The 548177-nt window shown below is 41.8% G+C and overlaps 21 protein-coding genes across 38 annotated transcripts; 12 read left to right on the top strand and 9 right to left on the bottom strand.

Moving 5' to 3' along the window:
- Window positions 1-33898: 33898 nt before the first annotated feature.
- LOC136789879 (nuclear pore complex protein Nup153-like) lies at window positions 33899-45611 on the bottom strand. The gene is made up of 8 exons (XM_066991163.1): window positions 44455-45611; window positions 42089-42337; window positions 40876-41015; window positions 40671-40793; window positions 38379-38489; window positions 38050-38103; window positions 35636-35794; window positions 33899-34360 (listed from the first exon to the last, which is right to left on the bottom strand). The coding sequence occupies exons 1-8, from the start codon at window positions 44648-44650 to the stop codon at window positions 34286-34288; spliced, it is 1107 nt and encodes a 368-aa protein (XP_066847264.1). The 5' UTR covers window positions 44651-45611; the 3' UTR covers window positions 33899-34285.
- A 7225-nt stretch (window positions 45612-52836) lies between these two features.
- Window positions 52837-65594, bottom strand: LOC136789878 (nuclear pore complex protein Nup153-like). Its single transcript, XM_066991162.1, has 8 exons — window positions 63403-65594; window positions 61033-61281; window positions 59820-59959; window positions 59615-59737; window positions 57323-57433; window positions 56994-57047; window positions 54580-54738; window positions 52837-53304 (listed from the first exon to the last, which is right to left on the bottom strand). The coding sequence occupies exons 1-8, from the start codon at window positions 63596-63598 to the stop codon at window positions 53230-53232; spliced, it is 1107 nt and encodes a 368-aa protein (XP_066847263.1). The 5' UTR covers window positions 63599-65594; the 3' UTR covers window positions 52837-53229.
- A 6749-nt stretch (window positions 65595-72343) lies between these two features.
- Window positions 72344-85100, bottom strand: LOC136789876 (nuclear pore complex protein Nup153-like). The gene is made up of 7 exons (XM_066991160.1): window positions 82910-85100; window positions 80540-80788; window positions 79327-79466; window positions 79122-79244; window positions 76830-76940; window positions 76501-76554; window positions 72344-74245 (listed from the first exon to the last, which is right to left on the bottom strand). The coding sequence occupies exons 1-7, from the start codon at window positions 83103-83105 to the stop codon at window positions 73952-73954; spliced, it is 1167 nt and encodes a 388-aa protein (XP_066847261.1). The 5' UTR covers window positions 83106-85100; the 3' UTR covers window positions 72344-73951.
- Window positions 85101-92086: 6986 nt separating this feature from the next.
- LOC136789884 (uncharacterized) lies at window positions 92087-98935 on the bottom strand. Of its 2 annotated transcripts, XM_066991178.1 has the most exons (5): window positions 97807-98076; window positions 97139-97292; window positions 95279-95401; window positions 92898-93093; window positions 92087-92371 (listed from the first exon to the last, which is right to left on the bottom strand). In XM_066991178.1, the coding sequence occupies exons 1-5, from the start codon at window positions 98027-98029 to the stop codon at window positions 92297-92299; spliced, it is 771 nt and encodes a 256-aa protein (XP_066847279.1). In that variant the 5' UTR covers window positions 98030-98076; the 3' UTR covers window positions 92087-92296. The 2 variants fall into 2 exon arrangements, with proteins under 2 accessions (XP_066847279.1, XP_066847281.1); XM_066991180.1 differs by lacking the exon at window positions 95279-95401 and having other exon boundaries at window positions 92098-92371; window positions 97807-98935.
- LOC136789919 (nuclear pore complex protein Nup153-like) lies at window positions 98213-139262 on the bottom strand. The gene is given in 24 exon segments (XM_066991251.1): window positions 98213-100016; window positions 101555-101678; window positions 102020-102110; window positions 102346-102438; window positions 104016-104153; window positions 105779-105905; window positions 108586-108638; window positions 109742-109900; window positions 112180-112233; window positions 112510-112620; window positions 114810-114935; window positions 115018-115157; window positions 116361-116609; window positions 118737-118947; window positions 121381-121833; window positions 123722-123804; window positions 128118-128163; window positions 129439-129597; window positions 131855-131908; window positions 132184-132294; window positions 134472-134594; window positions 134677-134816; window positions 135891-136139; window positions 138253-139262. Coding segments are annotated over 24 exon segments (3936 nt in total). The 5' UTR covers window positions 138449-139262; the 3' UTR covers window positions 98213-99370.
- An 8143-nt stretch (window positions 139263-147405) lies between these two features.
- LOC136789882 (uncharacterized) lies at window positions 147406-153629 on the bottom strand. 2 transcript variants are annotated; one of them, XM_066991166.1, is made up of 5 exons: window positions 153117-153629; window positions 152449-152602; window positions 150589-150711; window positions 148208-148403; window positions 147406-147681 (listed from the first exon to the last, which is right to left on the bottom strand). In XM_066991166.1, the coding sequence occupies exons 1-5, from the start codon at window positions 153337-153339 to the stop codon at window positions 147607-147609; spliced, it is 771 nt and encodes a 256-aa protein (XP_066847267.1). In that variant the 5' UTR covers window positions 153340-153629; the 3' UTR covers window positions 147406-147606. The 2 variants fall into 2 exon arrangements, with proteins under 2 accessions (XP_066847267.1, XP_066847268.1); XM_066991167.1 differs by lacking the exon at window positions 150589-150711 and having other exon boundaries at window positions 147592-147681; window positions 153117-153611.
- Window positions 153630-154712: 1083 nt separating this feature from the next.
- On the bottom strand, window positions 154713-533098 carry LOC136786324 (nuclear pore complex protein Nup153-like). 5 transcript variants are annotated; one of them, XM_066991154.1, is made up of 14 exons: window positions 532044-532630; window positions 529469-529682; window positions 527102-527350; window positions 525760-525899; window positions 525555-525677; window positions 523263-523373; window positions 167642-167680; window positions 167488-167541; window positions 165050-165208; window positions 163893-163945; window positions 161086-161212; window positions 158987-159460; window positions 157653-157745; window positions 154713-155324 (listed from the first exon to the last, which is right to left on the bottom strand). In XM_066991154.1, the coding sequence occupies exons 1-14, from the start codon at window positions 532266-532268 to the stop codon at window positions 155310-155312; spliced, it is 2076 nt and encodes a 691-aa protein (XP_066847255.1). In that variant the 5' UTR covers window positions 532269-532630; the 3' UTR covers window positions 154713-155309. The 5 variants fall into 5 exon arrangements, with proteins under 5 accessions (XP_066847255.1, XP_066847253.1, XP_066847254.1 ...); XM_066991152.1 differs by lacking the exon at window positions 154713-155324 and adding an exon at window positions 156474-156985 and having other exon boundaries at window positions 532044-532632; XM_066991153.1 differs by lacking the exon at window positions 154713-155324 and adding an exon at window positions 156474-156985 and having other exon boundaries at window positions 529469-529679; window positions 532044-532632.
- On the bottom strand, window positions 188090-221715 carry LOC136789855 (nuclear pore complex protein Nup153-like). Its single transcript, XM_066990999.1, is given in 23 exon segments — window positions 188090-188265; window positions 192585-192630; window positions 193157-193352; window positions 193534-193594; window positions 197397-197524; window positions 197526-197550; window positions 198065-198259; window positions 199661-200271; window positions 201809-201932; window positions 202274-202361; window positions 202600-202692; window positions 203944-204417; window positions 206044-206170; window positions 208874-208926; window positions 210037-210195; window positions 212453-212506; window positions 212783-212893; window positions 215075-215197; window positions 215280-215419; window positions 216489-216737; window positions 218849-219083; window positions 219635-219745; window positions 221500-221715. Coding segments are annotated over 23 exon segments (3795 nt in total).
- Window positions 223005-244042, top strand: LOC136789854 (nuclear pore complex protein Nup153-like). The gene is made up of 12 exons (XM_066990998.1): window positions 223005-223248; window positions 228273-228412; window positions 228495-228617; window positions 230799-230909; window positions 231186-231239; window positions 233520-233678; window positions 234789-234841; window positions 237534-237660; window positions 239287-239760; window positions 241012-241104; window positions 241772-241894; window positions 243431-244042. The coding sequence occupies exons 1-11, from the start codon at window positions 223005-223007 to the stop codon at window positions 241856-241858; spliced, it is 1665 nt and encodes a 554-aa protein (XP_066847099.1). The 3' UTR covers window positions 241859-241894; window positions 243431-244042.
- Window positions 245482-251668, top strand: LOC136789885 (uncharacterized). Of its 2 annotated transcripts, XM_066991181.1 has the most exons (5): window positions 245482-245638; window positions 246153-246306; window positions 248042-248164; window positions 250349-250544; window positions 251071-251668. In XM_066991181.1, the coding sequence occupies exons 1-5, from the start codon at window positions 245527-245529 to the stop codon at window positions 251143-251145; spliced, it is 660 nt and encodes a 219-aa protein (XP_066847282.1). In that variant the 5' UTR covers window positions 245482-245526; the 3' UTR covers window positions 251146-251668. The 2 variants fall into 2 exon arrangements, with proteins under 2 accessions (XP_066847282.1, XP_066847283.1); XM_066991182.1 differs by lacking the exon at window positions 248042-248164 and having other exon boundaries at window positions 245490-245638; window positions 251071-251638.
- On the top strand, window positions 257311-314309 carry LOC136789853 (mucin-17-like). Its single transcript, XM_066990997.1, is given in 35 exon segments — window positions 257311-257857; window positions 260236-260446; window positions 262558-262806; window positions 264009-264148; window positions 264231-264353; window positions 266535-266645; window positions 266922-266975; window positions 269232-269390; window positions 270500-270552; window positions 273256-273382; window positions 275008-275481; window positions 276719-276811; window positions 277047-277137; window positions 277479-277622; window positions 279139-279234; window positions 279574-279750; window positions 281158-281302; window positions 284553-284748; window positions 285275-285320; window positions 288924-289006; window positions 291103-291351; window positions 293732-293942; window positions 296055-296303; window positions 297373-297512; window positions 297595-297717; window positions 299899-300009; window positions 300286-300339; window positions 302597-302755; window positions 303866-303918; window positions 306622-306748; window positions 308374-308847; window positions 310085-310177; window positions 310413-310503; window positions 310845-310967; window positions 312505-314309. Coding segments are annotated over 35 exon segments (5904 nt in total). The 5' UTR covers window positions 257311-257629; the 3' UTR covers window positions 313152-314309.
- LOC136789877 (nuclear pore complex protein Nup153-like) lies at window positions 327866-338624 on the top strand. Its single transcript, XM_066991161.1, has 8 exons — window positions 327866-328074; window positions 330188-330436; window positions 331510-331649; window positions 331732-331854; window positions 334032-334142; window positions 334418-334471; window positions 336727-336885; window positions 338157-338624. Exons 1-8 carry the CDS (start codon window positions 327879-327881, stop codon window positions 338229-338231), a joined length of 1107 nt encoding a protein of 368 aa, XP_066847262.1. The 5' UTR covers window positions 327866-327878; the 3' UTR covers window positions 338232-338624.
- LOC136789852 (nuclear pore complex protein Nup153-like) lies at window positions 347338-387122 on the top strand. The gene is given in 23 exon segments (XM_066990996.1): window positions 347338-347626; window positions 349740-349988; window positions 351062-351201; window positions 351284-351406; window positions 353588-353698; window positions 353974-354027; window positions 356283-356441; window positions 357717-357762; window positions 366368-366601; window positions 368725-368973; window positions 370177-370316; window positions 370399-370524; window positions 372714-372824; window positions 372962-373000; window positions 373101-373154; window positions 375434-375592; window positions 376697-376749; window positions 379430-379556; window positions 381182-381319; window positions 382897-382989; window positions 383225-383315; window positions 383657-383780; window positions 385319-387122. Coding segments are annotated over 23 exon segments (3462 nt in total). The 5' UTR covers window positions 347338-347430; the 3' UTR covers window positions 385965-387122.
- LOC136789886 (tRNA selenocysteine 1-associated protein 1-like) lies at window positions 386585-393051 on the top strand. 2 transcript variants are annotated; one of them, XM_066991183.1, is made up of 6 exons: window positions 386585-386724; window positions 387332-387526; window positions 388041-388194; window positions 389932-390054; window positions 392240-392435; window positions 392962-393051. In XM_066991183.1, exons 2-6 carry the CDS (start codon window positions 387472-387474, stop codon window positions 393034-393036), a joined length of 603 nt encoding a protein of 200 aa, XP_066847284.1. In that variant the 5' UTR covers window positions 386585-386724; window positions 387332-387471; the 3' UTR covers window positions 393037-393051. The 2 variants fall into 2 exon arrangements, with proteins under 2 accessions (XP_066847284.1, XP_066847285.1); XM_066991184.1 differs by lacking the exons at window positions 386585-386724; window positions 389932-390054 and having other exon boundaries at window positions 387383-387526.
- Window positions 399524-457338, top strand: LOC136789851 (nuclear pore complex protein Nup153-like). The gene is made up of 15 exons (XM_066990995.1): window positions 399524-399763; window positions 401516-401626; window positions 402196-402406; window positions 440260-440508; window positions 441578-441717; window positions 441800-441922; window positions 444104-444214; window positions 444490-444543; window positions 446801-446959; window positions 448070-448122; window positions 450830-450956; window positions 452582-453055; window positions 454306-454398; window positions 455066-455188; window positions 456727-457338. The coding sequence occupies exons 1-14, from the start codon at window positions 399524-399526 to the stop codon at window positions 455150-455152; spliced, it is 2232 nt and encodes a 743-aa protein (XP_066847096.1). The 3' UTR covers window positions 455153-455188; window positions 456727-457338.
- On the top strand, window positions 411156-421743 carry LOC136789880 (nuclear pore complex protein Nup153-like). 2 transcript variants are annotated; one of them, XM_066991164.1, is made up of 6 exons: window positions 411156-411406; window positions 412511-412563; window positions 415244-415370; window positions 416996-417469; window positions 418711-418803; window positions 419471-421108. In XM_066991164.1, exons 1-6 carry the CDS (start codon window positions 411320-411322, stop codon window positions 419555-419557), a joined length of 921 nt encoding a protein of 306 aa, XP_066847265.1. In that variant the 5' UTR covers window positions 411156-411319; the 3' UTR covers window positions 419558-421108. The 2 variants fall into 2 exon arrangements, with proteins under 2 accessions (XP_066847265.1, XP_066847266.1); XM_066991165.1 differs by lacking the exon at window positions 419471-421108 and adding an exon at window positions 421132-421743 and having other exon boundaries at window positions 411159-411406.
- Window positions 421890-428861, top strand: LOC136789883 (uncharacterized). 3 transcript variants are annotated; one of them, XM_066991170.1, is made up of 5 exons: window positions 421890-423339; window positions 423854-424007; window positions 425746-425865; window positions 428050-428245; window positions 428772-428861. In XM_066991170.1, the coding sequence occupies exons 1-5, from the start codon at window positions 423117-423119 to the stop codon at window positions 428844-428846; spliced, it is 768 nt and encodes a 255-aa protein (XP_066847271.1). In that variant the 5' UTR covers window positions 421890-423116; the 3' UTR covers window positions 428847-428861. The 3 variants fall into 3 exon arrangements, with proteins under 3 accessions (XP_066847271.1, XP_066847269.1, XP_066847272.1); XM_066991168.1 differs by having other exon boundaries at window positions 425743-425865; XM_066991171.1 differs by lacking the exon at window positions 425746-425865 and having other exon boundaries at window positions 422804-423339.
- LOC125184246 (tRNA selenocysteine 1-associated protein 1-like) lies at window positions 458668-500248 on the top strand. 6 transcript variants are annotated; one of them, XM_066991177.1, is made up of 6 exons: window positions 494022-494118; window positions 494633-494787; window positions 495958-496080; window positions 498265-498460; window positions 498987-499032; window positions 499855-500248. In XM_066991177.1, the coding sequence occupies exons 3-6, from the start codon at window positions 496001-496003 to the stop codon at window positions 499989-499991; spliced, it is 459 nt and encodes a 152-aa protein (XP_066847278.1). In that variant the 5' UTR covers window positions 494022-494118; window positions 494633-494787; window positions 495958-496000; the 3' UTR covers window positions 499992-500248. The 6 variants fall into 6 exon arrangements, with proteins under 6 accessions (XP_066847275.1, XP_066847274.1, XP_066847273.1 ...); XM_066991176.1 differs by having other exon boundaries at window positions 494633-494981; XM_066991174.1 differs by lacking the exons at window positions 494022-494118; window positions 494633-494787; window positions 495958-496080 and adding exons at window positions 458668-458935; window positions 459450-459603.
- LOC125184245 (nuclear pore complex protein Nup153-like) lies at window positions 470619-492524 on the top strand. 2 transcript variants are annotated; one of them, XM_066991158.1, is made up of 13 exons: window positions 470619-471185; window positions 473564-473774; window positions 475892-476140; window positions 477210-477349; window positions 477432-477554; window positions 479736-479846; window positions 480123-480176; window positions 482434-482592; window positions 483703-483755; window positions 486448-486574; window positions 488200-488673; window positions 489924-490016; window positions 490684-491889. In XM_066991158.1, exons 1-13 carry the CDS (start codon window positions 470952-470954, stop codon window positions 490768-490770), a joined length of 2115 nt encoding a protein of 704 aa, XP_066847259.1. In that variant the 5' UTR covers window positions 470619-470951; the 3' UTR covers window positions 490771-491889. The 2 variants fall into 2 exon arrangements, with proteins under 2 accessions (XP_066847259.1, XP_066847260.1); XM_066991159.1 differs by lacking the exon at window positions 490684-491889 and adding an exon at window positions 491913-492524 and having other exon boundaries at window positions 470694-471185.
- LOC136790062 (uncharacterized) lies at window positions 504595-505679 on the bottom strand. The gene is made up of 2 exons (XM_066992052.1): window positions 505573-505679; window positions 504595-505354 (listed from the first exon to the last, which is right to left on the bottom strand). Exon 2 carries the CDS (start codon window positions 505177-505179, stop codon window positions 504673-504675), a length of 507 nt encoding a protein of 168 aa, XP_066848153.1. The 5' UTR covers window positions 505180-505354; window positions 505573-505679; the 3' UTR covers window positions 504595-504672.
- LOC136790063 (uncharacterized) lies at window positions 506112-507209 on the top strand. The gene is made up of 2 exons (XM_066992053.1): window positions 506112-506216; window positions 506435-507209. Exon 2 carries the CDS (start codon window positions 506610-506612, stop codon window positions 507114-507116), a length of 507 nt encoding a protein of 168 aa, XP_066848154.1. The 5' UTR covers window positions 506112-506216; window positions 506435-506609; the 3' UTR covers window positions 507117-507209.
- Window positions 533099-548177: the final 15079 nt, after the last annotated feature.

Raw genomic sequence — 548177 nt, 5'->3', positions numbered from 1 at the left:
CGGTTGATGTAATCTTTCTGGATTACAGCAAATTTTTCAATACTGTTTCTTACAGTATTCTTCTGGACAAAAGTTCCAGCATATGGCTAGACAAACACATGGAATGATGGGTGAACAACCAACTGATGGGTCAGGCTCAAAGGGTTGTATTAGGCTGGCAGCCAGCCACTAGTGGGGTTCCCCAGGGCTCCATTTTAGAGCCAGTTCTCTTTAATGTTTTCATAAATGACCTGGACCCAGGACTCAAATGCAGACTAAGTTTGCAGATGATACTAAATTAGGAGGAGCGAGCTGCTACTCCTTCGAGGGTAGAGAGGCCTTGCAGAGAGATCTTGACAAACCAGAGGGCTGAGCAATCACCTACTGCATGAAATTTAACAAGAGCAAGGGCCAGATTCTGCACCTGGAATGGGGCAACCCTTGATATACGTACAGACCAGGGGACAAGAGAGTGGAGAGCAGCCCCGTGGAAAGGGATCTGTGCTTGATGGCAAGGTGAATATGAGTCAGCAGTATGCTCTGGCAGCCAAAAAGGCCAACTGTGTCCTGGGGTGCACTGAGCACAGCATTGCTAGCCGGTTGAGGGAAGCGATTTTCCTGATTTACTGTTTCCTGGTGCAACCTCATCTTGAGTACTGTGTATGGTTTTGGGAGCTACAATATGAAAAGGAAATAAAACTATTAGAGAGTGTCCAAAGGATGGCTACAAAGATGGTGAAGGGTCTCGTCATGGTTTTGGCTATGATAATTTTCTTCATAGAGGCTTGTACAATGCTGCGCTTTGGATTTTTGATGAAAACAATGTTGATCACACAACAATATTTTTAGTTGTTGTAGAGCAGTGCTTGCACAGAGCCAAGGACACTTCAAATTCTCGTGCTGCACTGCCAGCAGGGAGGCTGGTGTGTGCGAGTTCGGAGGGGACACAGTCAGGACAGCTGACCCCAAATGACCAAAGGGATGTTCCATACCATATGATATCATGCTCAGCAATAAAAGCTGAGGTAAAGAAGGAGAAAGGGGGAGATGTTCAGGGTGATGGCAATTGTCTTACCAAGGAACAATTATGCATGATGAGTCCTGCTTTCCTGGAATTGGTTGAACACCATCTCTGGAGGTGTTCAAGACTAGGTTGGATGTGGCCCTGTGCAACCTGATCTAGTGGCTGACATTCCTGCCCATGGCAAGGGTGTTGGAACTAGGTGATCTTTAAGGTCCCTTCCAACCCAAGCCATTCTGTGATTCTGTGAGTCTGTGATCAGCCTGCTGATAGGAAGTACCAATTGAACTCCTCATTTTGCTTTGTTTTCACACATAGCTTTTGCTTTGCCTAATTAATTGTCTTTATTTCAACCCATGAGTTCCCCCTCTTTTACCTTTCCAATTTTCTCTCCCATCCCACCTGGGGAGAATGAGCAAGCAGCTCTGTGGAAGACAGAGCTCCTGTGGAAGGAGAGGTGCTCCAGCCCCTTGATCATCTTCGTGGCCCTCCTCTGGACTATCTCTAATAGGTCCATGTCCTTCTTGTGCTGAGAGCCCCAGAGCTGAACACAGTACTCCAGGGGTCTCACAAGAGCAGAGTAGAGGGGGAGAATCACCTCTCTCAACCTGCTGGCCACACTTCTTTTGATGCAGCCCAGGATATGGTTGGCTTTCTGGGCTGCAAGCACAAATTGCCAGCTTATGTTGAGCTTCTTGTTAACCAACACCTCCAGGTCCTTCTCCTCAGGGCTGTTCTCAATCCATTCCCTGCCCAGCCAGTATTTGTGCATAGGATTGACCTGGCCCAGATGCAGGACCTTGTGCTTCTGGATGCCTGACAGAGAGTTAATTGTCCTGGGTGATGACAGCTTCACAGAGCTTTTTCTCAGACCAAATAAATGCACTGACTTTGGAAAGGCAGCTGGAAAAAAATCATCAACAACAACAAAATCAACATTTACCTAGAAGACTACATTTTGAAATTTTAATTATCTTCAGATACAATTACACGACATTGAGCCTATTATTTCATTGGAGTTAAGCCCAAGTTCATCAGTGATATGAAAGGCAAGAATCGGTTTAGCAAGAAAATATAATCTTAGCCTAAGCCATCTGCAGTGAATTTGCTCTCTTAGTTTGTTCCTCCACTTCATAGCATTTCTGGTGTTTGCAGACTCTGAGTAAGCACCAGGTACTGCTGCTGTGTTTCTTGAATGGGAGGTGTTTGCTCTGATGCCTTTGTATTTGCATGGGACTACCTGCATCCTGTCCAGTGGAGAAGGAATTCTGTGTGGAAGATTCAAGGTAGCTGAACCAGCTACTCTGACACAGAGAAAGTAAAAAGAGTAATAGTCACTGCTCTCATCCTCTTCCCCCTGCTTTCACTAACGTCATGGGACATATCTCCTGACAGGACAAGAAGAGGGCTTGTTTTCCTATGCCTGTGCTGCACTAAGGAGCCTTTTGCATACTTGCACAGATCATTCAAAAAGTGCTAGCACTGAGTATACAACTGAATATTTTTTCCTGCAGAAGAAATAAAAATGAGTGTGCAGCTGTATCTAGTGCTTTTACAGTCAGCACACCTAGGATCCCACAACTATGCAAGGCATTAGTAAAATCAGGATCTCACAATCATGCAAAGCACGGACAATCCTCTTCCGCTACTGGGTCAGCAAATCAACCTTCCGTACAGCCAGGAAGGCTGTAGGGCACGAGAAACGGGGCTGCCTCACAAAGGAAAACTAGCCATACTTCCTCTCTCTGCACATGCTTCCCCTTCAGAGTCAAGTAGTCTTGGTCAACATCAGAAAAAGTATAGTTGTCTTCTCGCTGACCCTTTTGTGTTGTTATGAGAATAATTGTTAAGAATCCACATTATCCCTTTTACTTCAAATAAGAAGATTTCAGCATCCATTTGTCCTGGACAGCCAACACATGGAAATCACAGAACTGAGGCATCAAAATCGGCATAACAATAGAGCAAAGAAAATTTAAATATATATATATAAACAGACAATTCTTTTAGGCTCCATTGCATATATTCACAAACAATCCAGTATTACAGTTCAGAGATTTAATTCCTTGCTTTACAGAGCAAGTAGACGAGTTAAGGGCTCCTTGTACCAAGATTTGAGTGGCTTCAAGAAATGTCATACAGCTTGTTAAAAAAATGTTTAAGTGGGAATAAAAAGGAAAGTAAAAAGAGAAGGTAAAAGCAGCCGCATGCTGAAGAGATGACACTTTTATGTTTTTGAACAGTTTTGTTCATCATTCTGTAGGACCTGCAGAATAGCATTTTCCTGAGTCAAGCACTGACAGTTCATTAAAGACTAAGCAGAACGCAGCAATATACAAGCATCACTAAGGGGTGGAACAGGGAATTTGTGACCTTGACAGGCTGGTGCAAATCAGCATGAAACCTTAACTATAAAAGTTTGAAATTCACAGCTCTTTATGCTATATTTCACTTGAAAAAATGAAGCTGCTTGCTTGAAACATTATCGATGGAAAAATTTAAACCATTTCTTTTCAATGGAACATGAACTTTTGTGTTGAGTAGAAAAATGCCTCCTTCCAAATGGAAATAGGCCAATTATTCTGGAGTGCTATTAATATCTAGAGGGCGAGATGTACGAGGAGTGGCTGAAGTCACTGTGGTGGTTTTACCTTGCTAGGCAGCTGAACTCCACCACAGCCGCTCTCTCACTCCCGCTCCTAAGAAGAGGAAAAAGGAAAGGAAAGAAACAATTCATGGGTTGGGATAAGGATAAATTAATTAAAGGAAAAAAATAATTAATAAGGAAGAATTATTATTAATTAAATAATAGGGTGAATTATTGAAGTAGCTCAGAAAAAGCAGCCAGAAGGTCTGATTTCCTAAACAACCACACCATGCACCGTGCAGCTAATTCCTGCTTTATGCAATTTTCTACAGTGTTTTGAAACTCTGCAGTATATTATCTGCTACAATATCTATGGTATTGTCTATACAACTTTTCTGATGCATTGAAATGTTTAATGAATTAGAGCGCAACTCTTCTACAAAGCTAGTTTCAGACAGCTCTTGAACAACATATCAAAATCCTGGACTGAAAAGCTTCCTAACATAGTCCTAACTAACTTAAACATCCAGATTTGCTTATGTTCAGGACAAACCTAAAGATATGAAAGATTTAGCTCTATACTTTCTATCAGTGCTTTTATCAGTGTTATGAGAATGTTTTCTGCTTGGTTCAGGATGTTTTGGGGGCTAGCTTTCACACAAAGCTAACGAATTCCAGGTATAATTTTAATGCTTAGGTTCATAACGCTCATAGCTAAGAAGTCATTCCCCAACTACGGTTAACAGAATATAACTATTGCTTAAACTTCAAATGAAATTCAGTTCAGTCTTAAATAAAGTACAATGATTATAATTCATACTGACTAACCCCCTCCTAAATATAATCTCTAATCATTATAAATTTTTCAAATTCCTCCATGCAGTTGTTTAATCAGCTGGCTACTAGCATTCTTAATCAGCTAACAAACTGAAAATGCAAACTTTGTGGTGAGTCAATGAAATCAGTTTTAAAAAAGAAACTAGGTAATTTGACAGAAGAAAAAGAAATGCCTAATTTTATTAAAAAGTCCTTTTCTCGTTCTGCAGCTGATCAGGCTTCCTTCACAGATTTTGTAATGTCACGGCATAAGAATGGTCAAACATTTAAAATTACAATATAACGTTTTAAAAGGCAAACTTTAGGTCTCTGAAAATTATTTTTTCATTATTTTCCTAAGCAGATGGTAAGATTGTGTATTAAAATTGTTATCTCACTTTAAGAGAATAGTGTGTGCTTCAGAAATGGAAACCATTTCTATCTTTTCTAATTATTCCATACATTTTGTGCATTAAAGAAAGTTATTTTCAATTGCATTTTGCTAATAATATGAAGAAATAACTTAAATTTTCCTGTCTGGATTAAAAAACAAGTCTCTGTTTGATCAGATTTAAATGTAGCATTTTATAAAATCAAATAAAGAGATGTCCATTGACAAGAACAGTTCCAAAAAATCTCAACAGAACAAAAATATCTCAAGATTTTACTTCAGATACTCTGGATTTTTAGAACTTCAGGAAGAAAATGAACATATATAAAAAAAGAAAATCCTCTCTTTCATGTGATAAAAGGTACTTTTGATTATCCAGTCGCATTATGCCCCAAAAAAGTAATCTGTAATTTCAGACAACAATAATATTATGTTCCTGTCCAGTGTTGTTCAGTGTTGTTCCATTATGTTCAGTAGTTGTTTTTTAAATTACATTTTTCTTTGTCTTTTTAAGAATAAATATTTTAGCTACTAGGGCCATATAATGTGTTATAGCACACTGCAAGCATTTTTTGATTTTTTTACACAATAAGAAGTGATTTATTTTCTGCAAGTTTTTTCTTTTTATGGGGTTACATGTGTCTCAAAAGCATAAATATTCTTTTATTCTTTCATTCTGAAAGAACAGAAAAGCTTAGATCATAGGGAACTGTGTTCTAATGAAAATACAGGATTTTGTTTTTTCATATATATGAACTGCAAAAATACAAGCATTTAGCATCTATTTTTTAAATGCAATCTGGTGTAGATCATTAAGGATTAAGTTTCCTGAAAACAGTACAATTATTTCAGCTGTGGACTCTGCACAGACACTTAGATTAAGTTCAGATATTTTGGCATATAAATATCCACATAAAAATATGTTTGAACTATGTAATGGCTCCATTACACAGCAGACATTTGCAAATATTTGTAATTCTTTCTAACAAGTAGCTATTGTACAGTGCATGTAAATCCATTGGTAAAGTAATATTGGTGTTAAATGTAGAAAATATTCTGTTCTTATTCAATTTCCGTTGGTTTGGGTTTCTATTTGAGAATAGTGTAGTTAGGATCAGGATGTTCCCATATTTACCAGAAGGTATTCAAGTGCTTTATTTTGGGAATGGGAGCTATGCCAGTCTCATATACACTTTATGTTTGATAGCTTTGGCAAGCATCTTCTTTTATAACATATGTATTAACTTGGCTAACTCAAAGAATTCTGCTGAGAATGCCTTCAATATTCACATGCTGTACCAAGCAAGATTTACACCTCCAAACTACTGAATGCAGAAGGATCACGCCCCTGTAATCTTTACTTATAACTGCTATATTTTGTAACAACTTGCATCTCTGTCAACTAATGGTGTGAAAGAAAAATGTTAGATGCACCTGAGTAATTGTGGAAACCCAAACTATGTTTATGGGTAATTGGATAATCTAACCTACCTACATGAGATAGGAGGTCCTTGGTATTTAATACGTGGAAATATTATCTTGAAATTAATCATTTGGAATGAGTGATGTCTTATCACAGTAAAACATGAAGCAAAAAGCTATGTACAAAACATATGATTAAAAAAAATGTCTGTTCTCTGTAACCTTCTCCCATCTAGTCACACTTGGATCAAGAAACCAAACTCAGTTGTGGGTACATCAACCAACGGTAGAGCTTTTGTCCATTCCCTGCACAGCGGCTTTTACTGATGGTTTACTGCACCAGAGGTGTGCTCAGTTCCTCTAACTTTCTGCGTAGATTAGCATGTTTTTTAGCATAAAGATTTTTTTTTTTAATACTGTTTATTGATAGCCAGAGATTCACTTTGAGTACTATGGTGAGCTAAATTATCTTTACTGTTTTGTAGTATCAGTATTTGGTCATCACCAAAGCAGCAGGTACAGAGCTCACCTGAGCAGCAGGTACAGAAAGAGAAGCCTTCATCTGTGATTAAAACAAGTGACATTTATAACTAGAACTTCAAGGCTACCTATTCAAATAATAACAACGAACAATCAAACAACAACAACAACAAAACAATCTCTCTCTTCCTTTATTATTATTATTATTGTAATTGCCATAACATTACTGTAAAATTCCTTAGTAAAGAATTCAGAGAGTTACTGAATTCTGTCTGGCCTTTTTCTGGCTTTGAAATATATTCTCTCATGTCATAAAAAAAATACATATATATATAAAATATATATATATATATGAAGGACCAAGAGTAGTCAAACCGTGTGAAGTACGTTCATAATAGTAATGATAAAATAATAATAATAAAAAAAAGAGGTACCCTTTGCTATTTTGAGGAAACAGCCCCGAAGGAAGTCTGAAAGAAGAAATCCTCTGATATCTCAGGTCTTGACTGTCCTCTGCAGTTGCTTTAGAAAACTGCAATTGGCTTCGGCTCTATTAGGGAACTGCGGTGGGAAACAAAACAGTGACGTCCTAAAAAAGACCAGATAAAAGTACCAAAAGTACTAAGTGAAAACAAAACCTCATCGTTTGGGGAGAAACTGGCACAGAGGAGAGGAGATCTAAGACTTGATGTGAGAGGCCTGATCCTTTGTTTGTTCTCAAATTTTCATGTTGCCTTTTTTGTATGGGTCTGGAGTCCTTACTGCTGGGCCTTGTGGGAGGACAAGGCAGTGATAAAGCAGAGGGGACTAAGGTTAGTGCAGTGAGATAATGAAACTTGAAACTGAAGGTTTATAGACATAAAACTGCCTAATGGTGGCCAGAGCTACTGCATCCAAATGAAAAGTATAAGGGCAGGAGGAGGTATACTCATCCTTACTTACCACCCCAGGGTCACTGGGAAGGAGGTCAGAGATGGCATCTGACTTTTTTTTTTTAATAATTAATTTATTTATTTTAAATCAGAGAAAATAGGAGAATACAATTAACAAATATTCACCAAGAGAACCCTAGGAAGTATTTGCAAGTAAAAGAGGAGTTGGAAAATTAACAATAATACATGATGTCACAAACTTGGTGAAGGAAATGTCACCAGTGCAAATTTAGGGTACAAATATTGCTGTTTTAAGTCAAAGAATCAAAAGATAATTAAAGACAGGGACTTTTACAACAAGAAGTCAAATACTGAGATTTCTGAACTCAAATTAATTGCTAAAAAATAAATTAATGAAATGTAAGACATTTCAGAAAGCAGCAGTGAAGGTCTCTAGGAAGTTGAAAGAAATGTCTGAAAATTGAAAGATAAAAGATGTCAAAATGATGAGTCACAGGAGGCAAGTAACATTAATTTTTCTCAGGGTGAAGGTGAGCTTTTTGTTAGGATAGAAAATAAAGAAAATAAAACTAGGAATTTACAATGACATTTGAACACTGGGAAAATAGCAATACAAACTACTGATAATGGGATTGACTGGTTAGAGAAACAAAATACATCAGTAGTGAAAGTAACAGAGGAAATAATGTTAAGATGGTGATCTAATAGAATTATCACATAACAAAAGATTGAAACCTGAGCTGCAAAGCTATTTAGGAGACATATACTGAGACTGATGTAAGGGCATGATGCATAAACTAGTATTACAAAAGCATGACTGTAAACAACTGTTCTGCAGTAATGGTTTGTATACAACCTAGTGACTTGTGGAAAATATGAGGCTCTTCACCTGTCCTTTCTTGGAGCCTTTAACTGATATATGATCAACTGCACCAAAGGTTATGTTGTGAAACATCTAGCACTACTATTTCTTTAAAGGTAGTATGAGAGATTTGCTAATTTAGTACTCCATGGCATTAAACAGAACTTAAACTATGCAAAAATACTAGAAAAGGTATTATCTTCTAGTAAGACTGAAAAGTAAAAACCTAAAACAAATGCTAGTTTTAATTTTAGTTTCAAAAAACCTAAAAGGATTCTAAAAGGACTTTTTTTTTTGAATACACTGGAAAAAAAAAAAACGGCTATGAATTTACAGTCTTTTTTTGCCTTCTGTAGCTTTTGTATCATTACAAATGTATGAAAACACATTTTTAAAGTTCGCAATCACTCACCACCATAAAACTTCATGATTTTGCCAGACTTTAAACAATTGAGGTGCTCTTTTCTGAGCTCTTTGCCAAATTCAGTGGCAAAGTGTGTAGCAGCCTCCTTCTCTCTGTGAGTACATTCTGTGTACTTTCATTGGATTTTTTGCTCTCTTTTCAGGGGTATCTTTGAACTGCAGCAGACCGTTTCTTATCACATACCTTATTTGAGAACATCCACCTTATTTGTGTCCACTGTAGTCATTGCAGAGCAGGACACTGGCTAATTCAAGACAGAGAAACGTGAGGCCATAAAAATCGCTAGGAAACCTGGGCTGAATGAGTGCTGGGCAGAAGTACTGGCCATTCCTGTGTGAAGTATCTTTGTAAGGGGCTTCGTGCCTAGTCTGAATCCATCTGTTTGTAATGAGATTGTAGAAATGCTGGCATTGTGCAACACTTAAAAAATAAAAGTAGCTGAATTAGCGCCAGCTGCTACAGGACAATCACACTTTGGCATAGTAAACAGGTAAAGCCAACCAATTGGTTAGAAAAGTGTATATGATTAAAATAACTGTGGTTTGCTGTGTTTGTGTGGTCACAATTCTGAGTAATCAAGCAAAATACTCTGAAACGCAGGTGAAACTATCTGTAATGTCAAGCTCCAAGGAATTTTAACACAGATGCTAATAGGTTGGAAGAATTGTTTGGGACACTGTTTCCTATTCCTTCATTGACAGTTGTTCATTATACCACCACTCTGTTTTATCATTAAAGAAGAAAATATTGGGTGTCATCTTTGACAAAGATCCTCCCTTCCTCCCACAATTATCTATCAACAGATAATTAAAACAAATAATTTGCACAGTACATAGAAAGCATTAACTTGTCCAAATGATTAGAGCCCTATGTACAGCCTAATAATTTATTTGAAAATCAGGATAAAAGCACTAGTTATTAACTATATGAACATGGAAAATGAGTTACTATATTTTAAATGGCCTTTCTGTTTATTTATTTATTTATTTTGTGATTTACACAGACATTACTTTAGGACCTCAAAATAAATACAGAGATTCAGACATAATATGTGAGGAAAATAACAACGACTAAATCAGTAGCCTGTATCCATTGGTCATCAGCTTTGGGAAAATAAAGCAGGAGTGGGAAGCAATTTCTTGCTGTAACATCTCAGCTTACAGTAATAAACCCATTTTTAGAAATGTCTTGAAAACTGAATGTAAACTATGGTAGAAAAGAGATGGTTTAATTTCAAAGCTAGTAAAAAGAAAATAAATTTTATTCTGATATCTGAATGCATTTAAGCAGTTAAAGTAGAGAATAGGTTCTCCCCCTTCCCTTCCCCCCTTTTTTTTCACAGCAATCTTCTCCATTAGTCATAGATTCTTCATTGGCCTGAACATCCTTTGTCATTCACACTATAACAGAATTGCTGAGGACAAGAAACAAGAGAAATGCTAAAGCAAAAGTAGCAAATATCCAATATCTAATGAACATAAGTGAAAGGAGTAGAGAATAATTACATTATACATGGAATTGCATAATACTATTTGGATTTTTAATTAGTAGGTTGTAAGTAGCACAGCTGAGAAATGAAATGGAAAGCTTCTGTTTGTGTGAAACCACTGAATGTATAACCAGTATACATAGACACATAATCCACATAAGGACATTTACATTTGCATTAAGAGCATGAAGATAATAAAATATATGCTTCTGAAAATATGGCCCAAGATGACATCAGTCTGAATTATTCATTCAACAGCTTTGCATTTTTTGCTATTTTTAAATAGACAAAGAGTACCAAAAGGAAAAAAAAGATGCTCTAAAATCCTTTTTTTTTCTATTTGTATAGGCAAAGTTTAAAATTTGCATGTCCCATTAGTTGAAACTTTTAATATTAGATCCTCACATGTCCAGAGCCTGAAGAAGAAATAGAATATGTTGTTTTATTTGACATATGCTATACAATATAGTAAATATGATTTTAAAAAACAAATTGAAAAATTAAATTTCTGTATTGTAATTTTTTTACTCCCTAGTCATAACCTATTAAAACTTCATTCTGACGTATTAAAAAATTGTTAAAGAATATGCTTTACTCATGCAGCGAATATGTGAGAGTAATGATCCCCCTCAAAGTGCTGAAGGAAACGGTGCAGTGTTCAGAACAGCTGTCAATTTCTATAGTATGAAGTTTCAGTGAAAGAAAATCAAGTCTATATATTTATTTATTTTTACAGTGCACTATAAAGAGCTCTACCTTGTATGACTGTATGATTAAGAACTGTATCACACTCCTATGAATATAGCCGAAAGATGGAGATATCGATACTTTTCTCATAGATGTTTCAGCTAGCCTTAACATATGTTAGCCTGAACTACAGTTCTCCCAGAAGTGGCAAATCTAAGCAAATTTTGTTCTTTGTCTTCAATTGGATTAAAGTCCAACCCCAAATAAATAAGTAAATAAACAGTAATAAACGAATTGACTGTGATTTTGTGGCTGAAGGCAAGGCTGTGCAGAATGGTAGGAGAGCTGTACATTCACAGGGTGTTTGTGATCTCTGTGCTGTGCCATCGCAAGACACAGGGCAATAACAACCCACCACTGGAGCTACCAGTTCATCTCCCTGGGAAGTCACTCCAAGTTGCTCGCATGGAATTGTGCTTCCTCAGCTTCTTCTGTGGCTTCTTGTTGGCAGGCAAGTCCCCAGCACCCCTCAGTCACCTCTCAGCATCAGGCAGTCTGGTAAGGTTTGTGCTGTTGAGATGCAGACGCTCCTTGCTGAGCAGAGACACGTGAAGGATGGCCTAATGGCACCTGCTGCTGTTTCTAGACACACTGGCTCCACAGAATGTCCTTGTTGAAAAGACATCTGTGGTAATTTCCCAGTGATGAATTCTTGTTCCTGGAAAGCAGACAGTATTTTTTTTTCAAAAGCAGTTGAAAAAATTATATGAAATTAAATGTGCTTGTCATTTCCATTGCCAAAATTATTCTTTACCCCTTGTTACTGGATACAGTGCACATGACATGAAACTGTATAACCAGTAGCACTAATTTATAAAATATTTTGGAATATTTCAGTGTGAAAAGCTCTACAAATGCAAGAAAATAATCCTGACTATTCCAGGCTGTTACTATTTAAAGACAAATTCTCACTAGATACAAAACTAAAATTCAAGCCAAATCCAACGTAATTCAACTAACTGATCTTTAATTTAAATAATGCTGCATCTGTTGTCATGGGCAAAACCGTTTTGAATTGGGGAATAAACCAATTTATTACCAATTGACATAAATATTTAACTACTCATTTGGGTACTGAGAACAAAAAAGACACGCTAAAACACTTGAGGAAAACACCTTCACAGGCCCAACCAGCTGTCTTCAGCCATGCTCTGTGGTGGGGCTTGGTTTGGCCGTGGCCAGCACCGGGCAGCCCTGGCCTCGACTCACAGAGGAGCCCCGCAGCCCCTGACAGCACCTGGGCACCGAAAACAGATGCATCTCTTTTGTCTGCTCTCCTGATTTTCATATGCAGAGTTCATTTTGTTAGGTCAGCACTAGTGTTTTTTCTAGCATTTGTGATTTCCCAGCTTAACCACCAGCCTGATGGATTGCATGCCTCACACCCCTGAAGATTCCCCCTGAAGAGCTTGTTTCCATGGGTAGCATTCAACATCACACCAAAATGGAGTGGCATATTAAATAGGATGAAAGTTTTACCTAAAATGAAATTCTTATTATTTTTTATAGTCTATCTAAATCTAAATCTTTTTATAGTCTATCTAAATTATCTAAATATTATTATTATTAATAATAATAATAATAATAATTTGTAAGAGGTTTGCAAACTTGAAGTATTGTAACCTCTTTGCACTCTGGTGGTTTTGCAGCTCTGGCAGTTCAGCTGTAAAATCCATTCAAAAAAAATCCTAGGCTGCTGCTCTCTCACTACTGAATGTGATCCTGCTCTCAGTCTCCCACTAACTTTTTCCCCCAGCGTTTATGGCCTCTTTCCATCTATGACACTTTTAAGGGACTACACCATGTTGAAAAATGCTGGTTAACATTTCCTTTTACACAAGGTGCCTCATCAAATTTTCCTGACTAAACCAAACCCCAGAACTTTAACTAGAAGGGGAAGCAAACAAACACACACGCCTCCCTGGCCACCATATCTCCCCAAAACATATCTGTTCAGTAACAGATCAACTGTAAGAACACTGCGATTAAAATCGGTATAGCTCTATACACTGCTTTTGTTCGGGATTACTAGCTAATGTCCTTCCCCTTACCACTTCTGGAATTAATACTGAATTCTGTACTCTAAAACGTGGTTCTTAAGTCATACAAATGACATTTAACAACCAGAATTTTTCCACACAGTGATCCTCAATAAAAACTTCAATCCTCTACTGCAGTCTTTCAACAAATTAAAGGAATACAAAACTGGGTAATAACTGTTAAGTGATTTTTTGGACCTCTGTAGCACTAGAGTAACAGCACTACACTCTGCAGCATAGTTGCAAGTACGTGGGAATAAGATACTCTCTCTCATCTCTTTTTTTCTCTGAAAAGTGTGAGGCCTCCATTTCACCCTACTAAAGATTTTACCACCAACTGTACTGCTAGCATTGAGACACTGCAACTTCTGTGCTTGTATGAGATGCAGGACAGGTTCCTTAAGGTGTCGCAATTTTTTGTCTAAACCTATTGTTGAGATCAAAAAAGGGATTGCTACTAATTGCGTACGTATCAATAACCAGGACAGAAGACATGCTGCATATAGGAATTAAACTTTTTCTAAAGCTCTAGTACATGAACATATCAACCTGGAAGACACCAGGTCAAACTCCCACAATACTGAGGAGGAGAACTGGTCTAAACTTGTCAAATACTTGACAACAGCCTGCTTAGCACTGTGACTGCATAGAGGAAGACAGATCCCTAAGGCATATGCTCAGACTTTTCTCTAATCCAAACTGTCAATCCATTAGAATTCTGAAAAAAGTCTTACATCAAAACAGATCTTCATTCAGACAACTATCGCTTGCCCATAACAGCCCATATTCCTCTTTCTGTTAACACCTGTGAGCTTCAAGGGGGCAAAGACAGTTGTCAGCCTTCAAGCAAGTCTAATCTACAATTGGACTCAGGTTTAAAATACATATATATATATACACACACACACACACATAGATATATAGCATTGGTGGGCCAGAGATTTACTGAGTATTCCAACTCAACTGTCCAAAGGGACTCTTGCCAGCAGATCAGTGTGGTGCTCCTGCTCCAGAACATGGCACCCAACAGAGACCAGCATCACAAAAAACACTACCACCACTACCTACTCTACAAACAAAAGGTAGGGCACTGCAATAAACTTTGTGAACGAAACCAAAAGCAGTATGAGTTTTCTGTATCTCCTTCCTAAATGGAGAAGTAGAAAGGAGTTCTAACAGAGACAATTTAGAACAGTTTGAAAAAAGCATAATTAAAACCCAGCACCTGATTGCACCTGTACCAGAACCTTAAAGCCAGTCGCTTCCACCCCTAAAAAGGTGGTTGTTGTCAAGTCCAACTTTTAGATGCCAAAACAAAGTGTTGAGTTCTTTCTGCAAGCCAAAGAATGCCCATGGTCACACAAGAATTGCTTGGCAGATGAGCATAGAGTCAACAAAATTCCCTGCTACTGTTCTTTGAAAAGAGCGACCCCCTAAAACCGAGTGCAAAGTCTCTTAACTCAAGCATTATTACCCAAAACACCATTTGCCCAGAAGGAAAAGCCATCAATATTATCTGGAGGATAACTCATTTGACCTAAACCAAGAAAGCAGTATAACACAAAGCAGTCTCCTCAAGAAGAAATTCAATTAATTCTGCTGGATTTTTTTTATTTTAGAGATGAGTTAGCATTTGGCTTCAAAGGATTCTAAAGAACACATGGTCTTCATGTGAACTCAAAGCAGACAATTAACTTCATCATGAAAGGAGTATTAAAAAAAGAATAATAAACCATAAATCTTCCTCCATGTTTTTGCTTAAAAAATAAAGAAAAAAACACATCAATAAACATCCTCCTGAACCGTAACTCACTTCCCCTACTTCACCTTCTAAAGAATACTTCAGAAAGAATCATCCCATTAGGACAGAGCTTTCAAACTGCAAGCAGTTAAAAAGCTAAAACTAATAGCTTTTCCCCTAGGGAACATTAAGAGGGACAAATTATTTTGCTATAAGTAAACTGAGTTATAAACCATGAAATATCTGTCAAAGCAAAATTTGTAACACTACAGATTTAGTTAAACTACAAAATGAACCATATTTCCTGTAGAAGGAAAAAATAAGGCCTCCAATAGCAAAGATCCTTTCTGTGGATACAGCATTATAACGTGCCTCGTTTCCCATCTTCATATCCTACTCAAAAGATAAACTTGGGATAAAAAGTGGTGTATCAGTAGTTTTATTCTTGCTCATCTTCCTTCCTTTCATAAAAACAACAATTTTCTCAAAGTTATATTGATCTTCAAACACAATCCAGACTTTGCAGCTCCCTCAAAATACAAAATTTTCATTGGATTTCCCATTCCTTTTACTGAGAACTGTCGCCACCTTTCAGGTGCAGACCGTACTGAAAAAGGAGATTTCTTTCTTCCTTCAAGTAAGTTTTAAATTAATAGATGTCATACCTTTCAGATGGTTCTGCTCGCTGTTCTGCAGGCAAAGTCTTCTCTCTCATCCCCTGCAAGTTAAGTTTAGTTCAAGACTTAGCTGACTATGTACAGAATACACAAAGTACCAACAACCACTTAATGTGTTTTTTTCTGGTTTTTATTTTATTTATTTATTTTTAATTTTATAGCACTGAATACACCTCACCTATTTAACGTTGTTCCCTAATTCAGCATTGTGGGTACAGTTCAGTTAAATTTTGGGGCTAAAGTAAGCATCACTGCTTCACTCAGCATTGAGGACAAACTGATAGAACACTAAATCAAATTTGTCAAATCCTCTAACAAAGAAAGTAATTAATTTAAACAAAATGACAAAAATTGTGCGTGTGGGGGGGAGAGTTTTCATCAAAACTTGTGTTTACCAGCCCCGTAAAAGGGACATACTTTTCTGTTTTCTATCATTTATCAACAAACAAGCAAAAAAAACCGAAAAAACTCTACCCCCCCAAAAAACTAAGCAGTTGCTGCTACATTCATTTTAGAACTTTACCAAATGGAGATTGTGCTGGCTAAACAATACAGAGATTGAAAGAGTTAAAAGCAATAAGCAACCAGTATTACTGTCCACTTTGATTTCCAGCCTAAGAAGCCCATACACTTAACACGTGGTCATTTGTACACTCAGACTGATACTGGAAACACAGATGTTTTTGCAGAAAGAGATGCCCATTTAATTTTATGGAAAATTTATCAGACTCCATCTACTCCAAAGCAATCAAAAACGATAACTCAGCACATTGTCAGAACTCTCACTTGGAGCACATAGCTCACCTGGAATAGTTTACACAGAACACGAGCATGTTTCATCAGTGACAGCTTTGTGTACATGAGAATATAGAAGGAAAACATTTCTGTCTTTTAATATTCTTTCACTGAGAACAGGATGACTCAATAGCACATCATGACATCGTGAAAACAACCACAAGACACTGAGTGTTCCAAAAACAGAATTAAATCCATAAAAGCTCAATCTATTTCACAATGGTTCCCACTGCCTTAAAGCTCGCCTCAAACATACTATCAGTACTTTTTGCAAAGATAGGATAACAATTGGTTTGAGAAACATTCCAAGACTGGAAAAAAAAAAAAAAACAGGCACATAAGGACTCAAAAATGTACTCACTTGGTACTTTGTGTCTACTCTCTGGCAAATTTTGCTGGACTCAGTAGTTGAAGTTGGTGATGGTTCAGAATACCGGGTATAACGCATCGGTTGACGGTTTACCGTTGGTGTCACAAGTCTCTTGACAGATGGAGGCTGGAATGCATTCTGGGATTCCAGCTTTGAAAGGGAAACAGCAATCAATTTATCCTTACGTCCACCCAAATTAATTCCAATATTTATTGATGAAAACAAATTACAGAACTATAAACCTCCCCCCATCGGTCTTGGCACTCAGTGAATACAATTTGAAAATTCTGAAGACCGTTCAACTTGTAGAGGGAAATCACCAGAAAACCAGTAACGAAATCCATAAAGCTATATATAAGTAGCCAAAGTCTGACTGAACTCCATTTCAAAATTTGGCAGTTAGCTTCATAGACAAAATAATTCATGCTACCATAATTAAAATAACCCATGTTCCTAGAATATGCTCCTACCTTTTCCTCTGCCCACACTGTGATTTATTTTTCTTAGTAGCTTAATTCATTAATTTAACATTCGAAGTGTTAAGCAACTAATTATACAGGCTTCTGGGCTTCACATCCCCTACATTTTCCCCCTTCAAAGTTACACAAACAATAGAACACACTCAAAAAAAAAAAAACTCGTCAATCTTACAATAATCTCATTCATTAAAATATGATCCAATGCTTTACATGTGCATTAGATGCACTTCAAGTAGTGGGTTTGACTTCCCTTTTCAAAGCATTTTCACAGACCAGAGTTAATTTTTAACACAGACCACTGCGTGTTCTGCAAAACTGACTTAACTGAACTGTCAGACAGAAAACAAAGCCTAAAGGCTACAAGATTTACCGATGGCTCCGCCTGCGGTCTTAAGGATCAGAAAATACAGTCTTAGGAAGCATGCTATTGTTCAAATCAATACCAACAGGAAATCGTTTACGCTGCAGCTTTAATTTCACAGTATCTCTCAACTCTTAGAAATAGAATTCACACTCTCTATAAAGTATATAAAAATACATCTTTCTAAAAAGTATTACATTCAGTTTGAAACCTTGAATAAAACATGTTTTATGTAAGTTCACAAATCTACTTCGAGTGAACAATGGTTCATTGCTGGTTTTAAAGGTAAAAAAGAAAAATATTAATTCCCCCAGTTAGGCATTTAATACACCAAGAGATATTCTGCCTGGTACAGTTCCTTGAAATAAGAAAAATACCACATCACTGCTACCCACTGCAGAAGTTTAGCCTGAGTGCACAAGTGTTCCGTCAACCGCATGTTCACTTTAGCAGGAAAACACACGATCATCTCCTCAGCAAATAATTGCTTCTCATCACGGGCTACCCTTCTCCCGCCACCATTATGAATTCTAGTATTATGAATAGACAATCTATCTCCTTTCACCCACTGACAGCTGCGTGCAACATTCATTTAGTGGCTGACAATTTCAGGCTCTCTGTTGCAAATCTGGCAGATCTTTCTTAATGCCTTATCACAGGTGTATTTCTATAATATAACTGAGAATTCACTCCAGATTTGGTTTTAGTTATTTGGATAATATTTATGATATACTTCACTTCTCCATGCCCGTGTAATTTGGCAGATGGTGAAAAGATGGTCCAGGAAATCTGAGATGTTTGTAAACTCTGAAGTGATTGTAAACTTAATTATACATCCATCCAATCAAGGAATTAGCACAGAAACTTCTTGAGACACTGTCCCTTTGCTCATTAGAACAGAAGATGAAAAGTTTGCACATCTTGTTATTTCCTTCAGTCACCTGATCCTCAAGTGGTCATTTAAGGGTTTTGCAATTTAATAAGCCCAAGGATACCCCTAACTAAAGTCATCAAAAAAGATGACTAGTTTTCATTTTTTAAAGAAAATGAAAGGAAATCATGCTTTACCACAGCATTATCACCAGTTCTGTGCTACCTCCAAATAGGAATTTAGGAGCGTAAGATTTATAGCGTCGGAAATTAACAATTTTCCTCGTCTTTACTTTGAATGGTGATAAAAAGCAGAAAAACTAGTTTTCTGTGCCCGAATGAACACGGAAGTCTGTACAAAGTCTATATGACCACTCAATCAGTATTTTTCTATTTGTGATCATTTCTTCAAGAGAAAACTTGCCTCAACAGGAATTTTAATATGCAGCTTCACCCCAAGTTGGGGGACAAGATAAAACGACTTGGTGTGTTCTAGAGTTGCTGCTCTCAACTTACAAAGATAACATAATTCTTAACCTGAGTAATCTTCACAACCCATCATCTATTGTGGATACATGCCAATATTAACTTGATTTGATGTCTATGTTGTCACTGAGGTTTGAGAAAATTTTTCTAATAGTGATAAAGCATTGAAAAAGTTATCTACCTCAGCTTAAGACATTATTGGTTCTTACCTTTCTTCGTTTGGACTGGAAGTCAGTAATATCTGGTTTATCTATGTCCGGAGGCTAAGGGAAAAAACAAAGCATAAATATTAGAGGGCAATTTTTTTTTCCTGAGACAGAGGGTTCCCTGCAACAAAAATGTGGGGGTTCATGGTCAACTTATACAACACAGCGGCAAAAGAGATGCCATTCTTTTAGCATCCTGTTGAAAAAATAGCGCACTAAATTAAACCGGCCACAACGTAAGGAAGAATAGTTTTATCTTTATCCTTTGATGGCACATTTACTAAGTTTTATAAACACATGAAGCAAAAACAGATTAAAAGAAGTGCTATTTACCAACAAAGGGCTTGACAGCTTCTCCACTGCCTCCAAGATGCACCGTGCAGCGGTACTTAAGGTAGCGCGGGGCCGCACAGTTTCTTGTCTAGCTTTCGCTCTCTTTTGTGCCTGAAAAATTAGCATTTTAAGTGTTACAATGGTCAATTCTCAGCTAAGGAGGCATGTATTTTATGTCCCAAGGCTACACTGATGATACAATCAATATATTCCGATGACAGAGAAAAATGCAGTCACTGGGAGTTCAAGCCATAAAGAAGAGAATACATTCGGAGTTTAATGAAGTTTACCTTGGGCCTCAGTGCATCTTGCATGTGCTTGTTGCACGAGCAATAAAAGAACTCCGTACTTGTAAAAGGTCAAGACGGATGATGCTAGGACTGCTAAGGCCTCCGAAGCAGTAATCAGGGAAACAGAACTCAAGAAAAGGCTTGTGGTGGTACAGAAAGCATTTTCAGTAACAACACAGACCTCAGAGTTTCACGATGGTCTAGCTGTACCATCTTAAAATCAGTGTATACAATCATAACCAGGAACTAGTTTTACTTCTCTCTTGCTTCCTCCCTTCCCCCAAGATTAAAGTTGGCTGCAAATCTTTGTCTTAAAAGATAAAGATCTGATTTAAACTGTAACAGATCTAAACATTACACTGAAAAAGTAAACTGTGTATTTGCACCACCCAACTTCAAATATCAGTCAAAAACTTCCTTTGGTGTGACTTTTTTTCTTCCCAGGTTAAACCCCTCATATAACCACACTGTGCTTATCACACGATGTGAAGACAGGAAGCAGACCACGCAGCATGTAAAAACACAAGTGAGACTCACAGAACCACAGAATGGTTAAGGTTGGAAGTGACCTCTAGAGATCGCCTGGTCTACCCCCCCGCTCAAGCAGGGCCACCCCGAGCAGGTTGCCCAGGACCATGTCAAGTCAGCTCTTGAAGACCTCCGAAGAGGGAGACTCCACAGCCTCTCCGGGCAACCCGTGCCAGGGCTCCATCACCCGCACAGTGCAAAAGCATTTCCTGATGTTCAGACAGAGCCTCACGTTTCAGTTTGTGCCTGTTGCCTCTTGACCTGGCACTGGGCACCGCTGAAAACACAATGGCTCTCTATGCTCTTTGCACCATCCATTCAGGTATTTATATACACCAATAAGATCCCCCCTGAACCTCCTCTCCTCCATGCTAAACAGGCCCAGCAGTCTCTGCCTCTCCTCAGAGGAGAGGTGCTCCCAGTCCCTTGATCATCTTGGTGGCCCTTCGCTGGACTGTCTAGTACCTTGCTGTCATTCACAGCAAGCAGCAAGAAGCAAGCTACTCTCTCCTTTAAAAGCCTAGTATTTTGGTTCCTCTTTTTACCATAATGCAGTAATATTGTAAAAAACAAAAACAGCTGACCAAAGAGGGTTCCCAGCTTTGCACCACAAGGTTTCAAGGTTTCCCGTAAGTGAGGTACTTGTACTGCCCTTTTTCCGTTGCAGAAATCGACTGTCAGAACAGAGCCAGCAAACCCATGTTTTCGTTTTCTTAAAATTCTTTTTGATTTATTGATAAAAGTCACTTTCATTTAAATACATTCCTACCAAACCTGATTTGACTTTCCGTTTCGATTCAGCTCTAGCTAATCAGAGTTGTCAGCAGTTTTTATTTGCTATTTCCAAGAACTCTTGGGGGCAAATAACTCTCTTCAAGAACTATATGAATCCTTCAAAACAGAAAGCATGTTACTGCTTATCTTGGGACTGCATTTAGTCCTGCATGCCTCTGTGTACCAGAAGAACAAAGGATCAGCAAAGTTGATTTTAGATATTTTCAAAGACTGCAGGCTTATACAACATATCCATAGCATGAATGTAGGCATGCTTGGAAAAGAAGATCCACAGATAAATATTAGCCAGGTTTGACTACTGTAGCTTTTGCTACCATAAACACAAGTTTTCAAAGTTATGCTGTCATTGGTTTTTTTGCATCAAGTTATTTTAACGTAATGTAGTCAGAGGCAGACAATGGCACTTAAATGGAATTTTTTGAAAGACCTAACAACAGAGGAAACCCCAACTACCAACAACTAGCCCAAACTGTCATTCTTGTTCTTTCTGACAAGTATTACCTGTGGTAAAAACCGTTATAAAAGAATTTAAACAGAAATCAATCTCGTCTATTTTTGTAGACCAAGAGGGCAGAAGAGCAACTGTTACCACATATTCAGCTCCCTGCTCCAAGCTCCTTTGGCAGTGCTGCTTTTTTTATTTCCATCACTATTTCCCACTACACTACTTTTCTCATACCCGATAAGGTTCCGTCTTTCGCTGCCTAGATCTTGCAGCTGCACCACCATAGGCCGTCTTTCCGGGGTAAAATGGAGAAAACCCAAGCTGCTTTTCCTTAAAAACAGACGTGCTTCCACATGCCTACGGAAACACAGTACGATAAGTGGATAGAAAAACAGGTACACATTCAAACTGATTAAAAGAAATACTGTGCAGTACTTACAGGACACAGTCCTCCAAAAGCAGATAAAACGAATGCAGGTTTCTTAGAGCTAGCTGCAGAATGCTGCGAGAGGGAATGAGTTCTTTCATCTTCTGAGGGCCAGAGCAGTGACGATGAAGTATTTTTTAAAACTGCAACATCTGCCAAAATGACGTATGCTAGATGTAAATGCCTCTAGTACGTACAGAACTTTAACAATAAAGATCACACTAATTCAAGTTCTTCAATACAGAAAAATAAGCATGACTTCAGCTTCTTTAAATAGATCAACTTCACGTACAGACTGAAAACCAAGTATCACCTACAAACTTGAAAACTGTTCACAGAGCTGCAAGTAGTTTTCAGCAATCTTACCAAGTTAATACTGTGCTTCCAATGCAGATTTTTTTTCCTTCATGCTAAGATAAAAGAGGACCGCATAAACATCAGTGCATTTGTACAGACAAAGCTTTTTTCTATGTTGGTAGAAGGCTGGAGGCCAGCACAGATCATAATTGCACAGGTTTTAAACCTGGAAGATTCCCCAAAGGCTGCTCTAAGAGTTAACGATCTTCTGCCCATGTATGTTTTACGAAGACACACCAGAAAGTTCTAGTGCACTCAGGTTATATTGCTAAAGCCCAGCAACTCTACTCTCAACTGTACAAAAGTTCTCTGGAAAACCTGCTGAGCACACGTCAGTCCCTGTCTCTATGGGGGACTAGAAAAAGCTGCAAACCTGCTGTTCGCCCTTTCAGCGAGAAGACCTAGGTACCAACCTACATCGACACGATGCTTATTTTTTATTTTAAAATGGTGTGCTTTCCTCAATGAATTTGGCAAAAGACATGAAAGTATTGACAGCTGAAGCCTTCTACCAAGAAAGGTCTGAGTCACTCTTCTAGACAATCAGCCTAGTTGTCAAGCTACGGCAAGTCAGCCTGATTTCCTACCGTCCCAGTTCAAAATTTACATATAACCTAGCTGAATGTGTATATTTCAGCACTGACTCTTTCTAACATCAGGGTATCATAAACGTATTCCAAAGCACGCTTCTATTAAAAAGGTGATAGGATTATATACTTCTAAAACACTAAAAATTCAATTTAATTCTCGCATCCAAAGTTGACATTCACCTATTTTATTTACTAAGGTGATGTGGAATATTAAAGAACGCAAGGTACTTCACATTAAAAAAAAAGTCAATTAAACAGAGAACACAAAAATCACCTTCAGCAGATGCTCTAGAGGAGGAATCACTGGTTGTTGAGATGTTATCATCGTCTTTTTCAGAGGTAGAATCTTCTATTTCTTTTATGAAGGACAGCCTAGGACTGCCAATGCCAAATATAGAAGATGTCGAGGGCTGACAAGGTGGGACAGGAGAATCCAGCACGGTATAATTCAGACGGCTCCGATGAAGAGAGGGCCTTGTTAACACAACTGGGAAGTTCAGTGCTGATCTACTTGTGGATGGTTCTAGACAAGAACAGGGAGATAATTAGCTTTGCTATAGACAAGCTCACAGAAGCCAAAACCCGTTTCCTATCGACAGCCATGCTATTGCCAAGTTCTAAGGCAAAAAGAGAGAAGCCAAATTTAACTTCTTCCTCACCCAGATAGGGTTGCATCTAACTGTCTGGCTACAACAACAACACTGCTTGCGATACACAGTATTAATATTGCATCCAGAAGTAGTTAACTATGAGGTTTTACAACACCACATTCTGACCCCGTGCTCAAATGCTCTAACGCTGACTTGGCCGTTCACTAAATCAAACATATATACTCCTTCTCCCATGTACAGCTTGCAATAAGCTTTACAAAATTTGAGATTACACGGTAAATTACAGATAACACTGCAGCTTCCATAATATTGGAACAAAGGTTATATTAATCTGAATACACAACATGAAAATGAACGTTTGCAGTACTTTTTTCCCAAGTTCTTCCCTATCAGCTCACGTTAGAGGCAAAACATCATCTCCTACCCATTAACTATTGGGATTTTGACCCAAGGGACAAGGATGTTGACCCAAGTAACCAGATGAGCATTTTTCCCTCTTGAAGCAAAGGGTCTGCAAACAATGCCAGTGGCCTGGAATAGGTGGCCTTGAAGTCTATCTTGCTAAATGAATGGAACTATGCATGGGTATTTTGCCTGATGAAAGCCTACTGTCTCTCCCAGGAATCTGGGCAATTCAAATGACTTTGAGCCACTATCCTCTTGATACTTGAACTGAAGCTTAAACTAGTTAGTTCAATCTTCATAACCACTGCAGTACCACTAATTAGCTCTCCAAACCATGAGCAGATTTTTAGGACAGCACCGTTTGAGATACAGAAAGTTATTGAGGCGGAAGGCCACCCAATATAGGCTCCAGCACACTGATACCTCAGAACTGAAGAAACACATTGGTTTCAAAATGTAGTAATAATTAAAAAAAATAATCTTATTCTTAAGCATAGTAAGTAACACCCACAGACAGCAACATAAGCTGCATAAGGTTCGAGGGTGTCCGCCTGCTCCTGAGCTCCTGGAGTTAGCAAGCTTGCAGTGCAGCTGTTCTTACTGAAAGCTCCTTTCACGCAGTTACATAGGAAAGCCAACATGTGTTCCTCAGTCACGAAGACCTTCTCTATTCTTTTCTCCAAACTCATTCCCAAGCTACAGCTACACACAAAGCCATCAATCTCCTTGTTTACAATTAGATGAGATTGGAGGCAAAGATATTTCCTCCTTATTTTTTGATTCTGCCAACAACAGAAGCAACTGACTTTCCACATTATCTATGGTTACCTACGCACGCTCAGACAAAACTTCTTCACTTATTAAAAGCTGACTTCCCCAAAACAGCTAATTTAAGAGAAACTCAAATAAGAATAGATGCAAATTTATACAACAGGACTACAGTAACCGTGAGAGGCACTGGATATAAGACAAATTAATCTTTCATGAGGTAAAGGAGTTGCAAACCTCGTTGCCAACGGTCCAAATACCTTTTCAAAGACACCCCCTCCCCCCGCGTAGACCTTAAAGTTATTGAATATTTTAAGGATAATAATCTCATAAACCACGTCCGTGCACAAGTTCCCCAGTTCACCATCAAGTTAACAAGGAACTTTACTAAATTGATCAAAGCCCAAAACAAAACAAAACAAAACAAACAAAGTCGGGACACGAGACGGAATTTTCCTCTGCCATTCTAGCATCTAGTCTTTTGTTTCGAAGACTGCAAAACAAATTAATTTTTTTAATTGCCTTAGGCAATTAGACAGATTTTCATTCCATATCTTTTAAAAGATGGAAAATGCAACCCAGCACACTTGCAAATGACTTATTTTCAGCATTTAGCACCTGGCTAATAGAGTACCTAAAGTTAACTGATGCCTTCCAAGAGCATAAGATGTATGCTTCGTAACTGTGTATACAGTTTAAAGCTAAGACGGTTTCACAAACAGTTGTTTTGACTTTTTTGTTTGTTTTTCATTCTGTCAAAACCCTCATTCCAATTTCCTTTTGAAATTCAGATTCAAAACTAGAAATCTGTGAATAAATACAGATGGCCAGAATTCCAAATGATTTTTCACATACCTTGTCTACTTATTCTTGCTGGTTCAGGCGTGAATCTCTCATCGATTATGGTATCTTCATCTGCATAATCGTGGTGATAGTTTACCGGAGTCTCCTCCTGGTTTGCAGATTCATTTCTGTCTACACACTCCTCCTCACGCTTATTGAAATACTTCTGCAGCCACGCCGGTACAATATTTCTCACAGTTTCTGTCATTCTGCTAATTATTCCCTGCTTGAAAGAAAAAACAGTTGTTTAATTACAGAAACACAGTCAACAGCATATGCTGGGATACCACCTTCCACGGACCTTGAAGACAGATATTATACAGCAAATATTCAGAAGACGACGACGAGGTTGATCCCTGGCATAGGATCGCTACACTTCTGGTAAACCTAAAATTCACCTAAGATTGATTTACAACTACCTATCACTTTCTGCACTTCCAAGTGACCTTGGCAAGGTTCAAAGTTTTGAAACCTCTGCCAAAATTCACCAGCAGGTCGTCAATCTGCAAGGCTATCAGGAAACTCTACGCCTGAACAGCTCCTGACCTACAGACTTGTTCCAGGACTCTTCCTCTTCGCACCCTCACGTGAAAACCAACTAAACCAGAAGTTCAGCAACTATCTACTGCGACAGTCAGGACCATACTACCCATTAAAATCAGTGAATCTAAATATTTTCAATTTTAGTAATGCTGAATTGCAGTGACTATACGCACAAAAAACAGTTCTGCTCTCAACAGTCAGGCTAACCCAGAAGATGTCCTGGAAGAAACACAGCTATAGCTATAGCACCAGCACCTCCTCTTGCAAGAGCCTTCTAAAGCTGTTGCTGTATTTTGTAGAAGACTGACTCTGCGGCATACATCGGGTACGATCGGAGAATTCCCACCTGGCCGAAATCCCCAGGAACTACGGTTAAATAAAAGATAAATTAATATAAATGAATATAATTAATAATAAAAATTAATAATAAAAATTAATATCCAGAAAGCTGACAATCATGAGCTAGGCATCCTGCTAATCATCCCTCCTGCAGGTAGGGGGAAAAAAAAAAAGTAAATTAGATCCAGGACTAGTTCCCAGGAACTTTGAAGCTGCTAACTATACTGTCGACAGTGCCCAGGCACCTTCAGAGCTTAATGGTAAGAGACAGAGGGTTTGGTGGGCTGTAATTATGATCACAAGCACACAAAACACATCTATTTAAGTATTTCTAAGAATCGACTTATCGACTAAAGTTGTAGGGGGAAGGATGAGAAAAACAGCGGGGTAGGGATCAGAACCAGAGGTATAACCTCACAAAATCGCATCGGTCGCTTTCGTGCCTCCCCAACTGCATCACTGAGAGACAATTAACATTAAGCCACAGAACCTTCTGCAGAGTGGACATGATATTGAAAATAAACTGGAATTAATTGACAAATGCTCTAAGCAAGCTATCTGCTCAAAGCTCGTCCTTTTACGTTATGAACATTTGCACGATTCGTCTGGTTACAAAGCTAACTGCTATAATAAATGCACACATGTAACACCGATCAGTTTGTCTATTTATCAAATCATTAAAATTCTTCCCCGATAAGTTACTGTTAATTTGATCTGCGCTGGATGTGCAGCAGCCATTCTCTGTGCAGAATCCCCCAGATATCCCCACGCACGTGTTTGCTCTGGCACACTCTTTAAATAAACCTACTGGAAAACACGCAGAGATAACAGACAATGGAAAAGTTAGAAAACCATCTCCACTGATTATTTTTAATCCACGTGTAAGGTTTATCAGTTAGCTACACGGTGTCGGCACACGCAAGCTATGGCACTTTCAACATTAATGCACTGTTCAAGCCAGAGGTTTCAACGGTTGCTCTGTAAGCGTGGGGAATGTTTGCATTGCCCTTCCAGGCCAGCTTTAGATGGACAAGATTGATTGTCAATATATGGTATAAGGGACTTGGCATTTCTGCAAGTGATAAAAACCTAATTGAGCAGCTATCCATGCGTAGCGCTCCCTTGGTTTTGCATATGATAATCAATCCCCTCAGCTACGTTGCTCATTTAATAGCGGAGAGGTTTTGGCTGAACAAACATGTGCAGAGGGCATCTCCAGAGCATCTCTCTGGGCGTCCTGACATTTCTTAGCAAAGAGCTGCTGGGAGGGATCTCGGCGCGTCCCTCCTCCAGCACGGGGATTTTCACACCCCGAATTGACGGACCGCTTTCACCATCAACCTGCTGTACCCTACAGCACAAACGAGAAGCAAAGCCTGGCAGGTAACGTTCAGAGAATTGATGATGGGCTGAGGAGGGGTGCAGGGAGCGGGGAAAGCCCTGGGGGTGGCACTGGGGGTCCTGAGGGCAGCGGGCTGGGGGTGAAGGGGAGGGGGAGGAGGGGGGTAATGGGCTGGGTAGAGGGGTAAGGGGGTAAGTAAGGGGCTGAGGGGATAACTGAGGGGGTTAGGAAGGGGCTGAGGGGGTAACTAAGGGGGTAACTAAGCGGTCGAGGGGGTAACTAAGGGGGTAAGGAGGTGGGTAGGGGGTAACTAAGGGGATAAAGGGGCGGGTAAGGTAAGGGGGTAAGTAAGGGGGTAACTGGTGGGCTGAGGGGGAAGGGCCCGCTGTGGGGGGGCCGCTCCTCACCCGCTTGCTCCTGGCACAGGGGGGCTTCGCGGCGCCCAAACGGTGGCGCCGCCTCTTCACCTTGCCGCCGGCCGCTCCTCCTCCTCCTCCTCCTCCTCCTCCTCCTCCTCCTCCTGCTCCTCCTCCTCCTGATCGGGCTCCTGGGCTGCCGCCCGGCGCCCCGCCGCCACCGGCCCTGCCACCGCCGGCCATGCCGCTGCCGGTCGCGCCGCTACCGGTCGCGCCGCCCGAGGCCATACCGCCCCCCCCCCGCGTTCGGTGCCGTCACGGGGCCCCCCCGCCCCCCGCCGCCACGCGCCGCGGGGCCTGCCCTGCCCCTCGTGGGAATAAAAATGTTGTTTTTGCAGAGTTACGTTGTTTAAAGGTAAGGAATGGGGTATTGAGGTGTGCTTGCAGCGATAAGAACGCTTAGCAGGCGACCTTGTAAAACGCAGACAACCAGACTCCGTAGAACAATTCGGGGAAAATCACGGTGTTGAGTCAAGTCAGGTAAGTGAAGAAACATCACCGCTTCAACCAGTAAAAAAGTCAAATCTGAAATTTAACAGGCCGGCAACGGAAGGCCATGCATTGTCTGGGAAGCATCAGACAGATTGTGAGCCTGGATCACCCCCTCAGTGGGGAAACAGGGGAGGGTCCCGTCATCAAAAAGTATATAAACTGGGTTTTGGAACCAGCAGGGGCGCTCCTGCTCGTGGGACGCCCGCCACTGCGATCGCGAATAAATTCCTGCTTCGCTGAGCTCCTCGCCTGAGCCCAAGTTCTTGGCTACGGAGTGTTTCTCACACCCTCCCCCTCCCTCCCTCGCGCGCCCCCTCCCCTCACGGGAACGCGCGCCCCCCCCTCCCGCTGCCGCTCCCGTTCCTCGCCCCGCCCCGGTCCCGTCCCGGTCCCGCCGCCCTCCCGCTCCCGCCCTCAGGACCCGGCCGCCATAATGAACCCCGGCCCGGCCACCGTAAGCACGGGGCTAGGAGTCACCTCCAGAGCCTCCCCGCGCCGTGGCGCCGACCGCCGGTGTGCCGCAGCACCGCGCCGGGCGTGGGACGGCGCCCCGAGCCCACAGTGCTCGTCAGAAAAGCCCCGCACCGACAACCGATACCCCCGCACCGACAACCAACAGCCCCCACGCCGACAACCAACGCACAAGCGGTGTTTTAGGCCGGATTCGTGGCCCCGTTGGTCCGGGAAGCGGTCGTCACGCTAAATTCTACCTTACGGCAGGGGAACGATGGGCATCGTGACAGATCGCCGCCCCAGAAAATAAACACAGAAATAAATAATAAAAACGATAACGGGACGTGAATCGTGCCCTTAATAACAGACATTGGGCAGTGAAATCACCGACTTCTGCAACAATCCGTGCTCAGGGAACTGACTAAAACCCCTCCTGCATTGGCCATGTAATAGCTAGGCAAACATCACATAATGCTTCCCTCCCTCACGTACACCAAACCTATTAAGGCAACCATAGTAGTGTGATAACGTGATTTTTCTCCTCCAGATCAGCGTCAAAGGCAGCTACGCTAGGTTTGCTCATAAGTTCAAACGCTGCTTTATTTATTTATTTGAATGCCATTTTTCTTATTTAGAAGGATTTCCATAGGGTGACAGGCCTTTAATGACACTCACGACTCAGAAACATTTGCCGATGCAGTCAAACGGTGTCTATTAACGCGAGGCACTGAAGTTAATTGGTATTAAAAATGAGCCAAAACGAAAGGCAAGTATCTGCGTGTCCAGCAGAATGACAGCGATCATCACCATTTGATCAACCTTCCCTGTGAGTTCTATCTGCAAGTTACTTTGAGGTAGCGCTAGAAAGAAGCGGTTGGTCCAGAGCATCCCTGCAAAAAGAAACATCCACGGCTTAAGTACCGTTTACTCTTTTGGTATCCTTTTAAGTACTTTTTACCCGTTTCGGACTCCTGCCTTTTCCCGGCTCACTGATGACAGCATTAGTAGCCCCTCAAGCTACTGTCCTACAGCCTTTCCCATCAGTGAAGAGATAGGAAAAACCCCACTACTTCTTGAAAAAAAAACCAGCAGGTTTTTGAATAAAAGCACTCTCTATTGCAGCTAGGTACAACGAAAAGAGTTTATGAAATCATTACGGGACATTCTTGTAGAAAACTTCCTCAAGCTTGGAAGAAAAAAAAACATTTCAGCTAAGTAAAACAGAAAATAACTGGAAGAAGTGAAGTATGGCGGTGTTGGAAAAGTTGCTTCAAAGACTTGTTTAATTAAAAAGAAGGAAGAAAGCAAGATCCTACTGCAATCCCATCTTTGTCAAACTGATGGCGGGCACCAGTACGATGTGTTCAGCTAACACAGGCTGGAAGTTGTAACTGCAGCTGTGAAGTTTACCCAGTAAAAAGACTCCGCAAAGCATTCTAGCAGTTCCGATGCAATCACTGCTTCCTGAATTTGTGACTCACGGTTAACACGGCAGTACAGGAAGAAGTCTGGCATTCACTGTGCTCTTACGGTAAAGAATCTGCCCTGCGCACACCATCCCAAGCCAGGTATGCGCTCCTAACAGGAAAGGACGATAGGCTGATAAGTCTCAGCAGAGGGAAAAAGACATCAGAGAACTACTTTATAACAGCAGCACGCGGGCTGCAACCAACGTTCTCTTCCTCTCATCATTTTCATTTCTGTGGACTCCAAGAGAATACACTCCCAACATTTTTCAGCTCTGGAGAACAAACAGCCCAACCAATCTCATTCACTGAACTATAAAACTGGTATTTTCGCTATCTAGTCCGGAAAAGGAGGCGCACGTCTCTAACGTACAGTGTAGAGACCTTGTTAATAGGCAAAGTCTGCATAAAATAGGTGGCCACAGCCTGATTTTCTGACGTTCAGGGCCTTGGGTCACACACCACCACAGTATCAGACTTAATGAAGTCACCAATCTATGTGGGCCCCTCATTACACAGGTCACCTGTTATGGACCAACCTCTCAAAGGCCAAAAAACAGCACTGATACTGCCGGGCCAACACATATCTGTAGCATCCCATTTCTGGGTGACAACACAATGAATGTTTCCACAAAGTACTCGATGCAACCTAACTACTGTGTTTGGTGATGCAAAGCAAGCCGTGTCAAAGCAGCGTAGCACCCAGGCACATTCCTGGAAGATGTTTTGCTGCTCACGTTGAAGAAAATAGATAAAAAAATCCTGTGCAGTTTGCGCTTCTGAGCTCAAGTACCACAGCTATGCACTACAATTGAAGTGGCATCAAACCTTGTAAGGTTTTGAAGCTTCAGCACTGCCATCCAAATTCAAGGAGGCTGCATCTATTATCTTGAATTTGCCCCAGCTCAGTCCCCTGAAACAATTCCATAGACACGTACAAGCAACCCTTTTCCCACCCAGATTCTTTGCTTCATCTATTCCACCTCTACCTTGTGTCATATTCTTATTAGTCTGCCCCTCAAAAGACTCCCTGGCTCACACAAAGAAGCAACCCAACAAATCCCTGTTCCCAGCCACGTTGCTTTCATGCTTTGGGAAGAGTTAACTGCAACAGCTCTAACTGTGATGCCACCTCACCCCCTCCACCTATGTGAGGTTCTTTGCCTTCTGTCCCCTCCTACGTGTACACCTGCACTAGAACCAGGAAGAATGCGCTTCCTACAATACTCCAAGAGCCTCTTCTGTTTCAGGATGTCATCATTTCAATTCAGGACTGAAAGTATTCCTAGCAAAAACCCAACAGCTAATAGCTAACAGAAGCAGTTGCTGGTGATCAGCTACAAGTAACCTGGAAGTACTGAGGAGTCACAAAAGAGGATTTGCATTACATTTAAGAACAGCATGCAGCTTAGGACCACTGCTTTCACTGACTACACTAAGCCATAAAAAAGAATTGGATTCTTACCTGCCATCACAGCAATTATGGTTTATGTTGCCCCCAAAACACACACGGCAGTACCAGAACTGTGTCAACTAGCTTTAACAGCTTCCCCAGCTATTAAGTACAGTAATTTCTGCTTCCTTTTTTTTCTTGGAGGAATATTCTTTTGTTTCCAGCCTCACTTACTTATTATACACACTGTTAATTAGCAACTATTTCTCCATACTCATAGGGTTATGGAGTCCCTATGACTGGAAAAGACTCTGTACCCTTCAAGATAAGAACAGCATAAAGGCAGCAACTCGCAAGACTGCTCTAGCTTAAAGCAAAGCTTTCCTCATTGCTCTCATCTCCTTTGACTTGAGTACTGTCGTCCTTCTACCAAAGCTTTAAAAACTTCATTACCACGAATGAAGGAAGACCAGAGCAATCAGAGAGGGTAGCAGAGGGTATAACTTAAGGAGCTGTTACTAGGATTTTTTTGTTGTTCCTGGTGGACTATTTTTCTCCTTGCCAGCAAGGAGGGAAAACCAGCAAGTTGTTTTCTCCAAGATTTTTTTTTTTAGGTTTAAGAACACGGATTATGTTGTAGCAATTTCTTCGCTGTAAAGCGTCAGCTGAGAAGTCTAACAGTAAGAAGGGCAAGAGAAAACTGAATGCTGATGCAGAGAGTGCCAGCAGACATCATCCTCGTTCCATGGGATGTGTGTAGCTATGGCAGTTGAAGTCTACACTTCCATATGCTTAACATACCCTATTTATAAGCCAATTTTAGCTGACCTAGCATATATCAGTAGTACAGTTAGAGCCAGCAGCCTGCAGGAAAAAGTGGGCACAGGTGTTTCCATAGCAAGGCCTGTGAGTGTCTCCCATACATACTTCCAGTCTAAGCAAGCACATGAAAGGCTTGGCTTGTCGCTTACCTAAGGAACCAGGAAAACAAGGGAAAGCTAGATTCTGCTTGTGTCCTAATGCCCATATAAAAATAAAGACAGATGAAATACCCTTACTACCTTGTTAAATTCCATAAGCCGGAAGAGAACGTGCTGCACACAGGTACAAGTAAAATCCCTTGCTGGCAGGTTTGCAGAAACAAATTTTTTATTTACACAGGCAAGTCTATCTTTAGACCCCATTTACCTCTTTACATTTCTCGAATATTTACATGACTTCATGATGCTCCAAGAAGAGAGTGATGAACAAAAAGATTACAGAAACTGTCAAAAGCATAGCAAAAAAACCCCAACCTATCATTGTGCTTTAAAACTTATGAGCTAGAATAATGTAGAAGAAATGTAGTTTTAGCACTTTGGTCCTAACGGTCATGCTCTAGAAGACACTTAAATAGCAGAGGGGATTTCAGAAGTGACCGTATCCAGAGGTTGCCAGTGACAATTCATGAGTGAATCGCAGAGTTCTTCGCTCGTCTCCGTGAATTGTCTGTTCATTTCATCAACATCCAAGTAGAGCTGTGGATCTGAAAATAAAAGCCTGGTAAGTCCAAGTATCAAATCTGAGGCATGCGCACAAAAAAACTTCACGTGAAATGGCTAATAAAATGTATTTTAAGCTAAGTGTAATAAGCTATTAGATCTACTAATTTTAGTGAGGTATTTAGTCCTCTAAAATTTTGAGCCTCACAGCTCCAACTTTTGGGAATTTGTATATTAGAAGGCTGGGACTAGAACTGTCTTTCAAGATAAAGACAAAGACAATGTTTAAGATAGTAAAGATAACGTTTAAGGATAACCAGCCATGAAACCTTCCCAAGAGTCACTTAATTCACTTCTACGGCAATACACGTTACATAGGATAGTTTCTAAACACTAACACAAAATGCCTCCACGTGAGGAATTTTGCAAACCTTCCAGGACACAAATATGTTTTGTACCGTATTTGTAAGTGCAAGCTGAATCCTCCTTTTGGAATCTGCAACATAAGCTTTTACCTCAGGGTGGAGAACAAAGCTTTTGCATATTACTGAGTTTCTAATATAAAATCTGTTTAGCGGAATCAATACAAAGAACAAAATTCTGTATTAGACCATTTTCAAATGGGAATGAAGGCACAAGTACAAGAAACCTGCTGCGAAGCATTGACAGTGTCCCGTTTTACTTGATGCGGTCAGTGTATGCTGTATCAGCTTTAAAACCCCAGCTGATTGCAGATCAGCCCCACAGAGGTTTGACCTCAGCTGAATTTTCAAGATGTTCTTCATCCAGTAGAGGTTGGCTTGTATTGTTAAAAGGCACAAGTATGGCTAAACTCAAGTGACAATGATAGAACCCTTATTACCGTCAGTAATTAGGTCATCACCGATTGCAGTCATAACTGAAGATTCCTGAAAGACAGAAAAGGCTAAGTTTAATCATAACTCATTTCAGAAAGCATCACAGATTCAAAGTGCTGCAGTCTCAATCCATTCCTTCTTCCTACAACTACAAGGATAGATGGCATTTTATCTACTTATTTTTAGAAGAAAGCCAATATTACAGTACAGGTTGGAAGGGACCTCCGGAGGTCACAACTAATACATTGACCACGATAAGACCACTTACAACAACTGTTTAATTTGCTTTAAGCAAAGCAAATCAGAAGAACAGGAACAGAAGAAGCGTACGCAATTATGCTGTCAAAACCATTCTTTGGTATGCGTGAACAAGTAATGGTGTATAAATCACTAATTCTATGGATTTACTAAGTAAGCATCACTGCTTCACTCAGCATTGAGGACAAACTGATAGAACACTAAATCAAATTTGTCAAATCCTCTAACAAAGAAAGTAATTAATTTAAACAAAATGACAAAAATTGTGCGTGTGGGGGGGAGAGTTTTCATCAAAACTTGTGTTTACCAACCCCGTAAAAGGGACATACTTTTCTGTTTTCTATCATTTATCAACAAACAAGCAAAAAAAACCGAAAAAACTCTACCCCCCCAAAAAACTAAGCAGTTGCTGCTACATTCATTTTAGAACTTTACCAAATGGAGATTGTGCTGGCTAAACAATACAGAGATTGAAAGAGTTAAAAGCAATAAGCAACCAGTATTACTGTCCACTTTGATTTCCAGCCTAAAAAGCCCATACACTTAACACGTGGTCATTTGTACACTCAGACCGATACTGGAAACACAGATGTTTTCGCAGAAAGAGATGCCCATTTAATTTTATGGAAAATTTATCAGACTCCATCTACTCCAAAGCAATCAAAAACGATAACTCAGCACATTGTCAGAACTCTCACTTGGAGCACATAGCTCACCTGGAATAGTTTACACAGAACACGAGCATGTTTCATCAGTGACACCTTTGTGTACATGAGAATATAGAAGGAAAACATTTCTGTCTTTTAATATTCTTTCACTGAGAACAGGATGACTCAATAGCACATCATGACATCGTGAAAACAACCACAAGACACTGAGTGTTCCAAAAACAGAATTAAATCCATAAAAGCTCAATCTATTTCACAATGGTTTTCACTGCCTTAAAGCTCGCCTCAAACATACTATCAGTACTTTTTGCAAAGATAGGATAACAATTGGTTTGAGAAACATTCCAAGACTGGAAAAAAAAAAAAAAACAGGCACATAAGGACTCAAAAATGTACTCACTTGGTACTTTGTGTCTACTCTCTGGCAAATTTTGCTGGACTGAGTAGTTGAAGTCGGTGATGGTTCAGAATACCGCGTATAACGCATCGGTTGATGGTTTACCGTTGGTGTCACAAGTCTCTTGACAGATGGAGGCTCGAATGCATTCTGGGATTCCAGCTTTGAAAGGGAAACAGCAATCAATTTATCCTTACGTCCACCCAAATTAATTCCAATATTTATTGATGAAAACAAATTACAGAACTATAAACCTCACCCCATCGGTCTTGGCACTCAGTGAATACAATTTGAAAATTCTAAAAACCGTTCAACTTGTAGAGGGAAATCACCAGAAAACCAGTAACGAAATCCATAAAGCTATATATAAGTAGCCAAAGTCTGACTCAATTCCATTTCAAAATTTGGCAGTTAGCTTCATAGACAAAATAATTCACGCTACCATAATTAAAATAACCCATGTTCCTAGAATATGCTCCTATCTTTTCCTCTGCCCACACTGTGATTTTTTTTTTCAGTAGCTTAATTCATTAATTTAACATTCGAAGTGTTAAGCAACTAATTATACAGGCTTCCGGGCTTCACATCCCCTACATTTTCCCCCTTCAAAGTTACACAAACAATAGAACACATTCAAAAAAAAAAACAACTTGTCAATCTTACAATAATCTCATTCATTAAAATATGATCCAATGCTTTACATGTGCATTAGATGCACTTCAAGTAGTGGGTTGACTTCTCTTTTCAAAGCATTTTCACAGACCAGAATTAATTTTTAACACAGACCACTGCGTGTTCTGCAAAACTGACTTAACTGAACTGTCAGACAGAAAAAAAACCCTAAAGGCTACAAGATTTACCGATGGCTCCGCCTGCGGTCTTAAGGATCAGAAAATACAGTCTTAGGAAGCATGCTATTGTTCAAATCAATACCAACAGGAAATCGTTTACGCTGCAGCTTTAATTTCACAGTATCTCCCAACTCTTAGTAATAGAATTCACACTCTCTCTAAAGTATATAAAAATACATCTTTCTAAAAAATACTACATTCAGTTTGAAACCTTGAATAAAACATGTTTTATGTAAGTTCACAAATCTACTTCGAGTGAACGATGGTTCATTGCTGGTTTTAAAGGTAAAAAAGAAAAATATTAATTCCCCCAGTTAGGCATTCAATACACCAAGAGCTATTCTGCCTGGTACAGTTCCTTGAAATAAGAAAAATACCACATCACTGCTACCCACTGCAGAAGTTTAGCCTGAGTGCACAAGTGTTCCGTCAACCGCATGTTCACTTTAGCAGGAAAACACACGATCATCTCCTCAGCAAATAATTGCTTCTCATCCCGGGCTACCCTTCTCCCGCCACTATTATGAATTCTAGTATTATGAATAGACAATCTATCTCCTTTCACCCACTGACAGCTGCGTGCAACATTCATTTAGTGGCTGACAATTTCAGGCTCTCTGTTGCAAATCTGGCAGATCTTTCTTAATGCCTTATCACAGGTGTATTGCTATAATATAACTGAGAATTCACACCAGATTTGGTTTTAGTTATTTGGATAATATTTATGATATACTTCACTTCTCCATGCCCTTGTAATTTGGCAGATGGTGAAAAGATGGTCCAGGAAATCTGAGATGTTTGTAAACTCTGAAGTGATTGTAAACTTAATTATACATCCATCCAATCAAGGAATTAGCACAGAAACTTCTTGAGACACTGTCCCTTTTCTCATTAGAACAGAAGATGAAAAGTTTGCACATCTTGTTATTTCCTTCAGTCACCTGATCTTCAAGTGGTCATTTAAGGGCTTTGCAATTTAATAAGCCCAAGGATACCCCTAACTAAAGTCATCAAAAAAAGATGACTAGTTTTCATTTTTTAAACAAAATGAAAGGAAGTCATGCTTTACCACAGCATTATCACCAGTTCTGTGCTACCTCCAAATAGGAATTTAGGAGCGTAAGATTTATAGCGTCGGAAATTAACGATTTTCCTCGTCTTTACTTTGAATGGTGATAAAAAGCACAAAAACTAGTTTTCTGTGCCCGAATGAACACGGAAGTCTGTACAAAGTCTATATGACCACTCAATCACCATTTTTCTATTTGTGATCATTTCTTCAAGAGAAAACTTTCCTCAACAGGAATTTTAATATGCAGCTTCACCCCAAGTTGGGGGACAAGATAAAACCACTTGGTGTGTTCTAGAGTTGTTGCTCTCAACTTACAAAGATAACATAATTCTTAACCTGAGTAATCTTCACAGCCCATCATCTACTGTGGATACATGCCAATATTAACTTGATTTGATGTCTATGTTGTCACTGAGGTTTGAGAAAATTTTTCTAATAGTGATAAAGCATTGAAAAAGTTATCTACCTCAGCTTAAGACATTATTGGTTCTTACCTTTCTTCGTTTGGACTGGAAGTCAGTAATATCCGGTTTATCTATGTCCGGAGGCTAAGGGAAAAAACAAAGCATAAATATTAGAGGGCAATTTTTTTTCCTGAGACAGAGGGTTCCCTGCAACAAAAATGTGGGGGTTCATGGTCAACTTATACAACACAGCGGCAAAAGAGATGCCATTCTTTTAGCATCCTGTTGAAAAAATAGCACAATAAATTAAACCGGCCACAACGTAAGGAAGAATAGTTTTATCTTTATCCTTTGACGGCACATTTACTAAGTTTTATAAACACATGAAGCAAAAACAGATTAAAAGAAGTGCTATTTACCAACAAAGGGCTTGACAGCTTCTCCACTGCCTCCAAGATGCACCGTGCAGCGGTACTTAAGGTAGCGCGGGGCCGCACAGTTTCTTGTCTAGCTTTCGCTCTCTTTTGTGCCTGAAAAATTAGCATTTTAAGTGTTACAATGGTCAATTCTCAGCTAAGGAGGCATGTATTTTATGTCCCAAGGCTACACTGATGATACAATCAATATATTCCGATGACAGAGAAAAATGCAGTCACTGGGAGTTCAAGCCATAAAGAAGAGAATACATTCGGAGTTTAATGAAGTTTACCTTGGGCCTCAGTGCATCTTGCACGTGCTTGTTGCACGAGCAGTAAAAGAACTCCGTACTTGTAAAAGGTCAAGACGGATGATGCTAGGACTGCTAAGGCCTCCGAAGCAGTAATCAGGGAAACAGAACTCAAGAAAAGGCTTGTGGTGGTACAGAAAGCATTTTCAGTAACAACACAGACCTCAGAGTTTCACGATGGTCTAAGTGTACCATCTCAAAATCGGTGTATACAATCATAACCAGGAACTAGTTTTACTTCTCTCTTGCTTCCTCCCTTCCCCCAAGATTAAAGTTGGCTGCAAATCTTTGTCTTAAAAGATAAAGATCTGATTTAAACTGTAACAGATCTAAACATTACACTGAAAAAGTAAACTGTGTATTTGCACCACCCAACTTCAAATATCAGTCAAAAACTTCCTTTGGTGTGACTTTTTTTCTTCCCAGGTTAAATCCCTCATATAACCACACTGTGCTTATCACACGATGTGAAGACAGGAAGCAGACCACGCAGCATGTAAAAACACAAGTGAGACTCACAGAACCACAGAATGGTTAAGGTTGGAAGTGACCTCTAGAGATCGCCTGGTCTACCCCCCCGCTCAAGCAGGGCCACCCCGAGCAGGTTGCCCAGGACCATGTCAAGTCAGCTCTTGAAGACCTCCAAAGAGGGAGACTCCACAGCCTCTCCGGGCAACCCGTGCCAGGGCTCCATCACCCGCACAGTGCAAAAGCGTTTCCTGATGCTCAGAGCCTCACGTTTCAGTTTGTGCCTGTTGCCTCTTGACCTGGCACTGGGCACTGCTGAAAACACAATGGCTCTCTATGCTCTTTGCACCATCCATTCAGGTATTTTTTTACACCAATAAGATCCCCCCTGAACCTCCTCTCCTCCATGCTAAACGGGCCCAGCAGTCCCTGCCTCTCCTCAGAGGAGAGGTGCTCCCAGTCCCTTGATCATCTTGGTGGCCCTTCGCTGGACTCTCTAGTACCTTGCTGTCATTCACAGCAAGCAGCAAGAAGCTTGCAAGCTACTCTCTCCTTTAAAAGCCTAGTATTTTGGTTCCTCTTTTTACCATAATGCAGTAATATTGTAAAAAACAAAAATAGCCGACCAAAGAGGGTTCCCAGCTTTGCACCACAAGGTTTCAAGGTTTCCCGTAAGTGAGGTACTTGTACTGCCCTTTTTCCGTTGCACAAATGGACTGTCAGAACAGAGCCAGCAAACCCGCGTTTTCATTTTCTTAAAATTCCTTTTGATTTATCGATAAAAGTCACTTTCATTTAAATACATTCCTACCAAACCTGATTTGACTTTCCGTTTCGATTCAGCTCTAGCTAATCAGAGTTGTCAGCAGTTTTTATTTGGTATTTCCAAGAACTCTTGGGGGCAAATAACTCTCTTCAAGAACTATATGAATCCTTCAAAACAGAAAGCATGTCACTGCTTATCTTGAGACTGCATTTAGTCCTGCATGCCTCTGTGTACCAGAAGAACAAAGGATCAGCCAAGTTGATTTTACATATTTTCAAAGACTGCAGGCTTATACAACATATCCATAGCATGAATGTAGGCATGCTTGGAAAAGAAGATCCACAGATAAATATTAGCCAGGTTTGACTACTGTAGCTTTTGCTACCATAAACACAAGTTTTCAAAGTTAGGCTGTCATTGGTTTTTTTGCATCATGTTATTTTAACGTAATGTAGTCAGAGGCAGACAATGGCACTTAAATGGAATTTTTTGAAAGACCTAACAATAGAGGAAACCCCAACTACCAACAACTTGCCCAAACTGTCATTCTTGTTCTTTCTGACAAGTATTACCTGTGGTAAAAACTGTTATAAAAGAATTTAAACAGAAATCAATCTCGTCTATTTGTGTAGACCAAGAGGGCAGAAGAGCAACTGTTACCACATATTCAGCTCCCTGCTCAAAGCTCCTTTGGCAGTGCTGCTTTTTTTATTTCCATCACTATTTCCCACTACACTACTTTTCTCATACCCGATAAGGTTCCGTCTTTGGCTGCCTAGATCTTGCAGCTGCACCACCATAGGCCGTCTTTCCGGGGTAAAATGGAGAAAACCCAAGCTGCTTTTCCTTAAAAACAGACATGCTTCCACATGCCTACGGAAACACAGTACGATAAGTGGATAGAAAAACAGGTACACATTCAAACTGATTAAAAGAAATACTGTGCAGTACTTACAGGACACAGTCCTCCAAAAGCAGATAAACTGAATGCAGGTTTCTTAGAGCTAGCTGCAGAATGCTGCGAGAGGGAATGAGTTCTTTCAGCTTCTGTGGGCCAGAGCAGTGACGATGAAGTATTTTTTAAAACTGCAACATCTGCCAAAATGACGTATGCTAGATGTAAATGCCTCTCGTACGTACAGAACTTTAACAATAAAGATCACACTAATTCAAGTTCTTCAATACAGAAAAATAAGCATGACTTCAGCTTCTTTAAATAGATCAACTTCACGTACAGACTGAAAACCAAGTATCACCTACAAACTTGAAAACTGTTCACAGAGCTGCAAGTAGTTTTCAGCAATCTTACCAAGTTAATATTGTGCTTCCAATGCAGATTTTTTTTCCTTCATGCTAAGATAAAAGAGGACCGCATAAACATCAGTGCATTTGTACAAACAAAGTTTTTTTCTATGTTGGTAGAAGGCTGGAGGCCAGCACAGATCATAATCGCACAGGTTTTAAACCTGGAAGATTCCCCAAAGGCTGCTCTAAGAGTTAACGATCTTCTGCCCATGTATGTTTTACGAAGACACACCAGAAAGTTCTAGTGCACTCAGGTTATATTGCTAAAGCCCAGCAACTCTACTCTCAGCTGTACAAAAGTTCTCTGGAAAACCTGCTGAGCACACGTCAGTCCCTGTCTCTATGGGGGACTAGAAAAAGCTGCAAACCTGCTGTTCGCCCTTTCAGCGAGAAGACCTAGGTACCAACCTACATCGACACGATGCTTATTTTTTATTTTAAAATGGTGTGCTTTCCTCAATGAATTTGGCAAAAGACATGAAAGTATTGACAGCTGAAGCCTTCTACCAAGAAAGGTCTGAGTCACTCTTCCTTCTAGACAATCAGCCTAGTTGTCAAGCTACGGCAAGTCAGCCTGATTTCCTACCGTCCCAGTTCAAAATTTACATATAACCTAGCTGAATGTGTATATTTCAGCACTGACTCTTTCTAACATCAGGGTATCATAAACGTATTCCAAAGCACGCTTCTATTAAAAAGGTGATAGGATTATATACTTCTAAAACACTAAAAATTCAATTTAATTCTCGCATCCAAAGTTGACATTCACCTATTTTATTTACTAAGGTGATGTGGAATATTAAAGAACGCAAGGTACTTCACATTAAAAAAAAAGTCAATTAAACAGAGAACACAAAAATCACCTTCAGCAGATGCTCTAGAGGAGGAATCACTGGTTGTTGAGATGTTATCATCGTCTTTTTCAGAGGTAGAATCTTCTATTTCTTTTATGAAGGAGAGCCTAGGACTGCCAATGCCAAATATAGAAGATGTCGAGGGCTGACAAGGTGGGACAGGAGAATCCAGCATGGTATAATTCAGGTGGCTCAAACGAAGAGAGGGCCTTGTTAACGCAACTGGGAAGTTCAGTGCTGATCTACTTGTGGATGGTTCTAGACAAGAACAGGGAGATAATTAGCTTTGCTATAGACAAGCTCACAGAAGCCAAAACCTGTTTCCTATCGACAGCCATGCTATTGCCAAGTTCTAAGCGCAAAAAGAGAGAAGCCAAATTTAACTTCTTCCTCACCCAGATACGGTTGCATCTAACTGTCTGGCTACAACAACAACACTGCTTGCGATACACAGTATTAATGTTGCATCCAGAAGTAGTTAACTATGAGGTTTTACAACACCACATTCTGACCCCGTGCTCAAATGCTCTAACGCTGACTTGGCCGTTCACTAAATCAAACATATATACTCCTTCTCCCATGTACAGCTTGCAATAAGCTTTACAAAATTTGAGATTACACGGTAAGTTACAGATAACACTGCAGCTTCCATAATATTGGAACAAAGGTTATATTAATCTGAATACACAACATGAAAATGAACGTTTGCAGTACTTTTTTCCCAAGTTCTTCCATATCAGCTCACGTTAGAGGCAAAACATCATCTCCTACCCATTAACTATTGGGATTTTGACCCAAGGGACAAGGATGTTGACCCAAGTAACCAGATGAGCATTTTTCCCTCTTGAAGCAAAGGGTCTGCAAACAATGCCAGTGGCCTGGAATAGGTGGCCTTGAAGTCTATCTTGCTAAATGAATGGAACTATGCATGGGTATTTTGCCTGATGAAAGCCTACTGTCTCTCCCAGGAATCTGGGCAATTCAAATGACTTTGAGCCACTATCCTCTTGATACTTGAACTGAAGCTTAAACTAGTTACTTCAATCTTCATAACCACTGCAGTACCACTAATTAGCTCTCCAAACCATGAGCAGATTTTTAGGACAGCACCGTTTGAGATACAGAAAGTTATTGAGGCGGAAGGCCACCCAATATAGGCTCCAGCACAATGATACCTCAGAAATGAAGAGACACATTGGTTTCAAAATGTAGTAATAATTAAAAAAAAATATCTTATTCTTAAGCATAGTAAGTAACACCCACGGACAGCAACATAAGCTGCATAAGGTTCGAGGGTGTCCGCCTGCTCCTGAGCTCCTGGAGTTAGCAAGCTTGCAGTGCAGCTGTTCTTACTGAAAGCTCCTTTCACGCAGTTACATAGGAAAGCCAACATGTGTTCCTCAGTCATGAAGACCTTCTCTGTTCTTTTCTCCAAACTCATTCCCAAGCTACAGCTACACACAAAGCCATCAATCTCCTTGTTCACAATTAGATGAGATTGGAGGCAAAGATATTTCCTCCTTATTTTTTGATTCTGCCAACAACAGAAGCAACTGACTTTCCACATTATCTATGGTTACCTACGCACGCTCAGACAAAACTTCTTTACTTATTTAAAGCTGACTTCCCCAAAACAGCTAATTTAAGAGAAACTCAAATAAGAATAGATGCAAATTTATACAACAGGACTACAGGAACAGTGAGAGGCACTGGATATAAGACAAATTAATCTTTCATGAGGTAAAGGAGTTGCAAACCTCGTTGCCAACGGTCCAAATACCTTCTCAAAGACACCCCCTCCCCCCGTGTAGACCTTAAAGTTATTGAATATTTTAAGGATAATAATCTCATAAACCACATCCGTGCACAAGTTCCCCAGTTCACCATCAAGTTAACAAGGAACTTTACTAAATTGATCAAAGCCCAAAACAAAACAAAACAAAACAAACAAAGTCGGGACACGAGACGGAATTTTCCTCTGCCATTCTAGCATCTAGTCTTTTGTTTCGAAGACTGCAAAACAAATTAATTTTTTTAATTGCCTTAGGCAATTAGACAGATTTTCATTCCATATCTTTTAAAAGATGGAAAATGCAACCCAGCACACTTGCAAATGACTTATTTTCAGCATTTAGCACCTGGCTAATAGAGTACCTAAAGTTAACTGATGCCTTCCAAGAGCATAAGATGTATGCTTCGTAACTGTGTATACAGTTTAAAGCTAAGACGGTTTCACAAACAGTTGTTTTGACTTTTTTGTTTGTTTTTCATTCTGTCAAAACCCTCATTCCAATTTCCTTTTGAAATTCAGATTCAAAACTAGAAATCTGTGAATAAATACAGATGGCCAGAATTCCAAATGATTTTTCACATACCTTGTCTACTTATTCTTGCTGGTTCAGGCGTGAATCTCTCATCGATTATGGTATCTTCATCTGCATAATCGTGGTGATAGTTTACCGGAGTCTCCTCCTGGTTTGCAGATTCATTTCTGTCTACACACTCCTCCTCACGCTTATTGAAATACTTCTGCAGCCAGGCCGGTACAATATTTCTCACAGTTTCTGTCATTCTGCTAATTATTCCCTGCTTGAAAGAAAAAACAGTTGTTTAATTACAGAAACACAGTCAACAGCATATGCTGGGATACCACCTTCCACGGACCTTGAAGACAGATATTATACAGCAAATATTCAGAAGACGACGACGAGGTTGATCCCTGGCATAGGATCGCTACACTTCTGGTAAACCTAAAATTCACCTAAGATTGATTTACAACTACCTATCACTTTCTGCACTTCCAAGTGACCTTGGCAAGGTTCAAAGTTTTGAAACCTCTGCCAAAATTCACCAGCAGGTCGTCAATCTGCAAGGCTATCAGGAAACTCTACGCCTGAACAGCTCCTGACCTACAGACTTGTTCCAGGACTCTTCCTCTTCGCACCCTCACGTGAAAACCAACTAAACCAGAAGTTCAGCAACTATCTACTGCGACAGTCAGGACCATACTACCCATTAAAATCAGTGAATCTAAATATTTTCAATTTTAGTAATGCTGAATTGCAGTGACTATACGCACAAAAAACAGTTCTGCTCTCAACAGTCAGGCTAACCCAGAAGATGTCCTGGAAGAAACACAGCTATAGCTATAGCACCAGCACCTCCTCTTGCAAGAGCCTTCTAAAGCTGTTGCTGTATTTTGTAGAAGACTGACTCTGCGGCATACATCGGGTACGATCGGAGAATTCCCACCTGGCCGAAATCCCCAGGAACTACAGTTAAATAAAAGATAAATTAATATAAATGAATATAATTAATAATAAAAATTAATAATAAAAATTAATATCCAGAAAGCTGACAATCATGAGCTAGGCATCCTGCTAATCATCCCTCCTGCAGGTAGGGGGAAAAAAAAAAAGTAAATTAGATCCAGGACTAGTTCCCAGGAACTTTGAAGCTGCTAACTATACTGTCGACAGTGCCCAGGCACCTTCAGAGCTTAATGGTAAGAGACAGAGGGTTTGGTGGGCTGTAATTATGATCACAACCACACAAAACACATCTATTTAAGTATTTCTAAGAATCGACTTATCGACTAAAGTTGTAGGGGGAAGGATGAGAAAAACAGCGGGGTAGGGATCAGAACCAGAGGTATAACCTCACAAAATCGCATCGGTCGCTTTCGTGCCTCCCCAACTGCATCACTGAGAGACAATTAACATTAAGCCACAGAACCTTCTGCAGAGTGGACATGATATTGAAAATAAACTGGAATTAATTGACAAATGCTCTAAGCAAGCTATCTGCTCAAAGCTCGTCCTTTTACGTTATGAACATTTGCACGATTCGTCTGGTTACAAAGCTAACTGCTATAATAAATGCACACATGTAACACCGATCAGTTTGTCTATTTATCAAATCATTAAAATTCTTCCCCGATAAGTTACTGTTAATTTGATCTGCGCTGGATGTGCAGCAGCCATTCTCTGTGCAGAATCCCCCAGATATCCCCACGCACGTGTTTGCTCTGGCACACTCTTTAAATAAACCTACTGGAAAACACGCAGAGATAACAGACAATGGAAAAGTTAGAAAACCATCTCCACTGATTATTTTTAATCCACGTGTAAGGTTTATCAGTTAGCTACACGGTGTCGGCACACGCAAGCTATGGCACTTTCAACATTAATGCACTGTTCAAGCCAGAGGTTTCAACGGTTGCTCTGTAAGCGTGGGGAATGTTTGCATTGCCCTTCCAGGCCAGCTTTAGATGGACAAGATTGATTGTCAATATATGGTATAAGGGACTTGGCATTTCTGCAAGTGATAAAAACCTAATTGAGCAGCTATCCATGCGTAGCGCTCCCTTGGTTTTGCATATGATAATCAATCCCCTCAGCTACGTTGCTCATTTAATAGCGGAGAGGTTTTGGCTGAACAAACATGTGCAGAGGGCATCTCCAGAGCATCTCTCTGGGCGTCCTGACATTTCTTAGCAAAGAGCTGCTGGGAGGGATCTCGGCGCGTCCCCCCTCCAGCACGGGGATTTTCACAGCCCGAATTGACGGACCGCTTTCACCATCAACCTGCTGTACCCTACAGCACAAACGAGAAGCAAAGCCTGGCAGGTAACGTTCAGAGAATTGATGATGGGCTGAGGAGGGGTGCAGGGAGCGGGGAAAGCCCTGGGGGTGGCACTGGGGGTCCTGAGGGCAGCGGGCTGGGGGTGAAGGGGAGGGGGAGGAGGGGGGTAATGGGCTGGGTAGAGGGGTAAGGGGGTAAGTAAGGGGCTGAGGGGATAACTGAGGGGGTTAGGAAGGGGCTGAGGGGGTAACTAAGGGGGTAACTAAGCCGTTGAGGGGGTAACTAAGGGGGTAACTAAGCGGTCGAGAGGGTAACTAAGGGGGTAAGGAGGTGGGTAGGGGGTAACTAAGGGGATAAAGGGGCGGGTAAGGTAAGGGGGTAAGTAAGGGGGTAACTGGTGGGCTGAGGGGGAAGGGCCCGCTGTGGGGGGGCCGCTCCTCACCCGCTTGCTCCTGGCACAGGGGGGCTTCGCGGCGCCCAAACGGTGGCGCCGCCTCTTCACCTTGCCGCCGGCCGCTCCTCCTCCTCCTCCTCCTCCTCCTCCTCCTCCTCCTGCTCCTCCTCCTCCTGATCGGGCTCCTGGGCTGCCGCCCGGCGCCCCGCCGCCACCGGCCCTGCCACCGCCGGCCATGCCGCTGCCGGTCGCGCCGCTACCGGTCGCGCCGCCCGAGGCCATACCGCCCCCCCCCCGCGTTCGGTGCCGTCACGGGGCCCCCCCGCCCCCCGCCGCCACGCGCCGCGGGGCCTGCCCTGCCCCTCGTGGGAATAAAAATGTTGTTTTTGCAGAGTTACGTTGTTTAAAGGTAAGGAATGGGGTATTGAGGTGTGCTTGCAGCGATAAGAACGCTTAGCAGGCGACCTTGTAAAACGCAGACAACCAGACTCCGTAGAACAATTCGGGGAAAATCACGGTGTTGAGTCAAGTCAGGTAAGTGAAGAAACATCACCGCTTCAACCAGTAAAAAAGTCAAATCTGAAATTTAACAGGCCGGCAACGGAAGGCCATGCATTGTCTGGGAAGCATCAGACAGATTGTGAGCCTGGATCACCCCCTCAGTGGGGAAACAGGGGAGGGTCCCGTCATCAAAAAGTATATAAACTGGGTTTTGGAACCAGCAGGGGCGCTCCTGCTCGTGGGACGCCCGCCACTGCGATCGCGAATAAATTCCTGCTTCGCTGAGCTCCTCGCCTGAGCCCAAGTTCTTGGCTACGGAGTGTTTCTCACACCCTCCCCCTCCCTCCCTCGCGCGCCCCCTCCCCTCACGGGAACGCGCGCCCCCCCCTCCCGCTGCCGCTCCCGTTCCTCGCCCCGCCCCGGTCCCGTCCCGGTCCCGCCGCCCTCCCGCTCCCGCCCTCAGGACCCGGCCGCCATAATGAACCCCGGCCCGGCCACCGTAAGCACGGGGCTAGGAGTCACCTCCAGAGCCTCCCCGCGCCGTGGCGCCGACCGCCGGTGTGCCGCAGCACCGCGCCGGGCGTGGGACGGCGCCCCGAGCCCACAGTGCTCGTCAGAAAAGCCCCGCACCGACAACCGATACCCCCGCACCGACAACCAACAGCCCCCACGCCGACAACCAACGCACAAGCGGTGTTTTAGGCCGGATTCGTGGCCCCGTTGGTCCGGGAAGCGGTCGTCACGCTAAATTCTACCTTACGGCAGGGGAACGATGGGCATCGTGACAGATCGCCGCCCCAGAAAATAAACACAGAAATAAATAATAAAAACGATAACGGGACGTGAATCGTGCCCTTAATAACAGACATTGGGCAGTGAAATCACCGACTTCTGCAACAATCCGTGCTCAGGGAACTGACTAAAACCCCTCCTGCATTGGCCATGTAATAGCTAGGCAAACATCACATAATGCTTCCCTCCCTCACGTACACCAAACCTATTAAGGCAACCATAGTAGTGTGATAACGTGATTTTTCTCCTCCAGATCAGCGTCAAAGGCAGCTACGCTAGGTTTGCTCATAAGTTCAAACGCTGCTTTATTTATTTATTTGAATGCCATTTTTCTTATTTAGAAGGATTTCCATAGGGTGACAGGCCTTTAATGACACTCACGACTCAGAAACATTTGCCGATGCAGTCAAACGGTGTCTATTAACGCGAGGCACTGAAGTTAATTGGTATTAAAAATGAGCCAAAACGAAAGGCAAGTATCTGCGTGTCCAGCAGAATGACAGCGATCATCACCATTTGATCAACCTTCCCTGTGAGTTCTATCTGCAAGTTACTTTGAGGTAGCGCTAGAAAGAAGCGGTTGGTCCAGAGCATCCCTGCAAAAAGAAACATCCACGGCTTAAGTACCGTTTACTCTTTTGGTATCCTTTTAAGTACTTTTTACCCGTTTCGGACTCCTGCCTTTTCCCGGCTCACTGATGACAGCATTAGTAGCCCCTCAAGCTACTGTCCTACAGCCTTTCCCATCAGTGAAGAGATAGGAAAAACCCCACTACTTCTTGAAAAAAAAACCAGCAGGTTTTTGAATAAAAGCACTCTCTATTGCAGCTAGGTACAACGAAAAGAGTTTATGAAATCATTACGGGACATTCTTGTAGAAAACTTCCTCAAGCTTGGAAGAAAAAAAAACATTTCAGCTAAGTAAAACAGAAAATAACTGGAAGAAGTGAAGTATGGCGGTGTTGGAAAAGTTGCTTCAAAGACTTGTTTAATTAAAAAGAAGGAAGAAAGCAAGATCCTACTGCAATCCCATCTTTGTCAAACTGATGGCGGGCACCAGTACGATGTGTTCAGCTAACACAGGCTGGAAGTTGTAACTGCAGCTGTGAAGTTTACCCAGTAAAAAGACTCCGCAAAGCATTCTAGCAGTTCCGATGCAATCACTGCTTCCTGAATTTGTGACTCACGGTTAACACGGCAGTACAGGAAGAAGTCTGGCATTCACTGTGCTCTTACGGTAAAGAATCTGCCCTGCGCACACCATCCCAAGCCAGGTATGCGCTCCTAACAGGAAAGGACGATAGGCTGATAAGTCTCAGCAGAGGGAAAAAGACATCAGAGAACTACTTTATAACAGCAGCACGCGGGCTGCAACCAACGTTCTCTTCCTCTCATCATTTTCATTTCTGTGGACTCCAAGAGAATACACTCCCAACATTTTTCAGCTCTGGAGAACAAACAGCCCAACCAATCTCATTCACTGAACTACAAAACTGGTATTTTCGCTATCTAGTCCGGAAAAGGAGGCGCACGTCTCTAACGTACAGTGTAGAGACCTTGTTAATAGGCAAAGTCTGCATAAAATAGGTGGCCACAGCCTGATTTTCTGACGTTCAGGGCCTTGGGTCACACACCACCACAGTATCAGACTTAATGAAGTCACCAATCTATGTGGGCCCCTCATTACACAGGTCACCTGTTATGGACCAACCTCTCAAAGGCCAAAAAACAGCACTGATACTGCCGGGCCAACACATATCTGTAGCATCCCATTTCTGGGTGACAACACAATGAATGTTTCCACAAAGTACTCGATGCAACCTAACTACTGTGTTTGGTGATGCAAAGCAAGCCGTGTCAAAGCAGCGTAGCACCCAGGCACATTCCTGGAAGATGTTTTGCTGCTCACGTTGAAGAAAATAGATAAAAAAATCCTGTGCAGTTTGCGCTTCTGAGCTCAAGTACCACAGCTATGCACTACAATTGAAGTGGCATCAAACCTTGTAAGGTTTTGAAGCTTCAGCACTGCCATCCAAATTCAAGGAGGCTGCATCTATTATCTTGAATTTGCCCCAGCTCAGTCCCCTGAAACAATTCCATAGACACGTACAAGCAACCCTTTTCCCACCCAGATTCTTTGCTTCATCTATTCCACCTCTACCTTGTGTCATATTCTTATTAGTCTGCCCCTCAAAAGACTCCCTGGCTCACACAAAGAAGCAACCCAACAAATCCCTGTTCCCAGCCACGTTGCTTTCATGCTTTGGGAAGAGTTAACTGCAACAGCTCTAACTGTGATGCCACCTCACCCCCTCCACCTATGTGAGGTTCTTTGCCTTCTGTCCCCTCCTACGTGTACACCTGCACTAGAACCAGGAAGAATGCGCTTCCTACAATACTCCAAGAGCCTCTTCTGTTTCAGGATGTCATCATTTCAATTCAGGACTGAAAGTATTCCTAGCAAAAACCCAACAGCTAATAGCTAACAGAAGCAGTTGCTGGTGATCAGCTACAAGTAACCTGGAAGTACTGAGGAGTCACAAAAGAGGATTTGCATTACATTTAAGAACAGCATGCAGCTTAGGACCACTGCTTTCACTGACTACACGAAGCCATAAAAAAGAATTGGATTCTTACCTGCCATCACAGCAATTATGGTTTATGTTGCCCCCAAAACACACACGGCAGTACCAGAACTGTGTCAACTAGCTTTAACAGCTTCCCCAGCTATTAAGTACAGTAATTTCTGCTTCCTTTTTTTTCTTGGAGGAATATTCTTTTGTTTCCAGCCTCACTTACTTATTATACACACTGTTAATTAGCAACTATTTCTCCATACTCATAGGGTTATGGAGTCCCTATGACTGGAAAAGACTCTGTACCCTTCAAGATAAGAACAGCATAAAGGCAGCAACTCGCAAGACTGCTCTAGCTTAAAGCAAAGCTTTCCTCATTGCTCTCATCTCCTTTGACTTGAGTACTGTCGTCCTTCTACCAAAGCTTTAAAAACTTCATTACCACGAATGAAGGAAGACCAGAGCAATCAGAGAGGGTAGCAGAGGGTATAACTTAAGGAGCTGTTACTAGGATTTTTTTGTTGTTCCTGGTGGACTATTTTTCTCCTTGCCAGCAAGGAGGGAAAACCAGCAAGTTGTTTTCTCCAAGATTTTTTTTTTTAGGTTTAAGAACACGGATTATGTTGTAGCAATTTCTTCGCTGTAAAGCGTCAGCTGAGAAGTCTAACAGTAAGAAGGGCAAGAGAAAACTGAATGCTGATGCAGAGAGTGCCAGCAGACATCATCCTCGTTCCATGGGATGTGTGTAGCTATGGCAGTTGAAGTCTACACTTCCATATGCTTAACATACCCTATTTATAAGCCAATTTTAGCTGACCTAGCATATATCAGTAGTACAGTTAGAGCCAGCAGCCTGCAGGAAAAAGTGGGCACAGGTGTTTCCATAGCAAGGCCTGTGAGTGTCTCCCATACATACTTCCAGTCTAAGCAAGCACATGAAAGGCTTGGCTTGTCGCTTACCTAAGGAACCAGGAAAACAAGGGAAAGCTAGATTCTGCTTGTGTCCTAATGCCCATATAAAAATAAAGACAGATGAAATACCCTTACTACCTTGTTAAATTCCATAAGCCGGAAGAGAACGTGCTGCACACAGGTACAAGTAAAATCCCTTGCTGGCAGGTTTGCAGAAACAAATTTTTTATTTACACAGGCAAGTCTATCTTTAGACCCCATTTACCTCTTTACATTTCTCGAATATTTACATGACTTCATGATGCTCCAAGAAGAGAGTGATGAACAAAAAGATTACAGAAACTGTCAAAAGCATAGCAAAAAAACCCCAACCTATCATTGTGCTTTAAAACTTATGAGCTAGAATAATGTAGAAGAAATGTAGTTTTAGCACTTTGGTCCTAACGGTCATGCTCTAGAAGACACTTAAATAGCAGAGGGGATTTCAGAAGTGACCGTATCCAGAGGTTGCCAGTGACAATTCATGAGTGAATCGCAGAGTTCTTCGCTCGTCTCCGTGAATTGTCTGTTCATTTCATCAACATCCAAGTAGAGCTGTGGATCTGAAAATAAAAGCCTGGTAAGTCCAAGTATCAAATCTGAGGCATGCGCACAAAAAAACTTCACGTGAAATGGCTAATAAAATGTATTTTAAGCTAAGTGTAATAAGCTATTAGATCTACTAATTTTAGTGAGGTATTTAGTCCTCTAAAATTTTGAGCCTCACAGCTCCAACTTTTGGGAATTTGTATATTAGAAGGCTGGGACTAGAACTGTCTTTCAAGATAAAGACAAAGACAATGTTTAAGATAGTAAAGATAACGTTTAAGGATAACCAGCCATGAAACCTTCCCAAGAGTCACTTAATTCACTTCTACGGCAATACACGTTACATAGGATAGTTTCTAAACACTAACACAAAATGCCTCCACGTGAGGAATTTTGCAAACCTTCCAGGACACAAATATGTTTTGTACCGTATTTGTAAGTGCAAGCTGAATCCTCCTTTTGGAATCTGCAACATAAGCTTTTACCTCAGGGTGGAGAACAAAGCTTTTGCATATTACTGAGTTTCTAATATAAAATCTGTTTAGCGGAATCAATACAAAGAACAAAATTCTGTATTAGACCATTTTCAAATGGGAATGAAGGCACAAGTACAAGAAACCTGCTGCGAAGCATTGACAGTGTCCCGTTTTACTTGATGCGGTCAGTGTATGCTGTATCAGCTTTAAAACCCCAACTGATTGCAGATCAGCCCCACAGAGGTTTGACCTCAGCTGAATTTTCAAGATGTTCTTCATCCAGTAGAGGTTGGCTTGTATTGTTAAAAGGCACAAGTATGGCTAAACTCAAGTGACAATGATAGAACCCTTATTACCGTCAGTAATTAGGTCATCACCGATTGCAGTCATAACTGAAGATTCCTGAAAGACAGAAAAGGCTAAGTTTAATCATAACTCATTTCAGAAAGCATCACAGATTCAAAGTGCTGCAGTCTCAATCCATTCCTTCTTCCTACAACTACAAGGATAGATGGCATTTTATCTACTTATTTTTAGAAGAAAGCCAATATTACAGTACAGGTTGGAAGGGACCTCCGGAGGTCACAACTAATACATTGACCACGATAAGACCACTTACAACAACTGTTTAATTTGCTTTAAGCAAAGCAAATCAGAAGAACAGGAACAGAAGAAGCGTACGCAATTATGCTGTCAAAACCATTCTTTGGTATGCGTGAACAAGTAATGGTGTATAAATCACTAATTCTATGGATTTACTAAGTAAGCATCACTGCTTCACTCAGCATTGAGGACAAACTGATAGAACACTAAATCAAATTTGTCAAATCCTCTAACAAAGAAAGTAATTAATTTAAACAAAATGACAAAAATTGTGCGTGTGGGGGGGAGAGTTTTCATCAAAACTTGTGTTTACCAACCCCGTAAAAGGGACATACTTTTCTGTTTTCTATCATTTATCAACAAACAAGCAAAAAAAACCGAAAAAACTCTACCCCCCCAAAAAACTAAGCAGTTGCTGCTACATTCATTTTAGAACTTTACCAAATGGAGATTGTGCTGGCTAAACAATACAGAGATTGAAAGAGTTAAAAGCAATAAGCAACCAGTATTACTGTCCACTTTGATTTCCAGCCTAAAAAGCCCATACACTTAACACGTGGTCATTTGTACACTCAGACCGATACTGGAAACACAGATGTTTTCGCAGAAAGAGATGCCCATTTAATTTTATGGAAAATTTATCAGACTCCATCTACTCCAAAGCAATCAAAAACGATAACTCAGCACATTGTCAGAACTCTCACTTGGAGCACATAGCTCACCTGGAATAGTTTACACAGAACACGAGCATGTTTCATCAGTGACACCTTTGTGTACATGAGAATATAGAAGGAAAACATTTCTGTCTTTTAATATTCTTTCACTGAGAACAGGATGACTCAATAGCACATCATGACATCGTGAAAACAACCACAAGACACTGAGTGTTCCAAAAACAGAATTAAATCCATAAAAGCTCAATCTATTTCACAATGGTTTTCACTGCCTTAAAGCTCGCCTCAAACATACTATCAGTACTTTTTGCAAAGATAGGATAACAATTGGTTTGAGAAACATTCCAAGACTGGAAAAAAAAAAAAAAACAGGCACATAAGGACTCAAAAATGTACTCACTTGGTACTTTGTGTCTACTCTCTGGCAAATTTTGCTGGACTGAGTAGTTGAAGTCGGTGATGGTTCAGAATACCGCGTATAACGCATCGGTTGATGGTTTACCGTTGGTGTCACAAGTCTCTTGACAGATGGAGGCTCGAATGCATTCTGGGATTCCAGCTTTGAAAGGGAAACAGCAATCAATTTATCCTTACGTCCACCCAAATTAATTCCAATATTTATTGATGAAAACAAATTACAGAACTATAAACCTCACCCCATCGGTCTTGGCACTCAGTGAATACAATTTGAAAATTCTAAAAACCGTTCAACTTGTAGAGGGAAATCACCAGAAAACCAGTAACGAAATCCATAAAGCTATATATAAGTAGCCAAAGTCTGACTCAATTCCATTTCAAAATTTGGCAGTTAGCTTCATAGACAAAATAATTCACGCTACCATAATTAAAATAACCCATGTTCCTAGAATATGCTCCTATCTTTTCCTCTGCCCACACTGTGATTTTTTTTTTCAGTAGCTTAATTCATTAATTTAACATTCGAAGTGTTAAGCAACTAATTATACAGGCTTCCGGGCTTCACATCCCCTACATTTTCCCCCTTCAAAGTTACACAAACAATAGAACACATTCAAAAAAAAAAACAACTTGTCAATCTTACAATAATCTCATTCATTAAAATATGATCCAATGCTTTACATGTGCATTAGATGCACTTCAAGTAGTGGGTTGACTTCTCTTTTCAAAGCATTTTCACAGACCAGAATTAATTTTTAACACAGACCACTGCGTGTTCTGCAAAACTGACTTAACTGAACTGTCAGACAGAAAAAAAACCCTAAAGGCTACAAGATTTACCGATGGCTCCGCCTGCGGTCTTAAGGATCAGAAAATACAGTCTTAGGAAGCATGCTATTGTTCAAATCAATACCAACAGGAAATCGTTTACGCTGCAGCTTTAATTTCACAGTATCTCCCAACTCTTAGTAATAGAATTCACACTCTCTCTAAAGTATATAAAAATACATCTTTCTAAAAAATACTACATTCAGTTTGAAACCTTGAATAAAACATGTTTTATGTAAGTTCACAAATCTACTTCGAGTGAACGATGGTTCATTGCTGGTTTTAAAGGTAAAAAAGAAAAATATTAATTCCCCCAGTTAGGCATTCAATACACCAAGAGCTATTCTGCCTGGTACAGTTCCTTGAAATAAGAAAAATACCACATCACTGCTACCCACTGCAGAAGTTTAGCCTGAGTGCACAAGTGTTCCGTCAACCGCATGTTCACTTTAGCGAGAAAACACACGATCATCTCCTCAGCAAATAATTGCTTCTCATCCCGGGCTACCCTTCTCCCGCCACTATTATGAATTCTAGTATTATGAATAGACAATCTATCTCCTTTCACCCACTGACAGCTGCGTGCAACATTCATTTAGTGGCTGACAATTTCAGGCTCTCTGTTGCAAATCTGGCAGATCTTTCTTAATGCCTTATCACAGGTGTATTGCTATAATATAACTGAGAATTCACACCAGATTTGGTTTTAGTTATTTGGATAATATTTATGATATACTTCACTTCTCCATGCCCTTGTAATTTGGCAGATGGTGAAAAGATGGTCCAGGAAATCTGAGATGTTTGTAAACTCTGAAGTGATTGTAAACTTAATTATACATCCATCCAATCAAGGAATTAGCACAGAAACTTCTTGAGACACTGTCCCTTTTCTCATTAGAACAGAAGATGAAAAGTTTGCACATCTTGTTATTTCCTTCAGTCACCTGATCTTCAAGTGGTCATTTAAGGGCTTTGCAATTTAATAAGCCCAAGGATACCCCTAACTAAAGTCATCAAAAAAAGATGACTAGTTTTCATTTTTTAAACAAAATGAAAGGAAGTCATGCTTTACCACAGCATTATCACCAGTTCTGTGCTACCTCCAAATAGGAATTTAGGAGCGTAAGATTTATAGCGTCGGAAATTAACGATTTTCCTCGTCTTTACTTTGAATGGTGATAAAAAGCACAAAAACTAGTTTTCTGTGCCCGAATGAACACGGAAGTCTGTACAAAGTCTATATGACCACTCAATCACCATTTTTCTATTTGTGATCATTTCTTCAAGAGAAAACTTTCCTCAACAGGAATTTTAATATGCAGCTTCACCCCAAGTTGGGGGACAAGATAAAACCACTTGGTGTGTTCTAGAGTTGTTGCTCTCAACTTACAAAGATAACATAATTCTTAACCTGAGTAATCTTCACAGCCCATCATCTACTGTGGATACATGCCAATATTAACTTGATTTGATGTCTATGTTGTCACTGAGGTTTGAGAAAATTTTTCTAATAGTGATAAAGCATTGAAAAAGTTATCTACCTCAGCTTAAGACATTATTGGTTCTTACCTTTCTTCGTTTGGACTGGAAGTCAGTAATATCCGGTTTATCTATGTCCGGAGGCTAAGGGAAAAAACAAAGCATAAATATTAGAGGGCAATTTTTTTTCCTGAGACAGAGGGTTCCCTGCAACAAAAATGTGGGGGTTCATGGTCAACTTATACAACACAGCGGCAAAAGAGATGCCATTCTTTTAGCATCCTGTTGAAAAAATAGCACAATAAATTAAACCGGCCACAACGTAAGGAAGAATAGTTTTATCTTTATCCTTTGACGGCACATTTACTAAGTTTTATAAACACATGAAGCAAAAACAGATTAAAAGAAGTGCTATTTACCAACAAAGGGCTTGACAGCTTCTCCACTGCCTCCAAGATGCACCGTGCAGCGGTACTTAAGGTAGCGCGGGGCCGCACAGTTTCTTGTCTAGCTTTCGCTCTCTTTTGTGCCTGAAAAATTAGCATTTTAAGTGTTACAATGGTCAATTCTCAGCTAAGGAGGCATGTATTTTATGTCCCAAGGCTACACTGATGATACAATCAATATATTCCGATGACAGAGAAAAATGCAGTCACTGGGAGTTCAAGCCATAAAGAAGAGAATACATTCGGAGTTTAATGAAGTTTACCTTGGGCCTCAGTGCATCTTGCACGTGCTTGTTGCACGAGCAGTAAAAGAACTCCGTACTTGTAAAAGGTCAAGACGGATGATGCTAGGACTGCTAAGGCCTCCGAAGCAGTAATCAGGGAAACAGAACTCAAGAAAAGGCTTGTGGTGGTACAGAAAGCATTTTCAGTAACAACACAGACCTCAGAGTTTCACGATGGTCTAAGTGTACCATCTCAAAATCGGTGTATACAATCATAACCAGGAACTAGTTTTACTTCTCTCTTGCTTCCTCCCTTCCCCCAAGATTAAAGTTGGCTGCAAATCTTTGTCTTAAAAGATAAAGATCTGATTTAAACTGTAACAGATCTAAACATTACACTGAAAAAGTAAACTGTGTATTTGCACCACCCAACTTCAAATATCAGTCAAAAACTTCCTTTGGTGTGACTTTTTTTCTTCCCAGGTTAAATCCCTCATATAACCACACTGTGCTTATCACACGATGTGAAGACAGGAAGCAGACCACGCAGCATGTAAAAACACAAGTGAGACTCACAGAACCACAGAATGGTTAAGGTTGGAAGTGACCTCTAGAGATCGCCTGGTCTACCCCCCCGCTCAAGCAGGGCCACCCCGAGCAGGTTGCCCAGGACCATGTCAAGTCAGCTCTTGAAGACCTCCAAAGAGGGAGACTCCACAGCCTCTCCGGGCAACCCGTGCCAGGGCTCCATCACCCGCACAGTGCAAAAGCGTTTCCTGATGCTCAGAGCCTCACGTTTCAGTTTGTGCCTGTTGCCTCTTGACCTGGCACTGGGCACTGCTGAAAACACAATGGCTCTCTATGCTCTTTGCACCATCCATTCAGGTATTTTTTTACACCAATAAGATCCCCCCTGAACCTCCTCTCCTCCATGCTAAACGGGCCCAGCAGTCCCTGCCTCTCCTCAGAGGAGAGGTGCTCCCAGTCCCTTGATCATCTTGGTGGCCCTTCGCTGGACTCTCTAGTACCTTGCTGTCATTCACAGCAAGCAGCAAGAAGCTTGCAAGCTACTCTCTCCTTTAAAAGCCTAGTATTTTGGTTCCTCTTTTTACCATAATGCAGTAATATTGTAAAAAACAAAAATAGCCGACCAAAGAGGGTTCCCAGCTTTGCACCACAAGGTTTCAAGGTTTCCCGTAAGTGAGGTACTTGTACTGCCCTTTTTCCGTTGCACAAATGGACTGTCAGAACAGAGCCAGCAAACCCGCGTTTTCATTTTCTTAAAATTCCTTTTGATTTATCGATAAAAGTCACTTTCATTTAAATACATTCCTACCAAACCTGATTTGACTTTCCGTTTCGATTCAGCTCTAGCTAATCAGAGTTGTCAGCAGTTTTTATTTGGTATTTCCAAGAACTCTTGGGGGCAAATAACTCTCTTCAAGAACTATATGAATCCTTCAAAACAGAAAGCATGTCACTGCTTATCTTGAGACTGCATTTAGTCCTGCATGCCTCTGTGTACCAGAAGAACAAAGGATCAGCCAAGTTGATTTTACATATTTTCAAAGACTGCAGGCTTATACAACATATCCATAGCATGAATGTAGGCATGCTTGGAAAAGAAGATCCACAGATAAATATTAGCCAGGTTTGACTACTGTAGCTTTTGCTACCATAAACACAAGTTTTCAAAGTTAGGCTGTCATTGGTTTTTTTGCATCATGTTATTTTAACGTAATGTAGTCAGAGGCAGACAATGGCACTTAAATGGAATTTTTTGAAAGACCTAACAATAGAGGAAACCCCAACTACCAACAACTTGCCCAAACTGTCATTCTTGTTCTTTCTGACAAGTATTACCTGTGGTAAAAACTGTTATAAAAGAATTTAAACAGAAATCAATCTCGTCTATTTGTGTAGACCAAGAGGGCAGAAGAGCAACTGTTACCACATATTCAGCTCCCTGCTCAAAGCTCCTTTGGCAGTGCTGCTTTTTTTATTTCCATCACTATTTCCCACTACACTACTTTTCTCATACCCGATAAGGTTCCGTCTTTGGCTGCCTAGATCTTGCAGCTGCACCACCATAGGCCGTCTTTCCGGGGTAAAATGGAGAAAACCCAAGCTGCTTTTCCTTAAAAACAGACATGCTTCCACATGCCTACGGAAACACAGTACGATAAGTGGATAGAAAAACAGGTACACATTCAAACTGATTAAAAGAAATACTGTGCAGTACTTACAGGACACAGTCCTCCAAAAGCAGATAAACTGAATGCAGGTTTCTTAGAGCTAGCTGCAGAATGCTGCGAGAGGGAATGAGTTCTTTCAGCTTCTGTGGGCCAGAGCAGTGACGATGAAGTATTTTTTAAAACTGCAACATCTGCCAAAATGACGTATGCTAGATGTAAATGCCTCTCGTACGTACAGAACTTTAACAATAAAGATCACACTAATTCAAGTTCTTCAATACAGAAAAATAAGCATGACTTCAGCTTCTTTAAATAGATCAACTTCACGTACAGACTGAAAACCAAGTATCACCTACAAACTTGAAAACTGTTCACAGAGCTGCAAGTAGTTTTCAGCAATCTTACCAAGTTAATATTGTGCTTCCAATGCAGATTTTTTTTCCTTCATGCTAAGATAAAAGAGGACCGCATAAACATCAGTGCATTTGTACAAACAAAGTTTTTTTCTATGTTGGTAGAAGGCTGGAGGCCAGCACAGATCATAATCGCACAGGTTTTAAACCTGGAAGATTCCCCAAAGGCTGCTCTAAGAGTTAACGATCTTCTGCCCATGTATGTTTTACGAAGACACACCAGAAAGTTCTAGTGCACTCAGGTTATATTGCTAAAGCCCAGCAACTCTACTCTCAGCTGTACAAAAGTTCTCTGGAAAACCTGCTGAGCACACGTCAGTCCCTGTCTCTATGGGGGACTAGAAAAAGCTGCAAACCTGCTGTTCGCCCTTTCAGCGAGAAGACCTAGGTACCAACCTACATCGACACGATGCTTATTTTTTATTTTAAAATGGTGTGCTTTCCTCAATGAATTTGGCAAAAGACATGAAAGTATTGACAGCTGAAGCCTTCTACCAAGAAAGGTCTGAGTCACTCTTCCTTCTAGACAATCAGCCTAGTTGTCAAGCTACGGCAAGTCAGCCTGATTTCCTACCGTCCCAGTTCAAAATTTACATATAACCTAGCTGAATGTGTATATTTCAGCACTGACTCTTTCTAACATCAGGGTATCATAAACGTATTCCAAAGCACGCTTCTATTAAAAAGGTGATAGGATTATATACTTCTAAAACACTAAAAATTCAATTTAATTCTCGCATCCAAAGTTGACATTCACCTATTTTATTTACTAAGGTGATGTGGAATATTAAAGAACGCAAGGTACTTCACATTAAAAAAAAAGTCAATTAAACAGAGAACACAAAAATCACCTTCAGCAGATGCTCTAGAGGAGGAATCACTGGTTGTTGAGATGTTATCATCGTCTTTTTCAGAGGTAGAATCTTCTATTTCTTTTATGAAGGAGAGCCTAGGACTGCCAATGCCAAATATAGAAGATGTCGAGGGCTGACAAGGTGGGACAGGAGAATCCAGCATGGTATAATTCAGGTGGCTCAAACGAAGAGAGGGCCTTGTTAACGCAACTGGGAAGTTCAGTGCTGATCTACTTGTGGATGGTTCTAGACAAGAACAGGGAGATAATTAGCTTTGCTATAGACAAGCTCACAGAAGCCAAAACCTGTTTCCTATCGACAGCCATGCTATTGCCAAGTTCTAAGCGCAAAAAGAGAGAAGCCAAATTTAACTTCTTCCTCACCCAGATACGGTTGCATCTAACTGTCTGGCTACAACAACAACACTGCTTGCGATACACAGTATTAATGTTGCATCCAGAAGTAGTTAACTATGAGGTTTTACAACACCACATTCTGACCCCGTGCTCAAATGCTCTAACGCTGACTTGGCCGTTCACTAAATCAAACATATATACTCCTTCTCCCATGTACAGCTTGCAATAAGCTTTACAAAATTTGAGATTACACGGTAAGTTACAGATAACACTGCAGCTTCCATAATATTGGAACAAAGGTTATATTAATCTGAATACACAACATGAAAATGAACGTTTGCAGTACTTTTTTCCCAAGTTCTTCCATATCAGCTCACGTTAGAGGCAAAACATCATCTCCTACCCATTAACTATTGGGATTTTGACCCAAGGGACAAGGATGTTGACCCAAGTAACCAGATGAGCATTTTTCCCTCTTGAAGCAAAGGGTCTGCAAACAATGCCAGTGGCCTGGAATAGGTGGCCTTGAAGTCTATCTTGCTAAATGAATGGAACTATGCATGGGTATTTTGCCTGATGAAAGCCTACTGTCTCTCCCAGGAATCTGGGCAATTCAAATGACTTTGAGCCACTATCCTCTTGATACTTGAACTGAAGCTTAAACTAGTTACTTCAATCTTCATAACCACTGCAGTACCACTAATTAGCTCTCCAAACCATGAGCAGATTTTTAGGACAGCACCGTTTGAGATACAGAAAGTTATTGAGGCGGAAGGCCACCCAATATAGGCTCCAGCACAATGATACCTCAGAAATGAAGAGACACATTGGTTTCAAAATGTAGTAATAATTAAAAAAAAATATCTTATTCTTAAGCATAGTAAGTAACACCCACGGACAGCAACATAAGCTGCATAAGGTTCGAGGGTGTCCGCCTGCTCCTGAGCTCCTGGAGTTAGCAAGCTTGCAGTGCAGCTGTTCTTACTGAAAGCTCCTTTCACGCAGTTACATAGGAAAGCCAACATGTGTTCCTCAGTCATGAAGACCTTCTCTGTTCTTTTCTCCAAACTCATTCCCAAGCTACAGCTACACACAAAGCCATCAATCTCCTTGTTCACAATTAGATGAGATTGGAGGCAAAGATATTTCCTCCTTATTTTTTGATTCTGCCAACAACAGAAGCAACTGACTTTCCACATTATCTATGGTTACCTACGCACGCTCAGACAAAACTTCTTTACTTATTTAAAGCTGACTTCCCCAAAACAGCTAATTTAAGAGAAACTCAAATAAGAATAGATGCAAATTTATACAACAGGACTACAGGAACAGTGAGAGGCACTGGATATAAGACAAATTAATCTTTCATGAGGTAAAGGAGTTGCAAACCTCGTTGCCAACGGTCCAAATACCTTCTCAAAGACACCCCCTCCCCCCGTGTAGACCTTAAAGTTATTGAATATTTTAAGGATAATAATCTCATAAACCACATCCGTGCACAAGTTCCCCAGTTCACCATCAAGTTAACAAGGAACTTTACTAAATTGATCAAAGCCCAAAACAAAACAAAACAAAACAAACAAAGTCGGGACACGAGACGGAATTTTCCTCTGCCATTCTAGCATCTAGTCTTTTGTTTCGAAGACTGCAAAACAAATTAATTTTTTTAATTGCCTTAGGCAATTAGACAGATTTTCATTCCATATCTTTTAAAAGATGGAAAATGCAACCCAGCACACTTGCAAATGACTTATTTTCAGCATTTAGCACCTGGCTAATAGAGTACCTAAAGTTAACTGATGCCTTCCAAGAGCATAAGATGTATGCTTCGTAACTGTGTATACAGTTTAAAGCTAAGACGGTTTCACAAACAGTTGTTTTGACTTTTTTGTTTGTTTTTTTTTCATTCTGTCAAAACCCTCATTCCAATTTCCTTTTGAAATTCAGATTCAAAACTAGAAATCTGTGAATAAATACAGATGGCCAGAATTCCAAATGATTTTTCACATACCTCGTCTACTAATTCTTGCTGGCTCAGGCGTGAATCTCTCATCGATTATGGTATCTTCATCTGCATAATCGTGGTGATAGTTTACCGGAGTCTCCTCCTGGTTTGCAGATTCATTTCTGTCTACACACTCCTCCTCACGCTTATTGAAATACTTCTGCAGCCACGCCGGTACAATATTTTTCACCGTTTCTGTCATTCTGCTAATTATTCCCTGCTTGAAAGAAAAAACAGTTGTTTAATTACAGAAACACAGTCAACAGCATATGCTGGGATACCACCTTCCACGGACCTTGAAGACAGATATTATACAGCAAATATTCAGAAGACGACAACGAGGTTGATCCCTGGCATAGGATCGCTACACTTCTGGTAAACCTAAAATTCACCTAAGATTGATTTACAACTACCTATCACTTTCTGCACTTCCAAGTGACCTTGGCAAGGTTCAAAGTTTTGAAACCTCTGCCAAAATTCACCAGCAGGTCGTCAATCTGCAAGGCTATCAGGAAACTCTACGCCTGAACAGCTCCTGACCTACAGACTTGTTCCAGGACTCTTCGCACCCTCACGTGAAAACCAACTAAACCAGAAGTTCAGCAATTATCTACTGCGACAGTCAGGACCATACTACCCATTAAAATCAGTGAACCTAAATATTTTCAATTTTAGTAATGCTGAATTGCAGTGACTATACGCACAAAAAACAGTTCTGCTCTCAACAGTCAGGCTAACCCAGAAGATGTCCTGGAAGAAACACAGCTATAGCTATAGCACCAGCACCTCCTCTTGCAAGAGCCTTCTAAAGCTGTTGCTGTATTTTGTAGAAGACTGACTCTGCGGCATACATCGGGTACGATCGGAGAATTCCCACCTGAACGAAAGCCCCAGGAACTACGGTTAAATAAAAGATACATTAATATAAATGAATATAATTAATAATAAAAATTAATAATAAAAATTAATATCCAGAAAGCTGACAATCATGAGCTAGGCATCCTGCTAATCATCCCTCCTGCAGGCAGGGGGAAAAAAAAAAAGTAAATTAGATCCAGGACTAGTTCCCAGGAACTTTGAAGCTGCTAACTATACTGTTGACAGTGCCCAGGCACCTTCAGAGCTTAATGGTAAGAGACAGAGGGTTTGGTGGGCTGTAATTATGATCACAAGCACACAAAACACATCTATTTAAGTATTTCTAAGAATCGACTTATCGACTAAAGTTGTAGGGGGAAGGATGAGAAAAACAGCGGGGTAGGGATCAGAACCAGAGGTATAACCTCACAAAATCGCATCGGTCGCTTTCGTGCCTCCCCAACTGCATCACTGAGAGACAATTAACATTAAGCCACAGAACCTTCTGCAGAGTGGACATGATATTGAAAATAAACTGGAATTAATTGACAAATGCTCTAAGCAAGCTATCTGCTCAAAGCTCGTCCTTTTACGTTATGAACATTTGCACGATTCGTCTGGTTACAAAGCTAACTGCTATAATAAATGCACACATGTAACACCGATCAGTTTGTCTATTTATCAAATCATTAAAATTCTTCCCCGATAAGTTACTGTTAATTTGATCTGCGCTGGATGTGCAGCAGCCATTCTCTGTGCAGAATCCCCCAGATATCCCCACGCACGTGTTTGCTCTGGCACACTCTTTAAATAAACCTACTGGAAAACACGCAGAGATAACAGACAATGGAAAAGTTAGAAAACCATCTCCACTGATTATTTTTAATCCACGTGTAAGGTTTATCAGTTAGCTACACGGTGTCGGCACACGCAAGCTATGGCACTTTCAACATTAATGCACTGTTCAAGCCAGAGGTTTCAACGGTTGCTCTGTAAGCGTGGGGAATGTTTGCATTGCCCTTCCAGGCCAGCTTTAGATGGACAAGATTGATTGTCAATATATGGTATAAGGGACTTGGCATTTCTGCAAGTGATAAAAACCTAATTGAGCAGCTATCCATGCGTAGCGCTCCCTTGGTTTTGCATATGATAATCAATCCCCTCAGCTACGTTGCTCATTTAATAGCGGAGAGGTTTTGGCTGAACAAACATGTGCAGAGGGCATCTCCAGAGCATCTCTCTGGGCGTCCTGACATTTCTTAGCAAAGAGCTGCTGGGAGGGATCTCGGCGCGTCCCCCCTCCAGCACGGGGATTTTCACACCCCGAATTGACGGACCGCTTTCACCATCAACCTGCTGTACCCTACAGCACAAACGAGAAGCAAAGCCTGGCAGGTAACGTTCAGAGAATTGATGATGGGCTGAGGAGGGGTGCAGGGAGCGGGGAAAGCCCTGGGGGTGGCACTGGGGGTCCTGAGGGCAGCGGGCTGGGGGTGAAGGGGAGGGGGAGGAGGGGGGTAATGGGCTGGGTAGAGGGGTAAGGGGGTAAGTAAGGGGCTGAGGGGATAACTGAGGGGGTTAGGAAGGGGCTGAGGGGGTAACTAAGGGGGTAACTAAGCGGTCGAGGGGGTAACTAAGGGGGTAAGGAGGTGGGTAGGGGGTAACTAAGGGGATAAAGGGGCGGGTAAGGTAAGGGGGTAAGTAAGGGGGTAACTGGTGGGCTGAGGGGGAAGGGCCCGCTGTGGGGGGGCCGCTCCTCACCCGCTTGCTCCTGGCACAGGGGGGCTTCGCGGCGCCCAAACGGTGGCGCCGCCTCTTCACCTTGCCGCCGGCCGCTCCTCCTCCTCCTCCTCCTCCTCCTCCTCCTCCTCCTGCTCCTCCTCCTCCTGATCGGGCTCCTGGGCTGCCGCCCGGCGCCCCGCCGCCACCGGCCCTGCCACCGCCGGCCATGCCGCTGCCGGTCGCGCCGCTACCGGTCGCGCCGCCCGAGGCCATACCGCCCCCCCCCCCGCGTTCGGTGCCGTCACGGGGCCCCCCCGCCCCCCGCCGCCACGCGCCGCGGGGCCTGCCCTGCCCCTCGTGGGAATAAAAATGTTGTTTTTGCAGAGTTACGTTGTTTAAAGGTAAGGAATGGGGTATTGAGGTGTGCTTGCAGCGATAAGAACGCTTAGCAGGCGACCTTGTAAAACGCAGACAACCAGACTCCGTAGAACAATTCGGGGAAAATCACGGTGTTGAGTCAAGTCAGGTAAGTGAAGAAACATCACCGCTTCAACCAGTAAAAAAGTCAAAAGAAATTCGAAATTTAACAGGCCGGCAACGGAAGGCCATGCATTGTCTGGGAAGCATCAGACAGATTGTGAGCCTGGATCACCCCCTCAGTGGGGAAACAGGGGAGGGTCCCGTCATCAAAAAGTATATAAACTGGGTTTTGGAACCAGCAGGGGCGCTCCTGCTCGTGGGACGCCCGCCACTGCGATCGCGAATAAATTCCTGCTTCGCTGAGCTCCTCGCCTGAGCCCAAGTTCTTGGCTACGGAGTGTTTCTCACAATTTGGGGCTCGTCCGGGAGCCAGTCGCCTACTGGGGAGCCCCACCGCCGCAGCAGCAGGAAGGCATGCCCCGCTGATTTCAGCGGTCCTGTGCATCGACGGCGGCGGTTCTGCGGAGAGCTGACAGAGGGCCCGAGACTGATGAAAGAGGCAGGATCCGTGAAGGAGTGGGGAAGGGAAGAAGGCAGGCACTCCGGCTTTGAGAATTGATCCGGTAACTCTGTGCACAGACCAAGGTAAGAAATAGGAAGTATTGCCTTGGGGGTCGGGTGAGACTCTGTGTGCCGTGGGATTGAGACGTACTTTTGTACGGAGCGAGTGTGGAGTCCTGATCCGCGGTTCCGCAGCTCCGCGAGGGGCGCGGCCGGAGACGGACGAAGCGTGAGCTAAGGGAGAGAAAGGAAGAGTCTCGGGAAATGCGGTGTATGGTAAGCCCTTGCACGGGGAAGTGCTTGGCAATACACCAGGGAAATTTGGTGTGCGGTAGTCCTCGCACGGACGGGACGCCCGCCACTGCGATCGCGAATAAATTCCTGCTTCGCTGAGCTCCTCGCCTGAGCCCAAGTTCTTGGCTACGGAGTGTTTCTCACACCCTCCCCCTCCCTCCCTCGCGCGCCCCCTCCCCTCACGGGAACGCGCGCCCCCCCCTCCCGCTGCCGCTCCCGTTCCTCGCCCCGCCCCGGTCCCGTCCCGGTCCCGCCGCCCTCCCGCTCCCGCCCTCAGGACCCGGCCGCCATAATGAACCCCGGCCCGGCCACCGTAAGCACGGGGCTAGGAGTCACCTCCAGAGCCTCCCCGCGCCGTGGCGCCGACCGCCGGTGTGCCGCAGCACCGCGCCGGGCGTGGGACGGCGCCCCGAGCCCACAGTGCTCGTCAGAAAAGCCCCGCACCGACAACCGATACCCCCGCACCGACAACCGATACCCCCACGCCGACAACCAACGCACAAGCAGAGTTTTAGGCCGGATTCGTGGCCCCGTTGGTCCGGGAAGCGGTCGTCACGCTAAATTCTACCTTACGGCAGGGGAACGATGGGCATCGTGACAGATCGCCGCCCCAGAAAATAAACACAGAAATAAATAATAAAAACGATAACGGGACGTGAATCGTGCGCTTAATAACAGACATTGGGCAGTGAAATCACCGACTTCTGCAACAATCCGTGCTCAGGGAACTGACTAAAACCCCTCCTGCATTGGCCATGTAATAGCTAGGCAAACATCACATAATGCTTCCCTCCCTCACGTACACCAAAGCTATTAAGGCAACCATAGTAGTGTGATAACGTGATTTTTCTCCTCCAGATCAGCGTCAAAGGCAGCTACGCTAGGTTTGCTCATAAGTTCAAACGCTGCTTTATTTATTTATTTAAATGCCATTTTTCTTATTTAGAAGGATTTCCGTAGGGTGACAGGCCTTTAATGACACTCACGACTCAGAAACATTTGCCGATGCAGTCAAACGGTGTCTATTAACGCGAGGCACTGAAGTTAATTGGTATTAAAAATGAGCCAAAACGAAAGGCAAGTATCTGCGTGTCCAGCAGAATGACGGCGATCATCACCATTTGATCAACCTTCCCTGTGAGTTCTATCTGCAAGTTACTTTGAGGTAGCGCTAGAAAGAAGCGGTTGGTCCAGAGCATCCCTGCAAAAAGAAACATCCACGGCTTAAGTACCATCTACTCTTTTGGTATCCTTTTAAGTACTTTTTACCCGTTTCGGACTCCTGCCTTTTCCCGGCTCACTGATGACAGCATTAGTAGCCCCTCAAGCTACTGTCCTACAGCCTTTCCCATCAGTGAAGAGATAGGAAAAACCCCACTACTTCTTGGAAAAGAAAACCAGCAGGTTTTTGAATAAAAGCACTCTCTGTTGCAGCTAGGTACAACGAAAAGAGTTTATGAAATCATTACGGGACATTCTTGTAGAAAACTTCCTCAAGCTTGGAAGAAAAAAAAACATTTCAGCTAAGTAAAACAGAAAATAACTGGAAGAAGTGAAGTATGGCGGTGTTGGAAAAGTTGCTTCAAAGACTTGTTTAATTAAAAAGAAGGAAGAAAGCAAGATCCTACTGCAATCCCATCTTTGTCAAACTGATGGCGGGCACCAGTACGATGTGTTCAGCTAACACAGGCTGGAAGTTGTAACTGCAGCTGTGAAGTTTACCCAGTAAAAAGACTCCGCAAAGCATTCTAGCAGTTCCGATGCAATCACTGCTTCCTGAATTTGTGACTCATGGTTAACACGAAAGTACAGGAAGAAGTCTGGCATTCACTGCGCTCTTACGGTAAAGAATCTGCACTGCGCACACCATCCCAAGCCAGGTATGCGCTCCTAACAGGAAAGGACGATAGGCTGATAAGTCTCAGCAGAGGGAAAAAGACATCAGAGAACTACTTTATAACAGCAGCACGCGGGCTGCAACCAACGTTCTCTTCCTCTCATCATTTTCATTTCTGTGGACTCCAAGAGAATACACTCCCAACATTTTTCAGCTCTGGAGAACAAACAGCCCAACCAATCTCATTCACTGAACTATAAAACTGGTATTTTCGCTATCTAGTCCAGAAAAGGAGGCGCACGTCTCTAACGTACAGTGTAGAGACCTTGTTAATAGGCAAAGTCTGCATAAAATAGGTGGCCACAGCCTGATTTTCTGACGTTCAGGGCCTTGGGTCACACACCACCACAGTATCAGACTTAATGAAGTCACCAATCTATGTGGGCCCCTCATTACACAGGTCACCTGTTATGGACCAACCTCTCAAAGGCCAAAAAACAGCACTGATACTGCCGGGCCAACACATATCTGTAGCATCCCATTTCTGGGTGACAACACAATGAATGTTTCCACAAAGTACTCGATGCAACCTAACTACTGTGTTTGGTGATGCAAAGCAAGCCGTGTCAAAGCAGCGTAGCACCCAGGCACATTCCTGGAAGATGTTTTGCTGCTCACGTTGAAGAAAATAGATAAAAAAATCCTGTGCAGTTTGCGCTTCTGAGCTCAAGTACCACAGCTATGCACTACAATTGAAGTGGCATCAAACCTTGTAAGGTTTTGAAGCTTCAGCACTGCCATCCAAATTCAAGGAGGCTGCATCTATTATCTTGAATTTGCCCCAGCTCAGTCCCCTGAAACAATTCCATAGACACGTACAAGCAACCCTTTTCCCACCCAGATTCTTTGCTTCATCTATTCCACCTCTACCTTGTGTCATATTCTTATTAATCTGCCCCTCAAAAGACTCCCTGGCTCACACAAAGAAGCAACCCAACAAATCCCTGTTCCCAGCCACGTTGCTTTCATGCTTTGGGAAGAGTTAACTGCAACAGCTCTAACTGTGATGCCACCTCACCCCCTCCACCTATGTGAGGTTCTTTGCCTTCTGTCCCCTCCTACGTGTACACCTGCACTAGAACCAGGAAGAATGTGCTTCCTACAATACTCCAAGAGCCTCTTCTGTTTCAGGATGTCATCATTTCAATTCAGGACTGAAAGTATTCCTAGCAAAAACCCAACAGCTAATAGCTAACAGAAGCAGTTGCTGGTGATCAGCTACAAGTAACCTGGAAGTACTGAGGAGTCACAAAAGAGGATTTGCATTACATTTAAGAACAGCATGCAGCTTAGGACCACTGCTTTCACTGACTACACTAAGCCATAAAAAAGAATTGGATTCTTACCTGCCATCACAGCAATCATGGTTTATGTTGCCCCCAAAACACACAGGGCAGTACCAGAACTGTGTCAACTAGCTTTAACAGCTTCCCCAGCTATTAAGTACAGTAATTTCTGCTTCCTTTTTTTTCTTGGAGGAATATTCTTTTGTTTCCAGCCTCACTTACTTATTATATACACTGTTAATTAGCAACTATTTCTCCATACTCATAGGGTTATGGAGTCCCTATGACTGGAAAAGACTCTGTACCCTTCAAGATAAGAACAGCATAAAGGCAGCAACTCGCAAGACTGCTCTAGCTTAAAGCAAAGCTTTCCTCATTGCTCTCATCTCCTTTGACTTGAGTACTGTCGTCCTTCTACCAAAGCTTTAAAAACTTCATTACCACGAATGAAGGAAGACCAGAGCAATTAGAGAGGGTAGCAGAGGGTATAACTTAAGGAGCTGTTACTAGGATTTTTTTGTTGTTCCTGGTGGACTATTTTTCTCCTTGCCAGCAAGGAGGGAAAACCAGCAAGTTGTTTTCTCCAAGATTTTTTTTTTTAGGTTTAAGAACACGGATTATGTTGTAGCAATTTCTTCGCTGTAAAGCGTCAGCTGAGAAGTCTAACAGTAAGAAGGGCAAGAGAAAACTGAATGCTGATGCAGAGAGTGCCAGCAGACATCATCCTCGTTCCATGGGATGTGTGTAGCTATGGCAGTTGAAGTCTACACTTCCATATGCTTAACATACCCTATTTATAAGCCAATTTTAGCTGACCTAGCATATATCAGTAGTACAGTTAGAGCCAGCAGCCTGCAGGAAAAAGTGGGCACAGGTGTTTCCATAGCAAGGCCTGTGAGTGTCTCCCATACATACTTCCAGTCTAAGCAAGCACATGAAAGGCTTGGCTTGTCGCTTACCTAAGGAACCAGGAAAACAAGGGAAAGCTAGATTCTGCTTGTGTCCTAATGCCCATATAAAAATAAAGACAGATGAAATACCCTTACTACCTTGTTAAATTCCATAAGCCGGAAGAGAACGTGCTGCACACAGGTACAAGTAAAATCCCTTGCTGGCAGGTTTGCAGAAACAAATTTTTTATTTACACAGGCAAGTCTATCTTTAGACCCCATTTACCTCTTTACATTTCTCGAATATTTACATGACTTCATGATGCTCCAAGAAGAGAGTGATGAACAAAAAGATTACAGAAACTGTCAAAAGCATAGCAAAAAAAACCCAACCTATCATTGTGCTTTAAAACTTATGAGCTAGAATAATGTAGAAGAAATGTAGTTTTAGCACTTTGGTCCTAACGGTCATGCTCTAGAAGACACTTAAATAGCAGAGGGGATTTCAGAAGTGACCGTATCCAGAGGTTGCCAGTGACAATTCATGAGTGAATCGCAGAGTTCTTCGCTCGTCTCCGTGAATTGTCTGTTCATTTCATCAACATCCAAGTAGAGCTGTGGATCTGAAAATAAAAGCCTGGTAAGTCCAAGTATCAAATCTGAGGCATGCGCACAAAAAAACTTCACGTGAAATGGCTAATAAAATGTATTTTAAGCTAAGTGTAATAAGCTATTAGATCTACTAATTTTAGTGAGGTATTTAGTCCTCTAAAATTTTGAGCCTCACAGCTCCAACTTTTGGGAATTTGTATATTAGAAGGCTGGGACTAGAACTGTCTTTCAAGATAAAGACAAAGACAATGTTTAAGATAGTAAAGATAACGTTTAAGGATAACCAGCCATGAAACCTTCCCAAGAGTCACTTAATTCACTTCTACGGCAATACACGTTACATAGGATAGTTTCTAAACACTAACACAAAATGCCTCCACGTGAGGAATTTTGCAAACCTTCCAGGACACAAATATGTTTTGTACCGTATTTGTAAGTGCAAGCTGAATCCTCCTTTTGGAATCTGCAACATAAGCTTTTACCTCAGGGTGGAGAACAAAGCTTTTGCATATTACTGAGTTTCTAATATAAAATCTGTTTAGCGGAATCAATACAAAGAACAAAATTCTGTATTAGACCATTTTCAAATGGGAATGAAGGCACAAGTACAAGAAACCTGCTGCGAAGCATTGACAGTGTCCCGTTTTACTTGATGCGGTCAGTGTATGCTGTATCAGCTTTAAAACCCCAACTGATTGCAGATCAGCCCCACAGAGGTTTGACCTCAGCTGAATTTTCAAGATGTTCTTCATCCAGTAGAGGTTGGCTTGTATTGTTAAAAGGCACAAGGATGGCTAAACTCAAGTGACAATGATAGAACCCTTATTACCGTCAGTAATTAGGTCATCACCGATTGCAGTCATAACTGAAGATTCCTGAAAGACAGAAAAGGCTAAGTTTAATCATAACTCATTTCAGAAAGCATCACAGATTCAAAGTGCTGCAGTCTCAATCCATTCCTTCTTCCTACAACTACAAGGATAGATGGCATTTTATCTACTTATTTTTAGAAGAAAGCCAATATTACAGTACAGGTTGGAAGGGACCTCCGGAGGTCACAACTAATACATTGACCACGATAAGACCACTTACAACAACTGTTTAATTTGCTTTAAGCAAAGCAAATCAGAAGAACAGGAACAGAAGAAGCGTACGCAATTATGCTGTCAAAACCATTCTTTGGTATGCGTGAACAAGTAATGGTGTATAAATCACTAATTCTATGGATTTACTAAGTAAGCATCACTGCTTCACTCAGCATTGAGGACAAACTGATAGAACACTAAATCAAATTTGTCAAATCCTCTAACAAAGAAAGTAATTAATTTAAACAAAATGACAAAAATTGTGCGTGTGGGGGGGAGAGTTTTCATCAAAACTTGTGTTTACCAACCCCGTAAAAGGGACATACTTTTCTGTTTTCTATCATTTATCAACAAACAAGCAAAAAAAACCGAAAAAACTCTACCCCCCCAAAAAACTAAGCAGTTGCTGCTACATTCATTTTAGAACTTTACCAAATGGAGATTGTGCTGGCTAAACAATACAGAGATTGAAAGAGTTAAAAGCAATAAGCAACCAGTATTACTGTCCACTTTGATTTCCAGCCTAAAAAGCCCATACACTTAACACGTGGTCATTTGTACACTCAGACCGATACTGGAAACACAGATGTTTTCGCAGAAAGAGATGCCCATTTAATTTTATGGAAAATTTATCAGACTCCATCTACTCCAAAGCAATCAAAAACGATAACTCAGCACATTGTCAGAACTCTCACTTGGAGCACATAGCTCACCTGGAATAGTTTACACAGAACACGAGCATGTTTCATCAGTGACACCTTTGTGTACATGAGAATATAGAAGGAAAACATTTCTGTCTTTTAATATTCTTTCACTGAGAACAGGATGACTCAATAGCACATCATGACATCGTGAAAACAACCACAAGACACTGAGTGTTCCAAAAACAGAATTAAATCCATAAAAGCTCAATCTATTTCACAATGGTTTTCACTGCCTTAAAGCTCGCCTCAAACATACTATCAGTACTTTTTGCAAAGATAGGATAACAATTGGTTTGAGAAACATTCCAAGACTGGAAAAAAAAAAAAAAACAGGCACATAAGGACTCAAAAATGTACTCACTTGGTACTTTGTGTCTACTCTCTGGCAAATTTTGCTGGACTGAGTAGTTGAAGTCGGTGATGGTTCAGAATACCGCGTATAACGCATCGGTTGATGGTTTACCGTTGGTGTCACAAGTCTCTTGACAGATGGAGGCTCGAATGCATTCTGGGATTCCAGCTTTGAAAGGGAAACAGCAATCAATTTATCCTTACGTCCACCCAAATTAATTCCAATATTTATTGATGAAAACAAATTACAGAACTATAAACCTCACCCCATCGGTCTTGGCACTCAGTGAATACAATTTGAAAATTCTAAAAACCGTTCAACTTGTAGAGGGAAATCACCAGAAAACCAGTAACGAAATCCATAAAGCTATATATAAGTAGCCAAAGTCTGACTCAATTCCATTTCAAAATTTGGCAGTTAGCTTCATAGACAAAATAATTCACGCTACCATAATTAAAATAACCCATGTTCCTAGAATATGCTCCTATCTTTTCCTCTGCCCACACTGTGATTTTTTTTTTCAGTAGCTTAATTCATTAATTTAACATTCGAAGTGTTAAGCAACTAATTATACAGGCTTCCGGGCTTCACATCCCCTACATTTTCCCCCTTCAAAGTTACACAAACAATAGAACACATTCAAAAAAAAAAACAACTTGTCAATCTTACAATAATCTCATTCATTAAAATATGATCCAATGCTTTACATGTGCATTAGATGCACTTCAAGTAGTGGGTTGACTTCTCTTTTCAAAGCATTTTCACAGACCAGAATTAATTTTTAACACAGACCACTGCGTGTTCTGCAAAACTGACTTAACTGAACTGTCAGACAGAAAAAAAACCCTAAAGGCTACAAGATTTACCGATGGCTCCGCCTGCGGTCTTAAGGATCAGAAAATACAGTCTTAGGAAGCATGCTATTGTTCAAATCAATACCAACAGGAAATCGTTTACGCTGCAGCTTTAATTTCACAGTATCTCCCAACTCTTAGTAATAGAATTCACACTCTCTCTAAAGTATATAAAAATACATCTTTCTAAAAAATACTACATTCAGTTTGAAACCTTGAATAAAACATGTTTTATGTAAGTTCACAAATCTACTTCGAGTGAACGATGGTTCATTGCTGGTTTTAAAGGTAAAAAAGAAAAATATTAATTCCCCCAGTTAGGCATTCAATACACCAAGAGCTATTCTGCCTGGTACAGTTCCTTGAAATAAGAAAAATACCACATCACTGCTACCCACTGCAGAAGTTTAGCCTGAGTGCACAAGTGTTCCGTCAACCGCATGTTCACTTTAGCGAGAAAACACACGATCATCTCCTCAGCAAATAATTGCTTCTCATCCCGGGCTACCCTTCTCCCGCCACTATTATGAATTCTAGTATTATGAATAGACAATCTATCTCCTTTCACCCACTGACAGCTGCGTGCAACATTCATTTAGTGGCTGACAATTTCAGGCTCTCTGTTGCAAATCTGGCAGATCTTTCTTAATGCCTTATCACAGGTGTATTGCTATAATATAACTGAGAATTCACACCAGATTTGGTTTTAGTTATTTGGATAATATTTATGATATACTTCACTTCTCCATGCCCTTGTAATTTGGCAGATGGTGAAAAGATGGTCCAGGAAATCTGAGATGTTTGTAAACTCTGAAGTGATTGTAAACTTAATTATACATCCATCCAATCAAGGAATTAGCACAGAAACTTCTTGAGACACTGTCCCTTTTCTCATTAGAACAGAAGATGAAAAGTTTGCACATCTTGTTATTTCCTTCAGTCACCTGATCTTCAAGTGGTCATTTAAGGGCTTTGCAATTTAATAAGCCCAAGGATACCCCTAACTAAAGTCATCAAAAAAAGATGACTAGTTTTCATTTTTTAAACAAAATGAAAGGAAGTCATGCTTTACCACAGCATTATCACCAGTTCTGTGCTACCTCCAAATAGGAATTTAGGAGCGTAAGATTTATAGCGTCGGAAATTAACGATTTTCCTCGTCTTTACTTTGAATGGTGATAAAAAGCACAAAAACTAGTTTTCTGTGCCCGAATGAACACGGAAGTCTGTACAAAGTCTATATGACCACTCAATCACCATTTTTCTATTTGTGATCATTTCTTCAAGAGAAAACTTTCCTCAACAGGAATTTTAATATGCAGCTTCACCCCAAGTTGGGGGACAAGATAAAACCACTTGGTGTGTTCTAGAGTTGTTGCTCTCAACTTACAAAGATAACATAATTCTTAACCTGAGTAATCTTCACAGCCCATCATCTACTGTGGATACATGCCAATATTAACTTGATTTGATGTCTATGTTGTCACTGAGGTTTGAGAAAATTTTTCTAATAGTGATAAAGCATTGAAAAAGTTATCTACCTCAGCTTAAGACATTATTGGTTCTTACCTTTCTTCGTTTGGACTGGAAGTCAGTAATATCCGGTTTATCTATGTCCGGAGGCTAAGGGAAAAAACAAAGCATAAATATTAGAGGGCAATTTTTTTTCCTGAGACAGAGGGTTCCCTGCAACAAAAATGTGGGGGTTCATGGTCAACTTATACAACACAGCGGCAAAAGAGATGCCATTCTTTTAGCATCCTGTTGAAAAAATAGCACAATAAATTAAACCGGCCACAACGTAAGGAAGAATAGTTTTATCTTTATCCTTTGACGGCACATTTACTAAGTTTTATAAACACATGAAGCAAAAACAGATTAAAAGAAGTGCTATTTACCAACAAAGGGCTTGACAGCTTCTCCACTGCCTCCAAGATGCACCGTGCAGCGGTACTTAAGGTAGCGCGGGGCCGCACAGTTTCTTGTCTAGCTTTCGCTCTCTTTTGTGCCTGAAAAATTAGCATTTTAAGTGTTACAATGGTCAATTCTCAGCTAAGGAGGCATGTATTTTATGTCCCAAGGCTACACTGATGATACAATCAATATATTCCGATGACAGAGAAAAATGCAGTCACTGGGAGTTCAAGCCATAAAGAAGAGAATACATTCGGAGTTTAATGAAGTTTACCTTGGGCCTCAGTGCATCTTGCACGTGCTTGTTGCACGAGCAGTAAAAGAACTCCGTACTTGTAAAAGGTCAAGACGGATGATGCTAGGACTGCTAAGGCCTCCGAAGCAGTAATCAGGGAAACAGAACTCAAGAAAAGGCTTGTGGTGGTACAGAAAGCATTTTCAGTAACAACACAGACCTCAGAGTTTCACGATGGTCTAAGTGTACCATCTCAAAATCGGTGTATACAATCATAACCAGGAACTAGTTTTACTTCTCTCTTGCTTCCTCCCTTCCCCCAAGATTAAAGTTGGCTGCAAATCTTTGTCTTAAAAGATAAAGATCTGATTTAAACTGTAACAGATCTAAACATTACACTGAAAAAGTAAACTGTGTATTTGCACCACCCAACTTCAAATATCAGTCAAAAACTTCCTTTGGTGTGACTTTTTTTCTTCCCAGGTTAAATCCCTCATATAACCACACTGTGCTTATCACACGATGTGAAGACAGGAAGCAGACCACGCAGCATGTAAAAACACAAGTGAGACTCACAGAACCACAGAATGGTTAAGGTTGGAAGTGACCTCTAGAGATCGCCTGGTCTACCCCCCCGCTCAAGCAGGGCCACCCCGAGCAGGTTGCCCAGGACCATGTCAAGTCAGCTCTTGAAGACCTCCAAAGAGGGAGACTCCACAGCCTCTCCGGGCAACCCGTGCCAGGGCTCCATCACCCGCACAGTGCAAAAGCGTTTCCTGATGCTCAGAGCCTCACGTTTCAGTTTGTGCCTGTTGCCTCTTGACCTGGCACTGGGCACTGCTGAAAACACAATGGCTCTCTATGCTCTTTGCACCATCCATTCAGGTATTTTTTTACACCAATAAGATCCCCCCTGAACCTCCTCTCCTCCATGCTAAACGGGCCCAGCAGTCCCTGCCTCTCCTCAGAGGAGAGGTGCTCCCAGTCCCTTGATCATCTTGGTGGCCCTTCGCTGGACTCTCTAGTACCTTGCTGTCATTCACAGCAAGCAGCAAGAAGCTTGCAAGCTACTCTCTCCTTTAAAAGCCTAGTATTTTGGTTCCTCTTTTTACCATAATGCAGTAATATTGTAAAAAACAAAAATAGCCGACCAAAGAGGGTTCCCAGCTTTGCACCACAAGGTTTCAAGGTTTCCCGTAAGTGAGGTACTTGTACTGCCCTTTTTCCGTTGCACAAATGGACTGTCAGAACAGAGCCAGCAAACCCGCGTTTTCATTTTCTTAAAATTCCTTTTGATTTATCGATAAAAGTCACTTTCATTTAAATACATTCCTACCAAACCTGATTTGACTTTCCGTTTCGATTCAGCTCTAGCTAATCAGAGTTGTCAGCAGTTTTTATTTGGTATTTCCAAGAACTCTTGGGGGCAAATAACTCTCTTCAAGAACTATATGAATCCTTCAAAACAGAAAGCATGTCACTGCTTATCTTGAGACTGCATTTAGTCCTGCATGCCTCTGTGTACCAGAAGAACAAAGGATCAGCCAAGTTGATTTTACATATTTTCAAAGACTGCAGGCTTATACAACATATCCATAGCATGAATGTAGGCATGCTTGGAAAAGAAGATCCACAGATAAATATTAGCCAGGTTTGACTACTGTAGCTTTTGCTACCATAAACACAAGTTTTCAAAGTTAGGCTGTCATTGGTTTTTTTGCATCATGTTATTTTAACGTAATGTAGTCAGAGGCAGACAATGGCACTTAAATGGAATTTTTTGAAAGACCTAACAATAGAGGAAACCCCAACTACCAACAACTTGCCCAAACTGTCATTCTTGTTCTTTCTGACAAGTATTACCTGTGGTAAAAACTGTTATAAAAGAATTTAAACAGAAATCAATCTCGTCTATTTGTGTAGACCAAGAGGGCAGAAGAGCAACTGTTACCACATATTCAGCTCCCTGCTCAAAGCTCCTTTGGCAGTGCTGCTTTTTTTATTTCCATCACTATTTCCCACTACACTACTTTTCTCATACCCGATAAGGTTCCGTCTTTGGCTGCCTAGATCTTGCAGCTGCACCACCATAGGCCGTCTTTCCGGGGTAAAATGGAGAAAACCCAAGCTGCTTTTCCTTAAAAACAGACATGCTTCCACATGCCTACGGAAACACAGTACGATAAGTGGATAGAAAAACAGGTACACATTCAAACTGATTAAAAGAAATACTGTGCAGTACTTACAGGACACAGTCCTCCAAAAGCAGATAAACTGAATGCAGGTTTCTTAGAGCTAGCTGCAGAATGCTGCGAGAGGGAATGAGTTCTTTCAGCTTCTGTGGGCCAGAGCAGTGACGATGAAGTATTTTTTAAAACTGCAACATCTGCCAAAATGACGTATGCTAGATGTAAATGCCTCTCGTACGTACAGAACTTTAACAATAAAGATCACACTAATTCAAGTTCTTCAATACAGAAAAATAAGCATGACTTCAGCTTCTTTAAATAGATCAACTTCACGTACAGACTGAAAACCAAGTATCACCTACAAACTTGAAAACTGTTCACAGAGCTGCAAGTAGTTTTCAGCAATCTTACCAAGTTAATATTGTGCTTCCAATGCAGATTTTTTTTCCTTCATGCTAAGATAAAAGAGGACCGCATAAACATCAGTGCATTTGTACAAACAAAGTTTTTTTCTATGTTGGTAGAAGGCTGGAGGCCAGCACAGATCATAATCGCACAGGTTTTAAACCTGGAAGATTCCCCAAAGGCTGCTCTAAGAGTTAACGATCTTCTGCCCATGTATGTTTTACGAAGACACACCAGAAAGTTCTAGTGCACTCAGGTTATATTGCTAAAGCCCAGCAACTCTACTCTCAGCTGTACAAAAGTTCTCTGGAAAACCTGCTGAGCACACGTCAGTCCCTGTCTCTATGGGGGACTAGAAAAAGCTGCAAACCTGCTGTTCGCCCTTTCAGCGAGAAGACCTAGGTACCAACCTACATCGACACGATGCTTATTTTTTATTTTAAAATGGTGTGCTTTCCTCAATGAATTTGGCAAAAGACATGAAAGTATTGACAGCTGAAGCCTTCTACCAAGAAAGGTCTGAGTCACTCTTCCTTCTAGACAATCAGCCTAGTTGTCAAGCTACGGCAAGTCAGCCTGATTTCCTACCGTCCCAGTTCAAAATTTACATATAACCTAGCTGAATGTGTATATTTCAGCACTGACTCTTTCTAACATCAGGGTATCATAAACGTATTCCAAAGCACGCTTCTATTAAAAAGGTGATAGGATTATATACTTCTAAAACACTAAAAATTCAATTTAATTCTCGCATCCAAAGTTGACATTCACCTATTTTATTTACTAAGGTGATGTGGAATATTAAAGAACGCAAGGTACTTCACATTAAAAAAAAAGTCAATTAAACAGAGAACACAAAAATCACCTTCAGCAGATGCTCTAGAGGAGGAATCACTGGTTGTTGAGATGTTATCATCGTCTTTTTCAGAGGTAGAATCTTCTATTTCTTTTATGAAGGAGAGCCTAGGACTGCCAATGCCAAATATAGAAGATGTCGAGGGCTGACAAGGTGGGACAGGAGAATCCAGCATGGTATAATTCAGGTGGCTCAAACGAAGAGAGGGCCTTGTTAACGCAACTGGGAAGTTCAGTGCTGATCTACTTGTGGATGGTTCTAGACAAGAACAGGGAGATAATTAGCTTTGCTATAGACAAGCTCACAGAAGCCAAAACCTGTTTCCTATCGACAGCCATGCTATTGCCAAGTTCTAAGCGCAAAAAGAGAGAAGCCAAATTTAACTTCTTCCTCACCCAGATACGGTTGCATCTAACTGTCTGGCTACAACAACAACACTGCTTGCGATACACAGTATTAATGTTGCATCCAGAAGTAGTTAACTATGAGGTTTTACAACACCACATTCTGACCCCGTGCTCAAATGCTCTAACGCTGACTTGGCCGTTCACTAAATCAAACATATATACTCCTTCTCCCATGTACAGCTTGCAATAAGCTTTACAAAATTTGAGATTACACGGTAAGTTACAGATAACACTGCAGCTTCCATAATATTGGAACAAAGGTTATATTAATCTGAATACACAACATGAAAATGAACGTTTGCAGTACTTTTTTCCCAAGTTCTTCCATATCAGCTCACGTTAGAGGCAAAACATCATCTCCTACCCATTAACTATTGGGATTTTGACCCAAGGGACAAGGATGTTGACCCAAGTAACCAGATGAGCATTTTTCCCTCTTGAAGCAAAGGGTCTGCAAACAATGCCAGTGGCCTGGAATAGGTGGCCTTGAAGTCTATCTTGCTAAATGAATGGAACTATGCATGGGTATTTTGCCTGATGAAAGCCTACTGTCTCTCCCAGGAATCTGGGCAATTCAAATGACTTTGAGCCACTATCCTCTTGATACTTGAACTGAAGCTTAAACTAGTTACTTCAATCTTCATAACCACTGCAGTACCACTAATTAGCTCTCCAAACCATGAGCAGATTTTTAGGACAGCACCGTTTGAGATACAGAAAGTTATTGAGGCGGAAGGCCACCCAATATAGGCTCCAGCACAATGATACCTCAGAAATGAAGAGACACATTGGTTTCAAAATGTAGTAATAATTAAAAAAAAATATCTTATTCTTAAGCATAGTAAGTAACACCCACGGACAGCAACATAAGCTGCATAAGGTTCGAGGGTGTCCGCCTGCTCCTGAGCTCCTGGAGTTAGCAAGCTTGCAGTGCAGCTGTTCTTACTGAAAGCTCCTTTCACGCAGTTACATAGGAAAGCCAACATGTGTTCCTCAGTCATGAAGACCTTCTCTGTTCTTTTCTCCAAACTCATTCCCAAGCTACAGCTACACACAAAGCCATCAATCTCCTTGTTCACAATTAGATGAGATTGGAGGCAAAGATATTTCCTCCTTATTTTTTGATTCTGCCAACAACAGAAGCAACTGACTTTCCACATTATCTATGGTTACCTACGCACGCTCAGACAAAACTTCTTTACTTATTTAAAGCTGACTTCCCCAAAACAGCTAATTTAAGAGAAACTCAAATAAGAATAGATGCAAATTTATACAACAGGACTACAGGAACAGTGAGAGGCACTGGATATAAGACAAATTAATCTTTCATGAGGTAAAGGAGTTGCAAACCTCGTTGCCAACGGTCCAAATACCTTCTCAAAGACACCCCCTCCCCCCGTGTAGACCTTAAAGTTATTGAATATTTTAAGGATAATAATCTCATAAACCACATCCGTGCACAAGTTCCCCAGTTCACCATCAAGTTAACAAGGAACTTTACTAAATTGATCAAAGCCCAAAACAAAACAAAACAAAACAAACAAAGTCGGGACACGAGACGGAATTTTCCTCTGCCATTCTAGCATCTAGTCTTTTGTTTCGAAGACTGCAAAACAAATTAATTTTTTTAATTGCCTTAGGCAATTAGACAGATTTTCATTCCATATCTTTTAAAAGATGGAAAATGCAACCCAGCACACTTGCAAATGACTTATTTTCAGCATTTAGCACCTGGCTAATAGAGTACCTAAAGTTAACTGATGCCTTCCAAGAGCATAAGATGTATGCTTCGTAACTGTGTATACAGTTTAAAGCTAAGACGGTTTCACAAACAGTTGTTTTGACTTTTTTGTTTGTTTTTTTTTCATTCTGTCAAAACCCTCATTCCAATTTCCTTTTGAAATTCAGATTCAAAACTAGAAATCTGTGAATAAATACAGATGGCCAGAATTCCAAATGATTTTTCACATACCTCGTCTACTAATTCTTGCTGGCTCAGGCGTGAATCTCTCATCGATTATGGTATCTTCATCTGCATAATCGTGGTGATAGTTTACCGGAGTCTCCTCCTGGTTTGCAGATTCATTTCTGTCTACACACTCCTCCTCACGCTTATTGAAATACTTCTGCAGCCACGCCGGTACAATATTTTTCACCGTTTCTGTCATTCTGCTAATTATTCCCTGCTTGAAAGAAAAAACAGTTGTTTAATTACAGAAACACAGTCAACAGCATATGCTGGGATACCACCTTCCACGGACCTTGAAGACAGATATTATACAGCAAATATTCAGAAGACGACAACGAGGTTGATCCCTGGCATAGGATCGCTACACTTCTGGTAAACCTAAAATTCACCTAAGATTGATTTACAACTACCTATCACTTTCTGCACTTCCAAGTGACCTTGGCAAGGTTCAAAGTTTTGAAACCTCTGCCAAAATTCACCAGCAGGTCGTCAATCTGCAAGGCTATCAGGAAACTCTACGCCTGAACAGCTCCTGACCTACAGACTTGTTCCAGGACTCTTCGCACCCTCACGTGAAAACCAACTAAACCAGAAGTTCAGCAATTATCTACTGCGACAGTCAGGACCATACTACCCATTAAAATCAGTGAACCTAAATATTTTCAATTTTAGTAATGCTGAATTGCAGTGACTATACGCACAAAAAACAGTTCTGCTCTCAACAGTCAGGCTAACCCAGAAGATGTCCTGGAAGAAACACAGCTATAGCTATAGCACCAGCACCTCCTCTTGCAAGAGCCTTCTAAAGCTGTTGCTGTATTTTGTAGAAGACTGACTCTGCGGCATACATCGGGTACGATCGGAGAATTCCCACCTGAACGAAAGCCCCAGGAACTACGGTTAAATAAAAGATACATTAATATAAATGAATATAATTAATAATAAAAATTAATAATAAAAATTAATATCCAGAAAGCTGACAATCATGAGCTAGGCATCCTGCTAATCATCCCTCCTGCAGGCAGGGGGAAAAAAAAAAAGTAAATTAGATCCAGGACTAGTTCCCAGGAACTTTGAAGCTGCTAACTATACTGTTGACAGTGCCCAGGCACCTTCAGAGCTTAATGGTAAGAGACAGAGGGTTTGGTGGGCTGTAATTATGATCACAAGCACACAAAACACATCTATTTAAGTATTTCTAAGAATCGACTTATCGACTAAAGTTGTAGGGGGAAGGATGAGAAAAACAGCGGGGTAGGGATCAGAACCAGAGGTATAACCTCACAAAATCGCATCGGTCGCTTTCGTGCCTCCCCAACTGCATCACTGAGAGACAATTAACATTAAGCCACAGAACCTTCTGCAGAGTGGACATGATATTGAAAATAAACTGGAATTAATTGACAAATGCTCTAAGCAAGCTATCTGCTCAAAGCTCGTCCTTTTACGTTATGAACATTTGCACGATTCGTCTGGTTACAAAGCTAACTGCTATAATAAATGCACACATGTAACACCGATCAGTTTGTCTATTTATCAATCATTAAAATTCTTCCCCGATAAGTTACTGTTAATTTGATCTGCGCTGGATGTGCAGCAGCCATTCTCTGTGCAGAATCCCCCAGATATCCCCACGCACGTGTTTGCTCTGGCACACTCTTTAAATAAACCTACTGGAAAACACGCAGAGATAACAGACAATGGAAAAGTTAGAAAACCATCTCCACTGATTATTTTTAATCCACGTGTAAGGTTTATCAGTTAGCTACACGGTGTCGGCACACGCAAGCTATGGCACTTTCAACATTAATGCACTGTTCAAGCCAGAGGTTTCAACGGTTGCTCTGTAAGCGTGGGGAATGTTTGCATTGCCCTTCCAGGCCAGCTTTAGATGGACAAGATTGATTGTCAATATATGGTATAAGGGACTTGGCATTTCTGCAAGTGATAAAAACCTAATTGAGCAGCTATCCATGCGTAGCGCTCCCTTGGTTTTGCATATGATAATCAATCCCCTCAGCTACGTTGCTCATTTAATAGCGGAGAGGTTTTGGCTGAACAAACATGTGCAGAGGGCATCTCCAGAGCATCTCTCTGGGCGTCCTGACATTTCTTAGCAAAGAGCTGCTGGGAGGGATCTCGGCGCGTCCCCCCTCCAGCACGGGGATTTTCACACCCCGAATTGACGGACCGCTTTCACCATCAACCTGCTGTACCCTACAGCACAAACGAGAAGCAAAGCCTGGCAGGTAACGTTCAGAGAATTGATGATGGGCTGAGGAGGGGTGCAGGGAGCGGGGAAAGCCCTGGGGGTGGCACTGGGGGTCCTGAGGGCAGCGGGCTGGGGGTGAAGGGGAGGGGGAGGAGGGGGGTAATGGGCTGGGTAGAGGGGTAAGGGGGTAAGTAAGGGGCTGAGGGGATAACTGAGGGGGTTAGGAAGGGGCTGAGGGGGTAACTGAGGGGGTAACTAAGCCGTTGAGGGGGTAACTGAGGGGGTAACTAAGCGGTCGAGGGGGTAACTAAGGGGGTAAGGAGGTGGGTAGGGGGTAACTAAGGGGATAAAGGGGCGGGTAAGGTAAGGGGGTAAGTAAGGGGGTAACTGGTGGGCTGAGGGGGAAGGGCCCGCTGTGGGGGGGCCGCTCCTCACCCGCTTGCTCCTGGCACAGGGGGGCTTCGCGGCGCCCAAACGGTGGCGCCGCCTCTTCACCTTGCCGCCGGCCGCTCCTCCTCCTCCTCCTCCTCCTCCTCCTCCTCCTCCTGCTCCTCCTCCTCCTGATCGGGCTCCTGGGCTGCCGCCCGGCGCCCCGCCGCCACCGGCCCTGCCACCGCCGGCCATGCCGCTGCCGGTCGCGCCGCTACCGGTCGCGCCGCCCGAGGCCATACCGCCCCCCCCCCCGCGTTCGGTGCCGTCACGGGGCCCCCCCGCCCCCCGCCGCCACGCGCCGCGGGGCCTGCCCTGCCCCTCGTGGGAATAAAAATGTTGTTTTTGCAGAGTTACGTTGTTTAAAGGTAAGGAATGGGGTATTGAGGTGTGCTTGCAGCGATAAGAACGCTTAGCAGGCGACCTTGTAAAACGCAGACAACCAGACTCCGTAGAACAATTCGGGGAAAATCACGGTGTTGAGTCAAGTCAGGTAAGTGAAGAAACATCACCGCTTCAACCAGTAAAAAAGTCAAAAGAAATTCGAAATTTAACAGGCCGGCAACGGAAGGCCATGCATTGTCTGGGAAGCATCAGACAGATTGTGAGCCTGGATCACCCCCTCAGTGGGGAAACAGGGGAGGGTCCCGTCATCAAAAAGTATATAAACTGGGTTTTGGAACCAGCAGGGGCGCTCCTGCTCGTGGGACGCCCGCCACTGCGATCGCGAATAAATTCCTGCTTCGCTGAGCTCCTCGCCTGAGCCCAAGTTCTTGGCTACGGAGTGTTTCTCACAATTTGGGGCTCGTCCGGGAGCCAGTCGCCTACTGGGGAGCCCCACCGCCGCAGCAGCAGGAAGGCATGCCCCGCTGATTTCAGCGGTCCTGTGCATCGACGGCGGCGGTTCTGCGGAGAGCTGACAGAGGGCCCGAGACTGATGAAAGAGGCAGGATCCGTGAAGGAGTGGGGAAGGGAAGAAGGCAGGCACTCCGGCTTTGAGAATTGATCCGGTAACTCTGTGCACAGACCAAGGTAAGAAATAGGAAGTATTGCCTTGGGGGTCGGGTGAGACTCTGTGTGCCGTGTGATTGAGACGTACTTTTGTACGGAGCGAGTGTGGAGTCCTGATCCGCGGTTCCGCAGCTCCGCGAGGGGCGCGGCCGGAGACGGACGAAGCGTGAGATGAGGGAGAGAAAGGAAGAGTCTCGGGAAATGCGGTGTATGGTAAGCCCTTGCACGGGGAAGTGCTTGGCAATACACCAGGGAAATTTGGTGTGCGGTAGTCCTCGCACGGACGGGACGCCCGCCACTGCGATCGCGAATAAATTCCTGCTTCGCTGAGCTCCTCGCCTGAGCCCAAGTTCTTGGCTACGGAGTGTTTCTCACACCCTCCCCCTCCCTCCCTCGCGCGCCCCCTCCCCTCACGGGAACGCGCGCCCCCCCCTCCCGCTGCCGCTCCCGTTCCTCGCCCCGCCCCGGTCCCGTCCCGGTCCCGCCGCCCTCCCGCTCCCGCCCTCAGGACCCGGCCGCCATAATGAACCCCGGCCCGGCCACCGTAAGCACGGGGCTAGGAGTCACCTCCAGAGCCTCCCCGCGCCGTGGCGCCGACCGCCGGTGTGCCGCAGCACCGCGCCGGGCGTGGGACGGCGCCCCGAGCCCACAGTGCTCGTCAGAAAAGCCCCGCACCGACAACCGATACCCCCGCACCGACAACCGATACCCCCGCACCGACAACCAACAGCCCCCACGCCGACAACCAACGCACAAGCAGAGTTTTAGGCCGGATTCGTGGCCCCGTTGGTCCGGGAAGCGGTCGTCACGCTAAATTCTACCTTACGGCAGGGGAACGATGGGCATCGTGACAGATCGCCGCCCCAGAAAATAAACACAGAAATAAATAATAAAAACGATAACGGGACGTGAATCGTGCGCTTAATAACAGACATTGGGCAGTGAAATCACCGACTTCTGCAACAATCCGTGCTCAGGGAACTGACTAAAACCCCTCCTGCATTGGCCATGTAATAGCTAGGCAAACATCACATAATGCTTCCCTCCCTCACGTACACCAAAGCTATTAAGGCAACCATAGTAGTGTGATAACGTGATTTTTCTCCTCCAGATCAGCGTCAAAGGCAGCTACGCTAGGTTTGCTCATAAGTTCAAACGCTGCTTTATTTATTTATTTAAATGCCATTTTTCTTATTTAGAAGGATTTCCGTAGGGTGACAGGCCTTTAATGACACTCACGACTCAGAAACATTTGCCGATGCAGTCAAACGGTGTCTATTAACGCGAGGCACTGAAGTTAATTGGTATTAAAAATGAGCCAAAACGAAAGGCAAGTATCTGCGTGTCCAGCAGAATGACAGCGATCATCACCATTTGATCAACCTTCCCTGTGAGTTCTATCTGCAAGTTACTTTGAGGTAGCGCTAGAAAGAAGCGGTTGGTCCAGAGCATCCCTGCAAAAAGAAACATCCACGGCTTAAGTACCATCTACTCTTTTGGTATCCTTTTAAGTACTTTTTACCCGTTTCGGACTCCTGCCTTTTCCCGGCTCACTGATGACAGCATTAGTAGCCCCTCAAGCTACTGTCCTACAGCCTTTCCCATCAGTGAAGAGATAGGAAAAACCCCACTACTTCTTGGAAAAGAAAACCAGCAGGTTTTTGAATAAAAGCACTCTCTGTTGCAGCTAGGTACAACGAAAAGAGTTTATGAAATCATTACGGGACATTCTTGTAGAAAACTTCCTCAAGCTTGGAAGAAAAAAAAACATTTCAGCTAAGTAAAACAGAAAATAACTGGAAGAAGTGAAGTATGGCGGTGTTGGAAAAGTTGCTTCAAAGACTTGTTTAATTAAAAAGAAGGAAGAAAGCAAGATCCTACTGCAATCCCATCTTTGTCAAACTGATGGCGGGCACCAGTACGATGTGTTCAGCTAACACAGGCTGGAAGTTGTAACTGCAGCTGTGAAGTTTACCCAGTAAAAAGACTCCGCAAAGCATTCTAGCAGTTCCGATGCAATCACTGCTTCCTGAATTTGTGACTCACGGTTAACACGAAAGTACAGGAAGAAGTCTGGCATTCACTGTGCTCTTACGGTAAAGAATCTGCCCTGCGCACACCATCCCACGCCAGGTATGCGCTCCTAACAGGAAAGGACGATAGGCTGATAAGTCTCAGCAGAGGGAAAAAGACATCAGAGAACTACTTTATAACAGCAGCACGCGGGCTGCAACCAACGTTCTCTTCCTCTCATCATTTTCATTTCTGTGGACTCCAAGAGAATACACTCCCAACATTTTTCAGCTCTGGAGAACAAACAGCCCAACCAATCTCATTCACTGAACTACAAAACTGGTATTTTCGCTATCTAGTCCGGAAAAGGAGGCGCACGTCTCTAACGTACAGTGTAGAGACCTTGTTAATAGGCAAAGTCTGCATAAAATAGGTGGCCACAGCCTGATTTTCTGACGTTCAGGGCCTTGGGTCACACACCACCACAGTATCAGACTTAATGAAGTCACCAATCTATGTGGGCCCCTCATTACACAGGTCACCTGTTATGGACCAACCTCTCAAAGGCCAAAAAACAGCACTGATACTGCCGGGCCAACACATATCTGTAGCATCCCATTTCTGGGTGACAACACAATGAATGTTTCCACAAAGTACTCGATGCAACCTAACTACTGTGTTTGGTGATGCAAAGCAAGCCGTGTCAAAGCAGCGTAGCACCCAGGCACATTCCTGGAAGATGTTTTGCTGCTCACGTTGAAGAAAATAGATAAAAAAATCCTGTGCAGTTTGCGCTTCTGAGCTCAAGTACCACAGCTATGCACTACAATTGAAGTGGCATCAAACCTTGTAAGGTTTTGAAGCTTCAGCACTGCCATCCAAATTCAAGGAGGCTGCATCTATTATCTTGAATTTGCCCCAGCTCAGTCCCCTGAAACAATTCCATAGACACGTACAAGCAACCCTTTTCCCACCCAGATTCTTTGCTTCATCTATTCCACCTCTACCTTGTGTCATATTCTTATTAATCTGCCCCTCAAAAGACTCCCTGGCTCACACAAAGAAGCAACCCAACAAATCCCTGTTCCCAGCCACGTTGCTTTCATGCTTTGGGAAGAGTTAACTGCAACAGCTCTAACTGTGATGCCACCTCACCCCCTCCACCTATGTGAGGTTCTTTGCCTTCTGTCCCCTCCTACGTGTACACCTGCACTAGAACCAGGAAGAATGCGCTTCCTACAATACTCCAAGAGCCTCTTCTGTTTCAGGATGTCATCATTTCAATTCAGGACTGAAAGTATTCCTAGCAAAAACCCAACAGCTAATAGCTAACAGAAGCAGTTGCTGGTGATCAGCTACAAGTAACCTGGAAGTACTGAGGAGTCACAAAAGAGGATTTGCATTACATTTAAGAACAGCATGCAGCTTAGGACCACTGCTTTCACTGACTACACTAAGCCATAAAAAAGAATTGGATTCTTACCTGCCATCACAGCAATTATGGTTTATGTTGCCCCCAAAACACACACGGCAGTACCAGAACTGTGTCAACTAGCTTTAACAGCTTCCCCAGCTATTAAGTACAGTAATTTCTGCTTCCTTTTTTTTCTTGGAGGAATATTCTTTTGTTTCCAGCCTCACTTACTTATTATACACACTGTTAATTAGCAACTATTTCTCCATACTCATAGGGTTATGGAGTCCCTATGACTGGAAAAGACTCTGTACCCTTCAAGATAAGAACAGCATAAAGGCAGCAACTCGCAAGACTGCTCTAGCTTAAAGCAAAGCTTTCCTCATTGCTCTCATCTCCTTTGACTTGAGTACTGTCATCCTTCTACCAGAGCTTTAAAAACTTCATTACCACGAATGAAGGAAGACCAGAGCAATCAGAGAGGGTAGCAGAGGGTATAACTTAAGGAGCTGTTACTAGGATTTTTTTGTTGTTCCTGGTGGACTATTTTTCTCCTTGCCAGCAAGGAGGGAAAACCAGCAAGTTGTTTTCTCCAAGATTTTTTTTTTTTAGGTTTAAGAACACGGATTATGTTGTAGCAATTTCTTCGCTGTAAAGCGTCAGCTGAGAAGTCTAACAGTAAGAAGGGCAAGGGAAAACTGAATGCTGATGCAGAGAGTGCCAGCAGACATCATCCTCATTCCACGGGATGTTTGTAGCTATGGCAGTTGAAGTCTACACTTCCATATGCTTAACATACCCTATTTATAAGCCAATTTTAGCTGACCTAGCATATATCAGTAGTACAGTTAGAGCCAGCAGCCTGCAGGAAAAAGTGGGCACAGGTGTTTCCATAGCAAGGCCTGTGAGTGTCTCCCATACATACTTCCAGTCTAAGCAAGCACATGAAAGGCTTGGCTTGTCGCTTACCTAAGGAACCAGGAAAACAAGGGAAAGCTAGGTGTTGCTTGTGTCCTAATGCCCATATAAAAATAAAGACAGATGAAATACCCTTACTACCTTGTTAAATTCCGTAAGCCGGAAGAGAACGTGCTGCACACAGGTACAAGTAAAATCCCTTGCTGGCAGGTTTGCAGAAACAAATTTTTTATTTACACAGGCAAGTCTTATCTTTAGACCCCATTTACCTCTTTACATTTCTCGAATATTTACATGACTTCATGATGCTCCAAGAAGAGAGTGATGAACAAAAAGATTACAGAAACTGTCAAAAGCATAGCAAAAAAAACCCAACCTATCATTGTGCTTTAAAACTTATGAGCTAGAATAATGTAGAAGAAATGTAGTTTTAGCACTTTGGTCCTAACGGTCATGCTCTAGAAGACACTTAAATAGCAGAGGGGATTTCAGAAGTGACCGTATCCAGAGGTTGCCAGTGACAATTCATGAGTGAATCGTAGAGTTCTTCGCTTGTCTCCGTGAATTGTCTGTTCATTTCATCAACATCCAAGTAGAGCTGTGGATCTGAAAATAAAAGCCTGGTAAGTCCAAGTATCAAATCTGAGGCATGCGCACAAAAAAACTTCACGTGAAATGGCTAATAAAATGTATTTTAAGCTAAGTGTAATAAGCTATTAGATCTACTAATTTTAGTGAGGTATTTAGTCCTCTAAAATTTTGAGCCTCACAGCTCCAACTTTTGGGAATTTGTATATTAGAAGGCTGGGACTAGAACTGTCTTTCAAGATAAAGACAAAGACAATGTTTAAGATAGTAAAGATAACGTTTAAGGATAATCAGCCATGAAACCCTCCCAAGAGTCATTTAATTCACTTCTACGGCAATACACGTTACATAGGATAGTTTCTAAACACTAACACAAAATGCCTCCACGTGAGGAACTTTGCAAACCTTCCAGGACACAAATATGTTTTGTACCGTATTTGTAAGTGCAAGCTGAATCCTCCTTTTGGAATCTGCAACATAAGCTTTTACCTCAGGGTGGAGAACAAAGCTTTTGCATATTACTGAGTTTCTAATATAAAATCTGTTTAGCGGAACCAATACAAAGAACAAAATTCTGTCAGACCATTTTCAAATGGGAATGAAGGCACAGGTACAAGAAACCTGCTGCGAAGCATTGACAGTGTCCCGTTTTACTTGATGCGGTCAGTGTATGCTGTATCAGCTTTAAAACCCCAGCTGATTGCAGATCAACCCCACAGAGGTTTGACCTCAGCTGAATTTTCAAGATGTTCTTCATCCAGTAGAGGTTGGCTTGTATTGTTAAAAGGCACAAGTATGGCTAAACTCAAGTGACAATGACAGAACCCTTATTACCGTCAGTAATTAGGTCATCACCGGTTGCAGTCATAACTGAAGATTCCTGAAAGACAGAAAAGGCTAAGTTTAATCATAACTCATTTCAGAAAGCATCACAGATTCAAAGTGCTGCAGTCTCAATCCATTCCTTCTTCCTACAACTACAAGGATAGATGACATTTTATCTACTTATTTTTAGAAGAAAGCCAATATTACAGTACAGGTTGGAAGGGACCTCCGGAGGTCACAACTAATAAATTGACCACGATAAGACCACTTACAACAACTGTTTAATTTGCTTTAAGCAAAGCAAATCAGAAGAACAGGAACAGAAGAAGCGTACGCAATTATGCTGTCAAAACCATTCTTTGGTATGCGTGAACAAATAATGGTGTATAAATCACTAATTCTATGGATTTACTATTTAAGCACTTAAATACAAACACCTCTGAATGGAATCTGCTCTTTTAACTTCACACTAAGTAGAAAGCATGTTTTCAACTTCGGATTCTTTTTGCTGATTCACACAAATCTGTACAACATACTATCTGTGAAATATTTTCTTTATAGCAAGCGTGCACTATCTTTACCTCAAAAACAGCTGGAGCCATTAAAGAATCTCCTAAAGAGCAGTCTCCAACAGCTTGCATGCTGTCACAGGGAGCATAGGAGCTGTAGTTGTAGTCAGCGTAAGCATCGTAACTCCTCTGCGAGTAGTAGTTCTGGTAATCTTGGCAATAATCATTATAGTTGTATGACTGGTACCGCTGCAATTCTGCTTTCAGTCTGAAACATGAGAAGTTGCATACAGTCAGAGAACAAGAGACTGTAAACCCAGTTCTGAACTTAAACAATTTGTCAGCTTACATACTTCAAAGCTTAAAAGGAAGCTTTCCTAAACAGTCACCTAAGTGACAGCTTAAGTCACAGCTCAAAACCTCATTTCTATAGAAGCAAGCATCCTCACCTTTGCCAATACCAGAAGGAATTGTTCTCATGGATTAACTCCAGAGCCTTGACATGGTTACCTGTACACATCAAGTATTTTTAGCGTTGGCATAAGCAAGCTGCTGCTAAGTCTCTGTGCTTTGCTAAAGATTGATTTAAGACCAGAGACATTTATCAAGCACAGCTGCTTTAAAGATGCAGTCTTAACCCTTCTATCTTTTGTTTGGTTAATTACTAGATCTTATTTCCAGAAAGAAGTGAATGGAGTCAGATTATCCATTTCAAAGAAGCATCTGACACCGCCTGTCAGTTTGCCATGTCTACCTCCACCTGCTCAGTTTTTTTTGTTTGTTTAAAGTCCATTAAACATTCAACAGCTGCCAACTATACCGCTCAGGTGAAGTCAGTCTTGCTTAACAACACAATCGCGATTCTCCAGCACGACGCCTTATTATTAGTGGGAGAATTACAAAATACACTGGTTCTTAAGAAGAAAGGGCCAGCTGATTAGCTTTCACTACTTTCCCTTTCAAGATTTTCTCAGGGGCAGCTTCAGACTAATGACAAGAACCAAGACAAGTGCTATCTGTACTAAAACTGAGGTACACTGCATAAAGAACATTCAGATAACCCAGCTGCATATTCAAAAAAATCCGCTGTTTAGACTTGTCTTCACTGATTCTGTACAGGCAGACCTCCTGTGTCTGCAGTGCCCAGTTTCTCTGACTTGAATTGGGGATGCAGAGAAGTGAGTTCTATGCTTTTGGGGAAGAATACAAGCTGAAGGCATTCTGAAATAGCTTCCAAACTAAGCAAACATGAGGGACAAACTAATCCAATGGCTGGGTATTTCAATGCTAAGAGAGCACGGTACTCAGCCATTCAGAAACGTATTACTGATGTGTATTTTAATACCTACATTTGTTTCAATACTGCAAAGCTACACAAGTTCTAATAAAGAGGTAATCCATTGTCTTGTTACTGTAGTAAACAAACAGAAGATACATCATCTTACGTCTTCTGCTTCCAACTGCACTCTTCCTACATACAGTTGTGTAGGGAAGGAAAATCTGAAAATACTGTTGACGTTCTTCTGGATAGCCGAAGCAAGAAAACATGTTTGTGGCTTATTCTTGTTTTCAAAATAAAACAATATTAATTTAATAAAAAAATTTTGGCAAAGAAGTTTGGACAGTGCTCTCTTGGAGAAGAGCATTTCCATTCTAAAGCAGAAGGAGGCAACATTTGCAGAATTATGCTAGGTAAACAGAAACAGAAGTGTCATTTTTTACTATTTAACAGAACACACAAGCTAACCTCATGAACATACTGAAATTGTTTATATGAAGTCCTGTTTTGTCAGTATCCTGGATCAAAGTTCATCAAATTTGGTATCAGTTCTTTAACCGTTCAGAGACCTGAATTGCCTTAAATAAGTGATAGAACTGAGCCGGTAGAGTAAGAAACCCTCTCAGGAAGTGCTAAGCTTTAAACTCCCCATTGCCCTAAGCTCATGAAAAGCAAAGAATAGCATTCTAAACCTGTTCTAGTAATAACGCCTTTGGCTTTCTCCCTGCGTTCCCATTTTTTCCCCCCACTTCTTTCCTGTCAACCCACTGTAAAACTAGTTATGTGCTTCTCTCAAACTAGAGGGAAAGCTCTAAGAACAAGAACTCCCTAGCATATAAAACCACTTGTTGTCCCTTCTGCCTTATGCAGGCCCAAACCTGAAAATATTTTCCAATGCATTCAGCTTTGCTACTGTTGAGAAACAAGGCTGGTTACAATGGCAGCTAAGCCCAAGTTGCGCTGTCTGGCTAGACTTAACAGTTGGATTCCCCCAGCCATCCTGAAGCAGGTTGATGAATCCAGGGAGTCAAAACATAGGACTTCTGCATTTCGGGTTTTGTAGACTGCATCCTGTGTACAGCCACTACAGCAAGGGCCACAGACTTTCCAAAGGCAGAGCTACGAGAATCTGATTATTTAGAATAACTGTATCAATGCACAACTCCTTGGTTACCTTTTAGAAATTCCTATGCTCAGCCGGATTCCTTTTCCCCCCAGACCTGGTGCGTTCTGGCAGTCTTGCAGTGCCCTCATCTGATCACCTTGCTCACCAAATCTGACATAGGCATACCCTCTACTATTTTCAAAAGGGAGAAAACCAATTCTAGTATGCATAACAGTTACAAAGCTAATGAATTCAGTTTCTGTCTTCTACAAAAACCAGAAGATAGCAGCTACTATAGCTTCTATTACTTAAGCAACCTCTCTGGCATGTGCACGTGCACAGAAAAGGCTTTCACCAAATTAAAAAACTTGGGCCAGAAGCAAAAAGCTTATTCCTTGGTAGCATTAAGATGCAACTCACTGAGAGCCAGCAAAACAATACATTTTAAGTGCTCTCTGCGTAAGTAATCAGATTCCATATTTCTGCATATACAGCAGTTAATCAGTTAGCACTAACCCACTCCTTTTGGAGCCACAAACTTTATTGGTCACAAACACCAAGAGCTGGCTGTAATTATCTGAACCAGTATTAACCGGTACCTCTGAACTCTTCAAACAAAAATATCTTTCAGGTGCTCTTAGAAGAACAACATCAATTGCCTGCAACAATTTGATGGCTTTGCTAAACGGAGCACTGAAAAGCACAGTGGTACAGTTTCTTTTGTAGCCTGTTCAGAAATTATAGCCCCGTGCCTACAGCTTCAAATCAGGCCAAGCTTACCAGCCCAACTCTTACAGCTTAAGTTCACTGCACTCGAATGCCTTCAAGACGTGCTTTTAGGAGCCATGGAGAAGAACCCTCTGGTAAGACCACCATTATAAAGTACTGAGTGTTGTTTTACACTTAAAATAGAACTATCTGTTACGGTCATTCATCAGCTTTCCCTAGGCTGCTGCTCTCTCACTACTGAATGTGATCCTGCTCTCAGTTTCCCACTAACTTTTTCCCCCAGCGTTTATGGCCTCTTTTCATCTATGACACTTTTAAGGGACTACACCGTGTTGAAAAATGCTGGTTAACATTTCCTTTTACACAAGGTGCCTCATCAAATTTTCCTGACTAAACCAAACCCCAGAACCTTAACTAGAAGAGGAAGTACACAAACACACACGCCTCCCTGGCCACCATATCTCCCCAAAACATATCTGTTCAGTAACAGGTCAACTGTAAGAATACTGCGATTAAAATCAGTATAGCTCTATACACTGCTTTTGTTCGGGATTACTAGCTAATGTCCTTCCCCTTACCCCTTCTGGAATTAATACTGAATTCTGTACTCCAAAACGCGGTTCTTAAGTCATACAAATGACATTTAACAATCAGAATTTTTCCACACAGTGATCCTCAATAAAAACTTCAATCCTCTACTGCAGTCTTTCAACAAATTAAAGGAATAAAAAACTGGCTAATAACTGTTCAGTGATTTTTGGACCTTTGTAGCACTAGAGTAACAGCAGTACACTCTGCAGCATAGTTGCAAGTACGTGGGAGTAAGATACTCTCTCTCATCTCTTTTTTTCTCTGAAAAGTGTGAGGCCTCTATTTCACCCTACTAAAGATTTTACCACCAACTGTACTGCTAGCATTGAGACACTACAACTTCTGTGCTTGTATGAGATGCAGGACAGGTTCCTTAAGGTGTCGCAATTTTTTGTCTAAACCTAGTGTTGAGATCAAAAAAGGGATTGCTACTAATTGCGTACGTATCAATAACCAGGACAGAAGACATGCTGCATATAGGAATTAAAGTTTTTCTAAAGCTCTAGTACATGAACATATCAAATCCCGCAGATTTTTTCTAGTATGGTTTCAGAGGTCTTACTTGATGGACATAAGCGCACAAGTGAAGACAAAAGATACACTGTTTACCTGAAGTACTGGTTTGCAAGTACTGCTTCTCTTCTGTCCTTCCCAAAATAAACTGTGAGGCAGCTGCAGACTCTGCACCTGAACACTCTGAGTGAACACCGAATGTAAATGATGGCAAGGCAGCATTTTGTGGACGCAGCCGCAGCACCAAAACCTGCAGAAATAAGTGAATGTCAAGTCCGTAACCCACGGTGTATCTGCAGTACGTGAAGGTTTGAACTACATTCTAGTCCTGATCTTTCCAGTCAAAACTGTTTAAAAAACAACCCACCAAACAGTAAAAGAAACAAGAAAACCCCATGCTTCCTCTCTACATAAAACTTTTCACAATTGTGTTTTCTGCCCACCACCTGGCTTTAAAAAGTATACGAACTTCTTTGAAAGATCATGTTTTTAGTCTGAACTCCAAATGAACAACGTGTAGGGCATGTAAAGAAGAAGCACGTCATTAATGAAAGCTTTTCTCTAAAAAGGATAAACTTATTCTTGGGGAAAAGTGTGGAAACAGATGTTATCTAGGCAATATTCCTACAGGAAAAACGAATAATTTTGCCACACCTCAAAGGAAAAAATAATTGTGCTTAACAGGTAAGAAAATAAAAAAAATCAGAGCAAACCAAAAAATAAATCACAGAATATGCATCCTCGTTTTAATCATGATGTATTACCTTTGAGCTCTGCTTTGGTGCTTGGCTTTGCACTTTCACAGGCTACACACTTCGTGGCCTCTGCTTTGTTTTGAACCAAGCAGGTCTCCCAATCCCAGCTTCCTTCGGGCGTCTTGAATTTGTCTAAATCCAGAAATTCTCCAGAAGGAGCAGAAAATGCAGATGCACTGCTACTGGTCACAGGTGTTGGACCCTCTGTGAGACAAACAAGACAGTTAACCATCCTGTTTGAACATGAACTATAAAATGAACATTAACTTTTAAATTTGATTTGTCACATCCCACAGAAATGTTCAAAACTACTCCGCAACTCCCCCCCCCCCCCGCCCCTGAAAAAAATAAAAGCCACCAAAAACCCACAAAGAAACAAAGAAACAAACAAAAAAACCAGAGTGGAACTCAAAGCTTCCAAACAACACACAACTCTGTTCAGCACACAAGCTTCTGCTGCTGTTGACCACAGTGTAACCTCCATAAAGAGGCCTGACAGGTGCCTTTTAAAAAAAAGGTGCCTTTTAAGAGAGAAGCAGAAGATAACGCTTCAAATTCAAAACCGGAAAGACAAGAATGGCTCTTCCCTTCCACAGCACACGCAGAAAACTTTTATCCTAGTATTACTTGCATCGCTCTTCCTCTTGACAAGTGCAACGTAACCGTGCAATTCACTGCACCATGGTCACAGTAAACCCCTCATTTCCAAAATTCCTCCTTGCAATGGCAAGAGCCTCAGACAAAGATGCCGACTGACCGCTCAGAGGTTGGAAGTCCAAGAGAATCAACTCTGTCTGAAATCCATTATCTTACCTCAGGAAATTTCAGTCTTACCGCACAGGATGATTACAAAAGCCCGGTCTAGTCCATCTTAATTTGTTTCTTCCACGATATATTTGCACAGGTGTTTTTCGATGTAATGGCATGTTAAATGACATTTAGAGTCAAAGTTAAAATTAGAATCGTATTTTAAAAACAATACAACCACGCTCAAAATCAATTACGGTCACACACAATGGGAAACAACCCAGTACTGCCCTGAAGAAGTTACCCAGCGGGTCACTCGCTTTCTTGAAGCCTACCACTGACCTTCATAGGCATCTCTCTGCTTTAGCTTAAGACTGGTTAAGACTACACTGTCTTGAAATCTGGCTTCACATCTCCCCTCAATTACATACAAACGGTGAGTAGAGGCATTTTGGCCACATTCTGTAATTTTTTTTACTTATTTTTTGAAAGAGAAAAACGCAGTCATTTTTAACTCTTTCTATGGAGTTCTCATTTTCACCAGTGAAAAATCACTATGTTGTTTTTAAATTAAGTCACCCACTTCAGCCATCTTCCCTCACCAGCTGCAAAGCCGGGGGTATCTGCATTGATCCAGCTCCGTACTAATACATTTCACAATCAGTTCAATTTATGCGACAGGCTGGAACCTGGGCTGAGACCTCTGAAGTGCCTGTAAACCAATCCTGCAGACAGCCGCTAACCCATCAACCGTACCTGGGAATCGTGTTGCTTAAAATATTCCATATATGCAACGTACTTTTATTCTGTACAAGATCCACAGAGGCTAGGATGGAAACAACAGGAAAAAAAGGACCATACCTGGTTTCTCAGACTGACAGGCTACACATTTGTTATCTTCCGTCTTATTTGGTACAAGGCATATTCCACAGTCCCAAGAGCCTTTCGCCTTCTTAAAGTTGTCTCCAAAGCCCAGAGTGGCTGTTGTGTCAGTGCTGCTCGAGGAGGATGTCACTGTCACCGAGCTGTCTGTGACCACTGGTCATGTCAGAGCAGGCATTACTCCCGTTCCAGGTTTTGGTGTCTCACATGCTATACATTTTGTAGCTTCCGGTTTGTTTTGGACAAGACATGTATCACAATCCCACGTTCCAGGTACTGTTTTGAATTTGTCTCCAAAGCCCAGCATCCCTGCTGGGGGCGCTGCTGGCTTTGAGGTGTCGCATTGACTTGAACTTACTGTCTGTTTCATACTCTCAACTGTTGAGGCTTTAGTAGCTTGACAAGTTACACATTTGTCCTTTATGTCTTTGTTTTGCAGAAAAGGGTCACATGTATCAGATTGCCAGTACGATGCTTGTTTAGAAGTCTCTTTACCTGCAGAAAAAGTTGTTATTGCAGGCCTAGTATAAACCACTGTGCTTGTCGTAGGTTGTGCAGACGTAGAAGAGCGTGTTTTCAACAATCCAAAGTCTAGGAAGCAAGAAAAAAAAGTCTTCCTGTTAGCGCAGCACCTCACTACGTGTAACTAAGTGACTTTACTAGAGGGCAAAAATTTCAACTCAGGTGCCAATGGTTACAACTAGACATTCAGACCGAGCGCAACAGGAAGTCCCCAGAAATCTTATCGAAACGGATGAAATTTCATCTGCTGCACTGGGTCACAACAGAACATTTCGTTAAAGCTTCATTTAACTCTTTGTTTCCAAGGAAGCTTTAAATCAACATTTTCACTGGTCGATACAAGTACAAACAGACAGTAGCTGACTGAAATCTGACAGTCCAACGTGGAATGGAAATAATACAATTTGATTAAGACGCGATGCCCAATCGAATCAAATTTCTAAAGCTCCTCCTTCCGTAGCAGATGACTCAGATCTACTCCAGTAACTGTACAGAAGTTTGTCCTCGGAGCAGCAATCCATACGGTATTTTCCCACAGATGCTGAATATTAATTAAATAATAAAAACTCAAGACAATTGAACAACTGTCTAATTTTCTATAATCTTTTTCAAAATGCATCGGACACAGGACAACTCCTTATTTAAAAGGTGGCAATTTTAACAGAAAAGACAAGCTACTAATACAGAAAGACTAAAGGAAATGCATCTTAAACAGCAGCTCAAGTTGCTTGTAAATCTACCTTGAACATAGTTGTTTTGTGGTTTGTTTGTTGGGTTTTTTTTAGTCAAAACTGAAGTCTTTGAACAATGTGGGTTTAGATTCTGCTTCTTTTAAACCGATAAAGAAAGTGAATGTCACTTCACTCAGAGGTCTTCCCTTAAATAAAATGCACAATGTATTTTCTCTCACTTAGCTCTTTCCAGTAGAGAAATGTGCTGCCTTCTTAACAAGTATGTAAGTTAGAAGAAGACTTTTGGGAAAAGATCAAATTCAATAAAGCCCTTTTTCTTAAAAGATATCTTTTCCACAGACACACTTTATGAAACTGTTGAAAACAATTGCAATTGCTTAAAAACAAAATTCAGAAAAGGGTTTTTAACGTAAAACACTCCACTTCTGTTTGCAGTTTAAATTTTAATCCACAGGAGCCATTGTAAGCTAAGGCCCAAAGATTCGCAGCTTTCGCCATGTATTTGGAACTGAAGCTCTTTCCTGTTCTTTCTTCACCTGGGCTGAAGGTGGGACAGGAGTGTTGAGTTTTACAAACATTTCCTTTTCAATTCCACAAATTGTATTTACTTAAAATGAAACACCGATTATCTGGCTAATTCTCTTAGTACCTCATTTACAAGTACATCCTAACACATAAAGGAGATGCAACCCATCTGCTTTTCATCTTGCAGTTTTACTTCCAGCAACAAACACCACTTAGAATAGAAGGGGGCAGATGCACCCTAACAAACGCAGCGCTTAATGTAATGCTCTCCTACATTCATATTTATAGCAGATACTCTATTAACCATAAGTCCTGTGTTGTTTTTTTTTTTAATAAAAAATGCTAGCGTATTTTTTGCAGCATCTTTTTAAAAGGAGTTCATTATCTCTCCAGGATTTTTTAGAACGTCTAAGACGCTTCCTTCCTTTAAGACATGGGCAGTGGTGAAGGGACCACCAGCAAAATCTTTGACCTCCTCTTTCTGTGTGTTGATGTTGGTTGAGGTGGTGGTGTCTTTTGAAACAAAAGAAAACAAAAACAGCTTTCACAATGTGACCTAATTAGAGCAGATTATACTCCCTTTTGTTAGAAACAAGAATTTCCAGCTTTCATGCTTCTCACATAAGAATCTTCACAAATTCTACTTACTTTGCAATGCTTTATGATTACAAGCAAAACAAAAAGCAACAAAACAAAACAAAAATTATAAAAGCAGATCTGTCACTGGAAAAATACTGCAGAAGTCCAACACTGCCTGGAATTGCTAGCATGCGCAGACAGGACAGATTGAAGATTTAATAAAGAAAAAAAGGAAAATCAGCACTTCAGATCTGAAGTGCTAAAGTTTCAGTTACCTAGGGTAAGAAAGGGCGTCACTGGAGTACCACTGGGTCCAGAAATTTCTGCCGATTTTACAACGGGAACACTAAATGTAAACCCAATCTGCTATGAACAAGAGAGGTTTTTCAGATTCTCAAGCCACAGGAACTTCAATCGAATGCACACACAAAACCAAATCTGAAAGCTGCTCTTCACATTTGTAGCACGCATGCTGAATGACAAATTATAAGCCAGAAGCCTACATACTTTTCTCCATCAAGGCAGATTCTGCTTTAGTGTTCTGCAACAGCCTACTAAATGCCTAAGAAAAAAAGTTAAGCTCCTTTATTATTTTACTTACAGAAGACGTAGGTAGCACTTCTGCCTCAGTAGATTTCACAACTGGAGATGAAAACGCGAACTCAGGACTGCTAACAGTACTTGTTGGTTGTATCTGTATTTTCAAAAGAATTAAAGGTTTATATTTAAGAGCAACAACTACCTGAATTCACTACCCAACAGAAGTCCCGCAGTGACGTCGAAAAACCTGATGTTTGAGTTATTTTGCAGATAAAAGTAATAATAAAACACAGGGAAGTTTCCAAGTGGGTATAGGACAATATCTTCAAAACCAAATTCCAGAAACTGAGAGGAAAAGCTGGAGATGCTACTTAGGTCTAAATGCACGGAGAAGCAAGCCAGGAAGCTGAAGAACGGCAAACTCAGCCCAATGATACTCCAAGAACTTCAGCAAACACCTCAACATGTTAAAGCAGCTGTCTACTTCAAACCGTACAAAAAATATTTCAAGTACTCTGGAAGAGATTAATGTTTATTTTATTGCAATAATATGCCAATTATTGCACCCTAGGCTCATTCTATGTGAGGCTTATATGACCACGTTACCTCTAAGTTAATAACTTAAATAAAGTTGTGGTTTAACCATTGCAGGCAACTAAGCACCACACAGCCACTCGCTCACTCCCTCCAAGTGGAACAGGGAAAAGAACTGGAAGTAAAGAAGTAAAGTTGTTAAATTTGAGGTAGCATTAATGACTCATCGCATGTAATGGCTACCTGGAAAGACAAATGCCATAACCCTGTACATACTCCCCACTCCTTCCCCTTCTTTCCCCCAGCATTTATTGCTGAGCACGATGCTAAATGGTGTGGAATATCCCTTCGGTCCTCTGGGCTCCGCTGTCCTGGCTGAGTGCCCTCCCAGCCTCTTGTGCATCCTCGACCTCCTCGCTGGCAGGGCAGCGTGAGAAACAGAAAAGGACTTGTCACTGTGTAAGCACTGCTCAGCAACAGCTAAAACACCAGTGCCTTACCAACACTGTTTTGCTCACAAAACTGCAACATAGCATCATCTACTACGAAGAAAATTAACTCTACCCCTGCCAAAACTACTATAAATAACTTGGCATAAAGTCCACACCCCCCTTCCCCCCCAGACTTCCACATCATTTGAAGCAGTTATACAATCACGTTAAATGGGAGTTGGCAGGCTCTAAGACTGAGAGAAGCAGAATCAAAACATTTATGCCTTTTTCCCCAAACTGGCATACAACCCCAATTCATTCAGCTGCGTAGAAACTAATATTTGTTAGTTTCATGAGCACCACAGAAAAAGTCAACTCGCAATAAAGCAGTATACTCATTGTAAACATTATTTATAGCATAAAGATTTACCTTGCCCGCCGCCGTCGCTGCTGCATCTGCCATGCCTGCCGCCTCCGTTGAATTTGCCACGCTTGTCGTTGCCGCTGTTGACCTTGATATGTCCTTTGTCATCAGCAGATATGGCATGCCCGCCGCCATTATTGGATATGTCAAGCCTGAGGGCACTGTTGAACACGTTATGCCCGACGTCGCCGTTGTATATATCATGTCCTCCACCTCCTCCTCTGATAGATCTGTCAAGTCCTCCACCTCCGATGGATCTGTCATGCCCTCCACCTCTGATGGATCTGTCATGCCCTCCACCTCTGATGGATTTGCCATGCCCGTCGCAGCTGCTGGAGTTGCCGTGCTCATTGCTGCTGTTGAAACAGCGCTCGGTGATGCTGAGACAGCGCTACTACCGACGAAACTAGTATTGAACTGAGGCAGCGATGCAGCACTGATGGGTAGGGGTATTTTCGGTAGCACTGGTTCCTCCACTTCCTAAAGTTGCAAATTTTAATTTTTCTTATACAAGACATACTACTTTCTCACCCCATCGCACCCAATTTATTAACAAAATTAAATAGAACAAAAATCCATACAAATTAAGAGAAAGCAAGTTTCCAGAAGAAATCCCGATCTCCCCACCTCTGTCTACCACGTCATTTTAATTTATGGCAGGCCTGCTTCCACATTATACTCTATTCAACAACTGTACAGCAAGAACACTGAAAGTTAACTCAAAACCTGTGCAGAACAGAGAGGCACAGATCACATTTTTTTTCTTTCTTTTCTATACTTTAGTCATCAAAGCTCTGGAGAAGCATCATCCTTTCTAACTACCCTCGCATGGCTTCAATTAAGAGTACACTCTCAAGACAAGTGAGAAAGTGTTCCTCTTGCAAAATTAGGCAGGATAGCTGCCAAAGTTTCTAAAGTCACTACAGCAGGGAACGTGGAAAAAGGTAATGTTTAAAGAAGCAGGTAGGTTCAACAACCAAACTAAACACAAAAAGCACCAAAGAAAGTCAGACTAGCAGCACTGAAGATTGTGTTCTGGTAAATACAGTCTATACCATGTATCAGGATGCAAATATAAAAATCAGAAAACAGCCTCTTAACAACTTCAATTTTCATCCCTGCCACTTACTTTATTCGATTACTAAGATTGGATGAGTTATGTTTTAAATGGCATAGAAAATCTGACCAAAATTTGTACAGTACTATCATGATCTACTTAGAAATGACTAGGCAGGGATGTAAGTTGGTGCTACTGATATTCAGTGCATCCTGTAGCTTACATCTGTTTCACAGTTTTGATTTGAAAAGTTTATGGAACTTTTGATATTTGGACCATTATTTTATTTGTGTTATAGGAATATACAACAGTGTTTACGATTTCTTTATATTGCATCATCCGGAAGTCCCATTTAATGATTTGAAACTTAAATTAACTTAAATACTTAATATTAACTTAATATTAATTAAATACTTAATGTTAACGTAAATACTGAAATTAACTTACAGGCAGCTTATATAACATCCAATAAAAGAAAAAATAATCTGAATATTCATGGTCATAGTTTTATGGAATAGATTTTTCCTATTAAAATGAGAAAAAAACTCTCTCACAATGAGTTTGGTGAGTATGAAAAACTGAGTCATCGTTAGCAGACATGGAGAATGCTCTCTTCTACTACTCTTTTTCACACTCTTGGCCTGTATCTTTCTGTATGACTTAAATATGAAACCAAAAATTAAGCTTTTTTTTTCTTTTTATACTTGGCACTCGTTTCAAGTATCATTCCTGTAGAAAAACTATACAAACCTTCACCAAAACATTACTTCTCTTCTTAGGACTCATTCATTCAATTGCTAACGAGAAATGTTATAGTTTGAAGAATCTCCAAGGTAACAGAATTAAAAGTTTCACAATTATATAAGCAAAGTTCAGGTATTCAAACACAGGAAATCAATTGGAGCCTGCTCTGAAACCCACAAGAAAACAAAAACAATGCAAAAATAAAGCGGTATTGTTATAATTTACTATGATGCAATAAAACTGACACACTTAGCTAGTTACTTCAGTAAGCTCAGTGACAGCAATTAATTTAAGAGTCACTTACCTGTTCTTGTACAGCTCTTGATAAATAGTGTATTCCTCTTTCCCTTCTCATTTTGCCGCCTCCGCTACTCACTCCTGAAGACAGACCATTGGACGCAGCAGTACTGAATTTGTAGCTGGTCACATTGCTAGCACACGACAGTACAGAAGTTGGGGGAAACAAGAGAAAAAAAAATTACCAGCCAAATTGTTTTTTCAAGATATTAGAGCTGTTATTAGTCCTAGAATTGAAACCTGCTGATCAGAAAAAAACTAAAGCTGTCTCACAAGTTGCTAAACGCTGGTAAATACTTGATGTTCTAAATAGGAAAAACTTTATTAACAGCAGCAATGAAAAGGACATACATAAGTGCACCGTTCACATGGGAACAATGACTAAGCCAGAAGACCTGAAATAGAAGAGCTGATTTAGATTGTTATTTTCCAGTGCTTCCTTTAAATAGGACCGGTTCTCTGATTCTGCGATGCACATGTATCTTTTGCAGGGATATAAAAGAACAGCTCACAAAAATACAGAAAGAGTGCACATATGCACACATACACATGGGAAACACTGCCAACAGCTCTGATAGAATAGAGACGCCTTAGACTTGTGTGGCAAGGTAATATGGCCTAAGCTTCAGAAGCAGCTCTGGCTTTCATGTGGCCATCAGCAGGAACAGCAGAGGTGTTTGGGTATGCCAACATTCCAGAAGTCTTTTCAGACATGTATACAGATCCCTTTTGTAAGGCATACAAAAGCATTTTTCTGGTACTTAAAAAAGCCTAGCTCAAAACCAGAAAGATATCCTAATCCAAGAGCAAATGGGGAAAAAATAACCCAAACCAGAAGTGGAATAGGGAATAACTCTAACAAAAGTACTATGGCAAGAAAATGAAGTATGCCTGGAAAAACTGTGACATCAAAGCTTATCTTGCAGCCAATCAGTCAGTCAGTACAAAAGTGCATTAGATCGCACTGGAAGACACCAGGTCAAACTCCCACAATACTGAGGAGGAGAACTGGTCTAAACTTGTCAAATACTTGACAACAGCCTGCTTAGCACTGTAACTGCATAGAGGAAGACAGATCCCTAAGGCATATGCTCAGACTTTTCTCTAATCCGAACTGTCAATCCATTAGAATTCTGAAAAAAGTCTTACATCAAAATAGATCTTCATTCAGACAACTATCGCTTGCCCGTAACAGCCCATATTTCTCTTTCTGTTAACACCTGTGAGCTTCAAGGGGGCAAAGACAGTTGTCAGCCTTCAAGCAAGTCTAATCTACAATTGGACTCAGGATATAAAATATATATATACACACACACACATAGATATATAGCATTGGTGGGCCAGAGATTTACTGAGTATTCCAACTCAACTGTCCAAAGGGACTCTTGCCAGCAGATCAGTGTGGTGCTCCTGCTCCAGAACATGGCACCCAACAGAGACCAGCATCACAAAAAACACTACCACCACTACCTACTCTACAAACAAAAGGTAGGGCACTGCAATAAACTTTGTGAACGAAACCAAAAGCAGTATGAGTTTTCTGTATCTCCTTCCTAAATGGAGAAGTAGAAAGGAGTTCTAACAAAGACAATTTAGAACAGTTTGAAAAAAACATAATTACAGCCCAGCACCTGATTGCACCTGTACCAGAACCTTAAAGCCAGTCGCTTCCACCCCTAAAAAGGTGGTTGTTGTGAAGTCCAACTTTTAGATGCCAAAACAAAGTGTTGAGTTCTTTCTGCAAGCCAAAGAATGCCCATGGTCACCTAAGAATTGCTTGGCAGATGAGCATAGAGTCAACAAAATTCCCTGCTACTGTTCTTTGAAAAGAGCAACCCCCTAAAAACTGAGTGCAAAGTCTCTTAACTCAAGCATTATTACCCAAAACACCATTTGCCCAGAAGGAAAAGCCATCAATATTATCTGGAGGATAACTCATTTGACCTAAACCAAGAAAGCAGTGTAACACAAAGCAGTCTCCTCAAGAAGAAATTCAATTAATTCTGCTGGATTTTTTTTATTTTAGAGATGAGTTAGCATTTGGCCTCAAATGATTCTAAAGAACACATGGTCTTCATGTGAACTCAAAGCAGACAATTAACTTCATCATGAAAGGAGTATTAAAAAAAAGAATAATAAATCATAAATCTTCCTCCATGTTTTTGCTTAAAAAATAAAGAAAAAAACACATCAATAAACATCCTCCTGAACCGTAACTCACTTCCCCTACTTCACCTTCTAAAGAATACTTCAGAAAGAATCATCCCATTAGGACAGAGCTTTCAAACTGCAAGCAATTAAATAGCTAAAACTAATAGCTTTTCCCCTAGGGAACATTAGGAGGGACAAATTATTTTGTTATAAGTAAACTGAGTTATAAACCATGAAATATCTGTCAAAGCAAAATTTGTAACGCTACAGATTTAGTTAAACTACAAAATGAACCATATTTCCTGTAGAAGGAAAAAATAAGGCCTCCAATAGCAAAGATCCTTTCTGTGGATACAGCATTATAACGTGCCTCGTTTCCCATCTTCGTATCCTACTCAGAAGATAAACTTGGGATAAAAAGTGGTGTATCAGTAGTTTTATTCTTGCTCATCTTCCTTCCTTTCATAAAAACAACAATTTTCTCAAAGTTATATTGATCTTCAAACACAATCCAGACTTTGCAGCTCCCTCAAAATACAAAATTTTCATTGGATTTCCCATTCCTTTCACTGAGAACTGTCACCACCTTTCAGGTGCAGACCGTACTGAAAAAGGAGATTTCTTTCTTCCTTCAAGTAAGTTTTAAATTAATAGATGTCATACCTTTCAGATGGTTCTGCTCGCTGTTCTGCAGGCAAAGTCTTCTCTCTCATCCCCTGCAAGTTAAGTTTAGTTCAAGAGTTAGCTGAATATGTACAGAATACACAAAGTACCAACAACCACTTAATGTGGTTTTTTGTGGTTTTTATTTTATTTATTTATTTTTAATTTTATAGCACTGAATACACCTCACCTACTTAACGTTGTTCCCTAATTCAGCATTGTGGGTACAGTTCAGTTAAATTTTGGGGCTAAAGTAAGCATCACTGCTTCACTCAGCATTGAGGACAAACTGATAGAACACTAAATCAAATTTGTCAAATCTTCTAACAAAGAAAGTAATTATTTTAAACAAAATGACAAAAATTGTGTGTGTGTGGGGGAGAGTTTTCATCAAAACTTGTGTTTACCAGCCCCATAAAAGGGACATACTTTTCTGTTGTCTATCATTTATCAACAAACGAAAAAGAAAAAAACCTCTACCCCCCTAAAAACTAAGCAGTTGCTGCTACATTCATTTTAGAACTTTACCAAATGGAGATTGTGCTGGCTAAACAATACAGAGATTAAAAGAGTTAAAAGCAATAAGCAACCAGTATTACTGTCCTCTTTGATTTCCAGCCTAATAAGCCCTTACACTTAACACGTGGTCATTTGTACACTCAGACCGATACTGGAAACACAGATGTTTTCGCAGAAAGAGATGCCCATTTAATTTTATGGAAAATTTATCAGACTCCATCTACTCCAAAGCAATCAAAACCGATAACTCAGCACATTGTCAGAACTCTCACTTGGAGCACATAGCTCACCTGGAATAGTTTACACAGAACACGAGCATGTTTCATCAGTGACAGCTTTGTGTACATGAGAATATAAAAGGAAAACATTTCTGTCTTTTAATATTCTTTCACTGAGAACAGGATGACTCAATAGCACATCATGACATCGTGAAAACAACCACAAGACACTGAGTGTTCCAAAAACAGAATTAAATCCATAAAAGCTCAATCTATTTCACAATGGTTCCCACTGCCTTAAAGCTCGCCTCAAACATACTATCAGTACTTTTTGCAAAGATAGGATAACAATTGGTTTGAGAAACATTCCAAGACTGGAAAAAAAAAACAGGCACATAAGGACTCAAAAATGTACTCACTTGGAACTTTGTGTCTACTCTCTGGCAAATTTTGCTGGACTGAGTAGTTGAAGTCGGTGATGGTTCAGAATACCGCGTATAACGCATCGGTTGACGGTTTACCGTTGGTGTCACAAGTCTCTTAACAGGTGGAGGCTGGAATGCATTCTGGGATTCCAGCTTTGAAAGGGAAACAGCAATCAATTTATCCTTACGTCCACCCAAATTAATTCCAATATTTATTGATGAAAACAAATTACAGAACTATAAACCTCACCCCATCGGTCTTGGCACTCAGAGAACGCAATTTGAAAATTCTAAAGACCGTTCAACTTGTAGAGGGAAATCACCAGAAAACAGTAACGAAATCCATAAAGCTATATATAAGTAGCCAAAGTCTGACTGAATTCCATTTCAAAATTTGGCAGTTAGCTTCATAGACAAAATAATTCACGCTACCATAATTAAAATAACCCATGTTCCTAGAATATGCTCCTATCTTTTCCTCTGCCCACACTGTGATTTTTTTTTTTAGTAGCTTAATTCATTAATTTAACATTCGAAGTGTTAAGCAACTAATTATACAGGCTTCTGGGCTTCACATTCCCTACATTTTCCCCCTTCAAAGTTACACAAATAATAGAACACACTCAAAAAAAAAACAACTTGTCAGTCTTACAATAATCTCATTCATTAAAATATGATCCAATGCTTTACATGTGCATTAGATGCACTTCAAGTAGCGGGTTTGACTTCCCTTTTCAAAGCATTTTCACAGACCAGAGTTAATTTTTAACACAGACCACTGCGTGTTCTGCAAAACTGACTTAACTGAACTGTCAGACAGAAAACAAAGCCTAAAGGCTACAAGATTTACCGATGGCTCCGCCTGCGGTCTTAAGGATCAGAAAATACAGTCTTAGGAAGCATGCTATTGTTCAAATCAATACCAACAGGAAATTTTTGTTTACGCTGCAGCTTTAATTTCACAGTATCTCCCAGCTCTTAGTAATAGGATTCACACTATCTCTAAAGTATATAAAAATGCGTCTTTCTAAAAAATATTACATTCAGTTTGAAACCTTGAATAAGACATGTTTTATGTAAGTTCACAAATCTACTTCGAGTGAACGACGGTTCATTGCTGGTTTTAAAGGTAAAAAAGAAAAATATTAATTCCCCCAGTTAGGCATTTAATACACCAAGAGCTATTCTGCCTGGTACAGTTCCTTGAAATAAGAAAAATACCACATCACTGCTACCCACTGCAGAAGTTTAGCCTGAGTGCACAAGTGTTCCGTCAACCGCATGTTCACTTTAGCAGGAAAACACGCAAGCAAATAATTGCTTCTCAGCAAATAATTGCCTCAGCAAATAATTGCTTCTCATCACGGGCTACCCTTCTCCCGCCACCATTATGAATTCTAATATTATGAATAGACAATCTATCTCCTTTCACCCACTGACAGCTGCGTGCAACATTCATTTAGTGGCTGACAATTTCAGGCTCTCTGTTGCAAATCTGGCAGATCTTTCTTAATGCCTTATCACAGGTGTATTGCTATAATATAACTGAGAATTCACACCAGATTTGGTTTTAGTTATTTGGATAATATTTATGATATACTTCACTTCTCCATGCCCTTGTAATTTGGCAGATGGTGAAAAGATGGTCCAGGAAATCTGAGATGTTTGTAAACTCTGAAGTGATTGTAAACTTAATTATACATCCATCCAATCAAGGAATTAGCACAGAAACTTCTTGAGACACTGTCCCTTTGCTCATTAGAACAGAAGATGAAAAGTTTGCACATCTTGTTATTTCCTTCAGTCACCTGATCCTCAAGTGGTCATTTAAGGGTTTTGCAATTTAATAAGCCCAAGGATACCCCAGCTAAAGTCATCAAAAAAAGATGACTAGTTTTCGTTTTTTAAACAAAATGAAAGGAAATCATGCTTTACCACAGCATTATCACCAGTTCTGTGCTACCTCCAAATAGGAATTTAGGAGCGTAAGATTTATAGCGTTGGAAATTAACAATTTTCCTCCTCTTTACTTTGAATGGTGATAAAAAGCAGAAAAATTAGTTTTCTGTGCCCGAATGAACACGGAAGTCTGTACAAAGTCTATATGACCACTCAATCAGTATTTTTCTATTTGTGATCATTTCTTCAAGAGAAAACTTGCCTCAACAGGAATTTTAATATGCAGCTTCACCCCAAGTTGGGGGACAAGATAAAACAACTTGGTGTGTTCTAGAGTTGTTGCTCTCAACTTACAAAGATAACATAATTCTTAACCTGAGTAATCTTCACAGCCCATCATCTACTGTGGATACATGCCAATATTAACTTGATTTGATGTCTATGTTGTCACTGAGGTTTGAGAAAATTTTTCTAATAGTGATAAAGCATTGAAAAAGTTATCTACCTCAGCTTAAGACATTATTGGTTCTTACCTTTCTTCGTTTGGACTGGAAGTCAGTAATATCCGGTTTATCTATGTCCGGAGGCTGAGGGAAAAAACAAAGCATAAATATTAGAGGGCAATTTTTTTCTCCTGAGAGAGAGGGTTCCCTGCAACAAAAATGTAGGGGTTCATGGTCAACTTATACAACACAGCGGCAAAAGAGATGTCATTCTTTTAGCATCCTGTTGAAAAAATAGCGCAATAAATTAAACCGGCCACAACGTAAGGAAGAATAGTTTTATCTTTATCCTTTGATGGCACATTTACTAAGTTTTATAAACACATGAAGCAAAAACAGATTAAAAGAAGTGCTATTTACCAACAAAGCGGTTGACAGCTTCTCCACTGCCTCCAAGATGCACCATGCTGAGGTACTCAAGGTAGCGTGGGACCGCACAGTTTCTTGTCTAGCTTTCGCTCTCTTTTGTGCCTGAAAAATTAGCGTTTTAAGTGTTACAATGGTCAATTCTCAGCTAAGGAGGCATGTATTTTATGTCCCAAGGCTACACTGATGATACAATCAATATATTCTGATGACAGAGAAACATGCAATCACTGGGAGTTCAAGCCATAAAGAAGAGAATACATTCGGAGTTTAATGAAGTTTACCTTGGGCCTCAGTGCATCTTGCACGTGCTTGTTGCACGAGCAATAAAAGAACTCCGTACTTGTAAAAGGTCAAGACGGATGATGCTAGGACTGCTAAGGCCTCCGAAGCAGTAATCAGGGAAACAGAACTCAAGAAAAGGCTTGTGGTGGTACAGAAAGCATTTTCAGTAACAACACAGACCTCAGAGTTTCACGATGGTCTAAGTGTACCATCTCAAAATCGGTGTATACAATCATAACCAGGAACTAGTTTTACTTCTCTCTTGCTTCCTCCCTTCCCCCAAGATTAAAGTTGGCTGCAAATCTTTGTCTTAAAAGATAAAGATCTGATTTAAACTGTAACAGATCTAAACATTACACTGAAAAAGTAAACTGTGTATTTGCACCACCCAACTTCAAATATCAGTCAAAAACTTCCTTTGGTGTGACTTTTTTCCTTCCCAGGTTAAACCCCTCATATAACCACCCTGTGCTTATCACACGATGTGAAGACAGGAAGCAGGCCACGCAGCATGTAAAAACACAAGTGAGACTCACAGAACCACAGAATGGCTAAGGTTGGAAGTGACCTCTAGAGATCGCCTGGTCTACCCCCCCGCTCAAGCAGGGCCACCCCGAGCAGGTTGCCCAGGACCATGTCAAGTCAGCTCTTGAAGACCTCCAAAGAGGGAGACTCCACAGCCTCTCCGGGCAACCCGTGCCAGGGCTCCATCACCCGCACAGTGCAAAAGCATTTCCTGATGCTCAGACAGAGCCTCACGTTTCAGTTTGTGCCTGTTGCCTCTTGACCTGGCACTGGGCACCGCTGAAAACACAATGGCTCTCTATGCTCTTTGCACCATCCATTCAGGTATTTATATACACCAATAAGATCCCCCCTGAACCTCCTCTCCTCCATGCTAAACGGGCCCAGCAGTCCCTGCCTCTCCTCAGAGGAGAGGTGCTCCCAGTCCCTTGATCATCTTGGTGGCCCTTCGCTGGACTCTCTAGTACCTTGCTGTCATTCACAGCAAGCAGCAAGAAGCTTGCAAGCTACTCTCTCCTTTAAAAGCCTAGTATTTTGGTTCCTCTTTTTACCATAATGCAGTAATATTGTAAAAAACAAAAATAGCCGACCAAAGAGGGTTCCCAGCTTTGCACCACAAGGTTTCAAGGTTTCCCGTAAGTGAGGTACTTGTACTGCCCTTTTTCCGTTGCAGAAATGGACTGTCAGAACAGAGCCAGCAAACCCGCGTTTTCATTTTCTTAAAATTCCTTTTGATTTATCGATAAAAGTCACTTTCATTTAAATACATTCCTACCAAACCTGATTTGACTTTCCTTTTCGATTCAACTCTAGCTAATCAGAGTTGTCAGCACTTTTTATTTGCTATTTCCAAGAACTCTTGGGGGCAAATAACTCTCTTCAAGAACTATATGAATCGTTCAAAACAGAAAGCATGTTACTGCTTATCTTGAGACTGCATTTAGTCCTGCATGCCTCTGTGTACCAGAAGAACAAAGGATCAGCAAAGTTGATTTTAGATATTTTCAAAGACTGCAGGTTTATACAACATATCCATAGCATGAATGTAGGCATGCTTGGAAAAGAAGATCCACAGATAAATATTAGCCGGGTTTGACTACTGTAGCTTTTGCTACCATAAACACAAGTTTTCAAAGTTAGGCTGTCATTGGTTTTTTTGCATCAAGTTATTTTAACGTAATGTAGTCAGAGGCAGACAATGGCACTTAAATGGAATTTTTTGAAAGACCTAACAACAGAGGAAACCCCAACTACCAACAAATAGCCCAAACTGCCATTCTTGTTCTTTCTGACAAGTATTACCTGTGGTAAAAACTGTTATAAAAGAATTTAAACAGAAATCAATCTCAGACGTCTATTTTTGTAGACCAAGAGGGCAGAAGAGCAACTGTTACCACATATTCAGCTCCCTGCTCCAAGCTCCTTTGGCAGTGCTGCTTTTTTTATTTCCATCACTATTTCCCACTACACTACTTTTCTCATACCTGATAAGGTTCCGTCTTTGGCTGCCTTGATCTTACAGCTGCACCACCGGCATAGGCCGTCTTTCCGGGGTAAAATGGAGAAAACCCAAGCTGGTTTTGCTTAAAAGCAGACGTGCTTCCACGTACCTACGGAAACACAGTATGAAAAGTGGATAGAAAAACAGGTACACATTCAAACTGATTAAAAGAAATACTGTGCAGTACTTACAGGACACAGTCCTCCAAAAACAAATAAACTGAATGCAGGTTTCTTAGAGCTAGCTGCAGAATGCTGCGAGAGGGAATGAGTTCTTTCAGCTTCTGTGGGCCAGAGCAGTGACGATGAAGTATTTTTTAAAACTGCAACATCTGCCAAAATGATGTATGCTAGATGTAAATGCCTCTCGTACGTACAGAACTTTAACAATAAAGATCACACTAATTCAAGTTCTTCAATACAGAAAAATAAGCATGACTTCAGCTTCTTTAAATAGATCAACTTCACGTACAGACTGAAAACCAAGTATCACCTACAAACTTGAAAACTGTTCACAGAGCTGCAAGTAGTTTTCAGCAAACTTACCAAGTTAATACTGTGCTTCCAATGCAGATTTTTGTTTCCTTCAGGCTAAGATAAAAGAGGACCGCATAAACATCAGTGCATTTGTACGGACAAAGCTTTTTTCTGTGTTGGTAAAAGGCTGGAGGCCAGCACAGATCATAATCGCACAGGTTTTAAACCTGGAAGATTCCCCAAAGGCTGCTCTAAGAGTTAACGATCTTCTGCCCATGTATGTTTTACGAAGACACACCAGAAAGTTCTAGTGCACTCAGGTTATATTGCTAAAGCCCAGCAACTCTACTCTCAGCTGTACAAAAGATCTCTGGAAAACCTGCTGAGCACACGTCAGTCCCTGTCTATATGGGGGACTAGAAAAAGCTGCAAACCTGCTGTTCGCCCTTTCAGCGAGAAGACCTAGGTACCAACCTACATCGACACGATGCTTATTTTTTATTTTAAAATGGTGTGCTTTCCTCAATGAATTTGGCAAAAGACATGAAAGTATTGACAGCTGAAGCCTTCTACCAAGAAAGGTCAAAAAACAGCCTATAGCTTATGTCAGAGTAGTTTCTTTATCTTCTCTTGCTGAAACACAGGAAAACATCTCGTGTTCCTATTTGTCACCTGCACTTATTCACATTTAACCAGCTGTCTGTTAGATATTCTGAGTCACTCTTCCTTCTAGACAATCAGCCTAGTTGTCAAGCTACGGCAAGTCAGCCTGATTTCCTACCGTCCCAGTTCAAAATTTACATATAACCTAGCTGAATGTGTATATTTCAGCACTGACTCTTTCTAACATCAGGGTATCATAAACGTATTCCAAAGCACGCTTCTATTAAAAAGGTGATAGGATTATATACTTCTAAAACACTAAAAATTCAATTTAATTCTCGCATCCAAAGTTGACATTCACCTATTTTATTTACTAAGGTGATGTGGAATATTAAAGAACGCAAGGTACTTCACATTAAAAAAAAAGTCAATTAAACAGAGAACACAAAAATCACCTTCAGCAGATGCTCTAGAGGAGGAATCACTGGTTGTTGGGATGTTATCATCGTCTTGTTGAGAGGTAGAATCTTCTATTTCTTTTATGAAGGACAGCCTAGGACTGCCAATGCCAAATATAGAAGATGTTGAGGGCTGACAAGGTGGGACAGGAGAATCCAGCACGGTGTAATTCAGATGGCTCCGATGAAGAGAGGGCCTTGTTAACACAACTGGGAAGTTCAGTGCTGATCTACTTGTGGATGGTTCTAGACAAGAACAGGGAGATAATTAGCTTTGCTATAGACAAGCTCACAGAAGCCAAAACCTGTTTCCTATCGACAGCCATGCTATTGCCAAGTTCTAAGGCAAAAAGAGAGAAGCCAAATTTAACTTCTTCCTCACCCAGATAGGGTTGCATCTAACTGTCTGGCTACAACAACAACACTGCTTGCGATACACAGTATTAATGTTGCATCCAGAAGTAGTTAACTATGAGGTTTTACAACACCACATTCTGACCCCGTGCTCAAATGCTCTAACGCTGACTTGGCCGTTCACTAAATCAAACATATATACTCCTTCTCCCATGTACAGCTTGCAATAAGCTTTACAAAATTTGAGATTACACGGTAAATTACAGATAACACTGCAGCTTCCATAATATTGGAACAAAGGTTATATTAATCTGAATACACAACATGAAAATGAACGTTTGCAGTACTTTTTTCCCAAGTTCTTCCCTATCTGCTCACGTTAGAGGCAAAACATCATCTCCTACCCATTAACTATTGGGATTTTGACCCAAGGGACAAGGATGTTGACCCAAGTAACCAGATGAGCATTTTTCCCTCTTGAAGCAAAGGGTCTGCAAACAATGCCAGTGGCCTGGAATAGGTGGCCTTGAAGTCTATCTTGCTAAATGAATGGAACTATTCATGGGTATTTTGCCTGATGAAAGCCTACTGTCTCTCCCAGGAATCTGGGCAATTCAAATGACTTTGAGCCACTATCCTCTTGATACTTGAACTGAAGCTTAAACTAGTTAGTTCAATCTTCATAACCACTGCAGTACCACTAATTAGCTCTCCAAACCATGAGCAGATTTTTAGGACAGCACCGTTTGAGATACAGAAAGTTATTGAGGCGGAAGGCCACCCAATATAGGCTCCAGCACACTGATACCTCAGAACTGAAGAAACACATTGGTTTCAAAATGTAGTAATAATTAAAAAAAAAATATCTTATTCTTAAGCATAGTAAGTAACACCCACGGACAGCAACATAAGCTGCAAAAGGTTCCAGGGTGTCCACCTGCTCCTGATCTCCTGGAGTCAGCAAGCTTGCAGTGCAGCTGTTCTTACTGAAAGCTCCTTTCACGCAGTTACATAGGAAAGCCAACATGTGTTCCTCAGTCAGGAAGACCTTCTCTGTTCTTTTCTCCAAACTCATTCCCAAGCTACAGCTACACAGAAAGCCATCAATCTCCTTGTTTACAATTAGATGAGATTGGAGGCAAAGATATTTCCTCATTGTTTTTTGATTCTGCCAACAACAGAAGCAACTGACTTTCCACATTATCTATGGTTACCTACGCACGCTCAGACAAAACTTCTTTACTTATTAAAAGCTGACTTCCCCAAAACAGCTAATTTAAGAGAAACTCAAATAAGAATAGATGCAAATTTATACAACAGGACTACAGGAACAGTGAGAGGCACTGGATATAAGACAAATTAATCTTTCATGAGGTAAAGGAGTTGCAAACCTCGTTGCCAACGGTCCAAATACCTTTTCAAAGACGCCCCCTTCCCCCCGCGTAGACCTTAAAGTTATTGAATATTTTAAGGATAATAATCTCATAAACCACGTCCGTGCACAAGTTCCCCAGTTCACCATCAAGTTAACAAGGAACTTTACTAAATTGATCAAAGCCCAAAACAAAAAAAAACAAAACAAAACAAACAAAGTCGGGACACGAGACGGAATTTTCCTCTGCCATTCTAGCATCTAGTCTTTTGTTTCGAAGACTGCAAAACAAATTAATTTTTTTAATTGCCTTAGGCAATTAGACAGATTTTCATTCCATATCTTTTAAAAGATGGAAAATGCAACCCAGCACACTTGCAAATGACTTATTTTCAGCATTTAGCACCTGGCTAATAGAGTACCTAAAGTTAACTGATGCCTTCCAAGAGCATAAGATGTATGCTTCGTAACTGTGTATACAGTTTAAAGCTAAGACGGTTTCACAAACAGTTGTTTTGACTTTTTTGTTTGTTTTTTTTTCATTCTGTCAAAACCCTCATTCCAATTTCCTTTTGAAATTCAGATTCAAAACTAGAAATCTGTGAATAAATACAGATGGCCAGAATTCCAAATGATTTTTCACATACCTTGTCTACTTATTCTTGCTGGTTCAGGCGTGAATCTCTCATCGATTATGGTATCTTCATCTGCATAATCGTGGTGATAGTTTACCGGAGTCTCCTCCTGGTTTGCAGATTCATTTCTGTCTACACACTCCTCCTCATGCTTATTGAAATACTTCTGCAGCCAGGCCGGTACAATATTTCTCACAGTTTCTGTCATTCTGCTAATTATTCCCTGCTTGAAAGAAAAAACAGTTGTTTAATTACAGAAACACAGTCAACAGCATATGCTGGGATACCACCTTCCACGGACCTTGAAGACAGATATTATACAGCAAATATTCAGAAGACGACGACGAGGTTGATCCCTGGCATAGGATCGCTACACTTCTGGTAAACCTAAAATTCACCTAAGATTGATTTACAACTACCTATCACTTTCTGCACTTCCAAGTGACCTTGGCAAGGTTCAAAGTTTTGAAACCTCTGCCAAAATTCACCAGCAGGTCGTCAATCTGCAAGACTATCAGGAAACTCTACGCCTGAACAGCTCCTGACCTACAGACTTGTTCCAGGACTCTTCGCACCCTCACGTGAAAACCAACTAAACCAGAAGTTCAGCAACTATCTACTGCGACAGTCAGGACCATACTACCCATTAAAATCAGTGAATCTAAATATTTTCAATTTTAGTAATGCTGAATTGCAGTGACTATACGCACAAAAAACAGTTCTGCTCTCAACAGTCAGGCTAACCCAGAAGATGTCCTGGAAGAAACACAGCTATAGCTATAGCACCAGCACCTCCTCTTGCAAGAGCCTTCTAAAGCTGTTGCTGTATTTTGTAGGAGACTGACTCTGCGGCATACATCGGGTACGATCGGAGAATTCCCACCTGGCCGAAATCCCCAGGAACTACGGTTAAATAAAAGATAAATTAATATAAATGAATATAATTAATAATAAAAATTAATAATAAAAATTAATATCCAGAAAGCTGACAATCATGAGCTAGGCATCCTGCTAATCATCCCTCCTGCAGGTAGGGGGAAAAAAAAAAAGTAAATTAGATCCAGGACTAGTTCCCAGGAACTTTGAAGCTGCTAACTATACTGTCGACAGTGCCCAGGCACCTTCAGAGCTTAATGGTAAGAGACAGAGGGTTTGGTGGGCTGTAATTATGATCACAAGCACACAAAACACATCTATTTAAGTATTTCTAAGAATCGACTTATCGACTAAAGTTGTAGGGGGAAGGATGAGAAAAACAGCGGGGTAGGGATCAGAACCAGAGGTATAACCTCACAAAATCGCATCGGTCGCTTTCGTGCCTCCCCAACTGCATCACTGAGAGACAATTAACATTAAGCCACAGAACCTTCTGCAGAGTGGACATGATATTGAAAATAAACTGGAATTAATTGACAAATGCTCTAAGCAAGCTATCTGCTCAAAGCTCGTCCTTTTACGTTATGAACATTTGCACGATTCGTCTGGTTACAAAGCTAACTGCTATAATAAATGCACACATGTAACACCGATCAGTTTGTCTATTTATCAATCATTAAAATTCTTCCCCGATAAGTTACTGTTAATTTGATCTGCGCTGGATGTGCAGCAGCCATTCTCTGTGCAGAATCCCCCAGATATCCCCACGCACGTGTTTGCTCTGGCACACTCTTTAAATAAACCTACTGGAAAACACGCAGAGATAACAGACAATGGAAAAGCTAGAAAACCATCTCCACTGATTATTTTTAATCCACGTGTAAGGTTTATCAGTTAGCTACACGGTGTCGGCACACGCAAGCTATGGCACTTTCAACATTAATGCACTGTTCAAGCCAGAGGTTTCAACGGTTGCTCTGTAAGCGTGGGGAATGTTTGCATTGCCCTTCCAGGCCAGCTTTAGATGGACAAGATTGATTGTCAATATATGGTATAAGGGACTTGGCATTTCTGCAAGTGATAAAAACCTAATTGAGCAGCTATCCATGCGTAGCGCTCCCTTGGTTTTGCATATGATAATCAATCCCCTCAGCTACGTTGCTCATTTAATAGCGGAGAGGTTTTGGCTGAACAAACGTGTGCAGAGGGCATCTCCAGAGCATCTCTCTGGGCGTCCTGACATTTCTTAGCAAAGAGCTGCTGGGAGGGATCTCGGCGCGTCCCCCCTCCAGCACGGGGATTTTCACACCCCGAATTGACGGACCGCTTTCACCATCAACCTGCTGTACCCTACAGCACAAACGAGAAGCAAAGCCTGGCAGGTAACGTTCAGAGAATTGATGATGGGCTGAGGAGGGGTGCAGGGAGCGGGGAAAGCCCTGGGGGTGGCACTGGGGGTCCTGAGGGCAGCGGGCTGGGGGTGAAGGGGAGGGGGAGGAGGGGGGTAATGGGCTGGGTAGAGGGGTAAGGGGGTAAGTAAGGGGCTGAGGGGATAACTGAGGGGGTTAGTAAGGGGCTGAGGGGGTAACTAAGGGGGTAACTAAGCCGTTGAGGGGGTAACTAAGGGGGTAACTAAGCGGTCGAGAGGGTAACTAAGGGGGTAAGGAGGTGGGTAGGGGGTAACTAAGGGGATAAAGGGGCGGGTAAGGTAAGGGGGTAAGTAAGGGGGTAACTGGTGGGCTGAGGGGGAAGGGCCCGCTGTGGGGGGGCCGCTCCTCACCCGCTTGCTCCTGGCACAGGGGGGCTTCGCGGCGCCCAAACGGTGGCGCCGCCTCTTCACCTTGCCGCCGGCCGCTCCTCCTCCTCCTCCTCCTCCTCCTCCTGCTCCTCCTCCTCCTGATCGGGCTCCTGGGCTGCCGCCCGGCGCCCCGCCGCCACCGGCCCTGCCACCGCCGGCCATGCCGCTGCCGGTCGCGCCGCTACCGGTCGCGCCGCCCGAGGCCATACCGCCCCCCCCCCCGCGTTCGGTGCCGTCACGGGGCCCCCCCGCCCCCCGCCGCCACGCGCCGCGGGGCCTGCCCTGCCCCTCGTGGGAATAAAAATGTTGTTTTTGCAGAGTTACGTTGTTTAAAGGTAAGGAATGGGGTATTGAGGTGTGCTTGCAGCGATAAGAACGCTTAGCAGGCGACCTTGTAAAACGCAGACAACCAGACTCCGTAGAACAATTCGGGGAAAATCACGGTGTTGAGTCAAGTCAGGTAAGTGAAGAAACATCACCGCTTCAACCAGTAAAAAAGTCAAATTTGAAATTTAACAGGCCGGCAACTGAAGGCCATGCATTGTCTGGGAAGCATCAGACAGATTGTGAGCCTGGATCACCCCCTGAGTGGGGAAACAGGGGAGGGTCCCGTCATCAAAAAGTATATAAACTGGGTTTTGGAACCAGCAGGGGCGCTCCTGCTCGTGGGACGCCCGCCACTGCGATCGCGAATAAATTCCTGCTTCGCTGAGCTCCTCGCCTGAGCCCAAGTTCTTGGCTACGGAGTGTTTCTCACAATTTGGGGCTCGTCCGGGAGCCAGTCGCCTACTGGGGAGCCCCACCGCCGCAGCAGCAGGAAGGCATGCCCCGCTGATTTCAGCGGTCCTGTGCATCGACGGCGGCGGTTCTGCGGAGAGCTGACAGAGGGCCCGAGACTGATGAAAGAGGCAGGATCCGTGAAGGAGTGGGGAAGGGAAGAAGGCAGGCACTCCGGCTTTGAGAATCGATCCGGTAACTCTGTGCACAGACCAAGGTAAGAAATAGGAAGTATTGCCTTGGGGGTCGGGTGAGACTCTGTGTGCCGTGGGATTGAGACGTACTTTTGTACGGAGCGAGTGTGGAGTCCTGATCCGCGGTTCCGCAGCTCCGCGAGGGGCGCGGCCGGAGACGGACGAAGCGTGAGATGAGGGAGAGAAAGGAAGAGTCTCGGGAAATGCGGTGTATGGTAAGCCCTTGCACGGGGAAGTGCTTGGCAATACACCAGGGAAATTTGGTGTGCGGTAGTCCTCGCACGGACGGGACGCCCGCCACTGCGATCGCGAATAAATTCCTGCTTCGCTGAGCTCCTCGCCTGAGCCCAAGTTCTTGGCTACGGAGTGTTTCTCACACCCTCCCCCTCCCTCCCTCGCGCGCCCCCTCCCCTCACGGGAACGCGCGCCCCCCCCTCCCGCTGCCGCTCCCGTTCCTCGCCCCGCCCCGGTCCCGTCCCGGTCCCGCCGCCCTCCCGCTCCCGCCCTCAGGACCCGGCCGCCATAATGAACCCCGGCCCGGCCACCGTAAGCACGGGGCTAGGAGTCACCTCCAGAGCCTCCCCGCGCCGTGGCGCCGACCGCCGGTGTGCCGCAGCACCGCGCCGGGCGTGGGACGGCGCCCCGAGCCCACAGTGCTCGTCAGAAAAGCCCCGCACCGACAACCGATACCCCCGCACCGACAACCAACAGCCCCCACGCCGACAACCAACGCACAAGCAGAGTTTTAGGCCGGATTCGTGGCCCCGTTGGTCCGGGAAGCGGTCGTCACGCTAAATTCTACCTTACGGCAGGGGAACGATGGGCATCGTGACAGATCGCCGCCCCAGAAAATAAACACAGAAATAAATAATAAAAACGATAACGGGACGTGAATCGTGCGCTTAATAACAGACATTGGGCAGTGAAATCACCGACTTCTGCAACAATCCGTGCTCAGGGAACTGACTAAAACCCCTCCTGCATTGGCCATGTAATAGCTAGGCAAACATCACATAATGCTTCCCTCCCTCACGTACACCAAAGCTATTAAGGCAACCATAGTAGTGTGATAACGTGATTTTTCTCCTCCAGATCAGCGTCAAAGGCAGCTACGCTAGGTTTGCTCATAAGTTCAAACGCTGCTTTATTTATTTATTTGAATGCCATTTTTCTTATTTAGAAGGATTTCCATAGGGTGACAGGCCTTTAATGACACTCACGACTCAGAAACATTTGCCGATGCAGTCAAACGGTGTCTATTAACGCGAGGCACTGAAGTTAATTGGTATTAAAAATGAGCCAAAACGAAAGGCAAGTATCTGCGTGTCCAGCAGAATGACAGCGATCATCACCATTTGATCAACCTTCCCTGTGAGTTCTATCTGCAAGTTACTTTGAGGTAGCGCTAGAAAGAAGCGGTTGGTCCAGAGCATCCCTGCAAAAAGAAACATCCACGGCTTAAGTACCGTTTACTCTTTTGGTATCCTTTTAAGTACTTTTTACCCGTTTCGGACTCCTGCCTTTTCCCGGCTCACTGATGACAGCATTAGTAGCCCCTCAAGCTACTGTCCTACAGCCTTTCCCATCAGTGAAGAGATAGGAAAAACCCCACTACTTCTTGGAAGAGAAAACCAGCAGGTTTTTGAATAAAAGCACTCTCTATTGCAGCTAGGTACAACGAAAAGAGTTTATGAAATCATTACGGGACATTCTTGTAGAAAACTTCCTCAAGCTTGGAAGAAAAAAAAACATTTCAGCTAAGTAAAACAGAAAATAACTGGAAGAAGTGAAGTATGGCGGTGTTGGAAAAGTTGCTTCAAAGACTTGTTTAATTAAAAAGAAGGAAGAAAGCAAGATCCTACTGCAATCCCATCTTTGTCAAACTGATGGCGGGCACCAGTACGATGTGTTCAGCTAACACAGGCTGGAAGTTGTAACTGCAGCTGTGAAGTTTACCCAGTAAAAAGACTCCGCAAAGCATTCTAGCAGTTCCGATGCAATCACTGCTTCCTGAATTTGTGACTCATGGTTAACACGAAAGTACAGGAAGAAGTCTGGCATTCACTGCGCTCTTACGGTAAAGAATCTGCCCTGCGCACACCATCCCAAGCCAGGTATGCGCTCCTAACAGGAAAGGACGATAGGCTGATAAGTCTCAGCAGAGGGAAAAAGACATCAGAGAACTACTTTATAACAGCAGCACGCGGGCTGCAACCAACGTTCTCTTCCTCTCATCATTTTCATTTCTGTGGACTCCAAGAGAATACACTCCCAACATTTTTCAGCTCTGGAGAACAAACAGCCCAACCAATCTCATTCACTGAACTATAAAACTGGTATTTTCGCTATCTAGTCCAGAAAAGGAGGCGCACGTCTCTAACGTACAGTGTAGAGACCTTGTTAATAGGCAAAGTCTGCATAAAATAGGTGGCCACAGCCTGATTTTCTGACGTTCAGGGCCTTGGGTCACACACCACCACAGTATCAGACTTAATGAAGTCACCAATCTATGTGGGCCCCTCATTACACAGGTCACCTGTTATGGACCAACCTCTCAAAGGCCAAAAAACAGCACTGATACTGCCGGGCCAACACATATCTGTAGCATCCCATTTCTGGGTGACAACACAATGAATGTTTCCACAAAGTACTCGATGCAACCTAACTACTGTGTTTGGTGATGCAAAGCAAGCCGTGTCAAAGCAGCGTAGCACCCAGGCACATTCCTGGAAGATGTTTTGCTGCTCACGTTGAAGAAAATAGATAAAAAAATCCTGTGCAGTTTGCGCTTCTGAGCTCAAGTACCACAGCTATGCACTACAATTGAAGTGGCATCAAACCTTGTAAGGTTTTGAAGCTTCAGCACTGCCATCCAAATTCAAGGAGGCTGCATCTATTATCTTGAATTTGCCCCAGCTCAGTCCCCTGAAACAATTCCATAGACACGTACAAGCAACCCTTTTCCCACCCAGATTCTTTGCTTCATCTATTCCACCTCTACCTTGTGTCATATTCTTATTAATCTGCCCCTCAAAAGACTCCCTGGCTCACACAAAGAAGCAACCCAACAAATCCCTGTTCCCAGCCACGTTGCTTTCATGCTTTGGGAAGAGTTAACTGCAACAGCTCTAACTGTGATGCCACCTCACCCCCTCCACCTATGTGAGGTTCTTTGCCTTCTGTCCCCTCCTACGTGTACACCTGCACTAGAACCAGGAAGAATGTGCTTCCTACAATACTCCAAGAGCCTCTTCTGTTTCAGGATGTCATCATTTCAATTCAGGACTGAAAGTATTCCTAGCAAAAACCCAACAGCTAATAGCTAACAGAAGCAGTTGCTGGTGATCAGCTACAAGTAACCTGGAAGTACTGAGGAGTCACAAAAGAGGATTTGCATTACATTTAAGAACAGCATGCAGCTTAGGACCACTGCTTTCACTGACTACACTAAGCCATAAAAAAGAATTGGATTCTTACCTGCCATCACAGCAATCATGGTTTATGTTGCCCCCAAAACACACAGGGCAGTACCAGAACTGTGTCAACTAGCTTTAACAGCTTCCCCAGCTATTAAGTACAGTAATTTCTGCTTCCTTTTTTTTCTTGGAGGAATATTCTTTTGTTTCCAGCCTCACTTACTTATTATATACACTGTTAATTAGCAACTATTTCTCCATACTCATAGGGTTATGGAGTCCCTATGACTGGAAAAGACTCTGTACCCTTCAAGATAAGAACAGCATAAAGGCAGCAACTCGCAAGACTGCTCTAGCTTAAAGCAAAGCTTTCCTCATTGCTCTCATCTCCTTTGACTTGAGTACTGTCGTCCTTCTACCAAAGCTTTAAAAACTTCATTACCACGAATGAAGGAAGACCAGAGCAATTAGAGAGGGTAGCAGAGGGTATAACTTAAGGAGCTGTTACTAGGATTTTTTTGTTGTTCCTGGTGGACTATTTTTCTCCTTGCCAGCAAGGAGGGAAAACCAGCAAGTTGTTTTCTCCAAGATTTTTTTTTTTAGGTTTAAGAACACGGATTATGTTGTAGCAATTTCTTCGCTGTAAAGCGTCAGCTGAGAAGTCTAACAGTAAGAAGGGCAAGAGAAAACTGAATGCTGATGCAGAGAGTGCCAGCAGACATCATCCTCGTTCCATGGGATGTGTGTAGCTATGGCAGTTGAAGTCTACACTTCCATATGCTTAACATACCCTATTTATAAGCCAATTTTAGCTGACCTAGCATATATCAGTAGTACAGTTAGAGCCAGCAGCCTGCAGGAAAAAGTGGGCACAGGTGTTTCCATAGCAAGGCCTGTGAGTGTCTCCCATACATACTTCCAGTCTAAGCAAGCACATGAAAGGCTTGGCTTGTCGCTTACCTAAGGAACCAGGAAAACAAGGGAAAGCTAGATTCTGCTTGTGTCCTAATGCCCATATAAAAATAAAGACAGATGAAATACCCTTACTACCTTGTTAAATTCCATAAGCCGGAAGAGAACGTGCTGCACACAGGTACAAGTAAAATCCCTTGCTGGCAGGTTTGCAGAAACAAATTTTTTATTTACACAGGCAAGTCTATCTTTAGACCCCATTTACCTCTTTACATTTCTCGAATATTTACATGACTTCATGATGCTCCAAGAAGAGAGTGATGAACAAAAAGATTACAGAAACTGTCAAAAGCATAGCAAAAAAAACCCAACCTATCATTGTGCTTTAAAACTTATGAGCTAGAATAATGTAGAAGAAATGTAGTTTTAGCACTTTGGTCCTAACGGTCATGCTCTAGAAGACACTTAAATAGCAGAGGGGATTTCAGAAGTGACCGTATCCAGAGGTTGCCAGTGACAATTCATGAGTGAATCGCAGAGTTCTTCGCTCGTCTCCGTGAATTGTCTGTTCATTTCATCAACATCCAAGTAGAGCTGTGGATCTGAAAATAAAAGCCTGGTAAGTCCAAGTATCAAATCTGAGGCATGCGCACAAAAAAACTTCACGTGAAATGGCTAATAAAATGTATTTTAAGCTAAGTGTAATAAGCTATTAGATCTACTAATTTTAGTGAGGTATTTAGTCCTCTAAAATTTTGAGCCTCACAACTCCAACTTTTGGGAATTTGTATATTAGAAGGCTGGGACTAGAATTGTCTTTCAAGATAATAACAAAGACAATGTTTAAGATAGTAAAGATAACGTTTAAGGATAACCAGCCATGAAACCTTCCCAAGAGTCACTTAATTCACTTCTACGGCAATACACGTTACATAGGATAGTTTCTAAACACTAACACAAAATGCCTCCACGTGAGGAATTTTGCAAACCTTCCAGGACACAAATATGTTTTGTACCGTATTTGTAAGTGCAAGCTGAATCCTCCTTTTGGAATCTGCAACATAAGCTTTTACCTCAGGGTGGAGAACAAAGCTTTTGCATATTACTGAGTTTCTAATATAAAATCTGTTTAGCGGAATCAATACAAAGAACAAAATTCTGTATTAGACCATTTTCAAATGGGAATGAAGGCACAAGTACAAGAAACCTGCTGCGAAGCATTGACAGTGTCCCGTTTTACTTGATGCGGTCAGTGTATGCTGTATCAGCTTTAAAACCCCAACTGATTGCAGATCAGCCCCACAGAGGTTTGACCTCAGCTGAATTTTCAAGATGTTCTTCATCCAGTAGAGGTTGGCTTGTATTGTTAAAAGGCACAAGGATGGCTAAACTCAAGTGACAATGATAGAACCCTTATTACCGTCAGTAATTAGGTCATCACCGATTGCAGTCATAACTGAAGATTCCTGAAAGACAGAAAAGGCTAAGTTTAATCATAACTCATTTCAGAAAGCATCACAGATTCAAAGTGCTGCAGTCTCAATCCATTCCTTCTTCCTACAACTACAAGGATAGATGGCATTTTATCTACTTATTTTTAGAAGAAAGCCAATATTACAGTACAGGTTGGAAGGGACCTCCGGAGGTCACAACTAATACATTGACCACGATAAGACCACTTACAACAACTGTTTAATTTGCTTTAAGCAAAGCAAATCAGAAGAACAGGAACAGAAGAAGCGTACGCAATTATGCTGTCAAAACCATTCTTTGGTATGCGTGAACAAGTAATGGTGTATAAATCACTAATTCTATGGATTTACTAAGTAAGCATCACTGCTTCACTCAGCATTGAGGACAAACTGATAGAACACTAAATCAAATTTGTCAAATCCTCTAACAAAGAAAGTAATTAATTTAAACAAAATGACAAAAATTGTGCGTGTGGGGGGGAGAGTTTTCATCAAAACTTGTGTTTACCAACCCCGTAAAAGGGACATACTTTTCTGTTTTCTATCATTTATCAACAAACAAGCAAAAAAAACCGAAAAAACTCTACCCCCCCAAAAAACTAAGCAGTTGCTGCTACATTCATTTTAGAACTTTACCAAATGGAGATTGTGCTGGCTAAACAATACAGAGATTGAAAGAGTTAAAAGCAATAAGCAACCAGTATTACTGTCCACTTTGATTTCCAGCCTAAAAAGCCCATACACTTAACACGTGGTCATTTGTACACTCAGACCGATACTGGAAACACAGATGTTTTCGCAGAAAGAGATGCCCATTTAATTTTATGGAAAATTTATCAGACTCCATCTACTCCAAAGCAATCAAAAACGATAACTCAGCACATTGTCAGAACTCTCACTTGGAGCACATAGCTCACCTGGAATAGTTTACACAGAACACGAGCATGTTTCATCAGTGACACCTTTGTGTACATGAGAATATAGAAGGAAAACATTTCTGTCTTTTAATATTCTTTCACTGAGAACAGGATGACTCAATAGCACATCATGACATCGTGAAAACAACCACAAGACACTGAGTGTTCCAAAAACAGAATTAAATCCATAAAAGCTCAATCTATTTCACAATGGTTTTCACTGCCTTAAAGCTCGCCTCAAACATACTATCAGTACTTTTTGCAAAGATAGGATAACAATTGGTTTGAGAAACATTCCAAGACTGGAAAAAAAAAAAAAAACAGGCACATAAGGACTCAAAAATGTACTCACTTGGTACTTTGTGTCTACTCTCTGGCAAATTTTGCTGGACTGAGTAGTTGAAGTCGGTGATGGTTCAGAATACCGCGTATAACGCATCGGTTGATGGTTTACCGTTGGTGTCACAAGTCTCTTGACAGATGGAGGCTCGAATGCATTCTGGGATTCCAGCTTTGAAAGGGAAACAGCAATCAATTTATCCTTACGTCCACCCAAATTAATTCCAATATTTATTGATGAAAACAAATTACAGAACTATAAACCTCCCCCCATCGGTCTTGGCACTCAGTGAATACAATTTGAAAATTCTAAAAACCGTTCAACTTGTAGAGGGAAATCACCAGAAAACCAGTAACGAAATCCATAAAGCTATATATAAGTAGCCAAAGTCTGACTCAATTCCATTTCAAAATTTGGCAGTTAGCTTCATAGACAAAATAATTCACGCTACCATAATTAAAATAACCCATGTTCCTAGAATATGCTCCTATCTTTTCCTCTGCCCACACTGTGATTTTTTTTTTTCAGTAGCTTAATTCATTAATTTAACATTCGAAGTGTTAAGCAACTAATTATACAGGCTTCCGGGCTTCACATCCCCTACATTTTCCCCCTTCAAAGTTACACAAACAATAGAACACATTCAAAAAAAAAAACAACTTGTCAATCTTACAATAATCTCATTCATTAAAATATGATCCAATGCTTTACATGTGCATTAGATGCACTTCAAGTAGTGGGTTTGACTTCTCTTTTCAAAGCATTTTCACAGACCAGAATTAATTTTTAACACAGACCACTGCGTGTTCTGCAAAACTGACTTAACTGAACTGTCAGACAGAAAAAAAACCCTAAAGGCTACAAGATTTACCGATGGCTCCGCCTGCGGTCTTAAGGATCAGAAAATACAGTCTTAGGAAGCATGCTATTGTTCAAATCAATACCAACAGGAAATGGTTTACGCTGCAGCTTTAATTTCACAGTATCTCCCAACTCTTAGTAATAGAATTCACACTCTCTCTAAAGTATATAAAAATACATCTTTCTAAAAAATACTACATTCAGTTTGAAACCTTGAATAAAACATGTTTTATGTAAGTTCACAAATCTACTTCGAGTGAACGATGGTTCATTGCTGGTTTTAAAGGTAAAAAAGAAAAATATTAATTCCCCCAGTTAGGCATTCAATACACCAAGAGCTATTCTGCCTGGTACAGTTCCTTGAAATAAGAAAAATACCACATCACTGCTACCCACTGCAGAAGTTTAGCCTGAGTGCACAAGTGTTCCGTCAACCGCATGTTCACTTTAGCGAGAAAACACACGATCATCTCCTCAGCAAATAATTGCTTCTCATCCCGGGCTACCCTTCTCCCGCCACTATTATGAATTCTAGTATTATGAATAGACAATCTATCTCCTTTCACCCACTGACAGCTGCGTGCAACATTCATTTAGTGGCTGACAATTTCAGGCTCTCTGTTGCAAATCTGGCAGATCTTTCTTAATGCCTTATCACAGGTGTATTGCTATAATATAACTGAGAATTCACACCAGATTTGGTTTTAGTTATTTGGATAATATTTATGATATACTTCACTTCTCCATGCCCTTGTAATTTGGCAGATGGTGAAAAGATGGTCCAGGAAATCTGAGATGTTTGTAAACTCTGAAGTGATTGTAAACTTAATTATACATCCATCCAATCAAGGAATTAGCACAGAAACTTCTTGAGACACTGTCCCTTTTCTCATTAGAACAGAAGATGAAAAGTTTGCACATCTTGTTATTTCCTTCAGTCACCTGATCTTCAAGTGGTCATTTAAGGGTTTTGCAATTTAATAAGCCCAAGGATACCCCTAACTAAAGTCATCAAAAAAAGATGACTAGTTTTCATTTTTTAAACAAAATGAAAGGAAGTCATGCTTTACCACAGCATTATCACCAGTTCTGTGCTACCTCCAAATAGGAATTTAGGAGCGTAAGATTTATAGCGTCGGAAATTAACGATTTTCCTCGTCTTTACTTTGAATGGTGATAAAAAGCACAAAAACTAGTTTTCTGTGCCCGAATGAACACGGAAGTCTGTACAAAGTCTATATGACCACTCAATCACCATTTTTCTATTTGTGATCATTTCTTCAAGAGAAAACTTTCCTCAACAGGAATTTTAATATGCAGCTTCACCCCAAGTTGGGGGACAAGATAAAGCCACTTGGTGTGTTCTAGAGTTGTTGCTCTCAACTTACAAAGATAACATAATTCTTAACCTGAGTAATCTTCACAGCCCATCATCTACTGTGGATACATGCCAATATTAACTTGATTTGATGTCTATGTTGTCACTGAGGTTTGAGAAAATTTTTCTAATAGTGATAAAGCATTGAAAAAGTTATCTACCTCAGCTTAAGACATTATTGGTTCTTACCTTTCTTCGTTTGGACTGGAAGTCAGTAATATCCGGTTTATCTATGTCCGGAGGCTAAGGGAAAAAACAAAGCATAAATATTAGAGGGCAATTTTTTTTCCTGAGACAGAGGGTTCCCTGCAACAAAAATGTGGGGGTTCATGGTCAACTTATACAACACAGCGGCAAAAGAGATGCCATTCTTTTAGCATCCTGTTGAAAAAATAGCACAATAAATTAAACCGGCCACAACGTAAGGAAGAATAGTTTTATCTTTATCCTTTGACGGCACATTTACTAAGTTTTATAAACACATGAAGCAAAAACAGATTAAAAGAAGTGCTATTTACCAACAAAGGGCTTGACAGCTTCTCCACTGCCTCCAAGATGCACCGTGCAGCGGTACTTAAGGTAGCGCGGGGCCGCACAGTTTCTTGTCTAGCTTTCGCTCTCTTTTGTGCCTGAAAAATTAGCATTTTAAGTGTTACAATGGTCAATTCTCAGCTAAGGAGGCATGTATTTTATGTCCCAAGGCTACACTGATGATACAATCAATATATTCCGATGACAGAGAAAAATGCAGTCACTGGGAGTTCAAGCCATAAAGAAGAGAATACATTTGGAGTTTAATGAAGTTTACCTTGGGCCTCAGTGCATCTTGCACGTGCTTGTTGCACGAGCAGTAAAAGAACTCCGTACTTGTAAAAGGTCAAGACGGATGATGCTAGGACTGCTAAGGCCTCCGAAGCAGTAATCAGGGAAACAGAACTCAAGAAAAGGCTTGTGGTGGTACAGAAAGCATTTTCAGTAACAACACAGACCTCAGAGTTTCACGATGGTCTAAGTGTACCATCTTAAAATCAGTGTATACAATCATAACCAGGAACTAGTTTTACTTCTCTCTTGCTTCCTCCCTTCCCCCAAGATTAAAGTTGGCTGCAAATCTTTGTCTTAAAAGATAAAGATCTGATTTAAACTGTAACAGATCTAAACATTACACTGAAAAAGTAAACTGTGTATTTGCACCACCCAACTTCAAATATCAGTCAAAAACTTCCTTTGGTGTGACTTTTTTTCTTCCCAGGTTAAATCCCTCATATAACCACACTGTGCTTATCACACGATGTGAAGACAGGAAGCAGACCACGCAGCATGTAAAAACACAAGTGAGACTCACAGAACCACAGAATGGTTAAGGTTGGAAGTGACCTCTAGAGATCGCCTGGTCTACCCCCCCGCTCAAGCAGGGCCACCCCGAGCAGGTTGCCCAGGACCATGTCAAGTCAGCTCTTGAAGACCTCCAAAGAGGGAGACTCCACAGCCCCTCCGGGCAACCCGTGCCAGGGCTCCATCACCCGCACAGTGCAAAAGCGTTTCCTGATGCTCAGAGCCTCACGTTTCAGTTTGTGCCTGTTGCCTCTTGACCTGGCACTGGGCACTGCTGAAAACACAATGGCTCTCTATGCTCTTTGCACCATCCATTCAGGTATTTTTTTACACCAATAAGATCCCCCCTGAACCTCCTCTCCTCCATGCTAAACGGGCCCAGCAGTCCCTGCCTCTCCTCAGAGGAGAGGTGCTCCCAGTCCCTTGATCTTCTTGGTGGCCCTTCGCTGGACTCTCTAGTACCTTGCTGTCATTCACAGCAAGCAGCAAGAAGCAAGCTACTCTCTCCTTTAAAAGCCTACTATTTTGGTTCCTCTTTTTACCATAATGCAGTAATATTGTAAAAAACAAAAATAGCCGACCAAAGAGGGTTCCCAGCTTTGCACCACAAGGTTTCAAGGTTTCCCGTAAGTGAGGTACTTGTACTGCCCTTTTTCCGTTGCACAAATGGACTGTCAGAACAGAGCCAGCAAACCCGCGTTTTCATTTTCTTAAAATTCCTTTTGATTTATCGATAAAAGTCACTTTCATTTAAATACATTCCTACCAAACCTGATTTGACTTTCCGTTTCGATTCAGCTCTAGCTAATCAGAGTTGTCAGCAGTTTTTATTTGGTATTTCCAAGAACTCTTGGGGGCAAATAACTCTCTTCAAGAACTATATGAATCCTTCAAAACAGAAAGCATGTCACTGCTTATCTTGAGACTGCATTTAGTCCTGCATGCCTCTGTGTAACAGAAGAACAAAGGATCAGCCAAGTTGATTTTACATATTTTCAAAGACTGCAGGCTTATACAACATATCCATAGCATGAATGTAGGCATGCTTGGAAAAGAAGATCCACAGATAAATATTAGCCAGGTTTGACTACTGTAGCTTTTGCTACCATAAACACAAGTTTTCAAAGTTAGGCTGTCATTGGTTTTTTTGCATCAAGTTATTTTAACGTAATGTAGTCAGAGGCAGACAATGGCACTTAAATGGAATTTTTTGAAAGACCTAACAATAGAGGAAACCCCAACTACCAACAACTTGCCCAAACTGTCATTCTTGTTCTTTCTGACAAGTATTACCTGTGGTAAAAACTGTTATAAAAGAATTTAAACAGAAATCAATCTCGTCTATTTGTGTAGACCAAGAGGGCAGAAGAGCAACTGTTACCACATATTCAGCTCCCTGCTCAAAGCTCCTTTGGCAGTGCTGCTTTTTTTATTTCCATCACTATTTCCCACTACACTACTTTTCTCATACCCGATAAGGTTCCGTCTTTGGCTGCCTAGATCTTGCAGCTGCACCACCATAGGCCGTCTTTCCGGGGTAAAATGGAGAAAACCCAAGCTGCTTTTCCTTAAAAACAGACGTGCTTCCACATGCCTACGGAAACACAGTACGATAAGTGGATAGAAAAACAGGTACACATTCAAACTGATTAAAAGAAATACTGTGCAGTACTTACAGGACACAGTCCTCCAAAAGCAGATAAACTGAATGCAGGTTTCTTAGAGCTAGCTGCAGAATGCTGCGAGAGGGAATGAGTTCTTTCAGCTTCTGTGGGCCAGAGCAGTGACGATGAAGTATTTTTTAAAACTGCAACATCTGCCAAAATGACGTATGCTAGATGTAAATGCCTCTCGTACGTACAGAACTTTAACAATAAAGATCACACTAATTCAAGTTCTTCAATACAGAAAAATAAGCATGACTTCAGCTTCTTTAAATAGATCAACTTCACGTACAGACTGAAAACCAAGTATCACCTACAAACTTGAAAACTGTTCACAGAGCTGCAAGTAGTTTTCAGCAAACTTACCAAGTTAATACTGTGCTTCCAATGCAGATTTTTGTTTCCTTCATGCTAAGATAAAAGAGGACCGCATAAACATCAGTGCATTTGTACGGACAAAGCTTTTTTCTGTGTTGGTAAAAGGCTGGAGGCCAGCACAGATCATAATCGCACAGGTTTTAAACCTGGAAGATTCCCCAAAGGCTGCTCTAAGAGTTAACGATCTTCTGCCCATGTATGTTTTACGAAGACACACCAGAAAGTTCTAGTGCACTCAGGTTATATTGCTAAAGCCCAGCAACTCTACTCTCAGCTGTACAAAAGTTCTCTGGAAAACCTGCTGAGCACACGTCAGTCCCTGTCTCTATGGGGGACTAGAAAAAGCTGCAAACCTGCTGTTCGCCCTTTCAGCGAGAAGACCTAGGTACCAACCTACATCGACACGATGCTTATTTTTTATTTTAAAATGGTGTGCTTTCCTCAATGAATTTGGCAAAAGACATGAAAGTATTGACAGCTGAAGCCTTCTACCAAGAAAGGTCTGAGTCACTCTTCCTTCTAGACAATCAGCCTAGTTGTCAAGCTACGGCAAGTCAGCCTGATTTCCTACCGTCCCAGTTCAAAATTTACATATAACCTAGCTGAATGTGTATATTTCAGCACTGACTCTTTCTAACATCAGGGTATCATAAACGTATTCCAAAGCACGCTTCTATTAAAAAGGTGATAGGATTATATACTTCTAAAACACTAAAAATTCAATTTAATTCTCGCATCCAAAGTTGACATTCACCTATTTTATTTACTAAGGTGATGTGGAATATTAAAGAACGCAAGGTACTTCACATTAAAAAAAAAGTCAATTAAACAGAGAACACAAAAATCACCTTCAGCAGATGCTCTAGAGGAGGAATCACTGGTTGTTGAGATGTTATCATCGTCTTTTTCAGAGGTAGAATCTTCTATTTCTTTTATGAAGGAGAGCCTAGGACTGCCAATGCCAAATATAGAAGATGTCGAGGGCTGACAAGGTGGGACAGGAGAATCCAGCATGGTATAATTCAGGTGGCTCAAACGAAGAGAGGGCCTTGTTAACGCAACTGGGAAGTTCAGTGCTGATCTACTTGTGGATGGTTCTAGACAAGAACAGGGAGATAATTAGCTTTGCTATAGACAAGCTCACAGAAGCCAAAACCTGTTTCCTATCGACAGCCATGCTATTGCCAAGTTCTAAGCGCAAAAAGAGAGAAGCCAAATTTAACTTCTTCCTCACCCAGATACGGTTGCATCTGTCTGGCTACAACAACAACACTGCTTGCGATACACAGTATTAATGTTGCATCCAGAAGTAGTTAACTATGAGGTTTTACAACACCACATTCTGACCCCGTGCTCAAATGCTCTAACGCTGACTTGGCCGTTCACTAAATCAAACATATATACTCCTTCTCCCATGTACAGCTTGCAATAAGCTTTACAAAATTTGAGATTACACGGTAAGTTACAGATAACACTGCAGCTTCCATAATATTGGAACAAAGGTTATATTAATCTGAATACACAACATGAAAATGAACGTTTGCAGTACTTTTTTCCCAAGTTCTTCCATATCAGCTCACGTTAGAGGCAAAACATCATCTCCTACCCATTAACTATTGGGATTTTGACCCAAGGGACAAGGATGTTGACCCAAGTAACCAGATGAGCATTTTTCCCTCTTGAAGCAAAGGGTCTGCAAACAATGCCAGTGGCCTGGAATAGGTGGCCTTGAAGTCTATCTTGCTAAATGAATGGAACTATGCATGGGTATTTTGCCTGATGAAAGCCTACTGTCTCTCCCAGGAATCTGGGCAATTCAAATGACTTTGAGCCACTATCCTCTTGATACTTGAACTGAAGCTTAAACTAGTTACTTCAATCTTCATAACCACTGCAGTACCACTAATTAGCTCTCCAAACCATGAGCAGATTTTTAGGACAGCACCGTTTGAGATACAGAAAGTTATTGAGGCGGAAGGCCACCCAATATAGGCTCCAGCACAATGATACCTCAGAAATGAAGAGACACATTGGTTTCAAAATGTAGTAATAATTAAAAAAAAAAATCTTATTCTTAAGCATAGTAAGTAACACCCACGGACAGCAACATAAGCTGCATAAGGTTCGAGGGTGTCCGCCTGCTCCTGATCTCCTGGAGTTAGCAAGCTTGCAGTGCAGCTGTTCTTACTGAAAGCTCCTTTCACGCAGTTACATAGGAAAGCCAACATGTGTTCCTCAGTCATGAAGACCTTCTCTATTCTTTTCTCCAAACTCATTCCCAAGCTACAGCTACACACAAAGCCACCAATCTCCTTGTTCACAATTAGATGAGATTGGAGGCAAAGATATTTCCTCCTTATTTTTTGATTCTGCCAACAACAGAAGCAACTGACTTTCCACATTATCTATGGTTACCTACGCACGCTCAGACAAAACTTCTTTACTTATTTAAAGCTGACTTCCCCAAAACAGCTAATTTAAGAGAAACTCAAATAAGAATAGATGCAAATTTATACAACAGGACTACAGGAACAGTGAGAGGCACTGGATATAAGACAAATTAATCTTTCATGAGGTAAAGGAGTTGCAAACCTCGTTGCCAACGGTCCAAATACCTTCTCAAAGACACCCCCTCCCCCCGCGTAGACCTTAAAGTTATTGAATATTTTAAGGATAATAATCTCATAAACCACATCCGTGCACAAGTTCCCCAGTTCACCATCAAGTTAACAAGGAACTTTACTAAATTGATCAAAGCCCAAAACAAAACAAAACAAAACAAACAAAGTCGGGACACGAGACGGAATTTTCCTCTGCCATTCTAGCATCTAGTATTTTGTTTCGAAGACTGCAAAACAAATTAATTTTTTTAATTGCCTTAGGCAATTAGACAGATTTTCATTCCATATCTTTTAAAAGATGGAAAATGCAACCCAGCACACTTGCAAATGACTTATTTTCAGCATTTAGCACCTGGCTAATAGAGTACCTAAAGTTAACTGATGCCTTCCAAGAGCATAAGATGTATGCTTCGTAACTGTGTATACAGTTTAAAGCTAAGACGGTTTCACAAACAGTTGTTTTGACTTTTTTGTTTGTTTTTCATTCTGTCAAAACCCTCATTCCAATTTCCTTTTGAAATTCAGATTCAAAACTAGAAATCTGTGAATAAATACAGATGGCCAGAATTCCAAATGATTTTTCACATACCTTGTCTACTTATTCTTGCTGGTTCAGGCGTGAATCTCTCATCGATTATGGTATCTTCATCTGCATAATCGTGGTGATAGTTTACCGGAGTCTCCTCCTGGTTTGCAGATTCATTTCTGTCTACACACTCCTCCTCACGCTTATTGAAATACTTCTGCAGCCACGCCGGTACAATATTTCTCACAGTTTCTGTCATTCTGCTAATTATTCCCTGCTTGAAAGAAAAAACAGTTGTTTAATTACAGAAACACAGTCAACAGCATATGCTGGGATACCACCTTCCACGGACCTTGAAGACAGATATTATACAGCAAATATTCAGAAGACGACGACGAGGTTGATCCCTGGCATAGGATCGCTACACTTCTGGTAAACCTAAAATTCACCTAAGATTGATTTACAACTACCTATCACTTTCTGCACTTCCAAGTGACCTTGGCAAGGTTCAAAGTTTTGAAACCTCTGCCAAAATTCACCAGCAGGTCGTCAATCTGCAAGGCTATCAGGAAACTCTACGCCTGAACAGCTCCTGACCTACAGACTTGTTCCAGGACTCTTCGCACCCTCACGTGAAAACCAACTAAACCAGAAGTTCAGCAATTATCTACTGCGACAGTCAGGACCATACTACCCATTAAAATCAGTGAACCTAAATATTTTCAATTTTAGTAATGCTGAATTGCAGTGACTATACGCACAAAAAACAGTTCTGCTCTCAACAGTCAGGCTAACCCAGAAGATGTCCTGGAAGAAACACAGCTATAGCTATAGCACCAGCACCTCCTCTTGCAAGAGCCTTCTAAAGCTGTTGCTGTATTTTGTAGAAGACTGACTCTGCGGCATACATCGGGTACGATCGGAGAATTCCCACCTGAACGAAAGCCCCAGGAACTACGGTTAAATAAAAGATACATTAATATAAATGAATATAATTAATAATAAAAATTAATAATAAAAATTAATATCCAGAAAGCTGACAATCATGAGCTAGGCATCCTGCTAATCATCCCTCCTGCAGGCAGGGGGAAAAAAAAAAGTAAATTAGATCCAGGACTAGTTCCCAGGAACTTTGAAGCTGCTAACTATACTGTTGACAGTGCCCAGGCACCTTCAGAGCTTAATGGTAAGAGACAGAGGGTTTGGTGGGCTGTAATTATGATCACAAGCACACAAAACACATCTATTTAAGTATTTCTAAGAATCGACTTATCGACTAAAGTTGTAGGGGGAAGGATGAGAAAAACAGCGGGGTAGGGATCAGAACCAGAGGTATAACCTCACAAAATCGCATCGGTCGCTTTCGTGCCTCCCCAACTGCATCACTGAGAGACAATTAACATTAAGCCACAGAACCTTCTGCAGAGTGGACATGATATTGAAAATAAACTGAAATTAATTGACAAATGCTCTAAGCAAGCTATCTGCTCAAAGCTCGTCCTTTTACGTTATGAACATTTGCACGATTCGTCTGGTTACAAAGCTAACTGCTATAATAAATGCACACATGTAACATCTATCAGTTTGTCTATTTATCAAATCATTAAAATTCTTCCCTGATAAGTTACTGTTAATTTGATCTGCGCTGGATGTGCAGCAGCCATTCTCTGTGCAGAATCCCCCAGATATCCCCACGCACGTGTTTGCTCTGGCACACTCTTTAAATAAACCTACTGGAAAACACGCAGAGATAACAGACAATGGAAAAGTTAGAAAACCATCTCCACTGATTATTTTTAATCCACGTGTAAGGTTTATCAGTTAGCTACACGGTGTCGGCACACGCAAGCTATGGCACTTTCAACATTAATGCACTGTTCAAGCCAGAGGTTTCAACGGTTGCTCTGTAAGCGTGGGGAATGTTTGCATTGCCCTTCCAGGCCAGCTTTAGATGGACAAGATTGATTGTCAATATATGGTATAAGGGACTTGGCATTTCTGCAAGTGATAAAAACCTAATTGAGCAGCTATCCATGCGTAGCGCTCCCTTGGTTTTGCATATGATAATCAATCCCCTCAGCTACGTTGCTCATTTAATAGCGGAGAGGTTTTGGCTGAACAAACATGTGCAGAGGGCATCTCCAGAGCATCTCTCTGGGCGTCCTGACATTTCTTAGCAAAGAGCTGCTGGGAGGGATCTCGGCGCGTCCCCCCTCCAGCACGGGGATTTTCACACCCCGAATTGACGGACCGCTTTCACCATCAACCTGCTGTACCCTACAGCACAAACGAGAAGCAAAGCCTGGCAGGTAACGTTCAGAGAATTGATGATGGGCTGAGGAGGGGTGCAGGGAGCGGGGAAAGCCCTGGGGGTGGCACTGGGGGTCCTGAGGGCAGCGGGCTGGGGGTGAAGGGGAGGGGGAGGAGGGGGGTAATGGGCTGGGTAGAGGGGTAAGGGGGTAAGTAAGGGGCTGAGGGGGTAACTGAGGGGGTTAGGAAGGGGCTGAGGGGGTAACTGAGGGGGTTAGTAAGGGGCTGAGGGGGTAACTAAGGGGGTAACTAAGCGGTCGAGGGGGTAACTAAGGGGGTAAGGAGGTGGGTAGGGGGTAACTAAGGGGATAAAGGGGCGGGTAAGGTAAGGGGGTAAGTAAGGGGGTAACTGGTGGGCTGAGGGGGAAGGGCCCGCTGTGGGGGGGCCGCTCCTCACCCGCTTGCTCCTGGCACAGGGGGGCTTCGCGGCGCCCAAACGGTGGCGCCGCCTCTTCACCTTGCCGCCGGCCGCTCCTCCTCCTCCTCCTCCTCCTCCTCCTCCTGCTCCTCCTCCTCCTGATCGGGCTCCTGGGCTGCCGCCCGGCGCCCCGCCGCCACCGGCCCTGCCACCGCCGGCCATGCCGCTGCCGGTCGCGCCGCTACCGGTCGCGCCGCCCGAGGCCATACCGCCCCCCCCCCGCGTTCGGTGCCGTCACGGGGCCCCCCCGCCCCCCGCCGCCACGCGCCGCGGGGCCTGCCCTGCCCCTCGTGGGAATAAAAATGTTTTTGCAGAGTTACGTTGTTTAAAGGTAAGGAATGGGGTATTGAGGTGTGCTTGCAGCGATAAGAACGCTTAGCAGGCGACCTTGTAAAACGCAGACAACCAGACTCCGTAGAACAATTCGGGGAAAATCACGGTGTTGAGTCAAGTCAGGTAAGTGAAGAAACATCACCGCTTCAACCAGTAAAAAAGTCAAAAGAAATTCGAAATTTAACAGGCCGGCAACGGAAGGCCATGCATTGTCTGGGAAGCATCAGACAGATTGTGAGCCTGGATCACCCCGAGTGGGGAAACAGGGGAGGGTCCCGTCATCAAAAAGTATATAAACTGGGTTTTGGAACCAGCAGGGGCGCTCCTGCTCGTGGGACGCCCGCCACTGCGATCGCGAATAAATTCCTGCTTCGCTGAGCTCCTCGCCTGAGCCCAAGTTCTTGGCTACGGAGTGTTTCTCACAATTTGGGGCTCGTCCGGGAGCCAGTCGCCTACTGGGGAGCCCCACCGCCGCAGCAGCAGGAAGGCATGCCCCGCTGATTTCAGCGGTCCTGTGCATCGACGGCGGCGGTTCTGCGGAGAGCTGACAGAGGGCCCGAGACTGATGAAAGAGGCAGGATCCGTGAAGGAGTGGGGAAGGGAAGAAGGCAGGCACTCCGGCTTTGAGAATCGATCCGGTAACTCTGTGCACAGACCAAGGTAAGAAATAGGAAGTATTGCCTTGGGGGTCGGGTGAGACTCTGTGTGCCGTGTGATTGAGACGTACTTTTGTACGGAGCGAGTGTGGAGTCCTGATCCGCGGTTCCGCAGCTCCGCGAGGGGCGCGGCCGGAGACGGACGAAGCGTGAGATGAGGGAGAGAAAGGAAGAGTCTCGGGAAATGCGGTGTATGGTAAGCCCTTGCACGGGGAAGTGCTTGGCAATACACCAGGGAAATTTGGTGTGCGGTAGTCCTCGCACGGACGGGACGCCCGCCACTGCGATCGCGAATAAATTCCTGCTTCGCTGAGCTCCTCGCCTGAGCCCAAGTTCTTGGCTACGGAGTGTTTCTCACACCCTCCCCCTCCCTCCCTCGCGCGCCCCCTCCCCTCACGGGAACGCGCGCCCCCCCCTCCCGCTGCCGCTCCCGTTCCTCGCCCCGCCCCGGTCCCGTCCCGGTCCCGCCGCCCTCCCGCTCCCGCCCTCAGGACCCGGCCGCCATAATGAACCCCGGCCCGGCCACCGTAAGCACGGGGCTAGGAGTCACCTCCAGAGCCTCCCCGCGCCGTGGCGCCGACCGCCGGTGTGCCGCAGCACCGCGCCGGGCGTGGGACGGCGCCCCGAGCCCACAGTGCTCGTCAGAAAAGCCCCGCACCGACAACCGATACCCCCGCACCGACAACCAACAGCCCCCACGCCGACAACCAACGCACAAGCGGTGTTTTAGGCCGGATTCGTGGCCCCGTTGGTCCGGGAAGCAGTCGTCACGCTAAATTCTACCTTACGGCAGGGGAACGATGGGCATCGTGACAGATCGCCGCCCCAGAAAATAAACACAGAAATAAATAATAAAAACGATAACGGGACGTGAATCGTGCCCTTAATAACAGACATTGGGCAGTGAAATCACCGACTTCTGCAACAATCCGTGCTCAGGGAACTGACTAAAACCCCTCCTGCATTGGCCATGTAATAGCTAGGCAAACATCACATAATGCTTCCCTCCCTCACGTACACCAAACCTATTAAGGCAACCATAGTAGTGTGATAACGTGATTTTTCTCCTCCAGATCAGCGTCAAAGGCAGCTACGCTAGGTTTGCTCATAAGTTCAAACGCTGCTTTATTTATTTATTTAAATGCCATTTTTCTTATTTAGAAGGATTTCCGTAGGGTGACAGGCCTTTAATGACACTCACGACTCAGAAACATTTGCCGATGCAGTCAAACGGTGTCTATTAACGCGAGGCACTGAAGTTAATTGGTATTAAAAATGAGCCAAAACGAAAGGCAAGTATCTGCGTGTCCAGCAGAATGACGGCGATCATCACCATTTGATCAACCTTCCCTGTGAGTTCTATCTGCAAGTTACTTTGAGGTAGCACTAGAAAGAAGCGGTTGGTCCAGAGCATCCCTGCAAAAAGAAACGTCCACGGCTTAAGTACCATCTACTCTTTTGGTATCCTTTTAAGTACTTTTTACCCGTTTCGGACTCCTGCCTTTTCCCGGCTCACTGATGACAGCATTAGTAGCCCCTCAAGCTACTGTCCTACAGCCTTTCCCATCAGTGAAGAGATAGGAAAAACCCCACTACTTCTTGGAAAAGAAAACCAGCAGGTTTTTGAATAAAAGCACTCTCTGTTGCAGCTAGGTACAACGAAAAGAGTTTATGAAATCATTACGGGACATTCTTGTAGAAAACTTCCTCAAGCTTGGAAGAAAAAAAAACATTTCAGCTAAGTAAAACAGAAAATAACTGGAAGAAGTGAAGTATGGCGGTGTTGGAAAAGTTGCTTCAAAGACTTGTTTAATTAAAAAGAAGGAAGAAAGCAAGTCCCTACTGCAATCCCATCTTTGTCAAACTGATGGCGGGCACCAGTACGATGTGTTCAGCTAACACAGGCTGGAAGTTGTAACTGCAGCTGTGAAGTTTACCCAGTAAAAAGACTCCGCAAAGCATTCTAGCAGTTCCGATGCAATCACTGCTTCCTGAATTTGTGACTCATGGTTAACACGGCAGTACAGGAAGAAGTCTGGCATTCACTGTGCTCTTACGGTAAAGAATCTGCCCTGCGCACACCATCCCAAGCCAGGTATGCGCTCCTAACAGGAAAGGACGATAGGCTGATAAGTCTCAGCAGAGGGAAAAAGACATCAGAGAACTACTTTATAACAGCAGCACGCGGGCTGCAACCAACGTTCTCTTCCTCTCATCATTTTCATTTCTGTGGACTCCAAGAGAATACACTCCCAACATTTTTCAGCTCTGGAGAACAAACAGCCCAACCAATCTCATTCACTGAACTACAAAACTGGTATTTTCGCTATCTAGTCCGGAAAAGGAGGCGCACGTCTCTAACGTACAGTGTAGAGACCTTGTTAATAGGCAAAGTCTGCATAAAATAGGTGGCCACAGCCTGATTTTCTGACGTTCAGGGCCTTGGGTCACACACCACCACAGTATCAGACTTAATGAAGTCACCAATCTATGTGGGCCCCTCATTACACAGGTCACATGTTATGGACCAACCTCTCAAAGGCCAAAAACCAGCACTGATACTGCCGGGCCAACACATATCTGTAGCATCCCATTTCTGGGTGACAACACAATGAATGTTTCCACAAAGTACTCGATGCAACCTAACTACTGTGTTTGGTGATGCAAAGCAAGCCGTGTCAAAGCAGCGTAGCACCCAGGCACATTCCTGGAAGATGTTTTGCTGCTCACGTTGAAGAAAATAGATAAAAAAATCCTGTGCAGTTTGCACTTCTGAGCTCAAGTACCACAGCTATGCACTACAATTGAAGTGGCATCAAACCTTGTAAGGTTTTGAAGCTTCAGCACTGCCATCCAAATTCAAGGAGGCTGCATCTATTATCTTGAATTTGCCCCAGCTCAGTCCCCTGAAACAATTCCATAGACACGTACAAGCAACCCTTTTCCCACCCAGATTCTTTGCTTCATCTATTCCACCTCTACCTTGTGTCATATTCTTATTAATCTGCCCCTCAAAAGACTCCCTGGCTCACACAAAGAAGCAACCCAACAAATCCCTGTTCCCAGCCACGTTGCTTTCATGCTTTGGGAAGAGTTAACTGCAACAGCTCTAACTGTGATGCCACCTCACCCCCTCCACCTATGTGAGGTTCTTTGCCTTCTGTCCCCTCCTACGTGTACACCTGCACTAGAACCAGGAAGAATGTGCTTCCTACAATACTCCAAGAGCCTCTTCTGTTTCAGGATGTCATCATTTCAATTCAGGACTGAAAGTATTCCTAGCAAAAACCCAACAGCTAATAGCTAACAGAAGCAGTTGCTGGTGATCAGCTACAAGTAACCTGGAAGTACTGAGGAGTCACAAAAGAGGATTTGCATTACATTTAAGAACAGCATGCAGCTTAGGACCACTGCTTTCACTGACTACACTAAGCCATAAAAAAGAATTGGATTCTTACCTGCCATCACAGCAATTATGGTTTATGTTGCCCCCAAAACACACACGGCAGTACCAGAACTGTGTCAACTAGCTTTAACAGCTTCCCCAGCTATTAAGTACAGTAATTTCTGCTTCCTTTTTTTTCTTGGAGGAATATTCTTTTGTTTCCAGCCTCACTTACTTATTATACACACTGTTAATTAGCAACTATTTCTCCATACTCATAGGGTTATGGAGTCCCTATGACTGGAAAAGACTCTGTACCCTTCAAGATAAGAACAGCATAAAGGCAGCAACTCGCAAGACTGCTCTAGCTTAAAGCAAAGCTTTCCTCATTGCTCTCATCTCCTTTGACTTGAGTACTGTCATCCTTCTACCAGAGCTTTAAAAACTTCATTACCACGAATGAAGGAAGACCAGAGCAATCAGAGAGGGTAGCAGAGGGTATAACTTAAGGAGCTGTTACTAGGATTTTTTTGTTGTTCCTGGTGGACTATTTTTCTCCTTGCCAGCAAGGAGGGAAAACCAGCAAGTTGTTTTCTCCAAGATTTTTTTTTTTTAGGTTTAAGAACACGGATTATGTTGTAGCAATTTCTTCGCTGTAAAGCGTCAGCTGAGAAGTCTAACAGTAAGAAGGGCAAGGGAAAACTGAATGCTGATGCAGAGAGTGCCAGCAGACATCATCCTCATTCCACGGGATGTTTGTAGCTATGGCAGTTGAAGTCTACACTTCCATATGCTTAACATACCCTATTTATAAGCCAATTTTAGCTGACCTAGCATATATCAGTAGTACAGTTAGAGCCAGCAGCCTGCAGGAAAAAGTGGGCACAGGTGTTTCCATAGCAAGGCCTGTGAGTGTCTCCCATACATACTTCCAGTCTAAGCAAGCACATGAAAGGCTTGGCTTGTCGCTTACCTAAGGAACCAGGAAAACAAGGGAAAGCTAGATTTTGCTTGTGTCCTAATGCCCATATAAAAATAAAGACAGATGAAATACCCTTACTACCTTGTTAAATTCCGTAAGCCGGAAGAGAACGTGCTGCACACAGGTACAAGTAAAATCCCTTGCTGGCAGGTTTGCAGAAACAAATTTTTTATTTACACAGGCAAGTCTTATCTTTAGACCCCATTTACCTCTTTACATTTCTCGAATATTTACATGACTTCATGATGCTCCAAGAAGAGAGTGATGAACAAAAAGATTACAGAAACTGTCAAAAGCATAGCAAAAAAAACCCAACCTATCATTGTGCTTTAAAACTTATGAGCTAGAATAATGTAGAAGAAATGTAGTTTTAGCACTTTGGTCCTAACGGTCATGCTCTAGAAGACACTTAAATAGCAGAGGGGATTTCAGAAGTGACCGTATCCAGAGGTTGCCAGTGACAATTCATGAGTGAATCGTAGAGTTCTTCGCTTGTCTCCGTGAATTGTCTGTTCATTTCATCAACATCCAAGTAGAGCTGTGGATCTGAAAATAAAAGCCTGGTAAGTCCAAGTATCAAATCTGAGGCATGCGCACAAAAAAACTTCACGTGAAATGGCTAATAAAATGTATTTTAAGCTAAGTGTAATAAGCTATTAGATCTACTAATTTTAGTGAGGTATTTAGTCCTCTAAAATTTTGAGCCTCACAGCTCCAACTTTTGGGAATTTGTATATTAGAAGGCTGGGACTAGAACTGTCTTTCAAGATAAAGACAAAGACAATGTTTAAGATAGTAAAGATAACGTTTAAGGATAATCAGCCATGAAACCCTCCCAAGAGTCATTTAATTCACTTCTACGGCAATACACGTTACATAGGATAGTTTCTAAACACTAACACAAAATGCCTCCACGTGAGGAACTTTGCAAACCTTCCAGGACACAAATATGTTTTGTACCGTATTTGTAAGTGCAAGCTGAATCCTCCTTTTGGAATCTGCAACATAAGCTTTTACCTCAGGGTGGAGAACAAAGCTTTTGCATATTACTGAGTTTCTAATATAAAATCTGTTTAGCGGAACCAATACAAAGAACAAAATTCTGTCAGACCATTTTCAAATGGGAATGAAGGCACAGGTACAAGAAACCTGCTGCGAAGCATTGACAGTGTCCCGTTTTACTTGATGCGGTCAGTGTATGCTGTATCAGCTTTAAAACCCCAGCTGATTGCAGATCAACCCCACAGAGGTTTGACCTCAGCTGAATTTTCAAGATGTTCTTCATCCAGTAGAGGTTGGCTTGTATTGTTAAAAGGCACAAGTATGGCTAAACTCAAGTGACAATGACAGAACCCTTATTACCGTCAGTAATTAGGTCATCACCGGTTGCAGTCATAACTGAAGATTCCTGAAAGACAGAAAAGGCTAAGTTTAATCATAACTCATTTCAGAAAGCATCACAGATTCAAAGTGCTGCAGTCTCAATCCATTCCTTCTTCCTACAACTACAAGGATAGATGACATTTTATCTACTTATTTTTAGAAGAAAGCCAATATTACAGTACAGGTTGGAAGGGACCTCCGGAGGTCACAACTAATAAATTGACCACGATAAGACCACTTACAACAACTGTTTAATTTGCTTTAAGCAAAGCAAATCAGAAGAACAGGAACAGAAGAAGCGTACGCAATTATGCTGTCAAAACCATTCTTTGGTATGCGTGAACAAATAATGGTGTATAAATCACTAATTCTATGGATTTACTATTTAAGCACTTAAATACAAACACCTCTGAATGGAATCTGCTCTTTTAACTTCACACTAAGCAGAAAGCATGTTTTCAACTTCGGATTCTTTTTGCTGATTCACACAAATCTGTACAACATACTATCTGTGAAATATTTTCTTTATAGCAAGCGTGCACTATCTTTACCTCAAAAACAGCTGGAGCCATTAAAGAATCTCCTAAAGAGCAGTCTCCAACAGCTTGCATGCTGTCACAGGGAGCATAGGAGCTGTAGTTGTAGTCAGCGTAAGCATCGTAACTCCTCTGCGAGTAGTAGTTCTGGTAATCTTGGCAATAATCATTATAGTTGTATGACTGGTACCGCTGCAATTCTGCTTTCAGTCTGAAACATGAGAAGTTGCATACAGTCAGAGAACAAGAGACTGTAAACCCAGTTCTGAACTTAAACAATTTGTCAGCTTACATACTTCAAAGCTTAAAAGGAAGCTTTCCTAAACAGTCACCTAAGTGACAGCTTAAGTCACAGCTCAAAACCTCATTTCTATAGAAGCAAGCATCCTCACCTTTGCCAATACCAGAAGGAATTGTTCTCATGGATTAACTCCAGAGCCTTGACATGGTTACCTGTACACATCAAGTATTTTTAGCGTTGGCATAAGCAAGCTGCTGCTAAGTCTCTGTGCTTTGCTAAAGATTGATTTAAGACCAGAGACATTTATCAAGCACAGCTGCTTTAAAGATGCAGTCTTAACCCTTCTATCTTTTGTTTGGTTAATTACTAGATCTTATTTCCAGAAAGAAGTGAATGGAGTCAGATTATCCATTTCAAAGAAGCATCTGACACCGCCTGTCAGTTTGCCATGTCTACCTCCACCTGCTCAGGTTTTTTTGTTTGTTTAAAGTCCATTAAACATTCAACAGCTGCCAACTATACCGCTCAGGTGAAGTCAGTCTTGCTTAACAACACAATCGCGATTCTCCAGCATGACGCCTTATTATTAGTGGGAGAATTACAAAATACACTGGTTCTTAAGAAGAAAGGGCCAGCTGATTAGCTTTCACTACTTTCCCTTTCAAGATTTTCTCAGGGGCAGCTTCAGACTAATGACAAGAACCAAGACAAGTGCTATCTGTACTAAAACTGAGGTACACTGCATAAAGAACATTCAGATAACCCAGCTGCATATTCAAAAAAATCCGCTGTTTAGACTTGTCTTCACTGATTCTGTACAGGCAGACCTCCTGTGTCTGCAGTGCCCAGTTTCTCTCACTTGAATTGGGGATGCAGAGAAGTGAGTTCTATGCTTTTGGGGAAGAATACAAGCTGAAGGCATTCTGAAATAGCTTCCAAACTAAGCAAACATGAGGGACAAACTAATCCAATGGCTGGGTATTGCAATGCTAAGAGAGCACGGTACTCAGCCATTCAGAAACGTATTACTGATGTGTATTTTAATACCTACATTTGTTTCAATACTGCAAAGCTACACAAGTTCTAATAAAGAGGTAATCCATTGTCTTGTTACTGTAGTAAACAAACAGAAGATACATCATCTTAGGTCTTCTGCTTCCAACTGCACTCTTCCTACATACAGTTGTGTAGGGAAGGAAAATCTGAAAATACTGTTGACGTTCTTCTGGATAGCCGAAGCAAGAAAACATGTTTGTGGCTTATTCTTGTTTTCAAAATAAAACAATATTAATTTAGTCAAAAAATTTTGGCAAAGAAGTTTGGACAGTGCTCTCTTGGAGAAGAGCATTTCCATTCTAAAGCAGAAGGAGGCAACATTTGCAGAATTATGCTAGGTAAACAGAAACAGAAGTGTCATTTTTTACTACTTAACAGAACACACAAGCTAACCTCATGAACATACTGAAATTGTTTATATGAAGTCCTGTTTTGTCAGTATCCTGGATCAGAGTTCATCAAATTTGGTATCAGTTCTTTAACCGTTCAGAGACCTGAATTGCCTTAAATAAGTGATAGAACTGAGCCGGTAGAGTAAGAAACCCTCTCAGGAAGTGCTAAGCTTTAAACTCCCCATTGCCCTAAGCTCATGAAAAGCAAAGAATAGCATTCTAAACCTGTTCTAGTAATAACGCCTTTGGCTTTCTCCCTGCGTTCCCATTTTTTCCCCCCACTTTTTTCCTGTCAACCCACTGTAAAACTAGTTATGTGCTTCTCTCAAACTAGAGGGAAAGCTCTAAGAACAAGAACTCCCTAGCATATAAAACCACTTGTTGTCCCTTCTACCTTATGCAGGCCCAAACCTGAAAATATTTACCAATGCATTCAGCTTTGCTACTGTTGAGAAACAAGGCTGGTTACAATGGCAGCTAAGCCCAAGTTGCGCCGTCTGGCTAGACTTAACAGTTGGATTCCCCCAGCCATCCTGAAGCAGGTTGATGAATCCAGGGAGTCAAAACATAGGACTTCTGCATTTCTGGTTTTGTAGACTGCATCCTGTGTACAGCCACTACAGCAAGGGCCACAGACTTTCCAAAGGCAGAGCTACGAGAATCTGATTATTTAGAATAACTGTATCAATGCACAACTCCTTGGTTACCTTTTAGAAATTCCTATGCTCAGCCGGATTCCTTTTCCCCCCAGACCTGGTGCGTTCTGGCAGTCTTGCAGTGCCCTCATCTGATCACCTTGCTCACCAAATCTGACATAGGCATACCCTCTACTATTTTCAAAAGGGAGAAAACCAATTCTAGTATGCATAACAGTTACAAAGCTAATGAATTCAGTTTCTGTCTTCTACAAAAACCAGAAGATAGCAGCTACTATAGCTTCTATTACTTAAGCAACCTCTCTGGCATGTGCACGTGCACAGAAAAGGCTTTCACCAAATTAAAACACTTGGGCCAGAAGCAAAAAGCTTATTCCTTGGTAGCATTAAGATGCAACTCACTGAGAGCCAGCAAAACAATACATTTTAAGTGCTCTCTGCGTAAGTAATCAGATTCCATATTTCTGCATATACAGCAGTTAATCAGTTAGCACTAACCCACTCCTTTTGGAGCCACAAACTTTATTGGTCACAAACACCAAGAGCTGGCTGTAATTATCTGAACCAGTATTAACCGGTACCTCTGAACTCTTCAAACAAAAATATCTTTCAGGTGCTCTTAGAAGAACAACATCAATTGCCTGCAACAATTTGATGGCTTTGCTAAACGGAGCACTGAAAAGCACAGTGGTACAGTTTCTTTTGTAGCCTGTTCAGAAATTATAGCCCCGTGCCTACAGCTTCAAATCAGGCCAAGCTTACCAGCCCAACTCTTACAGCTTAAGTTCACTGCACTCGAATGCCTTCAAGACGTGCTTTTAGGAGCCATGGAGAAGAACCCTCTGGTAAGACCACCATTATAAAGTACTGAGTGTTGTTTTACACTTAAAATAGAACTATCTGTTACGGTCATTCATCAGCTTTCCCTAGGCTGCTGCTCTCTCACTACTGAATGTGATCCTGCTCTCAGTTTCCCACTAACTTTTTCCCCCAGCGTTTATGGCCTCTTTTCATCTATGACACTTTTAAGGGACTACACCGTGTTGAAAAATGCTGGTTAACATTTCCTTTTACACAAGGTGCCTCATCAAATTTTCCTGACTAAACCAAACCCCAGAACCTTAACTAGAAGAGGAAGTACACAAACACACACGCCTCCCTGGCCACCATATCTCCCCAAAACATATCTGTTCAGTAACAGGTCAACTGTAAGAATACTGCGATTAAAATCAGTATAGCTCTATACACTGCTTTTGTTCGGCATTACTAGCTAATGTCCTTCCCCTTACCCCTTCTGGAATTAATACTGAATTCTGTACTCCAAAACGCGGTTCTTAAGTCATACAAATGACATTTAACAATCAGAATTTTTCCACACAGTGATCCTCAATAAAAACTTCAATCCTCTACTGCAGTCTTTCAACAAATTAAAGGAATAAAAAACTGGCTAATAACTGTTCAGTGATTTTTGGACCTTTGTAGCACTAGAGTAACAGCAGTACACTCTGCAGCATAGTTGCAAGTACGTGGGAGTAAGATACTCTCTCTCATCTCTTTTTTTCTCTGAAAAGTGTGAGGCCTCTATTTCACCCTACTAAAGATTTTACCACCAACTGTACTGCTAGCATTGAGACACTACAACTTCTGTGCTTGTATGAGATGCAGGACAGGTTCCTTAAGGTGTCGCAATTTTTTGTCTAAACCTAGTGTTGAGATCAAAAAAGGGATTGCTACTAATTGCGTACGTATCAATAACCAGGACAGAAGACATGCTGCATATAGGAATTAAAGTTTTTCTAAAGCTCTAGTACATGAACATATCAAATCCCGCAGATTTTTTCTAGTATGGTTTCAGAGGTCTTACTTGATGGACATAAGCGCACAAGTGAAGACAAAAGATACACTGTTTACCTGAAGTACTGGTTTGCAAGTACTGCTTCTCTTCTGTCCTTCCCAAAATAAACTGTGAGGCAGCTGCAGACTCTGCACCTGAACACTCTGAGTGAACACCGAATGTAAATGATGGCAAGGCAGCATTTTGTGGACGCAGCCGCAGCACCAAAACCTGCAGAAATAAGTGAATGTCAAGTCCGTAACCCACGGTGTATCTGCAGTACGTGAAGGTTTGAACTACATTCTAGTCCTGATCTTTCCAGTCAAAACTGTTTAAAAAACAACCCACCAAACAGTAAAAGAAACAAGAAAACCCCATGCTTCCTCTCTACATAAAACTTTTCACAATTGTGTTTTCTGCCCACCACCTGGCTTTAAAAAGTATACGAACTTCTTTGAAAGATCATGTTTTTAGTCTGAACTCCAAATGAACAACGTGTAGGGCATGTAAAGAAGAAGCACGTCATTAATGAAAGCTTTTCTCTAAAAAGGATAAACTTATTCTTGGGGAAAAGTGTGGAAACAGATGTTATCTAGGCAATATTCCTACAGGAAAAACGAATAATTTTGCCACACCTCAAAGGAAAAAATAATTGTGCTTAACAGGTAAGAAAATAAAAAAAATCAGAGCAAACCAAAAAATAAATCACAGAATATGCATCCTCGTTTTAATCATTAAGTATTACCTTTGAGCTCTGCTTTGGTGCTTGGCTTTGCACTTTCACAGGCTACACACTTCGTGGCCTCTGCTTTGTTTTGAACCAAGCAGGTCTCCCAATCCCAGCTTCCTTCGGGCTTCTTGAATTTGTCTAAATCCAGAAATTCTCCAGAAGGAGCAGAAAATGCAGATGCACTGCTACTGGTCACAGGTGTTGGACCCTCTGTGAGACAAACAAGACAGTTAACCATCCTGTTTGAACATGAACTATAAAATGAACATTAACTTTTAAATTTGATTTGTCAAATCCCACAGAAATGTTCAAAACTACTCCGCAACTCCCCCCCCCCGCCCCTGAAAAAAATAAAAGCCACCAAAAACCCACAAAGAAACAAAGAAACAAACAAAAAAACCAGAGTGGAACTCAAAGCTTCCAAACAACACACAACTCTGTTCAGCACACAAGCTTCTGCTGCTGTTGACCACAGTGTAACCTCCATAAAGAGGCCTGACAGGTGCCTTTTAAAAAAAAGGTGCCTTTTAAGAGAGAAGCAGAAGATAACACTTCAAATTCAAAACCGGAAAGACAAGAATGGCTCTTCCCTTCCACAGCACACGCAGAAAACTTTTATCCTAGTATTACTTGCATCGCTCTTCCTCTTGACAAGTGCAACGTAACCGTGCAATTCACTGCACCATGGTCACAGTAAACCCCTCATTTCCAAAATTCCTCCTTGCAATGGCAAGAGCCTCAGACAAAGATGCCGACTGACCGCTCAGAGGTTGGAAGTCCAAGAGAATCAACTCTGTCTGAAATCCATTATCTTACCTCAGGAAATTTCAGTCTTACCGCACAGGATGATTACAAAAGCCCGGTCTAGTCCATCTTAATTTGTTTCTTCCACGATATATTTGCACAGGTGTTTTTCGATGTAATGGCATGTTAAATGACATTTAGAGTCAAAGTTAGAATTAGAATCGTATTTTAAAAACAATACAACCACGCTCAAAATCAATTACGGTCACACACAATGGGAAACAACCCAGTACTGCCCTGAAGAAGTTACCCAGCGGGTCACTCGCTTTCTTGAAGCCTACCACTGACCTTCATAGGCATCTCTCTGCTTTAGCTTAAGACTAGTTAAGACTACACTGTCTTGAAATCTGGCTTCACATCTCCCCTCAATTACATACAAACGGTGAGTAGAGGCATTTTGGCCACATTCTGTAATTTTTTTTACTTATTTTTTGAAAGAGAAAAACGCAGTCATTTTTAACTCTTTCTATGGAGTTCTCATTTTCGCCAGTGAAAAATCACTATGTTGTCTTTAAATTAAGTCACCCACTTCAGCCATCTTCCCTCACCAGCTGCAAAGCCGGGGGTATCTGCATTGATCCAGCTCCGTACTAATACATTTCACAATCAGTTCAATTTATGCGACAGGCTGGAACCTGGGCTGAGACCTCTGAAGTGCCTGTAAACCAATCCTGCAGACAGCCGCTAATCCATCAACCGTACCTGGGAATCGTGTTGCTTAAAATATTCCATATATGCAACGTACTTTTATTCTGTACAAGATTCACAGAGGCTAGGATGGAAACAACAGGAAAAAAAGGACCATACCTGGTTTCTCAGACTGACAGGCTACACATTTGTTATCTTCCGTCTTATTTGGTACAAGGCATATTCCACAGTCCCAAGAGCCTTTCGCCTTCTTAAATTTGTCTCCAAAGCCCAGAGTGGCTGTTGTGTCAGTGCTGCTCGAGGAGGATGTCACTGTCACCGAGCTGTCTGTGACCACTGGTCATGTCAGAGCAGGCATTACTCCCGTTCCAGGTTTTGGTGTCTCACATGCTATACATTTTGTAGCTTCCGGTTTGTTTTGGACAAGACATGTATCACAATCCCACGTTCCAGGTACTGTTTTGAATTTGTCTCCAAAGCCCAGCATCCCTGCTGGGGGCGCTGCTGGCTTTGAGGTGTCGCATTGACTTGAACTTACTGTCTGTTTCATACTCTCAACTGTTGAGGCTTTAGTAGCTTGACAAGTTACACATTTGTCCTTTATGTCTTTGTTTTGCAGAAAAGGGTCACATGTATCAGATTGCCAGTACGATGCTTGTTTAGAAGTCTCTTTACCTGCAGAAAAAGTTGTTATTGCAGGCCTAGTATAAACCACTGTGCTTGTCGTAGGTTGTGCAGACGTAGAAGAGCGTGTTTTCAACAATCCAAAGTCTAGGAAGCAAGAAAAAAAAGTCTTCCTGTTAGCGCAGCACCTCACTACGTGTAACTAAGTGACTTTACTAGAGGGCAAAAATTTCAACTCAGGTGCCAATGGTTACAACTAGACATTCAGACCGAGCGCAACAGGAAGTCCCCAGAAATCTTATCGAAACGGATGAAATTTCATCTGCTGCACTGGGTCACAACAGAACATTTCGTTAAAGCTTCATTTAACTCTTTGTTTCCAAGGAAGCTTTAAATCAACATTTTCACTGGTCGATACAAGTACAAACAGACAGTAGCTGACTGAAATCTGACAGTCCAACGTGGAATGGAAATAATACAATTTGATTAAGACGCGATGCCCAATCGAATCAAATTTCTAAAGCTCCTCCTTCCGTAGCAGATGACTCAGATCTACTCCAGTAACTGTACAGAAGTTTGTCCTCGGAGCAGCAATCCATACGGTATTTTCCCACAGATGCTGAATATTAATTAAATAATAAAAACTCAAGACAATTGAACAACTGTCTAATTTTCTATAATCTTTTTCAAAATGCATCGGACACAGGACAACTCCTTATTTAAAAGGTGGCAATTTTAACAGAAAAGACAAGCTACTAATACAGAAAGACTAAAGGAAATGCATCTTAAACAGCAGCTCAAGTTGCTTGTAAATCTACCTTGAACATAGTTGTTTTGTGGTTTGTTTGTTGGGTTTTTTTTAGTCAAAACTGAAGTCTTTGAACAATGTGGGTTTAGATTCTGCTTCTTTTAAACCGATAAAGAAAGTGAATGTCACTTCACTCAGAGGTCTTCCCTTAAATAAAATGCACAATGTATTTTCTCTCACTTAGCTCTTTCCAGTAGAGAAATGTGCTGCCTTCTTAACAAGTATGTAAGTTAGAAGAAGACTTTTGGGAAAAGATCAAATTCAATAAAGCCCTTTTTCTTAAAAGATATCTTTTCCACAGACACACTTTATGAAACTGTTGAAAACAATTGCAATTGCTTAAAAACAAAATTCAGAAAAGGGTTTTTAACGTAAAACACTCCACTTCTGTTTGCAGTTTAAATTTTAATCCACAGGAGCCATTGTAAGCTAAGGCCCAAAGATTTGCAGCTTTCGCCATGTATTTGGAACTGAAGCTCTTTCCTGTTCTTTCTTCACCTGGGCTGAAGGTGGGACAGGAGTGTTGAGTTTTACAAACATTTCCTTTTCAATTCCACAAATTGTATTTACTTAAAATGAAACACCGATTATCTGGCTAATTCTCTTAGTACCTCATTTACAAGTACATCCTAACACGTAAAGGAGATGCAACCCATCTGCTTTTCATCTTGCAGTTTTACTTCCAGCAACAAACACCACTTAGAATAGAAGGGGGCAGATGCACCCTAACAAACGCAGCGCTTAATGTAATGCTCTCCTACATTCATATTTATAGCAGATACTCTATTAACCATAAGTCCTGTGTTGTTTTTTTTTTTAATAAAAAATGCTAGCGTATTTTTTGCAGCATCTTTTTAAAAGGAGTTCATTATCTCTCCAGGATTTTTTAGAACGTCTAAGACGCTTCCTTCCTTTAAGACATGGGCAGTGGTGAAGGGACCACCAGCAAAATCTTTGACCTCCTCTTTCTGTGTGTTGATGTTGGTTGAGGTGGTGGTGTCTTTTGAAACAAAAGAAAACAAAAACAGCTTTCACAATGTGACCTAGTTAGAGCAGATTATACTCCCTTTTGTTAGAAACAAGAATTTCCAGCTTTCATGCTTCTCACATAAGAATCTTCACAAATTCTACTTACTTTGCAATGCTTTATGATTACAAGCAAAACAAAAAGCAACAAAACAAAACAAAAATTATAAAAGCAGATCTGTCACTGGAAAAATACTGCAGAAGTCCAACACTGCCTGGAATTGCTAGCATGCGCAGACAGGACAGATTGAAGATTTAATAAAGAAAAAAAGAAAAATCAGCACTTCAGATCTGAAGTGCTAAAGTTTCAGTTACCTAGGGTAAGAAAGGGCGTCACTGGAGTACCACTGGGTCCAGAAAGTTCTGCCGATTTTACAATGGGAACACTAAATGTAAACCCAATCTGCTATGAACAAGAGAGGTTTTTCAGATTCTCAAGCCACAGGAACTTCAATCGAATGCACACACAAAACCAAATCTGAAAGCTGCTCTTCACATTTGTAGCACGCATGCTGAATGACAAATTATAAGCCAGAAGCCTACATACTTTTCTCCATCAAGGCAGATTCTGCTTTAGTGTTCTGCAACAGCCTACTAAATGCCTAAGAAAAAAAGTTAAGCTCCTTTATTATTTTACTTACAGAAGACGTAGGTAGCACTTCTGCCTCAGTAGATTTCACAACTGGAGATGAAAACGCGAACTCAGGACTGCTAACAGTACTTGTTGGTTGTATCTGTATTTTCAAAAGAATTAAAGGTTTATATTTAAGAGCAACAACTACCTGAATTCACTACCCAACAGAAGTCCCGCAGTGACGTCGAAAAACCTGATGTTTGAGTTATTTTGCAGATAAAAGTAATAATAAAACACAGGGAAGTTTCCAAGTGGGTATAGGACAATATCTTCAAAACCAAATTCCAGAAACTGAGAGGAAAAGCTGGAGATGCTACTTAGGTCTAAATGCACGGAGAAGCAAGCCAGGAAGCTGAAGAACGGCAAACTCAGCCCAATGATACTCCAAGAACTTCAGCAAACACCTCAACATGTTAAAGCAGCTGTCTACTTCAAACCGTACAAAAAATATTTCAAGTACTCTGGAACAGATTAATGTTTATTTTATTGCAATAATATGCCAATTATTGCACCCTAGGCTCATTCTATGTGAGGCTTATATGACCACGTTACCTCTAAGTTAATAACTTAAATAAAGTTGTGGTTTAACCATTGCAGGCAACTAAGCACCACACAGCCACTCGCTCACTCCCTCCAAGTGGAACAGGGAAAAGAACTGGAAGTAAAGAAGTAAAGTTGTTAAATTTGAGGTAGCATTAATGACTCATCGCATGTAATGGCTACCTGGAAAGACAAATGCCATAACCCTGTACATACTCCCCACTCCTTCCCCTTCTTTCCCCCAGCATTTATTGCTGAGCACGATGCTAAATGGTGTGGAATATCCCTTCGGTCCTCTGGGCTCCGCTGTCCTGGCTGAGTGCCCTCCCAGCCTCTTGTGCATCCCCGACCTCCTCGCTGGCAGGGCAGCGTGAGAAACAGAAAAGAACTTGTCACTGTGTAAGCACTGCTCAGCAACAGCTAAAACACCAGTGCCTTACCAACACTGTTTTGCTCACAAAACTGCAACATAGCATCATCTACTACGAAGAAAATTAACTCTACCCCTGCCCAAACCACTATAAATAACTTGGCATAAAGTCCACACCCCCCTTCCCCCCCAGACTTCCACAGCATTTGAAGCAGTTATACAATCACGTTAAATGGGAGTTGGCAGGCTCTAAGACTGAGAGAAGCAGAATCAAAACATTTATGCCTTTTTCCCCAAACTGGCATACAACCCCAATTCATTCAGCTGCGTAGAAACTAATATTTGTTAGTTTCATGAGCACCACAGAAAAAGTCAACTCGCAATAAAGCAGTATACTCATTGTAAACATTATTTATAGCATAAAGATTTACCTTGCCCGCCGCCGTCGCTGCTGCATCTGCCATGCCTGCCGCCTCCGTTGAATTTGCCACGCTTGTCGTTGCCGCTGTTGACCTTGATATGTCCTTTGTCATCAGCAGATATGGCATGCCCGCCGCCATTATTGGATATGTCAAGCCTGAGGGCACTGTTGAACACGTTATGCCCGACGTCGCCGTTGTATATATCATGTCCTCCACCTCCTCCTCTGATAGATCTGTCAAGTCCTCCACCTCCGATGGATCTGTCATGCCCTCCACCTCTGATGGATCTGTCATGCCCTCCACCTCTGATGGATTTGCCATGCCCGTCGCAGCTGCTGGAGTTGCCGTGCTCATTGCTGCTGTTGAAACAGCGCTCGGTGACGCTGAGACAGCGCTACTACCGACGAAACTAGTATTGAACTGAGGCAGCGATGCAGCACTGATGGGTAGGGGTATTTTCGGTAGCACTGGTTCCTCCACTTCCTAAAGTTGCAAATTTTAATTTTTCTTATACAAGACATACTACTTTCTCACCCCATCGCACCCAATTTATTAACAAAATTAAATAGAACAAAAATCCATACAAATTAAGAGAAAGCAAGTTTCCAGAAGAAATCCCGATCTCCCCACCTCTGTCTACCACGTCATTTTAATTTATGGCAGGCCTGCTTCCACATTATACTCTATTCAACAACTGTACAGCAAGAACACTGAAAGTTAACTCAAAACCTGTGCAGAACAGAGAGGCACAGATCACATTTTTTTTCTTTCTTTTCTATACTTTAGTCATCAAAGCTCTGGAGAAGCATCATCCTTTCTAACTACTCTCGCATGGCTTCAATTAAGAGTACACTCTCAAGACAAGTGAGAAAGTGTTCCTCTTGCAAAATTAGGCAGGATAGCTGCCAAAGTTTCTAAAGTCACTACAGCAGGGAACGTGGAAAAAGGTAATGTTTAAAGAAGCAGGTAGGTTCAACAACCAAACTAAACACAAAAAGCACCAAAGAAAGTCAGACTAACAGCCCTGAAGATTGTGTTCTGGTAAATACAGTCTATACCATGTATCAGGATGCAAATATAAAAATCAGAAAACAGCCTCTTAACAACTTCAATTTTCATCCCTGCCACTTACTTTATTCGATTACTAAGATTGGATGAGTTATGTTTTAAATGGCATAGAAAATCTGACCAAAATTTGTACAGTACTATCATGATCTACTTAGAAATGACTAGGCAGGGATGTAAGTTGGTGCTACTGATATTCAGTGCATCCTGTAGCTTACATCTGTTTCACAGTTTTGATTTGAAAAGTTTATGGAACTTTTGATATTTGGACCATTATTTTATTTGTGTTATAGGAATATACAACAGTGTTTACGATTTCTTTATATTGCATCATCCGGAAGTCCCATTTAATGATTTGAAACTTAAATTAACTTAAATACTTAATATTAACTTAATATTAATTAAATACTTAATGTTAACGTAAATACTGAAATTAACTTACAGGCAGCTTATATAACATCCAATAAAAGAAAAAATAATCTGAATATTCATGGTCATAGTTTTATGGAATAGATTTTTCCTATTAAAATGAGAAAAAAACTCTCTCACAATGAGTTTGGTGAGTATGAAAAACTGAGTCATCGTTAGCAGACATGGAGAATGCTCTCTTCTACTACTCTTTTTCACACTCTTGGCCTGTATCTTTCTGTATGACTTAAATATGAAACCAAAAATTAAGCTTTTTTTTTCTTTTTATACTTGGCACTCGTTTCAAGTATCATTCCTGTAGAAAAACTATACAAACCTTCACCAAAACATTACTTCTCTTCTTAGGACTCATTCATTCAATTGCTAACGAGAAATGTTATAGTTTGAAGAATCTCCAAGGTAACAGAATTAAAAGTTTCACAATTATATAAGCAAAGTTCAGGTATTCAAACACAGGAAATCAATTGGAGCCTGCTCTGAAACCCACAAGAAAACAAAAACAATGCAAAAATAAAGCGGTATTGTTATAATTTACTATGATGCAATAAAACTGACACACTTAGCTAGTTACTTCAGTAAGCTCAGTGACAGCAATTAATTTAAGAGTCACTTACCTGTTCTTGTACAGCTCTTGATAAATAGTGTATTCCTCTTTCCCTTCTCATTTTGCCGCCTCCGCTACTCACTCCTGAAGACAGACCATTGGACGCAGCAGTACTGAATTTGTAGCTGGTCACATTGCTAGCACACGACAGTACAGAAGTTGGGGGAAACAAGAGAAAAAAAAATTACCAGCCAAATTTTTTTTTCAAGATATTAGAGCTGTTATTAGTCCTAGAATTGAAACCTGCTGATCAGAAAAAAACTAAAGCTGTCTCACAAGTTGCTAAACGCTGGTAAATACTTGATGTTCTAAATAGGAAAAACTTTATTAACAGCAGCAATGAAAAGGACATACATAAGTGCACCGTTCACATGGGAACAATGACTAAGCCAGAAGACCTGAAATAGAAGAGCTGATTTAGATTGTTATTTTCCAGTGCTTCCTTTAAATAGGACCGGTTCTCTGATTCTGCGATGCACGTGTATCTTTTGCAGGGATATAAAAGAACAGCTCACAAAAATACAGAAAGAGTGCACATATGCACACATACACATGGGAAACACTGCCAACAGCTCTGATAGAATAGAGACGCCTTAGACTTGTGTGGCAAGGTAATATGGCCTAAGCTTCAGAAGCAGCTCTGACTTTCATGTGGCCATCAGCAGGAACAGCAGAGGTGTTTGGGTATGCCAACATTCCAGAAGTCTTTTCAGACATGTATACAGATCCCTTCTGTAAGGCATACAAAAGCATTTTTCTGGTACTTAAAAAAGCCTAGCTCAAAACCAGAAAGATATCCTAATCCAAGAGCAAATGGGGAAAAAATAACCCAAACCAGAAGTGGAATAGGGAATAACTCTAACAAAAGTACTATGGCAAGAAAATGAAGTATGCCTGGAAAAACTGTGACATCAAAGCTTATCTTGCAGCCAATCAGTCAGTCAGTACAAAAGTGCGTTAGATCGCACTGGAAGACACCAGGTCAAACTCCCACAATACTGAGGAGGAGAACTGGTCTAAACTTGTCAAATACTTGACAACAGCCTGCTTAGCACTGTAACTGCATAGAGGAAGACAGATCCCTAAGGCATATGCTCAGACTTTTCTCTAATCCAAACTGTCAATCCATTAGAATTCTGAAAAAAGTCTTACATCAAAATAGATCTTCATTCAGACAACTATCGCTTGCCCATAACAGCCCATATTCCTCTTTCTGTTAACACCTGTGAGCTTCAAGGGGGCAAAGACAGTTGTCAGCCTTCAAGCAAGTCTAATCTACAATTGGACTCAGGATATAAAATATATATATACACACACACACATAGATATATAGCATTGGTGGGCCGGAGATTTACTGAGTATTCCAACTCAACTGTCCAAAGGGACTCTTGCCAGCAGATCAGTGTGGTGCTCCTGCTCCAGAACATGGCACCCAACAGAGACCAGCATCACAAAAAACACTACCACCACTACCTACTCTACAAACAAAAGGTAGGGCACTGCAATAAACTTTGTGAACGAAACCAAAAGCAGTATGAGTTTTCTGTATCTCCTTCCTAAATGGAGAAGTAGAAAGGAGTTCTAACAAAGACAATTTAGAACAGTTTGAAAAAAACATAATTACAGCCCAGCACCTGATTGCACCTGTACCAGAACCTTAAAGCCAGTCGCTTCCACCCCTAAAAAGGTGGTTGTTGTGAAGTCCAACTTTTAGATGCCAAAACAAAGTGTTGAGTTCTTTCTGCAAGCCAAAGAATGCCCATGGTCACCTAAGAATTGCTTGGCAGATGAGCATAGAGTCAACAAAATTCCCTGCTACTGTTCTTTGAAAAGAGCAACCCCCTAAAAACCGAGTGCAAAGTCTCTTAACTCAAGCATTATTACCCAAAACACCATTTGCCCAGAAGGAAAAGCCATCAATATTATCTGGAGGATAACTCATTTGACCTAAACCAAGAAAGCAGTGTAACACAAAGCAGTCTCCTCAAGAAGAAATTCAATTAATTCTGCTGGATTTTTTTTATTTTAGAGATGAGTTAGCATTTGGCCTCAAATGATTCTAAAGAACACATGGTCTTCATGTGAACTCAAAGCAGACAATTAACTTCATCATGAAAGGAGTATTAAAAAAAAGAATAATAAATCATAAATCTTCCTCCATGTTTTTGCTTAAAAAATAAAGAAAAAAACACATCAATAAACATCCTCCTGAACCGTAACTCACTTCCCCTACTTCACCTTCTAAAGAATACTTCAGAAAGAATCATCCCATTAGGACAGAGCTTTCAAACTGCAAGCAATTAAATAGCTAAAACTAATAGCTTTTCCCCTAGGGAACATTAGGAGGGACAAATTATTTTGTTATAAGTAAACTGAGTTATAAACCATGAAATATCTGTCAAAGCAAAATTTGTAACGCTACAGATTTAGTTAAACTACAAAATGAACCATATTTCCTGTAGAAGGAAAAAATAAGGCCTCCAATAGCAAAGATCCTTTCTGTGGATACAGCATTATAACGTGCCTCGTTTCCCATCTTCGTATCCTACTCAGAAGATAAACTTGGGATAAAAAGTGGTGTATCAGTAGTTTTATTCTTGCTCATCTTCCTTCCTTTCATAAAAACAACAATTTTCTCAAAGTTATATTGATCTTCAAACACAATCCAGACTTTGCAGCTGCCTCAAAATACAAAATTTTCATTGGATTTCCCATTCCTTTTACTGAGAACTGTCACCACCTTTCAGGTGCAGACCGTACTGAAAAAGGAGATTTCTTTCTTCCTTCAAGTAAGTTTTAAATTAATAGATGTCATACCTTTCAGATGGTTCTGCTCGCTGTTCTGCAGGCAAAGTCTTCTCTCTCATCCCCTGCAAGTTAAGTTTAGTTCAAGAGTTAGCTGAATATGTACAGAATACACAAAGTACCAACAACCACTTAATGTGGTTTTTTGTGGTTTTTATTTTATTTATTTATTTTTAATTTTATAGCACTGAATACACCTCACCTACTTAACGTTGTTCCCTAATTCAGCATTGTGGGTACAGTTCAGTTAAATTTTGGGGCTAAAGTAAGCATCACTGCTTCACTCAGCATTGAGGACAAACTGATAGAACACTAAATCAAATTTGTCAAATCTTCCAACAAAGAAAGTAATTATTTTAAACAAAATGACAAAAATTGTGTGTGTGGGGGGGAGAGTTTTCATCAAAACTTGTGTTTACCAGCCCCATAAAAGGGACATACTTTTCTGTTGTCTATCATTTATCAACAAACAAGAAAAAAAAAAAACCTCTACCCCCCTAAAAACTAAGCAGTTGCTGCTACATTCATTTTAGAACTTTACCAAATGGAGATTGTGCTGGCTAAACAATACAGAGATTAAAAGAGTTAAAAGCAATAAGCAACCAGTATTACTGTCCTCTTTGATTTCCAGCCTAATAAGCCCTTACACTTAACACGTGGTCATTTGTACACTCAGACCGATACTGGAAACACAGATGTTTTCGCAGAAAGAGATGCCCATTTAATTTTATGGAAAATTTATCAGACTCCATCTACTCCAAAGCAATCAAAACCGATAACTCAGCACATTGTCAGAACTCTCACTTGGAGCACATAGCTCACCTGGAATAGTTTACACAGAACACGAGCATGTTTCATCAGTGACAGCTTTGTGTACATGAGAATATAAAAGGAAAACATTTCTGTCTTTTAATATTCTTTCACTGAGAACAGGATGACTCAATAGCACATCATGACATCGTGAAAACAACCACAAGACACTGAGTGTTCCAAAAACAGAATTAAATCCATAAAAGCTCAATCTATTTCACAATGGTTCCCACTGCCTTAAAGCTCGCCTCAAACATACTATCAGTACTTTTTGCAAAGATAGGATAACAATTGGTTTGAGAAACATTCCAAGACTGGAAAAAAAAAACAGGCACATAAGGACTCAAAAATGTACTCACTTGGAACTTTGTGTCTACTCTCTGGCAAATTTTGCTGGACTCAGTAGTTGAAGTCGGTGATGGTTCAGAATACCGCGTATAACGCATCGGTTGACGGTTTACCGTTGGTGTCACAAGTCTCTTAACAGGTGGAGGCTGGAATGCATTCTGGGATTCCAGCTTTGAAAGGGAAACAGCAATCAATTTATCCTTACGTCCACCCAAATTAATTCCAATATTTATTGATGAAAACAAATTACAGAACTATAAACCTCACCCCATCGGTCTTGGCACTCAGAGAACGCAATTTGAAAATTCTAAAGACCGTTCAACTTGTAGAGGGAAATCACCAGAAAACAGTAACGAAATCCATAAAGCTATATATAAGTAGCCAAAGTCTGACTGAATTCCATTTCAAAATTTGGCAGTTAGCTTCATAGACAAAATAATTCACGCTACCATAATTAAAATAACCCATGTTCCTAGAATATGCTCCTATCTTTTCCTCTGCCCACACTGTGATTTTTTTTTTTAGTAGCTTAATTCATTAATTTAACATTCGAAGTGTTAAGCAACTAATTATACAGGCTTCTGGGCTTCACATTCCCTACATTTTCCCCCTTCAAAGTTACACAAATAATAGAACACACTCAAAAAAAAAACAACTTGTCAGTCTTACAATAATCTCATTCATTAAAATATGATCCAATGCTTTACATGTGCATTAGATGCACTTCAAGTAGTGGGTTTGACTTCCCTTTTCAAAGCATTTTCACAGACCAGAGTTAATTTTTAACACAGACCACTGCGTGTTCTGCAAAACTGACTTAACTGAACTGTCAGACAGAAAACAAACCCTAAAGGCTACAAGATTTACCGATGGCTCCGCCTGCGGTCTTAAGGATCAGAAAATACAGTCTTAGGAAGCATGCTATTGTTCAAATCAATACCAACAGGAAATTTTTGTTTACGCTGCAGCTTTAATTTCACAGTATCTCCCAGCTCTTAGTAATAGAATTCACACTATCTCTAAAGTATATAAAAATGCGTCTTTCTAAAAAATATTACATTCAGTTTGAAACCTTGAATAAGACATGTTTTATGTAAGTTCACAAATCTACTTCGAGTGAACGACGGTTCATTGCTGGTTTTAAAGGTAAAAAAGAAAAATATTAATTCCCCCAGTTAGGCATTTAATACACCAAGAGCTATTCTGCCTGGTACAGTTCCTTGAAATAAGAAAAATACCACATCACTGCTACCCACTGCAGAAGTTTAGCCTGAGTGCACAAGTGTTCCGTCAACCGCATGTTCACTTTAGCAGGAAAACACGCAAGCAAATAATTGCTTCTCAGCAAATAATTGCCTCAGCAAATAATTGCTTCTCATCACGGGCTACCCTTCTCCCGCCACCATTATGAATTCTAATATTATGAATAGACAATCTATCTCCTTTCACCCACTGACAGCTGCGTGCAACATTCATTTAGTGGCTGACAATTTCAGGCTCTCTCTTGCAAATCTGGCAGATCTTTCTTAATGCCTTATCACAGGTGTATTGCTATAATATAACTGAGAATTCACACCAGATTTGGTTTTAGTTATTTGGATAATATTTATGATATACTTCACTTCTCCATGCCCTTGTAATTTGGCAGATGGTGAAAAGATGGTCCAGGAAATCTGAGATGTTTGTAAACTCTGAAGTGATTGTAAACTTAATTATACATCCATCCAATCAAGGAATTAGCACAGAAACTTCTTGAGGCACTGTCCCTTTGCTCATTAGAACAGAAGATGAAAAGTTTGCACATCTTGTTATTTCCTTCAGTCACCTGATCCTCAAGTGGTCATTTAAGGGTTTTGCAATTTAATAAGCCCAAGGATACCCCAGCTAAAGTCATCAAAAAAAGATGACTAGTTTTCATTTTTTAAACAAAATGAAAGGAAATCATGCTTTACCACAGCATTATCACCAGTTCTGTGCTACCTCCAAATAGGAATTTAGGAGCGTAAGATTTATAGCGTTGGAAATTAACAATTTTCCTCCTCTTTACTTTGAATGGTGATAAAAAGCAGAAAAATTAGTTTTCTGTGCCCGAATGAACACGGAAGTCTGTACAAAGTCTATATGACCACTCAATCAGTATTTTTCTATTTGTGATCATTTCTTCAAGAGAAAACTTGCCTCAACAGGAATTTTAATATGCAGCTTCACCCCAAGTTGGGGGACAAGATAAAACAACTTGGTGTGTTCTAGAGTTGTTGCTCTCAACTTACAAAGATAACATAATTCTTAACCTGAGTAATCTTCACAGCCCATCATCTACTGTGGATACATGCCAATATTAACTTGATTTGATGTCTATGTTGTCACTGAGGTTTGAGAAAATTTTTCTAATAGTGATAAAGCATTGAAAAAGTTATCTACCTCAGCTTAAGACATTATTGGTTCTTACCTTTCTTCGTTTGGACTGGAAGTCAGTAATATCCGGTTTATCTATGTCCGGAGGCTGAGGGAAAAAACAAAGCATAAATATTAGAGGGCAATTTTTTTCTCCTGAGAGAGAGGGTTCCCTGCAACAAAAATGTAGGGGTTCATGGTCAACTTACACAACACAGCGGCAAAAGAGATGTCATTCTTTTAGCATCCTGTTGAAAAAATAGCGCAATAAATTAAACCGGCCACAACGTAAGGAAGAATAGTTTTATCTTTATCCTTTGATGGCACATTTACTAAGTTTTATAAACACATGAAGCAAAAACAGATTAAAAGAAGTGCTATTTACCAACAAAGCGGTTGACAGCTTCTCCACTGCCTCCAAGATGCACCATGCTGAGGTACTCAAGGTAGCGTGGGACCGCACAGTTTCTTGTCTAGCTTTCGCTCTCTTTTGTGCCTGAAAAATTAGCGTTTTAAGTGTTACAATGGTCAATTCTCAGCTAAGGAGGCATGTATTTTATGTCCCAAGGCTACACTGATGATACAATCAATATATTCCGATGACAGAGAAACATGCAGTCACTGGGAGTTCAAGCCATAAAGAAGAGAATACATTCGGAGTTTAATGAAGTTTACCTTGGGCCTCAGTGCATCTTGCACGTGCTTGTTGCACGAGCAATAAAAGAACTCCGTACTTGTAAAAGGTCAAGACGGATGATGCTAGGACTGCTAAGGCCTCCGAAGCAGTAATCAGGGAAACAGAACTCAAGAAAAGGCTTGTGGTGGTACAGAAAGCATTTTCAGTAACAACACAGACCTCAGAGTTTTACGATGGTCTAAGTGTACCATCTCAAAATCGGTGTATACAATCATAACCAGGAACTAGTTTTACTTCTCTCTTGCTTCCTCCCTTCCCCCAAGATTAAAGTTGGCTGCAAATCTTTGTCTTAAAAGATAAAGATCTGATTTAAACTGTAACAGATCTAAACATTACACTGAAAAAGTAAACTGTGTATTTGCACCACCCAACTTCAAATATCAGTCAAAAACTTCCTTTGGTGTGACTTTTTTTCTTCCCAGGTTAAACCCCTCATATAACCACACTGTGCTTATCACACGATGTGAAGACAGGAAGCAGACCACGCAGCATGTAAAAACACAAGTGAGACTCACAGAACCACAGAATGGCTAAGGTTGGAAGTGACCTCTAGAGATCGCCTGGTCTACCCCCCCGCTCAAGCAGGGCCACCCCGAGCAGGTTGCCCAGGACCATGTCAAGTCAGCTCTTGAAGACCTCCAAAGAGGGAGACTCCACAGCCTCTCCGGGCAACCCGTGCCAGGGCTCCATCACCCGCACAGTGCAAAAGCATTTCCTGATGCTCAGACAGAGCCTCACGTTTCAGTTTGTGCCTGTTGCCTCTTGACCTGGCACTGGGCACCGCTGAAAACACAATGGCTCTCTATGCTCTTTGCACCATCCATTCAGGTATTTATATACACCAATAAGATCCCCCCTGAACCTCCTCTCCTCCATGCTAAACGGGCCCAGCAGTCCCTGCCTCTCCTCAGAGGAGAGGTGCTCCCAGTCCCTTGATCATCTTGGTGGCCCTTCGCTGGACTCTCTAGTACCTTGCTGTCATTCACAGCAAGCAGCAAGAAGCTTGCAAGCTACTCTCTCCTTTAAAAGCCTAGTATTTTGGTTCCTCTTTTTACCATAATGCAGTAATATTGTAAAAAACAAAAATAGCCGACCAAAGAGGGTTCCCAGCTTTGCACCACAAGGTTTCAAGGTTTCCCGTAAGTGAGGTACTTGTACTGCCCTTTTTCCGTTGCAGAAATGGACTGTCAGAACAGAGCCAGCAAACCCGCGTTTTCATTTTCTTAAAATTCCTTTTGATTTATCGATAAAAGTCACTTTCATTTAAATACATTCCTACCAAACCTGATTTGACTTTCCTTTTCGATTCAACTCTAGCTAATCAGAGTTGTCAGCACTTTTTATTTGCTATTTCCAAGAACTCTTGGGGGCAAATAACTCTCTTCAAGAACTATATGAATCGTTCAAAACAGAAAGCATGTTACTGCTTATCTTGAGACTGCATTTAGTCCTGCATGCCTCTGTGTACCAGAAGAACAAAGGATCAGCAAAGTTGATTTTAGATATTTTCAAAGACTGCAGGTTTATACAACATATCCATAGCATGAATGTAGGCATGCTTGGAAAAGAAGATCCACAGATAAATATTAGCCGGGTTTGACTACTGTAGCTTTTGCTACCATAAACACAAGTTTTCAAAGTTAGGCTGTCATTGGTTTTTTTGCATCAAGTTATTTTAACGTAATGTAGTCAGAGGCAGACAATGGCACTTAAATGGAATTTTTTGAAAGACCTAACAACAGAGGAAACCCCAACTACCAACAACTAGCCCAAACTGCCATTCTTGTTCTTTCTGACAAGTATTACCTGTGGTAAAAACTGTTATAAAAGAATTTAAACAGAAATCAATCTCAGACGTCTATTTTTGTAGACCAAGAGGGCAGAAGAGCAACTGTTACCACATATTCAGCTCCCTGCTCCAAGCTCCTTTGGCAGTGCTGCTTTTTTTATTTCCATCACTATTTCCCACTACACTACTTTTCTCATACCTGATAAGGTTCCGTCTTTGGCTGCCTTGATCTTACAGCTGCACCACCGGCATAGGCCGTCTTTCCGGGGTAAAATGGAGAAAACCCAAGCTGGTTTTGCTTAAAAGCAGACGTGCTTCCACGTACCTACGGAAACACAGTATGAAAAGTGGATAGAAAAACAGGTACACATTCAAACTGATTAAAAGAAATACTGTGCAGTACTTACAGGACACAGTCCTCCAAAAACAAATAAACTGAATGCAGGTTTCTTAGAGCTAGCTGCAGAATGCTGCGAGAGGGAATGAGTTCTTTCAGCTTCTGTGGGCCAGAGCAGTGACGATGAAGTATTTTTTAAAACTGCAACATCTGCCAAAATGACGTATGCTAGATGTAAATGCCTCTCGTACGTACAGAACTTTAACAATAAAGATCACACTAATTCAAGTTCTTCAATACAGAAAAATAAGCATGACTTCAGCTTCTTTAAATAGATCAACTTCACGTACAGACTGAAAACCAAGTATCACCTACAAACTTGAAAACTGTTCACAGAGCTGCAAGTAGTTTTCAGCAAACTTACCAAGTTAATACTGTGCTTCCAATGCAGATTTTTGTTTCCTTCAGGCTAAGATAAAAGAGGACCGCATAAACATCAGTGCATTTGTACGGACAAAGCTTTTTTCTGTGTTGGTAAAAGGCTGGAGGCCAGCACAGATCATAATCGCACAGGTTTTAAACCTGGAAGATTCCCCAAAGGCTGCTCTAAGAGTTAACGATCTTCTGCCCATGTATGTTTTACGAAGACACACCAGAAAGTTCTAGTGCACTCAGGTTATATTGCTAAAGCCCAGCAACTCTACTCTCAGCTGTACAAAAGATCTCTGGAAAACCTGCTGAGCACACGTCAGTCCCTGTCTATATGGGGGACTAGAAAAAGCTGCAAACCTGCTGTTCGCCCTTTCAGCGAGAAGACCTAGGTACCAACCTACATCGACACGATGCTTATTTTTTATTTTAAAATGGTGTGCTTTCCTCAATGAATTTGGCAAAAGACATGAAAGTATTGACATCTGAAGCCTTCTACCAAGAAAGGTCAAAAAACAGCCTATAGCTTATGTCAGAGTAGTTTCTTTATCTTCTCTTGCTGAAACACAGGAAAACATCTCGTGTTCCTATTTGTCACCTGCACTTATTCACATTTAACCAGCTGTCTGTTAGATATTCTGAGTCACTCTTCCTTCTAGACAATCAGCCTAGTTGTCAAGCTATGGCAAGTCAGCCTGATTTCCTACCGTCCCAGTTCAAAATTTACATATAACCTAGCCGAATGTGTATATTTCAGCACTGACTCTTTCTAACATCAGGGTATCATAAACGTATTCCAAAGCATGCTTCTATTAAAAAGGTGATAGGATTATATACTTCTAAAACACTAAAAATTCAATTTAATTCTCGCATCCAAAGTTGACATTCACCTATTTTATTTACTAAGGTGATGTGGAATATTAAAGAACGCAAGGTACTTCACATTAAAAAAAAAGTCAATTAAACAGAGAACACAAAAATCACCTTCAGCAGATGCTCTAGAGGAGGAATCACTGGTTGTTGGGATGTTATCATCGTCTTGTTGAGAGGTAGAATCTTCTATTTCTTTTATGAAGGACAGCCTAGGACTGCCAATGCCAAATATAGAAGATGTCGAGGGCTGACAAGGTGGGACAGGAGAATCCAGCACGGTGTAATTCAGATGGCTCCGATGAAGAGAGGGCCTTGTTAACACAACTGGGAAGTTCAGTGCTGATCTACTTGTGGATGGTTCTAGACAAGAACAGGGAGATAATTAGCTTTGCTATAGACAAGCTCACAGAAGCCAAAACCTGTTTCCTATCGACAGCCATGCTATTGCCAAGTTCTAAGGCAAAAAGAGAGAAGCCAAATTTAACTTCTTCCTCACCCAGATACGGTTGCATCTAACTGTCTGGCTACAACAACAACACTGCTTGCGATACACAGTATTAATGTTGCATCCAGAAGTAGTTAACTATGAGGTTTTACAACACCACATTCTGACCCCGTGCTCAAATGCTCTAACGCTGACTTGGCCGTTCACTAAATCAAACATATATACTCCTTCTCCCATGTACAGCTTGCAATAAGCTTTACAAAATTTGAGATTACACGGTAAATTACAGATAACACTGCAGCTTCCATAATATTGGAACAAAGGTTATATTAATCTGAATACACAACATGAAAATGAACGTTTGCAGTACTTTTTTCCCAAGTTCTTCCCTATCTGCTCACGTTAGAGGCAAAACATCATCTCCTACCCATTAACTATTGGGATTTTGACCCAAGGGACAAGGATGTTGACCCAAGTAACCAGATGAGCATTTTTCCCTCTTGAAGCAAAGGGTCTGCAAACAATGCCAGTGGCCTGGAATAGGTGGCCTTGAAGTCTATCTTGCTAAATGAATGGAACTATTCATGGGTATTTTGCCTGATGAAAGCCTACTGTCTCTCCCAGGAATCTGGGCAATTCAAATGACTTTGAGCCACTATCCTCTTGATACTTGAACTGAAGCTTAAACTAGTTAGTTCAATCTTCATAACCACTGCAGTACCACTAATTAGCTCTCCAAACCATGAGCAGATTTTTAGGACAGCACCGTTTGAGATACAGAAAGTTATTGAGGCGGAAGGCCACCCAATATAGGCTCCAGCACACTGATACCTCAGAACTGAAGAAACACATTGGTTTCAAAATGTAGTAATAATTAAAAAAAAAATATCTTATTCTTAAGCATAGTAAGTAACACCCACGGACAGCAACATAAGCTGCAAAAGGTTCCAGGGTGTCCACCTGCTCCTGATCTCCTGGAGTCAGCAAGCTTGCAGTGCAGCTGTTCTTACTGAAAGCTCCTTTCACGCAGTTACATAGGAAAGCCAACATGTGTTCCTCAGTCATGAAGACCTTCTCTGTTCTTTTCTCCAAACTCATTCCCAAGCTACAGCTACACACAAAGCCATCAATCTCCTTGTTTACAATTAGATGAGATTGGAGGCAAAGATATTTCCTCATTGTTTTTTGATTCTGCCAACAACAGAAGCAACTGACTTTCCACATTATCTATGGTTACCTACGCACGCTCAGACAAAACTTCTTTACTTATTAAAAGCTGACTTCCCCAAAACAGCTAATTTAAGAGAAACTCAAATAAGAATAGATGCAAATTTATACAACAGGACTACAGGAACAGTGAGAGGCACTGGATATAAGACAAATTAATCTTTCATGAGGTAAAGGAGTTGCAAACCTCGTTGCCAACGGTCCAAATACCTTTTCAAAGACGCCCCCTTCCCCCCGCGTAGACCTTAAAGTTATTGAATATTTTAAGGATAATAATCTCATAAACCACGTCCGTGCACAAGTTCCCCAGTTCACCATCAAGTTAACAAGGAACTTTACTAAATTGATCAAAGCCCAAAACAAAAAAAAACAAAACAAAACAAACAAAGTCGGGACACGAGACGGAATTTTCCTCTGCCATTCTAGCATCTAGTATTTTGTTTCGAAGACTGCAAAACAAATTAATTTTTTTAATTGCCTTAGGCAATTAGACAGATTTTCATTCCATATCTTTTAAAAGATGGAAAATGCAACCCAGCACACTTGCAAATGACTTATTTTCAGCATTTAGCACCTGGCTAATAGAGTACCTAAAGTTAACTGATGCCTTCCAAGAGCATAAGATGTATGCTTCGTAACTGTGTATACAGTTTAAAGCTAAGACGGTTTCACAAACAGTTGTTTTGACTTTTTTGTTTGTTTTTCATTCTGTCAAAACCCTCATTCCAATTTCCTTTTGAAATTCAGATTCAAAACTAGAAATCTGTGAATAAATACAGATGGCCAGAATTCCAAATGATTTTTCACATACCTTGTCTACTTATTCTTGCTGGTTCAGGCGTGAATCTCTCATCGATTATGGTATCTTCATCTGCATAATCGTGGTGATAGTTTACCGGAGTCTCCTCCTGGTTTGCAGATTCATTTCTGTCTACACACTCCTCCTCACGCTTATTGAAATACTTCTGCAGCCACGCCGGTACAATATTTCTCACAGTTTCTGTCATTCTGCTAATTATTCCCTGCTTGAAAGAAAAAACAGTTGTTTAATTACAGAAACACAGTCAACAGCATATGCTGGGATACCACCTTCCACGGACCTTGAAGACAGATATTATACAGCAAATATTCAGAAGACGACGACGAGGTTGATCCCTGGCATAGGATCGCTACACTTCTGGTAAACCTAAAATTCACCTAAGATTGATTTACAACTACCTATCACTTTTTGCACTTCCAAGTGACCTTGGCAAGGTTCAAAGTTTTGAAACCTCTGCCAAAATTCACCAGCAGGTCGTCAATCTGCAAGGCTATCAGGAAACTCTACGCCTGAACAGCTCCTGACCTACAGACTTGTTCCAGGACTCTTCCTCTTCGCACCCTCACGTGAAAACCAACTAAACCAGAAGTTCAGCAACTATCTACTGCGACAGTCAGGACCATACTACCCATTAAAATCAGTGAATCTAAATATTTTCAATTTTAGTAATGCTGAATTGCAGTGACTATACGCACAAAAAACAGTTCTGCTCTCAACAGTCAGGCTAACCCAGAAGATGTCCTGGAAGAAACACAGCTATAGCTATAGCACCAGCACCTCCTCTTGCAAGAGCCTTCTAAAGCTGTTGCTGTATTTTGTAGAAGACTGACTCTGCGGCATACATCGGGTACGATCGGAGAATTCCCACCTGGCCGAAATCCCCAGGAACTACGGTTAAATAAAAGATAAATTAATATAAATGAATATAATTAATAATAAAAATTAATAATAAAAATTAATATCCAGAAAGCTGACAATCATGAGCTAGGCATCCTGCTAATCATCCCTCCTGCAGGTAGGGGGAAAAAAAAAAAGTAAATTAGATCCAGGACTAGTTCCCAGGAACTTTGAAGCTGCTAACTATACTGTCGACAGTGCCCAGGCACCTTCAGAGCTTAATGGTAAGAGACAGAGGGTTTGGTGGGCTGTAATTATGATCACAAGCACACAAAACACATCTATTTAAGTATTTCTAAGAATCGACTTATCGACTAAAGTTGTAGGGGGAAGGATGAGAAAAACAGCGGGGTAGGGATCAGAACCAGAGGTATAACCTCACAAAATCGCATCGGTCGCTTTCGTGCCTCCCCAACTGCATCACTGAGAGACAATTAACATTAAGCCACAGAACCTTCTGCAGAGTGGACATGATATTGAAAATAAACTGGAATTAATTGACAAATGCTCTAAGCAAGCTATCTGCTCAAAGCTCGTCCTTTTACGTTATGAACATTTGCACGATTCGTCTGGTTACAAAGCTAACTGCTATAATAAATGCACACATGTAACACCGATCAGTTTGTCTATTTATCAAATCATTAAAATTCTTCCCCGATAAGTTACTGTTAATTTGATCTGCGCTGGATGTGCAGCAGCCATTCTCTGTGCAGAATCCCCCAGATATCCCCACGCACGTGTTTGCTCTGGCACACTCTTTAAATAAACCTACTGGAAAACACGCAGAGATAACAGACAATGGAAAAGTTAGAAAACCATCTCCACTGATTATTTTTAATCCACGTGTAAGGTTTATCAGTTAGCTACACGGTGTCGGCACACGCAAGCTATGGCACTTTCAACATTAATGCACTGTTCAAGCCAGAGGTTTCAACGGTTGCTCTGTAAGCGTGGGGAATGTTTGCATTGCCCTTCCAGGCCAGCTTTAGATGGACAAGATTGATTGTCAATATATGGTATAAGGGACTTGGCATTTCTGCAAGTGATAAAAACCTAATTGAGCAGCTATCCATGCGTAGCGCTCCCTTGGTTTTGCATATGATAATCAATCCCCTCAGCTACGTTGCTCATTTAATAGCGGAGAGGTTTTGGCTGAACAAACATGTGCAGAGGGCATCTCCAGAGCATCTCTCTGGGCGTCCTGACATTTCTTAGCAAAGAGCTGCTGGGAGGGATCTCGGCGCGTCCCCCCTCCAGCACGGGGATTTTCACAGCCCGAATTGACGGACCGCTTTCACCATCAACCTGCTGTACCCTACAGCACAAACGAGAAGCAAAGCCTGGCAGGTAACGTTCAGAGAATTGATGATGGGCTGAGGAGGGGTGCAGGGAGCGGGGAAAGCCCTGGGGGTGGCACTGGGGGTCCTGAGGGCAGCGGGCTGGGGGTGAAGGGGAGGGGGAGGAGGGGGGTAATGGGCTGGGTAGAGGGGTAAGGGGGTAAGTAAGGGGCTGAGGGGATAACTGAGGGGGTTAGGAAGGGGCTGAGGGGGTAACTAAGGGGGTAACTAAACGGTTGAGGGGGTAACTAAGGGGGTAACTAAGCCGTTGAGGGGGTAACTAAGGGGGTAACTAAGCGGTCGAGAGGGTAACTAAGGGGGTAAGGAGGTGGGTAGGGGGTAACTAAGGGGATAAAGGGGCGGGTAAGGTAAGGGGGTAAGTAAGGGGGTAACTGGTGGGCTGAGGGGGAAGGGCCCGCTGTGGGGGGGCCGCTCCTCACCCGCTTGCTCCTGGCACAGGGGGGCTTCGCGGCGCCCAAACGGTGGCGCCGCCTCTTCACCTTGCCGCCGGCCGCTCCTCCTCCTCCTCCTCCTGCTCCTCCTCCTCCTGATCGGGCTCCTGGGCTGCCGCCCGGCGCCCCGCCGCCACCGGCCCTGCCACCGCCGGCCATGCCGCTGCCGGTCGCGCCGCTACCGGTCGCGCCGCCCGAGGCCATACCGCCCCCCCCCCCGCGTTCGGTGCCGTCACGGGGCCCCCCCGCCCCCCGCCGCCACGCGCCGCGGGGCCTGCCCTGCCCCTCGTGGGAATAAAAATGTTGTTTTTGCAGAGTTACGTTGTTTAAAGGTAAGGAATGGGGTATTGAGGTGTGCTTGCAGCGATAAGAACGCTTAGCAGGCGACCTTGTAAAACGCAGACAACCAGACTCCGTAGAACAATTCGGGGAAAATCACGGTGTTGAGTCAAGTCAGGTAAGTGAAGAAACATCACCGCTTCAACCAGTAAAAAAGTCAAAAGAAATTCGAAATTTAACAGGCCGGCAACGGAAGGCCATGCATTGTCTGGGAAGCATCAGACAGATTGTGAGCCTGGATCACCCCCTCAGTGGGGAAACAGGGGAGGGTCCCGTCATCAAAAAGTATATAAACTGGGTTTTGGAACCAGCAGGGGCGCTCCTGCTCGTGGGACGCCCGCCACTGCGATCGCGAATAAATTCCTGCTTCGCTGAGCTCCTCGCCTGAGCCCAAGTTCTTGGCTACGGAGTGTTTCTCACAATTTGGGGCTCGTCCGGGAGCCAGTCGCCTACTGGGGAGCCCCACCGCCGCAGCAGCAGGAAGGCATGCCCCGCTGATTTCAGCGGTCCTGTGCATCGACGGCGGCGGTTCTGCGGAGAGCTGACAGAGGGCCCGAGACTGATGAAAGAGGCAGGATCCGTGAAGGAGTGGGGAAGGGAAGAAGGCAGGCACTCCGGGTTTGAGAATCGATCCGGTAACTCTGTGCACAGACCAAGGTAAGAAATAGGAAGTATTGCCTTGGGGGTCGGGTGAGACTCTGTGTGCCGTGTGATTGAGACGTACTTTTGTACGGAGCGAGTGTGGAGTCCTGATCCGCGGTTCCGCAGCTCCGCGAGGGGCGCGGCCGGAGACGGACGAAGCGTGAGATAAGGGAGAGAAAGGAAGAGTCTCGGGAAATGCGGTGTATGGTAAGCCCTTGCACGGGGAAGTGCTTGGCAATACACCAGGGAAATTTGGTGTGCGGTAGTCCTCGCACGGACGGGACGCCCGCCACTGCGATCGCGAATAAATTCCTGCTTCGCTGAGCTCCTCGCCTGAGCCCTGATTCAAAGATCATAAATCCAATTTCTTTAAGTGATTTATTCTTTATTGACGGCGCCGGATGCACGGGGGATCTTTCCGCCTATCGTGCATCCCGAAGTGAAAAGCCGTCCCAAATTTATACATCACAGTGATTAATATTTTATTAACGCCTATACATATTCATTATCTAACCCCGCCTACTCTCGCTTCTCATGCTAATCAGTTTTTTGTGTCCTGCGCCTGCGCAGATCCTCTCAGTGGTCTTGGGCAGGGGTCGTCGAGCTGTGGTCGGTGGTCTCAGAGAGGAAGGCCATAAGTCTTCCTCACAGTGTACTTTTCACCCTTGGTCAGGATTCTGCTGAATTAGCTTTCTTCCTAACCGCAAGGACTGTTTTTTCTTCGAATCTTCTGCTCATTATTTCTTATCTTGGATTCCAATGTCTTGTTCGAGATATATTGCCCGTATGTCCTATTTTGAGATACATTGTCCGTACATCTGCTTCCTGCCCTACACCTAATGTTCTGTTCTCCTTTAATAGTTTCATTCTTAACCCTTTCTTATCTGGAATCGCCTCAGCTTCCCTAATCAATCCCCCCTTTTCTTTTCCCCATGCAAATTCTTTTGCATTGCATGCCCTTATCATTAGCAGTATCGCAGTGACATACATACAAATATTCCTACTACCAATAACATAACCAGATCAGTAAAAACTTGTTCTAACTATTGAAAGTTGGGTAACCATGAAGTTAACTTATTCCATATTTCCTCAAAGCCCCATGAAATGTTATCCTTACTAATCTTATACAGAACCTTTGTTTGTTTCTATATTTCCTCTATGTCGGTAGAGACCTTTCCGAATACAAAAATTCTTCTTCCCAGCCTCTACGATATGTATCTCTCAATACCTTGCCATGTACTTTCGTCAGGGAAGCTAATATTGCCATTCGTTGTAACAATTTCCAATTCCAAACAAGTATTACAAAAGACAATATTAAACTTATACCAACTAACATCAATAGAACAATAATTGGGTGACACAATGTGTTCAAAATCCCAGTTGCAGTTGGCGACCATCCAAAGAGTTTGTCCCACCAGCTATGATCTGTGTCTTGTTTTACTCTTTGCAAAACTCTGTTTATTTCTTTTGTATCATGGTGGACAGTGATTAAAGTCTTCTCTCCATCTTCCTGAATGCCTTTTAAAATTTTGATCAGGTCTTGGTGTTTAAGTAATTGCTTCACTAGCGTGAGGTTCATCCCAATAGGTGTGGGTAATAACTTGTGATACATTGTGTGGTTGGACTTGATCAACTGGTGGGATACCACTGGTGCTGAATATAAAAAATCACACCCGATGATTCTAACAAAGTTACAAATACAAAAGTTAGAGTGATTTTTGCTAGGTAGAGTTATGTTTTCCTCATCTACTTCTACAAAAGCACAAGCAGTTCTTAAACACACACAGCCTTGACCAATATATACAAGCACAGTCTTTTGACTAGTATTTGGATGAATTTCAAAGTGGCAAACACCTTGCTCAGTGTCAAGACAGACATCCTGAGCATCAATTGTGTTGCTCTCACAAATAAATCCTTGTTGTTCCCGGGTAACACATGATTCTAGATTCACAGACTGCCATTTCCCGTTCTTCATCCGGGCCCAGGTTCTATGCTCCGAAGGATAGAGCACTGTTTCCTCATGATTTAACCCTAGTGCAACAATGGGGTGGATAACATAAACTGTAGCATTACGTATAGTAAGCACAAAGGCAGTAGCCATGTTAATAATGGGATCATAGGTAAAATTTACCAGAGTCCACCAAGATTGGAACTTCTTTTCGAAATCATTGGCATTGTCCCAAACAATCTTTCGGACTTCAGCCGGAAAAATGCCTTCACTTCCTTCCCTAATGATCAAGGCAGCCGTTGCCTGCATCCATAACTGTACCTGTATACAACTAAGAGCTAAAGATACATTATCTTGTGCCATACTAAGTGCATCTATTATTAGTCTGTGGTCCTGGTCTTCAGCCTTTTCCCATATTGGTAACACCTTTGAAACTTGCCATTGGCTAGTTCCCAATGCCAGTAAGGATGATTGCAGGGGCTGTTTTAGTTTTGTCAAATCGCTTGTTGCTGTGGCTAGCTTATTCATTAGTATTTCTGAATCAATTCCATTTAAAACTCCTAATCCTGTTCCTAGCATTCCAGTTAAGTCTCTTTGTGTTCTGCCCCTGAGGTGTACTTGCTTTTGTGACCATATTGTCCAGCCTTCTAATGATGTCTTCAGGAAAGGAGAACAGGCTGGTTGAACTGCTGAGATGTTAATTTGTATTAGCAATTCAACACGCTTGAGAGACCATTCTGGATTAAATAACAATTGTTGTTGGCCTGTGTTCCTTACTACATATGGGCCTGTTTCATAAATTTTGGGTTCCAGCTTGACTGGGGCTTGGGCATAGGTTGTAGGGGAAGGAAGTGCAATAGGGGGTCTCACTGTCGTAGGAAGTATAGCATATATTGTAAAATTTATCATGAGGCTCTCGCCTTCCTTGATCTCGAGCTTTTGACCACTATTAGTCCAAAAACAGTTAACTGCTACAGTCTGTGTTAATATAAAATTATACCAACAATCTAATTTACCTGGGCGGATACAACCTTCTTGTTGGCCACTTTTGGAAGTCGGTTTTACTAAAATCCCCGTTGCTTTCTCGTGGGCTGTTCCATTAATCATTCGGCACCCTATTTCAATTTCGTCCCCTACAGTTCTTTGGTGTATCCACCCTTCCCCTAAATTTTGCCATTCTGATAATGCATGTAAATGATCACCATTTGTTCGCCAAATAACCACAACAGCTAACTTTCCATTAATGTTCTTATCCTCCGTGGTTACGGCTTCAGACCAAGGCCACCCACCATTCTCTATCATCATAGAAGCACCTTCCAATTCTTGAATCACAATTACAACTATAAGCCACAGAAATAAAACAATTCTGTTAACTAAATTTCTGCTAACTACATTACTAAATACTCCTGACCATAGTGTCTTCATTTTGCTTGACTGAACTTTAGTTTCAGTTCACCGTCACCCAGCGTTACTTTCCAGGGGGCTTTTGGAGCTTTCTTCACTCTCGAATAATGGATCCAGGCCGTTTGCTCCTTAATCTTGATGGCGGTATGTGTTGTCAGCAGCACCTGGTATGGTCCCGTCCACTTTTCTTCCAAAGGGCGACCTGCAAATGCTTTTACATACACATAATCCCCAGGTTTAAAGGGGTGGATTGGTTGGTCCAGCCCTCTAGCCCTGGTTCCTGAGACAACTTTAGATATTTGATCCAACTGTTTTTGGAGTCCTATTAAATAATTATACAAGTATCCCGACCCCAGTTGCGTCAGGTCCTCCCCGCTGAACAAAAACTGATAGGGTCTTCCGTATAATATTTCAAAAGGGCTTAGATTTTCCTTTGTCCGTGGTTTTACTCTAATTCTAAGTAAAGCCAAAGGGAGAGACTGAGGCCATGATAAATTAGTCTCTTGTCCTATTTTGGCTATTTGTTGTTTGATTAGATGATTCATCTTTTCCACTTGTCCGCTTGCCTGTGGTCTGTAAGGGGTATGGAGTTGCCAGTCTACCCCTAAGACCTTACTTACTTCTTGAACTATTTGCACACAAAAATGAGAGCCTCTATCCGAGGACATTGCTGCCGGAATTCCGAAACGCGGTATTATCTCATTCAGTAAAACCTTAACCACTTCTCTTGCCTTGTTGGTTCGACAGGGAAAAGCCTCCGGCCACCCGGAAAAAGTATCTGTCAAAACCAACAAGTATCGATACCCCCCTTTTCTTGGCAGTTCTGAAAAATCTATCTGCCATTGTTGTCCTGGATAGTTTCCTTTACTGATTATTCCGAACTTTACCCTATTTTCTGTATTAGGGTTATGATGCAAACAAATACTGCATTGCTGGGTTACTTGTTTTACCGTAGTATACAGATTTCTTCCCACCAAGACTCGACTCAGATTTTTATATAAGGTGTCTGCTCCCCAATGAGTCTTATTATGTTCTGCCATGACCATAGCCCATATTAAATTAGAGGGTAGTACAACCCTATTATCTTTCAGGTATACCCATCCATCACTCCTTGCTTTTCCTCCCAGGTCCCCAATTAACTTTTGATCTTCCTGTGTGTACCTAGGTTCCTGTCCTTCACCTAAAGTTTGTATTTTACCGTCTGGTATTAAAGTGAGCGCTTCTGCCTCAGCCAATCCGGCCACCCTTTTTGCTTCTTGGTCAGCCAATCGGTTCCCTACCTCGAAGTCAGCGGTTCCTTTTTGGTGTCCCCGGCAATGTATAACAGCCACCTTCTCTGGGTGCTTTACCGCTTCCAACAACTTCAAAATCTCCTCAGCATATTTTATTTGTTTTCCTTGGGCCGTTAATAATCCTCGTTCCTTCCAGATAGCCCCATGTGCATGCACCACACCAAATGCATACTTAGAGTCTGTCCAGATATTTACTTTCTTTCCTGCTGCTAGTTCCAATGCCCGCGTAAGGGCAATTATTTCTGCTTTCTGAGCAGACGTCCCAGGGGGTAATGGTTTCGACTCAATTACCTGTTGAGTGGTCGTCACCGCATACCCTGCTTTGCGTTGTCCTTGTTTCACAAAGCTGCTTCCATCAGTATACCATGATTCGTCCGCGTCTTCCAAGGGCTCCTCCTTGAGATCTGGTCGGCTAGAATACACAGTTTCCATAGTTTCGATACAATCGTGGACCACTGGCTCGTCAGGAGCGTTACTAAGGAAAGAAGCTGGGTTCACAATGTTAGTAACCACAATTTCTACGTCATCTTGCTCCACCAGTATTGCTTGGTATTTTAAAAATCTTTGAGGGGATAACCAGTGTGCCCCTTTCTGCTTCAAGACTGCCGAGACAGTGTGTGATACCAGCACGGTTATCTTCTGTCCCATAGTGAACTTCCGAGCCTCCTGTATATTCATGATGACAGCGGCCACCGCTCGAAGGCAACCCGGCCAACCTTTACTTACTTCATCCAGTTGTTTAGAGAAGTAGGCCACAGCTCTCCTGTAGGGGCCCAGCTTCTGTGCCAGCACCCCCAGAGCCATCCCTTGTCTCTCATAGGAGTACAACCAAAAGGGTTTAGACAAGTCCGGTAGACCCAAAGCTGGTGCTCGCATTAACTCCAATTTAAGCTTCTTAAAGGCAGCCCGTGCTTCCCCCGTCCAGACCAATCTTGATTGGTTATTCTTGATGAGGTCATATAGGGGTTTTACAATTAGTCCATAATTATTAATCCATAGACGGCACCAACCTGTCATCCCTAGAAAAGTTCGTAATTCCTTAATGGTCTGTGGTTCTGGGGTACGGCAGATAGTTTCTTTCCGTTCTGTTCCTAACTCCCTTTGTCCCCCTGAAATCTCAAACCCCAAGTAAGTTACACGTGACTGAATCAGCTGAGCCTTCTGTTGAGAGACTCGATACCCATTCAAACCCAGAAAATTAAGGAGACTTATCGTCCATTGCATGCAGCTGCTCCTATTCTCAGTGGCTATCAAAAGGTCATCAACGTATTGCAGCAGAACTCCTTCGGTGTTTGGGGCCTCCCAAACCTCAAGCTCTTTTGCTAGTTGATTCCCAAAAATCGTGGGGCTGTTTTTGAATCCCTGCGGCAATACGGTCCAGGTCAATTGAGCCTTTCGTCCTGAGTCTGGATTTTCCCATTCAAAAGCAAAAAGCTTCTGACTTTCTGGGGCTAAAGTCAGGCAGAAGAAGGCATCTTTTAAATCCAGTACGGTAAACCAAACTAAATTATCTTTTAATTTAGTCAGTAATGTGTACGGGTTGGCTACCACAGGGTGTATATCTTCAGTGATCTTATTTATAGCTCTTAAATCCTGCACTAATCTATAGTTCTTCCCATCTGGCTTCTTAATTGGTAGTATAGGAGTATTATATTCAGATTCACACTCAACCAGCAGTCCATGTTTTAAAAACTTATCCACTATCCCCTTAATTCCTTTCCTGTCTTCTAATCTTAGGGGATATTGCTTAATCTTAACTGGCCTTTCCCCTGGCTTTAATCTCACCACTATCGGGGCTGCATTTTTGGCTCGCCCAGGGATGTCAGTAGCCCAGACTCCTGGGTAAACTTGGTCTAAAATCTCCGAAGGTACTTTACCGATGGGGTCTGCTTGTATCAGCGTTAAGCTTAGCGCGGTTATCAGCTTTTCTTCTCTCACCTTTAACCCCACCTTCCCTTTTTCAAAGACAATTTCCGCTTCTAATTGTTCTAGTAAATCTCGCCCCAGCAAAGACTTCGGGGATCCTGGTAAATATAAAAACCTATGTATTCCCATCTGTTTCCCTAACTTATATTTTAAAGGCCTTAGGAAAAAGGCTTTCTCGTGCTGGCCTGTAGCTCCTATCACCGTCACAAAATCCTCATCCTCTGGTATCAATTTCTGGTTTAACACAGAATAAGTCGCTCCTGTGTCAATTAAAAACTCCACTTCCTGTCCTGATTTCCCTAGCTTAATTTTAACCAGCAGATCTGCTAGGGTAGAATCCCCCGGTCCACTTCATTGGTCGGGAGATACACTAGCTACCATCAACCTGTTCTTCTCCCATTGTTTCGGACATTCCCTTTTCCACTGACCCACTTCCCTACAATATGCACACTGATTCGGTCTCAGGGGAGGCTTTACTGACCTTCCCCTTATCCCATTCCCTCTTCCTTTTCCCCGAAAAGGTTCTTCTTGCCTCTGTAAGGCCGCAACAGTTGCCGCAGCAATAGCCCTACCCAGCCTTTGTTTCTCATTCCCTTCTCGATTCCTAAATACCCTCCATGCCTCTTCCACCAGCCTTTCTAAATCTCTCACATCCGGCTCTTTCATTTTCTGAAGCTTCCGCCTTATATCGTCCGCAGACTGACCCAAGAACAATGATACTAGCTGGACTTTACCTTCCTCAGAAGAGGGGTCTATCGTTGTAAATTTTTGCATTGCTGTCCTTAGTCGATCGAGAAATTCTGACGGGGTCTCAGTTTGCCCCTGTTTTATGGTATATAACCTAGACCAGTTTACAGACTTTGGTATCGCACTTTCCAAGGCGATCCTAATCCATTCCTGATATCTTTTTAATAACCTATAATCACCCTCATCATTATAGTCCCAGTTTGGGTCCACTCTGGGCACATATACCTCCACAGTTCCAGGTAAAACTCCTGACGTTACCTGGGTCTGTACTTGAGTTTGTGCATTCTTAATTACCAGTTGCTTTTCCGTTTCCGATAATGCTGCCAGCATTATCTCTATATCTTTCCAATCGGGATCTAAATTCTTTACAATCAGCTCAAACCTCCGGGCCACTGATTCTGGATCATCCCGGTATCCTTTCACAGCTTCCTTCCATGAATCTAACTCAGCAGTTGTGAAAGGTACTTTTATCCGAGCTGGTCCGTTAGCCCCCATAGCCTGTCGTAACGGGGCTTGAATAACGGGCCCGACCTTACTTCGGGTTCGAGCCGTGATCGGGGTAAAGTCTCCATTCCCCCAACTCTCATTTTTCTTATCTATTCTGCCGTTTCCTGGTCTCGCCCCCACGCCTTGTTCTATTATCTGGGGCGGGAGGACATAATCCTCCGTTCTCTCCTCTGACTCATTCAATTTCAAACATCTCTGCCCGATACTGCACGCCGAACAACATCTTTTCATTTTTCCTGCCCCTTCCTTCTTCATATCCTTTTCTATTGCCAGGATCAAAGGATCCTGTGGGGCTAAGTTAATTCCACACTCCTTCTGCCATTCTGGGTGGTTTCTCAAAGTGAAAAACATATCTGCGTATGACACCTCATCCCACTTTCCTTCTCTCCTTAGAAACAACATTAACTGTAGTAAAGTATTATAATTTAAGGTTCCATTCAGTGGCCATTTTTCCTCACAATCCAACTTATAAAGTGGCCACCATTGATTACAATATTTTATCAACGTTTTCTTATTTTCAGTTCCACCGGGGGATCCCCCTATATCTTTCCAATGACTCAAGATACATCCCAACGGGCTTTTCTTTGGAATCCCACTACTCTGCTGCCCCCCCATGTTACAGTTCAGAATGTTTCTTGTTACACAATACAAGCCGGCAGCTTTCCACAATAACACCAAGATCCTAGTAACGTTATAAAGAGTATAATCAAAATCCCAAAGACAATAGCCAAGGTCAAGTTCCACATTTAAACACAACGTAATACCAACCTCGCATGCAAAGGTTACTTGTTTCCCAACAGCAACTGAGTGCTTTCCAAAAAACCAAATGCCGTCCTGCAGAAAACTTTTACTTTCTGACTTACAGACGACCCCAATTGACCGGTCAACCAAATAAACCAAAATAAAGAATATAATCACTTACAGTGATGGGGTCCGTGTCTGCCTCCGCAGTGATCCGTTGAGTCGAGGAGTCCCTCCGGGAAATCCCGGGGGTACCCTAGGGAGTCCTGTTCCCAGCGGGTCCTGCGGTCCGACAGAGAAGAAGTCCCATCTGGGGTGCCAGATTGATTCAAAGATCATAAATCCAATTTCTTTAAGTGATTTATTCTTTATTGACGGCGCCGGATGCACGGGGGATCTTTCCGCCTATCGTGCATCCCGAAGTGAAAAGCCGTCCCAAATTTATACATCACAGTGATTAATATTTTATTAACGCCTATACATATTCATTATCTAACCCCGCCTACTCTCGCTTCTCATGCTAATCAGTTTTTTGTGTCCTGCGCCTGCGCAGATCCTCTCAGTGGTCTTGGGCAGGGGTCGTCGAGCTGTGGTCGGTGGTCTCAGAGAGGAAGGCCATAAGTCTTCCTCACAGTGTACTTTTCACCCTTGGTCAGGATTCTGCTGAATTAGCTTTCTTCCTAACCGCAAGGACTGTTTTTTCTTCGAATCTTCTGCTCATTATTTCTTATCTTGGATTCCAATGTCTTGTTCGAGATATATTGCCCGTATGTCCTATTTTGAGATACATTGTCCGTACATCTGCTTCCTGCCCTACACCTAATGTTCTGTTCTCCTTTAATAGTTTCATTCTTAACCCTTTCTTATCTGGAATCGCCTCAGCTTCCCTAATCAGCCCAAGTTCTTGGCTACGGAGTGTTTCTCACACCCTCCCCCTCCCTCCCTCGCGCGCCCCCTCCCCTCACGGGAACGCGCGCCCCCCCCTCCCGCTGCCGCTCCCGTTCCTCGCCCCGCCCCGGTCCCGTCCCGGTCCCGCCGCCCTCCCGCTCCCGCCCTCAGGACCCGGCCGCCATAATGAACCCCGGCCCGGCCACCGTAAGCACGGGGCTAGGAGTCACCTCCAGAGCCTCCCCGCGCCGTGGCGCCGACCGCCGGTGTGCCGCAGCACCGCGCCGGGCGTGGGACGGCGCCCCGAGCCCACAGTGCTCGTCAGAAAAGCCCCGCACCGACAACCGATACCCCCGCACCGACAACCAACAGCCCCCACGCCGACAACCAACGCACAAGCAGAGTTTTAGGCCGGATTCGTGGCCCCGTTGGTCCGGGAAGCGGTCGTCACGCTAAATTCTACCTTACGGCAGGGGAACGATGGGCATCGTGACAGATCGCCGCCCCAGAAAATAAACACAGAAATAAATAATAAAAACGATAACGGGACGTGAATCGTGCCCTTAATAACAGACATTGGGCAGTGAAATCACCGACTTCTGCAACAATCCGTGCTCAGGGAACTGACTAAAACCCCTCCTGCATTGGCCATGTAATAGCTAGGCAAACATCACATAATGCTTCCCTCCCTCACGTACACCAAACCTATTAAGGCAACCATAGTAGTGTGATAACGTGATTTTTCTCCTCCAGATCAGCGTCAAAGGCAGCTACGCTAGGTTTGCTCATAAGTTCAAACGCTGCTTTATTTATTTATTTAAATGCCATTTTTCCTATTTAGAAGGATTTCCGTAGGGTGACAGGCCTTTAATGACACTCACGACTCAGAAACATTTGCCGATGCAGTCAAACGGTGTCTATTAACGCGAGGCACTGAAGTTAATTGGTATTAAAAATGAGCCAAAACGAAAGGCAAGTATCTGCGTGTCCAGCAGAATGACAGCGATCATCACCATTTGATCAACCTTCCCTGTGAGTTCTATCTGCAAGTTACTTTGAGGTAGCGCTAGAAAGAAGCGGTTGGTCCAGAGCATCCCTGCAAAAAGAAACATCCACGGCTTAAGTACCGTTTACTCTTTTGGTATCCTTTTAAGTACTTTTTACCCGTTTCGGACTCCTGCCTTTTCCCGGCTCACTGATGACAGCATTAGTAGCCCCTCAAGCTACTGTCCTACAGCCTTTCCCATCAGTGAAGAGATAGGAAAAACCCCACTACTTCTTGGAAGAGAAAACCAGCAGGTTTTTGAATAAAAGCACTCTCTGTTGCAGCTAGGTACAACGAAAAGAGTTTATGAAATCATTACGGGACATTCTTGTAGAAAACTTCCTCAAGCTTGGAAGAAAAAAAAACATTTCAGCTAAGTAAAACAGAAAATAACTGGAAGAAGTGAAGTATGGCGGTGTTGGAAAAGTTGCTTCAAAGACTTGTTTAATTAAAAAGAAGGAAGAAAGCAAGTCCCTACTGCAATCCCATCTTTGTCAAACTGATGGCGGGCACCAGTACGATGTGTTCAGCTAACACAGGCTGGAAGTTGTAACTGCAGCTGTGAAGTTTACCCAGTAAAAAGACTCCGCAAAGCATTCTAGCAGTTCCGATGCAATCACTGCTTCCTGAATTTGTGACTCACGGTTAACACGGCAGTACAGGAAGAAGTCTGGCATTCACTGTGCTCTTACGGTAAAGAATCTGCACTGCGCACACCATCCCAAGCCAGGTATGCGCTCCTAACAGGAAAGGACGATAGGCTGATAAGTCTCAGCAGAGGGAAAAAGACATCAGAGAACTACTTTATAACAGCAGCACGCGGGCTGCAACCAACGTTCTCTTCCTCTCATCATTTTCATTTCTGTGGACTCCAAGAGAATACACTCCCAACATTTTTCAGCTCTGGAGAACAAACAGCCCAACCAATCTCATTCACTGAACTACAAAACTGGTATTTTCGCTATCTAGTCCGGAAAAGGAGGCGCACGTCTCTAACGTACAGTGTAGAGACCTTGTTAATAGGCAAAGTCTGCATAAAATAGGTGGCCACAGCCTGATTTTCTGACGTTCAGGGCCTTGGGTCACACACCACCACAGTATCAGACTTAATGAAGTCACCAATCTATGTGGGCCCCTCATTACACAGGTCACCTGTTATGGACCAACCTCTCAAAGGCCAAAAACCAGCACTGATACTGCCGGGCCAACACATATCTGTAGCATCCCATTTCTGGGTGACAACACAATGAATGTTTCCACAAAGTACTCGATGCAACCTAACTACTGTGTTTGGTGATGCAAAGCAAGCCGTGTCAAAGCAGCGTAGCACCCAGGCACATTCCTGGAAGATGTTTTGCTGCTCACGTTGAAGAAAATAGATAAAAAAATCCTGTGCAGTTTGCGCTTCTGAGCTCAAGTACCACAGCTATGCACTACAATTGAAGTGGCATCAAACCTTGTAAGGTTTTGAAGCTTCAGCACTGCCATCCAAATTCAAGGAGGCTGCATCTATTATCTTGAATTTGCCCCAGCTCAGTCCCCTGAAACAATTCCATAGACACGTACAAGCAACCCTTTTCCCACCCAGATTCTTTGCTTCATCTATTCCACCTCTACCTTGTGTCATATTCTTATTAATCTGCCCCTCAAAAGACTCCCTGGCTCACACAAAGAAGCAACCCAACAAATCCCTGTTCCCAGCCACGTTGCTTTCATGCTTTGGGAAGAGTTAACTGCAACAGCTCTAACTGTGATGCCACCTCACCCCCTCCACCTATGTGAGGTTCTTTGCCTTCTGTCTCCTCCTACGTGTACACCTGCACTAGAACCAGGAAGAATGTGCTTCCTACAATACTCCAAGAGCCTCTTCTGTTTCAGGATGTCATCATTTCAATTCAGGACTGAAAGTATTCCTAGCAAAAACCCAACAGCTAATAGCTAACAGAAGCAGTTGCTGGTGATCAGCTACAAGTAACCTGGAAGTACTGAGGAGTCACAAAAGAGAATTTGCATTACATTTAAGAACAGCATGCAGCTTAGGACCACTGCTTTCACTGACTACACTAAGCCATAAAAAAGAATTGGATTCTTACCTGCCATCACAGCAATTATGGTTTATGTTGCCCCCAAAACACACACGGCAGTACCAGAACTGTGTCAACTAGCTTTAACAGCTTCCCCAGCTATTAAGTACAGTAATTTCTGCTTCCTTTTTTTTCTTGGAGGAATATTCTTTTGTTTCCAGCCTCACTTACTTATTATACACACTGTTAATTAGCAACTATTTCTCCATACTCATAGGGTTATGGAGTCCCTATGACTGGAAAAGACTCTGTACCCTTCAAGATAAGAGCAGCATAAAGGCAGCAACTCGCAAGACTGCTCTAGCTTAAAGCAAAGCTTTCCTCATTGCTCTCATCTCCTTTGACTTGAGTACTGTCATCCTTCTACCAGAGCTTTAAAAACTTCATTACCACGAATGAAGGAAGACCAGAGCAATCAGAGAGCGTAGCAGAGGGTATAACTTAAGGAGCTGTTACTAGGATTTTTTTGTTGTTCCTGGTGGACTATTTTTCTCCTTGCCAGCAAGGAGGGAAAACCAGCAAGTTGTTTTCTCCAAGATTTTTTTTTTTTAGGTTTAAGAACACGGATTATGTTGTAGCAATTTCTTCGCTGTAAAGCGTCAGCTGAGAAGTCTAACAGTAAGAAGGGCAAGGGAAAACTGAATGCTGATGCAGAGAGTGCCAGCAGACATCATCCTCATTCCACGGGATGTTTGTAGCTATGGCAGTTGAAGTCTACACTTCCATATGCTTAACATACCCTATTTATAAGCCAATTTTAGCTGACCTAGCATATATCAGTAGTACAGTTAGAGCCAGCAGCCTGCAGGAAAAAGTGGGCACAGGTGTTTCCATAGCAAGGCCTGTGAGTGTCTCCCATACATACTTCCAGTCTAAGCAAGCACATGAAAGGCTTGGCTTGTCGCTTACCTAAGGAACCAGGAAAACAAGGGAAAGCTAGATTTTGCTTGTGTCCTAATGCCCATATAAAAATAAAGACAGATGAAATACCCTTACTACCTTGTTAAATTCCATAAGCCGGAAGAGAATGTGCTGCACACAGGTACAAGTAAAATCCCTTGCTGGCAGGTTTGCAGAAACAAATTTTTTATTTACACAGGCAAGTCTTATCTTTAGACCCCATTTACCTCTTTACATTTCTCGAATATTTACATGACTTCATGATGCTCCAAGAAGAGAGTGATGAACAAAAAGATTACAGAAACTGTCAAAAACATAGCAAAAAAAACCCAACCTATCATTGTGCTTTAAAACTTATGAGCTAGAATAATGTAGAAGAAATGTAGTTTTAGCACTTTGGTCCTAACGGTCATGCTCTAGAAGACACTTAAATAGCAGAGGGGATTTCAGAAGTGACCGTATCCAGAGGTTGCCAGTGACAATTCATGAGTGAATCGTAGAGTTCTTCGCTTGTCTCCGTGAATTGTCTGTTCATTTCATCAACATCCAAGTAGAGCTGTGGATCTGAAAATAAAAGCCTGGTAAGTCCAAGTATCAAATCTGAGGCATGCGCACAAAAAAACTTCACGTGAAATGGCTAATAAAATGTATTTTAAGCTAAGTGTAATAAGCTATTAGATCTACTAATTTTAGTGAGGTATTTAGTCCTCTAAAATTTTGAGCCTCACAACTCCAACTTTTGGGAATTTGTATATTAGAAGGCTGGGACTAGATTTGTCTTTCAAGATAAAGACAAAGACAATGTTTAAGATAGTAAAGATAACGTTTAAGGATAATCAGCCATGAAACCCTCCCAAGAGTCATTTAATTCACTTCTACGGCAATACACGTTACATAGGATAGTTTCTAAACACTAACACAAAATGCCTCCACGTGAGGAACTTTGCAAACCTTCCACACAGGACACAAATATGTTTTGTACCGTATTTGTAAGTGCAAGCTGAATCCTCCTTTTGGAATCTGCAACATAAGCTTTTACCTCAGGGTGGAGAACAAAGCTTTTGCATATTACTGAGTTTCTAATATAAAATCTGTTTAGCGGAACCAATACAAAGAACAAAATTCTGTCTTAGACCATTTTCAAATGGGAATGAAGGCACAGGTACAAGAAACCTGCTGCGAAGCATTGACAGTGTCCCGTTTTACTTGATGCGGTCAGTGTATGCTGTATCAGCTTTAAAACCCCAGCTGATTGCAGATCAACCCCACAGAGGTTTGACCTCAGCTGAATTTTCAAGGTGTTCTTCATCCAGTAGAGGTTGGCTTGTATTGTTAAAAGGCACAAGTATGGCTAAACTCAAGTGACAATGATAGAACCCTTATTACCGTCAGTAATTAGGTCATCACCGATTGCAGTCATAACTGAAGATTCCTGAAAGACAGAAAAGGCTAAGTTTAATCATAACTCATTTCAGAAAGCATCACAGATTCAAAGTGCTGCAGTCTCAACCCATTCCTTCTTCCTACAACTACAAGGATAGATGGCATTTTATCTACTTATTTTTAGAAGAAAGCCAATATTACAGTACAGGTTGGAAGGGACCTCCGGAGGTCACAACTAATACATTGACCACGATAAGACCACTTACAACAACTGTTTAATTTGCTTTAAGCAAAGCAAATCAGAAGAACAGGAACAGAAGAAGCGTACGCAATTATGCTGTCAAAACCATTCTTTGGTATGCGTGAACAAATAATGGTGTATAAATCACTAATTCTATGGATTTACTATTTAAGCACTTAAATACAAACACCTCTGAATGGAATCTGCTCTTTTAACTTCACACTAAGCAGAAAGCATGTTTTCAACTTCAGATTCTTTTTGCTGATTCACACAAATCTGTACAACATATTATCTGTGAAATATTTTCTTTACAGCAAGCGTGCACTATCTTTACCTCAAAAACAGCTGGAGCCATTAAAGAATCTCCTGAAGAGCAGTCTCCAACAGCTTGCATGCTGTCATAGGGAGCATAGGAGCTGTAGTTGTAGTCAGCGTAAGCATCGTAACTCCTCTGCGAGTGGTAGTTCTGGTAATCTTGGTAATAATCATTATAGTTGTATGACTGGTACCGCTGCAATTCTGCTTTCAGTCTGAAACATGAGAAGTTGCATACAGTCAGAGAACAAGAGACTGTAAACCCAGTTCTGAACTTAAACAATTTGTCAGCTTACATACTTCAAAACTTAAAAGGAAGCTTTCCTAAACAGTCACCTAAGTGACAGCTTAAGTCACAGCTCAAAACCTCATTTCTATAGAAGCAAGCATCCTCACCTTTGCCAATACCAGAAGGAATTGTTCTCATGGATTAACTCCAGAGCCTTGACATGGTTACCTGTACACATCAAGTATTTTTAGCGTTGGCATAAGCAAGCTGCTGCTAAGTCTCTGTGCTTTGCTAAAGATTGATTTAAGACCAGAGACATTTATCAAGCACAGCTGCTTTAAAGATGCAGTCTTAACCCTTCTATCTTTTGTTTGGTTAATTACTAGATCTTATTTCCAGAAAGAAGTGAATGGAGTCAGATTATCCATTTCAAAGAAGCATCTGACGCTGCCTGTCAGTTTGCCATGTCTACCTCCACCTGCTCAGTTTTTTTGTTTGTTTAAAGTCCATTAAACATTCAACAGCTGCCAACTATACCGCTCAGGTGAAGTCAGTCTTGCTTAACAACACAATCGCGATTCTCCAGCATGACGCCTTATTATTAGTGGGAGAATTACAAAATACACTGGTTCTTAAGAAGAAAGGGCCAGCTGATTAGCTTTCACTACTTTCCCTTTCAAGATTTTCTCAGGGGCAGCTTCAGACTAATGACAAGAACCAAGACAAGTGCTATCTGTACTAAAAATGATGTACACTGCATATAGAACATTCAGATAACCCAGCTGCATATTCAAAAAAATCCGCTGTTTAGACTTGTCTTCACTGATTCTGTACAGGCAGACCTCCTGTGTTTGCAGTGCCCAGTTTCTCTGACTTGAATTGGGGATGCAGAGAAGTGAGTTCTATGCTTTTGGGGAAGAATACAAGCTGAAGGCATTCTGAAATAGCTTCCAAACTAAGCAAACATGAGGGACAAACTAATCCAATGGCTGGGTATTTCAATGCTAAGAGAGCACGGTACTCAGCCATTCAGAAACGTATTACTGATGTGTATTTTAATACCTACATTTGTTTCAATACTGCAAAGCTACACAAGTTCTAATAAAGAGGTAATCCATTGTCTTGTTACTGTAGTAAACAAACAGAAGATACATCATCTTAGGTCTTCTGCTTCCAACTGCACTCTTCCTACATACAGTTGCGTAGGGAAGGAAAATCTGAAAATACTGTTGACGTTCTTCTGGATAGCCGAAGCAAGAAAACATGTTTGTGGCTTATTCTTGTTTTCAAAATAAAACAATATTAATTTAATCAAAAAATTTTGGCAAAGAAGTTTGGACAGTGCTCTCTTGGAGAAGAGCATTTCCATTCTAAAGCAGAAGGAGGCAACATTTGCAGAATTATGCTAGGTAAACAGAAACAGAAGTGTCATTTTTTACTATTTAACAGAACACACAAGCTAACCTCATGAACATACTGAAATTGTTTATATGAAGTCCTGTTTTGTCAGTATCCTGGATCAAAGTTCATCAAATTTGGTATCAATTCTTTAACCGTTCAGAGACCTGAATTGCCTTAAATAAGTGATAGAACTGAGCCGGTAGAGTAAGAAACCCTCTCAGGAAGTGCTAAGCTTTAAACTCCCCATTGCCCTAAGCTCATGAAAAGCAAAGAATAGCATTCTAAACCTGTTCTAGTAATAACGCCTTTGGCTTTCCCCCTGCGTTCCCATTTTTTCCCCCCACTTCTTTCCTGTCAACCCACTGTAAAACTAGTTATGTGCTTCTCTCAAACTAGAGGGAAAGCTCTAAGAACAAGAACTCCCTAGCATATAAAACCACTTGTTGTCCCTTCTACCTTCTACAGGCCCAAACCTGAAAATATTTACCAATGCATTCAGCTTTGCTACTGTTGAGAAACAAGGCTGGTTACAATGGCAGCTAAGCCCAAGTTGCGCTGTCTGGCTAGACTTAACAGTTGGATTCCCCCAGCCATCCTGAAGCAGGTTGATGAATCCAGGGAGTCAAAACATAGGACTTCTGCATTTCTGGTTTTGTAGACTGCATCCTGTGTACAGCCACTACAGCAAGGGCCACAGACTTTCCAAAGGCAGAGCTACGAGAATCTGATTATTTGGAATAACTGTATCAATGCACAACTCCTTGGTTACCTTTTAGAAATTCCTATGCTCAGCCGGATTCCTTTTCCCCCCAGACCTGGTGCGTTCTGGCAGTCTTGCAGTGCCTTCATCTGATCACCTTGCTCACCAAATCTGACATAGGCATACCCTCTACTATTTTCAAAAGGGAGAAAACCAATTCTGGTACGCATAACAGTTACAAAGCTAATGAATTCAATTTCTGTCTTCTACAAAAAACAGAAGATAGCAGCTACTATAGCTTCTATTACTTAAGCAACCTCTCTGGCATGTGCACGTGCACAGAAAAGGCTTTCACCAAATTAAAAAACTTGCGCCAGAAGCAAAAAGCTTATTCCTTGGTAGCATTAAGATGCAACTCACTGAGAGCCAGCAAAACAATACATTTTAAGTGCTCTCTGCGTAAGTAATCAGATTCCATATTTCTGCATATACAGCAGTTAATCAGTTAGCACTAACCCACTCCTTTTGGAGCCACAAACTTTATTGGTCACAAACACCAAGAGCTGGCTGTAATTATCTGAACCAGTATTAACCGGTACCTCTGAACTCTTCAAACAAAAATATCTTTCAGGTGCTCTTAGAAGAACAACATCAATTGCCTGCAACAATTTGATGGCTTTGCTAAACGGAGCACTGAAAAGCACAGTGGTACAGTTTCTTTTGTAGCCTGTTCAGAAATTATAGCCCCGTGCCTACAGCTTCAAATCAGGCCAAGCTTACCAGCCCAACTCTTACAGCTTAAGTTCACTGCACTCGAATGCCTTCAAGACGTGCTTTTAGGAGCCATGGAGAAGAACCCTCTGGTAAGACCACCATTATAAAGTACTGAGTGTTGTTTTACACTTAAAATAGAACTATCTGTTACAGTCATTCATCGGCTTTCCCTAGGCTGCTGCTCTCTCACTACTGAATGTGATCCTGCTCTCAGTTTCCCACTAACTTTTTCCCCCAGCGTTTATGGCCTCTTTTCATCTATGACACTTTTAAGGGACTACACCGTGTTGAAAAATGCTGGTTAACATTTCCTTTTACACAAGGTGCCTCATTGAATTTTCCTGACTAAACCAAACCCCAGAACCTTAACTAGAAGAGGAAGCACACAAACACACACGCCTCCCTGGCCACCATATCTCCCCAAAACATATCTGTTCAGTAACAGGTCAACTGTAAGAATACTGCGATTAAAATCAGTATAGCTCTATACACTGCTTTTGTTCGGGATTACTAGCTAATGTCCTTCCCCTTACCCCTTCTGGAATTAATACTGAATTCTGTACTCTAAAACGCGGTTCTTAAGTCATACAAATGACATTTAACAATCAGAATTTTTCCACACAGTGATCCTCAATAAAAACTTCAATCCTCTACTGCAGTCTTTCAACAAATTAAAGGAATACAAAACTGGCTAATAACTGTTCAGTGATTTTTGGACCTTTGTAGCACTAGAGTAACAGCAGTACACTCTGCAGCATAGTTGCAAGTACGTGGGAATAAGATACTCTCTCTCATCTCTTTTTTTCTCTGAAAAGTGTGAGGCCTCTGTTTCACCCTACTAAAGATTTTACCACCAACTGTACTGCTAGCATTGAGACACTACAACTTCTGTGCTTGTATGAGATGCAGGACAGGTTCCTTAAGGTGTCGCAATTTTTTGTCTAAACCTAGTGTTGAGATCAGAAAAGGGATTGCTACTAATTGCGTACGTATCAATAACCAGGACAGAAGACATGCTGCATATAGGAATTAAAGTTTTTCTAAAGCTCTAGTACATGAACATATCAAATCCCGCAGATTTTTTCTGGTATGGTTTCAGAGGTCTTACTTGATGGACATAAGCGCACAAGTGAAGACAAAAGATACACTGTTTACCTGAAGTACTGGTTTGCAAGTACTGCTTCTCTTCTGTCCTTCCCAAAATAAACTGTGAGGCAGCTGCAGACTCTGCACCTGAACACTCTGAGTGAACACCGAATGTAAATGATGGCAAGGCAGCATTTTGTGGACGCAGCCGCAGCACCAAAACCTGCAGAAATAAGTGAATGTCAAGTCCGTAACCCACGGTGTATCTGCAGTACGTGAAGGTTTGAACTACATTCTAGTCCTGATCTTTCCAGTCAAAACTGTTTAAAAAACAACCCACCAAACAGTAAAAGAAACAAGAAAACCCCATGCTTCCTCTCTACATAAAACTTTTCACAATTGTGTTTTCTGCCCACCACCTGGCTTTAAAAAGTATACGAACTTCTTTGAAAGATCATGTTTTTAGTCTGAACTCCAAATGAACAACGTGTAGGGCATGTAAAGAACAAGCACGTCATTAATGAAAGCTTTTCTCTAAAAAGGATAAACTTATTCTTGGGGAAAAGTGTGGAAACAGATGTTATCTAGGCAATATTCCTACAGGAAAAACGAATAATTTTGCCACACCTCAAAGGAAAAAATAATTGTGCTTAACAGGTAAGAAAATAAAAAAAATCAGAGCAAACCAAAAAATAAATCACAGAATATGCATCCTCGTTTTAATCATTAAGTATTACCTTTGAGCTCTGCTTTGGTGCTTGGCTTTGCACTTTCACAGGCTACACACTTCGTGGCCTCTGCTTTGTTTTGAACCAAGCAGGTCTCCCAATCCCAGCTTCCTTCAGGCATCTTGAATTTGTCTAAATCCAGAAATTCTCCAGAAGGAGCAGAAACTGCAGATGCACTGCTACTGGTCACAGGTGTTGGACCCTCTGTGAGACAAACAAGACAGTTAACCATCCTGTTTGAACATGAACTATGAAATGAGCATTAACTTATAAATTTGATTTGTCAAATCCCACAGAAATGTTCAAAACTACTCCGCAACTCCCCCCCCCCGCCCCTGAAAAAAATAAAAGCCACCAAAAACCCACAAAGAAACAAAGAAACAAACAAAAAAACCAGAGTGGAACTCAAAGCTTCCAAACAACACACAACTCTGTTCAGCACACAAGCTTCTGCTGCTGTTGACCACAGTGTAACCTCCATAAAGAGGCCTGACAGGTGCCTTTTAAAAAAAAGGTGCCTTTTAAGAGAGAAGCAGAAGATAACGCTTCAAATTCAAAACCGGAAAGACAAGAATGGCTCTTCCCTTCCACAGCACACGCAGAAAACTTTTATCCTAGGATTACTTGCATCGCTCTTCCTCTTGACAAGTGCAACGTAACCGTGCAATTCACTGCACCATGGTCACAGTAAAGCCCTCATTTCCAAAATTCCTCCTTGCAATGGCAAGAGCCTCAGACAAAGATGCCGACTGACCGCTCAGAGGTTGGAAGTCCAAGAGAATCAACTCTGTCTGAAATCCATTATCTTACCTCAGGAAATTTCAGTCTTACCGCACAGGATGATTACAAAAGCCCGGTCTAGTCCATCTTAATTTGTTTCTTCCACGATATATTTGCACAGGTGTTTTTCGATGTAATGGCATGTTAAATGACATTTAGAGTCAAAGTTAGAATTAGAATCGTATTTTAAAAACAATACAACCACGCTCAAAATCAATTACGGTCACACACAATGGGAAACAACCCAGTACTGCCCTGAAGAAGTTACCCAGCGGGTCACTCGCTTTCTTGAAGCCTACCACTGACCTTCATAGGCATCTCTCTGCTTTAGCTTAAGACTAGTTAAGACTACACTGTCTTGAAATCTGGCTTCACACCTCCCCTCAATTACATACAAACGGTGAGCAGAGGCATTTTGGCCACATTCTGTAATTTTTTTTACTTATTTTTTGAAAGAGAAAAACACAGTCATTTTTAACTCTTTCTATGGAGTTCTCATTTTCGCCAGTGAAAAATCACTATGTTGTTTTTAAATTAAGTCACCCACTTCAGCCATCTTCCCTCACCAGCTGCAAAGCCGGGGGTATCTGCATTGATCCAGCTCCGTACTAATACATTTCACAATCAGTTCAATTTATGCGACAGGCTGGAACCTGGGCTGAGACCTCTGAAGTGCCTGTAAACCAATCCTGCAGACAGCCGCTAACCCATCAACCGTACCTGGGAATCGTGTTGCTTAAAATATTCCATATATGCAACGTACTTTTATTCTGTACAAGATCCACAGAGGCTAGGATGGAAACAACAGGAAAAAAAGGACCATACCTGGTTTCTCAGACTGACAGGCTACACATTTGTTATCTTCCGTCTTATTTGGTACAAGGCATATTCCACAGTCCCAAGAGCCTTTCGGCTTCTTAAATTTGTCTCCAAAGCCCAGAGTGGCTGTTGTGTCAGTGCTGCTCGAGGAGGATGTCACTGTCACCGAGCTGTCTGTGACCACTGGTCATGTCAGAGCAGGCATTACTCCCGTTCCAGGTTTTGGTGTCTCACATGCTATACATTTTGTAGCTTCCGGTTTGTTTTGGACAAGACATGTATCACAATCCCACGTTCCAGGTACTGTTTTGAATTTGTCTCCAAAGCCCAGCATCCCTGCTGGGGGCGCTGCTGGCTTGGAGGTGTCGCATTGACTTGAACTTACTGTCTGTTTCATACTCTCAACTGTTGACGCTTTAGTAGCTTGACAAGTTACACATTTGTCCTTTATGTCTTTGTTTTGCAGAAAAGGGTCACATGTATCAGATTGCCAGTACGATGCTTGTTTAGAAGTCTCTTTACCTGCAGAAAAAGTTGTTATTGCAGGCCTAGTATAAACCACTGTGCTTGTCGTAGGTTGTGCAGACGTAGAAGAGCGTGTTTTCAACAATCCAAAGTCTAGGAAGCAAGAAAAAAAAGTCTTCCTGTTAGCGCAGCACCTCACTACGTGTAACTAAGTGACTTTACTAGAGGGCAAAAATTTCAACTCAGGTGCCAATGGTTACAACTAGACATTCAGACAGAGCGCAACAGGAAGTCCCCAGAAATCTTATCGAAACGGATGAAATTTCATCTGCTGCACTGGGTCACAACAGAACATTTCGTTAAAGCTTCATTTAACTCTTTGTTTCCAAGCAAGCTTTAAATCAACATTTTCACTGGTCAATACAAGTACAAACAGACAGTAGCTGACTGGAATCTGACAGTCCAACGTGGAATGGAAATAATACAATTTGATTAAGACGCGATGCCCAATCGAATCAAATTTCTAAAGCTCCTCCTTCCGTAGCAGATGACTCAGATCTACTCCAGTAACTGTACAGAAGTTTGTCCTCGGAGCAGCAATCCATACGGTATTTTCCCACAGATGCTGAATATTAATTAAATAATAAAAACTCAAGACAATTGAACAACTGTCTAATTTTCTATAATCTTTTTCAAAATGCATCGGACGCAGGACAACTCCTTATTTAAAAGGTGGCAATTTTAACAGAAAAGACAAGCTACTAATACAGAAAGACTAAAGGAAATGCATCTTAAACAGCAGCTCAAGTTGCTTGTAAATCTACCTTGAACATAGTTGTTTTGTGGTTTGTTTGTTGGGTTTTTTTTAGTCAAAACTGAAGTCTTTGAACAATGTGGGTTTAGATTCTGCTTCTTTTAAACCGATAAAGAAAGTGAATGTCACTTCACTCAGAGGTCTTCCCTTAAACAAAATGCACAATGTATTTTCTCTCACTTAGCTCTTTCCAACAGAGAAATGTGCTGCCTTCTTAACAAGTATGTAAGTTAGAAGAAGACTTTTGGGAAAAGATCAAATTCAATAAAGCCCTTTTTCTTAAAAGATATCTTTTCCACAGACACACTTTATGAAACTGTTGAAAACAATTGCAATTGCTTAAAAACAAAATTCAGAAAAGGGTTTTTAACGTAAAACACTCCACTGCTGTTTGCAGTTTAAATTTTAATCCACAGGAGCCATTGTAAGCTAAGGCCCAAAGATTCGCAGCTTTCGCCATGTATTTGGAACTGAAGCTCTTTCCTGTTCTTTCTTCACCTGGGCTGAAGGTGGGACAGGAGTGTTGAGTTTTACAAACATTTCCTTTTCAATTCCACAAATTGTATTTACTTAAAATGAAACACCGATTATCTGGCTAATTCTCTTAGTACCTCATTTACAATTACATCCTAACACGTAAAGGAGATGCAACCCATCTGCTTTTCATCTTGCAGTTTTACTTCCAGCAACAAACACCACTTAGAATAGAAGGGGGCAGATGCACCCTAACAAACGCAGCGCTTAATGTAATGCTCTCCTACATTCATATTTATAGCAGATACTCTATTAACCATAAGTCGTGTGTTGGTTTTTTTTTAATAAAAAATGCTAGCGTATTTTTTGCAGCATCTTTTTAAAAGGAGTTCATTATCTCTCCAGGATTTTTTAGAACGTCTAAGACGCTTCCTTCCTTTAATACGAGGGCAGTGGTGAAGGGACCACCAGCAAAATCTTTGACCTCCTCTTTCTGTGTGTTGATGTTGGTTGAGGTGGTGGTGTCTTTTGAAACAAAAGAAAACAAAAACAGCTTTCACAATGTGACCTAGTTAGAGCAGATTATACTCACTTTTGTTAGAAACAAGAATTTCCAGCTTTCATGCTTCTCACATGAGAATCTTCACAAATTCCACTTACTTTGCAATGCTTTATGATTACAAGCAAAACAAAAAGCAACAAAACAAAACAAAAATTATAAAAGCAGATCTGTCACTGGAAAAATACTGCAGAAGTCCAACACTGCCTGGAATTGCTAGCATGCGCAGACAGGACAGATTGAAGATTTAATAAAGAAAAAAAGGAAAATCAGCACTTCAGATCTGAAGTGCTAAAGTTTCAGTTACCTAGGGTAAGAAAGGGCGTCACTGGAGTACCACTGGGTCCAGAAAGTTCTGCCGATTTTACAACGGGAACACTAAATGTAAACCCAATCTGCTATGAACAAGAGAGGTTTTTCAGATTCTCAAGCCACAGGAACTTCAATCGAATGCACACACAAAACCAAATCTGAAAGCTGCTCTTCACATTTGTAGCACGCATGCTGAATGACAAATTATAAGCCAGAAGCCTACATACTTTTCTCCATCAAGGCAGATTCTGCTTTAGTGTTCTGCAACAGCCTACTAAATGCCTCAGAAAAAAAGTCAAGCTCCTTTATTATTTTACTTACAGAAGACGTAGGTAGCACTTCTGCCTCAGTAGATTTCACAACTGGAGATGAAAACGCGAACTCAGGACTGCTAACGGTACTTGTTGGTTGTATCTGTATTTTCAAAAGAATTAAAGGTTTATATTTAAGAGCAACAACTACCTGAATTCACTACCCAACAGAAGTCCCGCAGTGACGTCGAAAAACCTGATGTTTGAGTTATTTTGCAGATAAAAGTAATAATAAAACACAGGGAAGTTTCCAAGTGGGTATAGGACAATATCTTCAAAACCAAATTCCAGAAACTGAGAGGAAAAGCTGGAGATGCTACTTAGGTCTAAATGCACGGAAAAGCAAGCCAGGAAGCTGAAGAACGGCAAACTCAGCCCAATGATACTCCAAGAACTTCAGCAAACACCTCAACATGTTAAAGCAGCTGTCTACTTCAAACCGTACAAAAAATATTTCAAGTACTCTGGAACAGATTAATGTTTATTTTATTGCAATAATATGCCAATTATTGCACCCTAGGCTCATTCTATGTGAGGCTTATATGACCACGTTACCTCTAATTTAATAACTTAAATAAAGTTGTGGTTTAACCATTGCAGGCAACTAAGCACCACACAGCCACTCGCTCACTCCCTCCAAATGGAACAGGGAAAAGAACTGGAAGTAAAGAAGTAAAGTTGTTAAATTTGAGGTAGCATTAATGACTCATCGCATGTAATGGCTACCTGGAAAGACAAATGCCATAACCCTGTACATACTCCCCACTCCTTCTCCTTCTTTCCCCCAGCATTTATTGCTGAGCACGATGCTAAATGGTGTGGAATATCCCTTCGGTCCTCTGGGCTCCGCTGTCCTGGCTGAGTGCCCTCCCAGCCTCTTGTGCATCCCCGACCTCCTCGCTGGCAGGGCAGCGTGAGACACAGAAAAGGACTTGTCACTGTGTAAGCACTGCTCAGCAACAGCTAAAACACCAGTGCCTTACCAACACTGTTTTGCTCACAAATCTGCAACACAGCATCATCTAGCATCATCTACTACGAAGAAAATTAACTCTACCCCTGCCAAAACCACTATAAATAACGTGGCATAAAGTCCACACCCCCCTTCCCCCGCAGACTTCCACAGCATTTGAAGCAGTTATACAATCACGTTAAATGGGAGTTGGCAGGCTCTAAGACTGAGAGAAGCAGAATCAAAACATTTATGCCTTTTTCCCCAAACTGGCATACAACCCCAATTCATTCAGCTGCGTAGAAACTAATATTTGTTAGTTTCATGAGCACCACAGAAAAAGTCAACTCGCAATAAAGCAGTATACTCATTGTAAACATTATTTATAGCATAAAGATTTACCTTGCCCGCCGCCGTCGCTGCTGCATCTGCCATGCCTGCCGCCTCCGTTGAATTTGCCACGCTTGTCGTTGCCACTGTTGACTTTGCCTTGTCCTTTGTCTTCAGTAGATATGGCATGCCCGCCGCCATTATTGGATATGTCAAGCCTGAGGGCACTGTTGAACATGTTATGCCTGACGTCGCCGTTGTATATATCATGTCCTCCACCTCCTCCTCTGATAGATCTGTCAAGTCCTCCACCTCCGATGGATCTGTCATGCCCTCCACCTCTGATGGATCTGTCATGCCCTCCACCTCTGATGGATTTGCCATGCCCGTCGCAGCTGCTGGAGTTGCCGTGCTCATTGCTGCTGTTGAAGCAGCGCTCGGTGACGCTGAGACAGCGCTACTACCAACGAAACTAGAATTGAACTGAGGCAGCGATGCAGCACTGATGGGTAGGGGTATTTTCGGTAGCACTGGTTCCTCCACTTCCTAAAGTTGCAAATTTTAATTTTTCTTATACAAGACATACTACTTTCTCACCCCATCGCACCCAATTTATTAACAAAATTAAATAGAACAAAAATCCATACAAATTAAGAGAAAGCAAGTTTCCAGAAGAAATCCCGATCTCCCCACCTCTGTCTACCACGTCATTTTAATTTATGGCAGGCCTGCTTCCACATTATACTCTATTCAACAACTGTACAGCAAGAACACTGAAAGTTAACTCAAAACCTGTGCAGAACAGAGAGGCACAGATCACATTTTTTTTTCTTTCTTTTCTATACTTTAGTCATCAAAGCTCTGGAGAAGCATCATCCTTTCTAACTACCCTCGCATGGCTTCAATTAAGAGTACACTCTCAAGACAAGTGAGAAAGTGTTCCTCTTGCAAAATTAGGCAGGATAGCTGCCAAAGTTTCCAAAGTCACTACAGCAGTGAACGTGGAAAAAGGTAATGTTTAAAGAAGCAGGTAGGTTCAACAACCAAACTAAACACAAAAAGCACCAAAGAAAGTCAGACTAGCAGCACTGAAGATTGTGTTCTGGTAAACACAGTCTATACCATGTATCAGGATGCAAATATAAAAATCAGAAAACAGCCTCTTAACAACTTCAGTTTTCATCCCTGCCACTTACTTTATTTGATTACTAAGATTGGATGAGTTATGTTTTAAATGGCATAGGAAATCTGACCAAAATTTGTACAGTACTATCATGATCTACTTAGAAATGACTAGGCAGGGATGTAAGTTGGTACTACTGATATTCAGTGCATCCTGTAGCTTACATCGGTTTCACAGTTTTGATTTGAAAAGTTTATGGAACTTTTGATATTTGGACCATTATTTTATTTGCGTTACAGGAATAAACAACAGCGTTTATGATTTCTTTATATTGCATCATCCGGAAGTCCCATTTAATGATTTGAAACTTAAATTAACTTAAATACTTAATATTAACTTAATATTAATTAAATACTTAATGTTAACGTAAATACTGAAATTAACTTACAGGCAGCTTATATAACATCCAATAAAAGAAAAAATAATCTGAATATTCATGGTCATAGTTTTATGGAATAGATTTTTCCTATTAAAATGAGAAAAAAACTCTCTCACAATGAGTTTGGTGAGTATGAAAAACTGAGTCATCGTTAGCAGACATGCAGAATGCTGTCTTCTACTACTCTTTTTCACACTCTTGGCCTGTATCTTTCTGTATGACTTAAATATGAAACCAAAAATTAAGCTTTTTTTTTCTTTTTATACTTGGCACTCGTTTCAAGTATCATTCCTGTAGAAAAACTATACAAACCTTCACCAAAACATTACTTCTCTTCTTAGGACTCATTCATTCAATTGCTAACGAGAAATGTTATAGTTTGAAGAATCTCCAAGGTAAGAGAATTAAAAATTTCAAAATTACATAAGCAAAGTTCAGGTATTCAAACACAGGAAATCAATTGGAGCCTGCTCTGAAACCCACAAGAAAACAAAAACAATGCAAAAATAAAGCGGTATTGTTATAATTTACTATGATGCAATAAAACTGACACACTTAGCTAGTTACTTCAGTAAGCTCAGTGACAGCAATTAATTTAAGAGTCACTTACCTGTTCTTGTACAGCTCTTGATAAATAGTGTATTCCTCTTTCCCTTCTCATTTTGCCGCCTCCGCTACTCACTCCTGAAGACAGACCATTGGACGCAGCAGTACTGAATTTGTAGCTGGTCACATTGCTAGCACACGACAGTACAGAAGTTGGGGGAAACAAGAGAAAAAAAAATTACCAGCCAAATTGTTTTTTCAAGATATTAGAGCTGTTATTAGTCCTAGAATTGAAACCTGCTGATCAGAAAAAAACTAAAGCTGTCTCACAAGTTGCTAAACGCTGGTAAATACTTGATGTTCTAAATAGGAAAAACTTTATTAACAGCAGCAATGAAAAGGACATACATAAGTGCACCGTTCACATGGGAACAATGACTAAGCCAGAAGACCTGAAATAGAAGAGCTGATTTAGATTGTTATTTTCCAGTGCTTCCTTTAAATAGGACTGGTTCTCTGATTCTGCGATGCACGTGTATCTTTTGCAGGGATATAAAAGAACAGCTCACAAAAATACAGAAAGAGTGCACATATGCACACATACACATGGGAAACACTGCCAACAGCTCTGATAGAATAGGGACGCCTTAGACTTGTGTGGCAAGGTAATATGGCCTAAGCTTCAGAAGCAGCTCTGGCTTTCATGTGGCCATCAGCAGGAACAGCAGAGGTGTTTGGGTATGCCAACATTCCAGAAGTCTTTTCAGACATGAATACAGATCCCTTTTGTAAGGCATACAAAGGCATTTTTCTGGTACTTAAAAAAGCCTAGCTCAAAACCAGAAAGATATCCTAATCCAAGAGCAAATGGGGAAAAAATAACCCAAACCAGAAGTGGAATAGGGAATAACTCTAACAAAAGTACTATGGCAAGAAAATGAAGTATGCCTGGAAAAACTGTGACATCAAAGCTTATCTTGCAGCCAATCAGTCAGTCAGTACAAAAGTGCATTAGATCGCACTGGAAGACACCAGGTCAGACTCCCACAATACTGAGGAGGAGAACTGGTCTAAACTTGTCAAATACTTGACAACAGCCTGCTTAGCACTGTAACTGCATAGAGGAAGACAGATCCCTAAGGCATATGCTCAGACTTTTCTCTAATCCGAACTGTCAATCCATTAGAATTCTGAAAAAAGTCTTACATCAAAACAGATCTTCATTCAGACAACTATCGCTTGCCCATAACAGCCCATATTCCTCTTTCTGTTAACACCTGTGAGCTTCAAGGGGGCAAAGACAGTTGTCAGCCTTCAGGCAAGTCTAATCTACAATTGGACTCAGGATATAAAATATATATATATATATACACACACACACACACACATAGATATATAGCATTGGTGGGCCAGAGATTTACTGAGTATTCCAACTCAACTGTCCAAAGGGACTCTTGCCAGCAGATCAGTGTGGTGCTCCTGCTCCAGAACATGGCACCCAACAGAGACCAGCATCACAAAAAACACTACCACCACTACCTACTCTACAAACAAAAGGTAGGGCACTGCAATAAACTTTGTGAACGAAATCAAAAGCAGTGTGAGTTTTCTGTATCTCCTTCCTAAATGGAGAAGTAGAAAGGAGTTCTAGCAAAGACAATTTAGAACAGTTTGAAAAAAACATAATTACAACCCAGCACCTGATTGCACCTGTACCAGAACCTTAAAGCCAGTCGCTTCCACCCCTAAAAAGGTGGTTGTTGTGAAGTCCAACTTTTAGATGCCAAAACAAAGTGTTGAGTTCTTTCTGCAAGCCAAAGAATGCCCATGGTCACCTAAGAATTGCTTGGCAGATGAGCATAGAGTCAACAAAATTCCCTGCTACTGTTCTTTGAAAAGAGCAACCCCCTAAAAACCGAGTGCAAAGTCTCTTAACTCAAGCATTATTACCCAAAACACCATTTGCCCAGAAGGAAAAGCCATCAATATTATCTGGAGGATAACTCATTTGACCTAAACCAAGAAAGCAGTGTAACACAAAGCAGTCTCCTCAAGAAGAAATTCAATTAATTCTGCTGGATTTTTTTTATTTTAGAGATGAGTTAGCATTTGGCCTCAAATGATTCTAAAGAACACATGGTCTTCATGTGAACTCAAAGCAGACAATTAACTTCATCATGAGAGGAGTATTAAAAAAAAGAATAATAAATCATAAACCTTCCTCCATGTTTTTGCTTAAAAAATAAAGAAAAAAACACATCAATAAACATCCTCCTGAACTGTAACTCACTTCCCCTACTTCACCTTCTAAAGAATACTTCAGAAAGAATCATCCCATTAGGACAGAGCTTTCAAACTGCAAGCAATTAAATAGCTAAAACTAATAGCTTTTCCCCTAGGGAACATTAGGAGGGACAAATTATTTTGTTATAAGTAAACTGAGTTATAAACCATGAAATATCTGTCAAAGCAAAATTTGTAACGCTACAGATTTAGTTAAACTACAAAATGAGCCAGATTTCCTATAGAAGGAAAAAATTAGGCCTCCAATAGCAAAGATCCTTTCTGTGGATACAGCATTATAACGTGCCTCATTTCCCATCTTCGTATCCTACTCAGAAGATAAACTCGGGATAAAAAGTGGTGTATCAGTAGTTTTATTCTTGCTCATCTTCCTTCCTTTCATAAAAACAACAATTTTCTCAAAGTTATATTGATCTTCAAACACAATCCAGACTTTGCAGCTCCCTCAAAACACAAAATTTTCATTGGATTTCCCATTCCTTTTACTGAGAACTGTCACCACCTTTCCAAAAAGACAGGCATGCAGACCGTACTGAAAAAGGAGATTTCTTTCTTCCTTCAAGTAAGTTTTAAATTAATAGATGTCATACCTTTCAGATGGTTCTGCTCGCTGTTCTGCAGGCAAAGTCTTCTCTCTCATCCCCTGCAAGTTAAGTTTAGTTCAAGAGTTAGCTGACTATGTACAGAATACACAAAGTACCAACAACCACTTAATGTGTTTTTTTCTGGTTTTTATTTTATTTATTTATTTTTAATTTTATAGCACTGAATACACCTCACCTACTTAACGTTGTTCCCTAATTCAGCATTGTGGGTACAGTTCAGTTAAATTTTGGGGCTAAAGTAAGCATCACTGCTTCACTCAGCATTGAGGACAAACTGATAGAACACTAAATCAAATTTGTCAAATCCTCTAACAAAGAAAGTAATTAATTTAAACAAAATAACAAAAATTGTGCGTGTGGGGGGGAGAGTTTTCATCAAAACTTGTGTTTACCAACCCCGTAAAAGGGACATACTTTTCTGTTTTCTATCATTTATCAACAAACAAGCAAAAAAAACCGAAAAAACTCTACCCCCCCAAAAAACTAAGCAGTTGCTGCTACATTCATTTTAGAACTTTACCAAATGGAGATTGTGCTGGCTAAACAATACAGAGATTGAAAGAGTTAAAAGCAATAAGCAACCAGTATTACTGTCCACTTTGATTTCCAGCCTAAAAAGCCCATACACTTAACACGTGGTCATTTGTACACTCAGACCGATACTGGAAACACAGATGTTTTCGCAGAAAGAGATGCCCATTTAACTTTATGGAAAATTTATCAGACTCCATCTACTCCAAAGCAATCAAAAACGATAACTCAGCACATTGTCAGAACTCTCACTTGGAGCACATAGCTCACCTGGAATAGTTTACACAGAACACGAGCATGTTTCATCAGTGACACCTTTGTGTACATGAGAATATAGAAGGAAAACATTTCTGTCTTTTAATATTCTTTCACTGAGAACAGGATGACTCAATAGCACATCATGACATCGTGAAAACAACCACAAGACACTGAGTGTTCCAAAAACAGAATTAAATCCATAAAAGCTCAATCTATTTCACAATGGTTCCCACTGCCTTAAAGCTCGCCTCAAACACGCTATCAGTACTTTTTGCAAAGATAGGATAACAATTGGTTTGAGAAACATTCCAAGACTGGAAAAAAAAACCAGGCACATAAGGACTCAAAAATGTACTCACTTGGAACTTTGTGTCTACTCTCTGGCAAATTTTGCTGGACTGAGTAGTTGAAGTCGGTGATGGTTCAGAATACGGCGTATAACGCATCGGTTGACGGTTTACTGTTGGTGTCACAAGTCTCTTAACAGGTGGAGGCTGGAATGCATTCTGGGATTCCAGCTTTGAAAGGGAAACAGCAATCAATTTATCCTTACGTCCACCCAAATTAATTCCAATATTTATTGATGAAAACAAATTACAGAACTATAAACCTCCCCCCATCGGTCTTGGCACTCAGTGAATACAATTTGAAAATTCTGAAGACCGTTCAACTTGTAGAGGGAAATCACCAGAAAACCAGTAACGAAATCCATAAAGCTATATATAAGTAGCCAAAGTCTGACTGAATTCCATTTCAAAATTTGGCAGTTAGCTTCATAGACAAAATAATTCATGCTACCATAATTAAAATAACCCATGTTCCTAGAATATGCTCCTATCTTTTCCTCTGCCCACACTGTGATTTTTTTTTTTAGTAGCTTAATTCATTAATTTAACATTCGAAGTGTTAAGCAACTAATTATACAGGCTTCTGGGCTTCACATTCCCTACATTTTCCCTCTTCAAAGTTACACAAACAATAGAACACACACAAAAAAAAACACCTTGTCAATCTTACAATAATCTCATTCATTAAAATATGATCCAATGCTTTACATGTGCATTAGATGCACTTCAAGTAGTGGGTTTGACTTCCCTTTTCAAAGCATTTTCACAGACCAGAGTTAATTTTTAACACAGACCACTGCGTGTTCTGCAAAACTGACTTAACTGAACTGTCAGACAGAAAACAAAGCCTAAAGGCTACAAGATTTACCGATGGCTCCGCCTGCGGTCTTAAGGATCAGAAAATACAGTCTTAGGAAGCATGCTATTGTTCAAATCAATACCAACAGGAAATTTTTGTTTACGCTGCAGCTTTAATTTCACAGTATCTCCCAGCTCTTAGTAATAGGATTCACACTCTCTCTAAAGTATACAAAAATGCATCTTTCTAAAAAATATTACATTCAGTTTGAAACCTTGAATAAGACATGTTTTATGTAAGTTCACAAATCTACTTTGAGTGAACGATGGTTCATTGCTGGTTTTAAAGGTAAAAAAGAAAAATATTAAATCCCCCAGTTAGGCATTCAATACACCAAGAGCTATTCTGCCTGGTACAGTTCCTTGAAATAAGAAAAATACCACATCACTGCTACCCACTGCAGAAGTTTAGCCCGAGTGCACAAGTGTTCCGTCAACCGCATGTTCACTTTAGCAGGAAAACACACGATCGTCTCCTCAGCAAATAATTGCTTCTCATCACGGGCTACCCTTCTCCCGCCACTATTATGAATTCTAGTATTATGAATAGACAATCTATCTCCTTTCACCCACTGACAGCTGCGTGCAACATTCATTTAGTGGCTGACAATTTCAGGCTCTCTGTTGCAAATCTGGCAGATCTTTCTTAATGCCTTATCACAGGTGTATTGCTATAATATAACTGAGAATTCACACCAGATTTGGTTTTAGTTATTTGGATAATATTTATGATATACTTCACTTCTCCATGCCCGTGTAATTTGGCAGATGGTGAAAAGATGGTCCAGGAAATCTGAGATGTTTGTAAACTCTGAAGTGATTGTAAACTTAATTATACATCCATCCAATCAAGGAATTAGCACAGAAACTTCTTGAGACACTGTCCCTTTTCCCATTAGAACAGAAGATGAAAAGTTTGCACATCTTGTTATTTCCTTCAGTCACCTGATCTTCAAGTGGTCATTTAAGGGTTTTGCAATTTAATAAGCCCAAGGATACCCCTAACTAAAGTCATCAAAAAAAGATGACTAGTTTTCATTTTTTAAATAAAATGAAAGGAAATCATGCTTTACCACAGCATTATCACCAGTTCTGTGCTACCTCCAAATAGGAATTTAGGAGCATAAGATTTATAGCGTCGGAAATTAACAATTTTCCTCGTCTTTACTTTGAATGGTGATAAAAAGCAGAAAAATTAGTTTTCTGTGCCCGAATGAACACGGAAGTCTGTACAAAGTCTATATGACCATTCAATCAGTATTCTTCTATTTGTGATCATTTCTTCAAGAGAAAACTTGCCTCAAGAGGAATTTTAATATGCAGCTTCACCCCAAGTTGGGGGACAAGATAAAACGACTTGGTGTGTTCTAGAGCTGTTGCTCTCAACTTACAAAGATAACATAATTCTTAACCTGAGTAATCTTCACAGCCCATCATCTACTGTGGATACATGCCAATATTAACTTGATTTGATGTCTATGTTGTCACTGAGGTTTGAGAAAATTTTTCTAATAGTGATAAAGCATTGAAAAAGTTATCTACCTCAGCTTAAGACATTATTGGTTCTTACCTTTCTTCGTTTGGACTGGAAGTCAGTAATATCCGGTTTATCTATGTCCGGAGGCTAAGGGAAAAAACAAAGCATAAATATTAGAGGGCAATTTTTTTTTCCTGAGACAGAGGGTTCCCTGCAACAAAAATGTGGGGGTTCATGGTCAACTTATACAACACAGCGGCAAAAGAGATGCCATTCTTTTAGCATCCTGTTGAAAAAATAGCGCACTAAATTAAACCGGCCACAACGTAAGGAAGAATAGTTTTATCTTTATCCTTTGATGGCACATTTACTAAGTTTTATAAACACATGAAGCAAAAACAGATTAAAAGATGTGCTATTTACCAACAAAGAGCTTGACAGCTTCTCCACTGCCTCCAAGATGCACCGTGCAGCGGTACTTAAGGTAGCGCGGGGCCGCACAGTTTCTTGTCTAGCTTTCGCTCTCTTTTGTGCCTGAAAAATTAGCATTTTAAGTGTTACAATGGTCAATTCTCAGCTAAGGAGGCATGTATTTTATGTCCCAAGGCTACACTGATGATACAATCAATATATTCCGATGACAGAGAAAAATGCAGTCACTGGGAGTTCAAGCCATAAAGAAGAGAATACATTCGGAGTTTAATGAAGTTTACCTTGGGCCTCAGTGCATCTTGCATGTGCTTGTTGCACGAGCAATAAAAGAACTCCATACTTGTAAAAGGTCAAGACGGATGATGCTAGGACTGCTAAGGCCTCCGAAGCAGTAATCAGGGAAACAGAACTCAAGAAAAGGCTTGTGGTGGTACAGAAAGCATTTTCAGTAACAACACAGACCTCAGAGTTTCACGATGGTCTAAGTGTACCATCTTAAAATCAGTGTATACAATCATAACCAGGAACTAGTTTTACTTCTCTCTTGCTTCCTCCCTTCCCCCAAGATTAAAGTTGGCTGCAAATCTTTGTCTTAAAAGATAAAGATCTGATTTAAACTGTAACAGATCTAAACATTACACTGAAAAAGTAAACTGTGTATTTGCACCACCCAACTTCAAATATCAGTCAAAAACTTCCTTTGGTGTGACTTTTTTTCTTCCCAGGTTAAACCCCTCATATAACCACACTGTGCTTATCACACGATGTGAAGACAGGAAGCAGACCACGCAGCATAGAAAAACACAAGTGAGACTCACAGAACCACAGAATGGTTAAGGTTGGAAGTGACCTCTAGAGATCGCCTGGTCTACCCCCCCGCTCAAGCAGGGCCACCCCGAGCAGGTTGCCCAGGACCATGTCAAGTCAGCTCTTGAAGACCTCCGAAGAGGGAGACTCCACAGCCTCTCCGGGCAACCCGTGCCAGGGCTCCATCACCCGCACAGTGCAAAAGCATTTCCTGATGTTCAGACAGAGCCTCACGTTTCAGTTTGTGCCTGTTGCCTCTTGACCTGGCACTGGGCACCGCTGAAAACACAATGGCTCTCTATGCTCTTTGCACCATCCATTCAGGTATTTATATACACCAATAAGATCCCCCCTGAACCTCCTCTCCTCCATGCTAAACGGGCCCAGCAGTCCCTGCCTCTCCTCAGAGGAGAGGTGCTCCCAGTCCCTTGATCATCTTGGTGGCCCTTCGCTGGACTCTCTAGTACCTTGCTGTCATTCACAGCAAGCAGCAAGAAGCAAGCTACTCTCTCCTTTAAAAGCCTAGTATTTTGGTTCCTCTTTTTACCATAATGCAGTAATATTGTAAAAAACAAAAATAGCCGACCAAAGAGGGTTCCCAGCTTTGCACCACAAGGTTTCAAGGTTTCCCGTAAGTGAGGTACTTGTACTGCCCTTTTTCCGTTGCAGAAATGGACTGTCAGAACAGAGCCAGCAAACCCGCGTTTTCATTTTCTTAAAATTCCTTTTGATTTATCGATAAAAGTCACTTTCATTTAAATACATTCCTACCAAACCTGATTTGATTTTCTGTTTCGATTCAGCTCTAGCTAATCAGAGTTGTCAGCAGTTTTTATTTGCTATTTCCAAGAACTCTTGGGGGCAAATAACTCTCTTCAAGAACTATATGAATCGTTCAAAACAGAAAGCATGTTACTGCTTATCTTGAGACTGCATTTAGTCCTGCATGCCTCTGTGTAACAGAAGAACAAAGGATCAGCAAAGTTGATTTTAGATATTTTCAAAGACTGCAGGCTTATACAACATATCCATAGCATGAATGTAGGCATGCTTGGAAAAGAAGATCCACAGATAAATATTAGCCAGGTTTGACTACAGTAGCTTTTGCTACCATAAACACAAGTTTTCAAAGTTAGGCTGTCATTGGTTTTTTTGCATCATGTTATTTTAACGTAATGTAGTCAGAGGCAGACAATGGCACTTAAATGGAATTTTTTGAAAGACCTAACAACAGAGGAAACCCCAACTACCAACAACTAGCCCAAACTGTCATTCTTGTTCTTTCTGACAAGTATTACCTGTGGTAAAAACTGTTATAAAAGAATTTAAACAGAAATCAATCTCGTCTATTTTTGTAGACCAAGAGGGCAGAAGAGCAACTGTTACCACATATTCAGCTCCCTGCTCCAAGCTCCTTTGGCAGTGCTGCTTTTTTTATTTCCATCACTATTTCCCACTACACTACTTTTCTCATACCCGATAAGGTTCTGTCTCTCGCTGCCTAGATCTTGCAGCTGCACCACCATAGGCCGTCTTTCCGGGGTAAAATGGAGAAAACCCAAGCTGCTTTTCCTTAAAAACAGACGTGCTTCCACATGCCTACGGAAACACAGTACGATAAGTGGATAGAAAAACAGGTACACATTCAAACTGATTAAAAGAAATACTGTGCAGTACTTACAGGACACAGTCCTCCAAAAGCAGATAAACCGAATGCAGGTTTCTTAGAGCTAGCTGCAGAATGCTGCGAGAGGGAATGAGTTCTTTCATCTTCTGTGGGCCAGAGCAGTGACGATGAAGTATTTTTTAAAACTGCAACATCTGCCAAAATGACGTATGCTACATGTAAATGCCTCTAGTACGTACAGAACTTTAACAATAAAGATCACACTAATTCAAGTTCTTCAATACAGAAAAATAAGCATGACTTCAGCTTCTTTAAATAGATCAACTTCACGTACAGACTGAAAACCAAGTATCACCTACAAACTTGAAAACTGTTCACAGAGCTGCAAGTAGTTTTCAGCAAACTTACCAAGTTAATACTGTGCTTCCAATGCAGATTTTTTTTCCTTCATGCTAAGATAAAAGAGGACCGCATAAACATCAGTACATTTGTACGGACAAAGCTTTTTTCTATGTTGGTAAAAGGCTGGAGGCCAGCACAGATCATAATCGCACAGGTTTTAAACCTGGAAGATTCCCCAAAGGCTGCTCTAAGAGTTAACGATCTTCTGCCCATGTATGTTTTACGAAGACACACCAGAAAGTTCTAGTGCACTCAGGTTATATTGCTAAAGCCCAGCAACTCTACTCTCAGCTGTACAAAAGTTCTCTGGAAAACCTGCTGAGCACACGTCAGTCCCTGTCTCTATGGGGGACTAGAAAAAGCTGCAAACCTGCTGTTCGCCCTTTCAGCGAGAAGACCTAGGTACCAACCTACATCGACACGATGCTTATTTTTTATTTTAAAATGGTGTGCTTTGCTCAATGAATTTGGCAAAAGACATGAAAGTATTGACAGCTGAAGCCTTCTACCAAGAAAGGTCTGAGTCACTCTTCTAGACAATCAGCCTAGTTGTCAAGCTACGGCAAGTCAGCCTGATTTCCTACCGTCCCAGTTCAAAATTTACATATAACCTAGCTGAATGTGTATATTTCAGCATCGACTCTTTCTAACATCAGGGTATCATAAACGTATTCCAAAGCACGCTTCTATTAAAAAGGTGATAGGATTATATACTTCTAAAACACTAAAAATTCAATTTAATTCTCGCATCCAAAGTTGACATTCACCTATTTTATTTACTAAGGTGATGTGGAATATTAAAGAACGCAAGGTACTTCACATTAAAAAAAAAGTCAATTAAACAGAGAACACAAAAATCACCTTCAGCAGATGCTCTAGAGGAGGAATCACTGGTTGTTGGGATGTTATCATCGTCTTGTTGAGAGGTAGAATCTTCTATTTCTTTTATCAAGGACAGCCTAGGACTGCCAATGCCAAATATAGAAGATGTCGAGGGCTGACAAGGTGGGACAGGAGAATCCAGCATGGTATAATTCAGATGGCTCAAACGAAGAGAGGGCCTTGTTAACACAACTGGGAAGTTCAGTGCTGATCTACTTGTGGATGGTTCTAGACAAGAACAGGGAGATAATTAGCTTTGCTATAGACAAGCTCACAGAAGCCAAAACCTGTTTCCTATCGACAGCCATGCTATTGCCAAGTTCTAAGGCAAAAAGAGAGAAGCCAAATTTAACTTCTTCCTCACCCAGATACGGTTGCATCTGTCTGGCTACAACAACACTGCTTGCGATACACAGTATTAATGTTGCATCCAGAAGTAGTTAACTATGAGGTTTTACAACACCACATTCTGACCCCGTGCTCAAATGCTCTAACGCTGACTTGGCCGTTCACTAAATCAAACATATATACTCCTTCTCCCATGTACAGCTTGCAATAAGCTTTACAAAATTTGAGATTACACGGTAAATTACAGATAACACTGCAGCTTCCATAATATTGGAAGAAAGGTTATATTAATCTGAATACACAACATGAAAATGAACGTTTGCAGTACTTTTTTCCCAAGTTCTTCCATATCAGCTCACGTTAGAGGCAAAACATCATCTACCCATTAACTATTGGGATTTTGACCCAAGGGACAAGGATGTTGACCCAAGTAACCAGATAAGCATTTTTCCCTCTTGAAGCAAAAGGTCTGCAAACAATGCCAGTGGCCTGGAATAGGTGGCCTTGAAGTCTATCTTGCTAAATGAATGGAACTATTCATGGGTACTTTGCCTGATGAAAGCCTACTGTCTCTCCCAGGAATCTGGGCAATTCAAATGACTTTGAGCCACTATCCTCTTGATACTTGAACTGAAGCTTAAACTAGTTAGTTCAATCTTCATAACCACTGCAGTACCACTAATTAGCTCTCCAAACCATGAGCAGATTTTTAGGACAGCACCGTTTGAGATACAGAAAGTTATTGAGGCGGAAGGCCACCCAATATAGGCTCCAGCACAATGATACCTCAGAAATGAAGAGACACATTGGTTTCAAAATGTAGTAATAATTAAAAAAAATAATCTTATTCTTAAGCATAGTTACACCCACGGACAGCAACATAAGCTGCATAAGGTTCGAGGGTGTCCGCCTGCTCCTGATCTCCTGGAGTTAGCAAGCTTGCAGTGCAGCTGTTCTTACTGAAAGCTCCTTTCACGCAGTTACATAGGAAAGCCAACATGTGTTCCTCAGTCATGAAGACCTTCTCTATTCTTTTCTCCAAACTCATTCCCAAGCTACAGCTACACGCAAAGCCATCAATCTCCTTGTTTACAATTAGATGAGATTGGAGGCAAAGATATTTCCTCCTTATTTTTTGATTCTGCCAACAACAGAAGCAACTGACTTTCCACATTATCTATGGTTACCTACGCACGCTCAGACAAAACTTCTTTACTTATTAAAAGCTGACTTCCCCAAAACAGCTAATTTAAGAGAAACTCAAATAAGAATAGATGCAAATTTATACAACAGGACTACAGGAACAGTGAGAGGCGCTGGATATAAGACAAATCAATCTTTCATGAGGTAAAGGAGTTGCAAACCTCGTTGCCAACGGTCAAATACCTTTTCAAAGACACCCCCTCCCCCCGCGTAGACCTTAAAGTTATTGAATATTTTAAGGATAATAATCTCATAAACCACATCCGTGCACAAGTTCCCCAGTTCACCATCAAGTTAACGAGGAACTTTACTAAATTGATCAAAGCCCAAAACAAAAACAAAACAAAACAAAACAAACAAAGTCGGGACACGAGACGGAATTTTCCTCTGCCATTCTAGCATCTAGTCTTTTGTTTCGAAGACTGCAAAACAAATTAATTTTTTTAATTGCCTTAGGCAGTTAGACAGATTTTCATTCCATATCTTTTAAAAGATGGAAAATGCAACCCAGCACACTTGCAAATGACTTATTTTCAGCATTTAGCACCTGGCTAATAGAGTACCTAAAGTTAACTGATGCCTTCCAAGAGCATAAGATGTATGCTTCGTAACTGTGTATACAGTTTAAAGCTAAGATGGTTTCACAAACAGTTGTTTCGACTTTTTTGTTTGTTTTTTTTTCATTCTGTCAAAACCCTCATTCCAATTTCCTTTTGAAATTCAGATTCAAAACTAGAAATCTGTGAATAAATACAGATGGCCAGAATTCCAAATGATTTTTTACATACCTCGTCTACTTATTCTTGCTGGTTCAGGCGTGAATCTCTCATCGATTATGGTATCTTCATCTGCATAATCGTGGTGATAGTTTACCGGAGTCTCCTCCTGGTTTGCAGATTCATTTCTGTCTACACACTCCTCCTCACGCTTATTGAAATACTTCTGCAGCCACGCCGGTACAATATATTTCACCGTTTCTGTCATTCTGCTAATTATTCCCTGCTTGAAAGAAAAAACACTTGTTTAATTACAGAAACACAGTCAACAGCATATGCTGGGATACCACCTTCCACGGACCTTGAAGACAGATATTATACAGCAAATATTCACAAGACGACGACGAGGTTGATCCCTGGCATAGGATCGCTACACTTCTGGTAAACCTTAAATTCACCTAAGATTGATTTACAACTACCTATCACTTTCTGCACTTCCAAGTGACCTTGGCAAAGTTCAAAGTTTTGAAACCTCTGCCAAAATTCACCAGCAGGTCGTCAATCTGCAAGGCTATCAGGAAACTCTACGCCTGAACAGCTCCTGACCTACAGACTTGTTCCAGGACTCTTCCTCTTCGCACCCTCACGTGAAAACCAACTAAACCAGAAGTTCAGCAACTATCTACTGCGACAGTCAGGACCATACTACCCATTAAAATCAGTGAATCTAAATATTTTCAATTTTAGTAATGCTGAATTGCAGTGACTATACGCACAAAAAACAGTTCTGCTCTCAACAGTCAGGCTAACCCAGAAGATGTCCTGGAAGAAACACAGCTATAGCTATAGCACCAGCACCTCCTCTTGCAAGAGCCTTCTAAAGCTGTTGCTGTATTTTGTAGAAGACTGACTCTGCGGCATACATCGGGTACGATCGGAGAATTCCCACCTGGCCGAAATCCCCAGGAACTACGGTTAAATAAAAGATAAATTAATATAAATGAATATAATTAATAATAAAAATTAATAATAAAAATTAATATCCAGAAAGCTGACAATCATGAGCTAGGCATCCTGCTAATCATCCCTCCTGCAGGTAGGGGGAAAAAAAAAAAGTAAATTAGATCCAGGACTAGTTCCCAGGAACTTTGAAGCTGCTAACTATACTGTCTACAGTGCCCAGGCACCTTCAGAGCTTAATGGTAAGAGACAGAGGGTTTGGTGGGCTGTAATTATGATCACAAGCACACAAAACACATCTATTTAAGTATTTCTAAGAATCGACTTATCGACTAAAGTTGTAGGGGGAAGGATGAGAAAAACAGCGGGGTAGGGATCAGAACCAGAGGTATAACCTCACAAAATCACATCGGTCGCTTTCGTGCCTCCCCAACTGCATCACTGAGAGACAATTAACATTAAGCCACAGAACCTTCTGCAGAGTGGACATGATATTGAAAATAAACTGGAATTAATTGACAAATGCTCTAAGCAAGCTATCTGCTCAAAGCTCGTCCTTTTACGTTATGAACATTTGCACGATTCGTCTGGTTACAAAGCTAACTGCTATAATAAATGCACACATGTAACACCGATCAGTTTGTCTATTTATCAAATCATTAAAATTCTTCCCCGATAAGTTACTGTTAATTTGATCTGCGCTGGATGTGCAGCAGCCATTCTCTGTGCAGAATCCCCCAGATATCCCCACGCACGTGTTTGCTCTGGCACACTCTTTAAATAAACCTACTGGAAAACACGCAGAGATAACAGACAATGGAAAAGTTAGAAAACCATCTCCACTGATTATTTTTAATCCACGTGTAAGGTTTATCAGTTAGCTACACAGTGTCGGCACACGCAAGCTATGGCACTTTCAACATTAATGCACTGTTCAAGCCAGAGGTTTCAACGGTTGCTCTGTAAGCGTGGGGAATGTTTGCATTGCCCTTCCAGGCCAGCTTTAGATGGACAAGATTGATTGTCAATATATGGTATAAGGGACTTGGCATTTCTGCAAGTGATAAAAACCTAATTGAGCAGCTATCCATGCGTAGCGCTCCCTTGGTTTTGCATATGATAATCAATCCCCTCAGCTACGTTGCTCATTTAATAGCGGAGAGGTTTTGGCTGAACAAACATGTGCAGAGGGCATCTCCAGAGCATCTCTCTGGGCGTCCTGACATTTCTTAGCAAAGAGCTGCTGGGAGGGATCTCGGCGCGTCCCCCCTCCAGCACGGGGATTTTCACAGCCCGAATTGACGGACCGCTTTCACCATCAACCTGCTGTACCCTACAGCACAAACGAGAAGCAAAGCCTGGCAGGTAACGTTCAGAGAATTGATGATGGGCTGAGGAGGGGTGCAGGGAGCGGGGAAAGCCCTGGGGGTGGCACTGGGGGTCCTGAGGGCAGCGGGCTGGGGGTGAAGGGGAGGGGGAGGAGGGGGGTAATGGGCTGGGTAGAGGGGTAAGGGGGTAAGTAAGGGGCTGAGGGGATAACTGAGGGGGTTAGGAAGGGGCTGAGGGGGTAACTGAGGGGGTTAGGAAGGGGCTGAGGGGGTAACTAAGGGGGTAACTAAGCGGTCGAGGGGGTAACTAAGGGGGTAAGGAGGTGGGTAGGGGGTAACTAAGGGGATAAAGGGGCGGGTAAGGTAAGGGGGTAAGTAAGGGGGTAACTGGTGGGCTGAGGGGGAAGGGCCCGCTGTGGGGGGGCCGCTCCTCACCCGCTTGCTCCTGGCACAGGGGGGCTTCGCGGCGCCCAAACGGTGGCGCCGCCTCTTCACCTTGCCGCCGGCCGCTCCTCCTCCTCCTCCTCCTGCTCCTCCTCCTCCTGATCGGGCTCCTGGGCTGCCGCCCGGCGCCCCGCCGCCACCGGCCCTGCCACCGCCGGCCATGCCGCTGCCGGTCGCGCCGCTACCGGTCGCGCCGCCCGAGGCCATACCGCCCCCCCCCCCGCGTTCGGTGCCGTCACGGGGCCCCCCCGCCCCCCGCCGCCACGCGCCGCGGGGCCTGCCCTGCCCCTCGTGGGAATAAAAATGTTGTTTTTGCAGAGTTACGTTGTTTAAAGGTAAGGAATGGGGTATTGAGGTGTGCTTGCAGCGATAAGAACGCTTAGCAGGCGACCTTGTAAAACGCAGACAACCAGACTCCGTAGAACAATTCGGGGAAAATCACGGTGTTGAGTCAAGTCAGGTAAGTGAAGAAACATCACCGCTTCAACCAGTAAAAAAGTCAAATCTGAAATTTAACAGGCCGGCAACGGAAGGCCATGCATTGTCTGGGAAGCATCAGACAGATTGTGAGCCTGGATCACCCCCTGAGTGGGGAAACAGGGGAGGGTCCCGTCATCAAAAAGTATATAAACTGGGTTTTGGAACCAGCAGGGGCGCTCCTGCTCGTGGGACGCCCGCCACTGCGATCGCGAATAAATTCCTGCTTCGCTGAGCTCCTCGCCTGAGCCCAAGTTCTTGGCTACGGAGTGTTTCTCACAATTTGGGGCTCGTCCGGGAGCCAGTCGCCTACTGGGGAGCCCCACCGCCGCAGCAGCAGGAAGGCATGCCCCGCTGATTTCAGCGGTCCTGTGCATCGACGGCGGCGGTTCTGCGGAGAGCTGACAGAGGGCCCGAGACTGATGAAAGAGGCAGGATCCGTGAAGGAGTGGGGAAGGGAAGAAGGCAGGCACTCCGGCTTTGAGAATCGATCCGGTAACTCTGTGCACAGACCAAGGTAAGAAATAGGAAGTATTGCCTTGGGGGTCGGGTGAGACTCTGTGTGCCGTGTGATTGAGACGTACTTTTGTACGGAGCGAGTGTGGAGTCCTGATCCGCGGTTCCGCAGCTCCGCGAGGGGCGCGGCCGGAGACGGACGAAGCGTGAGATGAGGGAGAGAAAGGAAGAGTCTCGGGAAATGCGGTGTATGGTAAGCCCTTGCACGGGGAAGTGCTTGGCAATACACCAGGGAAATTTGGTGTGCGGTAGTCCTCGCACGGACGGGACGCCCGCCACTGCGATCGCGAATAAATTCCTGCTTCGCTGAGCTCCTCGCCTGAGCCCAAGTTCTTGGCTACGGAGTGTTTCTCACACCCTCCCCCTCCCTCCCTCGCGCGCCCCCTCCCCTCACGGGAACGCGCGCCCCCCCCTCCCGCTGCCGCTCCCGTTCCTCGCCCCGCCCCGGTCCCGTCCCGGTCCCGCCGCCCTCCCGCTCCCGCCCTCAGGACCCGGCCGCCATAATGAACCCCGGCCCGGCCACCGTAAGCACGGGGCTAGGAGTCACCTCCAGAGCCTCCCCGCGCCGTGGCGCCGACCGCCGGTGTGCCGCAGCACCGCGCCGGGCGTGGGACGGCGCCCCGAGCCCACAGTGCTCGTCAGAAAAGCCCCGCACCGACAACCGATACCCCCGCACCGACAACCGATACCCCCACGCCGACAACCAACGCACAAGCAGAGTTTTAGGCCGGATTCGTGGCCCCGTTGGTCCGGGAAGCGGTCGTCACGCTAAATTCTACCTTACGGCAGGGGAACGATGGGCATCGTGACAGATCGCCGCCCCAGAAAATAAACACAGAAATAAATAATAAAAACGATAACGGGACGTGAATCGTGCCCTTAATAACAGACATTGGGCAGTGAAATCACCGACTTCTGCAACAATCCGTGCTCAGGGAACTGACTAAAACCCCTCCTGCATTGGCCATGTAATAGCTAGGCAAACATCACATAATGCTTCCCTCCCTCACGTACACCAAAGCTATTAAGGCAACCATAGTAGTGTGATAACGTGATTTTTCTCCTCCAGATCAGCGTCAAAGGCAGCTACGCTAGGTTTGCTCATAAGTTCAAACGCTGCTTTATTTATTTATTTAAATGCCATTTTTCTTATTTAGAAGGATTTCCGTAGGGTGACAGGCCTTTAATGACACTCACGACTCAGAAACATTTGCCGATGCAGTCAAACGGTGTCTATTAACGCGAGGCACTGAAGTTAATTGGTATTAAAAATGAGCCAAAACGAAAGGCAAGTATCTGCGTGTCCAGCAGAATGACAGCGATCATCACCATTTGATCAACCTTCCCTGTGAGTTCTATCTGCAAGTTACTTTGAGGTAGCGCTAGAAAGAAGCGGTTGGTCCAGAGCATCCCTGCAAAAAGAAACATCCACGGCTTAAGTACCATCTACTCTTTTGGTATCCTTTTAAGTACTTTTTACCCGTTTCGGACTCCTGCCTTTTCCCGGCTCACTGATGACAGCATTAGTAGCCCCTCAAGCTACTGTCCTACAGCCTTTCCCATCAGTGAAGAGATAGGAAAAACCCCACTACTTCTTGGAAAAGAAAACCAGCAGGTTTTTGAATAAAAGCACTCTCTGTTGCAGCTAGGTACAACGAAAAGAGTTTATGAAATCATTACGGGACATTCTTGTAGAAAACTTCCTCAAGCTTGGAAGAAAAAAAAACATTTCAGCTAAGTAAAACAGAAAATAACTGGAAGAAGTGAAGTATGGCGGTGTTGGAAAAGTTGCTTCAAAGACTTGTTTAATTAAAAAGAAGGAAGAAAGCAAGTCCCTACTGCAATCCCATCTTTGTCAAACTGATGGCGGGCACCAGTACGATGTGTTCAGCTAACACAGGCTGGAAGTTGTAACTGCAGCTGTGAAGTTTACCCAGTAAAAAGACTCCGCAAAGCATTCTAGCAGTTCCGATGCAATCACTGCTTCCTGAATTTGTGACTCACGGTTAACACGGCAGTACAGGAAGAAGTCTGGCATTCACTGTGCTCTTACGGTAAAGAATCTGCACTGCGCACACCATCCCAAGCCAGGTATGCGCTCCTAACAGGAAAGGACGATAGGCTGATAAGTCTCAGCAGAGGGAAAAAGACATCAGAGAACTACTTTATAACAGCAGCACGCGGGCTGCAACCAACGTTCTCTTCCTCTCATCATTTTCATTTCTGTGGACTCCAAGAGAATACACTCCCAACATTTTTCAGCTCTGGAGAACAAACAGCCCAACCAATCTCATTCACTGAACTACAAAACTGGTATTTTCGCTATCTAGTCCGGAAAAGGAGGCGCACGTCTCTAACGTACAGTGTAGAGACCTTGTTAATAGGCAAAGTCTGCATAAAATAGGTGGCCACAGCCTGATTTTCTGACGTTCAGGGCCTTGGGTCACACACCACCACAGTATCAGACTTAATGAAGTCACCAATCTATGTGGGCCCCTCATTACACAGGTCACCTGTTATGGACCAACCTCTCAAAGGCCAAAAAACAGCACTGATACTGCCGGGCCAACACATATCTGTAGCATCCCATTTCTGGGTGACAACACAATGAATGTTTCCACAAAGTACTCGATGCAACCTAACTACTGTGTTTGGTGATGCAAAGCAAGCCGTGTCAAAGCAGCGTAGCACCCAGGCACATTCCTGGAAGATGTTTTGCTGCTCACGTTGAAGAAAATAGATAAAAAAATCCTGTGCAGTTTGCGCTTCTGAGCTCAAGTACCACAGCTATGCACTACAATTGAAGTGGCATCAAACCTTGTAAGGTTTTGAAGCTTCAGCACTGCCATCCAAATTCAAGGAGGCTGCATCTATTATCTTGAATTTGCCCCAGCTCAGTCCCCTGAAACAATTCCATAGACACGTACAAGCAACCCTTTTCCCACCCAGATTCTTTGCTTCATCTATTCCACCTCTACCTTGTGTCATATTCTTATTAATCTGCCCCTCAAAAGACTCCCTGGCTCACACAAAGAAGCAACCCAACAAATCCCTGTTCCCCGCCACGTTGCTTTCATGCTTTGGGAAGAGTTAACTGCAACAGCTCTAACTGTGATGCCACCTCACCCCCTCCACCTATGTGAGGTTCTTTGCCTTCTGTCTCCTCCTACGTGTACACCTGCACTAGAACCAGGAAGAATGTGCTTCCTACAATACTCCAAGAGCCTCTTCTGTTTCAGGATGTCATCATTTCAATTCAGGACTGAAAGTATTCCTAGCAAAAACCCAACAGCTAATAGCTAACAGAAGCAGTTGCTGGTGATCAGCTACAAGTAACCTGGAAGTACTGAGGAGTCACAAAAGAGAATTTGCATTACATTTAAGAACAGCATGCAGCTTAGGACCACTGCTTTCACTGACTACACTAAGCCATAAAAAAGAATTGGATTCTTACCTGCCATCACAGCAATTATGGTTTATGTTGCCCCCAACATATGTATATAATGTTGCCCCCAACATTATGTTGCCCCCCTGTTGCTGCAGGAAAAAGTGGGCACAGGTGTTTCCACAGCAAGGCCTGTGAGTGTCTCCCATACATACTTCCAGTCTAAGCAAGCACATGAAAGGCTTGGCTTGTCGCTTACCTAAGGAACCAGGAAAACAAGGGAAAGCTAGATTTTGCTTGTGTCCTAATGCCCATATAAAAATAAAGACAGATGAAATACCCTTACTACCTTGTTAAATTCCATAAGCCGGAAGAGAACGTGCTGCACACAGGCACAAGTAAAATCCCTTGCTGGCAGGTTTGCAGAAACAAATTTTTTATTTACACAGGCAAGTCTATCTTTAGACCCCATTTAACTCTTTACATTTCTCGAATATTTACATGACTTCATGATGCTCCAGGAAGAGAGTGATGAACAAAAAGATTACAGAAACTGTCAAAAGCATAGCAAAAAAAACCCAACCTGTCATTGTGCTTTAAAACTTATGAGCTAGAATAATGTAGAAGAAATGTAGTTTTAGCACTTTGGTCCTAACGGTCATGCTCTAGAAGACACTTAAATAGCAGAGGGGATTTCAGAAGTGACCATATCCAGAGGTTGCCAGTGACAATTCATGAGTGAATCGTAGAGTTCTTCGCTTGTCTCCGTGAATTGTCTGTTCACTTCATCAACATCCAAGTAGAGCTGTGGATCTGAAAATAAAAGCCCGGTAAGTCCAAGTATCAAATCTGAGGCATGCGCACAAAAAAACTTCACGTGAAATGGCTAATAAAATGTATTTTAAGCTAAGTGTAATAAGCTATTAGATCTACTAATTTTAGTGAGGTATTTAGTCCTCTAAAATTTTGAGCCTCACAGCTCCAACTTTTGGGAATTTGTATATTAGAAGGCTGGGACTAGAACCGTCTTTCAAGATAAAGACAAAGACAATGTTTAAGATAGTAAAGATAACGTTTAAGGATAACCAGCCATGAAACCTAGTAGATTTGTGAACTTACATAAAACATGTCTTATTCAAGGTTTCAAACTGAATGTAATATTTTTATGTGTTTTATGTTTTATGTGTTTTTATGTGTTTTATGTTATGTTTTTATGTGTTTTAATGTGAAGTACCTTGCGTTCTTTAATATTCCACATCACCTTAGTAAATAAAATAGGTGAATGTCAACTTTGGATGCGAGAATTAAATTGAATTTTTAGTGTTTTAGAAGTATATAATCCTATCACCTTTTTAATAGAAGCGTGCTTTGGAATACGTTTATGATACCCTGATGTTAGAAAGAGTCGATGCTGAAATATACACATTCAGCTAGGTTATATGTAAATTTTGAACTGGGACGGTAGGAAATCAGGCTGACTTGCCGTAGCTTGACAACTAGGCTGATTGTCTAGAAGGAAGAGTGACTCAGAATATCTAACAGACAGCTGGTTAAATGTGAATAAGTGCAGGTGACAAATAGGAACACGAGATGTTTTCCTGTGTTTCAGCAAGAGAAGATAAAGAAACTACTCTGACATAAGCTATAGGCTGTTTTTTGACCTTTCTTGGTAGAAGGCTTCAGCTGTCAATACTTTCATGTCTTTTGCCAAATTCATTGAGCAAAGCACACCATTTTAAAATAAAAAATAAGCATCGTGTCGATGTAGGTTGGTACCTAGGTCTTCTCGCTGAAAGGGCGAACAGCAGGTTTGCAGCTTTTTCTAGTCCCCCATAGAGACAGGGACTGACGTGTGCTCAGCAGGTTTTCCAGAGAACTTTTGTACAGCTGAGAGTAGAGTTGCTGGGCTTTAGCAATATAACCTGAGTGCACTAGAACTTTCTGGTGTGTCTTCGTAAAACATACATGGGCAGAAGATCGTTAACTCTTAGAGCAGCCTTTGGGGAATCTTCCAGGTTTAAAACCTGTGCGATTATGATCTGTGCTGGCCTCCAGCCTTTTACCAACATAGAAAAAAGCTTTGTCCGTACAAATGTACTGATGTTTATGCGGTCCTCTTTTATCTTAGCATGAAGGAAAAAAAATCTGCATTGGAAGCACAGTATTAACTTGGTAAGTTTGCTGAAAACTACTTGCAGCTCTGTGAACAGTTTTCAAGTTTGTAGGTGATACTTGGTTTTCAGTCTGTACGTGAAGTTGATCTATTTAAAGAAGCTGAAGTCATGCTTATTTTTCTGTATTGAAGAACTTGAATTAGTGTGATCTTTATTGTTAAAGTTCTGTACGTACTAGAGGCATTTACATGTAGCATACGTCATTTTGGCAGATGTTGCAGTTTTAAAAAATACTTCATCGTCACTGCTCTGGCCCACAGAAGATGAAAGAACTCATTCCCTCTCGCAGCATTCTGCAGCTAGCTCTAAGAAACCTGCATTCGGTTTATCTGCTTTTGGAGGACTGTGTCCTGTAAGTACTGCACAGTATTTCTTTTAATCAGTTTGAATGTGTACCTGTTTTTCTATCCACTTATCGTACTGTGTTTCCGTAGGCATGTGGAAGCACGTCTGTTTTTAAGGAAAAGCAGCTTGGGTTTTCTCCATTTTACCCCGGAAAGACGGCCTATGGTGGTGCAGCTGCAAGATCTAGGCAGCGAGAGACAGAACCTTATCGGGTATGAGAAAAGTAGTGTAGTGGGAAATAGTGATGGAAATAAAAAAAGCAGCACTGCCAAAGGAGCTTGGAGCAGGGAGCTGAATATGTGGTAACAGTTGCTCTTCTGCCCTCTTGGTCTACAAAAATAGACGAGATTGATTTCTGTTTAAATTCTTTTATAACAGTTTTTACCACAGGTAATACTTGTCAGAAAGAACAAGAATGGCAGTTTGGGCTAGTTGTTGGTAGTTGGGGTTTCCTCTGTTGTTAGGTCTTTCAAAAAATTCCATTTAAGTGCCATTGTCTGCCTCTGACTACATTACGTTAAAATAACATGATGCAAAAAAACCAATGACAGCCTAACTTTGAAAACTTGTGTTTATGGTAGCAAAAGCTACTGTAGTCAAACCTGGCTAATATTTATCTGTGGATCTTCTTTTCCAAGCATGCCTACATTCATGCTATGGATATGTTGTATAAGCCTGCAGTCTTTGAAAATATCTAAAATCAACTTTGCTGATCCTTTGTTCTTCTGTTACACAGAGGCATGCAGGACTAAATGCAGTCTCAAGATAAGCAGTAACATGCTTTCTGTTTTGAACGATTCATATAGTTCTTGAAGAGAGTTATTTGCCCCCAAGAGTTCTTGGAAATAGCAAATAAAAACTGCTGACAACTCTGATTAGCTAGAGCTGAATCGAAACAGAAAATCAAATCAGGTTTGGTAGGAATGTATTTAAATGAAAGTGACTTTTATCGATAAATCAAAAGGAATTTTAAGAAAATGAAAACGCGGGTTTGCTGGCTCTGTTCTGACAGTCCATTTCTGCAACGGAAAAAGGGCAGTACAAGTACCTCACTTACGGGAAACCTTGAAACCTTGTGGTGCAAAGCTGGGAACCCTCTTTGGTCGGCTATTTTTGTTTTTTACAATATTACTGCATTATGGTAAAAAGAGGAACCAAAATACTAGGCTTTTAAAGGAGAGAGTAGCTTGCTTCTTGCTGCTTGCTGTGAATGACAGCAAGGTACTAGAGAGTCCAGCGAAGGGCCACCAAGATGATCAAGGGACTGGGAGCACCTCTCCTCTGAGGAGAGGCAGGGACTGCTGGGCCCGTTTAGCATGGAGGAGAGGAGGTTCAGGGGGGATCTTATTGGTGTATATAAATACCTGAATGGATGGTGCAAAGAGCATAGAGAGCCATTGTGTTTTCAGCGGTGCCCAGTGCCAGGTCAAGAGGCAACAGGCACAAACTGAAACGTGAGGCTCTGTCTGAACATCAGGAAATGCTTTTGCACTGTGCGGGTGATGGAGCCCTGGCACGGGTTGCCCGGAGAGGCTGTGGAGTCTCCCTCTTCGGAGGTCTTCAAGAGCTGACTTGACATGGTCCTGGGCAACCTGCTCGGGGTGGCCCTGCTTGAGCGGGGGGGTAGACCAGGCGATCTCTAGAGGTCACTTCCAACCTTAACCATTCTGTGGTTCTGTGAGTCTCACTTGTGTTTTTCTATGCTGCGTGGTCTGCTTCCTGTCTTCACATCGTGTGATAAGCACAGTGTGGTTATATGAGGGGTTTAACCTGGGAAGAAAAAAAGTCACACCAAAGGAAGTTTTTGACTGATATTTGAAGTTGGGTGGTGCAAATACACAGTTTACTTTTTCAGTGTAATGTTTAGATCTGTTACAGTTTAAATCAGATCTTTATCTTTTAAGACAAAGATTTGCAGCCAACTTTAATCTTGGGGGAAAGGAGGAAGCAAGAGAGAAGTAAAACTAGTTCCTGGTTATGATTGTATACACTGATTTTAAGATGGTACACTTAGACCATCGTGAAACTCTGAGGTCTGTGTTGTTACTGAAAATGCTTTCTGTACCACCACAAGCCTTTTCTTGAGTTCTGTTTCCCTGATTACTGCTTCGGAGGCCTTAGCAGTCCTAGCATCATCCGTCTTGACCTTTTACAAGTACGGAGTTCTTTTATTGCTCGTGCAACAAGCACATGCAAGATGCACTGAGGCCCAAGGTAAACTTCATTAAACTCCGAATGTATTCTCTTCTTTATGGCTTGAACTCCCAGTGACTGCATTTTTCTCTGTCATCGGAATATATTGATTGTATCATCAGTGTAGCCTTGGGACATAAAATACATGCCTCCTTAGCTGAGAATTGACCATTGTAACACTTAAAATGCTAATTTTTCAGGCACAAAAGAGAGCGAAAGCTAGACAAGAAACTGTGCGGCCCCGCGCTACCTTAAGTACCGCTGCACGGTGCATCTTGGAGGCAGTGGAGAAGCTGTCAAGCTCTTTGTTGGTAAATAGCACATCTTTTAATCTGTTTTTGCTTCATGTGTTTATAAAACTTAGTAAATGTGCCATCAAAGGATAAAGATAAAACTATTCTTCCTTACGTTGTGGCCGGTTTAATTTAGTGCGCTATTTTTTCAACAGGATGCTAAAAGAATGGCATCTCTTTTGCCGCTGTGTTGTATAAGTTGACCATGAACCCCCACATTTTTGTTGCAGGGAACCCTCTCTCTCAGGAAAAAAAAATTGCCCTCTAATATTTATGCTTTGTTTTTTCCCTTAGCCTCCGGACATAGATAAACCGGATATTACTGACTTCCAGTCCAAACGAAGAAAGGTAAGAACCAATAATGTCTTAAGCTGAGGTAGATAACTTTTTCAATGCTTTATCACTATTAGAAAAATTTTCTCAAACCTTAGTGACAACATAGACATCAAATCAAGTTAATATTGGCATGTATCCACAATAGATGATGGGCTGTGAAGATTACTCAGGTTAAGAATTATGTTATCTTTGTAAGTTGAGAGCAGCAACTCTAGAACACACCAAGTCGTTTTATCTTGTCCCCCAACTTGGGGTGAAGCTGCATATTAAAATTCCTGTTGAGGCAAGTTTTCTCTTGAAGAAATGATCACAAATAGAAAAATGGTGATTGAGTGGTCATATAGACTTTGTACAGACTTCCGTGTTCATTCGGGCACAGAAAACTAGTTTTTCTGCTTTTTATCACCATTCAAAGTAAAGACGAGGAAAATCGTTAATTTCCGACGCTATAAATCTTACGCTCCTAAATTCCTATTTGGAGGTAGCACAGAACTGGTGATAATGCTGTGGTAAAGCATGACTTCCTTTCATTTTGTTTAAAAAATGAAAACTAGTCATCTTTTTTTGATGACTTTAGTTAGGGGTATCATTGGGCTTATTAAATTGCAAAGCCCTTAAATGACCACTTGAAGATAGGTGCCTAAAGGAAATAACAAGATGTGCAAACTTTTCATCTTCTGTTCTAATGAGCAAAGGGACAGTGTCTCAAGAAGTTTCTGTGCTAATTCCTTGATTGGATGGATGTATAATTAAGTTTACAATCACTTCAGAGTTTACAAACATCTCAGATTTCCTGGACCATCTTTTCACCATCTGCCAAATTACAAGGGCATGGAGAAGTGAAGTATATCATAAATATTATCCAAATAACTAAAACCAAATCTGGTGTGAATTCTCAGTTATATTATAGCAATACACCTGTGATAAGGCATTAAGAAAGATCTGCCAGATTTGCAACAGAGAGCCTGAAATTGTCAGCCACTAAATGAATGTTGCACGCAGCTGTCAGTGGGTGAAAGGAGATAGATTGTCTATTCATAATATTAGAATTCATAATGGTGGCGGGAGAAGGGTAGCCCGTGCTGAGAAGCAATTATTTGCTGAGGCAATTATTTGCTGAGAAGCAATTATTTGCTTGCGTGTTTTCCTGCTAAAGTGAACATGCGGTTGACGGAACACTTGTGCACTCGGGCTAAACTTCTGCAGTGGGTAGCAGTGATGTGGTATTTTTCTTATTTCAAGGAACTGTACCAGGCAGAATAGCTCTTGGTGTATTGAATGCCTAACTGGGGGATTTAATATTTTTCTTTTTTACCTTTAAAACCAGCAATGAACCATCGTTCACTCAAAGTAGATTTGTGAACTTACATAAAACATGTCTTATTCAAGGTTTCAAACTGAATGTAATATTTTTTAGAAAGATGCATTTTTGTATACTTTAGAGAGAGTGTGAATCCTATTACTAAGAGCTGGGAGATACTGTGAAATTAAAGCTGCAGCGTAAACAAAAATTTCCTGTTGGTATTGATTTGAACAATAGCATGCTTCCTAAGACTGTATTTTCTGATCCTTAAGACCGCAGGCGGAGCCATCGGTAAATCTTGTAGCCTTTAGGCTTTGTTTTCTGTCTGACAGTTCAGTTAAGTCAGTTTTGCAGAACACGCAGTGGTCTGTGTTAAAAATTAACTCTGGTCTGTGAAAATGCTTTGAAAAGGGAAGTCAAACCCACTACTTGAAGTGCATCTAATGCACATGTAAAGCATTGGATCATATTTTAATGAATGAGATTATTGTAAGATTGACAAGGTGTTTTTTTTTGAGTGTGTTCTATTGTTTGTGTAACTTTGAAGAGGGAAAATGTAGGGAATGTGAAGCCCAGAAGCCTGTATAATTAGTTGCTTAACACTTCGAATGTTAAATTAATGAATTAAGCTACTGAAAAAAAAAAATCACAGTGTGGGCAGAGGAAAAGATAGGAGCATATTCTAGGAACATGGGTTATTTTAATTATGGTAGCATGAATTATTTTGTCTATGAAGCTAACTGCCAAATTTTGAAATGGAATTCAGTCAGACTTTGGCTACTTATATATAGCTTTATGGATTTCGTTACTGGTTTTCTGGTGATTTCCCTCTACAAGTTGAACGGTCTTCAGAATTTTCAAATTGTATTCACTGAGTGCCAAGACCGATGGGGGGAGGTTTATAGTTCTGTAATTTGTTTTCATCAATAAATATTGGAATTAATTTGGGTGGACGTAAGGATAAATTGATTGCTGTTTCCCTTTCAAAGCTGGAATCCCAGAATGCATTCCAGCCTCCACCTGTTAAGAGACTTGTGACACCAACGGTAAACCGTCAACCGATGCGTTATACGCCGTATTCTGAACCATCACCGACTTCAACTACTCAGTCCAGCAAAATTTGCCAGAGAGTAGACACAAAGTTCCAAGTGAGTACATTTTTGAGTCCTTATGTGCCTGGTTTTTTTTTCCAGTCTTGGAATGTTTCTCAAACCAATTGTTATCCTATCTTTGCAAAAAGTACTGATAGTATGTTTGAGGTGAGCTTTAAGGCAGTGGGAACCATTGTGAAATAGATTGAGCTTTTATGGATTTAATTCTGTTTTTGGAACACTCAGTGTCTTGTGGTTGTTTTCACGATGTCATGATGTGCTATTGAGTCATCCTGTTCTCAGTGAAAGAATATTAAAAGACAGAAATGTTTTCCTTCTATATTCTCATGTACACAAAGGTGTCACTGATGAAACATGCTCGTGTTCTGTGTAAACTATTCCAGGTGAGCTATGTGCTCCAAGTGAGAGTTCTGACAATGTGCTGAGTTATCGGTTTTGATTGCTTTGGAGTAGATGGAGTCTGATAAATTTTCCATAAAATTAAATGGGCATCTCTTTCTGCGAAAACATCTGTGTTTCCAGTATCGGTCTGAGTGTACAAATGACCACGTGTTAAGTGTATGGGCTTTTTAGGCTGGAAATCAAAGTGGACAGTAATACTGGTTGCTTATTGCTTTTAACTCTTTCAATCTCTGTATTGTTTAGCCAGCACAATCTCCATTTGGTAAAGTTCTAAAATGAATGTAGCAGCAACTGCTTAGTTTTTTGGGGGGGTAGAGTTTTTTCGTTTTTTTTTGCTTGTTTGTTGATAAATGATAGAAAACAGAAAAGTATGTCCCTTTTACGGGGTTGGTAAACACAAGTTTTGATGAAAACTCTCCCCCCCACACGCACAATTTTTGTTATTTTGTTTAAATTAATTACTTTCTTTGTTAGAGGATTTGACAAATTTGATTTAGTGTTCTATCAGTTTGTCCTCAATGCTGAGTGAAGCAGTGATGCTTACTTTAGCCCCAAAATTTAACTGAACTGTACCCACAATGCTGAATTAGGGAACAACGTTAAGTAGGTGAGGTGTATTCAGTGCTATAAAATTAAAAATAAATAAATAAAATAAAAAACACAAAAAACCACATGAAGTGGTTGTTGGTACTTTGTGTATTCTGTACATAGTCAGCTAACTCTTGAACTAAACTTAACTTGCAGGGGATGAGAGAGAAGACTTTGCCTGCAGAACAGCGAGCAGAACCATCTGAAAGGTATGACATCTATTAATTTAAAACTTACTTGAAGGAAGAAAGAAATCTCCTTTTTCAGTACGGTCTGCATGCCTGTCTTTTTGGAAAGGTGGTGACAGTTCTCAGTAAAAGGAATGGGAAATCCAATGAAAATTTTGTGTTTTGAGGGAGCTGCAAAGTCTGGATTGTGTTTGAAGATCAATATAACTTTGAGAAAATTGTTGTTTTTATGAAAGGAAGGAAGATGAGCAAGAATAAAACTACTGATACACCACTTTTTATCCCGAGTTTATCTTCTGAGTAGGATACGAAGATGGGAAATGAGGCACGTTATAATGCTGTATCCACAGAAAGGATCTTTGCTATTGGAGGCCTAATTTTTTCCTTCTATAGGAAATCTGGCTCATTTTGTAGTTTAACTAAATCTGTAGCGTTACAAATTTTGCTTTGACAGATATTTCATGGTTTATAACTCAGTTTACTTATAACAAAATAATTTGTCCCTCCTAATGTTCCCTAGGGGAAAAGCTATTAGTTTTAGCTATTTAATTGCTTGCAGTTTGAAAGCTCTGTCCTAATGGGATGATTCTTTCTGAAGTATTCTTTAGAAGGTGAAGTAGGGGAAGTGAGTTACGGTTCAGGAGGATGTTTACTGATGTGTTTTTTTCTTTATTTTTTAAGCAAAAACATGGAGGAAGATTTATGATTTATTATTCTTTTTTTAATACTCCTTTCATGATGAAGTTAATTGTCTGCTTTGAGTTCACATGAAGACCATGTGTTCTTTAGAATCATTTGAGGCCAAATGCTAACTCATCTCTAAAATAAAAAAAAATCCAGCAGAATTAATTGAATTTCTTCTTGAGGAGACTGCTTTGTGTTATACTGCTTTCTTGGTTTAGGTCAAATGAGTTATCCTCCAGATAATATTGATGGCTTTTCCTTCTGGGCAAATGGTGTTTTGGGTAATAATGCTTGAGTTAAGAGACTTTGCACTGGGTTTTTAGGGGGTTGCTCTTTTCAAAGAACAGTAGCAGGGAATTTTGTTGACTCTATGCTCATCTGCCAAGCAATTCTTGTGTGACCATGGGCATTCTCTGGCTTGCAGAAAGAACTCAACACTTTGTTTTGGCATCTAAAAGTTGGACTTCACAACAACCACCTTTTTAGGGGTGGAAGCGACTGGCTTTAAGATTCTGGTACAGGTGCAATCAGGTGCTGGGTTTTAATTATGCTTTTTTCAAACTGTTCTAAATTGTCTCTGTTAGAACTCCTTTCTACTTCTCCATTTAGGAAGGAGATACAGAAAACATACTGCTTTTGATTTCGTTCACAAAGTTTATTGCAATACCCTGCCTTTTGTTTGTAGAGTAGGTAGTGGGGGTAGTGTTTTTTGTGACGCTGGTCTCTGTTGGGTGCCATGTTCTGGAGCAGGAGCACCACACTGATCTGCTGGCAAGAGTCCCTTTGGACAGTTGAGTTGGAATACTCAGTAAATCTCTGGCCCACCAATGCTATATATCTACGTGTGTGTGTGTGTGTGTATATATATTTTAAACCTGAGTCCAATTGTAGATTAGACTTGCTTGAAGGCTGACAACTGTCTTTGCCCCCTTGAAGCTCACAGGTGTTAACAGAAAGAGGAATATGGGCTGTTACGGGCAAGCGATAGTTGTCTGAATGAAGATCTATTTTGATGTAAGACTTTTTTCAGAATTCTAATGGATTGACAGTTTGGATTAGAGAAAAGTCTGAGCATATGCCTTAGGGATCTGTCTTCCTCTATGCAGTCACAGTGCTAAGCAGGCTGTTGTCAAGTATTTGACAAGTTTAGACCAGTTCTCCTCCTCAGTATTGTGGGAGTTTGACCTGGTGTCTTCCAGTGCGATCTAATGCACTTTTGTACTGACTGACTGATTGGCTGCAAGATAAGCTTTGATGTCACAGTTTTTCCAGGCATACTTCATTTTCTTGCCATAGTACTTTTGTTAGAGTTATTCCCTATTCCACTTCTGGTTTGGGTTATTTTTTCCCCATTTGCTCTTGGATTAGGATATCTTTCTGGTTTTGAGCTAGGCTTTTTTAAGTACCAGAAAAATGCCTTTGTATGCCTTACAAAAGGGATCTGTATTCATGTCTGAAAAGACTTCTGGAATGTTGGCATACCCAAACACCTCTGCTGTTCCTGCTGATGGCCACATGAAAGCCAGAGCTGCTTCTGAAGCTTAGGCCATATTACCTTGCCACACAAGTCTAAGGCGTCCCTATTCTATCAGAGCTGTTGGCAGTGTTTCCCATGTGTATGTGTGCATATGTGCACTCTTTCTGTATTTTTGTGAGCTGTTCTTTTATATCCCTGCAAAAGATACACGTGCATCGCAGAATCAGAGAACCAGTCCTATTTAAAGGAAGCACTGGAAAATAACAATCTAAATCAGCTCTTCTATTTCAGGTCTTCTGGCTTAGTCATTGTTCCCATGTGAACGGTGCACTTATGTATGTCCTTTTCATTGCTGCTGTTAATAAAGTTTTTCCTATTTAGAACATCAAGTATTTACCAGCGTTTAGCAACTTGTGAGACAGCTTTAGTTTTTTTCTGATCAGCAGGTTTCAATTCTAGGACTAATAACAGCTCTAATATCTTGAAAAAACAATTTGGCTGGTAATTTTTTTTTCTCTTGTTTCCCCCAACTTCTGTACTGTCGTGTGCTAGCAATGTGACCAGCTACAAATTCAGTACTGCTGCGTCCAATGGTCTGTCTTCAGGAGTGAGTAGCGGAGGCGGCAAAATGAGAAGGGAAAGAGGAATACACTATTTATCAAGAGCTGTACAAGAACAGGTAAGTGACTCTTAAATTAATTGCTGTCACTGAGCTTACTGAAGCAACTAGCTAAGTGTGTCAGTTTTATTGCATCATAGTAAATTATAACAATACCGCTTTATTTTTGCATTGTTTTTGTTTTCTTGTGGGTTTCAGAGCAGGCTCCAATTGATTTCCTGTGTTTGAATACCTGAACTTTGCTTATGTAATTTTGAAATTTTTAATTCTCTTACCTTGGAGATTCTTCAAACTATAACATTTCTCGTTAGCAATTGAATGAATGAGTCCTAAGAAGAGAAGTAATGTTTTGGTGAAGGTTTGTATAGTTTTTCTACAGGAATGATACTTGAAACGAGTGCCAAGTATAAAAAGAAAAAAAAAGCTTAATTTTTGGTTTCATATTTAAGTCATACAGAAAGATACAGGCCAAGAGTGTGAAAAAGAGTAGTAGAAGACAGCATTCTGCATGTCTGCTAACGATGACTCAGTTTTTCATACTCACCAAACTCATTGTGAGAGAGTTTTTTTCTCATTTTAATAGGAAAAATCTATTCCATAAAACTATGACCATGAATATTCAGATTATTTTTTCTTTTATTGGATGTTATATAAGCTGCCTGTAAGTTAATTTCAGTATTTACGTTAACATTAAGTATTTAATTAATATTAAGTTAATATTAAGTATTTAAGTTAATTTAAGTTTCAAATCATTAAATGGGACTTCCGGATGATGCAATATAAAGAAATCATAAACGCTGTTGTTTATTCCTGTAACGCAAATAAAATAATGGTCCAAATATCAAAAGTTCCATAAACTTTTCAAATCAAAACTGTGAAACCGATGTAAGCTACAGGATGCACTGAATATCAGTAGTACCAACTTACATCCCTGCCTAGTCATTTCTAAGTAGATCATGATAGTACTGTACAAATTTTGGTCAGATTTCCTATGCCATTTAAAACATAACTCATCCAATCTTAGTAATCAAATAAAGTAAGTGGCAGGGATGAAAACTGAAGTTGTTAAGAGGCTGTTTTCTGATTTTTATATTTGCATCCTGATACATGGTATAGACTGTGTTTACCAGAACACAATCTTCAGTGCTGCTAGTCTGACTTTCTTTGGTGCTTTTTGTGTTTAGTTTGGTTGTTGAACCTACCTGCTTCTTTAAACATTACCTTTTTCCACGTTCACTGCTGTAGTGACTTTGGAAACTTTGGCAGCTATCCTGCCTAATTTTGCAAGAGGAACACTTTCTCACTTGTCTTGAGAGTGTACTCTTAATTGAAGCCATGCGAGGGTAGTTAGAAAGGATGATGCTTCTCCAGAGCTTTGATGACTAAAGTATAGAAAAGAAAGAAAAAAAAATGTGATCTGTGCCTCTCTGTTCTGCACAGGTTTTGAGTTAACTTTCAGTGTTCTTGCTGTACAGTTGTTGAATAGAGTATAATGTGGAAGCAGGCCTGCCATAAATTAAAATGACGTGGTAGACAGAGGTGGGGAGATCGGGATTTCTTCTGGAAACTTGCTTTCTCTTAATTTGTATGGATTTTTGTTCTATTTAATTTTGTTAATAAATTGGGTGCGATGGGGTGAGAAAGTAGTATGTCTTGTATAAGAAAAATTAAAATTTGCAACTTTAGGAAGTGGAGGAACCAGTGCTACCGAAAATACCCCTACCCATCAGTGCTGCATCGCTGCCTCAGTTCAATTCTAGTTTCGTTGGTAGTAGCGCTGTCTCAGCGTCACCGAGCGCTGCTTCAACAGCAGCAATGAGCACGGCAACTCCAGCAGCTGCGACGGGCATGGCAAATCCATCAGAGGTGGAGGGCATGACAGATCCATCAGAGGTGGAGGGCATGACAGATCCATCGGAGGTGGAGGACTTGACAGATCTATCAGAGGAGGAGGTGGAGGACATGATATATACAACGGCGACGTCAGGCATAACATGTTCAACAGTGCCCTCAGGCTTGACATATCCAATAATGGCGGCGGGCATGCCATATCTACTGAAGACAAAGGACAAGGCAAAGTCAACAGTGGCAACGACAAGCGTGGCAAATTCAACGGAGGCGGCAGGCATGGCAGATGCAGCAGCGACGGCGGCGGGCAAGGTAAATCTTTATGCTATAAATAATGTTTACAATGAGTATACTGCTTTATTGCGAGTTGACTTTTTCTGTGGTGCTCATGAAACTAACAAATATTAGTTTCTACGCAGCTGAATGAATTGGGGTTGTATGCCAGTTTGGGGAAAAAGGCATAAATGTTTTGATTCTGCTTCTCTCAGTCTTAGAGCCTGCCAACTCCCATTTAACGTGATTGTATAACTGCTTCAAATGCTGTGGAAGTCTGCGGGGGAAGGGGGGTGTGGACTTTATGCCACGTTATTTATAGTGGTTTTGGCAGGGGTAGAGTTAATTTTCTTCGTAGTAGATGATGCTAGATGATGCTGTGTTGCAGATTTGTGAGCAAAACAGTGTTGGTAAGGCACTGGTGTTTTAGCTGTTGCTGAGCAGTGCTTACACAGTGACAAGTCCTTTTCTGTGTCTCACGCTGCCCTGCCAGCGAGGAGGTCGGGGATGCACAAGAGGCTGGGAGGGCACTCAGCCAGGACAGCGGAGCCCAGAGGACCGAAGGGATATTCCACACCATTTAGCATCGTGCTCAGCAATAAATGCTGGGGGAAAGAAGGGGAAGGAGTAGGGAGTATGTACAGGGTTATGGCATTTGTCTTTCCAGGTAGCCATTACATGCGATGAGTCATTAATGCTACCTCAAATTTAACAACTTTACTTCTTTACTTCCAGTTCTTTTCCCTGTTCCATTTGGAGGGAGTGAGCGAGTGGCTGTGTGGTGCTTAGTTGCCTGCAATGGTTAAACCACAACTTTATTTAAGTTATTAAATTAGAGGTAACGTGGTCATATAAGCCTCACATAGAATGAGCCTAGGGTGCAATAATTGGCATATTATTGCAATAAAATAAACATTAATCTGTTCCAGAGTACTTGAAATATTTTTTGTACGGTTTGAAGTAGACAGCTGCTTTAACATGTTGAGGTGTTTGCTGAAGTTCTTGGAGTATCATTGGGCTGAGTTTGCCGTTCTTCAGCTTCCTGGCTTGCTTTTCCGTGCATTTAGACCTAAGTAGCATCTCCAGCTTTTCCTCTCAGTTTCTGGAATTTGGTTTTGAAGATATTGTCCTATACCCACTTGGAAATTTCCCTGTGTTTTATTATTACTTTTATCTGCAAAATAACTCAAACATCAGGTTTTTCGACGTCACTGCGGGACTTCTGTTGGGTAGTGAATTCAGGTAGTTGTTGCTCTTAAATATAAACCTTTAATTCTTTTGAAAATACAGATACAACCAACAAGTACCGTTAGCAGTCCTGAGTTCGTGTTTTCATCTCCAGTTGTGAAATCTACTGAGGCAGAAGTGCTACCTACGTCTTCTGTAAGTAAAATAATAAAGGAGCTTGACTTTTTTTCTGAGGCATTTAGTAGGCTGTTGCAGAACACTAAAGCAGAATCTGCCTTGATGGAGAAAAGTATGTAGGCTTCTGGCTTATAATTTGTCATTCAGCATGCGTGCTACAAATGTGAAGAGCAGCTTTCAGATTTGGTTTTGTGTGTGCATTCGATTGAAGTTCCTGTGGCTTGAGAATCTGAAAAACCTCTCTTGTTCATAGCAGATTGGGTTTACATTTAGTGTTCCCGTTGTAAAATCGGCAGAACTTTCTGGACCCAGTGGTACTCCAGTGACGCCCTTTCTTACCCTAGGTAACTGAAACTTTAGCACTTCAGATCTGAAGTGCTGATTTTCCTTTTTTTCTTTATTAAATCTTCAATCTGTCCTGTCTGCGCATGCTAGCAATTCCAGGCAGTGTTGGACTTCTGCAGTATTTTTCCAGTGACAGATCTGCTTTTATAATTTTTGTTTTGTTTTGTTGCTTTTTGTTTTGCTTGTAATCATAAAGCATTGCAAAGTAAGTAGAATTTGTGAAGATTCTTATGTGAGAAGCATGAAAGCTGGAAATTCTTGTTTCTAACAAAAGTGAGTATAATCTGCTCTAACTAGGTCACATTGTGAAAGCTGTTTTTGTTTTCTTTTGTTTCAAAAGACACCACCACCTCAACCAACATCAACACACAGAAAGAGGAGGTCAAAGATTTTGCTGGTGGTCCCTTCACCACTGCCCACGTATTAAAGGAAGGAAGCGTCTTAGACGTTCTAAAAAATCCTGGTGAGATAATGAACTCCTTTTAAAAAGATGCTGCAAAAAATACGCTAGCATTTTTTATTAAAAAAAAAACAACACACGACTTATGGTTAATAGAGTATCTGCTATAAATATGAATGTAGGAGAGCATTACATTAAGCGCTGCGTTTGTTAGGGTGCATCTGCCCCCTTCTATTCTAAGTGGTGTTTGTTGCTGGAAGTAAAACTGCAAGATGAAAAGCAGATGGGTTGCATCTCCTTTACGTGTTAGGATGTAATTGTAAATGAGGTACTAAGAGAATTAGCCAGATAATCGGTGTTTCATTTTAAGTAAATACAATTTGTGGAATTGAAAAGGAAATGTTTGTAAAACTCAACACTCCTGTCCCACCTCCAGCCCAGGTGAAGAAAGAATAGGAAAGAGCTTCAGTTCCAAATACATGGCGAAAGCTGCGAATCTTTGGGCCTTAGCTTACAATGGCTCCTGTGGATTAAAATTTAAACTGCAAACAGCAGTGGAGTGTTTTACGTTAAAAACCCTTTTCTGAATTTTGTTTTTAAGCAATTGCAATTGTTTTCAACAGTTTCATAAAGTGTGTCTGTGGAAAAGATATCTTTTAAGAAAAAGGGCTTTATTGAATTTGATCTTTTCCCAAAAGTCTTCTTCTAACTTACATACTTGTTAAGAAGGCAGCACATTTCTCTACTGGAAAGAGCTAAGTGAGAGAAAATACACTGTGCATTTTGTTTAAGGAAAGACCTCTGAGTGAAGTGACATTCACTTTCTTTATCGGTTTAAAAGAAGCAGAATCTAAATCCACATTGTTCAAAGACTTCATTTTTGACTAAAAAAAACCCAACAAACAAACCACAAAACAACTATGTTCAAGGTAGATTTACAAGCAACTTGAGCTGCTGTTTAAGATGCATTTCCTTTAGTCTTTCTGTATTAGTAGCTTGTCTTTTCTGTTAAAATTGCCACCTTTTAAATAAGGAGTTGTCCTGTGTCCGATGCATTTTGAAAAAGATTATAGAAAGTTAGACAGTTGTTCAATTGTCTTGAGTTTTTATTATTTAATTAATATTCAGCATCTGTGGGAAAATACCGTATGGATTGCTGCTCCGAGTACAAACTTCTGTACAGTTACTGGAGTAGATTTGAGTCATCTGCTACGGAAGGAGGAGCTTTAGAAATTTGATTCGATTGGGCATCGCGTCTTAATCAAATTGTATTATTTCCATTCCACGTTGGACTGTCAGATTTCAGTCAGCTACTGTCTGTTTGTACTTGTATCGACCAGTGAAAATGTTGATTTAAAGCTTGCTTGGAAACAAAGAGTTAAATGAAGCTTTAACGAAATGTTCTGTTGTGACCCAGTGCAGCAGATGAAATTTCATCCGTTTCGATAAGATTTCTGAGGACTTCCTGTTGCGCTCGGTCTGAATGTCTAGTTGTAACCATTGGCACCTGAGTTGAAATTTTTGCCCTCTAGTAAAGTCACTTAGTTACATGTAGTGAGGTGCTGCGCTAACAGGAAGACTTTTTTTCTTGCTTCCTAGACTTTGGATTGTTGAAAACACGCTCTTCTACGTCTGCACAACCTACGACAAGCACAGTGGTTTATACTAGGCCTGCAATAACAACTTTTTCTGCAGGTAAAGAGACTTCTAAACAAGCATCGTACTGGCAATCTGATACATGTGACCCTTTTCTGCAAAACAAAGACATAAAGGACAAATGTGTAACTTGTCAAGCTACTAAAGCCTCAACAGTTGAGAGTATGAAACAGACAGTAAGTTCAAGTCAATGCGACACCTCAAAGCCAGCAGCGCCCCCAGCAGGGATGCTGGGCTTTGGAGACAAATTCAAAACAGTACCTGGAACGTGGGATTGTGATACATGTCTTGTCCAAAACAAACCGGAAGCTACAAAATGTATAGCATGTGAGACACCAAAACCTGGAACGGGAGTAATGCCTGCTCTGACATGACCAGTGGTCACAGACAGCTCGGTGACAGTGACATCCTCCTCGAGCAGCACTGACACAACAGCCACTCTGGGCTTTGGAGACAACTTTAAGAAGGCGAAAGGCTCTTGGGACTGTGGAATATGCCTTGTACCAAATAAGACGGAAGATAACAAATGTGTAGCCTGTCAGTCTGAGAAACCAGGTATGGTCCTTTTTTTCCTGTTGTTTCCATCCTAGCCTCTGTGGATCTTGTACAGAATAAAAGTACGTTGCATATATGGAATATTTTAAGCAACACGATTCCCAGGTACGGTTGATGGGTTAGCGGCTGTCTGCAGGATTGGTTTACAGGCACTTCAGAGGTCTCAGCCCAGGTTCCAGCCTGTCGCATAAATTGAACTGATTGTGAAATGTATTAGTACGGAGCTGGATCAATGCAGATACCCCCGGCTTTGCAGCTGGTGAGGGAAGATGGCTGAAGTGGGTGACTTAATTTAAAAACAACATAGTGATTTTTCACTGGCGAAAATGAGAACTCCATAGAAAGAGTTAAAAATGACTGTGTTTTTCTCTTTCAAAAAATAAGTAAAAAAAATTACAGAATGTGGCCAAAATGCCTCTGCTCACCGTTTGTATGTAATTGAGGGGAGGTGTGAAGCCAGATTTCAAGACAGTGTAGTCTTAACTAGTCTTAAGCTAAAGCAGAGAGATGCCTATGAAGGTCAGTGGTAGGCTTCAAGAAAGCGAGTGACCCGCTGGGTAACTTCTTCAGGGCAGTACTGGGTTGTTTCCCATTGTGTGTGACCGTAATTGATTTTGAGCGTGGTTGTATTGTTTTTAAAATACGATTCTAATTTTAACTTTGACTCTAAATGTCATTTAACATGCCATTACATCGAAAAACACCTGTGCAAATATATCGTGGAAGAAACAAATTAAGATGGACTAGACCGGGCTTTTGTAATCATCCTGTGCGGTAAGACTGAAATTTCCTGAGGTAAGATAATGGATTTCAGACAGAGTTGATTCTCTTGGACTTCCAACCTCTGAGCGGTCAGTCGGCATCTTTGTCTGAGGCTCTTGCCATTGCAAGGAGGAATTTTGGAAATGAGGGCTTTACTGTGACCATGGTGCAGTGAATTGCACGGTTACGTTGCACTTGTCAAGAGGAAGAGCGATGCAAGTAATCCTAGGATAAAAGTTTTCTGCGTGTGCTGTGGAAGGGAAGAGCCATTCTTGTCTTTCCGGTTTTGAATTTGAAGCGTTATCTTCTGCTTCTCTCTTAAAAGGCACCTTTTTTTTAAAAGGCACCTGTCAGGCCTCTTTATGGAGGTTACACTGTGGTCAACAGCAGCAGAAGCTTGTGTGCTGAACAGAGTTGTGTGTTGTTTGGAAGCTTTGAGTTCCACTCTGGTTTTTTTGTTTGTTTCTTTGTTTCTTTGTGGGTTTTTGGTGGCTTTTATTTTTTTCAGGGGCGGGGGGGGGGAGTTGCGGAGTAGTTTTGAACATTTCTGTGGGATTTGACAAATCAAATTTATAAGTTAATGCTCATTTCATAGTTCATGTTCAAACAGGATGGTTAACTGTCTTGTTTGTCTCACAGAGGGTCCAACACCTGTGACCAGTAGCAGTGCATCTGCAGTTTCTGCTCCTTCTGGAGAATTTCTGGATTTAGACAAATTCAAGATGCCTGAAGGAAGCTGGGATTGGGAGACCTGCTTGGTTCAAAACAAAGCAGAGGCCACGAAGTGTGTAGCCTGTGAAAGTGCAAAGCCAAGCACCAAAGCAGAGCTCAAAGGTAATACTTAATGATTAAAACGAGGATGCATATTCTGTGATTTATTTTTTGGTTTGCTCTGATTTTTTTTATTTTCTTACCTGTTAAGCACAATTATTTTTTCCTTTGAGGTGTGGCAAAATTATTCGTTTTTCCTGTAGGAATATTGCCTAGATAACATCTGTTTGCACACTTTTCCCCAAGAATAAGTTTATCCTTTTTAGAGAAAAGCTTTCATTAATGACGTGCTTGTTCTTTACATGCCCTACACGTTGTTCATTTGGAGTTCAGACTAAAAACATGATCTTTCAAAGAAGTTCGTATACTTTTTAAAGCCAGGTGGTGGGCAGAAAACACAATTGTGAAAAGTTTTATGTAGAGAGGAAGCATTGGGTTTTCTTGTTTGTTTTACTGTTTGGTGGGTTGTTTTTTAAACAGTTTTGACTGGAAAGATCAGGACTAGAACGTAGTTCAAACCTTCATGTACTGCAGATACACCGTGGGTTACGGACTTGACATTCACTTATTTCTGCAGGTTTTGGTGCTGCGGCTGCGTCCACAAAATGCTGCCTTGCCATCATTTACATTTGGTGTTCACTCAGAGTGTTCAGGTGCAGAGTCTGCAGCTGCCTCACAGTTTATTTTGGGAAGGACAGAAGAGAAGCAGTACTTGCAAACCAGTACTTCAGGTAAACAGTGTATCTTTTGTCTTCACTTGTGCGCTTATGTCCATCAAGTAAGACCTCTGAAACCATACTAGAAAAAATCTGCGGGATTTGATATGTTCATGTACTAGAGCTTTAGAAAAACTTTAATTCCTATATGCAGCATGTCTTCTGTCCTGGTTATTGATACGTACGCAATTAGTAGCAATCCCTTTTTTGATCTCAACACTAGGTTTAGACAAAAAATTGCGACACCTTAAGGAACCTGTCCTGCATCTCATACAAGCACAGAAGTTGCAGTGTCTCAATGCTAGCAGTACAGTTGGTGGTAAAATCTTTAGTAGGGTGAAATAGAGGCCTCACACTTTTCAGAGAAAAAAAGAGATGAGAGAGAGTATCTTATTCCCACGTACTTGCAACTATGCTGCAGAGTGTACTGCTGTTACTCTAGTGCTACAAAGGTCCAAAAATCACTGAACAGTTATTAGCCAGTTTTGTATTCCTTTAATTTGTTGAAAGACTGCAGTAGAGGATTGAAGTTTTTATTGAGGATCACTGTGTGGAAAAATTCTGATTGTTAAATGTCATTTGTATGACTTAAGAACCGCGTTTTGGAGTACAGAATTCAGTATTAATTCCAGAAGGGGTAAGGGGAAGGACATTAGCTAGTAATCCCGAACAAAAGCAGTGTATAGAGCTATACTGATTTTAATCGCAGTATTCTTACAGTTGACCTGTTACTGAACAGATATGTTTTGGGGAGATATGGTGGCCAGGGAGGCGTGTGTGTTTGTGTGCTTCCTCTTCTAGTTAAGGTTCTGGGGTTTGGTTTAGTCAGGAAAATTTGATGAGGCACCTTGTGTAAAAGGAAATGTTAACCAGCATTTTTCAACACGGTGTAGTCCCTTAAAAGTGTCATAGATGAAAAGAGGCCATAAACGCTGGGGGAAAAAGTTAGTGGGAAACTGAGAGCAGGATCACATTCAGTAGTGAGAGAGCAGCAGCCTAGGGAAAGCTGATGAATGACTGTAACAGATAGTTCTATTTTAAGTGTAAAACAACACTCAGTACTTTATAATGGTGGTCTTACCAGAGGGTTCTTCTCCATGGCTCCTAAAAGCACGTCTTGAAGGCATTCGAGTGCAGTGAACTTAAGCTGTAAGAGTTGGGCTGGTAAGCTTGGCCTGATTTGAAGCTGTAGGCACAGGGCTATAATTTCTGAACAGGCTACAAAAGAAACTACCACTGTGCTTTTCAGTGCTCCGTTTAGCAAAGCCATCAAATTGTTGCAGGCAATTGATGTTGTTCTTCTAAGAGCACCTGAAAGATATTTTTGTTTGAAGAGTTCAGAGGTACCGGTTAATACTGGTTCAGATAATTACAGCCAGCTCTTGGTGTTTGTGACCAATAAAGTTTGTGGCTCCAAAAGGAGTGGGTTAGTGCTAACTGATTAACTGCTGTATATGCAGAAATATGGAATCTGATTACTTACGCAGAGAGCACTTAAAATGTATTGTTTTGCTGGCTCTCAGTGAGTTGCATCTTAATGCTACCAAGGAATAAGCTTTTTGCTTCTGGCCCAAGTTTTTTAATTTGGTGAAAGCCTTTTCTGTGCACGTGCACATGCCAGAGAGGTTGCTTAAGTAATAGAAGCTATAGTAGCTGCTATCTTCTGTTTTTTGTAGAAGACAGAAATTGAATTCGTTAGCTTTGTAACTGTTATGCATACCAGAATTGGTTTTCTCCCTTTTGAAAATAGTAGAGGGTATGCCTATGTCAGATTTGGTGAGCAAGATGATCAGATGAGGGCACTGCAAGACTGCCAGAACGCACCAGGTCTGGGGGGAAAAGGAATCCGGCTGAGCATAGGAATTTCTAAAAGGTAACCAAGGAGTTGTGCATTGATACAGTTATTCTAAATAATCAGATTCTCGTAGCTCTGCCTTTGGAAAGTCTGTGGCCCTTGCTGTAGTGGCTGTACACAGGATGCAGTCTACAAAACCAGAAATGCAGAAGTCCTATGTTTTGACTCCCTGGATTCATCAACCTGCTTCAGGACGGCTGGGGGAATCCAACTGTTAAGTCTAGCCAGACGGCGCAACTTGGGCTTAGCTGCCATTGTAACCAGCCTTGTTTCTCAACAGTAGCAAAGCTGAATGCATTGGTAAATATTTTCAGGTTTGGGCCTGCATAAGGTAGAAGGGACAACAAGTGGTTTTATATGCTAGGGAGTTCTTGTTCTTAGAGCTTTCCCTCTAGTTTGAGAGAAGCACATAACTAGTTTTACAGTGGGTTGACAGGAAAGAAGTGGGGGGAAAAAATGGGAACGCAGGGAGAAAGCCAAAGGCGTTATTACTAGAACAGGTTTAGAATGCTATTCTTTGCTTTTCATGAGCTTAGGGCAATGGGGAGTTTAAAGCTTAGCACTTCCTGAGAGGGTTTCTTACTCTACCGGCTCAGTTCTATCACTTATTTAAGGCAATTCAGGTCTCTGAACGGTTAAAGAACTGATACCAAATTTGATGAACTTTGATCCAGGATACTGACAAAACAGGACTTCATATAAACAATTTCAGTATGTTCATGAGGTTAGCTTGTGTGTTCTGTTAAATAGTAAAAAATGACACTTCTGTTTCTGTTTACCTAGCATAATTCTGCAAATGTTGCCTCCTTCTGCTTTAGAATGGAAATGCTCTTCTCCAAGAGAGCACTGTCCAAACTTCTTTGCCAAAATTTTTTGATTAAATTAATATTGTTTTATTTTGAAAACAAGAATAAGCCACAAACATGTTTTCTTGCTTCGGCTATCCAGAAGAACGTCAACAGTATTTTCAGATTTTCCTTCCCTACGCAACTGTATGTAGGAAGAGTGCAGTTGGAAGCAGAAGACGTAAGATGATGTATCTTCTGTTTGTTTACTACAGTAACAAGACAATGGATTACCTCTTTATTAGAACTTGTGTAGCTTTGCAGTATTGAAACAAATGTAGGTATTAAAATACACATCAGTAATACGTTTCTGAATGGCTGAGTACCGTGCTCTCTTAGCATTGAAATACCCAGCCATTGGATTAGTTTGTCCCTCATGTTTGCTTAGTTTGGAAGCTATTTCAGAATGCCTTCAGCTTGTATTCTTCCCCAAAAGCATAGAACTCACTTCTCTGCATCCCCAATTCAAGTCAGAGAAACTGGGCACTGCAAACACAGGAGGTCTGCCTGTACAGAATCAGTGAAGACAAGTCTAAACAGCGGATTTTTTTGAATATGCAGCTGGGTTATCTGAATGTTCTTTATGCAGTGTACGTCAGTTTTAGTACAGATAGCACTTGTCTTGGTTCTTGTCATTAGTCTGAAGCTGCCCCTGAGAAAATCTTGAAAGGGAAAGTAGTGAAAGCTAATCAGCTGGCCCTTTCTTCTTAAGAACCAGTGTATTTTGTAATTCTCCCACTAATAATAAGGCGTCATGCTGGAGAATCGCGATTGTGTTGTTAAGCAAGACTGACTTCACCTGAGCGGTATAGTTGGCAGCTGTTGAATGTTTAATGGACTTTAAACAAACAGAAAAACTGAGCAGGTGGAGGTAGACATGGCAAACTGACAGGCAGCGTCAGATGCTTCTTTGAAATGGATAATCTGACTCCATTCACTTCTTTCTGGAAATAAGATCTAGTAATTAACCAAACAAAAGATAGAAGGGTTAAGACTGCATCTTTAAAGCAGCTGTGCTTGATAAATGTCTCTGGTCTTAAATCAATCTTTAGCAAAGCACAGAGACTTAGCAGCAGCTTGCTTATGCCAACGCTAAAAATACTTGATGTGTACAGGTAACCATGTCAAGGCTCTGGAGTTAATCCATGAGAACAATTCCTTCTGGTATTGGCAAAGGTGAGGATGCTTGCTTCTATAGAAATGAGGTTTTGAGCTGTGACTTAAGCTGTCACTTAGGTGACTGTTTAGGAAAGCTTCCTTTTAAGTTTTGAAGTATGTAAGCTGACAAATTGTTTAAGTTCAGAACTGGGTTTACAGTCTCTTGTTCTCTGACTGTATGCAACTTCTCATGTTTCAGACTGAAAGCAGAATTGCAGCGGTACCAGTCATACAACTATAATGATTATTGCCAAGATTACCAGAACTACCACTCGCAGAGGAGTTACGATGCTTACGCTGACTACAACTACAGCTCCTATGCTCCCTATGACAGCATGCAAGCTGTTGGAGACTGCTCTTTAGGAGATTCTTTAATGGCTCCAGCTGTTTTTGAGGTAAAGATAGTGCACGCTTGCTGTAAAGAAAATATTTCACAGATAGTATGTTGTACAGATTTGTGTGAATCAGCAAAAAGAATCCGAAGTTGAAAACATGCTTTCTGCTTAGTGTGAAGTTAAAAGAGCAGATTCCATTCAGAGGTGTTTGTATTTAAGTGCTTAAATAGTAAATCCATAGAATTAGTGATTTATACACCATTATTTGTTCACGCATACCAAAGAATGGTTTTGACAGCATAATTGCGTACGCTTCTTCTGTTCCTGTTCTTCTGATTTGCTTTGCTTAAAGCAAATTAAACAGTTGTTGTAAGTGGTCTTATCGTGGTCAATGTATTAGTTGTGACCTCCGGAGGTCCCTTCCAACCTGTACTGTAATATTGGCTTTCTTCTAAAAATAAGTAGATAAAATGCCATCTATCCTTGTAGTTGTAGGAAGAAGGAATGGGTTGAGACTGCAGCACTTTGAATCTGTGATGCTTTCTGAAATGAGTTATGATTAAACTTAGCCTTTTCTGTCTTTCAGGAATCTTCAGTTATGACTGCAATCGGTGATGACCTAATTACTGACGGTAATAAGGGTTCTATCATTGTCACTTGAGTTTAGCCATCCTTGTGCCTTTTAACAATACAAGCCAACCTCTACTGGATGAAGAACATCTTGAAAATTCAGCTGAGGTCAAACCTCTGTGGGGTTGATCTGCAATCAGCTGGGGTTTTAAAGCTGATACAGCATACACTGACCGCATCAAGTAAAACGGGACACTGTCAATGCTTCGCAGCAGGTTTCTTGTACCTGTGCCTTCATTCCCATTTGAAAATGGTCTAAGACAGAATTTTGTTCTTTGTATTGGTTCCGCTAAACAGATTTTATATTAGAAACTCAGTAATATGCAAAAGCTTTGTTCTCCACCCTGAGGTAAAAGCTTATGTTGCAGATTCCAAAAGGAGGATTCAGCTTGCACTTACAAATACGGTACAAAACATATTTGTGTCCTGGAAGGTTTGCAAAGTTCCTCACGTGGAGGCATTTTGTGTTAGTGTTTAGAAACTATCCTATGTAACGTGTATTGCCGTAGAAGTGAATTAAATGACTCTTGGGAGGGTTTCATGGCTGATTATCCTTAAACGTTATCTTTACTATCTTAAACATTGTCTTTGTCTTTATCTTGAAAGACGGTTCTAGTCCCAGCCTTCTAATATACAAATTCCCAAAAGCTGGAGCTGTGAGGCTCAAAATTTTAGAGGACTAAATACCTCACTAAAATTAGTAGATCTAATAGCTTATTACACTTAGCTTAAAATACATTTTATTAGCCATTTCACGTGAAGTTTTTTTGTGCGCATGCCTCAGATTTGATACTTGGACTTACCAGGCTTTTATTTTCAGATCCACAGCTCTACTTGGATGTTGATGAAATGAACAGACAATTCACGGAGACAAGCGAAGAACTCTACGATTCACTCATGAATTGTCACTGGCAACCTCTGGATACGGTCACTTCTGAAATCCCCTCTGCTATTTAAGTGTCTTCTAGAGCATGACCGTTAGGACCAAAGTGCTAAAACTACATTTCTTCTACATTATTCTAGCTCATAAGTTTTAAAGCACAATGATAGGTTGGGTTTTTTTTGCTATGTTTTTGACAGTTTCTGTAATCTTTTTGTTCATCACTCTCTTCCTGGAGCATCATGAAGTCATGTAAATATTCGAGAAATGTAAAGAGGTAAATGGGGTCTAAAGATAAGACTTGCCTGTGTAAATAAAAAATTTGTTTCTGCAAACCTGCCAGCAAGGGATTTTACTTGTACCTGTGTGCAGCACGTTCTCTTCCGGCTTATGGAATTTAACAAGGTAGTAAGGGTATTTCATCTGTCTTTATTTTTATATGGGCATTAGGACACAAGCAAAATCTAGCTTTCCCTTGTTTTCCTGGTTCCTTAGGTAAGCGACAAGCCAAGCCTTTCATGTGCTTGCTTAGACTGGAAGTATGTATGGGAGACACTCACAGGCCTTGCTACGGAAACACCTGTGCCCACTTTTTCCTGCAGGCTGCTGGCTCTAACTGTACTACTGATACATGCTAGGTCAGCTAAAATTGGCTTATAAATAGGGTATGTTAAGCATATGGAAGTGTAGACTTCAACTGCCATAGCTACAAACATCCCGTGGAATGAGGATGATGTCTGCTGGCACTCTCTGCATCAGCATTCAGTTTTCCCTTGCCCTTCTTACTGTTAGACTTCTCAGCTGACGCTTTACAGCGAAGAAATTGCTACAACATAATCCGTGTTCTTAAACCTAAAAAAAAAAAATCTTGGAGAAAACAACTTGCTGGTTTTCCCTCCTTGCTGGCAAGGAGAAAAATAGTCCACCAGGAACAACAAAAAAATCCTAGTAACAGCTCCTTAAGTTATACCCTCTGCCACCCTCTCTGATTGCTATGGTCTTCCTTCATTCGTGGTAATGAAGTTTTTAAAGCTCTGGTAGAAGGATGACAGTACTCAAGTCAAAGGAGATGAGAGCAATGAGGAAAGCTTTGCTTTAAGCTAGAGCAGTCTTGCGAGTTGCTGCCTTTATGCTGTTCTTATCTTGAAGGGTACAGAGTCTTTTCCAGTCATAGGGACTCCATAACCCTATGAGTATGGAGAAATAGTTGCTAATTAACAGTGTGTATAATAAGTAAGTGAGGCTGGAAACAAAAGAATATTCCTCCAAGAAAAAAAAGGAAGCAGAAATTACTGTACTTAATAGCTGGGGAAGCTGTTAAAGCTAGTTGACACAGTTCTGGTACTGCCGTGTGTGTTTTGGGGGCAACATAAACCATAATTGCTGTGATGGCAGGTAAGAATCCAATTCTTTTTTATGGCTTAGTGTAGTCAGTGAAAGCAGTGGTCCTAAGCTGCATGCTGTTCTTAAATGTAATGCAAATCCTCTTTTGTGACTCCTCAGTACTTCCAGGTTACTTGTAGCTGATCACCAGCAACTGCTTCTGTTAGCTATTAGCTGTTGGGTTTTTGCTAGGAATACTTTCAGTCCTGAATTGAAATGATGACATCCTGAAACAGAAGAGGCTCTTGGAGTATTGTAGGAAGCACATTCTTCCTGGTTCTAGTGCAGGTGTACACGTAGGAGGAGACAGAAGGCAAAGAACCTCACATAGGTGGAGGGGGTGAGGTGGCATCACAGTTAGAGCTGTTGCAGTTAACTCTTCCCAAAGCATGAAAGCAACGTGGCTGGGAACAGGGATTTGTTGGGTTGCTTCTTTGTGTGAGCCAGGGAGTCTTTTGAGGGGCAGATTAATAAGAATATGACACAAGGTAGAGGTGGAATAGATGAAGCAAAGAATCTGGGTGGGAAAAGGGTTGCTTGTACGTGTCTATGGAATTGTTTCAGGGGACTGAGCTGGGGCAAATTCAAGATAATAGATGCAGCCTCCTTGAATTTGGATGGCAGTGCTGAAGCTTCAAAACCTTACAAGGTTTGATGCCACTTCAATTGTAGTGCATAGCTGTGGTACTTGAGCTCAGAAGCGCAAACTGCACAGGATTTTTTTATCTATTTTCTTCAACGTGAGCAGCAAAACATCTTCCAGGAATGTGCCTGGGTGCTACGCTGCTTTGACACGGCTTGCTTTGCATCACCAAACACAGTAGTTAGGTTGCATCGAGTACTTTGTGGAAACATTCATTGTGTTGTCACCCAGAAATGGGATGCTACAGATATGTGTTGGCCCGGCAGTATCAGTGCTGGTTTTTGGCCTTTGAGAGGTTGGTCCATAACAGGTGACCTGTGTAATGAGGGGCCCACATAGATTGGTGACTTCATTAAGTCTGATACTGTGGTGGTGTGTGACCCAAGGCCCTGAACGTCAGAAAATCAGGCTGTGGCCACCTATTTTATGCAGACTTTGCCTATTAACAAGGTCTCTACACTGTACGTTAGAGACGTGCGCCTCCTTTTCCGGACTAGATAGCGAAAATACCAGTTTTGTAGTTCAGTGAATGAGATTGGTTGGGCTGTTTGTTCTCCAGAGCTGAAAAATGTTGGGAGTGTATTCTCTTGGAGTCCACAGAAATGAAAATGATGAGAGGAAGAGAACGTTGGTTGCAGCCCGCGTGCTGCTGTTATAAAGTAGTTCTCTGATGTCTTTTTCCCTCTGCTGAGACTTATCAGCCTATCGTCCTTTCCTGTTAGGAGCGCATACCTGGCTTGGGATGGTGTGCGCAGTGCAGATTCTTTACCGTAAGAGCACAGTGAATGCCAGACTTCTTCCTGTACTGCCGTGTTAACCGTGAGTCACAAATTCAGGAAGCAGTGATTGCATCGGAACTGCTAGAATGCTTTGCGGAGTCTTTTTACTGGGTAAACTTCACAGCTGCAGTTACAACTTCCAGCCTGTGTTAGCTGAACACATCGTACTGGTGCCCGCCATCAGTTTGACAAAGATGGGATTGCAGTAGGGACTTGCTTTCTTCCTTCTTTTTAATTAAACAAGTCTTTGAAGCAACTTTTCCAACACCGCCATACTTCACTTCTTCCAGTTATTTTCTGTTTTACTTAGCTGAAATGTTTTTTTTTCTTCCAAGCTTGAGGAAGTTTTCTACAAGAATGTCCCGTAATGATTTCATAAACTCTTTTCGTTGTACCTAGCTGCAACAGAGAGTGCTTTTATTCAAAAACCTGCTGGTTTTCTCTTCCAAGAAGTAGTGGGGTTTTTCCTATCTCTTCACTGATGGGAAAGGCTGTAGGACAGTAGCTTGAGGGGCTACTAATGCTGTCATCAGTGAGCCGGGAAAAGGCAGGAGTCCGAAACGGGTAAAAAGTACTTAAAAGGATACCAAAAGAGTAAACGGTACTTAAGCCGTGGATGTTTCTTTTTGCAGGGATGCTCTGGACCAACCGCTTCTTTCTAGCGCTACCTCAAAGTAACTTGCAGATAGAACTCACAGGGAAGGTTGATCAAATGGTGATGATCGCTGTCATTCTGCTGGACACGCAGATACTTGCCTTTCGTTTTGGCTCATTTTTAATACCAATTAACTTCAGTGCCTCGCGTTAATAGACACCGTTTGACTGCATCGGCAAATGTTTCTGAGTCGTGAGTGTCATTAAAGGCCTGTCACCCTACGGAAATCCTTCTAAATAGGAAAAATGGCATTTAAATAAATAAATAAAGCAGCGTTTGAACTTATGAGCAAACCTAGCGTAGCTGCCTTTGACGCTGATCTGGAGGAGAAAAATCACGTTATCACACTACTATGGTTGCCTTAATAGGTTTGGTGTACGTGAGGGAGGGAAGCATTATGTGATGTTTGCCTAGCTATTACATGGCCAATGCAGGAGGGGTTTTAGTCAGTTCCCTGAGCACGGATTGTTGCAGAAGTCGGTGATTTCACTGCCCAATGTCTGTTATTAAGGGCACGATTCACGTCCCGTTATCGTTTTTATTATTTATTTCTGTGTTTATTTTCTGGGGCGGCGATCTGTCACGATGCCCATCGTTCCCCTGCCGTAAGGTAGAATTTAGCGTGACGACCCCTTCCCGGACCAACGGGGCCACGAATCCGGCCTAAAACTCTGCTTGTGCGTTGGTTGTCGGCGTGGGGGTATCGGTTGTCGGTGCGGGGGTATCGGTTGTCGGTGCGGGGCTTTTCTGACGAGCACTGTGGGCTCGGGGCGCCGTCCCACGCCCGGCGCGGTGCTGCGGCACACCGGCGGTCGGCGCCACGGCGCGGGGAGGCTCTGGAGGTGACTCCTAGCCCCGTGCTTACGGTGGCCGGGCCGGGGTTCATTATGGCGGCCGGGTCCTGAGGGCGGGAGCGGGAGGGCGGCGGGACCGGGACGGGACCGGGGCGGGGCGAGGAACGGGAGCGGCAGCGGGAGGGGGGGGCGCGCGTTCCCGTGAGGGGAGGGGGCGCGCGAGGGAGGGAGGGGGAGGGTGTGAGAAACACTCCGTAGCCAAGAACTTGGGCTCAGGCGAGGAGCTCAGCGAAGCAGGAATTTATTCGCGATCGCAGTGGCGGGCGTCCCGTCCGTGCGAGGACTACCGCACACCAAATTTCCCTGGTGTATTGCCAAGCACTTCCCCGTGCAAGGGCTTACCATACACCGCATTTCCCGAGACTCTTCCTTTCTCTCCCTCATCTCACGCTTCGTCCGTCTCCGGCCGCGCCCCTCGCGGAGCTGCGGAACCGCGGATCAGGACTCCACACTCGCTCCGTACAAAAGTACGTCTCAATCACACGGCACACAGAGTCTCACCCGACCCCCAAGGCAATACTTCCTATTTCTTACCTTGGTCTGTGCACAGAGTTACCGGATCGATTCTCAAACCCGGAGTGCCTGCCTTCTTCCCTTCCCCACTCCTTCACGGATCCTGCCTCTTTCATCAGTCTCGGGCCCTCTGTCAGCTCTCCGCAGAACCGCCGCCGTCGATGCACAGGACCGCTGAAATCAGCGGGGCATGCCTTCCTGCTGCTGCGGCGGTGGGGCTCCCCAGTAGGCGACTGGCTCCCGGACGAGCCCCAAATTGTGAGAAACACTCCGTAGCCAAGAACTTGGGCTCAGGCGAGGAGCTCAGCGAAGCAGGAATTTATTCGCGATCGCAGTGGCGGGCGTCCCACGAGCAGGAGCGCCCCTGCTGGTTCCAAAACCCAGTTTATATACTTTTTGATGACGGGACCCTCCCCTGTTTCCCCACTCAGGGGGTGATCCAGGCTCACAATCTGTCTGATGCTTCCCAGACAATGCATGGCCTTCCGTTGCCGGCCTGTTAAATTTCAGATTTGACTTTTTTACTGGTTGAAGCGGTGATGTTTCTTCACTTACCTGACTTGACTCAACACCGTGATTTTCCCCGAATTGTTCTACGGAGTCTGGTTGTCTGCGTTTTACAAGGTCGCCTGCTAAGCGTTCTTATCGCTGCAAGCACACCTCAATACCCCATTCCTTACCTTTAAACAACGTAACTCTGCAAAAACAACATTTTTATTCCCACGAGGGGCAGGGCAGGCCCCGCGGCGCGTGGCGGCGGGGGGCGGGGGGGCCCCGTGACGGCACCGAACGCGGGGGGGGGGGCGGTATGGCCTCGGGCGGCGCGACCGGTAGCGGCGCGACCGGCAGCGGCATGGCCGGCGGTGGCAGGGCCGGTGGCGGCGGGGCGCCGGGCGGCAGCCCAGGAGCCCGATCAGGAGGAGGAGGAGCAGGAGGAGGAGGAGGAGGAGGAGGAGGAGGAGCGGCCGGCGGCAAGGTGAAGAGGCGGCGCCACCGTTTGGGCGCCGCGAAGCCCCCCTGTGCCAGGAGCAAGCGGGTGAGGAGCGGCCCCCCCACAGCGGGCCCTTCCCCCTCAGCCCACCAGTTACCCCCTTACTTACCCCCTTCCCTTACCCGCCCCTTTATCCCCTTAGTTACCCCCTACCCACCTCCTTACCCCCTTAGTTACCCCCTCGACCGCTTAGTTACCCCCTTAGTTACCCCCTCAGCCCCTTCCTAACCCCCTCAGTTACCCCCTCAGCCCCTTCCTAACCCCCTCAGTTATCCCCTCAGCCCCTTACTTACCCCCTTACCCCTCTACCCAGCCCATTACCCCCCTCCTCCCCCTCCCCTTCACCCCCAGCCCGCTGCCCTCAGGACCCCCAGTGCCACCCCCAGGGCTTTCCCCGCTCCCTGCACCCCTCCTCAGCCCATCATCAATTCTCTGAACGTTACCTGCCAGGCTTTGCTTCTCGTTTGTGCTGCAAGGTACAGTAGGCTGACGGTGAAAGCGGTCCGTCAATTCGGGCTGTGAAAATCCCCGTGCTGGAGGGGGGACGCGCCGAGATCCCTCCCAGCAGCTCTTTGCTAAGAAATGTCAGGACGCCCAGAGAGATGCTCTGGAGATGCCCTCTGCACGTTTGTTCAGCCAAAACCTCTCCGCTATTAAATGAGCAACGTAGCTGAGGGGATTGATTATCATATGCAAAACCAAGGGAGCGCTACGCGTGGATAGCTGCTCAATTAGGTTTTTATCACTTGCAGAAATGCCAAGTCCCTTATACCATATATTGACAATCAATCTTGTCCATCTAAAGCTGGCCTGGAAGGGCAATGCAAACATTCCCCACGCTTACAGAGCAACCGTTGAAACCTCTGGCTTGAACAGTGCATTAATGTTGAAAGTGCCATAGCTTGCGTGTGCCGACACTGTGTAGCTAACTGATAAACCTTACACGTGGATTAAAAATAATCAGTGGAGATGGTTTTCTAACTTTTCCATTGTCTGTTATCTCTGCGTGTTTTCCAGTAGGTTTATTTAAAGAGTGTGCCAGAGCAAACACGTGCGTGGGGATATCTGGGGGATTCTGCACAGAGAATGGCTGCTGCACATCCAGCGCAGATCAAATTAACAGTAACTTATCGGGGAAGAATTTTAATGATTGATAAATAGACAAACTGATAGATGTTACATGTGTGCATTTATTATAGCAGTTAGCTTTGTAACCAGACGAATCGTGCAAATGTTCATAACGTAAAAGGGCGAGCTTTGAGCAGATAGCTTGCTTAGAGCATTTGTCAATTAATTTCAGTTTATTTTCAATATCATGTCCACTCTGCAGAAGGTTCTGTGGCTTAATGTTAATTGTCTCTCAGTGATGCAGTTGGGGAGGCACGAAAGCGACCGATGCGATTTTGTGAGGTTATACCTCTGGTTCTGATCCCTACCCCGCTGTTTTTCTCATCCTTCCCCCTACAACTTTAGTCGATAAGTCGATTCTTAGAAATACTTAAATAGATGTGTTTTGTGTGCTTGTGATCATAATTACAGCCCACCAAACCCTCTGTCTCTTACCATTAAGCTCTGAAGGTGCCTGGGCACTGTAGACAGTATAGTTAGCAGCTTTGAAGTTCCTGGGAACTAGTCCTGGATCTATTTTACTTTTTTTTTCCCCCTACCTGCAGGAGGGATGATTAGCAGGATGCCTAGCTCATGATTGTCAGTTTTCTGGATATTATTTAACCGTAGTTCCTGGGGATTTCGGTCAGGTGGGAATTCTCCGATCGTACCCGATGTATGCTGCAGAGTCAGTCTTCTACAAAATACGGCAACAGCTTTAGAAGGCTCTTGCAAGAGGAGGTGCTGGTGCTATAGCTATAGCTGTGTTTCTTCCAGGACATCTTCTGGGTTAGCCTGACTGTTGAGAGCAGAACTGGTTTTTGTGCGTATAGTCACTGCAATTCAGCATTACTAAAATTGAAAATATTTAGATTCACTGATTTTAATGGGTAGTATGGTCCTGACTGTCGCAGTAGATAGTTGCTGAACTTCTGGTTTAGTTGGTTTTCACGTGAGGGTGCGAAGAGGAAGAGTCCTGGAACAAGTCTGTAGGTCAGGAGCTGTTCAGGCGTAGAGTTTCCTGATAGCCTTGCAGATTGACGACCTGCTGGTGAATTTTGGCAGAGGTTTCAAAACTTTGAACTTTGCCAAGGTCACTTGGAAGTGCAGAAAGTGATAGGTAGTTGTAAATCAATCTTAGGTGAATTTTAGGTTTACCAGAAGTGTAGCGATCCTATGCCAGGGATCAACCTCGTCGTCGTCTTGTGAATATTTGCTGTATAATATCTGTCTTCAAGGTCCGTGGAAGGTGGTATCCCAGCATATGCTGTTGACTGTGTTTCTGTAATTAAACAACTGTTTTTTCTTTCAAGCAGGGAATAATTAGCAGCATGACAGAAACGGTGAAATATATTGTACCGGCGTGGCTGCAGAAGTATTTCAATAAGCGTGAGGAGGAGTGTGTAGACAGAAATGAATCTGCAAACCAGGAGGAGACTCCGGTAAACTATCACCACGATTATGCAGATGAAGATACCATAATCGATGAGAGATTCACGCCTGAACCAGCAAGAATAAGTAGACGAGGTATGTAAAAAATCATTTGGAATTCTGGCCATCTGTATTTATTCACAGATTTCTAGTTTTGAATCTGAATTTCAAAAGGAAATTGGAATGAGGGTTTTGACAGAATGAAAAAAAAACAAACAAAAAAGTCGAAACAACTGTTTGTGAAACCATCTTAGCTTTAAACTGTATACACAGTTACGAAGCATACATCTTATGCTCTTGGAAGGCATCAGTTAACTTTAGGTACTCTATTAGCCAGGTGCTAAATGCTGAAAATAAGTCATTTGCAAGTGTGCTGGGTTGCATTTTCCATCTTTTAAAAGATATGGAATGAAAATCTGTCTAACTGCCTAAGGCAATTAAAAAAATTAATTTGTTTTGCAGTCTTCGAAACAAAAGACTAGATGCTAGAATGGCAGAGGAAAATTCCGTCTCGTGTCCCGACTTTGTTTGTTTTGTTTTGTTTTGTTTTTGTTTTGGGCTTTGATCAATTTAGTAAAGTTCCTCGTTAACTTGATGGTGAACTGGGGAACTTGTGCACGGATGTGGTTTATGAGATTATTATCCTTAAAATATTCAATAACTTTAAGGTCTACGCGGGGGGAGGGGGTGTCTTTGAAAAGGTATTTGACCGTTGGCAACGAGGTTTGCAACTCCTTTACCTCATGAAAGATTGATTTGTCTTATATCCAGCGCCTCTCACTGTTCCTGTAGTCCTGTTGTATAAATTTGCATCTATTCTTATTTGAGTTTCTCTTAAATTAGCTGTTTTGGGGAAGTCAGCTTTTAATAAGTAAAGAAGTTTTGTCTGAGCGTGCGTAGGTAACCATAGATAATGTGGAAAGTCAGTTGCTTCTGTTGTTGGCAGAATCAAAAAATAAGGAGGAAATATCTTTGCCTCCAATCTCATCTAATTGTAAACAAGGAGATTGATGGCTTTGCGTGTAGCTGTAGCTTGGGAATGAGTTTGGAGAAAAGAATAGAGAAGGTCTTCATGACTGAGGAACACATGTTGGCTTTCCTATGTAACTGCGTGAAAGGAGCTTTCAGTAAGAACAGCTGCACTGCAAGCTTGCTAACTCCAGGAGATCAGGAGCAGGCGGACACCCTCGAACCTTATGCAGCTTATGTTGCTGTCCGTGGGTGTAACTATGCTTAAGAATAAGATTATTTTTTTTAATTATTACTACATTTTGAAACCAATGTGTCTCTTCATTTCTGAGGTATCATTGTGCTGGAGCCTATATTGGGTGGCCTTCCGCCTCAATAACTTTCTGTATCTCAAACGGTGCTGTCCTAAAAATCTGCTCATGGTTTGGAGAGCTAATTAGTGGTACTGCAGTGGTTATGAAGATTGAACTAACTAGTTTAAGCTTCAGTTCAAGTATCAAGAGGATAGTGGCTCAAAGTCATTTGAATTGCCCAGATTCCTGGGAGAGACAGTAGGCTTTCATCAGGCAAAATACCCATGAATAGTTCCATTCATTTAGCAAGATAGACTTCAAGGCCACCTATTCCAGGCCACTGGCATTGTTTGCAGACCTTTTGCTTCAAGAGGGAAAAATGCTTATCTGGTTACTTGGGTCAACATCCTTGTCCCTTGGGTCAAAATCCCAATAGTTAATGGGTAGATGATGTTTTGCCTCTAACGTGAGCTGATATGGAAGAACTTGGGAAAAAAGTACTGCAAACGTTCATTTTCATGTTGTGTATTCAGATTAATATAACCTTTGTTCCAATATTATGGAAGCTGCAGTGTTATCTGTAATTTACCGTGTAATCTCAAATTTTGTAAAGCTTATTGCAAGCTGTACATGGGAGAAGGAGTATATATGTTTGATTTACTGAACGGCCAAGTCAGCGTTAGAGCATTTGAGCACGGGGTCAGAATGTGGTGTTGTAAAACCTCATAGTTAACTACTTCTGGATGCAACATTAATACTGTGTATCGCAAGCAGTGTTGTTGTAGCCAGACAGATGCAACCGTATCTGGGTGAGGAAGAAGTTAAATTTGGCTTCTCTCTTTTTGCCTTAGAACTTGGCAATAGCATGGCTGTCGATAGGAAACAGGTTTTGGCTTCTGTGAGCTTGTCTATAGCAAAGCTAATTATCTCCCTGTTCTTGTCTAGAACCATCCACAAGTAGATCAGCACTGAACTTCCCAGTTGTGTTAACAAGGCCCTCTCTTCGTTTGAGCCATCTGAATTATACCATGCTGGATTCTCCTGTCCCACCTTGTCAGCCCTCGACATCTTCTATATTTGGCATTGGCAGTCCTAGGCTGTCCTTGATAAAAGAAATAGAAGATTCTACCTCTCAACAAGACGATGATAACATCCCAACAACCAGTGATTCCTCCTCTAGAGCATCTGATGAAGGTGATTTTTGTGTTCTCTGTTTAATTGACTTTTTTTTTAATGTGAAGTACCTTGCGTTCTTTAATATTCCACATCACCTTAGTAAATAAAATAGGTGAATGTCAACTTTGGATGCGAGAATTAAATTGAATTTTTAGTGTTTTAGAAGTATATAATCCTATCACCTTTTTAATAGAAGCGTGCTTTGGAATACGTTTATGATACCCTGATGTTAGAAAGAGTCGATGCTGAAATATACACATTCAGCTAGGTTATATGTAAATTTTGAACTGGGACGGTAGGAAATCAGGCTGACTTGCCGTAGCTTGACAACTAGGCTGATTGTCTAGAAGGAAGAGTGACTCAGAATATCTAACAGACAGCTGGTTAAATGTGAATAAGTGCAGGTGACAAATAGGAACACGAGATGTTTTCCTGTGTTTCAGCAAGAGAAGATAAAGAAACTACTCTGACATAAGCTATAGGCTGTTTTTTGACCTTTCTTGGTAGAAGGCTTCAGCTGTCAATACTTTCATGTCTTTTGCCAAATTCATTGAGCAAAGCACACCATTTTAAAATAAAAAATAAGCATCGTGTCGATGTAGGTTGGTACCTAGGTCTTCTCGCTGAAAGGGCGAACAGCAGGTTTGCAGCTTTTTCTAGTCCCCCATAGAGACAGGGACTGACGTGTGCTCAGCAGGTTTTCCAGAGAACTTTTGTACAGCTGAGAGTAGAGTTGCTGGGCTTTAGCAATATAACCTGAGTGCACTAGAACTTTCTGGTGTGTCTTCGTAAAACATACATGGGCAGAAGATCGTTAACTCTTAGAGCAGCCTTTGGGGAATCTTCCAGGTTTAAAACCTGTGCGATTATGATCTGTGCTGGCCTCCAGCCTTTTACCAACATAGAAAAAAGCTTTGTCCGTACAAATGTACTGATGTTTATGCGGTCCTCTTTTATCTTAGCATGAAGGAAAAAAAATCTGCATTGGAAGCACAGTATTAACTTGGTAAGTTTGCTGAAAACTACTTGCAGCTCTGTGAACAGTTTTCAAGTTTGTAGGTGATACTTGGTTTTCAGTCTGTACGTGAAGTTGATCTATTTAAAGAAGCTGAAGTCATGCTTATTTTTCTGTATTGAAGAACTTGAATTAGTGTGATCTTTATTGTTAAAGTTCTGTACGTACTAGAGGCATTTACATGTAGCATACGTCATTTTGGCAGATGTTGCAGTTTTAAAAAATACTTCATCGTCACTGCTCTGGCCCACAGAAGATGAAAGAACTCATTCCCTCTCGCAGCATTCTGCAGCTAGCTCTAAGAAACCTGCATTCGGTTTATCTGCTTTTGGAGGACTGTGTCCTGTAAGTACTGCACAGTATTTCTTTTAATCAGTTTGAATGTGTACCTGTTTTTCTATCCACTTATCGTACTGTGTTTCCGTAGGCATGTGGAAGCACGTCTGTTTTTAAGGAAAAGCAGCTTGGGTTTTCTCCATTTTACCCCGGAAAGACGGCCTATGGTGGTGCAGCTGCAAGATCTAGGCAGCGAGAGACAGAACCTTATCGGGTATGAGAAAAGTAGTGTAGTGGGAAATAGTGATGGAAATAAAAAAAGCAGCACTGCCAAAGGAGCTTGGAGCAGGGAGCTGAATATGTGGTAACAGTTGCTCTTCTGCCCTCTTGGTCTACAAAAATAGACGAGATTGATTTCTGTTTAAATTCTTTTATAACAGTTTTTACCACAGGTAATACTTGTCAGAAAGAACAAGAATGACAGTTTGGGCTAGTTGTTGGTAGTTGGGGTTTCCTCTGTTGTTAGGTCTTTCAAAAAATTCCATTTAAGTGCCATTGTCTGCCTCTGACTACATTACGTTAAAATAACATGATGCAAAAAAACCAATGACAGCCTAACTTTGAAAACTTGTGTTTATGGTAGCAAAAGCTACTGTAGTCAAACCTGGCTAATATTTATCTGTGGATCTTCTTTTCCAAGCATGCCTACATTCATGCTATGGATATGTTGTATAAGCCTGCAGTCTTTGAAAATATCTAAAATCAACTTTGCTGATCCTTTGTTCTTCTGTTACACAGAGGCATGCAGGACTAAATGCAGTCTCAAGATAAGCAGTAACATGCTTTCTGTTTTGAACGATTCATATAGTTCTTGAAGAGAGTTATTTGCCCCCAAGAGTTCTTGGAAATAGCAAATAAAAAGTGCTGACAACTCTGATTAGCTAGAGCTGAATCGAAACGGAAAATCAAATCAGGTTTGGTAGGAATGTATTTAAATGAAAGTGACTTTTATCGATAAATCAAAAGGAATTTTAAGAAAATGAAAACGCGGGTTTGCTGGCTCTGTTCTGACAGTCCATTTCTGCAACGGAAAAAGGGCAGTACAAGTACCTCACTTACGGGAAACCTTGAAACCTTGTGGTGCAAAGCTGGGAACCCTCTTTGGTCGGCTATTTTTGTTTTTTACAATATTACTGCATTATGGTAAAAAGAGGAACCAAAATACTAGGCTTTTAAAGGAGAGAGTAGCTTGCTTCTTGCTGCTTGCTGTGAATGACAGCAAGGTACTAGAGAGTCCAGCGAAGGGCCACCAAGATGATCAAGGGACTGGGAGCACCTCTCCTCTGAGGAGAGGCAGGGACTGCTGGGCCTGTTTAGCATGGAGGAGAGGAGGTTCAGGGGGGATCTTATTGGTGTATATAAATACCTGAATGGATGGTGCAAAGAGCATAGAGAGCCATTGTGTTTTCAGCGGTGCCCAGTGCCAGGTCAAGAGGCAACAGGCACAAACTGAAACGTGAGGCTCTGTCTGAACATCAGGAAATGCTTTTGCACTGTGCGGGTGATGGAGCCCTGGCACGGGTTGCCCGGAGAGGCTGTGGAGTCTCCCTCTTCGGAGGTCTTCAAGAGCTGACTTGACATGGTCCTGGGCAACCTGCTCGGGGTGGCCCTGCTTGAGCGGGGGGGTAGACCAGGCGATCTCTAGAGGTCACTTCCAACCTTAACCATTCTGTGGTTCTGTGAGTCTCACTTGTGTTTTTCTATGCTGCGTGGTCTGCTTCCTGTCTTCACATCGTGTGATAAGCACAGTGTGGTTATATGAGGGGTTTAACCTGGGAAGAAAAAAAGTCACACCAAAGGAAGTTTTTGACTGATATTTGAAGTTGGGTGGTGCAAATACACAGTTTACTTTTTCAGTGTAATGTTTAGATCTGTTACAGTTTAAATCAGATCTTTATCTTTTAAGACAAAGATTTGCAGCCAACTTTAATCTTGGGGGAAGGGAGGAAGCAAGAGAGAAGTAAAACTAGTTCCTGGTTATGATTGTATACACTGATTTTAAGATGGTACACTTAGACCATCGTGAAACTCTGAGGTCTGTGTTGTTACTGAAAATGCTTTCTGTACCACCACAAGCCTTTTCTTGAGTTCTGTTTCCCTGATTACTGCTTCGGAGGCCTTAGCAGTCCTAGCATCATCCGTCTTGACCTTTTACAAGTACGGAGTTCTTTTATTGCTCGTGCAACAAGCACATGCAAGATGCACTGAGGCCCAAGGTAAACTTCATTAAACTCCGAATGTATTCTCTTCTTTATGGCTTGAACTCCCAGTGACTGCATTTTTCTCTGTCATCGGAATATATTGATTGTATCATCAGTGTAGCCTTGGGACATAAAATACATGCCTCCTTAGCTGAGAATTGACCATTGTAACACTTAAAATGCTAATTTTTCAGGCACAAAAGAGAGCGAAAGCTAGACAAGAAACTGTGCGGCCCCGCGCTACCTTAAGTACCGCTGCACGGTGCATCTTGGAGGCAGTGGAGAAGCTGTCAAGCTCTTTGTTGGTAAATAGCACATCTTTTAATCTGTTTTTGCTTCATGTGTTTATAAAACTTAGTAAATGTGCCATCAAAGGATAAAGATAAAACTATTCTTCCTTACGTTGTGGCCGGTTTAATTTAGTGCGCTATTTTTTCAACAGGATGCTAAAAGAATGGCATCTCTTTTGCCGCTGTGTTGTATAAGTTGACCATGAACCCCCACATTTTTGTTGCAGGGAACCCTCTCTCTCAGGAAAAAAAAATTGCCCTCTAATATTTATGCTTTGTTTTTTCCCTTAGCCTCCGGACATAGATAAACCGGATATTACTGACTTCCAGTCCAAACGAAGAAAGGTAAGAACCAATAATGTCTTAAGCTGAGGTAGATAACTTTTTCAATGCTTTATCACTATTAGAAAAATTTTCTCAAACCTCAGTGACAACATAGACATCAAATCAAGTTAATATTGGCATGTATCCACAATAGATGATGGGCTGTGAAGATTACTCAGGTTAAGAATTATGTTATCTTTGTAAGTTGAGAGCAGCAACTCTAGAACACACCAAGTCGTTTTATCTTGTCCCCCAACTTGGGGTGAAGCTGCATATTAAAATTCCTGTTGAGGCAAGTTTTCTCTTGAAGAAATGATCACAAATAGAAAAATGGTGATTGAGTGGTCATATAGACTTTGTACAGACTTCCGTGTTCATTCGGGCACAGAAAACTAGTTTTTGTGCTTTTTATCACCATTCAAAGTAAAGACGAGGAAAATCGTTAATTTCCGACGCTATAAATCTTACGCTCCTAAATTCCTATTTGGAGGTAGCACAGAACTGGTGATAATGCTGTGGTAAAGCATGACTTCCTTTCATTTTGTTTAAAAAATGAAAACTAGTCATCTTTTTTGATGACTTTAGTTAGGGGTATCATTGGGCTTATTAAATTGCAAAGCCCTTAAATGACCACTTGAAGATCAGGTGACTGAAGGAAATAACAAGATGTGCAAACTTTTCATCTTCTGTTCTAATGGGAAAAGGGACAGTGTCTCAAGAAGTTTCTGTGCTAATTCCTTGATTGGATGGATGTATAATTAAGTTTACAATCACTTCAGAGTTTACAAACATCTCAGATTTCCTGGACCATCTTTTCACCATCTGCCAAATTACACGGGCATGGAGAAGTGAAGTATATCATAAATATTATCCAAATAACTAAAACCAAATCTGGTGTGAATTCTCAGTTATATTATAGCAATACACCTGTGATAAGGCATTAAGAAAGATCTGCCAGATTTGCAAGAGAGAGCCTGAAATTGTCAGCCACTAAATGAATGTTGCACGCAGCTGTCAGTGGGTGAAAGGAGATAGATTGTCTATTCATAATACTAGAATTCATAATGGTGGCGGGAGAAGGGTAGCCCGTGATGAGAAGCAATTATTTGCTGAGGAGACGATCGTGTGTTTTCCTGCTAAAGTGAACATGCGGTTGACGGAACACTTGTGCACTCGGGCTAAACTTCTGCAGTGGGTAGCAGTGATGTGGTATTTTTCTTATTTCAAGGAACTGTACCAGGCAGAATAGCTCTTGGTGTATTGAATGCCTAACTGGGGGATTTAATATTTTTCTTTTTTACCTTTAAAACCAGCAATGAACCATCGTTCACTCAAAGTAGATTTGTGAACTTACATAAAACATGTCTTATTCAAGGTTTCAAACTGAATGTAATATTTTTTAGAAAGATGCATTTTTGTATACTTTAGAGATAGTGTGAATCCTATTACTAAGAGCTGGGAGATACTGTGAAATTAAAGCTGCAGTGTAAACAAAAATTTCCTGTTGGTATTGATTTGAACAATAGCATGCTTCCTAAGACTGTATTTTCTGATCCTTAAGACCGCAGGCGGAGCCATCGGTAAATCTTGTAGCCTTTAGGCTTTGTTTTCTGTCTGACAGTTCAGTTAAGTCAGTTTTGCAGAACACGCAGTGGTCTGTGTTAAAAATTAACTCTGGTCTGTGAAAATGCTTTGAAAAGGGAAGTCAAACCCACTACTTGAAGTGCATCTAATGCACATGTAAAGCATTGGATCATATTTTAATGAATGAGATTATTGTAAGATTGACAAGGTGTTTTTTTTTGAGTGTGTTCTATTGTTTGTGTAACTTTGAAGAGGGAAAATGTAGGGAATGTGAAGCCCAGAAGCCTGTATAATTAGTTGCTTAACACTTCGAATGTTAAATTAATGAATTAAGCTACTAAAAAAAAAAATCACAGTGTGGGCAGAGGAAAAGATAGGAGCATATTCTAGGAACATGGGTTATTTTAATTATGGTAGCATGAATTATTTTGTCTATGAAGCTAACTGCCAAATTTTGAAATGGAATTCAGTCAGACTTTGGCTACTTATATATAGCTTTATGGATTTCGTTACTGGTTTTCTGGTGATTTCCCTCTACAAGTTGAACAGTCTTCAGAATTTTCAAATTGTATTCACTGAGTGCCAAGACCGATGGGGGGAGGTTTATAGTTCTGTAATTTGTTTTCATCAATAAATATTGGAATTAATTTGGGTGGACGTAAGGATAAATTGATTGCTGTTTCCCTTTCAAAGCTGGAATCCCAGAATGCATTCCAGCCTCCACCTGTTAAGAGACTTGTGACACCAACGGTAAACCGTCAACCGATGCGTTATACGCCGTATTCTGAACCATCACCGACTTCAACTACTCAGTCCAGCAAAATTTGCCAGAGAGTAGACACAAAGTTCCAAGTGAGTACATTTTTGAGTCCTTATGTGCCTGTTTTTTTTTCCAGTCTTGGAATGTTTCTCAAACCAATTGTTATCCTATCTTTGCAAAAAGTACTGATAGTATGTTTGAGGCGAGCTTTAAGGCAGTGGGAACCATTGTGAAATAGATTGAGCTTTTATGGATTTAATTCTGTTTTTGGAACACTCAGTGTCTTGTGGTTGTTTTCACGATGTCATGATGTGCTATTGAGTCATCCTGTTCTCAGTGAAAGAATATTAAAAGACAGAAATGTTTTCCTTCTATATTCTCATGTACACAAAGCTGTCACTGATGAAACATGCTCGTGTTCTGTGTAAACTATTCCAGGTGAGCTATGTGCTCCAAGTGAGAGTTCTGACAATGTGCTGAGTTATCGTTTTTGATTGCTTTGGAGTAGATGGAGTCTGATAAATTTTCCATAAAATTAAATGGGCATCTCTTTCTGTGAAAACATCTGTGTTTCCAGTATCGGTCTGAGTGTACAAATGACCACGTGTTAAGTGTATGGGCTTTTTAGGCTGGAAATCAAAGTGGACAGTAATACTGGTTGCTTATTGCTTTTAACTCTTTCAATCTCTGTATTGTTTAGCCAGCACAATCTCCATTTGGTAAAGTTCTAAAATGAATGTAGCAGCAACTGCTTAGTTTTTTGGGGGGGTAGAGTTTTTTCGTTTTTTTTTGCTTGTTTGTTGATAAATGATAGAAAACAGAAAAGTATGTCCCTTTTACGGGGTTGGTAAACACAAGTTTTGATGAAAACTCTCCCCCCCACACACACAATTTTTGTTATTTTGTTTAAATTAATTACTTTCTTTGTTAGAGGATTTGACAAATTTGATTTAGTGTTCTATCAGTTTGTCCTCAATGCTGAGTGAAGCAGTGATGCTTACTTTAGCCCCAAAATTTAACTGAACTGTACCCACAATGCTGAATTAGGGAACAACGTTAAGTAGGTGAGGTGTATTCAGTGCTATAAAATTAAAAATAAATAAATAAAATAAAAACCAGAAAAAAACACATTAAGTGGTTGTTGGTACTTTGTGTATTCTGTACATAGTCAGCTAACTCTTGAACTAAACTTAACTTGCAGGGGATGAGAGAGAAGATTTTGCCTGCAGAACAGCGAGCAGAACCATCTGAAAGGTATGACATCTATTAATTTAAAACTTACTTGAAGGAAGAAAGAAATCTCCTTTTTCAGTACGGTCTGCATGCCTGTCTTTTTGGAAAGGTGGTGACAGTTCTCAGTAAAAGGAATGGGAAATCCAATGAAAATTTTGTATTTTGAGGGAGCTGCAAAGTCTGGATTGTGTTTGAAGATCAATATAACTTTGAGAAAATTGTTGTTTTTATGAAAGGAAGGAAGATGAGCAAGAATAAAACTACTGATACACCACTTTTTATCCCGAGTTTATCTTCTGAGTAGGATACGAAGATGGGAAACGAGGCACGTTATAATGCTGTATCCACAGAAAGGACCTTTGCTATTGGAGGCCTAATTTTTTCCTTCTACAGGAAATATGGCTCATTTTGTAGTTTAACTAAATCTGTAGCGTTACAAATTTTGCTTTGACAGATATTTCATGGTTTATAACTCAGTTTACTTATAACAAAATAATTTGTCCCTCCTAATGTTCCCTAGGGGAAAAGCTATTAGTTTTAGCTATTTAATTGCTTGCAGTTTGAAAGCTCTGTCCTAATGGGATGATTCTTTCTGAAGTATTCTTTAGAAGGTGAAGTAGGGGAAGTGAGTTACGGTTCAGGAGGATGTTTATTGATGTGTTTTTTTCTTTATTTTTTAAGCAAAAACATGGAGGAAGATTTATGATTTATTATTCTTTTTTTAATACTCCTTTCATGATGAAGTTAATTGTCTGCTTTGAGTTCACATGAAGACCATGTGTTCTTTAGAATCATTTGAGGCCAAATGCTAACTCATCTCTAAAATAAAAAAAAATCCAGAAGAATTAATTGAATTTCTTCTTGAGGAGACTGCTTTGTGTTACACTGCTTTCTTGGTTTAGGTCAAATGAGTTATCCTCCAGATAATATTGATGGCTTTTCCTTCTGGGCAAATGGTGTTTTGGGTAATAATGCTTGAGTTAAGAGACTTTGCACTCGGTTTTTAGGGGGTCGCTCTTTTCAAAGAACAGTAGCAGGGAATTTTGTTGACTCTATGCTCATCTGCCAAGCAATTCTTATGTGACCATGGGCATTCTTTGGCTTGCAGAAAGAACTCAACACTTTGTTTTGGCATCTAAAAGTTGGACTTCACAACAACCACCTTTTTAGGGGTGGAAGCGACTGGCTTTAAGGTTCTGGTACAGGTGCAATCAGGTGCTGGGTTTTAATTATGTTTTTTTCAAACTGTTCTAAATTGTCTTTGCTAGAACTCCTTTCTACTTCTCCATTTAGGAAGGAGATACAGCAAACTCATACTGCTTTTGATTTCGTTCACAAAGTTTATTGCAGTGCCCTACCTTTTGTTTGTAGAGTAGGTAGTGGTGGTAGTGTTTTTTGTGATGCTGGTCTCTGTTGGGTGCCATGTTCTGGAGCAGGAGCACCACACTGATCTGCTGGCAAGAGTCCCTTTGGACAGTTGAGTTGGAATACTCAGTAAATCTCTGGCCCACCAATGCTATATATCTATGTGTGTGTGTGTGTGTGTATATATATATATATATTTTATATCCTGAGTCCAATTGTAGATTAGACTTGCCTGAAGGCTGACAACTGTCTTTGCCCCCTTGAAGCTCACAGGTGTTAACAGAAAGAGGAATATGGGCTGTTATGGGCAAGCGATAGTTGTCTGAATGAAGATCTGTTTTGATGTAAGACTTTTTTCAGAATTCTAATGGATTGACAGTTCGGATTAGAGAAAAGTCTGAGCATATGCCTTAGGGATCTGTCTTCCTCTATGCAGTTACAGTGCTAAGCAGGCTGTTGTCAAGTATTTGACAAGTTTAGACCAGTTCTCCTCCTCAGTATTGTGGGAGTCTGACCTGGTGTCTTCCAGTGCGATCTAATGCACTTTTGTACTGACTGACTGATTGGCTGCAAGATAAGCTTTGATGTCACAGTTTTTCCAGGCATACTTCATTTTCTTGCCATAGTACTTTTGTTAGAGTTATTCCCTATTCCACTTCTGGTTTGGGTTATTTTTTCCCCATTTGCTCTTGGATTAGGATATCTTTCTGGTTTTGAGCTAGGCTTTTTTAAGTACCAGAAAAATGCCTTTGTATGCCTTACAAAAGGGATCTGTATTCATGTCTGAAAAGACTTCTGGAATGTTGGCATACCCAAACACCTCTGCTGTTCCTGCTGATGGCCACATGAAAGCCAGAGCTGCTTCTGAAGCTTAGGCCATATTACCTTGCCACACAAGTCTAAGGCGTCCCTATTCTATCAGAGCTGTTGGCAGTGTTTCCCATGTGTATGTGTGCATATGTGCACTCTTTCTGTATTTTTGTGAGCTGTTCTTTTATATCCCTGCAAAAGATACACGTGCATCGCAGAATCAGAGAACCAGTCCTATTTAAAGGAAGCACTGGAAAGTAACAATCTAAATCAGCTCTTCTATTTCAGGTCTTCTGGCTTAGTCATTGTTCCCATGTGAACGGTGCACTTATGTATGTCCTTTTCATTGCTGCTGTTAATAAAGTTTTTCCTATTTAGAACATCAAGTATTTACCAGCGTTTAGCAACTTGTGAGACAGCTTTAGTTTTTTTCTGATCAGCAGGTTTCAATTCTAGGACTAATAACAGCTCTAATATCTTGAAAAAACAATTTGGCTGGTAATTTTTTTTTCTCTTGTTTCCCCCAACTTCTGTACTGTCGTGTGCTAGCAATGTGACCAGCTACAAATTCAGTACTGCTGCGTCCAATGGTCTGTCTTCAGGAGTGAGTAGCGGAGGCGGCAAAATGAGAAGGGAAAGAGGAATACACTATTTATCAAGAGCTGTACAAGAACAGGTAAGTGACTCTTAAATTAATTGCTGTCACTGAGCTTACTGAAGTAACTAGCTAAGTGTGTCAGTTTTATTGCATCATAGTAAATTATAACAATACCGCTTTATTTTTGCATTGTTTTTGTTTTCTTGTGGGTTTCAGAGCAGGCTCCAATTGATTTCCTGTGTTTGAATACCTGAACTTTGCTTATGTAATTTTGAAATTTTTAATTCTCTTACCTTGGAGATTCTTCAAACTATAACATTTCTCGTTAGCAATTGAATGAATGAGTCCTAAGAAGAGAAGTAATGTTTTGGTGAAGGTTTGTATAGTTTTTCTACAGGAATGATACTTGAAACGAGTGCCAAGTATAAAAAGAAAAAAAAAGCTTAATTTTTGGTTTCATATTTAAGTCATACAGAAAGATACAGGCCAAGAGTGTGAAAAAGAGTAGTAGAAGACAGCATTCTGCATGTCTGCTAACGATGACTCAGTTTTTCATACTCACCAAACTCATTGTGAGAGAGTTTTTTTCTCATTTTAATAGGAAAAATCTATTCCATAAAACTATGACCATGAATATTCAGATTATTTTTTCTTTTATTGGATGTTATATAAGCTGCCTGTAAGTTAATTTAAGTATTTACGTTAACATTAAGTATTTAATTAATATTAAGTTAATATTAAGTATTTAAGTTAATTTAAGTTTCAAATCATTAAATGGGACTTCCGGATGATGCAATATAAAGAAATCATAAACACTGTTGTTTATTCCTGTAACGCAAATAAAATAATGGTCCAAATATCAAAAGTTCCATAAACTTTTCAAATCAAAACTGTGAAACAGATGTAAGCTACAGGATGCACTGAATATCAGTAGTACCAACTTACATCCCTGCCTAGTCATTTCTAAGTAGATCATGATAGTACTGTACAAATTTTGGTCAGATTTTCTATGCCATTTAAAACATAACTCATCCAATCTTAGTAATCAAATAAAGTAAGTGGCAGGGATGAAAATTGAAGTTGTTAGGAGGCTGTTTTCTGATTTTTATATTTGCATCCTGATACATGGTATAGACTGTGTTTACCAGAACACAATCTTCAGGGCTGCTAGTCTGACTTTCTTTGGTGCTTTTTGTGTTTAGTTTGGTTGTTGAACCTACCTGCTTCTTTAAACATTACCTTTTTCCACGTTCCCTGCTGTAGTGACTTTAGAAACTTTGGCAGCTATCCTGCCTAATTTTGCAAGAGGAACACTTTCTCACTTGTCTTGAGAGTGTACTCTTAATTGAAGCCATGCGAGGGTAGTTAGAAAGGATGATGCTTCTCCAGAGCTTTGATGACTAAAGTATAGAAAAGAAAGAAAAAAAATGTGATCTGTGCGTCTCTGTTCTGCACAGGTTTTGAGTTAACTTTCAGTGTTCTTGCTGTACAGTTGTTGAATAGAGTATAATGTGGAAGCAGGCCTGCCATAAATTAAAATGACATGGTAGACAGAGGTGGGGAGATCGGGATTTCTTCTGGAAACTTGCTTTCTCTTAATTTGTATGGATTTTTGTTCTATTTAATTTTGTTAATAAATTGGGTGCGATGGGGTGAGAAAGTAGTATGTCTTGTATAAGAAAAATTAAAATTTGCAACTTTAGGAAGTGGAGGAACCAGTGCTACCGAAAATACCCCTACCCATCAGTGCTGCATCGCTGCCTCAGTTCAATTCTAGTTTCGTTGGTAGTAGCGCTGTCTCAGCGTCACCGAGCGCTGTTTCAACAGCAGCAATGAGCACGGCAACTCCAGCAGCTGCGACGGGCATGGCAAATCCATCAGAGGTGGAGGGCATGACAGATCCATCAGAGGTGGAGGGCATGACAGATCCATCGGAGGTGGAGGACTTGACAGATCTATCAGAGGAGGAGGTGGAGGACATGATATATACAACGGCGACGTCAGGCATAACGTGTTCAACAGTGCCCTCAGGCTTGACATATCCAATAATGGCGGCGGGCATGCCATATCTACTGAAGACAAAGGACAAGGCAAAGTCAACAGTGGCAACGACAAGCGTGGCAAATTCAACGGAGGCGGCAGGCATGGCAGATGCAGCAGCGACGGCGGCGGGCAAGGTAAATCTTTATGCTATAAATAATGTTTACAATGAGTATACTGCTTTATTGCGAGTTGACTTTTTCTGTGGTGCTCATGAAACTAACAAATATTAGTTTCTACGCAGCTGAATGAATTGGGGTTGTATGCCAGTTTGGGGAAAAAGGCATAAATGTTTTGATTCTGCTTCTCTCAGTCTTAGAGCCTGCCAACTCCCATTTAACGTGATTGTATAACTGCTTCAAATGCTGTGGAAGTCTGCGGGGGAAGGGGGGTGTGGACTTTATGCCATGTTATTTATAGTGGTTTTGGCAGGGGTAGAGTTAATTTTCTTCGTAGTAGATGATGCTAGATGATGCTGTGTTGCAGATTTGTGAGCAAAACAGTGTTGGTAAGGCACTGGTGTTTTAGCTGTTGCTGAGCAGTGCTTACACAGTGACAAGTCCTTTTCTGTGTCTCACGCTGCCCTGCCAGCGAGGAGGTCGGGGATGCACAAGAGGCTGGGAGGGCACTCAGCCCAGAGGACCGAAGGGATATTCCACACCATTTAGCATCGTGCTCAGCAATAAATGCTGGGGGAAAGAAGGGGAAGGAGTAGGGAGTATGTACAGGGTTATGGCATTTGTCTTTCCAGGTAGCCATTACATGCGATGAGTCATTAATGCTACCTCAAATTTAACAACTTTACTTCTTTACTTCCAGTTCTTTTCCCTGTTCCATTTGGAGGGAGTGAGCGAGTGGCTGTGTGGTGCTTAGTTGCCTGCAATGGTTAAACCACAACTTTATTTAAGTTATTAAATTAGAGGTAACGTGGTCATATAAGCCTCACATAGAATGAGCCTAGGGTGCAATAATTGGCATATTATTGCAATAAAATAAACATTAATCTGTTCCAGAGTACTTGAAATATTTTTTGTACGGTTTGAAGTAGACAGCTGCTTTAACATGTTGAGGTGTTTGCTGAAGTTCTTGGAGTATCATTGGGCTGAGTTTGCCGTTCTTCAGCTTCCTGGCTTGCTTTTCCGTGCATTTAGACCTAAGTAGCATCTCCAGCTTTTCCTCTCAGTTTCTGGAATTTGGTTTTGAAGATATTGTCCTATACCCACTTGGAAACTTCCCTGTGTTTTATTATTACTTTTATCTGCAAAATAACTCAAACATCAGGTTTTTCGACGTCACTGCGGGACTTCTGTTGGGTAGTGAATTCAGGTAGTTGTTGCTCTTAAATATAAACCTTTAATTCTTTTGAAAATACAGATACAACCAACAAGTACCGTTAGCAGTCCTGAGTTCGCGTTTTCATCTCCAGTTGTGAAATCTACTGAGGCAGAAGTGCTACCTACGTCTTCTGTAAGTAAAATAATAAAGGAGCTTGACTTTTTTTCTGAGGCATTTAGTAGGCTGTTGCAGAACACTAAAGCAGAATCTGCCTTGATGGAGAAAAGTATGTAGGCTTCTGGCTTATAATTTGTCATTCAGCATGCGTGCTACAAATGTGAAGAGCAGCTTTCAGATTTGGTTTTGTGTGTGCATTCGATTGAAGTTCCTGTGGCTTGAGAATCTGAAAAACCTCTCTTGTTCATAGCAGATTGGGTTTACATTTAGTGTTCCCGTTGTAAAATCGGCAGAACTTTCTGGACCCAGTGGTACTCCAGTGACGCCCTTTCTTACCCTAGGTAACTGAAACTTTAGCACTTCAGATCTGAAGTGCTGATTTTCCTTTTTTTCTTTATTAAATCTTCAATCTGTCCTGTCTGCGCATGCTAGCAATTCCAGGCAGTGTTGGACTTCTGCAGTATTTTTCCAGTGACAGATCTGCTTTTATAATTTTTGTTTTGTTTTGTTGCTTTTTGTTTTGCTTGTAATCATAAAGCATTGCAAAGTAAGTAGAATTTGTGAAGATTCTTATGTGAGAAGCATGAAAGCTGGAAATTCTTGTTTCTAACAAAAGTGAGTATAATCTGCTCTAACTAGGTCACATTGTGAAAGCTGTTTTTGTTTTCTTTTGTTTCAAAAGACACCACCACCTCAACCAACATCAACACACAGAAAGAGGAGGTCAAAGATTTTGCTGGTGGTCCCTTCACCACTGCCCTCGTATTAAAGGAAGGAAGCGTCTTAGACGTTCTAAAAAATCCTGGAGAGATAATGAACTCCTTTTAAAAAGATGCTGCAAAAAATACGCTAGCATTTTTTATTAAAAAAAAAACAACACACGACTTATGGTTAATAGAGTATCTGCTATAAATATGAATGTAGGAGAGCATTACATTAAGCGCTGCGTTTGTTAGGGTGCATCTGCCCCCTTCTATTCTAAGTGGTGTTTGTTGCTGGAAGTAAAACTGCAAGATGAAAAGCAGATGGGTTGCATCTCCTTTACGTGTTAGGATGTAATTGTAAATGAGGTACTAAGAGAATTAGCCAGATAATCGGTGTTTCATTTTAAGTAAATACAATTTGTGGAATTGAAAAGGAAATGTTTGTAAAACTCAACACTCCTGTCCCACCTCCAGCCCAGGTGAAGAAAGAATAGGAAAGAGCTTCAGTTCCAAATACATGGCGAAAGCTGCGAATCTTTGGGCCTTAGCTTACAATGGCTCCTGTGGATTAAAATTTAAACTGCAAACAGCAGTGGAGTGTTTTACGTTAAAAACCCTTTTCTGAATTTTGTTTTTAAGCAATTGCAATTGTTTTCAACAGTTTCATAAAGTGTGTCTGTGGAAAAGATATCTTTTAAGAAAAAGGGCTTTATTGAATTTGATCTTTTCCCAAAAGTCTTCTTCTAACTTACATACTTGTTAAGAAGGCAGCACATTTCTCTACTGGAAAGAGCTAAGTGAGAGAAAATACATTGTGCATTTTGTTTAAGGAAAGACCTCTGAGTGAAGTGACATTCACTTTCTTTATCGGTTTAAAAGAAGCAGAATCTAAATCCACATTGTTCAAAGACTTCAGTTTTGACTAAAAAAAAACAACAAACAAACCACAAAACAACTATGTTCAAGGTAGATTTACAAGCAACTTGAGCTGCTGTTTAAGATGCATTTCCTTTAGTCTTTCTGTATTAGTAGCTTGTCTTTTCTGTTAAAATTGCCACCTTTTAAATAAGGAGTTGTCCTGTGTCCGATGCATTTTGAACAAAGATTATAGAAAATTAGACAGTTGTTCAATTGTCTTGAGTTTTTATTATTTAATTAATATTCAGCATCTGTGGGAAAATACCGTATGGATTGCTGCTCCGAGGACAAACTTCTGTACAGTTACTGGAGTAGATTTGAGTCATCTGCTACGGAAGGAGGAGCTTTAGAAATCTGATTCGATTGGGCATCGCGTCTTAATCAAATTGTATTATTTCCCTTCCACGTTGGACTGTCAGATTTCAGTCAGCTACTGTCTGTTTGTACTTGTATCGACCAGTGAAAATGTTGATTTAAAGCTTGCTTGGAAACAAAGAGTTAAATGAAGCTTTAACGAAATGTTCTGTTGTGACCCAGTGCAGCAGATGAAATTTCATCCGTTTCGATAAGATTTCTGAGGACTTCCTGTTGCGCTCGGTCTGAATGTCTAGTTGTAACCATTGGCACCTGAGTTGAAATTTTTGCCCTCTAGTAAAGTCACTTAGTTACATGTAGTGAGGTGCTGCGCTAACAGGAAGACTTTTTTTTCTTGCTTCCTAGACTTTGGATTGTTGAAAACACGCTCTTCTACGTCTGCACAACCTACGACAAGCACAGTGGTTTATACTAGGCCTGCAATAACAACTTTTTCTGCAGGTAAAGAGACTTCTAAACAAGCATCGTACTGGCAATCTGATACATGTGACCCTTTTCTGCAAAACAAAGACATAAAGGACAAATGTGTAACTTGTCAAGCTACTAAAGCCTCAACAGTTGAGAGTATGAAACAGACAGTAAGTTCAAGTCAATGCGACACCTCAAAGCCAGCAGCGCCCCCAGCAGGGATGCTGGGCTTTGGAGACAAATTCAAAACAGTACCTGGAACGTGGGATTGTGATACACGTCTTGTCCAAAACAAACCGGAAGCTACAAAATGTATAGCATGTGAGACACCAAAACCTGGAACGGGAGTAATGCCTGCTCTGACATGACCAGTGGTCACAGACAGCTCGGTGACAGTGACATCCTCCTCGAGCAGCACTGACACAACAGCCACTCTGGGCTTTGGAGACAAATTTAAGAAGGCGAAAGGCTCTTGGGACTGTGGAATATGCCTTGTACCAAATAAGACGGAAGATAACAAATGTGTAGCCTGTCAGTCTGAGAAACCAGGTATGGTCCTTTTTTTCCTGTTGTTTCCATCCTAGCCTCTGTGAATCTTGTACAGAATAAAAGTACGTTGCATATATGGAATATTTTAAGCAACACGATTCCCAGGTACGGTTGACGGGTTAGCGGCTGTCTGCAGGATTGGTTTACAGGCACTTCAGAGGTCTCAGCCCAGGTTCCAGCCTGTCGCATAAATTGAACTGACTGTGAAATGTATTAGTACGGAGCTGGATCAATGCAGATACCCCCGGCTTTGCAGCTGGTGAGGGAAGATGGCTGAAGTGGGTGACTTAATTTAAAAACAACATAGTGATTTTTCACTGGCGAAAATGAGAACTCCATAGAAAGAGTTAAAAATGACTGTGTTTTTCTCTTTCAAAAAATAAGTAAAAAAAATTACAGAATGTGGCCAAAATGCCTCTACTCACCGTTTGTATGTAATTGAGGGGAGATGTGAAGCCAGATTTCAAGACAGTGTAGTCTTAACTAGTCTTAAGCTAAAGCAGAGAGATGCCTATGAAGGTCAGTGGTAGGCTTCAAGAAAGCGAGTGACCCGCTGGGTAACTTCTTCAGGGCAGTACTGGGTTGTTTCCCATTGTGTGTGACCGTAATTGATTTTGAGCGTGGTTGTATTGTTTTTAAAATACGATTCTAATTTTAACTTTGACTCTAAATGTCATTTAACATGCCATTACATCGAAAAACACCTGTGCAAATATATCGTGGAAGAAACAAATTAAGATGGACTAGACCGGGCTTTTGTAATCATCCTGTGCGGTAAGACTGAAATTTCATGAGGTAAGATAATGGATTTCAGACAGAGTTGATTCTCTTGGACTTCCAACCTCTGAGCGGTCAGTCGGCATCTTTGTCTGAGGCTCTTGCCATTGCAAGGAGGAATTTTGGAAATGAGGGCTTTACTGTGACCATGGTGCAGTGAATTGCACGGTTACGTTGCACTTGTCAAGAGGAAGAGCGATGCAAGTAATCCTAGGATAAAAGTTTTCTGCGTGTGCTGTGGAAGGGAAGAGCCATTCTTGTCTTTCCGGTTTTGAATTTGAAGCGTTATCTTCTGCTTCTCTCTTAAAAGGCACCTTTTTTTTAAAAGGCACCTGTCAGGCCTCTTTATGGAGGTTACACTGTCGTCAACAGCAGCAGAAGCTTGTGTGCTGAACAGAGTTGTGTGTTGTTTGGAAGCTTTGAGTTCCACTCTGGTTTTTTTGTTTGTTTCTTTGTTTCTTTGTGGGTTTTTGGTGGCTTTTATTTTTTTCAGGGGCGGGGGGGGGGGGGGGGAGTTGCGGAGTAGTTTTGAACATTTCTGTGGGATTTGACAAATCAAATTTAAAAGTTAATGCTCATTTCATAGTTCATGTTCAAACAGGATGGTTAACTGTCTTGTTTGTCTCACAGAGGGTCCAACACCTGTGACCAGTAGCAGTGCATCTGCATTTTCTGCTCCTTCTGGAGAATTTCTGGATTTAGACAAATTCAAGAAGCCTGAAGGAAGCTGGGATTGGGAGACCTGCTTGGTTCAAAACAAAGCAGAGGCCATGAAGTGTGTAGCCTGTGAAAGTGCAAAGCCAAGCACCAAAGCAGAGCTCAAAGGTAATACTTCATGATTAAAACGAGGATGTATATTCTGTGATTTATTTTTTGGTTTGCTCTGATTTTTTTTATTTTCTTACCTGTTAAGCACAATTATTTTTTCCTTTGAGGTGTGGCAAAATTATTCGTTTTTCCTGTAGGAATATTGCCTAGATAACATCTGTTTCCACACTTTTCCCCAAGAATAAGTTTATCCTTTTTAGAGAAAAGCTTTCATTAATGACGTGCTTGTTCTTTACATGCCCTACACGTTGTTCATTTGGAGTTCAGACTAAAAACATGATCTTTCAAAGAAGTTCGTATACTTTTTAAAGCCAGGTGGTGGGCAGAAAACACAATTGTGAAAAGTTTTATGTAGAGAGGAAGCATGGGGTTTTCTTGTTTCTTTTACTGTTTGGTGGGTTGTTTTTTAAACAGTTTTGACTGGAAAGATCAGGACTAGAATGTAGTTCAAACCTTCAGGTACTGTTCAGAGGTACCGGTTAATACTGGTTCAGATAATTACAGATAATTACAGCCAGCTCTTGGTGTTTGTGACCAATAAAGTTTGTGGCTCCAAAAGGAGTGGGTTAGTGCTAACTGATTAACTGCTGTATATGCAGAAATATGGAATCTGATTACTTACGCAGAGAGCACTTAAAATGTATTGTTTTGCTGGCTCTCAGTGAGTTGCATCTTAATGCTACCAAGGAATAAGCTTTTTGCTTCTGGCCCAAGTTTTTTAATTTGGTGAAAGCCTTTTCTGTGCACGTGCACATGCCAGAGAGGTTGCTTAAGTAATAGAAGCTATAAGTAGCTGCTATCTTCTGTTTTTTGTAGAAGACAGAAATTGAATTCGTTAGCTTTGTAACTGTTATGCATACCAGAATTGGTTTTCTCCCTTTTGAAAATAGTAGAGGGTATGCCTATGTCAGATTTGGTGAGCAAGGTGATCAGATGAGGGCACTGCAAGACTGCCAGAACGCACCAGGCCTGGGGGGAAAAGGAATCCGGCTGAGCATAGGAATTTCTAAAAGGTAACCAAGGAGTTGTGCATTGATACAGTTATTCTAAATAATCAGATTCTCCTAGCTCTGCCTTTGGAAAGTCTGTGGCCCTTGCTGTAGTGGCTGTACACAGGATGCAGTCTACAAAACCAGAAATGCAGAAGTCCTATGTTTTGACTCCCTGGATTCATCAACCTGCTTCAGGACGGCTGGGGGAATCCAACTGTTAAGTCTAGCCAGACGGCGCAACTTGGGCTTAGCTGCCATTGTAACCAGCCTTGTTTCTCAACAGTAGCAAAGCTGAATGCATTGGTAAATATTTTCAGGTTTGGGCCTGCATAAGGTAGAAGGGACAACAAGTGGTTTTATATGCTAGGGAGTTCTTGTTCTTAGAGCTTTCCCTCTAGTTTGAGAGAAGCACATAACTAGTTTTACAGTGGGTTGACAGGAAAGAAGTGGGGGGGGAAAATGGGAACGCAGGGAGAAAGCCAAAGGCGTTATTACTAGAACAGGTTTAGAATGCTATTCTTTGCTTTTCATGAGCTTAGGGCAATGGGGAGTTTAAAGCTTAGCACTTCCTGAGAGGGTTTCTTACTCTACCGGCTCAGTTCTATCACTTATTTAAGGCAATTCAGGTCTCTGAACGGTTAAAGAATTGATACCAAATTTGATGAACTTTGATCCAGGATACTGACAAAACAGGACTTCATATAAACAATTTCAGTATGTTCATGAGGTCAGCTTGTGTGTTCTGTTAAATAGTAAAAAATGACACTTCTGTTTCTGTTTACCTAGCATAATTCTGCAAATGTTGCCTCCTTCTGCTTTAGAATGGAAATGCTCTTCTCCAAGAGAGCACTGTCCAAACTTCTTTGCCAAAATTTTTTGATTAAATTAATATTGTTTTATTTTGAAAACAAGAATAAGCCACAAACATGTTTTCTTGCTTCGGCTATCCAGAAGAACGTCAACAGTATTTTCAGATTTTCCTTCCCTACGCAACTGTATGTAGGAAGAGTGCAGTTGGAAGCAGAAGACCTAAGATGATGTATCTTCTGTTTGTTTACTACAGTAACAAGACAATGGATTACCTCTTTATTAGAACTTGTGTAGCTTTGCAGTATTGAAACAAATGTAAGTATTAAAATACACATCAGTAATACGTTTCTGAATGGCTGAGTACCGTGCTCTCTTAGCATTGAAATACCCAGCCATTGGATTAGTTTGTCCCTCATGTTTGCTTAGTTTGGAAGCTATTTCAGAATGCCTTCAGCTTGTATTCTTCCCCAAAAGCATAGAACTCACTTCTCTGCATCCCCAATTCAAGTCAGAGAAACTGGGCACTGCAAACACAGGAGGTCTGCCTGTACAGAATCAGTGAAGACGAGTCTAAACAGCGGATTTTTTTGAATATGCAGCTGGGTTATCTGAATGTTCTTTATGCAGTGTACGTCAGTTTTAGTACAGATAGCACTTGTCTTGGTTCTTGTCATTAGTCTGAAGCTGCCCCTGAGAAAATCTTGAAAGGGAAAGTAGTGAAAGCTAATCAGCTGGCCCTTTCTTCTTAAGAACCAGTGTATTTTGTAATTCTCCCACTAATAATAAGGCGTCATGCTGGAGAATCGCGATTGTGTTGTTAAGCAAGACTGACTTCACCTGAGCGGTATAGTTGGCAGCTGTTGAATGTTTAATGGACTTTAAACAAACAGAAAAACTGAGCAGGTGGAGGTAGACATGGCAAACTGACAGGCAGCGTCAGATGCTTCTTTGAAATGGATAATCTGACTCCATTCACTTCTTTCTGGAAATAAGATCTAGTAATTAACCAAACAAAAGATAGAAGGGTTAAGACTGCATCTTTAAAGCAGCTGTGCTTGATAAATGTCTCTGGTCTTAAATCAATCTTTAGCAAAGCACAGAGACTTAGCAGCAGCTTGCTTATGCCAACGCTAAAAATACTTGATGTGTACAGGTAACCATGTCAAGGCTCTGGAGTTAATCCATGAGAACAATTCCTTCTGGTATTGGTAAAGGTGAGGATGCTTGCTTCTATAGAAATGAGGTTTTGAGCTGTGACTTAAGCTGTCACTTAGGTGACTGTTTAGGAAAGCTTCCTTTTAAGCTTTGAAGTATGTAAGCTGACAAATTGTTTAAGTTCAGAACTGGGTTTACAGTCTCCTGTTCTCTGACTGTATGCAACTTCTCATGTTTCAGACTGAAAGCAGAATTGCAGCGGTACCAGTCATACAACTATAATGATTATTGCCAAGATTACCAGAACTACCACTCGCAGAGGAGTTACGATGCTTACGCTGACTACAACTACAGCTCCTATGCTCCCTATGACAGCATGCAAGCTGTTGGAGACTGCTCTTTAGGAGATTCTTTAATGGCTCCAGCTGTTTTTGAGGTAAAGATAGTGCACGCTTGCTGTAAAGAAAATATTTCACAGATAGTATGTTGTACAGATTTGTGTGAATCAGCAAAAAGAATCCGAAGTTGAAAACATGCTTTCTGCTTAGTGTGAAGTTAAAAGAGCAGATTCCATTCAGAGGTGTTTGTATTTAAGTGCTTAAATAGTAAATCCATAGAATTAGTGATTTATACACCATTATTTGTTCACGCATACCAAAGAATGGTTTTGACAGCATAATTGCGTACGCTTCTTCTGTTCCTGTTCTTCTGATTTGCTTTGCTTAAAGCAAATTAAACAGTTGTTGTAAGTGGTCTTATCGTGGTCAATGTATTAGTTGTGACCTCCGGAGGTCCCTTCCAACCTGTACTGTAATATTGGCTTTCTTCTAAAAATAAGTAGATAAAATGCCATCTATCCTTGTAGTTGTAGGAAGAAGGAATGGGTTGAGACTGCAGCACTTTGAATCTGTGATGCTTTCTGAAATGAGTTATGATTAAACTTAGCCTTTTCTGTCTTTCAGGAATCTTCAGTTATGACTGCAATCGGTGATGACCTAATTACTGACGGTAATAAGGGTTCTATCATTGTCACTTGAGTTTAGCCATCCTTGTGCCTTTTAACAATACAAGCCAACCTCTACTGGATGAAGAACATCTTGAAAATTCAGCTGAGGTCAAACCTCTGTGGGGTTGATCTGCAATCAGCTGGGGTTTTAAAGCTGATACAGCATACACTGACCGCATCAAGTAAAACGGGACACTGTCAATGCTTCGCAGCAGGTTTCTTGTACCTGTGCCTTCATTCCCATTTGAAAATGGTCTAAGACAGAATTTTGTTCTTTGTATTGGTTCCGCTAAACAGATTTTATATTAGAAACTCAGTAATATGCAAAAGCTTTGTTCTCCACCCTGAGGTAAAAGCTTATGTTGCAGATTCCAAAAGGAGGATTCAGCTTGCACTTACAAATACGGTACAAAACATATTTGTGTCCTGGAAGGTTTGCAAAGTTCCTCACGTGGAGGCATTTTGTGTTAGTGTTTAGAAACTATCCTATGTAACGTGTATTGCCGTAGAAGTGAATTAAATGACTCTTGGGAGGGTTTCATGGCTGATTATCCTTAAACGTTATCTTTACTATCTTAAACATTGTCTTTGTCTTTATCTTGAAAGACGGTTCTAGTCCCAGCCTTCTAATATACAAATTCCCAAAAGTTGGAGCTGTGAGGCTCAAAATTTTAGAGGACTAAATACCTCACTAAAATTAGTAGATCTAATAGCTTATTACACTTAGCTTAAAATACATTTTATTAGCCATTTCACGTGAAGTTTTTTTGTGCGCATGCCTCAGATTTGATACTTGGACTTACCAGGCTTTTATTTTCAGATCCACAGCTCTACTTGGATGTTGATGAAATGAACAGACAATTCACGGAGACAAGCGAAGAACTCTACGATTCACTCATGAATTGTCACTGGCAACCTCTGGATACGGTCACTTCTGAAATCCCCTCTGCTATTTAAGTGTCTTCTAGAGCATGACCGTTAGGACCAAAGTGCTAAAACTACATTTCTTCTACATTATTCTAGCTCATAAGTTTTAAAGCACAATGATAGGTTGGGTTTTTTTTGCTATGCTTTTGACAGTTTCTGTAATCTTTTTGTTCATCACTCTCTTCTTGGAGCATCATGAAGTCATGTAAATATTCGAGAAATGTAAAGAGGTAAATGGGGTCTAAAGATAAGACTTGCCTGTGTAAATAAAAAATTTGTTTCTGCAAACCTGCCAGCAAGGGATTTTACTTGTACCTGTGTGCAGCACGTTCTCTTCCGGCTTATGGAATTTAACAAGGTAGTAAGGGTATTTCATCTGTCTTTATTTTTATATGGGCATTAGGACACAAGCAAAATCTAGCTTTCCCTTGTTTTCCTGGTTCCTTAGGTAAGCGACAAGCCAAGCCTTTCATGTGCTTGCTTAGACTGGAAGTATGTATGGGAGACACTCACAGGCCTTGCTACGGAAACACCTGTGCCCACTTTTTCCTGCAGCAACAGGGGGGCAACATAATGTTGGGGGCAACATTATATACATATGTTGGGGGCAACATAAACCATAATTGCTGTGATGGCAGGTAAGAATCCAATTCTTTTTTATGGCTTAGTGTAGTTAGTGAAAGAGTGGTCCTAAGCTGCATGCTGTTCTTAAATGTAATGCAAATTCTCTTTTGTGACTCCTCAGTACTTCCAGGTTACTTGTAGCTGATCACCAGCAACTGCTTCTGTTAGCTATTAGCTGTTGGGTTTTTGCGAGGAATACTTTCAGTCCTGAATTGAAATGATGACATCCTGAAACAGAAAAGGCTCTTGGAGTATTGTAGGAAGCACATTCTTCCTGGTTCTAGTGCAGGTGTACACGTAGGAGGAGACAGAAGGCAAAGAACCTCACATAGGTTGAGGGGGTGAGGTGGCATCACAGTTAGAGCTGTTGCAGTTAACTCTTCCCAAAGCATGAAAGCAACGTGGCGGGGAACAGGGATTTGTTGGGTTGCTTCTTTGTGTGAGCCAGGGAGTCTTTTGAGGGGCAGATTAATAAGAATATGACACAAGGTAGAGGTGGAATAGATGAAGCAAAGAATCTGGGTGGGAAAAGGGTTGCTTGTACGTGTCTATGGAATTGTTTCAGGGGACTGAGCTGGGGCAAATTCAAGATAATAGATGCAGCCTCCTTGAATTTGGATGGCAGTGCTGAAGCTTCAAAACCTTACAAGGTTTGATGCCACTTCAATTGTAGTGCATAGCTGTGGTACTTGAGCTCAGAAGCGCAAACTGCACAGGATTTTTTTATCTATTTTCTTCAACGTGAGCAGCAAAACATCTTCCAGGAATGTGCCTGGGTGCTACGCTGCTTTGACACGGCTTGCTTTGCCTCACCAAACACAGTAGTTAGGTTGCATCGAGTACTTTGTGGAAACATTCATTGTGTTGTCACCCAGAAATGGGATGCTACAGATATGTGTTGGCCCGGCACTACCAGTGCTGTTTTTCGGCCTTTGAGAGGTTGGTCCATAACAGGTGACCTGTGTAATGAGGGGCCCACATAGATTGGTGACTTCATTAAGTCTGATACTGTGGTGGTGTGTGACCCAAGGCCCTGAACGTCAGAAAATCAGGCTGTGGCCACCTATTTTATGCAGACTTTGCCTATTAACAAGGTCTCTACACTGTACGTTAGAGACGTGCGCCTTCTTTTCCGGACTAGATAGCGAAAATACCAGCTTTGTAGTTCAGTGAATGAGATTGGTTGGGCTGTTTGTTCTCCAGAGCTGAAAGATGTTGGGAGTGCAGACTCTTGGAGTCCACATAAATGAAAATGATGAGAGGAAGAGAACGTTGGTTGCAGCCCGCGTGCTGCTGTTATAAAGTAGTTCTCTGATGTCTTTTTCCCTCTGCTGAGACTTATCAGCCTATCGTCCTTTCCTGTTAGGAGCGCATACCTGGCTTGGGATGGTGTGCGCAGTGCAGATTCTTTACCGTAAGAGCACAGTGAATGCCAGACTTCTTCCTGTACTGCCGTGTTAACCGTGAGTCACAAATTCAGGAAGCAGTGATTGCATCGGAACTGCTAGAATGCTTTGCGGAGTCTTTTTACTGGGTAAACTTCACAGCTGCAGTTACAACTTCCAGCCTGTGTTAGCTGAACACATCGTACTGGTGCCCGCCATCAGTTTGACAAAGATGGGATTGCAGTAGGATCTTGCTTTCTTCCTTCTTTTTAATTAAACAAGTCTTTGAAGCAACTTTTCCAACACCGCCATACTTCACTTCTTCCAGTTATTTTCTGTTTTACTTAGCTGAAATGTTTTTTTTTCTTCCAAGCTTGAGGAAGTTTTCTACAAGAATGTCCCGTAATGATTTCATAAACTCTTTTCGTTGTACCTAGCTGCAACAGAGAGTGCTTTTATTCAAAAACCTGCTGGTTTTTTTTTTCAAGAAGTAGTGGGGTTTTTCCTATCTCTTCACTGTGGGAAAGGCTGTAGGACAGTAGCTTGAGGGGCTACTAATGCTGTCATCAGTGAGCTGGGAAAAGGCAGGAGTCCGAAACGGGTAAAAAGTACTTAAAAGGATACCAAAAGAGTAAACGGTACTTAAGCCGTGGATGTTTCTTTTTGCAGGGATGCTCTGGACCAACCGCTTCTTTCTAGCGCTACCTCAAAGTAACTTGCAGATAGAACTCACAGGGAAGGTTGATCAAATGGTGATGATCGCTGTCATTCTGCTGGACACGCAGATACTTGCCTTTCGTTTTGGCTCATTTTTAATACCAATTAACTTCAGTGCCTCGCGTTAATAGACACCGTTTGACTGCATCGGCAAATGTTTCTGAGTCGTGAGTGTCATTAAAGGCCTGTCACCCTATGGAAATCCTTCTAAATAGGAAAAATGGCATTTAAATAAATAAATAAAGCAGCGTTTGAACTTATGAGCAAACCTAGCGTAGCTGCCTTTGACGCTGATCTGGAGGAGAAAAATCACGTTATCACACTACTATGGTTGCCTTAATAGGTTTGGTGTACGTGAGGGAGGGAAGCATTATGTGATGTTTGCCTAGCTATTACATGGCCAATGCAGGAGGGGTTTTAGTCAGTTCCCTGAGCACGGATTGTTGCAGAAGTCGGTGATTTCACTGCCCAATGTCTGTTATTAAGGGCACGATTCACGTCCCGTTATCGTTTTTATTATTTATTTCTGTGTTTATTTTCTGGGGCGGCGATCTGTCACGATGCCCATCGTTCCCCTGCCGTAAGGTAGAATTTAGCGTGACGACCGCTTCCCGGACCAACGGGGCCACGAATCCGGCCTAAAACTCTGCTTGTGCGTTGGTTGTCGGCGTGGGGGCTGTTGGTTGTCGGTGCGGGGGTATCGGTTGTCGGTGCGGGGCTTTTCTGACGAGCACTGTGGGCTCGGGGCGCCGTCCCACGCCCGGCGCGGTGCTGCGGCACACCGGCGGTCGGCGCCACGGCGCGGGGAGGCTCTGGAGGTGACTCCTAGCCCCGTGCTTACGGTGGCCGGGCCGGGGTTCATTATGGCGGCCGGGTCCTGAGGGCGGGAGCGGGAGGGCGGCGGGACCGGGACGGGACCGGGGCGGGGCGAGGAACGGGAGCGGCAGCGGGAGGGGGGGGCGCGCGTTCCCGTGAGGGGAGGGGGCGCGCGAGGGAGGGAGGGGGAGGGTGTGAGAAACACTCCGTAGCCAAGAACTTGGGCTCAGGCGAGGAGCTCAGCGAAGCAGGAATTTATTCGCGATCGCAGTGGCGGGCGTCCCGTCCGTGCGAGGACTACCGCACACCAAATTTCCCTGGTGTATTGCCAAGCACTTCCCCGTGCAAGGGCTTACCATACACCGCATTTCCCGAGACTCTTCCTTTCTCTCCCTCATCTCACGCTTCGTCCGTCTCCGGCCGCGCCCCTCGCGGAGCTGCGGAACCGCGGATCAGGACTCCACACTCGCTCCGTACAAAAGTACGTCTCAATCACACGGCACACAGAGTCTCACCCGACCCCCAAGGCAATACTTCCTATTTCTTACCTTGGTCTGTGCACAGAGTTACCGGATCAATTCTCAAAGCCGGAGTGCCTGCCTTCTTCCCTTCCCCACTCCTTCACGGATCCTGCCTCTTTCATCAGTCTCGGGCCCTCTGTCAGCTCTCCGCAGAACCGCCGCCGTCGATGCACAGGACCGCTGAAATCAGCGGGGCATGCCTTCCTGCTGCTGCGGCGGTGGGGCTCCCCAGTAGGCGACTGGCTCCCGGACGAGCCCCAAATTGTGAGAAACACTCCGTAGCCAAGAACTTGGGCTCAGGCGAGGAGCTCAGCGAAGCAGGAATTTATTCGCGATCGCAGTGGCGGGCGTCCCACGAGCAGGAGCGCCCCTGCTGGTTCCAAAACCCAGTTTATATACTTTTTGATGACGGGACCCTCCCCTGTTTCCCCACTGAGGGGGTGATCCAGGCTCACAATCTGTCTGATGCTTCCCAGACAATGCATGGCCTTCCGTTGCCGGCCTGTTAAATTTCGAATTTCTTTTGACTTTTTTACTGGTTGAAGCGGTGATGTTTCTTCACTTACCTGACTTGACTCAACACCGTGATTTTCCCCGAATTGTTCTACGGAGTCTGGTTGTCTGCGTTTTACAAGGTCGCCTGCTAAGCGTTCTTATCGCTGCAAGCACACCTCAATACCCCATTCCTTACCTTTAAACAACGTAACTCTGCAAAAACAACATTTTTATTCCCACGAGGGGCAGGGCAGGCCCCGCGGCGCGTGGCGGCGGGGGGCGGGGGGGCCCCGTGACGGCACCGAACGCGGGGGGGGGGCGGTATGGCCTCGGGCGGCGCGACCGGTAGCGGCGCGACCGGCAGCGGCATGGCCGGCGGTGGCAGGGCCGGTGGCGGCGGGGCGCCGGGCGGCAGCCCAGGAGCCCGATCAGGAGGAGGAGGAGCAGGAGGAGGAGGAGGAGGAGGAGGAGGAGCGGCCGGCGGCAAGGTGAAGAGGCGGCGCCACCGTTTGGGCGCCGCGAAGCCCCCCTGTGCCAGGAGCAAGCGGGTGAGGAGCGGCCCCCCCACAGCGGGCCCTTCCCCCTCAGCCCACCAGTTACCCCCTTACTTACCCCCTTCCCTTACCCGCCCCTTTATCCCCTTAGTTACCCCCTACCCACCTCCTTACCCCCTTAGTTACCCCCTCGACCGCTTAGTTACCCCCTTAGTTACCCCCTCAGCCCCTTCCTAACCCCCTCAGTTACCCCCTCAGCCCCTTCCTAACCCCCTCAGTTATCCCCTCAGCCCCTTACTTACCCCCTTACCCCTCTACCCAGCCCATTACCCCCCTCCTCCCCCTCCCCTTCACCCCCAGCCCGCTGCCCTCAGGACCCCCAGTGCCACCCCCAGGGCTTTCCCCGCTCCCTGCACCCCTCCTCAGCCCATCATCAATTCTCTGAACGTTACCTGCCAGGCTTTGCTTCTCGTTTGTGCTGCAAGGTACAGTAGGCTGACGGTGAAAGCGGTCCGTCAATTCGGGCTGTGAAAATCCCCGTGCTGGAGGGGGGACGCGCCGAGATCCCTCCCAGCAGCTCTTTGCTAAGAAATGTCAGGACGCCCAGAGAGATGCTCTGGAGATGCCCTCTGCACATGTTTGTTCAGCCAAAACCTCTCCGCTATTAAATGAGCAACGTAGCTGAGGGGATTGATTATCATATGCAAAACCAAGGGAGCGCTACGCATGGATAGCTGCTCAATTAGGTTTTTATCACTTGCAGAAATGCCAAGTCCCTTATACCATATATTGACAATCAATCTTGTCCATCTAAAGCTGGCCTGGAAGGGCAATGCAAACATTCCCCACGCTTACAGAGCAACCGTTGAAACCTCTGGCTTGAACAGTGCATTAATGTTGAAAGTGCCATAGCTTGCGTGTGCCGACACTGTGTAGCTAACTGATAAACCTTACACGTGGATTAAAAATAATCAGTGGAGATGGTTTTCTAACTTTTCCATTGTCTGTTATCTCTGCGTGTTTTCCAGTAGGTTTATTTAAAGAGTGTGCCAGAGCAAACACGTGCGTGGGGATATCTGGGGGATTCTGCACAGAGAATGGCTGCTGCACATCCAGCGCAGATCAAATTAACAGTAACTTATCGGGGAAGAATTTTAATGATTGATAAATAGACAAACTGATAGATGTTACATGTGTGCATTTATTATAGCAGTTAGCTTTGTAACCAGACGAATCGTGCAAATGTTCATAACGTAAAAGGGCGAGCTTTGAGCAGATAGCTTGCTTAGAGCATTTGTCAATTAATTTCAGTTTATTTTCAATATCATGTCCACTCTGCAGAAGGTTCTGTGGCTTAATGTTAATTGTCTCTCAGTGATGCAGTTGGGGAGGCACGAAAGCGACCGATGCGATTTTGTGAGGTTATACCTCTGGTTCTGATCCCTACCCCGCTGTTTTTCTCATCCTTCCCCCTACAACTTTAGTCGATAAGTCGATTCTTAGAAATACTTAAATAGATGTGTTTTGTGTGCTTGTGATCATAATTACAGCCCACCAAACCCTCTGTCTCTTACCATTAAGCTCTGAAGGTGCCTGGGCACTGTAGACAGTATAGTTAGCAGCTTTGAAGTTCCTGGGAACTAGTCCTGGATCTATTTTACTTTTTTTTTCCCCCTACCTGCAGGAGGGATGATTAGCAGGATGCCTAGCTCATGATTGTCAGTTTTCTGGATATTATTTAACCGTAGTTCCTGGGGATTTCGGTCAGGTGGGAATTCTCCGATCGTACCCGATGTATGCTGCAGAGTCAGTCTTCTACAAAATACGGCAACAGCTTTAGAAGGCTCTTGCAAGAGGAGGTGCTGGTGCTATAGCTATAGCTGTGTTTCTTCCAGGACATCTTCTGGGTTAGCCTGACTGTTGAGAGCAGAACTGGTTTTTGTGCGTATAGTCACTGCAATTCAGCATTACTAAAATTGAAAATATTTAGATTCACTGATTTTAATGGGTAGTATGGTCCTGACTGTCGCAGTAGATAGTTGCTGAACTTCTGGTTTAGTTGGTTTTCACGTGAGGGTGCGAAGAGGAAGAGTCCTGGAACAAGTCTGTAGGTCAGGAGCTGTTCAGGCGTAGAGTTTCCTGATAGCCTTGCAGATTGACGACCTGCTGGTGAATTTTGGCAGAGGTTTCAAAACTTTGAACTTTGCCAAGGTCACTTGGAAGTGCAGAAAGTGATAGGTAGTTGTAAATCAATCTTAGGTGAATTTAAGGTTTACCAGAAGTGTAGCGATCCTATGCCAGGGATCAACCTCGTCGTCGTCTTGTGAATATTTGCTGTATAATATCTGTCTTCAAGGTCCGTGGAAGGTGGTATCCCAGCATATGCTGTTGACTGTGTTTCTGTAATTAAACAAGTGTTTTTTCTTTCAAGCAGGGAATAATTAGCAGAATGACAGAAACGGTGAAATATATTGTACCGGCGTGGCTGCAGAAGTATTTCAATAAGCGTGAGGAGGAGTGTGTAGACAGAAATGAATCTGCAAACCAGGAGGAGACTCCGGTAAACTATCACCACGATTATGCAGATGAAGATACCATAATCGATGAGAGATTCACGCCTGAACCAGCAAGAATAAGTAGACGAGGTATGTAAAAAATCATTTGGAATTCTGGCCATCTGTATTTATTCACAGATTTCTAGTTTTGAATCTGAATTTCAAAAGGAAATTGGAATGAGGGTTTTGACAGAATGAAAAAAAAACAAACAAAAAAGTCGAAACAACTGTTTGTGAAACCATCTTAGCTTTAAACTGTATACACAGTTACGAAGCATACATCTTATGCTCTTGGAAGGCATCAGTTAACTTTAGGTACTCTATTAGCCAGGTGCTAAATGCTGAAAATAAGTCATTTGCAAGTGTGCTGGGTTGCATTTTCCATCTTTTAAAAGATATGGAATGAAAATCTGTCTAACTGCCTAAGGCAATTAAAAAAATTAATTTGTTTTGCAGTCTTCGAAACAAAAGACTAGATGCTAGAATGGCAGAGGAAAATTCCGTCTCGTGTCCCGACTTTGTTTGTTTTGTTTTGTTTTGTTTTTGTTTTGGGCTTTGATCAATTTAGTAAAGTTCCTCGTTAACTTGATGGTGAACTGGGGAACTTGTGCACGGATGTGGTTTATGAGATTATTATCCTTAAAATATTCAATAACTTTAAGGTCTACGCGGGGGGAGGGGGTGTCTTTGAAAAGGTATTTGACCGTTGGCAACGAGGTTTGCAACTCCTTTACCTCATGAAAGATTGATTTGTCTTATATCCAGCGCCTCTCACTGTTCCTGTAGTCCTGTTGTATAAATTTGCATCTATTCTTATTTGAGTTTCTCTTAAATTAGCTGTTTTGGGGAAGTCAGCTTTTAATAAGTAAAGAAGTTTTGTCTGAGCGTGCGTAGGTAACCATAGATAATGTGGAAAGTCAGTTGCTTCTGTTGTTGGCAGAATCAAAAAATAAGGAGGAAATATCTTTGCCTCCAATCTCATCTAATTGTAAACAAGGAGATTGATGGCTTTGCGTGTAGCTGTAGCTTGGGAATGAGTTTGGAGAAAAGAATAGAGAAGGTCTTCGTGACTGAGGAACACATGTTGGCTTTCCTATGTAACTGCGTGAAAGGAGCTTTCAGTAAGAACAGCTGCACTGCAAGCTTGCTAACTCCAGGAGATCAGGAGCAGGCGGACACCCTCGAACCTTATGCAGCTTATGTTGCTGTCCGTGGGTGTAACTATGCTTAAGAATAAGATTATTTTTTTTAATTATTACTACATTTTGAAACCAATGTGTCTCTTCATTTCTGAGGTATCATTGTGCTGGAGCCTATATTGGGTGGCCTTCCGCCTCAATAACTTTCTGTATCTCAAACGGTGCTGTCCTAAAAATCTGCTCATGGTTTGGAGAGCTAATTAGTGGTACTGCAGTGGTTATGAAGATTGAACTAACTAGTTTAAGCTTCAGTTCAAGTATCAAGAGGATAGTGGCTCAAAGTCATTTGAATTGCCCAGATTCCTGGGAGAGACAGTAGGCTTTCATCAGGCAAAATACCCATGAATAGTTCCATTCATTTAGCAAGATAGACTTCAAGGCCACCTATTCCAGGCCACTGGCATTGTTTGCAGACCTTTTGCTTCAAGAGGGAAAAATGCTTATCTGGTTACTTGGGTCAACATCCTTGTCCCTTGGGTCAAAATCCCAATAGTTAATGGGTAGATGATGTTTTGCCTCTAACGTGAGCTGATATGGAAGAACTTGGGAAAAAAGTACTGCAAACGTTCATTTTCATGTTGTGTATTCAGATTAATATAACCTTTGTTCCAATATTATGGAAGCTGCAGTGTTATCTGTAATTTACCGTGTAATCTCAAATTTTGTAAAGCTTATTGCAAGCTGTACATGGGAGAAGGAGTATATATGTTTGATTTAGTGAACGGCCAAGTCAGCGTTAGAGCATTTGAGCACGGGGTCAGAATGTGGTGTTGTAAAACCTCATAGTTAACTACTTCTGGATGCAACATTAATACTGTGTATCGCAAGCAGTGTTGTTGTAGCCAGACAGATGCAACCGTATCTGGGTGAGGAAGAAGTTAAATTTGGCTTCTCTCTTTTTGCAATAAGAACTTGGCAATAGCATGGCTGTCGATAGGAAACAGGTTTTGGCTTCTGTGAGCTTGTCTATAGCAAAGCTAATTATCTCCCTGTTCTTGTCTAGAACCATCCACAAGTAGATCAGCACTGAACTTCCCAGTTGTGTTAACAAGGCCCTCTCTTCGTTTGAGCCATCTGAATTATACCATGCTGGATTCTCCTGTCCCACCTTGTCAGCCCTCGACATCTTCTATATTTGGCATTGGCAGTCCTAGGCTGTCCTTGATAAAAGAAATAGAAGATTCTACCTCTCAACAAGACGATGATAACATCCCAACAACCAGTGATTCCTCCTCTAGAGCATCTGATGAAGGTGATTTTTGTGTTCTCTGTTTAATTGACTTTTTTTTTAATGTGAAGTACCTTGCGTTCTTTAATATTCCACATCACCTTAGTAAATAAAATAGGTGAATGTCAACTTTGGATGCGAGAATTAAATTGAATTTTTAGTGTTTTAGAAGTATATAATCCTATCACCTTTTTAATAGAAGCGTGCTTTGGAATACGTTTATGATACCCTGATGTTAGAAAGAGTCAGTGCTGAAATATACACATTCAGCTAGGTTATATGTAAATTTTGAACTGGGACGGTAGGAAATCAGGCTGACTTGCCGTAGCTTGACAACTAGGCTGATTGTCTAGAAGAGTGACTCAGACCTTTCTTGGTAGAAGGCTTCAGCTGTCAATACTTTCATGTCTTTTGCCAAATTCATTGAGCAAAGCACACCATTTTAAAATAAAAAATAAGCATCGTGTCGATGTAGGTTGGTACCTAGGTCTTCTCGCTGAAAGGGCGAACAGCAGGTTTGCAGCTTTTTCTAGTCCCCCATAGAGACAGGGACTGACGTGTGCTCAGCAGGTTTTCCAGAGAACTTTTGTACAGCTGAGAGTAGAGTTGCTGGGCTTTAGCAATATAACCTGAGTGCACTAGAACTTTCTGGTGTGTCTTCGTAAAACATACATGGGCAGAAGATCGTTAACTCTTAGAGCAGCCTTTGGGGAATCTTCCAGGTTTAAAACCTGTGCGATTATGATCTGTGCTGGCCTCCAGCCTTTTACCAACATAGAAAAAAGCTTTGTCTGTACAAATGTACTGATGTTTATGCGGTCCTCTTTTATCTTAGCATGAAGGAAAAAAAATCTGCATTGGAAGCACAGTATTAACTTGGTAAGTTTGCTGAAAACTACTTGCAGCTCTGTGAACAGTTTTCAAGTTTGTAGGTGATACTTGGTTTTCAGTCTGTACGTGAAGTTGATCTATTTAAAGAAGCTGAAGTCATGCTTATTTTTCTGTATTGAAGAACTTGAATTAGTGTGATCTTTATTGTTAAAGTTCTGTACGTACTAGAGGCATTTACATGTAGCATACGTCATTTTGGCAGATGTTGCAGTTTTAAAAAATACTTCATCGTCACTGCTCTGGCCCACAGAAGATGAAAGAACTCATTCCCTCTCGCAGCATTCTGCAGCTAGCTCTAAGAAACCTGCATTCGGTTTATCTGCTTTTGGAGGACTGTGTCCTGTAAGTACTGCACAGTATTTCTTTTAATCAGTTTGAATGTGTACCTGTTTTTCTATCCACTTATCGTACTGTGTTTCCGTAGGCATGTGGAAGCACGTCTGTTTTTAAGGAAAAGCAGCTTGGGTTTTCTCCATTTTACCCCGGAAAGACGGCCTATGGTGGTGCAGCTGCAAGATCTAGGCAGCGAGAGACAGAACCTTATCGGGTATGAGAAAAGTAGTGTAGTGGGAAATAGTGATGGAAATAAAAAAAGCAGCACTGCCAAAGGAGCTTGGAGCAGGGAGCTGAATATGTGGTAACAGTTGCTCTTCTGCCCTCTTGGTCTACAAAAATAGACGAGATTGATTTCTGTTTAAATTCTTTTATAACAGTTTTTACCACAGGTAATACTTGTCAGAAAGAACAAGAATGACAGTTTGGGCTAGTTGTTGGTAGTTGGGGTTTCCTCTGTTGTTAGGTCTTTCAAAAAATTCCATTTAAGTGCCATTGTCTGCCTCTGACTACATTACGTTAAAATAACATGATGCAAAAAAACCAATGACAGCCTAACTTTGAAAACTTGTGTTTATGGTAGCAAAAGCTACTGTAGTCAAACCTGGCTAATATTTATCTGTGGATCTTCTTTTCCAAGCATGCCTACATTCATGCTATGGATATGTTGTATAAGCCTGCAGTCTTTGAAAATATCTAAAATCAACTTTGCTGATCCTTTGTTCTTCTGTTACACAGAGGCATGCAGGACTAAATGCAGTCTCAAGATAAGCAGTAACATGCTTTCTGTTTTGAACGATTCATATAGTTCTTGAAGAGAGTTATTTGCCCCCAAGAGTTCTTGGAAATAGCAAATAAAAACTGCTGACAACTCTGATTAGCTAGAGCTGAATCGAAACGGAAAATCAAATCAGGTTTGGTAGGAATGTATTTAAATGAAAGTGACTTTTATCGATAAATCAAAAGGAATTTTAAGAAAATGAAAACGCGGGTTTGCTGGCTCTGTTCTGACAGTCCATTTCTGCAACGGAAAAAGGGCAGTACAAGTACCTCACTTACGGGAAACCTTGAAACCTTGTGGTGCAAAGCTGGGAACCCTCTTTGGTCGGCTATTTTTGTTTTTTACAATATTACTGCATTATGGTAAAAAGAGGAACCAAAATACTAGGCTTTTAAAGGAGAGAGTAGCTTGCTTCTTGCTGCTTGCTGTGAATGACAGCAAGGTACTAGAGAGTCCAGCGAAGGGCCACCAAGATGATCAAGGGACTGGGAGCACCTCTCCTCTGAGGAGAGGCAGGGACTGCTGGGCCCGTTTAGCATGGAGGAGAGGAGGTTCGGGGGGGATCTTATTGGTGTATATAAATACCTGAATGGATGGTGCAAAGAGCATAGAGAGCCATTGTGTTTTCAGCGGTGCCCAGTGCCAGGTCAAGAGGCAACAGGCACAAACTGAAACGTGAGGCTCTGTCTGAACATCAGGAAATGCTTTTGCACTGTGCGGGTGATGGAGCCCTGGCACGGGTTGCCCGGAGAGGCTGTGGAGTCTCCCTCTTCGGAGGTCTTCAAGAGCTGACTTGACATGGTCCTGGGCAACCTGCTCGGGGTGGCCCTGCTTGAGCGGGGGGGTAGACCAGGCGATCTCTAGAGGTCACTTCCAACCTTAACCATTCTGTGGTTCTGTGAGTCTCACTTGTGTTTTTCTATGCTGCGTGGTCTGCTTCCTGTCTTCACATCGTGTGATAAGCACAGTGTGGTTATATGAGGGATTTAACCTGGGAAGAAAAAAAGTCACACCAAAGGAAGTTTTTGACTGATATTTGAAGTTGGGTGGTGCAAATACACAGTTTACTTTTTCAGTGTAATGTTTAGATCTGTTACAGTTTAAATCAGATCTTTATCTTTTAAGACAAAGATTTGCAGCCAACTTTAATCTTGGGGGAAGGGAGGAAGCAAGAGAGAAGTAAAACTAGTTCCTGGTTATGATTGTATACACTGATTTTAAGATGGTACACTTAGACCATCGTGAAACTCTGAGGTCTGTGTTGTTACTGAAAATGCTTTCTGTACCACCACAAGCCTTTTCTTGAGTTCTGTTTCCCTGATTACTGCTTCGGAGGCCTTAGCAGTCCTAGCATCATCCGTCTTGACCTTTTACAAGTATGGAGTTCTTTTATTGCTCGTGCAACAAGCACATGCAAGATGCACTGAGGCCCAAGGTAAACTTCATTAAACTCCGAATGTATTCTCTTCTTTATGGCTTGAACTCCCAGTGACTGCATTTTTCTCTGTCATCGGAATATATTGATTGTATCATCAGTGTAGCCTTGGGACATAAAATACATGCCTCCTTAGCTGAGAATTGACCATTGTAACACTTAAAATGCTAATTTTTCAGGCACAAAAGAGAGCGAAAGCTAGACAAGAAACTGTGCGGCCCCGCGCTACCTTAAGTACCGCTGCACGGTGCATCTTGGAGGCAGTGGAGAAGCTGTCAAGCTCTTTGTTGGTAAATAGCACATCTTTTAATCTGTTTTTGCTTCATGTGTTTATAAAACTTAGTAAATGTGCCATCAAAGGATAAAGATAAAACTATTCTTCCTTACGTTGTGGCCGGTTTAATTTAGTGCGCTATTTTTTCAACAGGATGCTAAAAGAATGGCATCTCTTTTGCCGCTGTGTTGTATAAGTTGACCATGAACCCCCACATTTTTGTTGCAGGGAACCCTCTGTCTCAGGAAAAAAAAATTGCCCTCTAATATTTATGCTTTGTTTTTTCCCTTAGCCTCCGGACATAGATAAACCGGATATTACTGACTTCCAGTCCAAACGAAGAAAGGTAAGAACCAATAATGTCTTAAGCTGAGGTAGATAACTTTTTCAATGCTTTATCACTATTAGAAAAATTTTCTCAAACCTCAGTGACAACATAGACATCAAATCAAGTTAATATTGGCATGTATCCACAGTAGATGATGGGCTGTGAAGATTACTCAGGTTAAGAATTATGTTATCTTTGTAAGTTGAGAGCAACAGCTCTAGAACACACCAAGTCGTTTTATCTTGTCCCCCAACTTGGGGTGAAGCTGCATATTAAAATTCCTCTTGAGGCAAGTTTTCTCTTGAAGAAATGATCACAAATAGAAGAATACTGATTGAATGGTCATATAGACTTTGTACAGACTTCCGTGTTCATTCGGGCACAGAAAACTAATTTTTCTGCTTTTTATCACCATTCAAAGTAAAGACGAGGAAAATTGTTAATTTCCGACGCTATAAATCTTATGCTCCTAAATTCCTATTTGGAGGTAGCACAGAACTGGTGATAATGCTGTGGTAAAGCATGATTTCCTTTCATTTTATTTAAAAAATGAAAACTAGTCATCTTTTTTTGATGACTTTAGTTAGGGGTATCCTTGGGCTTATTAAATTGCAAAACCCTTAAATGACCACTTGAAGATCAGGTGACTGAAGGAAATAACAAGATGTGCAAACTTTTCATCTTCTGTTCTAATGGGAAAAGGGACAGTGTCTCAAGAAGTTTCTGTGCTAATTCCTTGATTGGATGGATGTATAATTAAGTTTACAATCACTTCAGAGTTTACAAACATCTCAGATTTCCTGGACCATCTTTTCACCATCTGCCAAATTACACGGGCATGGAGAAGTGAAGTATATCATAAATATTATCCAAATAACTAAAACCAAATCTGGTGTGAATTCTCAGTTATATTATAGCAATACACCTGTGATAAGGCATTAAGAAAGATCTGCCAGATTTGCAAGAGAGAGCCTGAAATTGTCAGCCACTAAATGAATGTTGCACGCAGCTGTCAGTGGGTGAAAGGAGATAGATTGTCTATTCATAATACTAGAATTCATAATGGTGGCGGGAGAAGGGTAGCCCGTGATGAGAAGCAATTATTTGCTGAGGAGACGATCGTGTGTTTTCCTGCTAAAGTGAACATGCGGTTGACGGAACACTTGTGCACTCGGGCTAAACTTCTGCAGTGGGTAGCAGTGATGTGGTATTTTTCTTATTTCAAGGAACTGTACCAGGCAGAATAGCTCTTGGTGTATTGAATGCCTAACTGGGGGATTTAATATTTTTCTTTTTTACCTTTAAAACCAGCAATGAACCATCGTTCACTCAAAGTAGATTTGTGAACTTACATAAAACATGTCTTATTCAAGGTTTCAAACTGAATGTAATATTTTTTAGAAAGATGCATTTTTGTATACTTTAGAGAGAGTGTGAATCCTATTACTAAGAGCTGGGAGATACTGTGAAATTAAAGCTGCAGCGTAAACAAAAATTTCCTGTTGGTATTGATTTGAACAATAGCATGCTTCCTAAGACTGTATTTTCTGATCCTTAAGACCGCAGGCGGAGCCATCGGTAAATCTTGTAGCCTTTAGGCTTTGTTTTCTGTCTGACAGTTCAGTTAAGTCAGTTTTGCAGAACACGCAGTGGTCTGTGTTAAAAATTAACTCTGGTCTGTGAAAATGCTTTGAAAAGGGAAGTCAAACCCACTACTTGAAGTGCATCTAATGCACATGTAAAGCATTGGATCATATTTTAATGAATGAGATTATTGTAAGATTGACAAGGTGTTTTTTTTTGAGTGTGTTCTATTGTTTGTGTAACTTTGAAGAGGGAAAATGTAGGGAATGTGAAGCCCAGAAGCCTGTATAATTAGTTGCTTAACACTTCGAATGTTAAATTAATGAATTAAGCTACTAAAAAAAAAAATCACAGTGTGGGCAGAGGAAAAGATAGGAGCATATTCTAGGAACATGGGTTATTTTAATTATGGTAGCATGAATTATTTTGTCTATGAAGCTAACTGCCAAATTTTGAAATGGAATTCAGTCAGACTTTGGCTACTTATATATAGCTTTATGGATTTCGTTACTGGTTTTCTGGTGATTTCCCTCTACAAGTTGAACGGTCTTCAGAATTTTCAAATTGTATTCACTGAGTGCCAAGACCGATGGGGGGAGGTTTATAGTTCTGTAATTTGTTTTCATCAATAAATATTGGAATTAATTTGGGTGGACGTAAGGATAAATTGATTGCTGTTTCCCTTTCAAAGCTGGAATCCCAGAATGCATTCCAGCCTCCACCTGTTAAGAGACTTGTGACACCAACAGTAAACCGTCAACCGATGCGTTATACGCGGTATTCTGAACCATCACCGACTTCAACTACTCAGTCCAGCAAAATTTGCCAGAGAGTAGACACAAAGTTCCAAGTGAGTACATTTTTGAGTCCTTATGTGCCTGGTTTTTTTTTCCAGTCTTGGAATGTTTCTCAAACCAATTGTTATCCTATCTTTGCAAAAAGTACTGATAGCGTGTTTGAGGCGAGCTTTAAGGCAGTGGGAACCATTGTGAAATAGATTGAGCTTTTATGGATTTAATTCTGTTTTTGGAACACTCAGTGTCTTGTGGTTGTTTTCACGATGTCATGATGTGCTATTGAGTCATCCTGTTCTCAGTGAAAGAATATTAAAAGACAGAAATGTTTTCCTTCTATATTCTCATGTACACAAAGCTGTCACTGATGAAACATGCTCGTGTTCTGTGTAAACTATTCCAGGTGAGCTATGTGCTCCAAGTGAGAGTTCTGACAATGTGCTGAGTTATCGTTTTTGATTGCTTTGGAGTAGATGGAGTCTGATAAATTTTCCATAAAATTAAATGGGCATCTCTTTCTGCGAAAACATCTGTGTTTCCAGTATCGGTCTGAGTGTACAAATGACCACGTGTTAAGTGTATGGGCTTTTTAGGCTGGAAATCAAAGTGGACAGTAATACTGGTTGCTTATTGCTTTTAACTCTTTCAATCTCTGTATTGTTTAGCCAGCACAATCTCCATTTGGTAAAGTTCTAAAATGAATGTAGCAGCAACTGCTTAGTTTTTTGGGGGGGTAGAGTTTTTTCGTTTTTTTTTGCTTGTTTGTTGATAAATGATAGAAAACAGAAAAGTATGTCCCTTTTACGGGGTTGGTAAACACAAGTTTTGATGAAAACTCTCCCCCCCACACGCACAATTTTTGTTATTTTGTTTAAATTAATTACTTTCTTTGTTAGAGGATTTGACAAATTTGATTTAGTGTTCTATCAGTTTGTCCTCAATGCTGAGTGAAGCAGTGATGCTTACTTTAGCCCCAAAATTTAACTGAACTGTACCCACAATGCTGAATTAGGGAACAACGTTAAGTAGGTGAGGTGTATTCAGTGCTATAAAATTAAAAATAAATAAATAAAATAAAAACCAGAAAAAAACACATTAAGTGGTTGTTGGTACTTTGTGTATTCTGTACATAGTCAGCTAACTCTTGAACTAAACTTAACGTGCAGGGGATGAGAGAGAAGACTTTGCCTGCAGAACAGCGAGCAGAACCATCTGAAAGGTATGACATCTATTAATTTAAAACTTACTTGAAGGAAGAAAGAAATCTCCTTTTTCAGTACGGTCTGCATGCCTGTCTTTTTGGAAAGGTGGTGACAGATCTCAGTAAAAGGAATGGGAAATCCAATGAAAATTTTGTATTTTGAGGGAGCTGCAAAGTCTGGATTGTGTTTGAAGATCAATATAACTTTGAGAAAATTGTTGTTTTTATGAAAGGAAGGAAGATGAGCAAGAATAAAACTACTGATACACCACTTTTTATCCCAAGTTTATCTTCTGAGTAGGATACGAAGATGGGAAACGAGGCACGTTATAATGCTGTATCCACAGAAAGGATCTTTGCTATTGGAGGCCTAATTTTTTCCTTCTACAGGAAATATGGCTCATTTTGTAGTTTAACTAAATCTGTAGCGTTACAAATTTTGCTTTGACAGATATTTCATGGTTTATAACTCAGTTTACTTATAACAAAATAATTTGTCCCTCCTAATGTTCCCTAGGGGAAAAGCTATTAGTTTTAGCTATTTAATTGCTTGCAGTTTGAAAGCTCTGTCCTAATGGGATGATTCTTTCTGAAGTATTCTTCAGAAGGTGAAGTAGGGGAAGTGAGTTACAGTTCAGGAGGATGTTTATTGATGTGTTTTTTTCTTTATTTTTTAAGCAAAAACATGGAGGAAGGTTTATGATTTATTATTCTTTTTTTTAATACTCCTCTCATGATGAAGTTAATTGTCTGCTTTGAGTTCACATGAAGACCATGTGTTCTTTAGAATCATTTGAGGCCAAATGCTAACTCATCTCTAAAATAAAAAAAATCCAGCAGAATTAATTGAATTTCTTCTTGAGGAGACTGCTTTGTGTTACACTGCTTTCTTGGTTTAGGTCAAATGAGTTATCCTCCAGATAATATTGATGGCTTTTCCTTCTGGGCAAATGGTGTTTTGGGTAATAATGCTTGAGTTAAGAGACTTTGCACTCGGTTTTTAGGGGGTTGCTCTTTTCAAAGAACAGTAGCAGGGAATTTTGTTGACTCTATGCTCATCTGCCAAGCAATTCTTAGGTGACCATGGGCATTCTTTGGCTTGCAGAAAGAACTCAACACTTTGTTTTGGCATCTAAAAGTTGGACTTCACAACAACCACCTTTTTAGGGGTGGAAGCGACTGGCTTTAAGGTTCTGGTACAGGTGCAATCAGGTGCTGGGTTGTAATTATGTTTTTTTCAAACTGTTCTAAATTGTCTTTGCTAGAACTCCTTTCTACTTCTCCATTTAGGAAGGAGATACAGCAAACTCACACTGCTTTTGATTTCGTTCACAAAGTTTATTGCAGTGCCCTACCTTTTGTTTGTAGAGTAGGTAGTGGTGGTAGTGTTTTTTGTGATGCTGGTCTCTGTTGGGTGCCATGTTCTGGAGCAGGAGCACCACACTGATCTGCTGGCAAGAGTCCCTTTGGACAGTTGAGTTGGAATACTCAGTAAATCTCTGGCCCACCAATGCTATATATCTATGTGTGTGTGTGTGTGTGTATATATATATATATATTTTATATCCTGAGTCCAATTGTAGATTAGACTTGCCTGAAGGCTGACAACTGTCTTTGCCCCCTTGAAGCTCACAGGTGTTAACAGAAAGAGGAATATGGGCTGTTATGGGCAAGCGATAGTTGTCTGAATGAAGATCTGTTTTGATGTAAGACTTTTTTCAGAATTCTAATGGATTGACAGTTTGGATTAGAGAAAAGTCTGAGCATATGCCTTAGGGATCTGTCTTCCTCTATGCAGTCACAGTGCTAAGCAGGCTGTTGTCAAGTATTTGACAAGTTTAGACCAGTTCTCCTCCTCAGTATTGTGGGAGTCTGACCTGGTGTCTTCCAGTGCGATCTAACGCACTTTTGTACTGACTGACTGATTGGCTGCAAGATAAGCTTTGATGTCACAGTTTTTCCAGGCATACTTCATTTTCTTGCCATAGTACTTTTGTTAGAGTTATTCCCTATTCCACTTCTGGTTTGGGTTATTTTTTCCCCATTTGCTCTTGGATTAGGATATCTTTCTGGTTTTGAGCTAGGCTTTTTTAAGTACCAGAAAAATGCCTTTGTATGCCTTACAAAAGGGATCTGTATTCATGTCTGAAAAGACTTCTGGAATGTTGGCATACCCAAACACCTCTGCTGTTCCTGCTGATGGCCACATGAAAGCCAGAGCTGCTTCTGAAGCTTAGGCCATATTACCTTGCCACACAAGTCTAAGGCGTCCCTATTCTATCAGAGCTGTTGGCAGTGTTTCCCATGTGTATGTGTGCATATGTGCACTCTTTCTGTATTTTTGTGAGCTGTTCTTTTATATCCCTGCAAAAGATACACGTGCATCGCAGAATCAGAGAACCAGTCCTATTTAAAGGAAGCACTGGAAAATAACAATCTAAATCAGCTCTTCTATTTCAGGTCTTCTGGCTTAGTCATTGTTCCCATGTGAACGGTGCACTTATGTATGTCCTTTTCATTGCTGCTGTTAATAAAGTTTTTCCTATTTAGAACATCAAGTATTTACCAGCGTTTAGCAACTTGTGAGACAGCTTTAGTTTTTTTCTGATCAGCAGGTTTCAATTCTAGGACTAATAACAGCTCTAATATCTTGAAAAAACAATTTGGCTGGTAATTTTTTTTTCTCTTGTTTCCCCCAACTTCTGTACTGTCGTGTGCTAGCAATGTGACCAGCTACAAATTCAGTACTGCTGCGTCCAATGGTCTGTCTTCAGGAGTGAGTAGCGGAGGCGGCAAAATGAGAAGGGAAAGAGGAATACACTATTTATCAAGAGCTGTACAAGAACAGGTAAGTGACTCTTAAATTAATTGCTGTCACTGAGCTTACTGAAGTAACTAGCTAAGTGTGTCAGTTTTATTGCATCATAGTAAATTATAACAATACCGCTTTATTTTTGCATTGTTTTTGTTTTCTTGTGGGTTTCAGAGCAGGCTCCAATTGATTTCCTGTGTTTGAATACCTGAACTTTGCTTATGTAATTTTGAAATTTTTAATTCTCTTACCTTGGAGATTCTTCAAACTATAACATTTCTCGTTAGCAATTGAATGAATGAGTCCTAAGAAGAGAAGTAATGTTTTGGTGAAGGTTTGTATAGTTTTTCTACAGGAATGATACTTGAAACGAGTGCCAAGTATAAAAAGAAAAAAAAAGCTTAATTTTTGGTTTCATATTTAAGTCATACAGAAAGATACAGGCCAAGAGTGTGAAAAAGAGTAGTAGAAGACAGCATTCTGCATGTCTGCTAACGATGACTCAGTTTTTCATACTCACCAAACTCATTGTGAGAGAGTTTTTTTCTCATTTTAATAGGAAAAATCTATTCCATAAAACTATGACCATGAATATTCAGATTATTTTTTCTTTTATTGGATGTTATATAAGCTGCCTGTAAGTTAATTTAAGTATTTACGTTAACATTAAGTATTTAATTAATATTAAGTTAATATTAAGTATTTAAGTTAATTTAAGTTTCAAATCATTAAATGGGACTTCCGGATGATGCAATATAAAGAAATCATAAACACTGTTGTTTATTCCTGTAACGCAAATAAAATAATGGTCCAAATATCAAAAGTTCCATAAACTTTTCAAATCAAAACTGTGAAACAGATGTAAGCTACAGGATGCACTGAATATCAGTAGTACCAACTTACATCCCTGCCTAGTCATTTCTAAGTAGATCATGATAGTACTGTACAAATTTTGGTCAGATTTTCTATGCCATTTAAAACATAACTCATCCAATCTTAGTAATCAAATAAAGTAAGTGGCAGGGATGAAAATTGAAGTTGTTAGGAGGCTGTTTTCTGATTTTTATATTTGCATCCTGATACATGGTATAGACTGTGTTTACCAGAACACAATCTTCAGGGCTGCTAGTCTGACTTTCTTTGGTGCTTTTTGTGTTTAGTTTGGTTGTTGAACCTACCTGCTTCTTTAAACATTACCTTTTTCCACGTTCCCTGCTGTAGTGACTTTAGAAACTTTGGCAGCTATCCTGCCTAATTTTGCAAGAGGAACACTTTCTCACTTGTCTTGAGAGTGTACTCTTAATTGAAGCCATGCGAGGGTAGTTAGAAAGGATGATGCTTCTCCAGAGCTTTGATGACTAAAGTATAGAAAAGAAAGAAAAAAAATGTGATCTGTGCGTCTCTGTTCTGCACAGGTTTTGAGTTAACTTTCAGTGTTCTTGCTGTACAGTTGTTGAATAGAGTATAATGTGGAAGCAGGCCTGCCATAAATTAAAATGACATGGTAGACAGAGGTGGGGAGATCGGGATTTCTTCTGGAAACTTGCTTTCTCTTAATTTGTATGGATTTTTGTTCTATTTAATTTTGTTAATAAATTGGGTGCGATGGGGTGAGAAAGTAGTATGTCTTGTATAAGAAAAATTAAAATTTGCAACTTTAGGAAGTGGAGGAACCAGTGCTACCGAAAATACCCCTACCCATCAGTGCTGCATCGCTGCCTCAGTTCAATTCTAGTTTCGTTGGTAGTAGCGCTGTCTCAGCGTCACCGAGCGCTGTTTCAACAGCAGCAATGAGCACGGCAACTCCAGCAGCTGCGACGGGCATGGCAAATCCATCAGAGGTGGAGGGCATGACAGATCCATCAGAGGTGGAGGGCATGACAGATCCATCGGAGGTGGAGGACTTGACAGATCTATCAGAGGAGGAGGTGGAGGACATGATATATACAACGGCGACGTCAGGCATAACGTGTTCAACAGTGCCCTCAGGCTTGACATATCCAATAATGGCGGCGGGCATGCCATATCTACTGAAGACAAAGGACAAGGCAAAGTCAACAGTGGCAACGACAAGCGTGGCAAATTCAACGGAGGCGGCAGGCATGGCAGATGCAGCAGCGACGGCGGCGGGCAAGGTAAATCTTTATGCTATAAATAATGTTTACAATGAGTATACTGCTTTATTGCGAGTTGACTTTTTCTGTGGTGCTCATGAAACTAACAAATATTAGTTTCTACGCAGCTGAATGAATTGGGGTTGTATGCCAGTTTGGGGAAAAAGGCATAAATGTTTTGATTCTGCTTCTCTCAGTCTTAGAGCCTGCCAACTCCCATTTAACGTGATTGTATAACTGCTTCAAATGCTGTGGAAGTCTGCGGGGGAAGGGGGGTGTGGACTTTATGCCATGTTATTTATAGTGGTTTTGGCAGGGGTAGAGTTAATTTTCTTCGTAGTAGATGATGCTAGATGATGCTGTGTTGCAGATTTGTGAGCAAAACAGTGTTGGTAAGGCACTGGTGTTTTAGCTGTTGCTGAGCAGTGCTTACACAGTGACAAGTCCTTTTCTGTGTCTCACGCTGCCCTGCCAGCGAGGAGGTCGGGGATGCACAAGAGGCTGGGAGGGCACTCAGCCCAGAGGACCGAAGGGATATTCCACACCATTTAGCATCGTGCTCAGCAATAAATGCTGGGGGAAAGAAGGGGAAGGAGTAGGGAGTATGTACAGGGTTATGGCATTTGTCTTTCCAGGTAGCCATTACATGCGATGAGTCATTAATGCTACCTCAAATTTAACAACTTTACTTCTTTACTTCCAGTTCTTTTCCCTGTTCCATTTGGAGGGAGTGAGCGAGTGGCTGTGTGGTGCTTAGTTGCCTGCAATGGTTAAACCACAACTTTATTTAAGTTATTAAATTAGAGGTAACGTGGTCATATAAGCCTCACATAGAATGAGCCTAGGGTGCAATAATTGGCATATTATTGCAATAAAATAAACATTAATCTGTTCCAGAGTACTTGAAATATTTTTTGTACGGTTTGAAGTAGACAGCTGCTTTAACATGTTGAGGTGTTTGCTGAAGTTCTTGGAGTATCATTGGGCTGAGTTTGCCGTTCTTCAGCTTCCTGGCTTGCTTTTCCGTGCATTTAGACCTAAGTAGCATCTCCAGCTTTTCCTCTCAGTTTCTGGAATTTGGTTTTGAAGATATTGTCCTATACCCACTTGGAAACTTCCCTGTGTTTTATTATTACTTTTATCTGCAAAATAACTCAAACATCAGGTTTTTCGACGTCACTGCGGGACTTCTGTTGGGTAGTGAATTCAGGTAGTTGTTGCTCTTAAATATAAACCTTTAATTCTTTTGAAAATACAGATACAACCAACAAGTACCGTTAGCAGTCCTGAGTTCGCGTTTTCATCTCCAGTTGTGAAATCTACTGAGGCAGAAGTGCTACCTACGTCTTCTGTAAGTAAAATAATAAAGGAGCTTGACTTTTTTTCTGAGGCATTTAGTAGGCTGTTGCAGAACACTAAAGCAGAATCTGCCTTGATGGAGAAAAGTATGTAGGCTTCTGGCTTATAATTTGTCATTCAGCATGCGTGCTACAAATGTGAAGAGCAGCTTTCAGATTTGGTTTTGTGTGTGCATTCGATTGAAGTTCCTGTGGCTTGAGAATCTGAAAAACCTCTCTTGTTCATAGCAGATTGGGTTTACATTTAGTGTTCCCGTTGTAAAATCGGCAGAACTTTCTGGACCCAGTGGTACTCCAGTGACGCCCTTTCTTACCCTAGGTAACTGAAACTTTAGCACTTCAGATCTGAAGTGCTGATTTTCCTTTTTTTCTTTATTAAATCTTCAATCTGTCCTGTCTGCGCATGCTAGCAATTCCAGGCAGTGTTGGACTTCTGCAGTATTTTTCCAGTGACAGATCTGCTTTTATAATTTTTGTTTTGTTTTGTTGCTTTTTGTTTTGCTTGTAATCATAAAGCATTGCAAAGTAAGTAGAATTTGTGAAGATTCTTATGTGAGAAGCATGAAAGCTGGAAATTCTTGTTTCTAACAAAAGTGAGTATAATCTGCTCTAACTAGGTCACATTGTGAAAGCTGTTTTTGTTTTCTTTTGTTTCAAAAGACACCACCACCTCAACCAACATCAACACACAGAAAGAGGAGGTCAAAGATTTTGCTGGTGGTCCCTTCACCACTGCCCACGTATTAAAGGAAGGAAGCGTCTTAGACGTTCTAAAAAATCCTGGTGAGATAATGAACTCCTTTTAAAAAGATGCTGCAAAAAATACGCTAGCATTTTTTATTAAAAAAAAACCAACACACGACTTATGGTTAATAGAGTATCTGCTATAAATATGAATGTAGGAGAGCATTACATTAAGCGCTGCGTTTGTTAGGGTGCATCTGCCCCCTTCTATTCTAAGTGGTGTTTGTTGCTGGAAGTAAAACTGCAAGATGAAAAGCAGATGGGTTGCATCTCCTTTACGTGTTAGGATGTAATTGTAAATGAGGTACTAAGAGAATTAGCCAGATAATCGGTGTTTCATTTTAAGTAAATACAATTTGTGGAATTGAAAAGGAAATGTTTGTAAAACTCAACACTCCTGTCCCACCTCCAGCCCAGGTGAAGAAAGAATAGGAAAGAGCTTCAGTTCCAAATTCATGGCGAAAGCTGCGAATCTTTGGGCCTTAGCTTACAATGGCTCCTGTGGATTAAAATTTAAACTGCAAACAGCAGTGGAGTGTTTTACGTTAAAAACCCTTTTCTGAATTTTGTTTTTAAGCAATTGCAATTGTTTTCAACAGTTTCATAAAGTGTGTCTGTGGAAAAGATATCTTTTAAGAAAAAGGGCTTTATTGAATTTGATCTTTTCCCAAAAGTCTTCTTCTAACTTACATACTTGTTAAGAAGGCAGCACATTTCTCTACTGGAAAGAGCTAAGTGAGAGAAAATACATTGTGCATTTTGTTTAAGGAAAGACCTCTGAGTGAAGTGACATTCACTTTCTTTATCGGTTTAAAAGAAGCAGAATCTAAATCCACATTGTTCAAAGACTTCATTTTTGACTAAAAAAAACCCAACAAACAAACCACAAAACAACTATGTTCAAGGTAGATTTACAAGCAACTTGAGCTGCTGTTTAAGATGCATTTCCTTTAGTCTTTCTGTATTAGTAGCTTGTCTTTTCTGTTAAAATTGCCACCTTTTAAATAAGGAGTTGTCCTGTGTCCGATGCATTTTGAAAAAGATTATAGAAAATTAGACAGTTGTTCAATTGTCTTGAGTTTTTATTATTTAATTAATATTCAGCATCTGTGGGAAAATACCGTATGGATTGCTGCTCCGAGGACAAACTTCTGTACAGTTACTGGAGTAGATTTGAGTCATCTGCTACGGAAGGAGGAGCTTTAGAAATCTGATTCGATTGGGCATCGCGTCTTAATCAAATTGTATTATTTCCATTCCACGTTGGACTGTCAGATTTCAGTCAGCTACTGTCTGTTTGTACTTGTATCGACCAGTGAAAATGTTGATTTAAAGCTTGCTTGGAAACAAAGAGTTAAATGAAGCTTTAACGAAATGTTCTGTTGTGACCCAGTGCAGCAGATGAAATTTCATCCGTTTCGATAAGATTTCTGGGGACTTCCTGTTGCGCTCGGTCTGAATGTCTAGTTGTAACCATTGGCACCTGAGTTGAAATTTTTGCCCTCTAGTAAAGTCACTTAGTTACATGTAGTGAGGTGCTGCGCTAACAGGAAGACTTTTTTTTCTTGCTTCCTAGACTTTGGATTGTTGAAAACACGCTCTTCTACGTCTGCACAACCTACGACAAGCACAGTGGTTTATACTAGGCCTGCAATAACAACTTTTTCTGCAGGTAAAGAGACTTCTAAACAAGCATCGTACTGGCAATCTGATACATGTGACCCTTTTCTGCAAAACAAAGACATAAAGGACAAATGTGTAACTTGTCAAGCTACTAAAGCCTCAACAGTTGAGAGTATGAAACAGACAGTAAGTTCAAGTCAATGCGACACCTCAAAGCCAGCAGCGCCCCCAGCAGGGATGCTGGGCTTTGGAGACAAATTCAAAACAGTACCTGGAACGTGGGATTGTGATACACGTCTTGTCCAAAACAAACCGGAAGCTACAAAATGTATAGCATGTGAGACACCAAAACCTGGAACGGGAGTAATGCCTGCTCTGACATGACCAGTGGTCACAGACAGCTCGGTGACAGTGACATCCTCCTCGAGCAGCACTGACACAACAGCCACTCTGGGCTTTGGAGACAAATTTAAGAAGGCGAAAGGCTCTTGGGACTGTGGAATATGCCTTGTACCAAATAAGACGGAAGATAACAAATGTGTAGCCTGTCAGTCTGAGAAACCAGGTATGGTCCTTTTTTTCCTGTTGTTTCCATCCTAGCCTCTGTGAATCTTGTACAGAATAAAAGTACGTTGCATATATGGAATATTTTAAGCAACACGATTCCCAGGTACGGTTGACGGGTTAGCGGCTGTCTGCAGGATTGGTTTACAGGCACTTCAGAGGTCTCAGCCCAGGTTCCAGCCTGTCGCATAAATTGAACTGACTGTGAAATGTATTAGTACGGAGCTGGATCAATGCAGATACCCCCGGCTTTGCAGCTGGTGAGGGAAGATGGCTGAAGTGGGTGACTTAATTTAAAAACAACATAGTGATTTTTCACTGGCGAAAATGAGAACTCCATAGAAAGAGTTAAAAATGACTGTGTTTTTCTCTTTCAAAAAATAAGTAAAAAAAATTACAGAATGTGGCCAAAATGCCTCTACTCACCGTTTGTATGTAATTGAGGGGAGATGTGAAGCCAGATTTCAAGACAGTGTAGTCTTAACTAGTCTTAAGCTAAAGCAGAGAGATGCCTATGAAGGTCAGTGGTAGGCTTCAAGAAAGCGAGTGACCCGCTGGGTAACTTCTTCAGGGCAGTACTGGGTTGTTTCCCATTGTGTGTGACCGTAATTGATTTTGAGCGTGGTTGTATTGTTTTTAAAATACGATTCTAATTTTAACTTTGACTCTAAATGTCATTTAACATGCCATTACATCGAAAAACACCTGTGCAAATATATCGTGGAAGAAACAAATTAAGATGGACTAGACCGGGCTTTTGTAATCATCCTGTGCGGTAAGACTGAAATTTCCTGAGGTAAGATAATGGATTTCAGACAGAGTTGATTCTCTTGGACTTCCAACCTCTGAGCGGTCAGTCGGCATCTTTGTCTGAGGCTCTTGCCATTGCAAGGAGGAATTTTGGAAATGAGGGCTTTACTGTGACCATGGTGCAGTGAATTGCACGGTTACGTTGCACTTGTCAAGAGGAAGAGCGATGCAAGTAATACTAGGATAAAAGTTTTCTGCGTGTGCTGTGGAAGGGAAGAGCCATTCTTGTCTTTCCGGTTTTGAATTTGAAGCGTTATCTTCTGCTTCTCTCTTAAAAGGCACCTTTTTTTTAAAAGGCACCTGTCAGGCCTCTTTATGGAGGTTACACTGTGGTCAACAGCAGCAGAAGCTTGTGTGCTGAACAGAGTTGTGTGTTGTTTGGAAGCTTTGAGTTCCACTCTGGTTTTTTTGTTTGTTTCTTTGTTTCTTTGTGGGTTTTTGGTGGCTTTTATTTTTTTCAGGGGCGGGGGGGGGGGGGGGAGTTGCGGAGTAGTTTTGAACATTTCTGTGGGATTTGACAAATCAAATTTAAAAGTTAATGCTCATTTCATAGTTCATGTTCAAACAGGATGGTTAACTGTCTTGTTTGTCTCACAGAGGGTCCAACACCTGTGACCAGTAGCAGTGCATCTGCATTTTCTGCTCCTTCTGGAGAATTTCTGGATTTAGACAAATTCAAGAAGCCTGAAGGAAGCTGGGATTGGGAGACCTGCTTGGTTCAAAACAAAGCAGAGGCCATGAAGTGTGTAGCCTGTGAAAGTGCAAAGCCAAGCACCAAAGCAGAGCTCAAAGGTAATACTTCATGATTAAAACGAGGATGTATATTCTGTGATTTATTTTTTGGTTTGCTCTGATTTTTTTTATTTTCTTACCTGTTAAGCACAATTATTTTTTCCTTTGAGGTGTGGCAAAATTATTCGTTTTTCCTGTAGGAATATTGCCTAGATAACATCTGTTTCCACACTTTTCCCCAAGAATAAGTTTATCCTTTTTAGAGAAAAGCTTTCATTAATGACGTGCTTGTTCTTTACATGCCCTACACGTTGTTCATTTGGAGTTCAGACTAAAAACATGATCTTTCAAAGAAGTTCGTATACTTTTTAAAGCCAGGTGGTGGGCAGAAAACACAATTGTGAAAAGTTTTATGTAGAGAGGAAGCATGGGGTTTTCTTGTTTCTTTTACTGTTTGGTGGGTTGTTTTTTAAACAGTTTTGACTGGAAAGATCAGGACTAGAATGTAGTTCAAACCTTCAGGTACTGTTCAGAGGTACCGGTTAATACTGGTTCAGATAATTACAGATAATTACAGCCAGCTCTTGGTGTTTGTGACCAATAAAGTTTGTGGCTCCAAAAGGAGTGGGTTAGTGCTAACTGATTAACTGCTGTATATGCAGAAATATGGAATCTGATTACTTACGCAGAGAGCACTTAAAATGTATTGTTTTGCTGGCTCTCAGTGAGTTGCATCTTAATGCTACCAAGGAATAAGCTTTTTGCTTCTGGCCCAAGTTTTTTAATTTGGTGAAAGCCTTTTCTGTGCACGTGCACATGCCAGAGAGGTTGCTTAAGTAATAGAAGCTATAAGTAGCTGCTATCTTCTGTTTTTTGTAGAAGACAGAAATTGAATTCATTAGCTTTGTAACTGTTATGCGTACCAGAATTGGTTTTCTCCCTTTTGAAAATAGTAGAGGGTATGCCTATGTCAGATTTGGTGAGCAAGGTGATCAGATGAGGGCACTGCAAGACTGCCAGAACGCACCAGGCCTGGGGGGAAAAGGAATCCGGCTGAGCATAGGAATTTCTAAAAGGTAACCAAGGAGTTGTGCATTGATACAGTTATTCTAAATAATCAGATTCTCCTAGCTCTGCCTTTGGAAAGTCTGTGGCCCTTGCTGTAGTGGCTGTACACAGGATGCAGTCTACAAAACCAGAAATGCAGAAGTCCTATGTTTTGACTCCCTGGATTCATCAACCTGCTTCAGGACGGCTGGGGGAATCCAACTGTTAAGTCTAGCCAGACAGCGCAACTTGGGCTTAGCTGCCATTGTAACCAGCCTTGTTTCTCAACAGTAGCAAAGCTGAATGCATTGGTAAATATTTTCAGGTTTGGGCCTGCATAAGGTAGAAGGGACAACAAGTGGTTTTATATGCTAGGGAGTTCTTGTTCTTAGAGCTTTCCCTCTAGTTTGAGAGAAGCACATAACTAGTTTTACAGTGGGTTGACAGGAAAGAAGTGGGGGGGGAAAATGGGAACGCAGGGAGAAAGCCAAAGGCGTTATTACTAGAACAGGTTTAGAATGCTATTCTTTGCTTTTCATGAGCTTAGGGCAATGGGGAGTTTAAAGCTTAGCACTTCCTGAGAGGGTTTCTTACTCTACCGGCTCAGTTCTATCACTTATTTAAGGCAATTCAGGTCTCTGAACGGTTAAAGAATTGATACCAAATTTGATGAACTTTGATCCAGGATACTGACAAAACAGGACTTCATATAAACAATTTCAGTATGTTCATGAGGTCAGCTTGTGTGTTCTGTTAAATAGTAAAAAATGACACTTCTGTTTCTGTTTACCTAGCATAATTCTGCAAATGTTGCCTCCTTCTGCTTTAGAATGGAAATGCTCTTTTCCAAGAGAGCACTGTCCAAACTTCTTTGCCAAAATTTTTTGATTAAATTAATATTGTTTTATTTTGAAAACAAGAATAAGCCACAAACATGTTTTCTTGCTTCGGCTATCCAGAAGAACGTCAACAGTATTTTCAGATTTTCCTTCCCTACACAACTGTATGTAGGAAGAGTGCAGTTGGAAGCAGAAGACCTAAGATGATGTATCTTCTGTTTGTTTACTACAGTAACAAGACAATGGATTACCTCTTTATTAGAACTTGTGTAGCTTTGCAGTATTGAAACAAATGTAAGTATTAAAATACACATCAGTAATACGTTTCTGAATGGCTGAGTACCGTGCTCTCTTAGCATTGAAATACCCAGCCATTGGATTAGTTTGTCCCTCATGTTTGCTTAGTTTGGAAGCTATTTCAGAATGCCTTCAGCTTGTATTCTTCCCCAAAAGCATAGAACTCACTTCTCTGCATCCCCAATTCAAGTCAGAGAAACTGGGCACTGCAAACACAGGAGGTCTGCCTGTACAGAATCAGTGAAGACGAGTCTAAACAGCGGATTTTTTTGAATATGCAGCTGGGTTATCTGAATGTTCTTTATGCAGTGTACGTCAGTTTTAGTACAGATAGCACTTGTCTTGGTTCTTGTCATTAGTCTGAAGCTGCCCCTGAGAAAATCTTGAAAGGGAAAGTAGTGAAAGCTAATCAGCTGGCCCTTTCTTCTTAAGAACCAGTGTATTTTGTAATTCTCCCACTAATAATAAGGCGTCATGCTGGAGAATCGCGATTGTGTTGTTAAGCAAGACTGACTTCACCTGAGCGGTATAGTTGGCAGCTGTTGAATGTTTAATGGACTTTAAACAAACAAAAAAACTGAGCAGGTGGAGGTAGACATGGCAAACTGACAAGCAGAGTCAGATGCTTCTTTGAAATGGATAATCTGACTCCATTCACTTCTTTCTGGAAATAAGATCTAGTAATTAACCAAACAAAAGATAGAAGGGTTAAGACTGCATCTTTAAAGCAGCTGTGCTTGATAAATGTCTCTGGTCTTAAATCAATCTTTAGCAAAGCACAGAGACTTAGCAGCAGCTTGCTTATGCCAACGCTAAAAATACTTGATGTGTACAGGTAACCATGTCAAGGCTCTGGAGTTAATCCATGAGAACAATTCCTTCTGGTATTGGTAAAGGTGAGGATGCTTGCTTCTATAGAAATGAGGTTTTGAGCTGTGACTTAAGCTGTCACTTAGGTGACTGTTTAGGAAAGCTTCCTTTTAAGCTTTGAAGTATGTAAGCTGACAAATTGTTTAAGTTCAGAACTGGGTTTACAGTCTCCTGTTCTCTGACTGTATGCAACTTCTCATGTTTCAGACTGAAAGCAGAATTGCAGCGGTACCAGTCATACAACTATAATGATTATTGCCAAGATTACCAGAACTACCACTCGCAGAGGAGTTACGATGCTTACGCTGACTACAACTACAGCTCCTATGCTCCCTATGACAGCATGCAAGCTGTTGGAGACTGCTCTTTAGGAGATTCTTTAATGGCTCCAGCTGTTTTTGAGGTAAAGATAGTGCACGCTTGCTGTAAAGAAAATATTTCACAGATAGTATGTTGTACAGATTTGTGTGAATCAGCAAAAAGAATCCGAAGTTGAAAACATGCTTTCTGCTTAGTGTGAAGTTAAAAGAGCAGATTCCATTCAGAGGTGTTTGTATTTAAGTGCTTAAATAGTAAATCCATAGAATTAGTGATTTATACACCATTATTTGTTCACGCATACCAAAGAATGGTTTTGACAGCATAATTGCGTACGCTTCTTCTGTTCCTGTTCTTCTGATTTGCTTTGCTTAAAGCAAATTAAACAGTTGTTGTAAGTGGTCTTATCGTGGTCAATGTATTAGTTGTGACCTCCGGAGGTCCCTTCCAACCTGTACTGTAATATTGGCTTTCTTCTAAAAATAAGTAGATAAAATGCCATCTATCCTTGTAGTTGTAGGAAGAAGGAATGGATTGAGACTGCAGCACTTTGAATCTGTGATGCTTTCTGAAATGAGTTATGATTAAACTTAGCCTTTTCTGTCTTTCAGGAATCTTCAGTTATGACTGCAATCGGTGATGACCTAATTACTGACGGTAATAAGGGTTCTATCATTGTCACTTGAGTTTAGCCATCCTTGTGCCTTTTAACAATACAAGCCAACCTCTACTGGATGAAGAACATCTTGAAAATTCAGCTGAGGTCAAACCTCTGTGGGGTTGATCTGCAATCAGCTGGGGTTTTAAAGCTGATACAGCATACACTGACCGCATCAAGTAAAACGGGACACTGTCAATGCTTCGCAGCAGGTTTCTTGTACCTGTGCCTTCATTCCCATTTGAAAATGGTCTAAGACAGAATTTTGTTCTTTGTATTGGTTCCGCTAAACAGATTTTATATTAGAAACTCAGTAATATGCAAAAGCTTTGTTCTCCACCCTGAGGTAAAAGCTTATGTTGCAGATTCCAAAAGGAGGATTCAGCTTGCACTTACAAATACGGTACAAAACATATTTGTGTCCTGGAAGGTTTGCAAAGTTCCTCACGTGGAGGCATTTTGTGTTAGTGTTTAGAAACTATCCTATGTAACGTGTATTGCCGTAGAAGTGAATTAAATGACTCTTGGGAGGGTTTCATGGCTGATTATCCTTAAACGTTATCTTTACTATCTTAAACATTGTCTTTGTCTTTATCTTGAAAGACGGTTCTAGTCCCAGCCTTCTAATATACAAATTCCCAAAAGTTGGAGCTGTGAGGCTCAAAATTTTAGAGGACTAAATACCTCACTAAAATTAGTAGATCTAATAGCTTATTACACTTAGCTTAAAATACATTTTATTAGCCATTTCACGTGAAGTTTTTTTGTGCGCATGCCTCAGATTTGATACTTGGACTTACCAGGCTTTTATTTTCAGATCCACAGCTCTACTTGGATGTTGATGAAATGAACAGACAATTCACGGAGACAAGCGAAGAACTCTACGATTCACTCATGAATTGTCACTGGCAACCTCTGGATACGGTCACTTCTGAAATCCCCTCTGCTATTTAAGTGTCTTCTAGAGCATGACCGTTAGGACCAAAGTGCTAAAACTACATTTCTTCTACATTATTCTAGCTCATAAGTTTTAAAGCACAATGATAGGTTGGGTTTTTTTTGCTATGTTTTTGACAGTTTCTGTAATCTTTTTGTTCATCACTCTCTTCTTGGAGCATCATGAAGTCATGTAAATATTCGAGAAATGTAAAGAGGTAAATGGGGTCTAAAGATAAGACTTGCCTGTGTAAATAAAAAATTTGTTTCTGCAAACCTGCCAGCAAGGGATTTTACTTGTACCTGTGTGCAGCATGTTCTCTTCCGGCTTATGGAATTTAACAAGGTAGTAAGGGTATTTCATCTGTCTTTATTTTTATATGGGCATTAGGACACAAGCAAAATCTAGCTTTCCCTTGTTTTCCTGGTTCCTTAGGTAAGCGACAAGCCAAGCCTTTCATGTGCTTGCTTAGACTGGAAGTATGTATGGGAGACACTCACAGGCCTTGCTACGGAAACACCTGTGCCCACTTTTTCCTGCAGGCTGCTGGCTCTAACTGTACTACTGATATATGCTAGGTCAGCTAAAATTGGCTTATAAATAGGGTATGTTAAGCATATGGAAGTGTAGACTTCAACTGCCATAGCTACAAACATCCCGTGGAATGAGGATGATGTCTGCTGGCACTCTCTGCATCAGCATTCAGTTTTCCCTTGCCCTTCTTACTGTTAGACTTCTCAGCTGACGCTTTACAGCGAAGAAATTGCTACAACATAATCCGTGTTCTTAAACCTAAAAAAAAAAAATCTTGGAGAAAACAACTTGCTGGTTTTCCCTCCTTGCTGGCAAGGAGAAAAATAGTCCACCAGGAACAACAAAAAAATCCTAGTAACAGCTCCTTAAGTTATACCCTCTGCCACCCTCTCTGATTGCTATGGTCTTCCTTCATTCGTGGTAATGAAGTTTTTAAAGCTCTGGTAGAAGGATGACAGTACTCAAGTCAAAGGAGATGAGAGCAATGAGGAAAGCTTTGCTTTAAGCTAGAGCAGTCTTGCGAGTTGCTGCCTTTATGCTGTTCTTATCTTGAAGGGTACAGAGTCTTTTCCAGTCATAGGGACTCCATAACCCTATGAGTATGGAGAAATAGTTGCTAATTAACAGTGTGTATAATAAGTAAGTGAGGCTGGAAACAAAAGAATATTCCTCCAAGAAAAAAAAGGAAGCAGAAATTACTGTACTTAATAGCTGGGGAAGCTGTTAAAGCTAGTTGACACAGTTCTGGTACTGCCGTGTGTGTTTTGGGGGCAACATAAACCATAATTGCTGTGATGGCAGGTAAGAATCCAATTCTTTTTTATGGCTTAGTGTAGTCAGTGAAAGCAGTGGTCCTAAGCTGCATGCTGTTCTTAAATGTAATGCAAATTCTCTTTTGTGACTCCTCAGTACTTCCAGGTTACTTGTGGCTGATCACCAGCAACTGCTTCTGTTAGCTATTAGCTGTTGGGTTTTTGCTAGGAATACTTTCAGTCCTGAATTGAAATGATGACATCCTGAAACAGAAGAGGCTCTTGGAGTATTGTAGGAAGCACATTCTTCCTGGTTCTAGTGCAGGTGTACACGTAGGAGGAGACAGAAGGCAAAGAACCTCACATAGGTGGAGGGGGTGAGGTGGCATCACAGTTAGAGCTGTTGCAGTTAACTCTTCCCAAAGCATGAAAGCAACGTGGCTGGGAACAGGGATTTGTTGGGTTGCTTCTTTGTGTGAGCCAGGGAGTCTTTTGAGGGGCAGATTAATAAGAATATGACACAAGGTAGAGGTGGAATAGATGAAGCAAAGAATCTGGGTGGGAAAAGGGTTGCTTGTACGTGTCTATGGAATTGTTTCAGGGGACTGAGCTGGGGCAAATTCAAGATAATAGATGCAGCCTCCTTGACTTTGGATGGCAGTGCTGAAGCTTCAAAACCTTACAAGGTTTGATGCCACTTCAATTGTAGTGCATAGCTGTGGTACTTGAGCTCAGAAGCGCAAACTGCACAGGATTTTTTTATCTATTTTCTTCAACGTGAGCAGCAAAACATCTTCCAGGAATGTGCCTGGGTGCTACGCTGCTTTGACACGGCTTGCTTTGCATCACCAAACACAGTAGTTAGGTTGCATCGAGTACTTTGTGGAAACATTCATTGTGTTGTCACCCAGAAATGGGATGCTAGATATGTGTTGGCCCGGCAGTACCAGTGCTGTTTTTTGGCCTTTGAGAGGTTGGTCCATAACATGTGACCTGTGTAATGAGGGGCCCACATAGATTGGTGACTTCATTAAGTCTGATACTGTGGTGGTGTGTGACCCAAGGCCCTGAACGTCAGAAAATCAGGCTGTGGCCACCTATTTTATGCAGACTTTGCCTATTAACAAGGTCTCTACACTGTACGTTAGAGACGTGCGCCTCCTTTTCCGGACTAGATAGCGAAAATACCAGTTTTGTAGTTCAGTGAATGAGATTGGTTGGGCTGTTTGTTCTCCAGAGCTGAAAAATGTTGGGAGTGTATTCTCTTGGAGTCCACAGAAATGAAAATGATGAGAGGAAGAGAACGTTGGTTGCAGCCCGCGTGCTGCTGTTATAAAGTAGTTCTCTGATGTCTTTTTCCCTCTGCTGAGACTTATCAGCCTATCGTCCTTTCCTGTTAGGAGCGCATACCTGGCTTGGGATGGTGTGCGCAGTGCAGATTCTTTACCGTAAGAGCACAGTGAATGCCAGACTTCTTCCTGTACTGCCGTGTTAACCGTGAGTCACAAATTCAGGAAGCAGTGATTGCATCGGAACTGCTAGAATGCTTTGCGGAGTCTTTTTACTGGGTAAACTTCACAGCTGCAGTTACAACTTCCAGCCTGTGTTAGCTGAACACATCGTACTGGTGCCCGCCATCAGTTTGACAAAGATGGGATTGCAGTAGGGACTTGCTTTCTTCCTTCTTTTTAATTAAACAAGTCTTTGAAGCAACTTTTCCAACACCGCCATACTTCACTTCTTCCAGTTATTTTCTGTTTTACTTAGCTGAAATGTTTTTTTTTCTTCCAAGCTTGAGGAAGTTTTCTACAAGAATGTCCCGTAATGATTTCATAAACTCTTTTCGTTGTACCTAGCTGCAACAGAGAGTGCTTTTATTCAAAAACCTGCTGGTTTTCTCTTCCAAGAAGTAGTGGGGTTTTTCCTATCTCTTCACTGATGGGAAAGGCTGTAGGACAGTAGCTTGAGGGGCTACTAATGCTGTCATCAGTGAGCCGGGAAAAGGCAGGAGTCCGAAACGGGTAAAAAGTACTTAAAAGGATACCAAAAGAGTAAACGGTACTTAAGCCGTGGATGTTTCTTTTTGCAGGGATGCTCTGGACCAACCGCTTCTTTCTAGCGCTACCTCAAAGTAACTTGCAGATAGAACTCACAGGGAAGGTTGATCAAATGGTGATGATCGCTGTCATTCTGCTGGACACGCAGATACTTGCCTTTCGTTTTGGCTCATTTTTAATACCAATTAACTTCAGTGCCTCGCGTTAATAGACACCGTTTGACTGCATCGGCAAATGTTTCTGAGTCGTGAGTGTCATTAAAGGCCTGTCACCCTACGGAAATCCTTCTAAATAGGAAAAATGGCATTTAAATAAATAAATAAAGCAGCGTTTGAACTTATGAGCAAACCTAGCGTAGCTGCCTTTGACGCTGATCTGGAGGAGAAAAATCACGTTATCACACTACTATGGTTGCCTTAATAGGTTTGGTGTACGTGAGGGAGGGAAGCATTATGTGATGTTTGCCTAGCTATTACATGGCCAATGCAGGAGGGGTTTTAGTCAGTTCCCTGAGCACGGATTGTTGCAGAAGTCGGTGATTTCACTGCCCAATGTCTGTTATTAAGGGCACGATTCACGTCCCGTTATCGTTTTTATTATTTATTTCTGTGTTTATTTTCTGGGGCGGCGATCTGTCACGATGCCCATCGTTCCCCTGCCGTAAGGTAGAATTTAGCGTGACGACCGCTTCCCGGACCAACGGGGCCACGAATCCGGCCTAAAACTCTGCTTGTGCGTTGGTTGTCGGCGTGGGGGTATCGGTTGTCGGTGCGGGGGTATCGGTTGTCGGTGCGGGGCTTTTCTGACGAGCACTGTGGGCTCGGGGCGCCGTCCCACGCCCGGCGCGGTGCTGCGGCACACCGGCGGTCGGCGCCACGGCGCGGGGAGGCTCTGGAGGTGACTCCTAGCCCCGTGCTTACGGTGGCCGGGCCGGGGTTCATTATGGCGGCCGGGTCCTGAGGGCGGGAGCGGGAGGGCGGCGGGACCGGGACGGGACCGGGGCGGGGCGAGGAACGGGAGCGGCAGCGGGAGGGGGGGGCGCGCGTTCCCGTGAGGGGAGGGGGCGCGCGAGGGAGGGAGGGGGAGGGTGTGAGAAACACTCCGTAGCCAAGAACTTGGGCTCAGGCGAGGAGCTCAGCGAAGCAGGAATTTATTCGCGATCGCAGTGGCGGGCGTCCCGTCCGTGCGAGGACTACCGCACACCAAATTTCCCTGGTGTATTGCCAAGCACTTCCCCGTGCAAGGGCTTACCATACACCGCATTTCCCGAGACTCTTCCTTTCTCTCCCTCATCTCACGCTTCGTCCGTCTCCGGCCGCGCCCCTCGCGGAGCTGCGGAACCGCGGATCAGGACTCCACACTCGCTCCGTACAAAAGTACGTCTCAATCACACGGCACACAGAGTCTCACCCGACCCCCAAGGCAATACTTCCTATTTCTTACCTTGGTCTGTGCACAGAGTTACCGGATCGATTCTCAAAGCCGGAGTGCCTGCCTTCTTCCCTTCCCCACTCCTTCACGGATCCTGCCTCTTTCATCAGTCTCGGGCCCTCTGTCAGCTCTCCGCAGAACCGCCGCCGTCGATGCACAGGACCGCTGAAATCAGCGGGGCATGCCTTCCTGCTGCTGCGGCGGTGGGGCTCCCCAGTAGGCGACTGGCTCCCGGACGAGCCCCAAATTGTGAGAAACACTCCGTAGCCAAGAACTTGGGCTCAGGCGAGGAGCTCAGCGAAGCAGGAATTTATTCGCGATCGCAGTGGCGGGCGTCCCACGAGCAGGAGCGCCCCTGCTGGTTCCAAAACCCAGTTTATATACTTTTTGATGACGGGACCCTCCCCTGTTTCCCCACTCAGGGGGTGATCCAGGCTCACAATCTGTCTGATGCTTCCCAGACAATGCATGGCCTTCCGTTGCCGGCCTGTTAAATTTCGAATTTCTTTTGACTTTTTTACTGGTTGAAGCGGTGATGTTTCTTCACTTACCTGACTTGACTCAACACCGTGATTTTCCCCGAATTGTTCTACGGAGTCTGGTTGTCTGCGTTTTACAAGGTCGCCTGCTAAGCGTTCTTATCGCTGCAAGCACACCTCAATACCCCATTCCTTACCTTTAAACAACGTAACTCTGCAAAAACAACATTTTTATTCCCACGAGGGGCAGGGCAGGCCCCGCGGCGCGTGGCGGCGGGGGGCGGGGGGGCCCCGTGACGGCACCGAACGCGGGGGGGGGGGCGGTATGGCCTCGGGCGGCGCGACCGGTAGCGGCGCGACCGGCAGCGGCATGGCCGGCGGTGGCAGGGCCGGTGGCGGCGGGGCGCCGGGCGGCAGCCCAGGAGCCCGATCAGGAGGAGGAGGAGCAGGAGGAGGAGGAGGAGGAGGAGGAGGAGGAGCGGCCGGCGGCAAGGTGAAGAGGCGGCGCCACCGTTTGGGCGCCGCGAAGCCCCCCTGTGCCAGGAGCAAGCGGGTGAGGAGCGGCCCCCCCACAGCGGGCCCTTCCCCCTCAGCCCACCAGTTACCCCCTTACTTACCCCCTTACCTTACCCGCCCCTTTATCCCCTTAGTTACCCCCTACCCACCTCCTTACCCCCTTAGTTACCCCCCCGACCGCTTAGTTACCCCCTTAGTTACCCCCTCAACGGCTTAGTTACCCCCTCAGTTACCCCCTCAGCCCCTTCCTAACCCCCTCAGTTATCCCCTCAGCCCCTTACTTACCCCCTTACCCCTCTACCCAGCCCATTACCCCCCTCCTCCCCCTCCCCTTCACCCCCAGCCCGCTGCCCTCAGGACCCCCAGTGCCACCCCCAGGGCTTTCCCCGCTCCCTGCACCCCTCCTCAGCCCATCATCAATTCTCTGAACGTTACCTGCCAGGCTTTGCTTCTCGTTTGTGCTGTAGGGTACAGCAGGTTGACGGTGAAAGCGGTCCGTCAATTCGGGCTGTGAAAATCCCCGTGCTGGAGGGGGGACGCGCCGAGATCCCTCCCAGCAGCTCTTTGCTAAGAAATGTCAGGACGCCCAGAGAGATGCTCTGGAGATGCCCTCTGCACATGTTTGTTCAGCCAAAACCTCTCCGCTATGAAATCAGCAACGTAGCTGAGGGGATTGATTATCATATGCAAAACCAAGGGAGCGCTACGCATGGATAGCTGCTCAATTAGGTTTTTATCACTTGCAGAAATGCCAAGTCCCTTATACCATATATTGACAATCAATCTTGTCCATCTAAAGCTGGCCTGGAAGGGCAATGCAAACATTCCCCACGCTTACAGAGCAACCGTTGAAACCTCTGGCTTGAACAGTGCATTAATGTTGAAAGTGCCATAGCTTGCGTGTGCCGACACCGTGTAGCTAACTGATAAACCTTACACGTGGATTAAAAATAATCAGTGGAGATGGTTTTCTAACTTTTCCATTGTCTGTTATCTCTGCGTGTTTTCCAGTAGGTTTATTTAAAGAGTGTGCCAGAGCAAACACGTGCGTGGGGATATCTGGGGGATTCTGCACAGAGAATGGCTGCTGCACATCCAGCGCAGATCAAATTAACAGTAACTTATCGGGGAAGAATTTTAATGATTTGATAAATAGACAAACTGATAGATGTTACATGTGTGCATTTATTATAGCAGTTAGCTTTGTAACCAGACGAATCGTGCAAATGTTCATAACGTAAAAGGACGAGCTTTGAGCAGATAGCTTGCTTAGAGCATTTGTCAATTAATTTCAGTTTATTTTCAATATCATGTCCACTCTGCAGAAGGTTCTGTGGCTTAATGTTAATTGTCTCTCAGTGATGCAGTTGGGGAGGCACGAAAGCGACCGATGCGATTTTGTGAGGTTATACCTCTGGTTCTGATCCCTACCCCGCTGTTTTTCTCATCCTTCCCCCTACAACTTTAGTCGATAAGTCGATTCTTAGAAATACTTAAATAGATGTGTTTTGTGTGCTTGTGATCATAATTACAGCCCACCAAACCCTCTGTCTCTTACCATTAAGCTCTGAAGGTGCCTGGGCACTGTCAACAGTATAGTTAGCAGCTTCAAAGTTCCTGGGAACTAGTCCTGGATCTAATTTACTTTTTTTTTTTCCCCCTGCCTGCAGGAGGGATGATTAGCAGGATGCCTAGCTCATGATTGTCAGCTTTCTGGATATTAATTTTTATTATTAATTTTTATTATTAATTATATTCATTTATATTAATGTATCTTTTATTTAACCGTAGTTCCTGGGGCTTTCGTTCAGGTGGGAATTCTCCGATCGTACCCGATGTATGCCGCAGAGTCAGTCTTCTACAAAATACAGCAACAGCTTTAGAAGGCTCTTGCAAGAGGAGGTGCTGGTGCTATAGCTATAGCTGTGTTTCTTCCAGGACATCTTCTGGGTTAGCCTGACTGTTGAGAGCAGAACTGTTTTTTGTGCGTATAGTCACTGCAATTCAGCATTACTAAAATTGAAAATATTTAGGTTCACTGATTTTAATGGGTAGTATGGTCCTGACTGTCGCAGTAGATAATTGCTGAACTTCTGGTTTAGTTGGTTTTCACGTGAGGGTGCGAAGAGTCCTGGAACAAGTCTGTAGGTCAGGAGCTGTTCAGGCGTAGAGTTTCCTGATAGCCTTGCAGATTGACGACCTGCTGGTGAATTTTGGCAGAGGTTTCAAAACTTTGAACCTTGCCAAGGTCACTTGGAAGTGCAGAAAGTGATAGGTAGTTGTAAATCAATCTTAGGTGAATTTTAGGTTTACCAGAAGTGTAGCGATCCTATGCCAGGGATCAACCTCGTTGTCGTCTTCTGAATATTTGCTGTATAATATCTGTCTTCAAGGTCCGTGGAAGGTGGTATCCCAGCATATGCTGTTGACTGTGTTTCTGTAATTAAACAACTGTTTTTTCTTTCAAGCAGGGAATAATTAGCAGAATGACAGAAACGGTGAAAAATATTGTACTGGCGTGGCTGCAGAAGTATTTCAATAAGCGTGAGGAGGAGTGTGTAGACAGAAATGAATCTGCAAACCAGGAGGAGACTCCGGTAAACTATCACCACGATTATGCAGATGAAGATACCATAATCGATGAGAGATTCACGCCTGAGCCAGCAAGAATTAGTAGACGAGGTATGTGAAAAATCATTTGGAATTCTGGCCATCTGTATTTATTCACAGATTTCTAGTTTTGAATCTGAATTTCAAAAGGAAATTGGAATGAGGGTTTTGACAGAATGAAAAACAAACAAAAAAGTCAAAACAACTGTTTGTGAAACCGTCTTAGCTTTAAACTGTATACACAGTTACGAAGCATACATCTTATGCTCTTGGAAGGCATCAGTTAACTTTAGGTACTCTATTAGCCAGGTGCTAAATGCTGAAAATAAGTCATTTGCAAGTGTGCTGGGTTGCATTTTCCATCTTTTAAAAGATATGGAATGAAAATCTGTCTAATTGCCTAAGGCAATTAAAAAAATTAATTTGTTTTGCAGTCTTCGAAACAAAAGACTAGATGCTAGAATGGCAGAGGAAAATTCCGTCTCGTGTCCCGACTTTGTTTGTTTTGTTTTGTTTTGTTTTGGGCTTTGATCAATTTAGTAAAGTTCCTTGTTAACTTGATGGTGAACTGGGGAACTTGTGCACGGATGTGGTTTATGAGATTATTATCCTTAAAATATTCAATAACTTTAAGGTCTACGCGGGGGGAGGGGGTGTCTTTGAAAAGGTATTTGGACCGTTGGCAACGAGGTTTGCAACTCCTTTACCTCATGAAAGATTAATTTGTCTTATATCCAGTGCCTCTCACTGTTCCTGTAGTCCTGTTGTATAAATTTGCATCTATTCTTATTTGAGTTTCTCTTAAATTAGCTGTTTTGGGGAAGTCAGCTTTAAATAAGTAAAGAAGTTTTGTCTGAGCGTGCGTAGGTAACCATAGATAATGTGGAAAGTCAGTTGCTTCTGTTGTTGGCAGAATCAAAAAATAAGGAGGAAATATCTTTGCCTCCAATCTCATCTAATTGTGAACAAGGAGATTGATGGCTTTGTGTGTAGCTGTAGCTTGGGAATGAGTTTGGAGAAAAGAATAGAGAAGGTCTTCATGACTGAGGAACACATGTTGGCTTTCCTATGTAACTGCGTGAAAGGAGCTTTCAGTAAGAACAGCTGCACTGCAAGCTTGCTAACTCCAGGAGCTCAGGAGCAGGCGGACACCCTCGAACCTTATGCAGCTTATGTTGCTGTCCGTGGGTGTTACTTACTATGCTTAAGAATAAGATATTTTTTTTTAATTATTACTACATTTTGAAACCAATGTGTCTCTTCATTTCTGAGGTATCATTGTGCTGGAGCCTATATTGGGTGGCCTTCCGCCTCAATAACTTTCTGTATCTCAAACGGTGCTGTCCTAAAAATCTGCTCATGGTTTGGAGAGCTAATTAGTGGTACTGCAGTGGTTATGAAGATTGAAGTAACTAGTTTAAGCTTCAGTTCAAGTATCAAGAGGATAGTGGCTCAAAGTCATTTGAATTGCCCAGATTCCTGGGAGAGACAGTAGGCTTTCATCAGGCAAAATACCCATGCATAGTTCCATTCATTTAGCAAGATAGACTTCAAGGCCACCTATTCCAGGCCACTGGCATTGTTTGCAGACCCTTTGCTTCAAGAGGGAAAAATGCTCATCTGGTTACTTGGGTCAACATCCTTGTCCCTTGGGTCAAAATCCCAATAGTTAATGGGTAGGAGATGATGTTTTGCCTCTAACGTGAGCTGATATGGAAGAACTTGGGAAAAAAGTACTGCAAACGTTCATTTTCATGTTGTGTATTCAGATTAATATAACCTTTGTTCCAATATTATGGAAGCTGCAGTGTTATCTGTAATTTACCGTGTAATCTCAAATTTTGTAAAGCTTATTGCAAGCTGTACATGGGAGAAGGAGTATATATGTTTGATTTAGTGAACGGCCAAGTCAGCGTTAGAGCATTTGAGCACGGGGTCAGAATGTGGTGTTGTAAAACCTCATAGTTAACTACTTCTGGATGCAACATTAATACTGTGTATCGCAAGCAGTGTTGTTGTTGTAGCCAGACAGATGCAACCGTATCTGGGTGAGGAAGAAGTTAAATTTGGCTTCTCTCTTTTTGCGCTTAGAACTTGGCAATAGCATGGCTGTCGATAGGAAACAGGTTTTGGCTTCTGTGAGCTTGTCTATAGCAAAGCTAATTATCTCCCTGTTCTTGTCTAGAACCATCCACAAGTAGATCAGCACTGAACTTCCCAGTTGCGTTAACAAGGCCCTCTCTTCGTTTGAGCCACCTGAATTATACCATGCTGGATTCTCCTGTCCCACCTTGTCAGCCCTCGACATCTTCTATATTTGGCATTGGCAGTCCTAGGCTGTCCTTCATAAAAGAAATAGAAGATTCTACCTCTGAAAAAGACGATGATAACATCTCAACAACCAGTGATTCCTCCTCTAGAGCATCTGCTGAAGGTGATTTTTGTGTTCTCTGTTTAATTGACTTTTTTTTTAATGTGAAGTACCTTGCGTTCTTTAATATTCCACATCACCTTAGTAAATAAAATAGGTGAATGTCAACTTTGGATGCGAGAATTAAATTGAATTTTTAGTGTTTTAGAAGTATATAATCCTATCACCTTTTTAATAGAAGCGTGCTTTGGAATACGTTTATGATACCCTGATGTTAGAAAGAGTCAGTGCTGAAATATACACATTCAGCTAGGTTATATGTAAATTTTGAACTGGGACGGTAGGAAATCAGGCTGACTTGCCGTAGCTTGACAACTAGGCTGATTGTCTAGAAGGAAGAGTGACTCAGACCTTTCTTGGTAGAAGGCTTCAGCTGTCAATACTTTCATGTCTTTTGCCAAATTCATTGAGGAAAGCACACCATTTTAAAATAAAAAATAAGCATCGTGTCGATGTAGGTTGGTACCTAGGTCTTCTCGCTGAAAGGGCGAACAGCAGGTTTGCAGCTTTTTCTAGTCCCCCATATAGACAGGGACTGACGTGTGCTCAGCAGGTTTTCCAGAGAACTTTTGTACAGCTGAGAGTAGAGTTGCTGGGCTTTAGCAATATAACCTGAGTGCACTAGAACTTTCTGGTGTGTCTTCGTAAAACATACATGGGCAGAAGATCGTTAACTCTTAGAGCAGCCTTTGGGGAATCTTCCAGGTTTAAAACCTGTGCAATTATGATCTGTGCTGGCCTCCAGCCTTCTACCAACATAGAAAAAAACTTTGTTTGTACAAATGCACTGATGTTTATGCGGTCCTCTTTTATCTTAGCATGAAGGAAAAAAAATCTGCATTGGAAGCACAATATTAACTTGGTAAGATTGCTGAAAACTACTTGCAGCTCTGTGAACAGTTTTCAAGTTTGTAGGTGATACTTGGTTTTCAGTCTGTACGTGAAGTTGATCTATTTAAAGAAGCTGAAGTCATGCTTATTTTTCTGTATTGAAGAACTTGAATTAGTGTGATCTTTATTGTTAAAGTTCTGTACGTACGAGAGGCATTTACATCTAGCATACGTCATTTTGGCAGATGTTGCAGTTTTAAAAAATACTTCATCGTCACTGCTCTGGCCCACAGAAGCTGAAAGAACTCATTCCCTCTCGCAGCATTCTGCAGCTAGCTCTAAGAAACCTGCATTCAGTTTATCTGCTTTTGGAGGACTGTGTCCTGTAAGTACTGCACAGTATTTCTTTTAATCAGTTTGAATGTGTACCTGTTTTTCTATCCACTTATCGTACTGTGTTTCCGTAGGCATGTGGAAGCATGTCTGTTTTTAAGGAAAAGCAGCTTGGGTTTTCTCCATTTTACCCCGGAAAGACGGCCTATGGTGGTGCAGCTGCAAGATCTAGGCAGCCAAAGACGGAACCTTATCGGGTATGAGAAAAGTAGTGTAGTGGGAAATAGTGATGGAAATAAAAAAAGCAGCACTGCCAAAGGAGCTTTGAGCAGGGAGCTGAATATGTGGTAACAGTTGCTCTTCTGCCCTCTTGGTCTACACAAATAGACGAGATTGATTTCTGTTTAAATTCTTTTATAACAGTTTTTACCACAGGTAATACTTGTCAGAAAGAACAAGAATGACAGTTTGGGCAAGTTGTTGGTAGTTGGGGTTTCCTCTATTGTTAGGTCTTTCAAAAAATTCCATTTAAGTGCCATTGTCTGCCTCTGACTACATTACGTTAAAATAACATGATGCAAAAAAACCAATGACAGCCTAACTTTGAAAACTTGTGTTTATGGTAGCAAAAGCTACAGTAGTCAAACCTGGCTAATATTTATCTGTGGATCTTCTTTTCCAAGCATGCCTACATTCATGCTATGGATATGTTGTATAAGCCTGCAGTCTTTGAAAATATCTAAAATCAACTTGGCTGATCCTTTGTTCTTCTGTTACACAGAGGCATGCAGGACTAAATGCAGTCTCAAGATAAGCAGTGACATGCTTTCTGTTTTGAAGGATTCATATAGTTCTTGAAGAGAGTTATTTGCCCCCAAGAGTTCTTGGAAATACCAAATAAAAACTGCTGACAACTCTGATTAGCTAGAGCTGAATCGAAACGGAAAGTCAAATCAGGTTTGGTAGGAATGTATTTAAATGAAAGTGACTTTTATCGATAAATCAAAAGGAATTTTAAGAAAATGAAAACGCGGGTTTGCTGGCTCTGTTCTGACAGTCCATTTGTGCAACGGAAAAAGGGCAGTACAAGTACCTCACTTACGGGAAACCTTGAAACCTTGTGGTGCAAAGCTGGGAACCCTCTTTGGTCGGCTATTTTTGTTTTTTACAATATTACTGCATTATGGTAAAAAGAGGAACCAAAATACTAGGCTTTTAAAGGAGAGAGTAGCTTGCTTCTTGCTGCTTGCTGTGAATGACAGCAAGGTACTAGAGAGTCCAGCGAAGGGCCACCAAGATGATCAAGAGACTGGGAGCACCTCTCCTCTGAGGAGAGGCAGGGACTGCTGGGCCCGTTTAGCATGGAGGAGAGGAGGTTCAGGGGGGATCTTATTGGTGTAAAAAAATACCTGAATGGATGGTGCAAAGAGCATAGAGAGCCATTGTGTTTTCAGCAGTGCCCAGTGCCAGGTCAAGAGGCAACAGGCACAAACTGAAACGTGAGGCTCTGAGCATCAGGAAACGCTTTTGCACTGTGCGGGTGATGGAGCCCTGGCACGGGTTGCCCGGAGAGGCTGTGGAGTCTCCCTCTTTGGAGGTCTTCAAGAGCTGACTTGACATGGTCCTGGGCAACCTGCTCGGGGTGGCCCTGCTTGAGCGGGGGGGTAGACCAGGCGATCTCTAGAGGTCACTTCCAACCTTAACCATTCTGTGGTTCTGTGAGTCTCACTTGTGTTTTTACATGCTGCGTGGTCTGCTTCCTGTCTTCACATCGTGTGATAAGCACAGTGTGGTTATATGAGGGATTTAACCTGGGAAGAAAAAAAGTCACACCAAAGGAAGTTTTTGACTGATATTTGAAGTTGGGTGGTGCAAATACACAGTTTACTTTTTCAGTGTAATGTTTAGATCTGTTACAGTTTAAATCAGATCTTTATCTTTTAAGACAAAGATTTGCAGCCAACTTTAATCTTGGGGGAAGGGAGGAAGCAAGAGAGAAGTAAAACTAGTTCCTGGTTATGATTGTATACACCGATTTTGAGATGGTACACTTAGACCATCGTGAAACTCTGAGGTCTGTGTTGTTACTGAAAATGCTTTCTGTACCACCACAAGCCTTTTCTTGAGTTCTGTTTCCCTGATTACTGCTTCGGAGGCCTTAGCAGTCCTAGCATCATCCGTCTTGACCTTTTACAAGTACGGAGTTCTTTTATTGCTCGTGCAACAAGCACGTGCAAGATGCACTGAGGCCCAAGGTAAACTTCATTAAACTCCGAATGTATTCTCTTCTTTATGGCTTGAACTCCCAGTGACTGCATTTTTCTCTGTCATCGGAATATATTGATTGTATCATCAGTGTAGCCTTGGGACATAAAATACATGCCTCCTTAGCTGAGAATTGACCATTGTAACACTTAAAATGCTAATTTTTCAGGCACAAAAGAGAGCGAAAGCTAGACAAGAAACTGTGCGGCCCCGCGCTACCTTAAGTACCGCTGCACGGTGCATCTTGGAGGCAGTGGAGAAGCTGTCAAGCCCTTTGTTGGTAAATAGCACTTCTTTTAATCTGTTTTTGCTTCATGTGTTTATAAAACTTAGTAAATGTGCCATCAAAGGATAAAGATAAAACTATTCTTCCTTACGTTGTGGCCGGTTTAATTTATTGTGCTATTTTTTCAACAGGATGCTAAAAGAATGGCATCTCTTTTGCCGCTGTGTTGTATAAGTTGACCATGAACCCCCACATTTTTGTTGCAGGGAACCCTCTGTCTCAGGAAAAAAAATTGCCCTCTAATATTTATGCTTTGTTTTTTCCCTTAGCCTCCGGACATAGATAAACCGGATATTACTGACTTCCAGTCCAAACGAAGAAAGGTAAGAACCAATAATGTCTTAAGCTGAGGTAGATAACTTTTTCAATGCTTTATCACTATTAGAAAAATTTTCTCAAACCTCAGTGACAACATAGACATCAAATCAAGTTAATATTGGCATGTATCCACAGTAGATGATGGGCTGTGAAGATTACTCAGGTTAAGAATTATGTTATCTTTGTAAGTTGAGAGCAACAACTCTAGAACACACCAAGTTGTTTTATCTTGTCCCCCAACTTGGGGTGAAGCTGCATATTAAAATTCCTGTTGAGGAAAGTTTTCTCTTGAAGAAATGATCACAAATAGAAAAATACTGATTGAGTGGTCATATAGACTTTGTACAGACTTCCGTGTTCATTCGGGCACAGAAAACTAGTTTTTGTGCTTTTTATCACCATTCAAAGTAAAGACGAGGAAAATCGTTAATTTCCGACGCTATAAATCTTACGCTCCTAAATTCCTATTTGGAGGTAGCACAGAACTGGTGATAATGCTGTGGTAAAGCATGACTTCCTTTCATTTTGTTTAAAAAATGAAAACTAGTCATCTTTTTTTGATGACTTTAGTTAGGGGTATCCTTGGGCTTATTAAATTGCAAAGCCCTTAAATGACCACTTGAAGATCAGGTGACTGAAGGAAATAACAAGATGTGCAAACTTTTCATCTTCTGTTCTAATGAGAAAAGGGACAGTGTCTCAAGAAGTTTCTGTGCTAATTCCTTGATTGGATGGATGTATAATTAAGTTTACAATCACTTCAGAGTTTACAAACATCTCAGATTTCCTGGACCATCTTTTCACCATCTGCCAAATTACAAGGGCATGGAGAAGTGAAGTATATCATAAATATTATCCAAATAACTAAAACCAAATCTGGTGTGAATTCTCAGTTATATTATAGCAATACACCTGTGATAAGGCATTAAGAAAGATCTGCCAGATTTGCAACAGAGAGCCTGAAATTGTCAGCCACTAAATGAATGTTGCACGCAGCTGTCAGTGGGTGAAAGGAGATAGATTGTCTATTCATAATACTAGAATTCATAATAGTGGCGGGAGAAGGGTAGCCCGGAATGAGAAGCAATTATTTGCTGAGGAGATGATCGTGTGTTTTCTCGCTAAAGTGAACATGCGGTTGACGGAACACTTGTGCACTCAGGCTAAACTTCTGCAGTGGGTAGCAGTGATGTGGTATTTTTCTTATTTCAAGGAACTGTACCAGGCAGAATAGCTCTTGGTGTATTGAATGCCTAACTGGGGGAATTAATATTTTTCTTTTTTACCTTTAAAACCAGCAATGAACCATCGTTCACTCGAAGTAGATTTGTGAACTTACATAAAACATGTTTTATTCAAGGTTTCAAACTGAATGTAGTATTTTTTAGAAAGATGTATTTTTATATACTTTAGAGAGAGTGTGAATTCTATTACTAAGAGTTGGGAGATACTGTGAAATTAAAGCTGCAGCGTAAACCATTTCCTGTTGGTATTGATTTGAACAATAGCATGCTTCCTAAGACTGTATTTTCTGATCCTTAAGACCGCAGGCGGAGCCATCGGTAAATCTTGTAGCCTTTAGGGTTTTTTTTCTGTCTGACAGTTCAGTTAAGTCAGTTTTGCAGAACACGCAGTGGTCTGTGTTAAAAATTAATTCTGGTCTGTGAAAATGCTTTGAAAAGAGAAGTCAACCCACTACTTGAAGTGCATCTAATGCACATGTAAAGCATTGGATCATATTTTAATGAATGAGATTATTGGAAGATTGACAAGTTGTTTTTTTTTTTGAATGTGTTCTATTGTTTGTGTAACTTTGAAGGGGGAAAATGTAGGGGATGTGAAGCCCGGAAGCCTGTATAATTAGTTGCTTAACACTTCGAATGTTAAATTAATGAATTAAGCTACTGAAAAAAAAAAATCACAGTGTGGGCAGAGGAAAAGATAGGAGCATATTCTAGGAACATGGGTTATTTTAATTATGGTAGCGTGAATTATTTTGTCTATGAAGCTAACTGCCAAATTTTGAAATGGAATTCAGTCAGACTTTGGCTACTTATATATAGCTTTATGGATTTCGTTACTGTTTTCTGGTGATTTCCCTCTACAAGTTGAACGGTTTTTAGAATTTTCAAATTGTATTCACTGAGTGCCAAGACCGATGGGGGGAGGTTTATAGTTCTGTAATTTGTTTTCATCAATAAATATTGGAATTAATTTGGGTGGACGTAAGGATAAATTGATTGCTGTTTCCCTTTCAAAGCTGGAATCCCAGAATGCATTCGAGCCTCCATCTGTCAAGAGACTTGTGACACCAACGGTAAACCATCAACCGATGCGTTATACGCGGTATTCTGAACCATCACCGACTTCAACTACTCAGTCCAGCAAAATTTGCCAGAGAGTAGACACAAAGTACCAAGTGAGTACATTTTTGAGTCCTTATGTGCCTGTTTTTTTTTTTTTTTCCAGTCTTGGAATGTTTCTCAAACCAATTGTTATCCTATCTTTGCAAAAAGTACTGATAGTATGTTTGAGGCGAGCTTTAAGGCAGTGAAAACCATTGTGAAATAGATTGAGCTTTTATGGATTTAATTCTGTTTTTGGAACACTCAGTGTCTTGTGGTTGTTTTCACGATGTCATGATGTGCTATTGAGTCATCCTGTTCTCAGTGAAAGAATATTAAAAGACAGAAATGTTTTCCTTCTATATTCTCATGTACACAAAGGTGTCACTGATGAAACATGCTCGTGTTCTGTGTAAACTATTCCAGGTGAGCTATGTGCTCCAAGTGAGAGTTCTGACAATGTGCTGAGTTATCGTTTTTGATTGCTTTGGAGTAGATGGAGTCTGATAAATTTTCCATAAAATTAAATGGGCATCTCTTTCTGCGAAAACATCTGTGTTTCCAGTATCGGTCTGAGTGTACAAATGACCACGTGTTAAGTGTATGGGCTTTTTAGGCTGGAAATCAAAGTGGACAGTAATACTGGTTGCTTATTGCTTTTAACTCTTTCAATCTCTGTATTGTTTAGCCAGCACAATCTCCATTTGGTAAAGTTCTAAAATGAATGTAGCAGCAACTGCTTAGTTTTTTGGGGGGGTAGAGTTTTTTCGTTTTTTTTTGCTTGTTTGTTGATAAATGATAGAAAACAGAAAAGTATGTCCCTTTTACGGGGTTGGTAAACACAAGTTTTGATGAAAACTCTCCCCCCCACACGCACAATTTTTGTCATTTTGTTTAAATTACTTTCTTTGTTAGAGGATTTGACAAATTTGATTTAGTGTTCTATCAGTTTGTCCTCAATGCTGAGTGAAGCAGTGATGCTTACTTAGTAAATCCATAGAATTAGTGATTTATACACCATTACTTGTTCACGCATACCAAAGAATGGTTTTGACAGCATAATTGCGTACGCTTCTTCTGTTCCTGTTCTTCTGATTTGCTTTGCTTAAAGCAAATTAAACAGTTGTTGTAAGTGGTCTTATCGTGGTCAATGTATTAGTTGTGACCTCCGGAGGTCCCTTCCAACCTGTACTGTAATATTGGCTTTCTTCTAAAAATAAGTAGATAAAATGCCATCTATCCTTGTAGTTGTAGGAAGAAGGAATGGATTGAGACTGCAGCACTTTGAATCTGTGATGCTTTCTGAAATGAGTTATGATTAAACTTAGCCTTTTCTGTCTTTCAGGAATCTTCAGTTATGACTGCAATCGGTGATGACCTAATTACTGACGGTAATAAGGGTTCTATCATTGTCACTTGAGTTTAGCCATACTTGTGCCTTTTAACAATACAAGCCAACCTCTACTGGATGAAGAACATCTTGAAAATTCAGCTGAGGTCAAACCTCTGTGGGGCTGATCTGCAATCAGTTGGGGTTTTAAAGCTGATACAGCATACACTGACCGCATCAAGTAAAACGGGACACTGTCAATGCTTCGCAGCAGGTTTCTTGTACTTGTGCCTTCATTCCCATTTGAAAATGGTCTAATACAGAATTTTGTTCTTTGTATTGATTCCGCTAAACAGATTTTATATTAGAAACTCAGTAATATGCAAAAGCTTTGTTCTCCACCCTGAGGTAAAAGCTTATGTTGCAGATTCCAAAAGGAGGATTCAGCTTGCACTTACAAATACGGTACAAAACATATTTGTGTCCTGGAAGGTTTGCAAAATTCCTCACGTGGAGGCATTTTGTGTTAGTGTTTAGAAACTATCCTATGTAACGTGTATTGCCGTAGAAGTGAATTAAGTGACTCTTGGGAAGGTTTCATGGCTGGTTATCCTTAAACGTTATCTTTACTATCTTAAACATTGTCTTTGTTATTATCTTGAAAGACAATTCTAGTCCCAGCCTTCTAATATACAAATTCCCAAAAGTTGGAGTTGTGAGGCTCAAAATTTTAGAGGACTAAATACCTCACTAAAATTAGTAGATCTAATAGCTTATTACACTTAGCTTAAAATACATTTTATTAGCCATTTCACGTGAAGTTTTTTTGTGCGCATGCCTCAGATTTGATACTTGGACTTACCAGGCTTTTATTTTCAGATCCACAGCTCTACTTGGATGTTGATGAAATGAACAGACAATTCACGGAGACGAGCGAAGAACTCTGCGATTCACTCATGAATTGTCACTGGCAACCTCTGGATACGGTCACTTCTGAAATCCCCTCTGCTATTTAAGTGTCTTCTAGAGCATGACCGTTAGGACCAAAGTGCTAAAACTACATTTCTTCTACATTATTCTAGCTCATAAGTTTTAAAGCACAATGATAGGTTGGGGTTTTTTTGCTATGCTTTTGACAGTTTCTGTAATCTTTTTGTTCATCACTCTCTTCTTGGAGCATCATGAAGTCATGTAAATATTCGAGAAATGTAAAGAGGTAAATGGGGTCTAAAGATAGACTTGCCTGTGTAAATAAAAAATTTGTTTCTGCAAACCTGCCAGCAAGGGATTTTACTTGTACCTGTGTGCAGCACGTTCTCTTCCGGCTTATGGAATTTAACAAGGTAGTAAGGGTATTTCATCTGTCTTTATTTTTATATGGGCATTAGGACACAAGCAAAATCTAGCTTTCCCTTGTTTTCCTGGTTCCTTAGGTAAGCGACAAGCCAAGCCTTTCATGTGCTTGCTTAGACTGGAAGTATGTATGGGAGACACTCACAGGCCTTGCTATGGAAACACCTGTGCCCACTTTTTCCTGCAGGCTGCTGGCTCTAACTGTACTACTGATATATGCTAGGTCAGCTAAAATTGGCTTATAAATAGGGTATGTTAAGCATATGGAAGTGTAGACTTCAACTGCCATAGCTACACACATCCCATGGAACGAGGATGATGTCTGCTGGCACTCTCTGCATCAGCATTCAGTTTTCTCTTGCCCTTCTTACTGTTAGACTTCTCAGCTGACGCTTTACAGCGAAGAAATTGCTACAACATAATCCGTGTTCTTAAACCTAAAAAAAAAAATCTTGGAGAAAACAACTTGCTGGTTTTCCCTCCTTGCTGGCAAGGAGAAAAATAGTCCACCAGGAACAACAAAAAAATCCTAGTAACAGCTCCTTAAGTTATACCCTCTGCTACCCTCTCTAATTGCTCTGGTCTTCCTTCATTCGTGGTAATGAAGTTTTTAAAGCTTTGGTAGAAGGACGACAGTACTCAAGTCAAAGGAGATGAGAGCAATGAGGAAAGCTTTGCTTTAAGCTAGAGCAGTCTTGCGAGTTGCTGCCTTTATGCTGTTCTTATCTTGAAGGGTACAGAGTCTTTTCCAGTCATAGGGACTCCATAACCCTATGAGTATGGAGAAATAGTTGCTAATTAACAGTGTATATAATAAGTAAGTGAGGCTGGAAACAAAAGAATATTCCTCCAAGAAAAAAAAGGAAGCAGAAATTACTGTACTTAATAGCTGGGGAAGCTGTTAAAGCTAGTTGACACAGTTCTGGTACTGCCCTGTGTGTTTTGGGGGCAACATAAACCATGATTGCTGTGATGGCAGGTAAGAATCCAATTCTTTTTTATGGCTTAGTGTAGTCAGTGAAAGCAGTGGTCCTAAGCTGCATGCTGTTCTTAAATGTAATGCAAATCCTCTTTTGTGACTCCTCAGTACTTCCAGGTTACTTGTAGCTGATCACCAGCAACTGCTTCTGTTAGCTATTAGCTGTTGGGTTTTTGCTAGGAATACTTTCAGTCCTGAATTGAAATGATGACATCCTGAAACAGAAGAGGCTCTTGGAGTATTGTAGGAAGCACATTCTTCCTGGTTCTAGTGCAGGTGTACACGTAGGAGGGGACAGAAGGCAAAGAACCTCACATAGGTGGAGGGGGTGAGGTGGCATCACAGTTAGAGCTGTTGCAGTTAACTCTTCCCAAAGCATGAAAGCAACGTGGCTGGGAACAGGGATTTGTTGGGTTGCTTCTTTGTGTGAGCCAGGGAGTCTTTTGAGGGGCAGATTAATAAGAATATGACACAAGGTAGAGGTGGAATAGATGAAGCAAAGAATCTGGGTGGGAAAAGGGTTGCTTGTACGTGTCTATGGAATTGTTTCAGGGGACTGAGCTGGGGCAAATTCAAGATAATAGATGCAGCCTCCTTGAATTTGGATGGCAGTGCTGAAGCTTCAAAACCTTACAAGGTTTGATGCCACTTCAATTGTAGTGCATAGCTGTGGTACTTGAGCTCAGAAGCGCAAACTGCACAGGATTTTTTTATCTATTTTCTTCAACGTGAGCAGCAAAACATCTTCCAGGAATGTGCCTGGGTGCTACGCTGCTTTGACACGGCTTGCTTTGCATCACCAAACACAGTAGTTAGGTTGCATCGAGTACTTTGTGGAAACATTCATTGTGTTGTCACCCAGAAATGGGATGCTACAGATATGTGTTGGCCCGGCAGTATCAGTGCTGTTTTTTGGCCTTTGAGAGGTTGGTCCATAACAGGTGACCTGTGTAATGAGGGGCCCACACAGATTGGTGACTTCATTAAGTCTGATACTGTGGTGGTGTGTGACCCAAGGCCCTGAACGTCAGAAAATCAGGCTGTGGCCACCTATTTTATGCAGACTTTGCCTATTAACAAGGTCTCTACACTGTACGTTAGAGACGTGCGCCTCCTTTTCTGGACTAGATAGCGAAAATACCAGTTTTATAGTTCAGTGAATGAGATTGGTTGGGCTGTTTGTTCTCCAGAGCTGAAAAATGTTGGGAGTGTATTCTCTTGGAGTCCACAGAAATGAAAATGATGAGAGGAAGAGAACGTTGGTTGCAGCCCGCGTGCTGCTGTTATAAAGTAGTTCTCTGATGTCTTTTTCCCACTGCTGAGACTTATCAGCCTATCGTCCTTTCCTGTTAGGAGCGCATACCTGGCTTGGGATGGTGTGCGCAGTGCAGATTCTTTACCGTAAGAGCGCAGTGAATGCCAGACTTCTTCCTGTACTTTCGTGTTAACCATGAGTCACAAATTCAGGAAGCAGTGATTGCATCGGAACTGCTAGAATGCTTTGCGGAGTCTTTTTACTGGGTAAACTTCACAGCTGCAGTTACAACTTCCAGCCTGTGTTAGCTGAACACATCGTACTGGTGCCCGCCATCAGTTTGACAAAGATGGGATTGCAGTAGGGACTTGCTTTCTTCCTTCTTTTTAATTAAACAAGTCTTTGAAGCAACTTTTCCAACACCGCCATACTTCACTTCTTCCAGTTATTTTCTGTTTTACTTAGCTGAAATGTTTTTTTTTCTTCCAAGCTTGAGGAAGTTTTCTACAAGAATGTCCCGTAATGATTTCATAAACTCTTTTCGTTGTACCTAGCTGCAATAGAGAGTGCTTTTATTCAAAAACCTGCTGGTTTTTTTTTCAAGAAGTAGTGGGGTTTTTCCTATCTCTTCACTGATGGGAAAGGCTGTAGGACAGTAGCTTGAGGGGCTACTAATGCTGTCATCAGTGAGCCGGGAAAAGGCAGGAGTCCGAAACGGGTAAAAAGTACTTAAAAGGATACCAAAAGAGTAAACGGTACTTAAGCCGTGGACGTTTCTTTTTGCAGGGATGCTCTGGACCAACCGCTTCTTTCTAGCGCTACCTCAAAGTAACTTGCAGATAGAACTCACAGGGAAGGTTGATCAAATGGTGATGATCGCTGTCATTCTGCTGGACACGCAGATACTTGCCTTTCGTTTTGGCTCATTTTTAATACCAATTAACTTCAGTGCCTCGCGTTAATAGACACCGTTTGACTGCATCGGCAAATGTTTCTGAGTCGTGAGTGTCATTAAAGGCCTGTCACCCTATGGAAATCCTTCTAAATAAGAAAAATGGCATTCAAATAAATAAATAAAGCAGCGTTTGAACTTATGAGCAAACCTAGCGTAGCTGCCTTTGACGCTGATCTGGAGGAGAAAAATCACGTTATCACACTACTATGGTTGCCTTAATAGGTTTGGTGTACGTGAGGGAGGGAAGCATTATGTGATGTTTGCCTAGCTATTACATGGCCAATGCAGGAGGGGTTTTAGTCAGTTCCCTGAGCACGGATTGTTGCAGAAGTCGGTGATTTCACTGCCCAATGTCTGTTATTAAGGGCACGATTCACGTCCCGTTATCGTTTTTATTATTTATTTCTGTGTTTATTTTCTGGGGCGGCGATCTGTCACGATGCCCATCGTTCCCCTGCCGTAAGGTAGAATTTAGCGTGACGACTGCTTCCCGGACCAACGGGGCCACGAATCCGGCCTAAAACACCGCTTGTGCGTTGGTTGTCGGCGTGGGGGCTGTTGGTTGTCGGTGCGGGGGTATCGGTTGTCGGTGCGGGGCTTTTCTGACGAGCACTGTGGGCTCGGGGCGCCGTCCCACGCCCGGCGCGGTGCTGCGGCACACCGGCGGTCGGCGCCACGGCGCGGGGAGGCTCTGGAGGTGACTCCTAGCCCCGTGCTTACGGTGGCCGGGCCGGGGTTCATTATGGCGGCCGGGTCCTGAGGGCGGGAGCGGGAGGGCGGCGGGACCGGGACGGGACCGGGGCGGGGCGAGGAACGGGAGCGGCAGCGGGAGGGGGGGGCGCGCGTTCCCGTGAGGGGAGGGGGCGCGCGAGGGAGGGAGGGGGAGGGTGTGAGAAACACTCCGTAGCCAAGAACTTGGGCTCAGGCGAGGAGCTCAGCGAAGCAGGAATTTATTCGCGATCGCAGTGGCGGGCGTCCCGTCCGTGCGAGGACTACCGCACACCAAATTTCCCTGGTGTATTGCCAAGCACTTCCCCGTGCAAGGGCTTACCATACACCGCATTTCCCGAGACTCTTCCTTTCTCTCCCTCATCTCACGCTTCGTCCGTCTCCGGCCGCGCCCCTCGCGGAGCTGCGGAACCGCGGATCAGGACTCCACACTCGCTCCGTACAAAAGTACGTCTCAATCACACGGCACACAGAGTCTCACCCGACCCCCAAGGCAATACTTCCTATTTCTTACCTTGGTCTGTGCACAGAGTTACCGGATCGATTCTCAAACCCGGAGTGCCTGCCTTCTTCCCTTCCCCACTCCTTCACGGATCCTGCCTCTTTCATCAGTCTCGGGCCCTCTGTCAGCTCTCCGCAGAACCGCCGCCGTCGATGCACAGGACCGCTGAAATCAGCGGGGCATGCCTTCCTGCTGCTGCGGCGGTGGGGCTCCCCAGTAGGCGACTGGCTCCCGGACGAGCCCCAAATTGTGAGAAACACTCCGTAGCCAAGAACTTGGGCTCAGGCGAGGAGCTCAGCGAAGCAGGAATTTATTCGCGATCGCAGTGGCGGGCGTCCCACGAGCAGGAGCGCCCCTGCTGGTTCCAAAACCCAGTTTATATACTTTTTGATGACGGGACCCTCCCCTGTTTCCCCACTCAGGGGGTGATCCAGGCTCACAATCTGTCTGATGCTTCCCAGACAATGCATGGCCTTCCGTTGCCGGCCTGTTAAATTTCGAATTTCTTTTGACTTTTTTACTGGTTGAAGCGGTGATGTTTCTTCACTTACCTGACTTGACTCAACACCGTGATTTTCCCCGAATTGTTCTACGGAGTCTGGTTGTCTGCGTTTTACAAGGTCGCCTGCTAAGCGTTCTTATCGCTGCAAGCACACCTCAATACCCCATTCCTTACCTTTAAACAACGTAACTCTGCAAAAACAACATTTTTATTCCCACGAGGGGCAGGGCAGGCCCCGCGGCGCGTGGCGGCGGGGGGCGGGGGGGCCCCGTGACGGCACCGAACGCGGGGGGGGGGCGGTATGGCCTCGGGCGGCGCGACCGGTAGCGGCGCGACCGGCAGCGGCATGGCCGGCGGTGGCAGGGCCGGTGGCGGCGGGGCGCCGGGCGGCAGCCCAGGAGCCCGATCAGGAGGAGGAGGAGCAGGAGGAGGAGGAGGAGGAGGAGGAGGAGGAGGAGGAGCGGCCGGCGGCAAGGTGAAGAGGCGGCGCCACCGTTTGGGCGCCGCGAAGCCCCCCTGTGCCAGGAGCAAGCGGGTGAGGAGCGGCCCCCCCACAGCGGGCCCTTCCCCCTCAGCCCACCAGTTACCCCCTTACTTACCCCCTTACCTTACCCGCCCCTTTATCCCCTTAGTTACCCCCTACCCACCTCCTTACCCCCTTAGTTACCCTCTCGACCGCTTAGTTACCCCCTTAGTTACCCCCTCAACGGCTTAGTTACCCCCTTAGTTACCCCCTCAACCGTTTAGTTACCCCCTCAGTTACCCCCTCAGCCCCTTACTAACCCCCTCAGTTATCCCCTCAGCCCCTTACTTACCCCCTTACCCCTCTACCCAGCCCATTACCCCCCTCCTCCCCCTCCCCTTCACCCCCAGCCCGCTGCCCTCAGGACCCCCAGTGCCACCCCCAGGGCTTTCCCCGCTCCCTGCACCCCTCCTCAGCCCATCATCAATTCTCTGAACGTTACCTGCCAGGCTTTGCTTCTCGTTTGTGCTGTAGGGTACAGCAGGTTGATGGTGAAAGCGGTCCGTCAATTCGGGCTGTGAAAATCCCCGTGCTGGAGGGGGGACGCGCCGAGATCCCTCCCAGCAGCTCTTTGCTAAGAAATGTCAGGACGCCCAGAGAGATGCTCTGGAGATGCCCTCTGCACACGTTTGTTCAGCCAAAACCTCTCCGCTATTAAATGAGCAACGTAGCTGAGGGGATTGATTATCATATGCAAAACCAAGGGAGCGCTACGCATGGATAGCTGCTCAATTAGGTTTTTATCACTTGCAGAAATGCCAAGTCCCTTATACCATATATTGACAATCAATCTTGTCCATCTAAAGCTGGCCTGGAAGGGCAATGCAAACATTCCCCACGCTTACAGAGCAACCGTTGAAACCTCTGGCTTGAACAGTGCATTAATGTTGAAAGTGCCATAGCTTGCGTGTGCCGACACCGTGTAGCTAACTGATAAACCTTACACGTGGATTAAAAATAATCAGTGGAGATGGTTTTCTAACTTTTCCATTGTCTGTTATCTCTGCGTGTTTTCCAGTAGGTTTATTTAAAGAGTGTGCCAGAGCAAACACGTGCGTGGGGATATCTGGGGGATTCTGCACAGAGAATGGCTGCTGCACATCCAGCGCAGATCAAATTAACAGTAACTTATCGGGGAAGAATTTTAATGATTTGATAAATAGACAAACTGATAGATGTTACGTGTGCATTTATTATAGCAGTTAGCTTTGTAACCAGACGAATCGTGCAAATGTTCATAACGTAAAAGGACGAGCTTTGAGCAGATAGCTTGCTTAGAGCATTTGTCAATTAATTCCAGTTTATTTTCAATATCATGTCCACTCTGCAGAAGGTTCTGTGGCTTAATGTTAATTGTCTCTCAGTGATGCAGTTGGGGAGGCACGAAAGCGACCGATGCGATTTTGTGAGGTTATACCTCTGGTTCTGATCCCTACCCCGCTGTTTTTCTCATCCTTCCCCCTACAACTTTAGTCGATAAGTCGATTCTTAGAAATACTTAAATAGATGTGTTTTGTGTGCTTGTGATCATAATTACAGCCCACCAAACCCTCTGTCTCTTACCATTAAGCTCTGAAGGTGCCTGGGCACTGTCAACAGTATAGTTAGCAGCTTCAAAGTTCCTGGGAACTAGTCCTGGATCTAATTTACTTTTTTTTTTTCCCCCTGCCTGCAGGAGGGATGATTAGCAGGATGCCTAGCTCATGATTGTCAGCTTTCTGGATATTAATTTTTATTATTAATTTTTATTATTAATTATATTCATTTATATTAATGTATCTTTTATTTAACCGTAGTTCCTGGGGCTTTCGTTCAGGTGGGAATTCTCCGATCGTACCCGATGTATGCCGCAGAGTCAGTCTTCTACAAAATACAGCAACAGCTTTAGAAGGCTCTTGCAAGAGGAGGTGCTGGTGCTATAGCTATAGCTGTGTTTCTTCCAGGACATCTTCTGGGTTAGCCTGACTGTTGAGAGCAGAACTGTTTTTTGTGCGTATAGTCACTGCAATTCAGCATTACTAAAATTGAAAATATTTAGGTTCACTGATTTTAATGGGTAGTATGGTCCTGACTGTCGCAGTAGATAATTGCTGAACTTCTGGTTTAGTTGGTTTTCACGTGAGGGTGCGAAGAGTCCTGGAACAAGTCTGTAGGTCAGGAGCTGTTCAGGCGTAGAGTTTCCTGATAGCCTTGCAGATTGACGACCTGCTGGTGAATTTTGGCAGAGGTTTCAAAACTTTGAACCTTGCCAAGGTCACTTGGAAGTGCAGAAAGTGATAGGTAGTTGTAAATCAATCTTAGGTGAATTTTAGGTTTACCAGAAGTGTAGCGATCCTATGCCAGGGATCAACCTCGTTGTCGTCTTCTGAATATTTGCTGTATAATATCTGTCTTCAAGGTCCGTGGAAGGTGGTATCCCAGCATATGCTGTTGACTGTGTTTCTGTAATTAAACAACTGTTTTTTCTTTCAAGCAGGGAATAATTAGCAGAATGACAGAAACGGTGAAAAATATTGTACCGGCGTGGCTGCAGAAGTATTTCAATAAGCGTGAGGAGGAGTGTGTAGACAGAAATGAATCTGCAAACCAGGAGGAGACTCCGGTAAACTATCACCACGATTATGCAGATGAAGATACCATAATCGATGAGAGATTCACGCCTGAGCCAGCAAGAATTAGTAGACGAGGTATGTGAAAAATCAGTTGGAATTCTGGCCATCTGTATTTATTCACAGATTTCTAGTTTTGAATCTGAATTTCAAAAGGAAATTGGAATGAGGGTTTTGACAGAATGAAAAACAAACAAAAAAGTCAAAACAACTGTTTGTGAAACCGTCTTAGCTTTAAACTGTATACACAGTTACGAAGCATACATCTTATGCTCTTGGAAGGCATCAGTTAACTTTAGGTACTCTATTAGCCAGGTGCTAAATGCTGAAAATAAGTCATTTGCAAGTGTGCTGGGTTGCATTTTCCATCTTTTAAAAGATATGGAATGAAAATCTGTCTAATTGCCTAAGGCAATTAAAAAAATTAATTTGTTTTGCAGTCTTCGAAACAAAAGACTAGATGCTAGAATGGCAGAGGAAAATTCCGTCTCGTGTCCCGACTTTGTTTGTTTTGTTTTGTTTTGTTTTGGGCTTTGATCAATTTAGTAAAGTTCCTTGTTAACTTGATGGTGAACTGGGGAACTTGTGCACGGATGTGGTTTATGAGATTATTATCCTTAAAATATTCAATAACTTTAAGGTCTACACGGGGGGAGGGGGTGTCTTTGAGAAGGTATTTGGACCGTTGGCAACGAGGTTTGCAACTCCTTTACCTCATGAAAGATTAATTTGTCTTATATCCAGTGCCTCTCACTGTTCCTGTAGTCCTGTTGTATAAATTTGCATCTATTCTTATTTGAGTTTCTCTTAAATTAGCTGTTTTGGGGAAGTCAGCTTTAAATAAGTAAAGAAGTTTTGTCTGAGCGTGCGTAGGTAACCATAGATAATGTGGAAAGTCAGTTGCTTCTGTTGTTGGCAGAATCAAAAAATAAGGAGGAAATATCTTTGCCTCCAATCTCATCTAATTGTGAACAAGGAGATTGATGGCTTTGTGTGTAGCTGTAGCTTGGGAATGAGTTTGGAGAAAAGAACAGAGAAGGTCTTCATGACTGAGGAACACATGTTGGCTTTCCTATGTAACTGCGTGAAAGGAGCTTTCAGTAAGAACAGCTGCACTGCAAGCTTGCTAACTCCAGGAGCTCAGGAGCAGGCGGACACCCTCGAACCTTATGCAGCTTATGTTGCTGTCCGTGGGTGTTACTTACTATGCTTAAGAATAAGATATTTTTTTTTAATTATTACTACATTTTGAAACCAATGTGTCTCTTCATTTCTGAGGTATCATTGTGCTGGAGCCTATATTGGGTGGCCTTCCGCCTCAATAACTTTCTGTATCTCAAACGGTGCTGTCCTAAAAATCTGCTCATGGTTTGGAGAGCTAATTAGTGGTACTGCAGTGGTTATGAAGATTGAAGTAACTAGTTTAAGCTTCAGTTCAAGTATCAAGAGGATAGTGGCTCAAAGTCATTTGAATTGCCCAGATTCCTGGGAGAGACAGTAGGCTTTCATCAGGCAAAATACCCATGCATAGTTCCATTCATTTAGCAAGATAGACTTCAAGGCCACCTATTCCAGGCCACTGGCATTGTTTGCAGACCCTTTGCTTCAAGAGGGAAAAATGCTCATCTGGTTACTTGGGTCAACATCCTTGTCCCTTGGGTCAAAATCCCAATAGTTAATGGGTAGGAGATGATGTTTTGCCTCTAACGTGAGCTGATATGGAAGAACTTGGGAAAAAAGTACTGCAAACGTTCATTTTCATGTTGTGTATTCAGATTAATATAACCTTTGTTCCAATATTATGGAAGCTGCAGTGTTATCTGTAACTTACCGTGTAATCTCAAATTTTGTAAAGCTTATTGCAAGCTGTACATGGGAGAAGGAGTATATATGTTTGATTTAGTGAACGGCCAAGTCAGCGTTAGAGCATTTGAGCACGGGGTCAGAATGTGGTGTTGTAAAACCTCATAGTTAACTACTTCTGGATGCAACATTAATACTGTGTATCGCAAGCAGTGTTGTTGTTGTAGCCAGACAGATGCAACCGTATCTGGGTGAGGAAGAAGTTAAATTTGGCTTCTCTCTTTTTGCGCTTAGAACTTGGCAATAGCATGGCTGTCGATAGGAAACAGGTTTTGGCTTCTGTGAGCTTGTCTATAGCAAAGCTAATTATCTCCCTGTTCTTGTCTAGAACCATCCACAAGTAGATCAGCACTGAACTTCCCAGTTGCGTTAACAAGGCCCTCTCTTCGTTTGAGCCACCTGAATTATACCATGCTGGATTCTCCTGTCCCACCTTGTCAGCCCTCGACATCTTCTATATTTGGCATTGGCAGTCCTAGGCTCTCCTTCATAAAAGAAATAGAAGATTCTACCTCTGAAAAAGACGATGATAACATCTCAACAACCAGTGATTCCTCCTCTAGAGCATCTGCTGAAGGTGATTTTTGTGTTCTCTGTTTAATTGACTTTTTTTTTAATGTGAAGTACCTTGCGTTCTTTAATATTCCACATCACCTTAGTAAATAAAATAGGTGAATGTCAACTTTGGATGCGAGAATTAAATTGAATTTTTAGTGTTTTAGAAGTATATAATCCTATCACCTTTTTAATAGAAGCGTGCTTTGGAATACGTTTATGATACCCTGATGTTAGAAAGAGTCAGTGCTGAAATATACACATTCAGCTAGGTTATATGTAAATTTTGAACTGGGACGGTAGGAAATCAGGCTGACTTGCCGTAGCTTGACAACTAGGCTGATTGTCTAGAAGGAAGAGTGACTCAGACCTTTCTTGGTAGAAGGCTTCAGCTGTCAATACTTTCATGTCTTTTGCCAAATTCATTGAGGAAAGCACACCATTTTAAAATAAAAAATAAGCATCGTGTCGATGTAGGTTGGTACCTAGGTCTTCTCGCTGAAAGGGCGAACAGCAGGTTTGCAGCTTTTTCTAGTCCCCCATAGAGACAGGGACTGACGTGTGCTCAGCAGGTTTTCCAGAGAAATTTTGTACAGCTGAGAGTAGAGTTGCTGGGCTTTAGCAATATAACCTGAGTGCACTAGAACTTTCTGGTGTGTCTTCGTAAAACATACATGGGCAGAAGATCGTTAACTCTTAGAGCAGCCTTTGGGGAATCTTCCAGGTTTAAAACCTGTGCGATTATGATCTGTGCTGGCCTCCAGCCTTCTACCAACATAGAAAAAAACTTTGTTTGTACAAATGCACTGATGTTTATGCGGTCCTCTTTTATCTTAGCATGAAGGAAAAAAAATCTGCATTGGAAGCACAATATTAACTTGGTAAGATTGCTGAAAACTACTTGCAGCTCTGTGAACAGTTTTCAAGTTTGTAGGTGATACTTGGTTTTCAGTCTGTACGTGAAGTTGATCTATTTAAAGAAGCTGAAGTCATGCTTATTTTTCTGTATTGAAGAACTTGAATTAGTGTGATCTTTATTGTTAAAGTTCTGTACGTACGAGAGGCATTTACATCTAGCATACGTCATTTTGGCAGATGTTGCAGTTTTAAAAAATACTTCATCGTCACTGCTCTGGCCCACAGAAGCTGAAAGAACTCATTCCCTCTCGCAGCATTCTGCAGCTAGCTCTAAGAAACCTGCATTCAGTTTATCTGCTTTTGGAGGACTGTGTCCTGTAAGTACTGCACAGTATTTCTTTTAATCAGTTTGAATGTGTACCTGTTTTTCTATCCACTTATCGTACTGTGTTTCCGTAGGCATGTGGAAGCATGTCTGTTTTTAAGGAAAAGCAGCTTGGGTTTTCTCCATTTTACCCCGGAAAGACGGCCTATGGTGGTGCAGCTGCAAGATCTAGGCAGCCAAAGACGGAACCTTATCGGGTATGAGAAAAGTAGTGTAGTGGGAAATAGTGATGGAAATAAAAAAAGCAGCACTGCCAAAGGAGCTTTGAGCAGGGAGCTGAATATGTGGTAACAGTTGCTCTTCTGCCCTCTTGGTCTACACAAATAGACGAGATTGATTTCTGTTTAAATTCTTTTATAACAGTTTTTACCACAGGTAATACTTGTCAGAAAGAACAAGAATGACAGTTTGGGCAAGTTGTTGGTAGTTGGGGTTTCCTCTATTGTTAGGTCTTTCAAAAAATTCCATTTAAGTGCCATTGTCTGCCTCTGACTACATTACGTTAAAATAACATGATGCAAAAAAACCAATGACAGCCTAACTTTGAAAACTTGTGTTTATGGTAGCAAAAGCTACAGTAGTCAAACCTGGCTAATATTTATCTGTGGATCTTCTTTTCCAAGCATGCCTACATTCATGCTATGGATATGTTGTATAAGCCTGCAGTCTTTGAAAATATGTAAAATCAACTTGGCTGATCCTTTGTTCTTCTGGTACACAGAGGCATGCAGGACTAAATGCAGTCTCAAGATAAGCAGTGACATGCTTTCTGTTTTGAAGGATTCATATAGTTCTTGAAGAGAGTTATTTGCCCCCAAGAGTTCTTGGAAATACCAAATAAAAACTGCTGACAACTCTGATTAGCTAGAGCTGAATCGAAACGGAAAGTCAAATCAGGTTTGGTAGGAATGTATTTAAATGAAAGTGACTTTTATCGATAAATCAAAAGGAATTTTAAGAAAATGAAAACGCGGGTTTGCTGGCTCTGTTCTGACAGTCCATTTGTGCAACGGAAAAAGGGCAGTACAAGTACCTCACTTACGGGAAACCTTGAAACCTTGTGGTGCAAAGCTGGGAACCCTCTTTGGTCGGCTATTTTTGTTTTTTACAATATTACTGCATTATGGTAAAAAGAGGAACCAAAATACTAGGCTTTTAAAGGAGAGAGTAGCTTGCAAGCTTCTTGCTGCTTGCTGTGAATGACAGCAAGGTACTAGAGAGTCCAGCGAAGGGCCACCAAGATGATCAAGGGACTGGGAGCACCTCTCCTCTGAGGAGAGGCAGGGACTGCTGGGCCCGTTTAGCATGGAGGAGAGGAGGTTCAGGGGGGATCTTATTGGTGTAAAAAAATACCTGAATGGATGGTGCAAAGAGCATAGAGAGCCATTGTGTTTTCAGCAGTGCCCAGTGCCAGGTCAAGAGGCAACAGGCACAAACTGAAACGTGAGGCTCTGAGCATCAGGAAACGCTTTTGCACTGTGCGGGTGATGGAGCCCTGGCACGGGTTGCCCGGAGAGGCTGTGGAGTCTCCCTCTTTGGAGGTCTTCAAGAGCTGACTTGACATGGTCCTGGGCAACCTGCTCGGGGTGGCCCTGCTTGAGCGGGGGGGTAGACCAGGCGATCTCTAGAGGTCACTTCCAACCTTAACCATTCTGTGGTTCTGTGAGTCTCACTTGTGTTTTTACATGCTGCGTGGTCTGCTTCCTGTCTTCACATCGTGTGATAAGCACAGTGTGGTTATATGAGGGATTTAACCTGGGAAGAAAAAAAGTCACACCAAAGGAAGTTTTTGACTGATATTTGAAGTTGGGTGGTGCAAATACACAGTTTACTTTTTCAGTGTAATGTTTAGATCTGTTACAGTTTAAATCAGATCTTTATCTTTTAAGACAAAGATTTGCAGCCAACTTTAATCTTGGGGGAAGGGAGGAAGCAAGAGAGAAGTAAAACTAGTTCCTGGTTATGATTGTATACACCGATTTTGAGATGGTACACTTAGACCATCGTGAAACTCTGAGGTCTGTGTTGTTACTGAAAATGCTTTCTGTACCACCACAAGCCTTTTCTTGAGTTCTGTTTCCCTGATTACTGCTTCGGAGGCCTTAGCAGTCCTAGCATCATCCGTCTTGACCTTTTACAAGTACGGAGTTCTTTTACTGCTCGTGCAACAAGCACGTGCAAGATGCACTGAGGCCCAAGGTAAACTTCATTAAACTCCGAATGTATTCTCTTCTTTATGGCTTGAACTCCCAGTGACTGCATTTTTCTCTGTCATCGGAATATATTGATTGTATCATCAGTGTAGCCTTGGGACATAAAATACATGCCTCCTTAGCTGAGAATTGACCATTGTAACACTTAAAATGCTAATTTTTCAGGCACAAAAGAGAGCGAAAGCTAGACAAGAAACTGTGCGGCCCCGCGCTACCTTAAGTACCGCTGCACGGTGCATCTTGGAGGCAGTGGAGAAGCTGTCAAGCCCTTTGTTGGTAAATAGCACTTCTTTTAATCTGTTTTTGCTTCATGTGTTTATAAAACTTAGTAAATGTGCCGTCAAAGGATAAAGATAAAACTATTCTTCCTTACGTTGTGGCCGGTTTAATTTATTGTGCTATTTTTTCAACAGGATGCTAAAAGAATGGCATCTCTTTTGCCGCTGTGTTGTATAAGTTGACCATGAACCCCCACATTTTTGTTGCAGGGAACCCTCTGTCTCAGGAAAAAAAATTGCCCTCTAATATTTATGCTTTGTTTTTTCCCTTAGCCTCCGGACATAGATAAACCGGATATTACTGACTTCCAGTCCAAACGAAGAAAGGTAAGAACCAATAATGTCTTAAGCTGAGGTAGATAACTTTTTCAATGCTTTATCACTATTAGAAAAATTTTCTCAAACCTCAGTGACAACATAGACATCAAATCAAGTTAATATTGGCATGTATCCACAGTAGATGATGGGCTGTGAAGATTACTCAGGTTAAGAATTATGTTATCTTTGTAAGTTGAGAGCAACAACTCTAGAACACACCAAGTGGCTTTATCTTGTCCCCCAACTTGGGGTGAAGCTGCATATTAAAATTCCTGTTGAGGAAAGTTTTCTCTTGAAGAAATGATCACAAATAGAAAAATGGTGATTGAGTGGTCATATAGACTTTGTACAGACTTCCGTGTTCATTCGGGCACAGAAAACTAGTTTTTGTGCTTTTTATCACCATTCAAAGTAAAGACGAGGAAAATCGTTAATTTCCGACGCTATAAATCTTACGCTCCTAAATTCCTATTTGGAGGTAGCACAGAACTGGTGATAATGCTGTGGTAAAGCATGACTTCCTTTCATTTTGTTTAAAAAATGAAAACTAGTCATCTTTTTTTGATGACTTTAGTTAGGGGTATCCTTGGGCTTATTAAATTGCAAAGCCCTTAAATGACCACTTGAAGATCAGGTGACTGAAGGAAATAACAAGATGTGCAAACTTTTCATCTTCTGTTCTAATGAGAAAAGGGACAGTGTCTCAAGAAGTTTCTGTGCTAATTCCTTGATTGGATGGATGTATAATTAAGTTTACAATCACTTCAGAGTTTACAAACATCTCAGATTTCCTGGACCATCTTTTCACCATCTGCCAAATTACAAGGGCATGGAGAAGTGAAGTATATCATAAATATTATCCAAATAACTAAAACCAAATCTGGTGTGAATTCTCAGTTATATTATAGCAATACACCTGTGATAAGGCATTAAGAAAGATCTGCCAGATTTGCAACAGAGAGCCTGAAATTGTCAGCCACTAAATGAATGTTGCACGCAGCTGTCAGTGGGTGAAAGGAGATAGATTGTCTATTCATAATACTAGAATTCATAATAGTGGCGGGAGAAGGGTAGCCCGGGATGAGAAGCAATTATTTGCTGAGGAGATGATCGTGTGTTTTCTCGCTAAAGTGAACATGCGGTTGACGGAACACTTGTGCACTCAGGCTAAACTTCTGCAGTGGGTAGCAGTGATGTGGTATTTTTCTTATTTCAAGGAACTGTACCAGGCAGAATAGCTCTTGGTGTATTGAATGCCTAACTGGGGGAATTAATATTTTTCTTTTTTACCTTTAAAACCAGCAATGAACCATCGTTCACTCGAAGTAGATTTGTGAACTTACATAAAACATGTTTTATTCAAGGTTTCAAACTGAATGTAGTATTTTTTAGAAAGATGTATTTTTATATACTTTAGAGAGAGTGTGAATTCTATTACTAAGAGTTGGGAGATACTGTGAAATTAAAGCTGCAGCGTAAACCATTTCCTGTTGGTATTGATTTGAACAATAGCATGCTTCCTAAGACTGTATTTTCTGATCCTTAAGACCGCAGGCGGAGCCATCGGTAAATCTTGTAGCCTTTAGGGTTTTTTTTCTGTCTGACAGTTCAGTTAAGTCAGTTTTGCAGAACACGCAGTGGTCTGTGTTAAAAATTAATTCTGGTCTGTGAAAATGCTTTGAAAAGAGAAGTCAACCCACTACTTGAAGTGCATCTAATGCACATGTAAAGCATTGGATCATATTTTAATGAATGAGATTATTGGAAGATTGACAAGTTGTTTTTTTTTTTGAATGTGTTCTATTGTTTGTGTAACTTTGAAGGGGGAAAATGTAGGGGATGTGAAGCCCGGAAGCCTGTATAATTAGTTGCTTAACACTTCGAATGTTAAATTAATGAATTAAGCTACTGAAAAAAAAAAATCACAGTGTGGGCAGAGGAAAAGATAGGAGCATATTCTAGGAACATGGGTTATTTTAATTATGGTAGCGTGAATTATTTTGTCTATGAAGCTAACTGCCAAATTTTGAAATGGAATTGAGTCAGACTTTGGCTACTTATATATAGCTTTATGGATTTCGTTACTGTTTTCTGGTGATTTCCCTCTACAAGTTGAACGGTTTTTAGAATTTTCAAATTTTATTCACTGAGTGCCAAGACCGATGGGGGGAGGTTTATAGTTCTGTAATTTGTTTTCATCAATAAATATTGGAATTAATTTGGGTGGACGTAAGGATAAATTGATTGCTGTTTCCCTTTCAAAGCTGGAATCCCAGAATGCATTCGAGCCTCCATCTGTCAAGAGACTTGTGACACCAACGGTAAACCATCAACCGATGCGTTATACGCGGTATTCTGAACCATCACCGACTTCAACTACTCAGTCCAGCAAAATTTGCCAGAGAGTAGACACAAAGTACCAAGTGAGTACATTTTTGAGTCCTTATGTGCCTGTTTTTTTTTTTTTTTCCAGTCTTGGAATGTTTCTCAAACCAATTGTTATCCTATCTTTGCAAAAAGTACTGATAGTATGTTTGAGGCGAGCTTTAAGGCAGTGAAAACCATTGTGAAATAGATTGAGCTTTTATGGATTTAATTCTGTTTTTGGAACACTCAGTGTCTTGTGGTTGTTTTCACGATGTCATGATGTGCTATTGAGTCATCCTGTTCTCAGTGAAAGAATATTAAAAGACAGAAATGTTTTCCTTCTATATTCTCATGTACACAAAGGTGTCACTGATGAAACATGCTCGTGTTCTGTGTAAACTATTCCAGGTGAGCTATGTGCTCCAAGTGAGAGTTCTGACAATGTGCTGAGTTATCGTTTTTGATTGCTTTGGAGTAGATGGAGTCTGATAAATTTTCCATAAAATTAAATGGGCATCTCTTTCTGCGAAAACATCTGTGTTTCCAGTATCGGTCTGAGTGTACAAATGACCACGTGTTAAGTGTATGGGCTTTTTAGGCTGGAAATCAAAGTGGACAGTAATACTGGTTGCTTATTGCTTTTAACTCTTTCAATCTCTGTATTGTTTAGCCAGCACAATCTCCATTTGGTAAAGTTCTAAAATGAATGTAGCAGCAACTGCTTAGTTTTTTGGGGGGGTAGAGTTTTTTCGGTTTTTTTTGCTTGTTTGTTGATAAATGATAGAAAACAGAAAAGTATGTCCCTTTTACGGGGTTGGTAAACACAAGTTTTGATGAAAACTCTCCCCCCCACACGCACAATTTTTGTCATTTTGTTTAAATTAATTACTTTCTTTGTTAGAGGATTTGACAAATTTGATTTAGTGTTCTATCAGTTTGTCCTCAATGCTGAGTGAAGCAGTGATGCTTACTTAGTAAATCCATAGAATTAGTGATTTATACACCATTACTTGTTCACGCATACCAAAGAATGGTTTTGACAGCATAATTGCGTACGCTTCTTCTGTTCCTGTTCTTCTGATTTGCTTTGCTTAAAGCAAATTAAACAGTTGTTGTAAGTGGTCTTATCGTGGTCAATGTATTAGTTGTGACCTCCGGAGGTCCCTTCCAACCTGTACTGTAATATTGGCTTTCTTCTAAAAATAAGTAGATAAAATGCCATCTATCCTTGTAGTTGTAGGAAGAAGGAATGGATTGAGACTGCAGCACTTTGAATCTGTGATGCTTTCTGAAATGAGTTATGATTAAACTTAGCCTTTTCTGTCTTTCAGGAATCTTCAGTTATGACTGCAATCGGTGATGACCTAATTACTGACGGTAATAAGGGTTCTATCATTGTCACTTGAGTTTAGCCATACTTGTGCCTTTTAACAATACAAGCCAACCTCTACTGGATGAAGAACATCTTGAAAATTCAGCTGAGGTCAAACCTCTGTGGGGCTGATCTGCAATCAGTTGGGGTTTTAAAGCTGATACAGCATACACTGACCGCATCAAGTAAAACGGGACACTGTCAATGCTTCGCAGCAGGTTTCTTGTACTTGTGCCTTCATTCCCATTTGAAAATGGTCTAATACAGAATTTTGTTCTTTGTATTGATTCCGCTAAACAGATTTTATATTAGAAACTCAGTAATATGCAAAAGCTTTGTTCTCCACCCTGAGGTAAAAGCTTATGTTGCAGATTCCAAAAGGAGGATTCAGCTTGCACTTACAAATACGGTACAAAACATATTTGTGTCCTGGAAGGTTTGCAAAATTCCTCACGTGGAGGCATTTTGTGTTAGTGTTTAGAAACTATCCTATGTAACGTGTATTGCCGTAGAAGTGAATTAAGTGACTCTTGGGAAGGTTTCATGGCTGGTTATCCTTAAACGTTATCTTTACTATCTTAAACATTGTCTTTGTCTTTATCTTGAAAGACAGTTCTAGTCCCAGCCTTCTAATATACAAATTCCCAAAAGTTGGAGCTGTGAGGCTCAAAATTTTAGAGGACTAAATACCTCACTAAAATTAGTAGATCTAATAGCTTATTACACTTAGCTTAAAATACATTTTATTAGCCATTTCACGTGAAGTTTTTTTGTGCGCATGCCTCAGATTTGATACTTGGACTTACCAGGCTTTTATTTTCAGATCCACAGCTCTACTTGGATGTTGATGAAATGAACAGACAATTCACGGAGACGAGCGAAGAACTCTGCGATTCACTCATGAATTGTCACTGGCAACCTCTGGATACGGTCACTTCTGAAATCCCCTCTGCTATTTAAGTGTCTTCTAGAGCATGACCGTTAGGACCAAAGTGCTAAAACTACATTTCTTCTACATTATTCTAGCTCATAAGTTTTAAAGCACAATGATAGGTTGGGGTTTTTTTGCTATGCTTTTGACAGTTTCTGTAATCTTTTTGTTCATCACTCTCTTCTTGGAGCATCATGAAGTCATGTAAATATTCGAGAAATGTAAAGAGGTAAATGGAGTCTAAAGATAGACTTGCCTGTGTAAATAAAAAATTTGTTTCTGCAAACCTGCCAGCAAGGGATTTTACTTGTACCTGTGTGCAGCACGTTCTCTTCCGGCTTATGGAATTTAACAAGGTAGTAAGGGTATTTCATCTGTCTTTATTTTTATATGGGCATTAGGACACAAGCAGAATCTAGCTTTCCCTTGTTTTCCTGGTTCCTTAGGTAAGCGACAAGCCAAGCCTTTCATGTGCTTGCTTAGACTGGAAGTATGTATGGGAGACACTCACAGGCCTTGCTATGGAAACACCTGTGCCCACTTTTTCCTGCAGGCTGCTGGCTCTAACTGTACTACTGATATATGCTAGGTCAGCTAAAATTGGCTTATAAATAGGGTATGTTAAGCATATGGAAGTGTAGACTTCAACTGCCATAGCTACACACATCCCATGGAACGAGGATGATGTCTGCTGGCACTCTCTGCATCAGCATTCAGTTTTCTCTTGCCCTTCTTACTGTTAGACTTCTCAGCTGACGCTTTACAGCGAAGAAATTGCTACAACATAATCCGTGTTCTTAAACCTAAAAAAAAAAATCTTGGAGAAAACAACTTGCTGGTTTTCCCTCCTTGCTGGCAAGGAGAAAAATAGTCCACCAGGAACAACAAAAAAATCCTAGTAACAGCTCCTTAAGTTATACCCTCTGCTACCCTCTCTAATTGCTCTGGTCTTCCTTCATTCGTGGTAATGAAGTTTTTAAAGCTTTGGTAGAAGGACGACAGTACTCAAGTCAAAGGAGATGAGAGCAATGAGGAAAGCTTTGCTTTAAGCTAGAGCAGTCTTGCGAGTTGCTGCCTTTATGCTGTTCTTATCTTGAAGGGTACAGAGTCTTTTCCAGTCATAGGGACTCCATAACCCTATGAGTATGGAGAAATAGTTGCTAATTAACAGTGTATATAATAAGTAAGTGAGGCTGGAAACAAAAGAATATTCCTCCAAGAAAAAAAAGGAAGCAGAAATTACTGTACTTAATAGCTGGGGAAGCTGTTAAAGCTAGTTGACACAGTTCTGGTACTGCCCTGTGTGTTTTGGGGGCAACATAAACCATGATTGCTGTGATGGCAGGTAAGAATCCAATTCTTTTTTATGGCTTAGTGTAGTCAGTGAAAGCAGTGGTCCTAAGCTGCATGCTGTTCTTAAATGTAATGCAAATCCTCTTTTGTGACTCCTCAGTACTTCCAGGTTACTTGTAGCTGATCACCAGCAACTGCTTCTGTTAGCTATTAGCTGTTGGGTTTTTGCTAGGAATACTTTCAGTCCTGAATTGAAATGATGACATCCTGAAACAGAAGAGGCTCTTGGAGTATTGTAGGAAGCGCATTCTTCCTGGTTCTAGTGCAGGTGTACACGTAGGAGGGGACAGAAGGCAAAGAACCTCACATAAGTGGAGGGGGTGAGGTGGCATCACAGTTAGAGCTGTTGCAGTTAACTCTTCCCAAAGCATGAAAGCAACGTGGCTGGGAACAGGGATTTGTTGGGTTGCTTCTTTGTGTGAGCCAGGGAGTCTTTTGAGGGGCAGATTAATAAGAATATGACACAAGGTAGAGGTGGAATAGATGAAGCAAAGAATCTGGGTGGGAAAAGGGTTGCTTGTACGTGTCTATGGAATTGTTTCAGGGGACTGAGCTGGGGCAAATTCAAGATAATAGATGCAGCCTCCTTGAATTTGGATGGCAGTGCTGAAGCTTCAAAACCTTACAAGGTTTGATGCCACTTCAATTGTAGTGCATAGCTGTGGTACTTGAGCTCAGAAGCGCAAACTGCACAGGATTTTTTTATCTATTTTCTTCAACGTGAGCAGCAAAACATCTTCCAGGAATGTGCCTGGGTGCTACGCTGCTTTGACACGGCTTGCTTTGCATCACCAAACACAGTAGTTAGGTTGCATCGAGTACTTTGTGGAAACATTCATTGTGTTGTCACCCAGAAATGGGATGCTACAGATATGTGTTGGCCCGGCAGTATCAGTGCTGGTTTTTGGCCTTTGAGAGGTTGGTCCATAACAGGTGACCTGTGTAATGAGGGGCCCACATAGATTGGTGACTTCATTAAGTCTGATACTGTGGTGGTGTGTGACCCAAGGCCCTGAACGTCAGAAAATCAGGCTGTGGCCACCTATTTTATGCAGACTTTGCCTATTAACAAGGTCTCTACACTGTACGTTAGAGACGTGCGCCTCCTTTTCCGGACTAGATAGCGAAAATACCAGTTTTGTAGTTCAGTGAATGAGATTGGTTGGGCTGTTTGTTCTCCAGAGCTGAAAAATGTTGGGAGTGTATTCTCTTGGAGTCCACAGAAATGAAAATGATGAGAGGAAGAGAACGTTGGTTGCAGCCCGCGTGCTGCTGTTATAAAGTAGTTCTCTGATGTCTTTTTCCCTCTGCTGAGACTTATCAGCCTATCGTCCTTTCCTGTTAGGAGCGCATACCTGGCGTGGGATGGTGTGCGCAGGGCAGATTCTTTACCGTAAGAGCACAGTGAATGCCAGACTTCTTCCTGTACTGCCGTGTTAACCGTGAGTCACAAATTCAGGAAGCAGTGATTGCATCGGAACTGCTAGAATGCTTTGCGGAGTCTTTTTACTGGGTAAACTTCACAGCTGCAGTTACAACTTCCAGCCTGTGTTAGCTGAACACATCGTACTGGTGCCCGCCATCAGTTTGACAAAGATGGGATTGCAGTAGGGACTTGCTTTCTTCCTTCTTTTTAATTAAACAAGTCTTTGAAGCAACTTTTCCAACACCGCCATACTTCACTTCTTCCAGTTATTTTCTGTTTTACTTAGCTGAAATGTTTTTTTTTCTTCCAAGCTTGAGGAAGTTTTCTACAAGAATGTCCCGTAATGATTTCATAAACTCTTTTCGTTGTACCTAGCTGCAACAGAGAGTGCTTTTATTCAAAAACCTGCTGGTTTTCTTTTCCAAGAAGTAGTGGGGTTTTTCCTATCTCTTCACTGATGGGAAAGGCTGTAGGACAGTAGCTTGAGGGGCTACTAATGCTGTCATCAGTGAGCCGGGAAAAGGCAGGAGTCCGAAACGGGTAAAAAGTACTTAAAAGGATACCAAAAGAGTAGATGGTACTTAAGCCGTGGATGTTTCTTTTTGCAGGGATGCTCTGGACCAACCGCTTCTTTCTAGCGCTACCTCAAAGTAACTTGCAGATAGAACTCACAGGGAAGGTTGATCAAATGGTGATGATCGCTGTCATTCTGCTGGACACGCAGATACTTGCCTTTCGTTTTGGCTCATTTTTAATACCAATTAACTTCAGTGCCTCGCGTTAATAGACACCGTTTGACTGCATCGGCAAATGTTTCTGAGTCGTGTCATTAAAGGCCTGTCACCCTACGGAAATCCTTCCAAATAAGAAAAATGGCATTTAAATAAATAAATAAAGCAGCGTTTGAACTTATGAGCAAACCTAGCGTAGCTGCCTTTGACGCTGATCTGGAGGAGAAAAATCACGTTATCACACTACTATGGTTGCCTTAATAGGTTTGGTGTACGTGAGGGAGGGAAGCATTATGTGATGTTTGCCTAGCTATTACATGGCCAATGCAGGAGGGGTTTTAGTCAGTTCCCTGAGCACGGATTGTTGCAGAAGTCGGTGATTTCACTGCCCAATGTCTGTTATTAAGCGCACGATTCACGTCCCGTTATCGTTTTTATTATTTATTTCTGTGTTTATTTTCTGGGGCGGCGATCTGTCACGATGCCCATCGTTCCCCTGCCGTAAGGTAGAATTTAGCGTGACGACCGCTTCCCGGACCAACGGGGCCACGAATCCGGCCTAAAACTCTGCTTGTGCGTTGGTTGTCGGCGTGGGGGCTGTTGGTTGTCGGTGCGGGGGTATCGGTTGTCGGTGCGGGGCTTTTCTGACGAGCACTGTGGGCTCGGGGCGCCGTCCCACGCCCGGCGCGGTGCTGCGGCACACCGGCGGTCGGCGCCACGGCGCGGGGAGGCTCTGGAGGTGACTCCTAGCCCCGTGCTTACGGTGGCCGGGCCGGGGTTCATTATGGCGGCCGGGTCCTGAGGGCGGGAGCGGGAGGGCGGCGGGACCGGGACGGGACCGGGGCGGGGCGAGGAACGGGAGCGGCAGCGGGAGGGGGGGGCGCGCGTTCCCGTGAGGGGAGGGGGCGCGCGAGGGAGGGAGGGGGAGGGTGTGAGAAACACTCCGTAGCCAAGAACTTGGGCTCAGGCGAGGAGCTCAGCGAAGCAGGAATTTATTCGCGATCGCAGTGGCGGGCGTCCCACGAGCAGGAGCGCCCCTGCTGGTTCCAAAACCCAGTTTATATACTTTTTGATGACGGGACCCTCCCCCGTTTCCCCACTCAGGGGGTGATCCAGGCTCACAATCTGTCTGATGCTTCCCAGACAATGCATGGCCTTCCGTTGCCGGCCTGTTAAATTTCGAATTTCTTTTGACTTTTTTACTGGTTGAAGCGGTGATGTTTCTTCACTTACCTGACTTGACTCAACACCGTGATTTTCCCCGAATTGTTCTACGGAGTCTGGTTGTCTGCGTTTTACAAGGTCGCCTGCTAAGCGTTCTTATCGCTGCAAGCACACCTCAATACCCCATTCCTTACCTTTAAACAACGTAACTCTGCAAAAACAACATTTTTATTCCCACGAGGGGCAGGGCAGGCCCCGCGGCGCGTGGCGGCGGGGGGCGGGGGGGCCCCGTGACGGCACCGAACGCGGGGGGGGGGGCGGTATGGCCTCGGGCGGCGCGACCGGTAGCGGCGCGACCGGCAGCGGCATGGCCGGCGGTGGCAGGGCCGGTGGCGGCGGGGCGCCGGGCGGCAGCCCAGGAGCCCGATCAGGAGGAGGAGGAGCAGGAGGAGGAGGAGGAGGAGGAGGAGGAGGAGGAGGAGCGGCCGGCGGCAAGGTGAAGAGGCGGCGCCACCGTTTGGGCGCCGCGAAGCCCCCCTGTGCCAGGAGCAAGCGGGTGAGGAGCGGCCCCCCCACAGCGGGCCCTTCCCCCTCAGCCCACCAGTTACCCCCTTACTTACCCCCTTACCTTACCCGCCCCTTTATCCCCTTAGTTACCCCCTACCCACCTCCTTACCCCCTTAGTTACCCTCTCGACCGCTTAGTTACCCCCTTAGTTACCCCCTCAACGGCTTAGTTACCCCCTTAGTTACCCCCTCAACCGTTTAGTTACCCCCTTAGTTACCCCCTCAGCCCCTTCCTAACCCCCTCAGTTATCCCCTCAGCCCCTTACTTACCCCCTTACCCCTCTACCCAGCCCATTACCCCCCTCCTCCCCCTCCCCTTCACCCCCAGCCCGCTGCCCTCAGGACCCCCAGTGCCACCCCCAGGGCTTTCCCCGCTCCCTGCACCCCTCCTCAGCCCATCATCAATTCTCTGAACGTTACCTGCCAGGCTTTGCTTCTCGTTTGTGCTGTAGGGTACAGCAGGTTGATGGTGAAAGCGGTCCGTCAATTCGGGCTGTGAAAATCCCCGTGCTGGAGGGGGGACGCGCCGAGATCCCTCCCAGCAGCTCTTTGCTAAGAAATGTCAGGACGCCCAGAGAGATGCTCTGGAGATGCCCTCTGCACATGTTTGTTCAGCCAAAACCTCTCCGCTATTAAATGAGCAACGTAGCTGAGGGGATTGATTATCATATGCAAAACCAAGGGAGCGCTACGCGTGGATAGCTGCTCAATTAGGTTTTTATCACTTGCAGAAATGCCAAGTCCCTTATACCATATATTGACAATCAATCTTGTCCATCTAAAGCTGGCCTGGAAGGGCAATGCAAACATTCCCCACGCTTACAGAGCAACCGTTGAAACCTCTGGCTTGAACAGTGCATTAATGTTGAAAGTGCCATAGCTTGCGTGTGCCGACACCGTGTAGCTAACTGATAAACCTTACACGTGGATTAAAAATAATCAGTGGAGATGGTTTTCTAACTTTTCCATTGTCTGTTATCTCTGCGTGTTTTCCAGTACGTTTATTTAAAGAGTGTGCCAGAGCAAACACGTGCGTGGGGATATCTGGGGGATTCTGCACAGAGAATGGCTGCTGCACATCCAGCGCAGATCAAATTAACAGTAACTTATCGGGGAAGAATTTTAATGATTTGATAAATAGACAAACTGATAGATGTTACATGTGTGCATTTATTATAGCAGTTAGCTTTGTAACCAGACGAATCGTGCAAATGTTCATAACGTAAAAGGACGAGCTTTGAGCAGATAGCTTGCTTAGAGCATTTGTCAATTAATTCCAGTTTATTTTCAATATCATGTCCACTCTGCAGAAGGTTCTGTGGCTTAATGTTAATTGTCTCTCAGTGATGCAGTTGGGGAGGCACGAAAGCGACCGATGCGATTTTGTGAGGTTATACCTCTGGTTCTGATCCCTACCCCGCTGTTTTTCTCATCCTTCCCCCTACAACTTTAGTCGATAAGTCGATTCTTAGAAATACTTAAATAGATGTGTTTTGTGTGCTTGTGATCATAATTACAGCCCACCAAACCCTCTGTCTCTTACCATTAAGCTCTGAAGGTGCCTGGGCACTGTCAACAGTATAGTTAGCAGCTTCAAAGTTCCTGGGAACTAGTCCTGGATCTAATTTACTTTTTTTTTTTCCCCCTGCCTGCAGGAGGGATGATTAGCAGGATGCCTAGCTCATGATTGTCAGCTTTCTGGATATTAATTTTTATTATTAATTTTTATTATTAATTATATTCATTTATATTAATGTATCTTTTATTTAACCGTAGTTCCTGGGGCTTTCGTTCAGGTGGGAATTCTCCGATCGTACCCGATGTATGCCGCAGAGTCAGTCTTCTACAAAATACAGCAACAGCTTTAGAAGGCTCTTGCAAGAGGAGGTGCTGGTGCTATAGCTATAGCTGTGTTTCTTCCAGGACATCTTCTGGGTTAGCCTGACTGTTGAGAGCAGAACTGTTTTTTGTGCGTATAGTCACTGCAATTCAGCATTACTAAAATTGAAAATATTTAGATTCACTGATTTTAATGGGTAGTATGGTCCTGACTGTCGCAGTAGATAGTTGCTGAACTTCTGGTTTAGTTGGTTTTCACGTGAGGGTGCGAAGAGGAAGAGTCCTGGAACAAGTCTGTAGGTCAGGAGCTGTTCAGGCGTAGAGTTTCCTGATAGCCTTGCAGATTGACGACCTGCTGGTGAATTTTGGCAGAGGTTTCAAAACTTTGAACCTTGCCAAGGTCACTTGGAAGTGCAGAAAGTGATAGGTAGTTGTAAATCAATCTTAGGTGAATTTTAGGTTTACCAGAAGTGTAGCGATCCTATGCCAGGGATCAACCTCGTCGTCGTCTTCTGAATATTTGCTGTATAATATCTGTCTTCAAGGTCCGTGGAAGGTGGTATCCCAGCATATGCTGTTGACTGTGTTTCTGTAATTAAACAACTGTTTTTTCTTTCAAGCAGGGAATAATTAGCAGAATGACAGAAACTGTGAGAAATATTGTACCGGCCTGGCTGCAGAAGTATTTCAATAAGCGTGAGGAGGAGTGTGTAGACAGAAATGAATCTGCAAACCAGGAGGAGACTCCGGTAAACTATCACCACGATTATGCAGATGAAGATACCATAATCGATGAGAGATTCACGCCTGAACCAGCAAGAATAAGTAGACAAGGTATGTGAAAAATCATTTGGAATTCTGGCCATCTGTATTTATTCACAGATTTCTAGTTTTGAATCTGAATTTCAAAAGGAAATTGGAATGAGGGTTTTGACAGAATGAAAAACAAACAAAAAAGTCAAAACAACTGTTTGTGAAACCATCTTAGCTTTAAACTGTATACACAGTTACGAAGCATACATCTTATGCTCTTGGAAGGCATCAGTTAACTTTAGGTACTCTATTAGCCAGGTGCTAAATGCTGAAAATAAGTCATTTGCAAGTGTGCTGGGTTGCATTTTCCATCTTTTAAAAGATATGGAATGAAAATCTGTCTAATTGCCTAAGGCAATTAAAAAAATTAATTTGTTTTGCAGTCTTCGAAACAAAAGACTAGATGCTAGAATGGCAGAGGAAAATTCCGTCTCGTGTCCCGACTTTGTTTGTTTTGTTTTGTTTTGTTTTGTTTTGGGCTTTGATCAATTTAGTAAAGTTCCTTGTTAACTTGATGGTGAACTGGGGAACTTGTGCACGGACGTGGTTTATGAGATTATTATCCTTAAAATATTCAATAACTTTAAGGTCTACGCGGGGGGAAGGGGGCGTCTTTGAAAAGGTATTTGGACCGTTGGCAACGAGGTTTGCAACTCCTTTACCTCATGAAAGATTAATTTGTCTTATATCCAGTGCCTCTCACTGTTCCTGTAGTCCTGTTGTATAAATTTGCATCTATTCTTATTTGAGTTTCTCTTAAATTAGCTGTTTTGGGGAAGTCAGCTTTTAATAAGTAAAGAAGTTTTGTCTGAGCGTGCGTAGGTAACCATAGATAATGTGGAAAGTCAGTTGCTTCTGTTGTTGGCAGAATCAAAAAACAATGAGGAAATATCTTTGCCTCCAATCTCATCTAATTGTAAACAAGGAGATTGATGGCTTTGTGTGTAGCTGTAGCTTGGGAATGAGTTTGGAGAAAAGAACAGAGAAGGTCTTCCTGACTGAGGAACACATGTTGGCTTTCCTATGTAACTGCGTGAAAGGAGCTTTCAGTAAGAACAGCTGCACTGCAAGCTTGCTGACTCCAGGAGATCAGGAGCAGGTGGACACCCTGGAACCTTTTGCAGCTTATGTTGCTGTCCGTGGGTGTTACTTACTATGCTTAAGAATAAGATATTTTTTTTTTAATTATTACTACATTTTGAAACCAATGTGTTTCTTCAGTTCTGAGGTATCAGTGTGCTGGAGCCTATATTGGGTGGCCTTCCGCCTCAATAACTTTCTGTATCTCAAACGGTGCTGTCCTAAAAATCTGCTCATGGTTTGGAGAGCTAATTAGTGGTACTGCAGTGGTTATGAAGATTGAACTAACTAGTTTAAGCTTCAGTTCAAGTATCAAGAGGATAGTGGCTCAAAGTCATTTGAATTGCCCAGATTCCTGGGAGAGACAGTAGGCTTTCATCAGGCAAAATACCCATGAATAGTTCCATTCATTTAGCAAGATAGACTTCAAGGCCACCTATTCCAGGCCACTGGCATTGTTTGCAGACCCTTTGCTTCAAGAGGGAAAAATGCTCATCTGGTTACTTGGGTCAACATCCTTGTCCCTTGGGTCAAAATCCCAATAGTTAATGGGTAGGAGATGATGTTTTGCCTCTAACGTGAGCAGATATGGAAGAACTTGGGAAAAAAGTACTGCAAACGTTCATTTTCATGTTGTGTATTCAGATTAATATAACCTTTGTTCCAATATTATGGAAGCTGCAGTGTTATCTGTAATTTACCGTGTAATCTCAAATTTTGTAAAGCTTATTGCAAGCTGTACATGGGAGAAGGAGTATATATGTTTGATTTAGTGAACGGCCAAGTCAGCGTTAGAGCATTTGAGCACGGGGTCAGAATGTGGTGTTGTAAAACCTCATAGTTAACTACTTCTGGATGCAACATTAATACTGTGTATCGCAAGCAGTGTTGTTGTTGTAGCCAGACAGTTAGATGCAACCGTATCTGGGTGAGGAAGAAGTTAAATTTGGCTTCTCTCTTTTTGCCTTAGAACTTGGCAATAGCATGGCTGTCGATAGGAAACAGGTTTTGGCTTCTGTGAGCTTGTCTATAGCAAAGCTAATTATCTCCCTGTTCTTGTCTAGAACCATCCACAAGTAGATCAGCACTGAACTTCCCAGTTGTGTTAACAAGGCCCTCTCTTCATCGGAGCCATCTGAATTACACCGTGCTGGATTCTCCTGTCCCACCTTGTCAGCCCTCGACATCTTCTATATTTGGCATTGGCAGTCCTAGGCTGTCCTTCATAAAAGAAATAGAAGATTCTACCTCTCAACAAGACGATGATAACATCCCAACAACCAGTGATTCCTCCTCTAGAGCATCTGCTGAAGGTGATTTTTGTGTTCTCTGTTTAATTGACTTTTTTTTTAATGTGAAGTACCTTGCGTTCTTTAATATTCCACATCACCTTAGTAAATAAAATAGGTGAATGTCAACTTTGGATGCGAGAATTAAATTGAATTTTTAGTGTTTTAGAAGTATATAATCCTATCACCTTTTTAATAGAAGCGTGCTTTGGAATACGTTTATGATACCCTGATGTTAGAAAGAGTCAGTGCTGAAATATACACATTCGGCTAGGTTATATGTAAATTTTGAACTGGGACGGTAGGAAATCAGGCTGACTTGCCATAGCTTGACAACTAGGCTGATTGTCTAGAAGGAAGAGTGACTCAGAATATCTAACAGACAGCTGGTTAAATGTGAATAAGTGCAGGTGACAAATAGGAACACGAGATGTTTTCCTGTGTTTCAGCAAGAGAAGATAAAGAAACTACTCTGACATAAGCTATAGGCTGTTTTTTGACCTTTCTTGGTAGAAGGCTTCAGATGTCAATACTTTCATGTCTTTTGCCAAATTCATTGAGGAAAGCACACCATTTTAAAATAAAAAATAAGCATCGTGTCGATGTAGGTTGGTACCTAGGTCTTCTCGCTGAAAGGGCGAACAGCAGGTTTGCAGCTTTTTCTAGTCCCCCATATAGACAGGGACTGACGTGTGCTCAGCAGGTTTTCCAGAGATCTTTTGTACAGCTGAGAGTAGAGTTGCTGGGCTTTAGCAATATAACCTGAGTGCACTAGAACTTTCTGGTGTGTCTTCGTAAAACATACATGGACAGAAGATCGTTAACTCTTAGAGCAGCCTTTGGGGAATCTTCCAGGTTTAAAACCTGTGCGATTATGATCTGTGCTGGCCTCCAGCCTTTTACCAACACAGAAAAAAGCTTTGTCCGTACAAATGCACTGATGTTTATGCGGTCCTCTTTTATCTTAGCCTGAAGGAAACAAAAATCTGCATTGGAAGCACAGTATTAACTTGGTAAGTTTGCTGAAAACTACTTGCAGCTCTGTGAACAGTTTTCAAGTTTGTAGGTGATACTTGGTTTTCAGTCTGTACGTGAAGTTGATCTATTTAAAGAAGCTGAAGTCATGCTTATTTTTCTGTATTGAAGAACTTGAATTAGTGTGATCTTTATTGTTAAAGTTCTGTACGTACGAGAGGCATTTACATCTAGCATACGTCATTTTGGCAGATGTTGCAGTTTTAAAAAATACTTCATCGTCACTGCTCTGGCCCACAGAAGCTGAAAGAACTCATTCCCTCTCGCAGCATTCTGCAGCTAGCTCTAAGAAACCTGCATTCAGTTTATTTGTTTTTGGAGGACTGTGTCCTGTAAGTACTGCACAGTATTTCTTTTAATCAGTTTGAATGTGTACCTGTTTTTCTATCCACTTTTCATACTGTGTTTCCGTAGGTACGTGGAAGCACGTCTGCTTTTAAGCAAAACCAGCTTGGGTTTTCTCCATTTTACCCCGGAAAGACGGCCTATGCCGGTGGTGCAGCTGTAAGATCAAGGCAGCCAAAGACGGAACCTTATCAGGTATGAGAAAAGTAGTGTAGTGGGAAATAGTGATGGAAATAAAAAAAGCAGCACTGCCAAAGGAGCTTGGAGCAGGGAGCTGAATATGTGGTAACAGTTGCTCTTCTGCCCTCTTGGTCTACAAAAATAGACGTCTGAGATTGATTTCTGTTTAAATTCTTTTATAACAGTTTTTACCACAGGTAATACTTGTCAGAAAGAACAAGAATGGCAGTTTGGGCTAGTTGTTGGTAGTTGGGGTTTCCTCTGTTGTTAGGTCTTTCAAAAAATTCCATTTAAGTGCCATTGTCTGCCTCTGACTACATTACGTTAAAATAACTTGATGCAAAAAAACCAATGACAGCATAACTTTGAAAACTTGTGTTTATGGTAGCAAAAGCTACAGTAGTCAAACCCGGCTAATATTTATCTGTGGATCTTCTTTTCCAAGCATGCCTACATTCATGCTATGGATATGTTGTATAAACCTGCAGTCTTTGAAAATATCTAAAATCAACTTTGCTGATCCTTTGTTCTTCTGGTACACAGAGGCATGCAGGACTAAATGCAGTCTCAAGATAAGCAGTAACATGCTTTCTGTTTTGAACGATTCATATAGTTCTTGAAGAGAGTTATTTGCCCCCAAGAGTTCTTGGAAATAGCAAATAAAAAGTGCTGACAACTCTGATTAGCTAGAGTTGAATCGAAAAGGAAAGTCAAATCAGGTTTGGTAGGAATGTATTTAAATGAAAGTGACTTTTATCGATAAATCAAAAGGAATTTTAAGAAAATGAAAACGCGGGTTTGCTGGCTCTGTTCTGACAGTCCATTTCTGCAACGGAAAAAGGGCAGTACAAGTACCTCACTTACGGGAAACCTTGAAACCTTGTGGTGCAAAGCTGGGAACCCTCTTTGGTCGGCTATTTTTGTTTTTTACAATATTACTGCATTATGGTAAAAAGAGGAACCAAAATACTAGGCTTTTAAAGGAGAGAGTAGCTTGCAAGCTTCTTGCTGCTTGCTGTGAATGACAGCAAGGTACTAGAGAGTCCAGCGAAGGGCCACCAAGATGATCAAGGGACTGGGAGCACCTCTCCTCTGAGGAGAGGCAGGGACTGCTGGGCCCGTTTAGCATGGAGGAGAGGAGGTTCAGGGGGGATCTTATTGGTGTATATAAATACCTGAATGGATGGTGCAAAGAGCATAGAGAGCCATTGTGTTTTCAGCGGTGCCCAGTGCCAGGTCAAGAGGCAACAGGCACAAACTGAAACGTGAGGCTCTGTCTGAGCATCAGGAAATGCTTTTGCACTGTGCGGGTGATGGAGCCCTGGCACGGGTTGCCCGGAGAGGCTGTGGAGTCTCCCTCTTTGGAGGTCTTCAAGAGCTGACTTGACATGGTCCTGGGCAACCTGCTCGGGGTGGCCCTGCTTGAGCGGGGGGGTAGACCAGGCGATCTCTAGAGGTCACTTCCAACCTTAGCCATTCTGTGGTTCTGTGAGTCTCACTTGTGTTTTTACATGCTGCGTGGTCTGCTTCCTGTCTTCACATCGTGTGATAAGCACAGGGTGGTTATATGAGGGGTTTAACCTGGGAAGAAAAAAAGTCACACCAAAGGAAGTTTTTGACTGATATTTGAAGTTGGGTGGTGCAAATACACAGTTTACTTTTTCAGTGTAATGTTTAGATCTGTTACAGTTTAAATCAGATCTTTATCTTTTAAGACAAAGATTTGCAGCCAACTTTAATCTTGGGGGAAGGGAGGAAGCAAGAGAGAAGTAAAACTAGTTCCTGGTTATGATTGTATACACCGATTTTGAGATGGTACACTTAGACCATCGTGAAACTCTGAGGTCTGTGTTGTTACTGAAAATGCTTTCTGTACCACCACAAGCCTTTTCTTGAGTTCTGTTTCCCTGATTACTGCTTCGGAGGCCTTAGCAGTCCTAGCATCATCCGTCTTGACCTTTTACAAGTACGGAGTTCTTTTATTGCTCGTGCAACAAGCACGTGCAAGATGCACTGAGGCCCAAGGTAAACTTCATTAAACTCCGAATGTATTCTCTTCTTTATGGCTTGAACTCCCAGTGACTGCATGTTTCTCTGTCATCGGAATATATTGATTGTATCATCAGTGTAGCCTTGGGACATAAAATACATGCCTCCTTAGCTGAGAATTGACCATTGTAACACTTAAAACGCTAATTTTTCAGGCACAAAAGAGAGCGAAAGCTAGACAAGAAACTGTGCGGTCCCACGCTACCTTGAGTACCTCAGCATGGTGCATCTTGGAGGCAGTGGAGAAGCTGTCAACCGCTTTGTTGGTAAATAGCACTTCTTTTAATCTGTTTTTGCTTCATGTGTTTATAAAACTTAGTAAATGTGCCATCAAAGGATAAAGATAAAACTATTCTTCCTTACGTTGTGGCCGGTTTAATTTATTGCGCTATTTTTTCAACAGGATGCTAAAAGAATGACATCTCTTTTGCCGCTGTGTTGTGTAAGTTGACCATGAACCCCTACATTTTTGTTGCAGGGAACCCTCTCTCTCAGGAGAAAAAAATTGCCCTCTAATATTTATGCTTTGTTTTTTCCCTCAGCCTCCGGACATAGATAAACCGGATATTACTGACTTCCAGTCCAAACGAAGAAAGGTAAGAACCAATAATGTCTTAAGCTGAGGTAGATAACTTTTTCAATGCTTTATCACTATTAGAAAAATTTTCTCAAACCTCAGTGACAACATAGACATCAAATCAAGTTAATATTGGCATGTATCCACAGTAGATGATGGGCTGTGAAGATTACTCAGGTTAAGAATTATGTTATCTTTGTAAGTTGAGAGCAACAACTCTAGAACACACCAAGTTGTTTTATCTTGTCCCCCAACTTGGGGTGAAGCTGCATATTAAAATTCCTGTTGAGGCAAGTTTTCTCTTGAAGAAATGATCACAAATAGAAAAATACTGATTGAGTGGTCATATAGACTTTGTACAGACTTCCGTGTTCATTCGGGCACAGAAAACTAATTTTTCTGCTTTTTATCACCATTCAAAGTAAAGAGGAGGAAAATTGTTAATTTCCAACGCTATAAATCTTACGCTCCTAAATTCCTATTTGGAGGTAGCACAGAACTGGTGATAATGCTGTGGTAAAGCATGATTTCCTTTCATTTTGTTTAAAAAATGAAAACTAGTCATCTTTTTTTGATGACTTTAGCTGGGGTATCCTTGGGCTTATTAAATTGCAAAACCCTTAAATGACCACTTGAGGATCAGGTGACTGAAGGAAATAACAAGATGTGCAAACTTTTCATCTTCTGTTCTAATGAGCAAAGGGACAGTGCCTCAAGAAGTTTCTGTGCTAATTCCTTGATTGGATGGATGTATAATTAAGTTTACAATCACTTCAGAGTTTACAAACATCTCAGATTTCCTGGACCATCTTTTCACCATCTGCCAAATTACAAGGGCATGGAGAAGTGAAGTATATCATAAATATTATCCAAATAACTAAAACCAAATCTGGTGTGAATTCTCAGTTATATTATAGCAATACACCTGTGATAAGGCATTAAGAAAGATCTGCCAGATTTGCAACAGAGAGCCTGAAATTGTCAGCCACTAAATGAATGTTGCACGCAGCTGTCAGTGGGTGAAAGGAGATAGATTGTCTATTCATAATATTAGAATTCATAATGGTGGCGGGAGAAGGGTAGCCCGTGATGAGAAGCAATTATTTGCTGAGGCAATTATTTGCTGAGAAGCAATTATTTGCTTGCGTGTTTTCCTGCTAAAGTGAACATGCGGTTGACGGAACACTTGTGCACTCAGGCTAAACTTCTGCAGTGGGTAGCAGTGATGTGGTATTTTTCTTATTTCAAGGAACTGTACCAGGCAGAATAGCTCTTGGTGTATTAAATGCCTAACTGGGGGAATTAATATTTTTCTTTTTTACCTTTAAAACCAGCAATGAACCGTCGTTCACTCGAAGTAGATTTGTGAACTTACATAAAACATGTCTTATTCAAGGTTTCAAACTGAATGTAATATTTTTTAGAAAGACGCATTTTTATATACTTTAGAGATAGTGTGAATCCTATTACTAAGAGCTGGGAGATACTGTGAAATTAAAGCTGCAGCGTAAACAAAAATTTCCTGTTGGTATTGATTTGAACAATAGCATGCTTCCTAAGACTGTATTTTCTGATCCTTAAGACCGCAGGCGGAGCCATCGGTAAATCTTGTAGCCTTTAGGGTTTGTTTTCTGTCTGACAGTTCAGTTAAGTCAGTTTTGCAGAACACGCAGTGGTCTGTGTTAAAAATTAACTCTGGTCTGTGAAAATGCTTTGAAAAGGGAAGTCAAACCCACTACTTGAAGTGCATCTAATGCACATGTAAAGCATTGGATCATATTTTAATGAATGAGATTATTGTAAGACTGACAAGTTGTTTTTTTTTTGAGTGTGTTCTATTATTTGTGTAACTTTGAAGGGGGAAAATGTAGGGAATGTGAAGCCCAGAAGCCTGTATAATTAGTTGCTTAACACTTCGAATGTTAAATTAATGAATTAAGCTACTAAAAAAAAAAATCACAGTGTGGGCAGAGGAAAAGATAGGAGCATATTCTAGGAACATGGGTTATTTTAATTATGGTAGCGTGAATTATTTTGTCTATGAAGCTAACTGCCAAATTTTGAAATGGAATTCAGTCAGACTTTGGCTACTTATATATAGCTTTATGGATTTCGTTACTGTTTTCTGGTGATTTCCCTCTACAAGTTGAACGGTCTTTAGAATTTTCAAATTGCGTTCTCTGAGTGCCAAGACCGATGGGGTGAGGTTTATAGTTCTGTAATTTGTTTTCATCAATAAATATTGGAATTAATTTGGGTGGACGTAAGGATAAATTGATTGCTGTTTCCCTTTCAAAGCTGGAATCCCAGAATGCATTCCAGCCTCCACCTGTTAAGAGACTTGTGACACCAACGGTAAACCGTCAACCGATGCGTTATACGCGGTATTCTGAACCATCACCGACTTCAACTACTCAGTCCAGCAAAATTTGCCAGAGAGTAGACACAAAGTTCCAAGTGAGTACATTTTTGAGTCCTTATGTGCCTGTTTTTTTTTTCCAGTCTTGGAATGTTTCTCAAACCAATTGTTATCCTATCTTTGCAAAAAGTACTGATAGTATGTTTGAGGCGAGCTTTAAGGCAGTGGGAACCATTGTGAAATAGATTGAGCTTTTATGGATTTAATTCTGTTTTTGGAACACTCAGTGTCTTGTGGTTGTTTTCACGATGTCATGATGTGCTATTGAGTCATCCTGTTCTCAGTGAAAGAATATTAAAAGACAGAAATGTTTTCCTTTTATATTCTCATGTACACAAAGCTGTCACTGATGAAACATGCTCGTGTTCTGTGTAAACTATTCCAGGTGAGCTATGTGCTCCAAGTGAGAGTTCTGACAATGTGCTGAGTTATCGTTTTTGATTGCTTTGGAGTAGATGGAGTCTGATAAATTTTCCATAAAATTAAATGGGCATCTCTTTCTGCGAAAACATCTGTGTTTCCAGTATCGGTCTGAGTGTACAAATGACCACGTGTTAAGTGTAAGGGCTTATTAGGCTGGAAATCAAAGAGGACAGTAATACTGGTTGCTTATTGCTTTTAACTCTTTTAATCTCTGTATTGTTTAGCCAGCACAATCTCCATTTGGTAAAGTTCTAAAATGAATGTAGCAGCAACTGCTTAGTTTTTAGGGGGGTAGAGGTTTTTTTTTTTTCTTGTTTGTTGATAAATGATAGACAACAGAAAAGTATGTCCCTTTTATGGGGCTGGTAAACACAAGTTTTGATGAAAACTCTCCCCCCCACACACACAATTTTTGTCATTTTGTTTAAAATAATTACTTTCTTTGTTGGAAGATTTGACAAATTTGATTTAGTGTTCTATCAGTTTGTCCTCAATGCTGAGTGAAGCAGTGATGCTTACTTTAGCCCCAAAATTTAACTGAACTGTACCCACAATGCTGAATTAGGGAACAACGTTAAGTAGGTGAGGTGTATTCAGTGCTATAAAATTAAAAATAAATAAATAAAATAAAAACCACAAAAAACCACATTAAGTGGTTGTTGGTACTTTGTGTATTCTGTACATATTCAGCTAACTCTTGAACTAAACTTAACTTGCAGGGGATGAGAGAGAAGACTTTGCCTGCAGAACAGCGAGCAGAACCATCTGAAAGGTATGACATCTATTAATTTAAAACTTACTTGAAGGAAGAAAGAAATCTCCTTTTTCAGTACGGTCTGCACCTGAAAGGTGGTGACAGTTCTCAGTAAAAGGAATGGGAAATCCAATGAAAATTTTGTATTTTGAGGCAGCTGCAAAGTCTGGATTGTGTTTGAAGATCAATATAACTTTGAGAAAATTGTTGTTTTTATGAAAGGAAGGAAGATGAGCAAGAATAAAACTACTGATACACCACTTTTTATCCCAAGTTTATCTTCTGAGTAGGATACGAAGATGGGAAACGAGGCACGTTATAATGCTGTATCCACAGAAAGGATCTTTGCTATTGGAGGCCTTATTTTTTCCTTCTACAGGAAATATGGTTCATTTTGTAGTTTAACTAAATCTGTAGCGTTACAAATTTTGCTTTGACAGATATTTCATGGTTTATAACTCAGTTTACTTATAACAAAATAATTTGTCCCTCCTAATGTTCCCTAGGGGAAAAGCTATTAGTTTTAGCTATTTAATTGCTTGCAGTTTGAAAGCTCTGTCCTAACGGGATGATTCTTTCTGAAGTATTCTTTAGAAGGTGAAGTAGGGGAAGTGAGTTACGGTTCAGGAGGATGTTTATTGATGTGTTTTTTTCTTTATTTTTTAAGCAAAAACATGGAGGAAGATTTATGATTTATTATTCTTTTTTTTAATACTCCTTTCATGATGAAGTTAATTGTCTGCTTTGAGTTCACATGAAGACCATGTGTTCTTTAGAATCATTTGAGGCCAAATGCTAACTCATCTCTAAAATAAAAAAAATCCAGCAGAATTAATTGAATTTCTTCTTGAGGAGACTGCTTTGTGTTACACTGCTTTCTTGGTTTAGGTCAAATGAGTTATCCTCCAGATAATATTGATGGCTTTTCCTTCTGGGCAAATGGTGTTTTGGGTAATAATGCTTGAGTTAAGAGACTTTGCACTCGGTTTTTAGGGGGTTGCTCTTTTCAAAGAACAGTAGCAGGGAATTTTGTTGACTCTATGCTCATCTGCCAAGCAATTCTTAGGTGACCATGGGCATTCTTTGGCTTGCAGAAAGAACTCAACACTTTGTTTTGGCATCTAAAAGTTGGACTTCACAACAACCACCTTTTTAGGGGTGGAAGCGACTGGCTTTAAGGTTCTGGTACAGGTGCAATCAGGTGCTGGGCTGTAATTATGTTTTTTTCAAACTGTTCTAAATTGTCTTTGTTAGAACTCCTTTCTACTTCTCCATTTAGGAAGGAGATACAGAAAACTCATACTGCTTTTGGTTTCGTTCACAAAGTTTATTGCAGTGCCCTACCTTTTGTTTGTAGAGTAGGTAGTGGTGGTAGTGTTTTTTGTGATGCTGGTCTCTGTTGGGTGCCATGTTCTGGAGCAGGAGCACCACACTGATCTGCTGGCAAGAGTCCCTTTGGACAGTTGAGTTGGAATACTCAGTAAATCTCCGGCCCACCAATGCTATATATCTATGTGTGTGTGTGTATATATATATTTTATATCCTGAGTCCAATTGTAGATTAGACTTGCTTGAAGGCTGACAACTGTCTTTGCCCCCTTGAAGCTCACAGGTGTTAACAGAAAGAGGAATATGGGCTGTTATGGGCAAGCGATAGTTGTCTGAATGAAGATCTATTTTGATGTAAGACTTTTTTCAGAATTCTAATGGATTGACAGTTTGGATTAGAGAAAAGTCTGAGCATATGCCTTAGGGATCTGTCTTCCTCTATGCAGTTACAGTGCTAAGCAGGCTGTTGTCAAGTATTTGACAAGTTTAGACCAGTTCTCCTCCTCAGTATTGTGGGAGTTTGACCTGGTGTCTTCCAGTGCGATCTAACGCACTTTTGTACTGACTGACTGATTGGCTGCAAGATAAGCTTTGATGTCACAGTTTTTCCAGGCATACTTCATTTTCTTGCCATAGTACTTTTGTTAGAGTTATTCCCTATTCCACTTCTGGTTTGGGTTATTTTTTCCCCATTTGCTCTTGGATTAGGATATCTTTCTGGTTTTGAGCTAGGCTTTTTTAAGTACCAGAAAAATGCTTTTGTATGCCTTACAGAAGGGATCTGTATACATGTCTGAAAAGACTTCTGGAATGTTGGCATACCCAAACACCTCTGCTGTTCCTGCTGATGGCCACATGAAAGTCAGAGCTGCTTCTGAAGCTTAGGCCATATTACCTTGCCACACAAGTCTAAGGCGTCTCTATTCTATCAGAGCTGTTGGCAGTGTTTCCCATGTGTATGTGTGCATATGTGCACTCTTTCTGTATTTTTGTGAGCTGTTCTTTTATATCCCTGCAAAAGATACACGTGCATCGCAGAATCAGAGAACCGGTCCTATTTAAAGGAAGCACTGGAAAATAACAATCTAAATCAGCTCTTCTATTTCAGGTCTTCTGGCTTAGTCATTGTTCCCATGTGAACGGTGCACTTATGTATGTCCTTTTCATTGCTGCTGTTAATAAAGTTTTTCCTATTTAGAACATCAAGTATTTACCAGCGTTTAGCAACTTGTGAGACAGCTTTAGTTTTTTTCTGATCAGCAGGTTTCAATTCTAGGACTAATAACAGCTCTAATATCTTGAAAAAACAATTTGGCTGGTAATTTTTTTTTCTCTTGTTTCCCCCAACTTCTGTACTGTCGTGTGCTAGCAATGTGACCAGCTACAAATTCAGTACTGCTGCGTCCAATGGTCTGTCTTCAGGAGTGAGTAGCGGAGGCGGCAAAATGAGAAGGGAAAGAGGAATACACTATTTATCAAGAGCTGTACAAGAACAGGTAAGTGACTCTTAAATTAATTGCTGTCACTGAGCTTACTGAAGTAACTAGCTAAGTGTGTCAGTTTTATTGCATCATAGTAAATTATAACAATACCGCTTTATTTTTGCATTGTTTTTGTTTTCTTGTGGGTTTCAGAGCAGGCTCCAATTGATTTCCTGTGTTTGAATACCTGAACTTTGCTTATATAATTGTGAAACTTTTAATTCTGTTACCTTGGAGATTCTTCAAACTATAACATTTCTCGTTAGCAATTGAATGAATGAGTCCTAAGAAGAGAAGTAATGTTTTGGTGAAGGTTTGTATAGTTTTTCTACAGGAATGATACTTGAAACGAGTGCCAAGTATAAAAAGAAAAAAAAAGCTTAATTTTTGGTTTCATATTTAAGTCATACAGAAAGATACAGGCCAAGAGTGTGAAAAAGAGTAGTAGAAGAGAGCATTCTCCATGTCTGCTAACGATGACTCAGTTTTTCATACTCACCAAACTCATTGTGAGAGAGTTTTTTTCTCATTTTAATAGGAAAAATCTATTCCATAAAACTATGACCATGAATATTCAGATTATTTTTTCTTTTATTGGATGTTATATAAGCTGCCTGTAAGTTAATTTCAGTATTTACGTTAACATTAAGTATTTAATTAATATTAAGTTAATATTAAGTATTTAAGTTAATTTAAGTTTCAAATCATTAAATGGGACTTCCGGATGATGCAATATAAAGAAATCGTAAACACTGTTGTATATTCCTATAACACAAATAAAATAATGGTCCAAATATCAAAAGTTCCATAAACTTTTCAAATCAAAACTGTGAAACAGATGTAAGCTACAGGATGCACTGAATATCAGTAGCACCAACTTACATCCCTGCCTAGTCATTTCTAAGTAGATCATGATAGTACTGTACAAATTTTGGTCAGATTTTCTATGCCATTTAAAACATAACTCATCCAATCTTAGTAATCGAATAAAGTAAGTGGCAGGGATGAAAATTGAAGTTGTTAAGAGGCTGTTTTCTGATTTTTATATTTGCATCCTGATACATGGTATAGACTGTATTTACCAGAACACAATCTTCAGGGCTGTTAGTCTGACTTTCTTTGGTGCTTTTTGTGTTTAGTTTGGTTGTTGAACCTACCTGCTTCTTTAAACATTACCTTTTTCCACGTTCACTGCTGTAGTGACTTTAGAAACTTTGGCAGCTATCCTGCCTAATTTTGCAAGAGGAACACTTTCTCACTTGTCTTGAGAGTGTACTCTTAATTGAAGCCATGCGAGGGTAGTTAGAAAGGATGATGCTTCTCCAGAGCTTTGATGACTAAAGTATAGAAAAGAAAGAAAAAAAATGTGATCTGTGCCTCTCTGTTCTGCACAGGTTTTGAGTTAACTTTCAGTGTTCTTGCTGTACAGTTGTTGAATAGAGTATAATGTGGAAGCAGGCCTGCCATAAATTAAAATGACGTGGTAGACAGAGGTGGGGAGATCGGGATTTCTTCTGGAAACTTGCTTTCTCTTAATTTGTATGGATTTTTGTTCTATTTAATTTTGTTAATAAATTGGGTGCGATGGGGTGAGAAAGTAGTATGTCTTGTATAAGAAAAATTAAAATTTGCAACTTTAGGAAGTGGAGGAACCAGTGCTACCGAAAATACCCCTACCCATCAGTGCTGCATCGCTGCCTCAGTTCAATACTAGTTTCGTCGGTAGTAGCGCTGTCTCAGCGTCACCGAGCGCTGTTTCAACAGCAGCAATGAGCACGGCAACTCCAGCAGCTGCGACGGGCATGGCAAATCCATCAGAGGTGGAGGGCATGACAGATCCATCAGAGGTGGAGGGCATGACAGATCCATCGGAGGTGGAGGACTTGACAGATCTATCAGAGGAGGAGGTGGAGGACATGATATATACAACGGCGACGTCGGGCATAACGTGTTCAACAGTGCCCTCAGGCTTGACATATCCAATAATGGCGGCGGGCATGCCATATCTGCTGATGACAAAGGACATATCAAGGTCAACAGCGGCAACGACAAGCGTGGCAAATTCAACGGAGGCGGCAGGCATGGCAGATGCAGCAGCGACGGCGGCGGGCAAGGTAAATCTTTATGCTATAAATAATGTTTACAATGAGTATACTGCTTTATTGCGAGTTGACTTTTTCTGTGGTGCTCATGAAACTAACAAATATTAGTTTCTACGCAGCTGAATGAATTGGGGTTGTATGCCAGTTTGGGGAAAAAGGCATAAATGTTTTGATTCTGCTTCTCTCAGTCTTAGAGCCTGCCAACTCCCATTTAACGTGATTGTATAACTGCTTCAAATGCTGTGGAAGTCTGGGGGGGAAGGGGGGTGTGGACTTTATGCCAAGTTATTTATAGTGGTTTTGGCAGGGGTAGAGTTAATTTTCTTCGTAGTAGATGATGCTATGTTGCAGTTTTGTGAGCAAAACAGTGTTGGTAAGGCACTGGTGTTTTAGCTGTTGCTGAGCAGTGCTTACACAGTGACAAGTTCTTTTCTGTTTCTCACGCTGCCCTGCCAGCGAGGAGGTCGGGGATGCACAAGAGGCTGGGAGGGCACTCAGCCAGGACAGCGGAGCCCAGAGGACCGAAGGGATATTCCACACCATTTAGCATCGTGCTCAGCAATAAATGCTGGGGGAAAGAAGGGGAAGGAGTGGGGAGTATGTACAGGGTTATGGCATTTGTCTTTCCAGGTAGCCATTACATGCGATGAGTCATTAATGCTACCTCAAATTTAACAACTTTACTTCTTTACTTCCAGTTCTTTTCCCTGTTCCACTTGGAGGGAGTGAGCGAGTGGCTGTGTGGTGCTTAGTTGCCTGCAATGGTTAAACCACAACTTTATTTAAGTTATTAAATTAGAGGTAACGTGGTCATATAAGCCTCACATAGAATGAGCCTAGGGTGCAATAATTGGCATATTATTGCAATAAAATAAACATTAATCTGTTCCAGAGTACTTGAAATATTTTTTGTACGGTTTGAAGTAGACAGCTGCTTTAACATGTTGAGGTGTTTGCTGAAGTTCTTGGAGTATCATTGGGCTGAGTTTGCCGTTCTTCAGCTTCCTGGCTTGCTTCTCCGTGCATTTAGACCTAAGTAGCATCTCCAGCTTTTCCTCTCAGTTTCTGGAATTTGGTTTTGAAGATATTGTCCTATACCCACTTGGAAACTTCCCTGTGTTTTATTATTACTTTTATCTGCAAAATAACTCAAACATCAGGTTTTTCGACGTCACTGCGGGACTTCTGTTGGGTAGTGAATTCAGGTAGTTGTTGCTCTTAAATATAAACCTTTAATTCTTTTGAAAATACAGATACAACCAACAAGTACTGTTAGCAGTCCTGAGTTCGCGTTTTCATCTCCAGTTGTGAAATCTACTGAGGCAGAAGTGCTACCTACGTCTTCTGTAAGTAAAATAATAAAGGAGCTTAACTTTTTTTCTTAGGCATTTAGTAGGCTGTTGCAGAACACTAAAGCAGAATCTGCCTTGATGGAGAAAAGTATGTAGGCTTCTGGCTTATAATTTGTCATTCAGCATGCGTGCTACAAATGTGAAGAGCAGCTTTCAGATTTGGTTTTGTGTGTGCATTCGATTGAAGTTCCTGTGGCTTGAGAATCTGAAAAACCTCTCTTGTTCATAGCAGATTGGGTTTACATTTAGTGTTCCCGTTGTAAAATCGGCAGAACTTTCTGGACCCAGTGGTACTCCAGTGACGCCCTTTCTTACCCTAGGTAACTGAAACTTTAGCACTTCAGATCTGAAGTGCTGATTTTTCTTTTTTTCTTTATTAAATCTTCAATCTGTCCTGTCTGCGCATGCTAGCAATTCCAGGCAGTGTTGGACTTCTGCAGTATTTTTCCAGTGACAGATCTGCTTTTATAATTTTTGTTTTGTTTTGTTGCTTTTTGTTTTGCTTGTAATCATAAAGCATTGCAAAGTAAGTAGAATTTGTGAAGATTCTTATGTGAGAAGCATGAAAGCTGGAAATTCTTGTTTCTAACAAAAGGGAGTATAATCTGCTCTAACTAGGTCACATTGTGAAAGCTGTTTTTGTTTTCTTTTGTTTCAAAAGACACCACCACCTCAACCAACATCAACACACAGAAAGAGGAGGTCAAAGATTTTGCTGGTGGTCCCTTCACCACTGCCCATGTCTTAAAGGAAGGAAGCGTCTTAGACGTTCTAAAAAATCCTGGAGAGATAATGAACTCCTTTTAAAAAGATGCTGCAAAAAATACGCTAGCATTTTTTATTAAAAAAAAAAACAACACAGGACTTATGGTTAATAGAGTATCTGCTATAAATATGAATGTAGGAGAGCATTACATTAAGCGCTGCGTTTGTTAGGGTGCATCTGCCCCCTTCTATTCTAAGTGGTGTTTGTTGCTGGAAGTAAAACTGCAAGATGAAAAGCAGATGGGTTGCATCTCCTTTACGTGTTAGGATGTACTTGTAAATGAGGTACTAAGAGAATTAGCCAGATAATCGGTGTTTCATTTTAAGTAAATACAATTTGTGGAATTGAAAAGGAAATGTTTGTAAAACTCAACACTCCTGTCCCACCTTCAGCCCAGGTGAAGAAAGAACAGGAAAGAGCTTCAGTTCCAAATACATGGCGAAAGCTGCGAATCTTTGGGCCTTAGCTTACAATGGCTCCTGTGGATTAAAATTTAAACTGCAAACAGAAGTGGAGTGTTTTACGTTAAAAACCCTTTTCTGAATTTTGTTTTTAAGCAATTGCAATTGTTTTCAACAGTTTCATAAAGTGTGTCTGTGGAAAAGATATCTTTTAAGAAAAAGGGCTTTATTGAATTTGATCTTTTCCCAAAAGTCTTCTTCTAACTTACATACTTGTTAAGAAGGCAGCACATTTCTCTACTGGAAAGAGCTAAGTGAGAGAAAATACATTGTGCATTTTATTTAAGGGAAGACCTCTGAGTGAAGTGACATTCACTTTCTTTATCGGTTTAAAAGAAGCAGAATCTAAACCCACATTGTTCAAAGACTTCAGTTTTGACTAAAAAAAACCCAACAAACAAACCACAAAACAACTATGTTCAAGGTAGATTTACAAGCAACTTGAGCTGCTGTTTAAGATGCATTTCCTTTAGTCTTTCTGTATTAGTAGCTTGTCTTTTCTGTTAAAATTGCCACCTTTTAAATAAGGAGTTGTCCTGTGTCCGATGCATTTTGAAAAAGATTATAGAAAATTAGACAGTTGTTCAATTGTCTTGAGTTTTTATTATTTAATTAATATTCAGCATCTGTGGGAAAATACCGTATGGATTGCTGCTCCGAGGACAAACTTCTGTACAGTTACTGGAGTAGATCTGAGTCATCTGCTACGGAAGGAGGAGCTTTAGAAATTTGATTCGATTGGGCATCGCGTCTTAATCAAATTGTATTATTTCCATTCCACGTTGGACTGTCAGATTTCAGTCAGCTACTGTCTGTTTGTACTTGTATCGACCAGTGAAAATGTTGATTTAAAGCTTCCTTGGAAACAAAGAGTTAAATGAAGCTTTAACGAAATGTTCTGTTGTGACCCAGTGCAGCAGATGAAATTTCATCCGTTTCGATAAGATTTCTGGGGACTTCCTGTTGCGCTCGGTCTGAATGTCTAGTTGTAACCATTGGCACCTGAGTTGAAATTTTTGCCCTCTAGTAAAGTCACTTAGTTACACGTAGTGAGGTGCTGCGCTAACAGGAAGACTTTTTTTTCTTGCTTCCTAGACTTTGGATTGTTGAAAACACGCTCTTCTACGTCTGCACAACCTACGACAAGCACAGTGGTTTATACTAGGCCTGCAATAACAACTTTTTCTGCAGGTAAAGAGACTTCTAAACAAGCATCGTACTGGCAATCTGATACATGTGACCCTTTTCTGCAAAACAAAGACATAAAGGACAAATGTGTAACTTGTCAAGCTACTAAAGCCTCAACAGTTGAGAGTATGAAACAGACAGTAAGTTCAAGTCAATGCGACACCTCAAAGCCAGCAGCGCCCCCAGCAGGGATGCTGGGCTTTGGAGACAAATTCAAAACAGTACCTGGAACGTGGGATTGTGATACATGTCTTGTCCAAAACAAACCGGAAGCTACAAAATGTATAGCATGTGAGACACCAAAACCTGGAACGGGAGTAATGCCTGCTCTGACATGACCAGTGGTCACAGACAGCTCGGTGACAGTGACATCCTCCTCGAGCAGCACTGACACAACAGCCACTCTGGGCTTTGGAGACAACTTTAAGAAGGCGAAAGGCTCTTGGGACTGTGGAATATGCCTTGTACCAAATAAGACGGAAGATAACAAATGTGTAGCCTGTCAGTCTGAGAAACCAGGTATGGTCCTTTTTTTCCTGTTGTTTCCATCCTAGCCTCTGTGGATCTTGTACAGAATAAAAGTACGTTGCATATATGGAATATTTTAAGCAACACGATTCCCAGGTACGGTTGATGGGTTAGCGGCTGTCTGCAGGATTGGTTTACAGGCACTTCAGAGGTCTCAGCCCAGGTTCCAGCCTGTCGCATAAATTGAACTGATTGTGAAATGTATTAGTACGGAGCTGGATCAATGCAGATACCCCCGGCTTTGCAGCTGGTGAGGGAAGATGGCTGAAGTGGGTGACTTAATTTAAAAACAACATAGTGATTTTTCACTGGTGAAAATGAGAACTCCATAGAAAGAGTTAAAAATGACTGCGTTTTTCTCTTTCAAAAAATAAGTAAAAAAAATTACAGAATGTGGCCAAAATGCCTCTACTCACCGTTTGTATGTAATTGAGGGGAGATGTGAAGCCAGATTTCAAGACAGTGTAGTCTTAACCAGTCTTAAGCTAAAGCAGAGAGATGCCTATGAAGGTCAGTGGTAGGCTTCAAGAAAGCGAGTGACCCGCTGGGTAACTTCTTCAGGGCAGTACTGGGTTGTTTCCCATTGTGTGTGACCGTAATTGATTTTGAGCGTGGTTGTATTGTTTTTAAAATACGATTCTAATTTTAACTTTGACTCTAAATGTCATTTAACATGCCATTACATCGAAAAACACCTGTGCAAATATATCGTGGAAGAAACAAATTAAGATGGACTAGACCGGGCTTTTGTAATCATCCTGTGCGGTAAGACTGAAATTTCCTGAGGTAAGATAATGGATTTCAGACAGAGTTGATTCTCTTGGACTTCCAACCTCTGAGCGGTCAGTCGGCATCTTTGTCTGAGGCTCTTGCCATTGCAAGGAGGAATTTTGGAAATGAGGGCTTTACTGTGACCATGGTGCAGTGAATTGCACGGTTACGTTGCACTTGTCAAGAGGAAGAGCGATGCAAGTAATACTAGGATAAAAGTTTTCTGCGTGTGCTGTGGAAGGGAAGAGCCATTCTTGTCTTTCCGGTTTTGAATTTGAAGCGTTATCTTCTGCTTCTCTCTTAAAAGGCACCTTTTTTTTAAAAGGCACCTGTCAGGCCTCTTTATGGAGGTTACACTGTGGTCAACAGCAGCAGAAGCTTGTGTGCTGAACAGAGTTGTGTGTTGTTTGGAAGCTTTGAGTTCCACTCTGGTTTTTTTGTTTGTTTCTTTGTTTCTTTGTGGGTTTTTGGTGGCTTTTATTTTTTTCAGGGGCGGGGGGGGGGGAGTTGCGGAGTAGTTTTGAACATTTCTGTGGGATGTGACAAATCAAATTTAAAAGTTAATGTTCATTTTATAGTTCATGTTCAAACAGGATGGTTAACTGTCTTGTTTGTCTCACAGAGGGTCCAACACCTGTGACCAGTAGCAGTGCATCTGCATTTTCTGCTCCTTCTGGAGAATTTCTGGATTTAGACAAATTCAAGACGCCCGAAGGAAGCTGGGATTGGGAGACCTGCTTGGTTCAAAACAAAGCAGAGGCCATGAAGTGTGTAGCCTGTGAAAGTGCAAAGCCAAGCACCAAAGCAGAGCTCAAAGGTAATACATCATGATTAAAACGAGGATGCATATTCTGTGATTTATTTTTTGGTTTGCTCTGATTTTTTTTATTTTCTTACCTGTTAAGCACAATTATTTTTTCCTTTGAGGTGTGGCAAAATTATTCGTTTTTCCTGTAGGAATATTGCCTAGATAACATCTGTTTCCACACTTTTCCCCAAGAATAAGTTTATCCTTTTTAGAGAAAAGCTTTCATTAATGACGTGCTTGTTCTTTACATGCCCTACACGTTGTTCATTTGGAGTTCAGACTAAAAACATGATCTTTCAAAGAAGTTCGTATACTTTTTAAAGCCAGGTGGTGGGCAGAAAACACAATTGTGAAAAGTTTTATGTAGAGAGGAAGCATGGGGTTTTCTTGTTTCTTTTACTGTTTGGTGGGTTGTTTTTTAAACAGTTTTGACTGGAAAGATCAGGACTAGAATGTAGTTCAAACCTTCACGTACTGCAGATACACCGTGGGTTACGGACTTGACATTCACTTATTTCTGCAGGTTTTGGTGCTGCGTCTGCGTCCACAAAATGCTGCCTTGCCATCATTTACATTCGGTGTTCACTCAGAGTGTTCAGGTGCAGAGTCTGCAGCTGCCTCACAGTTTATTTTGGGAAGGACAGAAGAGAAGCAGTACTTGCAAACCAGTACTTCAGGTAAACAGTGTATCTTTTGTCTTCACTTGTGCGCTTATGTCCATCAAGTAAGACCTCTGAAACCATACTAGAAAAAATCTGCGGGATTTGATATGTTCATGTACTAGAGCTTTAGAAAAACTTTAATTCCTATATGCAGCATGTCTTCTGTCCTGGTTATTGATACGTACGCAATTAGTAGCAATCCCTTTTTTGATCTCAACACTAGGTTTAGACAAAAAATTGCGACACCTTAAGGAACCTGTCCTGCATCTCATACAAGCACAGAAGTTGTAGTGTCTCAATGCTAGCAGTACAGTTGGTGGTAAAATCTTTAGTAGGGTGAAATAGAGGCCTCACACTTTTCAGAGAAAAAAAGAGATGAGAGAGAGTATCTTACTCCCACGTACTTGCAACTATGCTGCAGAGTGTACTGCTGTTACTCTAGTGCTACAAAGGTCCAAAAATCACTGAACAGTTATTAGCCAGTTTTTTATTCCTTTAATTTGTTGAAAGACTGCAGTAGAGGATTGAAGTTTTTATTGAGGATCACTGTGTGGAAAAATTCTGATTGTTAAATGTCATTTGTATGACTTAAGAACCGCGTTTTGGAGTACAGAATTCAGTATTAATTCCAGAAGGGGTAAGGGGAAGGACATTAGCTAGTAATCCCGAACAAAAGCAGTGTATAGAGCTATACTGATTTTAATCGCAGTATTCTTACAGTTGACCTGTTACTGAACAGATATGTTTTGGGGAGATATGGTGGCCAGGGAGGCGTGTGTGTTTGTGTACTTCCTCTTCTAGTTAAGGTTCTGGGGTTTGGTTTAGTCAGGAAAATTTGATGAGGCACCTTGTGTAAAAGGAAATGTTAACCAGCATTTTTCAACACGGTGTAGTCCCTTAAAAGTGTCATAGATGAAAAGAGGCCATAAACGCTGGGGGAAAAAGTTAGTGGGAAACTGAGAGCAGGATCACATTCAGTAGTGAGAGAGCAGCAGCCTAGGGAAAGCTGATGAATGACCGTAACAGATAGTTCTATTTTAAGTGTAAAACAACACTCAGTACTTTATAATGGTGGTCTTACCAGAGGGTTCTTCTCCATGGCTCCTAAAAGCACGTCTTGAAGGCATTCGAGTGCAGTGAACTTAAGCTGTAAGAGTTGGGCTGGTAAGCTTGGCCTGATTTGAAGCTGTAGGCACGGGGCTATAATTTCTGAACAGGCTACAAAAGAAACTGTACCACTGTGCTTTTCAGTGCTCCGTTTAGCAAAGCCATCAAATTGTTGCAGGCAATTGATGTTGTTCTTCTAAGAGCACCTGAAAGATATTTTTGTTTGAAGAGTTCAGAGGTACCGGTTAATACTGGTTCAGATAATTACAGCCAGCTCTTGGTGTTTGTGACCAATAAAGTTTGTGGCTCCAAAAGGAGTGGGTTAGTGCTAACTGATTAACTGCTGTATATGCAGAAATATGGAATCTGATTACTTACGCAGAGAGCACTTAAAATGTATTGTTTTGCTGGCTCTCAGTGAGTTGCATCTTAATGCTACCAAGGAATAAGCTTTTTGCTTCTGGCCCAAGTGTTTTAATTTGGTGAAAGCCTTTTCTGTGCACGTGCACATGCCAGAGAGGTTGCTTAAGTAATAGAAGCTATAGTAGCTGCTATCTTCTGGTTTTTGTAGAAGACAGAAACTGAATTCATTAGCTTTGTAACTGTTATGCATACTAGAATTGGTTTTCTCCCTTTTGAAAATAGTAGAGGGTATGCCTATGTCAGATTTGGTGAGCAAGGTGATCAGATGAGGGCACTGCAAGACTGCCAGAACGCACCAGGTCTGGGGGGAAAAGGAATCCGGCTGAGCATAGGAATTTCTAAAAGGTAACCAAGGAGTTGTGCATTGATACAGTTATTCTAAATAATCAGATTCTCGTAGCTCTGCCTTTGGAAAGTCTGTGGCCCTTGCTGTAGTGGCTGTACACAGGATGCAGTCTACAAAACCAGAAATGCAGAAGTCCTATGTTTTGACTCCCTGGATTCATCAACCTGCTTCAGGATGGCTGGGGGAATCCAACTGTTAAGTCTAGCCAGACGGCGCAACTTGGGCTTAGCTGCCATTGTAACCAGCCTTGTTTCTCAACAGTAGCAAAGCTGAATGCATTGGTAAATATTTTCAGGTTTGGGCCTGCATAAGGTAGAAGGGACAACAAGTGGTTTTATATGCTAGGGAGTTCTTGTTCTTAGAGCTTTCCCTCTAGTTTGAGAGAAGCACATAACTAGTTTTACAGTGGGTTGACAGGAAAAAAGTGGGGGGAAAAAATGGGAACGCAGGGAGAAAGCCAAAGGCGTTATTACTAGAACAGGTTTAGAATGCTATTCTTTGCTTTTCATGAGCTTAGGGCAATGGGGAGTTTAAAGCTTAGCACTTCCTGAGAGGGTTTCTTACTCTACCGGCTCAGTTCTATCACTTATTTAAGGCAATTCAGGTCTCTGAACGGTTAAAGAACTGATACCAAATTTGATGAACTCTGATCCAGGATACTGACAAAACAGGACTTCATATAAACAATTTCAGTATGTTCATGAGGTTAGCTTGTGTGTTCTGTTAAGTAGTAAAAAATGACACTTCTGTTTCTGTTTACCTAGCATAATTCTGCAAATGTTGCCTCCTTCTGCTTTAGAATGGAAATGCTCTTCTCCAAGAGAGCACTGTCCAAACTTCTTTGCCAAAATTTTTTGACTAAATTAATATTGTTTTATTTTGAAAACAAGAATAAGCCACAAACATGTTTTCTTGCTTCGGCTATCCAGAAGAACGTCAACAGTATTTTCAGATTTTCCTTCCCTACACAACTGTATGTAGGAAGAGTGCAGTTGGAAGCAGAAGACCTAAGATGATGTATCTTCTGTTTGTTTACTACAGTAACAAGACAATGGATTACCTCTTTATTAGAACTTGTGTAGCTTTGCAGTATTGAAACAAATGTAGGTATTAAAATACACATCAGTAATACGTTTCTGAATGGCTGAGTACCGTGCTCTCTTAGCATTGAACTACCCAGCCATTGGATTAGTTTGTCCCTCATGTTTGCTTAGTTTGGAAGCTATTTCAGAATGCCTTCAGCTTGTATTCTTCCCCAAAAGCATAGAACTCACTTCTCTGCATCCCCAATTCAAGTGAGAGAAACTGGGCACTGCAGACACAGGAGGTCTGCCTGTACAGAATCAGTGAAGACAAGTCTAAACAGCGGATTTTTTTGAATATGCAGCTGGGTTATCTGAATGTTCTTTATGCAGTGTACCTCAGTTTTAGTACAGATAGCACTTGTCTTGGTTCTTGTCATTAGTCTGAAGCTGCCCCTGAGAAAATCTTGAAAGGGAAAGTAGTGAAAGCTAATCAGCTGGCCCTTTCTTCTTAAGAACCAGTGTATTTTGTAATTCTCCCACTAATAATAAGGCGTCATGCTGGAGAATCGCGATTGTGTTGTTAAGCAAGACTGACTTCACCTGAGCGGTATAGTTGGCAGCTGTTGAATGTTTAATGGACTTTAAACAAACAAAAAAAACTGAGCAGGTGGAGGTAGACATGGCAAACTGACAGGCGGTGTCAGATGCTTCTTTGAAATGGATAATCTGACTCCATTCACTTCTTTCTGGAAATAAGATCTAGTAATTAACCAAACAAAAGATAGAAGGGTTAAGACTGCATCTTTAAAGCAGCTGTGCTTGATAAATGTCTCTGGTCTTAAATCAATCTTTAGCAAAGCACAGAGACTTAGCAGCAGCTTGCTTATGCCAACGCTAAAAATACTTGATGTGTACAGGTAACCATGTCAAGGCTCTGGAGTTAATCCATGAGAACAATTCCTTCTGGTATTGGCAAAGGTGAGGATGCTTGCTTCTATAGAAATGAGGTTTTGAGCTGTGACTTAAGCTGTCACTTAGGTGACTGTTTAGGAAAGCTTCCTTTTAAGCTTTGAAGTATGTAAGCTGACAAATTGTTTAAGTTCAGAACTGGGTTTACAGTCTCTTGTTCTCTGACTGTATGCAACTTCTCATGTTTCAGACTGAAAGCAGAATTGCAGCGGTACCAGTCATACAACTATAATGATTATTGCCAAGATTACCAGAACTACTACTCGCAGAGGAGTTACGATGCTTACGCTGACTACAACTACAGCTCCTATGCTCCCTGTGACAGCATGCAAGCTGTTGGAGACTGCTCTTTAGGAGATTCTTTAATGGCTCCAGCTGTTTTTGAGGTAAAGATAGTGCACGCTTGCTATAAAGAAAATATTTCACAGATAGTATGTTGTACAGATTTGTGTGAATCAGCAAAAAGAATCCGAAGTTGAAAACATGCTTTCTGCTTAGTGTGAAGTTAAAAGAGCAGATTCCATTCAGAGGTGTTTGTATTTAAGTGCTTAAATAGTAAATCCATAGAATTAGTGATTTATACACCATTATTTGTTCACGCATACCAAAGAATGGTTTTGACAGCATAATTGCGTACGCTTCTTCTGTTCCTGTTCTTCTGATTTGCTTTGCTTAAAGCAAATTAAACAGTTGTTGTAAGTGGTCTTATCGTGGTCAATTTATTAGTTGTGACCTCCGGAGGTCCCTTCCAACCTGTACTGTAATATTGGCTTTCTTCTAAAAATAAGTAGATAAAATGTCATCTATCCTTGTAGTTGTAGGAAGAAGGAATGGATTGAGACTGCAGCACTTTGAATCTGTGATGCTTTCTGAAATGAGTTATGATTAAACTTAGCCTTTTCTGTCTTTCAGGAATCTTCAGTTATGACTGCAATCGGTGATGACCTAATTACTGACGGTAATAAGGGTTCTGTCATTGTCACTTGAGTTTAGCCATACTTGTGCCTTTTAACAATACAAGCCAACCTCTACTGGATGAAGAACATCTTGAAAATTCAGCTGAGGTCAAACCTCTGTGGGGTTGATCTGCAATCAGCTGGGGTTTTAAAGCTGATACAGCATACACTGACCGCATCAAGTAAAACGGGACACTGTCAATGCTTCGCAGCAGGTTTCTTGTACCTGTGCCTTCATTCCCATTTGAAAATGGTCTGACAGAATTTTGTTCTTTGTATTGGTTCCGCTAAACAGATTTTATATTAGAAACTCAGTAATATGCAAAAGCTTTGTTCTCCACCCTGAGGTAAAAGCTTATGTTGCAGATTCCAAAAGGAGGATTCAGCTTGCACTTACAAATACGGTACAAAACATATTTGTGTCCTGGAAGGTTTGCAAAGTTCCTCACGTGGAGGCATTTTGTGTTAGTGTTTAGAAACTATCCTATGTAACGTGTATTGCCGTAGAAGTGAATTAAATGACTCTTGGGAGGGTTTCATGGCTGATTATCCTTAAACGTTATCTTTACTATCTTAAACATTGTCTTTGTCTTTATCTTGAAAGACAGTTCTAGTCCCAGCCTTCTAATATACAAATTCCCAAAAGTTGGAGCTGTGAGGCTCAAAATTTTAGAGGACTAAATACCTCACTAAAATTAGTAGATCTAATAGCTTATTACACTTAGCTTAAAATACATTTTATTAGCCATTTCACGTGAAGTTTTTTTGTGCGCATGCCTCAGATTTGATACTTGGACTTACCAGGCTTTTATTTTCAGATCCACAGCTCTACTTGGATGTTGATGAAATGAACAGACAATTCACGGAGACAAGCGAAGAACTCTACGATTCACTCATGAATTGTCACTGGCAACCTCTGGATACGGTCACTTCTGAAATCCCCTCTGCTATTTAAGTGTCTTCTAGAGCATGACCGTTAGGACCAAAGTGCTAAAACTACATTTCTTCTACATTATTCTAGCTCATAAGTTTTAAAGCACAATGATAGGTTGGGTTTTTTTTGCTATGCTTTTGACAGTTTCTGTAATCTTTTTGTTCATCACTCTCTTCTTGGAGCATCATGAAGTCATGTAAATATTCGAGAAATGTAAAGAGGTAAATGGGGTCTAAAGATAAGACTTGCCTGTGTAAATAAAAAATTTGTTTCTGCAAACCTGCCAGCAAGGGATTTTACTTGTACCTGTGTGCAGCACGTTCTCTTCCGGCTTACGGAATTTAACAAGGTAGTAAGGGTATTTCATCTGTCTTTATTTTTATATGGGCATTAGGACACAAGCAACACCTAGCTTTCCCTTGTTTTCCTGGTTCCTTAGGTAAGCGACAAGCCAAGCCTTTCATGTGCTTGCTTAGACTGGAAGTATGTATGGGAGACACTCACAGGCCTTGCTATGGAAACACCTGTGCCCACTTTTTCCTGCAGGCTGCTGGCTCTAACTGTACTACTGATATATGCTAGGTCAGCTAAAATTGGCTTATAAATAGGGTATGTTAAGCATATGGAAGTGTAGACTTCAACTGCCATAGCTACAAACATCCCGTGGAATGAGGATGATGTCTGCTGGCACTCTCTGCATCAGCATTCAGTTTTCCCTTGCCCTTCTTACTGTTAGACTTCTCAGCTGACGCTTTACAGCGAAGAAATTGCTACAACATAATCCGTGTTCTTAAACCTAAAAAAAAAAAATCTTGGAGAAAACAACTTGCTGGTTTTCCCTCCTTGCTGGCAAGGAGAAAAATAGTCCACCAGGAACAACAAAAAAATCCTAGTAACAGCTCCTTAAGTTATACCCTCTGCTACCCTCTCTGATTGCTCTGGTCTTCCTTCATTCGTGGTAATGAAGTTTTTAAAGCTCTGGTAGAAGGATGACAGTACTCAAGTCAAAGGAGATGAGAGCAATGAGGAAAGCTTTGCTTTAAGCTAGAGCAGTCTTGCGAGTTGCTGCCTTTATGCTGTTCTTATCTTGAAGGGTACAGAGTCTTTTCCAGTCATAGGGACTCCATAACCCTATGAGTATGGAGAAATAGTTGCTAATTAACAGTGTGTATAATAAGTAAGTGAGGCTGGAAACAAAAGAATATTCCTCCAAGAAAAAAAAGGAAGCAGAAATTACTGTACTTAATAGCTGGGGAAGCTGTTAAAGCTAGTTGACACAGTTCTGGTACTGCCGTGTGTGTTTTGGGGGCAACATAAACCATAATTGCTGTGATGGCAGGTAAGAATCCAATTCTTTTTTATGGCTTAGTGTAGTCAGTGAAAGCAGTGGTCCTAAGCTGCATGCTGTTCTTAAATGTAATGCAAATCCTCTTTTGTGACTCCTCAGTACTTCCAGGTTACTTGTAGCTGATCACCAGCAACTGCTTCTGTTAGCTATTAGCTGTTGGGTTTTTGCTAGGAATACTTTCAGTCCTGAATTGAAATGATGACATCCTGAAACAGAAGAGGCTCTTGGAGTATTGTAGGAAGCGCATTCTTCCTGGTTCTAGTGCAGGTGTACACGTAGGAGGGGACAGAAGGCAAAGAACCTCACATAAGTGGAGGGGGTGAGGTGGCATCACAGTTAGAGCTGTTGCAGTTAACTCTTCCCAAAGCATGAAAGCAACGTGGCTGGGAACAGGGATTTGTTGGGTTGCTTCTTTGTGTGAGCCAGGGAGTCTTTTGAGGGGCAGATTAATAAGAATATGACACAAGGTAGAGGTGGAATAGATGAAGCAAAGAATCTGGGTGGGAAAAGGGTTGCTTGTACGTGTCTATGGAATTGTTTCAGGGGACTGAGCTGGGGCAAATTCAAGATAATAGATGCAGCCTCCTTGAATTTGGATGGCAGTGCTGAAGCTTCAAAACCTTACAAGGTTTGATGCCACCTCAATTGTAGTGCATAGCTGTGGTACTTGAGCTCAGAAGTGCAAACTGCACAGGATTTTTTTATCTATTTTCTTCAACGTGAGCAGCAAAACATCTTCCAGGAATGTGCCTGGGTGCTACGCTGCTTTGACACGGCTTGCTTTGCATCACCAAACACAGTAGTTAGGTTGCATCGAGTACTTTGTGGAAACATTCATTGTGTTGTCACCCAGAAATGGGATGCTACAGATATGTGTTGGCCCGGCAGTATCAGTGCTGGTTTTTGGCCTTTGAGAGGTTGGTCCATAACATGTGACCTGTGTAATGAGGGGCCCACATAGATTGGTGACTTCATTAAGTCTGATACTGTGGTGGTGTGTGACCCAAGGCCCTGAACGTCAGAAAATCAGGCTGTGGCCACCTATTTTATGCAGACTTTGCCTATTAACAAGGTCTCTACACTGTACGTTAGAGACGTGCGCCTCCTTTTCCGGACTAGATAGCGAAAATACCAGTTTTGTAGTTCAGTGAATGAGATTGGTTGGGCTGTTTGTTCTCCAGAGCTGAAAAATGTTGGGAGTGTATTCTCTTGGAGTCCACAGAAATGAAAATGATGAGAGGAAGAGAACGTTGGTTGCAGCCCGCGTGCTGCTGTTATAAAGTAGTTCTCTGATGTCTTTTTCCCTCTGCTGAGACTTATCAGCCTATCGTCCTTTCCTGTTAGGAGCGCATACCTGGCTTGGGATGGTGTGCGCAGGGCAGATTCTTTACCGTAAGAGCACAGTGAATGCCAGACTTCTTCCTGTACTGCCGTGTTAACCATGAGTCACAAATTCAGGAAGCAGTGATTGCATCGGAACTGCTAGAATGCTTTGCGGAGTCTTTTTACTGGGTAAACTTCACAGCTGCAGTTACAACTTCCAGCCTGTGTTAGCTGAACACATCGTACTGGTGCCCGCCATCAGTTTGACAAAGATGGGATTGCAGTAGGGACTTGCTTTCTTCCTTCTTTTTAATTAAACAAGTCTTTGAAGCAACTTTTCCAACACCGCCATACTTCACTTCTTCCAGTTATTTTCTGTTTTACTTAGCTGAAATGTTTTTTTTTCTTCCAAGCTTGAGGAAGTTTTCTACAAGAATGTCCCGTAATGATTTCATAAACTCTTTTCGTTGTACCTAGCTGCAACAGAGAGTGCTTTTATTCAAAAACCTGCTGGTTTTCTTTTCCAAGAAGTAGTGGGGTTTTTCCTATCTCTTCACTGATGGGAAAGGCTGTAGGACAGTAGCTTGAGGGGCTACTAATGCTGTCATCAGTGAGCCGGGAAAAGGCAGGAGTCCGAAACGGGTAAAAAGTACTTAAAAGGATACCAAAAGAGTAAACGGTACTTAAGCCGTGGATGTTTCTTTTTGCAGGGATGCTCTGGACCAACCGCTTCTTTCTAGCGCTACCTCAAAGTAACTTGCAGATAGAACTCACAGGGAAGGTTGATCAAATGGTGATGATCGCTGTCATTCTGCTGGACACGCAGATACTTGCCTTTCGTTTTGGCTCATTTTTAATACCAATTAACTTCAGTGCCTCGCGTTAATAGACACCGTTTGACTGCATCGGCAAATGTTTCTGAGTCGTGAGTGTCATTAAAGGCCTGTCACCCTACGGAAATCCTTCTAAATAAGAAAAATGGCATTTAAATAAATAAATAAAGCAGCGTTTGAACTTATGAGCAAACCTAGCGTAGCTGCCTTTGACGCTGATCTGGAGGAGAAAAATCACGTTATCACACTACTATGGTTGCCTTAATAGCTTTGGTGTACGTGAGGGAGGGAAGCATTATGTGATGTTTGCCTAGCTATTACATGGCCAATGCAGGAGGGGTTTTAGTCAGTTCCCTGAGCACGGATTGTTGCAGAAGTCGGTGATTTCACTGCCCAATGTCTGTTATTAAGGGCACGATTCACGTCCCGTTATCGTTTTTATTATTTATTTCTGTGTTTATTTTCTGGGGCGGCGATCTGTCACGATGCCCATCGTTCCCCTGCCGTAAGGTAGAATTTAGCGTGACGACCGCTTCCCGGACCAACGGGGCCACGAATCCGGCCTAAAACTCTGCTTGTGCGTTGGTTGTCGGCGTGGGGGTATCGGTTGTCGGTGCGGGGGTATCGGTTGTCGGTGCGGGGCTTTTCTGACGAGCACTGTGGGCTCGGGGCGCCGTCCCACGCCCGGCGCGGTGCTGCGGCACACCGGCGGTCGGCGCCACGGCGCGGGGAGGCTCTGGAGGTGACTCCTAGCCCCGTGCTTACGGTGGCCGGGCCGGGGTTCATTATGGCGGCCGGGTCCTGAGGGCGGGAGCGGGAGGGCGGCGGGACCGGGACGGGACCGGGGCGGGGCGAGGAACGGGAGCGGCAGCGGGAGGGGGGGGCGCGCGTTCCCGTGAGGGGAGGGGGCGCGCGAGGGAGGGAGGGGGAGGGTGTGAGAAACACTCCGTAGCCAAGAACTTGGGCTCAGGCGAGGAGCTCAGCGAAGCAGGAATTTATTCGCGATCGCAGTGGCGGGCGTCCCGTCCGTGCGAGGACTACCGCACACCAAATTTCCCTGGTGTATTGCCAAGCACTTCCCCGTGCAAGGGCTTACCATACACCGCATTTCCCGAGACTCTTCCTTTCTCTCCCTCATCTCACGCTTCGTCCGTCTCCGGCCGCGCCCCTCGCGGAGCTGCGGAACCGCGGATCAGGACTCCACACTCGCTCCGTACAAAAGTACGTCTCAATCCCACGGCACACAGAGTCTCACCCGACCCCCAAGGCAATACTTCCTATTTCTTACCTTGGTCTGTGCACAGAGTTACCGGATCAATTCTCAAAGCCGGAGTGCCTGCCTTCTTCCCTTCCCCACTCCTTCACGGATCCTGCCTCTTTCATCAGTCTCGGGCCCTCTGTCAGCTCTCCGCAGAACCGCCGCCGTCGATGCACAGGACCGCTGAAATCAGCGGGGCATGCCTTCCTGCTGCTGCGGCGGTGGGGCTCCCCAGTAGGCGACTGGCTCCCGGACGAGCCCCAAATTGTGAGAAACACTCCGTAGCCAAGAACTTGGGCTCAGGCGAGGAGCTCAGCGAAGCAGGAATTTATTCGCGATCGCAGTGGCGGGCGTCCCACGAGCAGGAGCGCCCCTGCTGGTTCCAAAACCCAGTTTATATACTTTTTGATGACGGGACCCTCCCCTGTTTCCCCACTCAGGGGGTGATCCAGGCTCACAATCTGTCTGATGCTTCCCAGACAATGCATGGCCTTCCGTTGCCGGCCTGTTAAATTTCGAATTTCTTTTGACTTTTTTACTGGTTGAAGCGGTGATGTTTCTTCACTTACCTGACTTGACTCAACACCGTGATTTTCCCCGAATTGTTCTACGGAGTCTGGTTGTCTGCGTTTTACAAGGTCGCCTGCTAAGCGTTCTTATCGCTGCAAGCACACCTCAATACCCCATTCCTTACCTTTAAACAACGTAACTCTGCAAAAACAACATTTTTATTCCCACGAGGGGCAGGGCAGGCCCCGCGGCGCGTGGCGGCGGGGGGCGGGGGGGCCCCGTGACGGCACCGAACGCGGGGGGGGGGGCGGTATGGCCTCGGGCGGCGCGACCGGTAGCGGCGCGACCGGCAGCGGCATGGCCGGCGGTGGCAGGGCCGGTGGCGGCGGGGCGCCGGGCGGCAGCCCAGGAGCCCGATCAGGAGGAGGAGGAGCAGGAGGAGGAGGAGGAGGAGGAGGAGGAGGAGGAGGAGGAGGAGCGGCCGGCGGCAAGGTGAAGAGGCGGCGCCACCGTTTGGGCGCCGCGAAGCCCCCCTGTGCCAGGAGCAAGCGGGTGAGGAGCGGCCCCCCCACAGCGGGCCCTTCCCCCTCAGCCCACCAGTTACCCCCTTACTTACCCCCTTACCTTACCCGCCCCTTTATCCCCTTAGTTACCCCCTACCCACCTCCTTACCCCCTTAGTTACCCCCTCGACCGCTTAGTTACCCCCTTAGTTACCCCCTCAACGGCTTAGTTACCCCCTTAGTTACCCCCTCAGCCCCTTACTAACCCCCTCAGTTATCCCCTCAGCCCCTTACTTACCCCCTTACCCCTCTACCCAGCCCATTACCCCCCTCCTCCCCCTCCCCTTCACCCCCAGCCCGCTGCCCTCAGGACCCCCAGTGCCACCCCCAGGGCTTTCCCCGCTCCCTGCACCCCTCCTCAGCCCATCATCAATACTCTGAACGTTACCTGCCAGGCTTTGCTTCTCGTTTGTGCTGTAGGGTACAGCAGGTTGATGGTGAAAGCGGTCCGTCAATTCGGGCTGTGAAAATCCCCGTGCTGGAGGGGGGACGCGCCGAGATCCCTCCCAGCAGCTCTTTGCTAAGAAATGTCAGGACGCCCAGAGAGATGCTCTGGAGATGCCCTCTGCACACGTTTGTTCAGCCAAAACCTCTCCGCTATTAAATGAGCAACGTAGCTGAGGGGATTGATTATCATATGCAAAACCAAGGGAGCGCTACGCGTGGATAGCTGCTCAATTAGGTTTTTATCACTTGCAGAAATGCCAAGTCCCTTATACCATATATTGACAATCAATCTTGTCCATCTAAAGCTGGCCTGGAAGGGCAATGCAAACATTCCCCACGCTTACAGAGCAACCGTTGAAACCTCTGGCTTGAACAGTGCATTAATGTTGAAAGTGCCATAGCTTGCGTGTGCCGACACTGTGTAGCTAACTGATAAACCTTACACGTGGATTAAAAATAATCAGTGGAGATGGTTTTCTAGCTTTTCCATTGTCTGTTATCTCTGCGTGTTTTCCAGTAGGTTTATTTAAAGAGTGTGCCAGAGCAAACACGTGCGTGGGGATATCTGGGGGATTCTGCACAGAGAATGGCTGCTGCACATCCAGCGCAGATCAAATTAACAGTAACTTATCGGGGAAGAATTTTAATGATTTGATAAATAGACAAACTGATCGGTGTTACATGTGTGCATTTATTATAGCAGTTAGCTTTGTAACCAGACGAATCGTGCAAATGTTCATAACGTAAAAGGACGAGCTTTGAGCAGATAGCTTGCTTAGAGCATTTGTCAATTAATTCCAGTTTATTTTCAATATCATGTCCACTCTGCAGAAGGTTCTGTGGCTTAATGTTAATTGTCTCTCAGTGATGCAGTTGGGGAGGCACGAAAGCGACCGATGCGATTTTGTGAGGTTATACCTCTGGTTCTGATCCCTACCCCGCTGTTTTTCTCATCCTTCCCCCTACAACTTTAGTCGATAAGTCGATTCTTAGAAATACTTAAATAGATGTGTTTTGTGTGCTTGTGATCATAATTACAGCCCACCAAACCCTCTGTCTCTTACCATTAAGCTCTGAAGGTGCCTGGGCACTGTCGACAGTATAGTTAGCAGCTTCAAAGTTCCTGGGAACTAGTCCTGGATCTAATTTACTTTTTTTTTCCCCCTACCTGCAGGAGGGATGATTAGCAGGATGCCTAGCTCATGATTGTCAGCTTTCTGGATATTAATTTTTATTATTAATTTTTATTATTAATTATATTCATTTATATTAATTTATCTTTTATTTAACCGTAGTTCCTGGGGATTTCGGCCAGGTGGGAATTCTCCGATCGTACCCGATGTATGCCGCAGAGTCAGTCTCCTACAAAATACAGCAACAGCTTTAGAAGGCTCTTGCAAGAGGAGGTGCTGGTGCTATAGCTATAGCTGTGTTTCTTCCAGGACATCTTCTGGGTTAGCCTGACTGTTGAGAGCAGAACTGTTTTTTGTGCGTATAGTCACTGCAATTCAGCATTACTAAAATTGAAAATATTTAGATTCACTGATTTTAATGGGTAGTATGGTCCTGACTGTCGCAGTAGATAGTTGCTGAACTTCTGGTTTAGTTGGTTTTCACGTGAGGGTGCGAAGAGTCCTGGAACAAGTCTGTAGGTCAGGAGCTGTTCAGGCGTAGAGTTTCCTGATAGCCTTGCAGATTGACGACCTGCTGGTGAATTTTGGCAGAGGTTTCAAAACTTTGAACCTTGCCAAGGTCACTTGGAAGTGCAGAAAGTGATAGGTAGTTGTAAATCAATCTTAGGTGAATTTTAGGTTTACCAGAAGTGTAGCGATCCTATGCCAGGGATCAACCTCGTCGTCGTCTTCTGAATATTTGCTGTATAATATCTGTCTTCAAGGTCCGTGGAAGGTGGTATCCCAGCATATGCTGTTGACTGTGTTTCTGTAATTAAACAAGTGTTTTTTCTTTCAAGCAGGGAATAATTAGCAGAATGACAGAAACTGTGAGAAATATTGTACCGGCCTGGCTGCAGAAGTATTTCAATAAGCATGAGGAGGAGTGTGTAGACAGAAATGAATCTGCAAACCAGGAGGAGACTCCGGTAAACTATCACCACGATTATGCAGATGAAGATACCATAATCGATGAGAGATTCACGCCTGAACCAGCAAGAATAAGTAGACAAGGTATGTGAAAAATCATTTGGAATTCTGGCCATCTGTATTTATTCACAGATTTCTAGTTTTGAATCTGAATTTCAAAAGGAAATTGGAATGAGGGTTTTGACAGAATGAAAAAAAAACAAACAAAAAAGTCAAAACAACTGTTTGTGAAACCGTCTTAGCTTTAAACTGTATACACAGTTACGAAGCATACATCTTATGCTCTTGGAAGGCATCAGTTAACTTTAGGTACTCTATTAGCCAGGTGCTAAATGCTGAAAATAAGTCATTTGCAAGTGTGCTGGGTTGCATTTTCCATCTTTTAAAAGATATGGAATGAAAATCTGTCTAATTGCCTAAGGCAATTAAAAAAATTAATTTGTTTTGCAGTCTTCGAAACAAAAGACTAGATGCTAGAATGGCAGAGGAAAATTCCGTCTCGTGTCCCGACTTTGTTTGTTTTGTTTTGTTTTTTTTTGTTTTGGGCTTTGATCAATTTAGTAAAGTTCCTTGTTAACTTGATGGTGAACTGGGGAACTTGTGCACGGACGTGGTTTATGAGATTATTATCCTTAAAATATTCAATAACTTTAAGGTCTACGCGGGGGGCAGGGGGCGTCTTTGAAAAGGTATTTGGACCGTTGGCAACGAGGTTTGCAACTCCTTTACCTCATGAAAGATTAATTTGTCTTATATCCAGTGCCTCTCACTGTTCCTGTAGTCCTGTTGTATAAATTTGCATCTATTCTTATTTGAGTTTCTCTTAAATTAGCTGTTTTGGGGAAGTCAGCTTTTAATAAGTAAAGAAGTTTTGTCTGAGCGTGCGTAGGTAACCATAGATAATGTGGAAAGTCAGTTGCTTCTGTTGTTGGCAGAATCAAAAAATAAGGAGGAAATATCTTTGCCTCCAATCTCATCTAATTGTAAACAAGGAGATTGATGGCTTTGTGTGTAGCTGTAGCTTGGGAATGAGTTTGGAGAAAAGAATAGAGAAGGTCTTCGTGACTGAGGAACACATGTTGGCTTTCCTATGTAACTGCGTGAAAGGAGCTTTCAGTAAGAACAGCTGCACTGCAAGCTTGCTAACTCCAGGAGATCAGGAGCAGGTGGACACCCTGGAACCTTTTGCAGCTTATGTTGCTGTCCGTGGGTGTTACTTACTATGCTTAAGAATAAGATATTTTTTTTTTAATTATTACTACATTTTGAAACCAATGTGTTTCTTCAGTTCTGAGGTATCAGTGTGCTGGAGCCTATATTGGGTGGCCTTCCGCCTGAAGAACTTTCTGTATCTCAAACGGTGCTGTCCTAAAAATCTGCTCATGGTTTGGAGAGCTAATTAGTGGTACTGCAGTGGTTATGAAGATTGAACTAACTAGTTTAAGCTTCAGTTCAAGTATCAAGAGGATAGTGGCTCAAAGTCATTTGAATTGCCCAGATTCCTGGGAGAGACAGTAGGCTTTCATCAGGCAAAATACCCATGAATAGTTCCATTCATTTAGCAAGATAGACTTCAAGGCCACCTATTCCAGGCCACTGGCATTGTTTGCAGACCCTTTGCTTCAAGAGGGAAAAATGCTCATCTGGTTACTTGGGTCAACATCCGTGTCCCTTGGGTCAAAATCCCAATAGTTAATGGGTAGGAGATGATGTTTTGCCTCTAACGTGAGCTGATATGGAAGAACTTGGGAAAAAAGTACTGCAAACGTTCATTTTCATGTTGTGTATTCAGATTAATATAACCTTTGTTCCAATATTATGGAAGCTGCAGTGTTATCTGTAACTTACCGTGTAATCTCAAATTTTGTAAAGCTTATTGCAAGCTGTACATGGGAGAAGGAGTATATATGTTTGATTTAGTGAACGGCCAAGTCAGCGTTAGAGCATTTGAGCACGGGGTCAGAATGTGGTGTTGTAAAACCTCATAGTTAACTACTTCTGGATGCAACATTAATACTGTGTATCGCAAGCAGTGTTGTTGTTGTAGCCAGACAGTTAGATGCAACCCTATCTGGGTGAGGAAGAAGTTAAATTTGGCTTCTCTCTTTTTGCCTTAGAACTTGGCAATAGCATGGCTGTCGATAGGAAACAGGTTTTGGCTTCTGTGAGCTTGTCTATAGCAAAGCTAATTATCTCCCTGTTCTTGTCTAGAACCATCCACAAGTAGATCAGCACTGAACTTCCCAGTTGTGTTAACAAGGCCCTCTCTTCATCGGAGCCATCTGAATTACACCGTGCTGGATTCTCCTGTCCCACCTTGTCAGCCCTCGACATCTTCTATATTTGGCATTGGCAGTCCTAGGCTGTCCTTCATAAAAGAAATAGAAGATTCTACCTCTCAACAAGACGATGATAACATCCCAACAACCAGTGATTCCTCCTCTAGAGCATCTGCTGAAGGTGATTTTTGTGTTCTCTGTTTAATTGACTTTTTTTTTAATGTGAAGTACCTTGCGTTCTTTAATATTCCACATCACCTTAGTAAATAAAATAGGTGAATGTCAACTTTGGATGCGAGAATTAAATTGAATTTTTAGTGTTTTAGAAGTATATAATCCTATCACCTTTTTAATAGAAGCGTGCTTTGGAATACGTTTATGATACCCTGATGTTAGAAAGAGTCAGTGCTGAAATATACACATTCAGCTAGGTTATATGTAAATTTTGAACTGGGACAGTAGGAAATCAGGCTGACTTGCCGTAGCTTGACAACTAGGCTGATTGTCTAGAAGGAAGAGTGACTCAGAATATCTAACAGACAGCTGGTTAAATGTGAATAAGTGCAGGTGACAAATAGGAACACGAGATGTTTTCCTGTGTTTCAGCAAGAGAAGATAAAGAAACTACTCTGACATAAGCTATAGGCTGTTTTTTGACCTTTCTTGGTAGAAGGCTTCAGCTGTCAATACTTTCATGTCTTTTGCCAAATTCATTGAGGAAAGCACACCATTTTAAAATAAAAAATAAGCATCGTGTCGATGTAGGTTGGTACCTAGGTCTTCTCGCTGAAAGGGCGAACAGCAGGTTTGCAGCTTTTTCTAGTCCCCCATATAGACAGGGACTGACGTGTGCTCAGCAGGTTTTCCAGAGATCTTTTGTACAGCTGAGAGTAGAGTTGCTGGGCTTTAGCAATATAACCTGAGTGCACTAGAACTTTCTGGTGTGTCTTCGTAAAACATACATGGGCAGAAGATCGTTAACTCTTAGAGCAGCCTTTGGGGAATCTTCCAGGTTTAAAACCTGTGCGATTATGATCTGTGCTGGCCTCCAGCCTTTTACCAACACAGAAAAAAGCTTTGTCCGTACAAATGCACTGATGTTTATGCGGTCCTCTTTTATCTTAGCATGAAGGAAAAAAATATCTGCATTGGAAGCACAGTATTAACTTGGTAAGATTGCTGAAAACTACTTGCAGCTCTGTGAACAGTTTTCAAGTTTGTAGGTGATACTTGGTTTTCAGTCTGTACGTGAAGTTGATCTATTTAAAGAAGCTGAAGTCATGCTTATTTTTCTGTATTGAAGAACTTGAATTAGTGTGATCTTTATTGTTAAAGTTCTGTACGTACGAGAGGCATTTACATCTAGCATACGTCATTTTGGCAGATGTTGCAGTTTTAAAAAATACTTCATCGTCACTGCTCTGGCCCACAGAAGCTGAAAGAACTCATTCCCTCTCGCAGCATTCTGCAGCTAGCTCTAAGAAACCTGCATTCAGTTTATTTGTTTTTGGAGGACTGTGTCCTGTAAGTACTGCACAGTATTTCTTTTAATCAGTTTGAATGTGTACCTGTTTTTCTATCCACTTTTCATACTGTGTTTCCGTAGGTACGTGGAAGCACGTCTGTTTTTAAGCAAAACCAGCTTGGGTTTTCTCCATTTTACCCCGGAAAGACGGCCTATGGTGGTGCAGCTGCAAGATCTAGGCAGCCAAAGACGGAACCTTATCGGGTATGAGAAAAGTAGTGTAGTGGGAAATAGTGATGGAAATAAAAAAAGCAGCACTGCCAAAGGAGCTTTGAGCAGGGAGCTGAATATGTGGTAACAGTTGCTCTTCTGCCCTCTTGGTCTACACAAATAGACGAGATTGATTTCTGTTTAAATTCTTTTATAACAGTTTTTACCACAGGTAATACTTGTCAGAAAGAACAAGAATGACAGTTTGGGCAAGTTGTTGGTAGTTGGGGTTTCCTCTATTGTTAGGTCTTTCAAAAAATTCCATTTAAGTGCCATTGTCTGCCTCTGACTACATTACGTTAAAATAACATGATGCAAAAAAACCAATGACAGCCTAACTTTGAAAACTTGTGTTTATGGTAGCAAAAGCTACAGTAGTCAAACCTGGCTAATATTTATCTGTGGATCTTCTTTTCCAAGCATGCCTACATTCATGCTATGGATATGTTGTATAAGCCTGCAGTCTTTGAAAATATGTAAAATCAACTTGGCTGATCCTTTGTTCTTCTGGTACACAGAGGCATGCAGGACTAAATGCAGTCTCAAGATAAGCAGTGACATGCTTTCTGTTTTGAAGGATTCATATAGTTCTTGAAGAGAGTTATTTGCCCCCAAGAGTTCTTGGAAATACCAAATAAAAACTGCTGACAACTCTGATTAGCTAGAGCTGAATCGAAACGGAAAGTCAAATCAGGTTTGGTAGGAATGTATTTAAATGAAAGTGACTTTTATCGATAAATCAAAAGGAATTTTAAGAAAATGAAAACGCGGGTTTGCTGGCTCTGTTCTGACAGTCCATTTGTGCAACGGAAAAAGGGCAGTACAAGTACCTCACTTACGGGAAACCTTGAAACCTTGTGGTGCAAAGCTGGGAACCCTCTTTGGTCGGCTATTTTTGTTTTTTACAATATTACTGCATTATGGTAAAAAGAGGAACCAAAATACTAGGCTTTTAAAGGAGAGAGTAGCTTGCAAGCTTCTTGCTGCTTGCTGTGAATGACAGCAAGGTACTAGAGAGTCCAGCGAAGGGCCACCAAGATGATCAAGGGACTGGGAGCACCTCTCCTCTGAGGAGAGGCAGGGACTGCTGGGCCCGTTTAGCATGGAGGAGAGGAGGTTCAGGGGGGATCTTATTGGTGTAAAAAAATACCTGAATGGATGGTGCAAAGAGCATAGAGAGCCATTGTGTTTTCAGCAGTGCCCAGTGCCAGGTCAAGAGGCAACAGGCACAAACTGAAACGTGAGGCTCTGAGCATCAGGAAACGCTTTTGCACTGTGCGGGTGATGGAGCCCTGGCACGGGTTGCCCGGAGAGGCTGTGGAGTCTCCCTCTTTGGAGGTCTTCAAGAGCTGACTTGACATGGTCCTGGGCAACCTGCTCGGGGTGGCCCTGCTTGAGCGGGGGGGTAGACCAGGCGATCTCTAGAGGTCACTTCCAACCTTAACCATTCTGTGGTTCTGTGAGTCTCACTTGTGTTTTTACATGCTGCGTGGTCTGCTTCCTGTCTTCACATCGTGTGATAAGCACAGTGTGGTTATATGAGGGATTTAACCTGGGAAGAAAAAAAGTCACACCAAAGGAAGTTTTTGACTGATATTTGAAGTTGGGTGGTGCAAATACACAGTTTACTTTTTCAGTGTAATGTTTAGATCTGTTACAGTTTAAATCAGATCTTTATCTTTTAAGACAAAGATTTGCAGCCAACTTTAATCTTGGGGGAAGGGAGGAAGCAAGAGAGAAGTAAAACTAGTTCCTGGTTATGATTGTATACACCGATTTTGAGATGGTACACTTAGACCATCGTGAAACTCTGAGGTCTGTGTTGTTACTGAAAATGCTTTCTGTACCACCACAAGCCTTTTCTTGAGTTCTGTTTCCCTGATTACTGCTTCGGAGGCCTTAGCAGTCCTAGCATCATCCGTCTTGACCTTTTACAAGTACGGAGTTCTTTTACTGCTCGTGCAACAAGCACGTGCAAGATGCACTGAGGCCCAAGGTAAACTTCATTAAACTCCGAATGTATTCTCTTCTTTATGGCTTGAACTCCCAGTGACTGCATTTTTCTCTGTCATCGGAATATATTGATTGTATCATCAGTGTAGCCTTGGGACATAAAATACATGCCTCCTTAGCTGAGAATTGACCATTGTAACACTTAAAATGCTAATTTTTCAGGCACAAAAGAGAGCGAAAGCTAGACAAGAAACTGTGCGGCCCCGCGCTACCTTAAGTACCGCTGCACGGTGCATCTTGGAGGCAGTGGAGAAGCTGTCAAGCCCTTTGTTGGTAAATAGCACTTCTTTTAATCTGTTTTTGCTTCATGTGTTTATAAAACTTAGTAAATGTGCCGTCAAAGGATAAAGATAAAACTATTCTTCCTTACGTTGTGGCCGGTTTAATTTATTGTGCTATTTTTTCAACAGGATGCTAAAAGAATGGCATCTCTTTTGCCGCTGTGTTGTATAAGTTGACCATGAACCCCCACATTTTTGTTGCAGGGAACCCTCTGTCTCAGGAAAAAAAATTGCCCTCTAATATTTATGCTTTGTTTTTTCCCTTAGCCTCCGGACATAGATAAACCGGATATTACTGACTTCCAGTCCAAACGAAGAAAGGTAAGAACCAATAATGTCTTAAGCTGAGGTAGATAACTTTTTCAATGCTTTATCACTATTAGAAAAATTTTCTCAAACCTCAGTGACAACATAGACATCAAATCAAGTTAATATTGGCATGTATCCACAGTAGATGATGGGCTGTGAAGATTACTCAGGTTAAGAATTATGTTATCTTTGTAAGTTGAGAGCAACAACTCTAGAACACACCAAGTGGCTTTATCTTGTCCCCCAACTTGGGGTGAAGCTGCATATTAAAATTCCTGTTGAGGAAAGTTTTCTCTTGAAGAAATGATCACAAATAGAAAAATGGTGATTGAGTGGTCATATAGACTTTGTACAGACTTCCGTGTTCATTCGGGCACAGAAAACTAGTTTTTGTGCTTTTTATCACCATTCAAAGTAAAGACGAGGAAAATCGTTAATTTCCGACGCTATAAATCTTACGCTCCTAAATTCCTATTTGGAGGTAGCACAGAACTGGTGATAATGCTGTGGTAAAGCATGACTTCCTTTCATTTTGTTTAAAAAATGAAAACTAGTCATCTTTTTTTGATGACTTTAGTTAGGGGTATCCTTGGGCTTATTAAATTGCAAAGCCCTTAAATGACCACTTGAAGATCAGGTGACTGAAGGAAATAACAAGATGTGCAAACTTTTCATCTTCTGTTCTAATGAGCAAAGGGACAGTGTCTCAAGAAGTTTCTGTGCTAATTCCTTGATTGGATGGATGTATAATTAAGTTTACAATCACTTCAGAGTTTACAAACATCTCAGATTTCCTGGACCATCTTTTCACCATCTGCCAAATTACAAGGGCATGGAGAAGTGAAGTATATCATAAATATTATCCAAATAACTAAAACCAAATCTGGTGTGAATTCTCAGTTATATTATAGCAATACACCTGTGATAAGGCATTAAGAAAGATCTGCCAGATTTGCAACAGAGAGCCTGAAATTGTCAGCCACTAAATGAATGTTGCACGCAGCTGTCAGTGGGTGAAAGGAGATAGATTGTCTATTCATAATACTAGAATTCATAATAGTGGCGGGAGAAGGGTAGCCCGGGATGAGAAGCAATTATTTGCTGAGGGAATTATTTGCTGAGGCAATTATTTGCTGAGAAGCAATTATTTGCTTGCGTGTTTTCCTGCTAAAGTGAACATGCGGTTGACAGAACACTTGTGCACTCAGGCTAAACTTCTGCAGTGGGTAGCAGTGATGTGGTATTTTTCTTATTTCAAGGAACTGTACCAGGCAGAATAGCTCTTGGTGTATTAAATGCCTAACTGGGGGAATTAATATTTTTCTTTTTTACCTTTAAAACCAGCAATGAACCGTCGTTCACTCGAAGTAGATTTGTGAACTTACATAAAACATGTCTTATTCAAGGTTTCAAACTGAATGTAATATTTTTTAGAAAGACGCATTTTTATATACTTTAGAGATAGTGTGAATCCTATTACTAAGAGCTGGGAGATACTGTGAAATTAAAGCTGCAGCGTAAACAAAAATTTCCTGTTGGTATTGATTTGAACAATAGCATGCTTCCTAAGACTGTATTTTCTGATCCTTAAGACCGCAGGCGGAGCCATCGGTAAATCTTGTAGCCTTTAGGGTTTGTTTTCTGTCTGACAGTTCAGTTAAGTCAGTTTTGCAGAACACGCAGTGGTCTGTGTTAAAAATTAACTCTGGTCTGTGAAAATGCTTTGAAAAGGGAAGTCAAACCCACTACTTGAAGTGCATCTAATGCACATGTAAAGCATTGGATCATATTTTAATGAATGAGATTATTGTAAGACTGACAAGTTGTTTTTTTTTTGAGTGTGTTCTATTATTTGTGTAACTTTGAAGGGGGAAAATGTAGGGAATGTGAAGCCCAGAAGCCTGTATAATTAGTTGCTTAACACTTCGAATGTTAAATTAATGAATTAAGCTACTAAAAAAAAAAATCACAGTGTGGGCAGAGGAAAAGATAGGAGCATATTCTAGGAACATGGGTTATTTTAATTATGGTAGCGTGAATTATTTTGTCTATGAAGCTAACTGCCAAATTTTGAAATGGAATTCAGTCAGACTTTGGCTACTTATATATAGCTTTATGGATTTCGTTACTGTTTTCTGGTGATTTCCCTCTACAAGTTGAACGGTCTTTAGAATTTTCAAATTGCGTTCTCTGAGTGCCAAGACCGATGGGGTGAGGTTTATAGTTCTGTAATTTGTTTTCATCAATAAATATTGGAATTAATTTGGGTGGACGTAAGGATAAATTGATTGCTGTTTCCCTTTCAAAGCTGGAATCCCAGAATGCATTCCAGCCTCCACCTGTTAAGAGACTTGTGACACCAACGGTAAACCGTCAACCGATGCGTTATACGCGGTATTCTGAACCATCACCGACTTCAACTACTCAGTCCAGCAAAATTTGCCAGAGAGTAGACACAAAGTTCCAAGTGAGTACATTTTTGAGTCCTTATGTGCCTGTTTTTTTTTTCCAGTCTTGGAATGTTTCTCAAACCAATTGTTATCCTATCTTTGCAAAAAGTACTGATAGTATGTTTGAGGCGAGCTTTAAGGCAGTGGGAACCATTGTGAAATAGATTGAGCTTTTATGGATTTAATTCTGTTTTTGGAACACTCAGTGTCTTGTGGTTGTTTTCACGATGTCATGATGTGCTATTGAGTCATCCTGTTCTCAGTGAAAGAATATTAAAAGACAGAAATGTTTTCCTTCTATATTCTCATGTACACAAAGGTGTCACTGATGAGACATGCTCGTGTTGTGTGTAAACTATTCCAGGTGAGCTATGTGCTCCAAGTGAGAGTTCTGACAATGTGCTGAGTTATCGGTTTTGATTGCTTTGGAGTAGATGGAGTCTGATAAATTTTCCATAAAATTAAATGGGCATCTCTTTCTGCGAAAACATCTGTGTTTCCAGTATCGGTCTGAGTGTACAAATGACCACGTGTTAAGTGTATGGGCTTCTTAGGCTGGAAATCAAAGAGGACAGTAATACTGGTTGCTTATTGCTTTTAACTCTTTTAATCTCTGTATTGTTTAGCCAGCACAATCTCCATTTGGTAAAGTTCTAAAATGAATGTAGCAGCAACTGCTTAGTTTTTAGGGGGGTAGAGGTTTTTTTTTTTTCTTGTTTGTTGATAAATGATAGACAACAGAAAAGTATGTCCCTTTTATGGGGCTGGTAAACACAAGTTTTGATGAAAACTCTCCCCCCCACACACACAATTTTTGTCATTTTGTTTAAAATAATTACTTTCTTTGTTGGAAGATTTGACAAATTTGATTTAGTGTTCTATCAGTTTGTCCTCAATGCTGAGTGAAGCAGTGATGCTTACTTTAGCCCCAAAATTTAACTGAACTGTACCCACAATGCTGAATTAGGGAACAACGTTAAGTAGGTGAGGTGTATTCAGTGCTATAAAATTAAAAATAAATAAATAAAATAAAAACCACAAAAAACCACATTAAGTGGTTGTTGGTACTTTGTGTATTCTGTACATATTCAGCTAACTCTTGAACTAAACTTAACTTGCAGGGGATGAGAGAGAAGACTTTGCCTGCAGAACAGCGAGCAGAACCATCTGAAAGGTATGACATCTATTAATTTAAAACTTACTTGAAGGAAGAAAGAAATCTCCTTTTTCAGTACGGTCTGCACCTGAAAGGTGGTGACAGTTCTCAGTAAAAGGAATGGGAAATCCAATGAAAATTTTGTATTTTGAGGCAGCTGCAAAGTCTGGATTGTGTTTGAAGATCAATATAACTTTGAGAAAATTGTTGTTTTTATGAAAGGAAGGAAGATGAGCAAGAATAAAACTACTGATACACCACTTTTTATCCCAAGTTTATCTTCTGAGTAGGATACGAAGATGGGAAACGAGGCACGTTATAATGCTGTATCCACAGAAAGGATCTTTGCTATTGGAGGCCTTATTTTTTCCTTCTACAGGAAATATGGTTCATTTTGTAGTTTAACTAAATCTGTAGTGTTACAAATTTTGCTTTGACAGATATTTCATGGTTTATAACTCAGTTTACTTATAACAAAATAATTTGTCCCTCCTAATGTTCCCTAGGGGAAAAGCTATTAGTTTTAGCTATTTAATTGCTTGCAGTTTGAAAGCTCTGTCCTAATGGGATGATTCTTTCTGAAGTATTCTTTAGAAGGTGAAGTAGGGGAAGTGAGTTACGGTTCAGGAGGATGTTTATTGATGTGTTTTTTTCTTTATTTTTTAAGCAAAAACATGGAGGAAGATTTATGATTTATTATTCTTTTTTTTAATACTCCTTTCATGATGAAGTTAATTGTCTGCTTTGAGTTCACATGAAGACCATGTGTTCTTTAGAATCATTTGAGGCCAAATGCTAACTCATCTCTAAAATAAAAAAAATCCAGCAGAATTAATTGAATTTCTTCTTGAGGAGAGTGCTTTGTGTTACACTGCTTTCTTGGTTTAGGTCAAATGAGTTATCCTCCAGATAATATTGATGGCTTTTCCTTCTGGGCAAATGGTGTTTTGGGTAATAATGCTTGAGTTAAGAGACTTTGCACTCGGTTTTTAGGGGGTTGCTCTTTTCAAAGAACAGTAGCAGGGAATTTTGTTGACTCTATGCTCATCTGCCAAGCAATTCTTAGGTGACCATGGGCATTCTTTGGCTTGCAGAAAGAACTCAACACTTTGTTTTGGCATCTAAAAGTTGGACTTCACAACAACCACCTTTTTAGGGGTGGAAGCGACTGGCTTTAAGGTTCTGGTACAGGTGCAATCAGGTGCTGGGCTGTAATTATGTTTTTTTCAAACTGTTCTAAATTGTCTTTGTTAGAACTCCTTTCTACTTCTCCATTTAGGAAGGAGATACAGAAAACTCATACTGCTTTTGGTTTCGTTCACAAAGTTTATTGCAGTGCCCTACCTTTTGTTTGTAGAGTAGGTAGTGGTGGTAGTGTTTTTTGTGATGCTGGTCTCTGTTGGGTGCCATGTTCTGGAGCAGGAGCACCACACTGATCTGCTGGCAAGAGTCCCTTTGGACAGTTGAGTTGGAATACTCAGTAAATCTCCGGCCCACCAATGCTATATATCTATGTGTGTGTGTGTATATATATATTTTATATCCTGAGTCCAATTGTAGATTAGACTTGCTTGAAGGCTGACAACTGTCTTTGCCCCCTTGAAGCTCACAGGTGTTAACAGAAAGAGGAATATGGGCTGTTACGGGCAAGCGATAGTTGTCTGAATGAAGATCTATTTTGATGTAAGACTTTTTTCAGAATTCTAATGGATTGACAGTTTGGATTAGAGAAAAGTCTGAGCATATGCCTTAGGGATCTGTCTTCCTCTATGCAGTTACAGTGCTAAGCAGGCTGTTGTCAAGTATTTGACAAGTTTAGACCAGTTCTCCTCCTCAGTATTGTGGGAGTCTGACCTGGTGTCTTCCAGTGCGATCTAACGCACTTTTGTACTGACTGACTGATTGGCTGCAAGATAAGCTTTGATGTCACAGTTTTTCCAGGCATACTTCATTTTCTTGCCATAGTACTTTTGTTAGAGTTATTCCCTATTCCACTTCTGGTTTGGGTTATTTTTTCCCCATTTGCTCTTGGATTAGGATATCTTTCTGGTTTTGAGCTAGGCTTTTTTAAGTACCAGATAAATGCTTTTGTATGCCTTACAAAAGGGATCTGTATACATGTCTGAAAAGACTTCTGGAATGTTGGCATACCCAAACACCTCTGCTGTTCCTGCTGATGGCCACATGAAAGTCAGAGCTGCTTCTGAAGCTTAGGCCATATTACCTTGCCACACAAGTCTAAGGCGTCTCTATTCTATCAGAGCTGTTGGCAGTGTTTCCCATGTGTATGTGTGCATATGTGCACTCTTTCTGTATTTTTGTGAGCTGTTCTTTTATATCCCTGCAAAAGATACACGTGCATCGCAGAATCAGAGAACCGGTCCTATTTAAAGGAAGCACTGGAAAATAACAATCTAAATCAGCTCTTCTATTTCAGGTCTTCTGGCTTAGTCATTGTTCCCATGTGAACGGTGCACTTATGTATGTCCTTTTCATTGCTGCTGTTAATAAAGTTTTTCCTATTTAGAACATCAAGTATTTACCAGCGTTTAGCAACTTGTGAGACAGCTTTAGTTTTTTTCTGATCAGCAGGTTTCAATTCTAGGACTAATAACAGCTCTAATATCTTGAAAAAACAATTTGGCTGGTAATTTTTTTTTCTCTTGTTTCCCCCAACTTCTGTACTGTCGTGTGCTAGCAATGTGACCAGCTACAAATTCAGTACTGCTGCGTCCAATGGTCTGTCTTCAGGAGTGAGTAGCGGAGGCGGCAAAATGAGAAGGGAAAGAGGAATACACTATTTATCAAGAGCTGTACAAGAACAGGTAAGTGACTCTTAAATTAATTGCTGTCACTGAGCTTACTGAAGTAACTAGCTAAGTGTGTCAGTTTTATTGCATCATAGTAAATTATAACAATACCGCTTTATTTTTGCATTGTTTTTGTTTTCTTGTGGGTTTCAGAGCAGGCTCCAATTGATTTCCTGTGTTTGAATACCTGAACTTTGCTTATATAATTGTGAAACTTTTAATTCTGTTACCTTGGAGATTCTTCAAACTATAACATTTCTCGTTAGCAATTGAATGAATGAGTCCTAAGAAGAGAAGTAATGTTTTGGTGAAGGTTTGTATAGTTTTTCTACAGGAATGATACTTGAAACGAGTGCCAAGTATAAAAAGAAAAAAAAAGCTTAATTTTTGGTTTCATATTTAAGTCATACAGAAAGATACAGGCCAAGAGTGTGAAAAAGAGTAGTAGAAGAGAGCATTCTCCATGTCTGCTAACGATGACTCAGTTTTTCATACTCACCAAACTCATTGTGAGAGAGTTTTTTTCTCATTTTAATAGGAAAAATCTATTCCATAAAACTATGACCATGAATATTCAGATTATTTTTTCTTTTATTGGATGTTATATAAGCTGCCTGTAAGTTAATTTCAGTATTTACGTTAACATTAAGTATTTAATTAATATTAAGTTAATATTAAGTATTTAAGTTAATTTAAGTTTCAAATCATTAAATGGGACTTCCGGATGATGCAATATAAAGAAATCGTAAACACTGTTGTATATTCCTATAACACAAATAAAATAATGGTCCAAATATCAAAAGTTCCATAAACTTTTCAAATCAAAACTGTGAAACAGATGTAAGCTACAGGATGCACTGAATATCAGTAGCACCAACTTACATCCCTGCCTAGTCATTTCTAAGTAGATCATGATAGTACTGTACAAATTTTGGTCAGATTTTCTATGCCATTTAAAACATAACTCATCCAATCTTAGTAATCGAATAAAGTAAGTGGCAGGGATGAAAATTGAAGTTGTTAAGAGGCTGTTTTCTGATTTTTATATTTGCATCCTGATACATGGTATAGACTGTATTTACCAGAACACAATCTTCAGTGCTGCTAGTCTGACTTTCTTTGGTGCTTTTTGTGTTTAGTTTGGTTGTTGAACCTACCTGCTTCTTTAAACATTACCTTTTTCCACGTTCACTGCTGTAGTGACTTTAGAAACTTTGGCAGCTATCCTGCCTAATTTTGCAAGAGGAACACTTTCTCACTTGTCTTGAGAGTGTACTCTTAATTGAAGCCATGCGAGGGTAGTTAGAAAGGATGATGCTTCTCCAGAGCTTTGATGACTAAAGTATAGAAAAGAAAGAAAAAAAATGTGATCTGTGCCTCTCTGTTCTGCACAGGTTTTGAGTTAACTTTCAGTGTTCTTGCTGTACAGTTGTTGAATAGAGTATAATGTGGAAGCAGGCCTGCCATAAATTAAAATGACGTGGTAGACAGAGGTGGGGAGATCGGGATTTCTTCTGGAAACTTGCTTTCTCTTAATTTGTATGGATTTTTGTTCTATTTAATTTTGTTAATAAATTGGGTGCGATGGGGTGAGAAAGTAGTATGTCTTGTATAAGAAAAATTAAAATTTGCAACTTTAGGAAGTGGAGGAACCAGTGCTACCGAAAATACCCCTACCCATCAGTGCTGCATCGCTGCCTCAGTTCAATACTAGTTTCGTCGGTAGTAGCGCTGTCTCAGCGTCACCGAGCGCTGTTTCAACAGCAGCAATGAGCACGGCAACTCCAGCAGCTGCGACGGGCATGGCAAATCCATCAGAGGTGGAGGGCATGACAGATCCATCAGAGGTGGAGGGCATGACAGATCCATCGGAGGTGGAGGACTTGACAGATCTATCAGAGGAGGAGGTGGAGGACATGATATATACAACGGCGACGTCGGGCATAACGTGTTCAACAGTGCCCTCAGGCTTGACATATCCAATAATGGCGGCGGGCATGCCATATCTGCTGATGACAAAGGACATATCAAGGTCAACAGCGGCAACGACAAGCGTGGCAAATTCAACGGAGGCGGCAGGCATGGCAGATGCAGCAGCGACGGCGGCGGGCAAGGTAAATCTTTATGCTATAAATAATGTTTACAATGAGTATACTGCTTTATTGCGAGTTGACTTTTTCTGTGGTGCTCATGAAACTAACAAATATTAGTTTCTACGCAGCTGAATGAATTGGGGTTGTATGCCAGTTTGGGGAAAAAGGCATAAATGTTTTGATTCTGCTTCTCTCAGTCTTAGAGCCTGCCAACTCCCATTTAACGTGATTGTATAACTGCTTCAAATGATGTGGAAGTCTGGGGGGGAAGGGGGGTGTGGACTTTATGCCAAGTTATTTATAGTGGTTTTGGCAGGGGTAGAGTTAATTTTCTTCGTAGTAGATGATGCTATGTTGCAGTTTTGTGAGCAAAACAGTGTTGGTAAGGCACTGGTGTTTTAGCTGTTGCTGAGCAGTGCTTACACAGTGACAAGTTCTTTTCTGTTTCTCACGCTGCCCTGCCAGCGAGGAGGTCGGGGATGCACAAGAGGCTGGGAGGGCACTCAGCCAGGACAGCGGAGCCCAGAGTACCAAAGGGATATTCCACACCATTTAGCATCGTGCTCAGCAATAAATGCTGGGGGAAAGAAGGGGAAGGAGTGGGGAGTATGTACAGGGTTATGGCATTTGTCTTTCCAGGTAGCCATTACATGCGATGAGTCATTAATGCTACCTCAAATTTAACAACTTTACTTCTTTACTTCCAGTTCTTTTCCCTGTTCCACTTGGAGGGAGTGAGCGAGTGGCTGTGTGGTGCTTAGTTGCCTGCAATGGTTAAACCACAACTTTATTTAAGTTATTAAATTAGAGGTAACGTGGTCATATAAGCCTCACATAGAATGAGCCTAGGGTGCAATAATTGGCATATTATTGCAATAAAATAAACATTAATCTGTTCCAGAGTACTTGAAATATTTTTTGTACGGTTTGAAGTAGATAGCTGCTTTAACATGTTGAGGTGTTTGCTGAAGTTCTTGGAGTATCATTGGGCTGAGTTTGCCGTTCTTCAGCTTCCTGGCTTGCTTCTCCGTGCATTTAGACCTAAGTAGCATCTCCAGCTTTTCCTCTCAGTTTCTGGAATTTGGTTTTGAAGATATTGTCCTATACCCACTTGGAAACTTCCCTGTGTTTTATTATTACTTTTATCTGCAAAATAACTCAAACATCAGGTTTTTCGACGTCACTGCGGGACTTCTGTTGGGTAGTGAATTCAGGTAGTTGTTGCTCTTAAATATAAACCTTTAATTCTTTTGAAAATACAGATACAACCAACAAGTACTGTTAGCAGTCCTGAGTTCGCGTTTTCATCTCCAGTTGTGAAATCTACTGAGGCAGAAGTGCTACCTACGTCTTCTGTAAGTAAAATAATAAAGGAGCTTAACTTTTTTTCTTAGGCATTTAGTAGGCTGTTGCAGAACACTAAAGCAGAATCTGCCTTGATGGAGAAAAGTATGTAGGCTTCTGGCTTATAATTTGTCATTCAGCATGCGTGCTACAAATGTGAAGAGCAGCTTTCAGATTTGGTTTTGTGTGTGCATTCGATTGAAGTTCCTGTGGCTTGAGAATCTGAAAAACCTCTCTTGTTCATAGCAGATTGGGTTTACATTTAGTGTTCCCATTGTAAAATCGGCAGAACTTTCTGGACCCAGTGGTACTCCAGTGACGCCCTTTCTTACCCTAGGTAACTGAAACTTTAGCACTTCAGATCTGAAGTGCTGATTTTTCTTTTTTTCTTTATTAAATCTTCAATCTGTCCTGTCTGCGCATGCTAGCAATTCCAGGCAGTGTTGGACTTCTGCAGTATTTTTCCAGTGACAGATCTGCTTTTATAATTTTTGTTTTGTTTTGTTGCTTTTTGTTTTGCTTGTAATCATAAAGCATTGCAAAGTAAGTAGAATTTGTGAAGATTCTTATGTGAGAAGCATGAAAGCTGGAAATTCTTGTTTCTAACAAAAGGGAGTATAATCTGCTCTAACTAGGTCACATTGTGAAAGCTGTTTTTGTTTTCTTTTGTTTCAAAAGACACCACCACCTCAACCAACATCAACACACAGAAAGAGGAGGTCAAAGATTTTGCTGGTGGTCCCTTCACCACTGCCCATGTCTTAAAGGAAGGAAGCGTCTTAGACGTTCTAAAAAATCCTGGAGAGATAATGAACTCCTTTTAAAAAGATGCTGCAAAAAATACGCTAGCATTTTTTATTAAAAAAAAAAACAACACAGGACTTATGGTTAATAGAGTATCTGCTATAAATATGAATGTAGGAGAGCATTACATTAAGCGCTGCGTTTGTTAGGGTGCATCTGCCCCCTTCTATTCTAAGTGGTGTTTGTTGCTGGAAGTAAAACTGCAAGATGAAAAGCAGATGGGTTGCATCTCCTTTACGTGTTAGGATGTACTTGTAAATGAGGTACTAAGAGAATTAGCCAGATAATCGGTGTTTCATTTTAAGTAAATACAATTTGTGGAATTGAAAAGGAAATGTTTGTAAAACTCAACACTCCTGTCCCACCTTCAGCCCAGGTGAAGAAAGAACAGGAAAGAGCTTCAGTTCCAAATACATGGCGAAAGCTGCGAATCTTTGGGCCTTAGCTTACAATGGCTCCTGTGGATTAAAATTTAAACTGCAAACAGAAGTGGAGTGTTTTACGTTAAAAACCCTTTTCTGAATTTTGTTTTTAAGCAATTGCAATTGTTTTCAACAGTTTCATAAAGTGTGTCTGTGGAAAAGATATCTTTTAAGAAAAAGGGCTTTATTGAATTTGATCTTTTCCCAAAAGTCTTCTTCTAACTTACATACTTGTTAAGAAGGCAGCACATTTCTCTACTGGAAAGAGCTAAGTGAGAGAAAATACATTGTGCATTTTATTTAAGGGAAGACCTCTGAGTGAAGTGACATTCACTTTCTTTATCGGTTTAAAAGAAGCAGAATCTAAACCCACATTGTTCAAAGACTTCAGTTTTGACTAAAAAAAACCCAACAAACAAACCACAAAACAACTATGTTCAAGGTAGATTTACAAGCAACTTGAGCTGCTGTTTAAGATGCATTTCCTTTAGTCTTTCTGTATTAGTAGCTTGTCTTTTCTGTTAAAATTGCCACCTTTTAAATAAGGAGTTGTCCTGTGTCCGATGCATTTTGAAAAAGATTATAGAAAATTAGACAGTTGTTCAATTGTCTTGAGTTTTTATTATTTAATTAATATTCAGCATCTGTGGGAAAATACCGTATGGATTGCTGCTCCGAGGACAAACTTCTGTACAGTTACTGGAGTAGATCTGAGTCATCTGCTACGGAAGGAGGAGCTTTAGAAATTTGATTCGATTGGGCATCGCGTCTTAATCAAATTGTATTATTTCCATTCCACGTTGGACTGTCAGATTTCAGTCAGCTACTGTCTGTTTGTACTTGTATCGACCAGTGAAAATGTTGATTTAAAGCTTGCTTGGAAACAAAGAGTTAAATGAAGCTTTAACGAAATGTTCTGTTGTGACCCAGTGCAGCAGATGAAATTTCATCCGTTTCGATAAGATTTCTGGGGACTTCCTGTTGCGCTCGGTCTGAATGTCTAGTTGTAACCATTGGCACCTGAGTTGAAATTTTTGCCCTCTAGTAAAGTCACTTAGTTACATGTAGTGAGGTGCTGCGCTAACAGGAAGACTTTTTTTTCTTGCTTCCTAGACTTTGGATTGTTGAAAACACGCTCTTCTACGTCTGCACAACCTACGACAAGCACAGTGGTTTATACTAGGCCTGCAATAACAACTTTTTCTGCAGGTAAAGAGACTTCTAAACAAGCATCGTACTGGCAATCTGATACATGTGACCCTTTTCTGCAAAACAAAGACATAAAGGACAAATGTGTAACTTGTCAAGCTACTAAAGCCTCAACAGTTGAGAGTATGAAACAGACAGTAAGTTCAAGTCAATGCGACACCTCAAAGCCAGCAGCGCCCCCAGCAGGGATGCTGGGCTTTGGAGACAAATTCAAAACAGTACCTGGAACGTGGGATTGTGATACATGTCTTGTCCAAAACAAACCGGAAGCTACAAAATGTATAGCATGTGAGACACCAAAACCTGGAACGGGAGTAATGCCTGCTCTGACATGACCAGTGGTCACAGACAGCTCGGTGACAGTGACATCCTCCTCGAGCAGCACTGACACAACAGCCACTCTGGGCTTTGGAGACAAATTTAAGAAGGCGAAAGGCTCTTGGGACTGTGGAATATGCCTTGTACCAAATAAGACGGAAGATAACAAATGTGTAGCCTGTCAGTCTGAGAAACCAGGTATGGTCCTTTTTTTCCTGTTGTTTCCATCCTAGCCTCTGTGAATCTTGTACAGAATAAAAGTACGTTGCATATATGGAATATTTTAAGCAACACGATTCCCAGGTACGGTTGATGGATTAGCGGCTGTCTGCAGGATTGGTTTACAGGCACTTCAGAGGTCTCAGCCCAGGTTCCAGCCTGTCGCATAAATTGAACTGATTGTGAAATGTATTAGTACGGAGCTGGATCAATGCAGATACCCCCGGCTTTGCAGCTGGTGAGGGAAGATGGCTGAAGTGGGTGACTTAATTTAAAGACAACATAGTGATTTTTCACTGGCGAAAATGAGAACTCCATAGAAAGAGTTAAAAATGACTGCGTTTTTCTCTTTCAAAAAATAAGTAAAAAAAATTACAGAATGTGGCCAAAATGCCTCTACTCACCGTTTGTATGTAATTGAGGGGAGATGTGAAGCCAGATTTCAAGACAGTGTAGTCTTAACTAGTCTTAAGCTAAAGCAGAGAGATGCCTATGAAGGTCAGTGGTAGGCTTCAAGAAAGCGAGTGACCCGCTGGGTAACTTCTTCAGGGCAGTACTGGGTTGTTTCCCATTGTGTGTGACCGTAATTGATTTTGAGCGTGGTTGTATTGTTTTTAAAATACGATTCTAATTCTAACTTTGACTCTAAATGTCATTTAACATGCCATTACATCGAAAAACACCTGTGCAAATATATCGTGGAAGAAACAAATTAAGATGGACTAGACCGGGCTTTTGTAATCATCCTGTGCGGTAAGACTGAAATTTCCTGAGGTAAGATAATGGATTTCAGACAGAGTTGATTCTCTTGGACTTCCAACCTCTGAGCGGTCAGTCGGCATCTTTGTCTGAGGCTCTTGCCATTGCAAGGAGGAATTTTGGAAATGAGGGCTTTACTGTGACCATGGTGCAGTGAATTGCACGGTTACGTTGCACTTGTCAAGAGGAAGAGCGATGCAAGTAATACTAGGATAAAAGTTTTCTGCGTGTGCTGTGGAAGGGAAGAGCCATTCTTGTCTTTCCGGTTTTGAATTTGAAGTGTTATCTTCTGCTTCTCTCTTAAAAGGCACCTTTTTTTTAAAAGGCACCTGTCAGGCCTCTTTATGGAGGTTACACTGTCGTCAACAGCAGCAGAAGCTTGTGTGCTGAACAGAGTTGTGTGTTGTTTGGAAGCTTTGAGTTCCACTCTGGTTTTTTTGTTTGTTTCTTTGTTTCTTTGTGGGTTTTTGGTGGCTTTTATTTTTTTCAGGGGCGGGGGGGGGGAGTTGCGGAGTAGTTTTGAACATTTCTGTGGGATTTGACAAATCAAATTTAAAAGTTAATGTTCATTTTATAGTTCATGTTCAAACAGGATGGTTAACTGTCTTGTTTGTCTCACAGAGGGTCCAACACCTGTGACCAGTAGCAGTGCATCTGCATTTTCTGCTCCTTCTGGAGAATTTCTGGATTTAGACAAATTCAAGAAGCCCGAAGGAAGCTGGGATTGGGAGACCTGCTTGGTTCAAAACAAAGCAGAGGCCACGAAGTGTGTAGCCTGTGAAAGTGCAAAGCCAAGCACCAAAGCAGAGCTCAAAGGTAATACTTAATGATTAAAACGAGGATGCATATTCTGTGATTTATTTTTTGGTTTGCTCTGATTTTTTTTATTTTCTTACCTGTTAAGCACAATTATTTTTTCCTTTGAGGTGTGGCAAAATTATTCGTTTTTCCTGTAGGAATATTGCCTAGATAACATCTGTTTCCACACTTTTCCCCAAGAATAAGTTTATCCTTTTTAGAGAAAAGCTTTCATTAATGACGTGCTTGTTCTTTACATGCCCTACACGTTGTTCATTTGGAGTTCAGACTAAAAACATGATCTTTCAAAGAAGTTCGTATACTTTTTAAAGCCAGGTGGTGGGCAGAAAACACAATTGTGAAAAGTTTTATGTAGAGAGGAAGCATGGGGTTTTCTTGTTTCTTTTACTGTTTGGTGGGTTGTTTTTTAAACAGTTTTGACTGGAAAGATCAGGACTAGAATGTAGTTCAAACCTTCACGTACTGCAGATACACCGTGGGTTACGGACTTGACATTCACTTATTTCTGCAGGTTTTGGTGCTGCGGCTGCGTCCACAAAATGCTGCCTTGCCATCATTTACATTCGGTGTTCACTCAGAGTGTTCAGGTGCAGAGTCTGCAGCTGCCTCACAGTTTATTTTGGGAAGGACAGAAGAGAAGCAGTACTTGCAAACCAGTACTTCAGGTAAACAGTGTATCTTTTGTCTTCACTTGTGCGCTTATGTCCATCAAGTAAGACCTCTGAAACCATACTAGAAAAAATCTGCGGGATTTGATATGTTCATGTACTAGAGCTTTAGAAAAACTTTAATTCCTATATGCAGCATGTCTTCTGTCCTGGTTATTGATACGTACGCAATTAGTAGCAATCCCTTTTTTGATCTCAACACTAGGTTTAGACAAAAAATTGCGACACCTTAAGGAACCTGTCCTGCATCTCATACAAGCACAGAAGTTGCAGTGTCTCAATGCTAGCAGTACAGTTGGTGGTAAAATCTTTAGTAGGGTGAAATAGAGGCCTCACACTTTTCAGAGAAAAAAAGAGATGAGAGAGAGTATCTTATTCCCACGTACTTGCAACTATGCTGCAGAGTGTACTGCTGTTACTCTAGTGCTACAAAGGTCCAAAAATCACTGAACAGTTATTAGCCAGTTTTGTATTCCTTTAATTTGTTGAAAGACTGCAGTAGAGGATTGAAGTTTTTATTGAGGATCACTGTGTGGAAAAATTCTGATTGTTAAATGTCATTTGTATGACTTAAGAACCGCGTTTTGGAGTACAGAATTCAGTATTAATTCCAGAAGGGGTAAGGGGAAGGACATTAGCTAGTAATCCCGAACAAAAGCAGTGTATAGAGCTATACTGATTTTAATCGCAGTATTCTTACAGTTGACCTGTTACTGAACAGATATGTTTTGGGGAGATATGGTGGCCAGGGAGGCGTGTGTGTTTGTGTGCTTCCTCTTCTAGTTAAGGTTCTGGGGTTTGGTTTAGTCAGGAAAATTTGATGAGGCACCTTGTGTAAAAGGAAATGTTAACCAGCATTTTTCAACACGGTGTAGTCCCTTAAAAGTGTCATAGATGAAAAGAGGCCATAAACGCTGGGGGAAAAAGTTAGTGGGAAACTGAGAGCAGGATCACATTCAGTAGTGAGAGAGCAGCAGCCTAGGGAAAGCCGATGAATGACCGTAACAGATAGTTCTATTTTAAGTGTAAAACAACACTCAGTACTTTATAATGGTGGTCTTACCAGAGGGTTCTTCTCCATGGCTCCTAAAAGCACGTCTTGAAGGCATTCGAGTGCAGTGAACTTAAGCTGTAAGAGTTGGGCTGGTAAGCTTGGCCTGATTTGAAGCTGTAGGCACAGGGCTATAATTTCTGAACAGGCTACAAAAGAAACTACCACTGTGCTTTTCAGTGCTCCGTTTAGCAAAGCCATCAAATTGTTGCAGGCAATTGATGTTGTTCTTCTAAGAGCACCTGAAAGATATTTTTGTTTGAAGAGTTCAGAGGTACCGGTTAATACTGGTTCAGATAATTACAGCCAGCTCTTGGTGTTTGTGACCAATAAAGTTTGTGGCTCCAAAAGGAGTGGGTTAGTGCTAACTGATTAACTGCTGTATATGCAGAAATATGGAATCTGATTACTTACGCAGAGAGCACTTAAAATGTATAGTTTTGCTGGCTCTCAGTGAGTTGCATCTTAATGCTACCAAGGAATAAGCTTTTTGCTTCTGGCCCAAGTTTTTTAATTTGGTGAAAGCCTTTTCTGTGCACGTGCACATGCCAGAGAGGTTGCTTAAGTAATAGAAGCTATAGTAGCTGCTATCTTCTGTTTTTTGTAGAAGACAGAAATTGAATTCGTTAGCTTTGTAACTGTTATGCATACCAGAATTGGTTTTCTCCCTTTTGAAAATAGTAGAGGGTATGCCTATGTCAGATTTGGTGAGCAAGGTGATCAGATGAGGGCACTGCAAGACTGCCAGAACGCACCAGGTCTGGGGGGAAAAGGAATCCGGCTGAGCATAGGAATTTCTAAAAGGTAACCAAGGAGTTGTGCATTGATACAGTTATTCTAAATAATCAGATTCTCGTAGCTCTGCCTTTGGAAAGTCTGTGGCCCTTGCTGTAGTGGCTGTACACAGGATGCAGTCTACAAAACCAGAAATGCAGAAGTCCTATGTTTTGACTCCCTGGATTCATCAACCTGCTTCAGGACGGCTGGGGGAATCCAACTGTTAAGTCTAGCCAGACGGCGCAACTTGGGCTTAGCTGCCATTGTAACCAGCCTTGTTTCTCAACAGTAGCAAAGCTGAATGCATTGGTAAATATTTTCAGGTTTGGGCCTGCATAAGGTAGAAGGGACAACAAGTGGTTTTATATGCTAGGGAGTTCTTGTTCTTAGAGCTTTCCCTCTAGTTTGAGAGAAGCACATAACTAGTTTTACAGTGGGTTGACAGGAAAGAAGTGGGGGGAAAAAATGGGAACGCAGGGAGAAAGCCAAAGGCGTTATTACTAGAACAGGTTTAGAATGCTATTCTTTGCTTTTCATGAGCTTAGGGCAATGGGGAGTTTAAAGCTTAGCACTTCCTGAGAGGGTTTCTTACTCTACCGGCTCAGTTCTATCACTTATTTAAGGCAATTCAGGTCTCTGAACGGTTAAAGAACTGATACCAAATTTGATGAACTTTGATCCAGGATACTGACAAAACAGGACTTCATATAAACAATTTCAGTATGTTCATGAGGTTAGCTTGTGTGTTCTGTTAAATAGTAAAAAATGACACTTCTGTTTCTGTTTACCTAGCATAATTCTGCAAATGTTGCCTCCTTCTGCTTTAGAATGGAAATGCTCTTCTCCAAGAGAGCACTGTCCAAACTTCTTTGCCAAAATTTTTTGATTAAATTAATATTGTTTTATTTTGAAAACAAGAATAAGCCACAAACATGTTTTCTTGCTTCGGCTATCCAGAAGAACGTCAACAGTATTTTCAGATTTTCCTTCCCTACGCAACTGTATGTAGGAAGAGTGCAGTTGGAAGCAGAAGACCTAAGATGATGTATCTTCTGTTTGTTTACTACAGTAACAAGACAATGGATTACCTCTTTATTAGAACTTGTGTAGCTTTGCAGTATTGAAACAAATGTAGGTATTAAAATACACATCAGTAATACGTTTCTGAATGGCTGAGTACCGTGCTCTCTTAGCATTGAACTACCCAGCCATTGGATTAGTTTGTCCCTCATGTTTGCTTAGTTTGGAAGCTATTTCAGAATGCCTTCAGCTTGTATTCTTCCCCAAAAGCATAGAACTCACTTCTCTGCATCCCCAATTCAAGTCAGAGAAACTGGGCACTGCAAATACAGGAGGTCTGCCTGTACAGAATCAGTGAAGACAAGTCTAAACAGCGGATTTTTTTGAATATGCAGCTGGGTTATCTGAATGTTCTTTATGCAGTGTACCTCAGTTTTAGTACAGATAGCACTTGTCTTGGTTCTTGTCATTAGTCTGAAGCTGCCCCTGAGAAAATCTTGAAAGGGAAAGTAGTGAAAGCTAATCAGCTGGCCCTTTCTTCTTAAGAACCAGTGTATTTTGTAATTCTCCCACTAATAATAAGGCGTCATGCTGGAGAATCGCGATTGTGTTGTTAAGCAAGACTGACTTCACCTGAGCGGTATAGTTGGCAGCTGTTGAATGTTTAATGGACTTTAAACAAACAAAAAAACTGAGCAGGTGGAGGTAGACATGGCAAACTGACAGGCAGTGTCAGATGCTTCTTTGAAATGGATAATCTGACTCCATTCACTTCTTTCTGGAAATAAGATCTAGTAATTAACCAAACAAAAGATAGAAGGGTTAAGACTGCATCTTTAAAGCAGCTGTGCTTGATAAATGTCTCTGGTCTTAAATCAATCTTTAGCAAAGCACAGAGACTTAGCAGCAGCTTGCTTATGCCAACGCTAAAAATACTTGATGTGTACAGGTAACCATGTCAAGGCTCTGGAGTTAATCCATGAGAACAATTCCTTCTGGTATTGGCAAAGGTGAGGATGCTTGCTTCTATAGAAATGAGGTTTTGAGCTGTGACTTAAGCTGTCACTTAGGTGACTGTTTAGGAAAGCTTCCTTTTAAGCTTTGAAGTATGTAAGCTGACAAATTGTTTAAGTTCAGAACTGGGTTTACAGTCTCTTGTTCTCTGACTGTATGCAACTTCTCATGTTTCAGACTGAAAGCAGAATTGCAGCGGTACCAGTCATACAACTATAATGATTATTGCCAAGATTACCAGAACTACCACTTGCAGAGGAGTTACGATGCTTACGCTGACTACAACTACAGCTCCTATGCTCCCTATGACAGCATGCAAGCTGTTGGAGACTGCTCTTTAGGAGATTCTTTAATGGCTCCAGCTGTTTTTGAGGTAAAGATAGTGCACGCTTGCTGTAAAGAAAATATTTCACAGATAGTATGTTGTACAGATTTGTGTGAATCAGCAAAAAGAATCCGAAGTTGAAAACATGCTTTCTGCTTAGTGTGAAGTTAAAAGAGCAGATTCCGTTCAGAGGTGTTTGTATTTAAGTGCTTAAATAGTAAATCCATAGAATTAGTGATTTATACACCATTATTTGTTCACGCATACCAAAGAATGGTTTTGACAGCATAATTGCGTACGCTTCTTCTGTTCCTGTTCTTCTGATTTGCTTTGCTTAAAGCAAATTAAACAGTTGTTGTAAGTGGTCTTATCGTGGTCAATGTATTAGTTGTGACCTCCGGAGGTCCCTTCCAACCTGTACTGTAATATTGGCTTTCTTCTAAAAATAAGTAGATAAAATGCCATCTATACTTGTAGTTGTAGGAAGAAGGAATGGGTTGAGACTGCAGCACTTTGAATCTGTGATGCTTTCTGAAATGAGTTATGATTAAACTTAGCCTTTTCTGTCTTTCAGGAATCTTCAGTTATGACTGCAATCGGTGATGACCTAATTACTGACGGTAATAAGGGTTCTATCATTGTCACTTGAGTTTAGCCATACTTGTGCCTTTTAACAATACAAGCCAACCTCTACTGGATGAAGAACATCTTGAAAATTCAGCTGAGGTCAAACCTCTGTGGGGTTGATCTGCAATCAGCTGGGGTTTTAAAGCTGATACAGCATACACTGACCGCATCAAGTAAAACGGGACACTGTCAATGCTTCGCAGCAGGTTTCTTGTACCTGTGCCTTCATTCCCATTTGAAAATGGTCTAAGACAGAATTTTGTTCTTTGTATTGGTTCCGCTAAACAGATTTTATATTAGAAACTCAGTAATATGCAAAAGCTTTGTTCTCCACCCTGAGGTAAAAGCTTATGTTGCAGATTCCAAAAGGAGGATTCAGCTTGCACTTACAAATACGGTACAAAACATATTTGTGTCCTGGAAGGTTTGCAAAGTTCCTCACGTGGAGGCATTTTGTGTTAGTGTTTAGAAACTATCCTATGTAACGTGTATTGCCGTAGAAGTGAATTAAATGACTCTTGGGAGGGTTTCATGGCTGATTATCCTTAAACGTTATCTTTACTATCTTAAACATTGTCTTTGTCTTTATCTTGAAAGACGGTTCTAGTCCCAGCCTTCTAATATACAAATTCCCAAAAGCTGGAGCTGTGAGGCTCAAAATTTTAGAGGACTAAATACCTCACTAAAATTAGTAGATCTAATAGCTTATTACACTTAGCTTAAAATACATTTTATTAGCCATTTCACGTGAAGTTTTTTTGTGCGCATGCCTCAGATTTGATACTTGGACTTACCAGGCTTTTATTTTCAGATCCACAGCTCTACTTGGATGTTGATGAAATGAACAGACAATTCACGGAGACAAGCGAAGAACTCTACGATTCACTCATGAATTGTCACTGGCAACCTCTGGATACGGTCACTTCTGAAATCCCCTCTGCTATTTAAGTGTCTTCTAGAGCATGACCGTTAGGACCAAAGTGCTAAAACTACATTTCTTCTACATTATTCTAGCTCATAAGTTTTAAAGCACAATGATAGGTTGGGTTTTTTTTGCTATGTTTTTGACAGTTTCTGTAATCTTTTTGTTCATCACTCTCTTCTTGGAGCATCATGAAGTCATGTAAATATTCGAGAAATGTAAAGAGGTAAATGGGGTCTAAAGATAAGACTTGCCTGTGTAAATAAAAAATTTGTTTCTGCAAACCTGCCAGCAAGGGATTTTACTTGTACCTGTGTGCAGCACGTTCTCTTCCGGCTTATGGAATTTAACAAGGTAGTAAGGGTATTTCATCTGTCTTTATTTTTATATGGGCATTAGGACACAAGCAAAATCTAGCTTTCCCTTGTTTTCCTGGTTCCTTAGGTAAGCGACAAGCCAAGCCTTTCATGTGCTTGCTTAGACTGGAAGTATGTATGGGAGACACTCACAGGCCTTGCTATGGAAACACCTGTGCCCACTTTTTCCTGCAGGCTGCTGGCTCTAACTGTACTACTGATATATGCTAGGTCAGCTAAAATTGGCTTATAAATAGGGTATGTTAAGCATATGGAAGTGTAGACTTCAACTGCCATAGCTACAAACATCCCGTGGAATGAGGATGATGTCTGCTGGCACTCTCTGCATCAGCATTCAGTTTTCCCTTGCCCTTCTTACTGTTAGACTTCTCAGCTGACGCTTTACAGCGAAGAAATTGCTACAACATAATCCGTGTTCTTAAACCTAAAAAAAAAAATCTTGGAGAAAACAACTTGCTGGTTTTCCCTCCTTGCTGGCAAGGAGAAAAATAGTCCACCAGGAACAACAAAAAAATCCTAGTAACAGCTCCTTAAGTTATACCCTCTGCCACCCTCTCTGATTGCTATGGTCTTCCTTCATTCGTGGTAATGAAGTTTTTAAAGCTCTGGTAGAAGGATGACAGTACTCAAGTCAAAGGAGATGAGAGCAATGAGGAAAGCTTTGCTTTAAGCTAGAGCAGTCTTGCGAGTTGCTGCCTTTATGCTGTTCTTATCTTGAAGGGTACAGAGTCTTTTGAGTCTTTTCCAGTCATAGGGACTCCATAACCCTATGAGTATGGAGAAATAGTTGCTAATTAACAGTGTGTATAATAAGTAAGTGAGGCTGGAAACAAAAGAATATTCCTCCAAGAAAAAAAAGGAAGCAGAAATTACTGTACTTAATAGCTGGGGAAGCTGTTAAAGCTAGTTGACACAGTTCTGGTACTGCCGTGTGTGTTTTGGGGGCAACATAAACCATAATTGCTGTGATGGCAGGTAAGAATCCAATTCTTTTTTATGGCTTAGTGTAGTCAGTGAAAGCAGTGGTCCTAAGCTGCATGCTGTTCTTAAATGTAATGCAAATTCTCTTTTGTGACTCCTCAGTACTTCCAGGTTACTTGTAGCTGATCACCAGCAACTGCTTCTGTTAGCTATTAGCTGTTGGGTTTTTGCTAGGAATACTTTCAGTCCTGAATTGAAATGATGACATCCTGAAACAGAAGAGGCTCTTGGAGTATTGTAGGAAGCACATTCTTCCTGGTTCTAGTGCAGGTGTACACGTAGGAGGAGACAGAAGGCAAAGAACCTCACATAGGTGGAGGGGGTGAGGTGGCATCACAGTTAGAGCTGTTGCAGTTAACTCTTCCCAAAGCATGAAAGCAACGTGGCGGGGAACAGGGATTTGTTGGGTTGCTTCTTTGTGTGAGCCAGGGAGTCTTTTGAGGGGCAGATTAATAAGAATATGACACAAGGTAGAGGTGGAATAGATGAAGCAAAGAATCTGGGTGGGAAAAGGGTTGCTTGTACGTGTCTATGGAATTGTTTCAGGGGACTGAGCTGGGGCAAATTCAAGATAATAGATGCAGCCTCCTTGAATTTGGATGGCAGTGCTGAAGCTTCAAAACCTTACAAGGTTTGATGCCACTTCAATTGTAGTGCATAGCTGTGGTACTTGAGCTCAGAAGCGCAAACTGCACAGGATTTTTTTATCTATTTTCTTCAACGTGAGCAGCAAAACATCTTCCAGGAATGTGCCTGGGTGCTACGCTGCTTTGACACGGCTTGCTTTGCATCACCAAACACAGTAGTTAGGTTGCATCGAGTACTTTGTGGAAACATTCATTGTGTTGTCACCCAGAAATGGGATGCTACAGATATGTGTTGGCCCGGCAGTATCAGTGCTGGTTTTTGGCCTTTGAGAGGTTGGTCCATAACAGGTGACCTGTGTAATGAGGGGCCCACATAGATTGGTGACTTCATTAAGTCTGATACTGTGGTGGTGTGTGACCCAAGGCCCTGAACGTCAGAAAATCAGGCTGTGGCCACCTATTTTATGCAGACTTTGCCTATTAACAAGGTCTCTACACTGTACGTTAGAGACGTGCGCCTCCTTTTCCGGACTAGATAGCGAAAATACCAGTTTTGTAGTTCAGTGAATGAGATTGGTTGGGCTGTTTGTTCTCCAGAGCTGAAAAATGTTGGGAGTGTATTCTCTTGGAGTCCACAGAAATGAAAATGATGAGAGGAAGAGAACGTTGGTTGCAGCCCGCGTGCTGCTGTTATAAAGTAGTTCTCTGATGTCTTTTTCCCTCTGCTGAGACTTATCAGCCTATCGTCCTTTCCTGTTAGGAGCGCATACCTGGCGTGGGATGGTGTGCGCAGGGCAGATTCTTTACCGTAAGAGCACAGTGAATGCCAGACTTCTTCCTGTACTGCCGTGTTAACCGTGAGTCACAAATTCAGGAAGCAGTGATTGCATCGGAACTGCTAGAATGCTTTGCGGAGTCTTTTTACTGGGTAAACTTCACAGCTGCAGTTACAACTTCCAGCCTGTGTTAGCTGAACACATCGTACTGGTGCCCGCCATCAGTTTGACAAAGATGGGATTGCAGTAGGGACTTGCTTTCTTCCTTCTTTTTAATTAAACAAGTCTTTGAAGCAACTTTTCCAACACCGCCATACTTCACTTCTTCCAGTTATTTTCTGTTTTACTTAGCTGAAATGTTTTTTTTTCTTCCAAGCTTGAGGAAGTTTTCTACAAGAATGTCCCGTAATGATTTCATAAACTCTTTTCGTTGTACCTAGCTGCAACAGAGAGTGCTTTTATTCAAAAACCTGCTGGTTTTCTTTTCCAAGAAGTAGTGGGGTTTTTCCTATCTCTTCACTGATGGGAAAGGCTGTAGGACAGTAGCTTGAGGGGCTACTAATGCTGTCATCAGTGAGCCGGGAAAAGGCAGGAGTCCGAAACGGGTAAAAAGTACTTAAAAGGATACCAAAAGAGTAGATGGTACTTAAGCCGTGGATGTTTCTTTTTGCAGGGATGCTCTGGACCAACCGCTTCTTTCTAGCGCTACCTCAAAGTAACTTGCAGATAGAACTCACAGGGAAGGTTGATCAAATGGTGATGATCGCTGTCATTCTGCTGGACACGCAGATACTTGCCTTTCGTTTTGGCTCATTTTTAATACCAATTAACTTCAGTGCCTCGCGTTAATAGACACCGTTTGACTGCATCGGCAAATGTTTCTGAGTCGTGTCATTAAAGGCCTGTCACCCTACGGAAATCCTTCTAAATAGGAAAAATGGCATTTAAATAAATAAATAAAGCAGCGCTTGAACTTATGAGCAAACCTAGCGTAGCTGCCTTTGACGCTGATCTGGAGGAGAAAAATCACGTTATCACACTACTATGGTTGCCTTAATAGGTTTGGTGTACGTGAGGGAGGGAAGCATTATGTGATGTTTGCCTAGCTATTACATGGCCAATGCAGGAGGGGTTTTAGTCAGTTCCCTGAGCACGGATTGTTGCAGAAGTCGGTGATTTCACTGCCCAATGTCTGTTATTAAGGGCACGATTCACGTCCCGTTATCGTTTTTATTATTTATTTCTGTGTTTATTTTCTGGGGCGGCGATCTGTCACGATGCCCATCGTTCCCCTGCCGTAAGGTAGAATTTAGCGTGACGACCGCTTCCCGGACCAACGGGGCCACGAATCCGGCCTAAAACTCTGCTTGTGCGTTGGTTGTCGGCGTGGGGGTATCGGTTGTCGGTGCGGGGGTATCGGTTGTCGGTGCGGGGCTTTTCTGACGAGCACTGTGGGCTCGGGGCGCCGTCCCACGCCCGGCGCGGTGCTGCGGCACACCGGCGGTCGGCGCCACGGCGCGGGGAGGCTCTGGAGGTGACTCCTAGCCCCGTGCTTACGGTGGCCGGGCCGGGGTTCATTATGGCGGCCGGGTCCTGAGGGCGGGAGCGGGAGGGCGGCGGGACCGGGACGGGACCGGGGCGGGGCGAGGAACGGGAGCGGCAGCGGGAGGGGGGGGCGCGCGTTCCCGTGAGGGGAGGGGGCGCGCGAGGGAGGGAGGGGGAGGGTGTGAGAAACACTCCGTAGCCAAGAACTTGGGCTCAGGCGAGGAGCTCAGCGAAGCAGGAATTTATTCGCGATCGCAGTGGCGGGCGTCCCGTCCGTGCGAGGACTACCGCACACCAAATTTCCCTGGTGTATTGCCAAGCACTTCCCCGTGCAAGGGCTTACCATACACCGCATTTCCCGAGACTCTTCCTTTCTCTCCCTCATCTCACGCTTCGTCCGTCTCCGGCCGCGCCCCTCGCGGAGCTGCGGAACCGCGGATCAGGACTCCACACTCGCTCCGTACAAAAGTACGTCTCAATCACACGGCACACAGAGTCTCACCCGACCCCCAAGGCAATACTTCCTATTTCTTACCTTGGTCTGTGCACAGAGTTACCGGATCGATTCTCAAACCCGGAGTGCCTGCCTTCTTCCCTTCCCCACTCCTTCACGGATCCTGCCTCTTTCATCAGTCTCGGGCCCTCTGTCAGCTCTCCGCAGAACCGCCGCCGTCGATGCACAGGACCGCTGAAATCAGCGGGGCATGCCTTCCTGCTGCTGCGGCGGTGGGGCTCCCCAGTAGGCGACTGGCTCCCGGACGAGCCCCAAATTGTGAGAAACACTCCGTAGCCAAGAACTTGGGCTCAGGCGAGGAGCTCAGCGAAGCAGGAATTTATTCGCGATCGCAGTGGCGGGCGTCCCACGAGCAGGAGCGCCCCTGCTGGTTCCAAAACCCAGTTTATATACTTTTTGATGACGGGACCCTCCCCTGTTTCCCCACTCAGGGGGTGATCCAGGCTCACAATCTGTCTGATGCTTCCCAGACAATGCATGGCCTTCCGTTGCCGGCCTGTTAAATTTCAGATTTGACTTTTTTACTGGTTGAAGCGGTGATGTTTCTTCACTTACCTGACTTGACTCAACACCGTGATTTTCCCCGAATTGTTCTACGGAGTCTGGTTGTCTGCGTTTTACAAGGTCGCCTGCTAAGCGTTCTTATCGCTGCAAGCACACCTCAATACCCCATTCCTTACCTTTAAACAACGTAACTCTGCAAAAACAACATTTTTATTCCCACGAGGGGCAGGGCAGGCCCCGCGGCGCGTGGCGGCGGGGGGCGGGGGGGCCCCGTGACGGCACCGAACGCGGGGGGGGGGGCGGTATGGCCTCGGGCGGCGCGACCGGTAGCGGCGCGACCGGCAGCGGCATGGCCGGCGGTGGCAGGGCCGGTGGCGGCGGGGCGCCGGGCGGCAGCCCAGGAGCCCGATCAGGAGGAGGAGGAGCAGGAGGAGGAGGAGGAGGAGCGGCCGGCGGCAAGGTGAAGAGGCGGCGCCACCGTTTGGGCGCCGCGAAGCCCCCCTGTGCCAGGAGCAAGCGGGTGAGGAGCGGCCCCCCCACAGCGGGCCCTTCCCCCTCAGCCCACCAGTTACCCCCTTACTTACCCCCTTCCCTTACCCGCCCCTTTATCCCCTTAGTTACCCCCTACCCACCTCCTTACCCCCTTAGTTACCCCCTCGACCGCTTAGTTACCCCCTTAGTTACCCCCTCAGCCCCTTCCTAACCCCCTCAGTTACCCCCTCAGCCCCTTCCTAACCCCCTCAGTTACCCCCTCAGCCCCTTACTTACCCCCTTACCCCTCTACCCAGCCCATTACCCCCCTCCTCCCCCTCCCCTTCACCCCCAGCCCGCTGCCCTCAGGACCCCCAGTGCCACCCCCAGGGCTTTCCCCGCTCCCTGCACCCCTCCTCAGCCCATCATCAATTCTCTGAAAGTTACCTGCCAGGCTTTGCTTCTCGTTTGTGCTGTAGGGTACAGCAGGTTGACGGTGAAAGCGGTCCGTCAATTCGGGGTGTGAAAATCCCCGTGCTGGAGGGGGGACGCGCCGAGATCCCTCCCAGCAGCTCTTTGCTAAGAAATGTCAGGACGCCCAGAGAGATGCTCTGGAGATGCCCTCTGCACATGTTTGTTCAGCCAAAACCTCTCCGCTATTAAATGAGCAACGTAGCTGAGGGGATTGATTATCATATGCAAAACCAAGGGAGCGCTACGCATGGATAGCTGCTCAATTAGGTTTTTATCACTTGCAGAAATGCCAAGTCCCTTATACCATATATTGACAATCAATCTTGTCCATCTAAAGCTGGCCTGGAAGGGCAATGCAAACATTCCCCACGCTTACAGAGCAACCGTTGAAACCTCTGGCTTGAACAGTGCATTAATGTTGAAAGTGCCATAGCTTGCGTGTGCCGACACTGTGTAGCTAACTGATAAACCTTACACGTGGATTAAAAATAATCAGTGGAGATGGTTTTCTAGCTTTTCCATTGTCTGTTATCTCTGCGTGTTTTCCAGTAGGTTTATTTAAAGAGTGTGCCAGAGCAAACACGTGCGTGGGGATATCTGGGGGATTCTGCACAGAGAATGGCTGCTGCACATCCAGCGCAGATCAAATTAACAGTAACTTATCGGGGAAGAATTTTAATGATTTGATAAATAGACAAACTGATCGGTGTTACATGTGTGCATTTATTATAGCAGTTAGCTTTGTAACCAGACGAATCGTGCAAATGTTCATAACGTAAAAGGACGAGCTTTGAGCAGATAGCTTGCTTAGAGCATTTGTCAATTAATTCCAGTTTATTTTCAATATCATGTCCACTCTGCAGAAGGTTCTGTGGCTTAATGTTAATTGTCTCTCAGTGATGCAGTTGGGGAGGCACGAAAGCGACCGATGCGATTTTGTGAGGTTATACCTCTGGTTCTGATCCCTACCCCGCTGTTTTTCTCATCCTTCCCCCTACAACTTTAGTCGATAAGTCGATTCTTAGAAATACTTAAATAGATGTGTTTTGTGTGGTTGTGATCATAATTACAGCCCACCAAACCCTCTGTCTCTTACCATTAAGCTCTGAAGGTGCCTGGGCACTGTAGACAGTATAGTTAGCAGCTTTGAAGTTCCTGGGAACTAGTCCTGGATCTATTTTACTTTTTTTTTCCCCCTACCTGCAGGAGGGATGATTAGCAGGATGCCTAGCTCATGATTGTCAGTTTTCTGGATATTATTTAACCGTAGTTCCTGGGGATTTCGGTCAGGTGGGAATTCTCCGATCGTACCCGATGTATGCTGCAGAGTCAGTCTTCTACAAAATACGGCAACAGCTTTAGAAGGCTCTTGCAAGAGGAGGTGCTGGTGCTATAGCTATAGCTGTGTTTCTTCCAGGACATCTTCTGGGTTAGCCTGACTGTTGAGAGCAGAACTGTTTTTTGTGCGTATAGTCACTGCAATTCAGCATTACTAAAATTGAAAATATTTAGATTCACTGATTTTAATGGGTAGTATGGTCCTGACTGTCGCAGTAGATAGTTGCTGAACTTCTGGTTTAGTTGGTTTTCACGTGAGGGTGCGAAGAGGAAGAGTCCTGGAACAAGTCTGTAGGTCAGGAGCTGTTCAGGCGTAGAGTTTCCTGATAGCCTTGCAGATTGACGACCTGCTGGTGAATTTTGGCAGAGGTTTCAAAACTTTGAACCTTGCCAAGGTCACTTGGAAGTGCAGAAAGTGATAGGTAGTTGTAAATCAATCTTAGGTGAATTTTAGGTTTACCAGAAGTGTAGCGATCCTATGCCAGGGATCAACCTCGTCGTCGTCTTGTGAATATTTGCTGTATAATATCTGTCTTCAAGGTCCGTGGAAGGTGGTATCCCAGCATATGCTGTTGACTGTGTTTCTGTAATTAAACAAGTGTTTTTTCTTTCAAGCAGGGAATAATTAGCAGAATGACAGAAACGGTGAAATATATTGTACCGGCGTGGCTGCAGAAGTATTTCAATAAGCGTGAGGAGGAGTGTGTAGACAGAAATGAATCTGCAAACCAGGAGGAGACTCCGGTAAACTATCACCATGATTATGCAGATGAAGATACCATAATCGATGAGAGATTCACGCATGAACCAGCAAGAATAAGTAGACAAGGTATGTAAAAAATCATTTGGAATTCTGGCCATCTGTATTTATTCACAGATTTCTAGTTTTGAATCTGAATTTCAAAAGGAAATTGGAATGAGGGTTTTGACAGAATGAAAAAAAAACAAACAAAAAAGTCGAAACAACTGTTTGTGAAACCGTCTTAGCTTTAAACTGTATACACAGTTACAAAGCATACATCTTATGCTCTTGGAAGGCATCAGTTAACTTTAGGTACTCTATTAGCCAGGTGCTAAATGCTGAAAATAAGTCATTTGCAAGTGTGCTGGGTTGCATTTTCCATCTTTTAAAAGATATGGAATGAAAATCTGTCTAATTGCCTAAGGCAATTAAAAAAATTAATTTGTTTTGCAGTCTTCGAAACAAAAGACTAGATGCTAGAATGGCAGAGGAAAATTCCGTCTCGTGTCCCGACTTTGTTTGTTTTGTTTTGTTTTGTTTTGTTTTGGGCTTTGATCAATTTAGTAAAGTTCCTTGTTAACTTGATGGTGAACTGGGGAACTTGTGCACGGATGTGGTTTATGAGATTATTATCCTTAAAATATTCAATAACTTTAAGGTCTACGCGGGGGGAGGGGGTGTCTTTGAAAAGGTATTTGACCGTTGGCAACGAGGTTTGCAAGTCCTTTACCTCATGAAAGATTAATTTGTCTTATATCCAGCGCCTCTCACTGTTCCTGTAGTCCTGTTGTATAAATTTGCATCTATTCTTATTTGAGTTTCTCTTAAATTAGCTGTTTTGGGGAAGTCAGCTTTTAATAAGTAAAGAAGTTTTGTCTGAGCGTGCGTAGGTAACCATAGATAATGTGGAAAGTCAGTTGCTTCTGTTGTTGGCAGAATCAAAAAATAAGGAGGAAATATCTTTGCCTCCAATCTCATCTAATTGTAAACAAGGAGATTGATGGCTTTGTGTGTAGCTGTAGCTTGGGAATGAGTTTGGAGAAAAGAATAGAGAAGGTCTTCGTGACTGAGGAACACATGTTGGCTTTCCTATGTAACTGCGTGAAAGGAGCTTTCAGTAAGAACAGCTGCACTGCAAGCTTGCTAACTCCAGGAGATCAGGAGCAGGCGGACACCCTCGAACCTTATGCAGCTTATGTTGCTGTCCGTGGGTGTTACTATGCTTAAGAATAAGATTATTTTTTTTAATTATTACTACATTTTGAAACCAATGTGTCTCTTCATTTCTGAGGTATCATTGTGCTGGAGCCTATATTGGGTGGCCTTCCGCCTCAATAACTTTCTGTATCTCAAACGGTGCTGTCCTAAAAATCTGCTCATGGTTTGGAGAGCTAATTAGTGGTACTGCAGTGGTTATGAAGATTGAACTAACTAGTTTAAGCTTCAGTTCAAGTATCAAGAGGATAGTGGCTCAAAGTCATTTGAATTGCCCAGATTCCTGGGAGAGACAGTAGGCTTTCATCAGGCAAAATACCCATGAATAGTTCCATTCATTTAGCAAGATAGACTTCAAGGCCACCTATTCCAGGCCACTGGCATTGTTTGCAGACCTTTTGCTTCAAGAGGCAAAAATGCTTATCTGGTTACTTGGGTCAACATCCTTGTCCCTTGGGTCAAAATCCCAATAGTTAATGGGTAGATGATGTTTTGCCTCTAACGTGAGCTGATATGGAAGAACTTGGGAAAAAAGTACTGCAAACGTTCATTTTCATGTTGTGTATTCAGATTAATATAACCTTTGTTCCAATATTATGGAAGCTGCAGTGTTATCTGTAACTTACCGTGTAATCTCAAATTTTGTAAAGCTTATTGCAAGCTGTACATGGGAGAAGGAGTATATATGTTTGATTTAGTGAACGGCCAAGTCAGCGTTAGAGCATTTGAGCACGGGGTCAGAATGTGGTGTTGTAAAACCTCATAGTTAACTACTTCTGGATGCAACATTAATACTGTGTATCGCAAGCAGTGTTGTTGTTGTAGCCAGACAGTTAGATGCAACCGTATCTGGGTGAGGAAGAAGTTAAATTTGGCTTCTCTCTTTTTGCCTTAGAACTTGGCAATAGCATGGCTGTCGATAGGAAACAGGTTTTGGCTTCTGTGAGCTTGTTAATAGCAAAGCTAATTATCTCCCTGTTCTTGTCTAGAACCATCCACAAGTAGATCAGCACTGAACTTCCCAGTTGTGTTAACAAGGCCCTCTCTTCGTTTGAGCCATCTGAATTATACCATGCTGGATTCTCCTGTCCCACCTTGTCAGCCCTCGACATCTTCTATATTTGGCATTGGCAGTCCTAGGCTGTCCTTCATAAAAGAAATAGAAGATTCTACCTCTGAAAAAGACGATGATAACATCTCAACAACCAGTGATTCCTCCTCTAGAGCATCTGCTGAAGGTGATTTTTGTGTTCTCTGTTTAATTGACTTTTTTTTTAATGTGAAGTACCTTGCGTTCTTTAATATTCCACATCACCTTAGTAAATAAAATAGGTGAATGTCAACTTTGGATGCGAGAATTAAATTGAATTTTTAGTGTTTTAGAAGTATATAATCCTATCACCTTTTTAATAGAAGCGTGCTTTGGAATACGTTTATGATACCCTGATGTTAGAAAGAGTCGATGCTGAAATATACACATTCAGCTAGGTTATATGTAAATTTTGAAGTGGGACGGTAGGAAATCAGGCTGACTTGCCGTAGCTTGACAACTAGGCTGATTGTCTAGAAGAGTGACTCAGACCTTTCTTGGTAGAAGGCTTCAGCTGTCAATACTTTCATGTCTTTTGCCAAATTCATTGAGCAAAGCACACCATTTTAAAATAAAAAATAAGCATCGTGTCGATGTAGGTTGGTACCTAGGTCTTCTCGCTGAAAGGGCGAACAGCAGGTTTGCAGCTTTTTCTAGTCCCCCATAGAGACAGGGACTGACGTGTGCTCAGCAGGTTTTCCAGAGAACTTTTGTACAGCTGAGAGTAGAGTTGCTGGGCTTTAGCAATATAACCTGAGTGCACTAGAACTTTCTGGTGTGTCTTCGTAAAACATACATGGGCAGAAGATCGTTAACTCTTAGAGCAGCCTTTGGGGAATCTTCCAGGTTTAAAACCTGTGCGATTATGATCTGTGCTGGCCTCCAGCCTTTTACCAACATAGTAAAAAGCTTTGTCTGTACAAATGCACTGATGTTTATGCGGTCCTCTTTTATCTTAGCATGAAGGAAAAAAAATCTGCATTGGAAGCACAGTATTAACTTGGTAAGATTGCTGAAAACTACTTGCAGCTCTGTGAACAGTTTTCAAGTTTGTAGGTGATACTTGGTTTTCAGTCTGTACGTGAAGTTGATCTATTTAAAGAAGCTGAAGTCATGCTTATTTTTCTGTATTGAAGAACTTGAATTAGTGTGATCTTTATTGTTAAAGTTCTGTACGTACTAGAGGCATTTACATCTAGCATACGTCATTTTGGCAGATGTTGCAGTTTTAAAAAATACTTCATCGTCACTGCTCTGGCCCACAGAAGCTGAAAGAACTCATTCCCTCTCGCAGCATTCTGCAGCTAGCTCTAAGAAACCTGCATTCGGTTTATCTGCTTTTGGAGGACTGTGTCCTGTAAGTACTGCACAGTATTTCTTTTAATCAGTTTGAATGTGTACCTGTTTTTCTATCCACTTATCGTACTGTGTTTCCGTAGGCATGTGGAAGCACGTCTGTTTTTAAGGAAAAGCAGCTTGGGTTTTCTCCATTTTACCCCGGAAAGACGGCCTATGGTGGTGCAGCTGCAAGATCTAGGCAGCGAGAGACAGAACCTTATCGGGTATGAGAAAAGTAGTGTAGTGGGAAATAGTGATGGAAATAAAAAAAGCAGCACTGCCAAAGGAGCTTGGAGCAGGGAGCTGAATATGTGGTAACAGTTGCTCTTCTGCCCTCTTGGTCTACAAAAATAGACGAGATTGATTTCTGTTTAAATTCTTTTATAACGGTTTTTACCACAGGTAATACTTGTCAGAAAGAACAAGAATGACAGTTTGGGCTAGTTGTTGGTAGTTGGGGTTTCCTCTGTTGTTAGGTCTTTCAAAAAATTCCATTTAAGTGCCATTGTCTGCCTCTGACTACATTACGTTAAAATAACTTGATGCAAAAAAACCAATGACAGCCTAACTTTGAAAACTTGTGTTTATGGTAGCAAAAGCTACAGTAGTCAAACCTGGCTAATATTTATCTGTGGATCTTCTTTTCCAAGCATGCCTACATTCATGCTATGGATATGTTGTATAAGCCTGCAGTCTTTGAAAATATCTAAAATCAACTTTGCTGATCCTTTGTTCTTCTGGTACACAGAGGCATGCAGGACTAAATGCAGTCTCAAGATAAGCAGTAACATGCTTTCTGTTTTGAACGATTCATATAGTTCTTGAAGAGAGTTATTTGCCCCCAAGAGTTCTTGGAAATTGCAAATAAAAACTGCTGACAACTCTGATTAGCTAGAGCTGAATCGAAACGGAAAATCAAATCAGGTTTGGTAGGAATGTATTTAAATGAAAGTGACTTTTATCAATAAATCAAAAGGAATTTTAAGAAAATGAAAACGCGGGTTTGCTGGCTCTGTTCTGACAGTCGATTTCTGCAACGGAAAAAGGGCAGTACAAGTACCTCACTTACGGGAAACCTTGAAACCTTGTGGTGCAAAGCTGGGAACCCTCTTTGGTCGGCTATTTTTGTTTTTTACAATATTACTGCATTATAGTAAAAAGAGGAACCAAAATACTAGGCTTTTAAAGGAGAGAGTAGCTTGCTTCTTGCTGCTTGCTGTGAATGACAGCAAGGTACTAGAGAGTCCAGCGAAGGGCCACCAAGATGATCAAGGGACTGGGAGCACCTCTCCTCTGAGGAGAGGCAGGGACTGCTGGGCCTGTTTAGCATGGAGGAGAGGAGGTTCAGGGGGGATCTTATTGGTGTATATAAATACCTGAATGGATGGTGCAAAGAGCATAGAGAGCCATTGTGTTTTCAGCGGTGCCCAGTGCCAGGTCAAGAGGCAACAGGCACAAACTGAAACGTGAGGCTCTGTCTGAACATCAGGAAATGCTTTTGCACTGTGCGGGTGATGGAGCCCTGGCACGGGTTGCCCGGAGGGGCTGTGGAGTCTCCCTCTTTGGAGGTCTTCAAGAGCTGACTTGACATGGTCCTGGGCAACCTGCTCGGGGTGGCCCTGCTTGAGCGGGGGGGTAGACCAGGCGATCTGTAGAGGTCACTTCCAACCTTAACCATTCTGTGGTTCTGTGAGTCTCACTTGTGTTTTTACATGCTGCGTGGTCTGCTTCCTGTCTTCACATCGTGTGATAAGCACAGTGTGGTTATATGAGGGGTTTAACCTGGGAAGAAAAAAAGTCACACCAAAGGAAGTTTTTGACTGATATTTGAAGTTGGGTGGTGCAAATACACAGTTTACTTTTTCAGTGTAATGTTTAGATCTGTTACAGTTTAAATCAGATCTTTATCTTTTAAGACAAAGATTTGCAGCCAACTTTAATCTTGGGGGAAGGGAGGAAGCAAGAGAGAAGTAAAACTAGTTCCTGGTTATGATTGTATACACTGATTTTAAGATGGTACAGCTAGACCATCGTGAAACTCTGAGGTCTGTGTTGTTACTGAAAATGCTTTCTGTACCACCACAAGCCTTTTCTTGAGTTCTGTTTCCCTGATTACTGCTTCGGAGGCCTTAGCAGTCCTAGCATCATCCGTCTTGACCTTTTACAAGTACGGAGTTCTTTTATTGCTCGTGCAACAAGCACATGCAAGATGCACTGAGGCCCAAGGTAAACTTCATTAAACTCCGAATGTATTCTCTTCTTTATGGCTTGAACTCCCAGTGACTGCATTTTTCTCTGTCATCGGAATATATTGATTGTATCATCAGTGTAGCCTTGGGACATAAAATACATGCCTCCTTAGCTGAGAATTGACCATTGTAACACTTAAAATGCTAATTTTTCAGGCACAAAAGAGAGCGAAAGCTAGACAAGAAACTGTGCGGCCCCGCGCTACCTTAAGTACCGCTGCACGGTGCATCTTGGAGGCAGTGGAGAAGCTGTCAAGCTCTTTGTTGGTAAATAGCACATCTTTTAATCTGTTTTTGCTTCATGTGTTTATAAAACTTAGTAAATGTGCCATCAAAGGATAAAGATAAAACTATTCTTCCTTACGTTGTGGCCGGTTTAATTTAGTGCGCTATTTTTTCAACAGGATGCTAAAAGAATGGCATCTCTTTTGCCGCTGTGTTGTATAAGTTGACCATGAACCCCCACATTTTTGTTGCAGGGAACCCTCTGTCTCAGGAAAAAAAATTGCCCTCTAATATTTATGCTTTGTTTTTTCCCTTAGCCTCCGGACATAGATAAACCGGATATTACTGACTTCCAGTCCAAACGAAGAAAGGTAAGAACCAATAATGTCTTAAGCTGAGGTAGATAACTTTTTCAATGCTTTATCACTATTAGAAAAATTTTCTCAAACCTTAGTGACAACATAGACATCAAATCAAGTTAATATTGGCATGTATCCACAATAGATGATGGGCTGTGAAGATTACTCAGGTTAAGAATTATGTTATCTTTGTAAGTTGAGAGCAGCAACTCTAGAACACACCAAGTCGTTTTATCTTGTCCCCCAACTTGGGGTGAAGCTGCATATTAAAATTCCTGTTGAGGCAAGTTTTCTCTTGAAGAAATGATCACAAATAGAAAAATGGTGATTGAGTGGTCATATAGACTTTGTACAGACTTCCGTGTTCATTCGGGCACAGAAAACTAGTTTTTCTACTTTTTATCACCATTCAAAGTAAAGACGAGGAAAACCGTTAATTTCCGACGCTATAAATCTTACGCTCCTAAATTCCTATTTGGAGGTAGCACAGAACTGGTGATAATACTGTGGTAAAGCATGACTTCCTTTCATTTTGTTTAAAAAATGAAAACTAGTCATCTTTTTTTGATGACTTTAGTTAGGGGTATCCTTGGGCTTATTAAATTGCAAAACCCTTAAATGACCACTTGAAGATCAGGTGACTGAAGGAAATAACAAGATGTGCAAACTTTTCATCTTCTGTTCTAATGAGCAAAGGGACAGTGTCTCAAGAAGTTTCTGTGCTAATTCCTTGATTGGATGGATGTATAATTAAGTTTACAATCACTTCAGAGTTTACAAACATCTCAGATTTCCTGGACCATCTTTTCACCATCTGCCAAATTACAAGGGCATGGAGAAGTGAAGTATATCATAAATATTATCCAAATAACTAAAACCAAATCTGGTGTGAATTCTCAGTTATATTATAGCAATACACCTGTGATAAGGCATTAAGAAAGATCTGCCAGATTTGCAAGAGAGAGCCTGAAATTGTCAGCCACTAAATGAATGTTGCACGCAGCTGTCAGTGGGTGAAAGGAGATAGATTGTCTATTCATAATACTAGAATTCATAATGGTGGCGGGAGAAGGGTAGCCCGGGATGAGAAGCAATTATTTGCTGAGGAGACGATCGTGTGTTTTCCTGCTAAAGTGAACATGCGGTTGACGGAACACTTGTGCACTCGGGCTAAACTTCTGCAGTGGGTAGCAGTGATGTGGTATTTTTCTTATTTCAAGGAACTGTACCAGGCAGAATAGCTCTTGGTGTATTGAATGCCTAACTGGGGGATTTAATATTTTTCTTTTTTACCTTTAAAACCAGCAATGAACCATCGTTCACTCAAAGTAGATTTGTGAACTTACATAAAACATGTCTTATTCAAGGTTTCAAACTGAATGTAATATTTTTTAGAAAGATGCATTTTTGTATACTTTAGAGAGAGTGTGAATCCTATTACTAAGAGCTGGGAGATACTGTGAAATTAAAGCTGCAGCGTAAACAAAAATTTCCTGTTGGTATTGATTTGAACAATAGCATGCTTCCTAAGACTGTATTTTCTGATCCTTAAGACCGCAGGCGGAGCCATCGGTAAATCTTGTAGCCTTTAGGCTTTGTTTTCTGTCTGACAGTTCAGTTAAGTCAGTTTTGCAGAACACGCAGTGGTCTGTGTTAAAAATTAACTCTGGTCTGTGAAAATGCTTTGAAAAGGGAAGTCAAACCCACTACTTGAAGTGCATCTAATGCACATGTAAAGCATTGGATCATATTTTAATGAATGAGATTATTGTAAGATTGACAAGGTGTTTTTTTTTGAGTGTGTTCTATTGTTTGTGTAACTTTGAAGGGGGAAAATGTAGGGGATGTGAAGCCCAGAAGCCTGTATAATTAGTTGCTTAACACTTCGAATGTTAAATTAATGAATTAAGCTACTAAAAAAAAAAATCACAGTGTGGGCAGAGGAAAAGATAGGAGCATATTCTAGGAACATGGGTTATTTTAATTATGGTAGCATGAATTATTTTGTCTATGAAGCTAACTGCCAAATTTTGAAATGGAATTCAGTCAGACTTTGGCTACTTATATATAGCTTTATGGATTTCGTTACTGGTTTTCTGGTGATTTCCCTCTACAAGTTGAACGGTCTTCAGAATTTTCAAATTGTATTCACTGAGTGCCAAGACCGATGGGGGGAGGTTTATAGTTCTGTAATTTGTTTTCATCAATAAATATTGGAATTAATTTGGGTGGACGTAAGGATAAATTGATTGCTGTTTCCCTTTCAAAGCTGGAATCCCAGAATGCATTCCAGCCTCCACCTGTTAAGAGACTTGTGACACCAACGGTAAACCGTCAACCGATGCGTTATACGCGGTATTCTGAACCATCACCGACTTCAACTACTCAGTCCAGCAAAATTTGCCAGAGAGTAGACACAAAGTTCCAAGTGAGTACATTTTTGAGTCCTTATGTGCCTGTTTTTTTTTTCCAGTCTTGGAATGTTTCTCAAACCAATTGTTATCCTATCTTTGCAAAAAGTACTGATAGTATGTTTGAGGCGAGCTTTAAGGCAGTGGGAACCATTGTGAAATAGATTGAGCTTTTATGGATTTAATTCTGTTTTTGGAACACTCAGTGTCTTGTGGTTGTTTTCACGATGTCATGATGTGCTATTGAGTCATCCTGTTCTCAGTGAAAGAATATTAAAAGACAGAAATGTTTTCCTTCTATATTCTCATGTACACAAAGCTGTCACTGATGAAACATGCTCGTGTTCTGTGTAAACTATTCCAGGTGAGCTATGTGCTCCAAGTGAGAGTTCTGACAATGTGCTGAGTTATCGGTTTTGATTGCTTTGGAGTAGATGGAGTCTGATAAATTTTCCATAAAATTAAATGGGCATCTCTTTCTGCGAAAACATCTGTGTTTCCAGTATCGGTCTGAGTGTACAAATGACCACGTGTTAAGTGTAAGGGCTTATTAGGCTGGAAATCAAAGTGGACAGTAATACTGGTTGCTTATTGCTTTTAACTCTTTCAATCTCTGTATTGTTTAGCCAGCACAATCTCCATTTGGTAAAGTTCTAAAATGAATGTAGCAGCAACTGCTTAGTTTTTTGGGGGGGTAGAGTTTTTTCGGTTTTTTTTGCTTGTTTGTTGATAAATGATAGAAAACAGAAAAGTATGTCCCTTTTACGGGGTTGGTAAACACAAGTTTTGATGAAAACTCTCCCCCCCACACGCACAATTTTTGTTATTTTGTTTAAATTAATTACTTTCTTTGTTAGAGGATTTGACAAATTTGATTTAGTGTTCTATCAGTTTGTCCTCAATGCTGAGTGAAGCAGTGATGCTTACTTTAGCCCCAAAATTTAACTGAACTGTACCCACAATGCTGAATTAGGGAACAACGTTAAGTAGGTGAGGTGTATTCAGTGCTATAAAATTAAAAATAAATAAATAAAATAAAAACCAGAAAAAAACACATTAAGTGGTTGTTGGTACTTTGTGTATTCTGTACATAGTCAGCTAACTCTTGAACTAAACTTAACTTGCAGGGGATGAGAGAGAAGACTTTGCCTGCAGAACAGCGAGCAGAACCATCTGAAAGGTATGACATCTATTAATTTAAAACTTACTTGAAGGAAGAAAGAAATCTCCTTTTTCAGTACGGTCTGCATGCCTGTCTTTTTGGAAAGGTGGTGACAGTTCTCAGTAAAAGGAATGGGAAATCCAATGAAAATTTTGTATTTTGAGGGAGCTGCAAAGTCTGGATTGTGTTTGAAGATCAATATAACTTTGAGAAAATTGTTGTTTTTATGAAAGGAAGGAAGATGAGCAAGAATAAAACTACTGATACACCACTTTTTATCCCAAGTTTATCTTCTGAGTAGGATACGAAGATGGGAAACGAGGCACGTTATAATGCTGTATCCACAGAAAGGATCTTTGCTATTGGAGGCCTAATTTTTTCCTTCTATAGGAAATATGGCTCATTTTGTAGTTTAACTAAATCTGTAGCGTTACAAATTTTGCTTTGACAGATATTTCATGGTTTATAACTCAGTTTACTTATAACAAAATAATTTGTCCCTCCTAATGTTCCCTAGGGGAAAAGCTATTAGTTTTAGCTATTTAATTGCTTGCAGTTTGAAAGCTCTGTCCTAATGGGATGATTCTTTCTGAAGTATTCTTTAGAAGGTGAAGTAGGGGAAGTGAGTTACGGTTCAGGAGGATGTTTACTGATGTGTTTTTTTCTTTATTTTTTAAGCAAAAACATGGAGGAAGATTTATGATTTATTATTCTTTTTTTAATACTCCTTTCATGATGAAGTTAATTGTCTGCTTTGAGTTCACATGAAGACCATGTGTTCTTTAGAATCATTTGAGGCCAAATGCTAACTCATCTCTAAAATAAAAAAAAATCCAGAAGAATTAATTGAATTTCTTCTTGAGGAGACTGCTTTGTGTTATACTGCTTTCTTGGTTTAGGTCAAATGAGTTATCCTCCAGATAATATTGATGGCTTTTCCTTCTGGGCAAATGGTGTTTTGGGTAATAATGCTTGAGTTAAGAGACTTTGCACTGGGTTTTTAGGGGGTTGCTCTTTTCAAAGAACAGTGGCAGGGAATTTTGTTGACTCTATGCTCATCTGCCAAGCAATTCTTGTGTGACCATGGGCATTCTTTGGCTTGCAGAAAGAACTCAACACTTTGTTTTGGCATCTAAAAGTTGGACTTGACAACAACCACCTTTTTAGGGGTGGAAGCGACTGGCTTTAAGGTTCTGGTACAGGTGCAATCAGGTGCTGGGTTTTAATTATGCTTTTTTCAAACTGTTCTAAATTGTCTCTGTTAGAACTCCTTTCTACTTCTCCATTTAGGAAGGAGATACAGAAAACTCATACTGCTTTTGATTTCGTTCACAAAGTTTATTGCAATACCCTGCCTTTTGTTTGTAGAGTAGGTAGTGGGGGTAGTGTTTTTTGTGACGCTGGTCTCTGTTGGGTGCCATGTTCTGGAGCAGGAGCACCACACTGATCTGCTGGCAAGAGTCCCTTTGGACAGTTGAGTTGGAATACTCAGTAAATCTCTGGCCCACCAATGCTATATATCTATGTGTGTGTGTGTGTGTGTGTGTGTATATATATATATATTTTATATCCTGAGTCCAATTGCAGATTAGACTTGCTTGAAGGCTGACAACTGTCTTTGCCCCCTTGAAGCTCACAGGTGTTAACAGAAAGAGGAATATGGGCTATTACGGGCAAGCGATAGTTGTCTGAATGAAGATCTATTTTGATGTAAGACTTTTTTCAGAATTCTAATGGATTGACAGTTTGGATTAGAGAAAAGTCTGAGCATATGCCTTAGGGATCTGTCTTCCTCTATGCAGTCACAGTGCTAAGCAGGCTGTTGTCAAGTATTTGACAAGTTTAGACCAGTTCTCCTCCTCAGTATTGTGGGAGTTTGACCTGGTGTCTTCCAGTGCGATCTAATGCACTTTTGTACTGACTGACTGATTGGCTGCAAGATAAGCTTTGATGTCACAGTTTTTCCAGGCATACTTCATTTTCTTGCCATAGTACTTTTGTTAGAGTTATTCCCTATTCCACTTCTGGTTTGGGTTATTTTTTCCCCATTTGCTCTTGGATTAGGATATCTTTCTGGTTTTGAGCTAGGCTTTTTTAAGTACCAGAAAAATGCCTTTGTATGCCTTACAAAAGGGATCTGTATTCATGTCTGAAAAGACATCTGGAATGTTGGCATACCCAAACACCTCTGCTGTTCCTGCTGATGGCCACATGAAAGCCAGAGCTGCTTCTGAAGCTTAGGCCATATTACCTTGCCACACAAGTCTAAGGCGTCCCTATTCTATCAGAGCTGTTGGCAGTGTTTCCCATGTGTATGTGTGCATATGTGCACTCTTTCTGTATTTTTGTGAGCTGTTCTTTTATATCCCTGCAAAAGATACACGTGCATCGCAGAATCAGAGAACCAGTCCTATTTAAAGGAAGCACTGGAAAATAACAATCTAAATCAGCTCTTCTATTTCAGGTCTTCTGGCTTAGTCATTGTTCCCATGTGAACGGTGCACTTATGTATGTCCTTTTCATTGCTGCTGTTAATAAAGTTTTTCCTATTTAGAACATCAAGTATTTACCAGCGTTTAGCAACTTGTGAGACAGCTTTAGTTTTTTTCTGATCAGCAGGTTTCAATTCTAGGACTAATAACAGCTCTAATATCTTGAAAAAACAATTTGGCTGGTGATTTTTTTTTCTCTTGTTTCCCCCAACTTCTGTACTGTCGTGTGCTAGCAATGTGACCAGCTACAAATTCAGTACTGCTGCGTCCAATGGTCTGTCTTCAGGAGTGAGTAGCGGAGGCGGCAAAATGAGAAGGGAAAGAGGAATACACTATTTATCAAGAGCTGTACAAGAACAGGTAAGTGACTCTTAAATTAATTGCTGTCACTGAGCTTACTGAAGTAACTAGCGAAGTGTGTCAGTTTTATTGCATCATAGTAAATTATAACAATACCGCTTTATTTTTGCATTGTTTTTGTTTTCTTGTGGGTTTCAGAGCAGGCTCCAATTGATTTCCTGTGTTTGAATACCTGAACTTTGCTTATGTAATTTTGAAATTTTTAATTCTCTTACCTTGGAGATTCTTCAAACTATAACATTGCTCGTTAGCAATTGAATGAATGAGTCCTAAGAAGAGAAGTAATGTTTTGGTGAAGGTTTGTATAGTTTTTCTACAGGAATGATACTTGAAACGAGTGCCAAGTATAAAAAGAAAAAAAAAGCTTAATTTTTGGTTTCATATTTAAGTCATACAGAAAGATACAGGCCAAGAGTGTGAAAAAGAGTAGTAGAAGACAGCATTCTGCATGTCTGCTAACGATGACTCAGTTTTTGATACTCACCAAACTCATTGTGAGAGAGTTTTTTTCTCATTTTAATAGGAAAAATCTATTCCATAAAACTATGACCATGAATATTCAGATTATTTTTTCTTTTATTGGATGTTATATAAGCTGCCTGTAAGTTAATTTAAGTATTTACGTTAACATTAAGTATTTAATTAATATTAAGTTAATATTAAGTATTTAAGTTAATTTAAGTTTCAAACCATTAAATGGGACTTCCGGATGATGCAATATAAAGAAATCATAAACACTGTTGTTTATTCCTGTAACACAAATAAAATAATGGTCCAAATATCAAAAGTTCCATAAACTTTTCAAATCAAAACTGTGAAACAGATGTAAGCTACAGGATGCACTGAATATCAGTAGTACCAACTTACATCCCTGCCTAGTCATTTCTAAGTAGATCATGATAGTACTGTACAAATTTTGGTCAGATTTTCTATGCCATTTAAAACATAACTCATCCAATCTTAGTAATCAAATAAAGTAAGTGGCAGGGATGAAAACTGAAGTTGTTAGGAGGCTGTTTTCTGATTTTTATATTTGCATCCTGATACATGGTATAGACTGTATTTACCAGAACACAATCTTCAGGGCTGCTAGTCTGACTTTCTTTGGTGCTTTTTGTGTTTAGTTTGGTTGTTGAACCTACCTGCTTCTTTAAACATTACCTTTTTCCACGTTCCCTGCTGTAGTGACTTTAGAAACTTTGGCAGCTATCCTGCCTAATTTTGCAAGAGGAACACTTTCTCACTTGTCTTGAGAGTGTACTCTTAATTGAAGCCATGCGAGGGTAGTTAGAAAGGATGATGCTTCTCCAGAGCTTTGATGACTAAAGTATAGAAAAGAAAGAAAAAAAATGTGATCTGTGCGTCTCTGTTCTGCACAGGTTTTGAGTTAACTTTCAGTGTTCTTGCTGTACAGTTGTTGAATAGAGTATAATGTGGAAGCAGGCCTGCCATAAATTAAAATGACGTGGTAGACAGAGGTGGGGAGATCGGGATTTCTTCTGGAAACTTGCTTTCTCTTAATTTGTATGGATTTTTGTTCTATTTAATTTTGTTAATAAATTGGGTGCGATGGGGTGAGAAAGTAGTATGTCTTGTATAAGAAAAATTAAAATTTGCAACTTTAGGAAGTGGAGGAACCAGTGCTACCGAAAATACCCCTACCCATCAGTGCTGCATCGCTGCCTCAGTTCAATTCTAGTTTCGTTGGTAGTAGCGCTGTCTCAGCGTCACCGAGCGCTGTTTCAACAGCAGCAATGAGCACGGCAACTCCAGCAGCTGCGACGGGCATGGCAAATCCATCAGAGGTGGAGGGCATGACAGATCCATCAGAGGTGGAGGGCATGACAGATCCATCGGAGGTGGAGGACTTGACAGATCTATCAGAGGAGGAGGTGGAGGACATGATATATACAACGGCGACGTCAGGCATAACATGTTCAACAGTGCCCTCAGGCTTGACATATCCAATAATGGCGGCGGGCATGCCATATCTACTGAAGACAAAGGACAAGGCAAAGTCAACAGTGGCAACGACAAGCGTGGCAAATTCAACGGAGGCGGCAGGCATGGCAGATGCAGCAGCGACGGCGGCGGGCAAGGTAAATCTTTATGCTATAAATAATGTTTACAATGAGTATACTGCTTTATTGCGAGTTGACTTTTTCTGTGGTGCTCATGAAACTAACAAATATTAGTTTCTACGCAGCTGAATGAATTGGGGTTGTATGCCAGTTTGGGGAAAAGGCATAAATGTTTTGATTCTGCTTCTCTCAGTCTTAGAGCCTGCCAACTCCCATTTAACGTGATTGTATAACTGCTTCAAATGCTGTGGAAGTCTGCGGGGGAAGAGGGGTGTGGACTTTATGCCAAGTTATTTATAGTGGTTTTGGCAGGGGTAGAGTTAATTTTCTTCGTAGTAGATGATGCTAGATGATGCTGTGTTGCAGATTTGTGAGCAAAACAGTGTTGGTAAGGCACTGGTGTTTTAGCTGTTGCTGAGCAGTGCTTACACAGTGACAAGTCCTTTTCTGTGTCTCACGCTGCCCTGCCAGCGAGGAGGTCGGGGATGCACAAGAGGCTGGGAGGGCACTCAGCCAGGACAGCGGAGCCCAGAGGACCGAAGGGATATTCCACACCATTTAGCATCGTGCTCAGCAATAAATGCTGGGGGAAAGAAGGGGAAGGAGTAGGGAGTATGTACAGGGTTATGGCATTTGTCTTTCCAGGTAGCCATTACATGCGATGAGTCATTAATGCTACCTCAAATTTAACAACTTTACTTCTTTACTTCCAGTTCTTTTCCCTGTTCCATTTGGAGGGAGTGAGCGAGTGGCTGTGTGGTGCTTAGTTGCCTGCAATGGTTAAACCACAACTTTATTTAAGTTATTAAATTAGAGGTAACGTGGTCATATAAGCCTCACATAGAATGAGCCTAGGGTGCAATAATTGGCATATTATTGCAATAAAATAAACATTAATCTGTTCCAGAGTACTTGAAATATTTTTTGTACGGTTTGAAGTAGATAGCTGCTTTAACATGTTGAGGTGTTTGCTGAAGTTCTTGGAGTATCATTGGGCTGAGTTTGCCGTTCTTCAGCTTCCTGGCTTGCTTTTCCGTGCATTTAGACCTAAGTAGCATCTCCAGCTTTTCCTCTCAGTTTCTGGAATTTGGTTTTGAAGATATTGTCCTATACCCACTTGGAAACTTCCCTGTGTTTTATTATTACTTTTATCTGCAAAATAACTCAAACATCAGGTTTTTCGACGTCACTGCGGGACTTCTGTTGGGTAGTGAATTCAGGTAGTTGTTGCTCTTAAATATAAACCTTTAATTCTTTTGAAAATACAGATACAACCAACAAGTACTGTTAGCAGTCCTGAGCTCGCGTTTTCATCTCCAGTTGTGAAATCTACTGAGGCAGAAGTGCTACCTACGTCTTCTGTAAGTAAAATAATAAAGGAGCTTGACTTTTTTTCTTAGGCATTTAGTAGGCTGTTGCAGAACACTAAAGCAGAATCTGCCTTGATGGAGAAAAGTATGTAGGCTTCTGGCTTATAATTTGTCATTCAGCATGCGTGCTACAAATGTGAAGAGCAGCTTTCAGATTTGGTTTTGTGTGTGCATTCGATTGAAGTTCCTGTGGCTTGAGAATCTGAAAAACCTCTCTTGTTCATAGCAGATTGGGTTTACATTTAGTGTTCCCGTTGTAAAATCGGCAGAACTTTCTGGACCCAGTGGTACTCCAGTGACGCCCTTTCTTACCCTAGGTAACTGAAACTTTAGCACTTCAGATCTGAAGTGCTGATTTTCCTTTTTTTCTTTATTAAATCTTCAATCTGTCCTGTCTGCGCATGCTAGCAATTCCAGGCAGTGTTGGACTTCTGCAGTATTTTTCCAGTGACAGATCTGCTTTTATAATTTTTGTTTTGTTTTGTTGCTTTTTGTTTTGCTTGTAATCATAAAGCATTGCAAAGTAAGTAGAATTTGTGAAGATTCTTATGTGAGAAGCATGAAAGCTGGAAATTCTTGTTTCTAACAAAAGTGAGTATAATCTGCTCTAACTAGGTCACATTGTGAAAGCTGTTTTTGTTTTCTTTTGTTTCAAAAGACACCACCACCTCAACCAACATCAACACACAGAAAGAGGAGGTCAAAGGTTTTGCTGGTGGTCCCTTCACCACTGCCCATGTCTTAAAGGAAGGAAGCGTCTTAGACGTTCTAAAAAATCCTGGTGAGATAATGAACTCCTTTTAAAAAGATGCTGCAAAAAATACGCTAGCATTTTTTATTAAAAAAAAACCAACACACGACTTATGGTTAATAGAGTATCTGCTATAAATACGAATGTAGGAGAGCATTACATTAAGCGCTGCGTTTGTTAGGGTGCATCTGCCCCCTTCTATTCTAAGTGGTGTTTGTTGCTGGAAGTAAAACTGCAAGATGAAAAGCAGATGGGTTGCATCTCCTTTACGTGTTAGGATGTAATTGTAAATGAGGTACTAAGAGAATTAGCCAGATAATCGGTGTTTCATTTTAAGTAAATACAATTTGTGGAATTGAAAAGGAAATGTTTGTAAAACTCAACACTCCTGTCCCACCTCCAGCCCAGGTGAAGAAAGAATAGGAAAGAGCTTCAGTTCCAAATTCATGGCGAAAGCTGCGAATCTTTGGGCCTTAGCTTACAATGGCTCCTGTGGATTAAAATTTAAACTGCAAACAGCAGTGGAGTGTTTTACGTTAAAAACCCTTTTCTGAATTTTGTTTTTAAGCAATTGCAATTGTTTTCAACAGTTTCATAAAGTGTGTCTGTGGAAAAGATATCTTTTAAGAAAAAGGGCTTTATTGAATTTGATCTTTTCCCAAAAGTCTTCTTCTAACTTACATACTTGTTAAGAAGGCAGCACATTTCTCTACTGGAAAGAGCTAAGTGAGAGAAAATACATTGTGCATTTTGTTTAAGGAAAGACCTCTGAGTGAAGTGACATTCACTTTCTTTATCGGTTTAAAAGAAGCAGAATCTAAATCCACATTGTTCAAAGACTTCATTTTTGACTAAAAAAAAACCAACAAACAAACCACAAAACAACTATGTTCAAGGTAGATTTACAAGCAACTTGAGCTGCTGTTTAAGATGCATTTCCTTTAGTCTTTCTGTATTAGTAGCTTGTCTTTTCTGTTAAAATTGCCACCTTTTAAATAAGGAGTTGTCCTGTGTCCGATGCATTTTGAACAAAGATTATAGAAAATTAGACAGTTGTTCAATTGTCTTGAGTTTTTATTATTTAATTAATATTCAGCATCTGTGGGAAAATACCGTATGGATTGCTGCTCCGAGGACAAACTTCTGTACAGTTACTGGAGTAGATTTGAGTCATCTGCTACGGAAGGAGGAGCTTTAGAAATCTGATTCGATTGGGCATCGCGTCTTAATCAAATTGTATTATTTCCATTCCACGTTGGACTGTCAGATTTCAGTCAGCTACTGTCTGTTTGTACTTGTATCGACCAGTGAAAATGTTGATTTAAAGCTTGCTTGGAAACAAAGAGTTAAATGAAGCTTTAACGAAATGTTCTGTTGTGACCCAGTGCAGCAGATGAAATTTCATCCGTTTCGATAAGATTTCTGGGGACTTCCTGTTGCGCTCGGTCTGAATGTCTAGTTGTAACCATTGGCACCTGAGTTGAAATTTTTGCCCTCTAGTAAAGTCACTTAGTTACATGTAGTGAGGTGCTGCGCTAACAGGAAGACTTTTTTTTCTTGCTTCCTAGACTTTGGATTGTTGAAAACACGCTCTTCTACGTCTGCACAACCTACGACAAGCACAGTGGTTTATACTAGGCCTGCAATAACAACTTTTTCTGCAGGTAAAGAGACTTCTAAACAAGCATCGTACTGGCAATCTGATACATGTGACCCTTTTCTGCAAAACAAAGACATAAAGGACAAATGTGTAACTTGTCAAGCTACTAAAGCCTCAACAGTTGAGAGTATGAAACAGACAGTAAGTTCAAGTCAATGCGACACCTCAAAGCCAGCAGCGCCCCCAGCAGGGATGCTGGGCTTTGGAGACAAATTCAAAACAGTACCTGGAACGTGGGATTGTGATACATGTCTTGTCCAAAACAAACCGGAAGCTACAAAATGTATAGCATGTGAGACACCAAAACCTGGAACGGGAGTAATGCCTGCTCTGACATGACCAGTGGTCACAGACAGCTCGGTGACAGTGACATCCTCCTCGAGCAGCACTGACACAACAGCCACTCTGGGCTTTGGAGACAAATTTAAGAAGGCGAAAGGCTCTTGGGACTGTGGAATATGCCTTGTACCAAATAAGACGGAAGATAACAAATGTGTAGCCTGTCAGTCTGAGAAACCAGGTATGGTCCTTTTTTTCCTGTTGTTTCCATCCTAGCCTCTGTGGATCTTGTACAGAATAAAAGTACGTTGCATATATGGAATATTTTAAGCAACACGATTCCCAGGTACGGTTGATGGGTTAGCGGCTGTCTGCAGGATTGGTTTACAGGCACTTCAGAGGTCTCAGCCCAGGTTCCAGCCTGTCGCATAAATTGAACTGATTGTGAAATGTATTAGTACGGAGCTGGATCAATGCAGATACCCCCGGCTTTGCAGCTGGTGAGGGAAGATGGCTGAAGTGGGTGACTTAATTTAAAAACAACATAGTGATTTTTCACTGGTGAAAATGAGAACTCCATAGAAAGAGTTAAAAATGACTGCGTTTTTCTCTTTCAAAAAATAAGTAAAAAAAATTACAGAATGTGGCCAAAATGCCTCTACTCACCGTTTGTATGTAATTGAGGGGAGATGTGAAGCCAGATTTCAAGACAGTGTAGTCTTAACTAGTCTTAAGCTAAAGCAGAGAGATGCCTATGAAGGTCAGTGGTAGGCTTCAAGAAAGCGAGTGACCCGCTGGGTAACTTCTTCAGGGCAGTACTGGGTTGTTTCCCATTGTGTGTGACCGTAATTGATTTTGAGCGTGGTTGTATTGTTTTTAAAATACGATTCTAATTCTAACTTTGACTCTAAATGTCATTTAACATGCCATTACATCGAAAAACACCTGTGCAAATATATCGTGGAAGAAACAAATTAAGATGGACTAGACCGGGCTTTTGTAATCATCCTGTGCGGTAAGACTGAAATTTCCTGAGGTAAGATAATGGATTTCAGACAGAGTTGATTCTCTTGGACTTCCAACCTCTGAGCGGTCAGTCGGCATCTTTGTCTGAGGCTCTTGCCATTGCAAGGAGGAATTTTGGAAATGAGGGCTTTACTGTGACCATGGTGCAGTGAATTGCACGGTTACGTTGCACTTGTCAAGAGGAAGAGCGATGCAAGTAATACTAGGATAAAAGTTTTCTGCGTGTGCTGTGGAAGGGAAGAGCCATTCTTGTCTTTCCGGTTTTGAATTTGAAGCGTTATCTTCTGCTTCTCTCTTAAAAGGCACCTTTTTTTTAAAAGGCACCTGTCAGGCCTCTTTATGGAGGTTACACTGTGGTCAACAGCAGCAGAAGCTTGTGTGCTGAACAGAGTTGTGTGTTGTTTGGAAGCTTTGAGTTCCACTCTGGTTTTTTTGTTTGTTTCTTTGTTTCTTTGTGGGTTTTTGGTGGCTTTTATTTTTTTCAGGGGCGGGGGGGGGGGAGTTGCGGAGTAGTTTTGAACATTTCTGTGGGATGTGACAAATCAAATTTAAATGTTAATGTTCATTTTATAGTTCATGTTCAAACAGGATGGTTAACTGTCTTGTTTGTCTCACAGAGGGTCCAACACCTGTGACCAGTAGCAGTGCATCTGCATTTTCTGCTCCTTCTGGAGAATTTCTGGATTTAGACAAATTCAAGACGCCCGAAGGAAGCTGGGATTGGGAGACCTGCTTGGTTCAAAACAAAGCAGAGGCCACGAAGTGTGTAGCCTGTGAAAGTGCAAAGCCAAGCACCAAAGCAGAGCTCAAAGGTAATACTTCATGATTAAAACGAGGATGCATATTCTGTGATTTATTTTTTGGTTTGCTCTGAGTTTTTTTATTTTCTTACCTGTTAAGCACAATTATTTTTTCCTTTGAGGTGTGGCAAAATTATTCGTTTTTCCTGTAGGAATATTGCCTAGATAACATCTGTTTCCACACTTTTCCCCAAGAATAAGTTTATCCTTTTTAGAGAAAAGCTTTCATTAATGACGTGCTTGTTCTTTACATGCCCTACACGTTGTTCATTTGGAGTTCAGACTAAAAACATGATCTTTCAAAGAAGTTCGTATACTTTTTAAAGCCAGGTGGTGGGCAGAAAACACAATTGTGAAAAGTTTTATGTAGAGAGGAAGCATGGGGTTTTCTTGTTTCTTTTACTGTTTGGTGGGTTGTTTTTTAAACAGTTTTGACTGGAAAGATCAGGACTAGAATGTAGTTCAAACCTTCACGTACTGCAGATACACCGTGGGTTACGGACTTGACATTCACTTATTTCTGCAGGTTTTGGTGCTGCGGCTGCGTCCACAAAATGCTGCCTTGCCATCATTTACATTCGGTGTTCACTCAGAGTGTTCAGGTGCAGAGTCTGCAGCTGCCTCACAGTTTATTTTGGGAAGGACAGAAGAGAAGCAGTACTTGCAAACCAGTACTTCAGGTAAACAGTGTATCTTTTGTCTTCACTTGTGCGCTTATGTCCATCAAGTAAGACCTCTGAAACCATACTAGAAAAAATCTGCGGGATTTGATATGTTCATGTACTAGAGCTTTAGAAAAACTTTAATTCCTATATGCAGCATGTCTTCTGTCCTGGTTATTGATACGTACGCAATTAGTAGCAATCCCTTTTTTGATCTCAACACTAGGTTTAGACAAAAAATTGCGACACCTTAAGGAACCTGTCCTGCATCTCATACAAGCACAGAAGTTGCAGTGTCTCAATGCTAGCAGTACAGTTGGTGGTAAAATCTTTAGTAGGGTGAAATAGAGGCCTCACACTTTTCAGAGAAAAAAAGAGATGAGAGAGAGTATCTTATTCCCACGTACTTGCAACTATGCTGCAGAGTGTACTGCTGTTACTCTAGTGCTACAAAGGTCCAAAAATCACTGAACAGTTATTAGCCAGTTTTGTATTCCTTTAATTTGTTGAAAGACTGCAGTAGAGGATTGAAGTTTTTATTGAGGATCACTGTGTGGAAAAATTCTGATTGTTAAATGTCATTTGTATGACTTAAGAACCGCGTTTTGGAGTACAGAATTCAGTATTAATTCCAGAAGGGGTAAGGGGAAGGACATTAGCTAGTAATCCCGAACAAAAGCAGTGTATAGAGCTATACTGATTTTAATCGCAGTATTCTTACAGTTGACCTGTTACTGAACAGATATGTTTTGGGGAGATATGGTGGCCAGGGAGGCGTGTGTGTTTGTTTGCTTCCTCTTCTAGTTAAGGTTCTGGGGTTTGGTTTAGTCAGGAAAATTTGATGAGGCACCTTGTGTAAAAGGAAATGTTAACCAGCATTTTTCAACACGGTGTAGTCCCTTAAAAGTGTCATAGATGAAAAGAGGCCATAAACGCTGGGGGAAAAAGTTAGTGGGAAACTGAGAGCAGGATCACATTCAGTAGTGAGAGAGCAGCAGCCTAGGGAAAGCCGATGAATGACCGTAACAGATAGTTCTATTTTAAGTGTAAAACAACACTCAGTACTTTATAATGGTGGTCTTACCAGAGGGTTCTTCTCCATGGCTCCTAAAAGCACGTCTTGAAGGCATTCGAGTGCAGTGAACTTAAGCTGTAAGAGTTGGGCTGGTAAGCTTGGCCTGATTTGAAGCTGTAGGCACAGGGCTATAATTTCTGAACAGGCTACAAAAGAAACTACCACTGTGCTTTTCAGTGCTCCGTTTAGCAAAGCCATCAAATTGTTGCAGGCAATTGATGTTGTTCTTCTAAGAGCACCTGAAAGATATTTTTGTTTGAAGAGTTCAGAGGTACCGGTTAATACTGGTTCAGATAATTACAGCCAGCTCTTGGTGTTTGTGACCAATAAAGTTTGTGGCTCCAAAAGGAGTGGGTTAGTGCTAACTGATTAACTGCTGTATATGCAGAAATATGGAATCTGATTACTTACGCAGAGAGCACTTAAAATGTATTGTTTTGCTGGCTCTCAGTGAGTTGCATCTTAATGCTACCAAGGAATAAGCTTTTTGCTTCTGGCCCAAGTTTTTTAATTTGGTGAAAGCCTTTTCTGTGCACGTGCACATGCCAGAGAGGTTGCTTAAGTAATAGAAGCTATAGTAGCTGCTATCTTCTGTTTTTTGTAGAAGACAGAAATTGAATTCGTTAGCTTTGTAACTGTTATGCATACCAGAATTGGTTTTCTCCCTTTTGAAAATAGTAGAGGGTATGCCTATGTCAGATTTGGTGAGCAAGGTGATCAGATGAGGGCACTGCAAGACTGCCAGAACGCACCAGGTCTGGGGGGAAAAGGAATCCGGCTGAGCATAGGAATTTCTAAAAGGTAACCAAGGAGTTGTGCATTGATACAGTTATTCTAAATAATCAGATTCTCGTAGCTCTGCCTTTGGAAAGTCTGTGGCCCTTGCTGTAGTGGCTGTACACAGGATGCAGTCTACAAAACCAGAAATGCAGAAGTCCTATGTTTTGACTCCCTGGATTCATCAACCTGCTTCAGGACGGCTGGGGGAATCCAACTGTTAAGTCTAGCCAGACGGCGCAACTTGGGCTTAGCTGCCATTGTAACCAGCCTTGTTTCTCAACAGTAGCAAAGCTGAATGCATTGGTAAATATTTTCAGGTTTGGGCCTGCATAAGGTAGAAGGGACAACAAGTGGTTTTATATGCTAGGGAGTTCTTGTTCTTAGAGCTTTCCCTCTAGTTTGAGAGAAGCACATAACTAGTTTTACAGTGGGTTGACAGGAAAGAAGTGGGGGGAAAAAATGGGAACGCAGGGAGAAAGCCAAAGGCGTTATTACTAGAACAGGTTTAGAATGCTATTCTTTGCTTTTCATGAGCTTAGGGCAATGGGGAGTTTAAAGCTTAGCACTTCCTGAGAGGGTTTCTTACTCTACCGGCTCAGTTCTATCACTTATTTAAGGCAATTCAGGTCTCTGAACGGTTAAAGAACTGATACCAAATTTGATGAACTTTGATCCAGGATACTGACAAAACAGGACTTCATATAAACAATTTCAGTATGTTCATGAGGTTAGCTTGTGTGTTCTGTTAAATAGTAAAAAATGACACTTCTGTTTCTGTTTACCTAGCATAATTCTGCAAATGTTGCCTCCTTCTGCTTTAGAATGGAAATGCTCTTCTCCAAGAGAGCACTGTCCAAACTTCTTTGCCAAAATTTTTTGATTAAATTAATATTGTTTTATTTTGAAAACAAGAATAAGCCACAAACATGTTTTCTTGCTTCGGCTATCCAGAAGAACGTCAACAGTATTTTCAGATTTTCCTTCCCTACGCAACTGTATGTAGGAAGAGTGCAGTTGGAAGCAGAAGACCTAAGATGATGTATCTTCTGTTTGTTTACTACAGTAACAAGACAATGGATTACCTCTTTATTAGAACTTGTGTAGCTTTGCAGTATTGAAACAAATGTAGGTATTAAAATACACATCAGTAATACGTTTCTGAATGGCTGAGTACCGTGCTCTCTTAGCATTGAACTACCCAGCCATTGGATTAGTTTGTCCCTCATGTTTGCTTAGTTTGGAAGCTATTTCAGAATGCCTTCAGCTTGTATTCTTCCCCAAAAGCATAGAACTCACTTCTCTGCATCCCCAATTCAAGTCAGAGAAACTGGGCACTGCAAATACAGGAGGTCTGCCTGTACAGAATCAGTGAAGACAAGTCTAAACAGCGGATTTTTTTGAATATGCAGCTGGGTTATCTGAATGTTCTTTATGCAGTGTACGTCAGTTTTAGTACAGATAGCACTTGTCTTGGTTCTTGTCATTAGTCTGAAGCTGCCCCTGAGAAAATCTTGAAAGGGAAAGTAGTGAAAGCTAATCAGCTGGCCCTTTCTTCTTAAGAACCAGTGTATTTTGTAATTCTCCCACTAATAATAAGGCGTCATGCTGGAGAATCGCGATTGTGTTGTTAAGCAAGACTGACTTCACCTGAGCGGTATAGTTGGCAGCTGTTGAATGTTTAATGGACTTTAAACAAACAAAAAAACTGAGCAGGTGGAGGTAGACATGGCAAACTGACAGGCAGTGTCAGATGCTTCTTTGAAATGGATAATCTGACTCCATTCACTTCTTTCTGGAAATAAGATCTAGTAATTAACCAAACAAAAGATAGAAGGGTTAAGACTGCATCTTTAAAGCAGCTGTGCTTGATAAATGTCTCTGGTCTTAAATCAATCTTTAGCAAAGCACAGAGACTTAGCAGCAGCTTGCTTATGCCAACGCTAAAAATACTTGATGTGTACAGGTAACCATGTCAAGGCTCTGGAGTTAATCCATGAGAACAATTCCTTCTGGTATTGGCAAAGGTGAGGATGCTTGCTTCTATAGAAATGAGGTTTTGAGCTGTGACTTAAGCTGTCACTTAGGTGACTGTTTAGGAAAGCTTCCTTTTAAGCTTTGAAGTATGTAAGCTGACAAATTGTTTAAGTTCAGAACTGGGTTTACAGTCTCTTGTTCTCTGACTGTATGCAACTTCTCATGTTTCAGACTGAAAGCAGAATTGCAGCGGTACCAGTCATACAACTATAATGATTATTGCCAAGATTACCAGAACTACCACTTGCAGAGGAGTTACGATGCTTACGCTGACTACAACTACAGCTCCTATGCTCCCTATGACAGCATGCAAGCTGTTGGAGACTGCTCTTTAGGAGATTCTTTAATGGCTCCAGCTGTTTTTGAGGTAAAGATAGTGCACGCTTGCTGTAAAGAAAATATTTCACAGATAGTATGTTGTACAGATTTGTGTGAATCAGCAAAAAGAATCCGAAGTTGAAAACATGCTTTCTGCTTAGTGTGAAGTTAAAAGAGCAGATTCCGTTCAGAGGTGTTTGTATTTAAGTGCTTAAATAGTAAATCCATAGAATTAGTGATTTATACACCATTATTTGTTCACGCATACCAAAGAATGGTTTTGACAGCATAATTGCGTACGCTTCTTCTGTTCCTGTTCTTCTGATTTGCTTTGCTTAAAGCAAATTAAACAGTTGTTGTAAGTGGTCTTATCGTGGTCAATGTATTAGTTGTGACCTCCGGAGGTCCCTTCCAACCTGTACTGTAATATTGGCTTTCTTCTAAAAATAAGTAGATAAAATGCCATCTATCCTTGTAGTTGTAGGAAGAAGGAATGGGTTGAGACTGCAGCACTTTGAATCTGTGATGCTTTCTGAAATGAGTTATGATTAAACTTAGCCTTTTCTGTCTTTCAGGAATCTTCAGTTATGACTGCAATCGGTGATGACCTAATTACTGACGGTAATAAGGGTTCTATCATTGTCACTTGAGTTTAGCCATACTTGTGCCTTTTAACAATACAAGCCAACCTCTACTGGATGAAGAACATCTTGAAAATTCAGCTGAGGTCAAACCTCTGTGGGGTTGATCTGCAATCAGCTGGGGTTTTAAAGCTGATACAGCATACACTGACCGCATCAAGTAAAACGGGACACTGTCAATGCTTCGCAGCAGGTTTCTTGTACCTGTGCCTTCATTCCCATTTGAAAATGGTCTAAGACAGAATTTTGTTCTTTGTATTGGTTCCGCTAAACAGATTTTATATTAGAAACTCAGTAATATGCAAAAGCTTTGTTCTCCACCCTGAGGTAAAAGCTTATGTTGCAGATTCCAAAAGGAGGATTCAGCTTGCACTTACAAATACGGTACAAAACATATTTGTGTCCTGGAAGGTTTGCAAAGTTCCTCACGTGGAGGCATTTTGTGTTAGTGTTTAGAAACTATCCTATGTAACGTGTATTGCCGTAGAAGTGAATTAAATGACTCTTGGGAGGGTTTCATGGCTGATTATCCTTAAACGTTATCTTTACTATCTTAAACATTGTCTTTGTCTTTATCTTGAAAGACGGTTCTAGTCCCAGCCTTCTAATATACAAATTCCCAAAAGCTGGAGCTGTGAGGCTCAAAATTTTAGAGGACTAAATACCTCACTAAAATTAGTAGATCTAATAGCTTATTACACTTAGCTTAAAATACATTTTATTAGCCATTTCACGTGAAGTTTTTTTGTGCGCATGCCTCAGATTTGATACTTGGACTTACCAGGCTTTTATTTTCAGATCCACAGCTCTACTTGGATGTTGATGAAATGAACAGACAATTCACGGAGACAAGCGAAGAACTCTACGATTCACTCATGAATTGTCACTGGCAACCTCTGGATACGGTCACTTCTGAAATCCCCTCTGCTATTTAAGTGTCTTCTAGAGCATGACCGTTAGGACCAAAGTGCTAAAACTACATTTCTTCTACATTATTCTAGCTCATAAGTTTTAAAGCACAATGATAGGTTGGGTTTTTTTTGCTATGTTTTTGACAGTTTCTGTAATCTTTTTGTTCATCACTCTCTTCTTGGAGCATCATGAAGTCATGTAAATATTCGAGAAATGTAAAGAGGTAAATGGGGTCTAAAGATAAGACTTGCCTGTGTAAATAAAAAATTTGTTTCTGCAAACCTGCCAGCAAGGGATTTTACTTGTACCTGTGTGCAGCACGTTCTCTTCCGGCTTATGGAATTTAACAAGGTAGTAAGGGTATTTCATCTGTCTTTATTTTTATATGGGCATTAGGACACAAGCAAAATCTAGCTTTCCCTTGTTTTCCTGGTTCCTTAGGTAAGCGACAAGCCAAGCCTTTCATGTGCTTGCTTAGACTGGAAGTATGTATGGGAGACACTCACAGGCCTTGCTACGGAAACACCTGTGCCCACTTTTTCCTGCAGGCTGCTGGCTCTAACTGTACTACTGATATATGCTAGGTCAGCTAAAATTGGCTTATAAATAGGGTATGTTAAGCATATGGAAGTGTAGACTTCAACTGCCATAGCTACAAACATCCCGTGGAATGAGGATGATGTCTGCTGGCACTCTCTGCATCAGCATTCAGTTTTCCCTTGCCCTTCTTACTGTTAGACTTCTCAGCTGACGCTTTACAGCGAAGAAATTGCTACAACATAATCCGTGTTCTTAAACCTAAAAAAAAAAATCTTGGAGAAAACAACTTGCTGGTTTTCCCTCCTTGCTGGCAAGGAGAAAAATAGTCCACCAGGAACAACAAAAAAATCCTAGTAACAGCTCCTTAAGTTATACCCTCTGCCACCCTCTCTGATTGCTATGGTCTTCCTTCATTCGTGGTAATGAAGTTTTTAAAGCTCTGGTAGAAGGATGACAGTACTCAAGTCAAAGGAGATGAGAGCAATGAGGAAAGCTTTGCTTTAAGCTAGAGCAGTCTTGCGAGTTGCTGCCTTTATGCTGTTCTTATCTTGAAGGGTACAGAGTCTTTTGAGTCTTTTCCAGTCATAGGGACTCCATAACCCTATGAGTATGGAGAAATAGTTGCTAATTAACAGTGTGTATAATAAGTAAGTGAGGCTGGAAACAAAAGAATATTCCTCCAAGAAAAAAAAGGAAGCAGAAATTACTGTACTTAATAGCTGGGGAAGCTGTTAAAGCTAGTTGACACAGTTCTGGTACTGCCGTGTGTGTTTTGGGGGCAACATAAACCATAATTGCTGTGATGGCAGGTAAGAATCCAATTCTTTTTTATGGCTTAGTGTAGTCAGTGAAAGCAGTGGTCCTAAGCTGCATGCTGTTCTTAAATGTAATGCAAATTCTCTTTTGTGACTCCTCAGTACTTCCAGGTTACTTGTAGCTGATCACCAGCAACTGCTTCTGTTAGCTATTAGCTGTTGGGTTTTTGCTAGGAATACTTTCAGTCCTGAATTGAAATGATGACATCCTGAAACAGAAGAGGCTCTTGGAGTATTGTAGGAAGCACATTCTTCCTGGTTCTAGTGCAGGTGTACACGTAGGAGGAGACAGAAGGCAAAGAACCTCACATAGGTGGAGGGGGTGAGGTGGCATCACAGTTAGAGCTGTTGCAGTTAACTCTTCCCAAAGCATGAAAGCAACGTGGCGGGGAACAGGGATTTGTTGGGTTGCTTCTTTGTGTGAGCCAGGGAGTCTTTTGAGGGGCAGATTAATAAGAATATGACACAAGGTAGAGGTGGAATAGATGAAGCAAAGAATCTGGGTGGGAAAAGGGTTGCTTGTACGTGTCTATGGAATTGTTTCAGGGGACTGAGCTGGGGCAAATTCAAGATAATAGATGCAGCCTCCTTGAATTTGGATGGCAGTGCTGAAGCTTCAAAACCTTACAAGGTTTGATGCCACTTCAATTGTAGTGCATAGCTGTGGTACTTGAGCTCAGAAGCGCAAACTGCACAGGATTTTTTTATCTATTTTCTTCAACGTGAGCAGCAAAACATCTTCCAGGAATGTGCCTGGGTGCTACGCTGCTTTGACACGGCTTGCTTTGCATCACCAAACACAGTAGTTAGGTTGCATCGAGTACTTTGTGGAAACATTCATTGTGTTGTCACCCAGAAATGGGATGCTACAGATATGTGTTGGCCCGGCAGTATCAGTGCTGGTTTTTGGCCTTTGAGAGGTTGGTCCATAACAGGTGACCTGTGTAATGAGGGGCCCACATAGATTGGTGACTTCATTAAGTCTGATACTGTGGTGGTGTGTGACCCAAGGCCCTGAACGTCAGAAAATCAGGCTGTGGCCACCTATTTTATGCAGACTTTGCCTATTAACAAGGTCTCTACACTGTACGTTAGAGACGTGCGCCTCCTTTTCCGGACTAGATAGCGAAAATACCAGTTTTGTAGTTCAGTGAATGAGATTGGTTGGGCTGTTTGTTCTCCAGAGCTGAAAAATGTTGGGAGTGTATTCTCTTGGAGTCCACAGAAATGAAAATGATGAGAGGAAGAGAACGTTGGTTGCAGCCCGCGTGCTGCTGTTACAAAGTAGTTCTCTGATGTCTTTTTCCCTCTGCTGAGACTTATCAGCCTATCGTCCTTTCCTGTTAGGAGCGCATACCTGGCGTGGGATGGTGTGCGCAGGGCAGATTCTTTACCGTAAGAGCACAGTGAATGCCAGACTTCTTCCTGTACTGCCGTGTTAACCATGAGTCACAAATTCAGGAAGCAGTGATTGCATCGGAACTGCTAGAATGCTTTGCGGAGTCTTTTTACTGGGTAAACTTCACAGCTGCAGTTACAACTTCCAGCCTGTGTTAGCTGAACACATCGTACTGGTGCCCGCCATCAGTTTGACAAAGATGGGATTGCAGTAGGGACTTGCTTTCTTCCTTCTTTTTAATTAAACAAGTCTTTGAAGCAACTTTTCCAACACCGCCATACTTCACTTCTTCCAGTTATTTTCTGTTTTACTTAGCTGAAATGTTTTTTTTTCTTCCAAGCTTGAGGAAGTTTTCTACAAGAATGTCCCGTAATGATTTCATAAACTCTTTTCGTTGTACCTAGCTGCAACAGAGAGTGCTTTTATTCAAAAACCTGCTGGTTTTCTTTTCCAAGAAGTAGTGGGGTTTTTCCTATCTCTTCACTGATGGGAAAGGCTGTAGGACAGTAGCTTGAGGGGCTACTAATGCTGTCATCAGTGAGCCGGGAAAAGGCAGGAGTCCGAAACGGGTAAAAAGTACTTAAAAGGATACCAAAAGAGTAGATGGTACTTAAGCCGTGGATGTTTCTTTTTGCAGGGATGCTCTGGACCAACCGCTTCTTTCTAGCGCTACCTCAAAGTAACTTGCAGATAGAACTCACAGGGAAGGTTGATCAAATGGTGATGATCGCTGTCATTCTGCTGGACACGCAGATACTTGCCTTTCGTTTTGGCTCATTTTTAATACCAATTAACTTCAGTGCCTCGCGTTAATAGACACCGTTTGACTGCATCGGCAAATGTTTCTGAGTCGTGTCATTAAAGGCCTGTCACCCTACGGAAATCCTTCCAAATAAGAAAAATGGCATTTAAATAAATAAATAAAGCAGCGTTTGAACTTATGAGCAAACCTAGCGTAGCTGCCTTTGACGCTGATCTGGAGCAGAAAAATCACGTTATCACACTACTATGGTTGCCTTAATAGGTTTGGTGTACGTGAGGGAGGGAAGCATTATGTGATGTTTGCCTAGCTATTACATGGCCAATGCAGGAGGGGTTTTAGTCAGTTCCCTGAGCACGGATTGTTGCAGAAGTCGGTGATTTCACTGCCCAATGTCTGTTATTAAGCGCACGATTCACGTCCCGTTATCGTTTTTATTATTTATTTCTGTGTTTATTTTCTGGGGCGGCGATCTGTCACGATGCCCATCGTTCCCCTGCCGTAAGGTAGAATTTAGCGTGACGACCGCTTCCCGGACCAACGGGGCCACGAATCCGGCCTAAAACTCTGCTTGTGCGTTGGTTGTCGGCGTGGGGGCTGTTGGTTGTCGGTGCGGGGGTATCGGTTGTCGGTGCGGGGGTATCGGTTGTCGGTGCGGGGCTTTTCTGACGAGCACTGTGGGCTCGGGGCGCCGTCCCACGCCCGGCGCGGTGCTGCGGCACACCGGCGGTCGGCGCCACGGCGCGGGGAGGCTCTGGAGGTGACTCCTAGCCCCGTGCTTACGGTGGCCGGGCCGGGGTTCATTATGGCGGCCGGGTCCTGAGGGCGGGAGCGGGAGGGCGGCGGGACCGGGACGGGACCGGGGCGGGGCGAGGAACGGGAGCGGCAGCGGGAGGGGGGGGCGCGCGTTCCCGTGAGGGGAGGGGGCGCGCGAGGGAGGGAGGGGGAGGGTGTGAGAAACACTCCGTAGCCAAGAACTTGGGCTCAGGCGAGGAGCTCAGCGAAGCAGGAATTTATTCGCGATCGCAGTGGCGGGCGTCCCGTCCGTGCGAGGACTACCGCACACCAAATTTCCCTGGTGTATTGCCAAGCACTTCCCCGTGCAAGGGCTTACCATACACCGCATTTCCCGAGACTCTTCCTTTCTCTCCCTCATCTCACGCTTCGTCCGTCTCCGGCCGCGCCCCTCGCGGAGCTGCGGAACCGCGGATCAGGACTCCACACTCGCTCCGTACAAAAGTACGTCTCAATCACACGGCACACAGAGTCTCACCCGACCCCCAAGGCAATACTTCCTATTTCTTACCTTGGTCTGTGCACAGAGTTACCGGATCGATTCTCAAACCCGGAGTGCCTGCCTTCTTCCCTTCCCCACTCCTTCACGGATCCTGCCTCTTTCATCAGTCTCGGGCCCTCTGTCAGCTCTCCGCAGAACCGCCGCCGTCGATGCACAGGACCGCTGAAATCAGCGGGGCATGCCTTCCTGCTGCTGCGGCGGTGGGGCTCCCCAGTAGGCGACTGGCTCCCGGACGAGCCCCAAATTGTGAGAAACACTCCGTAGCCAAGAACTTGGGCTCAGGCGAGGAGCTCAGCGAAGCAGGAATTTATTCGCGATCGCAGTGGCGGGCGTCCCACGAGCAGGAGCGCCCCTGCTGGTTCCAAAACCCAGTTTATATACTTTTTGATGACGGGACCCTCCCCTGTTTCCCCACTCAGGGGGTGATCCAGGCTCACAATCTGTCTGATGCTTCCCAGACAATGCATGGCCTTCCGTTGCCGGCCTGTTAAATTTCAGATTTGACTTTTTTACTGGTTGAAGCGGTGATGTTTCTTCACTTACCTGACTTGACTCAACACCGTGATTTTCCCCGAATTGTTCTACGGAGTCTGGTTGTCTGCGTTTTACAAGGTCGCCTGCTAAGCGTTCTTATCGCTGCAAGCACACCTCAATACCCCATTCCTTACCTTTAAACAACGTAACTCTGCAAAAACAACATTTTTATTCCCACGAGGGGCAGGGCAGGCCCCGCGGCGCGTGGCGGCGGGGGGCGGGGGGGCCCCGTGACGGCACCGAACGCGGGGGGGGGGCGGTATGGCCTCGGGCGGCGCGACCGGTAGCGGCGCGACCGGCAGCGGCATGGCCGGCGGTGGCAGGGCCGGTGGCGGCGGGGCGCCGGGCGGCAGCCCAGGAGCCCGATCAGGAGGAGGAGGAGCAGGAGGAGGAGGAGGAGGAGGAGGAGGAGGAGGAGGAGCGGCCGGCGGCAAGGTGAAGAGGCGGCGCCACCGTTTGGGCGCCGCGAAGCCCCCCTGTGCCAGGAGCAAGCGGGTGAGGAGCGGCCCCCCCACAGCGGGCCCTTCCCCCTCAGCCCACCAGTTACCCCCTTACTTACCCCCTTCCCTTACCCGCCCCTTTATCCCCTTAGTTACCCCCTACCCACCTCCTTACCCCCTTAGTTACCCCCTCGACCGCTTAGTTACCCCCTTAGTTACCCCCTCAGCCCCTTCCTAACCCCCTCAGTTACCCCCTCAGCCCCTTCCTAACCCCCTCAGTTATCCCCTCAGCCCCTTACTTACCCCCTTACCCCTCTACCCAGCCCATTACCCCCCTCCTCCCCCTCCCCTTCACCCCCAGCCCGCTGCCCTCAGGACCCCCAGTGCCACCCCCAGGGCTTTCCCCGCTCCCTGCACCCCTCCTCAGCCCATCATCAATTCTCTGAACGTTACCTGCCAGGCTTTGCTTCTCGTTTGTGCTGTAGGGTACAGCAGGTTGATGGTGAAAGCGGTCCGTCAATTCGGGCTGTGAAAATCCCCGTGCTGGAGGGGGGACGCGCCGAGATCCCTCCCAGCAGCTCTTTGCTAAGAAATGTCAGGACGCCCAGAGAGATGCTCTGGAGATGCCCTCTGCACGTTTGTTCAGCCAAAACCTCTCCGCTATTAAATGAGCAACGTAGCTGAGGGGATTGATTATCATATGCAAAACCAAGGGAGCGCTACGCGTGGATAGCTGCTCAATTAGGTTTTTATCACTTGCAGAAATGCCAAGTCCCTTATACCATATATTGACAATCAATCTTGTCCATCTAAAGCTGGCCTGGAAGGGCAATGCAAACATTCCCCACGCTTACAGAGCAACCGTTGAAACCTCTGGCTTGAACAGTGCATTAATGTTGAAAGTGCCATAGCTTGCGTGTGCCGACACTGTGTAGCTAACTGATAAACCTTACACGTGGATTAAAAATAATCAGTGGAGATGGTTTTCTAACTTTTCCATTGTCTGTTATCTCTGCGTGTTTTCCAGTAGGTTTATTTAAAGAGTGTGCCAGAGCAAACACGTGCGTGGGGATATCTGGGGGATTCTGCACAGAGAATGGCTGCTGCACATCCAGCGCAGATCAAATTAACAGTAACTTATCGGGGAAGAATTTTAATGATTGATAAATAGACAAACTGATCGGTGTTACATGTGTGCATTTATTATAGCAGTTAGCTTTGTAACCAGACGAATCGTGCAAATGTTCATAACGTAAAAGGGCGAGCTTTGAGCAGATAGCTTGCTTAGAGCATTTGTCAATTAATTTCAGTTTATTTTCAATATCATGTCCACTCTGCAGAAGGTTCTGTGGCTTAATGTTAATTGTCTCTCAGTGATGCAGTTGGGGAGGCACGAAAGCGACCGATGCGATTTTGTGAGGTTATACCTCTGGTTCTGATCCCTACCCCGCTGTTTTTCTCATCCTTCCCCCTACAACTTTAGTCGATAAGTCGATTCTTAGAAATACTTAAATAGATGTGTTTTGTGTGGTTGTGATCATAATTACAGCCCACCAAACCCTCTGTCTCTTACCATTAAGCTCTGAAGGTGCCTGGGCACTGTAGACAGTATAGTTAGCAGCTTTGAAGTTCCTGGGAACTAGTCCTGGATCTATTTTACTTTTTTTTTCCCCCTACCTGCAGGAGGGATGATTAGCAGGATGCCTAGCTCATGATTGTCAGTTTTCTGGATATTATTTAACCGTAGTTCCTGGGGATTTCGGTCAGGTGGGAATTCTCCGATCGTACCCGATGTATGCTGCAGAGTCAGTCTTCTACAAAATACGGCAACAGCTTTAGAAGGCTCTTGCAAGAGGAGGTGCTGGTGCTATAGCTATAGCTGTGTTTCTTCCAGGACATCTTCTGGGTTAGCCTGACTGTTGAGAGCAGAACTGTTTTTTGTGCGTATAGTCACTGCAATTCAGCATTACTAAAATTGAAAATATTTAGATTCACTGATTTTAATGGGTAGTATGGTCCTGACTGTCGCAGTAGATAGTTGCTGAACTTCTGGTTTAGTTGGTTTTCACGTGAGGGTGCGAAGAGGAAGAGTCCTGGAACAAGTCTGTAGGTCAGGAGCTGTTCAGGCGTAGAGTTTCCTGATAGCCTTGCAGATTGACGACCTGCTGGTGAATTTTGGCAGAGGTTTCAAAACTTTGAACCTTGCCAAGGTCACTTGGAAGTGCAGAAAGTGATAGGTAGTTGTAAATCAATCTTAGGTGAATTTTAGGTTTACCAGAAGTGTAGCGATCCTATGCCAGGGATCAACCTCGTCGTCGTCTTGTGAATATTTGCTGTATAATATCTGTCTTCAAGGTCCGTGGAAGGTGGTATCCCAGCATATGCTGTTGACTGTGTTTCTGTAATTAAACAAGTGTTTTTTCTTTCAAGCAGGGAATAATTAGCAGAATGACAGAAACGGTGAAATATATTGTACCGGCGTGGCTGCAGAAGTATTTCAATAAGCGTGAGGAGGAGTGTGTAGACAGAAATGAATCTGCAAACCAGGAGGAGACTCCGGTAAACTATCACCACGATTATGCAGATGAAGATACCATAATCGATGAGAGATTCACGCATGAACCAGCAAGAATAAGTAGACAAGGTATGTAAAAAATCATTTGGAATTCTGGCCATCTGTATTTATTCACAGATTTCTAGTTTTGAATCTGAATTTCAAAAGGAAATTGGAATGAGGGTTTTGACAGAATGAAAAAAAAACAAACAAAAAAGTCGAAACAACTGTTTGTGAAACCGTCTTAGCTTTAAACTGTATACACAGTTACAAAGCATACATCTTATGCTCTTGGAAGGCATCAGTTAACTTTAGGTACTCTATTAGCCAGGTGCTAAATGCTGAAAATAAGTCATTTGCAAGTGTGCTGGGTTGCATTTTCCATCTTTTAAAAGATATGGAATGAAAATCTGTCTAATTGCCTAAGGCAATTAAAAAAATTAATTTGTTTTGCAGCCTTCGAAACAAAAGACTAGATGCTAGAATGGCAGAGGAAAATTCCGTCTCGTGTCCCGACTTTGTTTGTTTTGTTTTGTTTTGTTTTGTTTTGGGCTTTGATCAATTTAGTAAAGTTCCTTGTTAACTTGATGGTGAACTGGGGAACTTGTGCACGGATGTGGTTTATGAGATTATTATCCTTAAAATATTCAATAACTTTAAGGTCTACGCGGGGGGAGGGGGTGTCTTTGAAAAGGTATTTGACCGTTGGCAACGAGGTTTGCAAGTCCTTTACCTCATGAAAGATTAATTTGTCTTATATCCAGCGCCTCTCACTGTTCCTGTAGTCCTGTTGTATAAATTTGCATCTATTCTTATTTGAGTTTCTCTTAAATTAGCTGTTTTGGGGAAGTCAGCTTTTAATAAGTAAAGAAGTTTTGTCTGAGCGTGCGTAGGTAACCATAGATAATGTGGAAAGTCAGTTGCTTCTGTTGTTGGCAGAATCAAAAAATAAGGAGGAAATATCTTTGCCTCCAATCTCATCTAATTGTAAACAAGGAGATTGATGGCTTTGTGTGTAGCTGTAGCTTGGGAATGAGTTTGGAGAAAAGAATAGAGAAGGTCTTCGTGACTGAGGAACACATGTTGGCTTTCCTATGTAACTGCGTGAAAGGAGCTTTCAGTAAGAACAGCTGCACTGCAAGCTTGCTAACTCCAGGAGCTCAGGAGCAGGCGGACACCCTCGAACCTTATGCAGCTTATGTTGCTGTCCGTGGGTGTTACTATGCTTAAGAATAAGATTATTTTTTTTAATTATTACTACATTTTGAAACCAATGTGTCTCTTCATTTCTGAGGTATCATTGTGCTGGAGCCTATATTGGGTGGCCTTCCGCCTCAATAACTTTCTGTATCTCAAACGGTGCTGTCCTAAAAATCTGCTCATGGTTTGGAGAGCTAATTAGTGGTACTGCAGTGGTTATGAAGATTGAACTAACTAGTTTAAGCTTCAGTTCAAGTATCAAGAGGATAGTGGCTCAAAGTCATTTGAATTGCCCAGATTCCTGGGAGAGACAGTAGGCTTTCATCAGGCAAAATACCCATGAATAGTTCCATTCATTTAGCAAGATAGACTTCAAGGCCACCTATTCCAGGCCACTGGCATTGTTTGCAGACCTTTTGCTTCAAGAGGCAAAAATGCTTATCTGGTTACTTGGGTCAACATCCTTGTCCCTTGGGTCAAAATCCCAATAGTTAATGGGTAGATGATGTTTTGCCTCTAACGTGAGCTGATATGGAAGAACTTGGGAAAAAAGTACTGCAAACGTTCATTTTCATGTTGTGTATTCAGATTAATATAACCTTTGTTCCAATATTATGGAAGCTGCAGTGTTATCTGTAACTTACCGTGTAATCTCAAATTTTGTAAAGCTTATTGCAAGCTGTACATGGGAGAAGGAGTATATATGTTTGATTTAGTGAACGGCCAAGTCAGCGTTAGAGCATTTGAGCACGGGGTCAGAATGTGGTGTTGTAAAACCTCATAGTTAACTACTTCTGGATGCAACATTAATACTGTGTATCGCAAGCAGTGTTGTTGTTGTAGCCAGACAGTTAGATGCAACCGTATCTGGGTGAGGAAGAAGTTAAATTTGGCTTCTCTCTTTTTGCCTTAGAACTTGGCAATAGCATGGCTGTCGATAGGAAACAGGTTTTGGCTTCTGTGAGCTTGTTAATAGCAAAGCTAATTATCTCCCTGTTCTTGTCTAGAACCATCCACAAGTAGATCAGCACTGAACTTCCCAGTTGTGTTAACAAGGCCCTCTCTTCGTTTGAGCCATCTGAATTATACCATGCTGGATTCTCCTGTCCCACCTTGTCAGCCCTCGACATCTTCTATATTTGGCATTGGCAGTCCTAGGCTGTCCTTCATAAAAGAAATAGAAGATTCTACCTCTGAAAAAGACGATGATAACATCTCAACAACCAGTGATTCCTCCTCTAGAGCATCTGCTGAAGGTGATTTTTGTGTTCTCTGTTTAATTGACTTTTTTTTTAATGTGAAGTACCTTGCGTTCTTTAATATTCCACATCACCTTAGTAAATAAAATAGGTGAATGTCAACTTTGGATGCGAGAATTAAATTGAATTTTTAGTGTTTTAGAAGTATATAATCCTATCACCTTTTTAATAGAAGCGTGCTTTGGAATACGTTTATGATACCCTGATGTTAGAAAGAGTCGATGCTGAAATATACACATTCAGCTAGGTTATATGTAAATTTTGAAGTGGGACGGTAGGAAATCAGGCTGACTTGCCGTAGCTTGACAACTAGGCTGATTGTCTAGAAGAGTGACTCAGACCTTTCTTGGTAGAAGGCTTCAGCTGTCAATACTTTCATGTCTTTTGCCAAATTCATTGAGCAAAGCACACCATTTTAAAATAAAAAATAAGCATCGTGTCGATGTAGGTTGGTACCTAGGTCTTCTCGCTGAAAGGGCGAACAGCAGGTTTGCAGCTTTTTCTAGTCCCCCATAGAGACAGGGACTGACGTGTGCTCAGCAGGTTTTCCAGAGAACTTTTGTACAGCTGAGAGTAGAGTTGCTGGGCTTTAGCAATATAACCTGAGTGCACTAGAACTTTCTGGTGTGTCTTCGTAAAACATACATGGGCAGAAGATCGTTAACTCTTAGAGCAGCCTTTGGGGAATCTTCCAGGTTTAAAACCTGTGCGATTATGATCTGTGCTGGCCTCCAGCCTTTTACCAACATAGTAAAAAGCTTTGTCTGTACAAATGCACTGATGTTTATGCGGTCCTCTTTTATCTTAGCATGAAGGAAAAAAAATCTGCATTGGAAGCACAGTATTAACTTGGTAAGATTGCTGAAAACTACTTGCAGCTCTGTGAACAGTTTTCAAGTTTGTAGGTGATACTTGGTTTTCAGTCTGTACGTGAAGTTGATCTATTTAAAGAAGCTGAAGTCATGCTTATTTTTCTGTATTGAAGAACTTGAATTAGTGTGATCTTTATTGTTAAAGTTCTGTACGTACTAGAGGCATTTACATCTAGCATACGTCATTTTGGCAGATGTTGCAGTTTTAAAAAATACTTCATCGTCACTGCTCTGGCCCACAGAAGCTGAAAGAACTCATTCCCTCTCGCAGCATTCTGCAGCTAGCTCTAAGAAACCTGCATTCGGTTTATCTGCTTTTGGAGGACTGTGTCCTGTAAGTACTGCACAGTATTTCTTTTAATCAGTTTGAATGTGTACCTGTTTTTCTATCCACTTATCGTACTGTGTTTCCGTAGGCATGTGGAAGCACGTCTGTTTTTAAGGAAAAGCAGCTTGGGTTTTCTCCATTTTACCCCGGAAAGACGGCCTATGGTGGTGCAGCTGCAAGATCTAGGCAGCGAGAGACAGAACCTTATCGGGTATGAGAAAAGTAGTGTAGTGGGAAATAGTGATGGAAATAAAAAAAGCAGCACTGCCAAAGGAGCTTGGAGCAGGGAGCTGAATATGTGGTAACAGTTGCTCTTCTGCCCTCTTGGTCTACAAAAATAGACGAGATTGATTTCTGTTTAAATTCTTTTATAACGGTTTTTACCACAGGTAATACTTGTCAGAAAGAACAAGAATGGCAGTTTGGGCTAGTTGTTGGTAGTTGGGGTTTCCTCTGTTGTTAGGTCTTTCAAAAAATTCCATTTAAGTGCCATTGTCTGCCTCTGACTACATTACGTTAAAATAACTTGATGCAAAAAAACCAATGACAGCCTAACTTTGAAAACTTGTGTTTATGGTAGCAAAAGCTACTGTAGTCAAACCTGGCTAATATTTATCTGTGGATCTTCTTTTCCAAGCATGCCTACATTCATGCTATGGATATGTTGTATAAGCCTGCAGTCTTTGAAAATATCTAAAATCAACTTTGCTGATCCTTTGTTCTTCTGGTACACAGAGGCATGCAGGACTAAATGCAGTCTCAAGATAAGCAGTAACATGCTTTCTGTTTTGAACGATTCATATAGTTCTTGAAGAGAGTTATTTGCCCCCAAGAGTTCTTGGAAATAGCAAATAAAAACTGCTGACAACTCTGATTAGCTAGAGCTGAATCGAAATGGAAAATCAAATCAGGTTTGGTAGGAATGTATTTAAATGAAAGTGACTTTTATCAATAAATCAAAAGGAATTTTAAGAAAATGAAAACGCGGGTTTGCTGGCTCTGTTCTGACAGTCGATTTCTGCAACGGAAAAAGGGCAGTACAAGTACCTCACTTACGGGAAACCTTGAAACCTTGTGGTGCAAAGCTGGGAACCCTCTTTGGTCGGCTATTTTTATTTTTTACAATATTACTGCATTATAGTAAAAAGAGGAACCAAAATACTAGGCTTTTAAAGGAGAGAGTAGCTTGCTTCTTGCTGCTTGCTGTGAATGACAGCAAGGTACTAGAGAGTCCAGCGAAGGGCCACCAAGATGATCAAGGGACTGGGAGCACCTCTCCTCTGAGGAGAGGCAGGGACTGCTGGGCCCGTTTAGCATGGAGGAGAGGAGGTTCAGGGGGGATCTTATTGGTGTATATAAATACCTGAATGGATGGTGCAAAGAGCATAGAGAGCCATTGTGTTTTCAGCGGTGCCCAGTGCCAGGTCAAGAGGCAACAGGCACAAACTGAAACGTGAGGCTCTGTCTGAACATCAGGAAATGCTTTTGCACTGTGCGGGTGATGGAGCCCTGGCACGGGTTGCCCGGAGAGGCTGTGGAGTCTCCCTCTTTGGAGGTCTTCAAGAGCTGACTTGACATGGTCCTGGGCAACCTGCTCGGGGTGGCCCTGCTTGAGCGGGGGGGTAGACCAGGCGATCTCTAGAGGTCACTTCCAACCTTAACCATTCTGTGGTTCTGTGAGTCTCACTTGTGTTTTTACATGCTGCGTGGTCTGCTTCCTGTCTTCACATCGTGTGATAAGCACAGTGTGGTTATATGAGGGGTTTAACCTGGGAAGAAAAAAAGTCACACCAAAGGAAGTTTTTGACTGATATTTGAAGTTGGGTGGTGCAAATACACAGTTTACTTTTTCAGTGTAATGTTTAGATCTGTTACAGTTTAAATCAGATCTTTATCTTTTAAGACAAAGATTTGCAGCCAACTTTAATCTTGGGGGAAGGGAGGAAGCAAGAGAGAAGTAAAACTAGTTCCTGGTTATGATTGTATACACTGATTTTAAGATGGTACAGCTAGACCATCGTGAAACTCTGAGGTCTGTGTTGTTACTGAAAATGCTTTCTGTACCACCACAAGCCTTTTCTTGAGTTCTGTTTCCCTGATTACTGCTTCGGAGGCCTTAGCAGTCCTAGCATCATCCGTCTTGACCTTTTACAAGTACGGAGTTCTTTTATTGCTCGTGCAACAAGCACATGCAAGATGCACTGAGGCCCAAGGTAAACTTCATTAAACTCCGAATGTATTCTCTTCTTTATGGCTTGAACTCCCAGTGACTGCATTTTTCTCTGTCATCGGAATATATTGATTGTATCATCAGTGTAGCCTTGGGACATAAAATACATGCCTCCTTAGCTGAGAATTGACCATTGTAACACTTAAAATGCTAATTTTTCAGGCACAAAAGAGAGCGAAAGCTAGACAAGAAACTGTGCGGCCCCGCGCTACCTTAAGTACCGCTGCACGGTGCATCTTGGAGGCAGTGGAGAAGCTGTCAAGCTCTTTGTTGGTAAATAGCACATCTTTTAATCTGTTTTTGCTTCATGTGTTTATAAAACTTAGTAAATGTGCCATCAAAGGATAAAGATAAAACTATTCTTCCTTACGTTGTGGCCGGTTTAATTTAGTGCGCTATTTTTTCAACAGGATGCTAAAAGAATGGCATCTCTTTTGCCGCTGTGTTGTATAAGTTGACCATGAACCCCCACATTTTTGTTGCAGGGAACCCTCTGTCTCAGGAAAAAAAAATTGCCCTCTAATATTTATGCTTTGTTTTTTCCCTTAGCCTCCGGACATAGATAAACCGGATATTACTGACTTCCAGTCCAAACGAAGAAAGGTAAGAACCAATAATGTCTTAAGCTGAGGTAGATAACTTTTTCAATGCTTTATCACTATTAGAAAAATTTTCTCAAACCTTAGTGACAACATAGACATCAAATCAAGTTAATATTGGCATGTATCCACAATAGATGATGGGCTGTGAAGATTACTCAGGTTAAGAATTATGTTATCTTTGTAAGTTGAGAGCAGCAACTCTAGAACACACCAAGTCGTTTTATCTTGTCCCCCAACTTGGGGTGAAGCTGCATATTAAAATTCCTGTTGAGGCAAGTTTTCTCTTGAAGAAATGATCACAAATAGAAAAATGGTGATTGAGTGGTCATATAGACTTTGTACAGACTTCCGTGTTCATTCGGGCACAGAAAACTAGTTTTTCTGCTTTTTATCACCATTCAAAGTAAAGACGAGGAAAACCGTTAATTTCCGACGCTATAAATCTTACGCTCCTAAATTCCTATTTGGAGGTAGCACAGAACTGGTGATAATACTGTGGTAAAGCATGACTTCCTTTCATTTTGTTTAAAAAATGAAAACTAGTCATCTTTTTTTGATGACTTTAGTTAGGGGTATCCTTGGGCTTATTAAATTGCAAAACCCTTAAATGACCACTTGAAGATCAGGTGACTGAAGGAAATAACAAGATGTGCAAACTTTTCATCTTCTGTTCTAATGAGCAAAGGGACAGTGTCTCAAGAAGTTTCTGTGCTAATTCCTTGATTGGATGGATGTATAATTAAGTTTACAATCACTTCAGAGTTTACAAACATCTCAGATTTCCTGGACCATCTTTTCACCATCTGCCAAATTACAAGGGCATGGAGAAGTGAAGTATATCATAAATATTATCCAAATAACTAAAACCAAATCTGGTGTGAATTCTCAGTTATATTATAGCAATACACCTGTGATAAGGCATTAAGAAAGATCTGCCAGATTTGCAAGAGAGAGCCTGAAATTGTCAGCCACTAAATGAATGTTGCACGCAGCTGTCAGTGGGTGAAAGGAGATAGATTGTCTATTCATAATACTAGAATTCATAATGGTGGCGGGAGAAGGGTAGCCCGTGATGAGAAGCAATTATTTGCTGAGGAGACGATCGTGTGTTTTCCTGCTAAAGTGAACATGCGGTTGACGGAACACTTGTGCACTCGGGCTAAACTTCTGCAGTGGGTAGCAGTGATGTGGTATTTTTCATATTTCAAGGAACTGTACCAGGCAGAATAGCTCTTGGTGTATTGAATGCCTAACTGGGGGATTTAATATTTTTCTTTTTTACCTTTAAAACCAGCAATGAACCATCGTTCACTCGAAGTAGATTTGTGAACTTACATAAAACATGTCTTATTCAAGGTTTCAAACTGAATGTAATATTTTTTAGAAAGATGCATTTTTGTATACTTTAGAGAGAGTGTGAATCCTATTACTAAGAGCTGGGAGATACTGTGAAATTAAAGCTGCAGCGTAAACAAAAATTTCCTGTTGGTATTGATTTGAACAATAGCATGCTTCCTAAGACTGTATTTTCTGATCCTTAAGACCGCAGGCGGAGCCATCGGTAAATCTTGTAGCCTTTAGGCTTTGTTTTCTGTCTGACAGTTCAGTTAAGTCAGTTTTGCAGAACACGCAGTGGTCTGTGTTAAAAATTAACTCTGGTCTGTGAAAATGCTTTGAAAAGGGAAGTCAAACCCACTACTTGAAGTGCATCTAATGCACATGTAAAGCATTGGATCATATTTTAATGAATGAGATTATTGTAAGATTGACAAGGTGTTTTTTTTTGAGTGTGTTCTATTGTTTGTGTAACTTTGAAGAGGGAAAATGTAGGGAATGTGAAGCCCAGAAGCCTGTATAATTAGTTGCTTAACACTTCGAATGTTAAATTAATGAATTAAGCTACTAAAAAAAAAAATCACAGTGTGGGCAGAGGAAAAGATAGGAGCATATTCTAGGAACATGGGTTATTTTAATTATGGTAGCATGAATTATTTTGTCTATGAAGCTAACTGCCAAATTTTGAAATGGAATTCAGTCAGACTTTGGCTACTTATATATAGCTTTATGGATTTCGTTACTGGTTTTCTGGTGATTTCCCTCTACAAGTTGAACGGTCTTCAGAATTTTCAAATTGTATTCACTGAGTGCCAAGACCGATGGGGGGAGGTTTATAGTTCTGTAATTTGTTTTCATCAATAAATATTGGAATTAATTTGGGTGGACGTAAGGATAAATTGATTGCTGTTTCCCTTTCAAAGCTGGAATCCCAGAATGCATTCCAGCCTCCACCTGTTAAGAGACTTGTGACACCAACGGTAAACCGTCAACCGATGCGTTATACGCGGTATTCTGAACCATCACCGACTTCAACTACTCAGTCCAGCAAAATTTGCCAGAGAGTAGACACAAAGTTCCAAGTGAGTACATTTTTGAGTCCTTATGTGCCTGTTTTTTTTTTCCAGTCTTGGAATGTTTCTCAAACCAATTGTTATCCTATCTTTGCAAAAAGTACTGATAGTATGTTTGAGGCGAGCTTTAAGGCAGTGGGAACCATTGTGAAATAGATTGAGCTTTTATGGATTTAATTCTGTTTTTGGAACACTCAGTGTCTTGTGGTTGTTTTCACGATGTCATGATGTGCTATTGAGTCATCCTGTTCTCAGTGAAAGAATATTAAAAGACAGAAATGTTTTCCTTCTATATTCTCATGTACACAAAGGTGTCACTGATGAAACATGCTCGTGTTCTGTGTAAACTATTCCAGGTGAGCTATGTGCTCCAAGTGAGAGTTCTGACAATGTGCTGAGTTATCGTTTTTGATTGCTTTGGAGTAGATGGAGTCTGATAAATTTTCCATAAAATTAAATGGGCATCTCTTTCTGCGAAAACATCTGTGTTTCCAGTATCGGTCTGAGTGTACAAATGACCACGTGTTAAGTGTATGGGCTTTTTAGGCTGGAAATCAAAGTGGACAGTAATACTGGTTGCTTATTGCTTTTAACTCTTTCAATCTCTGTATTGTTTAGCCAGCACAATCTCCATTTGGTAAAGTTCTAAAATGAATGTAGCAGCAACTCCTTAGTTTTTTGGGGGGGTAGAGTTTTTTCGGTTTTTTTTGCTTGTTTGTTGATAAATGATAGAAAACAGAAAAGTATGTCCCTTTTACGGGGTTGGTAAACACAAGTTTTGATGAAAACTCTCCCCCCCACACGCACAATTTTTGTTATTTTGTTTAAATTAATTACTTTCTTTGTTAGAGGATTTGACAAATTTGATTTAGTGTTCTATCAGTTTGTCCTCAATGCTGAGTGAAGCAGTGATGCTTACTTTAGCCCCAAAATTTAACTGAACTGTACCCACAATGCTGAATTAGGGAACAACGTTAAGTAGGTGAGGTGTATTCAGTGCTATAAAATTAAAAATAAATAAATAAAATAAAAACCAGAAAAAAACACATTAAGTGGTTGTTGGTACTTTGTGTATTCTGTACATAGTCAGCTAACTCTTGAACTAAACTTAACTTGCAGGGGATGAGAGAGAAGACTTTGCCTGCAGAACAGCGAGCAGAACCATCTGAAAGGTATGACATCTATTAATTTAAAACTTACTTGAAGGAAGAAAGAAATTTCCTTTTTCAGTACGGTCTGCATGCCTGTCTTTTTGGAAAGGTGGTGACAGTTCTCAGTAAAAGGAATGGGAAATCCAATGAAAATTTTGTATTTTGAGGGAGCTGCAAAGTCTGGATTGTGTTTGAAGATCAATATAACTTTGAGAAAATTGTTGTTTTTATGAAAGGAAGGAAGATGAGCAAGAATAAAACTACTGATACACCACTTTTTATCCCGAGTTTATCTTCTGAGTAGGATACGAAGATGGGAAACGAGGCACGTTATAATGCTGTATCCACAGAAAGGATCTTTGCTATTGGAGGCCTAATTTTTTCCTTCTATAGGAAATATGGCTCATTTTGTAGTTTAACTAAATCTGTAGCGTTACAAATTTTGCTTTGACAGATATTTCATGGTTTATAACTCAGTTTACTTATAACAAAATAATTTGTCCCTCCTAATGTTCCCTAGGGGAAAAGCTATTAGTTTTAGCTATTTAATTGCTTGCAGTTTGAAAGCTCTGTCCTAATGGGATGATTCTTTCTGAAGTATTCTTTAGAAGGTGAAGTAGGGGAAGTGAGTTACGGTTCAGGAGGATGTTTACTGATGTGTTTTTTTCTTTATTTTTTAAGCAAAAACATGGAGGAAGATTTATGATTTATTATTCTTTTTTTAATACTCCTTTCATGATGAAGTTAAGTGTCTGCTTTGAGTTCACATGAAGACCATGTGTTCTTTAGAATCATTTGAGGCCAAATGCTAACTCATCTCTAAAATAAAAAAAAATCCAGAAGAATTAATTGAATTTCTTCTTGAGGAGACTGCTTTGTGTTATACTGCTTTCTTGGTTTAGGTCAAATGAGTTATCCTCCAGATAATATTGATGGCTTTTCCTTCTGGGCAAATGGTGTTTTGGGTAATAATACTTGAGTTAAGAGACTTTGCACTGGGTTTTTAGGGGGTTGCTCTTTTCAAAGAACAGTGGCAGGGAATTTTGTTGACTCTATGCTCATCTGCCAAGCAATTCTTGTGTGACCATGGGCATTCTTTGGCTTGCAGAAAGAACTCAACACTTTGTTTTGGCATCTAAAAGTTGGACTTCACAACAACCACCTTTTTAGGGGTGGAAGCGACTGGCTTTAAGGTTCTGGTACAGGTGCAATCAGGTGCTGGGTTTTAATTATGCTTTTTTCAAACTGTTCTAAATTGTCTCTGTTAGAACTCCTTTCTACTTCTCCATTTAGGAAGGAGATACAGAAAACTCATACTGCTTTTGATTTCGTTCACAAAGTTTATTGCAGTGCCCTACCTTTTCTTTGTAGAGTAGGTAGTGGGGGTAGTGTTTTTTGTGATGCTGGTCTCTGTTGGGTGCCATGTTCTGGAGCAGGAGCACCACACTGATCTGCTGGCAAGAGTCCCTTTGGACAGTTGAGTTGGAATACTCAGTAAATCTCTGGCCCACCAATGCTATATATCTACGTGTGTGTGTGTGTGTATATATATTTTAAACCTGAGTCCAATTGTAGATTAGACTTGCTTGAAGGCTGACAACTGTCTTTGCCCCCTTGAAGCTCACAGGTGTTAACAGAAAGAGGAATATGGGCTATTACGGGCAAGCGATAGTTGTCTGAATGAAGATCTATTTTGATGTAAGACTTTTTTCAGAATTCTAATGGATTGACAGTTTGGATTAGAGAAAAGTCTGAGCATATGCCTTAGGGATCTGTCTTCCTCTATGCAGTTACAGTGCTAAGCAGGCTGTTGTCAAGTATTTGACAAGTTTAGACCAGTTCTCCTCCGCAGTATTGTGGGAGTCTGACCTGGTGTCTTCCAGTGCGATCTAACGCACTTTTGTACTGACTGACTGATTGGCTGCAAGATAAGCTTTGATGTCACAGTTTTTCCAGGCATACTTCATTTTCTTGCCATAGTACTTTTGTTAGAGTTATTCCCTATTCCACTTCTGGTTTGGGTTATTTTTTCCCCATTTGCTCTTGGATTAGGATATCTTTCTGGTTTTGAGCTAGGCTTTTTTAAGTACCAGAAAAATGCCTTTGTATGCCTTACAAAAGGGATCTGTATTCATGTCTGAAAAGACTTCTGGAATGTTGGCATACCCAAACACCTCTGCTGTTCCTGCTGATGGCCACATGAAAGCCAGAGCTGCTTCTGAAGCTTAGGCCATATTACCTTGCCACACAAGTCTAAGGCGTCCCTATTCTATCAGAGCTGTTGGCAGTGTTTCCCATGTGTATGTGTGCATATGTGCACTCTTTCTGTATTTTTGTGAGCTGTTCTTTTATATCCCTGCAAAAGATACACGTGCATCGCAGAATCAGAGAACCAGTCCTATTTAAAGGAAGCACTGGAAAATAACAATCTAAATCAGCTCTTCTATTTCAGGTCTTCTGGCTTAGTCATTGTTCCCATGTGAACGGTGCACTTATGTATGTCCTTTTCATTGCTGCTGTTAATAAAGTTTTTCCTATTTAGAACATCAAGTATTTACCAGCGTTTAGCAACTTGTGAGACAGCTTTAGTTTTTTTCTGATCAGCAGGTTTCAATTCTAGGACTAATAACAGCTCTAATATCTTGAAAAAACAATTTGGCTGGTAATTTTTTTTTCTCTTGTTTCCCCCAACTTCTGTACTGTCGTGTGCTAGCAATGTGACCAGCTACAAATTCAGTACTGCTGCGTCCAATGGTCTGTCTTCAGGAGTGAGTAGCGGAGGCAGCAAAATGAGAAGGGAAAGAGGAATACACTATTTATCAAGAGCTGTACAAGAACAGGTAAGTGACTCTTAAATTAATTGCTGTCACTGAGCTTACTGAAGGAACTAGCTAAGTGTGTCAGTTTTATTGCATCATAGTAAATTATAACAATACCGCTTTATTTTTGCATTGTTTTTGTTTTCTTGTGGGTTTCAGAGCAGGCTCCAATTGATTTCCTGTGTTTGAATACCTGAACTTTGCTTATGTAATTTTGAAATTTTTAATTCTGTTACCTTGGAGATTCTTCAAACTATAACATTTCTCGTTAGCAATTGAATGAATGAGTCCTAAGAAGAGAAGTAATGTTTTGGTGAAGGTTTGTATAGTTTTTCTACAGGAATGATACTTGAAACGAGTGCCAAGTATAAAAAGAAAAAAAAAGCTTAATTTTTGGTTTCATATTTAAGTCATACAGAAAGATACAGGCCAAGAGTGTGAAAAAGAGTAGTAGAAGACAGCATTCTGCATGTCTGCTAACGATGACTCAGTTTTTGATACTCACCAAACTCATTGTGAGAGAGTTTTTTTCTCATTTTAATAGGAAAAATCTATTCCATAAAACTATGACCATGAATATTCAGATTATTTTTTCTTTTATTGGATGTTATATAAGCTGCCTGTAAGTTAATTTAAGTATTTACGTTAACATTAAGTATTTAATTAATATTAAGTTAATATTAAGTATTTAAGTTAATTTAAGTTTCAAATCATTAAATGGGACTTCCGGATGATGCAATATAAAGAAATCATAAACACTGTTGTTTATTCCTGTAACACAAATAAAATAATGGTCCAAATATCAAAAGTTCCATAAACTTTTCAAATCAAAACTGTGAAACAGATGTAAGCTACAGGATGCACTGAATATCAGTAGTACCAACTTACATCCCTGCCTAGTCATTTCTAAGTAGATCATGATAGTACTGTACAAATTTTGGTCAGATTTTCTATGCCATTTAAAACATAACTCATCCAATCTTAGTAATCAAATAAAGTAAGTGGCAGGGATGAAAACTGAAGCTGTTAGGAGGCTGTTTTCTGATTTTTATATTTGCATCCTGATACATGGTATAGACTGTATTTACCAGAACACAATCTTCAGGGCTGCTAGTCTGACTTTCTTTGGTGCTTTTTGTGTTTAGTTTGGTTGTTGAACCTACCTGCTTCTTTAAACATTACCTTTTTCCACGTTCCCTGCTGTAGTGACTTTAGAAACTTTGGCAGCTATCCTGCCTAATTTTGCAAGAGGAACACTTTCTCACTTGTCTTGAGAGTGTACTCTTAATTGAAGCCATGCGAGGGTAGTTAGAAAGGATGATGCTTCTCCAGAGCTTTGATGACTAAAGTATAGAAAAGAAAGAAAAAAAATGTGATCTGTGCCTCTCTGTTCTGCACAGGTTTTGAGTTAACTTTCAGTGTTCTTGCTGTACAGTTGTTGAATAGAGTATAATGTGGAAGCAGGCCTGCCATAAATTAAAATGACGTGGTAGACAGAGGTGGGGAGATCGGGATTTCTTCTGGAAACTTGCTTTCTCTTAATTTGTATGGATTTTTGTTCTATTTAATTTTGTTAATAAATTGGGTGCGATGGGGTGAGAAAGTAGTATGTCTTGTATAAGAAAAATTAAAATTTGCAACTTTAGGAAGTGGAGGAACCAGTGCTACCGAAAATACCCCTACCCATCAGTGCTGCATCGCTGCCTCAGTTCAATTCTAGTTTCGTTGGTAGTAGCGCTGTCTCAGCGTCACCGAGCGCTGTTTCAACAGCAGCAATGAGCACGGCAACTCCAGCAGCTGCGACGGGCATGGCAAATCCATCAGAGGTGGAGGGCATGACAGATCCATCAGAGGTGGAGGGCATGACAGATCCATCGGAGGTGGAGGACTTGACAGATCTATCAGAGGAGGAGGTGGAGGACATGATATATACAACGGCGACGTCAGGCATAACATGTTCAACAGTGCCCTCAGGCTTGACATATCCAATAATGGCGGCGGGCATGCCATATCTACTGAAGACAAAGGACAAGGCAAAGTCAACAGTGGCAACGACAAGCGTGGCAAATTCAACGGAGGCGGCAGGCATGGCAGATGCAGCAGCGACGGCAGCGGGCAAGGTAAATCTTTATGCTATAAATAATGTTTACAATGAGTATACTGCTTTATTGCGAGTTGACTTTTACTGTGGTGCTCATGAAACTAACAAATATTAGTTTCTACGCAGCTGAATGAATTGGGGTTGTATGCCAGTTTGGGGAAAAGGCATAAATGTTTTGATTCTGCTTCTCTCAGTCTTAGAGCCTGCCAACTCCCATTTAACGTGATTGTATAACTGCTTCAAATGCTGTGGAAGTCTGCGGGGGAAGGGGGGTGTGGACTTTATGCCAAGTTATTTATAGTGGTTTTGGCAGGGGTAGAGTTAATTTTCTTCGTAGTAGATGATGCTAGATGATGCTGTGTTGCAGATTTGTGAGCAAAACAGTGTTGGTAAGGCACTGGTGTTTTAGCTGTTGCTGAGCAGTGCTTACACAGTGACAAGTCCTTTTCTGTGTCTCACGCTGCCCTGCCAGCGAGGAGGTCGGGGATGCACAAGAGGCTGGGAGGGCACTCAGCCAGGACAGCGGAGCCCAGAGGACCGAAGGGATATTCCACACCATTTAGCATCGTGCTCAGCAATAAATGCTGGGGGAAAGAAGGGGAAGGAGTGGGGAGTATGTACAGGGTTATGGCATTTGTCTTTCCAGGTAGCCATTACATGCGATGAGTCATTAATGCTACCTCAAATTTAACAACTTTACTTCTTTACTTCCAGTTCTTTTCCCTGTTCCATTTGGAGGGAGTGAGCGAGTGGCTGTGTGGTGCTTAGTTGCCTGCAATGGTTAAACCACAACTTTATTTAAGTTATTAAATTAGAGGTAACGTGGTCATATAAGCCTCACATAGAATGAGCCTAGGGTGCAATAATTGGCATATTATTGCAATAAAATAAACATTAATCTGTTCCAGAGTACTTGAAATATTTTTTGTACGGTTTGAAGTAGATAGCTGCTTTAACATGTTGAGGTGTTTGCTGAAGTTCTTGGAGTATCATTGGGCTGAGTTTGCCGTTCTTCAGCTTCCTGGCTTGCTTTTCCGTGCATTTAGACCTAAGTAGCATCTCCAGCTTTTCCTCTCAGTTTCTGGAATTTGGTTTTGAAGATATTGTCCTATACCCACTTGGAAACTTCCCTGTGTTTTATTATTACTTTTATCTGCAAAATAACTCAAACATCAGGTTTTTCGACGTCACTGCGGGACTTCTGTTGGGTAGTGAATTCAGGTAGTTGTTGCTCTTAAATATAAACCTTTAATTCTTTTGAAAATACAGATACAACCAACAAGTACCGTTAGCAGTCCTGAGTTCGCGTTTTCATCTCCAGTTGTGAAATCTACTGAGGCAGAAGTGCTACCTACGTCTTCTGTAAGTAAAATAATAAAGGAGCTTGACTTTTTTTCTTAGGCATTTAGTAGGCTGTTGCAGAACACTAAAGCAGAATCTGCCTTGATGGAGAAAAGTATGTAGGCTTCTGGCTTATAATTTGTCATTCAGCATGCGTGCTACAAATGTGAAGAGCAGCTTTCAGATTTGGTTTTGTGTGTGCATTCGATTGAAGTTCCTGTGGCTTGAGAATCTGAAAAACCTCTCTTGTTCATAGCAGATTGGGTTTACATTTAGTGTTCCCGTTGTAAAATCGGCAGAACTTTCTGGACCCAGTGGTACTCCAGTGACGCCCTTTCTTACCCTAGGTAACTGAAACTTTAGCACTTCAGATCTGAAGTGCTGATTTTTCTTTTTTTCTTTATTAAATCTTCAATCTGTCCTGTCTGCGCATGCTAGCAATTCCAGGCAGTGTTGGACTTCTGCAGTATTTTTCCAGTGACAGATCTGCTTTTATAATTTTTGTTTTGTTTTGTTGCTTTTTGTTTTGCTTGTAATCATAAAGCATTGCAAAGTAAGTAGAATTTGTGAAGATTCTTATGTGAGAAGCATGAAAGCTGGAAATTCTTGTTTCTAACAAAAGTGAGTATAATCTGCTCTAACTAGGTCACATTGTGAAAGCTGTTTTTGTTTTCTTTTGTTTCAAAAGACACCACCACCTCAACCAACATCAACACACAGAAAGAGGAGGTCAAAGATTTTGCTGGTGGTCCCTTCACCACTGCCCTCGTATTAATGGAAGGAAGCGTCTTAGACGTTCTAAAAAATCCTGGAGAGATAATGAACTCCTTTTAAAAAGATGCTGCAAAAAATACGCTAGCATTTTTTATTAAAAAAAAACCAACACACGACTTATGGTTAATAGAGTATCTGCTATAAATATGAATGTAGGAGAGCATTACATTAAGCGCTGCGTTTGTTAAAAGATATCTTTTAAGAAAAAGGGCTTTATTGAATTTGATCTTTTCCCAAAAGTCTTCTTCTAACTTACATACTTGTTAAGAAGGCAGCACATTTCTCTACTGGAAAGAGCTAAGTGAGAGAAAATACATTGTGCATTTTGTTTAAGGAAAGACCTCTGAGTGAAGTGACATTCACTTTCTTTATCGGTTTAAAAGAAGCAGAATCTAAATCCACATTGTTCAAAGACTTCATTTTTGATTAAAAAAAAACCAACAAACAAACCACAAAACAACTATGTTCAATGTAGATTTACAAGCAACTTGAACTGCTGTTTAAGATGCATTTCCTTTAGTCTTTCTGTATTAGTAGCTTGTCTTTTCTGTTAAAATTGCCACCTTTTAAATAAGTAGTTGTCCTGTGTCCGATGCATTTTGAACAAAGATTATAGAAAATTAGACAGTTGTTCAATTGTCTTGAGTTTTTATTATTTAATTAATATTCGGCATCTGTGGGAAAATACCGTATGGATTGCTGCTCCGAGTACAAACTTCTGTACAGTTACTGGAGTAGATTTGAGTCATCTGCTACGGAAGGAGGAGCTTTAGAAATCTGATTCGATTGGGCATCGCGTCTTAATCAAATTGTATTATTTCCATTCCACGTTGGACTGTCAGATTTCAGTCAGCTACTGTCTGTTTGTACTTGTATCGACCAGTGAAAATGTTGATTTAAAGCTTGCTTGGAAACAAAGAGTTAAATGAAGCTTTAACGAAATGTTCTGTTGTGACCCAGTGCAGCAGATGAAATTTCATCCGTTTCGATAAGATTTCTGGGGACTTCCTGTTGCGCTCGGTCTGAATGTCTAGTTGTAACCATTGGCACCTGAGTTGAAATTTTTGCCCTCTAGTAAAGTCACTTAGTTACATGTAGTGAGGTGCTGCGCTAACAGGAAGACTTTTTTTTCTTGCTTCCTAGACTTTGGATTGTTGAAAACACGCTCTTCTACGTCTGCACAACCTACGACAAGCACAGTGGTTTATACTAGGCCTGCAATAACAACTTTTTCTGCAGGTAAAGAGACTTCTAAACAAGCATCGTACTGGCAATCTGATACATGTGACCCTTTTCTGCAAAACAAAGACATAAAGGACAAATGTGTAACTTGTCAAGCTACTAAAGCCTCAACAGTTGAGAGTATGAAACAGACAGTAAGTTCAAGTCAATGCGACACCTCAAAGCCAGCAGCGCCCCCAGCAGGGATGCTGGGCTTTGGAGACAAATTCAAAACAGTACCTGGAACGTGGGATTGTGATACATGTCTTGTCCAAAACAAACCGGAAGCTACAAAATGTATAGCATGTGAGACACCAAAACCTGGAACGGGAGTAATGCCTGCTCTGACATGACCAGTGGTCACAGACAGCTCGGTGACAGTGACATCCTCCTCGAGCAGCACTGACACAACAGCCACTCTGGGCTTTGGAGACAAATTTAAGAAGGCGAAAGGCTCTTGGGACTGTGGAATATGCCTTGTACCAAATAAGACGGAAGATAACAAATGTGTAGCCTGTCAGTCTGAGAAACCAGGTATGGTCCTTTTTTTCCTGTTGTTTCCATCCTAGCCTCTGTGGATCTTGTACAGAATAAAAGTACGTTGCATATATGGAATATTTTAAGCAACACGATTCCCAGGTACGGTTGATGGGTTAGCGGCTGTCTGCAGGATTGGTTTACAGGCACTTCAGAGGTCTCAGCCCAGGTTCCAGCCTGTCGCATAAATTGAACTGATTGTGAAATGTATTAGTACGGAGCTGGATCAATGCAGATACCCCCGGCTTTGCAGCTGGTGAGGGAAGATGGCTGAAGTGGGTGACTTAATTTAAAAACAACATAGTGATTTTTCACTGGCGAAAATGAGAACTCCATAGAAAGAGTTAAAAATGACTGCGTTTTTCTCTTTCAAAAAATAAGTAAAAAAAATTACAGAATGTGGCCAAAATGCCTCTACTCACCGTTTGTATGTAATTGAGGGGAGATGTGAAGCCAGATTTCAAGACAGTGTAGTCTTAACTAGTCTTAAGCTAAAGCAGAGAGATGCCTATGAAGGTCAGTGGTAGGCTTCAAGAAAGCGAGTGACCCGCTGGGTAACTTCTTCAGGGCAGTACTGGGTTGTTTCCCATTGTGTGTGACCATAGTTGATTTTGAGCGTGGTTGTATTGTTTTTAAAATACGATTCTAATTCTAACTTTGACTCTAAATGTCATTTAACATGCCATTACATCGAAAAACACCTGTGCAAATATATCGTGGAAGAAACAAATTAAGATGGACTAGACCGGGCTTTTGTAATCATCCTGTGCGGTAAGACTGAAATTTCCTGAGGTAAGATAATGGATTTCAGACAGAGTTGATTCTCTTGGACTTCCAACCTCTGAGCGGTCAGTCGGCATCTTTGTCTGAGGCTCTTGCCATTGCAAGGAGGAATTTTGGAAATGAGGGCTTTACTGTGACCATGGTGCAGTGAATTGCACGGTTACGTTGCACTTGTCAAGAGGAAGAGCGATGCAAGTAATACTAGGATAAAAGTTTTCTGCGTGTGCTGTGGAAGGGAAGAGCCATTCTTGTCTTTCCGGTTTTGAATTTGAAGCGTTATCTTCTGCTTCTCTCTTAAAAGGCACCTTTTTTTTAAAAGGCACCTGTCAGGCCTCTTTATGGAGGTTACACTGTGGTCAACAGCAGCAGAAGCTTGTGTGCTGAACAGAGTTGTGTGTTGTTTGGAAGCTTTGAGTTCCACTCTGTTTTTTTTGTTTGTTTGTTTCTTTGTGGGTTTTTGGTGGCTTTTATTTTTTTCAGGGGCGGGGGGGGGGGGAGTTGCGGAGTAGTTTTGAACATTTCTGTGGGATGTGACAAATCAAATTTAAAAGTTAATGTTCATTTTATAGTTCATGTTCAAACAGGATGGTTAACTGTCTTGTTTGTCTCACAGAGGGTCCAACACCTGTGACCAGTAGCAGTGCATCTGCATTTTCTGCTCCTTCTGGAGAATTTCTGGATTTAGACAAATTCAAGACGCCCGAAGGAAGCTGGGATTGGGAGACCTGCTTGGTTCAAAACAAAGCAGAGGCCACGAAGCGTGTAGCCTGTGAAAGTGCAAAGCCAAGCACCAAAGCAGAGCTCAAAGGTAATACTTAATGATTAAAACGAGGATGCATATTCTGTGATTTATTTTTTGGTTTGCTCTGATTTTTTTTATTTTCTTACCTGTTAAGCACAATTATTTTTTCCTTTGAGGTGTGGCAAAATTATTCGTTTTTCCTGTAGGAATATTGCCTAGATAACATCTGTTTCCACACTTTTCCCCAAGAATAAGTTTATCCTTTTTAGAGAAAAGCTTTCATTAATGACGTGCTTGTTCTTTACATGCCCTACACGTTGTTCATTTGGAGTTCAGACTAAAAACATGATCTTTCAAAGAAGTTCGTATACTTTTTAAAGCCAGGTGGTGGGCAGAAAACACAGTTGTGAAAAGTTTTATGTAGAGAGGAAGCATGGGGTTTTCTTGTTTGTTTTACTGTTTGGTTGGTTGTTTTTTAAACAGTTTTGACTGGAAAGATCAGGACTAGAATGTAGTTCAAACCTTCATGTACTGCAGATACACCGTGGGTTACGGACTTGACATTCACTTATTTCTGCAGGTTTTGGTACTGCGACTGCGTCCACAAAATGCTGCCTTGCCATCATTTACATTCGGTGTTCACTCAGAGTGTTCAGGTGCAGAGTCTGCAGCTGCCTCACAGTTTACTTTGGGAAGGACAGAAGAGAAGCAGGATTCTGTCACTACTGCTGCTCCGTTAGTGTTTGGAAAGAAAGCTGACACTGAAGAGTCAAAGACACAGCCTATCTTTTCCGTTGGGAAGTCCGAGCGTACAAAAGAAGAGAGCACAGCAAAACCTATGTTCAACTTCAGTTTCGTTAAACCATCAGAGAAGGAACCTGAGCAAGCAAAGCCAGCTTTTCCATTTGGGGTCCAAACCAGTACTTCAGGTAAACAGAGTATCTTTTGTCTTCACTTGTGCGCTTATGTCCATCAAGTAAGACCTCTGAAACCATACTAGAAAAAATCTGCGGGATTTGATATGTTCATGTACTAGAGCTTTAGAAAAAGTTTAATTCCTATATGCAGCATGTCTTCTGTCCTGGTTATTGATACGTACGCAATTAGTAGCAATCCCTTTTTTGATCTCAACACTAGGTTTAGACAAAAAATTGCGACACCTTAAGGAACCTGTCCTGCATCTCATACAAGCACAGAAGTTGCAGTGTCTCAATGCTAGCAGTACAGTTGGTGGTAAAATCTTTAGTAGGGTGAAATAGAGGCCTCACACTTTTCAGAGAAAAAAAGAGATGAGAGAGAGTATCTTATTCCCACGTACTTGCAACTATGCTGCAGAGTGTACTGCTGTTACTCTAGTGCTACAAAGGTCCAAAAATCACTGAACAGTTATTAGCCAGTTTTGTATTCCTTTAATTTGTTGAAAGACTGCAGTAGAGGATTGAAGTTTTTATTAAGGATCACTGTGTGGAAAAATTCTGATTGTTTGAAGAGTTCAGAGGTACCGGTTAATACTGGTTCAGATAATTACAGCCAGCTCTTGGTGTTTGTGACCAATAAAGTTTGTGGCTCCAAAAGGAGTGGGTTAGTGCTAACTGATTAACTGCTGTATATGCAGAAATATGGAATCTGATTACTTACGCAGAGAGCACTTAAAATGTATAGTTTTGCTGGCTCTCAGTGAGTTGCATCTTAATGCTACCAAGGAATAAGCTTTTTGCTTCTGGCCCAAGTGTTTTAATTTGGTGAAAGCCTTTTCTGTGCACGTGCACATGCCAGAGAGGTTGCTTAAGTAATAGAAGCTATAGTAGCTGCTATCTTCTGGTTTTTGTAGAAGACAGAAACTGAATTCGTTAGCTTTGTAACTGTTATGCATACCAGAATTGGTTTTCTCCCTTTTGAAAATAGTAGAGGGTATGCCTATGTCAGATTTGGTGAGCAAGGTGATCAGATGAGGGCACTGCAAGACTGCCAGAACGCACCAGGTCTGGGGGGAAAAGGAATCCGGCTGAGCATAGGAATTTCTAAAAGGTAACCAAGGAGTTGTGCATTGATACAGTTATTCTAAATAATCAGATTCTCGTAGCTCTGCCTTTGGAAAGTCTGTGGCCCTTGCTGTAGTGGCTGTACACAGGATGCAGTCTACAAAACCAGAAATGCAGAAGTCCTATGTTTTGACTCCCTGGATTCATCAACCTGCTTCAGGATGGCTGGGGGAATCCAACTGTTAAGTCTAGCCAGACAGCGCAACTTGGGCTTAGCTGCCATTGTAACCAGCCTTGTTTCTCAACAGCAGCAAAGCTGAATGCATTGGAAAATATTTTCAGGTTTGGGCCTGCATAAGGTAGAAGGGACAACAAGTGGTTTTATATGCTAGGGAGTTCTTGTTCTTAGAGCTTTCCCTCTAGTTTGAGAGAAGCACATAACTAGTTTTATAGTGGGTTGACAGGAAAGAAGTGGGGGGGAAAAATGGGAACGCAGGGAGAAAGCCAAAGGCATTATTACTAGAACAGGTTTAGAATGCTATTCTTTGCTTTTCATGAGCTTAGGGCAATGGGGAGTTTAAAGCTTAGCACTTCCTGAGAGGGTTTCTTACTCTACCGGCTCAGTTCTATCACTTATTTAAGGCAATTCAGGTCTCTGAACGGTTAAAGAACTGATACCAAATTTGATGAACTTTGATCCAGGATACTGACAAAACAGGACTTCATATAAACAATTTCAGTATGTTCATGAGGTTAGCTTGTGTGTTCTGTTAAATAGTAAAAAATGACACTTCTGTTTCTGTTTACCTAGCATAATTCTGCAAATGTTGCCTCCTTCTGCTTTAGAATGGAAATGCTCTTCTCCAAGAGAGCACTGTCCAAACTTCTTTGCCAAAATTTTTTGATTAAATTAATATTGTTTTATTTTGAAAACAAGAATAAGCCACAAACATGTTTTCTTGCTTCGGCTATCCAGAAGAACGTCAACAGTATTTTCAGATTTTCCTTCCCTACACAACTGTATGTAGGAAGAGTGCAGTTGGAAGCAGAAGACCTAAGATGATGTATCTTCTGTTTGTTTACTACAGTAACAAGACAATGGATTACCTCTTTATTAGAACTTGTGTAGCTTTGCAGTATTGAAACAAATGTAGGTATTAAAATACACATCAGTAATACGTTTCTGAATGGCTGAGTACCGTGCTCTCTTAGCATTGAAATACCCAGCCATTGGATTAGTTTGTCCCTCATGTTTGCTTAGTTTGGAAGCTATTTCAGAATGCCTTCAGCTTGTATTCTTCCCCAAAAGCATAGAACTCACTTCTCTGCATCCCCAATTCAAGTGAGAGAAACTGGGCACTGCAAACACAGGAGGTCTGCCTGTACAGAATCAGTGAAGACAAGTCTAAACAGCGGATTTTTTTGAATATGCAGCTGGGTTATCTGAATGTTCTTTATGCAGTGTACCTCAGTTTTAGTACAGATAGCACTTGTCTTGGTTCTTGTCATTAGTCTGAAGCTGCCCCTGAGAAAATCTTGAAAGGGAAAGTAGTGAAAGCTAATCAGCTGGCCCTTTCTTCTTAAGAACCAGTGTATTTTGTAATTCTCCCACTAATAATAAGGCGTCATGCTGGAGAATCGCGATTGTGTTGTTAAGCAAGACTGACTTCACCTGAGCGGTATAGTTGGCAGCTGTTGAATGTTTAATGGACTTTAAACAAACAAAAAAACTGAGCAGGTGGAGGTAGACATGGCAAACTGACAGGCGGTGTCAGATGCTTCTTTGAAATGGATAATCTGACTCCATTCACTTCTTTCTGGAAATAAGATCTAGTAATTAACCAAACAAAAGATAGAAGGGTTAAGACTGCATCTTTAAAGCAGCTGTGCTTGATAAATGTCTCTGGTCTTAAATCAATCTTTAGCAAAGCACAGAGACTTAGCAGCAGCTTGCTTATGCCAACGCTAAAAATACTTGATGTGTACAGGTAACCATGTCAAGGCTCTGGAGTTAATCCATGAGAACAATTCCTTCTGGTATTGGCAAAGGTGAGGATGCTTGCTTCTATAGAAATGAGGTTTTGAGCTGTGACTTAAGCTGTCACTTAGGTGACTGTTTAGGAAAGCTTCCTTTTAAGTTTTGAAGTATGTAAGCTGACAAATTGTTTAAGTTCAGAACTGGGTTTACAGTCTCTTGTTCTCTGACTGTATGCAACTTCTCATGTTTCAGACTGAAAGCAGAATTGCAGCGGTACCAGTCATACAACTATAATGCTTATTGCCAAGATTACCAGAACTACTACTCGCAGCGGAGTTACGATGCTTACGCTGACTACAACTACAGCTCCTATGCTCCCTATGACAGCATGCAAGCTGTTGGAGACTGCTCTTTAGGAGATTCTTTAATGGCTCCAGCTGTTTTTGAGGTAAAGATAGTGCACGCTTGCTATAAAGAAAATATTTCACAGATAGTATGTTGTACAGATTTGTGTGAATCAGCAAAAAGAATCCGAAGTTGAAAACATGCTTTCTGCTTAGTGTGAAGTTAAAAGAGCAGATTCCATTCAGAGGTGTTTGTATTTAAGTGCTTAAATAGTAAATCCATAGAATTAGTGATTTATACACCATTATTTGTTCACGCATACCAAAGAATGGTTTTGACAGCATAATTGCGTACGCTTCTTCTGTTCCTGTTCTTCTGATTTGCTTTGCTTAAAGCAAATTAAACAGTTGTTGTAAGTGGTCTTATCGTGGTCAATGTATTAGTTGTGACCTCCGGAGGTCCCTTCCAACCTGTACTGTAATATTGGCTTTCTTCTAAAAATAAGTAGATAAAATGCCATCTATCCTTGTAGTTGTAGGAAGAAGGAATGGATTGAGACTGCAGCACTTTGAATCTGTGATGCTTTTTGAAATGAGTTATGATTAACCTTAGCCTTTTCTGTCTTTCAGGAATCTTCAGTTATGACTGCAATCGGTGATGACCTAATTACTGACGGTAATAAGGGTTCTATCATTGTCACTTGAGTTTAGCCATCCTTGTGCCTTTTAACAATACAAGCCAACCTCTACTGGATGAAGAACATCTTGAAAATTCAGCTGAGGTCAAACCTCTGTGGGGTTGATCTGCAATCAGCTGGGGTTTTAAAGCTGATACAGCATACACTGACCGCATCAAGTAAAACGGGACACTGTCAATGCTTCGCAGCAGGTTTCTTGTACCTGTGCCTTCATTCCCATTTGAAAATGGTCTAAGACAGAATTTTGTTCTTTGTATTGGTTCCGCTAAACAGGTTTTATATTAGAAACTCAGTAATATGCAAAAGCTTTGTTCTCCACCCTGAGGTAAAAGCTTATGTTGCAGATTCCAAAAGGAGGATTCAGCTTGCACTTACAAATACGGTACAAAACATATTTGTGTCCTGTGTGGAAGGTTTGCAAAGTTCCTCACGTGGAGGCATTTTGTGTTAGTGTTTAGAAACTATCCTATGTAACGTGTATTGCCGTAGAAGTGAATTAAATGACTCTTGGGAGGGTTTCATGGCTGATTATCCTTAAACGTTATCTTTACTATCTTAAACATTGTCTTTGTCTTTATCTTGAAAGACAATTCTAGTCCCAGCCTTCTAATATACAAATTCCCAAAAGTTGGAGTTGTGAGGCTCAAAATTTTAGAGGACTAAATACCTCACTAAAATTAGTAGATCTAATAGCTTATTACACTTAGCTTAAAATACATTTTGTTAGCCATTTCACATGAAGTTTTTTTGTGTGCATGCCTCAGATTTGATACTTGTACTTACCAGGCTTTTATTTTCAGATCCACAGCTCTACTTGGATGTTGATGAAATGAACAGACAATTCATGGAGACAAGCGAAGAACTCTACAATTCACTCCTGAATTGTCACTGGCAACCTCTGGATACGGTCACTTCTGAAATCCCCTCTGCTATTTAAGTGTCTTCTAGAGCATGACCGTTAGGACCAAAGTGCTAAAACTACATTTCTTCTACATTATTCTAGCTCATAAGTTTTAAAGCACAATGATAGGTTGGGTTTTTTTTGCTATGCTTTTGACAGTTTCTGTAATCTTTTTGTTCATCACTCTCTTCTTGGAGCATCATGAAGTCATGTAAATATTCGAGAAATGTAAAGAGGTAAATGGGGTCTAAAGATAGACTTGCCTGTGTAAATAAAAAATTTGTTTCTGCAAACCTGCCAGCAAGGGATTTTACTTGTACCTGTGTGCAGCACGTTCTCTTCCGGCTTATGGAATTTAACAAGGTAGTAAGGGTATTTCATCTGTCTTTATTTTTATATGGGCATTAGGACACAAGCAAAATCTAGCTTTCCCTTGTTTTCCTGGTTCCTTAGGTAAGCGACAAGCCAAGCCTTTCATGTGCTTGCTTAGACTGGAAGTATGTATGGGAGACACTCACAGGCCTTGCTATGGAAACACCTGTGCCCACTTTTTCCTGCAGGCTGCTGGCTCTAACTGTACTACTGATATATGCTAGGTCAGCTAAAATTGGCTTATAAATAGGGTATGTTAAGCATATGGAAGTGTAGACTTCAACTGCCATAGCTACAAACATCCCGTGGAATGAGGATGATGTCTGCTGGCACTCTCTGCATCAGCATTCCGTTTTCCCTTGCCCTTCTTACTGTTAGACTTCTCAGCTGACGCTTTACAGCGAAGAAATTGCTACAACATAATCCGTGTTCTTAAACCTAAAAAAAAAATCTTGGAGAAAACAACTTGCTGGTTTTCCCTCCTTGCTGGCAAGGAGAAAAATAGTCCACCAGGAACAACAAAAAAATCCTAGTAACAGCTCCTTAAGTTATACCCTCTGCTACCCTCTCTGATTGCTATGGTCTTCCTTCATTCATGGTAATGAAGTTTTAGAGCTCTGGTAGAAGGATGACAGTACTCAAGTCAAAGGAGATGAGAGCAATGAGGAAAGCTTTGCTTTAAGCTAGAGCAGTCTTGCGAGTTGCTGCCTTTATGCTGTTCTTATCTTGAAGGGTACAGAGTCTTTTGAGTCTTTTCCAGTCATAGGGACTCCATAACCCTATGAGTATGGAGAAATAGTTGCTAATTAACAGTGTGTATAAGTGAGTAAGTGAGGCTGGAAACAAAAGAATATTCCTCCAAGAAAAAAAAGGAAGCAGAAATTACTGTACTTAATAGCTGGGGAAGCTGTTAAAGCTAGTTGACACAGTTCTGGTACTGCCGTGTGTGTTTTGGGGGCAACATAAACCATAATTGCTGTGATGGCAGGTAAGAATCCAATTCTTTTTTATGGCTTAGTGTAGTCAGTGAAAGCAGTGGTCCTAAGCTGCATGCTGTTCTTAAATGTAATGCAAATTCTCTTTTGTGACTCCTCAGTACTTCCAGGTTACTTGTAGCTGATCACCAGCAACTGCTTCTGTTAGCTATTAGCTGTTGGGTTTTTGCTAGGAATACTTTCAGTCCTGAATTGAAATGATGACATCCTGAAACAGAAGAGGCTCTTGGAGTATTGTAGGAAGCACATTCTTCCTGGTTCTAGTGCAGGTGTACACGTAGGAGGAGACAGAAGGCAAAGAACCTCACATAGGTGGAGGGGGTGAGGTGGCATCACAGTTAGAGCTGTCGCAGTTAACTCTTCCCAAAGCATGAAAGCAACGTGGCGGGGAACAGGGATTTGTTGGGTTGCTTCTTTGTGTGAGCCAGGGAGTCTTTTGAGGGGCAGATTAATAAGAATATGACACAAGGTAGAGGTGGAATAGATGAAGCAAAGAATCTGGGTGGGAAAAGGGTTGCTTGTACGTGTCTATGGAATTGTTTCAGGGGACTGAGCCGGGGCAAATTCAAGATAATAGATGCAGCCTCCTTGAATTTGGATGGCAGTGCTGAAGCTTCAAAACCTTACAAGGTTTGATGCCACTTCAATTGTAGTGCATAGCTGTGGTACTTGAGCTCAGAAGTGCAAACTGCACAGGATTTTTTTATCTATTTTCTTCAACGTGAGCAGCAAAACATCTTCCAGGAATGTGCCTGGGTGCTACGCTGCTTTGACACGGCTTGCTTTGCATCACCAAACACAGTAGTTAGGTTGCATCGAGTACTTTGTGGAAACATTCATTGTGTTGTCACCCAGAAATGGGATGCTACAGATATGTGTTGGCCCGGCAGTATCAGTGCTGTTTTTTGGCCTTTGAGAGGTTGGTCCATAACATGTGACCTGTGTAATGAGGGGCCCACATAGATTGGTGACTTCATTAAGTCTGATACTGTGGTGGTGTGTGACCCAAGGCCCTGAACGTCAGAAAATCAGGCTGTGGCCACCTATTTTATGCAGACTTTGCCTATTAACAAGGTCTCTACACTGTACGTTAGAGACGTGCGCCTCCTTTTCCGGACTAGATAGTGAAAATACCAGTTTTGTAGTTCAGTGAATGAGATTGGTTGGGCTGTTTGTTCTCCAGAGCTGAAAAATGTTGGGAGTGTATTCTCTTGGAGTCCACAGAAATGAAAATGATGAGAGGAAGAGAACGTTGGTTGCAGCCCGCGTGCTGCTGTTATAAAGTAGTTCTCTGATGTCTTTTTCCCTCTGCTGAGACTTATCAGCCTATCGTCCTTTCCTGTTAGGAGCGCATACCTGGCTTGGGATGGTGTGCGCAGTGCAGATTCTTTACCGTAAGAGCACAGTGAATGCCAGACTTCTTCCTGTACTGCCGTGTTAACCATGAGTCACAAATTCAGGAAGCAGTGATTGCATCGGAACTGCTAGAATGCTTTGCGGAGTCTTTTTACTGGGTAAACTTCACAGCTGCAGTTACAACTTCCAGCCTGTGTTAGCTGAACACATCGTACTGGTGCCCGCCATCAGTTTGACAAAGATGGGATTGCAGTAGGGACTTGCTTTCTTCCTTCTTTTTAATTAAACAAGTCTTTGAAGCAACTTTTCCAACACCGCCATACTTCACTTCTTCCAGTTATTTTCTGTTTTACTTAACTGAAATGTTTTTTTTTCTTCCAAGCTTGAGGAAGTTTTCTACAAGAATGTCCCGTAATGATTTCATAAACTCTTTTCGTTGTACCTAGCTGCAACAGAGAGTGCTTTTATTCAAAAACCTGCTGGTTTTCTTTTCCAAGAAGTAGTGGGGTTTTTCCTATCTCTTCACTGATGGGAAAGGCTGTAGGACAGTAGCTTGAGGGGCTACTAATGCTGTCATCAGTGAGCCGGGAAAAGGCAGGAGTCCGAAACGGGTAAAAAGTACTTAAAAGGATACCAAAAGAGTAAACGGTACTTAAGCCGTGGATGTTTCTTTTTGCAGGGATGCTCTGGACCAACCGCTTCGTTCTAGCGCTACCTCAAAGTAACTTGCAGATAGAACTCACAGGGAAGGTTGATCAAATGGTGATGATCGCTGTCATTCTGCTGGACACGCAGATACTTGCCTTTCGTTTTGGCTCATTTTTAATACCAATTAACTTCAGTGCCTCGCGTTAATAGACACCGTTTGACTGCATCGGCAAATGTTTCTGAGTCGTGAGTGTCGTTAAAGGCCTGTCACCTGTTGTGGTTTAACCCGGCTGGCAGCTAAACACCACACAGCCGTTCGCTCACCCTCCCCCTTCCCTCTCTGGGATGGGGGAGAGAAACGGGAAAGTGAAGCCGGTGAGTTGAGATAAAGACAGTTTATTAAGACAGGAATATAATAATAACAATAATAGTAATAATAGTGATAATGATAATAGTATTAACAATAATAATGTGTAAGAAAACAAGTGATGCACAACGCAATTGCTCACCACCCGCTGACCGATGCCCAGCCTATCCCCGAGCAGCCGGCCCCCCACCCCGGCCAGCCACCCCTATATATTGTTTAGCATGACGCCAGATGGTATGGAATACCCCTTTGGCCAGTTTGGGTCAGCTGTCCTGGGTCTGTCCCCTCCCAGCTCCTGCTGCACCCCCAGCCTGCTCGCTGGCAGGACAGAGCGAGAAGCCGAAAAGTCCTTGGCCTGGTGTAAACACTGCTCTGCAACAATTAAAACATCAGCATGTTATCAGCGCTCTTCTCATCCTAATCCAAAACATAGCACCCTACCAGCTACTATGAGGGAAAATTAACTCTGTCCTAACTGGAACCAGGACAAACTGCTTCAGCACTTTTGATCTTTTACAAACTCAGCTAAATTATTTAAGTTCTACTTTGGGCACCGTGTTCCTTCATCAGCCAGGATTTTGTGGATAGAGTTGAGTCTTCTTATCACGCGAGGCCAATAAAACAACTGAGTAATTTAAACCTTTGTGGCTGCTCCCACCCCCAACACTTTCCCATTCCCATGACGACTTCTCATCCCCCAAATGACTTCTCACCCGGGGACCCGAGGTCTCACTCGGGGACCCACCACCCGCAGCCGCTCCCCATCAGGAGCAGACATCCCCAAACCAATTGGCGACGCGGGCAGCGGCAGAGGGCTGCGTTCAGCCCCCACCCCCCCCACCCCCCCCCCCGCTGACCGATGCAGGAAATAAGTGCAGGCAGAGGCTTTGCAGGGTGGAACAGTTTGTAATTTATTCCCGGGGTAATTAATTGTGGCTGCCACCCCCAGCCCGTCCCCAGGTGAGGCCCGGCCGCCTGCTCAGGCGGGGGGCCCGGCCTGCTGGCCCGTGCGGTCTCCGGCCCCCGGCTCCTCCTGCCTGACCCTATGCAGCCAGGACGTGTCCCCGACGTCGTCGTCCTGCTGGGACCTTGGCAGTCTGCGCCCCACCTGCCCCGCGTGCCAGGAGAAGCTCCTGACGAGCTCTCCTGCCATGGAGGGGCTGCGCTCCCTGCGCCGGGGCGAGACGCTGCGGGAGCGGTAGCTGGAGGGGCTCGTCTGGCGCTGCTGCTGCTGCTGCCGCTGCCCCAGCCGTGCGTTGCGCTGGAACCTCCTGCGTGGTCGTCGGGCCAGGCGCACGATGCCAATGATGTGCCCGCGGCACAGCGGGCAGGTGTCTCTTTCGGCAGCCCAGACGTGGACACACTCCAGGCAGAAGATGTGCCTGCAGGGGTCGATGCGAGCCGCGCTGGACATGCGCTCCAAACAGATGGGGCACGTCTCCTCCTCGGGGGCCTCCTCTGGCTGCCGCCGTGGCCGCCAGCTCATGATGCCTGTGGCCGCCGCAACGTGGAGCTGGTTTTCGTCTGGGGGAGGCTGCCCTGGTGCCAGGCACTCAGCAGCAGCCTGGGGTCTTCAGCACCCCCCGGGTCGCCGGCAGGACCTCGATGCCTTGCGTGTCGCTGTCTGGATCTCGACGCTTGGCGTGACACCAGCAGGACTACTGCAGATAGGAGCAGGAAGAAAACATTGCAGCAGCAAAGAGACATCAGCTTTCTAGGTTCAACCAATTGTCTAGAGTACTGTAGCGGTAACTGTTCTGTGTATGGATTGCAGACATTGCCGTTAGAATGGCAAATCTGCTTGTGGTAGGTTATACATGGCAAGACCGCGCTTAGGACAGACGAAACAGATAGATGTCTATAGATTTGAGAACATTACCGAAGGACCTCGATGGCTCGGGTGCAACAGCAATGGCTTCTCGTGTGCCTCTCGGCACACCTCCGCCTCTCTCTTTCCTTCCAGCCTTAGGACCTCGAGCTTTCGATACCGCCAGCTGGACTGGCCGCAGGCGCGCCGCTCAGGGCATTTATAGCCAGCCACCTTTTGTGAGGCAATAGGGTGACATCACCAGGGTCTCGGGGTGCCCATCAAGCACTGACTTGATGGGAGTCTCACGTATTTGAAGTGACACTTCATTCTTGATACCTTAGGGCCCACTCCTTGGCCCACTCTTGGGTTCGGTCTCTTCCGAGATGGCTTTTCTTAATTAGCCTGATACCGCTCTCCTTGCTTGGCTTCTGTCAGCATGGAGCAGCCATCTCACATCAGCATTTTCTCGCAACAGTCAGGTGACCTCTGTCAGTGCTGCCAACAGGGGCACCCCGAGACCCTGGTGATGTCACCCTATTGCCTCACAAAAGGTGGCTGGCTATAAATGCCCTGAGCGGCGCGCCTGCGGCCAGTCCAGCTGGTGGTATCGAAAGCTTGAGGTCCTAAGGCTGGAAGGAAAGAGAGAGGCGGAGGTGTGCCGAGAGGCACACGAGAAGCCATCGCTGTTGCACCCGAGCCATCGAGGTCCTTCGGTAATGTTCTCAAATCTATAGACATCTATCTGTTTCGTCTGTCCTAAGCGCGGTCTTGCCATGTATAACCTACCACAAGCAGATTTGCCATTCTAACGGCAATGTCTGCAATCCATACACAGAACAGTTACCGCTACAGTACTCTAGACAATTGGTTGAACCTAGAAAGCTGATGTCTCTTTGCTGCTGCAATGTTTTCTTCCTGCTCCTATCTGCAGTAGTCCTGCTGGTGTCACGCCAAGCGTCGAGATCCAGACAGCGACACGCAAGGCATCGAGGTCCTGCCGGCGACCCGGGGGGTGCTGAAGACCCCAGGCTGCTGCTGAGTGCCTGGCACCAGGGCAGCCTCCCCCAGACGAAAACCAGCTCCACGTTGCGGCGGCCACAGGCATCATGAGCTGGCGGCCACGGCGGCAGCCAGAGGAGGCCCCCGAGGAGGAGACGTGCCCCATCTGTTTGGAGCGCATGTCCAGCGCGGCTCGCATCGACCCCTGCAGGCACATCTTCTGCCTGGAGTGTGTCCACGTCTGGGCTGCCGAAAGAGACACCTGCCCGCTGTGCCGCGGGCACATCATTGGCATCGTGCGCCTGGCCCGACGACCACGCAGGAGGTTCCAGCGCAACGCACGGCTGGGGCAGCGGCAGCAGCAGCAGCAGCGCCAGACGAGCCCCTCCAGCTACCGCTCCCGCAGCGTCTCGCCCCGGCGCAGGGAGCGCAGCCCCTCCATGGCAGGAGAGCTCGTCAGGAGCTTCTCCTGGCACGCGGGGCAGGTGGGGCGCAGACTGCCAAGGTCCCAGCAGGACGACGACGTCGGGGACACGTCCTGGCTGCATAGGGTCAGGCAGGAGGAGCCGGGGGCCGGAGACCGCACGGGCCGGCAGGCCGGGCCCCCCGCCTGAGCAGGCGGCCGGGCCTCACCTGGGGACGGGCTGGGGGTGGCAGCCACAATTAATTACCCCGGGAATAAATTACAAACTGTTCCACCCTGCAAAGCCTCTGCCTGCACTTATTTCCTGCATCGGTCAGCGGGGGGGGGGTGGGGGGGGTGGGGGCTGAACGCAGCCCTCTGCCGCTGCCCGCGTCGCCAATTGGTTTGGGGATGTCTGCTCCTGATGGGGAGCGGCTGCGGGTGGTGGGTCCCCGAGTGAGACCTCGGGTCCCCGGGTGAGAAGTCATTTGGGGGATGAGAAGTCGTCATGGGAATGGGAAAGTGTTGGGGGTGGGAGCAGCCACAAAGGTTTAAATTACTCAGTTGTTTTATTGGCCTCGCGTGATAAGAAGACTCAACTCTATCCACAAAATCCTGGCTGATGAAGGAACACGGTGCCCAAAGTAGAACTTAAATAATTTAGCTGAGTTTGTAAAAGATCAAAAGTGCTGAAGCAGTTTGTCCTGGTTCCAGTTAGGACAGAGTTAATTTTCCCTCATAGTAGCTGGTAGGGTGCTATGTTTTGGATTAGGATGAGAAGAGCGCTGATAACATGCTGATGTTTTAATTGTTGCAGAGCAGTGTTTACACCAGGCCAAGGACTTTTCGGCTTCTCGCTCTGTCCTGCCAGCGAGCAGGCTGGGGGTGCAGCAGGAGCTGGGAGGGGACAGACCCAGGACAGCTGACCCAAACTGGCCAAAGGGGTATTCCATACCATCTGGCGTCATGCTAAACAATATATAGGGGTGGCTGGCCGGGGTGGGGGGCCGGCTGCTCGGGGATAGGCTGGGCATCGGTCAGCGGGTGGTGAGCAATTGCGTTGTGCATCACTTGTTTTCTTACACATTATTATTGTTAATACTATTATCATTATCACTATTATTACTATTATTGTTATTATTATATTCCTGTCTTAATAAACTGTCTTTATCTCAACTCACCGGCTTCACTTTCCCGTTTCTCTCCCCCATCCCAGAGAGGGAGGGGGGAGGGTGAGCGAACGGCTGTGTGGTGTTTAGCTGCCAGCCGGGTTAAACCACAACAGGTGACAGGCCTTTAACGACACTCACGACTCAGAAACATTTGCCGATGCAGTCAAACGGTGTCTATTAACGCGAGGCACTGAAGTTAATTGGTATTAAAAATGAGCCAAAACGAAAGGCAAGTATCTGCGTGTCCAGCAGAATGACAGCGATCATCACCATTTGATCAACCTTCCCTGTGAGTTCTATCTGCAAGTTACTTTGAGGTAGCGCTAGAAAGAAGCGGTTGGTCCAGAGCATCCCTGCAAAAAGAAACATCCACGGCTTAAGTACCGTTTACTCTTTTGGTATCCTTTTAAGTACTTTTTACCCGTTTCGGACTCCTGCCTTTTCCCGGCTCACTGATGACAGCATTAGTAGCCCCTCAAGCTACTGTCCTACAGCCTTTCCCATCAGTGAAGAGATAGGAAAAACCCCACTACTTCTTGGAAAAGAAAACCAGCAGGTTTTTGAATAAAAGCACTCTCTGTTGCAGCTAGGTACAACGAAAAGAGTTTATGAAATCATTACGGGACATTCTTGTAGAAAACTTCCTCAAGCTTGGAAGAAAAAAAAACATTTCAGTTAAGTAAAACAGAAAATAACTGGAAGAAGTGAAGTATGGCGGTGTTGGAAAAGTTGCTTCAAAGACTTGTTTAATTAAAAAGAAGGAAGAAAGCAAGTCCCTACTGCAATCCCATCTTTGTCAAACTGATGGCGGGCACCAGTACGATGTGTTCAGCTAACACAGGCTGGAAGTTGTAACTGCAGCTGTGAAGTTTACCCAGTAAAAAGACTCCGCAAAGCATTCTAGCAGTTCCGATGCAATCACTGCTTCCTGAATTTGTGACTCATGGTTAACACGGCAGTACAGGAAGAAGTCTGGCATTCACTGTGCTCTTACGGTAAAGAATCTGCACTGCGCACACCATCCCAAGCCAGGTATGCGCTCCTAACAGGAAAGGACGATAGGCTGATAAGTCTCAGCAGAGGGAAAAAGACATCAGAGAACTACTTTATAACAGCAGCACGCGGGCTGCAACCAACGTTCTCTTCCTCTCATCATTTTCATTTCTGTGGACTCCAAGAGAATACACTCCCAACATTTTTCAGCTCTGGAGAACAAACAGCCCAACCAATCTCATTCACTGAACTACAAAACTGGTATTTTCACTATCTAGTCCGGAAAAGGAGGCGCACGTCTCTAACGTACAGTGTAGAGACCTTGTTAATAGGCAAAGTCTGCATAAAATAGGTGGCCACAGCCTGATTTTCTGACGTTCAGGGCCTTGGGTCACACACCACCACAGTATCAGACTTAATGAAGTCACCAATCTATGTGGGCCCCTCATTACACAGGTCACATGTTATGGACCAACCTCTCAAAGGCCAAAAAACAGCACTGATACTGCCGGGCCAACACATATCTGTAGCATCCCATTTCTGGGTGACAACACAATGAATGTTTCCACAAAGTACTCGATGCAACCTAACTACTGTGTTTGGTGATGCAAAGCAAGCCGTGTCAAAGCAGCGTAGCACCCAGGCACATTCCTGGAAGATGTTTTGCTGCTCACGTTGAAGAAAATAGATAAAAAAATCCTGTGCAGTTTGCACTTCTGAGCTCAAGTACCACAGCTATGCACTACAATTGAAGTGGCATCAAACCTTGTAAGGTTTTGAAGCTTCAGCACTGCCATCCAAATTCAAGGAGGCTGCATCTATTATCTTGAATTTGCCCCGGCTCAGTCCCCTGAAACAATTCCATAGACACGTACAAGCAACCCTTTTCCCACCCAGATTCTTTGCTTCATCTATTCCACCTCTACCTTGTGTCATATTCTTATTAATCTGCCCCTCAAAAGACTCCCTGGCTCACACAAAGAAGCAACCCAACAAATCCCTGTTCCCCGCCACGTTGCTTTCATGCTTTGGGAAGAGTTAACTGCGACAGCTCTAACTGTGATGCCACCTCACCCCCTCCACCTATGTGAGGTTCTTTGCCTTCTGTCTCCTCCTACGTGTACACCTGCACTAGAACCAGGAAGAATGTGCTTCCTACAATACTCCAAGAGCCTCTTCTGTTTCAGGATGTCATCATTTCAATTCAGGACTGAAAGTATTCCTAGCAAAAACCCAACAGCTAATAGCTAACAGAAGCAGTTGCTGGTGATCAGCTACAAGTAACCTGGAAGTACTGAGGAGTCACAAAAGAGAATTTGCATTACATTTAAGAACAGCATGCAGCTTAGGACCACTGCTTTCACTGACTACACTAAGCCATAAAAAAGAATTGGATTCTTACCTGCCATCACAGCAATTATGGTTTATGTTGCCCCCAAAACACACACGGCAGTACCAGAACTGTGTCAACTAGCTTTAACAGCTTCCCCAGCTATTAAGTACAGTAATTTCTGCTTCCTTTTTTTTCTTGGAGGAATATTCTTTTGTTTCCAGCCTCACTTACTCACTTATACACACTGTTAATTAGCAACTATTTCTCCATACTCATAGGGTTATGGAGTCCCTATGACTGGAAAAGACTCAAAAGACTCTGTACCCTTCAAGATAAGAACAGCATAAAGGCAGCAACTCGCAAGACTGCTCTAGCTTAAAGCAAAGCTTTCCTCATTGCTCTCATCTCCTTTGACTTGAGTACTGTCATCCTTCTACCAAAGCTTTAAAAACTTCATTACCATGAATGAAGGAAGACCAGAGCAATTAGAGAGGGTAGCAGAGGGTATAACTTAAGGAGCTGTTACTAGGATTTTTTTGTTGTTCCTGGTGGACTATTTTTCTCTCCTTGCCAGCAAGGAGGGAAAAACAGCAAGTTGTTTTCTCCAAGATTTTTTTTTTTAGGTTTAAGAACACGGATTATGTTGTAGCAATTTCTTCGCTGTAAAGCGTCAGCTGAGAAGTCTAACAGTAAGAAGGGCAAGGGAAAACTGAATGCTGATGCAGAGAGTGCCAGCAGACATCATCCTCATTCCACGGGATGTTTGTAGCTATGGCAGTTGAAGTCTACACTTCCATATGCTTAACATACCCTATTTATAAGCCAATTTTAGCTGACCTAGCATATATCAGTAATACAGTTAGAGCCAGCAGCCTGCAGGAAAAAGTGGGCACAGGTGTTTCCATAGCAAGGCCTGTGAGTGTCTCCCATACATACTTCCAGTCTAAGCAAGCACATGAAAGGCTTGGCTTGTCGCTTACCTAAGGAACCAGGAAAACAAGGGAAAGCTAGGTGTTGCTTGTGTCCTAATGCCCATATAAAAATAAAGACAGATGAAATACCCTTACTACCTTGTTAAATTCCATAAGCCGGAAGAGAACGTGCTGCACACAGGTACAAGTAAAATCCCTTGCTGGCAGGTTTGCAGAAACAAATTTTTTATTTACACAGGCAAGTCTATCTTTAGACCCCATTTACCTCTTTACATTTCTCGAATATTTACATGACTTCATGATGCTCCAAGAAGAGAGTGATGAACAAAAAGATTACAGAAACTGTCAAAAGCATAGCAAAAAAAACCCAACCTATCATTGTGCTTTAAAACTTATGAGCTAGAATAATGTAGAAGAAATGTAGTTTTAGCACTTTGGTCCTAACGGTCATGCTCTAGAAGACACTTAAATAGCAGAGGGGATTTCAGAAGTGACCGTATCCAGAGGTTGCCAGTGACAATTCATGAGTGAATCGCAGAGTTCTTCGCTTGTCTCCATGAATTGTCTGTTCATTTCATCAACATCCAAGTAGAGCTGTGGATCTGAAAATAAAAGCCTGGTAAGTACAAGTATCAAATCTGAGGCACGCGCACAAAAAAACTTCACGTGAAATGGCTAATAAAATGTATTTTAAGCTAAGTGTAATAAGCTATTAGATCTACTAATTTTAGTGAGGTATTTAGTCCTCTAAAATTTTGAGCCTCACAACTCCAACTTTTGAGAATTTGTATATTAGAAGGCCGGGACTAGAACTGTCTTTCAAGATAAAGACAAAGACAATGTTTAAGATAGTAAAGATAACGTTTAAGGATAATCAGCCATGAAACCCTCCCAAGAGTCATTTAATTCACTTCTACGGCAATACACGTTACATAGGATAGTTTCTAAACACTAACACAAAATGCCTCCACGTGAGGAACTTTGCAAACCTTCCAGGACACAAATATGTTTTGTACCGTATTTGTAAGTGCAAGCTGAATCCTCCTTTTGGAATCTGCAACATAAGCTTTTACCTCAGGGTGGAGAACAAAGCTTTTGCATATTACTGAGTTTCTAATATAAAACCTGTTTAGCGGAACCAATACAAAGAACAAAATTCTGTCTTAGACCATTTTCAAATGGGAATGAAGGCACAGGTACAAGAAACCTGCTGCGAAGCATTGACAGTGTCCCGTTTTACTTGATGCGGTCAGTGTATGCTGTATCAGCTTTAAAACCCCAGCTGATTGCAGATCAACCCCACAGAGGTTTGACCTCAGCTGAATTTTCAAGATGTTCTTCATCCAGTAGAGGTTGGCTTGTATTGTTAAAAGGCACAAGGATGGCTAAACTCAAGTGACAATGATAGAACCCTTATTACCGTCAGTAATTAGGTCATCACCGATTGCAGTCATAACTGAAGATTCCTGAAAGACAGAAAAGGCTAAGGTTAATCATAACTCATTTCAGAAAGCATCACAGATTCAAAGTGCTGCAGTCTCAATCCATTCCTTCTTCCTACAACTACAAGGATAGATGGCATTTTATCTACTTATTTTTAGAAGAAAGCCAATATTACAGTACAGGTTGGAAGGGACCTCCGGAGGTCACAACTAATACATTGACCACGATAAGACCACTTACAACAACTGTTTAATTTGCTTTAAGCAAAGCAAATCAGAAGAACAGGAACAGAAGAAGCATACGCAATTATGCTGTCAAAACCATTCTTTGGTATGCGTGAACAAATAATGGTGTATAAATCACTAATTCTATGGATTTACTATTTAAGCACTTAAATACAAACACCTCTGAATGGAATCTGCTCTTTTAACTTCACACTAAGCAGAAAGCATGTTTTCAACTTTGGATTCTTTTTGCTGATTCACACAAATCTGTACAACATATTATCTGTGAAATATTTTCTTTACAGCAAGCGTGCACTATCTTTACCTCAAAAACAGCTGGAGCCATTAAAGAATCTCCTAAAGAGCAGTCTCCAACAGCTTGCATGCTGTCACAGGGAGCATAGGAGCTGTAGTTGTAGTCAGCGTAAGCATCGTAACTCCTCTGCGAGTAGTAGTTCTGGTAATCTTGGCAATAATCATTATAGTTGTATGACTGGTACCGCTGCAATTCTGCTTTCAGTCTGAAACATGAGAAGTTGCATACAGTCAGAGGACAAGAGACTGTAAACCCAGTTCTGAACTTAAACAATTTGTCAGCTTACATACTTCAAAACTTAAAAGGAAGCTTTCCTAAACAGTCACCTAAGTGACAGCTTAAGTCACAGCTCAAAACCTCATTTCTATAGAAGCAAGCATCCTCACCTTTGCCAATACCAGAAGGAATTGTTCTCATGGATTAACTCCAGAGCCTTGACATGGTTACCTGTACACATCAAGTATTTTTAGCATTGGCATAAGCAAGCTGCTGCTAAGTCTCTGTGCTTTGCTAAAGATTGATTTAAGACCAGAGACATTTATCAAGCACAGCTGCTTTAAAGATGCAGTCTTAACTCTTCTATCTTTTGTTTGGTTAATTACTAGATCTTATTTCCAGAAAGAAGTGAATGGAGTCAGATTATCCATTTCAAAGAAGCATCTGACGCTGCCTGTCAGTTTGCCATGTCTACCTCCACCTGCTCAGTTTTTTTGTTTGTTTAAAGTCCATTAAACATTCAACAGCTGCCAACTATACCGCTCAGGTGAAGTCAGTCTTGCTTAACAACACAATCGCGATTCTCCAGCATGACGCCTTATTATTAGTGGGAGAATTACAAAATACACTGGTTCTTAAGAAGAAAGGGCCAGCTGATTAGCTTTCACTACTTTCCCTTTCAAGATTTTCTCAGGGGCAGCTTCAGACTAATGACAAGAACCAAGACAAGTGCTATCTGTACTAAAACTGAGGTACACTGCATAAAGAACATTCAGATAACCCAGCTGCATATTCAAAAAAATCCGCTGTTTAGACTTGTCTTCACTGATTCTGTACAGGCAGACCTCCTGTGTCTGCAGTGCCCAGTTTCTCTGACTTGAATTGGGGATGCAGAGAAGTGAGTTCTATGCTTTTGGGGAAGAATACAAGCTGAAGGCATTCTGAAATAGCTTCCAAACTAAGCAAACATGAGGGACAAACTAATCCAATGGCTGGGTATTTCAATGCTAAGAGAGCACGGTACTCAGCCATTCAGAAACGTATTACTGATGTGTATTTTAATACCTACATTTGTTTCAATACTGCAAAGCTACACAAGTTCTAATAAAGAGGTAATCCATTGTCTTGTTACTGTAGTAAACAAACAGAAGATACATCATCTTAGGTCTTCTGCTTCCAACTGCACTCTTCCTACATACAGTTGTGTAGGGAAGGAAAATCTGAAAATACTGTTGACGTTCTTCTGGATAGCCGAAGCAAGAAAACATGTTTGTGGCTTATTCTTGTTTTCAAAATAAAACAATATTAATTTAATCAAAAAATTTTGGCAAAGAAGTTTGGACAGTGCTCTCTTGGAGAAGAGCATTTCCATTCTAAAGCAGAAGGAGGCAACATTTGCAGAATTATGCTAGGTAAACAGAAACAGAAGTGTCATTTTTTACTATTTAACAGAACACACAAGCTAACCTCATGAACATACTGAAATTGTTTATATGAAGTCCTGTTTTGTCAGTATCCTGGATCAAAGTTCATCAAATTTAGTATCAGTTCTTTAACCGTTCAGAGACCTGAATTGCCTTAAATAAGTGATAGAACTGAGCCGGTAGAGTAAGAAACCCTCTCAGGAAGTGCTAAGCTTTAAACTCCCCATTGCCCTAAGCTCATGAAAAGCAAAGAATAGCATTCTAAACCTGTTCTAGTAATAACGCCTTTGGCTTTCTCCCTGCGTTCCCATTTTTTCCCCCCACTTCTTTCCTGTCAACCCACTGTAAAACTAGTTATGTGCTTCTCTCAAACTAGAGGGAAAGCTCTAAGAACAAGAACTCCCTAGCATATAAAACCACTTGTTGTCCCTTCTACCTTATGCAGGCCCAAACCTGAAAATATTTTCCAATGCATTCAGCTTTGCTACTGTTGAGAAACAAGGCTGGTTACAATGGCAGCTAAGCCCAAGTTGCGCCGTCTGGCTAGACTTAACAGTTGGATTCCCCCAGCCATCCTGAAGCAGGTTGATGAATCCAGGGAGTCAAAACATAGGACTTCTGCATTTCTGGTTTTGTAGACTGCATCCTGCGTGCAGCCACTACAGCAAGGGCCACAGACTTTCCAAAGGCAGAGCTACAAGAATCTGATTATTTAGAATAACTGTATCAATGCACAACTCCTTGGTTACCTTTTAGAAATTCCTATGCTCAGCCAGATTCCTTTTCCCCCCAGACCTGGTGCGTTCTGGCAGTCTTGCAGTGCCCTCATCTGATCACCTTGCTCACCAAATCTGACATAGGCATACCCTCTACTATTTTCAAAAGGGAGAAAACCAATTCTAGTATGCATAACAGTTACAAAGCTAACAAATTCAATTTCTGTCTTCTACAAAAAACAGAAGATAGCAGCTACTATAGCTTCTATTACTTAAGCAACCTCTCTGGCATGTGCACGTGCACAGAAAAGGCTTTCACCAAATTAAAACACTTGGGCCAGAAGCAAAAAGCTTATTCCTTGGTAGCATTAAGATGCAACTCACTGAGAGCCAGCAAAACAATACATTTTAAGTGCTCTCTGCGTAAGTAATCAGATTCCATATTTCTGCATATACAGCAGTTAATCAGTTAGCACTAACCCACTCCTTTTGGAGCCACAAACTTTATTGGTCACAAACACCAAGAGCTGGCTGTAATTATCTGAACCAGTATTAACCGGTACCTCTGAACTCTTCAAACAAAAATATCTTTCAGGTGCTCTTAGAAGAACAACATCAATTGCCTGCAACAATTTGATGGCTTTGCTAAACGGAGCACTGAAAAGCACAGTGGTACAGTTTCTTTTGTAGCCTGTTCAGAAATTATAGCCCCGTGCCTACAGCTTCAAATCAGGCCAAGCTTACCAGCCCAACTCTTACAGCTTAAGTTCACTGCACTCGAATGCCTTCAAGACGTGCTTTTAGGAGCCATGGAGAAGAACCCTCTGGTAAGACCACCATTATAAAGTACTGAGTGTTGTTTTACACTTAAAATAGAACTATCTGTTACGGTCATTCATCAGCTTTCCCTAGGCTGCTGCTCTCTCACTACTGAATGTGATCCTGCTCTCAGTTTCCCACTAACTTTTTCCCCCAGCGTTTATGGCCTCTTTTCATCTATGACACTTTTAAGGGACTACACCATGTTGAAAAATGCTGGTTAACATTTCCTTTTACACAAGGTGCCTCATCGAATTTTCCTGACTAAACCAAACCCCAGAACTTTAACTAGAAGGGGAAGCAAACAAACACACACGCCTCCCTGGCCACCATATCTCCCCAAAACATATCTGTTCAGTAACAGATCAACTGTAAGAATACTGCGATTAAAATCGGTATAGCTCTATACACTGCTTTTGTTCGGGATTACTAGCTAATGTCCTTCCCCTTACCCCTTCTGGAATTAATACTGAATTCTGTACTCTAAAACGTGGTTCTTAAGTCATACAAATGACATTTAACAATCAGAATTTTTCCACACAGTGATCCTCAATAAAAACTTCAATCCTCTACTGCAGTCTTTCAACAAATTAAAGGAATACAAAACTGGGTAATAACTGTTAAGTGGTTTTTGGACCTTTGTAGCACTAGAGTAACAGCAGTACACTCTGCAGCATAGTTGCAAGTACGTGGGAATAAGATACTCTCTCTCATCTCTTTTTTTCTCTGAAAAGTGTGAGGCCTCTATTTCACCATACTAAAGATTTTACTACCAACTGTACTGCTAGCATTGAGACACTACAACTTCTGTGCTTGTATGAGATGCAGGACAGGTTCCTTAAGGTGCCGCAATTATTTGTCTAAACCTAGTGTTGAGATCAAAAAAGGGATTGCTACTAATTGCGTACGTATCAATAACCAGGACAGAAGACATGCTGCATATAGGAATTAAACTTTTTCTAAAGCTCTAGTACATGAACATATCAACCTGGAAGACACCAGGTCAAACTCCCACAATACTGAGGAGGAGAACTGGTCTAAACTTGTCAAATACTTGACAACAGCCTGCTTAGCACTGTGACTGCATAGAGGAAGACAGATCCCTAAGGCATATGCTCAGACTTTTCTCTAATCCAAACTGTCAATCCATTAGAATTCTGAAAAAAGTCTTACATCAAAATAGATCTTCATTCAGACAACTATCGCTTGCCCATAACAGCCCATATTCCTCTTTCTGTTAACACCTGTGAGCTTCAAGGGGGCAAAGACAGTTGTCAGCCTTCAAGCAAGTCTAATCTACAATTGGACTCAGGTTTAAAATATATATACGCACACACACACACACACACACACACACATAGATATATAGCATTGTTGGGCCAGAGATTTACTGAGTATTCCAACTCAACTGTCCAAAGGGACTCTTGCCAGCAGATCAGTGTGGTGCTCCTGCTCCAGAACATGGCACCCAACAGAGACCAGCGTCACAAAAAACACTACCCCCACTACCTACTCTACAAACAAAAGGTAGGGCACTGCAATAAACTTTGTGAACGAAATCAAAAGCAGTATGAGTTTTCTGTATCTCCTTCCTAAATGGAGAAGTAGAAAGGAGTTCTAACAGAGACAATTTAGAACAGTTTGAAAAAAACATAATTAAAACCCAGCACCTGATTGCACCTGTACCAGAACCTTAAAGCCAGTCGCTTCCACCCCTAAAAAGGTGGTTGTTGTGAAGTCCAACTTTTAGATGCCAAAACAAAGTGTTGAGTTCTTTCTGCAAGCCAAAGAATGCCCATGGTCACACAAGAATTGCTTGGCAGATGAGCATAGAGTCAACAAAATTCCCTGCCACTGTTCTTTGAAAAGAGCAACCCCCTAAAAACCCAGTGCAAAGTCTCTTAACTCAAGCGTTATTACCCAAAACACCATTTGCCCAGAAGGAAAAGCCATCAATATTATCTGGACGATAACTCATTTGACCTAAACCAAGAAAGCAGTATAACACAAAGCAGTCTCCTCAAGAAGAAATTCAATTAATTCTGCTGGATTTTTTTTATTTTAGAGATGAGTTAGCATTTGGCCTCAAATGATTCTAAAGAACACATGGTCTTCATGTGAACTCAAAGCAGACAATTAACTTCATCATGAAAGGAGTATTAAAAAAAAGAATAATAAATCATAAATCTTCCTCCATGTTTTTGCTTAAAAAATAAAGAAAAAAACACATCAGTAAACATCCTCCTTAACCGTAACTCACTTCCCCTACTTCACCTTCTAAAGAATACTTCAGAAAGAATCATCCCATTAGGACAGAGCTTTCAAACTGCAAGCAATTAAATAGCTAAAACTAATAGCTTTTCCCCTAGGGAACATTAAGAGGGACAAATTATTTTGTTATAAGTAAACTGAGTTATAAACCATGAAATATCTGTCAAAGCAAAATTTGTAACACTACAGATTTAGTTAAACTACAAAATGAGCCATATTTCCTGTAGAAGGAAAAAATTAGGCCTCCAATAGCAAAGATCCTTTCTGTGGATACAGCATTATAACGTGCCTCGTTTCCCATCTTCATATCCTACTCAGAAGATAAACTTGGGATAAAAAGTGCTGTATCAGTACTTTTATTCTTGCTCATCTTCCTTCCTTTCATAAAAACAACAATTTTCTCAAAGTTATATTGATCCTCAAACACAATCCAGACTTTGCAGCTCCCTCAAAATACAAAATTTTCATTGGATTTCCCATTCCTTTTACTGAGAACTGTCACCACCTTTCCAAAAAGACAGGCATGCAGACCGGACTGAAAAAGGAGATTTCTTTCTTCCTTCAAGTAAGTTTTAAATTAATAGATGTCATACCTTTCAGATGGTTCTGCTCGCTGTTCTGCAGGCAAAGTCTTCTCTCTCATCCCCTGCAAGTTAAGTTTAGTTCAAGACTTAGCTGAATATGTACAGAATACACAAAGTACCAACAACCACTTAATGTGGTTTTTGGGCTTTTTTATTTTATTTATTTATTTTTAATTTTATAGCACTGAATACACCTCACCTACTTAACGTTGTTCCCTAATTCAGCATTGTGGGTACAGTTCAGTTAAATTTTGGGGTTAAAGTAAGCATCACTGCTTCACTCAGCATTGAGGACAAACTGATAGAACACTAAATCAAATTTGTCAAATCCTCTAACAAAGAAAGTAATTAATTTAAACAAAATAACAAAAATTGTGCGTGCGGGGGGGAGAGTTTTCATCAAAACTTGTGTTTACCAACCCCGTAAAAGGGACATACTTTTCTGTTTTCTATCATTTATCAACAAACAAGCAAAAAAAAAAAAAACTCTCCCCGCCCTAAAAACTAAGCAGTTGCTGCTACATTCGTTTTAGAACTTTACCAAATGGAGATTGTGCTGGCTAAACAATATAGAGATTGAAAGAGTTAAAAGCAATAAGCAACCAGTATTACTGTCCACTTTGATTTCCAGCCTAAAAAGCCCATACACTTAACACGTGGTCATTTGTACACTCAGACCGATACTGGAAACACAGATGTTTTCGCAGAAAGAGATGCCCATTTAATTTTATGGAAAATTTATCAGACTCCATCTACTCCAAAGCAATCAAAACCGATAACTCAGCACATTGTCAGAACTCTCACTTGGAGCACATAGCTCAACTGGAATAGTTTACACACAACACGAGCATGTTTCATCAGTGACAGCTTTGTGTACATGAGAATATAAAAGGAAAACATTTCTGTCTTTTAATATTCTTTCACTGAGAACAGGATGACTCAATAGCACATCATGACATCGTGAAAACAACCACAAGACACTGAGTGTTCCAAAAACAGAATTAAATCCATAAAAGCTCAATCTATTTCACAATGGTTCCCACTGCCTTAAAGCTCGCCTCAAACATACTATCAGTACTTTTTGCAAAGATAGGATAACAATTGGTTTGAGAAACATTCCAAGACTGGAAAAAAAAAACAGGCACATAAGGACTCAAAAATGTACTCACTTGGAACTTTGTGTCTACTCTCTGGCAAATTTTGCTGGACTGAGTAGTTGAAGTCGGTGATGGTTCAGAATACCGCGTATAACGCATCGGTTGACGGTTTACCGTTGGTGTCACAAGTCTCTTAACAGATGGAGGCTGGAATGCATTCTGGGATTCCAGCTTTGAAAGGGAAACAGCAATCAATTTATCCTTACGTCCACCCAAATTAATTCCAATATTTATTGATGAAAACAAATTACAGAACTATAAACCTCCCCCCATCGGTCTTGGCACTCAGTGAATACAATTTGAAAATTCTAAAAACCGTTCAACTTGTAGAGGGAAATCACCAGAAAACCAGTAACGAAATCCATAAAGCTATATATAAGTAGCCAAAGTCTGACTGAATTCCATTTCAAAATTTGGCAGTTAGCTTCATAGACAAAATAATTCATGCTACCATAATTAAAATAACCCATGTTCCTATAACATGCTCCTATCTTTTCCTCTGCCCACACTGTGATTTATTTTTTTAGTAGCTTAATTCATTAATTTAACATTCGAAGTGTTAAGCAACTAATTATACAGGCTTCTGGGCTTCACATCCCCTACATTTTCCCCCTTCAAAGTTACACAAACAATAGAACACATTCAAAAAAAAAAAGCAACTTGTCAATCTTACAATAATCTCATTCATTAAAATATGATCCAATGCTTTACATGTGCATTAGATGCACTTCAAGTAGTGGGTTTGACTTCCCTTTTCAAAGCATTTTCACAGACCAGAGTTAATTTTTAACACAGACCACTGCGTGTTCTGCAAAACTGACTTAACTGAACTGTCAGACAGAAAACAAACCCTAAAGGCTACAAGATTTACCAATGGCTCCGCCTGCGGTCTTAAAGATCAGAAAATACAGTCTTAGGAAGCATGCTATTGTTCAAATCAATACCAACAGGAAATTTTTGTTTACGCTGCAGCTTTAATTTCACAGTATCTCCCAGCTCTTAGTAATAGGATTCACACTCTCTCTAAAGTATACAAAAATACATCTTTCTAAAAAATATTACATTCAGTTTGAAACCTTGAATAAAACATGTTTTATGTAAGCTCACAAATCTACTTCGAGTGAACGATGGTTCATTGCTGGTTTTAAAGGTAAAAAAGAAAAATATTAAATCCCCCAGTTAGGCATTCAATACACCAAGAGCTATTCTGCCTGGTACAGTTCCTTGAAATAAGAAAAATACCACATCACTGCTACCCACTGCAGAAGTTTAGCCCGAGTGCACAAGTGTTCCGTCAACCGCATGTTCACTTTAGCAGGAAAACACACGATCGTCTCCTCAGCAAATAATTGCTTCTCATCACGGGCTACCCTTCTCCCGCCACCATTATGAATTCTAGTATTATGAATAGACAATCTATCTCCTTTCACCCACTGACAGCTGCGTGCAACATTCATTTAGTGGCTGACAATTTCAGGCTCTCTGTTGCAAATCTGGCAGATCTTTCTTAATGCCTTATCACAGGTGTATTGCTATAATATAACTGAGAATTCACACCAGATTTGGTTTTAGTTATTTGGATAATATTTATGATATACTTCACTTCATGCCCTTGTAATTTGGCAGATGGTGAAAAGATGGTCCAGGAAATCTGAGATGTTTGTAAACTCTGAAGTGATTGTAAACTTAATTATACATCCATCCAGTCAAGGAATTAGCACAGAAACTTCTTGAGACACTGTCCCTTTTCTCATTAGAACAGAAGATGAAAAGTTTGCACATCTTATTATTTCCTTCAGTCACCTGATCTTCAAGTGGTCATTTAAGGGTTTTGCAATTTAATAAGCCCAAGGATACCCCTAACTAAAGTCATCAAAAAAAGATGACTAGTTTTCATTTTTTAAACAAAATGAAAGGAAATCATGCTTTATCACAGCATTATCACCAGTTCTGTGCTACCTCCAAATAGGAATTAGGAGCGTAAGATTTATAGCGTCGGAAATTAACAGTTTTCTTCGTCTTTATTTTGAATGGTGATAAAAAGCAGAAAAACTAGTTTTCTGTGCCCGAATGAACACGGAAGTCTGTACAAAGTCTATATGACCACTCAATCACCATTTTTCTATTTGTGATCATTTCTTCAAGAGAAAACTTGCCTCAAGAGGAATTTTAATATGCAGCTTCACCCCAAGTTGGGGGACAAGATAAAACGACTTGGTGTGTTCTAGAGCTGTTGCTCTCAACTTACAAAGATAACATAATTCTTAACCTGAGTAATCTTCACAGCCCATCATCTATTGTGGACACATGCCAATATTAACTTGATTTGATGTGTATGTTGTCACTGAGGTTTGAGAAAATTTTTCTAATAGCGATAAAGCATTGAAAAAGTTATCTACCTCAGCTTAAGGCATTATTGGTTCTTACCTTTCTTCGTTTGGACTGGAAGTCAGTAATATCCGGTTTATCTATGTCCGGAGGCTAAGGGAAAAAACAAAGCATAAATATTAGAGGGCAATTTTTTTTTCCTGAGAGAGAGGGTTCCCTGCAACAAAAATGTGGGGGTTCATGGTCAACTTATACAACACAGCGGCAAAAGAGATGCCATTCTTTTAGCATCCTGTTGAAAAAATAGCGCAATAAATTAAACCGGCCACAACGTAAGGAAGAATAGTTTTATCTTTATCCTTTGATGGCACATTTACTAAGTTTTATAAACACATGAAGCAAAAACAGATTAAAAGAAGTGCTATTTACCAACAAAGGGCTTGACAGCTTCTCCATTGCCTCCAAGTTGCACCGTGCTGCGGTACTCAAGGTAGCGTGGGACCGCACAGTTTCTTGTCTAGCTTTCGCTCTCTTTTGTGCCTGAAAAATTAGCATTTTAAGTATTACAATGGTCAATTCTGAGCTAAGGAGGCAGGTATTTTATGTCCCAAGGCTACACTGATGATACAATCAATATATTCTGATGACAGAGAAACATGCAGTCACTGGGAGTTCAAGCCATAAAGAAGAGAATACATTCGGAGTTTAATGAAGTTTACCTTGGGCCTCAGTGCATCTTGCACGTGCTTGTTGCACGAGCAATAAAAGAACTCCGTACTTGTAAAAGGTCAAGACGGATGATGCTAGGACTGCTAAGGCCTCCGAAGCAGTAATCAGGGAAACAGAACTCAAGAAAAGGCTTGTGATGGTACAGAAAGCATTTTCAGTAACAACACAGACCTCAGAGTTTCACGATGGTCTAAGTGTACCATCTTAAAATCAGTGTATACAATCATAACCAGGAACTAGTTTTACTTCTCTCTTGCTTCCTCCCTTCCCCCAAGATTAAAGTTGGCTGCAAATCTTTGTCTTAAAAGATAAAGTTCTGATTTAAACTGTAACAGATCTAAACATTACACTGAAAAAGTAAACTGTTTATTTGCACCACCCAACTTCAAATATCAGTCAAAAACTTCCTTTGGTGTGACTTTTTTTCTTCCCAGGTTAAACCCCTCAAATAACCACACTGTGCTTATCACACGATGTGAAGACAGGAAGCAGACCACGCAGCATAGAAAAACACAAGTGAGACTCACAGAACCACAGAATGGTTAAGGTTGGAAGTGACCTCTAGAGATCGCCTGGTCTACCCCCCCGCTCAAGCAGGGCCACCCCGAGCAGGTTGCCCAGGACCATGTCAAGTCAGCTCTTGAAGACCTCCAAAGAGGGAGACTCCACAGCCTCTCCGGGCAACCCGTGCCAGGGCTCCATCACCCGCACAGTGCAAAAGCATTTCCTGATGCTCAGACAGAGCCTCACGTTTCAGTTTGTGCCTGTTGCCTCTTGACCTGGCACTGGGCACCGCTGAAAACACAATGGCTCTCTATGCTCTTTGCACCATCCATTCAGGTATTTATATACACCAATAAGATCCCCCCTGAACCTCCTCTCCTCCATGCTAAACAGGCCCAGCAGTCCCTGCCTCTCCTCAGAGGAGAGGTGCTCCCAGTCCCTTGATCATCTTGGTGGCCCTTCGCTGGACTCTCTAGTACCTTGCTGTCATTCACAGCAAGCAGCAAGAAGCAAGCTACTCTCTCCTTTAAAAGCCTAGTATTTTGGTTCCTCTTTTTACCATAATGCAGTAATATTGTAAAAAACAAAAATAGCTGACCAAAGAGGGTTCCCAGCTTTGCACCACAAGGTTTCAAGGTTTCCCGTAAGTGAGGTACTTGTACTGCCCTTTTTCCGTTGCAGAAATGGACTGTCAGAACAGAGCCAGCAAACCCATGTTTTCATTTTCTTAAAATTCTTTTTGATTTATCGATAAAAGTCACTTTCATTTAAATACATTCCTACCAAACCTGATTTGACTTTCCGTTTCGATTCAGCTCTAGCTAATCAGAGTTGTCAGCAGTTTTTATTTGCTATTTCCAAGAACTCTTGGGGGCAAATAACTCTCTCCAAGAACTATATGAATCGTTCAAAACAGAAAGCATGTTACTGCTTATCTTGAGACTGCATTTAGTCCTGCATGCCTCTGTGTAACAGAAGAACAAAGGATCAGCAAAGTTGATTTTAGATATTTTTGAAGACTGCAGGTTTATACAACATATCCATAGCATGAATGTAGGCATGCTTGGAAAAGAAGATCCACAGATAAATATTAGCCAGGTTTGACTACTGTAGCTTTTGCTACCATAAACACAAGTTTTCAAAGTTAGGCTGTCATTGGTTTTTTTGCATCAAGTTATTTTAACGTAATGTAGTCAGAGGCAGACAATGGCACTTAAATGGAATTTTTTGAAAGACCTAACAACAGAGGAAACCCCAACTACCAACAACTAGCCCAAACTGTCATTCTTGTTCTTTCTGACAAGTATTACCTGTGGTAAAAACTGTCATTAAAGAATTTAAACAGAAATCAATCTCGTCTATTTTTGTAGACCAAGAGGGCAGAAGAGCAACTGTTACCACATATTCAGCTCCCTGCTCCAAGCTCCTTTGGCAGTGCTGCTTTTTTTATTTCCATCACTATTTCCCACTACACTACTTCTCTCATACCCGATAAGGTTCCGTCTTTGGCTGCCTTGATCTTACAGCTGCACCACCATAGGCCGTCTTTCCGGGGTAAAATGGAGAAAACCCAAGCTGGTTTTGCTTAAAAACAGACGTGCTTCCACATGCCTACGGAAACACAGTACGATAGGTGGATAGAAAAACAGGTACACATTCAAACTGATTAAAAGAAATACTGTGCAGTACTTACAGGACAGAGTCCTCCAAAAGCAGATAAACTGAATGCAGGTTTCTTAGAGCTAGCTGCAGAATGCTGCGAGAGGGAATGAGTTCTTTCAGCTCCTGTGGGCCAGAGCAGTGACGATGAAGTATTTTTTAAAACTGCAACATCTGCCAAAATGACGTATGCTGGATGTAAATGCCTCTCGTACGTACAGAACTTTAACAATAAAGATCACACTAATTCAAGTTCTTCAATACAGAAAAATAAGCATGACTTCAGCTTCTTTAAATAGATCAACTTCACGTACAGACTGAAAATCAAGTATCACCTACAAACTTGAAAACTGTTCACAGAGCTGCAAGTAGTTTTCACCAATCTTACCAAGTTAATACTGTGCTTCCAATGCAGATTTTTTTTTCCTTCATGCTAAGATAAAAGAGGACCGCATAAACATCAGTGCATTTGTACGGACAAAGCTTTTTTCTGTGTTGGTAAAAGGCTGGAGGCCAGCACAGATCATAATCGCACAGGTTTTAAACCTGGAAGATTCCCCAAAGGCTGCTCTAAGAGTTAACGATCTTCTGCCCATGTATGTTTTACGAAGACACACCAGAAAGTTCTAGTGCACTCAGGTTATATTGCTAAAGCCCAGCAACTCTACTCTCAGCTGTGCAAAAGTTCTCTGGAAAACCTGCTGAGCACACGTCAGTCCCTGTCTATATGGGGGACTAGAAAAAGCTGCAAACCTGCTGTTCGCCCTTTCAGCGAGAACACCTAGGTACCAACCTACATCGACACGATGCTTATTTTTATTTTAAAACGGTGTGCTTTCCTCAATGAATTTGGCAAAAGACATGAAAGTATTGACATCTGAAGCCTTCTACCAAGAAAGGTCAAAAAACAGCCTATAGCTTATGTCAGAGTAGTTTCTTTATCTTCTCTTGCTGAAACACAGGAAAACATCTCGTGTTCCTATTTGTCACCTGCACTTATTCACATTTAACCAGCTGTCTGTTAGATATTCTGAGTCACTCTTCCTTCTAGACAATCAGCCTAGTTGTCAAGCTACGGCAAGTCAGCCTGATTTCCTACTGTCCCAGTTCAAAATTTACATATAACCTAGCTGACTGTGTATATTTCAGCATTGACTCTTTCTAACATCAGGGTATCATAAACGTATTCCAAAGCACGCTTCTATTAAAACGGTGATAGGATTATATACTTCTAAAACACTAAAAATTCAATTTAATTCTCGCATCCAAAGTTGACATTCACCTATTTTATTTACTAAGGTGATGTGGAATATTAAAGAACGCAAGGTACTTCACATTAAAAAAAAAGTCAATTAAACAGAGAACACAAAAATCACCTTTATCAGATGCTCTAGAGGAGGAATCACAGGTTGTTGAGATGTTATCATCGCCTTGTTGAGAGGTAGAATCTTTTATTTCTTTTATGAAAGAGCGCCTAGGAATGCCAATGCCAAATATAGAAGATGTCGAGGGCTGACAAGGTGGGACAGGAGAATCCAGCATGGTATAATTCAGACGGCTCCGATGAAGAGAGGGCCTTGTTAACACAACTGGGAAGTTCAGTGCTGATCTACTTGTGGATGGTTCTAGACAAGAACAGGGAGATAATTAGCTTTGCTATAGACAAGCTCACAGAAGCCAAAACCTGTTTCCTATCGACAGCCATGCTATTGCCAAGTTCTAAGCGCAAAAAGAGAGAAGCCAAATTTAACTTCTTCCTCACCCAGATAGGGTTGCATCTAACTGTCTGGCTACAACAACAACACTGCTTGCGATACACAGTATTAATGTTGCATCCAGAAGTAGTTAACTATGAGGTTTTACAACACCACATTCTGACCCCGTGCTCAAATGCTCTAACGCTGACTTGGCCGTTCACTAAATCAAACATATATACTCCTTCTCCCATGTACAGCTTGCAATAAGCTTTACAAAATTTGAGATTACACGGTAAATTACAGATAACACTGCAGCTTCCATAATATTGGAACAAAGGTTATATTAATCTGAATACACAACATGAAAATGAACGTTTGCAGTACTTTTTTCCCAAGTTCTTCCCTATCAGCTCACGTTAGAGGCAAAACATCATCTCCTACCCATTAACTATTGGGATTTTGACCCAAGGGACAAGGATGTTGACCCAAGTAACCAGATGAGCATTTTTCCCTCTTGAAGCAAAGGGTCTGCAAACAATGCCAGTGGCCTGGAATAGGTGGCCTTGAAGTCTATCTTGCTAAATGAATGGAAATATTCATGGGTATTTTGCCTGATGAAAGCCTACTGTCTCTCCCAGGAATCTGGGCAATTCAAATGACTTTGAGCCACTATCCTCTTGATACTTGAACTGAAGCTTAAACTAGTTAGTTCAATCTTCATAACCACTGCAGTACCACTAATTAGCTCTCCAAACCATGAGCAGATTTTTAGGACAGCACCGTTTGAGATACAGAAAGTTCTTCAGGCGGAAGGCCACCTAATATAGGCTCCAGCACACTGATACCTCAGAACTGAAGAAACACATTGGTTTCAAAATGTAGTAATAATTAAAAAAAAAAATCTTATTCTTAAGCATAGTAAGTAACACCCACGGACAGCAACATAAGCTGCAAAAGGTTCCAGGGTGTCCGCCTGCTCCTGATCTCCTGGAGTTAGCAAGCTTGCAGTGCAGCTGTTCTTACTGAAAGCTCCTTTCACGCAGTTACATAGGAAAGCCAACATGTGTTCCTCAGTCATGAAGACCTTCTCTATTCTTTTCTCCAAACTCATTCCCAAGCTACAGCTACACACAAAGCCATCAATCTCCTTGTTCACAATTAGATGAGATTGGAGGCAAAGATATTTCCTCCTTATTTTTTGATTCTGCCAACAACAGAAGCAACTGACTTTCCACATTATCTATGGTTACCTACGCACGCTCAGACAAAACTTCTTTACTTATTAAAAGCTGACTTCCCCAAAACAGCTAATTTAAGAGAAACTCAAATAAGAATAGATGCAAATTTATACAACAGGACTACAGGAACAGTGAGAGGCACTGGATATAAGACAAATTAATCTTTCATGAGGTAAAGGAGTTGCAAACCTCGTTGCCAACGGTCCAAATACCTTCTCAAAGACACCCCCTCCCCCCACGTAGACCTTAAAGTTATTGAATATTTTAAGGATAATAATCTCATAAACCACATCCGTGCACAAGTTCCCCAGTTCACCATCAAGTTAACAAGGAACTTTACTAAATTGATCAAAGCCCAGAACAAAAAAAAACAAAACAAAACAAAGTCGGGACACGAGACGGAATTTTCCTCTGCCATTCTAGCATCTAGTCTTTTGTTTCGAAGACTGCAAAACAAATTAATTTTTTTAATTGCCTTAGGCAATTAGACAGATTTTCATTCCATATCTTTTAAAAGATGGAAAATGCAACCCAGCACACTTGCAAATGACTTATTTTCAGCATTTAGCACCTGGCTAATAGAGTACCTCAAGTTAACTGATGCCTTCCAAGAGCATAAGATGTATGCTTCGTAACTGTGTATACAGTTTAAAGCTAAGACGGTTTCACAAACAGTTGTTTCGACTTTTTTGTTTGTTTTTCATTCTGTCAAAACCCTCATTCCAATTTCCTTTTGAAATTCAGATTCAAAACTAGAAATCTGTGAATAAATACAGATGGCCAGAATTCCAAATGATTTTTCACACACCTCGTCTACTAATTCTTGCTGGTTCAGGCGTGAATCTCTCATCGATTATGATATCTTCATCTGCATAATCGTGATGATAGTTTACCGGAGTCTCCTCCTGGTTTGCAGATTCATTTCTGTCTACACACTCCTCCTCACGCTTATTGAAATACTTCTGCAGCCACGCCGGTACAATATTTTTCACCGTTTCTGTCATTCTGCTAATTATTCCCTGCTTGAAAGAAAAAACACTTGTTTAATTACAGAAACACAGTCAACAGCATATGCTGGGATACCACCTTCCACGGACCTTGAAGACAGATATTATACAGCAAATATTCACAAGACGACGACGAGGTTGATCCCTGGCATAGGATCGCTACACTTCTGGTAAACCTAAAATTCACCTAAGATTGATTTACAACTACCTATCACTTTCTGCACTTCCAAGTGACCTTGGCAAGGTTCAAAGTTTTGAAACCTCTGCCAAAATTCACCAGCAGGTCGTCAATCTGCAAGGCTATCAGGAAACTCTACGCCTGAACAGCTCCTGACCTACAGACTTGTTCCAGGACTCTTCCTCTTCGCACCCTCACGTGAAAACCAACTAAACCAGAAGTTCAGCAACTATCTACTGCGACAGTCAGGACCATACTACCCATTAAAATCAGTGAACCTAAATATTTTCAATTTTAGTAATGCTGAATTGCAGTGACTATACGCACAAAAAACAGTTCTGCTCTCAACAGTCACGCTAACCCAGAAGATGTCCTGGAAGAAACACAGCTATAGCTATAGCACCAGCACCTCCTCTTGCAAGAGCTTTCTAAAGCTGTTGCTGTATTTTGTAGAAGACTGACTCTGCAGCATACATCGGGTACGATCGGAGAATTCCCACCTGACCGAAATCCCCAGGAACTACGGTTAATAATATCCAGAAAGCTGACAATCATGAGCTAGGCATCCTGCTAATCATCCCTCCTGCAGGCAGGGGGAAAAAAAAAAGTAAATTAGATCCAGGACTAGTTCCCAGGAACTTTGAAGCTGCTAACTATACTGTCTACAGTGCCCAGGCACCTTCAGAGCTTAATGGTAAGAGACAGAGGGTTTGGTGGGCTGTAATTATGATCACAAGCACACAAAACACATCTATTTAAGTATTTCTAAGAATCGACTTATCGACTAAAGTTGTCGAAAGGATGAGAAAAACAGCGGGGTAGGGATCAGAACCAGAGGTATAACCTCACAAAATCGCATCGGTCGCTTTCGTGCCTCCCCAACTGCATCACTGAGAGACAATTAACATTAAGCCACAGAACCTTCTGCAGAGTGGACATGATATTGAAAATAAACTGAAATTAATTGACAAATGCTCTAAGCAAGCTATCTGCTCAAAGCTCGCCCTTTTACGTTATGAACATTTGCACGATTCGTCTGGTTACAAAGCTAACTGCTATAATAAATGCACACATGTAACATCTATCAGTTTGTCTATTTATCAAATCATTAAAATTCTTCCCCAATAAGTTACTGTTAATTTGATCTGCGCTGGATGTGCAGCAGCCATTCTCTGTGCAGAATCCCCCAGATATCCCCACGCACGTGTTTGCTCTGGCACACTCTTTAAATAAACCTACTGGAAAACACGCAGAGATAACAGACAATGGAAAAGTTAGAAAACCATCTCCACTGATTATTTTTAATCCACGTGTAAGGTTTATCAGTTAGCTACACGGTGTCGGCACACGCAAGCTATGGCACTTTCAACATTAATGCACTGTTCAAGCCAGAGGTTTCAACGGTTGCTCTGTAAGCGTGGGGAATGTTTGCATTGCCCTTCCAGGCCAGCTTTAGATGGACAAGATTGATTGTCAATATATGGTATAAGGGACTTGGCATTTCTGCAAGTGATAAAAACCTAATTGAGCAGCTATCCACGCATAACGCTCCCTTGGTTTTGCATATGATAATCAATCCCCTCAGCTACGTTGCTCATTTAATAGCGGAGAGGTTTTGGCTGAACAAACGTGCAGAGGGCATCTCCAGAGCATCTCTCTGGGCGTCCTGACATTTCTTAGCAAAGAGCTGCTGGGAGGGATCTCGGCGCGTCCCCCCTCCAGCACGGGGATTTTCACACCCCGAATTGACGGACCGCTTTCACCGTCAACCTGCTGTACCCTACAGCACAAACGAGAAGCAAAGCCTGGCAGGTAACGTTCAGAGAATTGATGATGGGCTGAGGAGGGGTGCAGGGAGTGGGGAAAGCCCTGGGGGTGGCACTGGGGGTCCTGAGGGCAGCGGGCTGGGGGTGAAGGGGAGGGGGAGGAGGGGGGTAATGGGCTGGGTAGAGGGGTAAGGGGCTGAGGGGATAACTGAGGGGGTTAGTAAGGGGCTGAGGGGGTAACTAAGGGGGTAACTAAACGGTTGAGGGGGTAACTAAGGGGGTAACTAAGCGGTCGAGGGGGTAACTAAGGGGGTAAGGAGGTGGGTAGGGGGTAACTAAGGGGATAAAGGGGCGGGTAAGGTAAGGGGGTAAGTAAGGGGGTAACTGGTGGGCTGAGGGGGAAGGGCCCGCTGTGGGGGGGCCGCTCCTCACCCGCTTGCTCCTGGCACAGGGGGGCTTCGCGGCGCCCAAACGGTGGCGCCGCCTCTTCACCTTGCCGCCGGCCGCTCCTCCTCCTCCTCCTCCTCCTCCTCCTGCTCCTCCTCCTCCTGATCGGGCTCCTGGGCTGCCGCCCGGCGCCCCGCCGCCACCGGCCCTGCCACCGCCGGCCATGCCGCTGCCGGTCGCGCCGCTACCGGTCGCGCCGCCCGAGGCCATACCGCCCCCCCCCCGCGTTCGGTGCCGTCACGGGGCCCCCCCGCCCCCCGCCGCCACGCGCCGCGGGGCCTGCCCTGCCCCTCGTGGGAATAAAAATGTTGTTTTTGCAGAGTTACGTTGTTTAAAGGTAAGGAATGGGGTATTGAGGTGTGCTTGCAGCGATAAGAACGCTTAGCAGGCGACCTTGTAAAACGCAGACAACCAGACTCCGTAGAACAATTCGGGGAAAATCACGGTGTTGAGTCAAGTCAGGTAAGTGAAGAAACATCACCGCTTCAACCAGTAAAAAAGTCAAAAGAAATTCGAAATTTAACAGGCCGGCAACGGAAGGCCATGCATTGTCTGGGAAGCATCAGACAGATTGTGAGCCTGGATCGCCCCCTGAGTGGGGAAACAGGGGAGGGTCCCGTCATCAAAAAGTATATAAACTGGGTTTTGGAACCAGCAGGGGCGCTCCTGCTCGTGGGACGCCCGCCACTGCGATCGCGAATAAATTCCTGCTTCGCTGAGCTCCTCGCCTGAGCCCAAGTTCTTGGCTACGGAGTGTTTCTCACAATTTGGGGCTCGTCCGGGAGCCAGTCGCCTACTGGGGAGCCCCACCGCCGCAGCAGCAGGAAGGCATGCCCCGCTGATTTCAGCGGTCCTGTGCATCGACGGCGGCGGTTCTGCGGAGAGCTGACAGAGGGCCCGAGACTGATGAAAGAGGCAGGATCCGTGAAGGAGTGGGGAAGGGAAGAAGGCAGGCACTCCGGCTTTGAGAATTGATCCGGTAACTCTGTGCACAGACCAAGGTAAGAAATAGGAAGTATTGCCTTGGGGGTCGGGTGAGACTCTGTGTGATGTGTGATTGAGACGTACTTTTGTACGGAGCGAGTGTGGAGTCCTGATCCGCGGTTCCGCAGCTCCGCGAGGGGCGCGGCCGGAGACGGACGAAGCGTGAGATAAGGGAGAGAAAGGAAGAGTCTCGGGAAATGCGGTGTATGGTAAGCCCTTGCACGGGGAAGTGCTTGGCAATACACCAGGGAAATTTGGTGTGCGGTAGTCCTTGCACAGGGAAGTGCTTGGCAGTACACCAGGGAATCTGGTAAACTCATAGGTGTGCGGTACCCCTTGCACGGGGAAGTGCTTGGGAGTACACCCTCATTTTCCAGAATCGGAACGTTAGTGTGTGGTACCCTGCAGGAGGGAAATTTCTGTAGCAGCACACTGACAAGGGCTAGGAAAAATGGGAAATATGAGTTCCAGAGGACAGGGAAATATCCCTGGGGGAGTGCCTACCGAAAGTTCTTCCTGAAGAATTATAAGAAATTGGAAAAATAATCTCAAAATTAGAGGAGATGATAAAAGAAAAAAAATGGTTAAATATTGTGTATTAGTCTGGACAAAAGAACCAATTAAGGAAACAGCAGTATTTTGGCCAAAATACGGGCCTGATGAAAATTCAGGCTTTAAATTTATGTGTAAACAATAAGATTCCTTTTTTTTTTTTGAGGAGGAGTCAACTTATGCTCCCTGTAATCCTAATATTGCACCGGTGGCAGCAGCAGTCGCTCCAGGAAGGGAGACAGGGACTGCAATTAACACTGTCCATAGAGAAGAGCGTACTCTAGGCTCTGGCAAGAATTAGAACAAGGTAGAAGAGGCACTGAGAATTTTGCCTTCCCTGATACTAACAGTACTAGCACTAACTGTGTATCCTCTTAAGTGAACTTCCCCCCCTCCTTACCAGCAGAGAGGTTAGGAGTTTTAAGGAGATGAAGTCTTTAACTGAGGACCCCAACAGGCTAGCTGAACTATTAGACCAGTTCCTAGGACTTAACTTATACTCTTGGGGTTGGGGGGGGAATTATGTATATAAATATGCTGTTTACAGGGAAAGAAATGGGAATGATCAGGAGGAGAGCTGCTATACAAAAATGGGAAAGAGCTCATCCTCCAGGACCAGGGGTAATACCGGCAGGGCAGAAATAACCACTTGCTGATCCTGGCTGGAATACTCTTAGCGTGCAACACAGAAATCATATGAGAGGCTTGGGGTCAGAATGAGAAAGGACTTGAGGATGAATCCTGAGGCCCCTGTATCCCAAGGGCCCTTGAAAGTTCATTTTGTGATTAAAGCCTGGCAAGATACCCAGAAAATGCTCCAGAAGGTGGGGGGATGTAGTGAACAGTCACTGGGGGGCCCTCCTGCGGGAGGCCCTGAAGGTGTGTGTCAGGAGGGGAGATGAGAAGGAAAAGCAGAGAGTGAAACTAATGGTCTTGACAGTGTAGCAGGGAGTCAGGCAGAGGGTTGGAGAAAGAGGAAGAAAATCTTCAGGGGGAGTCAGGGCCAGGATGGAAAGGAGAGGAAGAGAGATGAAGGAATGGCAGGCAAGGAAAGATCAGGGACAGCCTTTGAATAGGAGGAGAGAAGGAAAATGGGAAAGCACAGGCTGGAGAAAGATGACAAGAAGTGTTAAAAAGGGTTATTGAAGGTGTTAAAGGTGTGGTACGTAATGTTTGACAGAGCTGTTTTTTGAATGAGTTGGGGAAGTTGAATGAGCAGGGAAAGAGGATGTAGGCATTATCCAAGTAACAGTCTAGAAGTTTTGGTATATTTGCTGTGGTGTTTGGTCAGTTTCCCAAGTATCGAGAAGGGGGGGGTACGGGGGGGCAGCCTGCTCCACCAGGGGCCTCTCCACAGGCCGCAGGGGGCTTCGGCTCCAGTGCCTGGAGCGCCTCCACCCCCTCCTTCTGAGCTGACTTTGGTGTCTGCGGGGAGGTTTCTCACTCCTCGCTCTCCCAGCTGCTGTTGAGCAGCAGATTTTTGTTTGTTTGTTTGTTTGTTTGTTTTCGTGGATGTGCTCTCACAGAGGCACGGACTGTGTTGCTCATGGCTTGGCTCTGGGCAGCGGTGGGCCCCTTTGGGGCCGGATGAAATTGTCCCTTATCTGCCACGGGGCAGTTTCTGGATTCTCCTCGTGGGGGCTGCCACTGCAGTGCCCTAACCCCGAACCTTGCCATCGAACCCAGTCCACTGGGGCAGCTAGGTCATTACTGGCCTGTAAAGTATCAGGGATTAAATTAACTAATGAAGCCCTAAAAAGTGATGGGGGTAGAAGGGGCTGGGATAACAGTGCCACCTGTGGGGGATACCAAGCTGAGACTAGGGGATAAAATGATCTCTGGGCAATTATTGTATGTACCCAAGGCAGGGACTAACTTGTTGGGAAGGAATTTGATGATGAAATTGGGCATTCAAATAGTAAATTGTTAGACTGGAATAACAGTGTTATTAATGGAGTGCTCTCAGGCCCTGAGAGCAAAGATATATTCACCTCTGACTGGAAAGACTCTGAAGTGGGGGCGGAAGCAACAATACATATGGACAGTTTTACCTCAGGGGTTTACAGGGTCACCGATTTATTTGGGCAAAGTTCTAGAACAGATTTTGGAGCAATTCCAACCTCCCAAGGAGGAATTACTGTTACAAAATGTGGATGATCATTTATTGTAAGGACAGGAGAAAACAGTTGTGAAGGAAGCTACTAACAAGATATTCAACTTTCTGGGAAAGCAGGGCTTGGGAGTATTGAAAAATAAATTACAATATGTAGAAAGAGAAGTCAGGTATTTAAGGCATCTAATGTCTGAGGGAAAACGGATACTCCGTGATGGGAGAGAAATGCTGAATAAAGCACCAATGAGGCAAATATGATGTTTTACACCAAGAGAGTCATTGGGAGGTGCAAGCAATGTGTGATGTTGTGCTAAGAAAGTATGTCTGTGTGGGAATATACACTTTAGTGAAGCAAATATGCAGAGGATGTACCATATGTCAAAAGGCAAATAAAAAGGTCATCCGTAACTCACCTAGAGGGGGACAGGAGCCAGGGATTCGACCTTTCCAAAGTGTACAGGTAGACTTTACTGAGTTACCTAAAGCAGGGAGACTTAAGTACTTGTTTGTCCTAGCTGACCACGTGACTGGATGGGTGTAAGCTTTCCGCTCTGTGTCTGCCACTGCAAACATGGTGGCTAAGGTATCGCTGGAGCAAATAGCCCCTAGATATGGGATAGCTGAAAACATTGATTCAGATCAAGGAAGTCACTTCACTTCACAAGTACTGCAAGGGTTAATGCAGGCCTTAGGGATTGAGTCGGATTTTTACACCCCCTGGCACCCCTCCTCTTCTGGGAAGGTAAAGCAAATGAACCAGACATTACAGAAGCACTTAACTAAATTAGTGTTAGAAACCCAGCTTCCTTGGGTAAATTGCTTACCTTTAGCACTCCTGCAGGTTCAAACAGCACCAAGAAACGGTATAGGAATTTCACCGTATGAGATGCTGTTCTGATTCCCCTATCTGGGCAGAAGGGATGAGATACCACAATTCGAAACAAGAGCATTTTCTTAAGCACTGTATTCTGGGGTTGTCATCTCTCAGGACCCATGGGAAATTGGGTCCTGATTCAGACCTGGCGAGGATCAACTCCGGCCTGAATGGGAAGGACACTTCCAAGTACCACTAACCGCTGAAACAGCCATAGGAACTGTGGAAAAAGGTTGGGCTCACTATACTTGAGTGAAGGCATCCGTCGACCCTAGTGCCTGGGAAGCTGTTCCTACAGAAGACTTGTTGGAAGCTGAAATGGAAGAGAAAAAAATCTCATACTGGACTCTGAGCTGGATAAAAGCTTACAATTATAAACTAACCTTTTATTTTCACAGGTAGCTAGTGAGTGTGACTTGTGATTGAGAGAAAGGACAGACCTATAGTGAATTGAAGTGCTCCCAAGGGGGGGTTGTTATAGTAGTAGTGTACATCTTATTCTTTGTACTGATAGTTATTTGGAAACCTAAGTTTTAAAAATAATGACAGGGAAAAATCAATTATTAATTTTGTTTTTAGTGATCGTAGGCTTCAGAGAAAGCCTTGGTCAATTGGCAACTTGGAAAAGGCATGACCAGATAATAGTAAGACGGGATACCCCGTAAAAATATGGGTGAATGTGACAGAGGGTTATGTACCACAATCTGTCACGGTTGATGCTTGTGAGGTGTTAGCTTGTGGAGATTTAAATGCCCAATGACAATTGAGCAGAGAGATCAAATAACTGGGAGAGACCCAACAGCCAGATTGAGAATAGCTGTATGGAAACGATCCTCTATTTCCATCAGAGAAAGGGAGAAACTCAAGGAGAAAACAGGAGAGAAAAGGAGGCCCTCTTTGAAATGCGGCAGTTCAAACATTTGAGATTGAAACAGGGTATGGGGATGTGAATGCCTGGATGGAATGGGTCAAATATACTGTCCAGAGTCTCAACCACAGCGATTGCTATGCTTGTGCCTCGGGATGACCGATTGCCCAGATAGTGCCCTGCCCATTGAGGTGGACCAAGGATTCCCAGGGGATGCGATGCATGATTGCATTGTACCAAGAAAAGACTGCCTGGGGAAATGAGGCCTGTAAGTCTCTCTCTTTGCTGTTCCCTTCCTTGCGTGGTAGCAATACCAGGGTTCCCCCTGCATTCTCTACAGCTCTAGGTAACCATACAGCTCGCCTCTCACGGCAGGGTGTGAGTGCTACCCGGCATCTGGGAGAATTTGCCTTGTGCACGAGGACCTTGAATGCTACCAAGGACTTGATGGGAAACTGCTCAAGACTTGAGATCCCCAGGGCAGATCTCTGGTGGTACTGTGGAGGGAAGATCTTACGGTCCACCCTGCCATCTAACTGGGGAGGCACTTGTGCACTTGTTCAATTAGCTATACCCTTCACCCTGGCATTTGAAAGAGAAACATCACAAATACCCAGAAGAAGTAAAAGAAGCTTAGGAGTATCACTTGATGATAGAGCGTACATAGATTCTATTGGGGTGCCTAGAGGAGTACCCGATGAACAGGAAGCCAGGAATCAAATTGCTGCAGGGTTTGAGTCACTGCTCTGATGGGTAACAATCAATAAGAAAGTGGATTGGATTACTTATATTTATTATAATCAGCAGAGATTCATAAATTATACAAGGGATGCGGTAAGAGGAATCGCTGAACAACTAGATGCCACCAGCAAAATGGCTTAGGAAAACAGAATAGCATTAGATATGATGCTTGTGGAGAAAGGAGGTGTGTGTGTGTGATACTGAGCAACCATCGTGGCACTTTTATACCCAACAATACTGCCCCGGATGGCATAGGAACTAGTGCATTGCAAGGGTTTACCACCCTTGCCAGTGAATTGGCACAAAAATCAGGCATATTTACATCCTTGATCGTAGTAGCAGGAGTTTTGACAGCCGTTGGTTGTTGCATTATCCCCTGTGTAAGAGGACTAGTACAGCGGTTAATTGAAACTGCACTATTGAAACAAATGACCACGAAGCCCCCACCTTACTCAGATAAGGTGATGATAGTAGAGGAGATGGAAAGCAAAGAAGGTGAAGAAGAGGAAGGTATCTACCAAATTACACCTTAGAGAAAAGTTTTCCAAAAGTCAACAATTTATAAAAAAAGAAAAGGGGGGAATTGTGGGAATAAAAATGTTGTTTTTGCAGAGTTACGTTGTTTAAAGGTAAGGAATGGGGTATTGAGGTATGCTTGCAGTGATAAGAAAACTTAGCAGGCGACCTTGTAAAATGCAGACAACCAGACTCCGTAGAACAATTAGGTGAAAATCACGGTGTTGAGTCAAGTCAGGTAAGTGAAGAAACATCACCGCTTCAACCAGTAAAAAAGTCAAAAGAAATTTGAAATTTAACAGGCCGGCAACGGAAGGCCATGCATTGTCTGGGAAGCATCAGACAGATTGTGAACCTGGATTACCCACTCAGTGGGGAAACGGGGGAGGGTCCCGTCATCAAAAAGTATATAAACTGGGTTTTGGAACCAGCAGGGGCGCTCCTGCTCGTGGGACGCCCGCCACTGCAATCGCGAATAAATTCCTGCTTCGCTGAGCTCCTCGCCTGAGCCCAAGTTATTGGCTACGGAGTGTTTCTCACAATTTGGGGGCTCGTCCGGGAGCCAGTCGCCTACTGGGGAGCCCCACCGCCGCAGCAGCAGGAAGGCATGCCCCGCTGATTTCAGCGGTCCTGTGCATCGACGGCGGCGGTTCTGCGGAGAGCTGACAGAGGGCCCGAGACTGATGAAAGAGGCAGGATCCGTGAAGGAGTGGGGAAGGGAAGAAGGCAGGCACTCCGGCTTTGAGAATTGATCCGGTAACTCTGTGCACAGACCAAGGTAAGAAATAGGAAGTATTGCCTTGGGGGTCGGGTGAGACTCTGTGTGCCGTGTGATTGAGACGTACTTTTGTACGGAGCGAGTGTGGAGTCCTGATCCGCGGTTCCACAGCTCCGCGAGGGGCGTGGCCGGAGACGGACGAAGCATGAGATAACACTGCTTTTGTTCGGGATTACTAGCTAATGTCCTTCCCCTTACCACTTCTGGAATTAATACTGAATTCTGTACTCCAAAACGTGGTTCTTAAGTCATACAAATGACATTTAACAATCAGAATTTTTCCACACAGTGATCCTCAATAAAAACTTCAATCCTCTACTGCAGTCTTTCAACAAATTAAAGGAATACAAAACTGGGTAATAACTGTTAAGTGATTTTTGGACCTTTGTAGCACTAGAGTAACAGCAGTACACTATAGCATAGTTGCAAGTACGAGGGAATAAGATACTCTCTCTCATCTCTTTTTTTCTCTGAAAAGTGTGAGGCCTCTATTTCACCCTACTAAAGATTTTACCACCAACTGTACTGCTAGCATTGAGACACTGCAACTTCTGTGCTTGTATGAGATGCAGGACAGGTTCCTTAAGGTGTCGCAATTTTTTGTCTAAACCTATTGTTGAGATCAAAAAAGGGATTGCTACTAATTGCGTACGTATCAATAACCAGGACAGAAGACATGCTGCATATAGGAATTAAACTTTTTCTAAAGCTCTAGTACATGAACATATCAAATCCCGCAGATTTTTTCTAGTATGGTTTCAGAGGTCTTACTTGATGGACATAAGCGCACAAGTGAAGACAAAAGATATTCTGTTTACCTGAAGTACTGGTTTGGACCCCAAATGAAAAAGCTGGCTTTGCTTGCTCAGGTTCCTTCTCTGATGGTTTAACAAAACTGAAGTTGAACATAGGTTTTGCTGTGCTCTCTTCTTTTGTACGCTCGGACTTCCCAACGGAAAAGATAGGCTGTGTCTTTGACTCTTCAGTGTCAGCTTTCTTTCCAAACACTAACGGAGCAGCAGTAGTGACAGAATCCTGCTTCTCTTCTGTCCTTCCCAAAATAAACTGTGAGGCAGCTGCAGACTCTGCACCTGAACACTCTGAGTGAACACCGAATGTAAATGATGGCAAGGCAGCATTTTGTGGACGCAGTAGCAGTACCAAAACCTGCAGAAATAAGTGAATGTCAAGTCCGTAACCCACGGTGTATCTGCAGTACATGAAGGTTTGAACTACATTCTAGTCCTGATCTTTCCAGTCAAAACTGTTTAAAAAACAACCCACCAAACAGTAAAACAAACAAGAAAACCCCATGCTTCCTCTCTACATAAACCTTTTCACAATTGTGTTTTCTGTCCACCACCTGGCTTTAAAAAGTATACGAACTTCTTTGAAAGATCATGTTTTTAGTCTGAACTCCAAAAAAACAGCATGTAGGGCATGTAAAGAACAAGCATGTCATTAATGAAAGCTTTTCTCTAAAAAGGATAAACTTATTCTTGGGGAAAAGTGTGGAAACAGATGTTATCTAGGCAATATTCCTACAGGAAAAACGAATAATTTTGCCACACCTCAAAGGAAAAAATAATTGTGCTTAACAGGTAAGAAAATAAAAAAACTCAGAGCAAACCAAAAAATAAATCACAGAATATGCATCCTCGTTTTAATCATTAAGTATTACCTTTGAGCTCTGCTTTGGTGCTTGGCTTTGCACTTTCACAGGCTACACACTTCGTGGCCTCTGCTTTGTTTTGAACCAAGCAGGTCTCCCAATCCCAGCTTCCTTCAGGCTTCTTGAATTTGTCTAAATCCAGAAATTCTCCAGAAGGAGCAGAAAATGCAGATGCACTGCTACTGGTCACAGGTGTTGGACCCTCTGTGAGACAAACAAGACAGTTAACCATCCTGTTTGAAACAGAACTATAAAATGAACATTAACTTTTAAATTTGATTTATCAAATCCCACAGAAATGTTCAAAACTACTCCGCAACTCCCCCCCCCCCCGCCCCTGAAAAAAATAAAAGCCACCAAAAACCCACAAAGAACCAAAAAAAAACAAAAACCAGAGTGGAACTCAAAGCTTCCAAACAACACACAACTCTGTTCAGCACACAAGCTTCTGCTGCTGTTGACGACAGTGTAACCTCCATAAAGAGGCCTGACAGGTGCCTTTTAAAAAAAAGGTGCCTTTTAAGAGAGAAGCAGAAGATAACGCTTCAAATTCAAAACCGGAAAGACAAGAATGGCTCTTCCCTTCCACAGCACACGCAGAAAACTTTTATCCTAGTATTACTTGCATCGCTCTTCCTCTTGACAAGTGCAACGTAACCGTGCAATTCACTGCACCATGGTCACAGTAAACCCCTCATTTCCAAAATTCCTCCTTGCAATGGCAAGAGCCTCAGACAAAGATGCCGACTGACCGCTCAGAGGTTGGAAGTCCAAGAGAATCAACTCTGTCTGAAATCCATTATCTTACCTCAGGAAATTTCAGTCTTACCGCACAGGATGATTACAAAAGCCCGGTCTAGTCCATCTTAACTTGTTTCTTCCACGATATATTTGCACAGGTGTTTTTTGATGTAATGGCATATTAAATGACGTTTAGAGTCAAAGTTAAAATTAGAATCGTATTTTAAAAACAATACAACCACGCTCAAAATCAATTACGGTCACACACAATGGGAAACAACCCAGTACTGCCCTGAAGAAGTTACCCAGCGGGTCACTCGCTTTCTTGAAGCCTACCACTGACCTTCATAGGCATCTCTCTGCTTTAGCTTAAGACTAGTTAAGACTACACTGTCTTGAAATCTGGCTTCACATCTCCCCTCAATTACATACAAACGGTGAGTAGAGGCATTTTGGCCACACTCTGTAATTATTTTTACTTATTTTTTGAAAGAGAAAAAGACAGTCATTTTTAACTCTTTCTATGGAGTTCTCATTTTCGCCAGTGAAAAATCACTATGTTGTTTTTAAATTAAGTCACCCACTTCAGCCATCTTCCCTCACCAGCTGCAAAGCCGGGGGTATCTGCATTGATCCAGCTCCGTACTAATACATTTCACAATCAGTTCAATTTATGCGACAGGCTGGAACCTGGGCTGAGACCTCTGAAGTGCCTGTAAACCAATCCTGCAGACAGCCGCTAACCCATCAACCGTACCTGGGAATCGTGTTGCTTAAAATATTCCATATATGCAACGTACTTTTATTCTGTACAAGATTCACAGAGGCTAGGGTGGAAACAACAGGAAAAAAAGGACCATACCTGGTTTCTCAGACTGACAGGCTACACATTTGTTATCTTCCGTCTTATTTGGTACAAGGCATATTCCACAGTCCCAAGAGCCTTTCAGCTTCTTAAATTTGTCTCCAAAGCCCAGAGTGGCTGTTGTGTCAGTGCTGCTCGAGGAGGATGTCACTGTCACCGAGCTGTCTGTGACCACTGGTCATGTCAGAGCAGGCATTACTCCCGTTCCAGGTTTTGGTGTCTCACATGCTATACATTTTGTAGCTTCCGGTTTGTTTTGGACAAGACATGTATCACAATCCCACGTTCCAGGTACTGTTTTGAATTTGTCTCCAAAGCCCAGCATCCCTGCTGGGGGCGCTGCTGGCTTTGAGGTGTCGCATTGACTTGAGCTTACTGTCTGTTTCACACTCTCAACTGTTGAGGCTTTAGTAGCTTGACAAGTTACACATTTGTCCTTTATGTCTTTGTTTTGCAGAAAAGGGTCACATGTATCAGATTGCCAGTACGATGCTTGTTTAGAAGTCTCTTTACCTGCAGAAAAAGTTGTTATTGCAGGCCTAGTATAAACCACTGTGCTTGTTGTAGGTTGTGCAGACGTAGAAGAGCGTGTTTTCAACAATCCAAAGTCTAGGAAGCAAGAAAAAAAAGTCTTCCTGTTAGCACAGCACCTCACTACATGTAACTAAGTGACTTTAGTAGAGGGCAAAAATTTCAACTCAGGTGCCAATGGTTACAACTAGACATTCAGACCGAGCGCAACAGGAAGTCCCCAGAAATCTTATCGAAACGGATGAAATTTCATCTGCTGCACTGGGTCACAACAGAACATTTCGTTAAAGCTTCATTTAACTCTTTGTTTCCAAGCAAGCTTTAAATCAACATTTTCACTGGTCGATACAAGTACAAACAGACAGCAGCTGACTGAAATCTGACAGTCCAACGTGGAATGGAAATAATACAATTTGATTAAGATGCGACGCCCAATCGAATCAAATTTCTAAAGCTCCTCCTTCTGTAGCAGATGACTCAAATCTACTCCAGTAACTGTACAGAAGTTTGTACTCGGAGCAGCAATCCATACGGTATTTTCCCACAGATGCTGAACATTAATTAAATAATAAAAACTCAAGACAATTGAACAACTGTCTAATTTTCTATAATCTTTGTTCAAAATGCATTGCACACAGGACAACTCCTTATTTAAAAGGTGGCAATTTTAGCAGAAAAGACAAGCTACTAATACAGAAAGACTAAAGGAAATGCATCTTAAACAGCAGCTCAAGTTGCTTGTAAATCTACCTTGAACATAGTTGTTTTGTGGTTTGTTTGTTGGTTTTTTTTTAGTCAAAAATGAAGTCTTTGAACAATGTGGATTTAGATTCTGTTTCTTTTAAACCGATAAAGAAAGTGAATGTCACTTCACTCAGAGGTCTTTCCTTAAACAAAATGCACAATGTATTTTCTCTCACTTAGCTCTTTCCAGTAGAGAAATGTGCTGCCTTCTTAACAAGTGTGTAAGTTAGAAGAAGACTTTTGGGAAAAGATCAAATCCAATAAAGCCCTTTTTCTTAAAAGATATCTTTTCCACAAACACACTTTATTAAAGTGTTGAAAACAATTGCAATTGCTTAAAAACAAAATTCAGAAAAGGGTTTTTAATGTAAAACACTCCACTGCTGTTTGCAGTTTAAATTTTAATCCACAGGAGCCATTGTAAGCTAAGGCCCAAAGATTCGCAGCTTTCGCCATGTATTTGGAACTGAAGCTCTTTCCTATTCTTTCTTCACCTGGGCTGAAGGTGGGACAGGAGTGTTGAGTTTTACAAACATTTCCTTTTCAATTCCACAAATTGTATTTACTTAAAATGAAACACCGATTATCTGGCTAATTCTCTTAGTACCTCATTTACAATTACATCCTAACACGTAAAGGAGATGCAACCCATCTGCTTTTCATCTTGCAGTTTTACTTCCAGCAACAAACACCACTTAGAATAGAAGGGGGCAGATGCACCCTAACAAACGCAGCGCTTAATGTAATGCTCTCCTACATTCATATTTATAGCAAATACTCTATTAACCTTAAGTCGTGTTTTTGTTTTTTTTTTTTAATAAAAAATGCTAGCATATTTTTTGCAGCATCTTTTTAAAAGGAGTTCATTATCTCACCAGGATTTTTTAGAACGTCTAAGACGCTTCCTTCCTTTAATACGTGGGCAGTGGTGAAGGGACCGCCAACAAAATCTTTGACCTCCTCTTTCTGTGTGTTGATGTTGGTTGAGGTGGTGGTGTCTTTTGAAACAAAAGAAAACAAAAACAGCTTTCACAATGCGACCTAGTTAAAACAGATTATACTCACTTTTGTTAGAAACAAGAATTTCCAGCTTTCATGCTTCTCACATAAGAATCTTCACAAATTCTACTTACTTTGCAATGCTTTATGATTACGAGCAAAACAAAAAGCAACAAAACAAAACAAAAATTATAAAAGCAGATCTGTCACTGGAAAAATACTGCAGAAGTCCAACACTGCCTGGAATTGCTAGCATGCGCAGACAGGACAGATTGAAGATTTAATAAAGAAAAAAAGGAAAATCAGCACTTCAGATCTGAAGTGCTAAAGTTTCAGTTACCTAGGGTAAGAAAGGGCGTCACTGGAGTACCACTGGGTCCAGAAAGTTCTGCCGATTTTACAACGGGAACACTAAATGTAAACCCAATCTGCTATGAACAAGAGAGGTTTTTCAGATTCTCAAGCCACAGGAACTCCAATCGAATGCACACACAAAACCAAATCTGAAAGCTGCTCTTCACATTTGTAGCACGCATGCTGAATGACAAATTATAAGCCAGAAGCCTACATACTTTTCTCCATCAAGGCAGATTCTGCTTTAGTGTTCTGCAACAGCCTACTAAATGCCTAAGAAAAAAAGTCAAGCTCCTTTATTATTTTACTTACAGAAGACGTAGGTAGCACTTCTGCCTCAGTAGATTTCACAACTGGAGATGAAAACGCGAACTCAGGACTGCTAACAGTACTTGTTGGTTGTATCTGTATTTTCAAAAGAATTAAAGGTTTATATTTAAGAGCAACAACTACCTGAATTCACTACCCAACAGAAGTCCCGCAGTGACGTCGAAAAACCTGATGTTTGAGTTATTTTGCAGATAAAAGTAATAATAAAACACAGGGAAGTTTCCAAGTGGGTATAGGACAATATCTTCAAAACCAAATTCCAGAAACTGAGAGGAAAAGCTGGAGATGCTACTTAGGTCTAAATGCACGGAGAAGCAAGCCAGGAAGCTGAAGAACGGCAAACTCAGCCCAATGATACTCCAAGAACTTCAGCAAACACCTCAACATGTTAAAGCAGCTATCTACTTCAAACCGTACAAAAAATATTTCAAGTACTCTGGAACAGATTAATGTTTATTTTATTGCAATAATATGCCAATTATTGCACCCTAGGCTCATTCTATGTGAGGCTTATATGACCACGTTACCTCTAATTTAATAACTTAAATAAAGTTGTGGTTTAACCATTGCAGGCAACTAAGCACCACACAGCCACTCGCTCACTCCCTCCAAATGGAACAGGGAAAAGAACTGGAAGTAAAGAAGTAAAGTTGTTAAATTTGAGGTAGCATTAATGACTCATCGCATGTAATGGCTACCTGGAAAGACAAATGCCATAACCCTGTACATACTCCCCACTCCTTCCCCTTCTTTCCCCCAGCATTTATTGCTGAGCACGATGCTAAATGGTGCGGAATATCCCTTCGGTCCTCTGGGCTCCGCTGTCCTGGCTGAGTGCCCTCCCAGCCTCTTGTGCATCCCCGACCTCCTCGCTGGCAGGGCAGCGTGAGAAACAGAAAAGGACTTGTCACTGTGTAAGCACTGCTCAGCAACAGCTAAAACACCAGTGCCTTACCAACACTGTTTTGCTCACAAATCTGCAACATAGCATCATCTACTATGACGAAAATTAACTCTACCCCTGCCAAAACCAGTATAAATAACTTGGCATAAAGTCCACACCCCCCTTCCCCCGCAGACTTCCACAGCATTTGAAGCAGTTATACAATCACGTTAAACGGGAGTTGGCAGGCTCTAAGACAGAGAAGCAGAATCAAAACATTTATGAAAATTTATGCCTTTTTCCCCAAACTGGCATACAACACCAATTTATTCAGCTGCGTAGAAACTAATATTTGTTAGTTTCATGAGCACCACAGAAAAAGTCAACTTGCAATAAAGCAGTATACTCATTGTAAACATTATTTATAGCATAAAGATTTACCTTGCCCACCGCCGTCGCTGTTGCATCTGCCATGCCTGCCGCCTCCGTTGAATTTGCCACGCTTGTCGTTGCCGCTGTTGACTTTGCCTTGTCCTTTGTCATCAGCAGATATGGCATGCCCGCCGCCATTATTGGATATGTCAAGCCTGACGGCACTGTTGAACACGTTATGCCTGACATCGCCACTGTATATATCATGTCCTCCACCTCCTCCTCTGATAGATCTGTCAAGTCCTCCACATCTGATGGATCTGTCATGCCCTCCACCTCTGATGGATCTGTCACGCTCTCCACCTCTGATGGATTTGCCATGCCCGTCGCAGCTGCTGGAGTTGCCGTGCTCATTGCTGCTGTTGAAACAGCGCTCGGTGACGCTGAGACAGCGCTACTACCAACGAAACTAAAATTGAACTGAGGCAGCGATGCAGTACTGATGGGTAGGGGTATTTTCGGTAGCACTGGTTCCTCCACTTCCTAAAGTTGCAAATTTTAATTTTTCTTATACAAGACATACTACTTTCTCACCCCATCGCACCCAATTTATTAACAAAATTAAATAGAACAAAAATCCATACAAATTAAGAGAAAGCAAGTTTCCAGAAGAAATCCCGATCTCCCCACCTCTGTCTACCACGTCATTTTAATTTATGGCAGGCCTGCTTCCACATTATTCAACAACTGTACAGCAAGAACACTGAAAGTTAACTCAAAACCTGTGCAGAACAGAGAGGCACAGATCACATTTTTTTCTTTCTTTTCTATACTTTAGTCATCAAAGCTCTGGAGAAGCATCATCCTTTCTAACTACCCTCGCATGGCTTCAATTAAGAGTACACTCTCAAGACAAGTGAGAAAGTGTTCCTCTTGCAAAATTAGGCAGGATAGCTGCCAAAGTTTCTAAAGTCACTACAGCAGGGAACGTGGAAAAAGGTAATGTTTAAAGAAGCAGGTAGGTTCAACAACCAAACTAAACACAAAAAGCACCAAAGAAAGTCAGACTAGCAGCACTGAAGATTGTGTTCTGGTAAATACAGTCTATACCATGTATCAGGATGCAAATATAAAAATCAGAAGAGAGCCTCTTAACAACTTCAATTTTTATCCCTGCCACTTACTTTATTTGATTACTAAGA

The sequence above is a fragment of the Anser cygnoides genome, chromosome 2 (assembly GCF_040182565.1).
Source record: "Anser cygnoides isolate HZ-2024a breed goose chromosome 2, Taihu_goose_T2T_genome, whole genome shotgun sequence".
In the NCBI taxonomy this organism is placed as follows: Eukaryota; Metazoa; Chordata; class Aves; order Anseriformes; family Anatidae; genus Anser; species Anser cygnoides.
Note: the sequence above shows the minus strand (reverse complement) of the source record. Positions and strands in the feature narration are given on the sequence as shown.

Bases quoted from the DNA above. Each gene is read 5' to 3' on its own strand.
- LOC136789877 (XM_066991161.1), top strand. From the start codon at position 327,879: ATGACAGAAACGGTGAAAAATATTGTACTGGCGTGGCTGCAGAAGTAT. The intron at 328,075-330,187 runs GTATGTGAAAAA...GTTCTTGTCTAG, and splicing joins AGCAAGAATTAGTAGACGAG to AACCATCCACAAGTAGATCA. The intron at 334,472-336,726 runs GTAAGAACCAAT...TCCCTTTCAAAG, and splicing joins TCCAGTCCAAACGAAGAAAG to CTGGAATCCCAGAATGCATT.
- LOC136789876 (XM_066991160.1), bottom strand. From the start codon at position 83,105: ATGACAGAAACGGTGAAAAATATTGTACCGGCGTGGCTGCAGAAGTAT. The intron at 79,467-80,539 runs GTGATTTTTGTG...TCATTTTGGCAG, and splicing joins CTCTAGAGCATCTGCTGAAG to ATGTTGCAGTTTTAAAAAAT. The intron at 76,555-76,829 runs GTAAATAGCACT...TTTTTCCCTTAG, and splicing joins AGCTGTCAAGCCCTTTGTTG to CCTCCGGACATAGATAAACC.
- LOC136786324 (XM_066991152.1), bottom strand. From the start codon at position 532,268: ATGGCCTCGGGCGGCGCGACCGGTAGCGGCGCGACCGGCAGCGGCATG. The intron at 527,351-529,468 runs GTGTGTGAAAAA...GTTCTTGTCTAG, and splicing joins AGCAAGAATTAGTAGACGAG to AACCATCCACAAGTAGATCA. The intron at 165,209-167,487 runs GTAAGAACCAAT...TCCCTTTCAAAG, and splicing joins TCCAGTCCAAACGAAGAAAG to CTGGAATCCCAGAATGCATT.
- LOC136789879 (XM_066991163.1), bottom strand. From the start codon at position 44,650: ATGACAGAAACTGTGAGAAATATTGTACCGGCCTGGCTGCAGAAGTAT. The intron at 42,338-44,454 runs GTATGTGAAAAA...GTTCTTGTCTAG, and splicing joins AGCAAGAATAAGTAGACAAG to AACCATCCACAAGTAGATCA. The intron at 35,795-38,049 runs GTAAGAACCAAT...TCCCTTTCAAAG, and splicing joins TCCAGTCCAAACGAAGAAAG to CTGGAATCCCAGAATGCATT.
- LOC136789854 (XM_066990998.1), top strand. From the start codon at position 223,005: ATGAACCCCGGCCCGGCCACCGTAAGCACGGGGCTAGGAGTCACCTCC. The intron at 228,413-228,494 runs GTAAGTACTGCA...GTGTTTCCGTAG, and splicing joins CTTTTGGAGGACTGTGTCCT to GCATGTGGAAGCACGTCTGT. The intron at 231,240-233,519 runs GTAAGAACCAAT...TCCCTTTCAAAG, and splicing joins TCCAGTCCAAACGAAGAAAG to CTGGAATCCCAGAATGCATT.
- LOC136789883 (XM_066991168.1), top strand. From the start codon at position 423,117: ATGGTTAACTGTCTTGTTTGTCTCACAGAGGGTCCAACACCTGTGACC. The intron at 424,008-425,742 runs GTAAACAGTGTA...TTTTGAAAATAG, and splicing joins CTTGCAAACCAGTACTTCAG to TAGAGGGTATGCCTATGTCA. The intron at 428,246-428,771 runs GTAAAGATAGTG...TCTGTCTTTCAG, and splicing joins TGGCTCCAGCTGTTTTTGAG to GAATCTTCAGTTATGACTGC.
- LOC136789880 (XM_066991164.1), top strand. From the start codon at position 411,320: ATGCGTTATACGCGGTATTCTGAACCATCACCGACTTCAACTACTCAG. The intron at 411,407-412,510 runs GTGAGTACATTT...CTTAACTTGCAG, and splicing joins GAGTAGACACAAAGTTCCAA to GGGATGAGAGAGAAGACTTT. The intron at 415,371-416,995 runs GTAAGTGACTCT...TTGCAACTTTAG, and splicing joins CAAGAGCTGTACAAGAACAG to GAAGTGGAGGAACCAGTGCT.
- LOC136790063 (XM_066992053.1), top strand. From the start codon at position 506,610: ATGAGCTGGCGGCCACGGCGGCAGCCAGAGGAGGCCCCCGAGGAGGAG.
- LOC125184245 (XM_066991158.1), top strand. From the start codon at position 470,952: ATGGCCTCGGGCGGCGCGACCGGTAGCGGCGCGACCGGCAGCGGCATG. The intron at 477,350-477,431 runs GTAAGTACTGCA...GTGTTTCCGTAG, and splicing joins CTTTTGGAGGACTGTGTCCT to GCATGTGGAAGCACGTCTGT. The intron at 477,555-479,735 runs GTATGAGAAAAG...CTAATTTTTCAG, and splicing joins GAGAGACAGAACCTTATCGG to GCACAAAAGAGAGCGAAAGC.
- LOC136789882 (XM_066991166.1), bottom strand. From the start codon at position 153,339: ATGGTTAACTGTCTTGTTTGTCTCACAGAGGGTCCAACACCTGTGACC. The intron at 152,603-153,116 runs GTAATACTTAAT...TTATTTCTGCAG, and splicing joins CACCAAAGCAGAGCTCAAAG to GTTTTGGTGCTGCGGCTGCG. The intron at 150,712-152,448 runs GTAAACAGTGTA...TTTTGAAAATAG, and splicing joins CTTGCAAACCAGTACTTCAG to TAGAGGGTATGCCTATGTCA.
- LOC136789886 (XM_066991183.1), top strand. From the start codon at position 387,472: ATGAAGTGTGTAGCCTGTGAAAGTGCAAAGCCAAGCACCAAAGCAGAG. The intron at 388,195-389,931 runs GTAAACAGTGTA...TTTTGAAAATAG, and splicing joins CTTGCAAACCAGTACTTCAG to TAGAGGGTATGCCTATGTCA. The intron at 390,055-392,239 runs GTAACCAAGGAG...CTCATGTTTCAG, and splicing joins AGCATAGGAATTTCTAAAAG to ACTGAAAGCAGAATTGCAGC.
- LOC136789884 (XM_066991178.1), bottom strand. From the start codon at position 98,029: ATGGTTAACTGTCTTGTTTGTCTCACAGAGGGTCCAACACCTGTGACC. The intron at 95,402-97,138 runs GTAAACAGTGTA...TTTTGAAAATAG, and splicing joins CTTGCAAACCAGTACTTCAG to TAGAGGGTATGCCTATGTCA. The intron at 93,094-95,278 runs GTAACCAAGGAG...CTCATGTTTCAG, and splicing joins AGCATAGGAATTTCTAAAAG to ACTGAAAGCAGAATTGCAGC.
- LOC136789851 (XM_066990995.1), top strand. From the start codon at position 399,524: ATGGCCTCGGGCGGCGCGACCGGTAGCGGCGCGACCGGCAGCGGCATG. The intron at 401,627-402,195 runs GTGCTGGTGCTA...TCTTTCAAGCAG, and splicing joins GAAGGCTCTTGCAAGAGGAG to GGAATAATTAGCAGAATGAC. The intron at 450,957-452,581 runs GTAAGTGACTCT...TTGCAACTTTAG, and splicing joins CAAGAGCTGTACAAGAACAG to GAAGTGGAGGAACCAGTGCT.
- LOC136789878 (XM_066991162.1), bottom strand. From the start codon at position 63,598: ATGACAGAAACGGTGAAAAATATTGTACCGGCGTGGCTGCAGAAGTAT. The intron at 59,738-59,819 runs GTAAGTACTGCA...GTGTTTCCGTAG, and splicing joins CTTTTGGAGGACTGTGTCCT to GCATGTGGAAGCATGTCTGT. The intron at 57,434-59,614 runs GTATGAGAAAAG...CTAATTTTTCAG, and splicing joins CAAAGACGGAACCTTATCGG to GCACAAAAGAGAGCGAAAGC.
- LOC125184246 (XM_066991172.1), top strand. From the start codon at position 458,713: ATGGTTAACTGTCTTGTTTGTCTCACAGAGGGTCCAACACCTGTGACC. The intron at 458,936-459,449 runs GTAATACTTCAT...TTATTTCTGCAG, and splicing joins CACCAAAGCAGAGCTCAAAG to GTTTTGGTGCTGCGGCTGCG. The intron at 459,604-461,338 runs GTAAACAGTGTA...TTTTGAAAATAG, and splicing joins CTTGCAAACCAGTACTTCAG to TAGAGGGTATGCCTATGTCA.
- LOC136790062 (XM_066992052.1), bottom strand. From the start codon at position 505,179: ATGAGCTGGCGGCCACGGCGGCAGCCAGAGGAGGCCCCCGAGGAGGAG.
- LOC136789885 (XM_066991181.1), top strand. From the start codon at position 245,527: ATGCCTGAAGGAAGCTGGGATTGGGAGACCTGCTTGGTTCAAAACAAA. The intron at 245,639-246,152 runs GTAATACTTAAT...TTATTTCTGCAG, and splicing joins CACCAAAGCAGAGCTCAAAG to GTTTTGGTGCTGCGGCTGCG. The intron at 250,545-251,070 runs GTAAAGATAGTG...TCTGTCTTTCAG, and splicing joins TGGCTCCAGCTGTTTTTGAG to GAATCTTCAGTTATGACTGC.